Below are 498,006 nucleotides of genomic sequence, written 5' to 3' on the forward strand. Positions count from 1 at the left end.
TCTTCTATAATTCTAGCAACTCCAACTGCTTCATTCTCCAGGGTACGCTAATGACCATTCGGGACCTTCTGCCATTTCCTTACTACTGCCAGTATAGCTCATCACTGAGCAGCCAAGTTGTAGGAAACAAGATTTGTGTATTGCCTCATTTCTGCATTTTTATGTGGACTTCTCTACAAGAAGGGATCAACTTAAATTGATTAGGCCAGCCCTCATTTCTAAGCCCTTAAAATGGCACAGTGGGGTTGTCTTACAGCATGCAGGCATACTGAGGGGTGTAACAAAAATGTAGATTTGGCTTACTGAGGCTGACAAAAGTTGACAGTGCCTTATTTCACAAAAGGTTATTGTATCTTAAAGCAACTTTTTGCTTAAAACACAGTGGTACAATAAACTGCAAGGGTCTTTTCAAAGCATGCATAAAAAGAGTATGCTTACTTTTGCTTTCAGCACATTAACAAGAAACATATTTGTAGAGATCTTCACACAGCTGTGATGTTATATTTGCAGATGACAATGAAAAGCTGTGAGAAACAGGTTTTGATATTTATGTACACTAATGGGCATGATGATTGAGTTTGTTGACTCAGTTCAATAAGAACAAATGACTTACAGGTTAAACACTACAGAAGGGTATTTTAAGATACATTATATCAATAGATTTATACATATACACAGTATTTCTTGTATTGCATTTGGCCTCAGAGTATACACGTAAGACATTGTGTTTCAAGGTTAAACAAGTCAAAATATTAGAACTTGGAGAGGAAAGTTGTACTGGGTTGAGGAAGTGTTAAATAGGGTCCATTTTCTCAGACTTGGGACTTCTCTGATGACAAAGGCATCACTTGCAGAAGAGTGATGGAAAATAAATGTCACTGAATGCTAATCCTTCTAAACATTACAGGACCCACCGTTAAGAGCAACCAGCCGTTAAACAAGGAGATGAAGTCAATTATTGGATTTATTTCAAAAGGAGGTGCGAGTACATTTAAGGCTTGTGTGGTACAGAGTAAATATGACTTGAGCAGCTGACTAGGCTTTTCTCCCCCATCCACTGTGTTTTCTGCACTGTACCTTAGGGAATAGGAAGGTCATTTCGCCTGAGAGTAAGAAAACAGTGAAGCTCTGAGCTAAGCTGTATGATTTGTCATACTAACAAGCACAACAGTAGGCTCACATAAGGAAGATCAGGAAGATTTTTGAACACAACTACACCCCATGGAAATGACAGTCCCCTCACAAGAAGCAATAGGGGAAATGCATTTTTATAGTAATATGGACATGTACATTATTGCCCAACAAAGATATCAAAGGTCCTGATCAATGTACCATATGATAAGAAGAGCATGAAAGCTTAGGAAAAGAAAGATGTGCCACATTAGGCAAGAAGGAGAAGCTTATTTATCATAGAAGTAAATCACAAGGAGTTCCCCTAATCGGGAAATGTATGAAAATAGTTAATAAAACATCTTTAAAACCCCAGGAGAAGCTTTTCTTCTGCTCTCTTAGAAGAAGAGACCTGATCAGACTTCAGAAGAAAACAACCAACGATATCAGAGAAAATGTGACATCAAAACCTATCTACAGGTTCATAAGAAAAAACCTTGTGAAATACATGAACTATGGGGATTAAAGTCTTTCCAGTTGAAACATATTATCACAAAGAGACAAACAGACACAGTATGACACTGTGGGGTTTTTTGCTCAATTACATACTGAAATGATGGAAGAAAGTGCTAAGCTTTATTATCTTTACCACAAGCTTTGTTTTTAAGAACAGAGCAATGATGTTTTATTAAAAAAAAAAAAAAAAAAGGTTATTGATCTCCTTTCAATTTAGGGAAAATAAGCTATGGAAGTGGTATTTCTTATTTACGTAGCACTACACTGCAAATACACAGACCTAGAGTTTAGCTAACAAATAAGAGAGATGGGTCATACTTCATAGATCTCCGTTCTCTAAATTAAACAGTAATTTGACATGTGTTAAATGTCAAGAGAAGAAAGAAGAATCAAAAAGTTAACGCAGTTTCTCTGGCGGTCGGCACATCTATCACAAGCACTACAAGCTGAAGAAAGCAATTTTATAAACTAGCATTTAGAAAAGCTGTAATTTTTTTCTACAAAGAAATATTCAGGTATTGCCAACAAAGAAAATGCTGATGTTATCAATGACAAAACGTAGAAAAATGCAAAAATGTAGAATGTAATTATAATTCAATGCTCGCACTGAAAGTGAGTTCCTTCTAAAAGGTGCCTGCAACACACATGCCCCAAAAAGTCCGATCCCTGATGAAGTTTCAAAAGGTTAAAACATGTAGTTTCTTTTAGGCTGTTATCTTGTAGAAGTGGATCTAAGTATGTATTTGTGTCAAAAAATGCAGTGTTATTAAGGAATGTAATAGGACAGATATTTAAAATTCCAAGCACCGAGTGAAGGACCAGAGAACCGAAACACATTTTAGCAATCACATTACAGCTGCGAATACTGTTTAACAATATTCTCATAGAAGGAGGCCAACAAAATGCCAACATGAGCTAATATTTATTTATGGCAGTAAAAGTTTTTTGCATACATCAGGATTTGTGGAGACAAATCACCCTCACTAGCCTTTGGCTTATGAATTGATCTATTCTCAGTGACCAGGAAAATGCTATTCTGAAAGATGTCATAAAAAGCCACAAATATTACAAGGGAAGAAAAACACAACAAAAACAGGTGCAGCCACTATGCAAAAACTGTGCATATTCCAGACATTTTCCAACATATGAGCATGTATAAAAAATTCAGAGTAACTGTGACTGTACTTACTTGCTAGAGGTTAACAGATAATTTCCTAGACAAGCAAGCAACAATACCAGTGGTATGTAATGCTGTAATCAGCATCATGTTTTACAGTTGGAGATTTAGTTTGGAAAAAGGCTTGTTTAGTTCAGTTTGGAAAAAGGCTTGCTTTCAGACTGCAAGGTGGGTGGAACACTGAATCATTCCTTTTGGAGCCTTTGGAACTTCAATCTGCATTTAACAGAAGCTAAACTAAAGGTAAAGGCTAAACATATACTTGCAACTTGGAATATGTGACTGCTAGCAAAAGAAGTTCAATGTCCCCTAAAATACCCAGGAGCTAATTTCTCTATTAGCATGTCTTTCACACTCTCCCCCCAGAAAAATCAGCATACAGTTTATGAGTGGTATTAGCATGACTAGGGAAAAGACAGCACCTGTTTAGCATCTCTTCACCCACGTAGGGTTTCAGTGTCCTTCAGCACAGTGAGAATCGAAAACACATCCCCTTATCTGTTAAAGACATAACTCTCAGTCTCCCATGCAACTTCTGAACAAGGGGCAGACTTGACCCTCACCTCAATGCCCCTTAAATACTTCAGGTTGAATTTATGGTTCTGTCAAGATACCTTAACAAATTAGTGACTTGGAAACAGTAGACAGAGTATGTAATGTCTGCAATCCCATGCTTTATAACATTTTGCCAAAAAAGGAGTGATTAGTATATCACTCACAAACACACAGACTCACTTCTTGAAGTTTTACTTCATTTCCAAAAGAGCTTCCAAACTGAAAACTACATGAATGAGCTCAGAGAAGACCTACACTGCACTTTCTTATTATTCAAATTGTACAAGTGTAGTGCCCTAAACCTCTTTCTTTATGGGGAAGGCAGATTTACATATTGTCATCCCTTTCTCCAGAGCTGGACAATTGATAGGAAATTCAGAGCTGTTAATTTCTACAGTTAATCTTAACAGTTGATTTTATGCCTTGCAAATGTTATTCTAAAGTGTTAGAGTAAATAGAACACTAGACTGTTGTTGATTTAAGTGATTATACATACTTTTTCCCATCCAAAGGATTATTTACTAAGGCAACAAACTGAAAAGGAATCAAAGAGTACTCTTTCTTTATTCACAGCGGAGTTCACCCACGGAATTCATTGCTACAGGATATCATCGAAGCTAACACTGCAGCTCGGAATTAAAGATATAAAAGAAATTAAGATACAAAATAGCAACCTTAATGTGACATTCAGGTTTTACAACTGTCTACTCGAGACGGGAAATGGACAGGTATGACTCTCAGGAGAAGAGGAGAAGTGCATTAATTCAACCACATCCTGAATGTAATGCATCAAAGGATGCACTTCGAGCAAACACACCAGAATAAAGATATTATACAATTCAACTTGGGGACTTTTTTTTTTTAATATTAAAAACCTTAAGTTGGCTTATCTGACAAAGCGACTCCCAGTATACCAGTTTCTCTCAGGACAAGAATGAGAGGACTCTGTCACTCATATTCCTGCCAGCAACACCTGCACTTTTTCTGAAAACTTACCTGCATGCTGCCAGATTCTGACCTGCTTAGCTTCAGAGATCTGTCAAGATGACAGCATGAAGATCTGTGGTCACCACAAAAGTAATGTTACAGAAAACTTTTACCCTAGAAAACAAACCTGGATTGATTTAGTTACAAATATCAATCGATCTGCTGCAACACAGAAAAAACAAGTCCCCAAACCCCCGCTACACAGCCTTTTTACTAGCTTCACAAGTCATACTTACAGTATCTTTAGCACTGTAAATATCTAATACCTGTAATACCTAAAGATACTACAAAAGGTTGTGCAATCTACTTGACTACACAGACTTTTTCACTAAGTAGCACTTGCTAACATAATTCTTGAAGATAGAAGGCAAACAGCCTATTTCTTAGAGTGCTGCAGTCCAACAGGCAAAAGTAGTTACTGACATTCTGGAAGTGAAATGTTATCCTCAAAATAAGACACTTTGGCTTCACAAGGACTATCACTTCAATGTAAAAAGACACAGAGAAAAGATAGGTAGAGAAGAAAAGCTGGAGTGCAAACACTCAGCAGCTCTAGATGCATGTGAAAAAGATTTTAGTGTTAATGAAGGAGCGTATCATTTGAAGTTCCTCTCAGATATGATCCATTTAATGATATTCCCTTCCAAGAGACCTTTTAGCAGCGCCAGCCGTTCTGATGTTGGCCTCCTTTTGCCAGCGTTTGCAACTCCACTGCTCCAGCACACATACTGGCAAAGCTGTACCATGAAATTATTTTGGTGCTTTAGTGGTTAAAAATGTCACGGTCCATCTCCCCAGCCCGCTGTCTAGCAATTTTTGTTTCTCACATTTTTGACTTTTAGCAAACTACCTGAAATTAGAGAGCACTGTGCCTACACACATACAGGTGCAATAACAGTATCATTCTCTTCCTTGACCTTCCTCAGAAACATACTCAAAAAAAATGAGTTATCTGTTCCCCAAAAACATAGTCTGTTATTTCATGCTATGATTTGACTGCCCTGATTTAAAAAAAAAAAAAAAAAAAGCCAAAAAAACCACAAAAAAAACCCCCATACAAAAAAAACAAAAAAACACCCCCAAAAAACCCCCCCAAACCAGTGGCTCAGTGTTGTATCTGCAGTTTATGAGACAGAAAACGAATATCATGCATGACACGATTTGCAACTGATACCCATGAGCTCCAGCACTACAAATAAAGGATTCAAATGTTTTCCAGTTCCTATAGTCACCAGGCAAGTTGTCCACTTCCTCCAAGTAACTCTCTCCAGTGAGTTGCCTCCCACTGACTTCCATTCCTAAGGCCAACACTGTCTGCGGAACGAGTTACCTACCAGGCAAACCTTGCAAATATATCTAGGTTCTGGTTTTCTCTCATCTTAACTATTAAGTGGATTCAAACTACTTAACAGAACAGCTAGAACAAGTAAGTAGAGGTGGTAAGAACTTAAGGAGAGACATTTTGTTCCCATTTTTTGTGGGAGGCATCTTTAAAGAGAGTTCCCCAGGCTGCATGCTAGGGGGAAGCAGAGGCAGTCAACTTGAAATGGCTGTTACAGAAGAGAGCACTGTGCTGGTGGGTGACGGCTGCCTTCCCGCTCTCCCCGAAACACTTTTCTCTAGATCTTAACTGACCTAAGATAGAAGCCACAGAGATGGAAATGACATTTGCTTTTTGTGCTCAAGAAAATCTAATCCCCTACCTACAAGCCTGGAAAATGCTGCTCCTGCAAAGTTGTATACAATTCTCCCCCTTCACCCCTTTCACCTGCTCTCACTGAACTAGGCAAAACTTCCTTCAATAAAAGTCAGACAAATTTCTAAAACATTTGAGCAGGGTAAGCAAATTAACAGCCATTTTGGGATCTCTTGTGAACACAGGCATCCAAGTCAATTTTTGTCAGCATGCTACCCATTAAGGGATTCCTAGACTTCTTGTTGCTGTGACTAACATTTTTATGAGTGTTCTGGGACAACAACAGTTTTAAAATGTAACGGGAAATCTATGTGAATCTCCCTCATGCTGTTCCCTATCACTCTTCTCAGTACAATCATAACAAGTATTCCCCAATGCCACCATAATGATGGAGAAGCGGGGAAGAAAAAAAGAAAAATCAGTTTGATCTTTGCCTTCTTTTTCAGTAGCTGACCAATTTGAGAGTGTAACAATCACCGCTCTATGTGAAGTTTATTTCAACTTTAGAAACATGTCAGAGTTTTTTAATATGTATGTGTATACACATATGCACATGTATATACCCTCATTATGCAAATTATCCTCTAGCCTGAAGAGTCTTGCATCACAACTTGCTTTGTCATCACCCTGATCTCATCTGTGCAGGTTGGCACATAAAACTCATTCAGTCACCTGAAAACTGCACCACAATGTCATATTGTACCATGATTTTTAAACAGCCACCCCCAGAGAAATCAACGACAAGCACCAAAAAAATAATAATCTAAGCATGGTATGGTTCACTGCCTCCACGGATTTGCCTTAATATTTCAGAGTTGTTCAAATTATTTTGTCATAGAAAATGTCAATAATAATAATTCAAAGCATCAAAACATACAGGGAGGTACTGGATTCTGAAACACTCTTTAAAACATACAATTTAAACAGCATTTTAGTACCTGCTAATGTAGCTGTGCAGATACTTCCCCTCCAAAGTCTTCAGCAACACTTGTTAATTTGAGGACTAAAGTCACAGAGCACACCAAAGCATGCTGGATTCTACCTTTTCCTTCCAAGGCAGAACAAGGACCTCAGTCCCGCAAAGGCACTTCCAACAACTGAATATACGTGGGTTTGAAAATACTGTGTATGCTTTAAAAAACATTCTCTGTAACATATCACTTATATCCTGAGAAGATGATAATTCTGATTCATTTGATATCACTATGATGAATCACGATGACTGAAAGAAATAAAAGCAATTCCCACTATTTACCAGGAGTTCAAAGATTTGGTTTGAAGAAACAAGTGAAAGCTTCCAACTAATACCTGAACTCTGTCATCTACAAGAACTCCAGAATATTTGATTTTTACCTGCCATCACTTACCAAACTCTAATACCTGTGCTCACCCCCTCAAAAAAAACCCTAAAAGAAAAGCTTTCTAGAAGCTTCTAAAAATCTTACTTCATCTGGGTCAAAATTCAAGAGTTCAGAAAGCAAGCATAACTTCTCAGAACCGCTTGGGCAAGGCAGCTAGCTCATGGAAGCCCATTTGGTGGTAACACACAATCCAACAGCATCAGTAAAACACCAGAGAAAACTGTTCTCTCTAAGCACTGCTTTTCCCAGCACGCCATTTGAAAATAATATTATTTTGCTTAAAAGAAAACTAATGAATTGTGTGTGAAGTAAAACAACTGGAAGCAGAATAACTGAAAATTGTTATCAAGTGATGTAAACTGCAACTCTGTGGTTCAAGTCTTTAAAAACCAAAGGAAGCAATTAGCAAAAGATTGTTCTGATGCCTTACTTACAAATCACATTTAGCATGTTTCAAGTTCACAAGAGTAACAAGAAAAAGACAGGTTCATGCCAGGGCTCAAGCTTTAAAAAACAAAACAGAAAACTTCCCACCACCAGTGCCAAAAGCTCCCTCTCCTCTATTTTATTATTTGTTTTTTCAGCATTGTACTATTATGATACAGGAAAATATCACATTGCAGTAATCTCACTTAAAAAAACCAAACCAAACAGATCAAACTCACTCTGCCTTACTACAAAACACAGTACTTCATTTGCAAGGAATTTTATTTACCATTACTGTGATTTACTGTTTAGGCTCTAGTTTTGCATCAGACTGAACGTAAGATTTCATCATGAAAACAACATGGTGGTAGATGAACTCTGAAGTCGGAAGCCTACAATCAGCTTTTCAATCCCAGAGCTTTTTGTTTTGTACATGTTAAATTTCCTGTTTTCAGCAGACACTCAAGACACATCATTCTTGAGCTTTAAACGGATGCATCTAGGATTACCCACACAAGATTACACTCTTTGGTGCTACAGATCCGATCCTAAAAAACTCTTACAAGGAATAGTGTTTTCCCAGTTACACGGTGCTAATCAATGTTTGGAATGTATTTCATACCAGCAAAGATAACTAGCGTTAGTATTTCATTTTACCGAAACTGAAGTATTTATATTATTAAGGGTTTAAAGCATTAACCATTTCTAGAGTATTTAAAGAATCAACTTCCAGCTTAGCAGATGTGTTATTTTTAACAAGTTTGCCACAGCCGCCTTTGCTCATCAGGGCCTTCCAAGCCTGCTACTTTCTACCCTCAGAAACAGAAAAGCAAATCATACCATGATAAGAAACTACAATAACCTAGCATTTTAAAATCGGACTCTGAACCGAAAGAACAACTCTGTATTTCCCCCTTTTGGCACTGCCAGACCCACTTACTGGCCAGAGAGGGGTGGGAGACAGAGGCATCACTCTGAACAGTGAGTCCTCATGGCAGCTTTTCAGCGGCAGATGTAACCCCACTATAAGTCATATAGTAAAACATCACTTTCATACATGAACTCTGAAAGGCCTTTTTCCAGAAGCCCATGAAACACTTCCTTGATGCTGTGGAAAAGAGGAGAACATTAGCTCAGAGATAACTCAGGTGCAGGCACAAGAAATGTTAAGTGAAGGAGGCTGAACTAGGTTTCACCCTACTGAGGACTCTGCTAACCGCTTGTAAAGGGCAAAAGAATAGCAGACACAGTAAATTAAGGCAAGAGAAAAGCTGTTTGTCCATTTACTGATTTCTCTCTCAAAGCCAACTGAACAATATCACTAGGCCCAAAAACCAAAAGCTCCGCAGTGGGACTTCTCTTTCATACTTGAGACAGGAAGTCCCTCCTTCACATTTTGTATTTCTATTAATATTCAGATGAGTAAGATTTATGACCATAAGCAATTCATTACAACATCAGTTCTCATCTGTGGAAATACTACTGCAATGCGAAAGTACCTCTGCATTACTATCAGGAATTGGGACAACAAAACCATTTATCTGAACTTATTTTGGTACAGAAAGAGTTCGGCAAGAACCAGACTGAGCACCGACAGAACAATACCTCCACTATTTTAATACCACAGCTAGATACTATGTTATTAGAGTAATATAAACAAATTCCACCTGAACACAATTTATTTTCTAGAAACTTTCCTCCTCCCCATATGTCTTTCCAGCAAATTCATCCTCATCCATAATCCAACCATATTTCATCAGTTTAAGGAAAATACGGATGGGGACCAACAGGTTTCAAACAGGGGGCGCCCTGTGCCCAGCCCTAAAGACCTGCCTGGTACCACCACCTCTTGGTTTTGAAGGCAACCTGCCACCTTCAACATCTACCACTCCTCAGCCCCTCCGCACATAACGTTCCTGCACACTGGCCACCAAGGCACCGACATCCAGTCACGCAGGTTGCCAAAGCAGACGGGCCCCTCACCAGCTGCCGTGGACCTGGGGAACTGTGGCGCTCCCCAGCAATAGCCACCAAGCTCAGGCCTGGGCACCTGCTGGAAGGCTACAGGCTCTGGAAAGGGCAGCAAGCGGGTGCAGGTGCTGGTGGTGGGCTGGAAAGCTGCCTTCATCTCACCCCTTCATACACAATCCCGGTACCACAGAGCTCACCAACACCGCCTCAAGCAATACAATGAGGAAGAAAATGTGTTTTCACTCCCAGCCCGTGGAAGCAAGAGGCGCCGCACACTGGAGGCACCAGGGAGAGACCTGGGTTCCATGTGCCTCTGGAGGGGCTGAGGAGGGTCCGCGAGCTTCTCCCGGAGGAGAAGTCGAGGCAATGGGGAGCACGGGGAGCGTGGGGCACCTCCCGGAAGAGTGAAGGGCACATGGCTGACATGAAGAGGTGCTGGCCAGGCCACCACGGGGCTTCTTCAAGGGCAAAGGCTGAGCGGCTGGGGCGGGGAGCGGCTGGGCAGCTCTGTCCCGGGGATGCCGGCGAGGCCTCTCGGAGAGCTGCACCTCGGGGTGGGAGGCGGACCCCGCAGGCTTCCGCACGGCCGGGAAGGGGCTGGCGGCAGGCCGGGACCAGCCCGGGAGCCCCCGGCGGCCGCGCTCCGCCGCCCGCAGAGGATGCGCGGCGCTGGTCCCCGAGGTGTTTCGTTCCGCCGCCGTGCAGGCAGTGGGCACCATCCCCGGCCCCGCTTTCCCTCCTCCCGCCCGCAGCCCAGCAACCAGCCCCGGCACAGCCCTCCGCAACGGCGGCTTACGCGGCAAGCCCGTCAGATCCACGATCTAACGAGTAATTCGTTTGCTTATTCAGAGTTTAATTTTCAAATTGTGCGGAAGCATGGATTAATATTAACATATTCCACCCGTGGCTGGACATCGCGGTTCTCCATCCAAAAATAATGCGGTTTTTGGATGGCCGCCTGCTAAATAACGCGGTTTTAATAAACTGAAATTTCTCTCTCTCGACAATAAGACAAATCTCCCTCCTGAAAACTTCCGTGAATTAGAGAATTGCTCCTTCTGAAAGACGCTTACTCCCCGCTTTTACAAAGTACCCCCAGAACCCCAAACTAGGCAGATGAGCCAGCAGGGCGGAACACCAGTTCCTCCTCTCGCTCTCTCACACCTTTCCGCAGGATGCGGGGCGATTCGGGGTGACGCGGGGCGCGGGAGCCAGCGGCGGGGGTTCCGACCGGAAAGCCGCGGAGAGTCACTGAGCGCCGCGGAGCCCCGCACGCGGATGCTGAGGGGCCGGGAAGAACCCCGCCACGCGTGCGAGCTCCGCACCCCCAGGCGGAGGCGACAATAAAAAATAACCATTACCAACACCATCAAACAACAACAGATATATATGAAATAAGAGTGGAACCGCGAAAACTGGAAGTTTTCTAGGAAAGAGCGGAACGCCGGAGCGGCCGCCGCGGAAGGAGCGCGGCGCATCCCCTGAGCCGCGACACCGGGCGGGCAGCGAGGACGGTCCCGCGGTCCCGGGGACCGCACCCGCCCGGCGACCCGCGACGGACGGACAAACCAACGGAGGGACATACCGGCAGTCAGACACACGGGTAGGAGCAGCCGGAAGGTGAGCCCGCACACCACCTCGGTGGCCATCGCGCCGGGGCGGGGGTCGCGGCCAGCCGGCCGGAGAGCCGTCCCTCTCTGCGCGCCACCGCCGCTCCTATGTCCGCCCGTGCGCGGAGCCGCCGCGAAAGCGGAGCATCGCCCGTCCCCTCTTCGCCTCGCCTCAGCCGCGCCGCCTCACGCCTCCCGCCACATCCCGGCGGCAGCCCATGCAACCAGCGCCGCGCCGCACCCCAGGCCTGGGGCACGCACACGCCGCCCCTCGGGCTCCCCCACCGCCGCCTTCCCGCCCTCCTCCCCTCCGCCAAATAGCGCAGAGCGGCCCTCCCCGCCCGCCGCCCCGCCCCCTCCGCCTCCACCTCCTCCCGGGCCCCGGGACGGCGCGGGGACCAGCCGGCGACACCCGACAGCGCGCCCCGCGAGGAAACTGCCCCGCGCCCCGCCCCGACAGGGCCGGGCCGGGAGGGGGCCGGCCGTGCGCTGCCTGCCCCTGCCTATGCCCGGCCCCTGCCCATGTGTCTACCTTCTGCCTATGTCCCTATTCCTGCCCCCACCCTCGCTCTGTCGTTCCCTTACTCCTGCTCCTGCCCATTTCCCTGCTCCGGTCCCCAGTCCTGCTCCTGTGCCCTCGCCGCTGCCTGCGCGCCCCGTCCGCGCCGCGGGGACCGTTCTGTCACCGCGCTGCCACCCCCAGCTGGCTCCTGATCGCCACTTAAAACCTTATCGGTTTTCCTTAACGCTTCTTTTTGTGTTGGTTTGGTTTTGTGTGTGGTTTATTTGGTTTTGGTTTTGGGGGTTTTTTTTTAACTAGAATATTTTTTTATTATTATTGTTGTTATTATTCACTAAAAACTTCTGGTTTATACTTTTTTTCTTGAGTAGAGGAGCAGTTTTCTCCAGTTTGTTCGTCCCCCCTGCCCCTCCCCCGTGTTTCAGCAGCGCATTTAGGTCCACAAGAAAAAAATAGATCTGCGGTCGCTGGAACGTATTTGACTTTTCTGGAAAGCTTTTTACCCCTTAAAATACGGTGCGGGTTAGAACACGCGGTGGGTTGAAAAGGGCCATTTCGAGGCTCAGCTGGTGTGTCCCTGTGTGTGTGCTGAATAAACCTAATAGCCTGGGTTGAAATAGTGATGCTGTAAAATACAAAGTTATTAATGTTATTAATACAAATAAAAGTCCATTTAATCTTCAGCACTGTACTGCAAGCCCTCTCGCTTAACTGAGGTGAGTTTGGACAGAATGTACTCTTCGTGGGGCAGTGCTGGAGATAACTCTTCACTCTCCTGCAAGACTTGGAGTAGGAAAAAGCAGGGGCAGTGACCCTGTGGTCCTTAGCATAAATTCCCAGGGCTTCTTCCCAGTGAAGGACCTCATCCAGTCTTCCTTCAGTATAAGAAGTCTTAGATTTGCTCTTGAAGTCCTGGCTTTTTGACTCCTTATAATTACTTAAGCATCCTTTGCTTTTGCATGCTTTTTAGAATACATACTTTCATACCGTTGTTGCAGAGAAAACTATTGGCAAACATGGGTGTGACCCACAGGAAAATACAAAGGGTCTTTTAAAGAAAAAAATACTTTGTGGTTTGGGGGTTCAAATTATAGGTGTTGAGCCATGTGGACATCTGATTTTTGTTTTATGAATAATGGCAATTATTCAGATATAATACAACAGGCAAACTGATTTGTATATTTGGAGAGTAAAGAACTCCAGACTTACGTGTATGAAAATGCTCAAGGAAGCTAAGAAAAATCAACCACAGGCACTAATTCAATGCACCGAAAGGGTCCATTATGAGGACCCAGGTCATAAAGGACCTGTATCACAAAAGCCTGAGCCTTCACTGAAGAGGTATGGTCATTTCACACCCAGACACGAGCGTGTGCATGGAGTTTAAATATCACATCCGCCAGTGTTACCGGATAGTGTGAGAAAGCCCTGTCCCAGTAAGATGAATGCGACACTTTTAACTCGGCTGTGAGGCACAGCCTGGGGAGATTCACTCCCTCATTTCCCGCATTCGGGCCCAGCACAGCTCTCCCGGACATCTCGGCAATGAACCAAGCCTGGAGATTTGTTTCTCAGTGTTCTGCCGTGGTTTTCTGTACATATCGATCTCTGTGCATATGCCTAGTGATCATGTCTGTAGACAGTAAACTGTAGGATCGAGTAGGACTTCAGTCTGCTAGTGATCAGCCCATGGCAAAGTAACTGCAGCATTGTTTTATGACCACAGGGTCTGTCTCCAAAACTCAGAGTTCCTGAGGAAGCTCTCCTTGCCTTAGAGGCTCCAAAGCAAGCAGTTAATGGGGTAGTCTGTATGTGTAGGATACATGCACAGCTGAAATATTCTGTGCACTTTGGCAGCACATTTTCAGCTATTTGATCAGGATTTTTTTTTTCTATTCAGTCATCCAGATTCACTAAAGCAAGGATAAAGTATTTATTACTTTTATAGTACTCGTTACCAAATAACTTTGCTTCCTGAAACACTGCATTTTAGTCTAATATTTGGGAAATAAATTAGCCAGTTTTCAATACTTAGCATTCACGAGGTATGAAAAGCAGAGTTAAAATCCACGTATTGAGTGGCTCCCTTACCTTCTGCCAGACTGTTCATCTACTGCAAATCTGTGCAGCCGCAGTGCCCACCTTTTGGCTAAAACGTCTTGGTAAATGACAACATTTCTTCCTCACAGCTGCTGGAGTTAGCTGTTTGCAGACATTATAATTTTGGAGAGAAACCATCGTCCAAGCACACCTCTGTAGTGGTAAGAAGTATGAAAAAAAAGATGTGAGGCCTTACCAAGAATCGTGTACAGTGCCTGGAGTTCAGCTGTTGACAGGGAACAGTAAGCGGCATTAACCTGAAAAATTGGAGCAGGGCTATTAGCCAGCATGGAAACAATAAAGCATAGGGCTCTGGCTAAAATAGGTAATATAGAAAGAGAAACTGGATTAATTGGGAAAAGTGTCTGTGAATGAAGTGTACGTAATAGAGAACAATGTCTAGGGAGAGCCAAGAGTTGATTGAGCTGCACCAGTTTTGCAAGTGACATAAAAAGCAGTTTGAATATAAAGCAGGAAGGTCTGCTTCTTCCCTAAGGGCATGCAACTTAGTGAAATCACGCTGTGGCCCACACAGTTTTTCTCTTTCCCTCTGCAAACCAGAGAAATTGCCAGGCTGTTTGAGTCCTACAGCATACAGTAAATTACCACTACCAGTAGACACAACAATCTCACCATTAACCAGCATTCCTTTCCCTTATTTTGAGCTTACCAGGATCTCAGACCCCCATTACTAGGTGTGTAACACTACCTCAGGTGAAAACATTTTAGCAGTGGGGAGGCTGAAGGGGCCTTAATGAAGAGAGAGAAGAAGAGCTTTCTTAGATTCACAAAAGAACAAATTCAGCTGTGAAGAGATTTGCTCCACCTCACCTGCGTCACCTTTCCTCTAGCAATAACTGGGGCAATTTTGGAAGAACATTGCCCCTGCTTCATCCAACATGCCAAGATCAATTGCAGTTAATAGAGTTCAGAGGCTGAGAAAGTTACTGGGGAAAAAAAAGTCCAGAATATATTGTGTCACAGGTTCTATGAGGTTAGAACAAAATCAACTGGAACTGCTGATTGAAATTTAAGTGTGTTGAGCTGACTGTCTAAAACAGTGCTGGTTCAGAAATATCTTCTAATTGCCTCAGGTATCTGATTTGTTTGGGTGTTTGAGCCATGAACTCATGCCATTGTTCTAGCACCCACAGGCTCGAGTTAACATAAACAAGGGCTTGTGTATGGATAAAGATATATATATAATTCATATATAGAGACTAACAGTCCATGCAGTTGGTTAGCTCCATAAATGACTGCTAAACTAGCCAAAGAAATAAAACTCCCCTATACAAGAAGCGCGAAGGCATTAACTCCCATTGAGAGGCAGGAGAAGTTACTGAAGCCTTTTCAGCAGGAATCACTGCTGTACAGAGCTGGTTTATTTGTTATTCTTACAACACAAGAGTCCTGCTTTGGGGGCCTGGGGGGAAGGAAATGGCTTTAACATTTACAGTGATGATTAACTAGTGTGTTATGTCTCTTGATCCATTGCTCCATAAGACTACATGAAAACATCCTGCTCTTCTTTACTCATTCTGGAAGTCCTCCTCCTGCTCAGCCCTGTCAGCAGCTGGGGGAAGAGCCTGCAAGTGGCCCCACCAGGAGTCAAGCAATTCCATTTTTCAGTTTAGTTCACATTCACTCTGACTGAAAGCTTGTTATTGTTCACTTCCAGCATGAAGTCAGCTAAACTTCAAAATAACATTCAAGTTCAGTTCTGGTTCAAGAAAGTTAAAAAAAGCAGTTCAAACTGATTTTTGGTTCAGAGTCAGTTTAACTCCCCAGTACAGCAGTAGTTAGTAACTATTTTATCCTCTTAAATTATGAGCTTGTCTTGCCTTACAATAAGGAAATTCATTCCACTTAAATGTATGCTGAGTAGGCATCCTTAGAAATGTTTGGCTGCCCCAGCAGAGGAGAACGTTTCCTAGGAGCCTCCATATTTCCCCCGTGCTTGATTTATCTTCCATTCATTAATTCATAATTTCACCACTCATTTCAGCTGAGTTAGAATTGGGCACAGGGTTTGCAGAAAACTTTCTAAAATCAGATGCATTATTAAAGGTCTAGATTTTTTCCCCCTCCTAGCCTTTGTTAATTTTCGCCATTCGTGTCACAGGGCCTATCTAGAGTTTTTGTCTTGCACAGTAAACATGTATTTATAGAAACCCTTTGTTTTTTGCTGATCTTGTTCTGCTGGGTTTTACAATCTCATCAATTAGGAAGTGTGAAAACATTATCATCTTTACCTGACAATAATGTAAAACGCAGCAGGAGAGATCTGCCACATACTTCAGTAGTTCTAGTTTAGCCGCATTTTGTAGGACATCGAAGCTGGCAGAATCCAAATGGTATCTCAAGGCATCATTGACTTTTGCTGCAATTAGAAAGGATATTTGTCCTTGACTACTGAACACTTCCACCTACATCAGAAAGGAATTGTCAGGAGCAGCACCCATAATGAGTGTTTAGAAAAATGGAATTGTCTAGGGGTCAGCGCAGAGGGCTGGCAAAACAGAGCTGCTGACTGAACTGATGGAAACATGTCCCCAAGCTCCTCCTGCATGCATCCTGCGGCTGAATCAATAATACAGGAAAGCTCATTGAGATACATTAACAAGAGAGGCTAGACAAGGCAAAAGCAAAGTGGGATATTCCCATGGAGCTGTGGCATTACATACGTGTGAATTTACTCGTATCAGGAGCAAATTTTAGCAGTTACACATGGGTTATGTTTGCTCCTTTCAAATAAACTATGTTTCAGCAGCTGAGCCACTGTTTTGTTTGCTTGCAAGTTTCTTTTCTTGGTGGAATAAGAAATACAGGATAGCTTCCACAGGGAAGGATTAGTAGTATTAATAATGTATGTAATTTTATATTATATATAATATAACATATAAAATGTATTTTCATATTCTAAATAATATGACATATATAGTATGTAATGTAGAATGTAACACAAATACATTTATAATATATTAAACTTAATAATTAGTATAGATTATTTCTAATTAGATTATTAGTATTTTAAGATTTCTCAGGCAAATTATGCCAGGGAATTTCAAGCACCACTCTTCAGCAGTGAAAAAAAAAAAGTAGGAAAACCAATTCTAATTCAATGTGCATGATTACCTGCCTGCATGTAATCACATTTTACACTGAAAGAATTTTGAAAAAGATTCTCCCAAATCTGAAAGGGTTGTTCAATGAACAACAATGAATTTTCCCCTGCATGTTAAGAGTCCAAACATGAGCAGACTCTCAAATAACAAACAGGCCTGTCACGTAATTAAAACTGTCTAGCATAAGAGCATAGCTTGTCAAGATTAATTTTCAATCTGCAAAAACACAAGTAATAAATTTCCTATTCATCACTGAAGAAAAATTAACCGTTTAGGGTATTTGTAAACTACATTTACATTTCAAGTGTAGTTTTAAGAAAATTTTAAAACGTGTCTGGAACGATGAGATAACATACAATTATTCTTGGTTATGTTCCGTGAGATTATTGTCTTGACTCTGGGTAATTATAAAGTGATTGTAAAGCGCGCTGAAATGAAGCGGTGCCAAGACAGACCTACACAGATAGTTGTAAATACAGCTATGCAACAGATCTCAGCTAACTGGAATAAAAACATAAAACATTGCTCTGGAGTCCTTTGGTAATGGCTGTCAACCACTCTGCTGTGGTGATGATATGAGTTACATTCAGTTTAGTAGCCAGCGGAGATCTGGACCTTGGCATCACAGAAGCACCGTTGCAATTTACACTTCTGCTGGCAGCATCAGCTCAGAGCAACGAGAAATGAGGCTGAGCAGATCCCAAAGCACACTGGACCAAAACCAGAATTCTCTGTGGAGCAGTATAACAGTAAAATAATAGATTTATTAACCAAGTGAAAGAGCAGACATCGCTGCACACACCTGTGTTTCAGCCAGAACTCCTTACTCCAGCTGAGCCTACTCAATCAAAGAAGCCACTAACTCCTCCAGGTCCTTAGTTCAGATCCAGTTTAGGCTGACTGGCACTGAAATGCACCAGCCCCGAAAGCTGGACGGTGGGCAGACATGTCACAGAAACACTCTTCCTCGCTCACTTGGGACTTACAGGTAGGGATCACTCCCTTCTAGTGAGACAATGAAATGCCTCCAGCCTGACGGTCTATTTTCAATTTTCCCAAGTCTCTTCCACCTCATTCCTCCTTGCCTTTCTGCAGAGCCTGCTATTGCAACACCCACTCTCCAAATGGACTGGAGCGCATCCTCTCCCTTTTCTTCCCTTTAAATGAACACTGAAAAAATTCTTACAAACTCCCACACCTTAGGCAGCTTCAGGCTGCTCCGCAGTGTAAGGAAGCAGATGAGAGTTTCGGGTTGGAAAGGGAAATGGTTCCAGCAAGGCTCAACTAGGAAAGCTGCTGCCCTTCTGCAGTGCTCCTGGCATGCCTCATCCCTGTCACCTAATGGGTGAGCAGACACACAGCACTTCTCTTCTTCACCTTCCTTATTTTTCTGTCCCTGCAGGATAAAGCTCCTTGAGAGAATGTGACTAAAAGAGAAACTGGGCTGGGAGGAGACAGGCAAAATGAGGAAGAGAAGGGAAGGAAATGGTTTTGTGTGCACACACGTATGTGTTTCGTCCCTGTTTTGGGTAGGAAAGCAGGAGTCAGGAAGAAGTAGGAGAGGAAGTCAGCTGATGAATAGCTCCAGGCCAGAAAGAGAATACCTGGCAGGACTACTCTGCACTGCAGCGTACATTTAAAAATAGTTTTAAAATTAACACATCTGGATAGAGGTATCTGTCCCAGAGCAACCAACAATGAAAGAACAAGTAACAATAATCTTCCGTTCCAATGACCACTCCTATAATTAGATAGTAATGTTAGAAATGTAGTCCACTTCAGGTGAAATGGGAAAGTCATGAATGTTGCCTGACAGCTAGAGAAAAAAAAAAAGAATCACTGTTAATTTATTTATGGGGACTATTTCTGCGGTCAGGCAGACATTTCTTTGGTAGTGACAATTCAGCAACTCCAAAGAATTATCACTGAACTAAGGAAAGGGCTTCAAGCTGAACACTCAAAAATTGTGTTACATGGAGGGCCAGGCAGCTAGGCCCTGCTCACACCCTCAATGACCTGGACAGCAGGCATGGACTGCAAACTCCACTCCAAGCCACGGAATCAAAGCTGGCAAAGGGCAAGCACATCGTCCACTGTGAGAAAACCTGTAATGGCACTGCTTGTAACACATCTGTTTCATGGCACAAGAGGGTAAGTTTGTCTTAGAAAAACACTGCATTCATTCGTACGAGCACTGGAAAAGGAATACTAGACTATGCAGCACATGACTGGAATGCACAGGATGGGATCCTAATTATTTTTTAATTTAAAATAGCTCAATTCTAACTCTTCATTCAGACACCACTTTGATTCAGAATTGCATTATAGGCTAAAAAATAAAAATGCAAAGAATCTAAATATCGTCCTCTCTTTAAGATGAGAAGAAATGGCATCAGGTTGTGCCAGGGGAGGTTTAGATTGGATATTAGGAAAAATTTCTGCACCAAAAGGATTGTCAAGCATTGGAACAGGTGGCCCAGGGAAGTGGTGGAGTCTCTGGAGGTGACATCCCTAAAAGGTGTGTAGATGTGGCACTTAGGTTTAGTGGTGGTTTAGTGGTGGACTTGGCACTGCTGGGTTAATGGTTGGACTGTACCATCCTAACGGTCTTTTCCGACCTAAATGATTCTATGATTCTGTATGTTCCTATGGTCTGGGGTACAAACTGAGATTTAGATGTTAATGCAGGCTGTGACCAGGGAGAATATTTTGGATCCCACAAAGGCATTCCCAAACTGGTTTCGTTAAATAAATAAACAAGCCTCAACCAAACAATTGAATAAAAGACAAACCAAAACCTCCAGAATTTTAAATCCAGTCCTATTTTTAATGTTTCACAATGGTAGCTAGTGGAGGTTCCTTTCATTATTTCTGAGACTTTTGGATCATTACCCAGAGATGTAAGATTTTCCAGTTGCATTATCAAGAGAACATAAAGAAAAAGTTTTGGAATCCATTTTGGGACTAGATCCTTTAAGCTAAGTATTGAGGACTTGTACCTAACCTGGTAGTTCTTGTTAAGTTATCACATTAACTCTGTATTTTTCTTTTTCCAGTTATATTTCTGCACTCAAAATTACTAAAATATACCTGAAGACAATAGTAACTGAACACACTGTTGGATCTGCCCAGTGGAAATGGCAATGCATGTTTTAATATGGCAAGTGGATTCAGTTTGAGAGTATGGTTCATTGTCATTCACAGCAGGGTCAAGTCCATCTTCAGAGGAGCACAAGGGACTCCATCATATCAGATTCAAATGTTGTTCTGCGGCTCTCTGATATCGTGTGATTTATAAACCAACTATTTGGTTTCTTCTGCAAAGAGCTGTGCCAGGATACAGGCAACATATGTGACAGATCCATGAGGCATCGGCCAGCAAGTGGCATGAACAGCAGCAATTCAGGCACAAGTCATTACATCTGTCCTACTGTTACAGGGCTTGAGGAGGTGGTTCCCAGCCCCAGAACACAAAGCATCAGCAGCGAGGCCAAAGGGTCTGCACCACACCTTCTCAGGTGTTTGTGCTGCTGCAAAAGGCTCTGCTCACGTGCTGACTTATTTGGTTACTGAAGTGAGCATATGTAAAGATCGGATCTGTGATAAGTTTTACATAAATGGATATTTTCACCACTCAGTTTGGAAGCCCAATCTTCCAGTAAAGTCAATAGAGAACTGCAGGCACCTCCAGAGGGCAATCCAGAGCATATAATTAGATGGCAGCTGGCCTCCTGTTTTGATAGTGCTGGGTTTTTCTCTGAAGATGCTCGCCTCTCCCTCCACAGACTGCTTAGCAAGACTAGAGGGATGACAGTGAGTGCCTTTCCTGGGACACATGCTGATTACAAGCCCTCGTGGGCAGGAGGGGCAGTAGAGCAACAGGCTGCCAGCACTCCCCAGTTCTTAGGCACAGTAGCATCCTGTGCCGTAAGGTTTTCCATCATTAGCCTAGAGCCCAAGATACCTGACTTGGCTGTGCAAACACACCCTGTGCACCTTTGTCTCTCTTTGGTCAACTCTGCTCAGCTGGAAAGAGAAACCAGCACATCTGCCAACAAAAATGCAACAGTGGAGGGCAACAGGTTTTGATCAGCCCAGAGCTACATAGTTTCATTTAGATATTAAGGGAATTTCTGAATCTAGACTAAAATGTCTTATAACGGGAAATTAAGCTCAGTGACATAGCATTATACAAGTGTGCATTTCACATGGGCAACCAAGCCAATAACTATATTTAAAAACAACTCTGCATGGGCTTTCTGCAAATTGCAAATGGTCTCATCATATAATTTGCATTCTTCTGCATGTTCAGAAAAATCCTGAATGATTATGAAGAGCACAGTGACATTTTAGCTAAAGATCAGTTGTAATATTCTGTCCCTTTCCTACAAGTTTCATTCAGAAGAGAGACAAAATTAAAAAAAGTTCTTCTTGCTGCAATACAGGGACTAGAAAGAAAAGGCAGAAAAGACAGAGGGAGAAATGCCTATAAAAACCCAATATTTTGCTACTGTCATTGTGTGGTATATCTTTCTTTTTCTAGGATGGACATAGTCGAGCATAAGGCTAAACCTTATACTTGATCACTTTATCCACGGGGATAAAAACATGTTGGCTTTCTTGATGAAGAGACACAAAAGAGTAACCTGGTCCAAACACTGTCACTAGCCCCCTTAGACACCAAAGCACAAGTAACCAAGGATAGTAACCAAGACGAATAGGCTGGATGTAGGATTTGGCCTAGACCTGAGACTGTTGGTGCCTCCAGAACTACAGCAAAGTATCTGGCTCAGCCACTCTGAGCACAGAGTGAGAATTAATTGCTTCAAATATCATGCAAATTGGAGGCAGAGCTGAACTTTATTGCTCCAGGACAAGGCAAGAAGATCTATCTACTTCTTGCCCTTCCCTTAACTCCTCCTGTCCCTTGCATTTACAAGTATATGTGGAAAGGGAAAAGTCTTTCCCCTTTTCCCAATCTCTTCTATGTATTTGCAAAATACCCACAAATAGCTTTGCAGTGGTTATGTTCCAGGCTCTTCACCTCTTGCTGTTTTCCATACCCATTATCAAAGTGGCTTTTGTTTATTTGCAGAGTACAGAACTAAAAGCCGTGGAGGAGGATAGGAACTCTTTGGTTAGGATCAAATTTTTTTGTTAACCATATGGTACATATCTCTTTGCAGATGAAAACACACTAGATAAGAGAAATGAACTTCAGTTTCTATTCAGAGAAATATTTTCCCTTATTATTCTCTGCTTTGTTTTGAACCTTCCTTCTTGCAAAAAAGGCTTTTACGAGGACAGTAACCAAACAGCTCATTGCAAAATTTGTTATGGCACAGAAAGCTGTGAAATGACTCAAAAGCATCTTTTAATAATATACTAGCTATTATCAATATAAAACTCATGGCTGGTATAGTTATTAAACCACTATTGTGGGGAAAGCATCAGTTCTCTTAAAAATATAAAGCAGTCTAAAAATAGGAAGTGAATTCACTATGACCCATGTTTGGTTTGTACCTTCCCTGCATACAGGCTGGAGCATTTAGTGAAACACATGCTTTTACATTAGTGCAGAGATTCTAGATGCCAGTCTTGACTATTACCTGAGTGTAAGAAGGTCATGAATAGCATACACAAGGCTTAGGCCCAATTTTTAGAAGTGAACTGTTTCTAACAAACAAACTGCTCAAGCTTCTGAAACCAGGACAGGGAGAAATAGTGGCAGTCCTTTTGTGTGTCTGTGTGAATATGTTTCACCTTGGATGCATTGTATATCTAGGAGGGGTACATCACCTCTGCGGTAATGTGACTTGTTAGTACAGAGCGACAGGGTTCACATCAGGCAGATGTCCCTGAGTCTCCCCTGTTCTCCCCTTCCTACTCACCTCATGCAGAGATTTGCAGCTAACACCAACCCAAAATGCAGGTACCAACCATTACAGCATGCAGGTAGCATGTCTGAAGGAGCAGTGTCTTTAAAGCAGAGTTCAAACCCTAAGCAGACTGCTCAGTGCAGCTGTGCCTTTCTATGATGAGCTGCTGTAATAGGGCACAAAAGCTGCTAACATGATCAGCAGCCACGTTGTACAGGCAGTGTTCAGACCAGGGCTGCAGGATCTGGTGTTACAGGAAGAGTTATATTCTTGCAGCATTTGTACTCAGAGACCATCTAGTCAAGATCACCAGACAGGAATGTTTCAGCCTTGACATCACTGTCAATTCTAAAATTGAAAAGGGTTTGTTGTTTTTCCACCACCCTTAGAGAATTATTCCCAATATTTTCAAGGAACTGTCATTTCCTGTAAAATAATGTTTATGATGGCAGGCTCTCAGTCTTTCTGGTGCTAGTTGTTTGGGGTTTTTTTCACAGGGTTTTTACTTATTGTAGCTGGTCTTTGTTCTCTGTTTTTTTCTGACTTTCAGCAGGGCTGCCCCATACCTTTCAAAACTGCAGAGAACTTATGGTAGAGTGGCTCAGAGTTGTTTCAATCTATTTAAATGAATGATAAAATGCCATCAAACTTTGGTGTTCATTTTAAAGAGACTGTAAGATGAATCAAAGGAAGAGGATGTTCATATTATGCCCCCTTTCCACATCCTCACCTTGCCCTCCGAAAGCACAGAGAATTAAAGCAGCTCCATGCTATGGGCAATTATGTTTAAATCAACACAGTTTGTGAAAACATGCTTGCTGCCTTTCAGTTTGCTGCTTTTCTTTAGATCTTCCCATAGCCACCCCACATCCTGGTTAGGTCCATACAGATGGGTAGTGTTCAAGCCACACATATGCACAATGAAAAAAGGGAAGACGCTGAGGACATTGGCATGACAGATTTCTGTTTCCGGGTGGTTTAGTTCCACCTCTGCCTTGTATCTGCTGGATGAAGCTGCTGTCCAGTTGTAAATGTAAGGTAATTAGACAATATAGAAATTTGGATCTAGATCTAAATTTCATTGAATGAATTTACACCAGCGTTTCAGGTTAATTCTAACCAGGAACCAACAGACATGAGCAAGCTTCGGAGAATAAGGAAAGCTGAGAGTAAGGAGCTGCCTCAGCATTTTCAAATCTTCTAGGCTGCAAAAGCAGCAAGAGGAAATTATTTGACCAGTTCACACTCCTCGTTAGTAATGCACTTTCCAATGGCTGCAGAAAATCATATGAATTGCTTATGGTGGCAAAACATGTGCAATTTGGTAATGCAGTTTGTGGTCACCAAAAGGAAATCCCATGACAACAATGACTTCAGGGAACAGGTTATGGCTCAAAGAGATGAAAGAAAGGAAAGAAAGACTCAAGTTCTGTGTTTGCCCCAGGAGATAAAACATTCAGCAAAAGCTTATTGTGACCAGTGACCTACTGGGGCCGAGATACCAAGTGCATTGGGTCATGAAAGGTGCTGACAGCATCTCCCCAGAATGTGGAGGTACGGAGAATATAGGCATAATATTCTGCTAAGTTTTTACTAGGAAGCCCGGAGACAGCAGGCAGTGTTCTCCCACATCCCCTCTGCTCTCTCTCACAGACACTTCCTTTGTCTGTACCAGCTGGGTTATTAACAGAATATTGTTTTTCATTCCACTTCTCCTCCCTTTGGGCTTTCTATACTCCTGGTCACAGAGAAGGTAAATAAACCTTTTTAATTATATAGTCTGTCAGAATTTTTCCATGCTCACACAATTTATTACATTTTTTTGTATTTCAAATTTATTTTTAACCCCCTTCCCTTACACCTAGCATTTTCCAGTTTGTATCTGAAGGTAACGATAGAAAAGAGCACAACCTTTTCCCTGCAGAAATCCAGAAACAATTCTCACAAGATACATTTCATGAGAATGTAATTTTTTTTTTTTCCCTTTGTGTAGAAGAACTGATATTCCTATAGACCTGAGGAGTGGTCCAGAAAAGGAAGATATTTAATATTACCTTGCAGCTGTGCAAAATATTGTAGTTTTCACATCAGAGAACCAAATGCTTGGGTTCTTTGTCAGATGACTTTCACAGAAGTAGAAAATCTATTTCTTACTTTCCAAGTGGACTTAAAATGTCACTAAGTTTAAGCAGTTGGTAGTCCACAGACCAAACTCTGACTACAGAAAGAAAATAAAATTTGGTATATTAGCTTCATTACTTTAGCTTTTTGAGCTAAGTTGAATTGGTGCTATATGACATTAGGAAAACAGCTATTCTAGCCTTGCATTTTAAATGCAGGGTGTAGGGTCAACTGACATAAGTGAGTACAAAGACAATTTCTGTGCTAAATAAGAAACAAATTCCTTATTTGTAAGCATAATGGCTCTGACACAGGGAAGATCAAATAGTAGCTCTTTTCTAGATGTATGTACATAAATATTTTAATTTGTACCATCCAGTTTTAGATTAGTCCCTCTGTGCTTACCATTCCCTAAAACTCCTTCTTCTACTTAGACTTAGTATCCTGCCAGAGACTCACCCCTGGCTGTTTCACTCTTACCCATGGACACCTGGGATCCTGGCTTTCCTCTTCAGGCACACAGAAAACCTTGGGCTACTACACTTGTAAATTCACTTTTCAGAGCCCTCCCCCATGAAAACAAAGCAAATAGTGGAGAGAGTTGTCATGGTTTAAGCTACCAAATGGAGACAGCCAGAAGTTTAATGTCATCAACTCACACAGACAACCTGGCCATTGAGAGAAGAATAACATTTTGTGTGCTAGAAAGGTCTTTGAGAATGAGAAATGTAATATATTTTTCAACAGCATGAAAGAACAGCTTTTCTTATTTTGAGAAGAATATGTAACCTTGTAAAAGCCTGAGAATATATGTATTCTACTGAAATATATATTTCTTTTGTATGTATATATGTGTATAGTTACAGTCTGAGAAAGTGATGACCTCTCCAGAGATTTTTAAGTCTGCCTCATGAAAGGAGAGCTTACTACTGGCCAGCAGTGGGTAGGCCAACTATATTATGACTGTATTGAGGTTCAGACTATTACATGGTGACTCTCTCCTCCTTCCCTCTCCCCCTCCATTCTCCAGGACAAGTAATTCAGATACAGAGTCAAAGGCACTTGCCAGGACCAGAAGCTCACTTTTAAAGTCCAACTCAGATCCCTGCTCCTAGCTTCCTGACAGCACTCGTGCCTGTACCCAACAAATACTGCTTTTGGCTAAAAGCAGAAAGGCCACAGAGGCTGAAAGTACTAGCCTTCCATCTCCCACTTCCCCAGTGGTGCCTGTCCCTGCACACTGCTCCCAAAACTGCAGAGACGGCATATCAGAAGCAGATACAGAAGACTGCAATTGGCTTTTTGTAATGACATGTGAGTCTGCTCTGGTCTCCCCTGTCCAGAGCTGTCTGGAGGAGTTGCTTCACCACGATTCTGAATTCCATTTCAGTCTGTTGCTTATGAGCAAATAGTCTCCCTTGTGGCCCCCTCTTCCTGTCTCACTCCAGCCCTGGAGGAGGCAATCGCATCTGTAGTGGGTATGTGGAGCTCATCGATAGCCTCAGCAACTGCCTGCACCTTTAAAAGACTTTTCAGAAAGACTAGGAGGCAGATGACCAGTCATCTTGCTCTCGGTGTTCAAAAGCCTTCACTTGGAAAAGGATGATGAGGTCAGGGACACTGCGCTAGTAAAAATGAAACCCCATTAGAGTACAGTTCATATATTGCCAAATTTAACAAACGTACTTAAGAGATGTTGCACTTGGCTTCCCTGACCCACTGTAGATGGCCTTCATTACAGTGCTGCTCGGTGTTACCAGCCCTAGCCCAGTATCTTGTGCTCCCCCCAGGCAATTTCCCACCCACAACTCCTGTGGGGCTCAGTGGAGTGACCCAGAGGGGGCCGAGCAAGAACTTATGGAAGCCTCAGCAACTCGTACATCCTTTCCAGGAGCTGTGATAGAGCAGCCACAGACTTACCTGTAAGAGGGCTTTCTGGCATTGACAAACAGAAGGAGAACAGGGCCATAGCTACCAATAAAACACGATAAATCCCCAGGTATTGCCTCAAATGTCACATGGGTGACCCAATGATTCCTAGTTCAGGGACAAGCGTGAAACCACTGAGAAGTGGCACAGAAGAAATCTAAAGATTGAAAACCCCATCCTTCTTTAAGCCTCCCTGTCTTCTCCAAGGGCTTCAGGTATCCTGCCGTAAACCACCATGGGCAAGCAGCACTGCTGCCATCGAACACATTATTAGCTAGGTTATTGTTGTGCCCATGAAGCAGAGCATAGGGAATTCACTGAATTTTTGGGCTTGAGCCCCAGTCTTTTGGTGGAGGAGGAGAACGGTAGTGAATAAAAGTATCTTGGAAACCAAATGGCTCGATAAGAATAGCCTTGTAGGAGGCAGAGAGTAGCTCATGCTCAGTGCTTGGTTCTCCCCCTCCACTGAATGGTTTGACTGCACAGTTCTCACTGAGTGGTCAGGAATGAAATGCCTTTGCTGTCAGGCAGCTTGAGGGCTATCTGGCTCATAGTCTGGCATTCCCACATTAAGAAGGCTGCAAGAGACCTTCTGGCTACTTGAGTCCATTTTTAGAACAGAGGCACTGCTCCCCATCAGCATCACTGAGACGTCTTTGGATTGTCAATAGGCAAGGCGATAAAATAGACTAACACCTTCCAGCCATGACGCACATGAATTTCCGTGGTGTGTGAAATTTCTTAATTTGAGGAATATTGAAAATGAATGTATAAATTCTTCTGTGCTGAATACTCATCTGAAAGCAGATTTTAAAAATAAATCAGCTACACTGGGGATTCAGCTGTCAGAATTTCATATTATGTAGAAAACATGCATACAGAAACAACTTTGAGACTGTTACTCTCCTTTTTGCATTTTTTACATCCTCAAGAGAACAATAAAACCCAAATAACAGGTAAATTTTAGGAAAAAAAAAAAAAGAGAAGAGGAAGCTGGCCTCATGTCTTATTGTGTCTGGATCTTTTCAGAGGAAATGCTATAAATTGCACATGCAACTATGTAAGCATGCTATCAGTGCCCACTGAAAACAGTGCTGCAGAGAAGAATGGATTTATTTCATGTGCTACTTTGCTGTGAATGCATAATATGTTCTTCTGGTGGTGGTTTTCTTACTGTTGTTGTTGTTATTATTATTATTATTTTTATCAAATCCACTAGGGTTAAATCTTTAGGAAGCCAGAAATGAGAAAGGCAAAAGGAGGAAGAAATCCTAAAGGACTGAACTGAGTGGGTATTAGCTGAGCAATACCTCTGCCTGGAGTCTCCTAAAAAAAACCCCAAACAACCTAGCTTTTTTCAGTGGTGAAAGTTTAGCATAAAAGATGTTCTCACATCATAGAGATGCTGGATTAAGGAAGAAACTAGGGAGTCTGACTGGCCTTTCAAGACTGGTAGCTAGAAAGTGGATAAAACAAATAGAGAGGGGCAAGAAAAGGATATTCATCTCTCCTCCGGCTGTTCTGTGCAGGTTTTAGCCAATGTTGAATAAAATATTGTCAAAAAGAGGTCTTCTGGGCATTCCAGTGCCCAGTTCTCAGTAGTCCTTCTAGGCAAAGATTAGGCAGATGCCTTACCCTGGGGAATTTGTCATGTTAATGTGCATGGAGACACCCAGGGTACATCTGGGGCATCTATCACAGTCCTATTGCTATAGCATTACATGAGCCTGTGTAAAGAATAGCAAAGTAGGCAAATCTGTCTTCACTAAGCTGCACAGGGGTATAACAAAATAGTACTTAGGGCCTGCATGATGCAGTCACTGTAACAATTTGTGATCATATTTGGCTATTCTCACATCTTATCTTAAAAATTAAAAGCTTTCCTGTATCTGCTCTTAGGGCACAGACAGCCTGATGTAATTGCATCTAAGGAGCCACACGCTGGGAAAAATAAGTACACTTTCAACAAGTTGTAACAGCCTCCAGCTATCCCAGTTATTAGATGGAATCAATATGAATCAAGGACTGCCATCCCACTTCAGTCAATGCAGAAGCACACACTAACCATGTCCTTGCAGGATAGCTTTGGTGCTATGTTGTTGAAGCATGTCATAGCTAGAGCACTCTGCATCCTGAAATTCCCCCAACTCCAGCTTCTCTTTTGAACTCACAAGTTGTAACTGAAACCAACAAAAAGCTCTATTAAACATTATCCTTACCTAATTGAATATATTAGTTGTATATAGCAATTACATTCTCCTTTTTACAGAATAGTAAAGCACTTATGGTATAATAAAATCTACCACACAGTGCTCAACAGCCCAGTGTGTTGAGCAATTCAGTTTTTAGTGCCTCATGTAGGTTAGGAATTGGTTTTAATTGCCTGGCATAAATCACACAGTCCTACTGTAGAGACCCTTATTATTTCACAGACAGGGCTGGTTTTTTAATCCTATGAATTCATGAGGAATAAGAATAAAAAGAAAATTGCCTGAAAATTTACTTCTGAGGAGAAGAGATTTGTTCTGAATTCAATTAAAATTTAACAAATGCTGTGCATTAGTCAATGTAATTGTCATAAGCACAGTAGTAAAGAAAACTTTGTACATCACCACTAAACCTCAGGCACTGCAACTGCTTAAAGAAGTAAACCCTGACTAACTATGTGAGACTTACAGCAAAGAGAATTTGCAGTACAGATAGAAATTTCTTCTTACACAGCTGTCCTGCACACTCTGTGTATCACAGCCAGAAATAATATCTCCATGTATTTTACATGTGTGTTTGGATTTACAAAGCATGCAAGGGGAAAGCATTCTCTCATGAAATTTGTCTCCCTTTTGTAGAATTTCTGTGCCAACACCATTTAGTCATTTGTCTTAGTAGTAACTGAAATAACCAAAACCTAAACCTAAATCAAACCAAAACATTCCTGTATTTAAGATAAAAGAAAAGAAAAAAAAGAAGTAAAGAAAAGCATGCGACATTATCAAACGTTGATCTCTGGAAAAATATCCAGCATGTTAAAGAGTGAAATGGAAGTGGAAATGGTCTGAAGTGATTCTGAGCTGCCGTGCAGTTAGTGCACTGATGGTGATACCATTTTTTTTGTCTATACTACGCAATTGTTCTTCGGGGAAGATGAAGATACAGGAAAGAGATTTGTACCTCATGTCTTCCAACACCTAGGTCCCAAATTCAGGTCCCCTCAATACTGATTTGCCTCTTTGTACAAATATCAGCCCTGACACCTCACATCTGCAGGAGTAAACAAAGCCCCCTCAGCACTACAACATTCTGATGTATCCTTACCATTTGAATGAGGAAGAAACAGAAAATGAGTGATCAGATACCATAGGTATGAGTTCAATCTAAGAGTCAAAAGCAACATTTAGGATGATATAAATAGATATATTTGATACAGTTATCAGACTTTATAACTTCAAGTTATACTAAAGCTCAAAGCCTTTTTTTATGTAACCAGAAGAACATAATTCAGTTGAAAAACCTGAAATTATTTGCAGAGGAAACTGAAAAATCATTTACATGCAATTAATCCCATAAATTTAACACTTCTCAAAATATTTAATTATTGCTCTCAGCATTTTTTAAGACCTTTTATTTTCATTATTGGGCTATCAGCTGCACATTTATCAAGTCTGGAAAGGCTAGGTCATCATTTTTAAAACCACATTATAAAAGGAAAAGTTTACCACCACATGCAAACCGGCTTTTAAAGTTCACAGTGCTGTTATAAAGGTCATGGTGATACTTAGTGAAAATTGAATCATGAAGAAGTCAATACAAAAAGACATATTGTCTTCCTTCAATAAGGAGCTTTTAATGCTGTGCCAGTTTATTTACCATCAAACTCTGCAAAGTCAGCAAGCTAATAAAGAATTTAGGATTTATGGGCCCTTTAATTCAGCATAGGAAAAATAGTTAGCAAGTGACAGACTAATAGGCCAATTATCTGAGGAATATTTTATTTATTTGGCAGAAATTACAAGGAGATGCATAATAAAAATACCTTCAGTAACCAATTTATTCCTGCATTAAAATAAGCTCATTCACGACTACTGTGCTACAGAAAGTACCATTAAAATGTTCAAAGTTCTTCCCTGATGCCAAACAAAAACGCTTAACCAGGGCAATATACAATATTAATATTGTTTTATGGTCAATTTATGTCTAGACACAAGCAATAAGAAGTGGAAGGATACTACAGAAATTACAGCTTCTATACAGGAAACAGGAACAAAGCCCCAAAGGATCGTATTCGTGTTTGTCTTATTCCAGATTTAGAAATTATTATTTTTCCCTATTAGGTATGAGTCTAAAATATTAGCTGTTTTCTTTGCATGAATGAACTCCGGAGAGGGAATAGTCCGACAGATTTTTTATTTAAAAAATACTTGAATAAAATTTTGCCTTTTTTATGTAGCTAACTTAACCTAATTGTACTGCCCTTCATACTGGCTAACAAACGAACTTCATGAAACTAACCACAAGTGTTCATAGATCCTGACTTAATAACATGATGTAAAAGACCACAAACATCATATAATTTAGAAGTTCTGATGAAAAATAGAGAAATGGAGGTCACTAAGTCTCTGAAGTAGTCAAAAAAGTGCATATTTTCAGGCTTTGGCATGAGACATGAAAGAAAGTTTAAGCTCTGCTTTTTCATTTTGGGGACTTTTGTTAGAGCATTTATGCATTAATAGTCATAGGAAGGCATTATAGTTCCAGTATGAAAGAAAATAATAAATTCCCAATATATATTTCACATATAATTAATCCAATACATTATCTCCTCTGGGCATTGACTTTACTAAAAATAATATAGATAAGGAGGTAGTAACTGCACCATCGCCTTACTAGGTCATGGGAAAAATGTTATTAGAAAACAGTACTTTAGTTTCAGGATTTTCTGAAACGACTAGTGACTCTGAATGCTCCAATTTGGGTCATTTATCACGATTTAGGCATAAGGGTTTTCATTGTTAGAAAATGTGCTATTCATTTTCTAAAGCTAAGGTTCTTCAAGATAGAAGAAGCCGGACATTGGGAAAATAAGACACATGCATCACTTTTAAAGTTCTTGGCTGAAATTTTAGTTTTAGTTGGGAAAAGAAAATAAAAATCATGAACTAATTCCAGTGGCCACTGTGTAACCTTTGGACTTCCTTAGACCTAGCTTGTTCCCATATACGAGCTCCCAGGAAACCAAGATATTTTGTTCTTAGCAGATTACAGTGAGTTCTTATCTGAAAGTTACTTGTTTTCTCCCGAGAACTCAAATTTTGGATCAAATTCTGAGACAGTGGCCAGTGCTATCCTGTCCAACTCGTGCTCCTAGGACTGCTAGTCTGAAGAATAGTGTTTGCTTAAAGGAAATATAAATCGAAATAACATACAAGCTTAAAAAAAATATTAATACTAAATTTGTCTGATTTTTACAGTGGAATTTTCCACTTAACAAAGAAAATGCCAGCAGACAGGGAAATACGTAGTGTCACAGCTTTGCTTTTTCATTTGTGGTTTATGAAGAAAGTTAAAAGAATTATTCTTGGGGTTTAAGCAAATGAATCAAACTATCCTTTTATTGGAATATAACTGTAGGTATAATGTGCAGAAAATCAGACTGCTAAAGTGATCACACACTAAAACAGCGGTTTCATAGCTTTCTCTCCTTCTTTTATATGTCTGCAATAAAGTAATTTTTTTTTATGAGGCAACTGAGACACACTTTCACTAATTACAGGATGCTTCATAGCTGGGACAAATAGCTTATGGATCTTTATTTCTCACAGTGATAGATCTCTTACTGTCTACAGGTCACAGAATCATTCAGGTTGGAAGGAACTTGTGGAGATGATCTAGTCCAAATCCCAGACCAGGGCCAAATCTGATATAGATTAGCAGATCACACATTAATACTAGAACTACCACCCACTGCAACAGGGTGGAGAGGAAGATAGGAGCTTTTTAAAAAATATAAGGCAATGATCTTATGTTTTCGGACTGAATCTGATGTACAATTCTAACAGAACAATAGGTATTATTTATTTATTTGGAAATACAAAGCATAAACCAAAAGAGATTTCACTATGATGCTATATAATGTGTCTATGCAAAATAAAAGCCTAAGTCCTTTCTCTTTGCCCTTTATCTCCTTCCTTGTATCTGCAGGTAACCGTGCTGACATTGAGCACACTTCTGCTGTCCGTGACCTGGCTCTTCAGTATGCCAGCTCTTCCTCATGCAGCAATCCCATTTATCTCATATGAGTCACAGTAGCTCATTTCCACTTGCTGGAGTGGCACAGAGGGTACAGAAAGGAAATATATGGGCCAGGACATAGGCATAGAAATGAAAGCAATTTTCTGGAGAACCCATAGAAATGCAACAGAATGAGATGGAAAAATTCCTTAATTTATGCAAAACCCTCCTGCTGTTATACTAACAGTTGTGCATTGTGTCTTTCAGTACAGCTATTGTCTTCCTTTTCCCTTTGATTATGGTATTTCACAAACAACTTAGGAATGTGGTGATTCACGAATACAGGTGGAATCACCAAACTTTTAAAAAAAAATCTGAATAAGAATTGAGTCTTTTCCAGGGGTACTGAGTGATTTTCTAGTCATCAGTGAGGGGAGATGGGAAACAAGGCTGACATACTCAGCTTCAGTAAGCCAAAACTTTCAATAAACACACTTTTCAGTAACCTGCTCTGGAAAGGAACCTCTACATAGCACAGAAAGAGTGTAGGTATTTTCACACTGAATGACTGAAAAAATGCATTTGTGAAGTAAAGGATCTAGAAGGGAGAAACAAAGAGATGAAGAGATTCTTCTCAACAGTGCATTTTTATATACAAACATTTAATGAAGACCCCCATGGCAAGTGCTTTTAATACAAAAAAGGAGGCAGAAAGAAACTTTGAGTCCAGAACTGTTAACTGAAATTAGTTCATGTATAATACATGAGAGATTTTTCAGGGACTTTTTCAGTCTGTTCACAAAGTAAGTTTGCAGCAATAAAAAGGTGGCAGAAACAAGGACAGGGAAAGAGAAAATACCTAACAGTAACAACTTTAAAGGATCTAAAGATTTTCTCTCTTGGTTTCAGGCAGGCAATTCTGCTTTTGCCCAGAGAGAGGTGAAAGCAAGTTCCTATCCCTGATGAGGGAGTGCAGCCCTGACTTCTTGTCGCTCCTCCATGCATTGGAGGCAGGGAAACCACGGGACCACTGCCGAATGAGAACAGTCCTTAGCAATGCGACTACTGTCATGGCTAGAAACCAGGCAGTGCCTTGGCAAGTTTCCCCGTGCTACTCCATCTAAAGTGCCTCATATGAAAGGGGTATTTTTTTACCAGGAAAAGACCAGCTCTGTCCGTGTGCCTAATGAACTCCCAATTCCTTCAAAGAGTCTGTTGACACAGCTGCCAATTAACGCCATTTGTGATGTACACAAATGTCGACAAAGTCTTTACATAGGCCAAACAGCACGTGGTCTTTCATGCATTACTGTTGTAGGTTAAGTTTAAGCTGGTGAGAGGGAAACAGATGTGAAAGGTTTCTTTAATCTTGAGCTTTTCCATCCAGCGCTGGAAGCATTTCCAGGGTGGCTTTTTTTCCTTTGAGGGCTGTAGACCCAGTTTATACTGCTGAAAAAAAATCAAAGTCACCAAAGGTCTGTGTTTTGGGTGTCCAAGCAAAAGCCACTCTTTCCTGAACATCTTTGGCATAGCCTTTCTTCAAGTAACTTGAGGTATTATTCTGCTGTACAGAAGCCGAAGGAAGACTGTCATGGTCAGAAGGAACACATGGTCAGCATCCATGTGTCTGCATTGATCAGTCCTGAAGGATTAGAGAAGGAGAATGCCACAGAGACCACAGGTACCTTTGTTATTGTTGTGTGAGTCATGAAAGTCAAAGAAAAAGGAGATGTATCTTCCATCTTACTGAAACGCATGTGGAAGTGGCAGGCAGGTCTAGTTTCTTCCAGTGTTCCCATCTCAGAAGACTCAGAACCCTCTAGGATGCTCCTGTCACCTCCTCAGCTGATCCAGAAGCACAGAGCATCTACAGCCATGTTCTCAGGATGCATTTCCACTGCTGTGCCTGTGCTTCAGCCTCAAATTCCCTCTCAGGTTCAGTGTTAACCTTAATACATGCCTGAATAGACATGTGAATTTCCTCTTCTGTCTTCCTTTAATTTGTGAATCCTCATATATTCATAAAGATGAATATAAAATCCAGCATCTTTTACACTGAGAAAAACAATCCCATGCTGACTACTTGCCCAGTTTCTTAATGTGTGGTATTCAGTAATTGCATGTACAGGGAGGCGATGGTCTGTTGTTCTTTTAAAAAGGGAGGAAGGATTAATGCATACACATCATCTCCATTCCAAGCATTTGGACAACAGATATGAGTGTAAAAGAGGAGAGACCTTGACCCACTGACTTCAGGCAGAGCCAGGTGTCTACTACGCCCTTCCAAAGCTGTTTGCACTTCTGAACTCTGCAGCTGTTAGTATCTCCCCACAATCATCTCGCCAAACTGCTTCCATGCACATCTGTGTCTGACGGCCTTAATTCTCCAGAGTACTAGTGAAAACATACAAGACACAGAGACACCATTAATAGGTGCTCAGTTGGTGAGGCCGATGTTTTCTTTCTTGAACAATATCACATATTTTCCTGGGAAAACATGATTTTCCTGCTGTTAGATTCTATGTACGGAAGCAGAAAAGGGAAATAGGTGAAAACTAGTAAAAGAACATAGGAAGGTAGACTGTGTTGTTCTGTAGGTCTCATTTCAGGTTCATCTGTTATGTTCCATGTTCACAAGAAATCTTTTGGAGTAAGGCTAGGAAAAAAATACCACAGAAAAAAACATATCTAATAGAGAGAAATGGACCACAATTTATACCTCTTTTGCTCTATTAAAACACATTAAGGCTATTTCTGCTCTTTCCAGCCTGTTTTGAAGATGAGGCCACTCACATCAATGAATCTCTCCCTGATGCATTGATTTCATTTGACTTTGTTTCTTTTACTGGCAACCAGGTTAAAACACATATTTACACATTAATTTCTAAGATCTTTGGCTCAGGCAAACTGATCTACATCTACAGAAAACAAACAGCCAACAAATGGATTATAGAGCAATTGCCAAGGGTTCAGACTTGTTGCTGAATAATTTTTTCCTTTCAGTTTGGATACCAGCCCATGGTACTGAAAATTTACATGGAAAGTATAAATAGTGACCTCCACTTTGTGTGTTCTATTGTAAGCACAACAGTGAAAACAACTAAATAATTTTGCTCAAAATGAGATTTCTGTCTTGTTTAAAATCCATACATTGATTTTCATAGAATCACAGAATAATTTAAGCAGGGAGGGATGTCTGGTCCAACTCCCAGCTCAAAACAAGTCCAGCATCAGAGTTAGACCAGGTTTCCCAGGGCTGTCTCGGTCAAGTTTTTACTGTCTCCAAGGATGGAACTTGCACAGTCTCTGTGCTGCCTGTTCCAGTGTTTGATGACTCTCATTATAAAAAAAGAATAAATCCTAATAACTTGTTAGAATTTCTGTTTTGCAGCTTTTGTGCATTGCCTCTTGTCTTTCATGTTGCACCTCCAAAAAGAGTATGGCTTCATCATCCTTATAACCAGACATTAAGTAACTGAAGGCAGCAATAAAATCCTCCCTTGGCCTTCCCTTCCCCAGACTGAAAATCTCAGCAGCGTTTCCAACATCAAGTGCTCCAGCCCCCTGCCATCCTGGTGGCCCTCTGCTGAACTCATTCCAGTAAGTTAATAACTTTTTGCTACCGTTATGCCTATCTTGGTACATTTCGTAAATACTTACCTTAATCTAATGTGATGAAAATGGTTTTATGTTTGAATCTGTGGGTGAGTCTGGCACATGAATGCTCACCAACACAGCCAGATATTTTGCAAACAGAATCTTAGTTAATTTCTTTCCTATATATGACAGTACACCATAACACATCCAGTCCAGGATGTGTCTTGAGAAGACTAGATACATGTCAAGTTCTTTGGCAATTAGTTATGTAAAGTGAGCCAGTGTACAACAAGTCAACTCTGTAGTTTAAAGGCTTGGTGAAATTATCATCTTTTTAATAAATGATGGATTTTAACAAGCAGCTGGCCCTCATTGCATCATGTATGACAAAAATATGATGTCCCAATGAGAAATACAGCAAAACCAAAACCCAGACCTCTCAAAAACATTAAGTAAGAAAGAAGCTAGAGCTGGTATTGCAGGGAGGAATACAGATGCATTTTCATCCTGCAAATGCCTACCAGTTCTTGCAGGTATGACTATTCTGTAATATTTGTCAACAAATTAAAGACCACGTTAAAGACTCATTTAAAATTGTGTGTGAAACAGTTCTTCACTGGTTGTGTTATGGGCTATTAATACACACCATCTAAGTTCTATGATTCATATTTCTACAGATAACACGTCATGTAATTGTGCTAATAAAATATAGGCATAATTTTCTAACATGGTCTGGCAATAATAAAACATTATAATTTGAACAACGGATCAGTATTAAGGCAATTGCAGCTATCCATTGCATTCAGTTCTCTTTTGCCAGCTATGGTATAGCAGTGACTAAACAGAAAGCAATTCCCGTATGTTAGGCACTTTGAGACCAGCTATTGGAGCCAAATGGTGCAGTTGACCAAGGGATAGCATGCAAAAACAAAAGCATTTTTCATAATCTCATCGCTATGAATCAAATTTTGCCCTGAGGACTAAACTAAAGTGTGTTTATTTGCTTTTTGGGTGTGTTTAATAGGATTTTACATTAGTGAAAAACTGAAGCCATTTATGCTGGGCTCATTTTTGTCTAGCTAGGAAATGCATGTTGTCTGCCTTAGAAATCTCAGACTCCTAAAAAAAAAGATGTGTTTCATCAAAGCGCAGGAAAATGCTCAAGATCTGTTTTCTTCTCTCTTTTGGGGAGAAAAAAAAAAAAGTCTTAAATTCAGCACTAAACTACAGCTGATAGCTAAGTTCACATTTTAGTCTTTTTTCAAATGTGTTGTTACCTGGTACAGTCTACATAGATTTAGTCTCTTTACTATTGCTTCTGTATAAGCTGTGAGCTTGTGGTTAGAATGTCAGCCATGGATTTTATGCACTTATTATTTTAATGGATGCAGTGAACACAGATCTTTTGTTTCATCTCTGACTTGACATCACTCCCTTACTTTTACAATTTAATCAAGTAAAAAGGTGGTGGTTGGTGGGGAAACACCAGCCTAACTCCTTTGAGCTTTTTATCAATGTCAGACTGGAAATTACTTTTAGAGAATGCTGTATTTACTTCATAAATTGTAAATATATTTCATTATAAATTGCTTAGGAGAGCAAAAATTAGAGTACCATTTAAATTACATTTTCACCAGTATTCATTAAGAAATAGCCAGAGCTGATGTATATGTTCCTGCATACTTCATAAAAAATAATTATCTGATATTTTTCATTTTCATTGGTTGATGGGTACTGCAACAAACAGAACTATCTCCTGCAAAAAGAGAACTCCCTTTCTCATTGATTTGCATTATCTTGAACAAGAATCAATACTTTAAAATATGAGAAGAGTAGAATTTAATCCCAGGGAATACGAAAAGATGGTATGATCATGAGCACACTTTTCAAATATCTACCTTCTCTTAGTGGTGAAACTCCTGTAGGAGTGACTATAGGTTCTTCCAGAGTATTTTGTGAATATTTACTCAGGATGACACTTCTGAAGAATGTGATTCACAGGTCTCTAACTCAGAAAGAAAATAAATTTCATGTCTTCATTGCATGTTGGCATCTGGAATAGAACAGCAAGGCAGAAAGGTAAGCTGCACTCATTTGAAACTGCTATTCATATCTGAAAAAAAATAAAACGTAAAAAGCAAGAAGAAAAATTATGGAGACAACTCTCTTACTTTTTGCAGACTTTGTACAACTTTTTTTCCCCGTTTCCCCTCAAAAGAACACATATTACACCTCCAAACTTCTGAGAGGGAATTGTTCACATTATAGAATTTTTTTTTTTTTTTTTTTTTTTTTGCTATTATAAGCTAGGAAACAAAGCAAATGTTGTGCTCATAAACAATTATATGTTTGCTACATTTCATGAGAATCCATATCTATCCCTGCTTCAAATCTAAACCTTGAAAGAGATCTCCAGTTCAACCTTCCTTAGCTGATCTCTGGTCTAGCACCAATACATTGCTTATAGTCTATTTGCTCAATTTTACACTAAAAATTATTTTGGAAATATGATATTATCTGCCAAACTAAAACCTTCTGAAGAAAAAAAAAAAATTACGCAACCTGGAGTATTGTGGTAAATGTCTAGAATGTCAAAACTTCAAATAATAAAGTTAGACAGTTAAATAAGCTTTAATTACTAAGGCAAGAGAGCTTATGTATACAGTGCATAAAATTTTTGCTAAAACTAGCAGAATTGTTTGCAATCACATCACAAATCCTTCATATCGGATGAAAATATATACACTAAACTGTTAGTGCTATGCCAAGCAAATATTCATGAAACCATGTGAAGTTACATGGGTCTGACTAACTGCTTCTGTTTGGTAACAACCATAAATTCTTATGGTAGTGTCAAAATAACATCAACACAGAAAGGGCTCAAAAGACCTCAATTTTCAAAGTGAAAATTCAGTGCTACTTGTGTTTTACAGTTTTAGTTACACATTTCTATTAAATATCTATGATACTGGTAAGTATCATTGCATGCTAAGATAATAAGTTTCAAATGGAAAATTGAAAATGTACCTTACGTTTTACAGTGGTGTTAACTCAAGTTTAAAAAGATGGTTATATGTGGATGTGCATTGACATTAGATCCCTGTTAGAATTTAAATACAGACTAGATAGAAATTCCATTTCAAGTAAATCACAGACATCTCTATCTTACTCATCAAAGCTCAGGGTTTCTTCACAGCTGCTTCATTTCAGTATGTGAGAGAGAGAAGGACCTACTTCTAAATATGCAGTAGTTCTGGATCCAAAATTTCCACATGTTTGGATCCAACATTTGGGTCCTGGCCCACTTTTGCAACAGAGCAAAGTCATGAGATATTGAGTAAAAAGGGATTCTGGGAATCAAAAAAAAAAAAAAAAAGCTTTTTAAAACATAATTGGAAATATTGTGGATTATCCCCACTGCATTATGTACATTATTTCAACATGTGCCCCATGAATGACCCACTTCCCAGTCAAAACCTTTTGGAAAGGGACCGGGCTACTGAACCATCTGCGGGCATTTTGGTGATTCTGTTCTCTGTCGCAGTAATGTTGAGCAAATACTTTATTTATAACCTGTTTCTAATATCTCATCTAGCACAAAAATAATGTTTTGGCAAAATTCTTGAGAACGAATATTGTTTTTTACATTACAGTTTTTCTGCTAACAGATTGTATTTCAATAAGTGCTTCTGACTAACTTTTAACTTAGACAAGTTGATAAAGTTACAATATATTTACTTAGGATTTACAACACACTATTTCCCTACTGTTATGTACTAATGGGATATTTTATTTGGTTTAAACTCAGTTTTATGCTAGAGGAATGATCTCATACTAAACTAAAGTGAACATGAGAATATACTATTGCAACATGTTTTGCAGCTGAAAATACCACTGCAGAATTCACATGGAAAGCAATTTCTATTTCACTTTGCCATTTTCTGCATGGCCATCACTAGCTGAGAATAAGCAAAAAATATCTCTAATTTGTCTCAAAATGACTTATGGAGTTTTAGGAGTCCTGCTAATTTCTTTAAACTTTACCCTTGGCTAACACTAATTTAAAAATTAAATTTTCCCAGAAAACTTACACTTCCTTTAAAAACTATTCTTCATCAGGAAAACTTCCAAGTATCAGTGAAAAAGAATATGCCTTTATTTACAATAATCAAAACCTTGCACTGTTTACCTTGGAGCAATTTCTGCAGAAACAACAAAAATTTTTCAAGCTTTTTTTTCCATTAAGGAATATTCTTTGTTTCATTTTACCATCTCAAAGGTTGTGACAATGTAAATGTTCAGCCCAGAGTGAAAATGAATAGAAGGGAAAAGCAAGTCATTCTCTCTCTGAGAAACTAATTATATTCAATTATATTCAGGTGACAATTTTTTATCACCTAAACTACATAAACACAAATGCACAGAACTCTATATAAGTTACTTAGTTGTAAGTGCTGTATTTTATTAATATCAACCCATCTTAGGAACAAGATGTATCAATGGCTGATTGAAGGAAATTATGAAAACATTACTTACAGATTTATAACATTGAGTATAGGATCCTGACAATTTTTAAGCTCTTTGCATAAAACAGTGACAAAACAAACAAACAAACAAGCAAAGTTGACCAGCACTCCAAAATGAGCAGATTGTTGGAAGCATTATTTGATTTTCAAATAGTATGGTTTATTTACTTATATTTTTAATCAATTCCACATATATGGATTAAAATCCAGACTATTCAGTTCAAGTGTTGTCTAATAGCCCCAAAGGACCTGCTCCCTAAGAGAAAGAAGATGATTTCCTGCCGTTTTCTGTCAGTACAGTATCATTCTTAGGGAATGGCATTGTCTGCATCAAACTGTACAGTAATTTCCAATTTAACATATAAATCTCTTCTAATGGAGCAATCACACATCTGGTGCTCTTTCAGAACAATCATGCTAAATTCAAACAGTCAGTAACAGTATTGTTAATTATATGTTATTCCAATCTTTTCTGTAGGTAGGGGTTACAGATGCTGTTCATATCTGAGGAGTTCAACAGTGTAAGGCTACAGTGATTTTTTTCTATTTTTTCCAAGCTAGAAACAGTGAACTTCAGAAGGTTGAAATTTAAATTTCCCTGAGCCCAAGGGTGATTGACCTGGTCAGCCACAGGGGCAGGACATGTGAAATCTCTTTTTCCAGGCTTCCCCACTGTATAACTAGACCTTCCTTTAGTTAGGACAGCCTTGACATCGTGGCGCGTGCATGAGTATGTCCAGGCAAGCGTTCAAATTTGAAGGCCCTAATCCCAAACTGAATTGTACCCAGCATAGTTTATTGTGGCCTCTGATAAAACTGTCTCTGTAAAGAGACAATTGCAGACACCAACTAGACTTACTAAAGTCAATAAATACATAAAAAAGCACAGTTGACTTCATAAAAGTGGATGATAGATTTTAGCTCTGGATTTTAATCAGACCTCAGGAAGGCAATTTTTAGCTGTGGCTTTGAATGCTGGCTGTCTGAAGAGAGTAGCTGAATTCCTCAGTCAAGAGGCCTCTTTGCAAGGAGTTGATACAGCTCCTCAAGGTTTGGCATCCCAAGGAATTGGCAGTAGCTGATGAGCAGCCCTGAGTCTCATGTCTGACCTCCAGAGACACATTTAAGTGACTAGCATCCCTTATGCTCAGCATGAGGCTGCTCTGTATCATCTGTACGAGGCACATAAAGATCTCTCTTTACTTCTTATGCCAGGTAGAGGGAAGTAATTCTGCCCATCTACTCTGCTCTGGTGAGTCCTCACCTGGAGTACTGTGTTCAGCTTTGGAGTTCTCAGCACAAGACATGGACCTGTTGGAGTGAGTCTAGTGGAGTGCCATGAGGATGATCAGAGGGCTGGAGCACCTCTGCTGTGAAGACAGGCTGAGAGATTTGCAGGGGGCTTGGACTAGATGACCTTTGAAGGTCCCTTCCAACCCAAACTATTCTATAATTCCCTGCCTACCTTGGGCAGCCTAAGTTACCTTGTGTGAGCTAGATACTCACCTATAGCTAGTCTGAAGCCTGCTGAGCAAGGGTCATATTTGCTTCATGTTGTCTATCTCCCACCTAAAAGAAACTTGCCTGGAATTCAGTTTGGAAGATGATGAAAGAAAGGGAAAATCCCTTCCGCTTCAGTACCAAGATTACAGGCATTTTTTCCAGCAAAGAGATTTTTAATTTATTTTGTCTCTGGGTAGATAACAGTGAAATAACTCAAAACAAACAAACAAAAAAATTAAGTCCTATCAAGAAACTCAAATGTTTCAGCTTAGGCCAATTCCATGTGAAATGACGCTGAGGAGAGGAAGTATCCAAAATACCATACAAAACATTTAGATCTTGTGAAAACTGCATTTTTCAGTGAAATGTTTGTTGGTTATGGTTTTCGTCTGTACATTTCCAGCAATCCCTATTGCAAATGTATAGGATCTTAGGAGAGTAGATCTAGAAAAAAATATCTAGAAAAAAATCCTCAAATCATCTTGTCTACTTCTATGTACTGGGAAAGGATCTATGTACTGGGAAAGGATATAAAATCATAGAATCATAGAATCATAGAATGGTTAAGGTTGGAAAGGACCATAAGATCATCTAGTTCCAACCCCCCTGCCATAGGCAGGGACACCTCACACTAGACCGTGTCACCCCAGGCTCTGTGCAACCTGGCCTTGAACACTGCCAGGGGTGGAGCATTTACCACTTCTTTGGGCAACCTGTTCCAGTGCCTCACCACTGGAAGAACTTCTTGTAAAGTAAAGAACTTCTTCCTTATACCTAACCTAAACTTCCCCTGTTTTAGTTTAAACCCATTACCCCTTGTCCTATTGCTACAGTCCCCAGTGAAGAGTCCCTCTCCGGCATCCAAATATGATCAGAATAAAAATTGTTTGCAATCATAATCATGGGTTGGAACTAGATGATCTATAAGGTCCTTTCCAATAAAAAGCATTCTATGAATCTATGCTTCTATAATGAAATAGTCTTTCCATCAACTTGTTCTCATCAGTTTTTGCATTATCTACCTCTAAGACAGGTCATAGCTTATGAAAGGTTTCTTGCACAATACTGACCTACAATGCCTGGTATCCCTGCAGACATACTTTCCATTTTTCTAAAGGTGGGAAAGGCAATGAGGAGGAAAGAAGGAGCAGACAGGGATGAGTTCAGGTGCTCCCTGTACAGAAAGATTTAAGGCAATGCTCTCCGAGACATTCAGATCAATTAGATGTCAAAAATAGAGAAGTAAGTATCTTCATCCTCCTCTACATAATACTGAAGATATTGTTGCAAAAGATATAACAAACTGCCTCTCCTATGACATCTGAGGGCACACACACAAAAAAAAGGTAGTAGACTGTCACAGAGGAGAAGGAGAACTTCATACTTCTTAAAACTCTTTTTCCGTATGCTACTTTCCTATAGTCTTCCCTGGAGACCTGAATTTTTGTCTGTAAAATAATTCATACTGGTTTTCTGTAATACAGGAGAAGAAAAGAAAACATGTTCTTATTGCAGCAGTTAGTTTTATCCATCTGGAAAGCATAGGTTTTCCTCTGTGGCATCCCAGTGATGGTAAGAATGGAAACATAGCGACAAATTTAGGCAGTTTAATAAGCTCCTAAACCCATTTTAATTAAGGAAAGCCTACTGACCTCAGCTTTTAAGCATACGTTAGCATATGAGATAACATACAAAGAAAAGATCCCTGTACTTGCATCCTGGTTCAATAGCTTGAGAACTTGGCAGTATGTACCGTATACACAGGTTCCAGTGACCAGAGGACAAACATTCTCTTTCTCTTTTGACATAAAAGAGATAAGATAATATCTCATAACTTTAAAAACTTCTGAATAAGTGAGCTAGCTAAAAGCACCAGGTGCTTTTAGAGTTTAACTGTAAAAGGAGACTAAAAAACCATACCATGTTAGGAAAACATGAGTAATCTAAACCACCGGAAAATTATTTTAAAACAAAAGATTTCAAAACAGAGAAGCACTGACAATTCACACAGGGCTGGAAAAATGGATCATAGAAAGTAAATATAAGAAAACAAAACTGCCCTGAGAAATAAGAACATAAAATGTACAGAGCTGCCGAAGAGCCTTTAGCCATTCATTTATATCAGAACTGCTGGGCAGGTGATGCAGTACGAAATTGATTTCTTAGATTAGCCATCAATGGATACTCCATACCTAGACTAGCTACATATGCAACCTGCAAAATCAATATTTATGCACTATTAAGATATCAAAGTTGCTCATCTGAAGGGCAAATCTAGCACTAAGTGCTAGATATTTTGATGCTCCATTAGCTTTGAAGGTACATTATGTTTCTAAAATTAACATCTACTACTCATTAATCAATGAAGAGTGTGAAATATATTTCTAAGAATCATCATCTTATAATAACAATGTTGGTCCAAAACTGAATAGCAAAACAGAATGGCACAGGAGGAGGATGAAGATGCTACACACCAGTGCACAAGGCAGTGCCGGAAGGAAAGAGCAATGTGGGATTCTGTGATCTTCAGTCAAAGTGATGGAGACAGTTTGATACAGGGAAAAGCCGTTTTTTACCAGCATGTAGAAACGCTAGATTCACACAGCACAACACTACCAAACTCCTTCCTGAACCTGCAGAAAGAGAGACATCCAACTGACATTATGGGCACTTGTCCCTTGGTCCTGTAATAACTGGTATGGTTAATGGAGGCCTTATCAAAAGATCAAAGAAACAAAGAGAGGGTTTTCTGTTGCCTCTCTGTGGGTCTTGGACCAGGCCCAGCAAGCGCAGCTTATCATACGGGTGGACATACATATGGACTGGTGATGTCATACTCATTGTGAGCATTCATACACCTATTTAAAAATAAGCTGAAAAAACCCCACCTAGTTCAAACATTCCTTGGACCTTTTCCATAAAATAGGTCAGTCCCAAAATTTGTGTCAGAGCCTTGCATGCACCAGTGGGGCTTAGTGGCCCAGACCAGCGTAACCTGGGAGCCCTACCCACATGCCTGCTGCCTCTGGTATGTCCAGAAGCCCAATTTCAGCTCAGCCCTGGGCAGCTGGTCCCTGCCTGAGCTGCATCGCAGGAGTACCACCCCCAAGCCCTGTCTCCTACTGTTATTTAATGCACTCCCTCATGAAACCCATGCCAGGTTCATCACTTCATCTTGTCTGATGATTGCTGACTGTCCACTGTCACCTATCACTGTCACCAACATGGTCTTGCTCCACTGCCGTGGGATTGCACGTTCTTGGTGAGATCCTTTGCATCTGGGTTGCCCTTTGCTCCCAGATCATCCTCCTTTGTGGAACAGCCTGCCCTTGCCACTCCCCAGCAATTATAATTATGCCAAAAGCACTCTTAAATGAAATATCTCTATGAAGGGTCAAACCCTAGAGAAGAAAAAATATGCTTGTGTTGCCAGTTCAAGAGGAAATGAAGTTGCACATTTAATATGCAGGCAAAAGAACTGCTGTGGCACCTCCAGATACTCCAGACTGCATAAAAAATCAATTCAGACTGAAACTGGGCAAATTAATACCACAGAATAAAGTGGCTATACTGTATAATCTGTATAAACATTGAATGTCTTTCCCCACCTTTCAACAAAGATTTAATATAGGAGCCTGTGGTGAGCTGACATAATACTAAGATTTCATTTTATTTATAAAATACACCACAGATCATTTATTAATACATGAAGGATCATAAATAATTAAAAAAGGTCTGGAACTGTCAAAATCAATGCACAAAGTATACTAGCTGGTTTTGGACTTGCACTGTGTTCATTCGCTTAACTCAGTAATTCGGAAAAGCCTAACTCACGAGGGATTGCATCAGTAATGTTGTTCTTCCATAAACGTATTTTATAAACTAAATTATCAGTTAGTAACATAAATCTAGAAAGTCAACCATACCCTGACAAATTCTCTCTTGTCTTCAAAAACAAAACCAAATCTCTCTAGTGTCTAAACCTGGAAGTTCTTGGCTGACGGAAAATTTCTTATAAAAGTCAATGGCGACAGCAGATTAAATCCAACAGACATTTTACATGAATGAGGACTTTGTGAAACTTACAATTGAAATTTTTCTTGTCATCGCACAGAGGGAAGGATAAGAAACTCCCTTCCCTCCTTCCTCCTTCCCTCCTGACTCTTTTTTGTAAAGCTGATGCCAGAGCAAGCTACGAACAATAATCCACACAATTTGGAAAAAGCTGCACACTGAAAGACTTTTTTTTCACAGAGCATGATTTGTTTTACAAAACTTAGGAATGGTGGTAAGTTTCCTAGTGTGTTACTTACTAGGACATTACTTATTAACTATGTTCAGAGGTATGTGCATGTCTCTTTTATACAGCATCCTTCTAATGTTCAGTAACTGTGGTCTTCGGGAGATGTACACCCAAGAGATGGTGCAAAGGAGAAGGGAAGAAGGAAGAAGGAAACCTGTCCAAGTCTTCCCAAACAGCAGCCATCCAATTAATAAATTATGACCTGTGAAAGGGCATCAACCACAGCTGTGACTTTGTATACCAGTTAGCTCCCAGGAGGTGTTCTCTCAGGGCTCTAGTATAACTAGGTGTAGCTGGCCACTTACCAGCACAAGAGGATGGATGTCTGTAAGCCCTACTGAGCCTACGAGAAGATTTTGGCCCTGCGTTAAATTTTCGCATCTTGGAGGACAGATCCTCCACAAGAATAACTCCATGTAAATACACTGACTGACATGGAATGGCAATGATTTAGAGAAGCTGAGATCTGAACTACTCATTTAACAGTGTATTTTGATTTCAAAATCCATTTCACTTGTGTGCCTCTGGTTGAACTGTGTTATGACTTACTTAGTCATTCTTTGGAAGTAGCAACCACAGCCATGTCATTTCATATAAGTTATGGCCCTGTATAATTGACTTCAAAAACTTCAGTGTAAAATATCACTGTAAGAGCTTGAAAGTGAAAAAAACCCAAAACTAAACAACCCAAACCCACTGTTAGGAACTTTCCCTTTACTATTGATATTGAGGTTATAAGGTCATTTCCAGGCAAAATCCTAAAACCACTCTTTTTTTCACAGTATTCATGCAAACCTTTTGCTGATAGAGTGCAGGCAGCAAATTCAGAAAACACCTGTTTTTTCTCCTAGATGATATCTGGACTTCATTTTCTCTAAAGTCTCTGACATTTGGGCTGTTTTCAAGTCTTGCTAGTTTTTCTTTGAAATATCTCCAGATACAGTCTGTTCTCCCTGTTGAGATTTACCCAGTCACTACACCTCTCACATCCCAACTGTTCTGTCTTCCAGGCGTTAGCCTTGTGTCCCAGTGCTAAGGTGGCTTCCCCAAATCCATCCAAAATTCTGCTGTTAAAATTACCTTTCTGCTTTATGCCTTTTTATCATGATGACTCCTTTGCTTCCTCATTTAACCTCTCTAGCTAGTAAAAGTTTTCTACCTACCTATTTAGGGATCTTCATGTTTGGGTTAATTGAGATACTGTTTGTGCTGGAAATAGCAATAACCATGAAGATCTTTTCTAGCAAATCAAATACAGTATAAGCATTTTTTGGGAAATTAAAAAAAAAAAACAACCAAACAATTTGGCCTAGGTTAAAACAGGCTGGTTTAAAGAGCCTTCAATAATTTTACTTAATTTTTCCATGTTATCATTCTTTAAAATGAAAATTATCAATATTTCCTTGCACCTTCAAACACAAAAGAAAACATGTTATTCCAATAGGAAAAGTGATAGCATTCTTCATAGTACTTAAGCACCTCTTTGCAGGCACTGCAGAACTTCTTAGAATCTTACCCACACCTGGACAAGCCTTGCAGGCTCTCCAGCTGGGGCTCTTTGCAGAAGAGAGCCTGGCTGCCTGCTCCCAGGGAATAAGGTTCTGTCACAACAGGCAGAAGCTAGGAGTGTATAGTACAAACAACATGAAATAGCCAGATGTGCACCAGTCTTCTTATATTACTGCCAAAGTTTATTAACCAAAGCTGCATCAAAGGAGTTAATCCAGGAGAATTAAAATACAACAGAGAGCTGCTGAGGGCAAGGAGCTAAAATCATTGCAGTGCTTCATCTGTTTCTGCATGTGAAGGTGCTTTGCACAGTTCCCAAGTCATAACTTCGAAGAGACACTGACACGTGTTTTGCTGGAGAGGTATAGTACAGCACTGCAAAAGGCTTTTCTCAGAGCAGGCTTCCAGTTGAAATGCTGGAATAGAGAGGCTGAACTGCTGCAGCAAAGCAGACACACAACAGTAAGCAAGCATAGCACTAGCTACTGCTTCTTTCTTTTTCATGTCTCTCAACACCTAGCACTCCATGATCATCCCCTTTCATCCTTATGTTCATAAATATTTCACTGAGTTGGCTGAGGTTTTTAAACAGAATAGGGTCTTTTAAAGTTGGACATAGTAGAGATAGCTTGTCTACATGAGATGAAAAAAGGCAGCCTTTCAGGTGGTCTCCTTTGTTGCTGTGCAGGATGTAGTGGAAATCCTGTGTCAACTGTGGAAGGATGCACACCCTGTCTGAATCCCGCCTAGGGAGGCACAAGATGTTTTACTTGACAATTTTCATTTTTTGAAATTTGAAGTTTCATATCTAAACCTGACAGTTCAAACTCATGCTTTGTCTGTATCACCTCCTTTTTCCTGGAATACCTTGGAGACAAGCATAAATAGCATACTTTAAAATATGACAATTATTTCAAATAAAATATAAATACATCAGCTGAAATGACTTTATGAAGGATTAGAGGAAAAATTGCTAGAAAAAGCATTGTCGACTAGAACAATAATCAGAAGATCCATTTTCCGTGTTAAGGTGAATCATCTCTATTTCAGGGTGCTCCAGCTCTTGTCAGAAATTGAAATTAAGAGGTGAAATAAAGAAGCAAGAATATCAAGAATCTTAAGAAGAAATCAAGCAGTGGTTGTAGCTACAATTCAAGTATTTCCTGGAAAAGAAATAAAACCTTAAAGAAGGGACTGTATTCCAGGCAAACCCCTGAGGCACCTAAGTTTGCTTTTCTCTTAATGTAGTCACCATCCTTAAGAAATATTCTGCCTGCTTCTAACAGCAAACCCCAGGATGATTGTGTCAGTACAGTAGAATGGGCAAGGAATTATACCAAATTAATCAATTTCAAACAAAATGAAAAAGTAAATTCTCTGCAGGTGTTTACAGTCTAAGATTTTATAAAAAAAATTGCTACTTTAGATTTTAATTTAGAGGCCTACAGAATTCAGAAAGGTTGAAAATAAATCATTTAGAGAAGCCTCAAAGGGGAAAAGCATTCAACATGTAAAGAAGAAGATCATGGCTCTGAACACAGAGGTTAAACGTGGGTTTTCCCTTCTCTCTATGATTCAGTCCAGCAGTCACACACTGAGCCTTCTCATACGATGCAGCTTCAAGGACACCTCAGTGTGCACAACCACCCTACAATATCTTTTCTGTTCTAATCCACCTCCTAAAATCCATTTCTTATGCCTTAAGTCATCAATACCATGTTATTTTATATACAAACATTCAGAATGTGTAGAAAGCAATCTATATCACTGCTCCAAAATATTCACACCTTGCTGGGGCAACATACAAACAGAGAAGTGGGGGAGAAGCCAGGTAAAAAACAGCACTCATATAGGAAGAGGATGACAGCTTCCAAACACAACTCTATGATTAGTAGTTTTTAATTTTATTTTAGTAGATGTTAGGAGCAGTCTGAGTTCATCTAGAGACAGAGAAGGGTTTGTGCTGCTCTAAGAGTACATCAAACATAGGAAATGGCAGCACAGCTACAGAAGCACTGCCCTGCCCTCATCCTGTCTCACCATCACTATTTTCCTCTATCCTGCCTACCCCAAAATCTGGGGCAGTAACAGCTCCAGAAGCCACCTCCAATGCTGAGGTATGGTGAGTTCATGCTTTCCTCTCCAGAGGAATCAGCTAATGATTTTTAAAGAGTACCTAGCAGTATACATAACCAGCACAACACAAGCAGGGGTCATTAAGGTCAGCCCAGGCCTCTTACAAAAACAACTGCATGACGAAATGAATGTGGCCACATGTACCTGTGGTTAGTTCCTATGTGACCCCATTTTGCTTTCACCTTATAAATCAATGCACTACATCCGTACAGTAAAGGTTTTACTCTACCAACTTGTCAGGCGGTACTAGGCCATTAGCCCCATCCTGAACTTCAGATGCAGACTTCACATACTTGATAATGGTTTCTGTGGCTTCCACCTGTACAACACAAGGAGCAACTTCTAGGGAATAAGGAATTAATCTGACCTGCTTTTGGCACATAAAAGCCTCATGGTACTTTAGCTCATGAAACTGAGGTCAAAGAGCATAGTAGCAACAACTGAGATATAGCTGTGCTGAGGAAAGTGTCCTTAATGAATTTAAAACATTATATTAATGCAATCTTGTATTACCCTGCCATGCATGCTTACATGCGTACATATCTAATCACACCTATGGTATGTCTCCTTCCTTTGGAAATGCTGATACATGACATTCTTGATTTTGATCTATGATTTTAATGTATGCACCTCTGTCTTAGACACTAAGTAAACAGCAAACAACAGTCGTATTTGAATATTTTGAATCCAGGTTGGAGATGGATGGATCTATGTGCAAGCTACTGCAGGATCTGTATTACTCATCTAACAAAATGTGCACTCACGGCAAAGGGCCCCACACAAAGTAGTTTAAATGTGGGAGCTTTAAACTGTGACCATAAACACAATAAATTCCAAGAATCACGATACTAGCTGGCAGGATTGCACACCAGACAGGGATTACCAGTGTGGCCCAATGGCAAGAGCTGGTGCTGAGGAGATGATTTTGATCCTCTTCTCACCTTGGGAGTTCTACTGCAGACTAGGTTAAATCCAGTCCCATGCACTGAGCCTTTATGAGCAGGTGAAGCACACAATTTGCACTCCCAGAGTACATTTGCTGATCTGCTTTCATCTAAACAGAGTTTGGCCCAAGTACTCTGGGATTGTTTTGCTCCCTCAGCGGGGAAAATTGGGAAATTTTGCTTCAGAAGCACATCCCTGATGTGGACTCGCATATTGCCAGAGATGCACCCGGTACTTTCTGCTCTACTGATCTTTGGGTCCAATTTTGTGTTGATTATTTCTAATCTTTGTGCACAGGATGCAAAATGAATGACCTCAGACTTTCCCATTGGCAGTAGAGGTGGCAGTTTGTGATTTAGTATCTTTAAAAATGAACATGTTTCTCCCATCCCTGCATGCAAAATGGAAATAAAAAAACTGCAGAAAAAAATATGGAAAGAGCTACTTGTAGGAAATTCTTGAAAGGTACTGAAACCTAGGGACTTTAAAAACTAGTCTCTATGCAAGTCATACGGAAAGCTAACACCTGGGACTGGTTAAATCTCTTTAGAACTCAGGCATGAAATGTCTAGTATTACAGTGCTTGCTTCGTACAAGTAATGACTGCTTGGAGAGACATTACAATAATTTTGTTTCCTGAAATTTTCCCCAGTCCATTTTTTAAAACATGTTTTAAATAGGTAATACATTGTTTGTATATGTATACCTTTGAAATTTAGAAACTGAGGCATATAAAAGTTAAATCAATTGTTCAGGGTCCCATGGAAATCTGTGACAGAATGTCATTTTCAGGGGTGAATGATGCTGTGTTCATTAGTAACATAGAATCATAGAATCATAGAATCAGCTAGGTTGGAATAGACCCTTAAGATCATCGAGTCCAACCTTTACCCCAGGACTGCCAAGTCCACCAATAAACCATGTCACTAAGAACCTCATCTACATGTTTTCTGAACACTTCCAGGGATGGTGATTCTGCCACTTCCCTGGGAAGCCTGTTCCCGACTACCTGTTTGGTGAAAGTATTTTTCCTAATATCCAGTCTTAATTAAGAATTAAGAATTGTGCGTGTTTCATGCTGCACATACATTTCATGTACACAGCTAGTGTGGGCTCTCCCTGTTGTTTTGAAACATCTCACAAGTTGGAAATTGCCACAAATAGAACTTCTTATGAACTCAGCTTAAAAACATAAATTGTAGTGGTCCAAGTTGCCATTTGGCTTTTTCCCTTTTACAAAAGCAGGAACTTTTCCCAGTGTAAGTAGGGGGAGCTATACAAAATTAACTGTATTCTGAAGAATTATTCAAAATAAATCACATTCCTGCTGACTTTATGGTGTTTCTATTAAGCCAAATCATGGAGGGTGCCATTGGCTGAGAGAACCCACTGACAGCATTTCTAATAGTACAAGCATCCTGATACTAAATCCTCAGTAAAAGACAGAATTCTTCATTATTAGCATCTTGGAAGGAAAAGATATCTAGGAGAATCTTAAGTGAAAGAAAACTACCAGCCACACATTGGCTCAAGCAGATTTTAAAATGCAGGATTATTATTATTTGAGCACAGATAAAGGTACTGTGTATCTAACAAGCAGTTGACCAAAACCAGGTGGATGGAAGATAAAAGTTATGAGTAAGTTTTCTTGGGTATCTATGTGGAATTTCATAAACTTAGCTAATGCATTTGAAAATACTTGAAGAAATAATTGGTACTCCCAAGTTCCAGGCCTATATCTTATCTTTCTCTCACCACTATTAATCACAATGGAAGTGATGATGCATAGCCCTCATCAGTATTTATACTAAAAATATGTGGGGTGATTGTGGAATATATATATTCCTTAGACACAGCTCCTCTTTTGAATAAATACACCTTTGTTTGTTAAAGATATGGATGCATCCTTTATTCATGTTCAGCTCTGAATAAATTCCCACTTATTCATCCCCAGAGCTAGCATTCCCTCCTATTTCAGCCAGCTGTGAGGCAGAACACTCTGCAGAGAAAGTGCAGGATAAAAGTACAATAGAGCTCTGCACAGAGAGCTCTAAATCCGAAAGAGACACTTGTAAAATAAAGAAATAAGTTTATTAGGAATAAATGCAAAATGCTGAGGATGGTATAACCATTCTTTGTAAAGTGTTACTTTACAAGATGGGGCATGTGGGGGTAGATGTTGGGGTTTTTTGGCAGGGGGGGTTTGCAATAGGTGTTGGGTGAAATTTCTTCATGGATTTGTTCGATGCAGTGCCACATGCTCTTAGTTTGGACTGATGAGGAAACCACACAGAAAGACAGCAACAGGGAATAAAATGTCTCCAGCTGCTGTGGCAAGACATGCTTCTGTGCATTGTAGTTCACATAATCCTAAAGAATATAATTTACCAGGCTCCAGAAGAAAAAAGGGGGATATCTGGCCATAATATATTTTAAAACCAAACAAAGCCAAAACTAAAAGCTTCTATGCCACTACCCCTATATGAGATCAGATTAGAACAGAGCCTGCCATTAGGCAGATATGCAGTTGCAAGGGACTGAGCCATGAAGGACAGACGCAATCCCAAATTCTTTAGTGCTTAAAATTAATTTTAAAAGCCCATACTGCTGCCTTTGCCTGTGCATCTAAGGATTTTACCAATGTGACAGTGTAAAGCACCATGCAAAATCTTTTTTGTCTAACAGAAGTATTTAATGTTGACCTCAATTAATTCAAAGTGAATTAGAGATGAACACCACCAAGCTGATACATACTTAAAACAGCCACAAAACCACCATAGTGAGAAGAAAAAGAAAAATCAATTAATGATACAAACTCTCAAGGCTTCAGGGCATCATCAACTATTAGTGGATGAGCTTAGGAAAAAATTTTGCCTACAAGCAAGTACTGCAGATATCTGCAGCACTCGAGCTACTGGCAGCAATAGCACACCACACAAAATGAGCTGCTATTCTGATCCAGGGAGGCAATGTCCCTGTTACACCATTATATTGAATTTAAAGGAATTAGTTAGGGTGAGATGCTTTTGAATCCTTGGCATTTCACAGAGCAATCAGGCAGAGTCTGTATCTCGATGCTAATGGTGGTAGTGTCATGGCTATAGGAATTTAAAGCAGGTTCCCTTCATTTAGGGAACCCCAAAAGCCTGCAAGAAACATTTGACATGCTCGAAAGTTTTTTATGAATAGAACAGTGTCATCTAACATGAAATTTTGCCACTTCTAGAGTAGAACTCAGCTAATGTAAATTAGTGCATGCTTTCATGCAGGAAGTGAAAAAATAAACATACTCTGGTATAACTACAGGGGGAATTTCAGGTAGGCAAAATCTAATTACTTGAGATGGAATACAGCCAGTGATGGCAAGTAACATGCTTACTCTTGTGAAATGTGTTGTAGGATTTTCTTGTAATAGTTAGACTTGCTCTGGACCTTCCTTTTTTATTTCATCTAAAAGACAGAGAATGTGCTCATTTGTGTGAAATCAGTTCTGATGGATATAATGAAAATTTACACAGGTCTTGTATAACTGGATTGAACGGCTAGAACCTGAAGTTTAGGTATGGACAGCATTAGGCCACAAAGGCACCTTTGTATAGTGTCAACATTTTTTTGCAGAGACTGGAGACAAGTGGCAATAAAAATTGTGTTGAGACTGTCTTTTAAAATACTTCGCACACTTCATAAATAAAACTCTGTATTTTTAGAATATTAATAAAACTGTCCTGCTCCTGCCCCTCCGGTTTTAAGTATCCATCATGTCCCTTTAAAGCTGTGACCTTGAAAAGGGGAAGGAGGCAGAAAGCAAAGCCAGTAACAGGGCTCATATCCCGAAGAAACAAACCCAGAAAATGGTTGAAATACCCCCCACCTGAACAGTTCAAAGCCTACCTGTCTAATTTCTACACAGCACTAATTTATGTGTGTATGTGTGTGTCTGTGGGTGTCTAATGCCAACAAAATGACATTGGAAATTACATATGATTTCCGCATTGCACAAAGGTATAGGTGGCTCATTGAACCGCGTGCCAGATTCAGTGAATTCCTCATGTGTGATGGCAAGCACTTGGCAGCTTAGCACTGTTGATCATTGCGACGGTTAGTAGTGGTGCTCTGCACCAGGAGCTCACATTCTAGCTCACTAGCTTGTAATTCCCACCTCATGCCTTTGTGGTAATTCTGCTGTGAAACTACTTCATTAGCCTGCCACTCAAAGGCAGAAAGAAAATCACAGTGTACAATTAGCAGAGAAGAAACCCAAAGCAGCAGGCATAGGTGCACCCACCTCTTGTAGAGGCAGCTTACTGATTAAGGCTCAGTGAAAGCAGAAGCAAAGGAGATCCTTTGCAGGTGTATTTATATCCCCCACACTAGCATCATGAAAATTATAAGAAAGATCAATCAACAATGGTATTTTTTTTCCTCCAGTTTCTAGGATCTTTTTAATACAATGAGCAATGCAAAGTCCTGCCCCAGCCATCTCACATTGCATCTACATATGGCTTGCTCATGACCCCTCTTTGTCTGTTCAGGTTACAAAACAAACAAAATCCTCTTCCATTTGTTCATGAAAGAAAATATGTTCATATGCATATTATATGATGAAGAGATTCCAACCAGGGTGATTTCTGGTTATCTATGCAAAGCTATAAAAAAACCCCATATAGTGATTTTAATATCCACCCATGACAAATTCTCTAGTTGCGGGTTTCGGCAATGAAGTTTTACTGTTGCAGAAACACCTATAGGCCCTGGGACATAGTATGTGCTAGGATGCCACAAGTCATGATTTTCTGTGAAATCTTGAGGATGATAGCACATGATGAGTTCTTGGTTTTAGCGGTTCCCGTTTATACCCCTTCCACAGCAGATGACACAGACCACGTACACACAGCAGGCAGTGATGTCCCCACAGTATCTTACACCACCCAAAGGCAGCCAATTCAGGGATTTAATGAGGGGCTTCCATGGGTCTTCAGTCCTATGAAAGTTAAGACACCGGAGGGAGAGGGTGCAGTTGAGAGTATTATTTTGCTGTGGACTGGTGCTGACATGGCGTCTGGGCTTAGCCAGCTGGAGTTTCACCTCCCCTAAAGCTCCAGTAACCGGAGTGAGCTCCTTTTGGTTCAAATTGAGCATGCACAGCTTACTTTCCAACCTCCTTTATGCATCAAAGTAACCATTTTTGCTCAGTTTTTTTTCTTTACTCTCTGGACTTACAAGGTATAAACTTTTTTCTCACATATGGACCTTGGAATTTTGAAGTAGAAGATGAATCACAGATGGCATATGCACAGTCCTGGATTTATAGACATTTCGGAAGCTCATCTTTGGCAGCTTGGAACTGAGGAGGAATTGTATGATGAAAGGCCTAACTCTTGTCCTATGATTATCTCTTTTTAATTGGATTCAGTAAATACAACTCCATCAAATACTAACTGTACCAAATAATCTATCTCAGCAAAACAAGCCAGTAAACTGAAACAATGTTATAAAACCAAATATATATTCAAGTATTTACAAAAAAAAAGAAATTTAAGAATTTAATATATGAGTATTTTGATATTTTCATCAGCAGAGTATCTTCCCACTATAGCAGTCTAACTCACATCTATATTGCCATTATTTAAATTCAGTTAGTAAAGAGAAATTACTTTTTTTTTTTACAAGCAAAAGTAATATTTTGGAACATGTACTGTTGGGATAAGGGGCACAGTTAAGGTAATACTTCCAGAGAGCTCTAGGCAAAACCAGAAAGAGCAGATTTGGACCAGAACATTCCCTGTGTTCAGAGTTGCTCAGAGGCTGAGTATTTTTATTCAGGTCTCTCTGGCAATTGTTCCTGTAAGCACAAAATCTACTCTTTGACTAGCTTCTAGCACTTCAAAGTCTGGGCTCATGCCACAGGATGAAATAGCTATTGAGTGAGAGAGGGAGAAAAAGCTTTCTGAAGCCACCTTGCCAACATGACTCAAAACAACTATGAAGGGACCATCTATAAAGCTTGGAAGTTAGTTTAAGCTCTCTTCACACAGAATGTTTTTACCTTTCTACCAGAAAACATCAATTAGTGCTTTAGAGCTGCTGGCATCCCCTGCTGGCCTGAAACCACCAATTCACCTACTGAAGGCCAATGGTTTTTGCATATCTTTGCTTACTGTAAAGATTTAATACCATGTGATCTATGAATTCTTTATATTTGCCTTGAATATTAATTGCCATAACAAGAAAATTATTGTGCTACACAGCCAGTGTATGGCTAGACAGTAGAGAAAATGTTTCCACAGTGAATAAATGATATACAGGACATGGGTATGCATGAGTTTATTTCAGGTAATCAAGCAACTAGCTGTTGTTTGAATTCCTGAGAGGAAAGTTCAAAGCTGCCATCATCCACAGTGGGGGTTTTTCATCTTTCTGCCAAGTAAACAAATATGTATACAGGAGATTTCCTCTAATATCATAGCATCTGCATTCAGAGCATAAGCAAAGCATCTGACAAACGAAACAAAACCCCACACTTCAGCCAAAAAGAGGTTGTGTTAGCTGTCAGATATCCTTTAAACAAATCAGATAACAAATGAAAAGCAAAGCAATGGAGAAAGGAGGAAAACAAACTATGTATGTGATACTGTTTAAAGATTTGCCAAACAGACCTTAACGACGTCTTGAACACATACATGACAGAAAGAGGAGGAAAAATCCATAAGCTATACTCTGTGTTTATCAACATGCTTTTATCAAATCTTTTGTATTTATGCTTATCTACAGAATTTAAAGCTACTGCCCCCACATATTTCAATAATCTTTTACTCGATCAAGAAATAGGCATTTCATAATCCCACAGCATGAAACCTGGAATTTTGCCTGCATTTTCTTGATGCCTTGTGTCAGCTTCTCATCTTTCGTACAGTTGGCAATTTTCAGTAGTAAAATATGTGTAAATTATTACTTTCACAAGAAATATTAGTAAGTCATTACAGTCAGTTAATAAGAAAGAATAAATACGGAAATAGGAATATTAATAATGCTGTCCTCCCACAGCCCCTGAATGTAAGAAGTATTCAGTTTTACAGAAAAAATCCAAAGTATTCCAGACAGCATATATGAATCCAACCACTATTGCTCTCAAATTCAACAAGTTTTGAGGAAGGCATTAGTCTTAGTAGATGTTATGATCCATAATTTAGAAAATTTTCTAACACTGTTCAAAGACCAAGTTGACAAAAATATTAAAATTCCTCATAAAGGGGTATCTATGTTCTAAAACTCTAGGTATGTATCCGTATTGTCATTATTCTTCAGAGTTTTAGGGTGCCAGAGCAATATGAGGATGTGAAAAAGCAAATAAACTTGGAAATAAAATCGTCAGGGATTTTTAGATAGTTTAAAATGATGTTGGCTTTGGGTATTATTGCTGCTGTTTCTTTCCTATAGATCATGACTTTCTCAAATATTATTTAGTTTTGAAATTTTTGTCTCAAAGTCATCTAGAACTGCAGTATCAACTAAGCTGAACCGGTGCTGCCCTCTGTACTTTTGACAGTAAAAACTTCAGGTGGCAGAAATTCAGTGTGGTGTTCAACCTGCTAAAATTTCTTGTTTACCCAATTGTTGAAAAAAAAGACAATCACCAAACGACATCTGCCCCTTAAATATTATTTTAATTTTGAAAGTTTTTGATTGCAGGAGATGAATCTTTTAGCAACAATAATAAGGGGGGGGGGGGGGAATAAAATAAAACCCACCATTCTAATTGTGCTTCCCTTTACTAAAAAGTATGAGAAACATGAGAAAAACAGTACTTGTGTATAGTCACTTGATTATTGCTAAAGCTTTTACAGATATTCAATTGATAAAGTGGGTTTTTCTTTGGCCAGCTGATCAGGATGAATAACAGCATAGTTAAAATGAGAAAATTGTGCAGAGGCCAAAGTGGTGGTAAATGGAAGCTTCTCTCAGCTGTACAGAGATTATATTGTAGTAGACAAAGGAAATAAAGCTGATGGTATGCGTTTGTATCTGGTAGTGATAGCTTTATAATTCAATATGTGTAACCACCAAAGAGGAACAAAAGCATGCCGGTCTTAGTAATAGGTATAGAAGTTATAATTAAAGAAATAATGTAGAAAGCAATAACATCAGTCTAAGGTAGCTTATCAGATCATGGCAAAGTAAAGGTTGTTAGGAAAAAGGGGCACCTCTTGAGCTCCGAAAGAACAAAGATCTGAGGAGAGCAGTTGTGGATTTCAGTGCATGACATGGTGGTCATGTCCTCTTCATGAAACAGAAACCTGTTTGTTAATCAATGGATTAGGAAGATCTCAATACTCTTCCCACCTTAAACAAAAGAAGGAAGATCTCAATACTCTTCCCACCTTAAACAAAAGAAGTTGGACAAGTCGTGAATATCAGGTACCTACTTTGTCACTAACATGGGATAATTATTTCTACTCCCACTGCTAAACTGCTGAGTGTAGAGATTTGAGAGGAGGTGGATGACCAGAAGAAACAAGTAAAAGAGCAAAGCACAATGGACAGAAGGAAGATTTCAAGCAACTGTGAAAATTCCTTAACCCTGCTGCTCTGATTCTCTGAGCAGCACTTTGATGAGTCCTCATAGTTAAAAGAAGAGTTTAAAACCAGAAATCTGAACTCAGCTCTGGCCTACTTCTGTTCTGGCCATAATTACAAGAATTCTGCATAAAATCTACCCCCACAAATTACTTGAATCCAGTCAGTTCTATGTGAGCTGGCCACACATCATCAACCAGTGAGCAGCAGAATTCAAATTTTATAACATAATTTCCCTCCTTTTTTCTAAGTTTCTGTGACTAGAACAGGTCTTCCTCTTGAGAGAGAAGGCGACTAGCCAAGACTATTTCCACATTTATTTTATAAATGACATAAAATTATTTCTATGCCAAAATCAGAGGTTTGTCCAAGACGATGTAAAATACATTTGTGCTAGCTACATTATAGAAAAGGCTTGGACTTACCAAGAAATGTGTGTCTTATATGCTCTTTCATAACAGCTGGTGAGTCCATAGGAATATCAGAGAAGCTGAATTATTATAGCTTGTGTCCTGAGAGAATGAACAAGGGAAGTGTACCATGAAAAGCATGGATAATAAAAACATTTTTGGGGTCAAAACTGACCTCTTTCGAAGAATATATAAACATACTAAGTCATAACTGTTATTTAAATAGGGAGATCTCTGTCATTTGTGGAGAAAAAAACATCAGGTTCTGTGAAGTTTCAGACCATTAAACATAGGGGGGTTATATCTTAATATAAATACTTCAGAACAATTAATTGTTGGTATCCTATTGTGCTAAGAAAGTATAATCTTAGCTCTCACACCAAGCCCAGTCATAATGAGAAAACATTTAAAACACAGATATAACTTACAATGTAACTGAAACAAAAAGAATGGCAAGAACACCATAAATAACATGAGTGAATAGGGTGTGATTCTTTTGCATAAGACAAGAACCAAGTAACATTCAGTGAAACTGCTGGGTGCCAGATTTTAAGCAAACGGAAGGAAGTACTTCTCAATGTAATGTATAATTATGCTGTGGAATCCACGGCCACAGGACACTGTAAATGCCAAAACTATAAATACATGGTAGATGGGTCCATCAGGGGCTATTAAAACACTAGATGAAACCTCCAGTTCAGGAAGTCCCTAAACTTCCGACAGCCAGAAGCTGGGAGAGTATACCAGGGGAAGGGTCATTTTATTCTCCTTGTGCTTTAAACATTCACCTAGTGGCCCTTGTCAGAGGCAGGACATGGGCTAGAAGAGCTGTAGATTTGCTTAGGTATGACAGGCCATACGTTCTCTTGATGCAGAAACACACATAGGAAGACAGCCTGGCTCATGTCAGGTCAATGAAAAAATAAATAGTAAGAAGCTTGGCTCAGTGTGGCCTGGCATGCCTCATTTAGAAAAAGCAAAGCTTGTAAGGACAGAACTGTAAGTGAAAGTATACACACAGGGTACTCGGTCATTTGAAGTCATGGCAGATTAAACTGAAGGAGGAGATCATCGTATCAGTGACTCAGAGAAACCCATTTAAGTTAATGGCATGAGCTGCTGATGAAAGTCCTGCAGAAGCACCCAGTTAAAATCAATCCAAATGAAAGGAGAAAGCATTCTGGGGAAGTAGAATATCAAATGATATACTGGATGGGTACACAATTTTTGGATTCAAATCAGGAGATAAGATTGATTAATGTATTTTATCATAAGCATACACTACGGAAAAAACATCAGGTCAACTCAGTAGATAGCCCTCAAACACTCTTAGTTATAACTATCATGAAAGAATTTTGAATTTTGTAGTGTTCAAAATTCACACTTTTTAGAGATATTCCTTGAAGTGTACCCAGTGTCTAGCACCACTCTTGTCACCGTGTTTTCTGTACAATAGTGCAGTGCTCTACAGTTACATCTTCATATGATATAATGCATCATTTTTAATGTGTTAATAATGATCATTTACAACTAAGCTAACATCAACAGCACAGTGTGAATAAATGAATCCTGTATCTAACATCACATGCCATGACAACAGCAACTTGTATTCTAGCTGCTACATAATGGTAAGGCAGACAAGTATGGGCATTAGTCTAGAATATAAACCAGTTGGTCATTGAAATAAGAAATGCTTATTTGGAAAACAACATATGAAAAGGCAGTTTTTAAGATTGTATTGCAGATTACAGGTTATATTATTTTTCAAATGACCACAAATAGTTCATTCAAGCTTAGTAATTACAGATTTTGTTATTTCAGGAATGACCCAAAATAACAGGTGTATAATAAATGTAGAACTTAACTTTCTCTGTGGTATATCAGAAATCCTTTTCCTGCGGTATATCAGAAATCCTTTTCCTGCATGAAATTGGTACATACAATTCTTTCACTTGTAAACTCTTTGATACTACCCCTAGGTAAATTATGTCTAGTGGTTTCTACACTAATTAAAAAGCCATTCAAATCCACGTGCTTTGTTACAACTCAACCCACTTATTAAGGTGAGGAAAGTCCTGTTTGAATAACGAACGGTCACACTAGTGAGTCTGTGTTTGAGTTGCATGGAAAAGGACGTACAGTTTAATGGGAACTGTTCACATTTTCATGCCCAAATCACGGGTGGCTCAAGTGGTTTAAGGAAGCAGAATAACAGTCCTTTGTGCAAGTCCCCTCAAACATCATCTGTTTTAACATGTTAAAACAGAAATAGGTCTGAATAGAGAAAATATACAATTTGTGTACGTGTAGAATAAGAAGTGAACTTCTAGGTGATCGCTATCTTCCTGCCATCAATAGGGGCTGTTTCCTGGGGAGAACTAAATTCCTAATTGACTACAAGTAAATAAGCTTTGTATGGGACAATTGCCTCTGTAAGAGGAGCTGTCTGACAATTAAATCCTGCCTTTGAGGTGTTTTGGGGGATGGTCTCACAAACGAAATTATTGCGGTGTATGAATATCACTTGGTATGTCAAAATTTATTAATGGCAAATTTATTAATAGACAAATGACAACAGGAAGATTAAGTGTCTGTGCCCAGGCGGGAAATGTGTTTTAGATGCAGAATCATAATGTAGGACTACAAATGCTCAAAAGCCTTCCACCTACCCAGGGCAGATGAGAAATCTCATTTTTCTGGTAGTTCTAGCTACAGTTAGGCACTTGGAGGTGAGTAAGAGGAAGAGATGACACTGGCTTAGCTTTTAGGAACTGGCTTAGTTTGTAAGAACTAAAAGCCACAAGTCTATTTACAGTTGTACAGGTTATGGGATGAAAGATTAATATCTACAAAACCAGTAGTTAACTCACAACCATCAACTGTGCCATATTTTCAGGAAGAGAATGAAATGTATTTGTCCTTTTTGAAAGCTGAGACTTCAACTCAGCATTTTCAAAGTTTGCAGGTTTCTACCTCACAGAAATCTCTTATTCATGGGATTGGTGAGCCCTGTAGTGCAGTCATACTGGAGCAGCATTACTCAGAACTGAAAAATAAAAGTTTAACATTAATTTCACTTAAAAAGTGGATGTAGAACTTTGTTATAAAAGTTCTCTTGAGACTTTTCCAAAAGAAGGTTTATTTGATAGGAAGAAGTCTTTTAGATGATTCGGAAACATGCAATGCTTTCAATAATTTGCAGGACTCTATCCCAAACTGTTTCAGAATCCAGGACTTCAGCAGACAATCTAACATTAGTGACTAGAAATTAGTTCCACGTCTCCACACTGGGTAGACATAGTTCTTTTTTATTTTATATTTTTGATCATACTGAGGGTCTATGTTTCCAATAAGTGCAAGTCCAGTCCTTCTGCAGACACACAGACTGCCATTCCAGTTTCAGAACAGGGACTTCTGACACAAATAATTCATGGTTTCCAAGGAAGCTTACTGCTTATTCTCCAAATATCTGGGAAGTATGAAGCTGCAAAACTATGCAAGAAAAAATTAATTTCACCCCAAACACGTATAACTACATCTCCGATTTCACTGGCAATAGATTAAATAAATGTCAGAGCAAAATACTGATCCCAGGCTCTAGACAAAATGCAAACCACAGCCAAAGGCCTAGATCTGTGCTAGAAACAGCAATATTCAAAAAGAATGGTCTCACAAAAAACTTAGTCTTTATTCTAATCTGGTTTTCTCACAGTTGTTCTTTTTGTGCTTTTTCTGTCTTTGTCTCTAGTATTTCTTTGACTGCCTTCCAATTTTTATGCCTCCTATGCTGTCTTTTGCACCTCCACTCACTCTCAAGTGGTTTTACCATCCTCTTGTACACAATTACATCCCGAGCACACAGTTTCTATTTATTCCCACATCATCACAAATTCTTTTCTCCATCCATCCTCTGAAAGACCTACCTTTGTAAGGACATTTCTGCTTTGAAACCGGAGTGTGGAACAAGTCAGAGAAATTCTGCCTTTTCTCCGTTTTTGCTTTATCTGCTCTTTTCTTTGTGTGGCTTCTTTGTTAATACTTATAAACAGCCACACAATAGATACATAAAGAAAGTATAGAAAGTGAGGTTTTGTAAATTTACAAAGAATCAGATTCTTAGTTGACAACTCCTTTGCATTTGGGCCTGCAGCTAAGAATGATTTAGTGAAAGCTAACTGCCTGTAACTACCAATTTCTACATCTACATCAGCTATAGCAGCAGTGGTTCGTATTTAATAAAAAAGTCTTAGATCCAAGTTGGCAAGGTTAACTCTTTGTGCGCTCACGATGATGTTATTGGTGAGAAACCTGTATGCTTAACAGACAAGACTAATGATACTGTGAATTAACACAAGAGCAGATATTGCTCCCTGTAAAGTCCAATAAATGTTTGTTTCCTCCATTTACTCCCCCTGTTGTAACATAAGGTAAAGGACTGTTTTTAAAAATGGTAACTGTAAATGGGTTTGCATGTCACATCAAATTAGGTTTTCAGTTCAGCTGTAGTATCATTATATCATTAAAATTTCTAAGCTGATTACATGAGAATATGTCTTTCTGCCTATGAGGTCCAAGAAGCAAGATTCTTACAGACTTTGCTTCAGTTTGAACTACAAATGTGCACTACAAAACCACATAGCAAAGAGGTAAAAGAAAAAAAAAAATCTATTGCGCTTCACAATTCCATGTTCTTTGCACAGATTTTTTTGATTAGAAAGCATCAGGGGTTATTTTTCAGTTTGTTTGCATATCTCAGTACCATTTTCCTAGACCTGCAGAAACTGAATAATGTGCCATGGCCAGAGTTAGTTCAAGCAACTCATCTTCTAATTTCAGTTAAATTTTAGTCTCAGATGTTGCACTGCTTGTGAGGTTTTGCCTGGGGTATAGGGAAATGTTGGAACACTGCTAGTCGAGTCACTGCTGATTTCTAATGCCAGTTCTCATATCCAATACTCCCACGATTTGCTTTCTCTGCTTAATAAGAGCCTTATCTCATTGGACTCTGCTGAGCGGACTGAAATGTTAGAAATTCATATCTATTTGTGTTACAGATCTCCCATCCTCCTGCCTGGATTAATCATCAATAATTGATTCATCAGTTTCTCTAATGTAAGCATTTCAGTTTCAACTTTCCAAGCACCTTCCAGCAAGTTTTTAGGTAGTGTACAACAGGGGTTCCCGGAGACTCTTTTTATTTGCTCTTTTATAGAATGAGAAGATGTTCCATTCCAGTTACAGTTCTGTTGAAATGGTTTCACAGGCACAGGAACTCTTTCCTCAGCAGCAGTCCCAGCCCCACAGCAGAGCAGCTGGAAAAGCACGTACTCAAACGCTGATGGCTGACATGCCAGCTTACTCTGCCCCAGGTGGAATGTCAGTGGTCTCCCACCTCCCTGGCAAATACAGCAGCCAGAATTCAGCGCCTTCCCCATTAGGTCCCCTTTGGACCTTTTCTGGTTTTTATATATACTTAGGTATTAATTTGGAGTGGGTAGAGGCAGCAAGGGAGAGTTAACTGAATTTTATGGCCCACAGTCAGAGGACTCAAGTGGGATATGGGAGACCAGTGTTCAAGCTGTATGGATTAAAGTAGCTTTTCCCACACTGTGGATGGAAGAGCTCAGTGTCTGTGCCAATAACTATAACATACTTTCTGATTTATTTTGTAATGTCAAGAGTATACGGTACATGTTATTTTTTCTTTTGCCAGTTTGGCTAGTAATTTCTTTTTCTTTCAGTTTATGGGTTTCAAAGACAACTTTTTGCTTTTCATTTTAAAGTGTTGCCCATGTCTGAGTTGACATCAGATACCTTTGGACAGGCTACAAATGTTTAGAGATGCCAGCCAGTCCAACTACTAAGCAATGTCTGAGCAATACCAGGCCCTTTGACAGGCCCTGTTGTTATGCCACTGTGACTGCTGTTGGCTCTACTTAAGACGGATGGGGCAAGGGGTTAACTTTGCACATTTCTTCTACAGTTTAAACTGAATGAAAAGTATTGGGATTATCCATTAATTGAAAGCACAATGAAGAGTGGGTAAACTGGGAAAATCTTCAACATTCCTGGCCATTTATTATTATTCTTTTAAACATAACACTTTTCAGTGTTTACTTATGAGAAACTATTTGTTTCAGTAGCTTCACTGCTATCTAACAAAAAATGGTTTTACATTGCTGCCAACTTTTCTCTCCATTATTTCTCCAGACGTTCTCTCTTATCCATAAGTACCAGGTTTTCTCCTCCACCTTTGCTGCCCCTTCCTCTTTGCCCAGAAAATGGTCTCATTTTCCTGGTCAAAGTGCTTTCATACAGCAATTTTTGCTCATGGGAAGAAGATTCAGAGAAAACTATTCCCCAGCAAGATTCTTTTACAAAGAAACTCAGCACATGCTGCTCTTATTTAGTACCTTTCACACAACATACTCTGAATACTTTTTAAGAGGAGACATAATGTATGAACTTGCTACATTTTTACTCCAGAAGTCCCAGCAGAGCAGGCTGGGACTAGAATTTAGAGCAGGATGATCAGATTGTAGCAATTAGTCACAGAACAAATTCTAGCAATTCATCAAACAGCTCTAGGCAGTACCAGATGTTGGGTTCTCTCTTTCCTACAGGAAAGAATAACAAATCCTAACTGCAGCAGCCAAAGGTCATCAAAATCAGATTAATTTACTTTTCACCCACTCCTACGACATCTTACATGTAGATTAATAGAGAAGTTAGTAGCTTAATCTTGTGAAATTTCTTGGAAATGTAGTTAACCAAAAGGAGCTGCTTCCATCAGAAGCTTATGGATACTTCCAGCTTTTCTCAGCTCACATCATGATTTTCTCTGAGAAACACAGGAACTGCCATGCCGAATTATTCTAATGGTCCATGGAGTGCAGTATTCCCTTTAGTAAGATGGGTTTCTGTGTCAGAAGGTTCAGAGAACAGTGTGATAGTAAAGAAGAAGTGTGGAATAACATGCCGTCATGGAGGGTTTCTTCCACCCAGCAACAAAATAGGCAGCTGATTTATTTTATATGAGAGCTATTATATGAAAGCTGTTTCCCATGTGTTTAAATTAAACAGTGGTCATCACTGTAAGTTGGAACATTTGTTCCAAGCTCCTAGCTAGGGCAAGAAACTTTTAGATGTTGCAGATGCACTGCCCAAATCCACACTGAGTTCTAGGCTTTGCTCTCCAAAATATTTCACAATTGTTTTCTAGAATATAGCTTGAACATCTCAGGTACAACCCCAGATCTATTTAACTAAGGCCTTGTAACATCATAAATTCAAATAAAGCAAATGAGATTTGAAGCCTCTGAGCTGAATTGACTTATTGCCAGCTATATAACAAACTTCCAAAGAATACAGGAAAGCTTCAGATTTTAGCTGTCTTTATGAAAATATTGGAAAATTTTCTTTTCATGTATGTGACTTTATTGCAAGTCACACAATTTATTTTTATTTTTTTTAAATCCAGCTCCTACAGTAATAGTTATGTGGGCATATCAATCTTCATCTATTTATTTTCTTAAGAAGACTCTAGCATGCAGGTGTGCAGAGAAAGGCTTAAAAATGTGTACCATAAGGCCTCAATCTATAAGAAGATTTCTTAAAGAAATTAAAAAGTGAATTATTTCTTAAAATCTCATTAACTTACATAGCCTTCAACATGGTTTCATGTATTAGATGATGTAAGGGTAACATTGTGTTTTTCTGGCATGTTTTTTTTAACTATAGCTACAGTTTCTAAATGTTTGGATTGGTAGTACTTGGTAGATGATAATTTTTTTTCACCTAGGAAGAATAGCTTTCATTGCATCATTTACCTCCTTGGCCTGTCTAAGCATATAAAACCACAAAAGCATAGGTCTTATCCTTTGTACAAACAAGATAGTTACACCAGTTCTCATCCCTGACTGAAGGAAAATTCTTGCTTTTCACATCAAAAAGAAAATGTTACCTATTTATTTTATCATTCATGGTTTTTTATATTTTTCCTGTCTGTCATACCATATTGCCCACTTCCTTTTCCAGTTACACAGTTCTAATCTCTTGTGATATTTAAATAAGGAAAGCATTCAATTCTTCTAATCTATGAATATCTGCTACTAAAAGAAATTTCACTTTTCCCTGTTGTATGAAAGGAACATGCTGTACCAATTAAAGGGTTTTCTATGAAGAAATCTAATTATAAAAACATAAGGCCTGATTCAAAGCCTATTTTAGTCCATGGAAAGACTTCTGTTGGCTTCTTTGGGCTCAAGTCCATGTTCAGCAATGGTTAAACTGAATAAGTAAAGAGCTTATTTTCACTTAACAAAAATTCATGGGCGTGTTGAATGTAAAAATGTATTTACATTATCTCTGCATCTTCCATTAAAGCATACAACTTGACCACTGCTGGAAATATAGTATTGTGCTAGAGCAAAAAGTTCATATTAAGTAAGTATGAATGACAAAAAGTTCATATTCCTCATATGTGGGACTTCTTTAACATATCTGTCCTGTATATTTGTACAGCATGAAATTTTACAGAAAACATGTGAAATGAGGAAAGTATTTTCTACTGTGAGCATCACATGATGGAGATATGACACTTGCTTTCTGAAACGTGAGCATTCTTCACATTAACTACTTTGAAATTCCTCATTAAATGACTTTCTGTGTCTGCATTTCTACAGTAGTTCCCAGTCAAATTGCCATAGGCTAATCTTTGTTACTAGTGGCCATTTCTGCAGCCTTGAAAGCTGTATCCATCAGACGCCCAAACACAGTAATTAGAGTAGACTTCCACCGCCCCCCTTTCTGCACTAACAGCAGGATAGCGGAAGCAGTGGGATTTGCTCCTTTTTTGCATTGCCTGTTGTCTGAAAGATGCAGCAAGGAAGCCATTAGTAAGTGGAGCTGGCAGAGGAAGCACTTTCTTTGGTCAGTAACGCAGACTACACCTTCCTAGATCCAGCCTCTGCGCCTGAGACAGCTTCCTGTGCAAAACAAAAGCCTCTGTGTGTAAATTCCCCCTTCACACACTTTCTTTCTCCACTGTATGAATTTAACCTGGCTGGGAAAGCGCCAGAGCTACCAGCTGAGTAACTCAATAGAGGAGTTTGCTTTGAGGCAAGGCATGGGCCCTGTGGCTCCAGCTTATCTTAGCTGCAGAAGCTAGAAATAAACCACAAATACTGCTGAGCTTACACTGTTTTCTCCTGTAGTAGAAAGAATTATATTTGCAGAATTTAGCCATTGACATGAATGGGATAAGAACCTTTCCACCCTTTTTTTTTAATATCAAAAAGTAGTTGAGTAATCACTATGGCAACTAAAGATTGTTGAGGTGAAGCCAGCTATGAAACATGCATGTATATTTTGAATGCCGGCCAGCACAATTTTTAAGGAACTTTCTTAGCCCATGCAGCCTAGTAGATAAAACAGTGACTTTGCTTTGGTTATGTCCCCAAATGCAAGCAGAGCATATGCCATTTCAAAGTGGAGATGAGCTTGAAGGAGAAAACTGGGTCTAAATTTCTGAGGAGAGCTTTGCGCCTTGGGTTTGCTTTTCCTTAACACACATATTAATGTTAATTTATCAATCCATACACTTAATATAGCTGGCTAAAATTGCCTTCCCACAACTTTAGTTAAGGAAAGTTAAGGAAAGTTATCCAGCTGTTTTCTGGACATTGTTAACTTCCTATTCACATCAAAGATAGGTCTCCAGAAAGCAAAATCCATTCCAAAGGCAGTTTGCATCATAGCACGTTCTCAGCAGTAAAATATTATCAAGCTGAATGGTTTATGTTATGAATTGTGCATCCAAAACACCTTGTGAAGTATGAGTGACAAAAAACACATTTCCTATGAAAATATTGAAACCTCATAAGGATAGGCACTAGCATAACAGGTCTTGACTGAAGTTTCTGGAAATTACATCCATGTACATAATAATATAAATATCTTAAACTTTGATTAGATGTGTGAATGAAATTCACTGTAACTCATTAGACTTCTCATAAAAAAAGAAAGCCAGCAAAGTCAAATGGAAATAATCACTAAATATGTAATATTGGGAGATATTTTCAGTATTTGATCAATGCAGAACAGTTCTATTGACTGATTCTACAGGACCAGGGAGGTGGTCATCCCCCTGTACTCAGCACTGGTGAGGCCACACCTCGAATACTGTGTTCAGTTCTGGGGCTTTCACTACTAGAAAGACATTGAGGTGCTGGAGTGGGTCCAGAGAAGGGCACCAAAGCTGGTGAAGGGTCTGGAGCACAAGTCCTATGAGGACTGGCTGAGGGAACTGGGGTTGTTTAGTCTGGAGAAGAGAAGGCTCAGGGGAGACCTTATTGCTCTCTACAACTACCTGTAAGGAGATTGTGGCAAAGTGGGTGTTGGTGTCTTTTCCCAAGTAACAAGTGATAGGACAAGACAAAATGGCCTCAAGTTGTGCCAGGGGAGGTTTGGATTAGATATTAGGAAAATTTCTTTACCAAAAGGGTTGTTAAGCCTGGGAACAGCTGCCCAACGAAGTGGTGAAGTCATCATCCCTGGAGGTATTTAGAAGAGATGTAGATGCGAGGCTTAGAGAGACAGTATAGTAGTGGCCTTGGCAGTTTTGGAATTATGGTTGGACCCGATGATCTTAAATGTCTTTTCCAACCTAAATGATTCTATAATTCTGTGATTCTATAATTTATTGATACATGGAAAACTAGTTCCTCTATTACCTAGCTTTCCTGTATCTTCTATTTGTCAGGACTCTCCCTAACAACTTCAGCTTTCCTCATTCAGAAGGATATGCTAAGGCAGAAGAGGTATTATAGATACAGCAATTCCTTTTCAAGGTTCCAAGGCAAGGCCCAAAACAATTCAGAGTCTTTTGTGCTTTTCCATGCTTTTCTATCGTATCAGAGACTACGCATCCTGAAACACCCCCGTACAATCAAACCAAGCAGTCAGCTTCATGAAAGTAATGGAAGTCTTTAAAAAAACATAATCCATGGAGATAACATTCCCTGCTTCCAAAAGAGAAAAGAAAATAACATGAATGAAAGTATACATGTAGAGAGGAGCACTGTGGGTATTATTGACTCATACAGAAATTCACAGGGGGTTAGCTTTCTCTTTTAATCCAAGATTCGGTTACAGCACATTCCCAAATTCAATGTTCTTTTCAAGCCTTTAGACATGAAAGCTTTTCTGATTCTTCTTCCTTAAACACAAGTCAGCATTTTAGTCCTCATTTTTTGTGGCTTGCTTTCTATGAGTTCAACATTTCAGTCCCCATCGTTGTTGAGGCATAAATATTGTATTATACTGTAAAACAATGAACAGTAGTAATTCATGCACAGCTGCATTATTAAACCAACACAACTTCTGTATGTTATAGATTGCTCAAAAAAGCCGAAATGTCTGAGTTACAAAAATCCACTGTATCTAAGCAATTTAAGAATTGACTATTTAGGGGTATCTTTTAGAAGTAAATGAGAACATATTAATGTGATAGAAAACCTTGCCTGCTAGAAAAGACCCTCTTACAGTAATGGAGATAAAGAGATTAATTGGCTATAGCGGTTACTAAAAGCCAGTCAACAGAAGATCAGATCTCTCAAAAGTGGAAGGATGAAAACAGATTGTAAGCAATCAGTGTTATATTAATCAGTCAGGCTGTAATGACTGACAGATACGCCTAGCCTAAATGTCCTTGGATAAAAATCCAGCATGAGTTTTTCTCAACCTATGTGCAGCAGACAGGAAAATCTGTTGTTTTCCTTTCTGTTGCTATCTATTAATGGGTGACTGGCTCAAATGCCTGATGAAAATTTTTAAGAAGTCAGGTGGAGTATTTCTTCTGGACTTCAGTTCAGAACTTTAGTGGGCAGAGAGACTGAACTCTTTTATTACTTTTGCCACTCTCTCAAATTTAACTAATCTTTGATAAAAATCCACATTACTTCTGTAGGATTCGACTAAATGACCTTGAAATGTATCACATTCATTTGTTGCTGACAGTGATATTTTTAAGGAAGAAAAGATGAAGACCAATTCAAAAACTTGCATACAATGAGAGCATATCAAGCAGAAAAATACCACTGGAAACACTGAACTACAAGCTGAGACATAGGAGTGAGACTGGGCTATGTTGTACACTAACTAGTTCAGTATAAATAGAGGCAGGCAGAAAATTGGAATGATAAATGTTCCGCACTGAAAGAAAGTAGTGCCTTCCAATTTTAAGAAACACCTCTGTAGCACAAATAATCTGATTCAAACACATTTTAACTAGCCACTGAATTTATCTCTAAAATCTGTACTATGTATTTCTTCTCTCAAAACTGTTTTTAATGCCTATATTCTTCATGATATTGCATACATTTTCTTTTAATGACTCTCTGTCTCTCCATTCCTTATTTGAACTAAGACATGGATTTATGCTTTAGGTCTCCTAGAGCTACGTCTCAAGGTATCCTAGAGAAGCCAGTCACTAGGAAAATGCATTCTACTTGAGACTTGAAGATCCTTGTGGACATCTGACAAGCCTAAGTGCCATTGTTTCCAAAAGGTAGAGGAAGCCAATAACAAAGGGTAACTCTTACAAAAAGGAACCCAGCCATCATGTGCAGGCATGAATACTGTATTATGTGTTTGCCTCTCATTTTACATGGATGAAGCACTATTCTTGACCTTGACCCCACTTAATGCACTGGAGGTTGAACCAGTCCTGTGTGTGTTCAGAGGAACGACCCACCATTGTGCTGCGGAAACAGAGTGGGAGGGAAAGAAGCTAATCCAAGCATCCTCTCTGATTTTTCTTTATGTCCCATCTCTGAGGAGTTGCTGTCTGAATTCCTCAGCCTTGGAGATGTTCCAGAGCAATTAGGCAGTGCATCCCCTGAGACATAACTGCAGATTTTGCGGAGCTTTTTTAGCTCTTTTTGTTCTTTTCTATTCATTTGAATGGGAAAAAAAGGCTTAGTGCTGTATTACATACTCACATCCTTTTTAAGCAGAAAAAACATGTGGATCTCTCTTTGTGCCCACTTGCCAGCATAGCTAACTCTCTCTCTTCTTTAGTTCTTCAGTTTTTAATATGTTTTGATAGTCTGTATGAAAAGAACTTAACAGTCAAGTTCAGCACTATTGAACAATGGAAAGCTCATTTTTATCTGACTTTCTTTTTACTGACCTTTGTATTTGATTGGAACATGTGATAGGATCAACAAAACCTAGACCAGAATCTGTACACCAAATGTATTCAAGAGTCACCTGCTATCTGAAAAGTACATTCAAACAGCAGCTCATTCAAATTATTTCCTATTATTTCCTATTTGTCGATATGTGTGTAAAAAAAACTTCTCAGATACAACCAAAACCAATGTCAAATCTAAAAATCTTTAATTTGAAGAGATTTAAAAGCAGGGAAGCTCTAACTAGCGCAGAAGGAAGTTAAAACGTTAGCAGTATTGAAGCGTGTAAACTCCAGAGGTCAATTCCTCTCCTCATGTTTTACGAGACAGCTCTTTAAATGTTGAGGAGACTCCAAGTTTATGGAGTTACTGGCTGTCTACAAAGGCTTCTTTTCATCTTCAGTATGATTTGATACACCTACCAAAGCTTTTTAAAGGTCTAGAAGCAAGCTATGCAAAAAAACAAGCTCGGCAGATACTAGACTCACAACACTGCACTTTTCCAAATATTGGTACACTGTTTATGACAGACCTCTAGAAATCCCCTATTCTTTCTGATTCAGCAAACTAAACTGGCTTGCTGTGGAAGGAGAGAAGCTGGTTAATGGAATATCACACAAAAGTACTGAGGTAGGAATCACAGAATCACAGAATCATTAGAGTTGGAAGGGCCCTCTGGAGATCATCTAGTCTGATGTTCATGCTTTGTGATTCTGCTAAGAAAAGTGCTTTATAACTAGCTGAACCTGTGAAATAAGCTTTAAGTAAAATATTTTCAGCTGTGTCAGAACTTGACTAAACAGCATTTGTAACAGAAGTATAACGTTGCTATAGCTACTGCTCTTTCTTTCCATGCTTCAGCTTAAACTTTTAGCTATGTGTTGCTTTTCTGATTCATGTATTAGCTGTGTGTGAGTACTGAGGGAAAGACTACACTTTCCAAATCATCTCCATATATTGCAGCAAATTCTTGGAGATGCTGTTACTTAAAATTCTGGTAGCACTTAATAGTCCCGAGCTTATAAAACCTGATGATGCAAGACAGCCTGGTTGTAAACCAGTTAATCTGCCTGTATATCTCATACAATATACAATATACAATTACAATAGCTACAAAAACATTTGCAAATAATAATAAAAAGCTGGAAATCCAGCTGTGGATTCACTGCAAAGCAAAACATTTTGCAGTCTTCCTTCAAATTTTGGTAAAGAAACAATGATGTGATTTTGTACTCTTTGGTCACAAAAGTGGGAACTTTTTTCAGCAACCAAAAAATTGCACTTTTAGTGTTACAGTGTCCCATCTTCCACAACATTATGATATACCAGAAGTAGTTTTAGATTGATAATATTGAAGGACATTCATTTTGTGTCTTCACACCTCTCTATTGTCTGATCACCTGTGTTAAGTTTTGTGTAAGCAGGTGCCTGCGGCAAGATAAAAAATATTATATCTGGTAGTAAAGTGACTTTTCCAGCATCCTGGAGCTGGCACCAAAGCCAACAGTATCTCCTCAGTCACAGTCTGATGCTTTGATTATTCAGCCTTTTGGCCTCCCCAGAAGGGTTCCCCAGTTTCTCTAGAGGATTTCCCAGACAGAACTAATTGCACAGTACAAATGATCTGCAAACCAGTGCACACACATACAGTCTGACCACATCATGCTTGTGACAAAAATGCCTGCAATATTTACTAGCTTGGGCACAGCGGATGTGGCAGATTTCCAGTTATTTCAGATATTGCTTCTGCAAGTAGCTTCAAGACATCCACTAGCTGTAAGTAGGTACTCTAAGTTCTCTTTCTCCACTCAGACAAAATTTCTGAGAAGTTAAAACCAAAACAACTTAAAAAAACCACAAAACCAAAATAAAGGATGACAAAATACAGATATTCTGATATGTGGTAGCCTTAAATTCATTATGTATGTTTCACTTCAGTTTTACTTCTTACTTTTGTCAGGAGAACGTGGCTTTAAACAAACTCTGTAATTATGCTTCCCTAGTATACTCTGTCTTCAGAAATACGTGAACTAGAGTTATATAAAGTTGTGTTAAAAATATATGTACTCTCCTTCATGTCTCCAAAATATGTATGGTTGAGAGCACTGTGGAAAAATATAGCTTCCTTGAATAACCAAGTATTAGATGACAGCATATTCAAGAAACTCAGACCTAGAAATAATTCTAAATTCTTTTCAAAATGAGTAAATGCTGGGCCATTGTATGCTGATATACAAAACTTCTCAGAGCAGGTTTGGCCCAGATAGGTCACAAGAAATGGGCTAGATAACATAGTCAGATCCTACCTTAATTAGTCTATTACTATGAGTATTTTGAATCTTCTATTATTTGGAGGTAGATAAGAGGTTTTTAGGAGTGCCAAAGAGGAAAGATTATCCATCTTATTTATGACATTTAGGTTCCTACACCCATTGTGATGTAAAACAATTCCACCTTTGGGTAAAAGGTTACATATGACGGCAGTTTGTTTAAACATATCAATTTTTGAAGGTGTTCAGATGAAGATTTACTGTTGCTTACTTGGTGGTGTGAATAATTCATTCTTTTCAAGACAGGCATATATTCATTTCAGAGAGGAAATGCCTTCAAAACCACATTTATTGATTTGGGAACCAGCATTCACCAAGAAAGATCAGACATGTTTTGCCCTTTACTGGTCACAACAAACCAAATCTTGTTTCTGCAAGAATAAAAACCTATCTCACATTCATTAGTGCCAAAACTCAAAAAGACATTGTGGCTGCAGGAACAAGCAAATGATGTACCACAAACAACTGGAAATAAACTGCATCCTGCCCTACTCAGGGACTGGAGCTGTCCTGTGCAGGGGCTGGATGAGACGCTCAGTAGCTACCCTGTCCTTGGAGAAATGAAGCCAATTAGTTTGGAGGCACAGCCAGATCCACATAACTGCCTGTGGTATTTGGCTGCAAGGTCCGAAGGGCTGCACAATGCTCCATTCTTAATCTTGCAAGTGGAGCACAATGCAGCCCTCTTTCTCATCAATCCCTGAAGCACCCACCTGAGACTGCTCATGCTAGTTAAACATGAGTATAGATGCTGTAAGGTATTCTTTCTACCAGCTTTCATAAAAAATCTTCAGACTTTGCTGTAGAATGGGTTAGTCTCTGATTTACATGAGATGAATAGAAAAATTTGTGGGCTAAAAGAAATGAAGCAAGGAACTTTGGGGTACCCATGATAGATGATGGCAAACCGCAGATTCATGTTTCACTGAAGTCAAAGGATCCAGAAAATACATTCCTTAAGAAAAGAAAGAAACTACCCTTTAATGTAAAAGGCACCCCATTGGCAATAATAAGTGCGTTAGATTCACATTCATATTATAAGGATTGAGATAACACATTAGACACCAGGGATCTATTTTGCTCTGTGCCAGAGTCCTGTTCACTCTGCAGAGCTGGGGCTGGCACCTGCTGTGCACATTCACATGCAGCAGCAAGGACACCAAAGAACTTCTGACTTTTTTTCAGTGCCACTTTTTGCCATCCAGAATGTAGAGCATTCTCTAACAATACAGATTTAGATTAAAAATGGATGTAGATGCATATTTTCTTACATTTTGGAGAAGACAGGGAGGGCAGAAAATTTTCAGATGTAAATCTCCAACTGATGTCATCATCAGCCTCATTTTTACATCTTTTCTCGTTTCTCTTCCAAACACATAAAATAATTGGAAACCCACCCATCAGCAACAAGTTCATGGCAAGCTACAAAAACAATATACTTCTCTAAAGCAAAGCAATTTTTCAGCTTGCAAATTCAGTTACCATTTTTCAGTGAAAGAGCCAGAAGGATCAGAAATGCCAATGAATTGTAACAGACATGTCATAAAAATCCTTTATGCATTTAACAGCCAATACACTGCACATATTAAAAGTAGGTGATTTTATCAGTACTAAATCCAAGCATCCAAATACATACTTCATACTAGCTATAACAAAGGAAGGTATTTCTGTGCAGGCAGTCAGGACTTCACAATGACTATACAACAATTTTGAATAGTAATCAGCTAAAGAGTAATATTTTTCCAGTCACGCAAAGTAACTGAGCACCTCCGCAAGTGCTGTAGTAGACTTTGTACCTGTAGCATGACTGGAACTCAGAAGAGGAGGAACTCTAGTCTTGTAAAATTTTAATCATTGGAATAGTTTTTATGACAATATTCACACAAGTAATATTATACCTTATTAGTATTTGCAAGGTAAAAACTAAAAATGTGCAAGGTAATGATTAAAAGCACTTCTGCTCTGGCAGCAGTTAACTAGTATAAAACGGGATGACTGTATGAAATGAACCAGAAACAAGTATCTATACTGTATGTAATGAACCAGAAACAAGTATCTATACTTGTTTATACACAATACTTAAGAATCTTGATACTTAAGAATAACAAAACCAAGTATCTTGATTGGCAGGGATGACAATAGGCCCTCTCCAGACATGTGAACGCAAATTAGAAGTACTCATTTTAGTCAGCATTAGAAGAGCATTCAAAATTTTTAAATGTTTTTAACAGGACATAAAGTATTTTTGATGTTAGGGAAATCTAGGGCATTTGCTAATGAACAGGAATAATACAGACATTCGGTTCAATCCAAACAACCTATCTTCACTTGCTGACCATTTCTTTTGAACAAAAATCTCCCATCTTCCTCTAAGAATACATCTTCAGTCATGTTTACATCTTCACTCTCATAGTATTTTCGCTAGTCGTTTTTATTGCAGTATCTCTGTGACCAAACCAAGAATGGAGACTCATTGTGGTGCATATGGCACAGACACAGGCCAACATAAAGCACTGCCCTGATGAGCTGGTATACAAAGAAATTAGCCCTGCACGTCAATTGCACAAATGCCCTTATGCACCAATGTAGAGACAGTCATAAGAAGAGAGGACATATTTTAAAGAGCAATCAGGGGGGAACATACTGAGTTAATTTCTCAGAACATACGCAAGCTGATGTAGTTTCAAAATAGCTGTAATATTTTCCACTGCATTTGACAAAAAATGTTCTTATTATTGTACCTAGGGCTTGAATACAAATAAGTAGATCAGCTTTCAAACACTGCCGGAAAACTTCAAGATCAGTTCAGCTTTTAGCCTGAAAGCAGCAAAGGCTGTTCCAATATCAATAATATTTTCCTGTTTTAATAATCATTATATTTGCTCATACATGCTTTGATTTTACCTTTCATGAATCTGGTACAATAAGCTCTGCATTTACAAGAAAGTGAATAGCTGAGGGAAAAGGCTATTTCCTTTGGCTCAGGCCTCACTCTTGCTGGGCTGGGCAGAACTATTCTTGACCCAGTTTTATAGGTTTCACAGTTGGCTGACCCATTCACTGTCAACTGATATGGATGTTAGCTCAAAATTGTCCTAGCAACCAAGAAAGCACACAAAGATCTAAGGATCTCCAGCATTTAAACATTTAACTTGAACTCTCCCATTCAGTGTGAGTTAGGCAAGCTCAGTGGAGAACATTAGCTAGCATGGAGCAGGCAACAAGCTGCTTTGTAAAAAGGCCACTAGTTCAGCTGGCTACAGCAGGGGTTGCAGCACGTTGTGACTGCCTCATTAACAAATAGTCTAAAGAGCATGTGTCATGTATTGTCTCCTCAAAACTGAAGTAAACAGAACAAATGGGACTATAATGAAGTTCATGCATTTGGAGATAAAGCTCCTCTCCTTCCAGCAAAAAATGGTAGGGTCTGTGCAGATTCAGAAAGGTTGGCAGTGTCCAAGACAGCCATGGCAACACCGATACCTCCTGAAAATCCACAATTTCAACGTGCTGGTAATTACTTGTCCTTCCCCTCCCTGTGTTTTAACTCTAAGTAACCAGAAGAACCAATGATGTTACGCTTTGTAAAGTGCGTCAAGTCCAGGTTCAAGGGAAAGCACCACTGTAAAACATTCAAGGTTTAAAAGGAAACGTGTAGTAATGTGGTAAAGAAAGTTCACCAGAACAGTATAATCTCCACTCCTACCCCCAAAATGGCTTGGAATTACCATGTTACTTTTAACCTGAAAAACAGAGTAACAGTAAGAAAATGGAAAATTCAAGTTATTTAGGTACATACATACAGATTGGTATGGCAAGCAGTGTCTGATGTAGACATGTCATCTGTCCACTGATACCAGTAAGATTATATATTTAAATCCGTAACAAGAAAATTCTGCTTTCATATAGAGCTGCTGATTCAGCATTTGCCATGAAATCAACAGTTTTCAGTAAATAGTTTTTATTTTGTGACTGATAAGTTGGATTAATTCACTCCACATCTGTTGAGCTAAATGCTCTGGAAAGGATACATTTTTTTACCCAAGGGGGTCATTTGTTTATTGGCAATGCTGTTCTTGGCTAGTACACAATAGACAAAAATAAGTATTGGCCTTATATTGATAAGACTGGAATCAAAACAGACAAATCTAGAATGGTGGTATCCATTGAGAAGTCCAGAGTATGCTTGTTCAAGTTATTTCATTCCTGCAGAAATTAAAGTTGCATTCCATCATGGATAATGGATACTACATTGTCATGGATCATACAATTTTAGCTGAATGTACTATAAACTCTGAATGGTGTTAGAGAATCATTTGATACCCTAACTTGAAATTCTGTCCTGACAATATTTAAGCTATGTTTAAATTTAAACAGTTTTCTAGATTATAAAGCTTTGCATAGCACATGGTACTCCAAACAATTGTTTCAGCGGACACCTACTCTTCGAGCCCCTCTTTTGAATCATGCGTTTTGCCATCTTATATTCCTAATACGTTTACTTTTAATAAGGACCTTAGAAGACCTATAAAATCAGTGTTTAAATAATAATTTTCTCAAATAAAGTTGGGGTTTTAGATTTCCTCTGGCAGTACAATTTGCCGTTTCAGACTTTTCATGATTCCAGAGCAAGAGATTTTTCTGAAGTATTAAATAGCTCAAGAGGGAATTGAGATTTATTATGGAACATTTTCAAATGAGCATTCATAAAACAATGTTAAAGAAAGTGAGACAATCTTATTGCTCTAATGTCTTCAACATTCACCATAGTTGGTCATGAAGTGACTCCTCCTCCTCCTAACTGATCAACATTTTCTAACAATTTTGTGAAGTCATTTAAACTAGGATTAGAAAATATTGACCTGAGCTAAGACAACAAACATTGCAATAACCTTTCAAATATTGCAATAACCTTTGAGTTAAAACTTTTGAAATCTCATCTCAGGATCCCAACACAAATCCTGGTACAAAATAAAGGAGTAAATACTATTTATAACGCCACAGTTTTTAGTTTTGTAGACGTGCCTTTAGGTGTCATCTCAGAAGCAGACATTGGTGTTTTGTGGCAAAGTCCAGGTCTTAAATTTCCACAAATAAATACAAATCCCTCCATGTTAAAGAGTGCAGCAAAGTAGGATGAGTTCAGAACCAAGAACAGAAGAGCAGCATGTATGTAGGGAGTAATTCTTTCCTTTATCTTAGCACATCCAAATGGAGTCCTGTGCAGCCCACAACTATGACAGTACCACATACCCTCACTTCTTAAGAAAGAACACAGTCCTTATTTTAACAGACTAGTAAAAGTGAAACAGTTTTTTCTGCTCTGTTACTCAGCCTTGAGCAGAACACTCCTTACTAAACTGTAAGCTGTTTCAGGACTTAGCTAGTGCAGTCTGTAATCAGTGCAGGAGACCAGTCTCATCTGGTATCAAATAGACCAATTCTTAGTCTGTACCTTGCACCAGCAAATGAAAAGTAAACTATTAGGGATAGAGGTTTTGCAAAGGTGGGCATCTTTTCAGAACAAAAAGAAGGTAAGAAGTGTGACTATGAAACAATTCATCTTTATTTAAGGTTCTTCTCCCTCCCTCATACTTTCAACCATCTGGGGGGAGAATAAGAACTCCGTATTCCTTTTTCTAGGATAATGGGGTTTGGTACTTTTGCTAGAAAACCATTTAAACTTGCAAGTGCTATGCTTGTTCTGCATTCATGCTACTCCTCATATTCTGTTGCTCTTTCACATTTGGGTAGATCAGCAGCATGCAGGTCTGTATGTATTCTTCTCCCAACAGTGTAAGTACATAGAACAAGTAGGAAAAGACCACCAATAGCACAGAGTTAATATAAATATCCAGTGCCTCCACTGGCACTGTGCAAGATGATTCTACCTTTTTGAAAAGTGCCTGTTTTAGGGAAAGATTGTGTTCTATTGTCAAATAAATTCTTCCAGGTTTCCACTCCTGCTAAAAATAATAAATAGAGGAGAAACATTGAGAGTAGGTGAGACATTAATGAATAGCCAGAAATATCCCAGTAAGAAACAATGCTGAACTAATTAGACATTTGATGTTAATGGTAATCTTATTCCATGCTGAATGCAGTTGGAGGGACAGCTTGGAATTCAAGTCAGCAAATTCATACTGTCTCATTGTGAGATTTAGAAGTAACACAACTTTTTAGAACAATTTTAATCCGAGAATTCAATTATTCCTAATTAAAACCAATTGCAGTTCTACCCAGGATTTGGAGGAAGATTGCGTGTAGATTGCCAAACACACATGAGTGCACAAGTTTGAAAAAAAAGTCAGCAGCTTGGCAACAAATATATCAAACAACAAAGTTAAAACTAGCACAAAAAGAGGAGAGAATCATATAAGAGTTCCTCAGCTTTTCTTTTTAGCAGCCAAACAGCACCAGCACCAGCACATCTTAGAGGTCAAATAGGAACAGCTTTATGTTAGAGCTATGAGTAAAAACTATGATAGTGTTTCTTTAGTTCGCAGGGATATAGCAGGATGCTGGATCTTTCTTGGATTTCTTTGTCTACTCTTCTCTAAAGCAATAGGTGACTCATGGATCTCCCCACAAGCCTCCAGGGAATATATTTTCTTTATTTGGCCTTTTTGCCTCTGTTTGACCTACTAGACTTTCAGTAAGAGCATTCTAAGATGTTCATATATTCATTGCTTTTGATGACACAAGGATCAGATGACATAACAATGAAAGAACAAGAAATACACACGTGGTACAAGTCTAAGACAGTCATGTTTCCAAAGTTCAGCACTGTTCAAAAATTACTAGGAAATGGTTCCTCTGATGATGCTTTGAAAACCCAGTGAGTGCATTGTATTTTAAAAGTGTATTCTGCCATCTTCAACTGTATAAATTTTTATGCAGAAGTCACAGATTAAGATAGAAGTAAAATATGGTATTGGCTGTATAGATGCATCAATCACTGTTTCATCAATGACAGTTAAAAGCATTACATTCTGTAGCTTGTAAGTATTTTGTTAAATAAAAATTTCTTCTTATATCAACAGTCTGGACTTTTCTTATTACTCCATCTTTTATAAGCTGAGACTCTTGCTTATTGTGTCCACGCCACATGAAATTCAACTTGAAAAAGGGTTGTGGCAGAAGAATAGGAAATGCTGAAAATACCACAGAGATTTTATGTGATATTGCTTAGCAAATGCATATTTTTTTAAAATAGCTAAAAAACCCCTGTTCAGAAATACGTAAGAATGGAATTTCAGTTGGAATGGCCAAGGGAATGTGAACTGGCATGATAAAATAAAGGTTTTGCTAGAAATGCTCGCATTTTAGACTGATAGTTATATTTCAATTTGTTTCATCAGTGACAGCATTCAAATCATAGTACACAAAATAAAGGGTCAATGAGAAATAAAAACTGATTTTCCATATGCTGTAGAATTCATTTTCAAGTAAAGGATTTGACAAAAAAAAAAATCCAATCCAGTTAAATAATAAGGTTTTAATAAGGCAAATGGCATTATTATATTTTTTTTAATTATATCCCTCTGTTCCATAGCAAGAGTTCAGAGGAGGTTATGCTTTTCCATTACTAAATCAAATCCATCACATACTCATGCAAAGGAATATTTTTCCCCAGTAAGTGACAAGTGTTTTCAGTCTCCAAAAATGCTGCAAGGATTCTATGAAGTTCTGAGATTTTTCACTAATAATTATTTTCGTGTGGATCAAAAGAACAATAAATAGTATCTCTGTCGAAAGCCAGAATCCCATAATTAAAATGTTTGCCCTTTCATGCCTACAGGAAGACATTTTATATAATACTTTCGGACTGAGGTGTAGGAATTTTTGTTAGTTGTAGCTAACCAGGGCTATAGGAACCACAAGAACTGTTGCTGGCATTTCCATGCTAAATGATACATTAAAGTTTTTTGATTAAAGTAAGCTTTGCATGTGAAAGATTAAATTGTCATCTATCTAAATTCTCATGTATATCAGCAAAACATGGATATAATACTATTTGGACTCAACTTCAATTTCCTTAATATCCAAGAAATAAGGACATATAATTATTAAGCATGATCTTAGTTATAAAAATCGTGAATTACGACATCTGATTGCTCATAATAAGGACAAAGAGACACAGTTCATCAATAATGGACAGACATAAAAGTTTCAGACAAGATATATATGAGTGGAAAAGCGTTCAACTGCAATTTCTTAAAAGTACTAGTAGCCTACGTAACAAGCAAACCTTACTAGATAATGACACTAAGTTACATATTAGATTCTTGTGCATACTACCGCTCATTATCGTCTCACTACGAACATAACCATGTGTCATGGTTTAATGCCAGATGGCGACTAAGTACCACACAGTCACTCACTCACTCCCTCCAGCACTCTATTCCATACTCTATGGCATGGAATATCCCTTTGGCTAGTTCAAGTCAGCTGTCCTGAGTGTGCTCCCCGTCAGCTTCTTGCGCCCCTCCTCAATGGCAGTGCATGAGAGACTGAAAAGTCCTTGATCAAGACTTCAGCATTACTTAGCGACAACCAAAACACAGATGTGTTATCAACGTTATTCTCAGACTAAATCAAAAACATAGCACTGTACCAGCTACTGGGAAGAAAATCAACTCTATACAACTGAAACCAGGACATCATGTTTTGTAATAAGTCGATTATATATCTGGCTTCATATCAGCATTCTGGTAGTAAAAACATGAATATAATTTTTACTGATGTAAATACATGAGTATCCCCAGCAACTTACTCCCATATTGCTACAGTTTGGATAACTGATTTCTTATAATACCCTGTACTAATACAGTATATCACATGTAAGCAATACACAGTATGCATTATTAGGAGCAGCAAATGAAATCAGGAGATAGCAGGTTCGAGAGCAAAAAAAGTTTTCTCTCTCGTCTAAAAAAAAAGTTTTTTTTCTTTTCTTTTTTATTCATTTTTGTTCAACATTGCATATAAAAGCTGTGGAATTCCACAGGATTTTGTGGAAGATACAGTTCATCTGGATTCAACATTACCTGTTGAACTTGAGAGGCAATGACAGACATCTCCTCAGACTGTAGAAGTCCGTGAATCTATAACTGCTGGAGTTTAGAGTTATCTTCTAGGGAGCCACCACTGCATACTACAAGGGGAGGTGAGATTTTTTTCTATCAAACAAAACTCTTAAAAGACAGTCTCCTGGCAAGCTATTTATTTGCTTTTCCTGCTCTTTTGTCATCCTAAGATGGTTCTTGCTTTCCAGAATATAGTCATCTGCTCAGACACATTTGTCAGGGTCTGGAGACAATACTACAAGCAACTTTCTCTGTTAGAACTGATTCTGCGTGCTTTGGAGTTCTTTTGCTCTTATTTCTTCTGGATCTTCTTTGCATGTCTCTCACTCAGGGTTTCCACCTCCTCGAACATCAGGTTAGCACTCCGACTGCATTCAGGAGAGTGAGTGTTGGTGTACCAGTCCCCCATACAAGTCTGCTGGCAGTGAGGAATTTGGAGTGCTGCACCAGGGGCTCTGTCTGTAATAAGTCATTATTGAAAATACTGTAGACCACATTAGTGACTGTGTTGTTGCAGGTGAGATATTCACATCGCCAAGAAAAAGTTACCAGTATTCCATTAGCCAGCACAGTATTTCTTGTTATGGTCATAAGCTCCCCCTGTGTGACTCAGAGATGCTGGCCACCCTTGGTGTTGGCAGGTGTGACTCCAACACCTCCTTCTCCTTATAAAGAGGCTTCCTCTTGCCTTCAGTTTGAAGTGTGTGAGTTTATTGTCTCTAGAGCTACTCATAGTTACAGCTGGTTTTCCCCATTAAGAACAGGCATCAGCCTATCCCTTACCAAACTAAATTCCACCCCTAACCCTAAAATAGAAAAGTATGAGATACAGAAAGAAAGCCAGGATAAGCCATATGCTTCCAAGAGACAACAAATGAAAACAAGCGGCAGAAATGAGAGTCAAAGGGTCACAAACAGAAAAGTAAGGAACTGGAGGGGTACAAAGGGCAGCTGCTTAGTACCTGCTGCTAAGCTGTATAGCAAGCCAACGCAGAGCAACAGCACTGGGCATGAATAGCCACCAAATAGCCAAGAAAGATCATGATTGGAAGCAAGTTGCTGCTGCTGTCCCCATTAGAACAAGTCATTTGGCTTGCAAGATGCTTCTAGGAATAAGGTGAATAAACTGGTTGAATGGGCCACATGTGGCACATTAGCCCCAATTTGAATCCTTCTGACACAAAGCATTTCCTCTTACACATACTTGCCCTCCGGAAAAAGCACCAAGAAGAATCCATGCTATAAAAATTAAAGGCGAGACCAAACATTAAACATGTATTATTAATTTCTATGGATTAAAGTATTCATTAGAGAAAGTAAGTGATTTTTTTCAAGGAGAAAGGACAGTCATTATACTTCTCTAGAATTAAGTTCCTGATTATAGGTCAAAAATATAGCATAACGTACAGCTGGTTTGATCAACAATTCTATTACAGGCATAAGAATTCCAGATCCTCCCAGCACCATTGCATGTGACAGTCAATAACAGAGAAGTTAGGAACAGGCCAGTCAAATATCAGATTTTTTTCACATTCAATTATTGGGGCATTTTAACATTTGAGATGCAAGAACCAGGCCTAAATAAGCCATAAACTGATTTCAAAAAAAAAAAAAAAAAGAAAAAAAAAAAACCCAAAACCAAAAACCACACCAAATATCTGGAGTCCAAAAATCAATTCCTATTTCTGCTTTGAGCCAATGGGAAAATTCCCATCAATCTAAAGGGGAGAAGAATTCAGGCATTGGGCAAAAGAGCATTCATTTAAAAATCCCTGGTTCCTGTTGTTTTACACAGCAATTTTAATTTCAGAACTACCTCGGGTAAACATAGCTAAGTAAGTCTTCTGTTACATGCTACATGCTTTCCAGCTAAGAACTCTTTATGTTTTTACAGTGATTAAAATTCTTGTGGCTCAGAGTAGTTGATATCACACACCCAAACTCTTTCACCTTATTTTCCTAATTTCCTCATTCAGATTTTCATTTTTTCACTAGCTGGCTTAAAGTTTCATTTTATTGGAGCACATACTTCTGTGAATATTTAACACAAAACACATGCTCACTTTTTAGGCCCCTGAGAACATTGAAATCAACTACAAATTATAACTGTAGTCCATTCACTTTATTACGAAGTCTTTATGTCAAAGGATTCATATCAAAATGAAAGATTTTTATGAATGGATATTTTCTTCAACCTATGGTATTAGGACAGCTTAAAACATGACATCTCACACCCCAGCACAGGTTTTGTTTTCCCTTTCATGTACTCGGAATGTAAATTGCGTAGAAATTCACACATCAACAGGCCCGACATCAGAAACTGAAAGAATATCTTGAATTTCATTCATAACTGGTTAATGGCAAAACACAATACCCGTGTTCTTCTCTTGAACTGAAATACCATGTTATTCCCAGCTGTACAAGGGAAACTGCCATCTGAAAAAAGAAAAAAAATGATCAAAACCTTTAAAGGAATAAATTTGCAGTGATTTCAGGAAGATTTGGTCCATATAAATGCTTTAGAAGTAAATGCTTTCAATGTTCAAGCAGTAGGCAAAAGGGTTTCCATTTATAAAATGGTTCCTATTTATGGGAAGGAAGGGAGTGCCCACTCGGCTAACATGCCGGGGGCTGTCATTATGCTGCCATTAAAACTTACTTGCAACTCATAAACAGACCCATTTCAGTTTAAATGAAAAGGGAATAAGTCATAAAAAAAAAAAAAGAACATGCAAAAGGATGAGACATTTTGCAAAATGCACTAGCATTTGGAATCACAAACAATAGGGTTGTTTAATAGAAGCAAACCTGCCAGTTATAGTGACTACAGCTCGGGCAACTTATGAATCAGTCAAATGTATCCTTTTGCTACCCAAGAAGCCTTTTTTATTTTTTATTGTTTAAAAAAATCACATTGCTGGCAGAGGGGTTGGACTAGATGATCTCCAGAGGCCCCTTCTAGCCCTAATGATTCTGTGATTCTGTGAAATCCTACGCATCCATCCTCTTTCTAAGCTAAACACAAATACTACCAGAACACATAAAACGTTACATACATTTAAAAAAAAAAAAAGTTCCTGCATATTTTTGGTAAGATTTTAGGCTTTGTCTAGCAAATTCTTCCATCTAGAATTCCTTCTGTAGTTAATGGCAACCAAGGACTTCCAGGAGTGAGTACATGTGTATTTGGCAATTGGCATTTCCTGCTTCTGCAAGAGGACACGCATCTTCTGATCAGCAAGCATAAACAAGGAAAGCTATATGGCAATGAGAGAGGCATTAGTCATTGATAGAGCCAGGTACTCCTCTGCCTATATAACCCCTGTAAGAGGTAGTATTAAGGAGGGCATAGCAATATATGCTATAGCTCTTTCAAACATCATGTGATGTACCAATGAATGATTAATTTTCCTTCTAGCTTTGCTTCTAGATTGCTACAGCAGTCTCTCAATTGAATACATCCACTTTGCAAAGCTTCCAGTTTCTTTCTCCCATTCTTTATGTGACTCTACTAGAACTGTAGCTTCTCCCTGAAAAATTTCATCACTTTTGGTACTTTTATGGAGCACATTGGGACAAAACGTTAGCAGCTCTGGGGGATTGATACTGGGAAAGGACGGAGCAATTACAACAGAGTAGAATTTATTGAACGCAATTCTTAAGAAGCAACTTTTCCAAGAACATTTTAAACATTTTCTGATATCTGAACAGCAGTCAGCATCATCTGACTGTGTCAGTTCTCCTGACACAGAAGTCAAATTCAGATCTGCTCTAAGCACTAGTAAATCCTGTAAGTAGTAAAACCCGTAAGAGTATATTCAGTTAAAGTTGCATTTGTCATTGGTCTGAATATAGCATTATAAGCCCACATTAACAGCAGAAACACTGCTTATTCCAACTCTACAGTATGACAGGGAAGAGTGCAGGAAGATAACCTTAGCCTCTGTTAAAGGGAACCTTGTTGACTGCTAACAGCTGAGGTCAGAGCCAAAATGTAAACCAGTTTAATTTATATATATCAATGCAAGATGAATGCCATTCATTGGCACAAATGTCTGCTTTGGAGTATAATAAAGCCCCTGCTCTTAACCAAGAAATGTGTAATTTTTAAATTACATGACAAAACATGGGAGCACTCATAATAAAATAGCCAGCCAATCATGATGCACCTGGGAGGTAGGTCCCCATCATTGTGAAGTACATCATTATCCTGGCCCACACTGTACAGATTCCAACTTTGCCATGGGAACAATAGTGAGCTTTAGACCTACATTACTCCCATGATACACGATCAAGTCAGAAAGTTTATGATTTTGCACCACATTGTAGCCTCCTGCAGCATTCCGGTGTAGATAAACGTGTATTGGGAGCCTAGATTTACCCATTCATATGCAAGACTGAAAATTGCCATCTCCCCAGGCTCTACAGGCACTGGACAACCACTTTAGTACAGGAATCTTCTGGGCTATCAGTTTATCTTCAGCCATTTTTGACACAGAAGTTACCCCCACAAATAATGTTTTCATTATAAGACCAAAAAGCTGCTTTTACAGGTCAAATCACTGGTCTGTTTTTAGAAACGTTCTTTAAGCAAAATTTCTTAATTATACTGGCACAACCATATCAACTTTAGCAAAGTTGCAAAAAAAATATAAACAAAAAAATGTAAACAAAAGCAAAAGATGGACACAATTTTGAATCAACAACTAGCTGGTCCTAGATGAAAGGCACTGGATAGACTCTAATGAACTTCGTTCCCTTGTTAATTCATTGAAGTATTCAGAATTAAAACATAACACAATCTCTGGAAAATATATCAAAGAGGTATTCAACAAGCATAATTACATGAAAGAGTCAAATAACATGAGTTGATAAAAGTCTATCCAGAGGCAAAAAATAAAGAAAGAATTGATGTGACTAAATCAAACAAATGGACTGATTGCACCTTGGAAAATATAAACCCGCCCATTGAAAGCTTGAAACTAACACTTCAAAACCACCTATAATGCATGGTAGTGTAATGTAAATCATGGAAGATAATAACATTCTCAAATTCCAGTTTTAAGAAGTTAATTACACATATTCATACAGGATAAAAATATGCTATTAAGATCCACTCTCGCATTTAAGAAGCAGAACAAGAGGTTCTAATTGCTATATAAAGAAGCCTACCACGAAGTGAAAAAACATTTGTTTCATTTGATCAAAACATTCAGTCCTGCTTTCTATGATTCTAGGCTTTCATGTTTTGCTTTTAATAATATTTATCCCTTCTGAAAGCTCCTTGCCTACGAAAAAGCTGCTTCTGTTTATCTGCATTGGATTTTATGGTCACTCATTCCTGTAGACTTGACCAGAATAAATTTCGGTTTCAGCATCACAATGTCCTAAATATTTGCCCACTTGGGGTGGATTTCCTAGGGATTCTGTACAATTGAAAAACAAAATACAGATTCACTCTACGCCCCTGCAAAAAATACCTAGTTCTGCAGAGGGAGAGGGTGTCTGCATACTTTCCTGTCGGGTTTAACTTTCTCAAATAGGTCACATCTAATGGCCTAAGCCCAGTTTCTACACTTCACTTTCTCCCCTCACAGGTTCATTCTTCTGTATTATTCTTGCCTCTTTCCCAGGCTAACTTCATGAGAAATCTCTAACTATGCAGCCTACTAACAAACCACTTCAGAGAGTCATCTGTCTTTTCCTTTGGATTTAGAATGGTTAGCTCATCCCCATGTATAAATAAACTCATCAATGATAAGGTTTTGGCCTTTCAATGGGTATCAGTTTCCAGGTTTGCCCATGCCACCATGGAAGGTTGTAGTATCAGTTGGAAACTTTTTTCTTTTTCTTTTTTTTTTTTTTTTTGTTTTTTTTTTTTTTTTTTTTTTTTTTTTTTTTTTTGAAGGGCAAGTTCAAAATAAAATAAAATCAGCAAAATAAAAGTATAGTATCTGGTAGAAGACATCTATTTCTCCTTTACTAAAATCAGGTATGCCAAAACCAGATCTGGCTCTTGAATCCAAGATTTTAAAATTATTCACCTAAAGAGTTCTCTGATCAGAGATCATTGACTTTTAATAAGCATTTTAAAACTGAGGGAGTTTCGAAGAACTGGAAGGAACCTGGAGTGTCTTAAAAGGATAAGCCAGATATAATTCAAGTGACAATAAGTTTGTAAGCAAGGCACTGATTATGGAAAAAGCAGCAAAAAAGGCTGATATGGAACTCAACAGAAAACCACAAAAGAGTAATCTATTTCATGGATATTAACATTAATTTATGCAAAGTAAATCTTGAAAAAACAAACTAACATCATTTTGAGGTGAAATTGCAAGTTCAGGTGCTGAAGGTAACACCTTTGGACCTGCTGTCCTGTGAACTGGGGAGGGGAGTTACCAAGCAGATGTGTTTCACGTGCAGTCTGCCATGTAGTCTCCTAATATGTGCCACTGCTGCTAGTAACATGCTATAAGCTTTGTCTAAGTTTGCAAGGTCTCTGGACTGAGGCTTTTCAGGCTTGTGCTGTCTGACATTTTCTTGTCCTACCTGTTGCTTTGTTTTACTTGTTTTAGCTGTGACAGCCTTTTTCCTAATCAACCAGGTTTATCTGAATAATTTGTTTTACTTATATTTAACTTTGTGTGGTACGACCACAGTTTTATAGAGATAGCAGTAGCAAACAATTATTCCATGTAGCATGAGATATTTATGACTAAATCAAAGATGCAGTGTACAGAAATACAGGTCTGGTAAAATAACTGGCCTTGAGTGGGGGAGACAAGAGCGCAATGCAGAGGAGTACAGGCAAGATGAAAGCTGGGGCACAGGCTTGACATTGGAAAGCCCATGGCTGTAAATCACTCACTAATGGTCAGTTAAAAAAATGCACACCTGGAACTGGACAATATTGGTTTTACACGTAACAACGACAACAAAGAAATAATACCTACCATGTAAAGGGCACCATAAATCATAAAGTCAGGTGTACCATGCAGCTGCAGACCAATGAAGAAAGTACCAATACTGTAGTATCGGCCAAAAACAGAGTGGAATTCAATGATCAGAGAGAAATTGAATTGGAATGTTCATCTTCCAAATCTGGAAGAATCTGTAGAAACAATGATAAATTCCCAAATAATGGTCATTAGCTTATTATACGCTGTTATACTTACAAGCAAAAAGATTCATCCAGGAAATATTCTGCCTTATGAAGACTGGGTATGTTTGGTTTACAAATTAGCTTTCCAGAGAAGTTGAAAAGGTCCCTAAAAGGTGGGAGCTGATGAAATCGGAGGGGCTGAGGAGAGTGGCTCTGTCTCAGGAAGCAGACAAATGCTGGGAACAGCAGCCACAGCAACACAGAGAGAAGCCTTTGCCACATATAGTGTTGGGACTCCACCAGAATCCAGACAAGTCCCGAAAACATGGCAGCTTGAAGAGATCAGGAAGGAAGCTTTGATTAGAACTGCAAAGCACTCTATTTCACTTCATCTTATACTGTTCTAGCAGCCATCTTGGAAAATTACAAGACATTATTCTGATCTCTTTCCTAGTGTCATCCTCTTCCCCCGTACCTGGAAAAGTCACACCCATGGAATTACGGATTAGCATATGAAGGAGAGAGGGCATGCTGCCCAGTTTTTATCTGAATGGAGCAACAGTCAAAATGGAGTCTAAGAGGCAAACCATATCATGTTCTTGGTCAGTAGTGCTTATTCTGCTACGGAGGAGAAAGTGCAGCTGTGAAATCAAATGGAAATTGATGTGTCACTGCAGCAAGTGCTCCCCTTGTTCCCTGACAGGGAGGAATGCTTCCCACTGTACTCTCTGCCAGTGCGCTGCTGGAGCTGGATGTGGCGCCTACAGGCACAGCTAGTACTACATTCAGTTTACAATATTGGTACTTAATAATCTATCAGAAAACAAGAAAGTACGTTCTGTCTCAGGGTCTCTGCTATGCTTTCAAAGATTCTCCTTGTCTTACAATACCAAGTTTTACCTTAAAGTCCCAATTCAACCTCACTTAAAAAATACTAGTGTAGGAGTTCAAACACTAGGGAGAAGGTGGGAAAAAACAGTCCTAGGGAGAAGAGGAAGGCCCCTTTGGGTGGTAACCTGCATTTAGATTGGCTCACATTGCTTGTGGATCCCCACCCTCACTCTAACTAACCTTTTTTCTTTCCCAGAAGGAGTTCTTTTTACTGTATGCTGTGACAAGAAATTTCAATGACTTTTCAACCTCTACTGTATAAACAGATGTGTTTGATAGTAACACATAAACCAAAATGTTTTCTAGGCATAGCAACAAAATATTGTACAAAAATCCCCTTCAATTCCTCATTTCATAAGTTACATTTGATTCCATAATATTAGTTGTTGGTATCAAAGAGTTCATGAAAAGTATTTGGTTACCAAGAGCGAGCGATTTCTGTCTATTAATGCATCAGCAAGAAGTTTTCTGGACTAAACAACACAAACAGCATCAGAGAAAGACTCTCTTTCCTCTCTTTAAAAATAGAGGTTACCAAATACATTAGAAATAGATATCGATGGAAATAATTCTGCTTGTCTGCAGAAGCAGGCAACCACACTGTACAATCCCATTCAGAATTATCAAACTATAATCTGAAAAAAACCCCTAATGCAGAAAGCAAGCCCCGGTAAATCTAACTGTTTGCATAGGAAGGCTGTTTCAGAACCTCAGAGTTTCTGTGGCTGGAAGCCCTTTCCAAATTTCTTACATTCTTTGGTTCCTGATCAGTCCAGATGCTTTTCTTGTGCCAAATTATTCTCTAGGTTAAAGAGTTGAAACAACATATTTTTATTTACTTCCAAAGTAGCTTGCTGACCTCCCTAGCTGTAAAGGGGCATAGAATCAAAATCATAGAATGGTTTGGGTTGGAAAGTCACCTAGTTCCAACCCCCCTGCCACGGGCAGGGATGCCTCACACTAGACCATGTCACCCAAGGCTCTGTGCAGCCTGGCCCTGAACACTGCCAGGGATGGAGCATTTACCACTTCTTTGGGCAACCTGTTCCAGTGCCTCACCACCCTCACAGTAAAGAGCTTCTTCCTTATATCTAAAGTAAACTTCCCCTGTTTAAGTTTAAACCCATTCCCCCTTGTCCTATTGCTACAGTCCCTAAAGAAGAGTCCCTCCCCAGCATCCTTATAGGCCCCCTTCAGATACTGGAAGGCTGCTATGAGGTCTCCACACAGCCTTCTCTTCTCCAGGCTGAAAAGTCCAAATTTGCTCAGTCTGCTTCCCTTGAAATTAAGGCAACTGCTTCTTCTCTGTCACCACAACATGCAAAACAGCATACCAGTCATTCCAGATCTACCTGAACTCTCCTCTGCAAGAGAAAAGCAGAATAAGAGTAAGCAAACAACAAATTTTGTCATTAGCAAAAAACACCAGTGTTTTCACTCCAGAAAGATAGAACAAAAGTCCAATGTTACATCTACGCAAGATTCATCTGGCTGAAAAGCAGGTTTCCAAGATGATTGATTTGGAAACCATGAAGTTTGGGGTCTTGCTTGTGGGCTCAAGTTTAGAGTTCTTGAGCAACCTCCAAAACACCAGCTCATCACCATTGTTTTAATAGACATTAGTCTCAAAAACAACATGTCTGGAAGAACAGTGGCATTTCTAGGAACAATTTTATAAAATTTTCAGATGAGGTTAAAGACATTTTCAGGAGAGGGGAAGAAAAGAGCCTTCAAAAACTGGTGGAAAAAAAAAAGAAGTAGGTCCAAAAAAATTTTTTTTTTTGATTGCACAGGCTTGATTTATGGGACAATGATGGATCACCAGAGCACAGAGAAAAACATGCTGATATTTTCAAGGCTAAGCTCAGTGCTTGGGGAATGTAACTGACTGCAGGGTTTTTTGACAGGGTTTTTTTTTTCCCTTTTTAACTCTTAATTCAGTCTTGATTTCCTCCTAGGCAGTGAAGTTCCGTGACTTTCAGCATGGTTAGATGCTCTCAGTTCAACTTTGAATCTGTTGTCTTCGCTATGAAAGATTCCTTCTTATTTTTATCATCCTACTTGGAATGAAAGAAGCATTTTCAGCTATCTTATCAGCTAGCATTGCAAGACTGTCCTTACTCTCATCTTAGGATGTATTATTAATGATCAAAGAGCACAGCAGGCAACAGAATTTTACACAATTGATGGTGCTCAGTACCATGCCAAGATATTATTAATGTAGCTTTTTGTGAAAACAAAAACAGATTTAAAATATAGCCTGTAGCTCATGGGGCCATGGTTTAATATTTCAGGATGGGAAACTTCTGCTACAAATATTTTGATTCAAGACGAAAAAGCAAGGTGGCTCTAGGTAAGCATTGTCTCTGTCTGTGTCTCTACGCTCTTCTTTATCTCTCCAAATCACTGGGTATTGTCAGTACATCCTTGGAGTGTTTTTTTGTCCTCAACTTAAAAATCCTGCAGGAAACTTGGAAACAGAATCACTTGGTTTTGTTGTGAAGTTCAGTAGGAGTCCCATATCTCAGTCCCTCAAAAATTGTTATTAAATCAGAATAGGAACGGAATCTAACTTGGTTCCTGTTCAAGGCTTGGTTTAACTACTAATTGTTGTCCAAAGAAACCCAATAACAAACTTCATTGTTTCAGCTGAATTTCATTATTACAGTTATTCTGCTTGCTGTTCACATCACTGCTGAGACAGGAAAATAAGCAGCAAGAGAATAAGAAGAAAGGAACTGATCCACCCACCCTGCAATGCTATTACTCCCTCATTGAGACTGTAGACACCAGACTACTGAAGTTCTCACTAGGCAAAGGTGTTTTGAAGAACGCATGATACTTCAGGTGGAGGTAAGATTATGCGAGGTATCAGTTTGTGTCTGACAGCAATCAGATATCAGTGTTGCCTTTCTGCTTCCAAAATGCCCAGCACTGGAGCTGTGGCTTCCCTGAAGGAATTTTCTCTCAGCAGTTTCCTGAAAGCCAGAGAAAGATGAACTTCATTTCCACCAGTGAACTGTAACAGGAGAGCTCTGATGATACATTGCACATAAGAAATGAGTCATGCTGTGGTTTCCTGCTTCAGTTTATTGAGTGCAGAGTTGCTTGGCCTATTTCTCCAGCTATGACCCTTCTCCTGCTCAGAACCCTTGAAGATAGGTCTTTCCTTTCCCAGTCTCCATAGTTACAGTCAGGATCAAGGATATAAGTTTATTATGCAGGCTCCTACTCTTGGCTCAGAAGCAAAAACATACACCCACATCTTGTAAAATCATGGTGGCCAACAACAGCCTGTACTGCAGACAAGAGCAACACAATCACAGACTTAGCCTACAACTGCACCAGTGTTTTAAATTTGTCCTCTTTCCTTCCCTTTCCTCTTCTCCTTTCTTTTCTTTTCTTTTCTTTTCTTTTCTTTTCTTTTCTTTTCTTTTCTTTTCTTTTCTTTTCTTTTCTTTTCTTTTCTTTCTTTTCTCTTTTCTTTTCTCTTTTCTTTTTTCTTTTCTTTTCTTTCCCTTTCCTCTCCTTTCCTTTCCTTTCCTTTCCTTTCCTTTCCTTTCCTTTCCTTTCCTTTCCTTTCCTTTCCTTTCCTTTCCTTTCCTTTCCTTTCCTTTCCTTTCCTTTCCTTTCCTTTCCTTTCCTTTCCTTTCCTTTCCTTTCCTTTTTTTAATCTAGAAGTATCCCTAAGCATCACATATTATTAAGGACCTTTGCTGTAAATTCTGAATAGTTCTACAGACTGTCTTGCTGATGTCAAACTGCTCGGGACATAGCAGCATCATGACTATGAACAAACTAAGAGCTGCCTGCTGATTGAACATGACAGGACAAGAAGTCCAAGGTGCTCTAGATGTAACCTACTACTTGAAGGAAAATTTGTGCAGTGCCTGATAAGTCTTAAATCTAATATGATAATGTATTCTCATGTATACATCTTCCTCATTGGAATTTAATGGCTTATAAACAAGGTGAAACAACACCCAGTGTCAACCTGCAGATTACCTACAGTTATGGTGAATTTTTCAGATAAATTACTTACTTAAAATGTAATTTTTCTAACTAAATTTATCTCACCTTTCCCTCATTGATTTCAATGTCCTCATACCATCTTTATATATTTTTTCTCATTTTCTGACATTTTAAAAAGACCTTCCATACACTTTCTCATAAAGCTTCTTTCAGAATAATTCTGATTTCTCTTGGAGCAACAGTGGCCAGAAATGGCTGCTTCCTAGTATTTGTGTAGTTATCTCCTTTCCAGTGACAAGTTTTCTTCAACCTGTTTAACATTTCTGGAGAGCTCCCTGAAACATGTTCTCCATGAAAGGGAGGTGTATTTAGGCAACTCTTATGCTGTTTTCTTTTTGTTTCAGGCAGAGCATATTCATCTAATGGGCATTTTTTGTCCACACAAGTATTCTCATGGTGCCATGGAGTACGCATTCTGAATGCTTCTGCAATGCATCTGCTGGTCACAGACATAGCTCTTTAAAAGCCAAATCCTTTATGTCTACGGCAGGGAGGCGAAGTATGCCAGCACAGTTCTGCAGATATGCACAAGCGTTTATACACCATCACATGTGGGACCCAGGTTCAATAGATCTTGTGGTGGTCTCTTAGATTTCATTCCCTGGAATTCCTAATAATAAGGGCATAAATTATAACCAATTAGGATGATGGTTATTGCTTGGGAAAAAAAAAAAAAAACAACTGGAAGGAATCAGACTCTTCTTTCATGTATGTTGGGAGACATTTGGGGAGGACATTCACTGATGGGAATAGTTAATTTTTCTGGGGTCTTTGTAGTCTGGTTTCTAAGTGCAATCTTAAATGGAAGCACAATCTTAAGTGATGCTGAAAGCACTGCATAAAGAGATGAAGTATATGATGCATTAGAGTTTAATGGCACCCAGTACATGATGCCCAGTCTTCACATAGGAGCAACATTAGGCTAGATCGACCCTGGATAGTATCTGGATGAATACCTTTCCCACCAGTGGTGCATCAGTGCATACCCCGGTCTTCCCCTCAGCCTTCCTAACATTGAAAATCACATTTTAAATCCCAAAACCATATCTCTGGTGCTGGTAAGTGACTGCCCCTGGCCTTAGTCACTCAAACGGAAACCCTTGAAATGCTTTCTCTAGTCATTTGTAACCTAAACATAACTCGAACTATTAATCTAAAAATCTGTTATGCACCCTCTAAATTACAGCTGTATTCTTCTGTTACCTTGAATAGTGATTACTGGTTTAATTTTTTGTGGTGGTGTTTTAGTTTTAACACAGCTTGTCGTGTCTCACATGAAGTAAGTTCTGAGAAAAACACAAAGGTGAGCAAGTTACAAAACTGTGTTTCTTTGAAATAGCTTGAAGGGCAGGAGCTCAAGTCTCCTTTATTAACCATTTCTGCTGGATATAGGTTACAATAATTTGCAAGGAGACAAGGGGAAAAAAAATATTCCAGCTTTTTCAGCTGTAACTCCTGCTGTGACACCACTGCTCTTTTCAATAGTATAGGGATTAAGTCCATGCCTATTGCAATATCCCTAACCATCCTCTGGATATGCCTGTGTACAAACTGTTAACCAGGGCAAACGATCCTGGGATCTTTACAAGCAGATTAGCACAGTCTGGCAGAGCACTTCCAAAGGCACTATTTTTCTGGGTTTTTTCTACACTTGTTTGTGGGTGTCTGGATGCATAGCCAGAATTATTTGTTTCCATACTCTGTAAGATTATTTCCTAGGCAATTACTTCATCTGCAAAAGATTGTATCTGCTGCTTAGGTGTGGGACCTGCATAAAGCTCTCAGTATTCATATGGTAGTTTCTTCTACATATGCATTATAAAATGGGTGAGTTCTAGAGAGAGCTAAAATCCTGGTTTCCAATTCACTGAGCCAAGCGGGTAAAGTGCAGCGAACACCCATTCCTTCAAACCCTGCTCAGAAATGGGCTTGCTTTGTGTAAATGTTTGACCAAATATGCACACCTATTGGCATGTTCCTCCCCACTTTACTTACACACACAGTACAGCACAGGCATAGTTCTGCACCATGTCAGACGGCAGGGCTTCTGCGCTGGGCTGCAAGTTCCCACCTGAGTCTCACACACAAAAGAGGAATTGGAGAGAACCTGCAACAAGCTGGCAACAAGCTCCAGCCCTGCACTGGTACAGGAAGTCCGAATTCCCAAGCCTTATTAACCCCCCTTATCATGACTGTGCAAGAGCTAAAATCCAGATAACAACTCTTGCTACTTGTGCCTTACAAACATACCCAGACAATTACCACAACCAGGGACAAGGACAAGGAAAACACTGGACAAGTTTTAAAATAATACCAATGTTGAAATGCTAATACATTACAAAGTAAGTCTTTTATTCGCTGTAAAGTATAACTTAAAATTCTTACTTCATGTCTGAATGGTATAGAAATCAATGAAGCTTATACTAAGAACAGAAGTGAAACATCTTTTTTTAAATGAAGTGAGATGTTTTTATCTTCCTGAAGTTTCATTAAAGTAGCAAGGGTAAAAGCTGCCAGTTCTCTGAAACAAGCAGTGGACAATTTTCTTCACCACTGTTTCTTTCTTATCTCTAGAATCCAAACTCCTAATACTGAAAAACTGAACAGGAAATTTCAAATTAATAGAGTCTCACCAATACACCCTGCTTTCCATTTGTGTCTGTCAACAATTAAAACAACCTTTCCCAGAAGTCAATTGATTCTAAATTCAGGAAGTACAAGGATGCAAAATCTTAAGACAATACTTAGCAAACTCTTTTTGAATCTCAAGAGATTTACATTCATTATTAATTCTAATTTTGAGTCAAAGTTGAACATATTTCTCTTTTATCCATTTTATAAATCACCTCTGAATCAGTCAAAGTCTGCTTAATTAAAAATATTCCTTTAAACATATTGTAGGAGCTATTTTGGTAAATACTGGTGTAACTGTATTCAGATTTCATCCAAATGTATTAATACTGCAATAGTACATCATAACTGAATTGGCAAAAGTGAATCAAATTTCTTTTTATTCAGTGAGCTTGATGTTGTATATTAAACTGATAAGGAATATGACTTATTAGATAATCTTTTTTCCCTCCATTTCTCTTGGGCTGAATTTTTCAAAAGATATTGCAACAGAATGCATCCAAGTCCCACAACCTAATCTCTTAAAATCAAACAGTAGTTAAGGTGGTTGTTTGGAAAATCCAACCAGTGAAAGCTATTATATGCAGCAAAAATAATACACTATTTAAAACAGAATAAGGCAGCAGCTGGGTAAGATGAACATAAACATTTAGATGTTGCTGCTTTCCCTGTCACTGCTTCTGCCTACTCTCTGCTTACAAAACTAGGACCCAATTATCCTATTTTACTCCCAGTCAAAATTAATTTTTATGTAGTTATGTATTCCATCTAAGACACTAATCCAGACTTCTTTACACTTTTCAGTTTCAAAAATCCTAGGCAGGTATTTTTGTTAAATTACATACAGATCATATCTTTTCTTCTCCCCACCTAAACTTTGAAACTATGGTAAACATCCCACTTTCCTATCCAAGTGGGTTTTTTTTACAAGAAGCAGATGAATCAGGAGGAATAGATGGCTGCAGATGTGGCAATCAGTCTGCTAAAATCAGTGACACTTCTTGGATTTTCCTAAATGCTAGTCATATTTCTAGCCACAACTACACTAGTATCTGGCCAAGAATCAACTAACCGTGACTACTAATCTAGAGTTCCTTCAACACACATCTATCCTGCACTGCAAAATTTCTCTACTTTAAGAATCATGCAAGCATCTTTCCATGGACAATGGGCAATCTGCCCCCTTTTTCCAGTATCTAAGTTTCTACCATAAGATATGGAAGAAAAGTATTAGACAATGTAGAAAGCATGACTGGTGGTTAGAAGTACACCAGAAATCGTTTCTTTCCAAAACAAGTGCCACATTGCAAGTGGCAGTAGCTATAGGACATAAAATGATATGAAATTATACTGACAAAGAGAACCATTTATCATTGCATAAGTTTGAAACACTATGAGATGCCAGTGAATACATGTGAAACTAGTACGGAATATATTGCACCAATGCTATCTGCTAGATGTCAATGAAACCATCAGAAAAAAAAAGGTAATACTTTTGAGTGCTCATTTGCCAGTTGTCGTAAAGCAAATGAGCCCATCATTCTCTTCCAGGGAGCACTGAAACAGGCACACATAAATGGATTCCTCTCCAGAGCACTTAACTGCAATCCCCACCCAAACACCACAGGACTGACAGAGGCTGCCAGACATCTGGCCAGCTCCGTGGCTCTTTTCTTTCTAACATCACTAGGTCTGAGTAGGCACAGTGAGAGCTTGTTCTATAGACTCTATTTCTCTGCTCTGCAATGTCAAGAGCTGCTGGTTATCCACCCGATAGAGGAAAATACAGGGATGGTCTTCCCAAAAGTGGTCTCAGCCCAATTGCACTCTTCCTGCTCAGAAAATTACTGGCATAAACATGCCTGTGTCAGAGAGATGGAAATAAGAATATAAAGATACGTAAAAATAATCTTTGTATTGCTTGGTCTCTGGTAATCACTTAAGAGTGAATGTGGTTTTGTATACTAAGTGTTCAGGATATGCCGAAGACAATTGCTTTTGGAATGTTGGTCCCAAATAGACATCATGATATACTTCTGTAGTTTTCTGCAAATGAACAAACCATTACAAGAATCATGTGTGTGCATTTGAGAAATAATATGCAAGATAAAAGTTGGCACGGGAATAAAAAAATGTGAAAAGCTGTAAACAAATTATTCATGGAATGGCTTAAAAAAGATTATTTTATGTTAATAACTTCTTCCAAGAAATTTTATGTAGCATTGGCAAATTTGGTGTGTTGGATTTCAGCTTTAGAATGTTTTCTGCTTTTTGAAAAGAAATTATGTTTCATTTAGTGATGGAATGAGATAGGCTGGAAGGGATGGTGCAAAAAAAGAAGCACTGGTTCTAAAATAATGTTGCATTTTTCAGTAAATAGATGAGAAGCATAAAAAAACTTTACAAATGAAATATAGATGTGAAAATGTTGCTTTGACATGAAACAGCTATCTATGCATCTTTAAAAAGATTTATTCTAAAAGGCCAGTGAAAATGTTTGTGTTGGTATTCAAGATAAAAATCTGTGCTTAACAATTTGTATTTCTAAATTCAGCATCTGAAGAATGTAAATCATAGAGAAGCAATGAAATTACGAAGGGGAGAAAGAGTTCTTCCATGATTGCTCATTTATATTTTTTCTCATCCTTTGAACTGTTGCAACTCAAACAAATGACAAAACTTCTTAGTTTAACTTCATTGTTTCAATTAAATCCTTATTCCTTCTCATCTCTATTGTGGATTCTACTGAGAGGATAAAATACAAGGAATTCATTTATAATTAAACTTGATTCTATATCAGCAGCAAGACAAAGCATGATAGAAGGCAGACAATGTATATGGTAAGTATTTTTAATTAAGGTAGTTGGGAAGAAAATAAAATCACTGCATCTTAATTTTCTTATGTCCTATCTAGAGACTGAAGCAGATTAGAGACTTTTAAATTAAATTTGTTGGGTAGATGATACAATCTATGTTACAATTAGTTATCATTATAAGTAGGAACTAAAGGAAAATGTGTAATTTTAAAATTGGCTTTGAACCTTAAATGAGTTTTGCTACCAAGTTAATGAAGGAAAATGAGGAAAAAAATCCTTCTTAACTGTAGGGTTTTTTTTCTCTTTACTATAGGCATGGATTTAACACATTTAATATCACCTCTGATACCTTCTTTACCGTGTTCTTTCATACTCTTTCTTGTAATAATACACAGTATTATGTATAATTATATAGTATTTTCACAAAGCATTAACTCAAAGTTGCTTGCTTGCATGATGCCAGTAGGACATCTTGCTATACCAGCATTTAATTGAAGAGATGGACGTAAGATGGGCCTGGATACTACACGTACTTCAGATACAGGGTACACCTAAATATCATTACAAACTTATTTACTTGTTTTGGAAAAAGACTTTTTTTTTTTCTCCTTTGAGAAAATGCTCAGAAGACATTCTTGTGAGAAAGTTGGTCCAGACAAAATGCTATTGTCCATACTACACTTAAAATTATGCACAGAATTCCTTCTAGCTCATGTTCGCTTTTACTTTAAATGGTTACTACAGTAGTAATCAGACAGCAAACATACTGTTTGCAAGACTTTTTCTGAACTGTGAACTTGTTTTCATATTTCAGAAATCTAAAAAGACAAAGAGACACTGTGCTGCGTCCTTCCAAAACATCCTGCTTTGGAGAGAACTTGCTTCTTGTAGAAGCCTCTTCCAGCTGTTTGCATTGTGGAGGATATGCCTTGAAAAGGAAATATACCACTCCTGACAACCTCAAACATGGGAAAAATCTTGACGAAGCTTCCAAAAATCAGTAGCAGCATAAAACACAATGAGGTTATGAAAACACTGAATTTGAAATTCATTTTTATTTAGCTCTGAGTATCTCAGGCACATTTGTAGTCTCACTTTCTCATGTTTTCCCTCCTAACCTGAGGTTTAGAAATTCTATCTATCTCAATAAATCATGGCCAAAATTCTTGTGCAGTCGTATGACTACAATTGTTGGGTCAGAGAAAGGAAAACAGCAGCAAGCCTTGCAATAAAATCAGGAAAGCTGGCAGACCTGATGCAGCCACTATTTCCACTTATTTTCTACTCAATATCCACACAGCTGGCAATGATACAGAATTAACCACTGCCATTGCCTATGCTGAACAACTTAGATCCCTACCCTCCAGATGCAGGTTGCTGCAGCAAATAACTTGCCAGCACTTTTAAAATTCAGTTCAATGGCCTGAAGTTCTGAAAATCCTGTCTCCAGGCTTAGTGAATGACAGATAGTGCAGTCTGCCACAGCCATTGTCTCCATTCACTCCTTTCAATGCTTCAAGAAATTATAATCTTGTTAGCAGCCTTACTTATACAAGTAAACAGAAATGATGCAGAATGAATTCAAAACGCACATAAAACTTAAAATTCAAGACAAATTTTTATGGTGAATATGAAAGGAGTGAGAGGAAGCTCATATCTGATTCCTGCTTAGCCATCTGTAAGTTCATGTAAGTAACAAAACCAAAACACAAACATACACAAATGCATGCACACACACAAAGGTGAAGTCTGAGAAGACTCATCCCTTGGTGAAATTTCAGCTCCCGGCATTTATTCCCCTTTCATCCTTCCCACAGCTCTTCCAGAATCATATATTTAACTGGAAAGGGTCTGGCAGGGACCCTGGCAGGTGCTGCAGTGTCTCTACTCCAGTTTACAGATGTACTTGCACAGATGCTGATCTTTACTAACGAAAGCTGCCACCACAAACGCATAGAAAAAAAATGAAACAAAGCCAGAAAAACACACAGACTCAAACCCAAAAGATAGAAAGGGTCATAATTTTTTTAAAAACCCTAAGGAGATGGAAGGCTATGACTCCTGATTTGTAACCATATGCTCTGAGGATATGGTGTTTTGTACAGTGAAAACCAAGTATGACCACAGAAAAAGGCAACCACTTTTTACAGCAGAATGTCCAAAAACTTGGCAAGGGTAGGGAGATGTTCTTACGGGCAATACCGGGCATGAAGGTGAACATCCAGAAGCTGTGTTCCTTCAGCTAGTGGAGATGCGCAGCCAGTCATCTCCCCACCTTCTCCACTCTTTTAGCTGCATGAAAAAGAAATGCGCATTCCCCTGACTTTGAAAGATACTGAAATTAAATAAGTTACCAAAATTAAACAAGTAATTCCCAAGTGAAATGAATAAAGTCATGCCACAGCGGGAGAGAAGTCTCCTTTTGTGCTTGTCTCCAGTAGAATAAGCCACACAGGGACAGTATGACATGTTTTTCTTTTTTGACAATTTGCTTTCAACTGAAGGGTCAATTTGAAAGAGAGCAGGAAAGAAGCCCACATAGCTACACAAGTCAGCAATTCGCAGCCATTTAAAGCAGTATAATAATACCATGGGACAGGGCAGGTTTGAAATCATTAAGGAGACCAAATCTTGAGAAAGGAAATTGTAACAAGATTGCATTATTTATAGAGTTAAACTATTCACTGGACTGAATCCAAAGTAGTCGTTATTAAGCAGTGAAATTTTGCCTGCTATGAACAAGCCATTCTGTTCTGCTTCATATCAATATTACAACAGCTGGTTTTACTAAAAGTTTGGTAATGAGTTTTGGACCTGTGTAATTCTGCTTCTGATCAACTTTGTAATTTTATCATTACAACCCTTTTTGAAAGAAATTTGCAAATGCACACATACAAAAAATTCCCCCAGCTATAATTACAGCAATTTCAAAGGAAAGAAAGAATTTGAAGTTTGATCTGCAAACTGTCTACTTTGCATTTCAGTGCCTCTTATCATCATGCTTTATAGCTGCAAAATGCTCCTGAAATCCTCTCTAAAAATTTCATTTCCTGATTTGGTGGCCAGGACTGTAAAAGTGATATAACATGTAGATTCACATCAAAATCTTATAGATTGTCCTGTGGGAGCATGACCTTACCAATCATTCCCATAAAGATTTTCCTTTCCAATAATCCATGAAGAAATCTGCAAATGCTTTTACTCTGATCACTGAGAGACTTAAAAACCAGTGCTGTAACCTTTCATTTAGGTTGGATAAAATAAATTGCTGGAGACAATGTCATTATGCACTGCACCAGAGCCTTCAGAGTACAATGCAGAAAAAAAAGTAGTTGGGAAGAAAGAAGGGGTGGAGAATGACAGTGAAGTAAGCTGCAAAATACAGGGAGGGGGTTGCTTGTGTTCTCATCAAATGTGTTTTGTCTGTAAGAGAAAGTGCAATCTTTTTGCCCCCAGTTTGGATTTTTTTTCTTACTCTGAACACATTACGATATAGAATGAAGATTGAGGAGATGAAGGTTCAATATTTTGTTTCAACAGTGCTGAAAAATAGGAAAATTTTACAGATCCTCAACAGGATCCTTCAGAAATCAGAGGGGAGATTTCCCAGTAGGAAGCATCTAGCCGTAATCATACTACCATTTTAATGATGCTATAGCTAGCAACAGCACACATTGTTTCCTCTGAATCCAAGAAATCATTATCCTACAAAGGAGTGATTTCCCAGCCACACAACGTGGAAAGAAAATGGAAGAAAATGGAAGAAAATTATTTAATGATTTGATATTAACTAAACTGCAGTAGGGGAGTTGAATTTTATGAAGGAAAGAAAAGGGGCCATTTTCATTCAGCACCAACACTCCAGTCCTCCTCTTTGAGAGGAGTTCTGAAAATAAAGCAACTCATTCCATACAAATAAATAAATAACTGGGAAAGATGACAAATCAAATATCTATTGAGCTGCAGACATCTCAAAAACCAGAACGCTGAAGTTGTCTTCTTGTCAATGTGTATGTGTTTAGCAACTTGGACATGATATATTTGCTATAGGTATGGGTCAGCAAAGAAAGGAATAAAGTGACATTATCAAATGACCAGTCCACCTGACAACTCATTTTCCTTAAAAATAACCTGATGGATTAGATCAGCTATGAATTAAAATGACAGATTTATGAGTGCTCTGAACCTTGCAGCAGTAAGAATATTGTCCACATATGGCATAGCAACAGATAAGAACTTTGATTATAAGATGTCTGAGTGGAGAGGAAAGAAAACACATTCTTCCGAGTTGCTATTCTCTCTTCTTGATGTTTAAATGCATTTTGAGGAAAAATAATAATCTAATGGTATTTTTCTACAGGACATTAGATTTTGAGGAAGCCCTTTAAATAGATATTTCTTAAGGACCAATCACAGACACAAAGGGAAATTGAGTGACCTGTATCTCAGGTGATTATTCATCTCCACTGGATAGAATTAACACAATGACTCAATAATCATCCAGGGAGCACAAACGAGAGAAAAGTGAGGAGCATACCAAGTGGACTTCCTCAGAGCATGGTGCTAAGATTGCTGTCAGTTTAAGCAGCCTTCTGCAAAGCACCACAAATTACGCTTTTCTCAGATAGATCCTTGGGGACTGATTTTCACTAGGAGAAGGAAAAGGAGAAAGTGATAGCCTAGAGCAAATTATTTGGATTTGAATCACTTGCCAGTTCAGATTCACCTACTAGAAATATTTTCTGAGTGTTATTTATTTTCCAGGAGAAATGGGACACCACGGAATAACTTTTCTTAATGTTTGACATATACAAGTGTAATGTTCAGTCCATATCAGGAAATGTCTTGTTCATATAACACATATTTCCCAGAAGGCATTATAAAAAACTTTCTAGTGTAATTAGCATAATTGAATAAAAAGAATAGGGATCTGGTTTCACATACATAGTCTTCTGGTTAAAAGCGGAAGCTGGAATATGTTTTTCAGGGAGCATGGAATTATTTCCCTAGAAGGATATTCCACAGCAGAAAGTACCAGAAAAACCACATGAAAAAAAACCCACACTGGGAAACTCAAGTGTTTTCAGATGAGTGTATCAGTTCTTTCACATACTTTTTGTTTAACTGAGGTGACTACTAAAATTCTGTTTAATCACTGTTCAGATGAGGTAATTATTGGAAAAGAGACTAAAGTACAAGACTGAGAAAAATGGAACATATCTGTTGGACTGATATATTTTAATTTTTTTTGTTTATTTACTTAAAATCAAATCCGAATCACAACATGATTGTCTATGTAGAGAAGTTCTCATCTACACTTCAAGGGCACAGCTGCATCAAAAGCTCAGCCACCTCTATCAGCATGCTATGCGAAACGCCAGCTGAACCCTGGTCTTCATTAGAAGTCATCATATTAGAGATTAGGTATCATCACAGAGCAGGGTCAAGAATATCAGCGCTACCAAGAGCTGTTACACATGCCAAGAGTAAACAACTCAAATCAGCACAAGAAGAAAAAGGTTATAAAATAAAAAACACCCTACGTAAGCAAAACTGAAGTTGATTCCTGGCATGAAAAACAGTATCCTGAGAAGGTATAATGCCTTCTATTCCTGCCAGACATCTGTGATAAGATTACAAGTCAGCCAGAGCACAGAGGTAGGTTTGCCTTGATATTCTTTCTCAGTGACTTCCCCAATTAAAGCTAATAATAGTCTTCTAAATGTAAAAAGCAACTAAAGATTTTGGGGGAAGGCATGGACAACACACACAAAACCCCAAGAAATATTAAAACACAATTTGTCACCTGCCATTTTATCTTTTTAGCCCTGTCTTATCTCCCAGGCTTAGAATCAATGATTATTTTAGTTGCAGCAACCTCCACTCAGCTTATTTTTCTCGCTAAAAATAGTATTTTTTTACAATCCAATATGTGGCTCCCACTACTTTCAGGAATCCTCTCTGGACCTCTCTGCTTGACATCGCTGTTGAGGAGTCTTGAGAATTTTATCTTCCCCGAAAAACAATTCTTCCCACCCTCCATCTGATACAACTGGTTTAAAAGGAATACAATAGGATTGTCAATAAAAGTGAAAAATCCAATAGTGTTCACCCAACAGCTTCAGTATTTCTTCTCTCGGTATATGTGCAAAGCTTTGCAATACTTCTTCCACAGCCAAATTCTCTGCTTCTGTGTTACAAAGCATGGGAAACAAGAAGAGAGCAAAATTTGCTGTGTCACGACTCTACTGCCACATCTGCTCTGACTGCAGAGGCATGGCCTGCAAACAACTGCCCAGCCCAGAATCCAGAGGGACAAACATACCGAGTTCTCTGTATGGGGTTTAAGACCCCTTTTACAACAGCTACAGCACTGGCTGTTTTTTGACTCTATTGTGCTTACCATGAACTGTTGCTATATATGTGCAGGACTGCATCAAACTTCAAGCTTGGGGTTATAAGTTCTTCATGCTTCTTTTTTTTTAGAGAAGCATTTCAAAGTTAATGAACTAATTCACAATTAACTTTGACCAAAGTCCTCAACAGTTCTTTTGGTGTTGAAATATCTCACTACTGAAAGCAAAGCAAAAGGTAACTTAGCTCTGTTAAGTATCTTAATTTTAAGCACATCATTCTCTACTACAGCTGTGTCCACATATGTTTGGCTGTGTTTTGGCATAAGCTAATCTCCATGTTCCCCCACAGCTCAGTGCTCTCTTAAAGCAGCTGCATGGCAGTTGGGGGAAAATTGCACGATGCAAAGTACTCCAGTGAACAGTGTGCACTCTGTAATTATTTTGCAGCCCACTGTACAATGTCTAATTGGATTCTAGGACTTAAAAAGGGATAAAGGAAACAATTCTCTCACTTAATTCTTCCCATATCCCATAAACCATCTGTTTCAACAATGCAGTCCTGGGTTTAGATAGCAGTAAAGCAACATGTGGAAAATGCTATTAAATGTTATAATCTTGTTATTCATTACCATCAATAGTTTAAAAGGTCTTAGGAGACATGAGTCCAGCTGACTGCAGATGAGTTGGGAGACTTCAAAAGTGACGTAGCAGAGACAGACAAGACCAAGCTATATCCACATAACTTTTTCTCAGAGCAGCATTTTTCACTGGACCACCACATCTGGTTTCAGCTTGGTCACAATAGTAATGCAGACCTGGCATGACTTGCAGGAAATGGCGTGATTACAAAATAATTTTTCTAGAAACCAGTGCAAACTTACTCTGAGCAACAGAAGCTGAAGACAAACATCAACAGTTTCCTTAGCAGGGTAAGAAAGTGGCCATTACAATTTGGAAGTTCGCTATTGCAACCTCCAGTAATTGACAGCTAACCAGTTTAGTGTACTAGAAAAACCTTCAGTCTATTCTGCTAGAGGCAGGCAACACTTGGTGATACTAAGCTGTATTAGAAGTATTATTCAGACTGTATGCTTCAGGTATACAGCAAAGGAGTTCAAAATTACTTCCATTCTTTTTCAGAGACTTACTTCTGTGAACTGTATGGTGAACTCAGTCTCTGAACGTTGATTATCTGAATTACATTTAAACAGATATCTGACATATCCAGTACCTAATCTTCCTCTTGCATCAAGTCACAGATCCTACAGGGTGTTTCTAGTTGTTTTAAGGCCCATTTGACAGCTGTGGAAAGTTCCTGAATAGTAAGCATAATGAACATCATTCCTGAATAGTAGCGTAATGAATAATAACAGGACTGCTTGATGGCAATGGAAGAGCATTTTGCTCCCACATGCACAGTGTTCAGTAGGGATAATGGAGGTACATTTGTCATAAGAGGCTTAGCATACACTGTGTTTTCCTAGATGACAGGTAAGAAAGAGAAGTTTATCCAAAACCTAACTAGCTGAAAATTGACCTGTGGGTTCGAAAGGAAACGTGGGGGTCGCACTAGAAAAAGCCAGCATCTGCTTCTTGAAGCATAGATTCCACTTTGCGCAAACTCTTTGTGATCAAATGAAAAAGCTTCTCCAACAATTAGGAAAGAAAAATAATGTGACATACCAGTCACATTAAAATGATGCATCTAGAAATCTCCCAAACTGGTGAGAAAGTGTTCTCATGATTTAAATGCTGGCTGTAAAAAGACAGAAAGCATTGTGCAAAGAAGGAAAATATATAGCAGGAAATATTTGTGTAAACACTAATTAGTCATCACTGGTTTGGGCTGAGATTCAACACAACATAACGGACTTACAACACATGAAACCAAAGAAGTTCAACAAGCTGAGTACACATAAGTACTTAGTACGTTACATTGACGTACCCAAGTCACTTTGTTGACAAACAATGCATTAAGAAAGCCTTAGGAGACTCTTCCTGTTCCAGAGGAGGCATTTTACAGCAACATCAACTAATCATCCAGGAGAGGGGGAAAAAAGGACAGCTGGCATCATATCTCCTCATATGCTGTGGAGAACACCTAAATAGTGCCTCAAGGTTCACAAGCAGAGCTGCTGAGTGTCTGGTTTCATCTGAGAGAGAGTTAATTTCCTTCTAGTAGCTGGTAGAGTGCTGTGTTTTGAATTTAGTATACGAAAAATGTTAACACTCTGATGTTTTAGTTGTGGCTAAGTAGTGCTTACCCTAAGCAAGGACTTTTCGGTTTCCCATGCTCTGCCAGTGAGGAGGGGCACAAGAAGGCGAGAGGGAGCACAGCCAAGACAGATGACATGAACCACCCAAAGGGATATTCCATACCACAGCACATCATGCCCAGTACATAAACTGGGTCGGGAGGGGCCAATTGGTGCTCAGGGACTGGGCGGGTATTGTTCAGTGCATGGTAAGCAATTGTCCTGTGCATCACTTCTCTTTCTTGAGTTTTATTCCTCTCTCTTCCTCACTATTATTGTTATTATTATATTTTACTTTATTTCAATTATTAAACTGTTCTTATCTCAACCCACAGGTTACCTTTTTCTGATTCTCCTCCCCATCCCACCACGGGGTGGGGGGAGTGAGCAAGCGGCTGGGTGGTATTTGGTTGCCAATGGGTTAAACCACAACACTGCATTCCATGATAGCTCAAATTACCAATCCTAAACATGAATACTCTCTTGAAAGCTTTCTGCCATCTCCAGGAGCCCTTCTTCTATCCCTTCTGCTTTCTCAGCACAATGACAAAACACTTTAACAGAAGTTTGTTCTTTTGGTTGATTGAAAAATTAAGCTGCCATCTAGAGCTGACGAATTAGAGAGAAAATAAGTTTAATCATCTCACAAGACCACAATTGTGGTTTTGCCTTTTCCTTTTCCCCCTACTCTTTATCAGGAGAAATCTGAGATGTTTTGAAGCATCATAAAAACTATAGACAGTCCCCTCATCATAGAACAGTCCATCCACATAAATGACATACCTGGTATAAAATATAACACTCTGCTTTCACAGCTATGTCACAAGTTGCTTTGCCCCCACCTCTGACCACACCTAAGAGGAACATGAGAATACTAGACAAAAAGGGGAGCAGACAAAAGGTAGTGGACATCTTGCCTTATCTTTTTTTCTTAACTATAACTGGACAGAAGAGCTTCGGTTTTGCTCTAACTCACATTCTGCTACTATTTGCTCTGATAGTTGTTAATAGGTCTTGACTGCTGGGCAGGAAGGATTCCCTTCCCATAGGGCAAAACAAATCCAAGACATGCCACATGACTAGACTCACAAACAGCAATGAATGGAGCTAATAACTAGCACACCCAGCAGGCACTGCAAAGAGAGACACGAAATGGATTACGAGTAGTTGGGAGCTTTTGAATAAGTATACAGACAACGTGATCCTAGGATAGTAGGTGTTGAAGGAAGACCGCATCTTGATACAAATGAGAAGCTGTGCTGTATGGAAAGGCGGTGAGAATATAAAAAGCTCTCTAGCCTAGTGAGCTCCAGAATTTTGTGTATCCACAGGATATCATTCTAAAAGCCTGTTCTGGAACACTTTCAAGTAAAACAAAACCTAGGAACTGGATATATTTCTGTAGTAAGAGAGATAAGGATTTTGAGTTAACCTGGGAAGAAAATATGACAAGAAACTAAGAGATCACTATGACTAATCAAAGTATGTAATGTATACGGTCTACATAAAATACATAGAAAAGAGTAGCACTTTACTAAGGAATGATTCTTGCAAATTAGTCACTTAATCTAGCTCCTAAATGATAAGCATATTTAAAATACTTCCCATGACTCATTCTTAAAGTGCATTCCAAAGTTTTGAGATATTTTAGAAAACTCATTCAGAAGTTTAGACATTAAGTAGCAAAATGTGGAAGTTTCCAGAGCTCCAGTGTCTAAATCAGTTTTTTCCCTAACAAATAAAAGTATCTGCAGGAATGGCCTCTGGGGTAAGCAAAGTGATGATACTTTGTCTTTGTAGTCAAGTTTTGAGTTCAAAGTTTGAATGAAATAGTTTTTGGGTTTGGTTCTTTTTTTTCCAAAAAAAGTCAACAATGATAAAAATAATAAAACCAACAATCAGAATGGTAAAGACATGGGCAACTTTCAAGTGGTTTCCTCACAAATCAAGATAATCCTAACACTTGAGAAGAAAAAAATCTGTGCCTAGGACACCAAAGACACTAGAAGGAGAAAGTCTGAATGTGTTCCAAGAAATCCTTTGGCTTCGGTACACAGAAACACCAGCACCAGGATTTAGGGATAAAGGAATAGCTCTACTATAAAGGTAATTCCTTTTTATTTCTAGAAAAAAATTCTTACAAAACTAGTAAAAGTAGTTTTTCTTTAAATCTTCCAACATGGAAATAGAAAATCAAAGCAGATGAACTTCTATCATCAAATACTTTTCAGAGAAAGCATTTGGACTACTGTCAAGTTCCTACCTAGACCGCAGTAGCAGGACAGAAAATGCATGTGTCTGTGTTTTATCCTCCTTTTTTGTGCTTAAAAGGGTTTTGATTAGTTATCATGAGGAATAAGTGCTAGCTCTCATTTCCTGAGGAAAAGTACAGCCTTTGTCTCATGTGGGCAGAGACTAACTGCAATCTACCTATTCATTTCTGCAAGTGACATCATTCTAAAAGGGTTGGTTCTCCCAATACAGAAAGCTATAAGTGACTGACAGTTTGGGGCAATAGTCCAATTATCTCATAGCCAAATATAATACCTCCTATCAAAGCTTTATTTTGTGTGAAAAAGAAAATAAAGGGGTCTGAAAATGAATAATTTTCCTTCTAATTTCACTGTGTATGCATTGGCATTTTTAAAGCTTCTTTGCTGTGGTTTCATGATTACTATTTGCCTGCATCATCATCTTGTATTTACTACCAAGTGAAAACAGTTTACTTCATAAACCACAAAAGCCCCTTGATATCCCTTTCAGTGTAGCATTAATAATGTAATTTGATGCCCTGAGCATTATCCTAGATAGTTTATCAATAGCATATTAACCACTTAGTACTTCCTGCACAGTTGCTATCTTATATACCACCAGTTCCTGTCCATATCACATCTATTTTGACTGAAAAAGAGAAGCATCATGATCTTGCCACTAACTGGTGCTCATTAACTGCAGTCTTATCTTGGAGACACGTAGATACAATTTTTGTGATATCATAGACAGTTCTTCCCATGTAACATCTGAAAATGCAGTTTTGTACACAGGTAAGGCTGTAGTTCTTCAATAGACTCATATTTGGAGTTCTTACCGCATTACCTTTTTTCCAACCTTGCAAAATCCATTTTTCACAAAATCACAGAATGGTTTAAGTTGGAAGGGTCCTCTGGAGGTTGTCTCATCCACCCCTCCCCGCTCAAGTAGGGCCAGTTGTCTCACTTGTATTCATCAAGAAGTGTACAAATAATAAACAAGAAAACCCCTCCCTTTGCAACAACTCACCAGTTTTTGAACCAGTCTGACAAAAAAGGGAGGTAGTCAGCTGGCAAAACACATTCTGGCTTTCCTCGCTTCATACTACCAGCTTATTATCTCCCTACCTAGCCCAAATACTTCCTAAATCAACAAACCTCCAACTGCTTAGACCATGAGTCAAACATCCTTCATAATTTTAATCAAACACGTCTTTATACTTTCTTCCAGCTTGCCCCCATAGTTTTCATTCTTGTAACATAGTTACTTTTCTGTTATCCTCAAATTCATCCATACCATTTTCCTTTGCTATAGCTAGCCCAGAAGAAGCCCAGACTACAGCTTTGGCTTAAACTTCACCTTTGTATACACAGTGGCTCATTGCTTTGTTTCACCAGTTTAGTGGAAAATGACACAGGCTGAAAACTGGCTGAACTGCCAGACTTACAGGGTTGTGACTGGCAACAAGAAGTCCAGCAGGAGGCCTGTCACCCCAGGGATCAGTACTGGAGCCAGAACAGGTACTTACTGCTTCTGGTCATAGTAGAGAAGCACTAAAATTGTGTGCATAGCTGTCAACTCTGCATCTTTTACGTATGGTAAGATCTACTTTGGACATTTCTTTAGTAACAGAGAACTGCACAGATAATTACTTGGCTCATAAACTCATGAGTAGAAAACAGGAGAACTCATGAAACACGATAAATATGAAGGCCAATGACAAAATCTCTCTCTCAAATACTATCTGTGCATGGCTTTGGCTCCCACTCAGCTCAGATAAAAAGTCAGAGGGAAAGATGTCTCTAGATTTTACCAGAAAGAATATGCCTCAACCAGAATATCTGATTCCTAAAAAAAAGGGGGTGTGTCCATTTTTCTGGAAAACAACCTAATCCAGGTCTGCAAAGGCACAAAAGCGAAGCTCTGGAGTAGTGCTTCATATCCTGGGGGTGTCTCTAATCATCTTATTCTTCTTCACATCATTGCTTTCCAGAAACCAATAAAACCTCCTATGTCATTTCACCTTCTTTCCAATACATACCACCCAAAGGAAATAAAATCCATGTTATTTCTCCCCCAACATTACAGAAGCATGGAAGAAAAATAAAATAGATTCCCAGTACACATGTGCAATGGCAGTCTAGTTGTTTCCTTCACGAATATCTCCATACCCCATCTGTGGCAGGAGGAAGAAGGGTTATGACATCCCTCCTCCTCAGAAGTCATGCCATAATGTAAAACAAATGGAATGAAATAAAAAGACAAAACAATCTACATCCTCAATATTATCTGTGTCTGCTTCTGGTACCATTCATTGACTGCAGCCAAACGAGTTCACCATGCATCATGCTATGTAGCCACTTGAATCTAAGGGAAAGAATTTACTGCCAGGACAGTTTCTCTGAAAGTCTCTGACACTGTTCTCAACTCCAGTTATCACAGCCTGGATCTATTAACTTGCAACAGATTCTTTAAAAGTGAACTCTTCTCCTGATGCTTAAGAAGAGGGAGGCTGTGTAGGATAAGAACAATAGGACTCTCATTCATGTGATTTAATTAAACTCAGTGGATGCTCCTTATTAGAAGATGTGTGGGCAGTGGTTTTTTCCCTATTTAAAATCTTGTTAGAGGGAATCCAGTAAGTGTTTCATTATTAAGTGCGATCAGAAAAACTGTTTTCTACCAATTAAATGCCGCTAAATAAATAGTTAAAAGCAGTGGCAGCTATAATGCTTTGCAGCTGGTAGATATCTCCTCAAAAACTTCACAATAGATGTGTGTTCCTATCTGTACACATACAAAGCAACGGAAATTTGAGGAAAACACCTCAAAAGCCAGAATGGTATAGGTTTTTCATTATCAAGAGAATACTACTAAGGCAAGAATACTAGGTCTTTATGTAGTGGAAAACAGGATAAATGACCATTATCTTGCACCTTTCTCCTGTGTGTCCCCTTTCACACTTAGCCTGAGCTGCTGCATGACAGCTTGCTTTTAGCCCATGAAAGCCCCACTGAAGTCTTCTGTGCCAATATCCAAGTTCAACGTCATTTTAAAAAGGAAGGCTGAAACATGGGACTATACAAAAAATTATCACCACTTGTCTCATGAACAAAATCCAGGATAGCTGGGGCTATGTAACCTTCTCCTACACGTCACTTCTCACACTTAGCTTTGTGCAGCTCCGCAGCTTTGGGAGCAACTGGGAAAATACCCACTGAGGGCCACTCCACAGGTACAGCATACTGCCTGTTCCCGTGTGTCATGGGCTTTGAGTAGCAAAGAGGGAGATGACATTTTATCACGGGTTATAAACTCCTGGTGTGAATGGATCCCACTGTTTCCAGGACAATGGCTGCCCCTGGTTAGAAGGACCTTAATTGCAGAGGTGAACACTTAGGATGACAAAATTCAGTGTATCACTACATTTCCTATACAAAGGGAAAGTTACAACTTCCAAGTACACAGCAGAGGGAAGAGACAGAAAGAGATCTGCCTAAAATACTCAATAGCTGGGTAAATATTTGTGATGGGTTGCATATGCTGTAGAGAAACCAGCACATTTAGTGTGCTTCCATTCCTAATTAAGCATCACTGTGCTCATACAGACATTTTAGATGTCAACTTGGAGTTGAGTCTTGTTGCTGCCTTAAAGCCCATAGAAAGCTTTTAAGGCAGGCAGCAGCCAGAGCATAAACAGGATGTGGACTTTGCTCTTGACACATGCCCATCCCAGTCCACCAGCAGAACATCTGTGAGGCATTTCAGACATGAATGTCGCATTGTTCTACACCTACAATGCGAGGTGAGGGAACAAGAGAATAGAGTCCCAGTTTCAGCTCTGCCTTTTTTCCCTTTCCAGAATCCTTTTTGTTTTATTACCCCTGTATGCTTTGGCTGGCAACCCCAAAGCACATTTATTTCCCACTAATACTTGTGGTTTTTTATTCCTTGTTTCCCTCAGTTTGGTGTGGTTTCTGCGTAAGTATGGCATTCCAAGAACAGAGTTATATTTAACACTCCTCTCATTGCATTGTTTGTGTGTCAAGTCTAACAATGCAAAACCACATTAGACACAGACATATTTGCTATTTAAAGACATTCTCAGTCAAGACTCACAAGAGGGAGTCACATGACTGTCTCCTCAATAATATAAGAATGTGTAAACCATGCCAGGCAGAATGATACCTTGATAGTCTTCAATCCGAGCTACTGAAAAAGGCGACCTCACCTTATCCAAAATGCTCTTAAATCCCCCTTTCTTCACCTACAAACAAAGGAGGGCCTTTTCTGCAACCCTTTGCTTTCACGAACTGAGCTTGTCTGCAAATGAGTTTTAAAGATTGCTCTCAGCTCATACAACCTCATGTTCTGCATTCACTTACAAATTACTTCTCCACTATACCCTTCCAGGTACACAGTAAGAAATGCCATTTTGACCCATATTTCTCCCTGCTTGTTTTTAGCAAAAATGTGGTAACCATTTGGCAGAGTTACTTCCATCAGAACTGAGGCATAGCGCAGTAGGAGAGACAGATACATCCGAAGAGTCTGTGCACTCTCTCGACCTATTACATACTATTGGCAGATAGAGGCAATATCAGATTCCCAGTGTGACAAGCCTGTTGTCATGATGTTCCAAGAAATATATTTAGCCACGATTTTCTTGGTCTGTTGAGAAAAGTCTTGGTTCCTTGAAACATGGAGCAAGGTGTTGAAACAAAGAGCTTCCTCTGCAGTAGTTTTCTACAGAAAATTTAAGACTGAGATAAGAATCTGCTGAGAACCTCCTGAAACACCAGGAAAGGAAATACGGGGAAAACCAAAAGGGAGCAACAAACCCCCCTGCACAGTTATCAGAAGTATGGGATGCCCAGAAATTGTGGAGATGGGGATGTCACTGCAGGTCTAAGCCTGTGAAAGACGGCATCAGTGCTTTCATCTGAGAGCTTCAGCACACAAGCTGGCACTGATAATTTACTGCTATGGCAGCTGTCACAGAAAAGTGATGTGCTCAGCATAGACCAAATGAGTAACCAAAAGAAAACAAAATATGTGATGTAACATCTCTTATGCTAGGTCTCTCTATTGATCCTGACTGAGAAACTGTTGTACTCTTAGGAGTTAGCAATCCACAGAACAGTTAACCTGAGTGGCTGCATAACCTGTGCTGTGCTGCACAATTCCTTGGCTGCAGGATAACCTCACCCAGCTCATTGTAACGGAGGACCAGTACCACCAATTACACTACCTGGGTGTACACTACCTGCCTTGCCTTATCTGAAAGTGCAGCAAGAAGTTCTCATGATAACATATTTCAGGAATAGTGTTCCTTGTAAGGAAATTGCATATTAGCTCAAAAGACCAAAAGGGAGAGGTTCTCTCCACAGACAGGGTTGGATCTGCACAGGGGAAAATCCATCTGGGCTCCATTTGAGCCCCACACAAAGAGCTCAGTATCTGAAAGGATGTGAGATTTACTTGTTACCTAAATTAATTTTCTTATTCTGTCTCATTAAAGCAGTTATTAAGACATTTGTTGTTGGGCCTTTCTTATTCAGATCCAGAAAGAAACCTGCACTGTCTCTCCCCTCTCACCTTAACTCCCTAAACTTCCTAAACTCATGGAAAACGGACTTGGAATCCTTCAGGCCCAACCAACAAGTGAATACTGGAACTTCCAGTTACAAAAGGGTGATATTCACTACTTTAAATACCTTTTAAGGTATATTCAGCATCGAATATGCTACTTAATTCCCAGATTGCAATTCCCACAAGACCTCCATGCCAATTCCTGGGTTTTGACACAACAGCTAAGACTGGAAAAAACCTGGAGCCAGAATAAGGCACAAATGCACAGCGTTAGATGAGAACCAGTGTGAAGGCAGCACCAGGGACATGAAAATGGGCCATCAGTGGAAAAGAGATGGGTGCATAGCCATCAAGAAAAGGTTGTACTGCTTGAAGAGAAAAATCTGTTTTGGGAAGTGAGAAAAGTATTACAGTAGAAAGGTTACTAATTATGCTGCAGTATTGAAGAATTCCTGTCACTACACAGAACTTCTTTTCTGGACAGTTAGTTTTTGGGAGTACAGAGAATGAACACATGCCATAAAGTCAATCAATACAGTTTAAGAATTTAAGAATCTGACTGAACTCCCTAATGTATGACAAGCTCTTTTCATAATGCTGTTGGACCTCTGTGTATTTTTGGTTGAGCTTCATTTGAACAGTAGTACTAGAAAGATCAGTGTTTTAAGTGCAAGGGATTATGTTATGAAGTTAGGAATAATATAAAATCTACGTTATATAAGTTGCTCATAGTGCATCAGTTTATCCTCAGCAGGACTACAGAACCACTAAACTGGATCAGATCAATAGCCTACTCCAGTACTGCCCTCCAGCTATGAGCAGTACCAGACATTTGAGAGGAAGGAGTAACAAACTCTACGGGACACAATACCAGAAAATCATCCCCCCCAGTAACAACTTTCTTCCTAGCTCTATACCATTATTTACAGCCTGTCTGATACACTGTCTTATACACTTGACCCATTGCTATTTTTTATATACTATTAGTCTACAGTGGCTAGAGGTATAACACAAAGTATGTCCATAACAACTGCCTCAGTGGTACAGTTCCTTGGGTTAAGAACAGGACAACAGAGGGTTGACATCAACAAGTGCTGCTCTCAGCTTCAGCCCAGCTCTTCTGCAAGCCAGTGCCCCGAGCACATCTCATTTAGCACTTGCATTTTACAGTGAGAATTGTTTATCAGAGTCCAAACCACACAATCTAAAACACTACCATGGTAAGTATTGCTTCTCAGTGTGACATCTACACCTCTCTTCCAAGATATTTATTCTTTCAGTGTCCCATGACCAAGGATTTCTCCACAGGAGCCTTCTCCATGCAGTCAAAAAAACATGAATATTCAACTTGAACTTTTTGTGGATATGACTTGCTTCTCCTTTCATATTTCTGGGTTTTGTTTTCTTTTTCTTGTAAGATACTTCTTTAGTCCTGGCTTTAATCCTACCAGACCTAGGTTGCTAACCTACACATGCTTTATCTAGTCACATTTTTAGCTCAGCTGAGCACTACCAGCAGGCGGGTTTGCTAAATTAGTTGCCTGCCTCCAAATACGACTGCGTTGGCTAACTGAATTCACCAGCTGTCACTAATAATTCCTTTTTTGGGGTGGATTCACAGATTCCTATTAAGCTGTTGCTCTCAACAGCCTTGTAAGAGCATTAGCCAATGTATAGTAGCTACCAGTTTCCAGTTATATGTACAAAATGTCTGCATATTGCAAATAATAAGTGGAACAGGTTCAGTAGGATAGAAAAAGGGAAAGGAAATGGGATACAAAATTACTGATTTTTTTCTTTCATAATTTTAAACAGAGGCATAGGCAAGGTAGAGTAATTACTGTCTGTTTATTTCACAATATATGCTACAAAAATGTGTGCATTGATGAAATATAATTTATTCTAACCCTATTCAGAATCACAGCATGCTATGGTCAATTAAGATTCGGACAAAACATGATCTAAATAGCCTGCATTCAAAATGTCATATAGAACAGGAATAACATAGCAAAAGCAAAATGACTCCATTTTATGAACACAACCATTTACATATTTTCAAGTGAGAGATCTATTGTGACTGGAGTAAGGACAGTATTCCAACTGGAAAGCAATGTAACTGTATTCTGTTTCCAGATCTACTGCTGATTTCAAGCATGTTTCTGGTAAAGTAGTATAAGGAAGAGAGCTTTTTAGCTGAAATAACAACCCTTCTCTCTTCCTACCCTGCCTCCCGCTTATCTGGAACTATGTTCATGTTTGGAGCACTCTGAATCTTCCACTGCCTGGCATCCCTAAAAATCAAGAGATCTGAAAAAAAAAACCCCATTCTTATGAAAAACTAAGAATCACAATTACACCTCACTTCCTTAATACAGATTTAAAACAACTGTCAAGCTTTTTGCTTTCGAGAAGCTGTGATATGCCATTATGTGATCAACAGGGCAGAATGAACAGTGAGAGTAAGAGGTTTTGATAAGCTGTGTTGCAAGGAGAAATGCACACTAGTTATCACTGCAAACACAGTCTTAAGAAGTAGTCTTTAAAAATCATCTTTAGGTATTAAAATACTTTAAAGCTCTGGAGCTGTAAAGCTGTACAAGCTGTATAAAAGCTCTACTGTAATGCACACTGTCTGATCTTATTTTCTTTGTATAAAAACACAGAGAAAGCTTCTTTATTTACAAAATTTTCTTCCAGTCAGCCCCTGGTGCTCCCCAGTGATAGAAAGAGGACAGAAAGGACACCCACAAGCTAGAATACATTTATCAATAAGCAAATTTCTGTATCTACAGACCCTTCACTGACATTGCCATCAGCTTCCCTTGAGCTCTGTCTCTAGTATAGTTTTGTGTCCCATAAGCAATTCTCGCATCTTTAGCTCAGACATACGTTCACTGGTCTATGTCAGACTATCAAGGTGACAGTGAAAGTTCCCCCTCTCATTTCACACACCATATAAACACACATACACAACACTGACCATAAGGTAACTTCCCATGCCTAACATACTCATGGTTGAATTTGTTCGGCTATTCTTCTGTTCACATCTTCTCCCATTCTCCTCATTACTCAAGTTCATCAGAGTCTTCCAGTCACTTAATTTCAGACACTTAAAAAGCCATGAACAGCACTGTGGTAAAAAGCTCATTTACTTTCCTCTGAGACAGCCACACAAGGTTTTGAGGCAAAACAACAGTATGTTTTGGATAAAAGAGGCCATACTCTTCCATCTTTTTGTAGAGGATTTGTATATTATTTATTAATGATCAAGTTGTTTTTAGAAAACATAGTTTGTTGATAAAAGGAGTCTTTTGTATCCACCTATGGTATGAATTTGTTGCTTCAGATGAATAAAATAGTTTATAAGAACTTTCTTTTTTTTAACTCCATTTTCTTTATGCATCTGAGAAAGGCACTTGAGGAATATTGATTATTTAATAAAAATATGCTTTTAGTATTAAAAAAGAAAAAGAATGAAAAAATTTACCATAGAGTAAGTAATTTGTTCAAATAAAAGTTAGATTATAAAGGCCTGACTAACCAACAGAGCAATCATTTGCAAACTCTGCATTCTTTTCAAAGCTGCAGTGCTTTGTATGACAGCTGTACTTGAATACTTGTGGCTCTTGCTGTTTAAAACCACTACTAACACAAAAAATGCATCGCCAGGTCAGTTTAGTCATTAAAAAATCCACTCTAACCAATTGTATTTTTCATTACAAGCAAAAAAATAATTTTAAAAATCCTTCAAATCAAAACACCATAAACTTCAGCTAATTCATCAAAGGAAATCCTATCATTTGTCCGGCTTGCCAATGTAGGTTCAATAGTAAAAGCCAAATTCAGATTTTTAAATTCTTATTTTTAAGACTTTTTAGAGAGCATGTTATCATTAATATTGTGAAGAACTAAGAAGCCACTCAGACTGCATGAAGAGCAGCTACTCACTGTTTATATGAAAAGGGCATTGTCTTGCTAGTCACAAACAGTTCTCCACCCAAAAACCAGATGTCCAAACAAATATGAAAATTCAGGAGGTGAGTTTTTCCAATATTTTTTCTCTTTCAGCATGTTTTATTATTTAATGTGAAGTGCCAGAGTTAACTCTATGATACATGATAACCTTGTATTAAGCTACTTCTGGTAGCTAGGAAATAACATACTAGAAATACATTGGTGGATAGTGCTATCTACAGAGAAAGCAGTTGAAATTTATCAGCACACCATGTAGCATAGTACAAAAAGAGGACCCAGTTAAAATGGTTTGATAGCTTTCAGGTACTCTAAAATCTGTAGTGTTCTTTTGCCATATAATGTTTTTAGATCTAAACTGCTGCATGCAGCACAGAGTCATACCATTGTGAAAAGAGCTTCGGGGAGGTTGCATGCGCTAGCGTCAAGCTGTCTGATGGACTGGGATGCTTTCCACCATACCCTGAGAAGTTGCTAAGTGCTTGCTTCCATACACAGAGCCAACCTATACAGCCTTCATCCAGTGCCAGTGCATTTTGCGCCCCTTGGGACTCACAGCATTATATATTCCTCTGTTTCCTCAGGTGGAAAGACTGAGAAAGCACAGGAAAAAGAGTGATTAGACCTTTCAACCTTCCCAGCCTGCACAAGAACCAAGTACATAAGACCTACTCTTGCTCATACTGAGAACCATAAAGGAGAATAACATCTCAACAATTATACTACATTTCTCTGTTCATCATGCTGAAACTCATTTTCTCTATCACTTTGAGGATTGGGGAGCGATAAACACACACAGGTTTTGTGTGTTCTGTGAATTCAAACTGTAAAAGATGAGAATGACTTCATTTGGAGTGGCTTTATAACTATTATTGGTCTCAATCGAAGGGTTGCAGTCAATGGCGCAGTGTCTGGGTGGAGACCAGTGATGAGTGGTGTCCTTCAAGGGGCCCGTATTGGCACCAGTATTATTTAACATCATTGCCATGGACATGGACAGTGAGACATTCTCAGCAAGTTTGAGAATGATAGTGCACACTGGCCAGGTTGGATGGGGCTTTGAGCAACCCGGCCTAGTGGAAGGTGTCTCTTCCCATGGCAGGGGGTTGGAACTAGATGATCTTTAAGGTCTCTTCCAACCCAAACCTTTCTGTGATTCTATGATAGTGAAGGAGCTGACAAGACTGATATTTCTGCAACATTCCTACCTTTCCAGCTAAGAAACCTTGCCCTAATGCCTCCAAGAAGATTTATTTCTTTTACTGAACATCACACAATGGGCCAGATATTCAGGAATGAAAATGTACATGTCACTGATTTAAATCAGCCATAGGTCTTGCCCACTGAGCACAAAAAAAGCTGTGGCTAATCTGTTCTTTCCCAGACCATGGCCGCAGAAGAATATAACCAAAAGAGCAAAAAAATACAGTCTGTAAAGGCAGGAAATGCCAGTTGCTAATGGGAAGGAGAGAGACTCTTTGTTCATTCTGGTGTATTTACGAGGCAAAATGCTGCTCTAAACCCAAGTATTTTAGCTCAGTTGCCATCATTTACAACTGGAACATAAACATGACCAGTACAAAGATAGTTAATAGATTTCTTTCATGCTATTGAAACCACCAGATGACATTTTGAGTATACAGCTAACATTAACAGACACAGGACAAAATAAAGCAATCTGATGTGGCAGCTTTCCTGACAACTACCTGTTTGCCAGAACTTCCTGAGGTAGCAAGCCCAAGAGAGATACAAGTACACAAGAAAGCAAACTTTGTTTCTAAATCAGCATATACAGAACAATGTGTACTGCTATAGGTATTCCTGATAGAGAAAAACTATTAAAAAAAAAAAAAAAAAAGTAGTATAATAATTAATTCCAGACCTAGTGAACAATGGTTTCCAGAGATTTTAATATAATCATACTTTCACTTGGTTTATATTAGACATTCTGCTCAAAATCTATTCTTAGACATCCTCAAATACCCTGATAATATGGCATCATAACTACAGGAAAAATAGATTGACAGATGTGATTTTAATTACTGAATAGCTTCAGAACTCCACTAGCACAGACTATTGTTCACAGGCAGCAGAACAACAAAGGGACTTCTCAAGAAAGTCTCTACGTCAGCATGACAGCAATGAGTAAATTAATATTAGAAAAGTCTTCTACATCTTTGCTACAGTCATTTATAAGCCGGTCCATGAGAGACTGGCCAGCCTAAAAATCTAGGGATCATCATCTCCTCAGCTCACAAACTGTTTCTCTAAAAGAGAACTCTGAGAAGCTAAAGGGCTTTGCTATGACAAGCACAGCAAGGAAGTGTTCTTATTGCAGTCACATAAAGAAGTTTGGAGCAGAAGAAAATGAGGCTGGATAAGTCACAGACACTCCCTAATGGATGGAGGAATTTCCTTCTCTATGGACTGTGGAACACCAGTTTAGTCATCCAGTAATTGTAATAAATATGGATTTGGAATGTCTGACTTTTTTCTTTGTTGTTGTTGTTATTAATTACCCTTGATCCACTAAACACATTTCTCACTGGTTCTGTATGCTCTGCTGCAGAATCTCCTCCCTATTAACTCAGACCTTATGGCACATAAGGTACCTGAGTGCTCTCAATAAGTCCCAGAGAGCTAATACTAGCTTTATGGGAAGACAGCCTGTCCAAGAGAAAACATTATGTTCTTTAAAGCCAAAAACTCCACCTTACTTCTTACTGTGAATGGTCTCTCTTCTTACTTCAGAAAGTTTCAGTTCTTTAGAACATTTTATATCCCTTCCTTTTTCTGTTACATAGATGTACACATATGTACCATTTCTTTTAATGTGGGAAAGGAGCAGCTGCTGAGCAAAAAGAGGCAAGCTCATACACCTATCTTTTTAAATAAAATTAATGCAAGCTTGATATCAATGGGGTTTTTTCCCAGTTTTTTCCCTTCCCTCAGATTATACAGCCTACTTCTGGGCAAACTACTTATGTCACCACCTGGAAATATCAGTCCTGCGCTGGAGATTTTTAGATCCTTGCAGTTCAGTTACAAAAAAATTCTGAATCTTTATACCAAAGCAAATGTTTATCTGTCCACTGTGGGCTACAGTTACTGTAACTGTATTACTTTGGCCTTTCATCTGCTAGGCCTGAGAAGAGTACTCTTACTAGTGTTGGGCTGCACCCTACATCTCCATTTTCCCATAACATTTTCTCCAGAGCAGCTTTAACATGGATTCCTTCTGCTAACATCACACCTACATCTGTAATTTTCTAGTGAAGCTGAAGTCATGTGGACATGTGCAAGACTTACATGCTCTTCAGGTTACTGCCTGACCTTGATACCTGACTGGCTCGTCAGTCTAGGTATGGCTAGGCTTCAGCACTTCATAGCTATATGGCATCGGTAGTAGATGTATCCTCTAACTACCTGGGCCTGTGAGAGCTGAATGCCTGCAGACTTGCATCAAGTGGCAGTGCTAACAAACCTCCTAGATCCAAAATGAGGTGTCTGAGGCTGCCTTAGATGGATGATACTAAAGGCAACTTGCGTGACTTTGGGGAGCCTTTTCGACAGTCTGAAGCAAGAGTAACTTGAAAATGATGTGTGGAATAGCAGACTCTCTGAGAAATGTAGTTCTCCTATCTTTCAGGAGAAAGGTTTGCTCTAGCATAGCAGAAGTTGTAGAGCAACATCTGAAGTGCTGCCTAGGAGTAAGCGAAACGAGAGGGCTGGCACATATAATGTGCTTTCCCAGTGTTGTGATGAAACAGCATCAGTGGAATGGAAAGCTGTGAAACACGACTGGGTTGTCTCAGAAAGATCAATTATTTTCTGCCCTCTCATGGAAGGCAGGTCTACCTGGGCACAGACAGGCTTTTTTTTTTCTTTTCCCATCTACCTGCATATGGGCTGTTACATTGTAAGTGAATTATCCAAGAAAGGAAAGGAAGTGGTCTTGGAAAAAAAATATACTTCCGCTATATCCACTATACCAGACATTGACAGTCTCTTCTAATGCACGTGCATCTGTTTTCAGGCAAGACACAGCACTGAGTTTCATATAGGAAATGTTAATCTAATTAAAGGATGATGTTGATTTATTTGTCTTTTATTGTGGATTCACAGCCACATTTAGGAGATGTCGTGATTCAGGCTGTTTGTCTCCTGGAAAATAAATGTGTAGGTTAGTTTCTCTGGTATCTTTGCTTTGCATTCCCTCTTCATCTGCCTGATTGATTAAATCAAACGTTTTCAAAGAGTTTTAACAAGAACTACTTCTTGCTCTGTAGTTCTTGACAGAACTACTGTCCCCAGCTGCTTCCTCTACAGTGACATCAGACCCACATCTGCAGTCTGTCCCTGTGAGGATACTCATCCTGTCTCCATGTTTCTGTCTGGGAGGAAAGAGGGGCATTCTTCCTTTGCCTTCCTGGCTGACCTCAGAACAAAGAGTTCTGAGCTGAAGGAAGTGCAGATAAAACTCATCCACATGTAATACTCACTCCCAATGTCGAACTAATCCTGCCACTGCATTTTTCTTTCAAAGTAACAGTAAACAGATAAATGCTTATACTTGGAAATAGAGTGGTAAGATGAGTAAGGGGAGTACAAGAGGCAGGTGTAATATCTGCAACTGAGTTCTAATCATATCAGACTAAAATTCATATCACACTGAATTGATAACATTTTGTTTATTTAAATTTAGATCCCAAGTTGACCTTTACCATTGCAACATTTTTGCTCACACACAGAACAGTGGCTAAACCTATGATTTAGTGCCATTAGTCTCTGGGATCTTATAAAGACAGTGCCATTCACTGTGGCCTAGAACAATTGTTTGGAGAGCTATAAGGGTGAATTACCTGGATTTTGATCATTTAAATTCTTAACTTGAAATCAGAGAGCAAACTTTGAGGTAGAAGACAGAGAAAGATAAAGTTCACAACAGTAATACATAGCCAACTAAAGTTTTGTACTCTGGTGTATTGGAGTGCGTAATACAAGATTTATTCTCCTGTGTATATAAATCTGTTTCACACATTCAAATAAATGCAGCTGTGTTTATTCCAGAGAGCAGAGTTCCAGATGTATACATGCAGAACTCCAGATAGACATATGACCACCTTATTACATTATGGTTTTCCATTACATTTTTCTAACACTTAGAATTTTATGCCACAGAGCCCTCTGGAATATGCACCAGTACGTTCAGTGTTTGCCTAAACAATACAATCTGAAATCCTAAAGGCCACCCAAGTTTGAATGGCTGTGATACCGCCTCCATGTTTTGCCTGCAACAAGAGGAGACTTTCAGGCTGTAAGAATTTAAACTACAGGTTCAGAACTTGCATAGTACCATTCTTTCTGCAGTATGATATAACTTTGAACTCTTAGACCTTATAGTAACTTCAAACTATGCCAAAAAATAGCAACTCATGAAAAAAATCATATTTTTGCTAATAGGCAATGACTGCTTGTAAGCATAATAATGAAGCCAAAAACACTGCCAGTGATACCTACAGAGAGGCACTGGACTAAAAACATCTGATTTTTAAACAAATAAATAAAAAATTAATTTCTTCTTTAAGTTTAATGACAGTAGGATAGATTTCACAGCCCCCCAGCATTAAGCAGCAGCTCTCATTAATAAAAATGCAAAAGACATTAAAAGCATAAAGTAATAAACTTGAAAACATAAACCACACCATTCCTTACATAACCTGCTTTTCAGACACCAGCAGCATTACTGTACTCTTTGAGACATGGGCTATAGCATTAATAAGCACAATACAAACTGCAAATACAAAACTGCTTAATAAAACTGTAAAAAAACCCCCAGCTATGCTGTTTTCTATAACGTGCGGACAAGAACCCTACACCATTTAAGATGACAGTTCTAGAGATTATTCACTTATTTATTTGCTTAGCAGATTTCCCAATATGAAATATGCAAAGTCCATATACTTCATAAATAGTGTCATGGAGCACACCCTGAAAATCAAAGCCAAAAAAGGAGTGTAAAATAAATAGAATATGGGGAAGATTTCCTACCATTGTGCAAAATAGCTTATTTATATCAGGAAAAGATTACTTTCTACTGAACAGTACAGGATTGCAGCAGAAAAATACAGTGGAAATAATGTTACCGAAGACAAAAATCCAAGAGCCATTTAGACATTTCTTCTTTTAGTCCATCACTTTCTAGTGAAGATGTCAAATGACAAGTGCAAATCATGCTGACATCCTGCAAATAAGTATTTTTCCAAGAATAAAAACACATGTTCGCTTCACAATTCTTTTCTGATTCAGTTATAATTTAGAAAGCCTGTCCTCTGTAAAGGATCAAATGCTGTATTGTAATTGATTTTTAAACTGTATCAATTTGTCAAGTCAAAAGACACATCTTTATTGACAAATAGGTCAGAGACAAGTTGGAAATCTTTAGAACATCATTGTTAAGTGATCTGATCACAAAAAGAAGGATTTTGCTTTCTATAAAATGTCTCCATAATATTTTAAGGGTTTCATAGTGCAGGCAATCTAGAAAAACAGTATCAAGAACCTTCCACAACATTTCCCTTCTGGCCTGAGAACTTCTGTATAAGAAACGTACACAAAGGGTACTTTTTAGGAGGTTACTGGCACCTGAAAGTAGCCCCTGAGGTACAGATGTAGCCTTGCTACCATGAGAGCTTATAGTTAACAGTTTAAAAATGAGGTGTGGAGGGAGAGAGTCCAGCATTGAAACTTTTCCGGTGCATACACTGAGGCACTGTACTGCGTATGTATCCAGCAGAACCCTCACTCAGCTTGTAAAGTCTGATCCCATACCAGGCATACTTCATGGAAACAGTTTAAAAATAAGTTTTCCCAGTGAATAGCAGGTGGGACTACCCTACAAAATCTTTTTTGGCTTGGGGCACAAAGCTGCTGAAATACTTCACCCAAAAGAACAGTAAAAGAAGTATTGCTTGAAACATTGGTCATAGTCTGGCTGGTGTCTGGGCAGAGCCTGATAACTCTTAGGTTTTATGAAGGAATCTGCCTCACTGTGTGTGTTTACATTGCCTATGTGACAACCAGCTGACACAGCCAGTTTCTATTCTAGGTGGTCTGGTCTCACAAGTTCAAATACTTTTTTATCCAGAGACAGACTGAAGGGAATCCACTGTATACATTGAGTTGTAATGTGATTTGCAAGTACTTAATAAATGAAAATACTTTATGTTTGTGGCAACTGAAACTCTATATCCTTAATTAGCAGATTACTGGTTGCTGACAGAGATCAAAGAATCAGTGATAATGAAGTCAGGAATAAGCAACTTGCACACCCTGGTGGAGTCAATAAAGGAAAGTGAGAGGGAATTTGGCAATTAGATTGCTTTAGAAAGCACTATAGCACAGTACAAATAAAAAGATTACTGCCAGGTCAGCAATGAGGGTATTCAAAATAGTCTAGATTTACACTAACACATTTAAGCCCATTTCTCCTGCATATCAACTCAAAATAATACTGACCTCACCATATTTACCCTGGCAGGACTCTTAGGTCTCCAACCAAGGTATACTCAAACACTGGTGTAGCATTTCTACAGAATGAATGAAAAGTAGGTAAATGCTCAAATCGGAAATTCTGTTAGTAAACATTGTCTCTATTAGCACACAGAATAAGACAAGGGAATTAACAAGTGTGATAAATACCAAAATACTTTTCCTAGTGCCTGTCTGTGACATGACACAATATTATATTTTGATCCCAAGTCCAGGGTCTTTGTTGCCTAAGAGGGAGGAAAATGGCAGCATTATTCTCTGAGTTTGAATTACTCCTTCAGGAAAAAGTAAAGTAAAACAGTGACATGTCCTACAGGAAATATCTTACAAACACTAAATGCAAAGTACATCAGTGTCAGGTGCTATACTGCAACATATACAATGTAATGTCACAGCGTGCTACTTTCTCTGGATTTCTCCTATAATCCACTGGCAAAGAGAAGCTCTTCCAAAAGCTAAATTAGAGCATTCAGATTAGGCTTCTCCTCCTAATCAACCTCTGAAGGTGACTCTAGAGTGAGACCACTCTTATGAGAACAAGAAGCTCATGTGAACTTTCTCTACTTCCAGTTTATAAACAGAATTTCTCATTCTCCCTTGAATCTTATTTTTTGTTTTCTGACCAAAATGTGCCCAAAAATCCATACTGAGTATATCTCTAAAACCTATTTCAAGAGAAAAGTTATCACTTTCATGAATACAACAGTGAATGTTAATACTCCAACAATTAGAAAGGAAGTTTGCTGCTTGCCATCCATTCTGTCCCCTTCTACATAGGATAACTGATCCTTTGAACTCAGCCCTCTGAGTGCAAAGCAATTAGTGGCAGAACAGAAGCCAGGTAACCTCAACGACTCTGTATCGGCATGCTAACTCTGTAAGTATTTTTAAACAACTAGCACTCCCACAGCGTCCTGCCCAGTGTCTGCAATGTCTGTTTCAGTGTAGACAAAACCTATTCCAGCATAAAATGCAAATATATGAAAAGCTGAAAAGGCTTCCAAACAGGAAAATGTGTTCAGAAATAGATACATAAAACCAGTGTGGATACCCTCTCTAGAAGATAAGTAAACTAGCATTTTCTGTATGTGATTAAATAATTCTTTGTTGCTTAGAAGTTATATTTGCAATAAGAACACATCAATATACCTCACCAGGACTATACGTACCATATACATAAACTGTGCTGCTGCCATTAGCTATGTATTCCTTGTCAGAGGACCACAGAATGGTTGAGGTTGGAAGGGAGCTCTGGAGGTCATCTCATACAAACACCTTGCTCAAGCATGGACACCCACAGCCATGTCCAGATGGGTATCTCCAAGGATGGAGTCTCCGCAACGTCTCTGGGCAACCTGTGCCAATGCTCGGTCACTTCCAAGTGAAAAAAAGTGTTTCCTAATGTTCAGAGGGAACCTCCTGTGTTTCAGCATGTGCCCATTGCCTCTGGTCCCATCAAATGAAGGCTTTGCTATTGTATGGATGATTTGCGTTTCTTGCCAAAACTTAGCACTCATTTTATCTCCTATTTAATTTATATGACAAAACCAGATATTCTAATACATTCGTATGTACCATAAATCTTGGCAGTATTATCATCAGACCCTTTTCACTTATAAAGCAAACTATCACTTCACCATATGACATCTAAAATTCAACTGAGTTGATCATCAAGGCTTTGTATTGTTCTGCAAGCCTGCACAACCCTACCTTACAGTGGCATTTAATTACTATTAATTAATTAATTGCACTTTTAAGGAAAATATCTTTATTGGCTTAAGCCATGACAGTCAAGCAGTTATTAAGATCATGCCTCCTTCTCTAATTTTAAAGCAAAATGCTTTATATAAAGCTCATATTACAAGCTATGTCTTCTTCCACATAAACTTGCATACAAATTGGTATTTACTGTGAATTAGGTAATGTAGTAGGGCCTTGGGTTTATTTTTCTTTCTTGTTTTCAGCAAACGTCTATAGCATTTATGGCAGGCAGCACTTTTAAGTCAACTTTTTATTTGAAGTAGAAATTGGCTGGCATCCAGGCTGCAGACTACCATGAAAACAGCACAGAAAAAGAAAACACAACCAGGAAAGGACAAAGTCAGAGGGTTCTATTCTCTTCTAGCTGAACAGATTCACTCTGATTAATCTCTCCAGGCACCTGGTACCAACAAGACCACACTGAAGGGCGATGAGGTCCCTGAGAATAGATGGGGGGACTACATGCTGCCTGAAAAGGCAGGGGCCTGAGTGCGCAAGTGCCCTGGCACTGGAGTGCTGAGACAAACACTGCTGATTTGCCAAGTGCTAAGTTTTTCCAGTTGCTAAACCGATTTAAACAAGTTTGTTTTGTGTTAATGCTTATTCATAACATAACATAAGGGGAGCTTGGACTTTTATAATGTCATGCTTGGCTAGAGGCATCTTCTCATAGCCTGATTGCCATTAACCTCAGCATTTCTACAGCACTTTCAGTCATGCAATCCCTATTGCAATTAATGGCAGATGGGCTAAGTCCCATACAAATGTGAGGAAAAAGAGAGGAAGACATATCTCAGTTTAAACGTCCAAGAGCATGTACCTCAAGGAAGAGTAAGAGTAGAAGAAAAACAGCTTAGTGATATGAAAACATAAAAAATGAAGACCTGGTGATGAATAGCAGACAACTACATCATGAACTGTGCACAGTTACTTTGATGGGCCACAGGTAAGGGAAGAAAAAGAAAGAAGAAAATACTGAAGATACCTCTCTTTTCATGATCTGTTTAAGAAAAGAAGCAATGTAATAGATAACCAAGGAAACAGAGTAGTGCAATTATTAAGCAGAAAAAAAGGAATGATGAGAAGGTATAATTGAGAAGAAAGTATAGTTACATGGGGAGGAATTAAATGGAGAGTCAGTCTCCTCCCTTAGGATGGGAAAAGTAAGTTAGATAAAACTCCATCAAATGTACTGTAGGAGGCTTATGAGCTGCCGGAATTATTGACATGAAAATGTTTAGAATGTTCCCAGTACATTAGCTTAATGATTAAATGGAAAATGCATTCTTGAAAGTCTTACTTAAAAAAAAACTCAAAGAAACCTAAAGGTCTCAGGACTGAGTTTCTTTATACACTGTGAGTACAATCATGTAAGATGGGGGCTCACTACATACACATAATCATCAAGACAGTTCATGTCATATCTATTTAGCTAATGAAAGAGAACACGTAAGGGCACTTCAAAGCCCAGGCTTAAACTTACCTTATACCTACCATTTCTTGTATTGTTTGCTTACTCTTGACTTTTCCCAAAACCTGGATAATGAAAACGCTCCCCTTAGTATGCACTTGGACTTACTTTCTTGTTGTCCACGTTGCCTGGCAGACCTCTCAGCACTGCCATGCTTACTTAGCAAAACTCTTTTTCTTGAACACCTTATATCAAGGAATGTAAATATTTCTGTCAATCTTATGATTTTCTGATAGATTTTTTTGTTAACTTTTGCAGGGTTTTTTTAAAAACAAAATTTAAATTCAAACCCAACACTGAATCAACAAAAATCTTTCAAATCTATCTCTATCTCTGTGAAATGTGTCTGTGCAGAGCAACAAAATTTTTTTAAATCAGGTTCCTTATTCAATTTATCTTACAGTGCAATAAGGAAACATATGGATAACTGAAAAACTTCTAAATACACATTGGCATTGGAAAATAAGATAGTGAAAGTGCTCACAAAAATTATCAGAAGGTAAAACATACATATGATAAGACTAGTACTAGAAACGAAATGTTAAAGACAACAAAATAAAAATTAAACAGTAACAATGCGACATATTTTCACACATCGTAACCAAATATACAGGACTACAGCTTGCAATTCCTTAAATAAAAAAGAGATTAAGTTTAAAGCACAAAAATATTTTGCAGGGGTTTGGAGGGGTACTTATTTGGGGGGGGGGGCAGGGTGTCCTTTGGAGTGCATTCTCCTGACAGTGTTTAAGACAGACATATCATATATAAATGAATACTGGACTATAAAGAACACGAAAGAACTGCAAAGCAGTTTTATGATATATTTCAATATCCTGTTTCAGGATATCCCTTACTGTTTTGTAACAAGAGTTGTATATTGATCTGTTTTTTGAACAAGAAGTCAGAGGGTGGGGAATTTTGGAAAGAAAGAATTACAGTTTCCAGCAAGATATATTTTTCAAAATTCCTTTGTATCACGTATACAGATTTAATTTATGCTGAGTCAATTGGGTAAAAGTCTCCTCCCTTTCTGTCAAAGTTAAGAGAAAACACTGGGAAAACTGTAAAGAAAATTAACACCATTTCGTTGGGTTTTTTTTAAATCCATCATCCACCTTCCCTGTGGCACATAAACCACTAGTACATGGACATCCCGCCTTGAATAATGATATATTCACTATGAGAACCCATTATTAAACATAGGTTGCACACCACTGCCCGAGACAGATCTCCTAACCCTTATTAACAATGCAAAGTATGTAGACAATATAATATGGTGAATCTCATTCTATTTCAGTAGTAGCATACCATTTTTTCTGAAAAAACACGTCAGGAAGTAAGCAAGAAATTTATAATCCTCATACAATTTTTAGCCGGGGGCAGAAAAATGACAATATCAGCTTTAGAATCAGTAAAGATTAGAAATGCTACTAAGAGGGCAGTGGCCTGAAATGGCCCCATACTCCATGTTTTTCAGGTAAATAGCAAAGGAAACATTTGTAGGTCTGATGATAGAGATGTACAGAACAACTGCCCTGAGGCTTGCTGCAGTGGAGCTCATTTTCTTCATAGTAGCTAATACAGTGCCATGTTTGGATTTGTGATCAAAACAGTGTTGATAACACACCAGCGTTTTGGTGTGTATTCAGTATTTCTGAACAGCGTTAAGCCCTTCCCTGCTCCTCACACCACCCCGCCAGCAAGGAGGCTGGGGATGCGAAGCTGGGAAGGGACACAGCTGGGACAGCTGACCCAAATTGATGACATAATGCTCAGCAACAAAACAGAGAGGACTGGGATTTAGGTAGGTTTGCCATCTTTTGGTCGGGAACTGGATGGGCAACAGTCTATACACTGGAGATGGTGGGTCATTGTGTTTGTATCACTTGAGGTTTTTTCTTTCTCTCTTCTTCTACTTCTCCTTTCCTTGTTAAATATTTTTTTTTCTTGTCCAATGAGGTTTATTGCTTTTACTCTTCTTGTCCTCTTCCCTCATCCCACTGGGGTTGGAGAGTGAGCGAGTGGCTCTGTGGTGCTTAGCTGCCTATCAGGATTAACCCAGAACAATGGTATTGTTCTGTAATGGAGAAGAGTCCTTTTGAAAAGTTATTTTGCAACATGAGTCCATCTACCTGGTTTGCTGCTGGGACTATTTTACTTTTGAAAGAGTTTATAGCAAAAAGTGCCCATGTGCCATGTCTCAGATGACAAGACCCGGCTGATTGCCCATTCACATCTGTTCCCAATATGCACCCCCAGAAAGTAATGAAAATCCTATAACCACTGCCTCAATATTTTATTTTTTTATTTTTTTCACAGCAAACAACAGGCTTTTTCATGAACTGAGTGATGACTTTAGACCAGATGTGAGGCCTGTAGAAAGGGAACAAGGATAACAATTGACAGATGACCTCAAATAAGGATTTGTAAACTTCAGTACAGTAGATCAAGGCAAAGGGAACAGATAAAAGGAAAAGAAAACATAAACAAGTATTAAGACAGTTCGCATTTTGGCTTTCACCTCCTTTTGGATATTTAGTTTCAGAGGGACTAGAAAGCATAAACAGAAGTGTCCAGACAGAATGAGTTCTTAGTTATGAAAGAAGATTCAGGAAAAAAAACGTAGAAAGTAATCATAACCATACCCACCTCTAGGATACCAGGCTGTCTTGTGAGGACAAAGTGAAAAAACAAGGATGGAATCTGGACCCAACTTAGACCTAATTAATTCAGAATTAATTCAGAATTAATTTTCATCTACAGACTATCTACATCTCCCATATCTTCAATTTATACTCTTTCCAAAAGGACTGACTTTTGCAAGTGATGAGTACTTTGAACTTCAATTTAAGTCTGTTGCTTATTCATGCATTTAGTTGCTTAATTTTAGACATGTGTGGTTAGAAAGTATCAGCCTTGGACTTTCTAGGTTTCAACTCTGGATATTTCTATAATAATCAATATCACACATTGCTTTAAAGTACATATTTTTCTATTTGGGATTTCTGGAATATTTTCTAAGTAAAGCCCCATCTCTAAATCCCAACAGTTGCACATTGTAGAAAAAACAGGCAGAGTCATAAAACAAGGTGTGCATTGTGGATTGTACTGATGCATTACCTATGACCATGGCTCATCTGGCTGCTAGGTTAACAGGTCACTGGCATGAAGCCACCAACCTTCAGAGAACAGCCTCTCCCATGGTATTTTGATATTTCTCCTTCTGGATTTGTCCCAACAGGGAAGTGCTGGAGCGTATGAAAACTGGGAGTGGAACTGGGAAGCTAACCAAACGATTTCCAACCTCAAATGTTTAGGTTAGACGCTTTTGTGGTCTTAACCAGCCCACTCATGCCTAAATATTACAGCATCAGGAGTGATGATTTAAAATTACAGGAATGATACAACAGTGCCAGCCACTGTTGAGTGCATTCCACATTTTTTGCAATCACTTCTGCACCAATGAGCACCGTATGTGAGTATTTTGCACATAATTATAGTAATAACATTTCACTTTTTCCTAGTTCTTTTTAAGCTTATCATTGTAGACTACCTGGACATGCTATCCATTTGCTGTCCTTGTTCCTGAGCTGCTGGAGGAACAAACTAAACAGGATCTGCTAAATAGTCAGATACCAATGTTGGCAAAAAACCCAACCCTATATTCCAGCAAAAAACATGGCACTATCCCACGTACGAGTACAGCCCAGGTCTCACTCCAGACAAAAGTAAACTAATAGTTTTGTGCCAGATCCTGGATTTGGATGTACAAGATCCATCAGTATAAAAAGACAGCATTCATTCCTGTACAGGAAGGGGAAATCTTGAAGTGTTTGTAAAGCACATTTACTGTAGAGCTTTTACTGCTAAAATATATACTTTACTTGAGGGCGTTTTTCAATCATGGTGTTGAACAAAACAATAGTACCAAAAAAACCCCAAAGTCTGTTAGCCCAAACAGCAAGATGATTTTTAATATCACATTGAAGCTGATGAGACTGCTGCTTCATTAATATCAGTGACACCCAACTGTCACCCCTGTCAGAGTGAACCTACAGTCACTGTGACCACAAAAGATCACTGGCCTCCATCCTTCCCGCCTGCTCAGGTTGTTGGGACAGCTCAGCAATGCAATTTTTCTGTCATATTACTTACAGGTCACAGTGGTAGCATCGTCAGTCAACAGTTTATTGTCCTTTTTTGTACTGGGCACAGCTGCCCAGCACTGGCAGCAGGAGGCTGCACAGGCAGCTGCTGCGAGGCGAGGCCAGGGCTGTCCTGTGCCACTTCCAGCCTGTTCCAAGCCAGCTCCAGTGGACCCACCACAGGGCACAGCTGAGGCCCTCAGACAAGATGGTGGCCTCTGGAAAACGTATTCAAAGAGCGAGCAAAACACTGCCTGGGAGTGATGAATAAGGGGTGAAAACGTGAGAAACAGCCCTGCACACACCGAAAGAGCAGGGAGAGGAGGTGCTCCTGGCACCCGAGCAGAGACTCTCCTTCAGCCAGGGAGAGACAGTCAGAGCTCACCCTTCCATTTACTGCGGCCTCCCTGCAGTTCTTTGAAATGGTTAGTGGCTATTTTACACATCACAGCATGTATGTGTGCTTCTAATTGCACAGTTGTTAGAAAACAAGAAAGCAGTGTTAGCTGTGGGTGAAAGCTCTGGGCTGAGGAAAGTGACCCCATGGAAGGACACCAGCAGCAAAGCACAGCTACATGACTGCCACTGCCAGCATGCCTGCACAGCCCAGCCATATGCCCTGGGGCTCAAACAAGTTTAAAAATATAGTTCTTTTCACTGTATTTTACCATGAATGTTTTAAACTGCATTAAGAGGTATACACAAATGTTTGGAATCTTTATGCTATGAGACTTTCGATTCGCTGGGCCGCTGAGGGGAAACCTGAAAGCATTCAATAATGTCTCGATATTTAAGTGCATAATGGTAATGTAGAAGAAACAAATGTTTGTTTTGTCAATACAATATGAAGTGTGACTGTGAATCATGCAAATCAAATCGTAAATCACAAAGCTCAAGCTAGTCTCATCAGCCCAGCAGCACTACAAGCTTTCAGCCTAGGAGCATGTATCATTTAATTTTTTATCTAACACTGGGAAAAACAGAAAAAGAGACTGTGTTCAGTCAATATGACACTTTCTGTCAGAGGTAATGACAGAAATATCAAATAAATCTAATAAATCAAATAAATCTAATCAAATAAATGCTTGGTGGGAATGAGACTGACATCCACCAAAGACACACATAGCGCCCATGCAGTGGAAGGGCTAATGACTTATAAACATTAAACAGTGTTAAAAAATCTTCCTCCTACAAACTGCTCTGTTTCCACTAAAATGAAAGAGCACTTTGGTAAGACAACCTCTCACAGCACTGCAACTACTCCTAGAAGTTACAGGACAGCTGCTGAAGTGGCTTTGTTTACAAGTGTAGGTTGAATGCAGCAACTATTTAACCAAAGAAATTGAGGTGATAAGGTACTTGCAGAAAGATTTAAATGCTTCCAAGATCTTTTTTGAAACCTTTTTTTGAAACTTCTATATTTACACTCTTCACTCTAGCAACTGCCAGGATTTCTTTTTAACATACACAGCAAAATTTTCATGTCAGATGAAATCTTAAAACTGAAGAAAATATTTTATGTATTTATTTTCCCCAAGAATATTTGAAATAAAATCTTATTCAAATATCCAAATCAGAAAGTATTAACAAAAATTCATTTCACTTTGTAACCAAAACCTCTCCCCTCCACCCCCCTCCCCAAATAAGCCTATTATCTATACAGTTGTAGACACAAGGCTTAAGAGTTGCAAATTGGGTAATTAATGGGGACTACAGAGGAGCAAGAATATGTAACCTGCCAGCCATGGTTTAAAAGCATTGTGGCTTCAAGACAACAGTTTTGATACAGCTATATGGGTGATTTGCCTTTGTGGAAGTTTTTGAGAGTCTAGTAATATAAATGCCAGGTTGCAGAATATTAAACCTTAGTAAATAATAACAAAAACCTTCAAATATTTATCACAGCTATTTGATCTGTGAACCACACAGTCCTGCTATTATTTTCTATTAAATTTATATTCTACTTCCTGAATACTACTTCTTGAACCCTTTACAGAAAAATTAATAATACTAGATATTCTTATGTCAATTGTAGTTCAAGTATCTTGGAAAGGAAACAAATAGACAGGATAATCAGCTATGAAAACATACTTTTAATACTATCTCTCTATAGTATCCCTTTATGACTCAAAATAATCAAATAATCTCTTCTCTGTTTATTTTAATGGAATTTGGTCTGCCTTCCACAATTGGAAGTGAGTAAACATGTTCCATTCTTCCTGCATTGTTTATTCTGCATTAAATATCTTATTCATGCTGTGTATATTGTTTGAAAGGGTATCCTGCTCTACAGCATTAACTTCCTCATTGTAGAAAATCAGCTGCCTCTAGAATGGAATTTTGTGTTGTGTTTCATTGAGCACATATACAAAATTTCTTAATTCCCATTTTTACATGTTTTCTGCCAAAAATACATACAGGTGAAACTGAGGTACTGCTGAGGAAAGAGGTCTTCCCAACTTTGATTCTAAAATAAGATTTTGCTTACAGCAAATATCTATAATGCAACTATCCACTTCTATGTGTGTTATTTGATCCAACAGGAAATAATGCGTGAGTATACAAAACAGAATTGTATACCAGCAATACTACATAATTTTTAGATGGCAACCAAGAATAGAGCCTATACATACTGTGCAGGGAGGTAATCCCTCTTCGCTAGAGGGATTATACTCATTTTACCATGTTACAAAAAACAGTGTTTTAGTACAGAATCTTTGTGCATCTGAAGTGTCCATTATTAAGGCTAAAATGTATTCATGACAGATGTCATCTTTCTCTTAGGAAACAATGGGATAAAGGAGACAACAGTAAACTCTACTATGTTTCAGAGGGATGCCTCCTTCATAAAGCAGAAATGTGAGCAGTGGAATAGAGCTAATACTCTATACTTTTAAAAGCTTGGCTAAGAAACCCAAAAAACTTCACAGATGCCTGACTATGCCTCTGCTAAACCACAAGAACTTCCCAGTAGAAAGTATACGCCTGAGAAAAAAAACATTTAAAGCTTTATGGAAGGTAAGCTACTGTGAGAGTTTCACAATTCTTTTGGGACTCTGCTTTGAAAACAAAACTCATAATGTCAATACTGAAAAGCCCTATTGCTTTTAAAACTTATTTGAAAACACTGTAAGTGAAAGAGCTCTTTGTTTTGTTTTCATATGTAACAGAGGGATTTTTCAAGTATCTGTTTATGACTTTTACAGTCAACACTGTCTGAGCATGGCTGAAAAGAGAAGTAAACACAAAATAATCAATGCACAATATTGTTGCTTTATTTCCTACTTTTATTTCTACTTTTCTATCTCTTTGGGAAAACTGGTCATATTTCACAATCTAGAGGATAAGATCTATAGAGATTTGTGCTATATAGAAAGCTAAGCATCCTCTGAGAATACAATTCCTTGCTGGCTAGTCCAGCAACATTTTTATGCTTCCATAGCATTAAAAAATCTATTTGAAATTTCTGATTTAATACTAGAAAAGCACAATCCGCTTTAAAATATATGAAGCAAATTGTTACAGCCAAGTTCTTTTACTATGGCCATATTCTCAGTAGTCACTAGTATTACATGAGAGTTATAACAAACTGCAAATTTACTAGACATAGGATTTTCTATTTCAGAGATCGTGACTACTACAGTCATCTGGATGTAAAGCTTACCCTTGTTGCAGCATGGTTAACTGAAGTAAAAAAATGAAAAGAAACGAAACAAAACAGAAAAAAAGTTTTTGAACAGCACTTTGTAATTAGATTTTTGATGTTTGTGTGTCAGACTACAGAATTTACTTAAATAAATTTTTAACCTAACCCTTTTCAGTATGAAATGCCATAGGTGTTCTTTCCCACTTAATTTATGCAAGCAAAGCTTCATATTCTGTCTAGCTGGACATCACAAATGGAATATTATCATCTCATAGTTTCAATTCCATCCCATATAGAGATTTTTACTTCAGGCTGCCATTTTTCCACAGTCCCAGCAGCCCCCAAGTGCTATTCTGAACCTGCTAAAACATGGAAGAAGGAGGTATACAACTGCGTGTGTGTCCTCACACAAATGAAAAAGATGTGTGCTATAAGATTTTGATACAGTGTTGATTTATCTTCCATAAGACTTTGTTTCCCTTTAGAAGATGAAGGATAACCTCCCCCTGCTTGCAGATGCTCATCTTTTGTGACATTTATCAGAACATAGATTTTGCCTTCCCAGCAGCAAGAGAGGCAGTCCTTTTTCTGAAAACCTCTGCCAAAGGCTTAACGTATGTTGAGTGTTGCCAGCTCCTGAGATGTCTTCTGGAATGTGATCCAAGTTCGGTTAGATCTAGAGCCAGCTTTGCAACAGTCTCTCACAAAATGCACCTCCACAATTGCATGCCATGCTCACTCACACCTGAGACCAAACAGATGCTACCAAAGAAGTCATCACAGCTCCCACACTTTCACATCTGAGCATCCCATGCTTCTTCAGTAAATGAGGCACAGAAAGACAGGAACAATTCTGGACAGATCGTCTCCCTCCTTTGACTCTTCTTTTCTTGTAGGAATTAGATAGGTCTTGAGTTCTTCATTTAACATCCAGCCTGACTCCAAAATAGGAGCTTCTGGACAGGTTTATCCCAGCCTAGAATAAGACGCAGGATCCCAAAGGGCTGTTTCATTCCTCTAAAGCGTTGTAAAGCATATTCCAAAAATACAAGAAATCGGACTGAGGTGTGATCTGAGAGCTCACATAAAATGTCAGGGCTGGCTAACTGGAAGATTGGCAGGGAAAATGTAAATTTAGGAGAACTACATTGATTGGGGCAACTAGGAAACAATCCTAAAACACACATACGGCACAGTTTACCAGAGACATAAAAAACAAACAATGAGGAGGGGAACATTCACTGCAAGAATGATGTATGATATTGGCTTTATCAGCCCAAAATGTGGTCCCCCCCTTGGAGAACTGAGTCCCTTCCAGCAGCTGCCAATGTCCTGCAAGATGTCCCAGGCTGACAGAGGGCACACCTGGAAAATTGAGGTTTTTTATTTTTAGGATGTCTGAACAAATACAGCAACCCCAGTAGGCAAGAGGGCAACCCTGGCAGTAAAATACAGCTCTGTGCTCGGACACAAAATGTTTGAGAGACAGAAGTCACTGAAAAGACAATGGAGTGCAGTATAATCTTTCTTTTAAAAAATTGGGCCCACCTCAGAGCTTCTAGGATCTGCTTTGCAGTTGTGAGTCTTTGGATTGCTGAAGCATACACTGTTGAGTGATTCACTGTTGCACTATTCACTGCACGTCAAGGGAAGCTGTTGCATAAATGCTTGCAGAACTTATTCTAGAGGACAGCTGAAGTCCCAAAATATCTATTGTAGGAGGCAGATAACACAACCATAAAATGTCCCAAAGAAATTATGGAAGAAATGTAGAGTTAGAACTCTGTAAATATATATAGTTCTAAATATATGGAATATTTTCAACTAAATAAGTATCTTTTACTTTTCCATTTAAGTTGGGGGGGGGGGTTCTTTAAAAATCTTCTTAGTTTCTTGGACTAAAAAAATCTCATTTGCTTCATGGTAGTATTTTACTTAATATGAAAAAGCGAGACTGAACAAACACAATGATCAATTTGGAATCCTGTTAGCAAGCAACTTACTTATTTGCAACATACCTTGTTAATGCCAAGGGACTAAGTGGGACTTAATAGGTGCTAAAAATAGGTGTGAAAAATAAAATTAAATTACCAAATAAACATTGAGAGAGACCTTAAACATTAAATATAGGAAGTATTGTTTTTGTTTCTGCATCTCATTTGAGAGCGAAGGAGTTGGTTTTATTCTGTTCTCAATCTCCACAGACATTTCTTTTGGTACAGTGTCCTGGTACACCAGGGTGTGTACTCCAATAAGGGCGCTAAATTATCTATTTGAAATTGTTTTACACTCCACCTTCCCCTTTTCCTGTCACTTTTCTATTGCTTACACAGAATCTTCCTACCAAAACTGCTTATGGTGCTTTCTTGCTTCTGTTTTGCGCAAAGACAATCTGCAGTTTCTTTTGGACTGATGAAGGGAGGCAAGCTAGCATACATACTGGTGTCAGCCCTAAAATAGTCTGAATGCAGATTTCAAACTGCCAGTCTGACAGGAGACACAATAGCACTTTATGATTTCTCTGGTGGCAAAACGAACTTAAGGTCTATGCAGTTTGCTGCACTTCCAGTTTTGCCGATTCAGCTGTCTGCAAAGTAGACTCTAACCAGATCAATGAGCCCAGTGAAAAGCAAGACTAGGAAAAGTCTGTTCCTGTGTAGTTCAGAGTACACAAAGCATTCAGAAAAAAACTTGGACGCAAAGTGAGGCCCTCAGCTGGAAAATCCAGTTCTTAACGTATTATACAACAATCTCTAGTCCTCAGATTCATTGATCAATCAAGGACAACATGTCAATTGTGTCAGATATGTCATTTCATAAAAGAAATTCAGGCAAACAGCAAAGACAATAGAAACTTCATAAAGCAATATCCACACAGAATGAAATGGCACAAGATATACAAGGCCATCTGGCAAATGAATAAACAAGATAAATAAAATTTTACATTATTTGAATTAGGGTAAGCTATACTGTCAGACACAGAAAAGGTAGCTGTTTAATATTAGTAGAGGAAAATCAATAGAAAAAGCAGATGAAAGCTAGTGAAGAGGTAGAAGATGAATGGAACAGCCCAGCCAGGGGATCTACGTCTGAGAGCTTCACAATAAATTAACTAAATTTATCTTCGTGACACCTTTATAAAGTAACATTCTTATTTCACAGATGAATGACCAAATCAGAGGAAACACGTGGCTGAGCCAACTACCAAAATCATATTTCACAGTCCTTCAAAGCTAAATTTGAAAATACATTTTGAATGTATTTCAAAAAGTAGATAATAAGAAGTGTAGGGCTGGGGGGAGGGGGAAAGAGATGCAATACAAAGTGTTGCTGACCAGAGACATGACTTTGACTGACCTTCCATCTTATTTCAAACTTAACTCATTGACATTTTGAACAGTAGCTATAGTGTCTTTACCGACTCTAAAGAGGAATTTTAGTGCATATCTATAGCAAGTGTCCAGAAGTAGTCCCTTTCATTGAGAAAGCAGTCTATGCAGATTGAATCATTTCTGTTAAAATCAGTCCTAACTTCTCTCTGTTCTCTTCAAACTACTCCAAAACCCAGAAAGATACTTGTACAATAGACCAGTTCCATAACAGCTCCTTTTAACTTTTCAGCAGAAGGAGTGTGTTTATATGAGTTAGTGCAGTGTAACAGAAGCAGATCTCTAAGGTGAAATAACTGGTGCTGAGTACTCAACACTACTCTATATGTATTTCAGGGATTTTACGTCAGATAAAACAACTGAGCAATTATTAATAGCTGGAAAACATTATAGTCATTCCTGAAACATACCTTCTAGTTTAGCTGCATTCAAAAGCAATCCAGCTGGTTGCTTTGAGATCACTCCACAGTGCAAAAACCATAACATAGTAAAGGGCCAGTCTTCTTGTTTGCCTTAAAAGCACACTTATGCTACAAAAGCCCTAATGTAGACCTCCTTTCTGTCTCACAAATTCATCACTGTGTAGTACACAAAACCATGAGTTCCTGATCTCCTTATACAATTTGACAACTGGCTGAAAAACACAAGCATACAGCTGAGAGCTGGGAACTTGGGAGTTCTGATCTCTGAGGCGTCATTGATCCTCACCGCCCATGGGACAGATTCAGATCAGGAGGACATGTTCACCTACAGCATACATGATTATGCAGATTGGCTTGAATACACCATCAGACTTGGGCTTGCTTGGTGTGCAAATTATGCCTTAGGGACAGAAGAGACTTGACTTTAAAAAAAGAACAAAACAAAACAACCACAAACAAACAAACCACCCAAACAACAAAACTTGCCTGGAATGAGGATGTTGCAGGAACAAAAATCACGGTGTCAGGACAGACACCCCTGTGGCCTTCCTCAGCTATGAAAACATATTCACTGTATTTCAATCACAGCCATGAATCATTATTATCTAAGTGGAGGGCTGCTGCAGAGACTGCTTTGGTCCATAGTTTGAAGGTAAAATTAGCTAAGTATTCATTAAAGCTTCCAGGAATGCACTGAGTATCCTTAGCAATTTCCTTCTCATTGTGATGCAGACAACCTCCCCTGCAATGCCTCTAAGAAGAAATCACAGCTATCATCTCAAACTTAACATCTTGGATTATTAAATCTCTAATGTGGTTTATTATTATAAAGACTTACCTTCTAGTCATTTACACAGGCCTTGCAGAGCACTGGGAGCCATTCCAAATTAGAAATGAAATTAGAATCTAAGCCTGTAAGAGAAATCTCAGTGCATTTCCCGATCAGGAGACATACTCTGTTCCAGTTCTGCTCCCATAGTCCAAAAGATCCAGGAAGGGAAAGGATCTGAGTATACTCTGTGATACATACTGTATCTCTGTATTCCAAAAACAGCTGACTTCCAATAAGTTGTAGATTCAACAATAAATGTTCTTGACCAAAAATAGTTCAGTGTTCAATTACGAAGCGCGTTTTCCTATATTGAGGGTTCAGTTTTGCTGAATGCCCTGAACAAGATGAATAGAAAAGTGACACAGTTTCCCAGTGATTGATACGAACTTACTCAGGATAGTCAAAAACTGACTGCGATGAGTTGCAGACGCTCTCATTGTACTGAGAGGTTGGGAGATAAAAGGGAAGATGGAATTCAGTGTTGATAAGTGCAAGGTATTGCACATGAGAAAAAGTATTTCTAAACAGATAAAGATGAAGGGTTCTAAATTACTACTATGACTCAGGAATAGAAATTTTGGAGTAAACTGAAAACTGCATCTCCCTGCTCTGCACTGTTCAGGAACATTTAAGAAACTATTAGAAATGGAAACAGAAATCCTCCTTATGCCACTAAGAAAACAAGCGTACCCACTTCTTGAATACCAGTCACAATTACTCTAAGGAAGCACATAATGGATGGTAAAAATAGAGAGAAAGTTTGGTGAACAGTGATGTGAATAGGATAGCTTTCATACAAAATGAAATAAGGGCTCTTCAGCTTTGGAAAAAGATTACTGAGGATTATAGGAAACAGCTCTGTAAAATTTCTCCTGTCCCATAAAACGTTTCTAGCCCCTGATAGCTGGACAATGCTGAATCCTTAACATCCTTCAAAGCTTATTAAGCAAGACTGGATAGCATGATTATGAGGCGCTATTATTATAGGAAAAAAATTTCACTAAACTGAGATCTAGGGATGTTCCAAAATAACAGGAGCTGAGATAAAATATGACAAGGTCAACAGACTTGCAAGTGCTTCTCACTACTGCATATTAACACAAGCTTACAAAATGTCTTTGTCAGATGAAGAGGTCATTCCAAACTCTGTTTCCCATAATACAGTTGTCTTGTTTGGTGTGTTCTGTTATACCATCAGCTTTAAGGGGAGTGGGTTTCTGCCTTCTAACACCCACCATTGGCCTGATCATTGCCAAGTTCTTGAAATTCTGCCTGTTCAGGTTCTGTATTTTAGCAAAGTAACGAGCACATTCACAAAGGTTAGTTTGGATTTAAATGTTAAATAATGGACTGTTTTAAAGGATGCTAAAAAAAGTTCTTTCAGAAGACAAATGGACATTAAATTTGCTAAAAATTAGAGGACTGAAGTCCTAATGTTAAAATAAAAGTAACTATTTTTTGTATGAAGTCAGGAGATGCTTATATTATTGGTGATATTTTATAGTTGCAGACATTTGCCATAATTATCTTCACTATTACTTACACTATTTTGACTATCATGACCTTTATTTCTTCCTAACAAAAAGTATTTATAAGTTTTCAGAATACAGAATCAGGCCTTTGTACAAGCCAGGTACAGAGTTACAGGCATAAGAGGAAACTGGATGTTACTGAATGTTATCAGAGTAACACACCTTGTTTGTGGGGCTTTACATGAGTAGAAAAAATCCATTTCAGGCAAGCTGCTGAAAGGACTGAGGCAACATCTTGAGCAATTCAGCTTTTCCCACAGACCATAGCCACTTCAGAGGCAGACCTCATAAAGAATATGTTAATAAAATACTACTTTTTATTTTGTGTTAAATTGAAGAACATTAAATTTGAAGACCAAAAGCACAAGCTTCAGATTTTATGGTGGAACATGAACTAGTTGGAATAGTTCTTGGCCAAACGCTAACTGACCATTCCTAGATATAACACAGAAAGCAGCAAGGCAATTCATTGTCTGGTAACCTTCAGATGTAAATGGAAAAGGAAGTCTCACTGAAAAACCTTTAAAAGCATAGGATTTGCTTTAGCACAGGACTGACAGTTTGACCTGGAAAGTCTGCAAAGCGAAAGCACTACAGCGAAAGTTTGGTTCTAGCCAGTTGCATCAGGGAGCATTAGACGCATCAATCAAGGTGAGCCATGACAGCTCCTCTGGGAGGAGGAGCAACCTATTTCTCAGAGGATGAGGTTCTGCCACTCAGCATGTAGCTTTCTATCCAAAATGACACTGTAAACTGGAAAATTTGAATTTGAAGATCAAACCAATTCACTTCTGGTTTTGAGGTTGTAACTGTCTTACTGTTACATACTGTATCAAGGATAAACGAAGAACTTGGACATGCTGGGCATTCTGCTGGCATGCTGAATTGTATTTGTACTTTGCAAATTTGAAATAGTATTTATGTTCCCAGAATACCTCAAACATTGGACAAGAAATTAATACTTTATGTTTATTAATATCATGTTTGTTTTACCTTCCATGCAAAGTCCATTTATCCAGTTCCATACGCAAGCAATTCTTTCCATAGATTATGTGCTTAATGCCAGAAACAAGGCTGTTACATAGCATCTGAAAAACTCCTGTATTGATAACATAATCTACAAAAGGCTTGTGACTAGAACTGAGTTAACAGATAAAAAATAAGTACTCTGATGACAGGCATGGCACAGAATGTAAGTTAATGTGCTTTCCAGAATTGGGACTTGGTGGCAAAATGCAATTTAAATAAAGGGTTTGTTTAATTTTCTGATTTTAAAACATAGCAAAAGTATTAAAAGTCACCATGGCTGAGTCAAAATGTGGTAGTGAAAATGTTATTAGAAAACTTATTATTTCTAGTATTCACAGGGCATAGTAATTTAAACATAAAAATCTTCAGTGCATGTGTGGTTTTTTTCTGAAGAGCCAGATTATTACACATAGAACATGCAGGCACCATGTAACATTTCTGTTTCTTTAAAACATATAAACTGTTTGATGGCTTTTTCCATAAAAGTAGTTCACTTTTTTAATGGCTCTGTTAAAAATGCATTTAAAAAAAAAAACAACAAAACAGCAGTGTAATGAGTACTGCCTCATTTTTGCTATAGAACAGAATTAGAAGTCCCAGGTTCAGGGATGCAAAATGACAGAACTGTGATTCAGTGTGATGTTAAAGTCATAAAGAAATCCAATCTAATGCTGAGAATTTAACTGTAAAATATTAACTAATTAGGGTTAGAGTTGTCATGACAGGTTCAGTAACTCCGCATTAGAAAAAAAATGGATTTAACTGGCTTTAGTTTGAACTTAATCCAGAACAGAGTCTTAACAGGTTGCATATGATTTTTTAATAACTCATTTAACTCTGCTTTCCCTGGTTTATTTGAGATAGGCTTTTCGGACAGCTAATTGTCTTCAGCAATTGGGCAAGCTGAATCATATGCTGAATAATTCTGAATAATATACATGAAGCAAGAACAGAGCTGGGCATGGCCTATATCTTGAAGTATGCTGACATTTTACATGTGACAAAACAAAGCACCATGCTGCACCCACTTCTCAGCTATGGGAAAGTGAGACCACTAAAAACATGTGACAGGCATGTAGTAATCCACCCTGGGAATCTGAGCTGATAGTCCAGTTACAAAGATGGCTCCAGAGCCTGTGTAGATGGAATGTGTTATGAATACAATTGGACAAGTTGAAATCTGCAAGTGAGAGCTAGCAAGGCAGTAGGGAAACTGTCTGATAAAACTCATTTCTGGAAGGAACACATACAGCCTATCCATACCAGTTCGGTAACTGACAGTTCAGGATATATGATGCTCCCGACATATTTCATCTTTTGCATAAAGACAAAAGTGCTGTCTCTTGGAAGGCTCCTTTTTGCATTCAGGACATTTAAGATCATAGAGGTAGCGCAGCTGCTTTTAATAATAGTTCAGACACTCAGCAGGTCAAGGGAGAGAACAGCAACAGCAAAAGCAAGGAAACTTATGGGACAAGATAAGGACAGTTTAATAAGTAAAAGAAAGATAAAGGCAAAAAAATTGCCTTTGCCTATTAGGCAAAGGCAATCACTCAACACCTCCCACAACTAGACCAATGCTCAGCCAGTCTCAAAGCAACAGCTACCTCCCCTAAAGCCTCCTACCCTGAGCTTTTATCACCGAGCATGACGTTATATGGCATGGAACAGCCCTTTAGTCAGTTGGGGTCAGCTGTCCCAGCTGTGTCCCCTCTCAACTTCTTTCCCATCCCCAGCCTATTCCCTAGAGGAGCAAAGTGGGAAAAAGAAAAAGCCTTGATGCTGTGTAATGCTCAGCAATAGCCAAAACACTGGTGTGTTATCACAAATTCAAAACACACCACCACATGTGCTGCTATGAAGAAAATGAACTCTATTCCTGTCAGACCCAGAACAAGCACCTTTCTTTCACCCACTCCAGGAAGCTCGTTCTCTTCTACCTGAGAAAGTTAACCATTACTTTTATAGATCAATGAGCAGGTCTTACTTTTCTTGCCATGAGCACTGAAATATATCACAAATGTGGACACTTCAGGTTTTGAAACTGACGAGAGCACTTGCCCTCTGCATTTTTGGGGGGGGCAAATTTAAAGTAGAAATGTTTCTATTTTTATTATAAGAAAGTGAAGAAATTTTACAAGTGCTTTGTTTCAAAGCATACTTACAGGTATAATAGAAAATCACCAATATCTCGTTCTTCACTTGTCCTGACCCTTTCCCTCTGTGGGCATAATGGTTTTTAAAACTGAAGATGTAGTATACTGTACATACCATTACTAGATCAGGATATATTAATGCTGTGCCAGCAACATGCTATGGGAAGATACTATTGCTCCCTCACAGAAGTGATAAGTCAGCATTTCTGGGAAAAGTTAGCTGTGACTATCACTGACGGGCTTTTTGGAAAATTCTTCATTTGTTTCTCTTTCCTTAATTTGGATTGACTGTCTCCCTTTTGGGTTCATATACAGCTTGCATAATGCTATGTTTATACAGTGCAAGAGCAATTGAGCCACAGCTCGGCTGTTCCAATAATGTTACCACACATTTTTGCAACATGAATAGTGTAATATTTTATAGGTCTCATCTAAAAAGGGTATTGCTCAGGAATACCTATTCCTTTTGAAGTTTATAGTCTGTCTCCAGTTTACCTTGCAATGGTAAGATGAGCCCTTGGTTCTGATGGAGGAAGGTGTATGCTCAATAATAATACTGCTGTCTTCCTGCATACAATTTTAAGCAGATGATAGTTTGGTAGTCACTTACAGGTAAACTGTCAGTGTTGAAGTCTTACAGAGCGTTCTGACTGTAAATGTCATAATCAATACAGTTTCTCTTTACTAAATCCCCAGAAGGTGGATGAGTATATCTTACAGGTAAAGTCACTGCTCTAGTCGAAGTCCCTTCCTTGCTCTCAAAGAAGAAAGGCAGTTTAATTTTAGTCCACTAAACCACCCTACAAAATCCAGGCTAAGAGATCATAATGGTGAAGGAGAAGACAGGTTTCCCCTGCAATCAATTGCATAGTCTCACAACATGTCCTTTATTTTATGCCTGGCTTTCCCTCACTTTTGTCTCTATCTTTTCTTCTGTTCTCTATATGATTATGCATATCTCTTATCAGTATGCCTGACATCTAACTCTAATTGTAGAATAGCTATCTATCTCATCTTCAAATAAATGAGAGGGAGCACTAAGCAGGTTAGAAAAGGTGCGAGAATGATAACAATATGGAGATAATGTTGTCATGTAAGGATTGAATTCAGAATTACACTGTCAACACTGTAAAAGTTAATCCTTCTACATAATGAATTATGCTTTGTTATATGAACACAATCCAAATAATTTGAAAAAAAATAACTTCTTTACCATGAAACAATGAACAAGATTATTTAGTAAACCTGAATAATAACCCATCCACCTCTGCAAAAAGTAGAGTTGATCTTTTTGCTTCTCAATAACACAACATTTTGGATGAATATGAAATGTTGATAGAATGTAACTTTAGAAACATCAAGATTTGAATAAAACAAAATATATACCCCTACATCTAACAACATAAGCTGAATTGAATAATTTTAATTTACTAATGGAACTTCAGTGATCATCTGTTTAATTTGACCAAGATTAATATTCTGTTTCATATAGAAACCATTGAGGTCCTGATCTTGAAAAGATTTATAGGCACAAATTCTCCCAAACTCCTTCTTCGGCTCTGTCTTTCCTGACTAAATGAAAAACCTCATGTGATGGCTATTCAGACAACAGCTGCAATGGTTGCTTTCTTAGCTTCAACTATTTATGCTCTCCCTTTGCTTCTCTCCACTCCTCTTCTGCTGTTTCAGCTGCTGGTGATTTTACCCTAGGTAGATTTACAGCCTGTTCCTTCTTCATCTTTCATTCAGTACTGAAAGTCAATATCTGTCCATGGAGCTGATTTTCAGAGCTTTAATCTTCATGTTAGGGGAACACCCTATAAAGATCCACTAGTTGCCTTTCGTTTCAGTTGCCTAAAGATGTTCCTTCCAAAAGCTGTCTCCCCTCACAACACTGTCAAAACTTTGTTAAGAGGCAGACAACATGTGTGTTGCTACCACTGATGTTTGGGGTGATCTGTAGTATCTCATGGCTGGCTTACTCTGTGCTTCCTCTTCTCATCTTTCCATTTCTCTAAACATCAGGTGAATCTTATCTTAGTCTAAGCTCATAAATGTTTCAGGCCAGGCTTCTGGTTTTATTCTATATTGCAGAGCACAGACGCAAAGAACAGCTTCCTGCCCTATACGTGGCCTGGCCTCCTGTGTTCACAGGTAGTGTGAGTATGTCTAAGCTTGCCCTGTATATTCTGCAGCTACAGCAAACTTTGCTGATTTCCTTGTATAACAAGAGTAGAAGGCACATAGGGATTTTGAGTGTCAGGTGAAGTCAGCATCAAGAGGAAGAAGGCTGGAAATGGAGCTGACAGAACAGCACGGACTTATGTTCCTTCTTGAAGGAATTGGTGCCAAGAGAGAAACCAAGATGGTATTCATGGCTGGATGTAGGGGATACTTGATACTGCTAGATTGCTCCCAGAAGATGCCAAAAACAAGAGGTGAGAAACAAGTTCCTGGGAAGCGAAAACAGATCCAAAGGGTGATATGCACTGGCAGAATATGAGCACCGAAATTTTTAACATGCAAAGAGCCTGGTGCTTTAAAAAATATCCAGCAGTGTTTGCGTCATTCAGAAATTAAGACCATGGCCTGCCTGAGAAAACATTGGTTATTACTGGAGAAGAAACTGAGTCTAAGTATCTGTCGAGCAAAAGCCGATAACCCAACTTACCTGCAGTCACAGGCCTGTGAGCCTGACATTCCATATGGTTGAACAGCTCATACTTCAATGGAGTGCCTGATGTTTGTCCTAGCTTGAGGAAACTTCATATCAATTTCCCTTGCTTGGAAGTGCACTGCACTACCATTCAACTTCATGGGACGATTACACCAACTAACTAGACGTACTGCCTCAACTGTCTTATCACCAACACCCTACTAACCTCCAGCAAACTCAGCACAGAACCTTTTCAGTGTTAACTTTGGAGTGCAAAGAAACTCGTAGGTAATTAATCACATACATATCCTAGTGCTTATCTGTCCTTGAAAGTTCTTGACATTTAAAGAAAGGCTTTAGAGTACTTTTATTCCAGTCAATGTTGTCAAGCCCTAAAAAGCTACAGGATCAAAAAATTAGTCCATAGCATACAGAATAGGAGGAACGGAAAATAAAAAAGAACACATAATCTGGCCTCACTTGTAAAACCGTCTCAGCTTTTTTGCATATGTGGACATAACAATCACTGTTCAAGTCACAGCATTTGAACAAGGTACAAGATACACATCCAGTGGACAACAAAACCACCTACAATGTTTTCCACTACAGAGCAAAAAATGTGATACTCAGGTACTGTTTTATTTTTCATGTGTTACTGCTAATGAGAGAGCAAAATATTTTTATTAAGTTCAAGAAAACTGCTTGAGTAAGGGCTATTCCTTTTGTAACATGAATCACATGTAGGATAACCGACTACTCATATAGTGCCTACTACAGAAACAACTTTCTGGAGAAAAGTGTGCCCTTTTGAAGTTTACTGGCATTAGAAGGTTTCTGTGTGTGTTGCATTGTTTTTTCTCTTGGTTTTGTTTTGGTTTTCTTTTTTTAAATTTCTGGTAATTGCTTTAAAAGAACAAAGCTCTTTGTTTAAGGGTAGCTCAGGGAGATCATAATTGCTATAAGGTACAAGGCCGTTTCCAAGTATTTCTGAATTGCTTCTCTTCTGCATTAAATATTTAATGTCTAATGTTTGGCCAAACTGTAGAAATTCCCTCTGGAACATGGGTGATGACTTCAGGAACAGAATGAAGACCTGTCAATTCAATTTTCAGTATGACTTTCTTTAGAAAACCACAGCTATTAAAGAGTGGAGGGTTTTAAAGAAAAATCATAATAATAATTCCAGGAGTGTATGAATGTGTACTCACTGAAAAATATCAAGCAGTTAATTCCACGCCTTTGAATATTCCAGATTGACAGAAAGTGATAATCATCCCTCCCTCCTTTATGGAGCTTTTGGTTTTTAAAGGATTGTTGTTAGTCACCTGGGTGGTCATATGTTCCCCTCCCCCTCATGCACCCAGTTCCTCCTGGATTTTATGAGACAGATTCCTTTCTCTTATCTCCAGCTAGAGCCAAGAGTGATGTTATCTGGTGTTATCCGGCAGCAAGGCCGTAACCCAGCAGCCCAGGAGGGAAGTGTGTCAAGGCTTCTATTGACTAGTAAAATCCTGCTGCATCAGCTAAATAGCACCTGCCCTTTGCTCAAATAGTCTCCCTCCAGATGTCCTGTTTTCACCTAAGAGATCAGTGTGTTCCAGGAGAGCTAACTAATACATTTTGATTGTATTAAAACCTGACAGCATGCTGGGAACAAACCATTTCAAAGCCTAATGAAAACAAGCATGTGCTTCCTCCTAGCCACTGATGTGGATGCAGACGATCACAGAACATGTGCTAAACATTACAAAAGCATTGTACAAAATTGTACAATGTACATTGTACAAAATACAAAAAACATGACATCATTTTGAAACTCTGAAAATGTCTACTATTTGTTGGGCTATTTTGGCTTCTGCCATGATGTATGGACACCATTGTGCTGCTCACCCATGAACACTAACTTCTCCTCACTAGACAGCTAAATACACTAGGGACTGATTACAGCATTCAAAGAGCTGTAAACCACCTTATTGCATCTGCTCAAGAAAGCCTCTGACAGAACATATAACCTGGTGTATTTAACTGACTTCTAGAGAGCTAGGAGAAAAAGAATAGAAGGAAAGTCAGTAGAAGAAGAACAGCTTATGCCAGTTAGCACTGCACTAAAATTTCAATATTTATAATAGTAATATTAATCCAGATATGTTGCATGTTACCTGGCTTTAAAGTTAAATATATTTATAACATCATACATATTACTGTTATAGCATTATGTGTATATGAAGAAATAGGCAGGAAGTTTAGTACTCTTTAGTGTTATTCAAAAGCATTTAACTATTAAATATCTTGCCTTTTTGTGATCATTCATTATTGTGTTTTCTCTAATAGGTCATTAATATAGCCTTTGCATTTAGTATTAGAGTGTCCCTTTTCCACATCACTTTTCCTAATACAGCAGCTGCTCACAAGAAGGTTGGTTGGTTGATGTATGACGGTTCAGTTGTTTCTGAACCAGAGAAGGTAGTTTTCCACCTTTTTCGTCCCTCCCCTTTCTTTTGGATATTCAGTCCAAGTTACCCAAGAGCAAGCTACATATTCAATGTTCTATTAAGAAAAACGACCACAGGTGAGGATTAGCATACTCTGGAAATTCATTGTTTACTTCAGGGGAGAAAGGTTCTCCCTAGAGAACCCACTCTCTGGGGCTGCCGCCAGACCCCAGGCTTGCATGGGCTCGGTGCAATACAGGAAAAGAGCAAGCTGAGGATCCTAAATTAGAACCCAAATCCAGTTCTCAAACGGAATTCTGGGGATCCAGTAAATTTTAGTCTTTCTGAAATTTGATTTCCTCACACTGAAGCATGCCACATACAACTGCCAAGCCACAGGCTAGACCCAATACAAATATTTTAAAAATGGTGAATGAAATAAGTAGCTTCTAAGTTTAGATTTAAAAGTCCCCAATGTTGGCAGATTCCTTACTTCCACTGGCAATGAATTTTAAAAGCAAGTGACTGTTCCATAATCTAAGTAACAGTTAATAGTCCAATGTCTGCTGACCTCTAATAGATATTCATGCAGGTGTGAGTATGTTCACACATGAAAATAAAAATAAAAGGATGCGGAACAAACAAATGAGTCTTCCATATTTGCTGGGAGGATCTATTGACGTATGACCAAGCCCTCGGGAGCTGCTTAAGTAGTCAAATATTATCAGGACTTTGGAATTAATGTCACACAGTCAGGAGCAGGACTTGGGGCAGGTTACTGCTTAGCCACACATTAAAGGAACCCCTCTGAGCTGATACACTTGTGTCTAACACACTTCTTTAACACTTGGTTTCAATAGGAGCTAAGGGTCCTCAATGTTTCTGAGAACAAAGTATCTCAGACAGGTCACCCAAAAATTGTGTCACATGAAACTATTGAACACTTCTGGAAACTTGGACTGGCTGCTGGAAACCAGCATTCTTAATAGTACGCAAGCTAAAATAAATACCGAGAAACTAAAATGTAAAATTATTATAAAACAAGCCCACCTAAAAGTTCAGGCACAAAGTAAAAACATCTTTAAACAACCTAATTAAAATATAGTAAAACCTATTTTTAAATGAAATTTTAAAATCAGAAGACTGAGCCAGCAACAGGGCGAAAGTAGAAGCCAAACCACAATCTTGCTAGAAGACACCCTAGTATATAATGCCACACACTTTTTCCCTCCTTGAACATAAGAAATTTGGACTACACTTCTCCAATTTTGGTACCTAGGTATTGAACATGATTGTTTTACCACATTGCTTAAACTCTCTGCCAACAAGCCACATAGCATGAGAATGGTTGAATGAAATTCAAAACAATTTGGTACAAAGCATATTATATGAGACACAAATGTCATGTTAACTTCTTAAAGGAAAAAATAATCTTCATTATTTACATATGCCTTTCATCAGCAGCCAAGAAACTTACTCGAAAGCTAAATCCAATTTCTTCATGTACTGTTATCACCTACATAAAGGTTTTCCAGCAGGAATGGAACAATAGAATCCCTTTTGAACTGACAAATTATAGCACTAGAAGATCTACATAAATCATTTTTTTGTCTAATCTTGAATGGTAGAGCACTTAAGTGTGCTGTTATAATCACAACACCAAGACTGCTACAAATGAGGATTACTCATCTGTCGGATCCAAATCTTATCCAGACAGGAGCCTAAGGGAGGTGAAGTCTTTGTTTCTAATAAAATAATAGAACCTGTTACTGGGGAAAAAAAAAAAAAAAAAAAAAAATGTGCAATAACTTTGAAGTTCCTCTTGGCATTTTTTTTAAAATATGAATAGAGATGATCACTGTTAGCACATAAAACATTATTGGAAAGCAAATCCTTTGTCCAATTTATGAAGTTTTTCAACCGTGAACTGAAACTATTAATAAACTTATCCTTCCTGCTCTTTAGACTTCTACCACAACTGCTATTCAGATTTATTCATGACTTCCTTTTATTAGAGACATGCCAGATCTGCTATATTGTCCACCTGGAAAAATGCCTACTGTTCAGAGCCACTGAAGAATTAGTCAGATATTAATCTTAACTACTTGCATTGCAGCCATCCAAACTGTTTGCACTCTTATGAAAGTTTTAGAACAATGTATTATTTTTAACAATTGATTTTAAACCACTTTCTTATGAAACTGATTTCTCAGACTTGAAGGTTTTCTCTTATTTGTATAAATGGATTCTTTTCAAATCTCATTTTGCACAAAAACTTGTGGTTCCAAAACTATCTGGTGTCTCAGAACACAGAATTCCTTTTAGGGGAATCAGAGATACTTTTCCTACGTAAGCATTGGTTTTAATTAGATACTGCTGGGTAGTGGCACAAGTAAAACAAAACACACCAAAAAAATCAAGCAAAAATGAGCAATAATAACTCACAGCACTTTGATTCACATGAATCAAAAATATGAGTAGTACACCTTGAAAAGACAGGTCAAATTGTTTTCAATTTGGGTTCCAAATGTCCGTAAGTAGACATCTAAAGTAGTTTAGTATAATATATGTCAAAAGGGAGCAAAAACAAAAGAAGAAAACCCAAGCACCCCTACTGAAAATTAGACAAGCTTTGTGTAAATATGTTTAGTAGTAGTGTCTTTCTTGTCAATTCTGACCTTTTTCAGACGCTTAACCAAATCAATGTGCAGGGTAAAGTTTTCAGAGCTGATGGCATGGACTGAATGAGTCAGAACCAACCTCTTAGGATCCTGTTTTCATAGTGGCAAAGACATACCCTTAGGGTTTACTAAAACAAAAGGAGAAAATGTACAGTACATATAGTGCTTTGAATAATACTATACGCATACTACCACCACTGTGATTTCCCCTGTATGGATTTAACATTCATTCCCGAGCCATAGTTAAGAATAACTAGCAAAATGATGTTTATATGGAGTAATGCTCTGTTGAGGGGTTAAACCATTACAGAGCAGAATCTGGGGGAAAAAACACACATACAGATGTACCACCATGATGTTGTACACAGTCCTAAATGATTAGCTGGCAGGCCAAAATACTCTCTGAAGAATCAGGGTTCTTGGGGTGGACCTGCAGACAGGAGGAGACCCAGAGTCCTAGGCAGCCCACCCCACCAAGTAGCTCTAGACAGTCTAAGTAGAATCATTTCCCTCCACCTTCCACCCTCTTCTGATGTCTTGTCCCTCCATAAGGTATTTGAGCTTCTATGCACTTTCATCCCCTCATCTATGTGGCGTCTGTTGCTTAAGGCTGTTGCTTTCCCAGGCTGTATCAGATATGTGTCCTATTGCTCAGCTGTTTTCTTACTTCAATGCTGCTTTTCTTTGTTATCTCCTAGCTCTTAAGAATACTCTTCAGTGTCCAGTACTTAACTACAAGGTGCTTATACTCTTGAGACCTGTTTCCAACCTGAGCTCATATTTTGAAGACCTTTACTATTACCCCACATTTAAACACCACATTATTATGAGAGACGCTTAGTACGAAGCTCTGGCTCAACATCATGCAAGACAACCTTGCCCCTGAAATGGAGAGGCATGGATTTGATGGGTGGACCACTCTGTGGGTAATTAATTGGTCTCACTCAAAGAGTTGTGGTTAAGGACTCAATGTCCAAGTGGAGGTCAGTGACAAGTGGTGTTCCTCAGCGGGTGGTACTGGGATCGGTGCTGTTTAACATCTTTGTTGGCAACATGGACAGTGGGATTGAGTGCGCCCTCAGCAAGTTCGCCAACAACTGCACCAACTGTGTGGTGCAGTCAACGCACAGGAGGGAAGGGATGCCAACCAGAGGGACCTTGATAGGCTTGAGAGGTGGGCCAGTGCCAACCTCATGAAGTTCAACAAGACCAAGCGCAAGGTCCTGCACCTGGGTTGGAGCAATCTCAAACACAGGCTGGATGGAGACTGGATTGAGAGCAGCCCTGAAGAGGAGGGCTTGTGAGTGGTTGACAAGAAGATCAACATGAACGGGAAGAGTATGCTTGCAGCCCAGAGAACCAACTGTATGCTGGGCTGCAACAAAAGAAGCGTTACAGCAGGTCGAGGGAGGTGATTCTCTCTCTCTACTCTGCTATCATGAGACCACCACCTGTAGGACTGCATTCAGCTTCTGAGGCTCCCAACACAACAAAGATATGGACCTATTAGAGCAGGTCCAGAAGGGCACAAAAATGGGCAGAGGGCTGGAGCACCTTTCCTATGAAGACAGACTGAGAGATTTGAGCTGGTTCAGCCTGGAGATGACAAGGGTCCGGGGAGACCTTGTATCAGCCTTCCAGTTCCTAAAGGGGGCCTACAAGAAACTGGGGAGGGACTTTTACAAGGGCATGTAGGGATAGGACAAGGGGGAATGGCTTTAAACTGAAAGAGGGTAGATTTAGGTTAGATACTAGGAAGAAATTCTTCACAGTATGAGGGTGGTGAGACACTGGCACAGGTTGCCCAGAGAAGTTGTGGATACCCCATCCCTGGCAGTGTTCAAGGCCAGGTTGGATGAGGCTTTGAGCAACCTGGTGTAGTAGAAGGTGTCCCTGCCTGTGGCAGGGCAGTTGGAGCTAGATGATCTTAAAGGTTCCTTCCAACCCAAATGATTCTTACAATTCTATGCTTCTATGATTCTCTGATTTTGAAATTCATTTGCATTGGAGATATCTCCCACTCAGGATTTGATTCCTGTATCATAGACCATTACATAAAAGGGTATAAAATATTTCAAACCTATGGGAAACAGTCTCTACGTACTGTCGTAGAAAGGAAATAGTTTGCTTTGAGTTCCAGGGTGGATATGTGTGGTGGAGGAGGAGGTATTAGATTATTGCTGGAATCATTTCTAGGTCATAGTGAAATAAAATGAGCTTCAGTAGCAGCCAGCAACAGTAACCAGGAATCTACAGTATGTTGTATGGGGATTTGCTTATATTTTGACATTTACCCAGAATATGGAAATTTTCCCTGCCAGGTTCTCATGCCTGGGCCAATAATTCCTTATACACTCACAAGAAAAACAAAAGCTTCTCCCTATGTGTAGCCAAAAGACATTGGTGCCTTGCTGCATCAGATGAGCTTTTTGATAGCAGCACCAGGATACCTCAACCTGACAAGGTCATCTTTAAGTCCTCTCACCTGTAGAAGGGAATCAAGGGACACTTTCAACAACTGTTTTGAAAAAAATATTTTTCCAGATGCAAAGCTAGACGGAGACAGGAAAGAAATAAGAGATCAAGCCACTTTTATGTCTGTGGTGCATTACTATCAAAGGTTTGAACTAAGCAGCAGAGACTGATTTCTGCCTCTGAGAGGATAAGATATAGAACACAGATATTGTTGTTTTACATTTATATGCATTACTTTTGAACAGACCCTAGCAAACTAAAGCTAATCCAAAAAGAAGCTATTCACCAAAATGTCATTAAAAAAACCCACAGCATATTCCCATTACCTCCATTGCCCCCCGAAATGGCATCAAAGTGCAAGAAATAATCACAGTACAACATCAGCTCTTAGAACAAAATGCTCATAAATGAAAAATTTTAGATTGTGCCCTACACCAGATAAAAATGTCATCCATATAGTCCGAGCAGAAGTACTCCATAGTTTGGGAGAGAAGAGATGGAGCCTAGTATGTTGCTGATGCTGAGGTGTTACAGAGGGCAGCATATTGACAGACAGCAGCTAATTGACTGAAAAAACCAATGTTAAAGCCAGTTTTATTTCACCCTCCCTCCACAAGCATATTTGCACAAGTCAAACACATGTTGACAGGACCAGAACTTTCAACTGCATCATCCTGTCACCACTGCCTACCCATTCATTACTGAATTACATCACAATTTGCAAAGCGCCCCAGCCCAGACAGCATAGTCAATAAAGGAAAAAAAGAAAAGGAAAAAAAAGAAAATCAAACAGCAGCAATGTGTTTCGCCACAGAGTATCATACAAATAAAACCATGGGTGGTGTTCAGCGTGAGAGCTGAGGAAAATGAAGTTCTGAAGGAACGCATGTGGTCCTGGGGCTTCTACTCACACCTAGGGAGAAGATTTTGGAGCTCATATTTGGACTGTCGTAATTCTAGCTAGTGAAAATAAGGCAAGTGTTGCAGCAGTTTGGGGTACCTCCTTGCATGAGCATACTGTAGAGCATTTACTTTTCTGTTCCGTAATACCACTTTGACTTCTTTCAATCTCTGTGTTTCACAAACATGGCCCCTAATGGCCCATCAAAAAGTTCAAAGTGGGTCACAGACTGCTGTGGGGTGAGAACAGACTGTATTAATTGTCTGCAATGGGGAAACTCAGTTGCTACCAGCAATTAAAGGAGGCTAATAGTTCTTTGGCTGATGTAAACACTTGTAGCCAGTAATTACAGCTATTGCATATTCCCCAGACCTGAAGAAATTGAACTGCTGCCATTTTGTCTGGAAGTGGTAACTGACAGCTTAATTGACTTTTTTAGATGGAGAATGGGAATTCAAGCTGCATGCTAACAGTAAAGTTACTAATTGTAAATCAACATTTTTTTTAATTGCAGAGAAGTTTTTAAAAAGCAATGTGTGCAATGTGGATTGAAGTCCAGAGGTCTCATACTCCAGAGACTGGCAGCAGGACTCAAGCGAAAGAACTTCTTTGCAAACATTTGAGAGGCATTGCTCTGCCATATAACCTACCACACAAAACAAGGACAGTGATCAAGAGGGAAAAAGTGAGTGAAGGATAAAAATTTGGAAAATATCACACAGATTTAGGTGACATACATTAAAGGAATGGAAGAAGAAGGGAAAAATTATTACCTTTAGTTTCTATTTCTTTCCCTCCTCAATTCTCTTTGCTGGCTATGCCTAAATATTTGTGAATATATCTAAAAAAAAACAACAAAAAAATACCAAATAATTACTGTGCCCTTCCGCATTACTTAGGCAATTCAGTAATTCTTCCTACACAAACCTGTGTCAGTCCAACTTCACAAGCAGCTTTCCTCTGTGTGGCACTGGTTCCTGTTCTTGTGCCATGAGTTTCAGCTTAAACCTTACTTTCTCTGCTCCTTGCTTCTTTGCTATTGTTGGCTGAGCTGATGGGATGAAAGAAGGCATTAGCAGAGGAGCATGAGGATGGTGGGGACAGACAGCCTTGGGGTTTTGTCAGTCCCCAAGAAGAAGATAAAGTAAGCTGAAAGAACAAGTGAAGAAGCTTGAGCTCTTCAAAACCCTTAAGAGCTCTGCTCTGTTCTTGTGCAGAAAGAACAACATTTCAACACTCCACAAAGGAGTTTGGGTTGGAAGAAACCTTAAAGATCATCTAGTCCAACCTCACTGTTATGGGCAGGGACATCTTTCTTAGATCAGGTTGCTCAGAGCCTTGTCCAAGCTGACTTTGAACACTTCCATGCATGGGGCTTCACGACCCTCATTGTAAAAAAATGTTGACCATTTTTAAAATCATTTAAAATTGTTGCCACTTGTCCTGTCAATACAAGCTCTGGTAAAGGCTCTTTCTCTGTCTCTTTTTATAAGCCCCCTCTTTATATTGAAAGGCAACAACAAGGTCTCCCCAGGGCCTTCTCTTCTCCAAGCTGAACAAGCTCAACTCTCCCAGCCTGTCTTCATAGGAGAGGTGCTCCAGCCCTCTGACCACTTGTGCCCCTCTTCTGGACCTGCTTTAACAGGTCCATGTCTTTCTTGTGCTGGGGACCCCAAAGCTGGATGCAGTATTCCAGGTGGGGTCTCACCAGAGCAGAGTAAAGGGGCAGAATCACGTCCCTCAACCTTCTGGCCATGTTCCTTTTGATGCAGCCCAGGACACAGTGGACTGCAAGTGCACATTTCCTGCTCACATTCAGGTTTTCATCCACAAATACCCCCAAGTCCTTCTCCTCAGGGCTGCTCTCAATCCATTCATTGCCCAGCCTGTATCCATGTTTGGAATTGGCCTGACCAACATGCAGGACCTTGTACTTGGCCTTGTTGAACTTAATGAGGTTCGCATGAGCCCACTCCTTAAGCCTGTCAAGGTCCCTCTGGACCCCATCCCTTCCTTCCAGCATATCAACTGCACCTCAGAGCTTAGTGTCATCAGCAAACTTGCTGAGGGGGCACTCAATACCACTGTCTCTGATGTTAATGAAAATATTAAATAGTATTCGTTCATGTAACATTGAAGGGATCTTGCTCAAAGGGAAAAGTCTCCAGCTCCTTCAGGACAATAAAATATGAAATTCTAATGAATGTGTCCCTTCTGTGACAAGCTTTTTCCTGCCAGAGCCCAGGGACCCTGCAGCAGGATATTAAGGAACAGAAAATTCCACTTCAGGTGACCCCTAGAGGATTTTTATAATACATATAACATCTAATAAAACTAAGAAGAAAAGATACCCTATATTAATTCCTATTTCAGTGAACATATTTCTTTCTTTCCTATTCCTGCCTACAAAAGCCATGTAATAGTGAATTTCTCGAAATAGCAGATCAGGTCTGGTCAGACAGCACAGCCCGAATACAGCTGCAATATTAGCCATGGAGCTATTTTTAGTACACAATTTCCTTCACTTTAGCTTTGAATATCTTGCACGTGATATGTTCTGCTGACTGTGCCCTTGGAACAGCTAAACTCATTCTGAGAGTTTTGTCCAAGACCCCTGGTTTCATAGAAGCTGTACTAATTAATGCTGTTAATCACTATGAAGCCTTGAGTTGGGTACTATTAGGCATCTGATGAAGCTGGAAGTTGAGAACTACATATGCAAATGTACACTCCATGAGTTAAGTTGCACAATAGGAACATAAAAGATGGATAAAAATGTGTTACAGAGATGTAGCTGGGTATTTTTTGATTCTTTAATACACAATATACAGTCAGGGTAGAAGCAGTGGTTCTGACATCCTGAAAGGTAACAAAATTGTACAGGAAGAAACCTGATTTTCTGTCATGATCTAACCAGAGATCTTTGACTACCATGGGAAGTTTTCTTAGTCTAAGAAATATACTTAGCTGGGAAGACACAGCATAGCCAAAGACTCAGAGCTGCCTTCCATATATCATGCAGAAGTCTGCAACCACCCTGGAAATGGAGGAAATCCCACAAGTTAAAAGCCTAATCAGAAAAGTACCTTGAAATTAACAGCTAATTGAGAAGTAAATTATTAGTGGATATGTGGGATTGGTAACCATCCTTATGTCTTAAGCTTTCCTTCCTCTGCTACATTTGAAGTTTACTATATAAACTGTTTCATTACTTGTTTTGATAGCAATAAAGTGCCTTCTAAAATGGGAGATCAAAAAGACCATCATTTCCATACCTCTAATGGTAAGACTATGTAGGCTAAAAATGCCAACATGATCTAATCAAGGTATGCAATATAATAGATCAGAGAAGGTGATAACAGTAACAAAATGCTGAACATATTTCCCATCTTATTGAACACTGTAATGGTAGCTCCATCTTGCTCAGCATTATTAAAGATCAAGTGCTCTGATCTACTCCATTTTGTTGTGGCAAGAAGAGAATATGACTTGTGTACAGAGTGACTTTCAGGACAAGTTATTTATTATCACTAGCATTTATGTTCATTTAAACAAATTTTGGCATGATGAGTCTTTGTTCTTTAATGGCATCTGTGCCTAATAGAATCACTGAGACTAAGTATTATGGCTTCAAAACTAGACCATGTAGTTCTGGGGCTGGTACTGGAATGTGCATTATTTCTTAGGTAATCTGATAATATACATAAAAACAACAAGAGAAAATTAAATGGTATAAAAATATAGGATGACAGGAAGTCCAGCCTTAATTCTTGTACAAGAAACTGCAACTCACAGTAACTCCCAAGCAATACTTGGAACAAGAGCTGCAAAACAAGTTTCATGTAGTACCTGAAATATGGGAGTCTGAAAATTGATTAAATACCTGAAAGTTTCCTGTCACCAAAAAGAGTAACCTCACACAGTGACATTTAAATTTTCCTTTAAATATTTATGAAATTCCAGTGTGAGAACAGAACATTACCCGCAGAACAATGGTTGAAAAGGGACCTGATGCGAGAAACACAGTGGAGGCCCCTGCCCAGGCAATCGCCAATGTTCATCAGTATTCTCCTCAGGCCTGAAAGGCCCTTCACAAAGCTGAGCCACTCATGCACTCAGTGGTTCACGAAGATTTTGTACTCCATATATCAAACCATGTACTTGTTTCTGATGTATTGTACTACCATTTTTGAGTAATCAGTCTGAGCTTTATGGCATGAAAGCCAATGACAGTCACTAGAAAATGGTGATGTTCCTTGCAAAGCTATGCAAGATTGTTAAAATATCTACATTAAAATAACTTGCAAAAGGATGTTTTGTTGCTGAAGACTTTTCCTTTGTACATACAGAAGAATAGAAGATTTATAAACACTCTTTCTTCTTAATTTCTAATATCAGTCTATTTTTTCCCATTACTGTTGCATTTATTCTTCCTTTCAATCTCCCAGTTTCAATTCCTGGCAATGGAATGAAAACAAGTCTTGCTATATAAAGGACTGTGAAGAAGTTCTGACCTATCTGTTTTCCACTCCAGTTGTCATGCCATCCCGTAGTCTCTTGAATTTGCAGAGGATTTGGCACAATTAGAAACTACCATTAAAATCACAAAAGAGATCAGACAAATAGCTGTATTCTTCTGTGGCAGCACAGTCTCTCCCAGCTATCTCTACTAAGAAATTTCAGTTCTCACCCATTCAGCTCTTTCTGCAGGTGAGAATTTAGTGACAATGGGTCAGATTTCCAAATGCGTCTAGGCACCTAAAATCTGCCTAAGCAGGATAGTACCAGGACCCATTGGAACAAAGCAGCTGAGCTGGAGCCTAATTATGTATCAGAAACCTGAATATCCCTCAATTCTTTTCCAAATGTCCATTCTGTCTTTTAGGGACACTTTAAAATGTTTTTTTCACAGTCTATCCCTTGAATGACATTGTACCACTTCTAAAAGCTACTGGCTAGGTAGCCAGTACCTACCAGGCCAAAATGTCTCACCCACTGAAATACTTCGGTTCAAGCCAGTTACATTTCGTTCCACTTATCATTACATAGAAAAGATCACTATCATTCCTTCCCAAGTCAATCTCTCTAATGTTTGTTAGCCACCTGGCAAAATATTAAAGGCTCTATATTCTTAAAAGTAACATGTGAGATTTCTCATTAGTTGGCATCGAAGAATCCCACATGAGCGAGGAGCCAGTGGAAAAACAAAAATGGGTATAGAAACCAAGAACCAACAATGTGAAAAGTGAAATGCAGCTAAGGCTACTGCTGCAGCTAGAACTCAAGACCTTATGCCTGACCTTGTTGAACTCCATAAGGTTCTTTTTAGCCCATTCTTCCAGCCTATCCAGGTTTTCCAGCAGTGTGGCTCTCCCTTCCAAAGTGTCAACTTCCCCAATCAGTGTTGGTATCATCAGCAAACTTCATTATGGTACACTTCATCCCATCTTTCAGATCATCTATGAAGATATTAAACAGCATTGCCCCCACGATCAATCCCTGGGAGCTCAGATCTAGATTTTTCACTAGTCACTACCTGAGAACTCTCTGTTTATATCAGAGGCTCAGGAAATAAAAAGCATCTCTCATGATTGTCTTTTGAACCCCCTTTAAGAGCAGAACACAGTTACAATCAAGACATTTTCAACCTGCAACACTTTTCGAAACTCTCCAAGAATTATATACATTTTCATACAAAGCAAATTGAACAGGTTTGCAGCAGATTGTGTTTTATGGTCCCGGGGAAGGCATTAGCTAAGGACAAAGTGTAGCAACAAGTTAAATGTTCCCTTCCACTAAGGCTCCAGTGTTAAAACAGCTCCCTGCATCTCCCCATGAGCTGTAAATTGGCCCAGATTGATAACGTCCAAGGTAACAAAGCTGAAGATCTACCTAGGGCTGCGGCACCACAAATGAGTGGGAGTGCTGCACAATTCCGTAGCCAGGACCCAATGGGGTGAAACTGCGATCGTAACCAAGATGACGAGGGCCCTGCAAGTGTATGAGATATGTTTAGGGTAGGACCAAGAGCCCTCTTTTAGTCATGCTGATCTCAGACTGACAGCCAAGCTACCAACGGAAATGGTGGAGAAATACATCAAGATTGATGATGACAAGGCTGCAACACAGAGGTATGCCCAAAGATTTTCCACAAAGAGATGGTAGTTGAACTTGTGGTCAAAGATGGGACTAGATTTTCTGTCAGGAAGAGAACCAAGGACAGAATTTTTCATCAGCCCTTGCAAAGCAGATAATGGGGCTCCACAAAACCAGCATGAGAATCATTTTGTTCATACATATATTAGTACAAAATTGAAGGTTGTTTCTCCTTTACTTGTTTTAATTTATTTTTCATTCATATCTTGCAATAGTAATTTTCTGTTCAGCAAGCAGAAACTTTTCTGAGACATGCTGCTTTTTGACCTCACTCTGTGTGTACTGTGCTTCATCTACCTAAATTTACTCACTGAGAACAAAGGCATCATTGTGTTAGACCAGTGGTCCCTCTGTTCTAGAAAGCTGTTTCCAGTTGCAGTTAGCACCAGATGTTTCCTAAGGAAGCATCCTCATGGTCAAAATATTGAATATCCTCAATGAATGTTCCAATGCACTAAATGCAAGGAACACCACCAAGTATGTATAACATAGATCTTTTTTGCATGCCTTGTTACTATCCTTCCTAAAGATAGAACAATATTATTTCACAGTGAATTGTAACACAGTCTGTCACTTGTCTGTTAAAATTTTGACAGATTTAACAAGATGGTGTTTTATTTAACTACTCATAAAAAAACCCGACTTAGTATTTCTTGCAGTGTAAAGCACTGCAGTGATTTGTCTAACGCTGAGAACCTAAAATAAATTGATGAGTGCTCTAAATTCTTACAAGCCTCAATGGAGGCTGGAGTCTTTTGAGAACAATTCCTAAATCCATAGTCCTGAAGTTTTTCAGAACCCAAATTGTTTGCCTTGCTCCTCTGAAACTGCCACTGTTTTCATTAACAGTTTTGTCATAACTTAGTGGATCTTGACACTTCACTGTCCCAAATTACATAAAATGGGGCCTATCATCTATAGCCATTTAAATACTGGGTGAAGTCATGCCCATACAGATCAGACTGCAGGGTACACAGTTTAGGGTGAGGGTTTTTTTACATAGGAAATCAGAAAGTAAAAGTTTTTCATGGTGCATTTTTTAATTTTCTATTTGCTTGTTTCTGAATTCTGTTTCCACTTGTTTAATCAGCCTGTTTCTGCCTTTTGAGACTCCCAAAAGCTTATTCCCTCAATCATAACACATATATGAGCTGTCTCCTGAGCCATATCTCTGTGCCAAATAACTGTTGAGGAGCTAGTATAAAGTCCTTGTTTCATTCAAAGCAGGTTTTAAATTTTAGCAAATGTTCTGAATTACATGAAAAATGTCTCTGAGTTTACTTCCTTTTCCATATTAATCATTTCTTTGCATAAAGTATTTTTACTTTTCAGAAAGCCTGAGAAATTACAAAGCTAGTAATGAAGTCCAAAGAAGCAGAGATAGAACACATGCTAATTTTGAAACAGGAGGCAGGTCTTTCTTAATAATTTTATCAAGCTGTCATCTCAGAGTGGCCACCTCTGAGAAGCTGTCAACTTCACTGATATAAATGAAGTTGGAGTAAGGGAAGATTGCCAAGCAGTGGCTGCTCCAAAGGACCGTAAGCAACTGCAGCCACCACCAGTTCCAGGGGCAGTGTAGCGAGCGTGAGCTTCTAGTATTCTGGGCATGCCCCAGTGCTCTTCAAAACTCTGGGGCCCTGTAGAAAATTGTAGTTGAATACGTTGGTGGTACACTGACTACAAAATTTTGCCTTGTGCAAGCAACCAAGCTGTGGACCACTTCAAGTGGTTTTAACTATGTACAACATTTATTTCTACTTTGAATTAGTCTACTTCCATCTTCCAGCTGCTGGTTGCTGGAGTATTTTCTCCCAATATACAGATCCCATCAGGATGAAGATGTCACAGAATTAAAAAAATATTCCACCAGGATTCCTGTAAATAGGAATGTGTCAATTCATGTGCATTTTGAAGCGTTAACAGAAAAGTAACTGATCTGTAAACATATTTATAAAATAACTTCCTTCCCACAAAGTGACAGCCGTTTTTAGGTTTCCACTCTTTCAACAGCTTTAAAAAAGCATTACTGGAATTTGAAGCTATAACTGATAGGGGTGGAGAATGATAGAGCACTACCTGAGATAAGACTAAAGCACTGACTGGCCTGAAGGAAGGAAGTAAAAAAGCTGGAAAATGTTAGAAAGAACAGAAGCATATCTTAAAGCAATCAGAAAAATTACCCCAAAGTAACAGAGAAGCTGAGTTAAAGGAGGAAGAACATGTTACAAGGAGGAAGAATGTGTGTTAGGAAGTTACATCTTCAGACAAATGAAAATGAAGGATATAACTACACAGATGCATGAAGTTACCACATTTCTATAGACATTAAAAACCCTACATACAGATGAGGGGGTCAGTGCTACTGTACACAGGTAGCCAGGATGCACAAAAGGATTGAATATTCATCCAACTACACATTACTTGTCTATGCACAGGTTTACTATGTGTCTGCACAGGCGCGTAACTTTTCCAAATGCATCCCAAAATAGCCTTACTCTTCTTTCGACGTTGTAATGAAAAGATGAAGCAGTACAATACATGCATGTTCAAAACTTTTGTGTGTATATACACAGTCACACGCTTATCCAAGACTGGCCTATATAAGAGGTCTGGCTGACTTCAACTAAGTAAAGCCTCTGTGATGAAGATAATTCTTTCTTCAGAGAATTCTGAATAAGCAGTCATTATGTCATCTAATTATTTTTGTCTTTTAATGGGCAGTAAAATTATACCATATATCTAAAAAATGTTTTGAAAAAGAACTGTATCACCGTTGTCTTTATTTCCACATGCAAGATGGTGCATTTTTTGTGGTTATGCACGTAGTCTTACCCCACACTTCTTCAACCAGTAAATATTTTCCAGATGTTTAATATTATGAGTAATTTAATGGAAAGCGTATAGTGAGGTCTGCATTTGTCAACACGGAGAACCTCATCACTTTGCAAGCCCTGAGAGTATTCTAGAGTATCACAAAGGGTCTATTAATAAAAAAAAGTCTCAATCAAAGTAACCTAAGCAAAGTATCATATCAAAAATTAACGGCTAGTGCTGGTAGATATGCACTAAAAGTGATGCAAACGCAATGTTTGGGACAGAAGATGTCTGAAATTTTTAAAACTATATTTACAGTTATTTATAAAACCTCCAAATTCTGAAAAACTGATTACTCATCCATTTACACACAGGACTTGGTTTTCGGTACTTTTGTTCTGTGGGCTCTTCTTAGCCAAAAAAAAAAAAAAAAAAGAAAACTGATGATACTACATACATGTGAAAATGCTCGCAGGAGGTACATAACAGCACTACAATGATCAGGATGCAATTTAGTCACAATATAGCTGTAATGCTATTTTTGTGGCTATTCAAGCAACCATGATCAAGTCTTTAATGGATTCAATATTTGTTTAATGCAAAAACTTCAACACTGAAATGAACTGCTCAGTTTGTTCAAACGGAAATACTACCAGTCTCTGAATCTGCATTATACAGTTTCTTCCTTTTTCTTACTTTTCCTTGCAGCAACAAGGAAAATCCTTCCTTCCATGTATTTACTGAGCAAACTAAGCAGCAGAATTTCTCATCAGATAAGATGTCAGCTGCAGGTAGAATGGACACTTCCTAAAGCTCTAGAAATAATTAACTTCTCTTTTTGTTTTAAGAAACATTTTAATCACTCCCCTATAACTAAAATCAGAGCACTTAAATAGTTTTCTACCTGGATTAACATTTGTCCCTCCCAAGCATGCCATATTAAGCACTTGCAGTAACTAGTGGGTGTAGATTCACAGACTAACAATATTTCATTAGAGCTACATTTCCTACTTACTGATTTACCAGTACTTCAGAGGACTTTTATATCTATTTTGGTTTTACTTTTCACTCATCATTATATTTTATGAATTATGCTTCAAATGAAATTCTTAGAGAAAATAATTTATATAATCAGATTCCTACAATAGATAAGTAAATTCCAGACTTTCACCAAAAAAATTGTCCTGGGGTGTTTAAGAATGGATAGAGAAAAACCTTTTCCACAGATCAGATATGAAGCAACTTCTCTGTGATATCTGTATAAATGCATAAATAAATATGATGAGGCTAGGAAGGAATATTGGCTCTGCTTTTGGGGAGAATAGGGTTTAAGAATGTGGCACAATGAGAGCTATTGTTCCAAATTAGATATTGTTCCCTAGCTTATGGTTTGTCCCTGCCTATCCATGAGACTACCAGCTTGATATACTCCTGACTTTATCAACCCTAAAACCAGCAGGAATGAACTTTGAAATGTATCTCATAAAAAAATTAGAACTGAAAGGTGGCATCAGAAAGCAAAGTGCTTATAAAGTAGAAAAACTATTCCTAATTTAATTTTTAAAAGTACTTTAAATGAGGAGCGTGGAAAATTTTTTTTTGTGTCTGTTTCCTGTAAGATCAGAAAAGCAGATCTGAATCACTCACTGGGTGGCCGTGTACTGCAGTAGCCCCTAAAGGCAGCTGCCCTGAAGAGCAAGCAGCTGAAGAAGCACACACAGAATGTTTAAATCACGCCTCTCAGCTTGGGTGCTGCTTCCAGCTACTGCTGTGAAATAATCAAGAAACTGAGAAACAACTGAGGAATAACTAAGAAACTGTTGAACTCTTGAGTAGGAAACGTTTTTCCCATCAGTGATACCTTTAGCTCTCCTTTACTACTGCAGGTCAAAATTTACTTCCTAAACATGTTTACACACCCACTAGGCACTTCCTCCAGTATGTGAAAGTCCTAGAAAGGGATTCAGTTCAAGCCATTTTTCCTATTACCAGTGACTCACAAAGCTTTAGGGGTTTTCCCACTGCCTCCTTATAATGGGCTGCGTTGCAAAACCCAGAAATAGACCTTCTGCCTCGAGGACCCATTCACCCATGCAGGAACAGCCGGTGGCTGGTGCTGACTGACCTCGCCTCATCAAAAACAGGGGGAACAAGCTGAGGCTTTGACCCTCTAATTTGATTGATTTCCTTGGGCTTGAGTCAGTCTGCTCTCCTCGATATGATAGAGAAGCCGTTCTCTGCTAATGTCATTCACAAACCCAACTGTTCCTTCCAGTGGGGTGGCTGCGCAGGGCACTCGCACCCTCTTGTGGTCCACAGCAGGGGCCCTGCAGGAGGCAATCCCACTCCCCCAGGCATCCCGCTCTTCCAGACAGTGCCCTGCACAGCTGGACAGATGTTTGGAGCCCAGCCCAGCTAGCAGGAGTCTGGGGAAAGCAATAAAGGTGTCTGTTGATGAGTTCAAGGAACTTTGAAATAGCTTCTGGTTGCTCTTTCAAAGGTCTTCTGAGAGACAAAGTGTTTCCCTAAAATGATGGAGACATCTTTTTGAAAGATTCAATCCTACACAATAATCCTTCTTACTCCTTAAAATTTTAGAGTGAAAAATCCATTTCCATGATCACAAACACAGGCAAACGTTCCAGCGAAAAGCTCAATAGTTATTAAATAGATTTATCAGATCCTCATCCATATCTTTAGCTGTCATATACTGACTGGCTAGGCAGACAAACAGCAAGTTTTAAGGAAATGGATCAATAAATGAAATTTAATATATGCCTTTCTAATACAGCTCCATTTAAAACGACTTTTATTTGAAGTGTACTTTTATTCTAAAGTCAAAAGGAAACAAACTATTGAATGTCTAATGTAGAAATAATAACATCCAATTTCAAAGATACGGAAAAAATTTATTTCAATGAGTTTCTAACATTGTTATTTGTGTTTTAATAAATAGTAATTTAAAAAACATATTTCCATTAATCTATTTTACCATGGCGATTTTATGTTAACTTTATTACTTCCAGTTAACTTAGCTACTTAGCTAACTCTCAACTATTTCAATTCATAGTTAAAATGCCAATCAATTTATAGTGAAAAGCTAAGCAGTACAATTATGTGGTGTCAGGATTTATATTGTCTCAGTTAGGGTTTATATTTTATCAGTTTAGGTAACGTTAATCATTCAGTTGTCATAACTAGAGGTTCGACTTCTAAAAAATGCCACAGAAAAAGTAGGACAAACCACAGAGATAATGCCCCAGAAAATTCTCCCTACTCCAAGCGAAACATTTCTGTTATGAATCATAATCTATAGGAGTAAGACCTATATAAAAAGATGCCCTGCATTATTTCCTGCACAATTTCTGGGGAATCCTAGACCAGCTGAAAAAAAATTAAAAAATTAAAAAAAATCAGTAAGGTCAAAAGCACCCACCTCATTTTTATGTTTAATAGAAACATCTGAGTCCTTCTTGGGTTATTATTGCCTTGTTGTCACCCAGAGAAAATTCAACAGAAGTAGTCCTTCTGTAAATGACAGCTCATATGGATTGCCAATCACTTTTAATTGTATTCATGAGTAAGTATTTTACATAAAAGTATATCCCAAGTATAGCACCATAAAAATCTCTGTGTGTGATTTAGAAGTAGTTTCCTTTTAAAAGAAAAGATTTAGAAGCAAAGTTCAATTGCTTTTATATATACTCATTGCTATATATATACATATATGCACACACCCACATACATATATATATATAGTGCATTTATATGTAAAGACAATGTAGTTTTGGAAATCTGAAGTAAGAGTAAAACAGAAAATGAAAAAAGAAAAAAAGAAGAAAAATGTTCTAAGCCCACAAATTTAATCTTTTCATTAAAGGTGTGTGAATTATTAATTTATTCAGTTGAATGGAAAAGTTTCAGATTAACCACAAAGTTGTGTGAAATGGAGACTCTTGTCCTTCAAGACTTGTTCCCATTCAGAGGGAAAGAAATGAAGATTAATTTTTTTTTCTCAGTTTACCTGCATTTGGGGTTAGAGAAATGTTTGTTGAACTTCAATTTCAAAACTCACCATCCCAACGAGAAGACAAAAATCCCAAAAGTCAGTCAGAGAGCAATGCCATCTCACACCTCTGGCTGGTAGGTAGCCTCTTAGGGCCCATTCTTCTTGCTTAACACAGAGCAGCTTTTGAGTTGCACTAAATCCATGGGCAGAGGGCAATTCAGCTGACATCCATTCTCCAGATCAGCTAGTGGGATGGCTGCAAAACATCACTTTAGTCTCTGCTCAGGTGAGTACTGTGTAATCACTTCAGATGGAAAATCACAGAGTTTCCCCAACACAGAAAGAAGATTTCCAGTGCAGAGAATTCTATGGTCAACAAACACAAGAATAGGAACACATTTTGGTTAATGCTTCCACTGCAGAATGCACATTGATTCACACTCAGCATGATCTCTTGCTACAATAACTGTATGCAGGTAAAAGTTTAATATTTTTATTATCTGAAAAGTATATTTATTTTGATATGTTCTATTACTAGTTGAACATTTCATGTGTAACTCCTCAAAGAGCCACAACTTTTCACTTGACTATCATACCCCAAACTGATTTCTACATTCTCTGAAAGAAAATGACATCTGAAAGTATTTAATGCAAACAGAACTCATTGCATTTTGTGATACGATAGTGACAGGCTCTGCACTAACATGACGCTGTCATCCTCTAATGGCCACAGACTAGAAAGAGCTAAGAGGATGGCAATGAAATGGTCTTTACTGTCCTCTTAATTCACCCCAACCTGGTTTTAAGGAGCAAGATGTTGCTATTAAGTTAGGCAGTTGCAGTGGTGGATGCTTGTCACCATGGACTTTCCTGTGGGGCCCAGAGCCAATTTTAAGCACAAAATTTCTAGGCAAGCCTCCATAAAGTGGCTGGTTCCACAAGAAGACTTCAAAAATTATGTCAAGGTTATTACATGTCCTTATATTTCCTTTCTTGTGAGCAGGTGCCACTTTCAGCTTGCCTTTGATGCAGAAGAGCCAGGAAAAGGTTTGGGTTTTTGCAATGTATTGCATTAGCACCGGTCTTGCCAACAAGATGTCAATAGTCCAGAGACTGCTACAGAGTTATAAAGAGGTATTACTAATGCACGTCTCTCTGTGGCATCAAAGCATTTGTCTTTATGATCTAAATCACTTAAATCATTACAGCTGAATCAGAATATCTACTACACTGTAAAGCAGAAAAGTATTAATCTTTTAGGAAGTTCTGTTTTCCACTGCACTGAATTTGGGAACTTGTTGTGTTTTTCAAAGTTCTGTATAAAATTCGAGATTTGTATTCTTTCACTTTCCATTCTACTTAGCAGTATCCCAAGCTGAATGTAGAAAGAAAAAAAAAAAAAGGTTGTTTATCCAATATTTGTATATTTTAATAAATAAAAACCTTCTCTACCGCTGCTTGAAAAAAATATTTTTCAGACCCAGGTTTCAAAACTAAAAGAAATCAGACACAGACATCAGATTAAAAAATTTGTGTATGTAAATCTGTAATAATTAAAAAAATAATACATAAAAAGTATCAAAAAGGGTAACCATTAAATTGCATTATGCCAGGAGGCAACTCTGCCAATACCCAAACTTTCATTTTTTCCATCTAAGAATGCAAATATTTTTGAAGTCCCTATCCATAGTCACCTGTGTTTTCTGGTGGTGTGGTTTTATGATATTTGTGCACTATCATTAATAAATGAAAAATAAGCAATAGACATCAAAAGCAGCTAATAATGATTGTTTCATTTGAAATTGTAGACATTTGAGAAGTACTTGGTCATGGCTGATATTAAACCACATCAAGCATTAAAGAACAGGCTTGGGGAACACATCTCTCTAAGGCTGAATATTGGTCTTAACTTTTGTCACACTTATGGAGGTCAGCAATTTCCCAATTTCAGAGGGCAGGGGAACTAACGCTCATAATTTCTAGCACCACTTAGCTATAGCCATACTTACTTGACCATCTTAGTAACTGCACTTCTCAATGTGATTCTCTGGATCATAAAACTGCCCAAAAGCACTATCAAGGCAAATGAAGCATCTTCATATGCCCTTTAGTTCCAGTAGATGCCTGTTTCCTCTGTGACCTGCCAACTCTTGGTTTAAGAACATCCCAAAACTGGCAGCACTGGCTGTTGTACAAAGCTATTCTGCCTGTGACAGTTCACATGGATAAGGGCTACAAAGTAGGGCTGAGACTATTGAAGCAAATGACTTCTAGCTCTCTTAAGCACTCACAAAATACAATCAGAAGATGCAAAACACCTGCAGTCAGAAATCAGAGTCTGGTTAGTGCATTTCACTGTGGCTGCTACAAGAGATGGTTGTTTGAAATAGGTGTTTGCCTCAGTTTGGTCTTGAACACAGAGAAATTAAATCCATGGCAAGGACAGAAGAAACGGTTCAACCTGGACAAGAGCATCAATAGGATGGTAATATGCCCATATGCTACTAGAACGAGGTTATGAATATTTAAGTGATAATACAGAATGTCAAAGGTAGTAGAAGACAGAAGGAAAGTGTTCAGATATCTATGCTATTTAATATGCAGTGTAAGGTATTGCAGCTTTTTTTTATGGATTTGTAAACATTTCTGCAACTCTCATTTTGTTTATTTTTCTGAATAACACTATTTATCTGTAGTGTTGAGTAAACAGCAGCCCTATTACAAAATATAATGCTGGGTCAGCAGTTTCTTGGCTCTATCAAAGTAAAATATCAGTAACAACAAGGCATGATGGGGAAATAAGTTTTCAAAAGATGTAAACCCTTGGATCGTGTTACAGAGCCATCCCGGAGCACAGAATATTATTTCTTTTAGGCTAAAAGTAAGCAGGAAAATCCATTCAGGAGCACAGAAAACACACTCCTGCTGTTAAGTGAAGGGCAGACACAGAACATAGTTTTAGTTTAGTTAAGCTGTATCTTTTCCCTGCTTTCTTTGCTGCCATGGAACCAGTCATCAGCTCTAAGCCAGAGCATCAGCTGCATCACAGGAGACTTTTTCTGACCTTCAGCATGCTCTCCCTTGAGCAGGGCACATCTCTGAACTCAGAGACCTTCTATCTGTTTCAAAGCCCTTTGAACCTGGATATCTGAACACATTCCTGACCTATGTTGGTTAAAACGCATCAGCGTTTGTCTTGTGAATATTGATGGGTGAGCAACAACCACAAAGGACAAATACTCAGGGATGCACAACGTTTACTGAAGTAATTCAGGTTTCTTCCACATGCATTCAAAGTTCAAAAAGTTGTTGGTAGTTGCAGCACGACTGGAAATTAGGGGGTGGACCTGAGAAAGGCAAGATTTGGATGCAATTTCTCAGAAAGAAGCCACATGCTGCATTTATTTGGCCACTTGCAAATAAAGTGGGTTGTCATGTTCTTACCCATTCAAATACAATCGTTACAGTGGATTTTAAATAACATAATGGCTTATTTGGACATAGAAGCATATGAAGTATAAAGTTGCTATTCTTGAAATTGCCCTTTACCCTCCCATCTCAGTCCTGTACATGAAACAGTAGTGCTCTGTTTCTAAGTTGGCTTCGAATCACTGGTGTGTTTCCCATTTATAAAATACTTTTTACAGCCTAATTGGGAGCAGTTTAATTCTCAGATTCTCAACTCCTTACTACACCAGTTAAGAGTCCAATTGACTGTAACGATTCAGAAAGAGGCTTTTTTGGAGCCCTTACAATATGTCATGTAAATTCATGTTCAGGGACTTAAAAAAAAAGTATTTAAATTATAGTTAACTAAAATATTATTCACATGACAAAAGTCCCATGCACATTATGACATAATGGACTGTAGCTGCTTAGAAGAAGCAGTTATGGTTTATGGCCTCAAGGCCGATGAACATTTTACCCTGGAAAAAGGTCCATAGCCTAGTGCATAAGCCAAATATCATATCACCAAAGGAACTTAGAGATCTGAGATGCTCATTACTTGTTCAGTCATCTAATTCTGGCCCTTACACATTTATCAGTGTTTGTGAGTGTCCTACCTAATCTTGTTAATTATTAATTATTATTAAATCACATCTGTTCACCATTTCCCTTTGAAGACTGGACAAACTACCTGACTTCTATATAGGACATATCTCCAAGGGGTCTATTCGAACACCTCCTCTTAAAGCCAGGCAATCTGCTTTTCTATTAGTTCTAACTAAAAACAGTCAAAAATTGTGGAGCTTTTCCTATAAATGTAATTACTACACATCAGCTGTGGCTCTCCAGTGATACAGCATGAGTTATAACTGGAATAAAATCATAAAAGGGTTTGTTTGAGTTTTTTAAAACTATATTTCTAAAACAAATTTTTCATTATCCCCTGCACTTCAGCACTTGGATGATTCTTACAAGATATGCTACAGATAGAACTTTTGCCACATGGTTGAACTCCCCAGCAGGGAGAGACAGAACTTGTTCTGTAGAAATAATCAATACAGATAGCCTTTCTCTTCAAGGGCTTTTAGTACAGAAATGAAAAATGACGCCTGTAGAGTTCAGGCATTTGAGCTGAATGAATCAAGATTCCAAGAGGAACCAGTGGCAGAATTTGGTGGGTTCTGCTGCTCCAAGGTGGCAGGACTGGGATTTTGGGCTCCGTGCCCACCGTTATTAATCAACTGGAAGGTTAAAGTGAAAAAACACCTTCATCTCTTGCTCCTCCGATTCTCCGCATCCACGATCTGTATTGTCTCATTAGATTTTTAATTCTGCGGAGCAGGGACTGTTAATATGCATTTGTGAGTCCAGATCTTTATAGAGGCTTCCAGCAGAACTTCTAATACAAACCAGAAATAATACAATCAGATCATTTTGCTGGGAAATTGTCTTGGCATTGCTAGTCCTATAAACAAAAGCGTTCCTTATCTAACACACCAAAAATGTATGTCTTGACTACCTGTCAGAAAGATAAAGGAGATCCTACATTTTTTCTGTTGTGAGAATTTCAACTCAATCCTCCTCCTCACGTGTTGATAGCAAGTCAATCACCTACTAACTTCTCTTAGAGCAGAACTAGATCCTATATATCTTTTATAGACAATGCTAACAACACAACATGCTACATATGACCATCACAGCCTCACAAGGGATACCTAGTTCCAAGAAGGGAGGAATTGCCTGGCAGAATTTTCATATAATTGATGATGGTGATTTTTCTTGTATCAGCTTAAAAAAAAATAGATAGCTTTAGAAAAATATCTGAAAAGCCAAGGAACATAACTTTGTGGTCCTTAGTCATAGTTCAAGCATTGTGACATATAAATAAGGTTAGATTTCCTTTCTGTTTCAGCTGCAGGTTAATGTATGTTTACATGCTCTAAGACACTCAGTGTGCCATCATTTTCTAAAGAAGACAAGGACATGAATGTGTGGGGCATAGAACACAGAACACAGGACATAGAAGCCAAGGAACTTTATGACCCGTTTTATGTCAGACTTTCTACCCTGGCAGGTTTCCTTTATGGCAGGTCAATGACACAGCAAAACCTGAACCACCTGACGCATTCTTGGAAAACTTTGCTCATGTAGTGCTTTCTGATTCTGCTGTCCTACATCCCAACATAAGAAAGGAGAAGTCAAGTAGGTGATGTGACATCTGCCTTGCATTTAGTGTAATGGCTCTAGGAGACACAGCGTCAGTGCAGCAAGAACAGTTATTCTGGTCTTAGTGTTGTAGTAGTTGTAGTTGAGTCAGACAAACATGTGAGGCTCTGGCAATGTCCTTGATCATCACCTACTGCACCCAAGCAACCTTCAGTGCAGTCAGACCCAAAGATGGGATCCACATGCTTGTGTGGTTGCATTACCTTAGAAATGTAGCAGCCATGTTTATTTGTTGTTCTTATATAAGGCACCATGCTAAACTCGCTGCTAAATGTTGTATTAAAGACTAGAACCAGAAATGCAAAGCACACCCTGACCTCCTGCTCCAGCAGCTGAGGTTGATGGTGCATGCAACAGATATGCAAATTGATGCAATAACAAACCAACAAGTTGTACCAAAGAAGCACAACCTGATTTCTGTAGGCAAAACATTTTCAGAAAGCCCACCAGGGCCACCATGCACAACAAAGAAAGCATGTTTGAGAAATAAAGAAACATTGTTTAATGCGTTCTTTCAGAATAGACAGCCTTGAAATGAGAGTAGCTTATTTTCAAACAGAAAGGGCAGAATTCAGAGTATGCATGTAGGTAAAATGCTAAAACTAACCTCCCACTTCGTGAAAGGTAGCTTTTTCTTACTAGTTTGTGACTATCTTCTGTATGGACAATTACCTTAAAGTGTATTGCATTGATCTGCAAAATACTTTACAAATGTCAATATATATCTAGTCTTGCTGCCTACTGCACATGAGGAAGTAAAATGAAAATGAGTCTGGGCTTAATGACATATAACAATCTTGGATGAATAATGTATGTATGGTCAATCCTCAACACTCAGGAGACCATCAGCCTAACTTTAATGTTTGAGATAAGCAACTGTATGTTTTAGATTTATCACTTTAGTCCTAATGCACTTGCCAAAGGACATTAATATTTAAATATTGAAAAATATACTGTCAGCAGAAAAATAGGTAGATTTACAGTTAGGGAGGTTGTCTTTGGTTACCTTTAACACATACCTGTTATTCTGGAGAGTTCGGGAAAACTACTAGTCCTTTCTCCTGGGTCATTGGTATAGAAGATATTTAACTTCCTATCCTTAACCATGAAATATACACTGAAGCCAGTTGTTAGGCATCTGTGATACAATCCAAGGTCCTCTATAATCTGGTACTGAAGCCTGGTATATGTATATAAGAAAACACATGAATGTGACTTCTTTTGATGCCATGAGATCTCAAAACACAGAAAAAGGGAATAATCCATATCAAGCAATAACTAGATGAGAACCTGTTATAACACATATGTTATCAAATTGAGCAATGATTTTTAGTTTTCTCAAATCATCCTGGAAACCGTTAAAAACATAATATAGCTCTTACAGATTGGATTTGTCTCAATCTTTGTCTCTATTTGCTGACATGGTATTAGCTGACATATTTAGCAAGTGAATTTCCATTGCTAGAACGGGTACAGAATGAGCAACACTGCAGTATTTATCTCCAGGTTGCCTGGCAGACATTGATTTAGCTTTGTTTAGGAGACAGTGCCACTGCTGGTGAAAATATTCAAAATGCAAATCTGTTTTACATTTGGCCATACATTAAGATTCTTGGTAGAGACATTGGTTTCTTCTGCTCCATTGCTCTCCAAAGACAGAAGAGAGATTGATTTCACATTCATAATATGAATGCAAATACTTATGAGGTATTTATTCAGATTTGAACTGCATGGTGGAATAACATGTTCCACAATGTCATAAAGTACAAGAAGACTTTTTATTTTGTTCTCCCAATGTGCTAAGTCTAGTCAATAAATAATATACTTTCTGATAGGGGACTGTTCATTCATTAGGAGCTAAATGTAAAGAAATACTGAGCAAGAACAAAAAATTTTGATCATCTTTGGCTGCTGGCTCTAACAAATCAAGGTCTCAGAAAGTTTATAGCCAGATTCTAGTCTCATGAGCTCAATAAAAACAAACAAGTTCAACACTAAAAGATGTCAAACTCACTTGTCCCACCGTTTTTCCAAAGGCACTCTTGAAAGGACCCATGAGAAACAAACCTCACAGATGTTGTTCTTTAAATGGCAGCAAGGACAGTGTGCGTCCAGGCAACTGGTTAATTCCCCTTGAAATTTCTCAGACATCGTTAAGGTGCATGTTCATCTGAATAATGTCTGTAAAACTATACAGTAGTAAAATACTATCCAAATTATATTATATATATACACACACATTATATATATATTAATAATGTATAGTTTTATGGAGCACAACATACTTTTTACAGTCTCCTTTGTCCAGAAGAGAAAGATTGAGGTCATCCTGCAGAGTTCTTCCCAAACCACTGAACCAGGCCTCTAGCATAAAATGGAAGTATTTTATTGCTCCGTGGACATGAGTAGGCTATCACTCAAAGAACCTGGCCTATTATGGCATTTGCATCCAGTCAGAAACCATTTTGAACCACAGTTTTTAAGAGAAAATTGAGCTCCCTGTTTGAAGAAGCCTTATATTTGGTTGATGCTGCCTTAGATGCAGGTTCTATAGAAGAGTAAGTATGGGCCCAGGAAGCTGATCAGTCTTCATATGTAAAAATGCCATCTAGTTTATATTTTAAAGACTCAAATTTGTGTTCATCATTTGGATGGAAAAAGAGAAAAATAATACTATTGTTCACCTATTTATGTATTTTACATCAAATTACAGGAAAAATTAATCCTAGCTGAAAAAAACTAGCAGAAAATCTCTGGTTTATTTAGAATCATAGAATCATAGAGTCATAGCATAGTTAGGTTGGAAAGGACCTTAAGATCATCTAGTTCCAACCCCCCCACCATGGGCAACGGTCACCACAACCTATTTATCTCTGATTTATCATCAAGCCATCCTTTTTAAAAATTATCTACTTTATAAAGACTATAAATAGATTTAGCAAGATTTAACACGAACAGTTTCACTACTGAATATTTCCAAAAAACTTCTATGCTACAAATTACTAAAGTGGTTGAAGCCTCCTTTAAAGATTTTGAAATATTGAAGTGCAGGATTATATAAATTATTCCATAATAATGTTGCACTGCAAGAGTATTTAAATCCATCTAAAATTTACTGGGGGAAGAGCTTATCCATGAATGTTTAACTTATACTACATCTTCTGGGAAGAGATTAATATCTACAGCAAGAAAGATGAGGCAATAATTTATGTTATAGCCCTTCAAGTTTAAAGACTTTTAAAGATACATTCTGAGACCATCTATTGAGATCAAAGATTTAGTTATAGGAAAGAGGACTGTCTGGAGTAATCTGGAAGCAAATTTTTGCTAGAACTACAGAGATACCTTATAAATTAAGCTGAATAAAGGACAACTAATAAACTGTATAAAATATTGCTTTACAAAAGAATAGAAACAGCCAGTTGGTAATAAAATCTAAGAATCATGATCTTGAAAGGGAACTTGAAGGTTATCCATTGAGTTCATGGAATCATAGAATGGTTTGGGTTGGAAGGGACCTTAAAGATCATCTAGTTCCAACCCCTCTGCCACAGGCAGGGACACCTTCTACTAGACCAGGTTGCTCAAAGCCCCGTCCAACCTGGCCTTGAACACTGCCAGGGATGGGGCAGTCACATCTCTGGGCAACATGTTCCAGTGCCTCACCACCCTCACAGTGAAGAACTTTAACCCAATATCTGATCTGAATCTCCCTCTTCCAGTTTGAACCCGTTACCCTTGTCCTATCCCTACATTTCTTTGTAAAAAGTCCCTCTTCACATTTCTTGTAGGCCCCCTTTAGGTATTGGAAGGCTGCTAGAAGGTCTCCCCGGAGCCTTCTCCTCCCCAGGCTGAACAAGCTTAACTCTCTCAGCTTGTCTTCACAGGAGAGGTACGTCAGCCCTCTGATCCTCTTTGTGACCCTCCTCTGGACTTGCTCCAACAGGTCCACATACTTCTTATGCCAAGGGCCCCAGAGCTGAACACAGTACTACTCCAGGTGGGGTCTCACAAGTGTGAATGAAAGAGAAGAGGCAGGATCACCTCCCTTGATCTGCTAGTCATGCTTCTTTTGATGCAGCCCAGAATGTGATTGACTTTCTGGGCTGTGAGCACACACTGACGGCTCACACTCAGTTTTTCATACACCAATACTCACAAGTCCTTCTCCTCAGGGCTGCTCCCAATGCAGTCTCCACTGGCGCTGCTGACTCTGATTTAGAGAATAAATCACTGAAAATTTCAGATCCTCTACTGAAAATATGTTCCTTAAACAGTCTCTTTTTATCATGAACTGCAGATTCATATTTAGCTGATCGTGCATTTATAGTAGACCTATCAACACTGAATCAATGAAAATTGAGATCATTTCATATCATAATCCTCCTGGATTAAGTGAATGAAAGAAAATTGTGTGCATTTCTCTGTACACTCCTACATCTCTAGCACTTTTGTATCCCTTTCGCTCTCAGTGTTTAGCTCAACCTTTCCATGTTACCACTAAAACTAGAAAATAGTAACAATACAGGAAAAAAGCACGGTTATGAAAATTGCACCAAGAAGCTGCCATCTTCAATCTAGGAATCTTAAAAGCATTGTTAAATGGAGATAACTTCTAATCAATTAAATAGTTTGATGTGGGGGGGTTAAAATTTTTTTTATGGAATATTGACATTTTTCTATCAATCAAATACATGCTTGTTTAGAATACATGTGCTTACATAAGAGACGCCAAACAGTACAATCAAATCTGAGTTTAGCATTCCTCAAATTCAATAAATTCCCTATTGAAAGGCTCTTCCTTAAATAGGTTTTAGTAATTAATAGAAATTTCAGATCTTTTAAGTCTTTCCCTTGCAACTTTTCGTAAACTGTTTGGGCAATCTCCATAAAACAAAGTTCCCTTACCCTGTATTCCTGAGCCCTTAAGTTATACAGACATAGGGTCAACCAGCATTAACTTTTGGAAAAATATTTTTAATTACATTGACCACACAATATTTGGGTTTATTTCATGTATAAATTCTGCAAGATCTCCACAGGGAGTTGTAGGATAAAAAACTGTTACTGATGTAGCCATTGTTTAGAATCATAGAATCACAGAATTCTTGAGGTTGGAAAAGACCTTTAGGATGGTCGAGTCCAACCATTAACTTTACACTGTAAAGTCCACCATTAAACCATGTCCCAAAGTGTCACATCTACATGTGTTTTAAACACCAAGTACAGGGGAACAATAACTTCCCTGCTCCTGCTGGCCACACTATTTCTGATACAAACTATTTATTGCTCACACTCTATGTTTATCTTTCCTTTATTCTCAGTTGCTATAAATAACAAAACAAACATGGTTAACCATTGTTATTTGGTTTGCTTATCTTCAGCATAGAGCCCATGCCCACATACTAAGAGCCTTACTTAGATAAAATAATACAACTTATGCCCCTAAATAGGTCTTAAACCAAACATATCAAGCATTTAGGAATTTTGGAGGTGAAATTAATATCACCACTATAAAACACATCCTTTACCCCACATAAATCTCACTAGCCCAAGAGATAATAGCTTTCTTCATTGCTCAAAACCTGGAAGAGGGAGGAAAGGGAATTAGCCAGGTTTATTGATGACTAAAGAAAGAAGTTTTAAGAAAGCTAACTTTTCGCTCATACTTAATGTTATTTTCAGACTTACAAGGATAAAAAACTCTTTTCATACAGTCCAGATCTCAATAATATAGTTAAACAAGCATAGTTATACAGTCAAGGAACTTTTAAATAAGTTAGCTATGTTCCTAACTTGTTAAGTCTCCTGGGTGTTCTTTTTCAAGTCTCAGGAACATAATGGATGTGTTAATGATGCTCTCATGTAGCTTGGCTGTATTTCCCTTTATTAAAGCTATATCATCCAATTGAGGCACAGTTCACTCTAAATCTCAAATCCAAAGCTCTAAAATCAGTTTAAAAATATATTCAGAATTAATGGAATCCAAGTTACATAGTTTCTCAAAGCCAATATGCATGTAAAATGAACCCTCTCATTGCTGCAGGGATAAGTCAAGCTTAAAATGACATTATAAAGAAAATGCATTTTTGCCGTGTATGGATCAACTACTTTGTGAAATATTCCTTCTCTTCTGAAGAGGGAACAAAAACTGCTGTTTCTGGCAAAATATGAGTGATTTCACCTAGGACAGTACAAGATGGGGCCAATGAAGGAAAGACTATATGAACCTTCATGTCCAGTACAACACCATATGAGTAGTTTCCAACTCACAAAAGAGCAAACTGCAAACGAAGGACCTGAAATAAGACACAATAACTTGAGAACTTAATCCTGTTAAAATTCAAACCAACAGAAAAATGTCTTAAGTTTCATTTTGTATTTCCTACTAGAAGTTGTTTGTGCTACTTACGTCTTATGAAACCTTCTTTTGTGTTTGAGTTGGCCAGAAACCAGGCTTACATTTTGATGACCCTCCGATTGGAGACTGTTGCTGTTTGAGATCCAGATCATCTCTGCCTCATTTAAAACAGAACCAGAGGTCTTTCTGTCTGGTGTTTTAAGTAGTGTTTTAAGTGTTTTAAGTAGTTTCCATTGACTTATAGTTAGAACTTTCTGGTCTTTGTTTCCTTAAAGTGCATAAGAGATGTGGAGTCTATATAGATTTTGCAGGGGTGGGGGTAGAACAAGCAAAGATAAATTTTAACATGAAAACAGGTATATGTATATAGTATCTGAAGGGGGCCTATAAGGATGCTGGGGAGGCACTCTTCCTTAGGGACTGCAGTGGTAGGACAAGGGATAATGGCTTCAAACTTAAACAGGGGAAGTTTAGATTGGATATAAGGAAGTTCTTTAGAGTGAGGGTGGTGAGGCAGTGGAATGGGTTCCCCAAGGAAGTTGTGAATGCTCCATCCCTGGCAGTGTTCAACGTCAGGTTGGACAGAGCCTTGGGCGACATGGTTTAGTGCAAGGTGTCCCTGCCCATGGCAGGGGGGTTGGAACTAGATAATCTTAAGGTGCTTTCCAACCCTAACTATTCTATGATTCTATGTATGTAACATTATTGGGGAAAAATAACCTTACCTGAGACAAAGCTATTCAAGGAAAATAAGAAAAATTTAAAAACCTACATAACAATTCTAGAGGAATCAACAAATCAGTAAATTAGACAGGAATTTGTAATGAAATAAGGTAACAGAAAATCAATTCAGTCTGCTTTGTATAGAGCCTTCTTGTGATCTACACATTTACTCTGTCTGTCCCTCGCCCTCTCTTACTCTGGTAAATAATCCTCAGATTTGAATGGCTCTTAACTAGAAGAGCACCAGAAATTTGGGCAGAATTAGAGAAATTTTGAAAAGGTGATGGAAGGATAGAATTGTTTAACACATGAAAAAAAAAATCAAGTAAAAAAAATCAGGTAGTATGACTAAATAAAGAACAAGGGAAAGAAAAAGATGCAATTAGGTTAACTAAGTGTAAATTACCGAGATGTAAAAAGAATTACTGTCTTCAAGGAGACTCATTTATTCTGTAAGGTGTAAGTAAGGATAATTAGATATCAGGATGGAGAAAAACTGAGGGCACTGCTCTTGACAAGAAGCTGTCCGAAGCTGTAAAACAGTGTCCCAAAGTCAGTACTGGCATCCTATCCCCTAAACTTCTAAATTTGCCCTGACTAAGCAATTGAAATGAACAACCTTGCATTATCAGGGGCAAAGTAACTACTGAGGGGAGGGTTGAGACATCAGCTTCTTATCCTGTCTCAGCAGTCCCAATATAGGAAGACTGTCTGCAAGCTAGGAAAGCCACATCCAGAGAAGCAGATGAAGGTGCACATGGAAAAGAAGGGCTTCAGGAGGTAGATCTAACACCTTCCCTACCCAATGCTCTAGGACCGCAACATTGAAGCACCCATTAGTAGACCAAGCACTGTGGGTAGACTGTCTTTTCCATTCTGGGCCATGCACATTCTTCTTACTGGTCTAGACAGAAATTTAAATTAGTATGAAATATCTTTTCCAGAAAGATTTTAAAAATATTGTGCTAAGGAGTGTATCAATTGTTAAGCAATACCCTGCAGCTAACACTTTCAGCAGCATAACATCATTTGTTTAATCTTTTTTTTTTTAACTAGATTGGGGAAAAAAAAAGGGTTCTGTATTTGTATTTTTATCAGGTACATACTGATTGGAAGTTTTAAAGTAAGCCCTTATGGCTATGGCTAATGGGCTTTTAAATAACTTCCAATGCTAGCTTGAAGCCAAGTGTCCTTCCTAAAACATACACATATTATTTTTTAAATCACTAACAGTGAATTGCCTATTCAAATAACAATCTAATACTCAGTATGAAATAATAGCAGTGGAAACGGTGTTAGCTAAAATTCATGACAGAACTTCAGCAAGGCTCCAATATTGACTACAGAACAGGTCAGTATACAATGAATAACGTCCTGACTGGAATGTCAAGTTACAGTGAACTTGTTTTTACATTAGTTTGCATAGTTAGTTGCCTTCTATTAAAAAAAACCAAAACCAACCAAACAAAAAACCAACATACTGATCAGATCATAGGTGACACACTATTCCAGACCAGAATTAAGAAGTTATGGCAATAGAATCAAATTTCACCTAAATTACATAAAGTATCAAAATGATTTAGGTACACCTACTTCATTCATCTGTTTGTATCTCCATATGCTCACGCGTTAATGGAGGAGTTCTATGCGCCATATCCTGTGGTTTAATATATCTTCCAAATAGCTTTAATTGTGAGGGTGCCAGTCCTTGAAAGCAATTTGAAAATTTATTCCATTCCAACCTACTTTATTCTGTTATATTTTAAATACATATGTGATTTACATATACATAAGAGCATTCATGAATGCTCTTATTGCATGGGTTAGGTTAATCAAAGGCTTCCACATTAATGATCAGGTCAAGCATTATTACTGGAAGGTATTTTTGTCTTTTTCTAGTTTGTTTTAACTGATGAATGACAAGTCTACTCAAAGAGCTTTTTTATTTTATTGTTATGATTTTTATCCAACTCTGTTGTCTTTCCAAGTATCATTGACTATTAACAATGGTCTCTACACAGAAAACTCTAAATGACAGCTAGTGATTCACTTTAAAATATTTTCTTTTCCTTTACGAAGAAGAGATGTAATCATCCAAATAATTGTATTTATATTGCCTCTAAACTGCTATTTCAGAAATAATTTTATGCTAAGGGACTTCTACTGGGATTTCATCCATCTTAAAAGAGTCAAAAGCCGAATTAATTCATAGATCTGGCTTCAGGTCAGTAGTAAAAGAAGCCAGAAGAGTCCAGTTACACAGTACTCATCCAACTCACTGGAGAAAGCGACTGAAGGCAGAAACTAAAAAAGTCTAGCTCTTTCCGACATTTGATGTAATTTCATTTTTGCAAATTGGAAGCAAAAGCCAGGCTGCAGTGATAGATACTTTTATACTGTAGAAATATAATTGTTCTGCAGTAAAATTCTGTGGAGAAAAATCTGGCTTGTTCATAAAAATAACGCCATGTTGTAAAGCTGCATTTAACAATGCCACTTTACACCACGCCAGGTATTTTCATTTTTACATATTAGATGATGGCACAGCTTCCAAGATGGAGGATGAACAGCTTTAACTAGATAGTAAAACCAAACGATCACAACCCTCCACACATTCCTGATATGAACCTGTCACTTTCTGACAAATAATTGAAAGAGCTTTCTGACAAATAATTGAAAGAAAATGGAATACAAACGCACTAACAAAAGAGCTTAATTTTGTACAGATGGGGTTTTTAAGGAGTCAATTCACTGACCTTGTATAGCAGGCAGCTTCACAAAATCTTTTGCTTCTCTCCCTTAATTTTCCCTTTTTGCAGGTTAGTTGTCTTACGATGCTACAAGCTATCATCCTTTTAAGAACCATGAAGGTCTCAGAAGGAATTAAAATTTACAAGTAAATGTACTGTATCTACTGAGAAAAAAAGGAAAGGTGGTATCATTTCAACTGCAGGCCTGCTAGCAGGACATAATATGTATGCAGAAGAGAAATTCATTAAAAATATGGAAAAAAGGTAAATAAAATTAACTGTTAACTGTAAAACTAGTGTGATAATTGTACTTGATAAGGCAGAGAAAATTTGGTTCTATGTGGACAACTATCAAACATTAGAAAAGGTAAGTTTATAGCACTTGGCATGCATTTGAAACTAATTAAAGGGAAAAGAGTAATGAACTGTGCTGAAAGCAAAACCTATTAAAATGGGAGGACATTACAAATGGCCTTCTTGAGCTGGCTATTTCATATTTGCAGTAATCATTCTGCCCCTCAAATATAAAATAGCTAGTTAAATGCACTCATAAGAAAGTTGTAATTCAGTGCAAACATAGGGCAGGACTACAAAATGTTAGAAAAACACAGGTCTTGAGAAATTAAGTTACAGAAACCAATGACATTTAATAAATAACAAAAACCATTTGTGTTACGAAATAATATCTCATTACCTGGAAAAAAAAACCCACAGTAAAGGATCCACTGGATCCACTCAGTATTCAACCTCAGGATAGCTGTTTCACTACAGAAAGGCTCTTTAGGGAAATTATGGACTGCAGTATTTCAGAACAACAACTACAAAAAGTCTAGTTTATTTAGTCCATAAAACTGAAGGCTGACAGTAAACGCAAAAAGACAAGGTCATGGGAAGGATGTTAAATACAGGAGAGAAAGTATTATGATAAAGCATAATTATGTCCAGAAGAAAGTCGCTAATAAACCATCCATGAAAATACTTGTAGGTTCTTTTCATCCAAATAATTACTTTTTTAGAAATCTTCTGGTAGAAGAAATGAGGAAAACAAAAAAACAAATTTTGTTATCGTCACCACCAAAACTTACATCTAAATTATAGCTTTTCAGTCCCTGCCCTGATAATGCTTATATGTTTACTAGGAAATGTCAGTGTTAGCATATTAATTCCTATAATCCTATTGCAACTCCTAGAATGAGGTTTCATTGCACCTAATTTTAAACCTCTGTAGTATAAATGTTTCCTTCTCAGCTAGTTGTCAAGTTTCATTATCAATGAGAAGAAGTAAGAAACTATAGAACAAGATTTATCTGGTCAGTTTGAGTGTTTGTGTAAGATTATTTCCCCCCCTTCAAAACTATTAATCCCTTCTCTTGCCTGCAGAGTCCAGCCAAGTAGATCAGATGTTGTCTGGAATATAGAAGTGTGTATTTGATACATAGCTGGCACTGCAAGGGTCTAAGGACTGAAACTGGAGGACGTTCTGCCTGTCTGTCTTCCTGCCTTTCTGTCTGTCTCACCATTCTCAGGACACCACACCAAAATTCAGGAAAGCTAAACAGAGACAAAAGTACTTCCTTGTACAGAGTCCATTTCCTTCTTTATCAGTGGATCTGCTTTTATGGCTAGAAAAGAGCACATATTATTGTCATTTTACCAATGATGACAATACTGAACTTGGAAGTACATTGTGCCACTCCTATGATGGGCTATAAGAGAAAGCTGTGAACAAGTGACTGAAGGCTGCTTTCCACAAATCTCACGAACTGTTTTTTTCTTGCTGCATTTCCAGACATACTGTCTTTGTCACTAGAGCTAAGAATCCCTCATGACTTTTATAGCAAACTTTATAACTAACTTTAAGGAAGCTTGAAAACAAACCTTTCTGTACCAGAAACTGCTCAAACTGATTTATTTTAACAGAAGTCAGGACAAACACAGCATAACATGTTCAACATGCAAGACACTGTCAGGAAGTAGCACTTGTTCACTACTTAAGTGAGAAAGTTACTATTTCAAATCTTCACGCTCTCTTCAGCTTGATGGTTCTTATTTCTTGGGACAGTTCTAGGGGATAGAATCCCCATATGGAAAATTCATTTGACCCTAAAGATTTTCCTAGGAAATGTGATCTCCCAAGTGTATGTGTGAAGATTCCAAAGCACATTTGCAAATGTTAGCCTTAAAAAAGTCAAAGAAATTAAAGCAATGTGGTTAAAACTTCCTCTTCATCTCGTTTGAGACAACCTCAGTAGACTGCAAAAGATTCCATGGGCAGTGTTAAAGCAATCAGGGTTAAAACAAACCCAGAAACTATTTAGTTTGACAATATTTCCTAACCAGCTTAATGGTTTTTTGTCTAGTGCATATTGGCTTTTGACATGGAAGCAGAGCACTCACGTTTGCTGAGCCAGTTTGTCATCCTCCTATATCGCACTGGCAAATTTCAATTGGCACTGCACGCTTTAGCACTGCCAAGCCCACTTCCATGGTCGTAGCATTGCATTTAAGGATAATAAGCTCAAAAAGGCTGGAAAGAAGACCAGTGACCATGATGTGTTTGAAACTATTTCAGCACAGTGCTACAAAACGCTGTCCCACTGGGTATAAAGAGAGGAGAAGAAATGCTTACACAACAGAGCTGCAGTCGGTTATTCATTAAGCATATATAACACACATGCAGGCTCCAAGATTCCAGCTAAGTCAGTTTGCTAAAATATAGGGTTACCATGCTTCCTCAGAAACAACTTTTATTTTAGTGCACATACATGCTTTTGGAGAATATAATTATCTTTTATTGCATCTTTGTACTACACTAGAGAGCCTTGATCTGGTCAAGGACACTTCGTACAACTGCAATATAAATGCCAAATAAATCATCACCATCTATACATTTCATATAGGACATATCAGTTAGTGGCAAAGAAGGAGGGAGCCAAGTTCTAAATCTGCCTTGGAACATTCTTCTAAGTCTCTGCTTAAAAGACCACCAGCATACAGATTCACACATGCCCTGGGAGAAAACAAAGGGACTCCTTCGGTACTTTTCAAATCATGAGTTAATTCAAAGCTTATTTCAAGACAGCTGCAGCTGAGGAAGGAAGTGCAGAAACAGATAAAGAGTGCTGATGGAAGAAATACATCCTAAAATGGAATTTGAAGGAAAGAACCTTCTTCCTTCTCTCAGCTGCTGGGAAGGAGCTTTGTCTAGAATTAAGTACATGCAAACCGTGACAGCTTTGCAGAGATTCAGAGCTCCACAAAAGACAAGCAGCATTGAAGATACAAATCCATCAGAAATAAAGATAAGATCTTCAGCATATTCCCTCCTCCTGTTCCGTGTTACCATCTTCAAGGTTATTTTAGATACTCATTAATGTATACACACACAAGTACAATGTTTCAACCATTTGCTATGTAGACTTATGTTCTACTCTATCTCACATCCTACACCTATGACAGGTGTAGCAAAGCTCCTTTCAAAAGCACAATATCTGACATGACAAGAAGCTCATGTTCTTTTTCTTTTCTTATTCCAAAATGAATAACTAGGGTGAGTTTCTTTTAACCAGTGTATGATATCTTCAGTTTTGCTAATTGCAAAATATATTAAGCATGAAACAGAAAATACTAAGATATCCATGACAACTCTCAGTGTAGTTTCTGCAAGGGATTTTCTTAGATTATTTTCTTGCGTGGAACCTCACAAATTTTACCTAGGAGATTCTTAATGTTTTCTGCGTTTGTCAAGGACTTCCATACATGTCATAGCCTAATTGGATCAGTAGGTAAGCTTAGTAACTCCTACCTGTTACCATACATTCTCACATGCTTGGGGTCATATTGCACAGACTTGGTAAACACAGTTTGTTCAGGAAACCTCAGAGTTACAACATAACTGCACACCGCACGCTCTCTCGGAAGAACTGGACTTACTGTACTCACGCCGCCTGGGTACGAACACCACAGCTAACATGTCTATGGAGGATCAGATTTACTACACATCTGCAGGCCACCTGTGCTGTGCATGTACAATGAGCTAAAAAGAAATAATATAAACCTTGTTTCTTAGCCCTTTAACCCAAGGTTGTGATGCTGTTGCCCACAAACTCTTGCTTAGCAAATGTTGCTTTCAATGGGCTGGGAAAAGAGGGGAAGCTTTGGGTGATAATACACCCTCTCCTAATAGCGTAGCATAAGAGAAAAGTGCATAGCACAATATATTGACAGAGGGCAAAAAGGAGATAAGGACCAATTAATGCTCCTCAAATGAAAGGCCTTTGTTTTTCACAAAAACTCACAATCTCAGAGGGTTATACAGATGAAGTTACAGAGTGAGAAAAATACAAGGCTTACAGGGTTTTGAAGACAAGTTCATAAGCATAGGATACCTATGCTTAGGAATTAAGGTGCAAAAACCAGTTACATGCCTATCACTTATCCAGTTTCAAATGAGAGCAGAGACGCCAGGTGTTACCCATCCTGTCCTGTGTGGCTCCTGTCTGCAGTTTACAGTGACTGGTATGCGTTGGGCTCCTGCTCAGAGACTGCAGTGAGGAAGGAGGACTGCTGCATCCAAAACTGGGGCTGCTGTGGTCCAAAACATGCCGTGGCTAACCCAATTCAATACACACTCAACCACCTACAAATGCCACATACCTGCTAATGTACTTTCCTTTCTATTACAGCACCTATCAGCTCTACCCCTATTCTTTTTTGCCACAGCATGACAGCTACCAGGAGTTATATGACTAGATTTATGCCCTAGTGATTGGGGAGACTCTACTGACCATCAACTGAAGCCTCAAATCTGTTGCCATTTGTACACTGGCACAGAATAAAAGAACAGTCCCTGACAGGTAGGCATAAGAGACCTAAAATCCAACTTTAAATCCTCCTGCTAAAGAGAATTCCTGTAAATATGAATATTTAAATACGAAAATTAATGGCCTAAATTTAGAAAATATTTTTATTACTGTCCCATGTTTTTGAAAAATCATGCCAAGTACTTAGACTTCTCATTTAAACTAATTTCTTAAAATTCTTAATTAAATATCTTCCTTCTTTTTGTTCTTTGTTAAGCACTAACACCATGATGCAATTTTGTTCCATGCATGTTTTAAGCAAAAATAATATTTTGTTGAAAGTAAAATTTCAGCTTTACTATTTTACTAATTACTTTCAGTTGAGGAAGCCAATCCTTCTAGAAGAGAGCATGTAAATATTGCCAAGATGTAGTTCAGGAGTTCATTAACAGATACGTGCAGGTGTAGACCATACAATGGCTAAAATTACATTTTTAAAAGGCAGCATTAAGTGATTTTTTATTAGACTTTCTGAGGCTCGCCCAGCTTCTAAAAGTTCAAGCATAAGGGACTAAGGAAGTGGTCTAGTCATTTTTTTGGGAAGATTACAAAAACAACTATGACTAAATTCCCAGAAGCTGTAGCATGTAAAAACCTGGACTAGACAATGCCTTCTGAGCTCACTGTAACTGTTTATTTATTTGCAAGTCAAACCACCACTGCATCAACAAGCAAATGTTGTACATTTTTCACCGTTTAAGAGAGTGACAAGTGGAAACAGAAAGCAGGATTAAATGCATTACTTCTCTAGAGGCTCCTATGGCGCAGTGGGAAAAATCTTCAAACAGTGGGCAAAAATCCTACTTCTTGTGAAAGCTGCATTATAACTTCCCTGTCTCCACCTATACTGTACTTGCTGTGGTAGCTGCCAGGACGGACCTAAAAAACAGCATTCCCCAAACCCTGCTTCGAAATTCTTATTTGCCCTGTAGCCAGCCTGGTTCAATCTGCTCACAGGGCATCTATTTTGCCTTCCTGAAGACAATGCTATGGCCCTTCAAGAAATGGTGCTGGATCAGATCACTTGTCTGCCTGAGGTCAGTCTCCTAGTGCTGTCAGACACCAGCAAAAAGTCACACAAGAAAACAGCTCACCAGGTGTGGAAGGCAAAGCCCATCCAAACTGCAGCTAATCTAGCCTGACCAAAGCGCAGATGTGCTGGAGGCCTGTCCCCTGAGCAAACTAGCCAGCTTGCTAAGAGATACCCCAATAGGTAAGCAGTACAGACAGTCTGCAGATTAATGTTATAAGCCTGTCCTCAACCTTAAATACACTATCAAAAGACACTGCAGACTTAAGCTTTCTCTATTACACGCATCTTTTAAAAATGTTATCTCACAACATGTGGAGGCTATTTGCAAATTATTTTAAAACTAGAAAACCCTGAGAGGGTTATGGTGTCGGTGGTATTTTGTTTCCAGAAATTACTATAACTTATTTCAGGCATATCCTGAGACACAATAGTGGTCAAAAACCAAAATTGGTTTAGCTCCAAGATGTATTTTTTGTATGACAAGTGCAAGACACCTTGAGAATGCTGTTGAAAATAATAAAGAGTCCTGAAGCTTCTGCTTTAACAAAATTTCCACTGGATTCCCTTACGGGTTGTGGTACAGTAATTTTGTAACGCATATATTGACATATTCCCAGTTTTCTTTACTATTATATATTTGAACACATTTTTAATTGCTTTTTCTAGTTTTGGTTTTGAACAATTCCATATTGCCCATAAACTATAATTTAGGAATTTCTGGTGTGACACATTTGAGGAGCATAAGGAAAACTAGAATTAAACACAATTTCCTCAAAAGCACTTCAATAATGGTATAGAAGAGAGCTGAGACTGGTCACTCACCCATCACCGAAATGTGAATGGAACTAAGCTAGACACATTTTTTACAATCATTTTTATAAGGCTGTTTTAGAAACCACAATTTAATAAAACCAAACAAAAAAATATTTTTCAATTCAAACTACCTGGAACGTGTTCTGCAGAAGACAGAGTATAGTCATTCAAATACATATTTGGCCAGCTGGCAGAATTAACACCCAGTGCCATGCAAAGAGCCATGGAATTGTCCATCAGAAGTTGTGAGCCCTTGGTTTCAATACATCTGTCACACAGCACCTCTCATGGCAGCATGCTGCTCAGTGCAGAGCTGTGTCAGGCTCAACGGGAAAAGAGCCACTGGCTGCATGAATCACTCTCCCAGCACTTCCAAAGAGCTGAGGTGGCAGCCCTTTCTCCAAGGGAAAGGAGCAGGCAGCAACCTCAAGGACTGGGAAAAGATAAAAAGGACACCCTAGTTTTCTAGGGAAGAGGACCACCATGTCTTCACCTTGGTATGCTCCGGGTTCTTTTTATAGTAATATCATAAAACAGAAGCTTCAAAATATATCAGGCTAACATTCAGGTTTTCTGCTCACAGTAAATGACAAAAATCATAGATGGTTCATTCCCCATCCTCATGATATTATACTACATGAGGATCTCAATAGGATACCCCGTTGAGAGAACGTCCAGATCCCACTGTCAACATTGCAGCTTAACAATTAAAAAAAAAAAAAAAATCAGTCACATAAGCTCAGTCTTACATTTCCCCTGATTCTGCTTATTCCTTTCTTTTTTTCTGGCTGCCCTACCAGTCCCTCCCAGCACCAACCCCTCTGCCCTTCCTCTTCCCAGGCTTTCTTTCCTCTGCAGGTGAAGTAGCAACTTCCTTCACCCCCTCTACATGCCACTCAGGGTTCCTCTTGGAATTAGTTCCCTTTGGATTCCTCACACTCATGCGCTGTCTCACTGAATTTTTGTGTCATCTCCTCTCTCAAGAGAATCGTTTTCTAGCAGCTTTTATGTTGGGCTAGTGCCAAGAGCAAGAGGAAGGCAAGACTACTCCCTCCTCTTCCTTTTCTTTGCTCTGTGTGAGTCACTGGCACAGAGCAGGCAGCTGCAAAACTGGCCAAGGGACTATTAAGGTTCATTTAATAAATGAGACTTACTCAATGAAACCTTAAGAAAAATGAAGAATTTGATTTTAAAACAGTATTGAATGGTCCCAATGATACAACAATGTCTATCCATCTTTCTCTGTTTTCAGAAAGTATATATGAATATGTCAAATTAATCCAGAAATCAGATAATTGAAGAAATCTTTTTCATTACATGTGATGGATATCATACTTTCATTGCAGAAAATTACTCCATTAACTACTCATCTACAGTAGTCATTATTTTCACAGCAGTGACTGTTTTACACATTATTCAGCATACTGTCAGACTAAAAATTCTGATAGCTGAAGTACAAGGCTGTACTTCCATTTTAATAATTACACCATAAAACTTATTCATACTCATCATTAAAGCTTTGTTTTAATGATGTGCACCTCTTCAGCATAGCATCCTTAGTTTAGCACACATTAAGTAACAAGCAAGAGGAAAAATAGTTTTGCCTACTACTTTCAGCAGGTTTTGGCTAGCCCTGCCTCTTGTTCATAATTTTTGTAGTGCAAAACAAGTGTAACAAACACTATTCTTTCCCCTGCTACTTAATTTTGTTCTTTTTATTTATTTATTTACATGAGATTAGTCTTTATTTATTTTTACATTTTTATTTTCTTGGATATTTTCTACCAGCTTGGTAGCATTATGTTGATTTGAGTCCATCCAAATCATGAAAACCACGTTTCTTGAGAACTGGCATGGCAGTTTTTGAATATAGTCAAATACAGGGGGGTTATGTTAAATGGTTATAGTGAGTTGGGCCAAATATCTGCTATACATGCATAACAGTGTGGGAAAAAAAGGGGAAAATTAAGATTCTTTTTTTGTTTCTTAGCAGGAACATTAGTAATTTAGGGAGGAAAGTTTTCTATTGCATTGAATCCTGGATTGAAATGGAAATATAAATTATAACGCATTAAAAGTGTGACCCAATAGCTGCTCTAAAGCTCAAAAACCTCTTCCCAGACCACTTCGTATTTCTAATATTATTGTGAAGTTTATAAAAGCTATGACATTTGTACAGAAAATAAGAACTTTCTTTGGTTTGGAATCGGGATCAAAAATCCATTATACACCATCTGACAGAAGAAGCTTTATGAAACAGCAATTCTTTGCTCTCTATGAATTCAGTGTTGCTTCTAGCATTAGGTATGTCATTTAGTTAGACCGGCAGGCCAGGGAAAAATTCTTTTCTAAGGCAAACATTGCCCCCTTCTGCTATAAAGCAGCGAAGACATGTAACTTTCCAGTTCAGAAGTTTCTGGGGGTTTTGGATTATCAACACGGTAAGAACAAAACCACCTTTTTGCCTTACTCCGTTGCTAACAAATACTTGGAGTAGTTATTTTTAGTACTTGTCACCCATTCAGAATATTATCAGACTAAAAATTCTGATATCTGAATTACAAGGCTGCATTTCCATTTTTAAAATTATAATTACATCATAAAACTTATTTCCATACACTGATAAAGCTGGTTTAATGATGCTAGTTTCCTGCTTGGTAACTTTAAAACAAAATTTCCTTCTCATAAACATTTATTCCCTTTCTAGATAAAAGATATTCTCTGTCTTCAGTGAACAATTGCACAGAAAATGGTTTCTCTCCCTACATTTTTTCTCTAAGGTACACTCGTAAATGACCTATGTAAAGATGTTGGAGAAACAACAATGGGAATCCATGAAGGTGTTATTTGAACATGAACAGAAAAACACTCCTGCAGCTTTTTTAGATTTTACAGTAGTAACAGAAAGGGCTGGCTATTTTGGAAGTAATATTTTAATACTGGGTAATGATAGCTAAAGTTTTACTACCAATTACAAGGGAAATCTTGATTTCTTGCTTATTTTGGTGTACCACATAAAAAAGTTGTGTTATTCCATTAAAAAAAAAAAGTCTATAAATATTGCTAAATTAAAAAAAAACCAAACGGTGAAGTCTGAGGAATAATAAAATTAATAATTATATTATTAATAATAATAAAATAGCTATTAAATGTCAAGCTTCCTGACCATTTTTTTTTCCACTTTCTCCCTATAGATGCTAGAAAACCTGCCTGCAAACTTCCTGAGGAAGGGACCCTATCACTTTTAACGCTAGGAATAAAAAAGAAAAATCCTAAGGTTTCTGCAGATTAACTAGACTGTTGAGGCAAGTTACAAGAGAGAAAAGTCAATGAACCAAAGAAAATCATTGGCTTTCTTCTAACACGTTGTTGATGTAGTCATTAACTGAATACTGTTGGGTTATTCTTCTTAAAACTTGATCATCCTACCTGTGTGGATTTAATTGCTGTTTAGCTAGCAACAGCAGGTTTCTCCAGTTCTGATCTCAATTGGTTTAAGCCTTTTGTATCTCAAATAAGTTCAGTTGGCGTAGTTACTGATACATTTTCAACTGTGTAAGTAGGAAAACTAGGATCAAAATGTTTTACACCTGGAGTATCAGCCCAAATCCAGATACAGAATTAGATACCATTTTATATTGATAATGCATGGGAGAAATCTGAATATTGAGAGATCTCTAAAAAATGGTGTATTTACATATGCATTCAAAATATAATGTAAAGTTAATAAAAGTTGTGGTGACTTTCAAGATTAAAAAATCTAGTAACTCACCTAAAGAACAATAGCAAATATTTTTTCCTAAATCCGCACATGGCAAGGGTTGAATGTGCTTTTACTATAAACATACTGATACCTTCTTTCCTCTTCCTTGTCTACATTTGGGCACCCTCAAAGACATGTAACATTCACTGCATATTAATATTGGCAATTTGAATGGATGAAGTTGATCCAGCAAGTAAGTACACAATGACTTTTATTTGAGCGTTAATTAAATAATCCTAGGCCAGCCAAAACCAGGAAAAATGTACAGTTTAATCCTGTTGTCTGAGTCATAATATTAGGCACAATATATTTAAATAAATACTTCTCCCCACTTGCTCTTTAATAATAGCAACTCCCAGTCCACTTTTTCAATATTCTTCCTGCTTAGTTTCCCACTTGTTTGCTGCTTACATCCTCCATCATGTTGTTGAAGTCTCTAAAGGCAGATGGTGGAACTGGAAGTCAAAGCCTACTTTTAAATTGCATGGGAATTACTGAGAAACTCTCACAGCCCTGGTAACTAGCACAGGCAGAAGACTATCATCATGAAACTGATGCTGGAATTACGTGAGCATGAAAGGAAACTCAAGCTAAATCGGCTAATCCATAACCAAAAAAAATCCCACCTAATCGCCTAATTTTGAACGTGGATTCTAAATTTTGCACATGTATCTAGTAGATTTTGTAGTCAACCAGGCCAACTACTTTCTTTGCTGGGTCTCATTCACATAGCTTGTTTCAGCATAATTGCTGTTTTTTAGCATACCGTATCAAAGAGTGACAGAATGGCAATGTACTGAAGAGGAATATCCACTACGGCAGCACTGTACAGCACTGAGTTAACAAAGCACAAGGCTTTGTAAATCGTATTCTTAGACCTGGGCGTAGGTCAGAGTATATCAGTTATGTTACTTGCAAATAACCATATTGCTGAAGCTACAAAGCACGAAGTAAAATACGTCATTTTAAAACAGAAACAGATCAAAATGCTGCACATGACATAATCAACGTGTTGCAAAGAATAAATGGATGTGACAAATGGAAATTGATTCTTTCCACCAATTAAGGAGCAACTGGGGCAATAAGGTGTGCACTTAACCCTGTTCTTTCACTGCAGTAACAAAGTGACTATTAAGATAAGATGCTTTTACATGGCATATTATGTCATGATATAATCCCTAGGTTTTGTCCTGACAACACTAAGTGGTGCACCGTACAATCTCAAGAGCTGAGGTGGAAACACCTGCGCCAGTAGTTGACAATTCAAGAGGAGATAATCGATGCTGGAAGGAAGCTAGGATAGAGAAATGGCCTGATGAACAGCACTGCATCACCTATATGACTGCTGGAGCAGAGCGCAGAGCACAGAGCTCAGGCCTCACAGCCAGCCAAACAGCACCTCCCAAAATCTGGGTTTTTTTTCTCACACAAAACTCACATTCTGTGTTGGATAGGCAGAGGAGGGAGCAAGACCAAAACAAGCCCCAGCAGAATTCCAGCAGCTCTTTTCCATGTAGGATCGTGCCCCCTACTTCGGAGCCCTGCTGCTGCTCCAGGAAGACTGCAGGGTGCCTGCCGCTCCATCAACACTGAGACAGGCAAAGTTCCAAAGTGTAACAGAGAGTAATTTTTTTTAACTTCCTTTCTAAAATAAAAACCCCCACTTTTTCTGGTACCATCTTTTAGCATGTACAAGGTTTGAAAACCTGCAGCTATCCTACTCTGCTCTCTTTTGCAGTGCATGTTAGCATGCCTTATTCTTGCATATCTGTTTGAGACTGAGGAAATCAAATCCTGGATTAATGGTTGTGTCTTGCACATCATGACAACCACAAGAAATAAAATGTGGCATCAAGATGGATAAAAGATTCGACTTTTTTATAGTACTTAAATCATTGTTATATCAATTAATAAGTATTAATATATTAAATGTCAGAAGTAATGATAGCTGTAATTAATAATAATATTGTGTCATACTATATATCATCATGAGTAATTATATTACTAATAAATTTAAGGAAATAAATATTAATATTACTTCTTTACTAAAGTAATATGGATTTTATGTTTCAAGTTGTTTTAAGTTACGTATTTCAAAACTGTTCATTTTTCAACATCATTGCAAATGTTATGATACTGTATGCTGACAATGTCTAAATAGCCAAACTAAGTTTGCCAGATACCACCAAAAAAGGCAAAAGAGAGTGCTATTCATCTTTTCATTTTGCTGTATGCTAAATGTACAATAGGAATAACTGAGAATTGGGCCCAAAATCCTCACAGTGTCCGTAGGTGCCATACACAGACATTTTTACTACAAACGCACTGTATACAACAACATTTGTTCTTAATAGGTTTCCCAATGTTAGCTGAAATTGTCCCCAGGTGACTTGTATAAGTTATGAGCTATAAATATTTTCCCTGAAGCTGATTGAAGACAGTCCAGAGAACTTTTAGAGCATGTTCTGTGTCTCTTACCCAAGTACAGGGATGGACAAAAGCAATCCCACTCCAAAAGCAGAGGTTTCTAATCACTCCAGCAGCAGTTGGCACCCTGGAGACTTTTGCCTCTGACCTGGTTCACACACTCACATGGCACAATTGCACAATGACAAGATTTGGTCCTGAGCAGTGATGAGAGGCCAGGAAGTCACCTCACTGACACAGGAACAAGATATGTTACAGCTCCCTGTGGCAGCCTTGTTCTCTGTAACAAAAAAACCCTGAGCTATAAGGAGAACAGAAGAAACAGCCTTATGACCTTTACCTTAGTAGCTGTTGATGGTGGAGTTTCATTTATCACAGGCTCCATCCATAAAATTACATATTGTGTCTAAGGGGATGGGGGTGGGGAGGGAGTGTTAACACAGTTCTCCCACCTCTCACAAGCTTTCTCTGTACTTGGTGTGCTCCCCATTCTGCTGCCTACCTGAGGTTCCCCCAGAAGTTTCATCCAGTGTTCCTTTTTGTCACCAATGCCAACTGACCCACAGAGCTTAAGCAGACACCACTTTCCTTGCAGAAGCCTTTGAATACAAAGTAAATGGTACAGTTCACAAAGGTTTACAAAAAAATGCACTTGACAGAAATGACCAGTAACAATTGCATATCCACTTATCGCTGTCAGCTTTCTCTTCTCCTGCAAGTTCAGCTAATACTGGCTGGCTCTGCCTGACACTAGGCCCTGCTTTTCATGTAACTTCAACATCATTAGGTAGCCTCCATGAAAGGAAAGCCAGCACCAAATGCCCCTTCTATATTTTATGGTCCAGACCAACCCTTCATCAGTTTTTCAGGGTCAGCTCCCTCCTTATTACTATATTTAATCCAACCCATCAATTCCGCTCCTACTCTGCGACTGCTAAAGTTCACTTGGCCTTGCATAAGAATGACACTTACCAAACAGGCAGTTAATATTATTTCCATGCTTGGCTAAACCCAGTACAAACCATTAAGTTCTCAAGTGACATGGTGGTTTTAGTCATGAACTTGAGAAATATTCACACTTTGTTGTGAACTTCCTTCATAGGCTATTTGCTGCATTTCATATAAACATGCATGGAAGGATACAGTACCACAATGCTACTTTGCACAGACATAACAACAGGATTAACATATATTGGACTTCTGACAATAACCAGTCACTTTAGAGTGACAGTGGATTGCGGATGAACTGACCTCTTCCCCCTTATGTTAGGGATATCATGATAGATCCAAAGAAACTGCTTTGCCTTTATTTAAATCACAACAGTGTTTCAGATACATCCTGCACAGAATGTCCCATTACCACAAGAGTTACCATGTAAATGTGCTTGCCAAGAGGTGGTGCTTGCTGAGAAATTAAGCAACCCATTAATTCATCTAAATAGACTAAATTCTAACCAGCACAACTAAAAAGTGCAACATGGCATTATATTTATATGGTTTACATGGGCATATTTCTGGAAAAGGCTGTGTATTTATGTTGTGCAGCACAACATAAGTGATCAAAATGAGAGAAAAGTGTGAACATGAAGGGACATTCTGTAGAGGTTTTTGAAAATATCTTGCAGATGGCACTTTCACTCCGTAATGTATTTTTTTATGCATCAAAAGAAATAAGAGAGAAAGACAAGGATAGCATGGTGGTTTTGAAGAAAAGGGATTTATTGCCTCAGACACAGAGTAATCTCCAACTAAGAATAAGGTCTGTCTAGGGATTTCAACTAGGAACATAGAACCTTACTAAAGAAATTACTTTCCTTGCTATTCACAGCTTGCACTGGCTGGCATTGTGCTGGACTTAGTCATAACCCACTGTAGAAAAATGCACATGTATAGTCCTACCTCCTTCAATTTACAAAAGCTTTTCTCTAAGCTGGCATTATTTAGTAGAAGAAACCACTACTAACAGCATAGAAAGTGGTTACTGCCAGTCAGGATGATGCAATTTTAGAGGGGTTTTTTTTTCCCCAAAATATAAATCACACATTCAGCAGTGTGATGTAAGATTTTGGCTTTGACAATCAGGATTTAAATTACATCCAACCAGCTTTAAAATAGCCCAGCAAACAGGGCTTAAAAAAAAAAAAAAACAAAAAAAAAAAAAAACCAAAAACCAAAACAAAACACTCCCAAAAAACCCCCAAAAAACCAAAACAAAAAACAAATAAACAAACAAACAAACAAACACAAAAAAAAAAAAGAAACCCACAGGATTTTTTTAAGTACTGATCTTGAGCTCTTTCCTCATTCTCGCTATGGAACCATATCCAACATATGTATGCTAGCACTGCAAGTTTACGGCAAGTGATGTAACTTTAGTCTTAAAACCTACATGGCCAACACTAGTTTTATGGCTTTCAAAGCCTCCATATCTATTCCAGCCTCCCAAACCACTGTACCCACACAACCTTCCAGGACACTTGCTTTCCATATACTGTTTTCTTTCTTCTTCTTTGGCCTTATGTTTTGGAATAGTCACCTGGAGCCAAAGACTCTGAAAGTCTATTCCTTCATTCAGTATCCAAAACCCACCTAAGCAGTACTTTTTGACAATAAGTTTTCTCTGTACTAATAACTTGCATGTTATCCCTGCTTCTTCAAAGGTATAGGTTTTTGCAGGACCAAGTAAAGGGAGAATTCAGTGAAGCCTGGAGGAACTATATTGGATAAGAACTACAAAAAAAGTAGGTCTGAAGAACAGGAAAAAGCATTTTCCCATGGTACTGAGTCTCACAGATACAGAACTTCTTATCTCTTGTAAGAGATAAGAATAGTATATTCTTATATATATATATAAGAATATATATAGGAATAGTATCAGCTGCTCTCTTCCCATAAGCATCACCAGATTCCCAAAATGGTGGTTTCCCCAAAAGACCTCTGACTATATCCTCTGGAGGCTATGGCCAGCTATTTTCCCCAGAAGGCAGGAAAGAGAGCAAATTAGAGCACTTTTCCCACATCAGCACTCCTAAAACTCTTGACACCTGCAGTTTTCAGTTCCAAAAGAGACCAACATAATTTTAATGAAAATTATTGGCTATAGGGATCAAAGATCACACAATGTCTCCAGCTACAAAAAGAAGTCTATCACAAATATAAGTCCCTGTTCCACGGTTTCCTCTGGCCCCTGCATGATGGCACTATAAGCACCATGAATAGTTATAAACTTGTTTTTGAATTTCAGATCTCATAGATCTCATAAGGAAATGCCAAACAACCCTGGCCAAAGAATGCTATATATTCAAGCAGCTGGGCATCTTCATAGAGTTCCTAGAGGAAGCAGTGGTAGAAAAGCCCTAGGACCCACCTCTGCCTACAAAACCCAGGCAGCAGATGGTGGGTCCTTTGCTCCCTAATTGTGTTTTTAACAGCCTGATTTTACCTTGCTACCACTTTTCCCAAATAAAAAAAAAATCACCAAAGTTAGTAGTAATCAAAACTTTTCCAACCAATATTAATAATAAAGAAAATAAAGAAGTCATACAGACAGAGTAAATACATTCCACTTGAAGTGCTATATGCAGTTCCTTCACAAACATGATAGGAAGTTAAGGATTTTCAGGGGAAACTAATCATAGCCCAATGAACCTCCCAGAGTTTCTAGCACATCTTTTTTTTTAGCTTTTTTTGCCTTCCTGGCTATAGTGTTTACAATTAAAAATGTCCAAGACGCCTTCCAGTGTTGGCTTTGCCACTCATCACTATTAAAGATAAGAAAAGGTCTGTGATAGCACAGTATGACTGCGAGAGCCCCAGTGCAAGAAATAAAACCATAATTCCAGCCCATGCAAGGCAAGTACTTTCACCTCCCTTTTCCTCTCTGTCCGCCCTGGTTTCAGGGTGTTGCTAGTCTGATCATCTGCATAATCTAGGACAAGAGAACAACACTGAAACTTATGCACTCTACATTAAGAACCAACACATGCACCTTTAGGAGAATGACTGAATTCTACATTTGCATTTAAATAACATTAAAGCTTTCATTAAGGCCTGAATAAAGGTATAATTTTTTGCAATGTACTGCTGTATGACCCAACCTAAGTAATGCTCAATTAAATCTGTCTCAAGTTGGACCTGAAGTTGCTCATAACAGCCACTGGAGGAAAACTAATATACAGAAAGTAGAAGTCTGTTGTTATACAATCAGAAAGCTCTGTTTGTCACTACACTACTTTTTAAGATACCTTAAGTGAAATCAGATGGAAATTAGTAACACTGTAAGTTAAGGCAGAATGAAACTGAGGTGTAAAAGCCATCTTTAAGGGTAGAAATGTGTATGGGTTTAATTATATATTGATTATATTTATTATCCATAGAGATTTAAATGCTTCTCTGAAGCTGCTTATGTGTAATTGGGGCTTTTTGTCTTTTCTAAATATAAAGATCCTTTGAATATTCTTAAAAATAATGTTCTGTGCATATTTTCACATCTTCACAGCGTCTCTGCTACTAGCACATAAAAAGTAAAAATTATCAAATAGCTACATAAGTTTGTGCTAATGGACTTCAGCCATAAGCAGGCATCTATTCAAGAGAAACTGTGGTATTCACGGACTCTACAGCACCTTAGTGTTGCAGAAGTATTTAATAATAAGCATGAAGATCTAATAAAAATCTTTAATAAAATACTGCCAAATCTTTCCATATCTCCACTGTGTCACCTGGGTATAACCTCTTTAAAATAAGAACTTGAAAGATGAAAGGCTTCGTTCTAGCTTGCTGGAAAGCAGCTACTAACAACTGTCACTTACAGGATTTAATTTGTGGGAGATCTTTTGTAAGGCTGAAAACTTCTACCTCATGAGAAACTGTAGAAATCTAATGCTAATATCATTGTCAACATACATTTCCCTGCAACTAAGCAATGCAGGGGAATGTATGTTGTCCTGAAGAACAACTAGGCATGCGCAGAGGATTAACAAGCCAGTATGACTAGTTAGAGCCTATTTTTAGTAGTACTTTGACTTTAAACATATTTGTACTCTTGAAAGCTGCCTGGTATTTCTATTCAAAGCAACGAATGAAAGCTGGAAAGGAGTAAAGAGCAGAAGATGAGAAAAGCAGATGATCCTCTCTGTTTACATTCTATGAGGAGAGGAAAGCTCGTATCGGTCTAGATTTTGGGTTTGGCATAAAGCTGCTCGAAAGGGGCAGTCTCTCCTCAGCAATGAGAAATGCAGAAGAGGCCATGCTTCTTGAGGTATTCAAACTTCTCTGCTGTGCCAATACTGAGAAGTGTGGAAAGGCTGCTGAGAATTCAGGTTCCTAATTTATTTCGTTGATAATGAATCAAGAAATGAAAAAGGGTAAGACAAGGGAAAAAAGGAATGGGAAAGCTTCTTCCATGTTAATGCACAGGCCAATTAAATTAAATGAGTACTGGGAATCTAGAAAACTCAGGACTAAGAAATTATTGTAACAGTTACAAATATTGCTCTGGGGTTTCCACCATTGAGTGGATTTCTCAGTAAAAAGAAATCATAATTAACTTTGCTAGCCAGAAAAATCCATGAACATTTATCTCATCTTCTGTTAAAACTACTTCAATATTTTTATCCTAAGACAAACATCATTTCAACATATTTTTATAAATGGTGCTCTTTGTCTAATATTCCTTCCTGATCTTTCTTCTTGATTTCTAAAATAAGGATTGATTAAATATTTCCTATTTTCACTGGTTTCCCCAGTGCAAGCTATTTCAGTCCTGTTAAGTGGTTAGACTTGGAAGGGACTGACAATCCTGATTTACTCTAATTTACTTTTTGGATTGAATATTCTGATTTTAACAATTCTGTCAGTTTTCACTGGAAAAAAATGCGTTGCCGAAAAGGATTATTTTATGGACCAAATTTTAATGTCTTTTCATGCTTATGTTGTTTCCCCTCTTAGCCTCCAAAACGCATATTCAAACTATGATACCCAGAGTTCGCTTCCAAACAAGATTTTTCTATGATTCTATTATTCAATATACTGTTTAGGTTGATTCTCAGTTGAAATGGAAAGACTAATTTGTTTAATATTGAAATTAAAGTTGCTTGTATGATGATCTCCATTTATGCATCAGCTCATCTCAGTTTCCTGTTGTCTTGCTTTACTTTGGTTTTTGCATTAAAGCAATAACAAAAAAATACCTTCTAAAATAGAAGAATTTTTTTTTTCTCAATTATTCACAAGGCTCCAGAAGTCCCTATAGCTAGCTGAGACTTCTTTTACAGCTCTCCTGGCTGTTCACATGAAGAGCAGAGAGTCCCCAAAACAAACAGCTTAGTCTGAAGAAGTTGGTTGTTTGAAGTTGAAGACTGCATCACAATGAATATTTATATGGGAATGAATTGAGGTTGCACAGATAAAGCACGCTTCCCTGACTTAAAAGAAATGTGGTATGCAATAGATACATACATTATTCACATGCAAAATAGGATCAGTCTTCTAATAGCAGTGTTCCTGAAGCCACGTCCTTTCCCTCTGCCTGGATCAGGTCTGCAACAAGGAGGACCCTGCCCCACCATAGAAGAAAGCTGGGATGGCTTTCTGCTCTGTGCTTCAGATTGTGCAAGTTACAGTTTTTAAAGTGTTACTATTTGGTCAGATTTAACCAGATTTTCTCAGAGCAAAAACCATATTCATAACACAAAAAATATTACAAATACCTGATTCAAACATAGCTCAACAGACTTTTTAAAGAAATCTTTACAAAGGTATTTAAGAGAGATAACTGGGAGCCTCATAAGTTTATTATTCAAATTCCTTTAGAGGTAGCAACAAACTAAATGCTACAGAGAAATCAACAGTTATGCCTCCAACAATAGCACATTGTGCTATCTGAAACACTGCTAAGCATTAAAAAACTCCAATTTGCTTTGCTTTGCTTCTACCCTTCCATTTTATACAGTACCATAGAAAATTGCCTTCTCCCACAATTTGCATTTTAAATCTCTTTCTAACTGTTTTCTTACTTCATTTGTTCAGAACCTAGTTTTCAAGCAAGCTGACCTACTTTATCTTATTTTGGTACTTGCAGTAAATTCCCTTAAGCTTGTCTACTCTGACATTGCTTAAGATGTCTTCTATATAATGGTAATCACCTCTCTTAAAGCAAAAAGATCTATCATGACTGATGCAATAGTGATAAACTATTAGTCCTTCTGAAAGACAAGAAGATCTTTTTAACTTGTAACACTATGTTTCTCATTAAACTCTTTGTGAAAATGGCTGAGGTACTTTTTGGAAGTTACAACAAACAAAACCATTCAGGTCAAAATAGGCTTCAGCAGGTGAAATTTAGCCCAAATCCCATTTTGTACAATTTTAAGCACAGCAAAAGAGAATCTAATAATCAGACGTATAAGGCAACATTAATACAAGTGGCACTAATGGTACTTTTAATAAACCTAAATCCTTTATTCTTTTATTATCAGTGACAAACTAAAATCCTGCTTTAAGAGCTGCAAATTGTTTACGGTATTTATGAGAAAGAGGTTCTCCATAAAGAAGTGGTAAATTGTTTTACTGCTATCATGCTCAGATATGACAAGGTGCAAAAAAATACCATGGTGATGACTGAGAGATGATTAGATAAAATTAGATTTGGATAACTGTTCCTCTACAACTATCACATTTGTAGCTGAATTCCCACTATAAGCCTTATTTTGGTCCCACTTCGAGAATCTTCAAGCAAACAGTAAGTAAAAATGGCATATAAAATTTGTGGTGAAGGTTGGAGTTGTTCTGCGAAAACAGAGGCATTATATTTATTGTGTCTGTGCATGTTATAGAAACTAGAAGGACTTATTGCAGTCCAAAATAATTTACCTAATTGTTTTTTTATTTACTGATCTATCAGTGAAACAGAAGCTTTAAAGAATGAGCTTAAAATAATTCATGGGATTCACATAGCTGAGATTTCCATAGGTCTAGCAAGCACTGGGTGACTGCATTGACTTACCAGTTAAAATTGGCTCCCCAGATTACTAGTATTTAAAATGCTAATATCAAGGTAAATTGTGAAGCTATTTTTACTCCCGGAGATCATAGCTCTGGAGATGATGCTGGGAAGGAGAGACTATAGGATGGAGAAGTTATATATCCTGGGCTGTCCTGTAAAGAGCTTGGAGAGGAAAGGCAGCCAGTGCATTCACACACAATATGAAAATTACCATATTTATACCTTTACATAGCTTTTCAGACCACAAGGAAGGAAACTACACTGCAGGTTTAGGGTATGTCCCAAAGAGAAAACCAGTGGAAATCTTTGGACTTCCAGAGATTTGCAGGATGTCAGGGGACTCATCTAATCTCCATACATTTCACATAGCGAAGATTTGTTGGTGTACCTATGCTTACTGGTAGGCTTTCTATCAGTAACGTAGATTCCAGCCTTTAGGGAGGAAAACATATATCATAAAACAGAATTTTCCTTTACCCATAACCCAGAAATGTTACAGTAAGGCAATACAGGCACAATATGTATACAGTTTAGTGTTTATCACAAACCTTAAGAACAAACATAATAGTATTCATCCCGCAGGAAGCAAGTGGGTTTTTGACAAGTGCCTATCAAAGAAGATAAGAGATGTTCATCATCTGATGGAAGCTGGGTACCTCCTAGACCCTTTATCCATGAGGAAAATTAACCTCAGCAGGAGTTTTGCAAATATATAGTGTTTGTCACAGCACACATTTCTCTGATTTTCTTTTTCACCTACTGTGTAGCTTTCCTCTTTCACAAACCCCAAAACGCTGCAACATTTTTCCCTAATAATCACTGAGGTCCTGACAAATCTTGAGGAGAAAATATCAAAATAATTTAGGAAAAAAAATCCCAGTGCAGGCTCTGAATTTATAGTTTCTCAATTCACATTCTGACAAGATATACAAAAACAATACAGCAAAACTCTAGTCAGAGTATGGATAATCCCATTCACTGAGGAACTAATCAGAGCAACAAGAAGAGGATGAACAAACATCCAGCCCCAGGAAAGCTTCTTCTTGCTTATAAGATTCTTGCCTTATCAAACTTCTTACAGGTCCGTTTAGCTGGGGTCTGTTTAATTCCAACACAGTTATATCCTCAAGGCAACTGCACTTACTGCATTTAAGTTTGATAACAAACACTTACCTCTTGGTTAAAACTTGCAACACTATATATGTCAAAAAGCTACATAGTATAGGAAATTATTCATAAATAAAAATTATTATAAAATCAGAAAAAATCATACCAATTACTTTCATATGAGTGTTCAAGAAATGCATAAATTTCACTCCTTTTTAAGAAATAGTGAAGACCCTTCTTCACAGAAATAATATTTATATATTTACTTACTATAATTGTATTACTCCTTGAAGTAAGTAAAGCCATCTTGTGGACATACCCAGCTGCTGCATATGACTGAAAACTGCCTCTAATTACTTATTTCTTAGGTGAAACTATAAATTGAAAGCAAGAAACAAAAAACAGTGGAAAGTGTCTACTTTAGTTCAGATCTAATTCTCTCTCTCTATATATATATATTCATTAACTCTCCCCACAAATCAAAAAAGATGTGGACAGACTGGAGAGGGTCCAATGGAGGGCCACAAAGATTATCAAAGGGTTGGAGAACATGCCCCATAAGGAGGTCGAAGGAGTTAGATCTCTCTGGAGAAGGCTCAGGAGGGACCTTCTCTTCTCCCTGGAGAAGTGAAGGCTCAAGAGTGATTTCATCACAGTGTTCCTGTGAATATGGTGAAGACATGGGGCCACAAGTGCCATTTGCACCAGCAGAGGTTACATCTTGATATAAAAATTTTTTTACAGTGAGAGCAATCATTCACTAGAACAACCTCCTCAGGAACATGATAGAGTACCCATCACTGGAGGTTTTCAACATGCGATTAGACAAGGTGCTAGATAACCTCATCTAGGCTACCTTTCCCAAAAAAGGTCGGACCAGATCATCTTTTGAAAGATGCCTTCTGGGGTCCTTTCCCCATAGAAGAGTTCTGGGCTGTTCTACAAGTCTACGATTCTAATTTCAGTCCATATAATGAAAATCATAGGTAATTAGTACTACTGAAAAACTAAGCCAGTCATTAACCTCTGATTTGGATGACTAACCTTAGAAAATGTTGCACATTCCATGAAAGATCCTTCAAAGAGTATTTAGATCAGAAAGCTGGATTGTATCAATTTTCTCGCTTTAAATTCTTGAAAATCCCAGTCTATGCTAATCCAGAAGTAGTGATGACCACTATTCCTCTGGGGAAAGAAAGAAGACAGGCTGCTTATTTTTCTTTACTAGAAGTCATAAGAAAAAAACCTTAAGAATACTTTTTCCTCAAGGCCAGATTTGCTCTTGTAGGTCACAAAAGGATCTTTCAGTGGACCAAACTTACTTTGTCTGACGTTTTTATAGGGTATTTATATCAGTGTTTGGCTTAGTGGCCAGTTTTTCAAGGATGCTATCTATCCATAGTTGTTATTACATTGTCTGATATTTCAAAATTCTTTATAAAGAATGTCATTTTACAGTGCATATTCTACCAGGTCTCCTCTGTAACCCTGAATATATCACTTACCTTCCCTCCTCCTCACTGAATATACACGTACATGCCCAGACGCACATTATTACCTAATCTGAACTAATTTCTCCAGGTTACAGCATTTCTTTTACTATTTGGAAAATGGCTCGTGATTCTGTAAATGCTGTTGAATGTACCATGCTCTAAGAATCACCTTCACAAAATTAAATAAGCGCCAACATTTGGGCCCCAAATATTAACTCCCTTTCACCATTACTTTGGTATTTTTCTTCATCTTTTGATTGTATTGTTGGATGAGTAGCAAATTCTCCTCTGTGATCCAATTACACTGAAAAGGGTACAGCCACTATTCCCAGGATCCTGGCTATTCAGTCCAGATTGAACATTTAGATTCTACTTATCCAAATTCCTGCTCTGTTTTCAGCTGAAATCTTTCACTCACAACCTAAGAGATGGTATATCCTTATGGTCCATAAAAACAGTCAAGACACAGCACCGCTGCAACAGTCGTGAAACATCCTTTGCTGTGATGTAACCGCTTATGTGTTTTGCAAGAAAATTGCAACCAGGACACTATATAATCATGTATTAAAACATACAATAGAAGCAACAGCTATTGCATGCTGTTATTGGAGCTAAGGCATCTATCAAAATAGTTATTAAGCATTTTGAAGGGTATAAGAGAACCAAGTCTGCAGCGTGCCGGATCCTGCTAATCTTTTCACTGGCAAAATTTCCTTTGTATGGTGCGATCAAAGACAGTTGATGCTTTCAGTTAAAAGGCATCTATTTATTTTATGCTAATGTAGGGTGGTGTGTTGTTTTGGGTTGGGTTTTTTTTTCCCACTGAATGTTAATGCACAACTCACTGCTTGGTAAATGCATATTTTAGAGGACGTTTGCTAAATTGTTTGACACAAATAGATCTGTCATAAAAACAATTCTGCTTCTTATATCCAGGAACTAAAAACCATGCAAATTTGCTATAATTCATTTGTCAGAAAGAAGTACAGGAATTGACCTTCCTCCATTTTTTCATACAGCAGTATATACATAGTGGCATCTTTTAATATAATATTGGTCACCGGAGAAAATTAGGACACAAAACCAATGACCTAATACTACAGGGTCATTACAGAATCTAAAGAGACACTGCATAAATAAAGATGTTCATGAACCACAGAATCTTTGAATGGTTTGTGTTGGAAGGGACCTTAAGGATCATCTAATTCCAACCCGCTGCCATGGGCAGGGGCACCTTCCACTAGACCAGGTTGCTCAAAGCCCCATCCAACCTGGCCTTGAACACTGCTGGGGATGAGGCAGCCACAGTTTCTCTGGGCAACCTGTTCTAGCATCTCATCGCCCTCATAATAAAGAATTTCTTCGCAATATCTAATCCAAATCTAACCTCTTTCAGCTTAAAGCCCCTTGTCCTGTCACTGCATGCCCTTGTAAAAAGCCCCTCTCCACCTTTACTGTCAGTCCCCTTTAGGTACTGGAAGGCTGCTCTAAGGTCTCTGGAGCCTTCTCTTCTCCAGCCTGAAAAATGAACATAGTCAATGTTACTGAACTGAGAGGCTCTAAATTATGCCAAGGTATAAATCAAACATAATAGTGAACATACGACATGACCTTTCGTTGAAGATTTAGAGACACACTGTTTCATCCAGTAGCCACATGCACCTGAAAAAAAAGACTGCTGAGATGATGAATAATATGGAGACGGACGAAGCAGAAGGAGAGCCCATTTGAGACGCATTCTGACTAGCCTGCATTTGTCCAAGCCTTCTCATGAGGAGGGCTGCCACCGCCTTTGAACCGGCTGACTCCAAGCACCAGCCTTCCCTCCACAAGCCCACACTACTACTATTGCCAACATTGACAGAGAGAGCGAGCGAACCCAAACACCGCCTATTATTTTCTCCTACCCGTCGCACCCAAAGCCTTCCTCCCACGGCACCGTTAGTCAGCCTGTGGGCGAGAAGCCACATGTGTGCACAGGGGCTGAACACCGTGTTGTAGCTGTGAGGATGGCGGCGGGGGCTGCAGGGCCGCTATCACCCTCAGGGGGACCCTCAATTGTCAGAGGCCTCGGCCTTGGCAATACCGTCAGCGGCTTGGGCCTGGGCCGCCCCTCAGGAGGCGGCCACCGCCGTACCCCCCCCCTCCCCGGGGGAAGGGTTGCAGCTCCCGGGGCTCACGCAGGCGGCCCGGCAGCCCTTCCAGGAGGGAGGAAACGAGCGGGGCTGGTGGTGTAGACAGCGACGGGGCGAGGGTCTATCCGCCTGTGCGCGGAGCGGGCAGACCCTCGCCCCCTCGGCGCAGGCGGGCGGCCATCGGGCGGGGTGGTGTGAGGGGATGGCGGAGCCGGCTGAAGGGGAGGGGGGGGCTGCGAACGTGTGTGCGCCTGTGTGGCGGCGCGGGCGGCGTGCTCCCGCCCTTCCCCCGCCGGCGCCCGGTGCTGCGCGGTGGGCTGGCGCTGGGGTATTTACGGTAAAGTGGACCCAGCGGTGGCAGCTCGGTGTCAGGTGATCGGCGTTGAGGAGCCGTTGCCGCCGCCCGGGGAGGAAAATGCAAGATGGCCCAGCGGGGCCGTGAGGGGCTCCGAGGCGCCCCTTCCCCGCCCGCCGCCGCCGCCTCCCCGGCGCGTAGGGCCGGCGGGAAGCGCTGAGGCCAACCCCGCCGCGCCACAGCCCGTCCCCGGCGGGGGCACCGAGCCATGGGGCTCTGCTACAGCCTGCGCCCGCGGCTCTTCGGCGACGCCGGCGGTGGCTCCATCTCCAGCACCGGCGCCGCCTCGGAGCCCGAAGCGCCGGCGGAGCCTCACGCCGCCCCGCAGCCGCAGCCCCTCGGCGCCCCGCTCCGGCCCGGCGGTAAGCCCGGCGGGGAGGCGGACGGGCCGCCGCTGCTGCTGCAGAACGGCGGCGGTAACGGGGCGGCCCCCGAGCGGCCGCCGCTGCCCAAGGCCGGCGGCCCCGGCGGCGGGGGGAAGGCGGCGCGGCAGCAGGCGCTGCACCAGCCGCCGGCGCTGCAGAGAACCTGGGAGAAGCTGCGCCTGGAGGAGCGGGAGGCGGAGAAGGAGGCGAGGAAAGTCAGCAAGAGCATCGACCGGGCGCTCAAGGAGCAGAAGCGGGAGTACAAGCAGACGCACCGCCTGCTGCTGCTGGGTACGTGTGTGTGTATGTGCAGGGATCTGCGTGTGCGGGGCGTCTGCCTGGGCGGGCAGGTGCCCGCGGGGCTCCCCGGCAGCGCCCCCTCCCCGGCTTCCCTCGTTTTCCTTGGGCGCCCTCCATCCCTCCTTTGTCTGCCCGCTGCACCCCCTCCAGCCCTGCCCTCCCGCCCCCCGGCCGTCTCTGTGCCCGGGCTCTCCCCCAGGCAGGTTTACACCTTCTTTTTCCTTCCTCCTCCCCCTCACTTCTGGCCTTGGCAGCGGTTTTGCAATGGAGGGAACACGATCGGCGCTTGTCCTGCGAGGGCGAGCGGCTCCACCCAGGCCGCCGGGTGGGAGCGATGCGGATGGGGGAGCAGCGGGGTCTGCCAGGGGAGAGGAGCCCTGCCCCGGCCCGGGGGCTGCCTCGGCGAGGTCTGGTCTTAGCGCCCGATCAACTCGGAAGCATAAGGGAAAAAACATAGCAGAAAGGAGGAAAAATGGCCATGCGTGAGATGTGCAAAGCCCGTGGATGACCCTCCTCTACCGTGTGTAGCTAAGGGTGGTTTAATGAGAGCGGTAGTATGGGCTTGGGGCTCCTAAATGAGAGGAGTGCTGATGAGCAATAGGCTCCTTATTTAAAGAAGCAGTGAGCGGTGTAAGGGGAAATAAGCGGGTGTTGGTATGCATATTCCTCACAGACATCGCTTCTCCTACAGGATGTTGGTCCTTCAGCTGTTGGTCCTCAATTTTTTTTGTAGGCATGACTTGTCAGCTTTTGTCCCTTCTCTGAGGTGCTACGTGCGGTCTGCTATTGCCACTGCTCTTTCTAAGCATTAGTTAATAGTCCTCTCCAGAGGATTTATACCAGCTGATACATTTACAGTATGAAAACCACAGGGGTATCTAATACAAGCATCTCATTTCCTGCAGGAAACAGAACAGTCATACTGCAGGGTTGTTTTTTTTTTTTTTTTATGGTCTGAGCAGAGGGCTTATTCGGCCTCTTAGCTGTTATCATAAATCTCAGTTTTCTGTTAGCATGGAAAAGCTGATTTGCTTTGTGTGTTTTCATAAAGTTGTATGGTATGGAGTTTTGATGGTTATCTAGGTGCATCCCAGATTTTCGGTAGTCTTACATCTGTCTTCATAAAACTGTGTTTCTGTGCAATTGGCTGGCTTCATTCCTGTTGGTGGATGAGGGGAGGAGAAAATATGAAATACAGCAGTGCACAAAAGGTGTAAGCAATGTTTGCCAGAATTGTAGTGCTCTAATTCTAAAACAACAAACTATGGGCTTTATTATATCCCATAAGATTCCAGCCTGTAGGATACCAGTACAACCAGTGAAAGGAAAGAAGATTCAATTCCTACTCCATGGAATTAATCATGTTCTTTGTAAAATATTTCTTCTGATACTTGAACTGTTACGGTATTTAGCTCTAAAATTTTAAATATTCCATTTAAAAAGTGTATTTTAAAAACATTTTTCTTCCTGTAACACCTGAAAGTGGGTTGTGACCAGTATGGCTACAAGAAGGCAAAGATACTGGTTGGTGGCCTTCCTCTAGAGAGCAATGTAGTTGCTTGAACAAAAGGATCCTGACAGATACTGCCTGTAGTCTATAACATGGGTGGTTGTCATAGTAAACTAGAGCATTAAACACCTGTTCAGAAACAATGCAATTTGAAAAATAAACCATCTCCAACCCTTGGCACCCTGTAAAAAACTCAACACTCATGACTCTCTGTGTTGAATTTTATATTAAATCTGTGTCACAATCAGAAAATGCTCTCTTGATCTCTGTATCGCAGGGAGGAAATGCTGGATTATTGTTTCAGCCCTGGCAGATCAGGGCCTGAAATAAATGTTTGATTTGGATCTTGGGAGAGCTGCAGGTGCTTCGTGCTTCTGTTTGCAAAGAAGTGGAAATGCTGCTCTAGATAAGAGGAAAATATTTAGAATGGGGAAGGGCTTATTTGTCAGAGGAGTAAGGCAAAATTGCCTTGCACAAGGTAATCGTTTTCAGTCTTGCATAAAGGAAGAGACTCAGGATGTATACAAAGGTCTTCTAGAACAAAGAATATTGTCAGCTTGATATTTTACAGCATTTCTGGTGGTAAATAACTCAATCCCTGTCCCTAAGGTTTTCCTGGTAGAGTGAACCTAAAAAGCATACCTTTGCTAGAGAAAGGAGGAATATTCTTGTAGTTCAACATGGAGGAAATACATAGCAGAGGGGAAATGGTGAATGCAGTGACAGCAGAAAACCATCACAGAATAAACAAAGTTGAGCAACAGTGTTGGTGTGGGCTTTGTTTGTTTCTTTTTGAATACAAGCTTGTAAATAATAGCTTCATTTCGGTTTGTCCTTGTATGTCTTGTACATGAACTGGGGCAAGTTAAGAGGATGTTATCAAAATCTTGGAGGAAAATGAAGTGTATATTTTAAGGAGCTACTACTAGATATCGAAAGAGTATGCGAATAAATGCACCAGTATCAGAACACTAATAATCTCTAGAGTCTCTAAATAAGTAGTATATTAGAAGAGAAGCTTTTATATATGTTTGAAAACAACCTTTCTCTAAAAGCACACCAGTTCTCCTTTCGTTATGTTAGATGAAAACAATCAGCTTGATGAGCTGTGCATTTAAGTTCCCAAAATATTATGAAATCTCAAAGGCTTTTTTTAGTGTATGTTGTAAAATAGCTCTCGAAGAACACGTTCTTGCCTGTCACAGCTTTCCCCGAACTAATGTCTTGTGCTGCACATGATGTTTTGAAACTCCCCTCTAATCTACATTTGGAAACACTTAATGTGTTTTGTCATAACTAGTAATTGTGAAAAGGGGCGCGTGTGGTAAGTGTCCTCCCATGTAAATAGGTGGATCTGTATCAGGTGGCTATAACTGAGATGAGGGGGCTTTGCTGGTGCACTGGTTTGGTTTTTTTGGTTTTTCTTCTTCTGCAAGATGAACCTGCATAAAATGGAAGCTTTCCACTACAGTTGGCTGTTCCTTGTTTAATGTCCACTTCAGAAAGAAGAGAAGAGGCTGGAAACCTTGAATTGATTATTATTGTGCCCTGTATTATTTGAGTTTTCTTTTTTTAATTTCCTTTTATTTTTACAAGTGAAAATGTTAATCTGCACAGAATTCTTAGGATGCTTTTGCTAACCCCAAGATGAAGGATTTTTTTAGGCATACATATCTATTGCACTGATTTACAGGTCTTGTACCTTTGGTTTCTGTCTTGTTTTCTGTTTGGTCTTTCCTTCCCCCCCCCCTTCCCGAGAACTGCAAACACTGTTGTACAAGACTGTTTAGCTGCTGATTTCCTAGAAACTGTACAAACATTATAAATCACTTTATAGAAGCAATTCAAATTCTCATTTCCAGGCTCATATTTTAAACTATTTTGGAAGTAAGTGGGGTAAAGGCAGACTGGCTTTAAACAAATTGCTAACTACTGTGGTATAATCAAGGCTCATGTAAAGTTGAAGTCAGCCATAGATAGATTTTATTCTTTTTTTCGTAGATAGCTATTGTCTTGTAGTATCATCTGGCTCTTTTTTTCCATTTCCCCTGGCTTCTGCTTGCTGTCCTAATTTTGGATGACTTTCTCAAGCAGAATTCATTCTTTTGCACTTCCCTGCTAAAATGAAACTGAAAGTGCTGGAAAAGCTTTTCTGTTCAACAGAAACTGAAAGTAATGATACAGGGATTGAGGGAGGGAAAATGGAGACAGTAACTTCCTTTTTTTTTTTTTTTTTAATTTTAAAGATACTATAGCTGCTTACACGATATTTAAGTATTGACTTGATAGTGAAATTTAGATGTGTTTGATGATGTTTATGTACGAAAGTGTATAAAACATACAAAGAAACACTGCTTCCCTGAATTAATGGAAATCACAAAGATGCCTTGTCAAGCGAGGGGAGTTCTAAGCAGTAGGTGTATAACAAAAGTAATGCTTTACTACAGTTTCATTTTCTTATCTGCACACCTATTGGCTGTTGTCAGAATTAAACCGTGTTGCAAGAAAGGTTTCTGCTCTGACAGTGGATTTAAGACTACCATTGCAGTCTGTTATTTATGTATGCTGCCTCAGCAAACCCGTAAGTTTATCATCCCAAAACCAATTTTAAGCCTTACAATTAAACTTCATAAAGTTATTTTTAAGTAAGATTTAATTTTAACTTTTATATAGTTTGAACTCACGCTTATTGATAAATACCTGAATTTAGTTTAGCTGCATGTGCTGATGCTTTTCCTGTACCCGTGTAAGACTGCGTGCTTGGGGTGTTTTTCTGTTACCATGAGGATGATCTTCTCCCTAATGTCCATAACGGAGCTGGATATCACTGTTTGTGTTCCGTAGTTGCACCCTCTTGTTGCATCCTATATATGCCTATCTTGTCTTTGTGAAAAAATCTGTTGGCTTGTGCTGATAGGTTTTAGGATCCTTACAGCCGGGTAGTTCTAGCATGTAGATAATGGATATATAATTGGTAGGAACAGATATTTTCAGGACTTTGAAATAATGGGCTCCCAAGTACTGACCAATGTCATAAAATAAATGGGGTTTATAATCCATGGTCCTTTGCAACAGACATTCACATGTCTTTTGAAATGCTCTTCTGCTTTTGTTGTAAATTATGGCAGCATATGAAGTGCTATACGCGCTCCTTGCAGATGAGCAAACCAGTAGGCAGAAGTTATCAGGACATGTTGGAATTAGTTCTTAATGTTGGTGGTTTTTTAAAATGTACAGAAAGCAATCCCTGATTTACAACACTTTTATTTCTTCTGTAGATTACTGACTAATTGCATTTAGCCCATAATTAGCTGTTTAGCTGATTTCCATTCTTTGGTTAATTTTGCTTATTTGTTAATCACTTAACATGGAATAGAACAAAAAAGTGGTTTTTTTTTTTTCTGAAATATTAAGTGTAGCACTGCTGGGAGGCTCTAACTGCTGTACAAGGCTGGGTTCTGCAGCTGTTACTTAGGCAATATGAACTTTCAGTTATTAGGCAAGTTTTGTATATCAGTGTGTATTCCACAAATGCTTATTGTAACATAGTGTCTTAATTAAGCAAGCTATGATAGTAACTTCTTTGTAATTTTAAGCTCCCATTACCACTGTAACTTCTTGACTGCAGAAATTTAAAGAGCGTGTTAAACTTCTGGATTTGCACATTTTCCCTTTCCCCATGTCATCACCTCTCCCTGCCCAAGTTTATAAGAAATTTGAAACTTTGTTCCCATGTTCATCTCTTTCCACTGCCCAGCCTCACAACTCAGATTTCTTACCTTGCCAGACCTTTGGCATTCCTTAACTGAATCGTAATATATTTTTTTCAGTCTCAAAGATAACTGTATAAGTAATAGTTATATTGTGGGATTATTTCTTCTCCCATTTTAGCATCTTTGACACAGTGGAACTATACAAATGTGGGGTAATACTTACTGGGGTTTTGTGTGTGTTGGGGGGGTGTTTTGGTTTGTGTTGCCTTTTTTTTTTTTTTTTTTTTTTTTTTTTTTTTTTTAGTTTGTTTGTTTGGTTTGTTTTGTTGGGTTTTTTCCCCTAAAGTCATGGCTTGCTTCAACTTGCTTTTCAAATCAGGTACCATTTGAGCTTAGAAAGTTGAGTTAATTTTCAAAAAGTGCTTTCTTCTTTTTAATAGCAACATCCTGGCTGAGCTGTGAGGGAAACTTGGCTCTCCCTGTGCTTACCAAGTTTAACTTATTCGCTAGCCTGTTCTGGCAACGTTTTGCTTTTACTAAATGAGATGGAAATGGTTCTCCTCCACAGACTTCTGAATAATAGTAGAGAAAAAAAATGGTGTAAGTAAGATAACAGAGCTGTTGCATACCCACCGCTAGAAGAGAGAGAAACTTCTGACTTACCATTTTGCATTGGGGAAGTCTTGACCATACTTTGCAGTGATTTCTTAAGTTCTGTGTGGTTTGGATCTTTTGTAGTGCCCAGTAAGAGGCTCTTCTTAGAGTAGACGATTGATGGGTTGAGCAGATGATTAGTAAAAGCATGGAGCAGATGCTACTCAGCCCATTGACTTGTGCCACAGTCCAAAAGAAATCTAAGGCTGTGTTTCACTGAAAATGCAGATCTATTTTTAGAGGTGGAAAGTGTATGTCAGTAGTTATTACTTAGTGTGTTCTTAATAAAAACAGCCTTTTGCAGATGGTTAAAATCATCCAGTTATGGTTTAGACTTAAGCCTTGCATGGTTGTTCAACCCTGGGGAGGTATTTGTTGTGCTGCAGACATCAACACATTTTTCACTTTATGGGCAGAAGCTTCATCTTACTGTGCCATTACTTACAACTGTCCGACACAACTGCTTTAGTTTTTTTTAGGATTTTAGATGTGGGGGGTTTTTGACAGATAATAAATCGATAAGGCTGGGTGGTTTGTTTGTTTGCTTTTTTAAATCCCCAGAGTGCAGGGTCTGGAAGAGATGCGGCCTCATACCTGGCCTGTGCACATCGTACTTATGCCTTTTCCAAGAGTGGATAAACATGTTAAGTATAATGACTAGTGATATTTCATATTATCCCTGTAGCACTGTATATGTGAAACTCCTTCTTGTGATTTGTCTGCACATGAATATTGAATACAAGTTTAAGGACATAAAGCCTCTACAGGTGAGCTGTATGAAGAAGGAAGGATGTGCAGTTTGGGCCTGGACAAGATAAAGGGTATTTGAGGAAATACATAGTATTTCTTTTTCTGTGTTCACATGCAAAGGATCAAAAAACCCCAAGAAAAACCTACAATTAATGTTTGTAACATAAGGCATAGCATCAATCACTTGCAGTGAAGATCTTAACTGATAAGGTCTCTTTGAAGTCAAACTTGAATTGGTTCCTCATAATCTGGTATTTTACATTTGTTTGTTTTTAAACTTAAGATTGTAGAGTTATAAATTCCACTTATATTTCATGTCATGTTAGGTTTCAAGAATAATAAATTATTCTTTCCCAAAATACCATTACTGTAGTAAGTCAAATTCAGGTCATATTTTAAGTTCTGTGCTTAAGTTATTTTTATTTCAGCCAAGAATTTACGTCATGTGGGAACAACATGCATTTTTGAGTTTATAAAGCTGTGTAAAAGTAGAAAGCTCTCCCCTCCCCAAGTATTTAAAATACACAAAAATAATTGAGAAGTCTTTCACCTTTTAAGAAGACTTTCATTCCTATGAAATGAAAATTGTATGAAAATGAAAATCCTATGAAAGGCGAAAATGAAGCTCTTCTCAGCAATCAATTCGAGCAAATTGTCTGGTTGGTCTTCAGAAGCTGCAGAAAAGGAGAATGTTTCTTCTGTGGCTTGGGTTAGTGCATGCCGTGGAGATAGCAGGCTGAAAAACATTTGTAATAAAACCCTGACAATAAATTGTGTCCTTGCTCTCTATGGGTATCCTTTCCCTACTCCCAGTCACTCTTTTTTAATGATTGGAAAATATATACTTTTTCATACATGTAGTATACTCTGCATTTAATTTATCATATGTGCATTAGACTGGATGTAAAGAGTTTTATTTTTCCATCATGAAGAATGAAGGCTATGTTAAACTGCCAAAAGTGTGGGTGATCATGGATCCTTACTCTTCTGTGCAAGTGTATTTTATCTTAAGCAACTCAGTCTTTTATTGAAACCTGTCGTTAATGTGGCTGGAGACATTACCAACGCTGTTGTGCTGCAGTTCTCTTAATTATGGAAAATTAGTCACTCTGGATCTTGAAGCAAACGCAGAATGCACTGCATGGTGTTAGGCAGTGCCTTCTTAGTAATCATCTTTATTTTCTTGAACACCTCTCATGTGGAGGACTAAGCTACAACAGAAGCAAGTTGCTGCTTCCCCCCCCTCCCACCCCCCGGAGTGACAGCACTCCTTCTTACTTCACATGCTTGAATTCATGTTGATTGAAGAACATTTTGCTATTCTAGATGATACTTTTTCAGATAAGTACACACGTATGTCTGTATGTGCACACGAATGACCACAGAAATTCTTGTAGAACACAGTCGGTCACACTGAGGAGTCTAGGTGAGTTAAACCAGCCTTCAAGAGTATGTGGTTGGATTCTATCCTGTCGTGTATATAATAGGCTTAAAGCTATGTAAGAACAGGGCAAGTCTAATGGATTCTGCAACAAGATATATATATTTTTTTTTTTTACTCCTTTGGCTCACTGAACACATGAATTAAAAATAGACTTCTGGAGTTACCTTCTGCCTGCTCTGAGCTTGCTGTAGTTGTCTAATTCACTCTTTAGAAGAGATACGAACAAGATAATCATAGAATCGTTAGAGTTGGAAGGAACCTTAAAGATCTAGTTCCAATCCCCCATGCCATCAGCAGGGACACTTCCACTAGATCGGGTTACTCAAAGCCCTATTCAGCCTGGCCTTGAACATTTACAGGGATGGAGCAGTCACAACTTCTCTGGGCAACCTCCCAGTGTCTCACCACCCTCATAGTAAAGAATTTTTTTTGCTAATGTCTTACCTAAAACACTTCAAACACTTACCAGCTTTTGCAAAGACAAACTTGTTTTTTATGTTCTTATATAAACTATAAACCTAAGATGCAGAAGAATATAATAATTTTATAAAGGACATATGCAGAAATAACCAGTTCATAACCTGCAAAGGTGTGTTTAAAGAGCTTGGTTCTTTCTAGTTAAAAGAAAACGAAGTCTTTTTTTCCTTTCTAAATGGGAAGATGATGTGGAAGGTATTTGTCTCATAACGTGTCTGGTTTCCCCCAAGCATTTAATCACCTAATATTAAAAACTGAACAACAAAAAAAATCCTTGATGTGTACAAGATGGGGTTTTTTGCCTCAGCTGTGCTTAAGAACCTTGTATTACATAACAAGAATACTGCTGTTATGTGTGATGCATGCAACCTAGTCATGTATAAGCAAGCAGCCAAACTGCATTAAGGATTGGATATAACTTAAGATGAGTTTCAGGTTCTTTTATCCATTGGGTCTACTGACTCATGAGTATGGCATAATGCAGAACTGTAGCTGTTCAAACTGTTCTGCTTTTATCCCTGGAAAATACTTCCATGGCAGAAAGCAGACGGGAACTACAGGACAGTAATTCTGTTCTGATTGAGTAGATGATCTTCCTTTGATTTAATATTTTGAAACAAAAACACAAATCTCAAATTCTTTAGAGTATTTTTTCACCATTTGGGAAGGAGAGGAGGAAGCACAAAAACCAAATAACAAACTATCCTTCACTCATGTAAATTCTCATTACTTTGGTTTGTTTAAGAGAACTGAACTTCAAGTTCATATTGATCTAGATTTTCCCTATGAGGAAATAGCCCTCTCTGGGAAGGGAACACAAGCTTTTGGAACTTGGATAAACAATTTGCACTTGGATTACAATTTGCATTTAAATAACTGCCATGCATTGTTCATTTTAGTAAATACATTTTTATTCTTACTTATAAGAGTATTTTGAACAGTCTTACACTTTTTGTGATAAAGAACTGGCTGATGGCCACACACAAAGAGTTGTGGTCAACGGCTCAATGTCCAGTTGGAAACCAGTAACGAGTGGTGTCCCTCAGGGATCGGTGTTGGGATCGGTCCTGTTCAACATCTTTGTCAGCGACATGGACAGTGGGATTGAGTGCGCCCTCAGCAAGTTTGCCGACGACACCGAGCTGCGTGGTTCGGTTGATACACTGGAGGGAAGGGATGCCATCCAGAGGGACCTTGACATGCTTGTGAGGCGGGCCGATGCCAACCTTATGAAGTTTAACCAAGCCAAGTGTAAGGTCCTACACCTGGGTCGGGGTAATCCCAGGCACTCCTACAGGTTGGGCAGAGAAGAGATTCAGAGCAGCCCTGCAGAAAAGGACTTGGGGGTGTTGGTTGATGAGAAGCTGCACATGAGCCGGCTTCAGTGTGCGCTCACAGCCCAGAAAGCCAACCGTATCCTGGGCTGCATCAAAAGAAGCGTGACCAGCAGGTCGATGGAGGTGATCCTACCCCTCTACTCTGCTCTCATGAGATCTCACTTGGAGTACTGTGTACAGTTCTCGTGTCCTTAACATAAAAAGGACATGGAGCCATTGGAGCAAGTCCAGAGGAGGGCCATGAGGATGATAAGGGGGCTGGAACACCTCCCATATGAAGACAGGCTGAGAGAGTTGGGGCTGTTCAGCCTGGAGAAGAGAAGGCTGCGTGGTGACCTCCTAGCAGCCTTCCAGTATCTGAAGGGGGTCTATAAGGATGCTGGGGAGGGACTCTTCCTTAGGGACTGTAGTGGTAGGACAAAGGGTAATGGCTTCAAACTTAAACAGGGGAAGTTTAGGTTATATATAAGGAGGAAATTCTTTACAGTGAGGGTGGTGAGGCACTGGAATGGGTTGCCCAAGGAAGTTGTGAATGCTCCATCCCTGGCAGTGTTCAAGGCCAGGTTGGATGGAGTCTTGGGTAGCATGGTTTAGTGCGAGGAGTCCCTGCCTGTGGCGGGAGGGTTGGAACTAGATGATCTTAAGGTCCTTTCCAACTCTAGCTATGCTATGATTGTATGATTCTTCAGTGGTCTAAAGCATTTAATTTTTCTTAATGGAAGACTTACAGAAGCAGTAGAGTTGTGCTTTATTTAGTGCTTGCTGATGTCTTGCTGTCATCAGAACCCATAGCAATCCCTCGGATGTGTTCATGAGTTTCCAGTGTACGCTCAGAGTGTGTAAAGCGGCTGTTCCAAGTTCTGTTGCTGGTCCTTCATCTTATTTTACTTGATGTAGTGTCCGGATTCATGAGCTTGTTTGTTCAATAGCGTCTTTCCAACTTGATTATTACCGAAACAGTACAGTTGGTGTGTAGGTTTTTGGGGGTTGTTTGCTTGTTTTTAAGTGGGGAAACTACAGTAATGGTAAGGAGGCAACATTCACTCCTTTTAACTCATATAGAGAGGTGAGGATATTGAATCAGCAGAGGAGGGGAGAACAAAAATGCCTACAGTGGTGTTTGGCTTGCAATATGCAGAACTGTCTTCTTTCAGTGGATTCTGGCTCCAGGTGTATGTCAGCTGTGTCTTTGAACTACCAGAGGTGGAAGGAAAACTGTTTCATGGGAAAGCTGAAAAAGAGAGAATAGTTTCTTGATACTTGAAGTTGCTCATAATTTGATGTAGAAAGTATAACCTGAAGAGTAATCCACTCCAAAGACCATTTTGCAATAGTCCTTGTCTAGTTAAAAGAGATTCACAGACTTGTGGTCTGTCTGCCAGAGACTGAACAATACTTTCTAACATGTCAGGAAAAGTTAAAGCAATGCAGTAAAAGGTCAAACAGCCTTTCAGATGGCTGCGTTACAGAACGATTAGGGTGTTGGGCAGAGGTGAGGCGTGACTGTCTTTGATGCTGTTTAATGCTATGCCCAGTGCCATTGCTAGGGCTCCTGATCCAGCAGTTTCAGAAAAAGAAAATAGGAGCCCTGGTGCTCTGGACAAGAACGAGCAGATGTTTCACACTTGGTCTGCATCGCCATACAGTGTTTAGGAACAGGTATGTATTAATACCTGATTCCACTTTTGGGGGAGACCATTCACCTTAATACCACAGTTTCTCAGGGGTTTTGTTCATTGATTGTGTGAGGGGAGGGTGGCACAGCCTGTCAAGGTTCTCCATAACCTGAAGGGTTCTAGTACATGTACATTGGGTGCAGGGCAAAACAAATTCAGAACCTTTTCAAGCCTAAACAGTGTAACATCAGTACATCCTACTATGTTGACTGCCACTGAAATGTAACCTTTTCTTAATGGCAGTATGTCTCTAAGATAAAAACGGCTGAAAGAGTATAGGAGCAAAAATTTTCTTCTTCTGTTTTTTGTTTGGGATTTTTCTCCTTCCTTTGACTTCCTATTTAAAGTGAATCCAAAGCCTCCCTGTAAAACCTCACTTTGTGTTTCTTTGCAGGTCAAATAAACTTGTTTAAAGGTAAGAATATGTGTCATTATTTTTCCCCCTATGTATTCTGTATCCTGATAGCCCTGGTAAAAGAATAGAGACTTACTTGAACTAGCTGTTTACATGATGTATAAAGAAATTATGAATTAATCTGTCTTAATCCTTGCTAGAAAAAACAATTTGAAGATACTACTAAGTACCAAATAAATACAGCATCTTTTGAGTTCAGTCTTTTATCCCCTAATGTAGTTCTCTCTAAAGTTGGGCTGGTAAAGACCTTACTGTTTGTAGCTGCTTCATCAGCATGAAGTAAGCAACCAGACAATGGAGCAGATTTAAGGAATTTATGAATAAGTGAACTGGAAGTCCAGAAGTGACCAATAAGATTTTTCCTTTTGACTGTCTATGTAACCAAGAAATTATTTTATTTCCCAGTAGTCTCTGTGCTCTAAATTAATAAGTTCATTGAATTTTAACGTGAATATTACTACGGTAATCTTCATCTAAAGGGTTCAAGCAGTGGTATTGTTTGTGACTCAGTTTCAGTTCTGAATAGGACATATGCTCTGTCCCAGCCACCAACTACAGCTTCTACTTGGTTGGAATTCATTCTACACTTGCTCTCTAGCTTGTTTGTGGCTGAAACTTATATAGTTATTCCATTCCTGGAAAGAAAACAGGCTGGAAAATATTACTTAAAAGCTAACTGTGCTCTTCACCTATTGCTCCTCTGAACCGTTTTTCCAACATCTCAGAAGTGGGCAATGCCAGCTTCTAATGGTGGTTTTGTTTGTGTTTATCTTCTGAAGGAAGTATTGTTCTTATTTTTTTATTTGGTTCATCAGACAGTTCAGAATTACTATATATCCAAGTCTTTCTGAAACAGGCCTATAAAAACCTTTGTGCTCTGCTTCTGCTGCTTCTAGAGTTACAACTTTGCAGTGGCTCATTGAAGAGTATTATTTGAGTGTACCATGTTTATCAGAGAGTTTTTCTCCAAAATTATTGCTCATCCACACTTCAGTCTTTTGATAAGCTAGCATTATTCACAGTGGTATCTTTAATCAGTGACTAAAGTTTACTGATTCTGTGAGGACCTTACTAGCAATACTGCATCTAGTTGATGATTAACAATTAGTTATTAAAATCTATCTATTAGCTGATTCCTGATCCACTTAAAATGTGTTGTATTGATCACTTGCAGACTAATAACAGGCATACATGTGATGCTTATTTAGAATATCATATGTCTTATATTGACATAAGCATTTAACTTAATGAACTGTTTTCTATCAATATCCTTCAAATAATTTATTTTTAGTCAATCAAATAACTTACTACAATGGATCTCAGGATTCATTGACCTGAGATGGTAGATAGCAGTTCTGTGCTCAGTGGAATGTGATTTTTCTCAGACTGTGTGGAATCTAAATAACAGGATCTCATACGTGAAAAGCTTTATTTTCTGATGCCTTGAAGTTATTTCTCAGAGTAACAGTAAACGTAATTGACATTATTTATGCCATTATCTGTGGTTTTTTGCAAGACATGCTTGGATCCTTCCTATTAGGAATTCTCCTGTAAATATTAAAGAAAGAACTGGTTAGGTCAACTTGTGAAGAAAGAAGGCAAGAATCTCTGTTTAAAGAATTACTTGTTTGACACACAGAGCATTATTTGCTGTTACTGTTTTGAGGTAAAGAACGTAGCCTGGCATTTCTGGGTGAATGTTTTCATTAAACAATGAGGCTGATTATCCATGTTTTAGTCTAGCATGGTATAGAAAAGTTTGGTCTGTTCCATCTCCGTAGCTGACTTGTAAGGTGGTTCAGACTGTCTGCTTCCCTCTCATTTTATTTAAAATGAGGCAAGCTACTTACTTAAATTGATACTTTCAACAAGCTGAAAAGGTGAAAGATTAAGCCAATTGAATATTTACTAATAGTACAGACTAGAGCAGGAGGGGAAAAAAAATCCCAGTATGTGGGTTTTGTTTCCTGTTTTCACTTACTACTATCTGGAGTCACAAGTGTCTTCTGTGCTGTGTTAGATCTTATAGGCAGTTGCCTGGGCCTCTTATGACCACTGTCTTTTAAATCAGCTGATTCCTGTTACTTTTTGCCCTCTTTGTTTATGGCAAAACAAATTTTTTTGTTTTTGAGAAATTACTGATCATTCAGGTTTTGAAATCATCTTTACCGTAAAAGAGTCCAACTCAAAATGTGAAGCTCTTAAATCCAAGCGCTTAGTAAATTAAGTTTTATTTTAGGTCAGCTTTTTGATGTCTTTTTTATTTGGTAGCAGTTAGGAAACTTAATATGTGTTAGAAAAACTGCTTACTGTCAGAATTACCGTGCATGTTACATGTTGAAAGTGAACTCTTATTCTAGTCTTTACTAACATAAAGGTAGAGTTCTTACCTTCATAATCCTTTTCTTTATTAATACATATTTGAGTGAAGAATTAAGTCTCTGTGAACACATTGGAGTATTCTCATTCTTTAACTCTGAAATGCACACTAACAATTAATTTAATTTCTAAAATACTTGAATGAGTGCACCATCCTATCATCACAGAGAGGGTTGTGTTTTGGTTCTTTTTTTCCTTTCCTTCTTCTCAGGTGTATACATTTTTTTCAGAGTACCAGATGGCTTGAAAAGCTTTCTTGACTCCATTCCATGGTTGACAATGTATTTAACATTTCAAAGGGTAGCCCTTCCTCTGTGGGTGTTCTGATAAATGCTCTAGCTGGAGCCAGGTCTTCTAGCAGTTTAATTAACTCTCTACACAGGGACCCTTCCTGTGGAGGAAACGTGCATTTTCTTTTTAAAAGATCTTCCAAAATAGATTACAAGCAAAAACTGTGGAGGAAGAGAAGTAACTTTAAATATAGGAGCAATTGCATTACTGATTTTGCTGTAGTATGTAAAAATGTAAGTCAGTGTAATGAGCAAGTATGCAAAACACATACTTACATTGAAAACATAGTGAGTCTTTCTGTGGCTGCAAGAATCCCAGACGTGAACTTAACTCTGCAGTGTCATCAGTCTGGAATTTACTGCTCAAGCTGGAAGAGGGAGCAGAGACCCAGAGGCATGGCAGAAAATTATTTTCATTCACGTCATCTTCGAATGTCTCATTTTTCAACTTGAATATGGTACATGTGATGAGAAGTGCTTCCAAAGTAGTGAGCAGTTTTGTCTTACAAAAACTTCAACTGGAGTCAAATGGTCAGCATTGTGGAAGACTTACACACGAAAATGCTATGTTACATACTCTGAATATATCAATTTCTTCAAGAATATTCTTGAATATTGGTTTAGTGTTGTTTTTGTCACTTTGTACCTAGTTCAGTCACTTGATATGTATTTAAGTGATGGTGATAATTCATTCATCTAAAACACTATTTTTTTTAAGGGAGCTTTTATTCTGACATAAAACTAAAAATGCAGTTTCTTTCATGGAGCCCATGAAATGCAACCCCTGGCTCAACAGCAGGATGCTAATAAAATTAATATAGATTTCAGAACAGCATACTACTTTAAAATGTTGATAGAAACATTTATTTGTTTGTTTAGTTTTCCCTTCTGATTGTAAATGTCCATTAGTATTCATCATGGAAAACTTCAGGCTATGAGGTTAAAACCTAATAAAATCAGCTGAATGGTGTCATATAATGAAAATCATGAGGAAGACTCAACTACAACAATCAGTAGGGTTTGATTCTAACTATAGTTAAATTGTCAAAAACACATGCAAAGGTTTGGCATTTCCAGCACAAAGGGTATCTGTTCAAACTTTGCTATATATGCTTTATATCAACATGCATTATGTTATCTTTGATTACATGACTTCGCTTCCTTTCTGCAATCCTCATAGGCCCATGCCTACCTTACTGTATATACAGTATAGAATAAATAACAGCAACTGAATAAAAAATGTTGACTGCCATCTTCCTTTCTTTAATGTAGAGTAATTCTTGCACTGTATGCAGAAGTCTTTAGTATCTTCTGTGAGTTTTTCTAAGGAGCAAACCATAGATAGGTTTCCTGTTGTACAGATAGAAAATCTATGGTCAAACTTGCGCATCATCTGAATTTTAGTTACTTTAGATGTCTAGAGCCTGGTATACTTTTAAAATTATTTTAGAGCTGGTACAAAAAGCTACTGCCTTTGGTGTCCAAATTACTATGTTAATGTTTAGTAGAATTTCTGAAAAGTGCTTCTCAAATACTCTGAGAGTGAGAAAACTTAACAATAGTGCTGCAGCTGTATGGCCTCCTCTGATGGCCATGCATCCAAGATGTGAAACTCAGCTGAACTGAAGAAGAAACTGCACCTTCTGGTACTGTTTTTATGTCCCAGTGCCAGGTTAATGATCTGGGCCTCTCAGATGCTTGTCGGACAAGTCCCCTGTCATGACAGTGTACGTAAGTTTTCCAAATCTTAAAAGTATACTGTTCCTGGTTTTCCTGTCTGTGATCTCCTATTTCTAGTCCAGTGAAGAATGATGACTTGTAGCAACTGTTCATAACCTTTTGCCTCACTTCAGATAAGCATGAGGTGCAATACTGTCGGGGGTGTTTTGGCAGCAACATGCCATGTTGGGAAAACTGCCGTATGTTGTAAAGGTTATCAGGCTGCACTGCTACTGCAGATCTTGCAAACTGAAATGTCTCCGTCTTACTTTGGGAGTAAGAGGGTAAGATACAAGAATAGCAGGAGTCTTTTCCTGCAACAAGCAAAGGTCTCTGAGCCTAGACAGATGGGCAGTTGTATTCCTGTGGGAGCAAACATTGTCCCTTGTCCCTTGCTGCTAATGCATGAGAAGAGTGCCTGGGGGAAAAAAAAAAATAAAAATGAAGAAACAGTTTGTTCTTGCTGTCGGTAATGTGATTTACCGAAAGTCTGAAGCAGGCTAATAGTTAATGAATTGAATGCTACCAGGATTTTTTGTGTGGTCAAACTCATCATAATATTTACTGCTTTGGTGTACCATCTCTGGTAATAAAATTGTTTATGTAGTGGTAGACTTTTTAATATAGAGCTTCTGTATAATTATTAGGCCTGCCATTTTTCCTTAGAAAATGTACATGGCTATAAAAATTACACTTCACAAATACTTCTGTGAGCTGAATAAGTTACTGAACATGTCATCAGTGGGCTTGATAACAATGGAGATTGGAAATCCTGCATTCCTTAATTGGAACAAACTGGGCTTCGAATCTCATTCAAAACGTGATGTAATCTTATCTTATTATTTTAGATACCACATCTATTCTGTTGCTCATGATTTGTCTTGTATCTGTGGCCTGATCTCTGTATCTGTGCCTGAACTAATAAATCCTATGGGATCTAATCTAAGCTGAGGTCAGTGTTGGATAAACCGTATCAGTAATTCAGAAATAACCAAGTTGCAGAGCTGGTTTCTGACTATTTTAACTTCAGGGTATGTTGGTTGCTCTAAGAAGACCAGAGGAGTTATGAAGGAAGTTCAGTGACTTGTCCATAAATACGGAATAATTTTAGGCAGAATTTGAATGACCATCTGACAGATGTGTAGCCAAAAGAAGCTGTGACCGGACTGCAACTAGAGTGGAAGACCTGCATCAGTATCCCTGAGGTGCCAGATGGCTACTGTGGTAGCACTCAAAGCTTTATTCTGTGTTCCCAGTTGCATGCTAGTTCAGGTGTAAAGAACAGTGCCACTGGATATGAAGGCGTTTGTCTGTAACTTGCTATGCGATCAAATGTTCAGTGAAGCAAACCTCTCTCTGGTAAAGAAAGGCTACAGTTCCTCTTCCTTAAAGAAAACTGTAACAGCCTGTTGACTGTATCAGATGTGTCTTTATGCCAGTTTCAACCAGCTTCACCAGTTTACCACGTACCATGCTTTATCACCTTGATTGGTTCTTTATTCACCATTTGCTTTGCACTGAATGAAGCAGGATTCTGTAGCTAAGAATGCCATGGCTTGTCCCACAGCATAATTAAAACTGTTAATGCTATCTTTGCAATTTTGTAAATTGGAAGTAAACTTGAAAAGAAAACTTTGTGTTAGTTTTATTTTAAAGGCAGCTTGGATGTTTGTTTGGTTTTGGTTTTTGTTTGTTTTTTTAACAACACAGGAAGGTGGTTAATTTCAGGAAGCTCAGCCTGTGAAAGATCTTCTGGTGAAACTGGTTTGTGCTGAAGTAAATTCTCAGCTTTTTGATGGTTCCTTAATTAAGAGTTGCAGCTTTCATGTGGCTTAGTGCATGTTCTTTATCAGTTTCCACATCTTGCCTATGAATGAGAATATCGCAAAGTTAGCATTTGTTTCTGGTTGTTTATTTTTCGGGCCCATGTATTTTCAGTCACCTTCTGCCAGATGCAAGTTAAAACTCTTCTGCAAGACACTGTCCCCACTAATGGCAGGGAGTAGTTCCTTTTGGAAAGCCAGATGATCTCAAAGAGCACGTTGATGGAGTGAGATGCACTGGATTTGCACTCATGCATTACACCATGTTACAGTAGATGCAGCAGATAAAACGTGGTTTTCCATCAAAGGCAGATGCAATATGTATAGATCCAGAGATACGAAGGCATAAGTCTAGGACCTTATGTTTGATGGTATCTTACAGTGCATTGATTATTAACTCCTTTAAATGTCTCTTGAGCTATTCTGGGACATTGTACGAGGGAGACTGGTCTCTTGCTTCAAGAACTCAATCACAGATAAACATGTTGACACCAAAACAGTAATTGCGAAAACCTCTGTGAATAGTCTCAGTCAAGATGTATTCTTGACTGAGACTATTCTAAATCCTACAGGTTGCATTCAGGCTTTGTGGTTCACCAATGATAACTGGTCAGCTGCAAACATGGAAATAGCATCACTGAAGATATTTGTCAAAAGGCCACACAAAACATTGTGACATGTCATGGGACACCTGTACATCAGAGTGACAATGGACATCTCAACCATACTGTGTTACAACCACAATGCAGTAGGTGCAAGCTCAAGTCTCCTTTGCGAGGAAGTGATTATCCTTTGTGACCAGTTCCCAAGCAACTCAGCAGTTTGTTTTGCTCCAGGGCCTTGATTTATTTTTTTTTAGTGGAAAAAGCTGAGCAGATCTTTGTGTCTCATTTTCTGATAGACTGATCTTCTGAGTCAAGTACCTTTTAAGAAGCAGTAGAATTGTTTGTTTTATGGTTATTTTACCCTGTCCAACTTCTTACATTCACTGAAATCTCTTTCCACTGGGAAGTAGAGAGCAGCTAATTAGCAGAAAGACAAGTTACTTAGTATGTGTAGGTCAGCTGGACATCTTCTGTCTCTAAACCTTCTTCTGTTCACCTTCGCCTCTGCTTGTGATCTCTCTTAGTCATTTTTTCTCACTGTCTGTACATTTGCTTTGCGATGTTACTGGATTTACTCTCCTGTATATACCCCTGTGCTGAGTTTGAGGAAGGCTCAAATACAAGTGTTCCTGTAGGCTCCTGCTCTTTGTTTTTGAGCAATATAATGTGCACATGTACTGTACTGGTATGCATATTATCTGCAGACAACAGTCATTTGAAACTCATTAGTAATGAGTAAATAATAAACTCCAAGGTCTTCAGTGAGATGCAGATGTTCCTAACTTCATGAAATCTCCCAAAAGTTTTCTTTATATATGATTTTTAGCTTGTATTTTGAGACAGAACTAACTCAAACTAAACAAGTGATATCAAGTTGTAAAAAAAAAAGTAAAGCTGAGAGACCTTTTCATTTCCTGATGCAGAAGGGATAGAGTATTATACGTGATACTTGGGTTAGGAAGGTTCAAATACACATATTTAAGGGGATGTGATGTTTCCCTAAAGATGATGGGAAAGGAGTGATCTGCCTTGTTATTTTTAAGATTGAATGAATACTGTCATTGCAAGTTTTTAGATTCTCAGGGAAAGATACATCCTTGACTACTACGGGTTTGTGTATATCAACTTGCCAATACTAAAAATAATGTTGTTATGCAAGACTTAGTCTTCTACCAGAAGCTCCTTAAGGCTTCTTTTCTAGAGTAGGAAGAACTATAGCTGAATAATTCAAGCAAAACTCTATCCATCCTGACAATCCATAAAATTACCAGTGCATTGTTCTTCTGATTTTAAAAAGTTAAATGTGATGGTCCTGTTATATTTTGAGAAAACTAATTGACTACTTGAGATTTTTTTTATTTTTTAAATTTGTAAATACATCTGTTTATCAAAACACCAAATATGGCATTTTAATGGTTAATAAAGTAGTGCTACTGTCAACAGTGATGCTGATCTCTTTAGCAAAATTTGCATGGTTGTGTGATTTATGTGGATCACTAAGGTCATTAGAAGGGGGCCTTTTTCAATAAAATTTGGATGCATAAATAGTGTGTAAATGTGGCAGGAGGAGTAAGAACTGTGTAGAATCTCAGCTTGTAGACTCTCAGCTTAGGACATCTTAGCCAGTACAGAGAATTTTCTTGCTTGACTTGTCAGTGATTTCTCCATATTTTTGCCCTTTCAAGGCTTCCAGAAGGGGCTAGGAGCCATAGTCTCGAATGGGGTAACAAGCCCAGAAGCAGAACTGAGCAGAGAAAGGTTTGCAATTGAGTGTTATTCTTCACTATGAGTTCTTGGTGAATTCATGTATTCATTGCATTATGTCTTTAAACCTCGTGGTGGCAGTAAATACTAAGAGAAAAGAAGCTAGTCTAGTACAGATGACCTTTATTTTAATTACAGTTAAAAAGAACATTCTCATATTTGTATTTTTAACTTTTCTTTCCAGTGGGTAAGCTCAAAAACAGAAGGTCAACTTAACCTGCAAAACTTGGTCATCTGTGACTTCAGTTTGTATGAACTACTAAGAGCCCTTTAGTTGGGAAAAATATTTCCTCTTTTCCTCTCTACTCCCACACCAGCAGGTAAAGGTAGCATTAGTGAAGGTACTCTACTGTTGTGAAAACTTACATGTCAGTGTTAGAGTTTCAGTTGTCCAAAATGTCCAGAGCTTTAGTTGTTGAATTGGGGGGGGGGTGTTTGTTAACCACAGCACAGGTACCAGGACTCTGTTGTTCTAGGCACTGCATTACCTCTTTCCCAAAGTTGTTCCTAAAGACAACACTTTGCATACAAAGTCAGGGTCTGTTTGATGCATGATGGTTGGAAGCAGAGAGATGGTATCAGCCTGAATGATCGATCAACAGTGGCATAATGGTTGTCAAGTTTATAGTGTCAGGCCTGGAATCCAGTGAAACCTATCAACACAAGGCAAAAAAAGAAATACCAAATGTTAGTAATAAGGTACTGATAATCCAATAACTGAGAATCACTAATACATTAAAAAGTTGGCTGCGGATTTAATACTGTGCTAATTAAAGAAGAGAGGTAGATGACTGAAACAGCTTTTTCCAAAGTAGTGTCACTTGGCTTGATCATAGACAGTCAAATTCTTACCTTAGTCTCAATTGTTCATTTGTTCATATATTCATATGCTATTTCCTGTATCCCAGAAGTGGATTGAAAGGCCGATTTAATGTCCTGAGCTGCTTAGGATAAAATGCATTTAAAAAGTAATAAAAATTGAAGGGATAAACTGTTGTACCTTTCTCAGTTTCCTTTGAGTATTTTAGTTGTTTAAAGTCTTCTTTCAAGTAAATTTGAGAACTCAAGATAAAATACTGTGCAGAAGTAGTTATAGGACCAGAATAAATTGTTACTATATGAGAATCAAGAAGAGGATTTTTCACTTCTCATGCCATAAGGAGCATTAAAATCTACTAGGAAAAAGAACTATATGTTCTTCATATTCTTACAAAGAGCATGCATCATGCCCAACTCAATTAGAACAAGGAACATTCTTTCTAATATAAGAACTTATATGTGAACTCAGGCTGATGCATCCTGAAGAGGACAGGCTGATGTGTGCAGCTTTTCATTGCAGTCATGCAAGTTTAAGATCTAAACCAGCAATTCTCCTGAAAATCATAGTGTTAAATCTTAAAACTACAGTATTATTCAACAACTGGCAGATCTCCTTTCCTTTTTCATAATATTTATTTTGCTTTCTTGCCACCATCTCATCCAAGGAAATTTTGAAGCTTGATAAGCTTTGTTTTATGTTGTTAAATGTGGTATATTTATGAACTTCCATTCCCCAAAATACTAGTTGTATTGTAAGTGTTAATGATGGGATTGCCCTTTAATATAAATATAAATATAGTACAGTCTACTGACCTTCACTGCTGAAAAAGCACTATTTGATGCGGTGTGGTTATGGAACAGAGTGCAAGTTAAGTCCCCTTTCCTTCTTGGTGACTGAGATGGATGTTCTTATCCTTTGTTCACCCTGTTAATTACACAGCATAAAGCAAGCCTGTGGGAAGAGAACTTACATTTGACCATTCAGTATAGTTGGAAGTGGGCAAACTGTTGTGTACATAAGGGTTTGTGTATTTTATGGTCAGAGCATCGCTTTCCTTCTATAACCCAATGTATTGCAAAAGCTGAACCAACTTTTAAAGAATGCAAGAGTGTGGCTGGTTTTTTTCTGTATAGTCAGGAAAAGGGGAATTATTTGGGATTTTATTTTTTTCTTTTGTTTATGTTGCTTGTTTTGCTGAGAGCTCTGAAAAGGTAAGGTTTTCTACCTGCATTTGCATAATACCTAAATTTGCATTCGAGAGCAGATCTGGTAATAGAAAATGCCCTGTCCAAGATCTGTCTGACTTGCAGTGCCCTAGTCTAAAAATTCAGAAGGAAAATGACAAGACATAGGAATTCTGAGAAGTAATTAGTTCTTTGATTCTGGGACAGTTTAATTCTCCATGAGGCATCTTGTGACATACCCTGTAATGTGTTACTTGCTGGGAAGAAGAGGCTACCGCTTTGTAGTTGGAGGGAAAGAGGATGGCGTACACTTGTGGGTATGGTGGCTTCACTAGAACTAGGCCAGCACCCTACGTATTTATCAAATAGTGGGGGTTTAAATGCATGATTGGTGTCGCATGCAAAATTGAAAGGTGCAGAAAATAAGATGTAATTGCAGCAGTTGCTTATGGGTGCTTGTGCCCATATAGTCTTTGGAAACTCTATGGTTTCTGCAGAGGGGCCATAACACATTTCTGCGAAATGACATACTTCTGTTGTCTAACTTACATCAAAATGTGACTTTATTGCCCTTTGATACTTCTATTTTAAGTCTGTGCAACATACGTTACTGCTGATTGTTGGATGACACGAATTCACAGTATTTGTAACGCGGATCATGTAAGAAATAATTCCCAAGTAGAGTAGGTGTATGCTACACAAAGAGTAATTTCTTGAGAAACAGGCTGGTTGCTTCATCTGTTACATATTTAGCATTGAAAACTTTGTGGTTTTCAAACCACAATGTTTCAGTGGTATTGGCAACATTCAAAGACTAATATTGCTTATGGGTGGAGTTGAAAAGATTTCTGTACAAAATGTTGGCAACTGAGACTGGCAAGATTTACTTTCCAGACTTGGTAAGCAAATCCATATTAATTGGCATATAATATTATGTCTTCCATCACTTAGTATGTTACCAAAGAGTTAAGGGCAAATCCAGTGATTTCCGCTTCGTTACTATACACAAAGCAAATACAGACACTTTTTACTTTATGGAGTCTAGCTGTGTCCAAAAATAAGCATTTGAGCATGTTAGCGTTTCCTATACCATGTTGCAAAGGGAGGGAATCTGTTGCATAGGGAGAGAATCTGTTGTTCAGCTAGTGAGAGTTTTGTGGAATAAAGATCTAAACTACATCCTCAGGCAAAGTGTCCTTCACTAAGTAGAAAATACTTATATATGGCTATTTGACAGCATTTATAGTCTACCTAAAGATTTGTATTATTTAAGCTATTCCTTTGGAGAAGGTGAGTATATGAGTAAGTAAACAAAGGCTTTGGGTCTATTTTGAAATCTTTTTATATACACATGGTCTTTTATGTCTGTAAGATTCTTTGAAGCATAAGTCAGGACCTTAAAACAAGAAATGAAAATATTTTTATTAGCTGGGAGTGGTCTCGATTCAGAATTGGAGGAGGTTTTCTTGGCTGTGATACTGATAAATTCTGCTTGTATATGCGTAAAAGATGTATATGTGTAAGTGTATTGGATATAGTAAATGAATTTCTGTTTGGAAATGCAGCCAAATCCTTTAAAACCCATCTATCTGCATCATTTATGAAGGGCAAAAAAATACAGAGTAATATTAAGAAGTCTGTTTTAGGTTATCTGTGTCACAGTCACTGAGCTCATGTCCTTTCCTCTTCCTTTTTGTTAATCATTCCCTCATGAGCTCCAGTCATCCATTTGGTTATAGGAGGGATCGGTCATTTTTCCCTGAGTTTATATATGCTGGGTCTATAAACTGTGACTTTTTTAACAAGTCTGTCTTGCATCCAGATTTTTGATACTATGTTTCTTGTAGAAGAAAGAGGATTACTAACCCGTGACTGCAGAGTCTTTCTAAGGTGCAGCATTGTCTGTTAAAAAGAAGGGAAAAAAAATCTTGGGGAATGTCTTTTTAAAACCGTGATCATACCTACAAGTCTGCCTGTCTCTTTTCTGGATTGGAGAGGTCATGACAGCTTCCCTTTACAGCCTTCTTCTTCCATATTAGTCTGTTGGGATTTTTTACAATTGACACCCATCATCCTGTTTTCTATTGTATTTCAGTTTTCCTGCAGAGGAGCTTCTCGGCTCCAGGCTGTGCTTTCTAATTTTCTCTTTTTTTTTTTTTTTTTTTTTTTTTTTTGGAACAGCACCTTTCACAAATCCACATTGTGCTTTGCTGGACGTAGAGCAGGGATTTACTGAACTCCACAGCTTCCTTGGCGCTCCTTCACCTGTGTTTGAATATTTGTGTTTAGTAAGCCATTTTGGTGATCTTGTGAGCAGACTACAGCATTAGACCGTAAGAGGCTGTAAGCTAGATCAGTAGAGTCAGCTACACAGGATGATTTCAGTAATCGATCTAAATTTACAGAAGCTTTACCTTTTAGGGGATTATGTGCACTGTTCCTAAAAATGATCTGGTTTGGTGGTTTTCAGTTATGCTGCTAGTACAGCAGTGAGTCTGGTTGCATTCTCATTAATGTTGAGTCACATATTTTAATAGTAGCTGTTTGTTTAGAATTTCCTAGGATTTTGCACTTTCCAAAGAAAGCTTGAGGTAGGTGAATTATTTTCTAATTTGATTATGTGGCTATAGACCTCAGATAAATTTGTCAGATAAACTGTACGTGTTACGAGAATGCTGTATTTTTATTATGTAATCATGAAGTTGCTATTAGTGCTCGTTAGGAAAAGGTATTTTTAAAGAGTTGATGTCTGTAGAATTTACATTCAAATAAATACATGAAAAACACCGGAGGTGGTGTTTGGCAAAACGTGAAACTCGCTGAAGAAGTGGTACCATTTTAATTTTGCTAGGTAAATTTTTCACCAAATGCCTCCCTTTTCTTCTTTTTTTTTGTCACCTCCACTCTCTTCCCCTCTCCCCAATATTATAACACATGCGTTTCAACTTTTTTTGGATCCTTATAATTTGTGAACGCTTGCACAATTCACACTTCCCACACTTGTCAATCTTCAGTAAAAACGCCTTCGTAAGGTAGATATTATACAATTTAAAACATAAAATCCCCTTTACAATTATTTGTTATAGCTGTCTTCAGCTTCATCGGGGTAGCAGCGGTGAAATATTTCTGATGTATACTGATTTCTCGTCATGGGGCTGTAGCAGTAACAAAATCCATGGATGGCTGGCACCGAGGGAAGTGGGGAAGAGGAATATGTCTGAGGAGCACCTGGGGTTGTAGGAGATGGCAGTGTTTTTTCGGTTGGTTGATGGGGTGCTGCTTTTTCTGGTCTTGGAAGGACCCAGAATTCACAGTAAATAAAACGATGGTAGAGGAGGCAGCGAACTGAGAGCAACATAGGTAATATTAAAACCAGAAAAAATCCAGTCTTGCCTTTTTCCCAGGATTTTGCTAAGTATGTGCTTTGTTCCCATTTCTTCACATAACGAGAAGGAGGTGAACCATATCTGGAAAAGTCTCTTCTGCCTAAAAAAATGAGTTTTTAAAAATTCAGGTTGGCAACCCTTGAATTTACTGTAGTTGATAGAAAACATCTTCACTGGTGTTGGTAAAGTGAGCTCTTTTTCTGCTACAGCCTGGGCCTTTTCTTGTGCTTGCTAGAAATGTGACACTCATTCTAATGACGTGACTAAGTGAACTAATCTCTTTAATCAACTAGTTGGATGAAATCCTGCCTACTGAGGACCATTGGGAGAGTAGTATGTGGTGCAGCCTGTTTGTGAACATGCAAAAAGATACGGTTTATAATGCTCTTCGTCATTAAAATCCATGCCAGTGAATGCAGGTGGTGTTACCCAACTTCTTCCTCCTGTCATAAGCAGCTGAGCAGGGTATGTTTTTAGTAACAAGGGTAGCATTTTAACCAGCATTGTGGGAATTCAGACTGTAGATCAGTTTTCCCTTCCAGACTTAATGACAGTTAAATGCACTTCCCTAAAATCTTAGCGGTGTCTTACCATAGCTGCAGGGTGTGTGCTTTTTTTTTTTCCTTTGTGTACACCCCCTTCTTTTAAATATACTCCCATACCATCTTACCTCCCTTTCTCCACTAATTCAGCCCACTTCAGGTATATAAAAAGGGATTTTCAGAACCAGGTTTCATTTGTATCTCTAGAATCTTCTAGCATTCACTGCTGCAAGAGAACTGGCGTGATCATTCTCAGGGAGTTTAAAGGCAGTCTCAAAGCTAAAAGGTCTATTATAAGAATAGCTCAAATATTGCAAGAAGGCTCTGAAATCATTTTATGTTCTGGAGTGCCCAGCACCCGTGATGCAAAACTGAAGGCTTAAGGATTGCAACAGCCTTAGCAGGAATAGTATGTATGGGTAGGTATTAGAAGGATTTATAAAAGGTCATGGGAGACCTGAGGCAGCCCATCAAGCAGCAGTGAATGAGGACTGCTGAGAACCTCCCCATGAAACTGGTGCCTTAGATGGCTTTCTTAATTGCTCTGCCTTCTACCCCAAGTTCCCTGAGAGAGTTCAAGATGGGCTGTTAGCAGCAGAGTTATTCCCATGCTTTGGTAATTAATAACTCTTGACTGTATGTAAGTGCCTGGGGCAGGGGAAACAGGGGACCCAACCAAAACCAGCAGTAAGTCATCTGTATCAGGATTTCATAACTGTTTTTTGTGGCGCCTCACTGCCAGGAGGGCTGGGCATCAAAACTGCCTCTAAGAAAGGCACTGTCTGGAAACCATCTATTGCCTGTGTTAAGCCATGTACCAGCTAGAAAGTTAGCTTATGTTGTGCTACACAACATACGCCATGGTTTGGGAATACTGGTCTGTAAATAAGCTTTAATGTTTTACTGAAACAAAGACTTTCTGGCCACTCAAGGATGTTTCAGTTCTGCCACAAATTAGTATTGTAACTTTAAATGAATGGCTGTGCATTTACTGAATATGTGAAATTGGGATGGTATCCTTCCATGAATTACATGAGAAAGATATTATTGGCACTGTTACTGCAATTCAAGTTTTGAAAATAAGCCTAGGAGCCATGTCCAGTTAGCAGCATGATGGTAAATTTTCTCTTTATGAGGGATCCTTCTCGAGTACTAATTTTTTACCATATTTTGAAAAGGTGACTGAAAATCTCTCATGGAAATGGAATGAAAATTATTATTATAAAAACAGGGGCTTGCTTTTTGGGGAAATATTGTGTGTTTGAAAGGCGCTCTGTAAGTATGCACTATTTCAAGTGCTATGGTTTCTGTCAATTTTTAAATGTATGGTATTGGTCATGGCTGGTATGCCTTCTCAATAGGAAAGAAAGTTATCTGTTGTCTATTGTAACAGGTCCATCTTCTTAGTCTTACAGAATGTCACTTTAAAAAGCAGTAATTTATATAAAGAATGGATAATTTGAAACTTTGTGGTCATATTTTGCAAGGGAGGAGTTGCTAGTAGTCTTCCAAGTTAATAGCTGGGATTAATGTGTATTTTTTAATGGGACAGATTTATTTTCATCAGAGCCAAAGTTCATTCTTGCTTAGACTGTGAATTCCATAAGGGAATAGTAAGGAGTGAAGAAGGAAACATGATGAAATGTTGGTCTTTGCATCCAAAAGAGGATTTAAGTCATGAACTCCTGAACTTGTGATCCTCAATTACTTACCCTGGGTGCGGGAAATCTCTTCTACTTTAATTTTTTTATTAATGTGACTTGGAATGAACTCAGGCATTCTTTTCTCTTAAAACCTGTTTAAAGAAAATAACTCCAGATTAAAAAATACTAGATCTTTTAATTTTTAATCCACTTTTTTTTTTTTTAACACATGGTTTCTAACAACAACAAAAAAGTTTTTAGAGAGGATTGGTTGTCGTTTTACAGGATACAATGGACCTTCACAGCAGTATGCTGAGAGCTGATGGCTAAATATATTAGAATGTTACCTAATAAATAAGATATTTAAGCCACCTGTTATACCTTGCTTCTCCTTAGAGCACCTTGAAGGCTCAGTGCAAGGGTTAACCAGTGGGTTGCATTAACCCATCTTCTGCAGATGTAGAAAACCATCCAAATACACCTCCAATTCTTAACAGATTTCCTACAAAAAGTAGGGTTTTCCTTTGCTTTCTTTATAATGTACCTTCTCTTTCACCAAAAACCTTGGAAAGATCAGGCTCATGTTTTATGTTCCTAGATGTCTTTCTGCTAACTGTTTTTGAACACCAGGGCTGTTTTCATGTACTGTGCCATGTTTGCCTGTATTGTTTGTAGCATGGAAAATTTCTGTGAAGAGGTGAACTGTAGGAAAAGCAGGGCAGGTATGTTCATGCAGCTACAAATTAGTACCCATGTTAGAGAACTCATTTTTAGGACTTGGGCTTTAGTGCTTCTTTAGTAAAATGTGAAGTCACATGAGGATGGAAGAAGGCAAACGGAAATGAGTGGTAGAGCAATATACTTCAGTATCATTGAAAGTTAACTCCTGACCTAGCAAAGCACCCATTTTTGCAAATCTTGTTTTTCAAAGGGTAAATCACGCTGTTGTAACAGCCAGATATATTTCTGGTGTTCTGTAGCTCCAGGTCTGCTTTAAGTCAAAGTTGCTTAACTTGTCATTCTGAATGCTTGTGTAGTGTTTCATTAAATGTTTTAGAATTCATGAAGCATCACATGCACTTCCTTTACAGAGCTGTGGAAGTCTCTGTAGGAAAATAAGTGAAGAGAGAAGGGGAAATGAAATGGTCAGATCCCGGGGTCTGACCTGATGTGACCAATTGGTAGTCCCATGCTATGGATTAGGTTGCAATTAGTGTTTGCAAGGCAAACTATTGGGTTTATTCTATGGACTGGGAATCTCAAGCTTTTGTGTCTAGGATATCAAAGAACTCTTGAGTTTGGATTCTTTGTTTCATAATATTAATGCAGTAGATTGCATGTATTTTAGCAAATACCACTGGTCTGAAAGCTATTTTTGTCAAGTGTTGGAAATGTGTTTTAACAATTCCCAAAGATTGCTTTAGAAGTTTATATAGGCTGTCATAACTCACATGTCAGTTAACGACATTCTTGAAGTCTTTCTTTAACAATTTTTGCATGAAGAACTTAACTTTCATGAACAGAAATAAGTAAAATTGTTCTCATCTGAAAAGTCAAATGAACATTAGCATGAGAAACACCTCCCGGAAAGGCAGCACATCCCTACCAGGAGAATGCCAGTTTGCTGTTGTGAATACTCAGGGCAGTGATAAGCTCTTCCGAACTCATTTCCCTCATTTTCACATTAGTAAATCTGTTAATAACACTATCTCACTTTCTGTAAAGCAGAAGTAAAGTGTTAGGTCATTCATAACTGTTTTGAGCACAGAAGGAGCATTCACTCAAAATACGTAAAGACTGTTTATGTTTTTCTGGTTGATCTCTGTAAGGGCACCTGTTTTGTTTATTGGGATAAGCAGGCGGTGCCCTGCAGGCCTGATGGTGAAGCCACTCTTGGCTGCCCTTTGAGTAGAAAGCTCCTTACAAGCTCTCTAAATCACTCTGTTTCTGCAGTCTGTTCCTCAGGCATTATCTTTTCTGGGGGAATCATTGTCATGAGCCAGGACTGACTTAGGTCTAGTTCTTCTCTTGACTTTACACACCACTGTTTGCACAGCGAAAGGTGATGAACATATGAGGAAATCCTAGTTACACGGTAAGGTGCGAGGAAAGGTGTTACATGACCTTCCTGACTGGAAGGGATACCATGATACAAACCATTTAAACAATGCTTTGAAGGCTGAATTGTAATTCTAAGGCTTCTTAAAGCACTCACCACCACTATGTATGTGTATTTCACAAGTACCAATAAACCAATGTGCATAACACCTAGTCGTGAGGAGATTTTGGTAGCATGGGCACTTGGAAACTGGAGGCGGGGGGAGGTGTATTTATCTAGGTGAGGGCACTTGTTTCCATGCTTCTGATAAGCTCATTTTGAATTTTATGTTACGCTTTATGCACTTTATGCACTTTAAGCACATGATACCCATATATTAATGGCATGAGTGCCAAGTCCAGCATCTGGAAAATAGCAACAACAACAACAAAAAGACAAGGTGAAAGCTTGATTTAAATTACTTGCTTAAAGTCACAGTGAAGTCAGATTGTCTTTGAGCACGGTGAAGTCCCATGAAATTAAAAGAGAATGGGTTTTTTATGTTCATTTTGGTTTTAAGAAATATTCAGTTGCTTTAACAACTTTTTCAGTTCATGAACTCATTCACTGCAGCTTTGCAGGAGAGGAGTCAAGAGTCCTAGAAACAAGTATTCTTTACGCTCTAACACTTGTTTATTTCCCAAAGGAAGACAGTTTTGTGCTTAGTATGAGGAAGGAATCCTGCAGGGGAAAACAGTTGCATTGTCATCTAATTGGAGGTTGCATCATGAAATAGGTTTCATGAGGGATAATGGTACAGAGGGAATTAAAGTTGCAAAGGTATCCTTAGTTTAGAAGATAAACCTAGCTTCTGCATCTTACTAGTTCTTGTGTGTGGCTTTCTGGATGTTTTCTTGTTGATGGTGTTGTGATGTTTGTTTTTAAAATAAGCTTATGAGACATGCTAAATTATCTTACATCAGCTTGACATGAAAGGTTCTGAATCTACTGTGCATCCTATGCACACCTGAACATCTAAATTGGTATTAGAAGTGGCATGCTATCCTCCATGTAGATCAACACTTGGAGGTGTGGAGAAGATAGTTGGTGTTAGCCTTAGAGGAGTGCCAAGTTGCAGCAATCTGGGCATCTGCTAAGGTAGATGGCAGTGAGCACAGGCACTTCCAGTGGTTCCTTCTATTGTCACATCTTCCTCTGCTCCTTTCCTGGTTTAACCTTGTTTCAGTCTTATTTCTCTCCCATCCTGATCTCAAGCGCAGTCATATCAGCATGACCAAAGTGCATTGTTTCCACTCCTGTAACCTCCTTCGTCATTACAATGTCTGTGGATGCCACAGATTAATTCATTTGCACAGGACCTCTCTGAGGTGATGTTCAGTGCTTATCAAGATACTCCTCAGTCTCAGGTCCATAGTTTGTCAGATTCATTTCCTCTTGCTTTTTCCTTAGTCTCAGTCTCCTTTCAGTTTGCCTTTTTTCTTTGAGCAAGTTCTCAGGTGGCAGACTTCACACCTAGCCCTTCACAGTTACCAGTTCCATGTTCCCTCTCCACTCTTCGACTAGTCTAAAGTCCCAGTAACTTCTCTTTTAGCAGACCCTTCTCCTCTTCTGCATTTTGATGATGCTACTTCTAACTCCATGATGCTTGACTTGTGTGGGAGTCACTGGGAGCATATCCCTGTTCTAGACTTTCCTGGTACCAAATGAAGGGCAAGTGCCATTTTGGAAATAAAGAATTTCTTGTGGGTTGAAGCATTCCAGATAGGGAAAGCAAGCATTTACCAAGCAGGTACAACATTATTCTCCTCCTTGACTACACTTCAAAAAGAAAAGGCCTGGAAAATTGATGTAATTTTGGCAGATTTTCACCTGCATAGCAGATGGGTCCTATTATCTTAAAGTTTGCATTGCCCTGCAGACTTCCAAATCTTGACTGAAGCATATGGATGCTCAGACTTTGTTACGTGATGTTTATGAACTATTTTTAGTTTAGTTTTGGTTTTTTTTTAAGAAGATGTCACCAGAAAGTGTATTTTCCTCTTTGTTCACAGAAATAACCTGTTTTGGCTAAATTTTCCAAAAAGTTCAGTCTGACATGACTCCCAGCATGGAAGATTTTTGTAGAGCAGCTAACATTCAGCAAACTCACAAAGCAGATGAAAGCAGGGTCTTATGATGGAAGTTGTCAGACAGTCTTATTAATAGGCAAGCTTGGAAGCGCTGTTGCTCATCCATTTAGAAATCTTTTTTTCTTTGAGGTGCCCAGGTGTTTTCTTTTCTGCCTGAGAGGCTGGATTTTACTTGAAACAAATCTGATTCCACAGCACAAAGGTATTCTGTATAAGAAGAAAGGTATAAGGTATAAAAATCTGTCACGATACAGCTACTGCACCTTCGACTCTAAATGTGAAACAGATGTCTTATCTGTTGCTCAGAATTCAAGGCTGCAAATGAATTAATACAAGTTCACACTATTAACAAGTTGAAAAAAGTAGTAAGTAGTTGGGATTTCCTATAGATTCAGTGTCAATTATTACACTGGTAGAGAAAGCTGGAGTGTGAGTAAGGAATATCCCCTCTCCTCTGGAGTGCACACTGCCATTTTACAGTTGACTATAAAAGGAAGAGTTTTGTGGAAATGTTGCCAGCCACTTTCTTGTTGTGGAAGGAAGTCTTCAGTTTTGTAAACATACACTTCCTCCTATGAACTAACATTTTCATAGTCAATCAACAGATAATTATTTAAACCACTATTTACTGTTGTCTTTTATTTTGGGCAAGTATATTGCTGCTCTTTAGTTTATTACACTGGTATACCTTGTTTTGAAAGTCATGAGATGTAGATAGGATTAATTTATTTGTTTATCTTCAATGAGGGCACAAGTACAATCTTTTAAGTTTTTTAATCATACACAAACACATGAATAGAACAATAAATACTTTTCTGTAAAACTTAGGTAGTCATTGACAATAGTCACTGAATTATACAGTTCTGTTGCTTATGCAGCAGTATGGGATGTTTAATGCATTTGTCCATATATTTATTTTTTTAAAAAGCCTCAGCATTGGTGCGGTTTTATTGGTAAGTTAGGAATGTAAAAAGTTTAGAGGCTACTTTTAAATGTCTGCTATTCAGACGTTTAAAAGATTATCAAATTGTTTTTTATAGTTTGGTGATGGATGTGTTTCATGCAGTACTGTTAGGAAGTCTGGATTAAAAAGGAGAGACTTTATTTGGGTTGAGATGTCAGCTGTAACTTCTCAATGATGCTGACATCCTGCATATCTTCCTTAGTCTAGGAACCACAGTCTGAGCTGTTTTAAGCCAGGAAAGTCAATGGATAACCAAGTACACAACTTCCCGTCTGCAGGGAAATTGGGTCTTGGAAAATTTCAGGTGTGTGTCATTATTTAAAGTAATCATCATAATGATAAACTTGAACCTGAGCTTACATCTCTCAAAGCAGAAGAAAGATCAGGTTTGTTGTGGAGCAACACAGAATAGGTTTATGATGATGGGCTCTCTTGATTAACAGTTGAAAAGCTCCATTCTGTTAACATATTCCATATACTATCATGAAATTCAGATTATGCTATGCAAAGATGCTTGATTTGCCATGGTTGGACTTAGGATAAAATAAGGCATACTTTAAAATGATAAAAATACCAGGTTAGAAACCTTTCAGATAGAGGTTTTCCTGATAAAGAGGTAGATTTAAGCTCTACCTGACAGGCATGTATTGAACTCGTTTCTGGAAATTCTCCAATGTTAAAGATTTTCTGATCTCCTGAATTAACCTGTTGCAGTGCTTATTTGATTCTCATAATTAAATCTTTTCCTGGTATCAAGCTGAACTCTCTCTTGCTACAAATTAAGTTGAATATTTCCTGTTCTCTCTGGCTGAACTGATGAGTATCTTCTTTGCAATGCTCTCCTGCATCTTAAAAAGCATTTCATATTTTTCAGGTTAATCTTTTCTCTGTTAAACACGATTCTTTCAGTCCTCTTCACAGGCAAGGGTTTTTTACACCGTAGATTTTTGGACACTGAACTCCAGTATTGATTTTGAGTGCTTGTTAGTATTTCCTGTAAAGTGTATTAAAAGAATCTACTCAATACTAGAATTTTCTCTGTTCTGTTGAAAATCTATATTCAACAAACATTGTAGTAACAGGTGAGGTAGTGACCAATGAATGACACAACTGCTTCAGTAGTACCTATATCATCCAAATGCTATGTAAACAGTGGTTTTACCTCTTGACATTGTGGCTTTTGATTTTTAGCTTAGATGTTAGAGAAATTATAAGTGTGCTGGTCACAACTAAATGCAAGATAGAAACTGAAAGCTTCTGTCCACCTTAACAGTGTTGATTGGAATGGCCTCTTAGTTCGCAGTGAGCTTGAATTGCTTTACATTATCAAGCTTACAGAAAACACTTTATGATTGATTAGGAAATTTCTAGGAGGGAAAAAAAAAAACCATCTATAATATCTGTGTTGACATATCCGGTGAGTTTCAAAAGGCAGCAAGACTGTTCATTTGTTTACTTTATATTCTTTATGTTTATTTGGTATTAATTCAGTCTCAGTATTCCTGACTGTGAAGAGGATCATGGGGAACTTCCTTCCTTTTTTTAATTACACTTAGGGCATAATTGGAGTTGAGGCATGTAATTTTGTCTTTTAAGGAAGTGTTCATGATTATGCAGAAGATCTGGTTAGAGACAAAATAGAAATGCCTAATATGCTGCTGTTTGTGACTTATTGGCTTACTCTAGGTACCCAGCTGGTGTGTGCTTCTTGCATGCTCATTAACACATTTCCTGCCGTTGCAGGAACCTCAGCCACTGGCGATGCCCTTGACCTTGCCGTTCTTCTGGGAACAATTTAGAGTTATGACTATTGCTCTTTTCTGACATGCTTACATAGATCAGCGTGTCATGTTTATGGCCTGTGGAGCAGAGCACACACTACTAGTGTACTCTGGACTCTACTGAACTAGTTGCCTATTGAACTTGTCTGTGATTGCATGAGCTGGTAACTTTGTTCTTGTCGTGCAGTCCTCCGCTTCTTGAGACAGCATCAGATTCTGTCTAACCTTCTATCTTGAATTGTCCCTGCAAGTGGTTTTATCTGGATTTTTGTTTTCTGTTGGAGCTGTCCCTTTCCTTTTTCTTCTCCCCACCCCCCCGGGGCACTTCTTTCTTCACCTACTATATCTTATAAATTTATTTATTCAGAACATTTTTGATATATTGCCAGTTCATGCCAGCACAAAGAAAAGAAGAAGAAAACCCCACCACTTAATGAGAATCTGAAACTTTCAGTGTTGTTTTAATGTTATAACTGAAACGGAAATGGTCCACAACATTTAGGCACAAGCAAGATGTAAGTTGTTTCCTTTAACTGAGCAGTGACTTCCTTTATTGGTGGAGTTGTTCCACAAAACAACACTCAGGAGCCTATCCATAGCTGCTGCCTGAAACTTCTTAGGAACACAGAATTGTTCCCTTCTTCATATTCCTTGAAAACTTTTTTTTCTATCCAACTGTGATGCAGAGCACTGAAATATCATTCAGAGGACTGAAGTCCAGAGTCTGCTTTAGATACCAACTTAGACCATAAAAATGTAGTATGGTCCTATAGTAGAACCAGATCTTGAAATTCTGAGTATCAGAAACGGACACATATGTGTTGTAGCTTTAGGCGTTTTATGCAGAAGACTGTGCATACTTGTCTTCTGACCTGTTGCCTTCAGCCATATATTAATAGATCATTAAACCTGTAGGTCCACATGTATGTAGTGCTCTAATCTTACACACTGTGAAACAATAAATGGGTGTTCTTACTGCAAATGGATTAGTGCTGCTGTTTCATAACACTACTACATTGCCCAGAAATTTAACCTTCTTTAAATTTTTGTGAGTTTTTTTTCTCTTCTTTCCTACAATGTCACCCACTTTCAAAATGAATACTGATTCTAAGTTAAAAAAATAACATTAGTGTTTGGATTCCCAAATGTAGTATGAAATGTGCTTTCTAGTAAGATGTAATATGTGATTGTGTACAAGATACTGTAGTACGCTGGGTTTAGACTGAAATCAATTAAAAAGTAAAGTCAAATCCAGAATAGGCTGTTCTTAGTTGTACCTTTTGAAATTTATTTCAGCTCAGTCTGTTTACAGTGTTAATGTCTGTCTTGAAGGAGCTAGCATAACTTTGAAAGGCTTCTGTCCTTGCTTGCTGTAATTCATTTGGAAGATCATGTGGCTTTAGAAGAGATTTTTTTTGTTGTTTTCTTTTAATTTGGGGAAAAACACTAAACATGTTTTTGACTATTTTTAAAAGAAGCTATAATTATGTCAAAAATACCGCAATGAGGAAAAATTGAAAGTATGTATAGTAGGTTTTTAATGTATTCAGCATATGGTAAAAAGGGAGCCTGAAAAGATTTATACAAGGACATACTAAATTAGTACAGAAACATGCAAAACTCCTTAAAATGGATAACACTAAAAGTCCTCTCTAGGTATTTTTCCAAACCACAATGGATAACTTGGTGAAAAATATATTTTGCTTGAACCAAACTCTGAAGTGAAAAAAGTATGCCAGAACTCTAGAGAGTGAGTTCCTTGGCAGGGCTAGTAATATAGACTTCTTATTCATCATGTAACTTACCTGTTCTTACAACCCCTTAAATTTAAAATCTATGGAGTTAAAGAAATCAGAAGTATCAAAGCATGTATGGCAAAATATACTGTAATGTTTGGATTATTAGAAAAGAGCTGTTTATGTGCCTTATTCCTTTATTCTAAGAGGGAATTAAAATTGGGAGTATTTCACAGTTTTCTTTTTGAAATACAGGATTATCGTGATACCAGCTATTTAAAATCTAAGAAATTACTAATCAAAAGTAGGAATAAAGAAATCAAACTATGTAAGAGTAAGAAATCCTAATTTTAGTTTCTAAGATATTTTGCATTTAAGGTTAAATGAGTTCAAACTCTTTAAGATGAATTATTAAAAGGCAGGGCAGTCTTGAGGAGTTCTTTTAGTATCCAAACAAGACTTAATCTTCAAAATGTACTGATGTCAAGTTGTATTTGATATTAAAGAAGTAATAGCAAACTGTCTAGGAAAGGAAGAACTTGAATATTAAATACAGTGAAATTTCTACTAAAGACCACGTGTGGCAGATGGTTGAACCAGTGCTTCAGCAAGACAGAAACAGAAATTGGTAAAACATTCCATAGATGTCTGTCTCAAGAAAAACTACAATAAATATATAAAATTAACAGAACTGGTTTTACATAATTAGCAGGAAAATAATAAAGGTATTCAAAATACCCAATTTTAGGATCTTTAAATATAACTATCTCCACCATAAAACAACAGACTTGAGGAAGAAGTCGAAGTAGATGCCTCAAAGCAGTAAATGTTTCAGCAAGACAAGTTTAATTTTCTTGTGTCCCTCTTTCCCTCCCTGCACTGCCGCAGAAGAAACTTCACTCTTTCTTGCCAAGCGAAGGAGTACAGGGAGAATTGCCACATACACTGGGTGCCAGAATGGTCCTGCCAACTGGTCTGAAGTTAGGACCTTTCCCAGCCAAACCATGTATATAATTTAATTTCCTGTTACTGTAATCAATAGATGTGTGGCCATTTTTCTGACAGTGTGTTCCCTAATGTGTTTTAAGCAGTGTGCTCTGAGTTACAGGCACAGCAAAAGCACCCTCGGTACCGTCCACGCCAAAAAGAAACTCTGCTCTCAGTTATGCCCTTGCGTAAAGCATTTTGATGTTGGATTTTTTTTATCATCGGTGTTTTCCCATTGTAGATCTTTTGAACAGATGGCTTCAGTTTTATGAAATGTGTGGCAGTAGCTTCCATTAAGTTCTGTGAACTAGTAATAGTGTGTTTGTACTTTGTAAAGTGCTTACTGTGCTACTTGTACCATCATGTTTCATTTTCGAGGAAGTTTTGCTGAGATCTGAGGCTTAAGATGACTTTTTGCATTGCTATCATTGGCATGCACAATTCCCCCCCCCCCCCCCCCCCAAAATTTCACTTGGTCTATCTTCAGGCATCTCAGTTGTGTTAGTGCCTACAAGTTTCAAATAAGGATTGGAAATGTGTCGTAACTTGCATTATAGGAGTGTGCTGTACCTGGTATTATACACATCCTCTTGAGGGGATCTAAATCACTTCAGGGATAATGTGAAGCCCTGTGCATTGTAGCAGACATTTCATCTGTCCTCTGCGTGTGTTCTTGGGGCTGGATGGTCAGGCAGCAATTACTTTCTCTGCGATTGAAGGCTTTGCTGTATAATTATGTTAACATGCCTGGTATTGTCGACTTTCTCTAACTCTTCCCCGTGTAGAAATTATGCCTTTGGGCTAAAGGATGGATGAAGAATTTCCAGACCAAGTTTGCGTAGCTGCTGCTGATTTTGACAATGTTTTCAGGCATAAAGTAGGCTCTAAGTTTCCCTTAAGGATTTCCAAACTTTTAGTAGCTTGTTTAAGGTTTTGTACAGTACCTCTAAATCAGGCTGCCATAAACTGAAAAATCTGAGGCATTTCTGTGCATGGGTGTAAATCAGCTGTGCAGTATAGCTGCAGTAAGACCAGCAGAGGAGGAAAAGGCCACGTGCATTTATTTCTGTACAGGAAATCTCAGACAAAGATGGTAGCCCAGCACGCTCAGGAAACTTCTCTTTTCCAAAATAGCAACTCATCCTCTTCAGGATCCCATTCATGTCCCTGATATGGGGTAACCATTTCAGCATCCTAAGCCCCATGCTTTCCCACCTCTGACATCTCCAAATTTGAACCCCAGCCCGTACTCTGTTGCATGTGCTTATCTAACCTTATACTCTCTCCTTTTCAACTGCAGGTCCTGCTCTTTCCAAAGCGAAACACAATCCTGTGCTCCTCTTTCCCTTTCCAGCTCCCATCTAATGCACCTCCACTCAGCACACACCTGCTCTGCTCTCCTTCTGCACTGCTCCTACCTACCAGTGTGCAAACAAGATCCGCGATGCACTATAGCACTGCCTATGCCCTCCCATCTGCCAGTCAGAAACATGCATCTCAGGCAGGCTGGTTTGGCCTGTCCAGGTGGCCATGGGCACCCGTGGACATTGGGCAGCTTCTCAGAGCAGGAAGTTTTGGTTGGCCAAGTAATGATCCTTATCTTGCTGCTCCTGTAAAAGACCAGGCCCAAGAGGCATAGCACTGGCTTGATGCCCATACTGCTGACATGGGGCAGGTAGTGCAGCGCAGGGCACCTCCAAAGAGCCCTCTTGGGCACTGGGTTGATGAGATTGTAAAATCACATTGCAGTACCTTTGAGTATTTGGCTCTAGGAAAAAAACTACGTTAAGCCAACATTATTTCATCTGCTAAATGGTTTAAATTGTAGAGAACTGTGTTTATTTCTCTTTTTCTTTGTAGAAAGTGGGGAGAGAACAGTGCTTTTGCTGTATGCGCTACATTACCTTTTTATTCTTGTGGGGGTTTTTTGTCGTCTCTTGCAGCAAATATTTGGCAAATATGTATCACAAAACACCACTGTGTTACCATGTCTTGCTCACCGTGTAGTTCAGCATTAAATAATCCATGTAGCTTCAAAGAAACAGACATTTTAACAAAAAAAAAAAGTCAAAAAAACCTTGAAAATGGACGTTTGAAATATACCATGAAAGCAGGTGCTAGGTGTTTACCTGGAATGAGATTAATTTTGGTGAGTGGGGAAACACTCAGCAAGTTGCTTGGTTGCGGCCTGAGTTCTAAGATTGCCTTCTCTGCTCTAACCATGACAAGAAACAAACTTTCTTTTTTCATTTTTAAGGAAAGCCAGAAAGTTAAGAGCTCTCAAATGCTTTCTGCCAATAGAATGAAATTAAATTAGGCAAATAGGAGAATAATATTTTTACATGGTAGAATTGTTCTTGGTGTGCTCTGCAGCCTGTCACTCTCTGAGGAGTGGTGAGTAGTATTTTTTAACTTTCCTTCCACCACTGACAGGTATTTTCTTTCCCTATCTCCCAAATAACATTCATGCCTTTTTGAATTTTACAGTCCATTAGCTTCAAATGAAGAGAAGACAGTGAATGAATTCTCTGAAGATAATCTTAGGATGGAGAAACACACCTTGATTGAAATCTTTCGAAAAATACTCTGTCCTCTGAGTGAAAATCCATGAGAAGTTCTGTGTGAAGGCTGCAATATCAGAGACATTTTTAATACCATTTCTTAAATGAGAAACATATTTTTTCACTAAAGAAAATTATTCTCAAAAGTGTTTTAAAGCTCCAAGGGCTTCACATCAAGTATTCGCTCCTTCAAGTCTGAAAACAGCCCTAAAATAGAGTTCAAAGTCTACCTTTGAATTTAAAAATGCTGAATTGGGTAACTTCTTTTTATAGAAGATAAAACCTTCCATACTACTTACAGCTTAAGTTAAACCTTGCCCTTTTTATTGCAGGGAGAGCTGCCCTTACCTAACCGTGGTCTAACCATGTTCATATATTAAGCCAAATCTAAAAATACTGAAAGGAGAAGGTAGTTTGGCATGCCTTATGCTTTACATGGCTTGTTACATTTATTAACTATATATATAGTTTCTAAATAAGTAGAAAAATGTGGAAAGCAAAGCTTAAGCAGACCTAAATTCCTTGGAGATGAGATTCCAAGGAGATACAGATACTCTGTCCATAAAAATAAATATTCATGCAACATGCAAAAGTGAGACGTAGTTTACTCATATGTCTACTCTCTCGAGTTTCATGAGACTCTTTGTGCCTGGATTTTCCATGTTGGCACATAAGCTAGCAAAACTGATGTTCTTGTATGTTTAGGCTTGGTTTCTCCTTGCCTGGGAAGTGAAAGAGTTATGATTAGCTATTACTACTAAAATGAATTGTAATTTCAGGCTGTATCAGATGTGTGACTGTCTTCCTGCTACATTGCATAAGGGACCAAAACATAGGCAGGACTCAGAACCTGCTGCTGCGGGGGTTGCCAGATGTTTGTCGTTTGCCAAACTTTAAACAATTACAAAATTTCTACCATATCTTTAGAGCACAGCTTCCTTCCCTGCCCCCTCAGCCAGCTTTCCCCCCCTCCCTCCTCCCCTTCCCTTGGCTTTGCTTGTAGCTGTGAGCGCTTGCTGTTTCTGCAGATCAGGCACAGGTTTCTGCTGACTACATGCATTTATTTATGTTAAGGCATTTTGCAATAGTAGGTCTCCAAATGGAAGCCAGTGAAGGGTGTATTTTTAAAGAATTTAACTAAAGCTTCTGAGAGAGGGAGAAATAATTTGGACATTGAATATGAGTGAAATAGATGTGTAACAATTTGGTACAAGGTTTATAGTTCTTGATAATGAATTGACACACATTTAAAATCCTGATAATTTAAGTGTTCTGATGAGACATGAGTCAAGTTCAGCTGTGGGTTTGGTTTTTTTTTCAGAAGTTGGTAAAACAACTTCGGATCACTGTGGTTCTGGTGACATACAATGCAAAGGAGTGGAAGTCAAAAGAAATAAGTCACCCTGTGTGTAAGGTGCATAACATTACCTGAGGTTTTAAATGCATTTACATTTTTCTCATGAATTAAATGCTTTAGGATTTAACTAGATGATCTTAAGGTCCTTTCCAACCCTAACTGTTCTATGATTCTATGAATATCCAGGGAAGAGGTTTCTAGTATGCAGTATTACAGAGTCAGGAGGTGGTTGTATAGTACAAGAATTAATGATTGCTAATTTTGTTAGCAAACTTACAGAATTTTAGTAATAGATCAAATGTTTAGATGCTTTTTCTAAATTCAGTAACAACCAAACAGGTATTCAACCAGCCTCTTTTTTACCTAACGTCACTGTTTCTCAAGTCAGACATCCATCAAATGGCAAACAATGGGATCTAGAGATGACAGTAGACTCCAGTTCTTAAAAACAATATTCAAATATTTGAAATAAGAGAAGCTGTTTTGTGTTGTGTATCCACAGTCATCCTCCTGTCCACTTGTTTGCTCATATTATTTACCCAGGAACTTGCTTTGTAGCTTTTCCTTTGCTGCTGTCCTTGTACTGTATGGATGCACTTCCACACAGCTTCTGTGAAGATGAAGTAGGACTGGGAGAAAACAGTCTTTAACTTTGCCCTGAATCACACTGAAAGGAACTGGCTTTCTCACTGAAAGGAGTTAGATGACCTACGGAAAAGTTGATACACCAATCTTCAGTTACAGCCTTAGATCTTCCTGTCTACACAAAGGACCAAAATAAGATAGTTCTGGCATCTTTTTTGTTTTTATAATCCTGATCTGTTACTGCTTTGTTTAGCAGAGTCCGTAGTTATTATTTGAGTATAATACTTACAATTTAATAATCGTCTGTGATGACCAAAAACTGATCTGTCTTGGGACAAAAAATGAAACATTTCCTGAGAAAAATGGAAGAGAATGCACAATTTGCGAGTGACTGTACTATATCAAACTTTGTAGGTGCACAGCTGTTTATCTGTTATGCTGTTCTGGTGTTGCAGTGGTGAATTGTAGAGATTTCCAGCAGCTTAGCTTTCATTAAGACCTGAAAGCATCTTGTAGGAAGTACTGGTATCTCATTCCATTTTGTATTGGCTGGTTTAGGCTATTTTCTTCCTATTCTAGCACCTTAGACTGTCAGATAAATTGGATTATTTGAGTACATTGCCCTCCTATTAAACCTTTTTCTTTTTCCTAAGGTATTGTACATTCTCTACTAAGGGTTGTTTTGGTTGGTTGGTTTTTTTTTGTTGTTGTTGGTTTGTGGGTTTTGGTCGTTTGGACTTTTTTTATTGTTTTTGTGAGCTCTTGATTTAGAGGTTGCATGTATCTTCTTTGGAAGATTCTTCTATGTTTTCTAGCACCTATTTTGAAACAAGCATTGAAGCAAATATGAGGAATACCCCTGTGAGTTTTAGCTATATGGTTTCATAACAAATATCTCCCAAAAGTTAGCTTTGAAACAGAAGTATACATTATCAACATTATCTGAAAAATAACTACCTGGCAACTTGCACTGTTATCAAAATCCTGAGATTTCAATGTAGGAAATCCTACATTGAAACTTTTTGTTTCAAACTCAACAAAAGAGTTGTTTACTTACAGCTGACGCTGTGCGTCTTCTCTGTGACCAAGTATTGTACCTTGAGCTCTCCTGAGAAACCCTTTCCTGAAGGCTGACTCTTCTTATCTGTGTGCTTGGGCAACAGAAAATCCTCTTCTCAAAGACACGTCTGAAATATTCTAAATATACTGAGATGGCGTTCGAAGCTAACCCACAGTATGGTGAACTTTCTTTGATCTTCTTAACAACAATTTTGCAGCAGCTATCAAGTGCCATGCAGTTGATCTTTTACTTCAGGAACATCACTGAGAGCAGTGCTTCCTTAGGCAGAGAAACTCTAAAAATAAATGAACAAACAAAAAGAAATACCATTTTCAGTTTGCCTCTCAAATGTTGACTATTGGCAGTTATGATGCAAAAGCAGAAAACCAGAACAGGTAAAGGCAAGGTATTTAGGGATCTTAAATAGGCATATTTTTCTGAAGCTATCTTAAAATGTTGTACTAATTACATACATTGTTTGGGGTTTTTTATGAGTGTTTATATGTTTTGTCTTTCTCATGGAAACTGTCCAAAGAGCTTGAGGATTTAATAATTTACAAAAAGTCCTTGCCAATTCATTTTTAGTAATTATATTTGCTAAAGTGTAACTTTAAAAAAAAAAAAAAAGAAAATGTACACCTTATTAAAATAATGAACTGTGATCACTTGAACAAACATTCAAAGAAATGTTAGACTGAATAAATTAGTAATATTTAAGTATTATTCTATTTCTATTAAGTGAGGGCTTTTCACATTTTGTGTTGTGAATTAGGAAGTGCGTGGTTCCTTAGTGACTTTCTAAACAATACCTTTTTCTGTATTGCTTTTAATGTAATTTTTTCATTCTTTAACATTTGTAATGCACATTTGGAGTTTTGCCACTGCAGATTCAGGCTTTTGCGTTAGATCCCTTCACTTTTTAAGTGAGTCTATGCTAGCCATGGCACAGTTTTAGCTCATGGGGCTCAGTTTTAGCTCACAGACCACTGAGTTATTTGGTGATTGTGGCTTTAGAAGTGCAGTGCTAGGTGTATATGGCAGAGTACGAATAGCTGTGCACTGATGAGAAATTATTAATTTAACAGTTCCTCTAATTTTGTATATATAAAGGTTAAAATAACATGCACATTAGTAGTATTATTAATCCAGAGGCTGTAAACGTGGTCTTTTGGTAAGCTGCTGGTAGTAGGGAATAAGCTTGCAGTAGAGCCACTTCAAAAATACACTGGTTGCCCAAGTTGAACTCATGTTGACATTTAAATAGGGTGATATGTTCCACAACAGATGAGAAACAGTGCTTGGCAAGAAGACCATTTCAAGAAGTGTACAGGAAAATGGGTCTACTTTCTCTTTTCCCAGTGGTGGAAGAGCTATTTTGGTGCTGGAAACTGTTCCTGTGTGAAGCGTATGGGAAAGAAATAACAAAAGTACGCTGAACCTGAAGAAGGAAAAAAAAATTATTTCACAGAGAGTAGTGCAGAACAACCTTAGGACCGGACCATACTTTTACCTGGGGAAACCAGAACCTGACTGTATGGCAAGCAGCAGCTTTGGAGAAGACTAGTAGCTAAAATCTTAAAAAGTCAGGACTTCGGAAAGAACTCACTTGGAGGAAGTAGGAACATTAAAAGCACTAGCTGGTCTAACTGTTGCTTCTGCAGAAGTGCTGCTGGTATTCCACAGCCAAGTCATTGGCAATAACAGAAATAGCAAGGGTTAATTGTTAACTGGTTTGCCATTAGCCTGATTTTAACAGACTGCTGCCAAAGCAGTGAAGTATATTATGGATAATATAACAAAGCAAATATTTGTAATATCTTTACTGCTAGCCCAGCTATATATATATATATATATATGTAGCTATTCTATTACCTGCATGTGGGACACAATGCTTAATGTGGGACACAACTATATAATTAGCCATCACTTTAAGTAATAGTTTGAGATGCAAGCTGCTTCTTTGCTTAGATTACCTTAGATACTCAGTCGAGAGACTGATAATTTAAAACTTAATTTTTAAAATGTACTATTTTCTACTTGTTTTCTAAATGGATGAGTAGTAAGAGTAAAATCTTGGGCACATTGTGGTCAGCAGGAGGAGTTTTTTTGGCTTGAAGTATAGATCATATTTATCTGAGCATAAGATAAACCTAAGCAAGCTAAGGGAAAGATTGACTGGAGAGGCCGTTTTCTAGCTTTGCTTGACAGGAATACTTACTCTCCTTGCTCTTCCAAACTCTTCCCGTGATGTAAGAGAGCAGGATCATTAGTCAGAAAAAGCTTCCTGAGAGTTATGAAGGAGAAGAATTCAGTCTTCACTGGTTTAAGATTTTTTTTTTTTCCCCACTAGAAAAAAGTAATCGTGTAATAGCTCAATCCTTTATGTTTTAATCCTTGCAACTTCATACCAAAGAGTGCAGGAAACTGATCTTCAGATGATTAGTCTGTACCATGGTAGGGCATCTGTTGTAACAACAACGTGTACTGGGTAAGGCTGATTTCTTTCAGGAGGAATCGGTTTGAAGTTGTCGAGGAAATAGGAGCATTCTGACTGCCTAATAATCATACTGGGCTATTTTTAACAAGATTTAATAAACTTTGCCAGGAGCAGGTAGAAGATAAATTGATGGGGCATCCAAGAGCAGAGCTGTAAAGAAAGGCAATGTATGCACTCTGCAAATAGCCGGGTTGTGAGAATATGCTTTCTAGTTGGCTTGTGTTAGGAGGGACCTTATACATACTGATGGTTTTAAAAGCTGCCTGATTTGAGGTTATTTCCACTGTCTATCAATGAGTATTATTTTTTTTACAACTCTGGCTTTGGGCCATGTTTTCTGCACATCCTCTATACATAGTGCATGTTACTTAAAGTGTTGATGAACATATTGATTTAATTTTCAATTCTCACCCTTCATTTTCTTAAGCAGTTTCTAACCTCTAAAGAAAAACTCCTTTTGAAAATGTAGTTTTCATGTTTTCTCAGCCCTGAATAAGGGGTAATGTTAGGATAAAAAGAGGGAGGTTATGGAAAACAAGTTCAGCAACTTGAAATCCCCATGTTGCGAGGATTTGCTTGGTTTGTTTTGAAAGCCAGTCCAATCAAATTAAAAGCAGACAAAACTAAATTTGGTTCAAAGTTGGCTCACCTCAGGTTTCAGCAGGAGCTGTGAAAGCCAAGTTTAAATTGGGACAGGAAGGGAGGGAATGTGGTCAATAGCCTTAAAGTTGAGCATTTTAAATAGGAAATCTGTTTATGCCTCCCATAGCACTTGCTGTTCTGATTTGTTTAGAAAAGCTAAAACAATTCAGAACAGTGGAGTTGCTTGAGGCTTTTCTGGCTTGGATTGAACTAAACTTTGTCCGAAATTTAAGCTCATCTCCAGGCTTCGATTCATCCAGTTAAGTGGTGTGATTCCAATCTTGACTTAAGGCACTGTCTTACCATTACTTTCTTAATTTTCCTTGTTTTGAAGTATTGAGCAAAGCACTGATATTTCCTAGTCTTACAAATACATTGTATAACTTATTCCATATGCTTTTCTAAAAAAAACCCTTCTGATTTTGTCATAAATATTATAATACTGTTTCAAGGCAATATTAGTAGTATGGGATCACCAAAAGAAAGACTCACAGGGAGTTTTTTTGAGGGAAATACACTGATATTGCTCATTGCTGAAATGTGGCAGGGTTAGTTTGGCTTATTTGTGATAGGAGAAATAGAAGAATAAGTGCTCACTTGAAAAGATGAAAATGAAGGGTAATATAATTGCCAGATGAAGATTTTTGTCTGGGATGAACACTTTCTCCCTCCCAAAAATCTGTGGAATTTTCTATACGCAGGCTCTTTGCATTATTTATTAAATTTCTTGTCTTTCTTTAGCTTAACCTGTTCCTCATTCCTTATTCTTATTTCTCTTCTCCTCTTGCCCCCGCTACAAAATACCAAGGTTTTCAACAGGGCAGTTCTCACAGCAGTCTGCTGAAGCATTGAATCACTAATGACTTAAAGCATCATCTTTGCTGATTCACTAATGCTCCTAGCTGGATAGTTCAATGATTTATATAATACATTGTATTTACATAGGTACAATTTATGTAATCTGTGCAATACATTATATTTATGTAATTCATGCAAATAGTGGGGACAGGAATTCTATTTAAATTACTGCATTAGAAATTCAGGCTGCTGATGTGGAAGAAAATAACCACATCTTTTTCTCATATAGCAAAATTCTAAATCTGTGACAAACAAATTTGGCAGAAAGAATACATGCATATTCAATTGGAATTGATACAGTCCTTAATTTAGTTCATACTAAGTTGTCATTCATACTCTTACTACATGGCAGGGGGGTTGGAACTAGATGATCTTAAGGTCCTTTCCAACCCTAACTACTCTATGATTCTATGTGATGCTTGCAATCCAAATCAGATCTTGCATCTTTGGGGTTAGTTTGCAAATTACTGGTTAGAATGTTTCAGATACCTTTAACATAATTGTAGACAAATCTCAAGACTTGGCACCCCTTTCAAATCTGGCAGCTGAAATGAGAAGATGTGCTACACGTTAAGAGGCATAGCCCAGAATTTGCAGTTCACTTGTGGCACATTCAGAGGATTTGTAGCGATAGTTCTTGGTCTTCCAGAGTGGTGAGTTTTGTAAAATAAAGTGAGCAACATGTGGGACATATACACATGCCACCTTTGCTGTGTCTCTAATAAGTGCTAGCAGCAGTCTGGACATCTTTGTGGGAATACTGCAGCTGCCCTCCATCTTTACTGAATGGTGCAGGGAACAATTGGAATAAGTTGGCAGAGCTGGAATTGTAATGCAATGCAGAAGATCATGCATATGTTATGAAAAAGATGTGATTTCATAAGTCTCTGTCAGCAGTGAAGGGGAGGTGATCGTGGTTTGTAGGCTTAATGAGACGTTAGTGAAAAGTGTATTGTTAGTGGCATAAGAGTGAAGAAACTGTGAAATTTGGCAGGTATTTCATTCTACGTGGAAGAACACAGTACATATTTGACAGGACCAGGACTCTAGCACCAGGACTTTCTTTAGATTTGCCCTAGATCGTGAAATACACATTCATCAGGGAAGAAACACACGTTCATTAGGGAAGAGGTTAAAACTATGTAAGGGTCAAGGCTTTTCTAAAGAATAAGCCAAATGCCTTATCCTCCCTCTCCCCACAACAGCCACCAGTCTTGCTCCCTTTCCTGATTTTACCAGTAACAGAGAGTATGACACTCACATTTGGGGAGCAGGAAGATTGTCTTAAAGACACTTAAAAGGAAGCTTAAAGGAAAGGGTTACTCGAATCTTGCATTCAAGGGAAAGGAATGTAGAGCTGACAAGCATTCCTCCCACTAATTTCCCTCTTCTGTCAAATACCTATATTATTTTCTTTGTCATCTGGATTCTCTGCATCTGGATCAGGATCTTCTGTCTTCTTCTTTCTTCCCTCCACCTGCGCTAAATTTTACTGCTGCTGAACATCACCCTTTTATTCCCATCATTTTTCACTGTAACTTCTCTCCCTTTTTCTTATTACTTCTTTGCTTCAATGTTTCATTTTCCTCAGCCCTGCAAGCGTGTGTTCGTGTATGCAGTTTGTTCTCTTTTCAAAAGTAGTTTCATTCTTCAGGATTTTGTTATACTTTGCTAACATTTTTTCAAAATAAAAGTTAAAAAAAGTCTACAAAGTCTCCAATTATAGCATTTTTCTTATTGGTTTTCAAATTTCTGCCAGTCATGCTATACAAACTGATTACTGATTTGAACTGGAGCACAGTTCAAATTCAGTGCTTAGCCTGACTCTTCCATCTGCTCTCCTTAAGCAAAAACTCATAAGCTAGAAATTCTGAATATATAGTTTTTGCAGATGCACTGTCTTGTGAGTATGAAGTGTTTGCCTGGGCTAACATTTGCATTCTAAATCTTGTTTTCTTTTCACTTTTTTGACTGTACAGTGAGTGCCGTAATCTAAATACGGAGGAAAGTGTTGAGACAGAGAACATTTTCACAGTCTGGGCCATGGTTTGATCTGCCACCTTCATGTTGCAGGAAAAGAATAGCAGTATTTGGAAGAGTTAGTTTGGGAGGGGAAAGAAAAAAATTGCTATACCTCAGAATTACATATGCATTTAATTGCAGATTCTCAAGTTTAGGAACATTGATGTTACCAGCTTCCTCTCCCTTACTTTTGCCCCGGTCCCTAATAAATGTGCCAAACTTCAGGGCAATCAAAAAAAGCCCATATATTTTATTCTTTTTTCTGGTCTGTTGGAAAAGTACCCTTTTACGTAGAAGGGCATAATCTGTTTACGTATCACAGTAGAAATTTGACTTTCTGGAGATACTGAGGAGGCAATTTTTCACTTTGGGGGTTGGCAGGTGCCAAGTGTGTAAAAATGTTCTTAGTTCTAACCAAGAACAACTTCCAAAGTTTCTCTAGAGTTGGTGATTATTTTGTTCTTTCTGGTCAAGCAATTCACCTATGAAACTCAGAGTTCATAAAAATCCGTCATAAACACAGAATATTGCTGGCTTGGGTGAGCTAGTCTGCTTCTCTGGAAGAGGTAAGGACTCAGCAGCAGCACAGTCTCTGCAAAGGAAGTAGTGTCTCACTCATCTTCTGGAATTATATGAATGTGTTTGGAGAGGAGTGGAGCAAAGACAGTCCACAGACAATTTCTTCTTGTTTAAAAGGCCTTTCGCAAGTTTTGTTGGGGGGGTCAACTAAAGAACTGAAATAATCATGGGGAGAATGGCAGAGCATTCTCATAATACTAATGTTTTGTCTGTTCTTAACAATGGATTTATGAGAAAGTTTTATGTCTCTATATATCTGTCAGTAGGCAAAGGAGATATTTTGGCTACTGAAATCAGGAAAAGACCAAGAAACTTGGAAAGGCACCAACCTAGGGAATGAGCTGGAAGATTTCTGCATTTATGTCATCAGAGAGCCTATAATTTTGGCAGTTACAGGAAAGAGGAATTTCTTTTTTTTGCTTTTGAGACATGTAGTGGTATACTTGCATATTTTTTTTTAAGTACCAAATTTTTTTTCTCTTTTTTTTTTCTTTGTTCTCTTCCCCCCAGAAGCAATTCAAATACCTGTGATCACATTTTAAGCTCTCCTCACAAGGACTCCATTTGGTTTTTACAGCTGTTTGTAGGTTTGCTTTGGGCAGATCTCAGACTTGTTTATCTATGCTGATCTTCATTTGAACAATTTTAGCTGATATGTGTGGCAAATAGCATTTCAGCTATTCTCTCACAGTAATCTTCACACTGCTGCTTGTCTCTGTTCAGCATTCACTTGCTGCACTTCTTCCCCGATTAATGCAGTTCTGAGGTCTGCCCAGGTGCGTGTTCTTTCAGTCTCTGTTCCTCTTGCTGCGTTGCATTAACATCTCCATCTCACTGTTATCTCTGCTGTCTACTTCTCTTATCTACCAAACCTTTTTTGGAATTAGAATTTTGCTTTAAATACTTAAATAGCTTTATTAATAGTTGCCTTCATACCTGTGATCTTGAATAACATGCAAGCTAGAGCTGAAACAAAGAATCAGGAAATGGATTAGAGATGCCTCTTAAAATGTCAGTAGTTTAAAATCCAGTATGTATGCATCGACAGATTTAGAGGGAAAATCTGGAGCCTTCCTTGATACCAGTAGTAGACATTCTAGAGGTGGTATTTGTGGAGACTGTTTTGAGGCAGGGGATCAAACGAATGTTGAAATTAAATATTAATGAAATCAGGAGGTATCTAGGAAAAATTCTGCCACCTCTAAGCTCAGTGGTTGTCAGGTATTCTTCAGAGATTAAGAAAAAAAAAATCTAGTTGCTGATGAATTATTTTGGTTTTTAAAAAATTATGAAACCTTGATTGATTGTGATGGTTGTCTCCTTATGACCTGTTTTACCTTTCCTCTTTTCTAATTCAGAACTTGGTGAGAATTGTGTAATTTACTAAGTATGCAAATACAGATTCAAAATAAATTTGTAGGTGGGCTAGTTATGTGTTAAAAAGAGAGAGGAAAGAGAAATGCACTTCATATCTGTGTATTAATGAGTCCATGTTTATATTAACTTGCCTTCCTCAGGTCTGCATGAGCTGCTTGAAGTGCTGCTGTAACTCAGCTCTAGCTGTTCAGTTCTTTCCCCTTCTCCTTCATTTGGAATGGTTGGACTTTTTTAATCACAGAAAAACTACTTTGCAGAACAAGAGAGGAGCTGACTAAATTCAAAACAAATAAATGAAACATATATCTTCTTAAAGTGAGGTCTGTACCCACCTCTCATTCTCCAATTTGCCAGATCACTGGCATCATTGGAGACCCAGGTGATACTGGAGACAAAGGATGAACGCTAAGATGTGCAGCATGCCGGAAGGAATGTTTTAGTGATGGATATACTGGGCAAGAAATGGATCTGTGGGAGGTGGATGGATTGATGTTGGGATCAGAGGACTTCCGTGGAAAGCAGAAGAAACTGGAAGTGGAGAAACAGCAGTGGAGGGGCAGCGGAGAAGTACCCTCCTTAAGATGTGTGTGGCTGCGTGTGTGTGGCTCCTTACGATGTGTGATGATGGAAGGAAGGATAATGGGGTCACCTGCCAGTTCTGTCATGCTATAATGAATGTACAGTTAGGTAGTGAACTACTATTTTCCACAAGTTCAAACATACTGGGAGTTAGTGAGTGAGGTCTGTATTCATGGAAGTCATTGTCAGAAGGTTAATTACCTCATTTTATTCGCACCCGAACTTCAGCTGCCATCACTGTTTCATCTACATGATCATAATAACCTACAACTAAACTATTTGTACTAAACTAAACACTTGATAACTATTCATCATCAAGTGCTCCAAAGTCTTGTAGTTTCTGAAGTAGACTGTCGAGTTCTTCTTCACAGTGTGATCTCCCGCCTGCACTATAAAAGCCTTCTTGGTTGCAAGTAGTTTGAATGTGTAAATATAGGTCCACGATGATCAGTTACAGTCTTCACACTGTACAGTGTTGCCTTCTTCAACCTTGTAGCACATTTGACATCCACCTTGCACTAAACATGGCAGCTAAATCCCCCAAACTAACCAATTGTTTATTATTTTTTCCCTTTCATTTGGGCAGAGAGCTTAGGGAGCAAATGTTGTGGAAACCAGTCTTTTTCAGTACTAATTGCTTATTGGCACCTTAGAGCAGTGATTTGCTGGTCTCCAGCTTTTTGCATGGTATTCAGCTTTACTATTATAACTGAAGAAGTTGCTTTTAAACAGGGGAAAATTAAACAAGAAAACAATAATGTTGCGTGTAACTTGAGATCCCATTTTTTTTAACATGATCTACAGCTTGAAGCCCCTTTCATGTGTTGTGCAGAAACCATACTGCTGTGAATGCTGATGCTCATCTTCCAGCTGGAGCACACCACATGTCCTCAAGTGCCTGTGGAAGAGTCTCATGTGTTATAATCCCTCCCCATCAAATAATAAGGCACGTGTCTTCTGTGGCTAAAATGCAGACTCCAGCATCTCATAGTGGATATGCTTTTGCTCCTGTGAAGGAGATGTATTTAAGCTGTCCTGTAACTGAAACGTGCCAAACATATGGCAAGGGAATGTTTTTGGACCCATAATGTGTGTGGCAGTGGAATCACTGGGCAAGAAGAAGGAGAGGACTGCGTAGAGGGTGTGACTGGAACAGGTTCTTCCTGGTCCTCTCCTTGTTCCCGCATAGGGGAAGAGAGGAGAGGAATTCTAGTCTGATGCGTTCTGATGTCTTGAACCTGGCTTTTAGAGGAGACACCCCTTTTCTGTGCTTTGCTTATGATTCAGCAACCATGCTTGTATTAATGAGTGTGGCTTCCCTGAAGACTTTATTTTTGAGACAGCTTTAGAGGTGCCCAATATTACCTTAGTCTGAAGACCCCTGTTATTTTTTATCAGATGAAAGATTTGAATGATTGATTGATACATTCTGTTTTACGGACCTGGAGCATAGTTGTTGATGCCATTTTGGCAGCAGCTTACTGTGTACTTATTTGGGGTTTTTTAATCATCTTCTTGCTGCTGTTCTAGGGCTTGAAACTTTAAAAAATAACACAGCTAGTGTGCTGCAATAAAATTCAGTTCTTTCCTTCTTTAGAGAAATGAATTATAAATGTCCTTGTTGCCAAGCACTTGATAACTATATAAGTGGGAGAACCTCTCAGTGATATACCTTAATAGCAGAAATAATGATGTTTGAACTTAGTCTGTTTGCTGAGACTTCATTAGCTTTGCAGCTGAGAAAGCAAGTGGGGGAAAATGCACTCCAAACACACACTGGGCACGCTGGGAGACAAGCAGACAGCTAAGTCCCCTCTAGCACTTCCTCACTATCCAACTGCTGTTGTTTCTTTCATGAGTTACAGATATTGTGGCTTCCATTCACTTTTTAGTTTACATCTGAGCTGGATATTTTTGTTGTTTTGAAGTCTATGTGTGTGTGTTTATGTGCCTGAAAAGTGTTTGTGTGCATGCATATATCTGTGTACACCTTTTTTTCAGGTTTCTGTAACGTGTTGTCATGACTGAAGATCAAACACATGAGCTATTTTTACACAGTGATGAATCCCCAGACAATCCTGGTTAGGGTTTGGTTTTGTTTTGATTTTGATTTCAAACTGTCTTCCTCATAAATACTGAAATGTGACTGACTTGGAAGCGTGCTAATTATTTCACTGTGTTGATGTTCTATGTCCCTATATTAAACTTCTTAATCTCCTACAGCAAACTTTTCAGGTTTTTTAGGACAGGAGGATCTCATTATAATCATAAGGGTGGGATCCAGTTCTGTGTATTGCAGTATTGTACTGCATGTTGTTTGCACAAGAGCCCCCTTTTAGCGAGAGTAAGTTCCTAGTGCTAAGAGCCAAAAATCATGTTTTACTGTTTATCTTTTACTATTTGGCATGTCCTCAGACAATTTGTTTGTTGTGCTGGATCATCACGGGGTCTGTTAGATCATCTAATTGAAAAAAAGGGAGTTTGTTGTCCTGGAACATCTCCAGAAGTTGTTTGTTCCACAGCCAAGTCCCTCCTATGCTCTAATTCTGAGGTCATCTCCATAAGTCACGTTTATTATGTTTAATTTATTTCCCTGTTACACACTTGGAATCTAAAAATTTTTAATTAAATACATGGCATTTTAAAAGCAACAATGTAAATATATCTCTAAGCTAGTCACCTGGCCTTCAGCCTCAGATTGAAGGTTACTTATTCTGTCCTCCAACAGAAATGCATTGATTATCATTGCTTATGAAAGTTACATCTACTTCTAAGATACAGATAAGGTACTGAGCAGTAGAGAAAGTTTTTTAATGGATATGTATTTCTGTTTGTGTGGAAAAAAAGCATGCTTTGCTTTTCATGTTTTCACATCTGATTTTTCAATAACAGCAGGTATCTGACAGCATGCTCTGTCTGATAATATCAGGCTTAAACGATATACCTTTGTTTCTGTTCAGAATGTACCAAGTTCTTTCTGTAGCAGCTTTAATCAAGTTTTTCTTGGAAAGTGTATTTGCGGGTAGGGTGTGTCTGTTTTTCTTTTATTTGGGATCATTTAAAACGTAATCTGCCTCTTAAAAGGTGCACTGAGAAATGGAGTTGCTCTTTAGGATTTTATATACTGATCTATAAACATAATTTTCCTTGGGAAACAGAAGTCTTGCTGCCTCTTTTGACTGAGAGAGATTTTTATGCCCCATAAATCAGGAAGGAGAGTTTCGAAGGGCTAGTTCCTATCTTCAAGTAATTACATATTCAGTGCAATCTTCTGAAACCTGTATCATCTGTGCCAAAAAGGAAACCAGACTGCTGTTAACAGCTCTTATCTCCTCAGCATGAAAATTGTGGGGGGGGGGGGGGTTAAAGTTTATATTGTTCTTTTATGATGGTTATGAGTTCTCATACAACTGTGCAAAATCATCTATATGATTTCCTGCAAAACTAATGCTGCTGGCATTGATTGTTGCAGTGGATGACAGGTATTGAAGAGGCCCCAAGTAAGAAAGTAGGAAGAGCAAAGGATTTATTTTTTTTTTTAAAGGAGAGAAATTTATCAAAGAAGGCATCTATAAGAATTAGAGAATGTCATCTTTCAGAAAATGATAGGTTAGTCCTGACAATTAGACTTTGAAAGCAAGTAAAGGAGATCAGGGCGCAGAAAGAAAAGGGAGGTGGTATTGCTTAATGAGCTTACTTCCTATTCCTAAGATAGCTATCTAGATAAAAATGTCACTGGTATTATGGAGTAATTGTAGACCAGGATGTATTCAGTTTGCTCCGGCTGCTTGACCTTGCCTAGCTGTTGATTGAAATGAAACAAGCCATGTTGTGATCAGCACTTTCTCTGGGCTGCTGTGGAAAGTTATATGAATAGCCGTCTGTGTCTCTTTAGGTTTTGTGGACTATTGTACTGAACCCTGTTTTCTGCAGAACTTCCAAGCTCAAAGCAGAACTGTTCTTTGTGCCTGTTTTTGCTATGCCTCTCAGAACATGTGCTCATGTTGGAATAGTTCATATTTGGACTGTCCAGCTTTTCAGGAGCTAAGGATTAAAACTGTAGTGCAAGTGCTGATCCAGCAAGCAGCCCAGTGAGGGAACAGCTTCCTCGTGCAGGTCATCTAATCACTGGGCTGTTCTTTTACAGTGTAACCAGTCTTGCTAAACTTCCATTGACTTAGAGTAGCTTGAACCTAGATTTTCTGGCATTTACGTAGAAAATACAGGTCCTTCTTTTTGTTCCACCTGCTTTATCCTAAAAAGGGAGTATCAAAAGGTGAGATCCATCTCACACACTGAAACTGCATGATAAAACCTGCAGTAATTGCAGGTGGACTCCAATGGCTTAAACATATTAACAGATTCTGTGAACTATGTATCTTAATTTTGCAAGTGGTTCCTTTCACATTATCGTAGGTCTGGTACTCTTTAAAGGTCTATCTATCTTCTTCCTTGCAGGATTTTTGGGGATGTGTATGCCTGCTCTATAAGTGGGTTGGTATGCAGACAACTCTTTAATACAAGTTAAGGAAGTTGGGATTGACAGCTACTCAAAAAGTAGCTGGTAAAATAAAAGTAACAAAAATGCAAACCAAAATGCTTGTAGAGCTGCAGGATGGTAGCTTGGCTGTTGGCATAAGAAAATCGATATTTGGTCATAGAGAAAGCAGGATACACATGCCCAAAAACTGAAAGTGGAAAGTGGACCATGCACAAACAATCAGTTAAGAAAACTGTGCTACTAAAAGAAATTACTATATTGAGGGATTACTCATTGAGAATTAAAATGTTGTTTCTATCAAGATGAATGGGAAATCATGTGGAAGTGTAAGAGAGAAACAAGTAGAACAAGTCTCTGGCTTGAGTTGGTGCCAGAGATCACAAGAGACAATGTGGACTATGAATTAGTCAACAAATACTGCCAGTAGAGTCTCCAAACAGGATTGTGGTGTTCCACAGGATTCTTGTTGAGGTAACAAATTTGGCTTCATTTGTACTGGATCACTGTGAAAACTAAAGGCCTTGTGGTGTTTGCAGGTATGTTTTGTTGAACAATTCTAGCATATGATTTCTGGATTTCTGCTCAAAACTGACTAGAATTTAGATTTTGGTTCTTCTAAAGTTCTGTGAAACTCTTGAATATCTTTTTAGAAAAAATACTACAAAAAGTTTTATCTCAAAATGTCCTGGATAGATGCGAAGTATCCACAGATATATGGATGTCCCATCAATTGACTGCTCTTTCCTGATTTGTTCAGAACAGCTACTTACCGTATTTTTAATGGTGCCATCCTTATTTTAAAGTGAATCCTGACTGAAAATACTGACCGGGGCCACTGAGCAAGTACAATGATAATCTACAAATATACTAATTGTTTTCCAGCATTTCAAGATATTCGGTGCCTTTTAGGTACTTTGATAATGTCCATTGTAATTTGATTGCAGTACTCATATTGTTAAAGTTTCAATCTGATGTTTATCTAAAATAGTTTAGCTTGGGCATATGCATTTTCTTGTTCACTTTATAGACATACGTACAGATTTTGAATATTGCCTCGCATTTTGATTTAGAGAAAAAAAGTCATAACTATGAACGAGCAAACTTCATAGGCCTTGGATGCTAAGGCAATTTCTGGTATATTCATCAGACTTCACAAAAACTCAACCAGTCAAGGTATATACTCTGTTAGCATTTGAGTAGTGGTGAGTCCATGATAAAGTTGATGGATTGGTTATCACTCTTACTTTATCTGAATTCTCTCGAACATTGTGAGGCTCCAAGAAGAGTTGGTAACCAATAGCAGGCTGCTGCCATCATCAAAACACTTTTTTGGTCTGCGCCCCATCTGAGTTGCCCTCCTGAAAAGCAGTGCTGCAACTTTGGGCTGGATGAGTTGCCCTGCTGTGCCACCAGTGCCCAAGGCAGTAACACCAGGGCCAATCTCCGAGTTAACCTTCCAGCTCAGTCCAAAGAATGGTGCTTAGTTTAGCTTAGTTTTCTAATGAAATGAAACTTTTACAGGCTCAATGTTCATCTGATCTTTTAATTTCTTAATTTAAAACTCACAAGGTGATTACTTCTGAACTTGCATGCAATATGTGCCAGTGATGTGGTGAAGAAGCATTCACTCACATATGGGACAGGCACATGGACAGAACAAACTTCTATTATTGGTGGGGATTTCTTTAGAGAGAGAGAGGAAGGGGTTGGCAGAAAGAAAGAATAATCCTGTAAGTATAGGGAACAGAGCCATAAGAGGTAAATTCATACCAAAAGACAGAAAATTCTTATGTGTGTGTATGTTGTCAGTAACAAACCAAAAACATACCTATTACCTTAGATTTTTCCTTGCATAATTCTGTGTGGAGAAGGAGGAAGTTGTTATCTCCTGCTTGCTTTTCATTTTTATTTTAAGGGAAATGCAGGCTTACTGGAGTGTGTTGATAGGTAAATGCTAATTTTCATATGTATTGGCATCAGTGCACACAAGGCATTTTGTTCAAATTGTACTAACTCGTAGTTGTGGTAGAATCTGGAGGGGGAGGGAATTATGTCACTCTAAAAGGTCAAGATGCTGGCTTTTGAAAAAAATAATGTATTGTCACAGTCCCTGTGAATAGATACAGGGTAGTTTACAGTTGAAACATTTTTCTTGCAGTGGCTCCCTACACGTTTGTGAAGTATCACTAGAGTTGGGGTTGTTTCATGAGATTTGAGCATTTTAGTTGCTTATTCCATATGGAATTTCTCATTGCCTGAGGTCATTGGTTGGCTTATTGCCCAAGTTGAATTGCACCATATTGAAAGAACTATTCCTTTTTAAGTGAAGAAAATAATTAAAATGTATTAACATTAACTTCTTAAGAAAGAAGTGGGTTCATTAATGCCACTAATAATGATTGATCATGAGTAGAGGTGCTAAACCACGTGCAAAAGCTCTTTCACTTGATGGTGACCAGCAAGTTTGACTTCACTGTGCCTTTGGTTTCCAAATTACTAACACATCAGTGAGAATATACTAATTTTGGCTTGCTGCCATGCAATACTGTTGCTCAGCTGTATTTCCTGCTAGTAACCTTTATTTCCATTTCACAGTGATTTCTGAGCACTGATTATTAGGTCTCTACATGAACTCACCTTGAATCCATTTATAGTCTGTGAAGAGGAATAGGCATTTCAAGGGAGGAATTGATTAGATAATAATGTAATTTTGTAATTCTTAGATTTTAAATATCTGCATTAGAATGCCTTTGCATTAGCAAATGCTCTGACCACACAACCCAAGTCTTGGAAAGCAAATGCAGGGACTGTGAGAACGAAGACCTTAGGCCCACTGTAGGAGAGGATCAGGTTCGAGACCATCTTAAGAACCTGAACGTGCACAAGTCCATGGGACCTGATGAAATCCATCCACGGGTCCTGAAGGAGCTGGTGAATGAAGTTGCTAAGCCACTGTCCATCATATTCGAAAAATCCTGGCAGTCAGGTGAAGTTCCCAATGACTGGAAGAAGGGTAATATAACCCCCATTTTCAAGAAGGGGAAGGTGGAAGACCCGGGGAACTACAGACCAGTCAGTCTCACCTCTGTGCCTGGCAAAATCTTGGAACAGTTTCTCCTGGAAAACATGCTAAGGCACATGAAAAACAACGAGGTGGTTGGTGACAGCCAACATGGCTTCACTAAGGGGAAATCCTGCCTGACCAATTTGGTGGCCTTCTATGATGGAGCCACGGAACTGATGGACAGCGGCAGAGCAGTTGACGTCATCTACCTGGACTTGTGCAAAGCATTCGACACTGTCCCACATGACATCCTTGTCTCTAAATTGGAGAGACATCAATTTGATAGATGGACCACTCGGTGGATAAAAAACTGGCTCGATGGCCGCACACAAAGAGTTGTGGTAAATGGCTCGATGTCCAGTTGGAAACCTGTAACGAGTGGTGTCCCTCAGGGATCGGTGTTGGGACCGGTCCTGTTCAACATCTTTGTCGGTGACATGGACAGTGGGATTGAGTGCGCCCTCAGCAAGTTTGCCGATGACACCAAGCTGTGTGGTTCGGTTGATACGCTGGAGGGAAGGGATGCCATCCAGAGGGACCTTGACACGCTTGTGAGGTGGGCCGATGCCAACCTTATGAAGTTTAACCAAGCCAAGTGCAAGGTCCTACACCTGGGTCGGGGCAACCCCAGGCACTGCTACAGGCTGGGCAGAGAAGAGATTCAGAGCAGCCCTGCAGAAAAGGACTTGGGGGTGTTGGTTGACGAAAAGCTTAACATGAGCCGGCAGTGTGCACTTGCAGCCCAGAAAGCCAACCGTATCCTGGGCTGCATCAAAAGAAGCGTGACCAGCAGGTCGAAGGAGGTGATCCTGCCCCTCTACTCTGCTCTTGTGAGACCCCACTTGGAGTACTGCGTACAGTTCTGGTGTCCTCAACATAAAAAGGACATGGAGCTGTTGGAGCAAGTCCAGAGGAGGGCCACGAGGATGATAAGAGGGCTGGAGCACCTCCCATATGAAGACAGGCTGAGAAAGTTGGGGCTGTTCAGCCTGGAGAAGAGAAGGCTGCGTGGTGACCTCATAGCAGCCTTCCAGTATCTGAAGGGGGTCTACAAGGATGCTGGGGAGGGACTCTTCCTTAGGGACTGTAGTGGTAGGACAAGGGGTAATGGGTTCAAACTTAAACAGAGGAAGTTTAGATTAGATATAAGGAAGAAGTTCTTTACAGTGAGGGTGGTGAAGCACTGGAATGGGTTGCCCAGGGAGGTTGTGGATGCTCCATCCCTGGCGGTGTTCAAGGCCAGGTTGGACAGAGCCTTGAGCCACATGGTTTAGGGCAAGGTGTCCCTGCCCATGGCAGGGGGGTTGGAACTAGATGATCTTAAGGTCCTTTCCAACCCTTACGATTCTATGATTCTATGATTCTATGAATGAGATACATTGCACCCCACATTTAATTTATTGTGTTACAAGATTCAGTCCTTTTCACTGCAGTTGGTTAAAATTGTTATTCATAATAGAGTTTTGCATAATGCGTACAGTTTTAACCCTTAGTGGACGTAACATCGTATTTTTACTATGCGAGATTATAGCAGATTTTCTATGTGGCCCATATCAGACGTTTCTCTTCTTATCATTGATACAGTATTAACCCCAAAAATGTTCAAGTGAGCAGATTCCAAGCATAAGCTTGGAATTTGTAATAATATCTAAATCTGTTGTCAGGGTTTTCATGTGCCAAGTAAAAACAATAAAATTAAATTAAAATACACCGTAGTGTACATTTGGAAGAGAGCAAGCCGTAAAAAAAACCAATCATCATTTTGATGTTACATATAGATAATATAGTTTGGATTTGCTTAGTTTACAAGTAATCCAAATACCTCCTAAGTATTGGTCATGTAAAGAATGATCTTTTAAGTTGTCATTGTGATTTCAATAACAAATGATTAGAACAGTCATCCACTAAGATTTAGTTCTTAAAATCCGATAGTGTAATTCAAAAGCAAACAGAAAATGTCCCTTATATAATAGGTATATAGCATCTGGATTTTTATGCTTGTCAATATTTTGGATTTTTGAAGTGGAGCCTGTCTATTTAGTACATTCCAAAAAGGCATAGGGAAGAAGGATTTCTGCACATTCAAGAAGTTCATGGGAACAACATGCCATAAATGTGAACTCCAACATTATGTAATGTAAGTTATATACTAATACTCATTCAAATTTCCATAGACAATTGAAATTGCTAGCAGTCCACAAGAAGGGAAACACAGAATTTGGCAGTATTGGAAGTATTTTGCCACAGCATCAGTTTTTTGTGTTAATCGTTGGCAGTGTGCTCTGCATGGTTTACAGAAGACAGCCATTGGCGCATACTATAAATCACATACAGTTTTAGAGACAACATATGGAAAGTAACCAAGTTAAACTTGAAAATTTAGGCACTTAACAGAGTGACATCGTTTTTTCCTTTCTACTTACTGTCTTGCAGGGCAAAGAAGTAATCTGACTGTTCAGAGAGCTGTAAATAGCAGAGAAGGTAACTTGGGCTAGGGAAGCCGTATGGTAAAGGCATAAAGAGAGCCTGAGGAGATTCACAGATTAGCGGGGAGGCTATTGTTTGCTGACACAATAGAAGGAACAGGCTCTGAAAGGTGTGTGGACGCCTGCCATCTTCTGTCTCCTTTCCCGCTGGTGGATGGGACTTCCACAGCAGAAACAGCAGCTTGCCATGATGAGGTGGAAGCACAAGGACCTCTCCATGCCCAGGTTCTCTCTTTCTCCTAGGGTGGTTGTTTTCTCTCTGTGCTGGACCAATCTGAGTATTGCTTTTGTGTTCTGCAGTCATGCTCCTACAGAGCTGGCCTCTTCTGGTGGCTCAGAACTCTGATTTTCCTGTCTCATTTACATGTGGCTCACTACATCTTAAGACAGAACTATTAAATTAGGTGAAACAGTTCAAATTATATTAAATACTTTTCTCTACTCATGGGAAAGTTCTGTTGTACTTCTCTGGAAAGCAATGGTATGCCTTTGATTTGTGTCAGGCAAAACTACTACCACAGTCCTGACCCGTGGTTCTGGGTAAAACATTGCCCCCAACAGCCCTGTGCTTGCTGTGGTAGAAAGCTGCAGCCCTTGTGGCGCAGGATGACAAGGCAAGCCACAGCATTCTACGTGCTTCACCTGGCCATTACAGGCAATCACAGGGATCCCTGGTCTGATAAATCCCGGCACTCCTAGTCTCCTTCTCTGATAAATCCTGCCACTCCTAGTCTCCTTCTCTGGTATCAACCGTCATTTCTTGCAATCTTCATCCCGCTTCTCTGAACCTCTGCCAGCTTGTGATCATTTCTCTTGAATGGAGGTGACCAGTGTTGCTCATGTCTTCCGTGAATTCCTATGAGTATAATGGTAATACTTTTCTCTATATGAGGAATACCTTATTTGATATGTTCTGGGCTTCCATTTGTTGGGGGTTTTGGGTTGGTTTGTGGTTTTGGTTTTTTTTTCCTTTCTTTTTGCTTTGTTTTGTTTTCATGGTCACTCTGACAGCTCATGGTCATATTGAGGTGAAATACATCCAGAAATTAAGCTTTCAAAGGAGAGGACTCTATGATGCACTTGCAGAGGAGTTGCATCTGAGATGCACAAGCAACTCAAATTTGGGCATTTGGGTTTTTTTTCATCTTCTGCTTTTGCAACCACAATAAAATTATGTAAAAATGGATGGCATAGAATTAACTTCTGTCATGTATTATGTGCCTTCTACTGATGTAATTCTTGAATATTTCTGAATGGACAGCTGTACATTTCCAAACACAGATAAACACAATATAAATAAATTGTTGTATGGACCACAAGCATTTGAATGGCACAGAGAAGTTTTAACCTAGCTTAATTTAAGTCATTTAAATGTTCAGACAACATCCGTGTGTGTATTCTTCCAAGTTCTCTGTATACAGTGTTACACTGGTTTGTATTTCTGGTAAGTGTTTTGGAGGGCTAACCTATTAATAGCTGGTTTTCCCTACATGAGCAAGCATCGTCATAAGCTGTCTAAAGGTTAAGAACAGATTTGTCAATGAAAATTTATAGTGGTTATTTTTATTTAAATCGAGTGTTCCCAATTAGTGTCCATGTAGAAGAACTATGTAAAAGAATATAATAGCCATAATGTATCTAATGATCCTTTAGTGGCAGATTATGATCATCTCTTTATTAGTGGTAGTAATTGTGGTGACAGTGTTGCTGACACGTTAAGCCATTTCTTACAACAATAGCTTTTGTGCTGCTGCATGGGGATCAGAAATGCAGTTCCCAAAGATTTGCATATTATGAAGAATAGGCTGCAAAGACATGGAAGCACAATCTTGTCATTGTGTTTAGCAGTGTGGGTGGTAGATTGTTATAGCTGATCCTGAGCAGGAAGAGCTCACATATGGGTAGGTTTAAAGGCCCTTAAATATTTTAGGATTGGTAGGCAAATTGGTCAGCTAGGTGAGTGGTGGTGTAAGTTGTTACATACTCTGAGTTTCTGTAAGCTGTTTTAAAACTCTCTCAGTGTTTTAAAATGTACAGTGCAGTGTCTGAACAGCTGCGTTAGCTGAGATTGCTGGGTTAGACCACTTTTGTGTTTGTACTATTGCTAACCTTGGACGCTGCGGTGGTAGTTCTGCTTAGCATTGCACTACATCAGTTGGATATTAGCTAAGATTGAAAATCTCAAGCATGTTACAAGGCATTAAGCTAGAATGGTTCTCCTTTAAAAAAAACCCAAACCAAACCCAAAACAAATGTACCTGTAATTATGCAGATTGGATAGAAACATGGCACAATTGTTGATCTAGCTGAAACTTCAAACCCCAGGAAAACGTTGCCATATTTTAGGAAGCTTTCTCACATTATGAATTTTTATTTTAAAACCAAAGTTCTTCTTTACCAAAGTATGTGATAAAATACAGATTCCTCAGTAACTTATTATTTTTAAGTGACTTGTTCCAAAATGTCTGCAAGTACTCTGGACTTTTTAATCTTCCCCTCTTCTCCTTCATGCACATGCTAATGTTTTCATCACCTTTCATCCCAAGTGAAATGATCCTGTGAGATTTCAGCCATACTCTCGGTCCTTAGGATAAATTACATGTTTGGTCCAAAGAATCTAACTCATGTTATACAAACAGCCCAGTGGGTGCTGGAAAAAAATACTGCTTTTTGGTGAAAATAGGATCAGTAAAATCCCATGGATTTGAATTTCATTAGCTTGCGCTGTAAAGGTTTCATGAGAATAGCATTGTAATTTTGAGACTAGCAGGGAATAAAGTGAATAAGAGAATTAAAAGAAAAATATAGTAAGTATACTTATTTCCCAGGAAATGGTCACACTGTCTTTACAATTGTTTTTCCTCTCTCCCACATAGGTATGCAAATGGAACAGTCATCTGTATGAGTAATTTATCTGCTTAGTTTTATCTGGTTTATATGTCCAGAGAAATACGTAAATGCATGTTATGAAAGTGTAAAAGTTTATTTGCAACATAAACCTGGTTTTGGGAAGGACCATTCGGGTCAACAAGTCATGTCTCTTTAATTAGGAGCAAAAATGTGATAGCTGTTTAATCCAAAAGATCATCTGCTTTTTGCACATATACCATAAAAATACCTATAGGAAACTTCATACCACAAATGGCAAAGCAGAAAGTGACTCTATAAGTATTTGTTACAAGCCAATGTATAGGTTAAGAGAAGATAGATGAATGAGGAGAAAAACCCACCACGTGGTTGGTTATTGTGTGGGTTTTGATGTTTTATCTGTATTTTCTAGTTCAGACTCATGCAGTCAAGCAAAAGCTGTGTTTCTGCAATAAATATTATTGATATAAGTCAGAGTGTGAGAGTGTGTGAGGCTACACACATCTCGGCAACATTATTTCCTGAAGCAAATTTTTACTGATTACTCTTTTGTGTAGTTACGTGTTGGGATCTTTAAACAGGATTAGGAAACAGACTGACTTGCTATGAACTTACCGGTGCTTCTGGACATGGGAATCAAATTAATACACACCAACTGCAGTTCCTTGATTCATGTTAAGGTAGTTGTATGCAAGGATTGTGTTTGTTTGTGAAAATTTTCTGTTGAGAGGCACCGTTGACCATTAACTGCAGGTACTCAGAAAAAATAGAGCATAATTTTGAGTTTGAATGTCAGTAATTTAACTATGTAGAGACCTCCTTTTTAAAAAAAATCAGCCATTTGCTGGGTTAGCTAAGACTTAATTTCTCAAGCAGAGGAGTTAAACAACAGTAATAAAACTAGAGTATCTACATTTATAACAGAGGGGTGATACAAGCACAAGTAAGTCACTATCAGATGTGTTTGTGGCTCAGCAGAATGTTGTCTAATGAATAGGGGTGGAGGCAGGCATGCTGTGACTGCGAGTGTTTTGCTGAGGCGTGTGCCTCGGAGTTAAAGGTGAAGTTAAGGCACATCTCACATATGTTCAGTGTCTCACAAGTTGTTTTTTTCCACAGTTTTTCATTCCTGTCCAAATAGGGAGATTGTGATAGTTGACCTGAGCATTTACGATTAAATGCAAAATTCTGTATGACATACAAAACCCTTTATAAGCTGAAGATAAATGATTTGGCTTTGCTGTTACAGCTGTGCAAGACCTTAGTCAGCATGTTGCAGAGAATCCAGGACAGGTCTCTTATATAGATTCCTCCCCTCTATTTTTTAAAGTAGTAACTCCATCTATAATTCTAGCTGACTTACTTATTTATTGATGAATTCACTTCTAAATTAGGCTGATATCAGCATATTTTGCCTAGCTTTATTTAAATGTATTTAATCTCGAGGACTCTCCTAAACAACTGAATAGAACTAATTTTCTATTGCATTAAAATGTGAATGTATTACTTTCTTTGTTCAGTTTAAGAGAGCAGTGGGGGGAGGGTGTTCTTGGAGTGCCCAGCCAAGTGAACCTCCCTATAAATTGAGATATTGTCAGAAAAGTGCCTTCTGCTTTGCTAACAATGTAACTTACCACAGAACAGAGTTTCACAAATTCATCAAACGGAAGTTGTCCTTTTGCTTATTGGAAAATCATCAATGTCACTTTGTTTAACAGTGTTAGATTGTAATATGTAAGCTTGTAATATGTAACAGTATTGAAACCACAGGAGGTTACTTAGTTTTTTAAACATTATTAGAACCTTGGTTAGTTTCAATCAGGCCTCTGCACCTGGTACTGACAGACGGACATGTGTGCAGTGCTGCCATGATAGTCTCCCTTCATGGAAAGGGATTTCTAGTAAGAAAAGACAAGTAATAAACACAGGAATTATTTTACAATAAGGATCTAAATAGAAACTCTGAGCTGATGGGGCTGGCCAGAGCAGAGACTCCTCTTTCCCCCTGCTTCCTTGCGGAACATGGATGAGGAATAACTAGCTTGGATAAGGAATAACTAGCTTGACTCAAAGAGGATTGTCCTCTTTCTTTAACACAGTCGTATGCAAATCTGCTTTTCACCTGATGCTTTTCCACGTAGGCTTCCCAGGAGCATCTGGCTCCTTGGAGCTAATCCTCGCATCACAAATGCTCTCTCGGGGCAAAAGGCTATCGTCATCATTTCTGTGGACTGCTGCTTGCAGCATTTCTCTGGAAAACTTTTTTTTTCAGACCCTGTTACTTTTAGTCTGTAGTCTTTTACCACATCAACTTCACCTGCTTTCTCTGTTTCTTTTGCTGTTTGCCTGTACCTCACAGAAATGGGGTGGGTTGTGGGAGAGCAAGGGGTAAGTTGGTTCGTCAGGTGAGTTACATGGTGACAGCTGCCAAGTAAAGGAGTATGGCATGGGAATGAGGACAGCAAACTGGGTCAGGGAGCTGGGGAACTACTCAGAGCATTGCCATGCCCCTCAGCACTGCCTGACCCTCTCCTACATCAGTGAGTTTGTCCTTAATCCACAGATGTGAAGTCAGTTTGGGCTCAGGTCCACAGTCACTGTGGAAATGCGTACCTCACCTTCTCTGGCATCTCTCCCATCCTGCTTCTTAAAACAGAAGAGCTTCTCTTGAAATTCTTTTAGTGACTTTTTTGAGGTCATGGGTTTAAACAAAAGGATAAAGGTGAGATTTTTCTTTAGCATGATACTCACTTTTCTGCAAAGCATGTGCTGTGTATTTTCTAGACCTTGAGTCAGTATTTTTAATATAATACAGTCAGAGGGGTTTTGGTTTGGGGTTTGGTTTTTGGTTGTGGGGATTTTTTTGTTTTTTGTTTGGGTTTTTTTTGTTCCTGGTTCATGTATCTTATAAAAATCTGAATGTGGTCTTCCAGGAGGGGTGTATACTTTTGTGTTTAATATTTGATATCTGCAGAGAAGTCAAAACAGATGTCTGCACATGACATCTGCAGAAGAACCTTACTAAGAATTTATTACCAGAAAGAAATAATTCTTTTCTTGAATACCTATACAAATACCAATTCATTCTTCTATTTTCAGACCATGTTTTGATGATGAGGTGGAGTTAAAAACACAGGAACTAGTGAGATGTATATCCTGATGTGCAGCAATGGGCTACATGAAAAAGAGACATCAGTGAAGAGGAGCAGGTCAGGTTGCCATAGTGTTAGACACCTAGTGTCATGCCTGTACTTGAGGATGATGACAACAGAGTAAGGAGGCCTCAGTGAAAGCTGAGGCAGGAAGAGTGGGAAGCAGGAAGAATCTCTTGCAGTTGCTTAGCTCCCCCCTAAGCTTTTGTTTACATCAGTCTTTCCATTTGCTCTTTTTTTGAGAAACAGAACCAAAACCACAATAGATGCTGTGTAAAGGGAAGATAGCCTGCAAAGGGTCTGCAGGGTTTCTGTAGAGAAACTTACTCCACCTCTACCTAATGTTTGCAAGAAAAAGCTCTGCATCAGTCCTGGATTAGAGGGACAAGGAGCAACCAGGTTTCTTGAGCTGTATCTGTAGGTACTCCTCATTAATGCTCAGTGGCTCTTTAGCCCAAACAGAATGAGCATGCTAAACAAGACTGTGACTTTGTGGCAGGGTTGGCTACCCAAGTATGGCTGTTCCCTTGAACTTTGCTTCAGCTGGTGGTCAGTTCTCTTCCATTCAGAAATGCAGACGTGGCCTTACAGAAGTATCTTGGGGTCCCCAACATTCAATCTGAGGCTCATAAACAGTGCAACGTGAGGCGGGAACCTGGAAAGGAAAGCAGGAAATAAAGGTGTCTCCGGTTTCCCTCCAGGGGGGCTTATGCTTTATCACCTCGTTTCACAATGGGACAACACCAAGTTTGAGCATGAAGCTGAAGATAAATCTTATTTTTGCACACACATACCCACTCAGTATTTATATTTATATATATGTGCATATGTAAATATATGTATGTATATATATGTTGTCTGATCTGATGGGGCAGGAGCAATGTGAAATACCTCATTTTCAGGAAGACCAGTTACTTGAGGAGGATGCCATGTTGGTTGCCTTGGAAGAGAGGGGGAAAGCAAGAAGAATCTCCTTTCCCTTGCCTGGGGTTTTGTTTTCATTCGCATGTATGATTTGTACTAAAAGTTGGTTTGGTAAAGCAGCATTGCTGAAACCTTTTATAGAGGCAGGTGTTTGGATTATGCTCACAGTTTACATTTATCTGCGTGCAGAGGAGACATATGTGATAGCCATGATTTCTCCCTGGAAAAGAAAAACAAAACAACAATTGCTGTGTCCAAAGGGGGTGAAAGCTTCTCTTGTGTTTATTGCTTCCAGGATTTCACAGTTTCAAATGTGTCAGGATAAGTGCTCTATTTGGGAAAAGTGAAGGGGACGGTTGGGAATACGATTACAGACTAAAGTTCTTTCTGGGCACAGGTTGCTTGCGCGTGTCATTCTTGAACTGTGTGATCTTTTCTCAGGAGGAAGAGACCCAAAAGGGTCATGGGGTTTTTCACGGGAGAGAGAGGAAATGAGAAACACTTTCCCTCTTTTGGAGAAAGGTAAAAGCAGGATATACCAGGATCCTGTCAAATTCTATTTATTGGCACTGAGCCTTTTCAGAGCTGGGAACAAATCTGCCCCAAAAATCCCAATGTTAGTACGTGCAGGAAGAAACTGCTGAGGAGAGGAGGGGAAGAAACAAGGCAGAGTTAGCTGCTGGGACCAACTGACACTAGCCAGATTTGGGATCTAGGTCCCAAACGGAGGTATTTACACAGGAAATAAATATGGCTATGCACATCTTCTGCATCGTAAGTTACAGCTTCTGGCAGGGAAAAACTAAGAAAAGCCAGAGCCAGTTAGTGATTCCTAGCCAAGCCTGTTGAGTTTTGAGCCCTCATAGGGCTGCGGCAGAGAGCAGACATGACTGCTCTTCACGAAAGCCATTCATTGTGTATCCTATGTTTGACAGCCTCCCAAAAAACCTTGAATTGTGCTTCTAAACTTACCTGTATCTGTCACAGGTTTTACCCCTCCAGGCAAGAGAATGTCAATAGGAAAAAGCCAGTCTGTCCTAAAAATGCATTTCAATAATGCTTAAAAATGTATATTTTGGCCTGACAAGGCCAGGTTGGACAGGACTTTGAGCAACCTGGTCTAGTGGAAGTGTCCCTGCCCATGGCAGAGGGTTGGAACTAGACGATCTTTAAGGTTCCTTCCAACCCAAACCATTCTATGACTCTATGACAGATCCTGTCAAATTTTGTCTGTAGTGGGTCTGCCTTCCCTCCCCTCACCTAGGTTAGAAGAAAGCTAAAACAACTTCCAGAGCCTGTATCATAAAAATATGTACCATAAAAATATGTATCTGACACGTGAATTCAGTAGTCTCCAGAAAACTCCACGTATCCAGCCGCAGGTGGAGCACTACCTGTTTCTTTTCGCCATTCCATTGTGTGCACTCAAAGTTAACAGTACCAGTTCCTCTTCCCCAGTCCAGCACTTCCCACCTGAGTGAGAGAGCAATTGAAAAACAACCAAATCCTTCTGCTTGTAAAATGTAGTTTCTCTTTGCCGCATGCAGATTAAGACTTTTTAGATAAAAATATTTTATTTAAGTTGATGGCAGTCTCTCTTTGATTTTTAGTCAGGACCAGGATTTTGCACACATAGCTATCAAAATACGCATTTTTCAATAACCCATTTTGAAAGTGTGGGGTAATAGTAATACTTAGAGATAAAGGCTGAAAATATTATGGCACTTCAGAGGTATCCTGTTCACCTTTTTTCTAGCACTTTTGTGCCTCAGTAAATCAGGGATCACGTTTTGAGTAGCACAGGTGGTTTCTGTGCAGTGGAAGTTCAGGAAGAGCCAGATGCTGTACTGATGCTTTTGCGCTGGGATGCCAGTTTGCAAGGCAAGAGATTGGAAGCAAGAAAGAATACCTGTAATGTTGCCTAGTTGTGATGTTTCATTTTGGGACCTAAAATGGAGGTAAATGAAGGAACAAACATAGGGTTTGTTGTTGAGGTTTGTTGTGGTAGTGGTACTAACATCTATGTTATTGTGAGTTATCAGGACAGCGTCATTTTCTCATTCGGCTGATAGAGTTTGGAATATTGAAAGGAAAAAACGACCTATGTGCTGCTGTGACAACTTGTGGCAGGGGACACTTTATTAGCAATTCCACCCATGGTGTATGTGCTTGTGCGCGCATTTTACATAGGCGTACATCCGTATGCCCCCCTGGCTGCGGGCATCATACCCTCCCGGCAGGCCCTCGGTGCTTTCCCACCCCGGTGGCACTGGCACTCTCCCCGAGGTCACTCCATATGGCAGCCATCACCTGTGGCAGCCTGGGATTTCGGACCCGGGAGTGCCAAGCCTTGCTCTGCCCGCAGCCAAACTCTTCCAGTGCCGCCGAGGAACGTGGGGAAAGATCGGGACCCCCCCGCCCGCCTCGGTCCCAGAGTGCCGCGTCCCGCAGTCCCCTTTCCCCGCCGCCAGGCCGCAGGCCGGGGTGCCGGCGGGGATGCGGCTGGGCCCGGAGGCCGCGCAGGTCCCGCGAAGGCGATGCCAGATCCAGGTTTTCGCGGCAGCAGCGCAGCCGGGGCGCAAGGGCCGAGGCTGGCGGGCGCGGCGGCGCTGGGGCGCGGTGCGGGGCGGCCCAGGGGGCAGCGGGGGGGCGGCCCGGCCCGGGCAGGGCGGTGGGTGTCGGGAGCGGGGGCGGGGGGGGCACGGCGGGGCTCCGCGGCCCCGCAGGATCCAGGTAGATCGGTCCGGCTTTTACCTTTCTCCTTCGGCTTCCCTGCGCGTAGGGCTGGTAGCTGGGCTGTTTCCTGGTCTCGCAGAAAGAGGCAGTGCTGAGTTAGGAAGACAAAAATAGACCTTTACAGAGAAATATAGGGATTGTGTGCGCGGTGGGGAGGGAGAGAGGAGAGCGGCACCCGGCTGGTTTCCAGGAGGAGCCCTTTTTCTCCCTCTCGTTGCATGTTAGGCATTTTTGCAAAGATTTCTCCCCCCCCCACCCCCTCCCTGCCGGGGTACGGTCACCTCCGCCGCCCGCCCTCCGCATCTCTTGTGGGGAGCGAGCAAACTCCGCGGTGCTCGGAGAGCGGCTAGAGACCATTTTCTGTGAGCGAGCCCGGGGGGGGAAGAAGAGAAGAGAAACCGTCGCAGGGACACACGGATATAAAGACTTGTCTTCTGCCTCCCCCCCTTCCCCCTTCCCTTTTCCTCCCCCTTGTAAATACTAAATCTGTGAAGGCAAGGATTTGACATCCATCCTAAGCGGCGGCTATGGGGTGTTTGGGCAACAGCAAAACGGAGGATCAGCGTATCGATGAGAAAGCGCAGCGAGAAGCCAACAAAAAAATAGAGAAGCAGTTGCAGAAAGAGAGGCTGGCTTATAAAGCGACCCACCGCTTACTCCTGCTGGGTAAGGAGGAAGGGGGCTGAGGTGGGGGACGGGGAGAGGAGAAGAGGGGGTATCTGCGGAGAGGGGAGATCTGGTGCGCGCCTTAGGTATGAAAAATGTAGGCTGTTGTATCGAGCGCTATGCGAGACGTCCACAGATTGAAGCTCAGCGCCTGAGCCACATGGATGCAGGCATACAGAAACGCTGCCGGAGGTGGGAGATGCTGTCGCGTCCAAAAAACAACCAAAACCCACCCTGAGCCACCAGCCTGAACCGTGTATCACAATGTTCTCCCTCTCCTTCCTTCTCTTTTAGGGGCTGGTGAGTCAGGAAAAAGCACTATTGTGAAACAAATGCGAATCCTACATGTCAATGGATTTAATTCAGAGTAAGAATTATTGATGCTTTGTGACTTATTTTTCATTAAATGTTGGAAACAGGTTAACACATGACGGGCTAGGAAATTTCTCCTCTCATCCCCTGTGTTTTGGTGGCTTGACACTGCGTTCTGGGGAAGGGAGGGGGGTGAGAATAAGGAAATTACTGCTATTGTATATTTGCATTTTCTCCTTCTGGCCCCTTTACTGTATTTTACACTGTTGCTACTGCAGCGCTTGACAGGCCCCTGTGTAGCAACAACATGGCGACTACTTTTTACATAGAAGCAAATAACCAAATATTGCATCTGTCCATAATACAAACATACATGTCAAGTCATATTCAGGGTGACTAAAACAGTGGTTGCTGTTTTCCGGTATTGAGGTTAGCATAAAACTGAAACTAATTTTGCACATTTGCTAGAAATCCTTCTGTTTTCTGAGGCTACATCATTTTCTCTCTGAAGAACTCTTTGCCAGAAATTATTATTAATCCATAGCATTAATCTTAAATATCTGTTGGCCTTAACTATGTGTTGTTAATTTAGAGCATGTTTACAGCATGCTGTAGTAATGAAAGAACGACTTTCAGTTCCATCAGGGGAGGCTTTGCAGATGTGGCTATGATTGTCTGATTTAAAAAAAAAAATAGCAGGGATGAATGTGCATTGCTCTTCATACTATGCAAGAAAAGGGATAAGGGAAAAAATATCTTTGTCTTGCTGTTCTTTTAATGTGTTGTAATGATTGAAGAGCAGATAAACAAGCGATCAGTGAAAAAGAAAATTGAATGCAACTGACTGAACTGCTTTAGAAAAAAATCAAAGTGTTAATATTTCTGTTTTAATGCAGAGAAAAGAAACAGAAAATACTGGATATTCGGAAAAATGTTAAAGATGCGATTGTGGTAAGAACACACTTTATACTGTTATAAATGCTTGGCTCTACTGGAAATGATAAGGATTGTGCTCTCCAAGATTGTGCTGAGAGAAATCCCGTTTTGCTGATCAGATTGGATTATCTTCTATTGATCCTTTATCCTAGATTTATCCAGATTAATGTGTTTGTTTTTGTTTTATCCAATTCTAGACTATAGTTTCAGCTATGAGCACTTTAATACCCCCGGTTCCATTGGCCAACCCAGAAAACCAATTTCGAATGGACTACATCAAGAGTATAGCTCCTCTTTCTGACTTTGACTATACAAAGGTAAGAACAGAAACCAATGAATTTATTCTGCTTTGAGGGGGAATGTGTTGTTTCACTTTGATTTACTGAAACGTTGGCTTGTTTCTGCTTTTTGGAAGATGGTCATGGGAAAAGCTTATGCCAGTATTACCACCGGGTTCACTTTCTTACAAGACTGTGGTGGTTGCACCTGTTTTAATGTGCAAGGTTTTGTTGGTACTGATTTATTTGCTGCTGTTTGTAAATGCTGTTTCTGCATTCAGTTATTATCTTCAACATTTCTGATATAATTATGCATATTGACACATCAGATAAGACTTTGTCGAAAGCTGTTTTCCTGTGTGGAATTACATGCAGGATATCAGTCTGAGGAGTTACAGTCTACATACAGCAAATGATATAAAAGGAAATAGAAGGGCAGAGTAGCACCAATGTTGTTTTCCACACTTACTGCACTTCAGAGTGGAAACTCACGGAAACGGTGGTCAAGTAAGGTGATTTGCTTCCTTATGTATTTATTGTAGCTGGCATGAGCAGTGGTGTACTTGTATGTAAATATTGCCATCTTTTGATAGCGAATCATGAGGAAATTAAGAATTTTTGTAGAGAGGCTACTCTTTTGTAGACAAATGAGAGATCCCTTTTGGATTAACTTGCATAGGCATCTTATGTTTGATTATTTTTATCTTTTACTGTTATTATTTATAGGAACATGCATAGAATGTTTTATGTATATTATGCATGACATGAAAACAAGTACATAGGCATTCTGAATATTATAAGGAATTTCATTTTTGCAGTAGCACAGTTTTTAATTTGCCTGAAAATGGTACTGAGAGCAATTTGTTACGGATACAGTAAGGACTAAAAAAATCTTCATTCATTGGCTAACTGATTGCAAGTTGTTCGTGCTATCAATATTACCAAAGAAGCCATTTACAATAGAGTGTCTTTAGGTTATTATAGCTTCAGGGTGGAAGGGGGAGAAGGGGAAGAGTTGTTTCTTTGTTATATGACTCATATTCTCTGGTGTGTGGTTTTGCCTCTGGTAAACCTACCACTTTGAAGGTTCAAGATAAAGAAAAAATATCAGACATCTTGTACAGTTAGAATTTAACACAGAATGCAGATGTTAAGAAAACCACTGCAAGGTACACCCACATATTGCATAATTGCTCAATTGGTGAATCGAATTTTGTGAAAATTAGAAATTCTTTTTAGAAATGGAATGTGAGTTTGACATGAAGTATTTGTCTTATGCAGGTATTGCAGTTCTCAGGCATTTGTTGCTCATTTTATGTGGGGGGTTTTTTGCTTGAATTTTGATCCTTATGTCTTAGGGTAAAATAAATGGTGGCATGCATCCTTTGTAATTCTCTATAGTACATCTGGCTTTTTATGTTTCTGGGACAAAAGAAAACTAAAGTGGACTTTTCATAGGGCTAGTAGGTAATTTTTATTTGTATTTTATTGTTTACAGAATTTCTCCTTTTTCACAGAAGCTGACTATATGTAGTCAAATTTGACTTGCTGGTATTTTATAGAGGGGAAACCTTTTTTTCTTGGAGAAGAAAGGAATAGGACCCAGTGGACCATGAAAAAAATAATAATTAATTTGAAATCTTGATTCAAAGTCCATTTTGGTTTAAAATTAAAAAAAAAATCACTTTTTTAACTAAGTAGAATTTCTTAAAATACCATCACATTATTTGAAATAGCGTCAAATAATAGTCCTAATTTAAAAAAAAAAAAAGTTGTTACAAGCTTAAAATAAAGAAGAAAAATCTAGTGCTGGTTTAGAGGTAAATGTATTTTATGTATCACTTTCTTTTCCCTCCTGTTTTCTTCTTTGCTCAATTCATAGGTTTAGTATTTGTAAAATGTATCATCTGGGTAGATTTTCCTTTCTTTGTTTTTTTTTTTTTTTTCCCCAAAAGAAGTTTTTGTTGGTTTAGAGTGTTATTTCTCTCCAAGAAGATGTGTGAGCAACAGAGATTGGAAAAAAAAAAAGTGCTAGTGTGCTTCAGGGCTTGATTCTACTCCAGTTTAAGTCAGTGATAACTTACTTAAAGTAAAATTACATTTCCAGCTGAAATAACTTTTGACCCATTTAGTATTTTTGGATAAGGACAAATAGAAAAATAAAGATTTGGCTAGTAATCAGTTATGAATCCTTTGCTAAGCATTACTGATTCTTTAATTAATAGCTCATGTATGGAATAAGGCCTTCTGAGCCAGAGAAACCAGTACAGTATTTAGCAGTAGACATTCAGGAACTTGCAGTTCTATCATCTGTACAGTTGTAAAGGAAAAAATACTGACCTAGACAGCGCTCAGGTGTTGCCTCTGGGGTAAGTTTTGGCACATTCTAAAGCGTGATAAAGGTTGCTCTTCCTTTCAATGAGGGAAGAGGCAATTTTAGGGGGTTTAACAATATGGTAATGACTTGTTAAAGACATAGTCCTTAGAATTGCAATACGAATTACAGATGTGGGGTTTTCTGGATGGTGTTAGCCATGCAATCTGTATCATAGAAATCCACGCATTTCAAATACACTGCATGCAAAATGTGGGAAAATGTGTGTACTGTATCATCAGTCTTTAAAGAGAGATCCCTGTTGAAATGCAAAAACTTCACTGATGGCACAATATGGCCAACACTCAGGAGGCACTCATTTAAATATCTTTGTGACATATTGGGTGTGCTTGGATAGATATTCTTAAATTGCATACAAATTAACTAATATGCATTTAATTGTGAAAATTGCCCTTTAAAATAAGTGGATTTGAAAATACTGGTTTTCTGTGGGTGAAGTCATACTCTTAATTCCATTTTATGACTGAAGTTCCAAGAACTTGAATAAGGATAGGATTCACATTTAGACTTAATATGTATTTTGGGGTTTTGTTTGGCTGGTTATTTTAAATTGTATAGGGCTCTACAAAATGTAGGCAGAAGATCTTAGTAGTGATACAAATTTTAAAACAAATGGTTTCTCTTTACATTACGGCTTTCAACATTCCTTTAAGAGTCTGTGGAGTGTCCCCTCTAATAGTTTTACTTACTTTTAATTTATTTTTCTTTTAATTTGATTTAGTTATGCTACCTTGATGATTTATCTAGTTGATCTAAAACAAAATCAAATGTTTCTTGATTTTTCTTTTTTATATAATTTTTATGTTGCCTTTCATTACCATTACTTTTGTTAAAAGACTGTACAATTTTACAAAAAAAAAATCCTGGGTGACTGATGTGGTCTGATTCTATAAATCCAAAGAATTAAGGCAAGAGTTTTTACAAAATTGATAATTGTGAACAAGGCAAGTGTCCACTGTAGTTTCTTCCTTGAAGTCATAAAACGAATCAAGATAAATTTTTTATCTGATGACTAGTTTAGGCATTATCTTAGGTCCGTATTCCAGGGTGGAATCAGTAGAAGGGCTTTAAAACTGAAATGCACGCTATATCAGAAAGGATTTTTTTATTATTTTTGGCAAAGTGTTGATTGATGCTTGCTAGAGTTAACAGGAATTGCCCTGCGCCGTTTTTAATCCCTTATTGATGGGGATTTATTTTGTCCTTTGTGAATCAGAGTGAACATATTAAGGGCATATTATGCTGGTAGCTGTGGAAAAACATGGTGTATTATGTAAGTGTGTTTACTCAAGTTCAGTTGTCTTTAGTAAAGTATTTGAATTTTGTGGGCGCTACAGAGCTGCTTGGTGCATAATTCCTTTGCCCTTTCTCTTCCCCAAAAATGTAGTCAAGTTAAATTGCTTTTCATGATATATATCTTGGATCAAACTCATCTGATCAGCTATGTGTAGATATGTAATAGGTAGTCAGTTAGCTACCACCAGGCTGTATGTGTTTGCTTCTACAAACCAGTTACCAGTGAATGTGAATCATTTGCTGAACAGAGAACATGTAAACACTTCACCCAGATTTTAGGGAGCAGGGAGAGTTTTCAAAAGTTTCATTTTCCTTTGCTAAGAGTATTTTAGAGAGGCAAAGTATTTTGTTGGATCTTCATAAAACAGTGACTTGTGCAAATGTAGTCCCCTGTGCTGATTTTAGAATGTGAGGTTTAAAAATAATTTTAAAACTATTTTATCAGTCAGGCATGCTCTTCAAAGTGAAATGTTAATGTGGGCATTGACAGGGAAATTACTTTAATCTGGTCTGTGGTTTGCTCTACATTTTCAGGTGTTGCAGTTTGAGTTCTATTTGATTACTTCAATTTTCCTTCACGTTTTCTTTTTTGAAATTAGGACTTTGTATTCATAATGTAAAGACATAAGAAAGAAAAAAAAATGCTCAGAATTTGAGGTTACATAGATTTTCATTAGATATTTCAAATTTTTATTAGACCTGGTATTCAAAATAAAACTCATGTTGATGCCTGGTGATGGCTGGTTTTCAGTGTGTGTCTCAATGTTTAAAGTGGCCGGAAGTCTTGTTCTAGATATGGTTCATATATGGTTAAACTTGCCTGGGTTGTGCAGTTAATGCTCTGACTTTAATACCCTATTTGACCACAAATTGTTTAAGTTTCCCTGTAATATGTACTTGATGTAGCCCAAAAGGATTTACAAAATAGCATCATCTTACATTTTTCAATCTTCAAATAACTTGCAGTATTTCCATGTTTCTCAGGAGTGTGAAAATATGCAAGGTTGTACATGAAAATATCCTAAAATAGAGATAATACCGTGAATATTGCCACTCAAATGGCTTCACTTGGTTTTTTCTTTCTATCTAGATTTTACTATTTAGGTCCTATTTAAGGCCTTAAACAAAGCCTGTTTAGGGCTTTGTTTACCATTTTGGGTAGCATGAACAGCCACAAGTTTTTATAATTGCTTGTGATAGCAATAGTTAATGTTACTACAGTGTCAAGTCAACATTAATTTTTTTTAAGTCTAATTGATTTTTAAAAGTTAAGTCATTTGTATTTTTTGTGGTCTAAGATGCACACTGGTATTTCTTTATTTGTTCTTATTTTCACAAATATGGGAAGGATCTAGAAGACCAGATAATGATTAAATTGTATAGGTCCAACAACATTATTATTACCCTGAATTAATAACGCTTGAAATACTAATGAAGAAGGCTGTCAGAGAAGGACAGCTGAAAATGCTGCATATGCTAATATAGTTGTAGGCAACTCTTCAGTCTTCACACGAAGGTTAAAATTGTCAAGAAGACTGATATTGAGAAGTAGCAGATATTAGGGAGAAGTAGGGAGTAGGTAACAGATGGAATTTCATTGTTGTGATAGCACTTGTTTTCATGTTGTACACTAACTATTAATTATCAGCAGATACTCAAGTTGAGCTCTTTTCATGTTAAGAGCACATTCTGCTGATGCCCAGCGACACCTTTCCTTCTGTATGAAATACCTGTTTGCATACAGATGTAGTGTAAGCGTGTCTGGTTTTCATTAAATCGGCAAGCCGAGTTCCTAATGTTCTGATTAGTCAATGTTAAAATAGAAAATTATAAACATTTCATACGTGAGATGAAGAATAGACTTCAATGTTACATATTGTTTTGTTCTTACTCTCTCTAAGCATTAAGTTTGCTGTTGATGGATCAGTCAATCCAGTAGTGCTTTCAGAAATAACCAGTCATTATGTTAACTATGTAGTTTCAAAAATATAAAATTAGAACCGGGATCATGCTGCAAACGAGTGTAGGGCAATTTTGGGGTGGAAAAAAAAGAAAAGGAAAAAGAAAAAAAAAAAGGGGGCCAAACCAACAAACCCTAAGCTGAGGAATGGAGAACAAAAGGAAAAAAAAGCCAAACCAACAAACCCCAAAACCTCAAAACTTCTCAAATTGATAATATATACTGGAACTGTAAAAGTATAAAATTCTACCATAATTTTCTTTAATTCGTTTATTTTAATTCTTTAATAAATACTCTGATTTTACTGAAAACACAAGTGGGCTTAAAATTGGAGTGGTTTGTGTAAAGTACAGCTCTTCCATGATGCTCAGGATTTTTTGCTTAAAATACACATTCAGTGTTTGGGGGTGCTTGTTTTAGGATGAAGGAGTTCCTTAAAGTAGTAAAACACTACTCTTTTTAATAAAAGTGTAACAGCATATTTCTTCTTCCCCTTGTTCCAAACCCACCGAACCACAACTGTTAACAGTTTATGCTGATGATAAGTAAATAATTAAATTTGTGTCCCAGGAAAGGAGCTCAGGGATCTACTTAGGCCCCCAGCTGTTAACAGTAGAAATACTGAGATTAGGAGCCACAGGAAGTCCTGTGCATAATCACAAATGATCCACAAATACATAATTTAAAAAAAAAGCAGCAGGTATTAAGTTCCTTGTTTGTTTCTAGGTCTTCCTATCTCAGTGTTTTCAACTCTGAAATATACAGGAAAAGTTCATATTTCCCACATGTATTTGCTTTTTTTAGAATGTATTTTTCATAGCTTACAATGTAAAGTAACAAATTTCAGCTATAAAGACAATGATCTGAGAAAGTCTTACAATGCTGGTTATGACTCAAGTGCGGTTTTACATTCAATACTACATCATCATAGTAACACCAAATTAAATGTTTGCTGTCTTATATTGTGAATCTGATTTCCCAGATAGTGGGGTGGTATTCACACTTCAACCAGTCTGCCTTACTTACTATCATCACACAACACAGAGACTTCCACTGTGAAACTGGAAAGATATTATCATTTATTATTACTGCTAACTAAAACTTAAATTACTTCCATAGTGTCCAAAATTGTTGACATTTACTCATATTACTTGAAGTTTTGTGCCTATGAATACAAATTAGTTGGAGGTTTTTTGAAAGTCAAGCCAGTATCCAGTCAACTACTGTAAATAATATTAGATGTCACATTCTGTCTTTTTTTGGTACAATTTTAGCTGAAAACTTCATATACTTCTATTGTACTTTACAAGGATAAAAATATTTTTACATCTAAATTTGGATATTTGATTTGATGGCAATGGGAAGACTAATAACTTGAATTATCATTTTAAGTAGGAGTGACTGATTTTCCTTACAGAACCAAAAATGTATTAGAGAATCATTTATGAGCTTTAGAATATTTTTGTTCATTAGGTATTTTTCAGTGTATACCCTAATTTTAAATTAAAGGGAGGCGGAAGCATTAGGTTAAAGCCTGTGCTATGAATATGGTTGTACTGGCCACAGGTCTGTGAAGCACACTGATCGATTTTAAGCTGTGGTTGCTCTGGGGGGCTGCTGTTTTGTATTCCTTCACAACTCATGGCTGCTGCTAGGGTATCTTCCGAAAGCGATTCTGCAATGTGCAGGTGGCAGCAGTCCTTCTCCATCCCAGGCACTAAGATTCAGAAAAACAGCTGGAGGAATAACGTTGGTTACTAGGTTGGTGCCTGATTAGTAGTGGCCTGGCCACAATAACAAACTGATCCTGATTCCCAGTCTTCCTCCAAGGAAGAAATGGGAGAGAAATTCTTGTGATTTTTAGCACTTAGGCTGCATTGAAATCTCCAGAAGATATAACTGCAAATTAGTATGCCGTTTATTAAGACTTCGCATGCACTTAAAAACGTCTGCAGGAACTTCACTTGTTTGTTCCCTCATGTGTAAATCAAACTTAATTATAATGAAAGCAAATGTAAATACATGCAAAGGGTAGCCACGCTTTTAATGAAGACACACTGTCCAATTAGTCCAATGATGATGACATTTCAGACTTTTACAAGTGGCAGTTTTCAGAGGAAGGGTAGTGAAATATTTAATGAATTGTCATTATTTATAAACTACATTAAAACAGATTTTCCATCACAGCCAGAGAAAAGATAAACATAGCAGAGTATGTTTCACAATTGCCCTCATTATCAATTAATTCTTTTAATCTCTTAAGCCAAAGATAGCAGGTTGACGTACTTCTTTTGCCATTTCTGAGTGCTTTGTAAAAGTAATGTGTTTACTAGTCAGGGAGAATCTTTTTTTTACTTCAGTGCTATGATAAAAATGTACAGATTAGGGATAAGTCATCATATGCATGCATATTGTCAGTGAAGCCAGTGGAGAACTATGGAACAGAGGGTATCACCTACTCAAATAATAATCGTGTCATTATTTAGAGTTTCAAAGTGAGTATTCATCTGCACAATAGCAAAGAGCTTTGTCCCCTTTCTTCAGCACATGATGAGATTCTAGCTTCAGTTTCTGAAACAATATTGTGCATTGACAGCTTAAACATTTATTTTTTTCTATCAGTCACCTCCATAGCTTCATCCATTGCTTGTGCTGATCATCAACAGTGGATTATCTTTTTTAATGTCAGTATAGTCTGCATCAACAGATGGGATATTTTGTTTGCAAAAGGTAGCAACCTGAGCTGAGGAACAGAGAACAAGTTAAATAGTGTAAAGGGAAGACTGTATGTATACTTTGCATACAATGAAGTGAATAAGTTGAAAACCAAAAAGTATTACGAACAATTTTTTTCCCCTGAGTATCTAAAAAGCTTTTTATGATAAATATAAATAGGACTCTCAAGCAGATGAATGGCAAGAACAATGCACATTTGCAGTTAACTGCTAAATGTTTCTGTAAAATGTTTATGGTTTTGTTCTGCCACCTATTTAATATAATTTGCTTTTCTGTAGTTTAAGAGATTCAATTCAAGTTCTAGGACCTTCTCTTTAAAAGGAGTTAGGAGGAGAATGTAATTTGTACAACACAGTTTTAAGTTTATATTGCCTTTTACTTTGGAAACTCTTGCAATAATTTCTTGGAAGAGAGCTACCTCGGGTTGTAAGCATGCCAGCTATTGCTTGAAGCATGCAGATTATGGTTTCTTGCTTTAAATCCGTAGATTAATTTTGGTTGGTTTAAAGTGCACTCTTGTAATTAATCTACTAGTATTTGTTTTAAAAACCTATGCTGGATGTTTTGAAAGGATATTTATCCTTAGGCAAGAAGAATATTGGAATTTTTGTCTGTTATGTCGACGTTAGAGATGAACTTTGCCTTTTAAATTTTTTAAAAGTAAACGTTTTCTGACACTTCTGCCAATTCATTCCATTTGAGTTTTCTTATTGCTGTCAGTAGGACTTAAACATATTTTAATGCAAATAATTATCCCACTGTTTTGAACTGCAAAATGTTTTGCAAGATAAAATAGGCTAAAGATATGCAAGCCCTCTTATCTCTGTTAATTTGGTGAACACTTTTTGATCACGTCCACCCTCACTTCCATAGGATGTTAAGTGACAGAGCTGTGCACATCATTCTTTTCTTAACGTACACCCACATACTTTCTTTCATAGGAGCTAAATAATATCAAATTTAAGAACTGTCAGGTAGGAAAACAAGAAAAGGCAAAGGGTGGTTAAGTAAAATAGGGGAAAGTGTATCCTCACTTCCCTCCATACAATTACCTACCCCTCGCCTGCAGACCTACTGCTGGCCACAAAGAGCAGCAGGACCTGGTTGTCAGTCAGCTCCAGACTGCCTTTGGTGCAGGCTGTGTGTCTGGAGGAATTCGCAAGCCCAGGCAAAAAGAAAAGATGGAGGAGAAACGTAAAGGGGAAAAAACTATACAATGAGTATGCGTTCCCTTCTGTTTTGTCATTGGATAGAGGAAGAGGTCAGGTATCTCCACTTGCTGCTGAAACCGTGGTGTTAATTGTCAAGATTCCCAGCAGGTACCACAGAAGAGTGAGGCTTCATGGCAGGATCTGTAGCCTTACATGTTTGAGTGAGAATATTCTTTCTGGCAGCAGGTGTCCTCTAACTTGAACTTGAGCTTCGCCTTCCTTCTCAGGATGTCGGTGTTGCCTGTTCATTTTGGAAAGAGCAGACTTGCTTATTTAGGATAATTTTGATTGAACAGTAGAGCTTTTATTTTTCCACCCCTAGAATTGCCATTTCTGATCATTGTTGTTATCTGTTGAATTTCTCTCTAGATTTTAACAACAGCAAACTAAACATGCTAACTAACTAACAGCAGCGTGGGTATATAATGGACCTAAAGAGTAATTAGTCAGGGAATACGTAAGTCAGAAATCACAATTAAAAAATAATTGTGTGGATTAAAAATCATGTCAGTAGAGGAAGGCAGCTCTTGGTGTTTCTGAGAGCCAGTCATTCTAACCGCAGAGGATTTTCACTGTGTTTTGAAGAAATAAGGGATTAAATTTCATCCTTGACCTCCAGTTCTACAGAGCAGGTTTTGATTCTTCTCACTGATGAATGAAAGCCTGACAAGACGTATAATGTTCCATAAATACAGAAGGCATCCTAAACAACTATATTCTCTAGGGTCTAATCTTGCAAAGGCTTAAACATATGGATATATGTAGACCTAAATGAACTGCTAATGTACTGCTAGCACAACATTCATGCAGCTGAGCTTCCGGTTATGCAGTGATATTAATATCAAAATCAAAAATACTTTAAATTGGAAAACAAAACAAGTGAATCGTTTCTCCCTGTTATATTTGGGAGGTCTTTGAGCACTTTTATGGATTTTCTTGGGGGTGGGAAAAGTTGTGTAGGTTAGAGATTGGCACAAAACTTGAAATAAGCAAAATCTTTTTCAGATAAGTGACAGTTCTCTGGATGCTATTAAACTGTGAACAGTAGGTCTTTTCAATAATCACCGTGATTCATTTTCATATTGTGGTTTTTTTTATTAATAATATCTTTAAAAGGCTTGCTGAATAGTAGGCTGCACCAGCATAAGTTTCTGTGCAGAAGGAAAGGTTTCATGCACAGTCTTAGATAACGTACCTTAAATTGATTTGCACAGCTCAATAAAACTGTAAGAAAACTGTACCAGCTCGGCTCACAGGTTCATTTAGCACCAAATCTCATCTCTGACCATGGGTGAGAGTGAAACTGGAAAAAGAGTTTAAGAATGGGGCAAGCACATGGTGATGTTTCCCGTATTGATTGTCCTAGACTCCACAGATTTATGGCTGAGGTATTTTTTGACCGAGAGTGGTACTTCTGTATTTAATAACTTTGCTGGATTTTTCTTCCTGGAATTCTTCTTTTGGTTTTTTTGGGTTTTGGTTGGGTTTGGGGTTTTTTTCTGTTTTTCTTTTTTTCCCCTCCAGCCTGTGTGAACTTTCAGTTATGGCAGTGAGTTCTGCAGTTGAAATATGCATTGTATGAGGAAGTGCCACTTGATTGATTTATTTCTTTCCTCCCCCAAGCCTGCTACCCACTGGTCTTCCGTGGTTTGTCCATTAGAAATATTTCTTCTTTTCTACATTGCTCTTCTCATTGCATATCATATCCCTCCAAATATTTATCTCGCCACTTAAAGTGTCTGTTTAACTGGTTCTCTCGCAGGGCTTATTCCATATCTTCGCTCATTCTTGTTGCCCTTCCATGTATCTTCTAGTTTTACTAGACCTTCTTTGCAATGAGAGACCAGAATTGCACACAGTGTTCAAGGTGTAGTAACGTTGCAGATAGATACAGTAGCTTTCTGGTTTCATTCTCTAATCTTTTTCTAATAATTCCTAACATTTTTCGCTTGTTTTCGGACACTGGGTTGGTATCTTTCTAGAATTGTACTAGATTATTTTATCATTCTCAGGGAACTTGAACACGGTTTCAGGTAAGAGGAATATGCATGAAGGTCTCTGTACTGATGTTAGCAGAGCCCAGAGCGTGCTATTAATGACAATTATCTTGATTTTCAGGTCTCTGGTATTTTCACATCTGTCATACATTTTGACTAGCTTGTTCCAAAAATCCATTGCATTCAATTTTTTACTCTTTCACGTGTAATGACATGTCTTCTCATTTGCTATGCTGCCATGTATCCCTTAAGAAAAGGCATTTTTTAAATAATCTACCATGACTAATATTTTCTTCCGTGCGGAAGGAGAACACGCTTTATTTTTGTTCTTAAAATGGAAAAGAAATTGGTCTTCAGCCTGATTTTGGAGAGGCAATGTTTACAGTACCACGAAGGACATTTGTGCTTTCAAATCTGCTTGTTGTTCCTTAATTGTTCATTACAGATTGCCTGATTTAGCAGAAAAGACGACCATTGTTTGGAACCCTTCTCATTAGAGAAATAAAATGTTTAAAAATACCAAAATACCGTATTTTTTCCCTCGCAGTTCCTAATGCTGTGTGTCAGTAAGAGAAAATGTTTTGAACTTTTTTATCTCCCTGGGGAAATGCTGCAAGTAGCAGAATTTTGTTATTTTTATGTCAGTTTAGGCCTTACATGATTCAGCACTTGTGGTTTGTGGGAAAAAGAGTTGTAGATTATGATTAAAGGAGCAAAAATAGTAAGAAGTGGCTACTAGAGAAGGCATCGTTTTACTGTTAAAATATTTTTTTGATTGGCTTTTTTTCATTTTTAAACCTCTACCTCTGTTCCTTGTATTTTTTCTGTCAGTTGTGACTCGTACACTTCTAGGAGAATCCTTCACTCTGTTTGACTTTTCAGCTTTTTTAACAGTACAAAGACTTAAGAACAAGTTGCTATAGGATCTCAGTAATACTAAATCTGTACATTTAAGTCTGTCAAACATGGTTGTCTCCAACAGGCCAACCAGTCATCCCCCTTCTAGCAGTCTCTCAGGAATAAATAGAAAGTCTCTAGGGAAGGGAATAGAGGAGGATACAGGATGCAAAAAAACTGCTTGTGCAGGAAAAATTCTTTGTTATAGTAATGGACCACAAACAATGAGTTAACTCATTCTGGGATACATTAACAAGGCTGTTGTACAAAATGACATGAAGTAGTTATGCCATTCTGTTTGGCACTGTTGAGTCTTCAGCTAGGGTATTGTGTCTAGTTTGGGGAACTGAACTTAAAAAAATACACAAATGGAGTCCAGAGGAGAGCATCAAGAGTAAGAAGAGACGAAGAAAACTGGGTATGTTTACTTGAAAAGAGAGTGCTGGAAGTTGAAGGGGAAAGGGAGCTGAATACAATTTTTAGTATTTCGAAAGATATAATTACATATTCTTCTGCCTCTCTTTTCAGAGGGAGGAAATGAACTTGAGGAGAGAATTTCTCTCTTCTCTGTTGTATGGCAGTCCACATGTTTGGGATATTCTACAACAATGAGTTTTAGGGATCACAGTCTTGCAAATACACTGAGATACAAATGCCCAGTTACAGGCATTTAAGGCTGTATTTTCAGTGACATGAATCAACTCATACTGAAATTAAAACCATCTGAAAATCTGGAAAACTTTGAAAGATACAAGGTCCTATCAGTTGGTCTTTCACATTTGCCACTCTGTTTGCAGAAGTCCTGTGGGCATGTTGCTTGAAAACCCCTGGAGATTTATTTTCCAAAGCTAAGGCTTCTGTAATCATGCCTTGAATTAATCTAGAGACTTCATTAGTTATCTACCTGAATTGTCATGGTCTTATTGTCTAAATGGATGTGATTATTTCTTTTAAATATTGCACGTTCTTCCAGAGTGCCATTTGTACAGTGTAGCAGACTGTCATACAGAGTATGTAAAACTATCTTGTGCTTCCATGTATTGATTGTTTTAGATCTAAATCCTGGCAAGATGCAGATGATTCCGTTCTTCTGGTAAAGAATTATCCACATCTCATAATCAGGCCTAATGTTTTCTCTCTTAAAAGCGGAAAAAAATGGCTGGGGGCAGTAATGCTGTCAGCAGTATTATCTTTAAAGGCTCAAAGGAGCAAAGAGCATGCCTTCAGGTATTTTTAATTAAAAGCAGCAAGCAGGAGTTTTTGTTTTCACATGTGTGCACTGACAAAAATTTATGCATTTAAATAGAAGACTTTTCCTATTTCTGTACAAGGTTCTAATCTGTTTAAGAACTAGAGCATCTGCTGGCTAACAGTGGGGTGAAAAAAATGTAGTTCATAGGTTGTTAGCTGTAGGTCCTCAAGCATGTGCAAATGAAAAGAGGATTTGGGGAATAAAAGTTTCTCAAGTTTGTGGCATTAGAGGGAAAGTTCTCCAAGTGAAGGATGGCAGGTGAGCTTCAAGGTGTTGGTGGCAGCTCCCAGCCATTGCAGCAAGGAAGTACATGTGTGAATCTTGTGGCAATTACCATCACTAGGCAGTCTACAGGCTTTTTGGAGATGTGTGTTGTGCATTCGCCTTTGTCAGAGGGGCTTGAGAAGAGAGTGATGGCAAAGCTGGTGATTTTGCTAGTGAGAGATTAAAAGAACTATGGACACAGAGTGTAGGGAATCAGGTTTTATTAGTTTTCTTGCTCATGATACATTCTTTAGAGAGCAGAAACGATTCCCATTTCATTTTCCCATTAAAGGTAGTCCTTACTTAGCTGATGGAGTGGATTTGAAGGGAAATAATGCTGAAATGCACCTTGGAATGTTGTTGACTTAAAGGATGATCACATTGAAAGACATACCATTTTTCTTTTTTGGCTCTGTAATCATCAGGAGTGATGCACTTATAAGTACAGCCAAATGTCATGCTAATACCATTCCTGATCCTTGCTCACATAGTAGATGTGGACATACCCGAATTTTAGGGTTTTGAATCCTGGGGGAAACAGAGAGATAAAAAGTATGCAGTAAATCAAAGTTTTCTTTTCGTTTCCTCTTTCCCTTTCCAAAATGCAAACAAGAACAAAAAAATCCTTGCAAATAGTATAATTAGGTGGTTATTTTTTTTGCAAGGACATACAGCTTTGCATGCTTCCAGACACCAAGAGGGAAATTTTAAAACAAAATGTTTGTTAATCAGTTTGTGAAGGGCTGCTCTGTGGAATTTGAGGATGTAGTCAAGAGAAAATCTTGACTCTGACAGCTTGACTGCTGAGGGAATTCCAAGCATTTGCTTCTAGCAAGAGAGCTCCTTTTCTCCAAGCACTCTTTGTTTGCTGTACTTACAGACTGGATGAGTTGGGTAAATGCGTACTATTTCTGGGCAAGTTTTTCCAGTGTTATTAAGAGTGGGTTCTTGTTGGGACCTGATGGACTTGAGGGCATTTTACTCGCTGACTGACGTTCTAATTCATTTACTTTTTTGAGATGCTTATGTGCATATGATACCTTTTTCTTCTCCCTACATCCATTCTTTTTCTCCCCAGTTTTTATATTTTAAGCAAGTTATCAGTCTTTGAATCACATTGCTGCTCTGAGAATGCATTCTAATGAGTGCTTACCATGTAGTTTCATGTGCATTTGTTCCAGCAGTGCTGCCAGGCTAAGCCATCATCTTCCTCTTCCTCTAGCCCTTCCCCATCATTATCCACTCTACTTTCCCATTCTTATGCCTGCACTGTACCATCAGCTGTGTCCTGGCAAAGCTGTTTGGCCTGACCAAATGAGGTGGAGGGAGAGGTTGTTTTTAGTGTGGATTGTTTCCGTGGTTTTAACAGAGGGCGGGTGACACAAAATGAGGAAGAAGAAAGTGGAGATGGGAACAAGGAGTAGGACATAATGGGAAGGTGATGGCTATCTAAACAAGCAGGCTTACTTCCTCTGCCTCTATATCTACAGCCACAGATTATGGTCAGAACAAAAGCCACTGGAAATCTGTGTGTTAGAAGAAACGCAATACAGTGTGTTGGTTTCACTTCTGATGTGAAGTCTTGACATTTCTTGCAGAGGTTAGGTGGTAGAAGAACTGATCTGTCTTGCTCACCATTGCCCTTTTGGATAAGTAAACACAGCTACATTCACTGCAGTTATTTCTAAACTTAGTTGGAGTTTTAAGGTTTAGTCTGTTGTTTCAAAAGCAATCAACTCACATGAACTCCAGCATACAAAAGACTTCATAGCTGTTTGAGTTTCACATAACAAAACTCTTCTGTCTTGGCTTTTTTTGTAACTGCAAGCTGCTTCCTCTCTGTTACTGTGTATGTGTGTATATATATGTGTATATATACACATATATACATGACATACCTATATGTATATACATATATATGTATATATGTGTGTACATATACTGTATCTTTACTGAGAACATGTTAAGTATGTATGCAGAAATCCCATGAGTGGTCACTGGACCACAAAAGACATGGCAGGAGAGGATACCTATAGGTATATATGTTTAAATTCTGTTTTCATGTTCCCATGGTATTGGATGAGCCAGCATAATAGTGTTTCTGTGGATGTAAAGTAAGCATGGGGCATTGTTCCAGTGCGTGCCGTGTCAGAGACAGTATGTAGAATTGAAGCTATTTTATAAAGTTTGCATGGCCTTTGGAGGGGATGAGACGAGTTCACAAAACAGAAGTCAGCTGAGGGCTTCTGAGTATGTAGAACCCTTGTTTGGTTCAAGATTTTGAGAAGTTGTCTTGGAAGACTGCTGGGGGACAAGTGTTGTTATATATTCTTGTCCTGTCCTTGCCCATCTCTTGTTGGGCATCTCCTGTTGGAAAAAGGATAGTGGGCTAGAAAAACCTCTGGTGTAACCCTGTAGAAGCCTTCTTAAATGAGGTTTAAGAAGCCATTTCCGAGAGGGATTGCTTTCTAACTTATCCCAATCAGCGCTACACTGATTTGGTTTTAAATAGATTAACTAAAATTAAAAATGGATCATGGCTGTTGTTCAGGTGAAAGTTTTGCCTTATGTGATAAATCCTCTATCAGCCCTTATTTTATTTGTCCAGTTGCACCGTAACAATTGTGAGAGAGCACCCAGAGCACGTGATGGCTTTCTTTCTGTAAGCTAGGAGAGGCTTCTGCAAAAAGAGAATCATCAATGCATTTCTCATGTTATCTGATAACATGAGGGAGCCTGTGGCTGGCTAAAGGGGAAGTTGCTCTCAATAGGAGGTTCAAAAAGCATGAGGCCATTTTACACATACTCAGCAGCGAAACTCCTGAAGTTTCACTATGAGGTACTATATATGAGGTATACTACTACTATGAGGTATAAGCTATGAGGTACTATAGGAGAGGCACACTTGTGTCTAATGTATACATTTTAAAAGCCTGAGGGTCAATTCAGAGTTTAGCTAAGCTAAATTGTGTTGTTTAGGAGAGGAATTGAGAGCAAATAGGATATGCTCTAATGATTTGTCTGCATAAAGTCCAGTGAAGCTTTTCGGTTGAACTTTTTAACTCCTGCTAAAAATGTTAAAATATGACCTGTAGTATCTGTGCCTGTATTAGCTCAAGCATTAAATGATTTCATATATTTTTCTCATGGAGGAGAAAGGAGAAGAAGAAATAAAACCTCTTTCATGTTTCAACTTGGATTTATGTAACCTGAAAAAGTGGAAAGAGAATATATCCATCTTTATAAAAATACAGACTACATCTTGGCTGAGTACTTGAATAGCAAGTACTGTGGAGGCAAGCTGAATGCTTTTCTGCATCTAACAGTATTCGTAATTTGTTTTAAATTGTATTACTGCCATTCTTCACCTTAGTTTCCATGTTCTCTTCTTTGCAATCTCAGTGCTCTGTTATCACAAGGAAAAAGTCCCAGTGATGTTTCCTGAGCATGTAAAGAGACATGGGGAAAGGAAGCTCACCTTTTTTTTTTTATTATGTGAAGCAAAATATTGACATGAGCATATTTGTAACCAGGTTTGCTCAAAAAAAAAAAAAAACAAACCCAGAAAAATAATAATTCAAGCATCTTTAGTCCAGAATAAAATTACCCCTATCTGTGTCTATAAGCACAAATGGTCTAAAATATAAATATACAAAACTATGTTCAAAATTGGTACAATGATATATCGATAGGAGCCAATATTGTTACTTTATTCTTCAAAATAAGTACCAAAATAAGAATTCACATTCAACTGAAAATTAAACATTGAATTTAAGCAGGTTTTGTTACGATTTTTATTTTTTTAAGATTAGAATAAGTTTCCAAGAAGGTTTGCGAAGTGGTAGATAGAAAAGGTGATATAAAGCCAGCAAACTTAGAATTAATCTCTGCAGCCAACTAGAACTTATAACTGAATCATTAGGAACAATTTTTAAAAGATTTTTTAAACGTGGATATTTTTAAAGATACAGCTTTGGTGCATTGGAAAGTTTATCTACGTTGAACTTGTGACTCTTCATGTTACAACCAGGGAATATTCAAGGGATGCAACAACCATTTTGTTTGGGGTATAATAGATGTATTCTGATTTAGCAAGACCTTTATACTTTATGTGCATGTGTAAAGTGTTGATTAGAAAAACAGTATTTACCAATACAGCAAAAGTATAGTAACACCCGAATATTGGACCAGGTTTTGAGATGTTTACTATAGTGCTTATTGTATTTATAGAATCATTTATTGCCTGAAAGAAGTGGCAAAAATCTCTGTATCGATACCTGTTTAACCACAGGAATTATATAGGAATTTTTTTCTTTCATGGATACATATAATAAGCACTGCGTAGTTGAATATTTTATCAGAGTGTTCCCTTCTTTATTAGTACTTTTCACAGTATCAGCAAGATTTTCCTGCTCTGTTTTCCCAACTCTCCATGGGTGTGCTAGATCCTCTCTTCTCCTGTCTAGGGACATCTGATGTGGGATGGTAGAGGCAAAGGGGACCTGATACCTTCCTTGGTTTCCTCTTTCCTTCCTGTCCTTGACTTGTCCTTTCCTTCCCTGGTGGGACCTGGGCAGGAGATTCCCCTGGAGGTGTTTCTCAGCAGAAGGCCTTTGGGTATGGCTTGGCTGTTTCTGCTTTATGCCACCTGGGGAGACATTGTGAGAGGCCAGGTTATATTTTTACCTGACACAAGCTCTCTGACGTGAAAAATGAACTTTTGCCCTGCATGTGTGTGTTACAGTCCTGTTGACTTGTTTTCTGTCTAAAGTACATATTTCTCAGTGTGGAACATTTTTAGCTAATAGAAAACACTGAATAAATACACTTGGATAAAAGGAAGCATGTTGATAATATAAAGTATATGCTTAATATCTGTATTTTAAAACTGACTGTACAAAGTAAGAACAAATTACTACTGGTGCTTGCAAAAACTCTTTTATATAGATTAGGTGAAAGCAAATACCTCCGAGAACACTAAAAACCAGAAGATTTTGATTAATTCTTTAAACCATTTAAATGTAGCTTTAAAATTATCTGTGGAGTCTGGGCTGCTAAGCTTTTACCATCTTCCTTTTAGGTTGAGATTTAATTAAAGGTCAGTGTCACACACATTTCCACAACACATAGTAAAACCCTGGAATGAAATGAGCCTCACTTGAACATTTGATTAGACAAGATAATGTATTTCCCCCTGGAGTAGTTTGTTATTCAAAACAAGCTCTTTAGGGAAGGAAGTTCACATCAGTTGCTAACTGTTCCTGTGGATACCAAAGAACTTTGTACAGTACACACTACAGTAAATTGCACTGCAGGTCATTTAGGAGCTGGAAGCATGGCCCGTGTCTATGTAGAAGTATCAAAATGTATAAAAAAATAATAAAGGGCTAAATAGCAGACGAACAGCAGGCAGAAATACTAGGGGAAAAAAAATAACACCCAGATTTACAGAACCGGTCATGCTTGTAGTTAGTCTAGAAATTACGCTTTTCTAGTAGGTAAGTTTTAGAAATGCTGTTTGACATATTGTGTGTCAGAAAGAAAACACTAAAAAAGAAAAAGTTTGCTATTAACTGATACCCTTAAATACAACATGAAACTAAATAACTTCTGGCTGTAACTTTCCTCTAAATGCAATTGTAGACTTCAAAATGAATAGCTATTCTGCTCTATAGATTAGGCAGCTTTTTTTTTTTTTCTGTCATTGCCCTATTTTGACCCTTTTGGTCTTCACTCACCATTTATCTTGAAAATGTTAGAGGCTGGTAGCAGGTAGTAGTAGCAAGCCATGTTCATTAGGATTCAACTAAGTTTTAACTTCTGACTATTTCTGATTATCTGTATGAATTGACTTTTTAGGGTAAGATGGAAATGAATGTCTTGAACACCCTCTAAAACAAAGACTTGTTATTATGGGATGGGAACATTTCCTCAAGTTAATAAATGCTAGCTGCCCTGAAATGTTAGCAGTTTTAAAACATTTTACAGTATAGCAGTAAGTCTGGTATATCTCTGGTGGGTACTTCAGTTTAGAAATCCAATTTAAATCCAATTTTGACTTTATCTTGAACTGCCATGTTGTTTATGTCTTTGATTACAGAAATTTCTGTTAAATAGCCAGCCCAAAGAGTTACGTTCTGAGGTTGCAGAAGCTGCTAACAAAGCTGTGGTTTGTATCTTAAATTTGTTATATGGAATTGTTGTGATGGTGGTCATCATAAAAGTTTTTTACATTTGGGAGAAGGGTTCTGCAAGTTTTACATAGTATATTATGTAGTATCATTATAATATATAATATTAAAGTCATTCAATATAGCTGTATGTGAATATTATACAAATGAGCTAACATAATTCTATATTGCCACACTTGGTGCATAGTACTAGCATTTGAGTTACAGTTTGAGTCAGTAGTTGATCCCCAGTTGGAAAAAGAAGCATATTTTGGCAGTCAGCACTGATCTCTTGTGCGATTCCAGGAACTAACTTTATCTTGTTTCCTCCATTCCTTCTCCTGCCTTTCTTCTTAGCTAAAGCAGTATGGGGTATATGCCTGTCATAATGTGCTTTTGGATCTTCACCAGGAGCTTGAAGTGATGTTCTCAGTCCTGTAAATTGTTATTTATTCCATAAGTAAGGGAGCTACTAAATTCTGGTTGCCTGTGGATGGATTGTAGATGCGCAACCTACTTCTCCAGTGACGATACATAACCTGTTTCTCCTTCAGGCCTCCTATTGCTTGGTTTTCCTCAGAGTAGTCCCAGTCTCCTTCCAGCTGGGCAAGAGGCAGTGCATGTCAGGGCATCTTTTGGTGAGTAGGTCAGCAGCTAATCTAGCAAAAACAGATGAAATCATGCTAAAACTTCCCTTCAGTAAAGAGATGTTAAACCCCCTCCTTCCTCCCACCAACAATGATCTTGTTAGACTTTGAGTCCTCCTTTGAGTCCTCTTCCTTTTTGTGGCATTTGGTTAGAACTGGCCAATATCTTGCATAGTTAGATAGAAGGCGTGGTTGATTGTCAGACAGATGATGCAACAAGCATACGTCACTTTTCCTTAGGAAACCAAGCTAAGGAGACATCATATGTTGCAGTAGGGCTTAAACAGTTTAGTAAGTTAGTCTACAACTGAAATTTAAATGTAACATTTACGTTTTATGCTTACGGTCACATTTATGCTTAAGACTGCAGATAAAGCTTTCTTCTTCTCAAGGAGAATGGAAGATATACTGTTTATAAAAAGTTTAAGTAAATGAATTCTTGTAAACCAATCAGTGGGGCGATGGATGGTGCAGGATGTAGAGTGCAACGTTGCCTCAGTGTTTTGCTACCTGAGCCTGTCTTGGCTAGATGTACAGCGTCTTCCGAATAGTGTTCCATATAAAAGTGGATGTTGTGTCATCTTTGTTAATATATCTTTCTGCTCTTTTCAACAACTTGTAAGACATTTGTTGTATCGACTACTTACAATTTCGTTTCAGTCCTTTCACTTTTTTCGATGGATTTTTCTACCAGCCTGCTTCAGTCAAGCATAACACACCTTGATTTCTGTCCTCCTAAGTGTACACAGTGTGCAATACTGATTTTTCACAAGTATATGCAAATTCAAATTTTACATGGCTAATTAGAGGGGGAACAGTTTATATAAAAATAATTTATAACTATTTTTTAGTGGAAGAAAATTTCCCGGAGCAAACTGTGGAAGAAGGTATTTTATATCCCGTGCCTTATCCAAAGATCCTGTCTTATAACTTCAGTGTCTTCAACATGAAGAGTAAGATCTGTTGGAGAACAGCGTATGGTTTGGGGCTGGTGTGTAGCATCACCAGTGCCAGTGAGATTTTGAGTGACTGCCTGTATTCTAAGGTCTCATCAGAAGTAAACAACCTTTAGAATATAGTCACAAAAGAAAAGAACAACTTTTAAAATAGAAAAATTGCAGCATTCTTAACTAGTTTTACAAATTTACTAATTAACTACATTTTAATTGGGTATCCTTTTAAACATATATTAAAAACTGACAGAATGTAAAACTCGTAGCAACTTACATTACATTTCCAAGTTTATGAGTTTAACTGCATATCATTAAGTAGTTCTTGACATGTACATCCACATAAAACGTTCACTTGAAGCGTGTGCTGCTGGTTAGAAATGTTCAGTGTCCGTTTTTCTTGTGATTCATAAAATGAATGTAACGGCGAAAGCGGATAGCTGTTGTGGAAAGTTGTTACTACAAAATATGGAAAACATGAGATCTAACGGTATGTTAAAACAAAAATAACCTTCAGTGGCTGTTCTAAATTAGGCAGGGCTTAACGGCTAAACGGACATGCTTTAAGTTATCATTTGAAAAATTATTCAGCTGAGGTGCAGTTCATCCATTCATGCCTTTTACTTGGAAGGATGGCTCTTCTGAAGCCACTGACAAACTGCCAGTGACTTTAATGGCATCAAAAACCAATCAGTGTACTCCAACATTGCTGAGCTCCATTTTCGTCCTAGAAAAGATACACTGTCATAGTTTATTTCATACAGTATGAATTCCTCGTTGTCCTGGGCTGGCCAAAATGATTGTGCGTGGCACAGAATACAGGGTTGCATAGCCATCATTTTCATGCTATGCTATTAAAAGTAGGGGAAGGTTGGTGTCGCTGGAGGGGAATTTACAGAAAGAGAGTTCCTGACAGTAGGAACTGTTTAAAAGTTCCATCCTGCATGGAAATGACGGTTTTATATTTTTAGTATATTGAACAGTCTTTAAACACTTGGTCTGGTGCCTGAATTACTACATTAGTAACTTTGGGTGGTTTTTTTTTTTCATTTTGTAGTATTAGATCGCTCTTTTGTCTGGGAAAGTAAATAGCCATTTTACAAATATAAATGTAATATGATACCACTGAGGTTCAGTGAATTACAACAGAGCTCTGCTTTTCCTTATTGCAGATAAGACACGAGCAGTATAGTGCTTTTCAGATTACTTAACACTTAATGAATTTCGAGATGAGATTATTCAGTTCACAGCTAGATAGTTTGAAGGTATGCTTTCCTCAAACATGACAGCTCTTCGTTAAAAGCTGCAGGTATAATTTCAATTTTCATAGCACAGTCCTAGGGCAAACCTTATTCTAAAGATGTTCAGTATAGCTACGTAAGTGAAAAGCTTGATTTAAAATATGAGAATCTGAAGATAACAGCTAAGAGTGTTTATTCAGTACTGTTACTAATACTAACTTATATTTGGAGTGATTTAGTTTTTCAAGACACACACTGAAATTTCAACTGAACCTGAGACATGGGAAAAGGAAAAGTATGCTTCTTGTATGTCTGGGCCTTTATACTGTATCAAGAGTAAGTGACAATGATTTGTAGCATTTGGGGGAGGTTATACAGGGTGATTTCACAAAATGTGGAGATGTATTTACACATCCAGCCAGTCAAGAAAAAAACATTTCACTAGTCTTAGTTTAGCAGAATGGAAAATAGATGGGTTGAAAGACTGTCATCTTCCTTAATTTGATCTTACCGTAATGTATAAAAAATAGATTAGGATAAACAGACTTTAAAATGTGAGTTTTGAAAGTCCTTGAGAAAAAAAATACAGGCAAGCAGGTGGCTTAAGAAAAATTTGCCTGTCTCTACTAACCTCTTAATGATGTTCTTCTGGTTCATACAGTCTTTTTTTCAGTCCACTGAGTGAACAATAAAGGACTTTCCCCCTTCCTGTTAACCTGTCGGCAGTGTTGGTTGAACTGTAAAGCTGCCTGAATAGTTTGTAAGTATATCCTGCCATACTTTGTTAATCTACGTGAAGACTGCAGGGATTCAAAACATTGTAAAATATGTAGTATCATACAGGCTCAGAATCATAGTCTGATTGTGGTACAAGAAAATAAATTCAATTTTATAAGTTCATGTAATTTTCCCATTGAAATGCTTTCCAAACAGTATTCCTTATTTTTACTTTGGAAGTTTAGTCCTGACTTTCCAGGATGCAGTTTAGTTGCTACAGCCTTTGACTATTTTTATTCCACTTCCTAAGAAACATGGATGTCGACAGAAGCCTTTTTCCAATCCACACATTGTCTGGAAAATCTTACATACTACATAAAAGTTAATCTACTTACCTGAAGACCCAGCTTCTTCCTGAAATATCTTGGGTCTCTTCCAGCATCAGCAAAGAAAGGTTGTAGTTTGGAACCATCATATACAGGGAGCATTGTTGAAAAAATAACTCAGTGTTTAAATTTAAACTTCATTGTTATGTATTTAGTTATTGACCCGTGTATCTGTGAAGAGAAGTGCATTTCTTCCTTCCTCTCTCTTTTCCTTTCCCGCCCCACCAAGGGGGATCTGGTCCTCCTGCTACCTTTTTTCCTCTTTCCTGCTCCCCCATTAAAAATAGAGCTCTTCCACTTCATTATCATTTTCCTGACCAGCCCAGCCCTGGTGCACTCAGTCACAAGAGTCACTTTCCACTCTTGCCAGGATCCCTGCAGATTTCTTTGTCCTAGATAGCAGTTCCCCAGTGAGACACCAGATGACTTAAGGAGATTAGACAAGGATGACCAGTTCTGTGAGAAGAAGGTGGGAGGCATCTGGGCTCTGTTTGCATGGGAATCCTCCTTGTAGGCAGAAACTCTCTCCTTCCACTATGTTATCACCTATGGGAGAATCCAACAGAACTCTTTCAATAGTGATAGCAGGTTTTGCTTGCAGCAGCAGTTTTATTTTTACTTGAATTAGGATCCAGTTTAGTGGTAGTTTTTAGTCATCCAGAGATTTTCGTGAAGAGCTACTGTTTGTTGGTGGGATTTTTATCCTTATTCCCCCTCAGGGGTGATTTTACATTATCTCCATGGTAAATTTTCAATGGAGTTTGGGGAAAAGAAAGCAATCTAGCAATTATCTAAGAATACAAGGACTGCTATTAGTCAGAAAGTCATGGGCTTCTGAACAGTGGGTTGGTGGTGAAGGGAATCAACACGTCTTGTGGGTATTGATCTGGTTACTCAGTTGCCCCTATCCCCTACAGATGATTTGTTTAAAGGTTCAGCAAGATGGGAACAAGTTCAGAATTTGGGAGTATTTTAGATTACCCTTTTGTCAGCTCAGTTATGGTAGTGAGCATTAGGCTGGGTGTCTGGAAGGTCGTATAGAGATGTATAGATCTTCCCTACTCCCGAGTGATGTGTTTTTTCTTCCAAAGAAAAAAGAAAAGGGGGGGGGAGAGGGGGACCTCTTATTTTAGAAATGTCACAGTTAAGAAAACTATGCAGCTTGTTTCAAAATTCTCCAGAAATTTTCATCTTAACTCCAAATTATATACTACTTGGGTTGAGACTGGTATAGTGGGAAAACTCAGATTCAAAGTAATATTCCAACAATTAACTCTGAAGTAATTACTGATATCCTAAAAGAGTAATAAATGATGATCCTTACTGAAGTATCTCAACATTTCCTAGAGGCAGCAATAGAGTTTATTTCTAATGTGTGTATGGGGAAACTGAGCCACCAGAGGTCACAGAGAATAGTTGGCAGAGCCAGAAATAGAGCTCAGGCTTTTCCACTTTCAGCTCAATGTTCTTGTCACTGGATACCACCAGATGGTCTCCAGATTATTCAGTAAATAAGCCTCTGCATCCTCCATAAATATTCCGCCAAAGCCAACTGGCTGTGTCTCACGCTTGCTAGTTCCCAGTCTGTGAGAGTGGCTGACTTGGCAGGTAATGCTGTAGCTGGCCCCGTTGAGCAATCCTCTCTTCTGCAGGTTCACCAAGTTTTACAAGCAGAACAATCTCTTCTTTACCACTTTAGCAATTGTTTTTAGCAATTTTTCTCCGCATCATAGGAACTCTTTTTTTGTTAGTGTAAACCGTGTATGCTTGAGGCAAACAATCTGATTTAAAAAAAAAGGAAAAAAGAAAAAAAGCTTTTCTGATAGCTGCTTGCAGATGTCTAAAAAGTGTCTAAAGAAATATTTTATCTGCCTTTAAAATCTGGATGACATAATTGTTACTGCCTGTGTGCCTTGAAATTCGGAGAGTAGAAATATATATATACATGCACTTGTGGCTCTGTGTATGTGTATGTAGCATAAATACCAGATGGGAGAGAAGGTTCATGACTACAAAACAAACTGTTTTCTAGTCTCTTGATTCACTTCTTCATTTCCTAGTTCATAGGCCTTTTGCTTCATTCTCATGAGGGTTTTCATGGCTCTTCAGCATTTCGCCTATAGCATAAGAAGTGCCTCATATAGAGGTGTCTAACCCTTACGTGCCTGGTATTCTTCTGTTAGGGAGTTTAGTAGCATAGATCTAAATACTGGCCAACAGCAGCTTTCCTCAATTCACAGTGCTGCTGTAGTTGCGCTGCCAGTATTTTGCAAAACCTCAGCTTCTTCCAAACCAGATAGATAGTTAACTGCAGGGGCCAGATTCACTGCAGGAGCTGCAGGGTGGATGCACCAGCTGACTGGAAGGGATATTTGACTGGTGTACTCTGAAACTGGGTTGGCTGGAGGCAGGACTGCCATTCACAAGGACCTTGGCATGGTCTGCAGAGCTGGGCTGCCAGAAACCCCAAGGAGTTCAACAGAGAGAAGTGCTTGGGACAGAACAACCTTGAGCATCAGTATGGACAGGGGACCAGCTGGCCAAGTAGCAACTCCACTGAAAATTATCTTGGCAGTCTGATGAAGACATTAAATATGAGTCTTGTGCATAGCGAGTTGCATTAGGAAGAGTGTCAGTTGGTCAGGAGAAGGGATTATTCCCCTCTACACAGCAGTCATGAGGACACAGCTAGGGTGTGTGTCCAGTTTTGCATGCATCCAGAAATGTTAGAAAACTGCAGCAAGGCCAGTGGAGGAACCACTGACAAGGTCAGGGGGGTAAAGCACATGGCATGTGAGGAGAGGCTGTGGAAAAAGATGTTGTTTAGCCTGGGAAAAAAGAAAGCTAAGGCAGGATTTAATGTCAGCCCCCCCCACCTAAAGGAAGCAGGGAGTTACAGAAACAGAGCCAGACCGTATCAGATGTGCACAGTGGTGAGATGAGAGATAACTGACACAACCTGCAACAAGGGAAGGTTGTATTAGACATTAAGGGGAAAAAAAGAATCACAGTGGCCGGGCACAAGCAGGTTGCTTGGAAAGGTTGTGGCATCCCCATGCTTGGAGACTTTTGGATCTTAGCTGGACTAGGCCCTAAGAATCCCACTATAAATGCAATGCGAGCCCTGCTTTGAGCAGGAGGTTGGACTGGATGATCCAGAGACCCCCTTCCAACATAAATTTCTCTGTGATTCTATGTCTGTACCTTGTTCGTGCTGAGACATGTCTCCTTGCAGGGTGACAGGCTTTGGTACACCTATAACTGATGAGATTGATCAGCATCTTTCTTGCAAAGAAACTACAGCTGTATGTAATGCATATAACAGAACCAAGAATTCTAAAGCAATAAGCAGCTGGCATATATTTTTTGTTCTCACCTAAACTTACAGTTTTCCACAGCTTGAACCACTCATAAATGGGGTTTGTACTGTTGGTTTATAAATTTTCTTGAACTTGGTGGCAGAGAAAGAACACCTCATGAAACAACATTCAAGCTATATGTATTGAATCATCAACAAAAAGCGTCTAGATTAGCAGCTGAATGACTGTTGTTACTCAGCTGTGTGGATCCCAGTTGTCTGAGAGCCAAGTGAACCTGAGAAGAAGTGGCCAGGGTGATGATAGAATAAGATGACACAGAAAGCCAAGGTATTAATTTGTGTCAGAGTTGTTCTTCTGTTCCACGTAGCCTGGTTGAAACTGTTTTTCACTGCAAGCACATTTCTTGTATCATCACCACCATTGGTGTTGGCCACTATCCTTCACAACCTGAAGACAACTCACAAAGAAGGTGCACAGTTTTACAGGACCAGAACAGTAGAGAAATCACATGCCACAGAAATTACAAGTCCCTCTTCAAGGGACAGTGTGTTTAAAGAGATGGCATGTAAACGTAAGAGTGAGAATCGACCATTAAACTGTCTGCTTGAACAGTTTCTTCATTGGCAGAGTCTTCCCTGTGACCTGGGAAGCTGCAGCTTTTCTGGGAACTCTCAGTCTTGTCTGTTGGCCGGTGTTGTCCATGGCCATTGGTTTTTTCTCTCTATAGCAGAGAAAAGGAGCTGGGCAATTCTGCTGTGAGTTCTCCTATTTCCACAAACTTTAAGTGAAAATTGGAAGATAGGGGAATTTATCTGCCTTTGTCTGTCAGCTTCAGAGTTCATTTGGTTTAAAAATAAGTCATGGTCAGCTGCCTTTTCATGCAAATCAGTGTCATGGTTTCAACTTAATAATTTTGGAAATTGTTGCTGTTTTGTTGCAGTAGGTTCTCAAGTTTCTCTGACCTCTAGATGCCCCAAAAAGTATATGAAAACTGAAGGGTGGAGAGATGTTTAATGTAAACTCTACTAGCATTTTCAGATTTTACCAGTGTTGGTTTTGCAGTTTTAAAGGTTCAATTTTAAAAATCCTCAGTAATGTAGTCCACTTAAAATGCAAGGACAGCAAAGAATTTTATGAAACCAGATCAGTTAATTCTTGCAGTATATTTCTTTGCAGGTTCGCACAGGTATCACCATGCTTCATGATTATTTTATGCACTAAGCCTGTAGGAACCAGAAGTAGGGATTTCCTATCGCTACTATCAAAACTGGCTTTGGAATCTGCCAAGCATGCTGACATTGGAAAACATAGGCTCAAGGGAATAGGGATAATGTGTGGAATGCTGTTAGGCTTGCTAGCCTTAAAAGTAGACATTTTAATGCATGATACACACACCTACCCAACAAATCATGTTGTCCCCCTGCTCTTTTGGTTGCTTTCTAGTGGCAGAATTGAAGTGTGATTTAAGAGTTATTTTGAACTTTTGGAGAAGAGGATTATTCTACATGAAGGGAGGAAAAATACAACCCTCATCCAGTTCGAAGAATGTGACAGAGGAAAGTGTTTACACAGGCTTATGTCACACTCAGCTGTACACTGAAACAGCTGCTTGCTCTAATTTAAGACTAAGAACATTGACAGTGTCCACTGAAAACATTGGACCTATTGTGTTAGCAGTGAAGATAACCAGTAGTTGGCATCTAGGCTAGTGTTTGCTTTCTTCTTTTTCTCCCCCTCTTTTTGTTAGCTTGGGTTTTGGTTTTTTGGGTGTTTTTTTTTGTTTTTTTGGTTTTTTTTTGCAGGTCCTCCGCATGATCCCAGTTGCAGAGCCTTTTGAAAACAGTTCCCATTTTCATGCTTTTACACACATATGCACATGCATGCCCTATTTGTCTTGCTTTTCACTATTCCCAAATAGTTTGAACCTGAGGCCGTAAAAGATGAGACCCTACTCTCATTTCTTGCTTCCTACAACATCTAACAGATTAAAAAAAAAAAAAACTTATTCTAAATGATAATCTTCAGCTTCAAGTATACTTTTCTTTAAGCACAGATTTTTGGTTTTAGTGATCCACCAGTTAAAGTTAGTGTGAGGTTTTATTTCTAGAGGAAAGTTAGGAACATAGGTATTTTCTTCAGCTAATGAAATCCTCTGCCTGATTTAAAGGGGTTGAGAGCTATCCCCCTTTTTGTGTCTAGTTCTGTCTGACAGCTGAGGTCTCTGCAAAATACACAGAGTGGCTTGAAGGGGAACCCTTCTTGAAAATGCTGAGTTCACAGAACTTTTGAGCAGAGGGCACAAAGCTCAAAATGTTGTTTGTGAAAGAGGTTTTTTTGTCAGCAAGGTCTCCTGAATCATCCTCTTCACATAGATCTGTCACATTCATAAATGGGCATTTGCTTTTTTTCCCCGAAGGTAATACAGATAATACAAAGTTCTGCACAAGGCATCCCCTCTGTTATCAATCTCCAGAAGGCTATCTATCTGAAAGGATCCTTGCACACTTCATGTGAAAACAAAAATCTGAGGGATTTCGTTGACCAGGCTTCAATAAATGAGTATACTCCATCCAAAACTATTAACTCATCATGAGAAACTGGATTCTTATCAGACTGAAAAACAAACTTCCACATCTGTCAAACTTGTTTTTTACATATATATATATGTATATATATAAAAAAAGGAAAACCTTCTTAGAAGTACTTTCATTTCTCTGTGGGAAGGCAGCAGTGGCATGCTACCAAAATTCATCCAAACTTAAAAAGACCTGACAGCCTAAAAAAGGAGAAGTCCTGCTTCCCTCATCCCTTTGAAGCACCTCCACTGCTTTATTTTATGGGTTATTGGAAAGAAAATCAGCTGGAGTCAGGGTGGATCTCCAGGGTTCACCAGCCAAGACAATCCCAGATTCTTATTCCAACACCAAAATAAGGTCTTTATTTCTGAAGAAACGCAAGTAATGAGGGAAGCCAGTCTTTTTCATTTCTGCACACGTAGAGATAAATGACACCAAATTTACTGATATACTAGTTTCAGTACTCTCAAACAGTGCAGCTCTAAGTTAATACGTGTGAGTATTCAGAGACAGAGGTGAGCAACGGTCATTTAAACCGTTATGTAGAGATGTGTATGTATAGGATATGGACAGAATTTTTATTAACAGCATTGGTTATAAGCATATCAAATCTTTATGTCATTGTAGCATATTATATGTCATCTTCAAGGGGAAAAAAAAAAAAAAGATGCAAAATCTCTGTATAGCAGAACAAAAGAAACTTAGCTGGTGCACTCATTTTTTTTATAGTGGGCTTGTTGCACAAGGTACCCTCAAAGTGTTTTGGGGTTTTCCGATTCCTGTAAGGTTTTTCTAATATGAGTGGTGGTTTGGGGATTTTTTTTCTATTGAGCATCATTTTTTGCATGAGTTACTTTATTTTCCAGAAGCTAAGATAGGTAGAAGAGGTTCCAGTTGATGGAGATAATTTGTACAGCAAATGCAGACAAAATCTTTAGGGAAAAAAAAATGGAGACCATAAGGTTAATAGATACTTAAGAATATATTAACAGTTTAGAAGAATGTCTGAAGTTACAGGTGTTTCTACATCTTGTTCTCAAAGGTATTGTAGATAACAAAAGCATTAACACCAAAACCACTTTCTAGTGTCACTCCAAGGGGCAGTCTTCAGTTTGATGCGTAACTGAACAGTCTAATAACTACAGACTGTCCCATTTGGAAACCTCAAATCATTTCTCAGAGAGAAGGAAAACTCAGAGCTTATATGGAGTGGGTAATGCTGACCCACGTAATTCCTCTCTTTCTCCCAATCTTACCTCCTCCAGCCCTGTCATACATAGCCTGTTACAATCAAATGTTAATTTTCTTATGGAAACATTTTCTCCTGGAGACATAAAAGAAGAGCTCAGGGAATTTGAGGAAAGGTGTGAGGTTTTTTTTCTTTTTCAAGGGGTTTTTTTTTTTAATCTAGAAGAAAAAAACAGAAACAAAGGACTTAGAATAGAAATAAAGGAACTAAAGGAGCTCTCACCTGGAAGGACACGTATTTCTCCTGAGTTAACATGCAAGAAATGTTTTTCAGAGGCAGTTATTTCTAATTCAAGATCTGTGCAACAGTTTATTTAAAGAGATTCAAATGGGGATCAAAGACCCTAAGCTGAGAAAAGGATAATGATTAAGACGATCGTGATTTAGATTTAAAGAAGTAATTTTTTTAAATTGCCAAGTTGTTGATCAGTCAAGCAAAGCCGTACCATTTAGAGGGAGGAAAAAACAACCTAAGTAATACTTAGTCTAGTTGGTACTGTTTTTACGAGAAATTAAGCTACTTGCAAAAACCTATACGTAGTTACTAAAAATATCTAAAAAAAATCAATCATGCATAATGAAGAGTAGTTCAGGAATACTTCATCAGACAGGGCTGCAGCAATGACCAGGAGGAGCTCTCTGAAGAAGTGCTCGAGTTGGGGTGCACGCTGGTGCATAAGTTGAACGTGGTATCTGCCTGAAGTTAAATGGTTGGAAAGCAACTCTGTGAGTCTGGAGGCTCTATCCAGTGGAAGGATAGGTGCCCTCAAAGGCAGAAAATCAGTTCCCAGGTGTTTTTTGAAGGTACAGGAAAACAGAATCTAAAATGAAGTTCTCAAAAAAAATTTCCCACTGCCGTCAGGTCATATGTGTGCCGCTTTTGCTTAGACAAAACTTCAAAGAACTGGTGATCACCTACAGCTGAACATAATGGAGAAAATTTTAAAAATCTAAGACCATTATTATTTTAGCAGTCATGAAAAAGAAAAGGAATTTCTTGCCTGTGCCCACATTGTAAGAAAATATATAAGGGTCAGAGACAAGCTTATAGAAAACTTAGAATGTTTCTGTTTGTTTACTTTTGCATGGTTGTACTTCATGTTATGTTTACAGGACCTTAGTGTTTAAAGTCAAGAAACAGTAATCAGGCTATCAGTATGAACTGCTGGGAAAAGAAACTCCACTTCTAATACATGCATTTTTTAAAAATCATATCCTTCCATATAGGAAAGAAGTGCATGTTACAATGTGTTGATGATCATTTGAAGAAAGATATTGACTGTAGTGGTTTATCATATTTATCCTTGTGATGAACTTCCATTTTTTATAAGGGATGAAAATAGATGAATTTTTTAACTCTTACAGACTCTATGAAAAATGAATATGTAAAATGATGTAAAGATGCATGAGGTAAAAAAATTTGCAGCCACGTGACAGTACATTTGTACATAATAGCACAATAAAAACAGGATTATCTTGTAAAGTTTTCCCTTACTTCTGTAAGATGATTACTAAGTATAAAAAAAAAAAACCAGGAGACATTTCCAGCTTTGAATCTCAGAGCTCCAGGATGGAGCAGGTCAGGCAAGCAGGAGCCAGTGGAGCAGAATGGATCAGACGGCATCCACGGAAAGTGCAGAGCAGGTTCTTGCAGAGGCTGAAACCTGTAAAATGCTCAGGGATTCTCTAAACAAAGCAGACCAACTGGTTCGTTAAGGGAAAGGCCCTTCCAGTTTGAACCATTTGCTGTTACTCACTGGTGCTGGCATCTGGACAGAGTATCCCTCCCTCATACATTCCTTTCTCACTAGATATATAATTATTTCTTTACATGTTGTCATAGTTTTAAGCTCCTGACTCAGATTTCTTAAATGCCATCTAAGACAACTGTGTGTTCCCTTTCTCAGAAATAAGGGTCAGGGATAGCCTGGAAGGAGACACAGTTGCTCTCCACTCTGACTTCTTTTTCTGCATGGCTTGCTGCTCTGTACTCAAGAAGACAGATATTCTCTTCAAGAGGAGGTTGTATAAAGGTTTCTTTTGATACAAATTTTTGTTATTAAAAAATTATGTCATTTGGACTTCAGTGGCACTTTGCATCTGTCCCACTACCGCTATGGAGTCAGATGGTCACTTCTTTTGATCCAGAATGACACAGTTGGTCCCTAGCTGCGTCAGTAAGAGTCACTTCATTCATGCCTACTGCTGCAATGCTTTCAGGCTTTGTGACACCTGAGAGCAACCTATTGCCAACTCAAACCTTTTTTACCTTATCCCTGCCATGGCATAATCTGGACTGTTGTGGGCAACCCCAGTCTAGTGATACATGATGAAAGCGGTCAGGGAGGAGTGTACCCCATCAGCTGTGCAAGCAGATGGTGTGTGGTGGAAAACACACACTCAGCAAGAGATCTGATCAGTCGGCTGCATCTTGCGGACGAACCACGCAGGGACGCAACAGTATTGTTATATGTAGTCATAAGATAAGCGTATCAATAATGGACATCATGTTTACATTGCTGTGTTGTGATACACACCTCTCTGCAAATGTGGAAGGTGCGAGTTTTTACTCAGGCTGGGGAGACAGTTGATCCAGTTCTTTGACAGTTGGTCTAGGAATTCCTGACAGAATAGGGACAAATTCTCTTATATGCCTTTTATTGCTTTCCTTTTTAGTCATCAGAGAGCAAAGAAAATAAAATAGTTCAAAGAAATAGCAATTATACATACATAATCAAAACAAAATTTCCTGACATACTTCAGTTATGCTAGGGAATTAACCAAATTTAGTTGCTGCACAATCTGAATAATTTCTTTTTTTTTTTTTTTTTTAAGTTGTTCCATCCTAGCACCCTTTTCTTTCCTGATTTTTCTGGCAGGTATATTTGTATTTTGGGCTCAAGCTTGACCTGTAGACTTTGAAATTGTGCCACTGTGGCATGGCACAGACTCAGAGTGGTTGAGGTTGGAGGGGACCTCTGGAGGTCACCTTGTCCAGCCCCCCCTGCTCAAGCGGAGCCACCCAGGGCCAGTTTTCCAGGACTGTTTTCAGGCAGCTTCTGAATATCTCCAAGGATGGAGACTCCACATCCTCCCTGGGCAACCTGTGTCAGTGCTTGGTCACGCTCACAGTAAAAAAGTGTTTCCTCATGTTGAGGGAACCTCCTGTGTTTCAGCGTGTGCCCATTGCCTCTGGTCCTGGCACTGGGCACAACTGAAAGGAGCCTGGCTCTGTCCTTTTTGCACCCTCTCTTCAGGTATTTGTACATATTGACAAGTTCCCCCTGAGCCTTCTCTTCTCCAGGCTGAGCGGTCCAAGCTCTCTCAGCCTCTCCTCGTAGGAGAGATGCTCCAGTTCCTTTATCATCTTTGTGGCCCTTCACTAAGCTCTCTCCAGCTGTGGCCTCATCAGTGCTGAGCAGAGGGGAAGGATCACCTGCCTAGACCTCCTGGCAACACTCCTCCTCATGCAGCACCAGAATACCATCGTCCTTCTTTGTGACAAAGGCACTTTGCTGGCTTGTGTCATTGCTCATTAGAAACCTGTTGGTTTTTTCTCTAAGCTTGCTACAGAGTAAAATTATCTATCTTAAGGTTTGGTTTTTGCGCTACTGGAAAATGTTGTTTTGTGTGCCTTTCATGACTACTAGACTGGCTTTGGGGCACTGTTCCAAATTTCTTTGCGATTTATTTGCGTACGGTTCTTTTGATCGCTAAAATGGCACGTAAAGTCCTTTTCAAGATCTGAAACTTAACATTACATACCATTGCTTAAAAGCCAGTTAATAGCTCTTCCCTACATAGGAAAAAGGAACTACCTGCTTCCGTCTTTCAAGTGGTATTTTTTATACTGACAGTCTTCCTGTATGGGAAGGAGAAACTGGGCTTGCTGGGTTTTCTTACAAAGGTTTTCTTGAATTAGTGTATTTTAATTAAGACTTCATTAGAAAACTGTAAGAAGAGTTTTGATAACTTGCAAGACCATTTCTAGTTGCTCTATATTAATGCTAGCATTTTGAAAATGGGCATCTCCTTCCTTATGGTTATTTTTTAATTTCACTGATGTATGCTCTTTTTTTAAAGCTAGGATTATGAGTGAGATGCAACAAATAATATCTACATAGATTAATTATGACAGAAGATTATGACAGTTACGTCAGTAGAAATTCTAGGGTTTTTTGAACAGCACAGTCACATGGAAAAGCACAGCAAGTAAAACTGCATCAGGTTTTTTAATTTATATTCTTTTCATAGAATCCTAGAATGGTTTGGTTGTAAGGGACCTTCAAGATCATCTAGTTCCAAGCCCCCTGCCATGGACAGGGACACCTTCCACTAGACCAGGTTGCTCAAAGTCCCATCCAACCTGACCTGGAACACTTCCTTGTTTACTTCCTTGAACACTTTTCCCCTACCCTTTATAGGTCCTTCTTATTAAAAAATCAGAGACTGTGTTCCCACATGTTTGTGACATGTACATGATAAAGTGAGTACAGTTGTAGCAAAAGTTATTTTAGTAAAGGTCTTCAAACAGGAATTAGGCAAGACTGAGTTGGAGTCATGAATATTAGGAGTGTACAATCACCTCACTGTGTTGAGTAGAGGTTTTGTTACCATTTCTCATTAGGAGGTCTGCAAGCATTTGCTGGGCTCCATCTCATGGATATGGGTCTGATTCTGCTCCTTCCAGTTTTCAGATTCAAGAGTTCACCACCAGCATTTGTAGCATGAGGCAACCAGTGTCTCTGTACTCCAAGTTTGTCTAGAAGTTGGCTAGCCAATTTTGTCATCTGTAACTTCAGAAGTGCCACATTGCGCTTGGTTTGGGAGGGTTGCTTCATTGATTTCTCCTTCAAGTAAAGGTAGACTTCTTTAAAAGTTTGCAAAAGAAAAGATTAAGATTTGAGAATAAATATTTGCAAGTTTAACTTCCCTGGGAGGTGAAAACTTAAGAAAATCATATTGCTTGTTTAGGATCTTCTCCCTAGAAATCCATGGTATACTAAATTATTCTGTATGATTATTTGAAAATCAGGTGATATATTCATGTTGATTAAGGGAATCTGTGTTAGGGATCTAAAGCATTGTAAGACTTGCAATTACAGTAATTCCTGTCTTCAGTCTATCAACTGTAGTAAGATCAGTGAAAGCAATCCAAAATGTATACGTTTTTTTCCTACTGCATCTATCAGAACAGATGAGGAATTGGATGGGAAGCAGGTTTTAGAAATACTCGAATATTTCTGTATGTGATAAATCAAGTCCTTTGTGTGTGTATGTGTGTGTGTGAAAAACTACTAGGCTTTTCTGTGCTACTTGTCCAAATGACTTTTCATTGTTTTCTTAATACAACATGTAAGCTGGTATCTTCTGTGTGGATACTGAGTGTTTCTTGTAGACTTAGATGTCACTTAGTCTTAGGTGTCACACTTGCGCTTTGAAGACAACACGCTCCAAGAATACTTCATAAGAAGCAGCATATACTGCTGCAGTTGAAACCTGAACATGATTCTACTGCAACGGGCTATTTTAGTACTAAGGAAACCTTTGTAAGAAAATGTGGTTCTGTTGTACCTACATTTGCTTTCAAATATTTGACCATTGAAGAAACATTGTGCTGTCTTGAGAGTGCAGTCACATGGGAAAGCGCAAGACAATGTTTTCCATGTGCAACAATACAGTACTAGATTTTTTTTCCTATTAACTGAACTATAATAAGAAGCACTTGTATTTAGAGGTGGTTTAGGGTTTTTTCTTCATAAAAGTGTGGTGAACAGATTTTATTTTTGTAGTAGTGTAGTCCATATTTCTGAATAGTCTGATATAATATATAATTAAAAACTGGGGAGTTTTTTTAAATTACGTAATGACAAATGTTTTGGAGATACAGGCTGCATTTGTGTTAGCTACTATAACCTGATCTAACTTAGTTTGAAAGGATATCGCTGCTGAAGGAATTGGTTTCCTATGATAACATCAGAATGCATGTATAATATTTAATTACGTGTTACCAGGGATTCTGCTTATCCATGTCCATCTTAGCAATAGCATACTAATAAAAAAGCAATACAGTAGTGACTTACTGCATTGCTCGCTTAAAGCACCAACCAAGTTTCAGGTAATTACTGTATATTCAGTGTAGGTGGGACTGTAGTGTGATGTTTTATCTGTGCGCCAGCCATCACTAATTTTTAAATGGCGTTTTGAAATGACCATGTTTTTTTCTGCTTGAATCAGTTGTGACACAAGTGGTAAGTTTCCATGAGCTGTGAGTGTAGAGAGGTGGGGAGGGGGGTTCATGTTTAGAGGTCTCTATTCTTGCCTGCTAACTATAGTGGCAGCGCATTGCCCCTCTTCCCTAGGCAAATGAGAGCTTTCACCTGGATCTTCAAAGTAGCAGAAGGATGAATGCCTTAATACACCTCAGGGAGTCTTCTGCCGGGTTATGAATGGCATTCCGAAGTCCACAAAAATTTACATTTATATTTTAATCTCAAATATTTACACAGGCCTTTGAAAATGATCAGAAAAGACTGTTGACCATATCCAGAATAAACATTTAATTCTGTAAAGTGAGAAAACTACGAGTAAGTGGTTGTTTTGTGGATCTTGTTTTACAACAGCAACAAGTATAGATTTTTTTAATGAAGCATTCTAATAATTTAAGTCCTTTACAGTTTATCCTTATTTAAATGTTACAGCATGAAAGAGAGCAGCTTGGTCATTCTAAATATACCTTGATTGTTTACTGCAGGGGGGTATGTTCTGTGAGGTTATGATTTACAGCCATTTCCGTAAGAGGAAATGACTGATTTCATATTTAAGTTGTAATATTCCCCATTTATATAATGGCACAAATACATCAATGTCATAAGAATATGCATTCTTGAAATGATTGTTTATTTGAGTCAATAAAATTTTAAAGTTCCTAATAACGTGCTGATTTAAATCCTAAATGCATTTGGAGGGGAGGAGAGCATGTTCTAGCAGTCAAGAAATACACAGCTAAACTGTTCAGTCAGAACTACAAAACTGATAAATATAATCTCAGTGTTATTACAAATACATCTGCTCATTAATTTTTCAGTGCAGCAGCCTTTCATCTGGAGATGCTGACTCATTGAAACGAGAAGTTTTTAAGAATCCAAGAAAACTTAGAAAAGTGTTTCCTAACAAAATTGGCTAAATGTGCAGCCAAGGAGAGCTTCCAAGGCAGACGGTCAGAGCACTCATCTGGGAAATTCAGATTTCTCTCTGCCTTTTTCTCAGTCAAAGGGCAAAGCGAGATCTCTCTTTTCCCAGAGGACCAGCAGGACCACCAAACTTGCTGGATTTGCAGGAATTCTCTTTCTCTGTTTTGGGTAGTAAGTATAGGCTTAACTCTGATGTATCTTGAGATAAAATATACATACTGTTTTTTTAAGCATATGTATCTTAAAAAAACTTTCCTGCTGGAAAACCGAACAAACACAGCAGCGGTTCATAGTATTGTATCATCTTACTGTCCAAACAGAAAATGAAGGTTGCTCTGTAAGGAAAAATCATCTAAATCCATTAAAAACAGACAGTCTTGGCTCACTTGGGCTGATATTGCTGAAATGCTTATTCCCTCAGCACAAAGAGCAATAACCAGGAAATAACAAGGTCAAATATGCTTTTCGTCCCTTTCAGTTGCTAGAAAACACTTACAGCCTCAGCTAGTTTCCTCCCAGACTCACAGCTGACACACCAGGGCCTTCGATTTGGAAAGGGTGGGGTCTTGTCCCCTGTGCTGCATGGCTGGATGTTGATGTGTTGTACTGATTTGTAATCATTTACGTGCTGTATACTTCCATATGTGATTCCATAGTCACAAGTACTACAGCTACTGTATTAAGTATCATAACAAAGGGCAGGGGGGAAAAAGACTGTTCTGGACTTGGTTCTTACAGAGAAGTTAGAGAATTAAAATAGCAAAAAAACCCCACGTCTATACAGTGATGTAGAATAATTAGAATACGTTTCTCAGGATGACGGTATGGGTGTTAGATCTAAGGTATGCTAAGAGAGGATACTTTTAAAAGATATAAGAACATTCCTGTTTCTGAATCTTAGGAAAAACATAGCCCTAAGTAAAACTACCATATAAGTACGGTCTAAAGTAAGTCTTGTATGAGAAACTGAATAAAAATAAAGAAGTTATGTTCCATATGGAATCATAGAACCATAGAATAGTTAGGGTTGGAAAGGACCTTAAGATCATCTAGTTCCAACCCCCTGCCATGGACAGGGGCACCTTGCACTAAACCATGTCGCCCAAGGCTCTGTCCAACCTGGCCTTGAAGGATAGTTACAAAATTCCTTGACCATAGAAAATATTAATTCTTATAAACAGAATATCTCCTAGGAATTTTGTTGAAATAAGTAGATTCCTAAAATGGGGATTTGTGTCTTTATTTGACATTTGTCCCAACTCCTCATCAATCCTTTCAGGCAAAGCCAGAGAGTCAAGTTACAAAAATCAACGTTCTATTTATCGCTGCAGTTTAATCATTTGTAAATTATCATTCTTACTGGTAGTGTTCATAACAATATACTTGTGTAAGTATGTGTACATTCCACTGAATGCATTTTTCCAGTTATGTGTGTGGTTCATTTAGGAATTGCAGAAATAATTCCTGGGTTGAGTATTCTGTGAAAGTTTTACAAAATGTTTGCCTTGTCTTCATGCAAGCATATATAGAAATCAAGATACTGCTTACATTCTTCTCATCTAGTGATACTGCTAAATTGAGAAAAATGCAGGTTTTAGCTGCAGCTGAATTTTGATTTATTTTGTAGTAAGTAGTGCTGACTTTTGAAGTGGCAGGTCAAAAGGGAAAAAATAATTTGATGGTTGTCCTGGGTTCAGCTGGGTTCGGCTGGGCTCAAACCATGACAATGGTAAATAATTATGGAATACTTTTTAATTAGTATTTTAAACGTGAAATTAAATTTGGCAGTAGGAACAAAACATAATGGGTATTTTTTGGCTTTTAGGATTAGCAACACAGACTGTTGTATAAAGTCATTATCTTTATTTCTAATGTTACAAAATCAAGGATCATTCTTTAATTTGACTTTAATTAATGATGATACAAGTTAGAAAGTGAGTACAAGACTATTCCAGAACCAATAAGGAAAACTTCAAGTGACTCTCACCAAAAGTTACATATTGCTTACCAACTAGTTTTTGTTGGGGTTTGTTGGGTTGGGGTTTTTTTTGTCTTTTGCAGTGCATTCTTCCTTTATTTTTCAAGACATACAGCATGCACTGGTTAAGAAGAGAAATGTTAACTTTCAGCTGAAAAAGAAACCCACCTGAATCCTGTTAATAGCCATTCAAGTGTTTTGCTAGACTTTAATAAGAAATCTCTGAAACAGGCTGTCAATAGATTTTTACTTGTTTTCTTGCTTTATTGATTATTTGGAAATAAGGAAAGAAGGATTACCCTAAATTGTTTCAGTGAAATTGGAAATTACACTAGGGAGTGTCCATTTAGTCAGTCTAAACGTACCTTAAAGCCCAATGATAAAATGGAGATAAATTCTAATATGTGAGCTAAGGTGAAGTAAAGCTTACCCCATAAACCCGTAGCACAGGGAGAGCAGAACACTACAAGTACCAAAAGTTTGGGTTTGTTGGGTTTTTTACAGAGAGCACTGATAGGCAGAAATGCATGTAGACCTTTCACACCCTCTCAGCTAGAGCTCTTTGATCAATATACCTTTTTCTGTACCCTTTGCCATGTTATCGGCCATACTAATTCCACAGAGGCAATCACAGAATCAATTAGGTTGGGAAGGACCTTTAAGATCATCAAGTCCAACCATTACCCCAAGACTGACAATAGCACCTATGAACTCTTTTCCCTTAGTTACTGTAAGGGTGATGCTTAGGGTGGGTGCTGAGGCTGATACACAGGGCAGATTCAGATCCATGATGAATGTTGGAAGTCACAGAATGCTTTCTTCCCCCCTCTCCCCCCCCCATTTTATTCTGTCTGCTTTAGCTATTAGAAATTTGCTCCTTTCCTTATCAGCAAGAAAACAGAGTTGTGACATTCTCTATCAGGTTAATTGAATGTTCATAAAACTGCGAAGGAAGAAGAAAACAAGTTTTCAGTGACTGCATTGACTCCCGCATATTCTGAGAAGTTTTCATTTGTCTCTTGCTGTTCTTTTGTTTTCTCCTTGACAGTTTGCATTGTTAAAATCTGAAGATAAACCATCATAACCAAGCTTGCACATTTGTTCCCATCCCCATTTAAATAGGTAATCAGAATACGTTCCTTAAATTACTTATTCTCTATCACTTTGTAAAATGTACTTCAAAATGCATTGCCTTGGGCTTTGATATTGGGTACTCATTGTCTTACAGCCATTTCAACCTATTTATAAGCCTAGTATTATACCAGGTTTTGTTATTTGTTTATTTGTCACAGTGCACTTTAAACTATCTACTGCAGATTTTAAGAGAGTTGCCCACACTGATATGGCTCAAGTGAAATACTTTGCACATTAAAGTTCTTTGTTGATTGAGAGGTCTTAAGGAATTCAGAAATTGAATGAAGAAAGATTTTTGAATCCCAGAGAAAAGAATTAAAAATCACTCTTTTATGTAATACTTTGTTGCAAAATACTGTGGAAGTCACAAGACACCATCCATCAGGGCATTTTTATAATTGCTAGAGAGTCAGCTGTGATGGTTGTAAATTCTTATCAAATGAATAAATTAGTTATTAAAGCTAACCTTTTTTCCTTCAAGTTTCAAAAGTGCCTCTTAAGAATGCTTGATTTCCTGTTAGGAATATTTATTTTTTTCTCATGTTCAGATTATTTGGAATGCTTTGTTTCTCTCCAAACTCTCTCTCTCTCTTCTCCCTCTCCTCCCAGCTCTATAGTGGAATACATAACTAATTTTAAATATAAATAAACAAACAAAAACCTCCCAACTATTCCTCATGCTAGAGGAAGCTGTTTTTTAACAGTACATCAAGTAAAATCATGTAAGACTGTGTCTTGCTTGAGAGGTAGCATGTTTAGGAGAGGGAGTTGCCCACCTGAGAAGACCTGTGATTTTCTACAGCTTAATTGGAAGGTCAGAGTCTTTTGCTCAGGATTATACTTACATCTGCACCTGGATCTTCACTGTCATTGTATATTACAGCCTTCCCATGCAGAGCTGCAGGACTTTTTGCCCTAAAATGCAGCACTGTGGCAGACCCGTCCTGGTTCTCCACACCCTATGGTAGCATCATTGATCAATCCGTTACAGATTTACTTGTGACCTCTGCATGGAGAGCACGTTGGTCAGCACCTTGTCTCTCCTTGGTCCATTTGCCTTTAGGCATCCCTATTCCTGAGATGAGGCTGTGGAGCTACGGGAGTTAGTACGAGTTGGTAGTATAAACCTACTTGCTAGCTGGTACAAAAGATCTGTAAAATAACTGCTCGTAGGCTGGATCTCATCCGTATCAGGGGAGCTTTAGCAATATAAGAGAAATAAAATGTTCTGGAGGTTGAAATATGCCACCAATTAAAAACTTCAGTGCTGCTTAATTCTTGAACCTAAACCTAAATGTATTCCTGAGAGAGCTTCAAAAGTTTCTCCTTCATTAAAGGGGGAAATGTTGCATCTGATATTAATTGGAGTATAGTCACGTTCTCCAGGCAATTTCTCAAAAAGGATGCATATGTAGATTGAGGAAGATTTTTTTTTCTCCCCCAAACCTGTACCTTAGCTTAAAAAACAACAAAAAGAGAAGGGGGCGGGAAGTGTGACACAACAGACCTTGGCAAAACCAGTCATTTTAGTGAGCATGTTCGCATCTCAGGTTCTGCTGCTGAAGTCAGATGCTTGTCAGGTTCTTGCTTTTCCTTCTGCTCTTCTTGTTGGTGGCTTCTCCTTCAGAAAGAAAAGAATCTTTCCTCCGCAGTGCCTGCCTTGTTTGCTGTTTTTCTCTTCTCTTTGTGACACATGCAACCTTTTTCCTCAAGTAGCCAAGGACAAGCTTCTCTTCACAGCTTCTACCCCTTGTGTCAGGCAAAATCCCCGGTTAAGCAATCTTCCACTCCCCGGGATGCTTCAGTCAGGAAACCTGATGTGTCCTTGGCAATAGCTATTTATTTTTGTCCTAGTACTCTGCAGTTGAAGTGTTACAATTCTCTTTCATTAGCCTGTTGCCCATAGTTTCAGTGTTTGGGGAATCTGGCACAAATACATAAAGTTTAATATAAAAAAAATATTTCATAAGCAGAACTTGTTTTTCAAAATCATCTCCAAACCCCATTATTGCTACATTTGAAACTTGCTTAGGTAGTTTGCTAGGGTTATTGCATGGAAATTTTGCAGGCAAACTCACATTCACCATGTATTTTATATTTTTTCATAATTTATATGGCTATAATTGCCTTTTCAAATTTGAATGTTAAGTCATCTTGGGATAAATTCAAATGTTGAGGCCTAATAATCCAATTTAATGAAGTAACTATGGTTTGGTGATATTCTAGGGATGTTTTTAGTATTTTTTTTATCTAGAGTTAACTTTTCTTATTTATTTTGGCCTCTTAAATACATTACTGATTTTTCTATTCCTTGACATATATCTCTATCTTCCAAACATCATTGCATTTGCTGGAGGATCCTCTTGTACTCATCTGGAGACAGTGCAGCTGTGGTGAGACACCATGTCTGTGTGAAAATCTCTCCCTGTTGAAAAGCCAAAACTTTTGTGGTTTTGTTGGAGGGATTTTGGATTTGGAGAGGCATTTTGTATTGGTTTTGGTTGGTTGGTTTTAGACACATACGTATTTTGCAAGAAGAGTTCAGGGGTTAGTTTGTCAGTGAGAAGGGACATGGCAGAAATATCCTCAGGTCATATTGGTACTGTTCTTGAATTGCAATAAAATAGCATAAAATCCAGCAGTATACTTAACTTACTCATGTTGAACACACTAACAGGGACTTGTATCATTTCTGTCCAAAGAGTTATCCAGCTTTTCAATCAAATCACCTCTCTGAGCAGGTCTTTTCAGTAGTGTGTTTTACTTCTGGCAACATCAGTTGCTTATTACAGTTTGGTATCTACATTAAATACTGAAATAGATGTGATGTTACCAAAAAAAACCCCAACATTTTTTAAAAATCCTAATGGTGTGACAAATTCATAGAGTGCATGGTCCAAACTGTTCAGAAAAAGTTAAGATCGAACTGATTACCCTGGTAGAACATTTAAGAGTTTTACGCTAACTGATAGAATAGTTAATAAAATGGATAGCAATACACTGGTTTTCCCTATTTATCATTTTTGCAGTGATCCAGGTAACAGTAAGGCTGCTTATTAAAAAACAAAAACAAAAAAACAAAACATAAGTGCCTCAAAGACAGAGAAAATAAAACTCATGGAAAAAGGCAGAAGGATGCTATATCTCTTTCAGCAAAGAATTAAGTTATATGCTGGCAAAGACACATTGGGTCTCCATAATGTACTTTCCATGGCTCTCTGAGTGATTTAGGCAAGATGCAAAATCCCAGATAAATTTAACCATCTGAAAAGTCAATGTAATGATTTAGCATAAAGCTGTGACATGCTTCAGTTGCAACTGAAATACTTTGTGACCTGTGCCTAAGTCATTTTGGAAGTGCACATGAGTTTTTCTTACTGTTTATACTTAGTAAAAGCTATGGAAAGCAGTTTTCCATGGGATATCAGTGTAGAACTTATTACTTAAATAACCTACTAAAAATAGATTTATTTTTTTTTTCATACATCCTAAGTCCAAGTTGTTCTGTAAAGCCAAAGGGAATGGGATCAGTTGACCCATTATTTAGGGCTGTATTTGATTTATCTCTGTTAAAGGTTTCGACTCTAAGTCAAGTAAAACGTAGTCTGTTCATATGCATCAAGTTGTGTTTTCCTTGGACCCTGTCAGTGCCCAGACCAAGCTTGGACACCCCATCCCTGGGGTGTCCCCATCTCTCTTCTATTTCTCACGCTAAGCCCAGCTTGAGGCTCCCACCCCAACACTAAGGCAGGTGGTGAGGGTGCCTGTGCAGATGCTGCCTCTTCTGGGCCAGTGGCCCTTGGAACGGGGTGGCAAGCATTTTCAGGGGGCTGCTCCATGTGGGTATTCACCCCATGGGGTGGGCACATGCCACTGGGGAGTGACCATTCTGTCATCTTCTTGGGCACCCCAATGGTTTGGCCTGACAGTGTGGGAGCCCCAGGTTAAGGCAAGAGGTGCCTGGTTTGTTTTACGAGCCATTAGGGAGAAGTCAGTGCATGCACAAATAAAAGGGCATACTTTTAAGATGTTAGTGCTGGCACTAAATACTCTGGCTGTGGAAGAACAGATGGGATGTTCATACAAAATAGGTGTGTTAACGATACATTGGCTAATTTTAAAAATGTTTTATTTCAATTAGATTTTTATTTAGGTCTGATGAGTAGCAAAATAAGAAAGATGAGGGAAATGTTTTCAGATTTTAATGCTTTGATTTATCTGTTTTCTTAATGTTTTAACAAAAGGACTTGAAGGTGAATGTGAGTACTTCTGTGTTTTATGACATGTAATCTAATGATATGGTCATACAGCAGCTGTTTTCTGTGAGGTATGTTAGATAATCTGTAGGTTTTCCAACTTCGTTCCTGGAAATCTTATCTTTCATTTTGCTAAGAACATTATAAGTAGATATTGTCACAGTTGCTACATGGGAATACAGTGAGATATGGCAGTAAATTACATTTGGGAGTCACTAATCTGGCTATAAATCTGCAAACAGAAAATTTCAAAGCCAAAGGTTTGACATTGCATTTTAGAATGTACCAGATTTATACTGCACTAAAGGACAGTAATTTCATATATACAGAAGGATGTTATAATTGTTCTTAAAGTTGCCATTGGAATGTTTTTATTTAAGTTAGCTATCAAATACACAAAGTTCAATAACATTTAAAAATTGGTAACTGTGGATTATGTTTGCATAGAGATACATTTTGAGGACTGAAATTTAACAAGGACTAATTGTTTTTATATATACATGTATAAAACCAATATAGAAATATAAAATAAAGAATTCAATATGTAGAACTGATGAGGGAGTTTGATTGATGTCACCATTTCACTGAGAAGTTTAATTACCATTTTGTTCTAGTCACAGAGAGCATGATATATGAAAGTGTGATACCAGCCAAATTACATCTCTCAGGATAAATTCGTATATACTTTCCTTTGTATCTGTGTTGATGGATCAAGGTGGTATAGCTATATATTCTGAACAAAGGAGTTTTTCCACCGTCATAATCATGCTTTCTTTTTGAATGATGTAATTAAGCTGTCGGAAGCTCACTCCTATCAGATATTTGCATTCATGCTAGGTTTCTGCTCTTACATTGCTGCTATTTTGCAGGTATGAATTTCTCACACACCAATCAGGTGTAATTATTCTAGCAAGATTTTGTGATATACCACTCACCTCTGCTTCCAAGGAAAAAAAAAAAACCCACCAGAAAAATTACAGTTTTGCTGTAAAAATTCTTGGTTTGGCTTTTGTTTTGTTCTTTTAAAATACATAAAACTCTATCCTTGTGGCTGTTACGTAACAAAGATATTTATTTCATTTCAAAGATTGCATTTATTTAATTATACTCCATCATACTTTTGAAGTCCTTTTCTCTAAAAAGGATGAAATTTTTCTGTTGCAATTCTGTTGTCTACCATCTTTTTATGAACCTGATGCAATTTTCCTTTTGGAAATGTTTAGTTCTTTCAACTTACCTGAAGCCAGTTGACAGGAGCCATTTAACATTTTTGATGAACTATGTTAAGTCAGTTCAGTTAGCCGTCAAATCTTTGGTATCTATTTTAGAAAGGGCCTTTATAATTTATATAATTTAAATGTGGCAAATACAGAAATATATAGCCTGGCTGCCTGTTGCGTTACCAAAAAATTAAGTGTCTTTTGAATCCTGCTAGCCAGTTTATTTCAGCAGAAGCAGTTTATCTTGTTTATCTTGTTACTTGTTTCTAAAGGGAAAACCACTTTCACTATTCTCTTGATAATAGGTATCCCTTAGTTTACCATTAGCGGTATATCTAGTAATGAACCAGACAGTAATTGTCTGTTAAGGGACTATCAGCATTGACTTGTAATTTACAGATGTATAATAAACAGATATGATCATAGATCAATTATTGACAATGGATGGTTATGTTTGTTTATGCTATTTTAAGGTTTCCTTGCACACCTACATTTTAATTTTGTGTGCTGTATTCTGTAGCTATTATTGATCAGCTGGGGCAGTATAATTGCTGCCTTCTTTCTACTAGGAATGTAGAAATAAGGTATTGATAAATATCCACACAGTCACCATCAACAGAAGTTTAAGACTGCTGTTGTACTAAAATGCTGATTTTGCTAGGATTTTACTAATTGTTGAGGGGTTCAGTCTGCTCAGGTTGTGTTGAGAGTTCAGTTCTGCCAACGCACTCACCAAGAGTGAATGACAATACTTTTCCAGTGCCTATTTCTGAGATGTTGCTCTGCAGGATGCAACAGAGTACAAAACTGTCCTGAAAATAAGTGGCAATAACTGTCTTTCCTAGAGAAGAAACTGGGGAGGAATCAGGCAGTTCCCTCTGCTTCCTTCTAGTAGCTGTATTAGCCTTGACACAGCACTACCATTTAGACTTCAGCGTATTCCAAAACTGAGTCAGTACTTGAAAAGCCTGGCCTCATCTGTGACGTCTAAAGGTGCTGAGGGCTATTGGAGCCTTGCATAAGAGTTACAGTTTATGTACTTCAACAATAAAATCATCAGAAGGTTCAAATTAACATCAGGGTCCTATTGCACTGAGTGCCTGAGGATGCAAAAGCAAAATACTCTCTTAGCCTTGCTGAGATTTGCTGCAGGTCTGCAGTCTACATGTGCTCAGTGCCACCACTGAAGTCCATCATCGAAGGACAGAGCTAAATACTAGGCTGCATAGGTAAACATTAACAAACTAGAAATTGCACAAATACACTGCATTGAAGATCCAGTTAATTAAAATACTTGCTTATTCTCTATGAGTTTTCAAGATGGTTTCTAAAAAGTTGATGAATGTGTTAGAGAATTAACTTGTATTTTTACAATGATTTCTGAGTGACAAAAATTATAGTTTATATAGGGGGCGTGGGTGTCCTTCAGTTTCGAACAGAAAAGTCACAAAACTCTGTTATGTAGGTCATTATTTTCATGTGAAGATCACTCTGATCTGTATCCACATTTTATTATAGTTTCTTGTCAAAAAAACCTGTGTGAAAAATTAGCACTCTAACAAAAGAATAATAGGCAAAAGGGTTTATTATTTAGTTCCTGTTTTAAGTGCAGCATAAATAATTTCAAAGTGTCATTTTGTAGAAAGCAAATAATGAAAACAAAGTTTTAAAGTGAATTTCCTCATCTTATAAACTGAATCCATCATGAGGTTATCTGTATAAACAGCTTAAAAATATATATCCATTGTTTGTTTAATTAAATTATATTGCATTAAAATTAAAACTTGATGTATGAAAGGTAGATAAGAAAGCCACAACTTGAAAACAGTAGCAACTGTATACGAGGAAAGCATTTGTGATTAACCAAATGTGTCATACACCAGTGTGACTGATCGAAGAACTGGTTCTCCAAGTCAATACTTTTTTTTTTTCCTGGAAACAAAACATCTTTTCCTTTTTATACTTAGAAATTTGTTGTTCACTTTAAATGTAGATATTTTCCAGATATATTGAACTATTTCACAGTGGTACAGTTTGGGCTTGCTACAACTGATAAAGAATTTCACTTCTGGTATTTACATATATTTTCTGGTTTAACTGCAGAAAAAGTCTTTGATGGAAATAATGAAGAAGGCTCTTTCCCTCACTAGTGAAATGCATTTCAACTTGGAAAATGAAATCTCTTTCAGTCATTCACAGAAAGCAAGAGATCTGGAAAACCTGTCTGTGGAGTTTCTACTAGAAATTTAGAGTGGTTGCTGCTGGAACAAGTTGCTCTCTATTTCGTTTTGGAGTCAGTTGGTTATTGTAACAGAAGGGCAACAAAAATCCTTTTCTGAATTGTCTTTGCATTGTTTCAAGGCCTTAATCACAATTTGCACATATCTATCTGAGGTTTTCTCTCCAAATCTGATTGAATTAAGTTAGTTCACATTTCTGCCAGGTATAACATCCAGTAGCTTAGTTTTGTTCATGTACAATCAGCCATCTCGTGTGGAGATTGCTGCTGGCCCTGTGATGGCTCTGGCAGGCTCTACGCACGAGTAGTATCTGAAGGAAGCTGGAAAAGAAGGTACAGGGAGGCTCTTTGGGGATTTGCATGGTGGTCTTGCCTCAGTTGCTGCAGGTTGAGGGGAATCCGCTATCAATGACTTCAAACTCAGGAGTTCTGTGTTTGATTTCAGTAGGCAGCACTTCAGTTGGTGGCAGTTTGATTTTAATTAATCCAAAGAAGTGTATTTCCCACTATTTCTGAGACAAATGAGAATAATTTCATTCTTTTTAAGAAGCTTTGGCAATATTTGCCTTTTAAACTGAGAGAATTACCTGGTTTTATTATTTCACTCATTTCAATTATTTTATCTCATGCCTCTGCCTTAGCATCATGTATTAAGATTCATTAACAGTTACTTAGCAGTCACAAGACACTAATCTTCTATTTACAATATTGATCAACAGCTCTCATGTTAGATTACATTTAAAGTAAGAAGTAATCCTACAGTGATTAGTAAATAAAAGACTGGGAAGAAAGGGAAGAAGCTAGTTTAGGCTATGTAAAGTAGTTTTTTCAGGTACCCTGGAAATGTTTAACAACTTCCAGCTCTGAAATTCCAACAGAATTTCCCATCCACAAGTCATTCATTATCTCAGATCATCTTTATTCATAGAGCTTTCTATTCCTACAAATACAGATTTCTGTTGGCTTCCAGGCAGTTTCTGAGTTGCAAGAATATTTATGGGCTAATAAAAAACACTTAAGTTCTGATGCCTCAGCAATTTCATTTGTTGTTGTATATGCGTTCTTTCTATATTACACTTAATAGGATGTTATTGCCTCAGTTCTTCAAAATTATGTACTTTGTGGAATGGAAATTAGGAACTAAACACTAGGAATTAAAATCTTTTCTGAGATCACTAGCTAAATTTCTTCGGAATTAGTCTGAAAAGGTTGATTTCTGGGGCTCATCAGCACTAAATTCACGGGAGCTGGCACTAGAAGATAGTTGAAAATTATATAAAATGTGGCTAAGATTTACTTAATTTCTGTTACTTTTCAGAGCTTTATTAAGACACCTGAGTCTTACTGAATAATAAGGTACAGTAGTTCTGCATCTATAAAAGCTGTGAGCACATGCCTTCAAGCGATGGGGTTCCTTTAAAGTGTATTACTTTCAGATAGTCAAAATCACTAGCTCCTGCAGTCATATCCACAGTCTTTTCCTAGAATAGCTCTTAAAGGCAACAGCCGTCAGATAGAAAAGACACAAAGTTTTTCCTTTGAAATCCTTATTCATATACCTATATCTACATTCATGGTTGTTAATGTTCAAAGATTTGTTTGCTGAAACTCCATTTAGTTTATTCACAGAGATATAATAAAGACTTTTATTCCCTTTTCCTGATATTATAAATATTTCAGAATGAATATGTTACTGTGTTGGAGCTAGTCCGGTTTTTGCACATGGATGAGGACAGGAAAAAGTGTCAAAGAAGGCGGATAAAGTTGAGGAATTTAGATAAAACTTGTGCAGAGGAGTAGGAGGCTAAATAGATCTGGCAGCAGCAGGCTGACTTTTCCATTACTTTCCAATTTCATTATGAGAGTTGCTTAAGTTGTGGATTCTGCCTGTTAGTCACGTGGTGTTGCCAGCATTTATTTCCGAATCAAATCTATAAAAGGAAATGAGAGTTCTATGTCCTTGCAAACCACTTGTCTGGTAGGAAGTCACTTACAAATAATAAAGTGTGTACTACAGCATGAAATAGTTCCTTGATGTATGACCTTCAAAACTGATTTAAGGAAAACAGTTGAAGCTATGAGTGGTAAAAGCTTTTCATACTGGAAGAATATTAAGCTGTAGGCTTGTGTTTTTTCAGCTCGCTTAATGGTTGTCTTCACTGTAAATCTGTATTTACAGAAGCAGCAGGGGTTGGTTCCCTATGGGCAGTGGCAGGAGAGCTGCCTGGGGATGGCGAGAGCCGCCTGCCTCAGCTTTGTGCTCCACCAGGCTGGCTTCACCGGGGGTATCCCCACCATCTGAGTAATGAAAGCCAAGGCAGCCTTGTAAAAAGGGCTGAGAGCACCACAGGAGTAACTTAAATAGAGGGTCAGGTTCTCATCGTGAAAAGGTGACAAAGTGGACTTTAGCTTTTTATGTTCAAAGCAGTGAGCAAGGAATTAACTGCATGATTTTCACTGCTCAGGGAAATAACAATCCACCAGAGGATCCCAATTTTTTTTTTTTTTTTTTTTTTTTTTTTTTTTTTTTTTGTACTGAATTGTGCCAAAGTGCACTGTAGCATGGAAAAGATGACTGCCTTGCTATACAGCTAATAAAAAATATGATCCAGTACAATACTATTCAGGATTTAAATCAGTAGGGGATTCAGATCCAACTCTGCCATGTTACAGCATGTAAGTTATTATTATTGGCTTGTGTTTTGAAGAAAAAAAACCCTCTTGGTAATATTCCTGCTGTGAAATGCCTGAAGTTTCCCAGTTTATAATACCTGTCTTATAGCAGTACTTCTGATTTCCATAACAGCCCCTTCATCAAGGATTGTGGAGGGGTTTGTACATATTCACTGACTGGATGTTATATTGACTTCTAAGAAAATGAAGTATGATGTTTGTTGCAGTTTGTTACACAGAGGCCCGGGATTTAAATAATAGCAGAATAAGAAGCAGTAGCAAAACTGCTGTGAGTTGATTTGCCGTCCTCTACTCTGATACCTAATTAGATAAAGATTCAAATTTTCACATACACTTTCGCAGTGCCATTATTGCTCTTAATAAACAGCAAGCAAACATCTCCCAGTACAGGTGGCACGCGGATTATGAGTTTTTCAGTAATTTTTCCACTTTGAAAGCTCAGTGCTCTATAAAGACAAGCGTGGAATCAGCATCTTGATTACAGGGTTAAAGCTCCCGCTACCAACTTTTGCAGTGTCATGACATGTTTCTGATTCTTCTATGTGGTCAGTACCATTAAGTTTTGTATGTTCAGCACCTGCAGGTTTATCTCATGCTTTGTCATCATCTGTTGTCCACAAAAAAGTTCTCCTTGAGGGAATTATAACAATATTTACCTTTTTCTCATTGTAAGTGCTGCAGAAATACAAAGGGCAGCAATGTCGCAGGATTGTATAACACACCTGTAATATCACAAATACTTTAAGAGGGTTTTTCTTTATTTAAAAAAGGAGAGCTTTATGTGCATTCAGGAAGAGTTCCTAACATAGACAAAACCAAAGTATCTTCAAGGAAAAGAATGTGTGTGAGCTTTACATCCTCGGCACAACATGGTTTTTAGGCACTCCATATACTAAGCAATTTGCTTAAATTATTTCTCCTGCTTTCGTTAGTAGAGAGCTTGATGGCCCCCTCAAAATAGCAGGTAGGCAGCAGCATTCAAGGATTTGTCATGGCAGACTGAAGGTTGAAATACACAATTAACATGGAAACTAGAACATTGAATCAAAGTGTTTTGTTTTAAGTATGATAAAAGCTTCATTGTCTAGCTTTGGGGGGAAAAAAAGCGCCACTATTTAGTAAGTATTGAAGAAAAAACGTGGAACTGCTCTTTATCTTCAAGTCCTATCCTATCCACAGTGCCAGCCGCAAAACACTGTGGAAGCACAAAATCATGGTTTTATTTTTGATTTTGCTAGTATGATCTAAAGAACTTTCAGACCTTTTTTAGTGTTTGTCACATATGAGTTTGAAAAATGTATTAATATATTTCTCAGACTTTTTTGATGAGTTCTGTGGTCTACAAAAGTGAACTTGTTGATTTCTATAAAGTAAGATGGCAGATGGAACATGTTTCTAGCAGGCAGAAATAGAACTGCTAAGGCAATCAGGCTGATAACTGTACACGCTTCTTGGAAATGTAGTGTAGAGTAAGAGCTTAAAAGTCAAGTCACAAAAATAGTTCAAGTAAGGGAAGTAGAATGTACTGTGCTGGTTGCACTCCTGGTTTTTGAACATTGTCAACAAGCTCCACAATTCATATGCTTTGTGTATCTGCGGTGGCTGGTGGTAGCTACATGAAAATGGTGCTTTTATATGTTTATAAATGCTGTTTGTTTCCCCAGCTTCTTCCCTTACACCTCCAAGTGGATAAGATTCTCCTAGGAGTTAGTAAACTGATTTTGCTTTCTTGGAACATTACATGCCCCAGCACAAGTGTGTTCTGTGAAGGTGGTATTTACCATCCACCCATGTTTGGTTCTAATGAACTGAGGTTATGCTTAGTGCAGACTGATCGTGCTTCAAGGCTTTTGCCTCCAGCCTAAAAAGAAAAGGCAAAACAAGTCCAATGAACAGGAAGAGATGGTAGATTGGATGTATTATTCTGTAACTCTCTTTGATGGATCCAAAGTTAGGTTTCGGAGGAGGGTTAGAGGCCAAACTGCTGCTTTGCCTATCAGAATGAGTCACTGACTAGCAAAGTAATAGCATTGATTATTGCACACCCACAAATTTCAACAGAAAATACCTTGCAGGGGGTGGAGGTTGTACTTTTCCTAAAGGTTTCTCTGTAATTAATCTACCATAAGTGTTCGTGCTTTAGTAACATCTGAAGCCTACTCTTAAGTGTGGTCCTTGAGTGCCAGTTGACCACTCCTGCAAGGTTTCCTGGTTTCTCGTGATCTCACTTCAGTGATAATGAAGGTTTTGACACTACTACTGTTGAAGAAACTCAAGTCATGTATTCTGCTTTTGTTTTTCAATTGTAACTCTGTTTGCCTGTCTTTGTTGCGGGCATTAGGAGTTTAAGCAGCTGCATTTTGTATACCTACAGCAAAACAGTTCCCTTGTTAGGCAGAACATTTCATAAAGGATTAAGAAGCGAAGCTGGCTGAGCCATAGGGGACACTTTTGTCTTATAAACAAAAGGCTGATTATCAAGAGACTATACTTGTTTGTGGAAAGAGGTAACTGAGCAGACTTCCTTCTCTCTTGGGTGTCTTACCTGGTACCTCACCCCATAATTTCTGCATCAAGTCCATTTAAAAATTTTTGTTTCTGCAGCTTACAGTTGCACTTGATAGATGTTTGGGGGTGAAGAGTACTTCTAATAGAAAATGAGTTGCTACACTTGGTACAAGCAAAGCGGTAGTAATGGAGGCACTGGGGCAAATTGTTGCTCATGGTCCATTCTGGGTTTCTTGTAACATCAGTTCACAGCTGCCTCAATTAAACACTGGGTTAAGATTTAAGTTTAAAGTCAGGCCCTCAAAATTAAGATTGCCTGTGCAGCGCCTTTATATACAAAATTATACAGCTTTGTAGATTTTTTTTTTTCCTGTAAGGCCCTGAGTTTTGCATTGCAGAGAAAAGCTCGAGCAATGGAAAACAAATACTGTACAAAAAAATTGCAGTAAAGGGTTGTTTATTTGACTTAAATTCATCTCCCTACTGCCTACTTGATTTGTTACATAGTGTAGAAGTACCTTATTTTAATTCTCGTCATTCACCCTGAAGCCCCAGGAATTACTCCCTTGAGTTTATTCACCCAGCCAGTTTGCATTATCACTTTTATTACACATTATTTATAGTATTGCCATACATTCTTAAAACAAAAAGCAGATGATTTGTTCTTGGCTGCATACTAAAAAATCTTAGCTTAGTTGGATTACATTATGTTGAGCTACCATATATATCTTACAGAAAGATAATTGTATGTGATTTAGAGGCTTAGAGAGATTAAGAAACTATTACATTTAGCAGTACCATCCTATTTGGAGATTCTTATAAAGGGTAAGCATGATGGCGGACTATAGAAATAGCCAGTGTCAGTAGCCTCTATGGGGAAAAGCGGTTTCTTTCCTTTTGACAGATTTGTAGCTCTCTAATGATTATATTCATAGAATCACAGAACGGTTTGGATTGGAAAGGACCTTAAGATCATCTAATTCCAACCCCCCTGCCATGGGCAGGGACACCTCACACTTAACCATGTCACCCAAAACTTCTCTGTTGGTTTCCCCTTCATTCTTAGCAATTATGTTGTAGAGAAAGTTAAATTTCAAGGAGAACCGAGTCACAACAGCCATGTTGGGAAAGTTTGTTTCTGATTCCAAATGCACTAGTCTTGAATTAATAAAAAAATTAATATCAAGAAAATGAAAACAAAACAAACAAAAAAACCCCAAGATGACGGGTACAGGAATCCGAATATCCAAGAACTGCTTGCAGTGAGTAGACTGTAGAGGCTTGAAAGAGAGTCCTGGAGCTGCCAAAGTAGCTTTTGCTTTATCCTGTTAAATTCCAGGTTTTACTTGGCTGAAATATAAACTTTTTTAAATTGCCATTTTTCTGTTACCTTACATGACTTATGCTACAAAACCCAGCAGAATACCGATACGCTAATCAGATTTGTGGCATCTGTTTCAGCCAGCACGGCAGCAGCCCCCCTGGCACCCCCAGCAGCTGCAAAGCTTCTGGAGCATGCAAGGACAGCTCGCCTGAGCAACCTTTGCCTTCCCCAGGCACCATATGGAAAAGAGGTTCCTCACAGCTCTCCAGGAAGTGGAGAAAGTGCTAAGTTAGAGTCCTTCCTCCTAGTCATCTCTTCCAGACCGTGTTGCTGCCCATCCTCTCCCGTAACAGCACAGCATCCTGCTGCTTGCTGTTGCTGCCACACTCAACAGCTTGGGCTGCAGGCTGATAGATCTGCTTCCATTTCAACCTCAGATGTGGTACACAGAAAAGGATGCTTGAAAGGATATTGTTTGGATTGTGGAGTCAAACATGTCACATTTTAGAAAACCCTAAGGATAGTTTGCCTGTGAACCCTTAGTTTGACTCCATTGGGTGTCATCCTTACGGTATTACCATAAGGTAGTGACCCATCAGTTGTCACTCTTCTATGCCACAAAACTTGTCCATAGTTGTGGATAGAGTGGATGGGATCCTATAGAATGGACGGGAGACAGGGACTGCCTATATGCCCCTGCCTGTGCATTGGGAAGTACAAGGGGGCATGTACCCCCCTTCCTGTATGAATTTCTGTGGATCATCTTGTGCTGCAGTTGTTGTGTTGTTTGTGAGATATTGGGGGGGGGAATTGTTGAGTGTTTGTGAGATTTTGGGTGGGGGAATTGTTAATGCATTGCATGATTTTACTTTCTATTTGGTTAAGTACGTGAGAGAAGAAGTAGTAACTAAAATTTAGAATAGAAGTGACAACTTCATTTCACACCTACAGTGGCGGAACTATGAAAATGTGTAACGTTTGCCCCTTCCTTAAATGATTGTAAGAAATTGCGTTACAGTCCTGAAGCTTAAGACAGTAAGAGTGTGAATTTTGGCTTGAGAGAGGTCAGTCTAATTTCACATTGATTTAAGCAGCTGTTTCCAGGTTTACATATATTGAGAAAAGAAATATGTGGAATAGAAAACACAGTGCAATCTTCCACATCCCAGTTTCTGGAAGACTAACAGGTGACATCAGGATAGCTATTAAATATATGCTCCATCTGGAAGGAAGGCAGAAAGGAATCTTAATAGAATAAAAATTGTGTTCCTGACCTGACATGAACTTCTGTGGTTTGTACAGCAATTAGATGAAAAGTTCTGTTTCCAAAGTATATCAAGATTTGCTCATAAAGATATGTCATTGTTTAATCATCATTAATATTTATGCCCAATTTAGGCAGCTGAAAAGTGAAAAAGTCCATTTTTTAGCTACTTGAAAAATTTTTGTAGGAGGTTTCTAAGGTAACCTATCAATAAATAAGTTTATTTCTAAACTAAGGAAAATAAAATTTCAAGAACATGCTGTAACTTCTAGTAGGACAAAGTTTAAAAACTGTGCTTTGCTGTTTTGAGACTCAACTGTAGTGCATTTGTTATCTGTATTAGTTTCTTGGAATGTTTTGTAGAGGAATATATTCCTTCCTTTTTTTTCAACCTAAAAATTACCTTGGAATAGCTGAGTTACAAGACCTTTTAAAAATATAGTAAAAATAAATACTGTTTACATCAGCGATATCAGATCAGTGTTTCTACATTTATGTACATCTTAACTTATTTTGTTCTGGGGGGTGGAACGGAATCATTACGTGCTTGTATCACAATATTTGAGAGGTTGTGTGTTACATCATTTTGATCACATCAAAATTTTGGTATTTTATGGTCTAATGATTGCTATAAATTCTTAGGTGACTGGTGTAAATTAATGTATGTAAAGTAGAAAGTACCTGTAGTTAATGAGACCTGTAAATCACGAGATCTGAGATATCATAATTTACTTCTCTATTGCTCTAATTAAATACTACATTAAAAATATATTAATGGTTTTATTTTGTATGTATATTAAGAGGTGCAACTATTTGTTTGCCTTTGTCCCTAAGGAAGAGTTTGGATGCTGTTGGATGAAACCACTCTGTTTTGTTTGGTGTTCATAGATGTGTCATGGTGTAGGTGTTTTTTTGCTTTCAGGCACAGTACATGATTCCTGGTTCTCTTCGGTATACTAAATATTTTCAGTAGATTTCAGTGACTTTGATGTGGTAGAGGTCAGCTGCATGTGCTTGCAAACCAAGTGCATCAGATGCCCCTAGTGATGATTTTCCATGTCCCTGTTTTCTCCCATCCCAGTTGAGGTTTAAAGGACCTGGCTTATGACTTTTAAGAACTTTTGAATAGCCACTTTCAGGGAATCAGACCCTTAAGAAAATCTGAGTTTGGCCATCTCAAAATGTAAGCTGCTAAGGTCACAACTTATTCTTAAAACCTTACTTGTGTTGTACTGACCAAAAGTAATGTTTTGTATGTAGTTCCCCAGCCCACAGAAACATTAACTAAAAAAAGTTTTAGTCCATCTTTAGAAGCTGAAGCAAATCTGAATTCTTTGTTCTTTGAATTATCCTGGCTCTTCCCTACAACAAGCATTGCTATATGTGGCTGCCACCCCCAGGATACTGCAGCTCCAAAAGCAGGTAATTTAGGGGGGCTTAGCCCAAAGTCCGCATCTTCATTAGCTCACCGGTGCCTGCTTGCCAATGAGATGATCATGACGTGGCCATGTCGAGAGGAAGAGATGACAAGCATTGGAGTCTGTAGGAACAAGTCATGGGAGTTGTTCATTAGGAAGCGGTTGGTGGAAGGCCTGTTAGGCAAAAGGGGCTTAGTTGCAAAGGTTAAAGCTAACATGGTGACTGCTATCTGGATGTTGTCCCACAGCGAAGGGTAGGTTGGGATCCAGACATTTGCCATGTATGAGCAGGATCCTCCTATGTGCTTGACTGTGTGCAGTGGGAGTCTTCAGCAGCTGAAGCAAAAAAACAATGAAGAACTTAGAACAGATGAGAAAGGGGTTAAAAACAAGTGTGAAAAGTTGGATCATGGTACTTGGTATCTTGAAATGAAGCAGGATTTTTCTGGAAGGCTTTAGTCACCTGGGAAAGAAGGATCGGGTAGCTGTGTGGGAGGCAATTTGCAGGCAAGTGTACTCCTCTGCAGTAGTTCGGTACATTTTAATGAGGTAAGTATATTTGCTCCGTTTTATAGGATTTGGTTTGGACTAGAAGTCTGGAAGTCATTTTAAATAGACTGCTTTGAGATATAATGGTCAGGTGGAAATACCTGAAGCATATAGTATGGAAACCCTGTATTTACAATATATTTGTAGGGTCTCAGAAGCTGAGCTGAAAAGATCGCCTCTTTTCCAGAGGAGATTTTTAGGAGTAAATAAAGCTCATACAGAGGATGTAAAAACAGAAGTGACGTTAGAAACTACTGTATCTCTGCAGTTTTATATATTTATTATTTACCTACATCTGCAGCCACCTCTCAATCCATCCCACACCGCAGAAAAGGATGCTTTCATGCCGACATCATTCTTGTCTTCCCATCCCCTTCCCATAGGCTGCATGGGGCGGAATGGGGCCATTTTTTAGATGTAGGTTCCCCTCAGAGATGACTTTCCAGTGGGTGGGAATTCCCACCCACCAATGGCAAGGAGGGGAAGGCAGCCGCACTGTGCTCAGCACCTGAACCTGCAGCAGTGAGTGCCTTCAAGGAGGGAGGCCTGAGGATGTACCCTACTGTACACACACCCATTGAAGGGGGTGGGAGAGCTGGGTCCTTTTGCCCCAGGACCCTGACACTTATTCAGAGCTTGCTCTTTCCATTGAAAAGTCAATGCCTGTCTTTGAGCAAAGATGCCAGCAAGTGAGATGCATTCAGCTGATGCCCTAAGTATCAATCAAGCATAAACTTCAAGTCTGGGCAATGTTCCATGTTTTCTAGTATTTATCATTTTGACTTTTCCAGATCTTTTCCTTGTAGTCATGCTCTTTGTTATATGTGTCCACTTTCTCCTTCTGCTTATTTAGTTTGATATCTTGTCCTTTCTTGAGCCTGTTTTTGCTTTCCTTCTGCTATAGAAACAGAAAGTTTATAATAGCCATAGCATAACTTCAAAAGGTGGGTCTGCAGTGTTTTAAACAATCATTACATAAGTCGTTAAAATAACAACGGCAAAATAAACATGTCCTCATGACTGTGAAGAAATACATTCCAAGGGCAGTATAAGCATCTGCCAGTCTAGTGTTGCTTCCTCTCTTCTTCCAAGACTTTCTGTGAAGGTTTTTCACTCCTGCTTTAACATCAACTTTTCTCTGAAGTTTTGAAAACTTCTTAAAGAGTGGAGTTTTCTCTATCCATTGTGCACAATATAATTGAAAACAAAAAAGCATTTCTGAGGTTATTCAGAACCTCTGTAGCCATGTTCAAAGCTTAACTAAATAATTTTCACTACGAGTTTGTTCTGAAAATCTTGTCTTGCGTTTTGGTTCTCCCTAAAAATGTTGCCAGCAGGTCACAGGCACTTGCTGAGGAGCAGAATGTCACCTTTGGGGCTACCTCACAGGGGTAGCGTGCAAGATTGGGAAACCTGTACAGCAAAAGTGAACTCGCTGTGCTGCCAAGATCTTTCACTACAAAATTCGTGTTTTGAGAGGTTTTAATCCCGGAAAGGTGTTGGGAGGGACTGGCAAACAATTTCAGAAAAATTCAGAATTCAGATATTTACACAACATCTTGACAGACTCGTGAAGTGAATAGTGGTAGAACTGAAGGACTGATGATTAACTAGCAGTACTGAGGTGTTAAGAGATTACAAAGAACTTTTGTGCTTAAGTTGATGTACTACTTTAACAATTTGGTTTGCAAGAGGCAAGAGCCGTATAATAAAGGAAATAGTAATTTGTCTAACCATTCTTCATTTGATTTTAGAAAGTAGTAGCTGGAAAAACTCAGTTACAGTTTGACTTACGAGCAATGATAAAACATAAAATGGACTCCCAGCTTTAAAACAAGCTGGAGAGTGTGAGGCTCTACAGCAGGGGCTGGAGGAGCAGAGGAGTCGGCGGGCAAGACGTGTGTGTGTTTTATACAACAGAGCTATGGCTTCACCATCACCAAGGACAGCTTTGGTTCCTCTTTCAAATAATTCTGAAATAAGCTTGCTGGCAGATATTTTTGGATTGAGTTGCCTGGGATAGCTGCTAGGAAAAGCACATTGTGCCAGGTGGGTGCCTGGAGGAAGCGGTATTCAGCAGAGACCCTGAAAGTCTTGCAATCACGTTATTATATTGCAGGAGAAAATACCAAGCAGCAGAAAGTTGTGTTTTTCAGGAAAAACTACACAATCTTTTTAAAGTTACAGACTGCCTCTTTCTCAGGGAAGCTAATGTTTATAAGCTGAGCAGCTTTTTGCATCTCTTTTATGCCTTTTCCGTGACAGCAGCATAAATCCAGTTAAAAATTAAGTGAACATGCTTCTAGGTAACATTTGTTCTTAGAGTAAATTTTATATATGGACTGGCATGAATTTTGAAGACAGTCTTCGTTACATATCATTTAAGGGAAACTGTCAGCAGTCATATGTTCAGTGTATATATTTTACTGCAATTTTGCTAAGAAATGTTTATTGCTTTTCTTTTTTAAAGGTGTAATCTACCATTATGCAAAAGTGTAAAGCATGAAGGTTGGGGGGAAGGAGCAGTACATATAGATTGGGATTGAAGATTGAAAAATTATCTCTTATTTGTTGCATTTCCAATTTTCAGGAATTCTTTGAGCATGCGAAAAAGCTCTGGGATGATGAAGGCGTAAAGGCATGCTTTGAGAGGTCAAACGAATATCAACTGATTGACTGTGCACAGTAGTAAGTATTTCTTCTTACGGAATTTATAGCCAAGAATGTCATAATTTATAACAAGTTAGAAAATGATAAGCAGTATTTCATTAAAGGTAGTAGTACATTTGGTATTCCCTTTTTCATATATATCAAGTGAAATGGTACATTGGTGCATAACGCGGTCAGAATCTTTAAACAAGTTCATCTGATTGGAAATGTTCTGAAAAGAGATGTGTAGTAGATTGTGAAGGTGCGAATCATAAATACGTAGTACATTGATGAAAATAGATTAATCAGGAAATAGTCCATTAACATACCAGGGCTACAAAACTCAACTGTCCTCAGTAATAGCTCAGCTTTTAATTAGACTTTGACCAAAAATATACATTTCATGTGAACTGCTGTTGTGAAAACGTATGCTTTTACAGTTGCTATGTGATTTAGGGTTTTCAGAGAACACACTCTAGTGTGTTATGATTTGTCTAATTGGCAGTATGGTCAGCAGCGATGCCACAGGTCTGTTGTAGTGCTTGGTGTTTTGTTTTTCCGTCCTCTCTGCTCTTGGTGCCAAGGCTGAAGGCAGAGGAAACAGGACATGTTGCTAAAGGACTTGTCGCGCTTCTGCCACTAGGGGGGAATTTTGGTCCTGCGGTTATAATTTCTTTTCCCTCTTTCCAGACTATTTTTGGGAAAAAGAAGGATCCAGTAATGATTCATCAGCGTATGGAAGCAAGGGAAAATTACATACATGTAGGAAGGAACTCGTTTGACCTCAGTGGAATGAATTTACCAAAACTTGGGCATTTGCTCACAGTCCAGAGTGACTAGAAATTAAAGCACTGGTTGTATACAAGAGGTAGAAAATTGTTCTAAATTGTGATCAGTGGGTTTCCCCTCTGCCCTCGCCCACCACCATAGTACAGATCTGAGCTATGCTTCCTCAAAAGTCCAGACTGACTGCTTATGGTATCTGTTAATACAGTCAAATAAGATGTCAGACCAAGAAAATAGAATAATTACGTGTATTTAAAATAAATGAATGTAAAACTTACTTTACTGATCGAAAAAGGTTGATGTGTCTCATTGTCCTTCTTTGTAAAATGGTGCTGAAAGGACTAGACAAAAAAGAAAGACATTGAATTATATCGTTTGTGGTCCTGTGCTTTCCCTTAAAAAAGTGATGCCTATCTACAGGCTTTGACAAGGAGAAGAATGTGAAGTCTTATGTTATGTCCAAAACACAAATGGGGAAAAAAATGGATCTAGAATGAAGTCCACTGTCCTTAAACTAAATCCTACTACCTTTTTTCCTGAAAGATTAAAGGAAGATTATTGGGGTATTTTTTGCATATCTTTCCTTCGTGTCTTCTAACTGGCTTGCTTTATCTTTATTCTGAGATTATTTATTATAATAGTAAGTACAACGCTTGCAGAATTCTTCACCTTCAAGACATTTTATGAAATAGCATTTGGTAGTTTAATAACCCCTGAGTATAACTGTGGTTTCCGTTTCATGGTTTACCTGAAAATGTAACAGCTTACCCACATCTACAAGCCTTCAGTCTTAGAGCAGAGACTTGCAACTTTGGAACAGCTGTGTCATTGATCTGGTCAAACAGGCTTTTTCTCACAGGTATTGATGTTTTAAAATGGTGAAGTGTAATCTTAACAGAAAAAGGATGATAAAAATGCACCCAACTTTTATCTGCCCCTCCGTCATTCTTTGAAAATTAAAATGGTACTAATAGAGTGAATGAAAAGGAGATTTAAAAGTTTCTGTGTCTTTGCTGCACATGTGTATTTTATATATTGCACAACAGTAGTAGTTGCTCTACCCAGAAGAATATCGCTGTGCTAGAATTGGGTTATTCAGAGTGGTGGGGTCATGTCTGCCTTGTAACTGAAGCATGTAAGCATAGGTTAGAAATACAATTCTGATACAATTCTGATTTTCTTATGTGCCCTTAAAAATACTGTGTAGGTGCTGTCTTTCTGGCTTAGCAGGAACAGATGGCATTTCTCTCAGAACCTGTCCATGGCCATCTTTAATTGTAAAAGAAAGAAGGGAAGGAGTGTGAGGTGATGCATACGCTTACTGTGGGATTTTGAAACATCTGCAGTGTTTTCATTGCACTGGCTTTGGGAGAAAGCATGCCACGCCATCAGCTAAATCATAATCTTTTACTTGACAGTGAAGGAAGAACACTATCAGTAGGTCACCACTAAATTCTCTGCTTAAAAAAAAAAAAAATAGAAAGGAAAACTAACAAAAAAATCTCAACGTGTTAAAAATATCATTGTACTACAAGCTGGGTGCTGACTTAATATACTGAAAAGCATTATTAGCAAATTATAATGTCAGCAGCCAAACATACTGACTGTTAAGTGAGTTACAAATACAGTGTATTTTGGAATAGTTTAATTTGGCTACAGTACAGAGCTTCTGTATTTTTAAAACTTAACCTAATTTTCTTTATTACTGTGGGAGAAATATTTGGCTGGAAACAGAGGTAGTAGAAAAACACAAAGGCAAATTTTCTGTTTACATTAGGCCTGAAAATTGCTTTTCCTTGATCTTTAATGCCCTTTTAAATTATCAGGGTACTGTTCCTTCACAGGAATGAGCATGAGAGTCTGCTTGTAGACCATTTTAATATTTTTACATGACTCCTCATGTATCTGCACTTCTAAGTGTCATTTTGGTACATCGTGATATTTGTAACAAATATGAATCTGTGACCAAGCTGGAGGTCAGACCTTGTGGTCTGACAGTGGTGAATGTATCATAAGCAAAGATCTGAATTGTTCTTTATCACTAGCTATAAAGATACTTACGTAAGTCTTTCGGGGCAAAGTATTGCATAGCTATCAACCATATTTTTTCCTTAATGACCTTCATATATTTCTTTGAGATTAATATCATAAAACCGGCAGATTCCTGTTTTCCCTATCTTCTAATTTTGTATTTCTTTCAAGTTAAATTTCAGGTTTAATTAAAAAAAAAAAAAATCATTAATTTGAAAAGGTGATTTGATTCAGTTGTGTCCCATTTGGCTTGCCTAGATTTGTTTGTGATGATAAATCTTACACCTTACTTTGATTAACATTAACTTACTTTGAACTACTGTGATTATGTCTGTATTTATATACTTTATATTCAGCAAATTCTAGGTCTATAAGGGACTTCAGATTGTGATTTAGTGCTGTCTTAACATTGAACTGTCTAGTGTATAAATAATAGATCAAAATACGTTCAATAAAAATTTCTTGTAATTCTAGGACAGTTTTCTAAAAGCTAATAGTTTCCTATAATGTGAATGCAACTCTTTTTTCATATTCCAGTTTCTTTATACTGGTTATTGAATACACAGTTTTTATTGTATCAATGGAAGGGAAGTGCAGAGCAAACTTCTATGAATGCAGAACAGATCAAAACAAATAGAGGTCCAGGTATGATGGCATTCATTTTAAAAAAAAAAAGAGACCCAGAAAAAGAGTTGATGAGTTCGTTATGTGTCTTTATAAAATTCATAAATTTAAGTAAATGAACTTATTTGGCAGTGAAAAGGTATAAAATTTCCTTTTAACTAATAGCATACCACAAAGTAGAGTTATAGGTTATAACTACCTGCTGGTGTTATATATGTAAGTGGGTTGACCTCACCCCCTTTCTTCACTACAGACCATACCATGTACTAATTGGTGGCTGCTCTAGAATCCTAGAAAAGCCACTGAAGATGTTTTTTGCTTGGAAGTTGAAGGCCTTTGCAGAACATCAGTTGTCGTTGGGGATATCAGGCACGCCTAGTCTGATGATGTCCATCCATTGTTTTGATAAAGTAAGAGTTGAGTTATCTTAGTTTTGGTAACTCAAATGTCAGTTATTCGGTTAACTGGGTAAAATTAGTTGCAGTGATCAGAAGTAAGGTGTGGGGATACTTACAGAACCAGAACATCCAATTCTCTGTTTAGGTAACACGGTTTGCTCAAGCCATTGTTGTTAGAAGAAAAAATAACTACTTTGAGGATTACTGGAAGGCTCCAGGGTTGAATTTTGTCCCATTGCATTCACGTGAAATAGCAGTGTGTGCGTTCATGGGTAGTCCTAGTGGAAAGAGTTGTACTTCAGTTCACTGGGTTCCTCAGTATAGGAAGTAACCCAAGGATGTAAGGGAACCCTGCTCTCAGCCAATACTTTATCTCAGTTTGTCTATCAATCTTCTTTCCCTGATAAAATATGCCACTGATGTACTTAAGTGTGAAGGCCTAAATTGGTCTCTACACAAATATTTGGGCTAATAAAACTCAATTATGCAAGTTTTCAGGAAAGCAAATACAATGGATGTGAGCTTCGCCAAAGAAAATTGATTTTATATTTGAGCTAATATACATAGAAAAGACACACCTTAAGTTCTTTTTCTTTGCAGTTATTCCATCTTGGAGAGAAGGGTTTCAGCCAAATTTTGTTAGGTTAATTCATGAACAGATTTTCTCCACTTACCTGATTTAGACTATAAACCTTAACTAACCAGTAAATTTTTATTTAGTGATAGAAAAAAAAGAGAGGGGTTATAATTATAGAGTAATTATTTTAGCCTTACCGATGAGTCTTTTAAGCAGAGGTGGTTGCCAGGTAGGACAAAAGTCATTCTGCAGTCTGTAACGCTTAAAGTTTTCACTGTTTACTAATTAGTAGACCACACTCTTAAGAGGCAGTTTCTTAAAATGTGCACTGGGAATTCTCTTTTGTTTGTTGCTGTGATTTATTTTCAGGAGTAAACCTTTTTGTTTGTTGCTGTGATTTTTTTTTTTTAACTGTTGTTGTTTTGCCCTCGCTTATGAAAAAAAATCATTAGACCAATTCTATCTTAATTTTGGTAATCAAAATGTGACCATGATGTTACAGTAACATTAGTTGGGAGTATAAAACTATGGAAGAAGAAATAGCTGTAGAAACCCCCAAAATGCCTTTGTATTTTGAGTTTTGAGAAGGAAGTAGCAGTATGAAGATACCATTCACAAATAGCTAGTATGGCATACAGGCATGTACCTGCCCATTTTATCCATTTTAGTTCACAAATGCTTTCCATACCTGGAGAAGACAATACTATTTCTCAATTATAAAATAAGAGAGAAACTAGTTTGTAAACACAGCACCCTCTCTGTCTTTTAAAAATAAATATGAAAAATATTTTTTCCTATTAACTAGTTACCATTGGTGACACATTTAAATAGCCCTTGTTGGGCTGCTCAAACATAAAATTAAACCATACATTTTTCCATATGCTTCCATGTGCATGACAGTCTGTTTTCTGCAGTTTTAGAACAAGCAAAAAGGTTGAAAATATAAGGCAGAAAAGCATAAAATATTCCTTAACTTCAATATAAGGTAGTAATAAATTCTTAAGATCAACCAAAGTTATGGCAAATGCATGAAAGTACATTTTGACTCTTCAAGATACTTTATTAGACATTTCTAGTTTCCTTTGAAAAATATAGCAAAGCTGACTTTATTCTTTTGAGGAAATAATTTTTTCCTCCCTAGGCAACAATATTTTTCATGTTTTCCTGTATGCCTGACAAATGGTTTTGTTAATTTTTTTTCCTGACTGTTTGCACAAAGGATGCAGTAGTAGGTGCAGCACATGTTGGTATAACACAGCAACTCAGCCGTATTTGGAAATACAATCCATAATGTGAATTAGAGATTACAAATAGCTCTGTCAACTGAACTTGTCTGCATTTAGTTTTCTGTGTTAGTATCCTATATTTAATTTGGAGATACATTTTTCCCTATTCCTTCTGCAGAGGTAAACTGTAGACTTTCAGAGGCTTTTGGAATTGTATTTGTAATACACATTTCAAGTACTTTTAGAGCCTGAGCAAAAGGCAGCTAAAGAATCAAGACACTCGGCATCACTCTCAGTGTATACTCTTAAAGCATTAATATCGTTTAGAACAAAGAAAGAGCAGAAAAGGACTTGGGGGTGTTGGTTGACGAGAAGCTTAACATGAGCCGGCAGTGTGCGCTTGCAGCCCAGAAAGCCAACCGCATCCTGGGCTGCATCAAAAGAAGCGTGACCAGCAGGTCGAAGGAGGTGATCCTGCCCCTCTACTCTGCTCTTGTGAGACCCCACTTGGAGTACTGTGTACAGTTCTGGTGTCCTCAACATAAAAAGGACATGGAGCTGTTGGAGCGAGTCCAGAGGAGGGCCACGAGGATGATAAGAGGGCTGGAGCACCTCCCATATGAAGACAGGCTGAGAGAGTTGGGGCTGTTCAGCCTGGAGAAGAGAAGGCTGCGTGGTGACCTCCTAGCAGCCTTCCAGTATCTGAAGGGGGTCTACAAGGATGCTGGGGAGGGACTCTTCCTTAGGGACTGTAGTGGTAGGACAAGGGGTAATGGGTTCAAACTTAAACAGAGGAAGTTTAGATTAGATATAAGGAAGAAGTTCTTTACAGTGAGGGTGGTGAAGCACTGGAATGGGTTGCCCAGGGAGGTTGTGGATGCTCCATCCCTGGCGGTGTTCAAGGCCAGGTTGGACAGAGCCTTGAGCCACATGGTTTAGGGCAAGGTGTCCCTGCCCATGGCACGGGGGTTGGAACTAGATGATCTTAAGGTCCTTTCCAACCCTTACGATTCTATGATTCTATGATTCTGTTGCATTTATTATTAAAGAGTAAAGACTTTATTTTACATCACAGCAGTGAGGACAGAAGTGAATCAGTACTGGTACAGGGCTGAGTCAGTGAACTGGCACAGTGGGCCAGTGTGACTGGTGAAAATGGCCAGAATTTGGGATATTGAGTAGGGGGAAGGGAAGGTTTCCCTGTAATACTGGACTTCATTGAGGGACATGTTGTTTGAATTTTGTGTATTATAAATAATATGATGTCTTTTTAAAGCAAAAAGAGAACTTTAAAGCCTGTGTATGCCCTGCTATCAAGTCAAAGAAAGTACAACTAAGCATTGCTTACAGTAATCATGCTGATACAGCTTAATTCCAGAAGTCCTGATTGTGAATCATTGCTCAGTGTCAGCATCTCAAAATGTCTTCAAATGAAATAAAACTGCAGATGTTGGTTATCTAGAATCTGCATGCAGGATTTATGAGTAGATTTCAGAAGGAAGCTGTAGGTCATTCTGTCAGTTCTGGTGTTATTTATATGCTGTTCTTGGTTCAGGACTCTTCTGGTGTATGTGTGGGAGAAAGAGTAAACTATGACCAAAGCCAGCTTCATTATAGTGCAGGGAACATTAAGAGTCACTTATATTTACTCCATTTCTCCAGCTTATGTCTAATGATACAGAATATAATTCAGTCTGCTCATTTGCAATGCGTTGTTGAGTGTGTGCATGTTCTCATGCACACACTTAACAGTGGAAGAGATTAGTTGGTTAAAGAATTAAGTTTGCCTGTTAATAAGCTTATCATTATATAACACAAATGTATTTTAATTTTTTTTCTGGGTGATTTTTTTTTTAATATGCTCTAGAGAAAAGGGTGTTCCACATTCTGTTGCCTTAAATCTAACCTACTGTGAAACATAATAAATTTAATATAATACAACAACTGTATAATAACTCTGAGTTGGATTGTTAAAAAATAAGAGCAGTGAAGTTTAATGGAAGATTAGATAGGATACTGTCAAATTATTTTCACTTGGGGTTCAACTTTACTTGAATGCCTCATGGATTTCTTCATTTAGAGATGGCCAGCTTTTCTGTTTTCAAGTAGACAGTTTCACGCCACAGGATAAAGGCCAAGAGTCATTTCTTCCTTAAGGAACTATTCACTGGCCAGATCTTGCATACACAGTCTCCTCTGCACTGATACAGCCTTGTTTATGTTAGGCTCTACAAGAAGCCAGGGTTTGGGTGGTGGTGTTTTTTTAAATTAATGCCACATCAACAGATTGGAAAAAATGAAAGATGGTGGAATGCAGAAGTTAAGAAATAGGAAAATAAAATACAGTTTATACTGTGTTGGAAGAATGTAAAGGTTAAGCACCTATGCTTGAAAAAGAAATTTTACACCTTAGACTAAACAAAGTAGAGTCGTGGTATTTGTCAGTTTGGTTGTAATCCCAATTTTAAGTCAAATAAGGCTGGGAGACTAAGCAGTTTGAGCATGTCTCTTTACTTGTAATTAAGTTAAAGCTAATTTTGTTCATTTTAATACAAGACAACAATGGTGCTGCCAGAATTTTTTTGAAGTTTGTTTGACTTCAGAGACACTGTTTCAGTTGTGTCTGTTGTAAAAGTATGCTTTCTGATTTAATTAGAAATGTTTGTTATAGTGCTGGGGTTTTACACAAAGTTTAATTGAAGCCTAAATTAAGCAGTGGGAAAGAAAGTATGTATAAAATGTATCAGTAGACTTCCTGTTGAATGGACGCTCCGAATAATTGTCTTCCAGAATAAAATTCGTAAAAGTTCATTTGTTCTAGACTTGGTTCAAAACTTAGTTTTTCCTCACTTTACTACTCCCCTGACAACTCCTCTATTTGTAATCAAAAAAAAAAAAAAAAAGATAACCTGAAAAAGTTACGATACTTAACTGCTAATGCAGGAAAATTTCAAGATTCAAATGAATCTTGAAAACAGTTGTATGGGTTTTCTGAGAATAGTTCTCAGTTTCCTTTCATGAACATTGCAGGGAAGGTTGGGGTTGTTTTTTGTTTTTCCAATACTTTATCAAAGTAATTGAATTGAATATCAAAATAATGTTTAAGTACATTTTTCTGACCAAAGCCTACTGATACTTTTCTCGACTCCCTGCTTGTGCCTCCTTGAGATTTTTTGTCTTCGTAAAAGAAGGCTTCCCTACCTTTCTTCTGGTTTAGAAGAATGTTTGGAGATGGGAAGATCTGCGTTCTGGACTTTAGCATCCTGAAAGTCCAGTGGTACAGATTTTGGATAATTATTGTTTAATGAGTTTCTCTCCAACCACATTGTGAAGAAGTTTAATGATCAGCATGGGTGTAATTTCTTGGCCTCTACTTTTTTACTGGCACAACTATGTCAGACCTGTAGTTGCCAACACTACTATAGCAATTATTAAAAAACAGTTTGTTAAAGAGCAGTAGAGTGTTGAAGAGCACTGTTACGCAGAATCATTAATCGCAGAACTGTTGGGCTTGGAAGGGACCTTTGGAGATCATCTGTCCCAACCCCTTATTGAAGCAGGTTTACCTAGAACAGGTTGTACAGGGTTGCCTCCAGGTGGGTTTTGAATAACTCCAGAGGTGGAGAGTCCACAACCTTTCTGGGCAGCCTGTTCCAGTGTTCTGTTGCCCTCCAAGTTTTCCCCCATATTCAGATGGAACTTACAGTGTTTCAGGTTGTGCCCATTGCCCCTTATCGTGTTGCTAGGCACAACTGAAAAGAGTCTGGCCCCATCCTCTTGACACCTGCCCTTAACATACTTGTATGCATTGGTAAGACCCCCTCTCAGTTGTCTCCTCTCCAGGCTAAACAAGCCCAGCCTCTCAGCCTTTCCTTATAGGAGAGATGCTCCATTCCCCTAATTGTCTTTGTAGCCCTCCACTGGACCCTCTCCAGTAGTTCCTTGTCTCTCTTGAACTGGGAAGCCCAGAACTGGACATGGTGCTCCAGTTGAGGCCTCACCAGGGCAGAGTAGAGTTGGGAGGATCACCTCCCTTGACCTGCTGGCCACACTCTTCCTAATGTACTTCATGATACCACTGGCCTTCTTGGCCACAAGGGCACATTGCTGGCTCATGGTTAACTTGTCCACCAGGACTCCAAGGTCCTCTGCAGAGTTGCTTTCCAGTAGGTCAACCCATAACCTGTACTGCAGCATGGGGTTATTCCTCACAAGGTGCAGGGAGGGCTTAGCTTTGGGGTTTTAACCTGATAGAACTTCAAAAGTAATAATCAACAAATTACATTATCTAAAAATGGCAAGGGTGAGACCTCTGTTAAAGTTTTTCATAGAAACTGGTTAACTTATTTATAAATGCATGATTCTGCACCTCTGGCAAGGAGCTTATCATAATATACTATGTTGAAAGAATTATTATGTGATGATTAAAACTGATTTTAGGAATGCTCTCACATAAGTTGTAAACAAGTTATACCTATTTAGAGGATGAAAAGAAGAAGAAAGAAAGATTGTAGGTGGGTGAAGATGATAAATATGGATTTACGAATAGAGCAAAAATAATGAAGTACTGAGTATTTTTAGTCAGGAATGCAGTCTTAAAGCATTGGGCCGAGACATAACCTTGCTAGTAGACTCTTATGTCTGTTTAATGAAGGCGAACGTTAAATGTATGAGATTGCACAATGTCAGGAGGAGTTTAACCTATGTCCTGGTGGAAATGAGCAGAATGGATATGGAGGAGAATTAAAAAAAACACCACCACAAAAGATCCTGAAAACAACCAAAGAGAAACTTTGCTAGGGAAAAGAACAGAACGCATGAGAATGCTCAAAAACATGACTAGATACATGGCTACATGCTAAGCAGTTACCTAGCCTGGCTAAAACACAGTTGCAGCAAACATTAGATAAGTATTGATACTGTGAAATCATCACATATGTATAGAAAACCACAAAAATTGAAATATAGAAAGAACTGCTTTTAACAACAAAGGGGAAAAAAAAAGCCCAGCAAAAAATATTCATCTATAGGCATTCTGTGAATTTCTTTAGGAAGGGAGTAATTGAAGAATAGTTCCAGAATATTTAATCTTCTGAGACCTTCAGCCTGTGTGATGAGCTTAAAACAAGTGTCTTTCTTCACAAGCCACAGGTTTCTTCATCTCATGTAGCCTCATTGTTCTGGAAGATGGGTATCTTCTGCAGTAGTACACTAGGAGCACAACTGCACTTTTTTCTGGAGGGAAAACAGAAAAGGCTATCCAAGTGAAATGTCCCAGTTTCATTCTGCCTCTACTAGGATTGATTGTAGTTGTCTTTGTGTACCTCACAGCACTGGGGGGTGGTCTCTTTTTAACAGGCGTGTTACTGTCCTCTTTGCCTGAAAACAGTGAATAAGCCCACTGTAAAAAAGATGAACAGTGCTCTGTAGGCATAACACTCCGTATTTCCCTGTACCTCCATAAAAGTCCCCAGAAACCTGTGAAAGATCGTGACTTCTTCAGAGGACTCACTGGCTTTCCCCAACCCTTCACAAATTAAGAATAGCTGATGTTTTATCAATTTTCTCTCCTAAAATGGAGACAGAAGCATATCTTGCAATCACACAGTTTTGGAGAGATCTCAACATAAAAGCTGCTTATTTTCTGGAGCTTTTTCACCTTATACATGTGCAACAGTTATTGCAACATTTTCTGGAAGTCTGAGCAGAATCAGCATGTTTGGATTTTATTTGCATTGTCCTTTTTCCTCTGTTCAAGTGCACAGACCTATGACTGACTTGTGGTCTTGATCTAAATTTATAAGCTGACATGTTTCCCTCACTTCTCTCCATTTACCAATAATAACTGCAGGTCTATTTATTTGTTTTACTGTGTTTTGTTTGTTTACTGTTTTATTCTTGACAGGTTGGCCATTTGCTATAATATGGGCCTCTGAGCTCTTGGGATAGGTAACGTGTCAGCTTGGTCACTCATAGTAAGGTGACTTCGATTATGTAAAGTTGGTTTATTCTGTCTACTATTCACAAGCCTCTTTTGACTGTTTTTTACTAATTTCATACTTTTTTATGTGGTCTGCATAAGCAGAATGCAGGGCTGTTCATTCAGAAAATATCAGGTATCTGCGAAGACTAGAGAGCAATGTAGCATATTTTATAAACTAAAGGCTTTGCATTTATACATTGAAGAAGTTCTTAAGTGATTTTTTTTTCACTGAATCCTGTTGCAGAACAGACCATTATCAGTTCCATCTGACCTAAATTTGAAATGACCTTAATATTGGTACTGTGTAATGCAACTGTATTTTTCTGTTGTTCATAGCACAATTGGGGGCTCTTTTCGTTTTCTATAAAAAATATCTTGATAGGAGCCTGCTTTCTGCATAATTCTTATTGTGGCAATTCCATTCTATTTGGGCATGTGACTCCTTCTTCATACCTTGTATTGAAGTAAGAGAATGTCATATGTAGCAATTTGCTCAGTAAGTGCTAGATCTGGGCATGCACGACAGATAAGACAGTTTCCAGAGGAACTACAAAATTGAGTTTAGGAAAAGAAAAGACAGGAGAGAAGGGCAAATACTTTCATTTTAGATCAACTTCAGCAGTACAATCAGTTCTCTATGCATTTTGAGATGGTTCTGCTCTCTGCTAGGAGTCAGCCATAAATCCAATACGGAAATAATGGAAAATCATATGAGTTTTGTGGGCATTTGCAAACCCTTACCATGTCCCCGCAAGGATTCAGTACAATGCATTTGGCACTATCGACCTACAATGAAAATTGTTTCCACAAGTCAGTTCATAACATAGTGGCTGAGAAGACCCCAAGGTGTTTACATACCATACCACCTCACTTATAAAGGTATGCACTCACTTGATGTAATCAGACAAAGCATACTAACAAGAGAAAAAGAGGAGAAATAAGCATTTCTTTCAAAACAGATGTTTTCGGTTTTTACTAAATCCATTCTTGTTTCATGATTCTCAAGTGAAAAGAATCCATCAGAAACTCCCACTGAAGTATGCTGGAAATTCCCAAATGGTGCACAGTGTGCATAGTCAGACTGTTGACAAATCATATACTAAGTTTTATATGCATTTCTGCTTTTATATAGTTTTAAAGTAGGTAGGGAACATAGCTCCTTCTCAGATGATGACAACCTTACAGAAATAAAGTAACAAGTAGAACCTGGTTTCAGGAAACAAACTTCCTAGAATCATAATCCTTTTAAATAATTATTTGTGCGAAGTACTCTTTGTCTGTACGAAACTACCTTTTCAAATGAAAGGAGCATTTCTTCTCCAATTACGTGGCCTCAGCTGAAATTCTTAAACCCTAAAGTGCCCAGTCGGGTGAAGCACTTGAACTCATTTCTGAGCAATGTGAGGACTCCTGATTTGTTTCTCTTTTGTTAAGAGGTAAAATAATCAAATCCTAATTGTTCTCAAGGTGAAAGTAGAAGGCGGCATTGCGATCTTCTGTTTGTTATGTGCTAGAGGCCAATAAGGAGTGAGAAGAAAGGAAAATGAATGGAATTTCATTAACTTGCAACACACTAACAGAAAAAGCAACAAAAATGCTTTCCATCAACAGTGGAAGATTTTGAGTGACAGGGACTGTGACAGCAGACTGTGCATGGCACAGCAGGTGCAACTGGCAGTGCCAAAGAGGTGCTTCCCTTCACTGGCAGCTCTTTCATTATCTTTTTTGTTCCATGATGGGGCCCTGGGTTGGGTTTTGCTTGCCTTCCCTGGAGCTGCTCAAGTGTTTAAACTCAAGACCTTTTTCAAAGCATCTCTCCTCTGGGTTACATGTAATACATCTATTCAGATCTGTGACTCACTCATCTACATACCTTGTTCAGTGCTCTGAGCTGGAAGTGACTTACCAGTTGCAATTTTCTGCATTGAAAAATCCATTGTTTTCCGTATATACAGTTGTGTGAGCAACACGTGTTACACATGTGCAGGTAATACAGAATATTTCTCCCCAGAGATTTGACTTCCAGATCTGCTACCAACTTGAGAAGCTCTGAAAATAAGCTGCTTTCCTTCATCCCCCCTTGCCTAGCTGCTGCACTTAAACAGGGCTCTGCCTCTTAGTCCCTCATCTTGCCTTCCAGTCCCCTATATCACTTCCCCTATACCATTCCCTCCCAAAGGCACTGCTTAGTCTCCAACTCATAAATATTTCACAGATTATTTGGGCTGAAGGCTTTCAGAGGAGTATGCTGAGATGTAGTATAGAGCCAAATCTGCAGCTTCATCCTGTAGTCAGATAATGACAGAGATGTTCTGCAGGCTTTGAAACAAAGTATGATGGTCCAGTATTGTATGTATTCTAGAATATCACAAGCAGCAGTGTTTTTCTCCATTTTAAAAACAAAAATGGTTCCAGGTTACTGCATGACTCTGTTCTTGTGCAAGATTGAATTAGAGGTAAATTGGCTTTAGTTTCTTAGAATGACTGTTCGTGTTGCATTGTATTCTGTTCTCAAAGCTCAAGGCTGATTTTTGTTCTGGTGGTAAAAGTTATCTGGTTATGGTAAGATAGAACAGTATGGAAGCTGTTTTTTCACTGATCATCTTTGATTGTCATTTTTACAGCAGGCTTGTTGGTAAGTGCATTTAGTGAAATTATACAGGTTTGGGGATATTTTGGCTATTCTATTTGTAATATTCTGTTCTATTTGAAGAACAGGACTAAATTGAAAGCATTCCTTCTCTTCCTTGTCCCTCCCTTCAGAAATCATGGCATGTTGCTTTGTATTTTCTTTGTTGTAGTTTGAGATACTGTTTTGGATCAGTCTGAAACTGCAATACAATGCACAGTGATGTGAATGGCCTGTTGTCAGCACTGGTTAAAGAAGCTGTGACAAATCAGCAGTGGAGATGGAGGGAGGGAATCAGTTTACAGCTAGGAAGACTACAATGCAGTCATATTGGGAAATCAGTGTTCTCTTGGTGTGGTTTTTTATTGCCCAAATGTCAGTGTTTCTCAATAGCTTGCTTATAGGAATAGGAGTCAAGGGAATTCTTGGTGTCCAAATCACAGAACATGTGCTATTGTTTAACTTCTCAATTCATGAGCTGCTTGCAGCAGGCTGTGATCATGTTTCATGCTGATTTTTGGTATCTGTTAAGCATTATTTTGGGTTCTTATGATTTTTGTCTTCCTTATTTGCACAGGGGAAACAAAAGGGCAAACTAGATCAGGAAAAAGAGGTTTGAGCTGTAGCTTTACTCAAGAATGCATTACCTGGATTGGCCTTGGGTACTTTATCCATGTCTTTCAGTTTACCTATCTGTGGGGACAAAAGGAAAAAAAAAAGGTAGTGCCTTCCTTAAGACCTTGTAAAAACTGTTACTGTGTTTTATATTAAAGGTCATTGTGGAGGAGTCCCAGGCTTTTTCAGTACAGTGCAGTCATAGGTATTGGTTTGTCTTTCGATTGCTGTGAAATAATGGTTAGCGCCACTCTTTGCTGAAGACATCATTGTTCTGTCTCGAAAGTATCAGTACAGCTTCATTACTTCCTGGAAAGTGTTTGCTGCGGTACAGATACAGGCTTGCTCCTTCTCAGTTCTCTTTGTACAGCACATCAAATGAACTCTGCTCCATTTTACTACAGCTTTAGATGAGACCAAATTATAAGTTTGTAAGAACTGGGATATGAATCCTAATAATCAGATTCAGTGAAAGTGAAATGAATGCAGCCAAAATCTTTTAGTTCCACTTTATAATTTAAAAGTTGGGTTTTTTTTGTTTAATATTGCAGATGTTTTCAAGTTTTTACAAAAATATTTACATTAGAATGAAGGATAGAGCATAAATTAAGCAGCATAACTACCTTACCTGATCTGTGAGGCACAGGTTGTTGCAAGATCCCTTAAGCAGGAGAGGAAAAATTAGAAAATGGTTGAGGAACATTTTCCCTAACCAGTTCAACTCTTTGACCACACTGGGAAAATATACCATGTTGGAAAACAGTTACCAACAGTTTTGTCTTTAATGTGCTTATAAACCACTGTGTAAACTGTGAGCAATTCAAATGTCATTAAGTACCATTTTCCCTATCTATGCTAGCAGTAAAACTGCGTTCAGTAGTCAATGTGTTTTTACTGTGTGCCAAGTGTAGACAAAATCTGAGTTGCTCACTGTGAAATATGTACACCAAAGAGCTTTTAAATGTGGTAAGTCTATGACTAATGTTAATGCTTATAGGACTGTCAGGGACAATGTAGGTATTTATGTAGATATTTCCCAGTAATGACTTTGAGGGTTGTTTGCTTTAGACTATGTAAAACAAATATAATACAGCCAGCCAAAGTTAGGAGTCTTTGCTCCTCTTAATAGAAAGAGTATCTTCCATGGAGGGTGCTTGAGAGGAGCCAAGGTAGATGGCGAGAAAGCACCCAGCTGTGTTTAACGTGCTGAAGAATATTGTCTTCAAAAGGTTACCCAGTAGCTGGTTCAGGCTGCATTTTAGAAGCATCAGTGAAGGCAGCAGACCGGTATAATCTTCGTTTCTCTTACAAGAGCTCATACAAGGGCCGTTTGCCACGGTTTTCCAGTGATCCAGCAGCCTAGGGAGAAAGTGACCATCCAGGGCTCTGAATTGTTAGATGCAATAATCTGTCCCTCAAATGGATAATACTATATAATCCATGATTATTGCATTTAGAATAGATACAGGAAGGCATCTCTTTTTTTATTAAATACAGCGCGAGTAGGCAGTGTTTGAATGGAGTGTCCTTCTGTAGGCCTGGCTGCTAAGACTGTATATGCTATTTGGTTTCCTTCTGATTAGATTATATGACAATTTCATCTGCCATCTGTCCATTTTAGGAATGCTAAGCAGTAGACCTGGATGGACTGTGCCTTATAGACAGGCTTGGCTATTTTTTCTAGGAGGCTATTTTTTTCTATATTGGGAAGAGGAGCGTGAGAAGAGCCATACCCTTGATCAATATGGCTGCATCAATACAAGGGTTCTTCCGAAGAGAGTTTTCCAGAAAGGCTCATTTTTCAGGCAAGGCCTTGGAGAAACATGGTCTGTAATCTTGCCCATTCACAGGCTGTGGTGGGGACTTCTTGTATCTTTAGCAGTGGAGCAGCTCCCTTGCAATCTCTATTCATGCAGCCAGCGCAGCTCCTCTCTCAGTGTCTGGCTGTTTGCCCCTTATACTGCAGATGGCGCAGCAAAATCTTGCAGTTAGAGGAGAGGACTTTCAGAAAGAAAAGGGACTTTTTATAGGAATTGACAAGCCTATCATTAAAGCACAAATTCTTTTCGTTTTTTTTTTTTTTTTTTTTTTTTTGTAGTTCAGAAATACCCTTTCTTTAAGCTGGCTCAATCTTCTTTACTTTTTTTTTTTTAGGCCCATTGCTTGAGCTTACTGCTTAAAAATCTCTTTTGAGTGGCTTTGATTTTTATAGAGAAACCCATTATAGTTTAAGGATGCAAACAGTGTAGGGGTTCACTGTCTTATAATACTATATAATATATAATATAATAATATAATATTAATACAATAATATAATATTAATATAATAAATATTTTCTTCCAGTGGCTTTGGTTGGTAGTTGAAGACTGATAGAAGAAGATCTACATATTTTATTCATGATATGATAGAGCTGGCAAGGAAAGCAATAAATAATGATAACTCTTAATGTAAGCTTGTTTTCCAGTGGTGAGGCTTGTGCTCTTTTCTTTGTCATGCAGCAAGTAGTCCCAGCATAAATCATGTGTGTATTTAAGGTTCGTGTTGAACAATTCCCAGAGTTGACACCAGATTTTCAATCATCCTTGCTATTTTTACTGTGGATTTTCCAGTTGATACTGGGAGGCATTGCCCATGCACTGGCTGTTCTGTGCATCTGTGACAGCTAGTCCTCCTAAATAAGCATATTTCTGGAAATTCAAAGGTAACTCTACTAGAAAAGTTCTGAGGCCTGAAAGGTATAGCACAAATGGTAGTATATTTGAGTTACACAGTAGCTCTCTACAGGAAATACTGATTGCACATTGCACAGACTTGCATCAGCCAACATCAATGTAATTCACAAGTATGCCTTGTCTTATTTTTAACCTCAGAGTGTGCTACACTACACCATGCATGCTGCATTGACTTGCTTTTGTTTTATTGCTTACCATATGTTGAACTTGGGAGCGGACTTCAGATGGCCTTGCACCTTGCATAGAAATGAAGGTCCTCAGGCCTGCCTGGTGCATCTGGTGTTGCATCCAGTTTCTTGGCCACATGTGGAGGTGACAGCATAGCTGCTGCCAGACCTTTAGTTGCGAGGTGTGGCAGAACTGGACCCTGCCACCCAAAACCAACATTACAGTAAAAAATAACATTCAGATGAGGAAACTTCACTTCAAAAACTTCTACCTCACCCATCCTGGTGCAGGTGATTAGATTGCCCATGTCAGTCCTTTAGAACTGCATGCATAGGTAGATTTTGTCTGTTTCTCCCCACACTTGAGCCTGAGATAAACCAATTGCAGTCAGTAAAGCCTGTCTGTGGACCCAAAGGAGGGAGGTGGTTGAATATGTCTCTGTATCCATCCCTTTTCTTCATCAGCCCCAACTCTGCAGCAGGTGACCAGATGGTCACAGGACATGTTTCATAGCTACAAGAGAAATCTCATGGCAGGCTGTTTCCTTCCATCAGCTGGGGACACGTGCATAAAAAATCAGATTTTTTTACATAATAATAATAAAAAAAAATCCCTGGAAACTTGTCTTCATGAGAAACATTGCTTCACGTGGCAGCTGGGAGAATGCACTTCCCTTGTTTTAGTGTAGGGCAGCCAAAAATTTTTTGTGGTTCTAAAAAAGTTGTAATATTTGAGAAAGTACAAACCCAGTCAGATTGTATATGAAAGATCAGAATTGTCTTTTTTTCCTTGACTTTGCAAGAAATACATAACTTTTGGATGATGCCTCCTGTCTAACCTGAGATGATGGTGAGTGAGAAGTAACAGCCACCCCTCTAAGAAGTTACGAAAGTACTGGGGTGTGCTGTTAAACCACTTAGAAATATAATAAGGCAAGAGAATGAGTAGGATTAGAGAAATGTGGAAGTTTGTAGAACTGGTAGCAGTGGTTGACCGCTTATATCCATGAGCGGATCTTGTTCACAGGGGAAGTTGGAAGAAAGCTAGCTATTACTATAACTTTGCTCTAAAGGAAGAGGGCCCAGCAGAAGGGAGCTTCAGATAGCAGTAGTGGGCATTTTGATGTATATTTTTAGTACAGCTAAGATAACTTCTAGAAGTGTAGCTTATGTTTAAATTCTCATTTGGGGTTCTTGGTTTGTTTCATTTTGTTTGGGTCTTTTTTTATCAGCACTTCCCATGCATTCTTTCTTTCCTTTCCCTGGCTTTTCTAGCTGCTGTTCTGGAGCAAGGTGCTTTTGTTTTAAACTATTTGTAAACTCTTTTAAAAGTATGGTTTTAATTGACTAGGAACATACTAGATTCAATAATTGCTGATCAGTGTGAAGTTGGGTCAGTTTGCTTTCATGCTTTTATTTTCATGGCCTTTATTTTCATTCAGCAATAAGACAACAGATGCAATTAACATTGCTTTAAATGTTTCTCACCTGACCAGGAAGGGTATACTTTAGAGATTGTGTCTGAGTTTTTTCCTGGGACCTTTCATGACATTGCACATGTATTTTGTGCAGTGGGATATTTAGATAATGTGTCTGACAACTTCCATCCTAATTATTGTGTGGTATTAACTTTGCAAAGCTGAGAAGTATCATTTAGTTTGTAATACGTTTCTAAAGGTGCATTTAAAAGATGTGACCAATCCTGTGTAGCTGTGCGTAGGTAGGAGATGCTTTTGAGGTGCTTCCTGTATTGCCAACCATTTTACTTTTCAGAAGCACAGGAGAAAAAGGAAATAGAAAATGTAATCTGTCCATATTTAAAATGTTAACAGTGTTTATCCTGCACATGATGTTAAAAACTAAGGTATCCTAAAAAAAACAAGAATGCCTTTAGAGGTTGGTATTTACATCCATTTTCTTTCCCTTCATCACAGTCACAGCATAGTAGCTGGGAATCTAAGTAAGTAGTCAGCTGAATATACACATGGCTAGGTTATCTCATTTCTAGCTGCCTGCTTTGTTTATCAAGCACTTATGTAACGTTCCAAATTATATTAAGGCAGGCCAGGCTTTGTATTTGCATGCTGTTATTCTAGCACTGATAGGAGAGATGAACAGAGCAATGTGAGATGTTTAAAGGGATGGCTGCCTCTGCTCTCTCTCCTCTCCTAAACTTAAGACCTTAGATCTACACCCTGTCTCTCTTTGGCTTTCTAGCAATTAAATTACAATGCAAGGCTGTGGAACTTAATGCTTCACGCTTCTATCAGCAGCATAGAGGCACAGAGCTGAGGCTGTGAAGGCAACAAGTGCCAGAGTGTAAACATCGATTTGAATGCTATCAAACTGATTTGGGGTTGCAGATAGACCAGGGATTTTCCATACATGTTTATAATTAAGAATGTAAACAGAATTTCATGTTTATATACCCTAGATAGAAAAAGAGGCTTTTAAAGCTTTTGTTTTCGACTCCTTGGAAATAAAAGAATTGAACAGTTAGGGTAGAAAGGAAAATGACACTCCTGCAAGGATTAAATCATACCGTTTCCTCGCTTTCTTCCTCTCCCTCTCCATCACACACAGTTGCATACAAAAACTCTGCTGCGGAGCTGCTATTTTTCATTATTCTCTTAGACTATGCCCTTTTTCTGAAAGTTTATGCATGTGACAGGGTTTTATTTGTCCTTTTTTTTAACCCCCATGGCAGGATGTAAAGAAGGGTTTACTTAAAAGGTATATTGAAGTTAATAATTGTCTGTTCAATTAAAGACCTTTTAACAATAACACAGCACAGTATATTTTGCGTAAATAGGTTGATATAGACTCACTGTGACCATTACTCAGACATGTAACCCATAAGCAGCTAATTGTAGCCAGCCTGAACTGGTTTCAGGATTTTGTTGGAGTTTTTTGGTCAATAAATCATAACCTCTCTTGAGACTTATGAAAATTCCTTTTTAGCCGTGGTAGTTGCTAAGTAATGTCCCTACTTGGATAACAGATTAGATACCAATCCTTAAATTGATAGCTTGCAAACAGACTGCTAAATTTATGCAGGGAGCCTTTCTGGACAAAGCCAGTCAGTTTATTTGCTGGTTTTTTTACAAGATTAAAGCTTCAAAATCTCTCTCTTCTTAAACTGCTGATTGCCTTCTGAAGTTTCCTTAACTTAAAAGTTCATATCTGAAATAAAATCTGAATCCAAATTTCCTTACAGTCTTCATAACTTGCCCTAAAAACTTTAAAGAAAAACAGGCCTTCCTTTTCAGTTTTGGAATTGGTATTCATTACTTCAGTGTTCCTGTCTTCACAGATTTAAGCTATTAAACAACTAATGCATTAATACAGATACCAGACTTATGCCATCCCTGTTTCTGATCCAGTTTTCACTTGAAAGTAGCTCTGGCTCAGCCGGTGACATTCCTAAATGTGGTGCTATGACTGAATATCTGAAAAATTCTATTTTAGAAAATTAAGCCCCATTCTTTTATTGAAAGAAAAATAACCACTTTCTTAAATTAACTTTGGCTTTTTAATTTTAACATAAACTGATTTTTTCAGAGATACATGTTGGATGTGTGTTGAGGTACGCATGCAAAATATAGTTTCATGCAGAGGCAGGTTTTCATAGAATCATGGAATTCATAGAATGGTTTGGGTTGGAAGGGACTTTAAAGACCACCTAGTTCCAACCCCTCTAGTGGGACACCCCCCACTAGACCAGGTTTTGTGGCAAAGTTTGTAAAATCAGCATTTCTTGACGGATGTACTTGTATGATGACTTTCATGGCACAATGAAGAAGTTTATATAAAACATCTTAAAGCTGTTCTAGCAAACAGGAGGTTTATAATTTTGCTGTAATTTGTAAACCAATAAAGAAAATCCTTATGGCACTTTCCCTAAACAAGTGTGGGCACTAGTAGCCCTTTATAAATTTATATTCTAAATTCTCAGCATTTTTAAATAGCGTAGTCCAACTGTTCTACATTTTCAGCTAAGTTAGTACTAAACCGCCTTAAAAATAAACGGAAGGTATGAAGCATTATCTTCTTCCCCCTAACCACCATTAACTGCAGGCTTAAATTCTAGATTTTCAGTGATGCATTTGAAGAGGCCAAGTGAGATTAACAGCACAAGCTGCAAAATCGTACGTCGCTCACCCACTAACAGGGGCCTTCTTTTCTGTGAGTTTCCATAAATTAGATGTGGAGCCAAAGCAAGCGGAAGCTATTTTTAGTGCAGCAGCAGCACTGCAGAACAGAAGCTGGCGGAATGTCACGTGTGTCAGGCTGAATCAAAGGGAGTATCCCAGCAATGTGCTGTAAACAAAACAAGGGCGCTGTCAAAAAACAACCTTCAGGTACCTAAAAAACTCATATCAAAGCCTCACGCAAGAAGCAAATCCACCAGCTTACCAACCGTGTTTCTTAGGAGATTTTCCTATTTTGCAAACGTGGGAGTGTAATAAGAATTCCATGTTTCCTGGTGTCCCATTGTCTCACTTGATGCAGTCCTTACTGTTAGGCATTTTATTTTAAATCCTTTTTTTTTTTGTCTATGTCTTTTATCAAGTGTGATTGTTGTCTGAAAATACATCAGCACTGCAAAAGCAGATGCAGCTGTCTGCAGAGCCACTGCATAGGGGATATCCTTGCTCTGAAAGCAGAGCTTTACAGCATGTGAGATGTTGCTTTCCAGCAAGCAGAAGGGCAATATGAGCTAATACTTTACTCATTAATTGGATTGACATATTCGACTGTGAGGTTTTCCATTCATAATTAGTATTTTTATTATTTTGTGGATTTTTTGCATGAAATGCACCAGTCCTCGGAAATTATGCTTTAACCTGAGTAAATACTCACTGAACCTTTAAAAGATTAACTTCTACTTCATGTGGATTTGGTTTCCATGTGCCTGCATGCTTTTGAAGGCACAAATATATTTTAACTCAGTAATTTCAAGACTGTCTATTACTTAAAATCATTTGCCAAGACCATAGCATGAAATCTTACAGTCGGTCAATAGTATCAGTTTACTGTTACTGAAGCAGTTGAGACACAACCTTAATGAAGGGTAAAGAAGTGTCAACAAATTTAATTTCAATTGATAGGTTGGGGTTTTTTTTAAAAAGAGAAGGTCTGCTTCCCTTCCTCCGGAAAACCATTTGTTCAGGTGATGCATCTTCTATTGGTCCTGCAGGTGCATGTATTTTAATGAATTATAGGGTTCGAATTTATTGGCCTGAGGAATGGGAGAGCTGTTTCTATGGTAAATGCAAATAGCTGTGAAAATGTGACTTAGGAAAAAGGATGTCAGCCTGACAAAGCTGAATAATATGATTTCCCTACAATAGCAGCCTGTGCAAAAAAGAGTTAGATGAGATTAATACACAATAGGCACATGAAGACAAATGCAAACATCAATACCAGTTGTGTCAGCACTGGCACAAAGAGACTCCTGAGTCCGTCTTGTTACCTCCCTGCCACTCCTGCCGGGGTTTTTCCCCTGGACTGGGGGAAGAGTTGCTCAAGCTATCACCTGGGTTTGGAAAGAACAACAGTATGGATGAACTCTGAGGCACGTCAGACATGGCATGAGTCGTGTACAGGTGCGGGGAAGGACTCTGTGATTCTTGTTGTAATTGTGGGTTTAATAGGCTTTGATGTCAAAGAGGAGCTGTAGCCTCATCTGACCCACTGGCTATATATTTTTGTTTAGCTAATGTATTTTAGGCAAATTGCAGTTGGGAAAAGAAGCATAGAATGTAATGTTGGGAGTAGGAAAAGCTAAGAAAGAAGAGTAGAAACAGTAAATTGTTAAAGTTTGTTGCATGCACATCTTAGACAATAATGCTGAAGATGGGGACTCTAAGCCAAGTGTTTGTAAATTATTCAGATGTCAGCCTTTCTTTTTTTAAGGAAAATATATTGGTTTTGTTTGTGCCAGAATCCCTTTCTAAGTGTGTTCAACATTCTCTTATAAAAATATAGCAAATATATTTTATATGATTTATAGAAATGATCACTTTAGAATCATAGAATTACAGAACGGTTTGGGTTGAAAAGGACCTTAAGATCATGTAGTTCCAACCCCCTGCCATGGGCAGGGACACTTCACACTTCATATAGAAAGAAAAAAAAAAACCTAACAAAAAACCAGCAGCTCTTCTGTTGGTAATAAATAAATAAATGTTTTCAAATGCCTGTAGCCAAATCAAGGGAGTGTCCAGCTGAACTCAGAACCCACAGTTGCTGCTTAATTTGAAGTGTCCTGTGCTACCTTACTGTGAAATACAAGAAAAGGGCATGGCTGTGAAAATCTCTGAAGAAACACCTGAATGTCAGCTACTTGCTTCTAGTCACACCATTCCCTTGCACAGATACATTGCCTCCTTATTCCAGTACCCACCTCTTTCCCTTTAAAATGCAAACTGCAACACGTTCTTGTATCTGGGTTTGCTAGAATGGCTCATACCACTGTAAATTAAAAAGAAGGAAAAAAGAAAAAATATCACAGGAAAAGAGTTTGCCGTCAGCTAGATTTTTTATGGTAGTTTTAGGCCTCAGAAAAACAGAATTTGGAGAGCAAATGCTAATTGTGATTTCGCTGATGGTAGGAAATGATGGTCTGTTTTCTATAACAAATAACTAACTGTTTGTTCTCAGCAAATCTGCCGCACTTAAACAGAAGTTAGTAATCACCTACATGTTTGTGGCCAAACTAAGTAGCCTTTGCAGCACTGATGCTGCTTACAGAGGGCTGAGGAGTTGCGTGTATTGCAACCACTACATTTCCTGTCCCAGCCCTGGGAGGAAACCAAAGCAGGCAGCAAGGGTGGAGAATCTCCTACTCACTGGGTGCCATGTCGGCCTTTCAAACACACACCTCAGTGTTATCAGTAATATGCAACATAAATAAAACGGTGTGCCTGCAAGGCATCATGTAGCCAAGCTGTCCATCACATCCTGCTCACGCATTATAGCTTCTACAGCTCAACTCACCACTAAGGCATCTGTAAACAGTTTTTACTGAATGAAGCAGGGAGCAGAGATGGCACACTTAGGAAATAATTACATTGAGCTCTTAGTGATGCAAAAAACAAATTGCAAGTTAAAAAAGAGTAATAGCTGCTGTGAATCTGCTATTTACAGGGAAAGTTAGAACAGGTGCTTCTTTACTGGATGCTATGAAATTGATCTTTCAGGTCAGTTATGACATGTATGTAAATAAAGAAATCTATTAAAAGCTATTAACATATGGCAATATAATTGAAGAGGAAGAGGATTTCTTGAAAATTATTCTAGGTTAAGATATGACTGCTTAAATTAACTTTGGCTTATAGGACTGTTTTAATTATGTAATAAATTAAATGCAAGTAGATCAAAGCTTGCTTTATTATATATAGATGAAAACCTTCTTAAGGACGTAATATTTGTAATCAGCTTGTAATAGCTCTCATTTTCGTGTTCCACAATCTTTTGTAAAGAAGCTGCTATACAAGAGTCTTAACTATCCTCTGATACATGTATTTCAGAATTTTGTTCTGGATTTCATCCTCTTGCTAGCTCATTTGCAGCCTCTTTGAATCTTTTGACACAGAATACAGGTGGGATTGCAGCCTATCTGGACACAGCCAGCCTGCCATTACCCTAATCAGTCTGGGTGCCTGTGCAGAAAGAAGCAGCTTAAATACAGGCAGGTTTCTAAAGCACTGACTGGGCTCAGACACTGAAACCTTGATATAGCAGATATACTGCTATCAATAATTGAGCTGGCTAATGTAAATTTCAGTAAATGTCTGCAGTAATTTTATGCATGCCTGTGGATCACCATGAAGATAATGTCTCACTTATAATTTTCTCTTTTCCATAGTTACGTACCTATCCTGTGGGTGTCTGGTTTTTAATCTGAGTTTCAGAAGTTCTCTCTCAGCATTTCCTCTTCCTTATCCAAACTATCCTTTCTTTGATATTTATCTCCCTCTCTTCTCTACATTTCTAGCTGCCTAATACATCTTGCAACATTATTCTCAACTCTTATAATTTGAAATAATGATACTGGATTTTAGTAGTATCTTATGTTTCTTAATGCATTAGGAAAATCCCGCTTACTTATTCTGCAAATGTGATGGATTTAGCAGCCTCCACACACCTTGCTGAACTTGAGAAGTGTACTTGACTTCTCAAGGGAGAGGGAGAAGGTGAAGTTGCTGCATTGCGTTCACTGGGAATAGAATCAGCTCATAGCCACCTATTTACTTAATTCCTTCAGTGGCTGAACCATAGATAGACACTTGTTTCAGAAGCTAGATGCAGAGCAGAAAGAAGTCTTCCCCTGTGGGATTAAGTATCAAATAAACTTTGTCAGAAATACTCAACAGAAAGCAGAAAGATCCTTACTTTGTGTACTGTGTATTAAGAAAAGCATACAGGTGTTATTCAGATTGTCTTTTGTGTGTTTCTCCTTTACATTTTCTTAGAAATATGTAGTTATTTCAGTAGCTTTAAGTAATATCTGCTGGTTTGCTTTTAATTGTTATGTTGATCATTATGTATCATGTATAGGAAGAATTGCGTACTCTGTATACAACATGCAGAAGTGGAGCTGAGGACGTGATATTATCTGGATTGTCATTAGCACTGGTACAAACTGCAGCTCATCTGTACCTTCAATTTCTAAGCAAAGCCCTTGCTGTCAGCAGAATGTCATGCAAAGGGTCCCCTCCCACAGTGTTGTCATGCTTCTGTCATATAGCAAAACTGCTCTTCCTGATGAAAGGGCCTTCTCCTTCGGGTTAGGTTTGCCCCCTGGTTTTAACCCTTAAATGACAGATGAATTAAAATCAGAATTTGTGTCAGGCAGCTGCTTACCTCTGATAGATATAACAGCTTAATGAAAAATACACATATTTTGTATTATCTACAGTGGTGTTTAGATTGGCTGAGTGGTGTGTTAGCACTGATAGGCAGTGCTACATGTTAACACTTGGCATTATCAATTCATCTCCTTCCTCTCAGAAGTGCTTTTTATGCTCACTTTCTACTTGTTGAAATTCAGTCCTTTTTGAGCAAATTCAGTAAATGGGATTTTATGTCAAAAAGCAAGACAGGAGGGGGAAAAAAAATCGGCATTCTTGTCTCAGTGTACATCTTGCAGTGCTTCCATTGGCTACTACTTGGCAGGAGGTTTTTTCAGATCCTTGGATCCAGCTCAATATCCTGCTCAGAGGTCTCAGCTTAAAGTTCCTGAAGAGGAGCTTGCCCTGGCACTTCTACTACAATTGTATCCTGAAATATGTGCCTCTTGGTTTTTCCAAGATGACAAAAAGTTGTTAAGTTACAAAATTAAAACTCCATAAGCAAGCAGAGGGATCCTGGCAATTAATAGAGAAAGAATGATATGATCAAGCAACTTTCTTAACTGGTGGAATAATCTTTTTTTGGATAATCAGTGTGGGTTGCAAGGGGGAAATAGTGTATTTGGATTCTAAAGTTATACAGCAACGTCAGGAAAATAGTACTTAGGCTGGCAGTGAGGGCTGGGGCCCTTTTTTGAAAGGATTGTGAGAGAAGGCATGAACTTAGAACAATAGCATTTTAGAATAAGACTGTGTAATGTAATGTTGAACTATTTATAACATGCAGAGAGATAGTACAGGTACTTGTGTTTAGTGTAATTATGCTTATGCAATCAGCTTTTTTAGGAAGATATCCATTTGACTAGTTTATTTTTGGAAATGTACTCCAGGGTGTTAAAATGTGTATCTATCTGTCTTTATATAATTTTCAGCTTTAGTTCTAAATCTGTTTTCTGTATCTGTCAAGAGATATCCCACTACCTATAAACGATATGAGGCTGATTAATGACTGATGGCAGACAAATCTACAAATATCAAGTTTTTGGCATCATCAATGAAAATGCCTTGCTTTATAAGGAGGAGAGGGGGAGAAATTTATTTCCTGTTTAATTTCTACAAGAAAAATCCCACAGCCTAACCAGATAGAATTTCTTTGTACTATAAATAAGCAAACCTTTCCTTCATTCATGGCTTTGATTTTGATATATTTCTATCTAAATTGCTCCTTCCACAATTTTCCTTGTACTGCTGGGTTCAGAGATGTTCCTTCAGATGCTCAGTAAATGATTGTAAATAACAGAACAAAGCTCTTCAACGTTGATGCAGGTGTGTGTGTATATATATAACTAAACATGCTGTGTAGCTAGCTGGGGCAGGCCTGATCATGGGAACGTGTATTCTGGGGAAAGTTAAGAATGAAATTCATCTTGCCTTTGCAAAGATGGATGGGTGCTAATCTAAGTAAATGGTTTTATTAACAGTTACAGAGAAGGAGTAGAGTAATTAACTTATGCACTGTCTAAGAATGGTGGGTTGTGGGTTTATGTGAAATGTATTTTTTTTCTTTCAGAATGTTCCATCTGTATTTCAAGTCATGTCCTAAGTAATTTTCTCAGTTTGGTGTAGTTTTACAGTGTTGTTTTTGTTTATTAGTATTAATCTATTGTTTTCTCATTACATCTTTTATTCTGTTCCTTACCTTAACAATTGTAGGTCATGTTTTCTTTTATAATTGGTCGTTTTAGTAGAAATTATGATGCCACAATGCACTGGCTCCTTTGAAAAACTTTACTTCCAATCCTTTGTCATGTTGAATTATATTTTCAGCGTTATGCATGGGCATGTCCTTGTCTTTCGGTGTTTATATGGTATCTGTACTAAATTTTAATTGTAGCCAGCTTATTACCAGAGTTCTGGTGATAATCAGTATAGTAGTATTTGAAGCAGTAAATACAGAAGAGTCTAGTTAGGTCACCAATGTTGTTCTCCTGTGTTCTATACTTCCAGGCACCTCTCTCTTCTGTCACGTTTAAAGATAAAGACCATAATCATTCAAATTCTCAATGCAAACAGATTTTACCTTAAAAACACTTTTTAAAAGAATACAGGTGGGGTAAGGGTGTGAAGAAGTGAGCTGCTATATCTTAATTCACTTTTCTGGTCCTCTTTTTATTCTGCTGCTGTAGTTAAGCAGGACATCGGTGTTGTGTTCCTTGCCAGAGCAGAAGACGTCTTAAGGTGAACTGCTGAAGAAAATCAGTTACATTGGAAAACAAATTCTGCATGCATAATTGAAGATACCTCATAGCACTTGTGTGGCTGTTCTTCTCAAAGGACAAGTTGGCATTAATGATGGCGAATTATGACCTGGACATAGTACTAGTTTTCCTAGTCGTTTCAACAAATCAATGTGCAGGTCTTGCTTTTTAATGCAGTGTGCTGCCAGGGGCCCCCTTAGCTTACAGACCAGCCCCTGCATTGGTGTGGCAGATATCATCTGTGGCAGTTACCGAACAGGCAGCAGGCAATTCCCAAAAGTGAGCTAGATTGTGGCCTTGTTCCTGTGTCCTCGTAGGATCATCCACATTGTACTGAGTAGATGTATTTAAAACAATGTGCCACACTAGGAAGTAAATCTGGAGCCTGACTTCTGGTGGCTTTATGGAGGTTGACAGGAGCCTGTCAGTGCTGGTGTCACACTGTACACTGGCAGTTCTCATAGATCAGGTGCTGGCAAAATCACTGTTATGTAAAGTGCTATTTATTACATTTAATATATCCTCTGTTAGTATGCTACTGGGAAGATAGAAGAAAGGGCTAATGATCTGTATCTAGAGCTGCTGGATATTAGAAAAATCTCTTTACAGGTTACTCTTAATAGCAAGATAATTACACTTGTGGAGAATGACACAGATGTGATCATTCCCGAGAATAAAAAGCCACCTCTGTACCTGCAACATGCCATGCAGTGTCACATGTTGTTGGTCTGCAGTTCTGACTGATGTTTGGAGTTTGGCTGCAATGAGCAAAGAGCAGGATCTCCATTTACTTTAGGGGAAAGACCTTTCTTCAGGCTCCAGACGTCAAAAATTTTGCACGCATTACTGATCTTTTAGGCGTGTGAGCAGTCTCATTGAACTCCAAAGTCTTGTTGCATTCAAGAGGATTACTTATATCCTTAAAACTATGTGTGAGGGTGAGTATCGGTAGAATCAAAGCTTTTCTTGCACTGAATTTCTTAGTCCTTCTGTATAATCTGAAATATTCTGAATCATTCTAACAAAAGAAAAAAACAGTGCAGGAAAGAACAAAGCTGCCCCATAGGTGGAATATCTTGCCATGTCTTTGTGTTTGTTTTATCCACATGTGTTCTGCAGTTACTAAAATTCCCTCTTACCTGTAGCTTCTATGAGAAAATAAGTCACCTTGAAAATTATATCAGTTTTGAAGAATAGGTCAGCAGTTTTTCAATGCATTGTTAGTATGCTTCAGGTTAATTCTGGTCATCATTTCTATCCTATTGGTGTGGACTGTCAGTCTACATAATGTCCACTTCTTGTCTGGAGGGGCAGAGGTGGCCTGGGACACCCGCAGAGTGTTGTGGTGGAGCCCATCATGCAGTTTCTCAGTGCTGAGATGGGAAGAAACACAAGCAAAAGACATAAAAAGCAGTTGGAAACATCCCCATTTCCTCACTTCTGTGATTTGGCTTCTGTCCACGTACTGTTTTGATACCAAATCTGCTCAGAAGTGTGTTGCAGTGCTTGAGCTGAATTTAGGTCAGAGCAGCCCCAGATCTGACACATAACCAGTAGATGAAGATGTATGTCTTAAAGACATGCGGTTGTTTAATAGTTGCACTTCTTGATTTGTTTTCCATTTGTTCTAGGGTTTTCAAGGGTTTGTGCTGAAAGTATTAGAAATACTTAATAAAATACTGAAATTTAAAAAACAGTCAGAAATAGTTCCTTTCAGTGTAAGCCTTTTTTGCCTTTTGGTATGAGTAGCACTGAGATCTTCTCAAAAGAGCATCATGTAAACGGGTAAAGTATCAGCACCTGCTGAATTAAAGAATGGCTTCTGCTTTCAAAATATTATCACAGTTATGTTGTAAATGTGTACTTTTTGGATTTACTTAAAATTTTAGTCAGTGTGCCCCTCCATAAAGAAAAGTAGTTATTTTTCTGAGGGAATTGTGAACTTTGGGTGCTTTGGAGTCTAATGTGTGATACGCTATTGCAAGACAGACATTTGTTAAGAGCAAGAGATCAGTATTTACAGTGCCAGTGTTAGGACTGGATTATTTGTAATCTAATTACGAAGGTTACTAACAATTTGAAGGGATTATAAGATTAGCAATTATCTGTGTGTTTATTTGATTAAAATAAATGCCCACAGATTTGGCTGCCGTACCTGTGCTCTGGTATTTGGGATCAGAAATCCCGTTTGATTGGAAGTAGAAAATGAAACAACAACAAAACTTCGTGGTTTGATTATGTTTCTATGATGACTTTATTAAAATGTCTAGTCCCTAATTAATCTTCAGTGCTCTATTTGCGCTGATCTACAGAGCACTTCAGTATTGAAAACTGTTTTGGAGAAAGGTTTTTTAGGTTGGGGTTTTGCTTTTTGGTTTTTTTGTTGTCGTCGTCGTCGTAGGGTAGGGAAGAGCATTTTTTAGAATACTATACCATTAATTTAAAAATTCCAAATTCTGTAGGGTACTCTTGCACAGAGCTCAGGTTTTGTCTATTACTTAGCAGTTTATGTCTGGTATCATTTAGTGAAGCTTTCCAGATTTATTGTTTGAAAAATGTCCAACTCTGTGTGATTGAGAATTTAATCTCATTGTGGAACCAAGATCCCAAGGGCTAAAGTGAAAGGTCCTTATTCTTCTTCATACCCTACCTTAGATCCTTCTGGCTCTACATCCTGAGGGCACTCACTCTCCAAGCAATAGTATGTGCTAGAATTTGGTTTAATGTGGACTTTCTGGTAAAAAAGGTCAAATCCTTAGAGGCCATCACAAAAGTAGTTCTCTCAGGGCAGGTGCCAGGCACACTCATGCTCAGAGCATTTCCCAGCATCTGAGCCACAATGTCACACACACAGTCTGATGGGAAAAAAAATAATTTCGTAAGGAATTTGTTGTTCTAAGAGCTCTCAGGTTCTGAAGTGGGAAAGAAAAAGCAGGATAAATATGCATCTACATTTCTTCTTGAAAATACAAAACTTGTACCTGCCCTCACAGCCCGACCACAGGATGACCTGCCAACATATCGCCAGCTATACGTCATTATGTAAACGAGTGAGTGATGATTCCATAGTTAGAGAGCAAATGATTCCTGGTTTTCATTTCCACAGGCTATATGCAAGTTGGGAATGGTATTTTTAATCTTCTCTTTAAAAGAAGAAAGAGAGAAATGACAACATTTTGAGATCTGAACTGACAAGTGGCTTTGAGTTTTTGACATTTATGCCTTATTTGTATATTCCTTGTCAGCCTTCTCCAGCTGCTATTGCATAAATCTTCCATGTTTTTTCCTCTAACTGTATGGGTGGAGAAGACAAATTGGGAAGTTCAACTTCCTTCTCGGTGCCTGTTTTAAGAGCTTTAGAAGTTTTCCAGTATTTAAAATTGGATTCAGTGGATTTTTTTGGTAAAGTAAGCTTTTATCAATCTTCTGACCTTCCTCGCAGATGTGTACGTCGTACAAAGCAACAACTCCTATAAAGTGGCAGGGTGACTTTTCAGCTGTAAAGGCCGAAGTTGTTCTCACAGTAGCACAGTGATACCTTAAGGGAGGGTGATGTTGGCTGCGATCCCGCAAGGAGCTGCAACTGCCAGTCTTCCAGGTGGCTCCACACAGGTCCTTTAAGCTAGCTTAGGTGCTACTGGTGTATTGCAGGACCAGCACAGCGTGCCCAGTGCTGCTCAGCCTCCTCCTTCCCGAGCTTTCCTGCCTCAGGCCATGTGCTGGCACTGACAGTGAGCTTCTCAGCACCAAGCCTACACAGGGAGCAGTGAGGATTGCTTGTGGTGCTTAATCCTCTGTTATCGACAAACCAAGACCCCTTTGCTCCAGCCTTTCATAAACCAGACCCCAAAATGACAAACCACCTGTTGGGAACTGGGTGAAGAGATTAAAACCACGAGTGTAATATAATCTTTAAAGCAACTCGAAGTAGGACATAATCAGGTTGTTGCATAATTGTTTTCCTCATTCCTCAAACCCAAATTGTTGTATTGTTGTTTTAGTAGTACAAATGCACTGTACACTTAAAAAAATCGAGGAAAGTTGATGGGAAGGAAAAGGAAGGTGCAGAAACTGCAGAGATAGGAATGCTTTTCACAAAATGCTGTATTAATAGTAAACGTTAGTGTTGACTTACTGTCAAACGTACAAGTAGCAGGGTTGTAGGGCTAGTTTTGAGCACTAAGTTATATTACTCTTGTTCTGTTTAAATAGCTTGTAACTTTTAAATGGAATTAGGCCAATTATTAGCAAGTTGGATGTGGTCACTGTATCCTTCTTCAATCCATTTTTGTAGTAACAATTCATCTTCTTACTTCAGCTCCATGCCTACCTCCAGCTACCCGAGGTAATCACTCAGCCAAGCCGTAGGTGTTATGACCAATTGCTTGAATACATTCAGTGGTTAAATATATCCTGTTCTAAAATGGGCAGGATAATGGGGATTTAATAAAAACATTTCAGCAGCATCATTTGTAGATACAGGAGTTTTCTTGTGAGTCTCATGGTTATGTCCAGCATTTTTTTCCACACTGCTAGACCTCCGCTTGATCTTGTTCTTATTTTCACCTGGTAATGTCTAAGGCAACTGATAATGGTATGTATGTGATACTCTTTTTCATGTACAGCTCCCAAAGTGTGTTGTGTGTTAGAATAAGAAGGATAACACATCTGCTCTAGATTACAAGTAGGGAAGCCCTAAAAATTCTGGTGCATGGCAGAAATACGTTTGGGAAGAGCAGGCTTTGAGTCCTTCCCATCAAAGGTGAAAGGTTACTGTGTCTCTTCATTCTGCTAAAGGGCATGCAACAGGTCTACCTCTGAACAGTTGGTGAAGTGGTTCTATTGGGTATTTTGGGGTAAAATGCTCTGGAACCACTAGATGTCAGTCCTCATTATCCTTCTGTCTTTTATCTCCTGACCCATGAATTTTTGCCCTGTTGTGTAAGTTTTCTTGCCTTGAACCTTGTCGAGGTACTATCCTATTCCAGTAACTCTGAGAATATGCTGGTGAACCCCACAGCAGCCCTGCACATTGAAGGGATGCTCGTAGAGTCTGTGTCCAGCATAACCTTCACCTATTGTGAAGCATGCCCTTCACACAAGGAAAAGAGGTATGTGAGTGCAACATTAGAACTGGGACAAGGCTTAAGGAGCGCAGAAGAGAAATGATCTGCCACTGCACCTCATAAACTGCAGTAAGGAAAAAGAAATGTTACCAGGTGTTCTGCAAGGACTGCATTAATACTTTCTCTGTTCCCCCTGTGTAGGAAGCTGGTCGCCTTCTTGACTTCTCTGTAGAGCAAATTTTTCAGTTTTCTTAATTTTCACTGATGACATACTTCACATCTCACATGCAACCCCAGAAAACTTCTTCTCTGGTAGGACGTGTGTTAGAAGCCCTCGTATTCCTCAAATGGTAGGTTTGTATCGGAACTACAGATCCTATGTCTTGGAGCCTCTAAGACATCCTCATGAGAGCTGGTCCTGTGATCCAAATGTTAAGCCTTGGAACTAGTGCCAGTCCTCCTGTTTAACCCCAGGACTCTAGCCGTGTCAGTTCTCTGGGTCATGCCAATACCTGGCAAACACGTGGTAGGTGAAAGCAAACAGATATGCTCTCATTTTGCTCAGGATTTTCACACACTGTTCCTTTCATTTAGGTGTCACAAAAAATGTATAGATCTGAAAACAGTAATACACATGCATTTGCGCTTTTCCTGGTCAGAAGTGTTTGCCACTCTGAAGAGTTCACTTTTCTTCATCTGGTTTTCTGGGGGCTACTAGCATCTTCTTTTTTGAATCATCTGCTTTGACTTTCTAATGTGAAATCTTTTGGCAGCAAGTTCTCTTGCGCTGAGCTTGGACTGGTGCCCCGGGTAAACACAAACTTCTCGTGACTTCCTTTTAAACCTGTGTTTTGTTACCTTTGCTTCTCCTGTTTGGAGATTTTCTGCTTTCTCTTTTATCAACCTCCTATATAAAACCCCAGTCAAACTGGTTTTTCCTTTCTGGCAATCGCTGTAGCAGACTTATTATTCCAAACCACTTCCACTGGAGTAAGTGATCTTTAATTCCCAACAACCAGCGTTCTTTCTAACCTGGTTTTGGCATTCTTCAAGGCTCACAGCACTTGGTGGGTTTTGTGTACACTAAGAGGATATCCACAGTGCAACCATTTTTGGAAACAAAGCCATCAACCAGATGTATAAGTTACACTGAAATTTTTTTTTCCGTATCACAGCAAGATAAACTTGCAGGTAACAGGGAAAACTGTATTTGCAACATCTAGTGAAATACATCTTGTTAACTTGAGACATTTCCTGACAACATTGTGGCATATAGCTGATGCTTGTAAACCTGATCCATTTTACAACTCCAAGTATTATCAAGGCCTTTTCCAACAGTTTGGCTTTCCGGAACATAAAAGTACAAGTTCTTTTTGAAGAATTCACCTGAAGAGGTGGAGGTGAGATCTCCTATGCACTTTAGTTAGTGGCACATAAACCCAAGGTTTTGATCTATCAGTCTGTCTAAAGGCACATTCTCCAGGCCCTGAGGGACAGTTGTTCTGCTCATGTGTTTCACCTGATGTTTCAGGTATTCTCTGCTTCCCTTCCAGCGCCAGTCTGTGTGTTTGCTACTGTTAAAGAGTTGTTTCATGCAGACAGTGGATAAAGAAATCCTAGTCTGCCATACATCAGCTCATAAAGCACTCAAGATCCAGATCTCTCTGGATAATGCAATATGAGCTGTCTATTTTCAGGTTATTATCTTTTGGTCCTCTGTTCAAAATTGCACTTGTAATTGCAGAATGTGCTCCGTGTAGCCTTTCCATTGCAGAACTCATATCTATGTTGATAGAAACACTCCATGTGCATATCAGTATGCATTTAATTGTTATCTGCCTAGGACTATCTGCATGAGGAAGAAGTAAGTTCACTGAAGTCAGTGGACTCAAGCTGGTGTGAATGTAGTCAGAAGGAAGGTCTGCATGTGCCCATTTAAGCCTCAGATTTTATCAGTGCTTCATTCTTAGTCTTTGTTTTGCTGCAGCTTGACCTCTTGCACCCCTGGGAATAATTCTTATGAGCACACACAGTAGATAAATATTGTACTCTTTAAAATAAATAAATAAATAACCTTTCATTTTCTTTCTCCCTCTGCCCATCTTCCCTCTTCTCTGAGATCCCATATAGCAGAAGTTGCAGATGATGAGTCTCGTTTCTGCTGGAGCCTGTTAACCTTTCTGTGTGAATGACAGTTTTCCAGACTGAAGTCTTAGTCATTGTTTATGTTAAGAAGAGGGTTAATGATGATCCCCATAGGCCTCTTGCTCGGAAAGCGAAAACATCTGTTAAGCCAAAAAGTGGTTAGTTTACTAAATTTAGAAGGAAGAAATGCATTTCCCAAAATTCACACTGCTTCTTAACAAATCTAGGGAAGTAGTGGGGGCAAGCAGTTATGGAAGTCATACAGTTTGTTCATTTTTTAGTTTAGTTCATGTATGTTCAATGTAAAAAAATAAAATGAGATTGCTGTTATCAAGCAGAAAGGGGGGACAACTCATGTATATGAAATGTTTAATGCAGTTGAACTTTTTGTGCATTTGTTTAGGTTAATAGCTGGACACATGCCAAAGCCCATGAAGCTTAGCTGCAGTACATAGTGAGAAAAGACAACTTAGCTGTAGAGGAAGTGAGGTTAAAATGGATGTCTGCTAGGAAACTCTCTTAACCGAGCCCATAGACTGGGAAAACTTGGATTTTTGCTGTCTTTCTTTATCCTCGCCAAACACACTCCTGGTTGCTGCCAGCTGTCTAGCTCCTTGCGGGAAAGGATAACCTGGTGACTGGTATATGAGCCCTTGGTTGCAACCGTCATCATCCATCTTTGCTTTTAATGTCTCAGCCAAAGTCGTCATCTGTGAATAGGGTTCAAACTAGAGTTTTCCTACTTCATGGGATTACCAGGGAGCATAGTTTGCTGCTACAAATAGAGCATGTCATGCTGGCTTTGCTCCTGATGACTTCATGGTAGCTGGGACCAGAACAGTCAGCAGGCATGGCCAGGGCAACAAAATGAGACGGGTTATATGCTTCCCTGTCAAGCTGCTCAATTCCACCAGCAGGCGTACGGTACAGACATTGGGACAGCAAAGTGCCATCGTTTGTGTGTCTGGGAGAGATCACCATCGGTGGCCTGAGACCCTTCCCAGTCTTACTGCCCCTCTCCCTCTGAAGCAAGCTCAGAGTGGCCAGTGCTGCCTTGGGGAGACACATGGCTTCACCACAAGCTGTACAGCCCAAGATGCCACATCCTGGCTGCATATCTGCTGTTTGTGTTCCCCGGTGGGCTGGTGGGTCACCCACCTCCAAGCTGCCTCCCAGCCGCATCCCTCCTCACCCCAAGCAGAGAGCTGGCCAAATGCTTTAAACCACAAATCCTCAAACTTTACCGGCCTGTTAGCAAGCCAGCAGGTTTCAGGCATGACTGTACTTTGCTCTCCCTCTTAGCCTCCCATTTAACCTCTTCATCTCCTGGCACAACAGTTCCCTTGCTGGCAACCCGAGAGTTGCAGGTGGTGGGTGGAGGTGCAGATAAATCCCAAGGTTTTTTGTAATCCCCAAGCAGCCTGTTTTGCCAGCCCTGGGTGAGACGACGTGAGGTCTGCTGGGAGGTTGGCAGGCCTTGGGGAAATGCAGCTTTGACAACTGAGAAAAGGCGAAGCAAGGTAAATTCTGGTGATCTTTATTAAATTCAGGTTTCACTTGTATTTTAGCAAAATCTCAGGGTGAGATCCAGCTTAGCTGCCGTCTCCGAACAGGTTCCAGTGAAGATGCCTGGAGTGGGATGCGGACGCTGGGTTGGGCAGAGGCTGCCCCCTGCAGTCACTGTATAGCGGAGTGCAGGGAGGGGGACAGCAGCTCTCTGCTGCCTGCTGTCGTCTCCCCAGTTCCACGTGTGTCACACCACACTTGATAGCGGGTTCACCTTGGTATTGGTGTACATGCTTTTTAACCCGAGCAAAAGGCAGGTCCTGGGGATCTTAACAGATGCCAAAAACGTGTGACAAGCGATATCAAGACGTAGGTTTCTAACCCTTTTGAAAGAAATGCTCTGTTTCTGTAGGCTCTATGTCAACATTTGCACTGGATATTTTCTTCCGTAATGTCTTATGCAGCAGCTGTCATTCAAAACTGGAGAACAGCATAGGTCAGCTAGACTGGATCCAAAACAGGTTTCGTTTCCTCTTTTCCTCGTTGTGCCTTTGCTGCTGTGCTTACTCCTCATGGGAAGCAACTGCAGGGTGGTATGGAGGGAGAGGGGGGATCAACTCCACTAGCACATGGCAGCTGTATTTAAAATATAGTGACTTCTTAAATTTGACAGAAAAAATCCTTAGTTGTTAAACTTTACCAACATCTTCTGAGGGATTTCTGCTGATATTTTTGGCAAATGACTTGGGAAAATTAATCCTTTAGGGGTTAGAATAATACTGGGAGCTGTTTTCATTTCATCTTTCTCAGTTACTGGGAAGTATATTAGAATAATGTGAGGTTGCTTGAAACCCAACCATAGAACCTAAGGTATTCGCAAAACCAGAAATCCAGAGTTTCCTATTTCAAATATTGTAGAAAGAATTGTTATTACAGGGTTGTAATCGTATAGTTGATTTAACATATGTATTTTATTTATTTTAAATATAGAAAGAAAGGAGAAAAAAATTATTTCAAATTCTGATGTTGTCCCTGATAACTGTAATGGGGAGGAGGGGGAGGTATTTTTTCCATTTCAGCTCCCTAGAGACCTGGGGTAGGTGTTCTCATTCTGAAATGTCTGCCTCACCTATGACTTACTGCAATCCAAATAGGATGGAATTCAAAAGTAGATGATGGTGCTTCTGTTGGGTTTTGAGCCTGGCTGAGTAGTTCAAAGCTCTTAATTGTCCATCAGAAATGTGAAGGTTTGCTGACCCTGACAACTTACATGAGGTTAAATTTGAGATTCTTCACTCTTATAGAGAGCTTATAGCTGCAGCCTTAAAAGACTTGCCACGTTACCTTTTTCTTGTAGGAGACAAGCATTTTGAAGTGGGTTTGATTTCTTGTTTTCCACAGCAGCAAAGCTATTGAAATGTTGGGGTGAGAGCATGCAAAATGGTTGAAGTAGATGAAGATTTGTTAAAATGTGTAGTTCGTTTTATTGATCTGCGGTTTAGCACTTCATCTTTCCAATTCTTTGGATGTCAAAATACACTTACAAATATAGCATGGGGGTTTTTGTGTCTATCGTACTATTCTCAAGACATGATTTTTCTTTCAACTGTGATTTGTTTGTGGGGTCAGAATATCTATACAGACTCGTGTAGTGATTTACCCAGGGAGAAAATGATTTTCATGTACGATTACCTCCCCTTTATTTGTGCATTTATGAATCCTTTTTTCAGAAATTCTTATATAGCTGGTACTGCTGCTCAAATTGCCATGGTTTTTACAGAGAATAATGCTTATTGATAGTTCCCACATGCACTGGCAGGCACATCTAAAACCTGTACTTTTGTGTTCACAGCTTGCATAATATAGAATTTAGAGATTGCTTGTCAAACTAAGTGTCAGCTGAGTTTCCTAGGAAACTCACTAAAGATATTTATAAAACTACAGATCAGCTTAATAATAGATATAATAATGTCAGTAGCTCATGATTTTTTTTTAACTTTATCAGTCCATTTTTCCTTAATTTGTTGGCAAACCAAACCACTGCCTTTCCAAACTGATGACTGAAGACCTTCCTTCCAGTATCTTGCCTCATTTGTTTAAGAAAAAAAAAAATAGTAGTTCATGCTGTTCCATGTAAGGCAATGTAAAACACCCTACTGTAAAATTAAAAAGAACCTAAATGTCTTACTAGTTATCAGACTGAATCCTTTATAAATAAAAGCACAATTGTGAAATAGAAATATAAATATTTTATCATATGTTACAGTTTTATTCACAGTTGAATTGAATGCATGAGTTTAAAGTTCATTGCACATGCACACAAAGCAGTCACTGCAGAATTAACATAAATTCCGAGTATGGGTTTCTAGAGAAGCAGCATAAGAGGAAGACCTGTCAGTATTGTAAAAAGGCATAATTCTGTGAGAAATAATTTTATCCCAGGACTGAAAAAAACAGGATCTAAAAAGAGAGAGTAAGTGATACCAGTGTCCATTTTTACTCATTTTTCTGCTATTGTGTTTTCCTCACGCTGATTCTTTGAGTGGAGACACGAGCGTTGCCACAGTTGGGAGGTATCTATCTTCCCACTTCAAGCACTTTACATTGAAATTTTAGTCATGTAAATTTAAAATTTGCTGGTGTGTATATATCTGTATATGTATAAAAGAATGTATATTATGCCAGAACATAATTATTAGAGGCATTTAGGATTAGTAGAAATTAACGTTCTTTAGAAAGCAATTTAGAAAAGTGATTCTAGTTTTCCCATTTTAATACAGTAATGGGAGTGAAGTGAATGTATTTAGTAATGAGGCAGTACTGACTCCTTATCTCATCTGGAATGCATTACTTGTACCTACTATGTACATTTGCCTGTCAGAGCTATTTTTTTCATACTGTGCTAATTAGCCAAGTAAGGAACTCATATGAAGAATATTCAAGAACTGATTTTCTTTCCAAAAAATAAGAGTATAGCTTTCTGTGTCTCAGAGGCTAGAAATCTCAGTGCACTTTTAATGTAGTTGCAAAAGAAATACTAGGAAGCCTGTCCTTCACACACTGAAAAGGTTGATTTTCTGTAAAGCTACTAAATTTAGCCAAATCTTAATAGTGGTTGCGTTTTGATTTATTGGATATTAGTGATATCATTGCTGCTTGGCACAGTGGGGTGGCAGGTAAAACCTTGTAAATCATTGCATTTATTTAATATAGATCACATGTGGCCAGCAACCTTGCAAGCATAAAACATTATGGCTGCTATGTCAAGTGATGTTTTTTTAAGTGCATGATATTTCTCAGAGCTCACTCTCTCTGAACTGCAATGTTGCAGTTCAGGGTATTTTAAATGTATCCTTTTACCAGGAGGAGGCTGGACAATTTCTAAATGAAAGACAACTTCGGCTGATACATAGGACATCTAATTAGGACACTTACCTCAATCGCAGCCTTGCCATGGATTATTTGCAGTGTAACTACTCGTTACTCACTCCTCTGTTCCTTACCATCATTTGCCTGTTTGGAACATGCAAACACTAACAACCAATAACCTTCCTGAAGTGCTTGTTTTATAGGTGTGCGAAATGTGAATTGGTACTAAATACCATGTTTAATCATTTTGCATAAATTCTGCCAACATGACCTTGGTATTGGGGAAACAAGATGTATCATCTCTGATTTATACGTCAATTCCAGAAGGAATTGTTCTGCAAGAAAAACAGATTCGCGCTGTCTTGTGAGGTTTGTGATGGGCTCATATTTATGCACAAAGACTCGCTTCTGCCCACTCTTAACCAGAGCCTTTTCTGTGTCAGCTGTGGTTGAGGAGCACTTTTTCCCCTGACTTCTGTGTGTTTATTGATCCTGAGCTGTGCAAGTGCTTACACGGCCCACACCAGTTTGCTAGCTCCCCCGCAGGCTTGTTCAACCTGCGGGTGTTGCCACTTTTCACTGCACTCAGAGACCTCTACTGACCTTTTACCCTGTTGAAAAGTGCCTCCTTCCAGGCCCACTGGATCAAACTGATAAGAAACTGGAAAGAAAACTTTGAAGTGGACTTGGAAATACAGGAGTGCTGCCTGAACAGCTGTGTTAAGGAAAATGACTCTGTGTTTAGGAAGAGATTCAGCTCAAAGGCATTTTTGATTTGGGCTCTTTTGCTTTCTTTTTTTATCTTCTGTGCTACAAGCATAAGATGAGTGTTGTATTAATGATAGGTGCACCAGTTAAAAATACATTGCTCTGCTCCAGTGTCTGCATTACCTGTGGGAGTAACTGCAGTTAAGCTTTGCTTAATCAATATTCTGAAGGTGATGAAAATCACCTGAGCAAAGGGTTCAGTCTGAATATAACTGTGGCTATATTCGTGATTACTGTAGCTGACTATAAAGATGTACTTTTATATCTTTACATGTTTATGATGGCTTCTGGTGGGGCAGAAGGTTTTGTAAAAAGGTGCTTTTTCTTCAGAGCTTGTTCAGTATAGTTTTGTTATCAGGCAGCCATCGTGTTGTGCTAAACAGTGAGTTTTTAAACATTATGCTTAGCTGTCATACCTTGATCATCCAGAAAGAAAAGCTGGATATTCTAGCTGTAGATAGTGCGGTTTGTTTCCCTGTTATAACAATGGAGGTTCAAAAAGGAAAAATAGCATAAGTAAATATATATGCAGGGTATATTCTTTTCTTTTCAGTTCGTATCCGTGGGAAAGTGCTGTAAGAGTTACAAACAGGCCTTTAGAGGGGTATTTTTTTAACTGGTCAATGTGTATGACCCCTGTGTTAACAGTGAGTTACTTTGTAAGTCAGGAGTTCATGGGTTTTTTTGTCTTTCCCACTGCAAATAAGTAAATTCCACATGCACACCCAAGTAAAATTGGGAAAAAACTTGCCAGCTGATAAAGAAATCTTGATAATATTGTAGCAGGTGGGATATTCGCTGCCAAATAGGAAATAACAGTGCAGAAATTCAAGAAAGCTTCTGTCATACGGGCAGTCTGGGGAAAATGAGTCTGCCAGGCTCACACAAAATGTAAGAAATTAGTGGAAGCCAGAACAGAGATCCTGCCTATTTTAGCTGAAATATCACATTTTTATGTCCTTAATACTGCCATTCTAACATATTCTGGGAAAGAATAAAGCTTGGACATCTTTTTTAATGCTTCAGGAATGTGGTTTCCCCCCTTTTTTCTGGTTCCCTTTTCTTTTGTTCTTCCCTGCAGCTGTAAGGTTTTGTTTCACTATGTATCTCAGTGAGTTTTGGCGACATAAAGTTAGACTAGTTAACCCCCAGTTCATGTCAGTTTTGCTTTCCACTTCTTATGCTTTGGTTGCAGTGTTCAAGGGCAGCATGTAAGTCCAAAGCTATTTGTATGTATTAACAAGCATCTCTGCTGACATTACTGAGACCATAATTAATATTATGCTAAAGAAAGGCAATCGTTCACCCCACTTTCTTTTTGGAACCCCAAAATCTTTTTTATGTGTAAACAATCATATGATGTTATGGCACAGGTTAGTCTTGATATTTTTAATAGACCTCCGAAACTATAACATTTAATTGTATTTGGACCACTTGTGGCTACTGCATAACAGTAAGTGTAGAAGTGCTGTATTGAAACAAAGTCTGGGTAAAAAGCTGTTTGGCTCAGAAAATGTAACCTCACTTAGTGTGAGTAAATCATCAGACTCATACCTTTACCATTGGATTTACATTTTACTTTGCAGCAGGAATCTAAACCAGAAAAACTAGTGAAAAGTGTTACACTAGACAGTGTTTTCCATCTCTAAGTGTATGTTTATTTTTCTTTCAGCTTTTTAGAAAGAATTGACAGTGTCAGCATGGATGACTACACACCTACAGATCAGGTTAGTATAACTTGATGGAGGAAGGCCTGAGCCAAGACTGCCATTCAGATGAATTCTTTATGTAATTGATTTTAGTCCCAACAGCAGCTGAAACGCATAAGGTACAATATCAAAATACAGTCTAGCAGTTTAAATAATGGATATTAAAGAGGAAGATGCTTTTTGATGGTGCAGGCTTGTCTTTTACTGTTGCTATATGTAGGTCAGTGATTCCTGTAATATTTCTTCTTGTTTTCCATTCTGTGTCCTGCAAACAAAGTGATGGGAACAGAAAACATAAACGTGAAAACCTACGGTTTCCCTCACCAGCCTTCGCTATGCAGAAGCAGTGTTTTATTTCAATGGTGGAGGTGATGGTAACCCAGAAGGAGGCTTCCCCTGTGCATCAGATGGGTCCTTCAGAGGCAGAAGCCTGCAGTGGATCTAGTATCCAAATCTCAGAAGAGCACCAGCAGCAGCCGCAGACCTCGTGGACTTCTCTGCGGGTGTGCAGACACCTTCTTTCCAGCCTATGCCCCTCTCCTATGGGCAGGATAGTTTCTATTAAAGCCTTATTTGCAGGACAGTATGCTTTTTCCCCAAATGTCATGATACAACTTGATAGAGTGCTCTAGTGACAAAGACATTCAGGAAAGTTAATGCTGAAGTGGTGCAGCCTTAAAGTAATAAAGGGCTTCACCGTGGTGCACAGCTTCGGCTGCCTTCCCTGTGCTCAGGCTGTGTTGTTTCCTTACGCAGTTTTCCTTCAGCAGACTGACTCTGAGGTTGTTATTTTTCAGTGCCGGTATCCCACCGTCATCTAGTAGTCTCAGCCAAGATTGTGTCATAAACTGCAGCTACAGGTGGCAGAAGAGAATCCCTGCACGGGATAATTCAGTCTAGCCATGCGAGGTGTATAGAACAGGTGGATCCGCTTAAAAAAATAGTTTCCAAATCTCATTGTACAATCAGGAAGTGAAATTCAAAGAAATGAAGTGACTTGCCGGAGATCATACAAGGAAGTATGTGGAGCAGATCCTGTTCCTTCAGACCTAGTTCAGGTCTATAACCACAAATCTGTCCAGTTACTCCGACCATATCCTGAAATAGAAGGCAGTAAAAAGTAGTATGTGTTGTATTATAAGGTGAAATTTGTATAGTTGACCCAATATAGGATCAATTATTAAAGCCCTCAAGACATTTGCAGACCAAAGCAGTAGCTCTGGGATTTGCTCCATCTAGATGTCATGGTCTGATTTTAGCATTGATATCACTCAGCTGGAGAGAGAAGTCAGTGAAGCAAAGCTTCATTTTTGCTTTCATTATTTATGTTAGTGTTGGCCTGTTTGTTCCTGGAAGGCCTTTCTTTACCTGGAGCAGTCATTCATCATCTACAAATTTTTCCTGATACTTTCTTTGGGAAGAAATTCCCTATGTCTCCAAAGATCCGAAGAGGCTTTTGGTATTTGGCAGGCGGAAAACTTCTGCTCTAAACCTCTATTTTGCTTTTGGATTTTCATCCTGTTACACTCTATCAGTTGTCCTGCTAAATTAACTGGTAAAAATCACTACTTCCTTTTTTCCCTTTGCTTTCTTTAATTCTTTTCCACCATCCCAAAATAATGACTGAATCCAATAACAGATAAATGTCAGCAAGTGAGAGAAAATGACAGTAACATATACAATAACTAAAATAATTAAACAAGTGGCCTTCAGCTGAGTTCATGCGGCTCCCAAAGCAGCCAAGGTTTGCCAGCTACCATGGTACTTGAAGCGGTGGATGGTAGGGTAAGGGGAAAAAGGCAAGCTGTGCTTGGACTCCACCACTGACTGCCTCCTTCCCTCCCTGCTTTTGCAGCTGCTGCATGGCAAGGAGAGCTAAGCTAGACCAAGCAGCCCTTCCCTTGACCCAGGAAGAGAATGCTTTCCAGGCAGGCAGCCTTGCCGAGAGGTGGCTGCTCAGGGGCGTTCATCCCCACCAGGCAGCCAGCAGTTTTCTCCGGCCTCTGGTATAGTTCTGCACCCACTGCCCAAACAGCAGTGCTGGATAGTCAAGGTTAAAAATGCTGCTGGCCATGGTGATGGCACATGGTTGCCTGAGGTATGCATCATAAATTGCTTCTGCCCACTTCCTTTGAGAATCAGGGAAATGGTTATTTTTTAATTATTAAAAGAATGTTATTTAAGTTAGAAAGTATTGCTAGTTTGAAAAATCAGAAAGAAGTGCCAAATTTATGTACAACTTAAATTCTGTTCCCCTGTGCTCTGTAATAGAGCTTTAATTACTCAGTCACAAGCTATTATTTCGATAGGATTCCTGTCTCATTCAATACAAAAGAGGGCAGAATTAAGGTTGCCTGGGCAACTGTAAATCTGGAGTTTTCTAACATGTGAATACTTGACTTTACGACATGAATAACATTTTTCTTAGTTTTATGTAACTTCAGAATTCATTATCCCCATCACATACGTAATTGTGTGACCATCAATAACAGGTTTCAGTGGGCAATAAGGAGAATGTATGTGCTTTCTGAGAGTGCACAAACCAAATGCAGAGATGATGTTTGTGTATATCCACTGTGTCCGTATGGACAAATGCAGGTTTACCAACAAGTCTGAACTTTAATATAATGGAACATTTAAGACTTTTCATGGAAAATAATATACCATGCTTTTAAAAACAAAATGAGGTTACAAAAAATCCTTGCTAATCAGCTTCTGTGTTCTCATTTCCAGGACCTGTTAAGATGCAGAGTGTTGACATCAGGGATTTTTGAAACAAGATTTCAAGTAGATAAAGTAAATTTCCAGTAAGTCTATTAGTAACAATTTATGAATACTGTACTAATTTTTAACAACTTACTTCAAATGTTTGTGCTCATGTATGCTTGGTATAGTAGCTTTAGGGTTGGAGTTGGCTTGTTTGGGTTTTGATTTGGTTTTGTAACTCTCTTCTCAGAGGTCCTAGTAAAGTTGCCTCATGCTTTGCAGAAAGAGCTTAGTTATGTTTGTTAGTGATGCTCTGTTGTGGGGTTATCTGTGGCTGGTTTTACTAACTGGTTCCTTGGTATAGCACTGTAAATTCATAAAATACTTTTGGGGATAAGATCTTGTAGAAGTCAGTGGAAATGCTGCCATGAGTCAGACTTTGTACAGTGGGATGAGGAGAGTTAAATGTCTCCCTTCTTCCAGAGGGCTGCAAGCTCTGTGTTTGTCAGTTTTATGCTGTGTCTCTGTAAACACCCACTATCAGGCTGCTTCCACTTTCTTGCCCAGAAAGGTGGCAGCACTGATGGGGCTGCCCCACATCCTCCTCCTTACAGAGATACACTCTCCCCACCACCCTTCAGAATATGCCAAACCCTGTCCTTATTTGTAGTACAGTAGTTCCAACCTTACGTTGCAGCACTTCTGTGGGCTGGAAAGGCCAACATTTGCCTTGGAGAAGAGTGTATTTCTCATTTTATGGGTTCAGTAGCCTTCTCCTGGCAGAGCAGAGCAGGTGGGGCTGTGCAGCTCTGTGACATGCAGCGCGGCATCAGCAGAGCTCTTGACATGCAGCACGGCATCAGCAGATGTCTCTCACCATCTCACCTTCAGGTGGTGTTTTACTGCCACTGTCCTTGAGGCTGTCAGATTTTTAAACTGAACCCTCGTGCTGCATGCTTTGTGTGACTTTCCTAGTGCACATAAATGATATAACATCCTATGGCTTTTTAACAGCATGTTTGATGTAGGTGGCCAGAGAGATGAGAGAAGAAAATGGATCCAATGCTTTAATGGTAAGTAAAAATGTTCCACGTGTTTTATTTTGACCTTACTCTCTGAGGTGTGAGCAGCTTAGTATTCATATTCATGCATAGTGTGTCACTAATATAGGAGTCCAGTGTTATAGATACTTTCTTCAGGTATTTTTGGCAGTTTGGGGTGTAATGGCAGTGTTACCCTGAGGAGTATATGCTGGGGTAACTGAGATGTTCTTTTCTCTCTCCTTTCTTTCTTTCTTCTTCTGTATGCTCTGCCCAGATGTCACAGCTATCATCTTCGTTGTGGCCTGCAGCAGCTACAACATGGTAATAAGGGAAGACAATAACACAAACAGACTACGAGAATCCCTGGACCTTTTCAAAAGTATCTGGAATAATAGGTAAAACACACCTCACTTCCCAGTCACTTTCCCCAATTTAGCTACAGTTCAATTCCATACAAAATAGGACTCTCCTTATTGTATGATCAGATTGTTTATTCACAAAATGCCCAGGTAGGGCAAGGTAGCAGGGTGTCCCCGCGGTGCCTACCCCTCCCCAGTGGGAGCCATGGCACAGGGATGGTGCACAGTGTTTTACTGCCACCGCCAAAATGATGCGGAGCATGGGGACAGCTTGGGAAGGGCAAGCTCCCCATGCCAGCTGCCACAAGGGAAGCAGGGGAGACCCCTTCCTGGCGTCACTGTGCTGCTTGGCCGAGACTGAGAGCATCCTCCAAATCACATTTCGTCTCCTCCTCAAGTGCAGCAGCAGGAGCAGCTTGCTGTTGGCGTTGTGCTCGATTCGCTCAATACCCGCGTGGGCAGCCGCTCTCGTAAGACTCGTCTCTGAGAGCGCACGGCTTCTCTGCCTTGTGGGATGATATTTCAGATCTAATCTAATTGTAACTGCCATTAAATTGCCATTCTGCCACAGTGCATGTAAATTATAGACATGTAACCAAATAGCAATCTGAACAGGTTCCTGATAGAAGGAAAAAACAATATACAAAATAAGGTAATGGAGTTTTCAGCACATACCTGTGAGGATGCTCTGCACTTGGAAGGGATTGAAGGTAGAGAGAAGAAAGATGTTAAGCACAAGTTCACAGTGATGGCAAGGTATTAATTGGGGGGCAAAAGAGAGATTGTTTTCTTTTGATCCAACAGGTGTCATACAGTCCACCCTAAGCGGCAGGATATCTCTGTGGATGAACAGTAGTTAAGACAGAGCAGTCTGGGGGGAGGCAGCTTTCCAACCTTTTGCTTCTGCTTCAGCAAAACCAAACAAAGTAGAAAGTAATGTCTGGTTTTGGGCTGTGGTGCTTTTAGGAAATGTCATTCTTTTCCCAATTCAATATCAAAAGGATAATTTAGAAAACAATTTTTGAAGACTGTTCCCTTCAGCAATGTCTACTGCAGCTTTTATAAATGTATTTATAGGCCCTATAAATATACCCGCTAGCACAGGTGCAACCTAATTAAAACAAGAATTTAGGTCATCTTTTTTTTTTTTCTGTTGATAGAGGCTTCACTCTCTATCACTACTTCACTCTCTATCCATGCAGGAATAGCCAGTAAATTTTCTGTTGAAGTGATACGTTTTCCTTGTGTCAGAGCTAACACAAACATTTGGTTTGGTTTTGACAGGTGGTTACGGACCATTTCTATCATTTTGTTCTTGAATAAACAGGACATGCTGGCTGAAAAAGTCTTGGCAGGGAAATCAAAAATCGAAGATTACTTTCCTGAATACGCGCATTATACTGTACCTGAGGATGGTAAGGTTTAAACCACGACGGCCACGCAGGGACTGGACCTGCTGGCATAGCCCAGCCCATAGTTTCTCTCTCCGTCTCTCACACACACAAATTCACAAGCATACGCCATTCCTTAACATAAACTGTCGGTCAGGTAAGGAGCATGCCAGCAGCATACAGCTGGGAGGTGCCCCAGCTCAGGTGGGGTCTGAAGAGGCTCTGGCTGCTGGAGGGATGTGGGAGGACTGCAGGGGGCTGGCTGCAGAGCACCTGCCTTCCCTTGTTTTGGAGCAACCCGCAGTCTGGAGAAAGAAGGCTGCCAGGCATGTCTCCCTCTGCCAGATGCTTCTGCCTGGGCCTCCTGCAGTGCTGAACTTTGTTAGGGATTCATCACACTTATTTTGAGGCCATTCTGCATCCTCCAACACTGTAAACTTCAGCCTTTCAAATACTGACGGGAAGCCCAGCAGAGAAGAGGGAACTTTAATGGAGGAAAACCACATCAATAAGTGCAAAGGGAGCTGTGGTGATGGAGCAATTAGCATGGGTTTGGTTTCTTATCATTTCAAGAAGTACAATGATTCCTGCACGGCAATAAAATATTGCGTAAGTAAACTCTGATATTATGCCAGGCAGAGGGCTTCCCAAACACCTCAGGTCTGCGTCTAGCAAAAGGGGTAAAACTTGCCCTTCTGCTGCACTAACATGGTGCCCCTACTACAGTGCTTGCAGCCAGCTGCTGGAAAAGGCTTTCATTCTCCATTAATCATCAACAACAGCCTAGGTAATAGAAGTGAAGATGGTAACAAGCTATTTTCAGCTTTCACTGGGATCTGAAATTTCAGGAGTATGATGCTGAGTTTCAGGTGGAGAGGGTAAATAAACTGTCCTGAAATCTGAGTTTACCTGGCACCAGTTTTATAATGCTAAGGGCTTTCAGAAGAAACCTTCTGTCACCGTCACCCAAATTTCCCTTTCCCAAATATACACAACATATGTACAGAGTTTGGGTAAATTTTCAACATTTTTTATAGTAAGCCAGTTGTCAGAATAAAGTAGCTTTTGGTGTTTCTCAGCAGGATTTCACAGCGGATATCCAGAGTGATCCAAAATACTCACACATGAAGCAGCTCTCTATTTTTAACCTGTTCATTTATTCTTTAGTTTCAGCTGACATTATTTAAGGGCAGCAGCACTGAACTCTATGATGCTGCCGATGGTGCTGCTGTTCTATCTACCCCTAACCGTATAGATAAAAAATACATTTCCACATTCTAATAAATTCTGCCTTTTACCATATTAGAAGCATCTGATCTGGTACCTTAGATGAAGAGAAATCACATTGAAGGGAAATGAAGAGGTTATCTCTTCACTGTATTGTTTTTTTACACTTATGGTTGTTACATGGCCTAGATAGAGATGACTTCATCCACTGACAGTATTGACTACTCGATAAAAATTTAATCTAAAGACCCTGGATGGGCAGTATATCTAAGTATTTTGCTGACTTAGGGCCTGGAAATTATACATATATATTATGTTTTATATATATTATATTTAATATACATTTTCTATAATATATAAAATACATATATATATTTTATGTGCTGTATAAAATATATTAAGATATCTTTTGAAGTTATCGGTTTTTTCAGGTGTGATCTTGGACTAACCATTTTTAAACCCAAATTCCTGCCTGCAGAAACTTTATTCTGGAGATGCTGCTCTGCAGAAACGGAACGGCTGCTTTTTTTAGTCGTATTTTCTGATAAAAGTTAAACCGTAGCTCCCACTTGTTTGGTATCTATATGAACAAACTTGTGGATGTGAGTAAGCCCCCTTATGGTATGACCAATGACATTGTTGCAACGATTTCAGCAACTTTCAGGTTCCTAAAATATGTTAAATGCAGGGTCAGGTTTTACAGTACCCTTCCATTTTAGAATTACCTATTAGGAATCACCTGTGGATATTTAACATTTTAGTTTCATGTTGAAGCACTACTTCCTCCTTATTAAATCTTGTATTATGAAAAGTAGATGACTCTTTGCTTTTCATGTTTCTGATGTCACTTATTTTTAATTGAACAGCAACACCAGATGCAGGAGAAGACCCCAAAGTCACAAGAGCCAAGTTCTTCATCCGGGATGAGTTTTTAGTGAGTAATTTTGGTCTTATGTGTGATTCCATCATAGGAAATACTGGCAGATGGTGTAGTTTATTTAGGGAAAACTGATGGGGTTTTGCAGAAAGCTAGAGGAGAGGAGAATGTCTAGCAATTCTCTGACTCTTTTCAGCTGTCCATCTTGCAGTGCTTGCACATTTTGATGCCCACTTTTATGTAAAGTCACCTGCCCTGCAGAGTGTCACAGCAAGTGCTAGTGCTGAAAACGGTCGTGTGACCTCCTGCCTGACTCCAGGTTCGGTGTAGGTGCCAGCAGCCCTCACTTTCTATGCAGGGGGACAATGCCAAGCACTATTCCCATTGCCAGTTAGTGAGGTTTTCTGTGGTTGACTGTAAGATGCTGCTGGCTGTTGCCTTGAATGTTCATTTTGTGTATCAATCCACTCCACGTTTAAGCATATAGGCTGGGTTTCTTCATCCTGTATTCCTCAAAGGGCTTTGGCAGTGGTCAGCTGGCAAGAGGGAGTGAACAAAAAAGCAGATCTTCTCCATGAATAAGATTTCTGCCAGTTAGGAGGTTTGCCTCACCCTAGGACTGGTGTCGTGGCCCTACCGAGGAAACATAAGAAAGTTTCCCTGTCTGGTCACAGTTGTTCTTGCAATTAAGGTTTCCTCCAAAGCTGGAGCTGAAGTGGTTGTTGTCTACGTTTTGCAGATATAAGCAGTTATCAGGCACATGCTCACAGCCCAGTGCTCCTGTCGGAAACAGAGGGCTCAATTTAGTATCACTTGACCGAAATCATAGAATCATTTAGGCCGGAAAAGACCTTTAGGATCATCAAGTCTGACCACTAACCTAGCACTGCCAAGTCCATCACCTACGGCTTCACTCATATAGAGTTGTTCCCACAGTGTGAAGCAGTATCAGAGACCAGAACCAAAGTTCATCCATCTTGCTCTTCTGGTACAAACTGTATGGGAGTATTCGGGAGAGCACATTTAATCATTAGAATTAAGAATTTTAAAGTCATTATGTGTTTACAGCTGTTGCTGTAACAAGTAAGAAGGAAGCAATTATCTGTGTTCATACTTTGGGGATTTCCATTCACCACCTTAATCTTCTGGATTGCAGGTTAAAATGTCAGATTGTGCTGCATTAACATAAGAGTTACCAAAAAAACCCCCCACTTCAAGCCAAATCTCTCTTGTGGTCATGCCGAAATACTGCGAAGCAGGTGACTGTATCCAGTTTGGAAGGAGGGTCCAATAGAACCAAATTATGGGAAAAACTAGGGTGAAACTCCTTTATCTATTTACATTATTCAAAAAAAACACATCAAGGGTGAGGTCCTTCCCTGCCGTGACTCACTGGCATTACAGAAGGAGGCCACCTACAAAGCAGCCAGGGAGAGGAGGGGGGTAGACATTGCAACCAGATAAAACACCGTGGGCTACAGCATCCCTTTGCACCACGGGTGCTGGGGCAGAAGTGTTTGGGCTGGGGCCAGCACCCACCAGCCATCAGACAGCCCCTGGGGCTTGGGTGTGGGGCCAAAACACAGCCAAAAAGCTTTTCCCCCTTTCCCCACAGGCACTGCAGGTCTGGCAGAGAGCATCTCCTTTATAAGCAGTGCTCGTGTGTCTCTCTCCTGGGTTTGTGTTTGGTTTCTCAGCATAAAGAAACAAGGGGATATAGTCATTTGAACAGTTGCTTTAAACTCTTGGGTTGTTTGAAATTGAAGTCTTGCAGGTGAGGTGTTTCCGCTCCGAGGAGTGGCCTTAACAACCTGTGTGTGCCCTGAGTAATGGAGGCCATGCACGGGCCCAGCGGGGAGGGTGAGGTGGGTGAAGACTGAGTAGAAACAGTGACTTCCAGTTTCATAGGGTCATAGAATCACAGAATGGTTTGGGTTGGAAGGGACGGACCTTAAAGATCATCTAGTTCCAACCCCCCTGCCATGGGCAGGGACACCTCACACTAGACCAGGTTGCTCAAAGCCCCATCCAGCCCGGCCTTGAACACTTAGAGGAGCGGGGCAGCCACAGCTTCTCTGGGCAACCTGTTCCTGTATCTCACCACCTTCACATTAAAGAACTTCTTCCTAATATCCAATCTAAATCTGCTATCGTTCAGTTTAAAGCCATTCCCCCTTGTCCCGTCACTAGATGCCCTTGTAAGAAGTCCCTCTCCAGTTTCTTACAGGCCCCCTTTAGGCACTGGAAGCTGCTCTAAGGTCTCTCTGGAGCCTTCTCTTCTCCAGGCTGAACAAGCCCAACTCTCAGCCTTTCTTCAGAGGAGAGGTCAGGCCCAAAAGGCTGAGGTTTCAGAGATGGGTGAAAAGAGGGCACAGGGGAGGGCTCTGATGTCCTTAGCCAGGTGCAAGGAAGATGAGATGTATATTTTCTACCTATGGCTTTCTTTGCTCTGCCTTATACATTTCTTTTAAGTCTCTTAATTTGTGACCTTTTCCTCATCCCACTGTTACATTTTCAGACATGATTCAGAGAAATCTGGTTTTATTCATTTATAAGCTTTATTGCAGTTTTTGTCATGGTAGCGGGATTGCATAAGGTGTAGATATGTGTGAAAATCACCACTATGGTGCTGCACTCCATATAAAACTCTACCTGGCTGTAGGCACTGGTACTAGCAAATTTAAAGCATGTAATTAGAATAATTTTGGAAGGAGGCTAAATATAAACATATTTCCAACAACTGTTGCTACACGGTAGCATATGAGTATTAGGAGTGCAAAATATATCAGCTCCTGATTTCGGGATTGGTGTGGGGCATTGGGTTTTAGCAATATCCCAGGGGATATTATTTTTTCCCTCTGAATGGGTGCTAAGTAACACACTACTGTTCAAAATGAGTTTTGAGTAGGGGCGAAAATACTGCATTTATGTTAAGATGGGAGAACCACAGAGCTGCCAGGGACCAAAAAAACTTCATGATTTGAAAATACAACCTTTGGCATGCCTTATATGTAACCAGGTGTCACCAGGACATTGTGAGCAGCTTACTACATTAGTGGAATCAGTGCATGACAAGCACAAGCAAATACTTAGTGAAAGAACACTTATTTTACTGAAACACAAGAAAAAGATGGAACATGGGGTCGGTAGGGTGATGTGCTCCCTCCTGCCCGCGTCTGGGTGGCACCAAGTGTTCATACATTGTCCCTCACTGTCAGCATGTAACGTTTAGTCCTAGAAAGAGCTCATCAGAGTGAGAGTCTGATGCCCCTCTCACATCCTTAGTGTGTGACTGCATATTAATTGAGTTTCAGCATTTTGCCACCAGTGCAGTAATTTGTAAACTTGTCTTTTTTCTTGTTTCATTATTGTTCATGCTTCCAATATGGTCTGAACAACTTACCCATCAATTGATTACACTATTGAATTAATATTTTTCATGAGGGTAAGCCTTGAACTAGGTGTTGAATGTAGCTTAGTAAGGAGAAAATCATTTTTAGTTTACATATGGAACACCCCCTGTTGAATTAGTGTGGAAGATCTAATGCTACTGGGATTACCTGGAAAAACCTGCAATTTCTTGTGGATCTAGTAATGTAAATCATGGCTTCTAAATGTCTGTAGTTTTGCATATCTGTAGCTGCAGGTATCTAAAATGTCAATCCTATATGTAAAATAAACCACTGCATTAAAAATACATACTGTAGCCAGAGAGAGAGAAAACACTGCCTTTTGTTGTTTAGCCAGTATAATTTGTAATAAAATCAGGAAAAACATTTATAAAGATTATTAACCCAAGAACTGACCTTCTACTTTCATATAACGTTCCTTATATGTTCGTCAAGATAATGATCTAGAATGGATTTATATTTGTCAGTCCCATAGTAACACAAGGTAACCACCGGTGAAGTGATGCTGGAGATTAAGTCAGGAACCTACAAAGGTGTGCAGCAGCCTTGCAAAAATTTAATTTTCAAGGTCTGATTTTTACTGGATTTGTGTGTGGTTTATTATTTTGTGGGAACCCGACCACTCAGGTGGTAATTCCAGCATGTTCTGGTCTCAGTAATGATACCAAGTCTTAATGGGTGCTCTAAGTAAAGGTAATGTCGGGGACCTTCAGCTTCCAGAAGCAGAAGCAGAAGGATGCTCTTCTCTGCCACTGCTGGCTTTCAGTTTTGTGTTGCTGCTTTAAAAACAGGAGTACAGAAATTTGCCACATGATGGCACCAAAAAAAGGAAGAGACAATAATGCCTGGGACAGCTGGGTGGCAGACTGCAGTGCTGCTGGCAGCAGCACACATCAGCTGCACAGTGATGTGCAAATGATAACAGCTTGTGCAGATGATGACAGCATCAGTGGCTCTTACAAAGTACTAATATACTGACCCTGCAATAGCATCCTAAACCTTTTTTAATCTTCAAATTTGTGAGTCACATTGGATCAGACTCCAACCTTTCCTCCTCCTTTTTTATTTAATAATCTGCGTATAGAGTTTCCCAGGTTTCTTGGTACTCCATAAATGTATAGAAACTTCTCATGGTACAGCACCTGACCCTTGCTTTTCCCTCTCTTTTTCCACAGAGGATAAGTACGGCGAGCGGAGACGGCCGGCATTACTGCTACCCCCACTTTACATGTGCAGTGGACACAGAAAATATCCGCAGGGTGTTCAACGACTGTCGAGACATCATTCAAAGGATGCATCTCCGCCAGTACGAACTCTTGTGAGGGGGCTCACCGTGGAACCTGTGGTTTTAAATTCTTTGCTCCTTACTCTTTCTCTTGATACTACCCCACACAGGGTGGAGGAATATACTATAGAATTGTCAGTCTCTTCACTTTGTTTACTTTAATTATTTAACCTTAAAGCTGATTTGAAGCAAGTTTGGGTTGGTTTTCCTTCATGCTTTTTAGGACTATTTTTGTGCTTTATTTTGACATGCCACTTCTTCGTCATTCCACTAAGCCCTTCGGCTACCTCTGTTCCCGTAGGTTTTGTGTTTTCAACTGAATGTGACCTGCTAAATTTTTTCCAGCAGGTTAACGTCAGTGCAAACTGGTATGTCAGCTGGATGACACTAAAGTCATAGCTTATCCCTCTGTGTGGGTTTCCTTTTTAACATGACATTGAAGAGTACTTGATGGGTGAAAAAAAAAGATTAATGCACTTTGTATCAGGTTATTAAATACTGTTGAGGAAGTAGACACACAATGTAGCAGCACCACAATATTTATTACTCTGTCACAGTTTTTAGCATTTCTGAGTTGCAGGTCAACTGATAAAGTGACCTCCTCTTTTAAGCCGTTACTGGCGCAGGAAGTAGAGTAGATAATGAGAGGAAAAGTGAAGACAAAGCAATTTTTCTGGGGTTTTGGAGCTAAGTGTCTCTGCACACCTCAGGCATTTGAATTACAGCTACTTTTCAGCCTGTTGCATCTAGGCAGAAAATTTACCACCCTCACTTACGTTATTTGTGCTGTCCACAAATGATCCTTTTAGTTCAGATCATTCTTGGACAACAGTCCTCTCCCTATATATATTTTTTTGTTTTACTGCTGGTTTATTATATTGTACAGACTGTAAAATGTAATATTATTTTGTACAACTTTATTGAAGAAAAATACTTGTAGAAGATCTTTGTGCCTTGATTATGGCTGTACCTGTAAAATGAGCTAAGATGTAAGTATGTTTTTGATTGCGCTGTACAGCTTGATGTCAACCTTACCTGCAGCAGTGACTGGAGGTAAGAACTTTATCTGTAGAGTTTAGGGGTTTTTTTCTGGTTTATATAAAAATGCTCTTTAGTATAAAAATTATAAATTATGCAAATTAACCACTTACCTTTCCAAGTAAGGTGTTACAGTCACCGGATGTTGCAGCAAACATGCCTTTCTCTTTTGAAGTCTCAGCTTTAAAACATTGGAATTCATTCAAGTGTCCAAATTGCAACCTGGTGTTGTTTTAATGGGAACCAAGGATTTCAGTTTCTTCTTTTTTCCTTTCGATTTAGAAAATATGTTTGGTAATTCTTCGGTCATTCATAGAACTTCACAATTGCACAGACCAATTGTGAATGTGTAAAGCACCATTATATAGAGCTCTTCAATCTTTGTACCAACAGCGGCTTTCATTGTGCAAGTAAATAGCGAGAAAGAAGAAAAAAAACACTAAAAAAAAGGTGTATAAACCCTTGTGTCTGGCCTAAGAGAATTACAAGATGACATTTTTATTTCTCTTTTAATAAAGAGACACATTAGAAAATGGTTTTATTTTAAATATTGTAGAATCAAAACGTGTGACTATTTCTCAAACTTGAATAATTTATGCAAATGACATTCTCAAAACAAGTTGTGGTACAGTACAATATATAAAAAGCAAGAATTGCTGTAGCAATAAGGCATGTCCTTTTTAGTAACTATAACACTGCTTTATATTTTATACATAGGTGTTTTATGTCTGTGACTATATACTTTTCCTGTGTCCAAGATAACCTGTACAAATGTCTAAAATTACAGTTGCAATAACAGAAACCTAGAGAAGTGTTAGACTACATTACTTTATAGAACGTTTTACCACACTTTGGACCATTCCCCCCACTTTGTTTTAAATTTAGGGAGAGATTAAGAGCTAACAACACATGCCCCACATTGGCATATAGATCAGCAGGTTTGATTAACTTTTTACTATAAGCATTGTTATTAGTTATAAACCCCAATCAGTCACCTTTTTAAATTCAGACTACAAGTGAATTGAGAATTTGTTTCTATTGGATGCTAAACAATCCCATTTTAGATACTGTGACCGTTTCCTCTTCCCAGAAATGTGTATACTTTGATATCTGTACACTCAATTTAGTCATCAGATAATTCCTAGAAAGTGACAGGCTGGGTGGACTAAGCTAATAACAAACAAAATTCCCAAAAGCAAAGATTTTCTCGCTTCCCGTGCCAAAGAAAGTAATAGCGTGACTAACAAAAGCTAGTCTTTTCTTTAAAACAGGCCCCGACCCAGGAGTTCAGGTCAGAGCTCCCAGCCTCTGCAGGAAAGCCAGCAGGAACACTGGTCCTGGTGTGAAACAGTCCCTCTGGTTCTTCTTAGGGCGGGTGGGGAGAAGCAGTAGGTTTGTCACATCCTCCCTCACACCCAGCATGTGAAGATGCTGAGCTCCATGCTGCCATCCCGGCAGGGGCCTCCGCCTCCCCTCAGAGGGGCTAGTGCAGTTCAAATTGTGACTCTATAATAAAGTGAAGAGAACTTGGCAGCCCAGCAGGAACCCAAAATACGGTGCATTCCTGTCCCTATCTGTCCATAGACTGAGGGCCAAGGCATAGGATAATGTTACTGCAGCTGTATTTGACCTTCCTTCTTGCAGAAGATCGGCAACTGGAGGGCCCCTCACCACACAGATCTCTGGGATGCAATAGGGCCCTCTTTTTTTAAGCTCATCATAGCACATCTTTTTAAAAAGAGCAGCTTGAGGTGTCACCCTATTTTTTTTTAAGCAGGTTTCAAGTGTGTATCAGCAAACTGGATCCACGAGCTTCTTCCTGTTGTTGTCTGGTAGACGATAACTGCAAACTGTAGTCAGCTAACAATTTAATGTGTCAGGAACTGGAAGATTTCTTGTCCCAAACCCCAGTCCCTTACATACAACATCCTAAAAAGGTTACGGAGATCCACATCTCTCCATGCTGATGTATCTAGTTTCTGCCTGACCCTAACAAACAGGAGTATGACATTAGAAGGGCCATGCAGCAATAAAACAGAGGAACATTTCCAGTTTGCAGGACTGAGCCTCCACCAGGGTAAGACACTAGCGCAGAGACGTGATGAGGCTATAGGATTTACATAATGTACAGTTACACTTTTAATATACATATTTGATACAAAAATTATAGCAGGAAAAGGACTCATTTGATTGTCGAATACAGTATTTTTGTACAGCATGAAACGCTCATTTCAGTTAATTATTTATCCTGTAGTAGTCATATCAGCTGTATAGGACTTCTATGGTATGTGTAAATGCAACCTGCCTTCAGACTAGCAATCAAATTAGGTCATTTGCTGGCATGAATATAGTCTGATGTTTGACTGTTCTCAGCTTTGGTATTTCAGTGACTGAATGCAGATGTCTGGCTCTTCATACTGCTTTATGCTTACTGATTAAATGCTGAGCAAAATAAAATGGTGGAGTGAGAAGCTGAAAATGAGCTAGTATCAGGATTACAAGCAGAGCACCTGCTGCACAGTATATAGTAAAGACTCTGCTCTCATATGGAAGGAAGCATTTTTGGAGGGAGAAGTCTGTCGGTGTTATGCTGCCCTGGAAAAGAAATGAAGACTGTCACTTTGCTGTTACAGTGGTTCTGAATCAGGAGTAAACACCACGACTGTCAGATCTCCAATTTCTAAATTCTGTGTTGGGTGGTAAGGGTTGGGGCCAGTTTCTTAGTACCAGTGCCTTCTCCAGGGGGCTGAAGAGTCCATACCTTGCGGTGCTGGGCACTACCTGGAATAGTCACCAGGCCAACATTAGCCCAGGGGCCAATCTTCCCTCTATTCCATCTAGCTTAAACAGAGAGCTGGGCTCCTCATCTGATCTGCCTTCAAGAGAAGCCTAACTTTAGCTGCTATAAATCCACCTGGAAGGAGCCTTCCCAGGCTAAAGTTAGGTTTTGTGAATGTGCCCCTTCCTCCCTCCAAACCCTCCTCCTACCCAGTACATGCTGCAGAAAACATGTTGGCTAATCCAAATTATGAACGCGAACGTCAACGTCAACACCAAAGAACTCCATTGGGTTTTGGCTTGACTCTGCAGTTCAAATTAAAGTTTACAACAGAGCGAGACCGAGTGAAAAGAGTAGTGAAGATGATGCAACTTTAATTAGCCAACCTCTTGTTTTGCAGTGAAGATGCACTGTCTGGCATGTGCAGAGAGCATGTGTAGTTTGAAGGCAGCTACTCTCAGGAATATGGAATAAACAGAACTACTTTCACAACAAGAACTATTAACAGTTGCATAAAAAGAATTTAAAAGTTTGGGGTTATCTGTGTATTAAGCAGCCTAAACTCAACAGCAGTAAAAAAAAAAATACATGAAAGATTTCGTCCCGAGTCACAGACTACTCTGTAAGCAGATGGTAGGTTTTGCTTCTTACTCCAAGTTTCTAGGAGTTCTGTTTTGTTTTTGAACTGGGGAACTAATTGTTTTACCTCTTAAGGATATACTGAGCACTGGAACTGCCTGTGAGAGCATAACCAACACACTGCATAAAATGTGAATTGGAAAGGAGGAGGCAGACTATTGGCCTGTGACAAACGTTTTCACCCTGTGAAGCGGTTTAATGCACAAGTTTGGAAACCGCCATCACCGCGAGAGAGAGTTTGAGGTGCAGACGGTCTTGTTTTCACAGTTGGTAAACCAACCAAGCCAAACTAGTCTTTCTACTGTTCCGTGCACAATACTGATTATTTTTACAAGTCAATAGTTTACAATGCACCCTCTTTATAAGAAAATGTTAGATGCTTGTACCCAGATACTAATTAGATCTTTAAGGGCACTGCTTTGTACCACACAGAAGATGTGGCTCCCACAGATGGACTTTCTGAGGTGGATGCAGTGTACTGAGTGGGTTGGGTGGGTAGGCAATTTTTTATTTTTTGTTTTTCCAGGTAGGATCAGTTCAATTCCAGCTGACTGCCATGTTCATTTATTTATGAAAGTTATCTGACAAAAATAAAAAGAAAAAAATTAAAACTTACCATGATGAAACTAGGGTTGTTTCTATTCCTCCAACTGAATGACGGGACACTGACTTCTGGGATTTTCCCCGCGTGCAGCACTTCACAAGCACTGTGTGTATGGCCACTGAGAATCAAACGGGGATGAAACCACCATAGCAGCTAGAGCACAAAAGGGTAAAGCACAAGAATTAAGTCATAAGGAAAGAGAAAAATGAGCTTAAGCCCCTTTTTTTTCCTTTTAACAAAGAGAATGTGATTATGGCAATTCCAATATTCTTACAAAGTGTTTTGTGACTTCTTGGTAAACTTCTGATTTCCAATAAGGCATGTGTTGATACCGTAATATTAATCATACCCATTGCCCCCCATTCCAAATACTGGACATTCTGGGCCCCTCATTACAAGAGAGATACTGAGGTGCTGGAGCAGGCCCAGAGAAAGGCAACAAAGCTGGTGAAGGGTCTGGAGCACAAATCTTACGAGGAACGGCTGAGGGAAACTGGGGTTTTTTAGTCTGGAGAAGACTCAGGGGGGACCTTATCGCTCTTTACAACTACCTGAAGGGAGTGAGGAGGTGGTTGGTCTCTCCTCCCAAGTAACATGACAGGACAAGAAGTAACGGCCTCAAGCTGCACCAGGGGAGGTTTAGATTGGATATTAGGAAAAATTTCTTCACCGAGAGGGTGACCAGGCATTGGAACAGGCTTCCCAGGGCAGTGGTGGCATTGCCATCCCTGGAAGTGTTCAAAAACCGTGTCGATGAGGCCGTCAACAATCTACACAGTACATAAAGTACAAAATGGAGAGAACAGCACTGCAGCAAACTTACTTAAGAGCGCTGGGACTTACGGCCTGTACCTGGGAAACCCAGCAGAATCAAGGCCGTGATCCTCAGGGGAGCAGTTCTAACAAGCAGCCTCCCAAAGGCCTCATTAGAGCAGGAGCAGCTGTGGTCTGTTTGTCTCAGCCAGCACCCTTTCCAAAATGTTTTAATCTATAGATATCTACAGTTGTGTCCCCCACCCACCAATAACTCAAGTTTCCAATAAATCAAACCTTTTGTGATGCTTCCTGAGACAGGACATCATACTTCTCTTTAAACGGGATGTTCTTCTCCTCTGGAGAAGCAGAATCTTCTCCAGTACACTCAGCATCACTTTTCCGATAGAGAGGGTAATGCTGGGAGAAATTCAAAGCAAGGATCAGTTGTTAATGAGCCAGCCTTTCTGGAACAGTAATAAATACACTAAAAACATGTCAAAGTGTTGCCTCACCCCACCCCTAACACACCTGTAGAAGGATGGGTTCTGAAGCTGGAAGCTTTTCCACATCACTGCATCTTTTGTTAGAATGATTCGGTTTCTGCAAATAAAATCAATCCATATATATTGTCATCACCTATGTGTACCATAGGAGTGAGGAGGGGAATTAAACAACAGCTACATTTGGGGAGGTGGGGGGTGTTACAAAAAGCAGTATCAGCTCACAGTACAGTGTTTGAACACTATCCACTGTACAAACTTTTAAGAACCTCTGCTGTGGATAGAAAGGGAAATGCTTTAATTCCCCTTTCTGTATATGCTGTAAATACGGCTGCACTCTTCCAGAATGCAGGAAGCAACAGCAGAATCTCACTGCACAAACAAAGCAGAAAAGATTTAGGGCAGCCCAAGAGACAGCAGTTAAGAACCTGGCAATTTTTCCACTGGGAACTGGTTTCCTGATTGACTGCCAATGCAGTCAGTCATGCTGCTTACTGCACATCCAGTCAGCCTGTGAAAAAGGGAAGAGGAGTAAAATACAAGAAGCAATTGGATTTGATGAAAAAATACGACAATTAAAATATTACCAGGCTATCAAGACAAGACTCCACTTGAATCAGAAAAGCAAAAGAATAGGCTAGCTTGAAAGATATAAAACAGAACATTCATAAATACAAATGCAGGGATTGTTACATATTGTAAGTCAAAGGGAGGGTTACGGAACTTCTGCCATTCCTTGGAACAAAGGCAATGACACCCTCTGTTGGCAGCACTGACAAGGAAGATAGCACCATTAAAGCAAAGCAACAGTTAATAGTTTGGTAAAAATGTCAAGAGGCAAATGAGGAGAAGAAAGATTTGGTAACAAGCTGCAATACGAATTGGAAGTAGATTTATTTTTCTTTTCAGGAGAGTCTTAGTTACATCCTGACTGTTGCTGCAGTATCAGTATTCCCACTGCAGCAGCCGAGCTGCTGGCTATAATCAGATCTTTAATAAACCCTTACCTGCTGGGAGCAATTCAGTTTGTGAGAAAGCGCCACAAGCTTTGCCTCTGCGGCACGGCAGAGAGTACAGCCATCACCCTCCATGGCTACGCTGTTCACCAGGACAAAGCTGGAAAATAGCAAGGAGTGGGCGAAGGGAAGCAGGGAAGACAGGAAAGCATTTGCTATTCATGCACATGTGTGGGATAAACTTCAGTTCACAAAATGCAAGTGTTCTGAAGTCAGACACAGCTCAAGAGAACAGCTTCCGGAACCACGTGCTATAAATCCTCTTTTGAGTATCCATATTGTAGGTGTTTCTCTACCTGTTTGGCTGCTTTATGATGAGTTGTTTATTAGGTTGCACAACATACTATATGCTAGGCTTCATGTTTACACCTCAAAATCTTTTTTATAACAAATACTTAAGTGGCATTCTAGTGGAACATCATTAGAAGCCACTAAGCTGAATTCTGAGGGAATGGAGAACTTGCTTCTCTCCCCACACACATTTTAGACTTCAGAGACACAATTTTCAACATTTAGTTTCTTCAGAACAACTGAAAAGCAAAACAACACTGCATGTGGCTGGCTACCCTGAACAAACTTAGTTTCATACTTTGTGGTCTCTCGCCCAGATTTTATTTGTAATGGAAGAAGACTTCCCTGTAGATTTCTAATCAATTTAGAACTTGTGCCACAAGATTCACATCTGTTCAATCATTCAGGACCTGAGACAAATTCCCATTTCAATTCAGTATGTTTTATTGACATAAATGAGTTGAATGCTTCCACTTAAGACATACTGGTCAAAACTAAAAAAAATTCTTTTTTAGCAAATTTTGTACCACAGGTTTGTTGTAAAACAGTTTATCTAGGAGCTTTTCATTAATAATGCAGCTCATTTGTTAATGAATACGATAGCAGACATACAGTCTGCAATTGCACGCAAGAATTCTGCTGTGCTGTTTTATCAAAGGGGACATGGAAATATTCCTTAATAAATATTTTTGGAAACAGCTGAAATACATATCTAGGGGACCCTGCACCATCTGCATGATAAACAACAGCGTTATACTGAGCAGTCACAAAGCTCGTAGACTTCCTAAAATGACACACCGTTTCTAGACTTGTTCAGAATATGTTTAATGTTTGCTTAATTAGGGGAACCTGTGTGAACCTGTAGGTTTTGAATCCTACCTTTACATGAGTCATTATAACCTGATGGCACGCATGCCAAACACAGAGTGGCAACGGGTCTTCCCTTCAGGTATCTGAGGTTTAAAGACAAATGCCTTTCCACAAACCCACTATTGCTTTCCCTCAGCGAGTTCCTGCCTTGTATCTACAGTAACTAAAGGGGCAGGACAGGCACTGCAGCCACAGAGACATAACGAAGCTCTGTAACATGGTCTACTCTGCGTTAAAACCAGCTTGTGCGCTATTACCCCACCCCGTGGAGAAACTGCGGACAAGCAACTGTGTTCCCAAATTACTCAGAGTTAAATTCTGCAGACTAAAGAAGTTATTAAAATTAATGAAACTCTTAATTTGTAAGTGCAGAGGGGATTTGTTTATGTTCCTTTACTGAATCCTATTCTTCTGTTATGTTTACAACCATGGGTCATTACCAGCTGCAAGGAAGTAGAAAGATTAACCAGAGAATTTGAACCTGACTCCACAGTAGTTTTCCATTTAAAAGGAAATTGTTACAATTTACCCTGCTCAAAGCACAGCTTCCACTCCACATCAAACTTCGGGTTTGTACAAAGTGTTTCAGGTTTAACATATCATGAGCTAGATGATACAAAGTTTAAAAAAAAAAGGCTCTAAGTTAAGCATTCCCATGCTATTTCTTTAGAAATTCCATTTCCAGTTGTCAGTTTTCATCACCCTGGTCTGCTAGCTCAGAAATCATTACTCTAAATATGAAATAAATAAATAAATATACTCACTTTATTCCTTTTCGAGTTATTAGCTTTCCTGAAGTAAAGTTGAAAACCTTTTCAAACCGGTTTACCTTGTAAGTTGTCATTCTGTACCACAGAGCAAAAACACAACTGAGGTGAGAAACTGGCGTTGTAAATCATCTGACGCAGCTGCTTTACAGTTTGCAGACCACTCGTGCAGCTTGCTGCTCCATTACCTAGGTCACATATTCATTTGCTAACTCACAGGGATGCTCCAACACCCATCATGTGTCTGCCCCAGTCCCACCAGTGTAAGCACAGCCATCGTACAGAAATACAGCAGAGCCAGGGCACTCACATTCTTCTGTGTCAAGGTATCAGGAAAGGGAATATGCTCAGACCAAACACTTTTCTGACAAGGAGGCCCAACACAAGGAAAAACAGCTTCCAAGCTTCTCTGCCAATGCAGAAAGACCACCCCTGAAAACTTCGTATATGCTCAGAGAAGCTTAAAAGTAGCCTGAAACCTCTTCTAAAATTTATTCCTAAGGTGTATGTGCACAGATGGATACCTTTTAAGGTCTTGCTCTAAATTACAACCCCTTCTAATTTGGTTATGATCAAAATCTTTCCATCTAACCACACAAGAGGTTACTCAGACACAAAACCTGTTACTGTAGGCATGCTGACATTTCATTCTTGGCACTTGCATACTCCTTTCACTGACAAGACTTACTCGTAATGAAATCCAATGTCATGATTCCCAACAACAACCACCAGCTCAGTAGAAACTGGGAACTTAAACATTTTCCGAAATCTCCTGACATCGTCTGCCCACGCCTGCATGAAAAAACAAACGGAGAAATTAATGCTGTTCAACAGTACCACAGGGGACCACTAGTATTGCATTGGGTTTGCGTGGCAAGGTTTTGGTAGCAGGGGGCTGCAGGAGTGGCTTCTGTGAGAAGCTGCTATAAGCTTCCCATGTCCAACAAAGCCAATGCCAGCCAGCTCCAAGACAGACGTGCCACTGGCCAAGGCTGAGCTCATCAGCAATGGGTAGCACCTCTGGGATAACAGATTTAAGAAGGGAGGAAAATAACCCTGGCAACAGCAATTGCAGCTGAAGAGAGGAGTGTGAATATGTGAGAGGAAGAGCCCTGCAGACCCCAAGGTCAGTGTAGCAGGAGAGGAGGAGGTGCTCCAGGTACCAGAGCAGAGATTCCCCCGCAGCCCGTGGTGCAGCCCATGATGGTCCGTAGTGGAGCAGATATCCACTGCAGCCCATGGAGGTCCACGGTGGAGCAAATATCCACTGTGGCTCATGGAGGACCCCACACCAGAGCAGGCAGATGCCCAAAGGAGGCTGTGACCCCATGGGAAGCCCACACTCGAGCAGGCTTCTGCCAGGAGCTGTGGCTCAATGCAGAGAGGAGCCTGCACTGGAGCAGGTTTGCTGTAGGACTTGTGACCCCATGGGGGACCCACGCTGGAGCAGTCTGTTCCTGAAAGCTGCACCCATGGAAGGGACCCACACTGGAGCAGTTCGTGAAGAACTGCAGCCCATAGGAAGGACTGACGTTGGAGAAGTTCATGGAGGACTGTCTGCCGTGGAGAAACCCCATACTGGAGCAAGGGAATAGTGTGAGGAGTCCTCCCCTGAGAAGGAAGGAGTGGCAGAGACAACGTGTGACTGCAACCTCCATTCTCTGTCCCCCTGCGCCTCTGGGAGGAGGAGGCAGAGAAAATTAGGAGTCAAGATAAGCCCAAGAAGAGGGGGATGGGAGGAAGGTGTTTTAAGATTTGGGTTTATTTTTCTCACTACCCTACTCTGATTTGATTGGTAATAAATTAATTTCCTCAAGTCCATGACAGCAATTGGTGAATAGTCTCCTCCTGCCCTTATTTCAAGCCACAAGCTTTTTGTTGTATTTTCTTTCCCCCATCCAGCCGAGTATGGGGAGTGATAGCGTGGTGGGCACTTGGCACCCAGCCAGGGTCAGCCCACGACAGGTATATAGCAGAGATGCGCACACAGAAATGTTTACACTTCGTAAGTTTTACATGAGGGGAAAATGTGTCAAGACACTACCAAGAACAAAGGAGAATCACAACATTTCAACTTGTGTCTAAAACACTAGAAACTTCTTCTACCAGTAGGACAATTATAGTAATATTAGACAAAGCCTTGCGTACCTAGTCTGCTTTCTTGTGTCATCCATTTCCTTCAAGAAATCCTCATTTTTTTTAAATGAGAGCTGTTGATGTCATACCTCAGGTAAGCTCCATTTTCCTTCATCGAAGACATCTCCCAGAATAAAAACGATATCTGGCTGCAGCAACCATAAGGCAGTTTGGAAAGACCTCTCCATTTGCCATTCCCTGAAAGGAAAATGCAGACCCAGACATCACAGCTGGATCCTCAGCTCCGAACACACAAAAACAGCCTGGCGGGAATGGGAAGATGGCTCCTCCACACTGACAGTGCTAATATGAAATTCAAGTTAAATACTTCGAAATCAGGTTTAAGTACAGTCAGTGATTTTTACATGGTGGGTATTTCTACCACAATACAATGGGCCCAATTCATGCAAGAAGACAGACCAGCTTGTTTATTTTTCATTGCAATTCCATAAAATGGCAATTAATCAGAAGAGTGAATTATTGCTCATGGTTAACTATACTATTGTTTCTGCAGCAAACATTTATAATGTTCATCCCACTAATATTATAAACTTAGTACTTTCTGTCAGCATTCTGCTTTTTCTTTTTTTGGACTAATAGAAACATGGGTTTGGGAGCATAGGATTGGATTATCTTTGGTTTTAAATGTGATTTGTGCCTCCAATTCTTCTGCTACAAACTTCTACCAGCTTCCTTATCTCTGCAATTAAAGGTGTTAAAAATTGGGATATCCAAGTTATCTTGCTCATTTTTAAGGCATTTTATCAAATAGTTACATCCTGGACTTTCTGACCCATCAAAAATCCTCAGGCACCTACACTCATGTACCACCTGAACATTTAAGACTGCTCTGCCTCAGTAAGTCCTATTTATTAACCTTTCAACACTGGTTTATTACCCAGCACAGATCCAGATGGGCAAGTCAGAGGCAGCTTGCACACTTCTTACAAATGCCACAACATCGGTTTTAAACATCTGTCCCGTTAGCTACTCATAAAAACTCTAAAACCAGGAGATTATTAAAAATATAATAATTATTATTACCTTCTTAGTTTATCCAGCCAATGCCCTTTGATTTCACCAAGTAGGTGAGTATCAGCTAAAATTATGGCCTTTAGGACTGAAGTTGAGGTCTCTTTTTTACTCATGTGAGCTCCACCTTTCACTTCTGGCCATCGGCATTGAAAAATTACCACATAATAAATTAAAAATTCACAAAATATTAACACCGAGCTGACACAGCACGCAAGTTTCAGCAGGAAACAGAGCCTCTTCTTTAAAAGAAGATCCTTCACAGCGGTTGAGCTGGAACTCAGCATTGCAGTACCGGCATAAGACTCCTTCCCAATGGCTCGGTTCTCCTCTCAGGTGAAAACGTTATGGGTTAGTCAAAGGATCATGTTGGGCCCCATATCAGTACAGAATCCCTGTGGAGAAAATCAAATTAAAGCATTCATTAAGCCAGCATTCCCTGTGAAAAGCTGCCATGTAAGGCCTACAGTGTTAGATTTGGAAATAATTAATTAATCTAAAAACCAAAGTTGGTCTTCTCCTTCAAGTACACAAATGGCCACGCCACTGAGCGTAGAACTGCACTCTCTCCTACCAGTTTCAAGCCAGCCTGGATCTTGGTGCATGATGGTGTTTTTAAAACTAGACAGTGAAAACACTGTGACCAGGGGTCACAGGCAGGTAAAGACGGAGCTTAGCTTGAACAGCAGAACATGAGGACACGTATCAGCCTGGCCATTGCAATGCCACGTGCAGCCTCTTTCTGGCACAAGTCACATAACATGACTACACCAAATTGATGCAATTACCACCTCTAATGCAGTTCGTTGTAATAATCTCCAAGAACCAAAAGCAATTTACTATCACAGAACATGTTTACCAGAGCTTTCCAGGAACACAGGCGCAGATACGTGACTAGTTAACTAATGCTGCCTCATTTCTAACAAGGGGAAAACAAGAAACAGGTAAGCCTCAGAAACAGAAACTGTACAGCTGAAGAGAAATATGGGAAAATAAGCTGAAGTTGGTAAGCTTACTGATTTATTGATTTCTTCCACCTTGGATAGTTCATAACCCAAACAAGGAACTTGGTTTTTGAAACTACAATATTATTTTCTGCCATTTTAAAGGCTAATCCAAACCAAATGTCTTCACTCTGATAAGCCACAATTATAACAGGGCTCATTGCTTGCTTCTCTTGTTTACAGGCATTTAACAGAAACTCATTATTCCTCATGAAAGGAGGAAATACCCACATTTGCACAGTTCTGTTTCTTCTACAGTCCTGGGCAGAAACACTTTCACAGTGTAAGTGCCAACAAGAAAAACAAGTATCACACCTGAATGGACCAAGATACCAGCCTTTTGCTTTCAAGTAAATTACTCAGGTTCAACACACAGCCTCTCAGGGTTCCAAAGAACCACTTTTTATAGGTAAACTGTAGCATGGTCACAGTAAAAGAGGCTCCAGGAGAGCTATAAAGATGTTACTTCACATGCTCGTGAACCAACTTCTACAGAAATCCGCAAAGAAAAGTTTCGTCCCCCGCCCAAGAATGGGACTGCAATTCTGCTTTCTACAACAGAGAAATGCTGGCACAGGACTAATATCCAAGATGTTAGCAGTTACTGAACATAGCACTAAACCAGTGATTAGCAGCCAATTTTCATTTGACTTGACTAACTCTGATTAGAGCTGTGAATACTCAGTACCTTTGATCATTTAGACCCTAAATATTAGGAACACTAGGACAAAAGTACTGAACAACACAAAATTGTAGATCTTTTCTAAAATCCTGGTCTCAGTTACATGCAGAACACAGAAAAAAATCTTAAATTGCTTTACTGTCCTATACCCTAGCCCATTTGATTGATGTCTCATGGAAATCAAAAGCTGACATGTGATTATTATCTTATTTTTCCAACCAAAACCTCTATTTGGTAATAGCCACTTATCTTCAAACATGAGCTTCCCATATCACTACTACAAAGTACTTATTCAAGACAAAGAACCATTAGTCTGCATCATGTAACATTTCTACTATGCATTATTTCACATTAGCATGACTAATACTTAATTGCATGCAATTCAGTTCTAGCTAAACTTTGTCTAGCAGGAGAAAGCCGCTGGACAAGACGTCACAATTTCACAACACAGACGAACTACACATAAAGGTAAATGATTAAATTGTTTAATGTTAATCTCATCTGCACTTTAACTGGCAGTAAAAAGCAGCAAGATCTCATTTGTACATCTCACAAGGCAAGATTAAAGCAAAAATGTCTGTTCAACAGAGACTGCAACAATGACAAAGAGACGCATAAATTCTTAACTAAGCACACAAATTCCTATGGTCTTATCCTGCACAAAAGCACCTACCCCAGACTTAGAAGTAGACTTTGGTAGCAGGTCTACTCTTTCAACAAAAATAGGACTAATTTGAACAGCAAATGCCAGTAAGTTGGCATTAGGCATGTCATAAAAACCTAAAACTATAAAACAAAAAATCCCTGTGATTCTTCTTATTCACAACCTACACAAAACTTAAAACAAATAAAACCTGCCATTTTGATATCAGTATCTATGCATTCTCTAAAAGCTTTTCATTACATTTTTCACACATCAAATTTCTTCAGATGCTGCCCAAACAGCTAGAGAGGCAGCAAAAAGCCAATGCTAGAGATCAGTGGGGAGAAGAGAAAAAACCGAAATGGATCTTCAGAAGCAAAATGATTCCACCAAATGCAAAAGAAATAAACCAAATCCAAAACCTGCAATTAGTAGAAAATAAAAATATCTTCAAAGCAAAACTGCCATTTTCAGAAGTCACAAACAGCAACTGACACAATCAAAAGCACAGAGCCAGTCATTTCTACATACATTCCCTGCCCCTGCGTTTCTGCTGCTAGCTGTTACTATTCTGGGAGTTGTGCCACAGATGTGGAAGATGCCAGAGGTCTCCCATCTGCACCCCATGTTTACAGCCTTCCTGATGGTGAGAGGAAAAAAGAGGAAAGGGATAAAAAAGGAAAAAGAAACCACAGAAAGTCAGTGATGCAGAATGAGCTGAAAGATATCTCCTACTACCGGCTGACAGAAAGCCCTGCCTCCCTCGCTCTGCCACCCGCCAGCCCCGGCTGCTCGCACCCTAGCTGAACCCTTTGCTCAGGACTGTGGCTGAACATCAGCATAAAAGCAGTTTAACCAGAAACCAAGCACATGCGGTAGTAATATGAACCTCTCATACGGGTACCCAAGGACCTGGAGACCCACATCCTCTCACACGTCATGGCAAGGTCAAAACCAATGCTGTCAGACTGCATGCACGCTGCAAGATGGAGCTGTGGTTCAGCGTGTCACTGCACAATACATTGCTACTCCTCCTGCTTGCACAGGAGGTTTTGATTATTAAGGTTGGACTAGAACCTGGTTTCTTACTAAAGCTTGAGGATCTCAGTTATGAGACAAGACTGAAAGATTTCTCACTGTTTCTTGTTCTAAATACATGTGAATAGCCTGATGCTACTGATTTTTAGAAGTTTTAAAAGCCCATCACAAAGGCGAGATCAATATTTTCAATGTATTAATTATTCTAAATTGTTTGGGCAGAGAAAATACTCTCTAATGACAAACAGCAAAAGTCTGCTAGCCAAAACAATTTGTATTCAGCGAGCACATACATTCTTGAGGCAGAGAAGAAATAACCTTCAGCTCTTCCTCACCTACATGTTTTAAAAAACATTCTGCATAACATTTAAAAATCAGCCCGTGGACAAGGACAATTACTGATTCATTTAACAATGCCACCAAAGTTTAAACATACTAGAAGTATAAATTCACATACCACAAAACTGTGGAAAAAGAATAGTCAAGTGACTAGTGCTCAAAAAAAAGGTTTGCTACTTTCCTCCTCCATCATTCATGTTTATTTTGCTTACTAACAAATATTAGATACATTTTTGCACTTAAAATACTTCCATCATACATGCTGTTCTGCTGATCCTCATCTGACAAGTCTACTGGCAACACAGACTTGCATCACTCCTCTTTCCCTTTTCCATTTCTGTTCAGAACATTATCCAGCTTTAATTTACAAGTGAGCCAAGAATAAACCAAGGGAAGACTGACAAAACGGTCTATAGCCAGACCAGCAAGCAAGTACTTCTGGAGCTTTACCCTTTTTCTTGCTTAGTGAATATACAACTCTGAACACCTCGTATGCTTTGAGGCCAATTTACTTATTAACAAAGGTACAGGTTCACAACTTCTAGACAAATACAGTTCTATAACTACATTAAACTTTTGCAAAATGCAGTTACAAACAAGCTCAGGTTCAAATCTCAGGTTTTCCTTCTGCAGGGTACACTTGCAACTAGAAACTGTCTGTTATCATTCCAACTTCATTCTCTGAAGTAATGTGACGTTTCTACTGTGTAAACTGTGACTCTCCGCATTCCGGTTTCGGCACTTCAAATACCTCATTCTTCAATCAAAAAAGGGCTTCTGATAAATTCTTGTTTTGATACTGCAAGACAACTCTCTCTCCCATCTTTCTGAACACACTTTCCAATTCTAAACCCTAAATCTTTCCTTCATCCAAAAAGTTTAACTTATTATTGTGATTAAAGAAAATCTCCAAGCAGGGATTTAGCATTTTTCTTTTAAGAAACCCCTTTGTAATATTTTAAAGATAGAATTAATTTGTGTCTGCATTGGCACATCCTTAGAGCTGAAATTCATAAAGACTGCCAAATCTACGCATCTACTTTAATTGTATATAGTTTACAAAAAAGGATAAATGGGGAAATTCTTCAAAAAAATACTAAGATTTTATCATATTCCCATAAACACCCACAACCACTCCTGCAATGAACACATTTTACAAGTGTGAAAGAGACAGGTTTTGAAACTTGGTTGAAGTTATACAGACCACAGTTTATTTTAAAACCACATAACAAAAAAAATCAAAGGCATAAAATACAAAAACATTCCAGAGCAGCTTGTCATATTGAGATCATATTACTGAATCCATAATATTATCAAAATGTAATATTACATTAGCCATGGTAGGTTTAAATGTTGGGGTAAGTATAAAAAACTGTGGAAAATCTACTTGCCATTAATCAATAGTTACAAATGTGTTGTAAAAGGAAGTCCATACATCACACTTATTTGTTTCAAGCACTTTTCATACTGATTATTCAGTTTCACAGATTCCTGTACAGCATGCTTTAGATCTTCTACCTCTTCAAAAAAATCCTAGGAAGACCCAAAAATAGTCACCTTAATGTTTTGTTGGAAGACATTCTCAATAATAGCTAGTCAGCATTTCAGTTGTTCCCAAGTTCAAAGACACTTTCCATATCTTTATTACTATATGGTTGAGTTATGCAAACACAGCTATGGCAAGATACAGCAATCAACTCTGACCTTACGTAATAATTTAAAACGTTGCCCTGAACACACAATACAAGCAGAATTCAAGTTACGTTAGAGCCTGAAATACAGCCAAATAATAGGAAAGATTAAGTAAGAGAACAAAAAACATGCTACTTTTTAAGAAAGCTACAAAATGACAGTCCAAATGACAGTCCAAAATGAGAAAGGAATTGTGTCAAACTCATCTGTGCAGAACTATAGCTATACATGCTGAAGTCAGCCAGTAGAAGACAACACACCAGTAACTCAGAAGATCTGAAAGTTGCAAGATTATACAAAAGGGACAAGCAAGGAGAGAGATGAGGCAATTAAACTAAAGAGGAGGATGCTAGCATTTGAAGAAGACAGTACTAAATAGTTTTAAGATGGAAAAATGGATACCATATTTAGATCTAGAAAGATATAAAGTATTTTTAGACCTTAACTGATTTGTTACTTGCTAGTATTCATTTAGAACTTGAAGGACAACTACATTTTGTTAATGAATATCCTAATTCAGAATAGGATCTGTTATTTATGGTTACACTATGTTAAAAAGTCTGATTTTCATATTCAAAAGGGTAAGATTGATGATGCATTAAACAGACTAAAATTGATAACACTATCCAACAGGTCCAACTGGCTCAGATAAAAGCAATTTACAACAAAGGAGGGAATGAAAAAGAGCAGTATGTAAGGCTACACAGGATATAAAGAGACAGTCCAATAAGCCATAAAAATCCAAGTCCTGTTGAACTTCATGTCAGCCTGTGTGGTTTCCCTTTCTCATATTGATCCTTTTCAAAGCCCTCCTCTCTGTCCTCCTTAAGCTGAGAGTTCTATCAGAGACATAACTTTGATATATTTAAGTAAGAAAATAGCTTTCCTCTCACTGACATCATGAAGCAGTAGATCATTCAAAAGTGATCATTCAAAAAATATTTTTATTATCTCTATAAATGTCTGCTGCAAGGAATTAAGACTGTTACCAACAGTTACAATTTGAATGTTGTAATGACCTGAGGCAACTAATCTCTCATGAAGGAAACCAAATTGTCCAAACACTAAAAAAAAAAACCCCAAATAAATAAAAAATACATATGAAAATGCACAGCTGTTTAAAACACAACAACAACAAGAAAAATTACATTATTCCTTTTCCTTAGCCAAGCAGTAGTGTAGGACATTAATGCTTCCAGGAGTCACTAATTTCCATTTCTTTCTCAGAATGTTATAAATCCATTTGTTTTGTTATGCATTTTGCTTGACAACAACATATGTTCAGCCTAAAGATAAGTTTCAGTTCAGGCAGAAAAGTTGGGGTTTTTTTAAAAATCACCCATTCTTAAATTTGTCCCAAAATAAATTACCTTGTCTAATCCAGCTAATTGATTTTTTAGTGCTCTCCTTTCTGTAGACAACTTTTCATTTTCTTTCTTCAGCTTTTTAATCTCCTTCAACAATAGCTCTATATTGAAATAAAAAAATATAGACTTCAACCATTACAGTCAACCTCCCCCTCATATGAATCATATTACAGCTAAAGAGCTGCCTACATTTTGTATTAGAAAATTATGGTTCAGCTTTTTAAAGTACCTTCTTCATAAAGTGATTTATCCTTAAGAATCGGCCCAACACACTCCCAGGTACTACGAAAGATAACAGGATCTGTCAATTGGAAAATCTGAATCTGCCAGATTCTTAGAATGTGGCATAATTTTACTTTAAAAATCCACAAAACATACATCATGTGCCTCAATTACCTTTTTCTGACTTATGAGAGGGTCACATTAGCTCTTGCTGACAGCACATTTCCTGAAAATTATGCCTACATTATACCATCTCTTCGATCTCTTTTTTATGCTTTGAAGTAGAACAGGATTGCACCTTAACTTGTGGATTTACTTATGGGAGGAAGAACATGTTCAAACCAGTATCGTCTGGGTTTGTCCCAGATTTTAAGGCTAAAAACAGGTTCTTTTGTGTATCAGTGTCTGAAAACCAAAGAATGGAACAGCAAACATCATCACTAAGAGATCTGCATAGATACAGCTTACTAGAATAAATAACAAATAGTACTGAATAGAGCCATGCACTCCCACCCATAATTACACCAACACACCAATTTCAGGAAAAGAGAAAAGCAGCAAACACTTATTTTTATCACAAACAAATGCAGGGCTGGATCCGTAAGGAGGATATTAGTTATGAGATGCTATTTTTACATAGCAGGTTTTCAAAAATGAAAAACATTTTAGATATAGCTGGTTAAAGCAGAAGAAATCCCCTGCTTTTTGTGCCTCTGGATCAGGAGCAAAATGCACCTCTCTGACAGGCATACCAGAAGGAACATCACCAGAATCAACTGTACCATTACCTAAATATTGACTGCAATAGGGTTCCTGCTTTTTAGAAATGTCCCTGCGAGATGTTACTTCTTCTGGAGTTCGACTTCTTTTTCCAGAAACAGCACTAGCTTTCCAAGAAACCTTTTTACTTTCTAGTTGCTCAATTCTTTGCTTCTGCTCTCGAAGATTCTGCTCTAGCTCATGAATTTTAATCTGTCAAGAAACTAAAAATTTTTTAAAATGCATAGAACAAACACAGTTCAGCTGAATACAACTGGAAACATAGCTCAAATGCAAACCTAGAGCTTTCAATTGCTGACTTACAACTACATTCATCCAAAGGGTCTGAGAGGAGGAAGAAAATACAGCAAGTGAAGTTTTGCATACATAAAAGCATTTTAAAAGAATCTGATACTAAGCACGTGCTTGCAAGGCAATATAAATGTACATGCACAAAGATACTGAAACTTTCCGCATGATAAAGCGTACTTTTATGGCAGCAACTGCCAACTTCTAAGAAAAAGTACATATAATCCAAATTACAATGAATATTAATTTACAAACAAACAAAGCACATGTACCAGATTCCCTGCAGGAAATTAATTAGAATGCTTCATCAATGCTTAAAGAGGCAATACCCACTTGAAGCTTCTTGAACCACTCTTAGCCACACAACCCTACCTCTGCTCCAGTTATGATGCTAGTCTCCATGAAGCCAACAGATCTTGCTACCTGACAGAAGACTATCTGCCTTTATTTGGTTAGCTTACTGCTGGATTTCTAAGATAAATCAGCTTATGAAACACAGAAAAACATCAGGGCTGGTACAAAAGAGGTCGGAAGATGCATATACAGTTAGAAAGAGGGGTAGGTAGATAAGTAAAGAAGAAAGCAAGGGGGAGACAGCTGTCAGTTACAGACCAATGACAGAGTTCACTTTCAAAGGAAACCACAGACTACTTTCCGTTACTTCAACAGCACAGGAAATACAGAAAGAGTATAAAAAGAAAAACATGGTCTCATTTTACAAATGTAAGAATTACTTTTCAGTCTCCCTAGAAGCTTATGTTTGGCTTATTCGATACCATTTCCTACAAATTCTACTTACAGTGAGATTGTTAATTGCTTCCCTTTGCTCCTGGTTTGTTTTGATTTCTTTAACGTAACGTTTCTGTAGCTCATTATACATCTGAAGTAGACTAAAACGAAGAAATGCATAAATTGCAATAAAATATGAAAGCCAAAAAAACATGCACCCTTTATGGTAAAAGCATTACAGATGCCCTATAGAGATCACTTGGACTGCAGCTGTACTGTAGCAGCTTGTAACAGAAATACTTAAGATGGGTGTGAATGAAGTGTGACCAGCAACACAGAAAGAGAAAACACCAGAAAAAAAGCCAGCAAAGCAAGAGTTAAAATTATGATCTGTATGATGGCAAAGAATCCCTTTCACTCAGCCAAGCTGAGGACCCTTTTGTTTTTGTCCAGCCCACACCACCACACCCTGATTAAACCTCAGTACAAACAACTGGTCGATGGAAGATCTAGACACTAATGACAGGAGGGTGGCAACAACTTTGCATCATATCACATTTATCATTCCTCTCCCGGTTAGCACAGCAGGAATAGCAAAAGACCATTCCTAAAGGATGTAAAGAAGTTTGTCCAGAGCCTAGCTTCTTGCCACCGATCAAGAACTCATGACGAGGATTCGTGAGGCAGCATCCCCAGCTCTCTGTGTGGCACAAAACGTCTCATTGCTTCTGTGTGGGTGTGAGGATATGAGTGAAAGAAATGTACGAGCAAATGAGTGAAAGGGGGTAAAAGCAATGTAAAATAAACAGCTTTGGGATATTATCTTTCCCTTTGATATTATATTGCACCAAGTTCTGCTACACTAATTTCCTACCACATTTCATAGCATTCAGTCTAGATATATCAGGCCCGTAATGTAACTGATGAGCATGAACAGACATTTTTCCTACTTTATTAGGTATATGAATAAGAGCTGGCATTCATACTAGGTCATGACTGCACACCACAAGCAGGATGGGTAATACTATAGTACAGGACAGCTTTGTAAAATAATATACAAATAGATGCTAGAAGAAAAAGCTAAGTCAGATTATCCAAGTGCAACCTAATACAAAGCAGGTCCAGCACTAGATTCAGAAAGAAACTCAGACTTCTTCCACATAAGCATCTAGTTAGGCACTCAGTTCAAGCCCAGAGCTAAACAGCCAGCCTCCCTATGTGGTTTTGCAAAGAGAGCCTGGCATACTGTAAAGATATTTAAATAAAAAAAAAAAAAAAAGGCAAAAAGGGCCTTCTACAGCCACCTAAAGGAGACACTAAAAACGGGGTGCTTGAATCAAAAGCAGCAGGTACTGCCTATCTTCTTAAGATTCACAGCCCATTTCTTAAGTGGACATAAAGAAACTTTTGAACGAATGGAGCAGCCTCTTCATTTCAAAATCAAGTCATAGAGAGATGGACCAACACTATGTAGCATGCCTAGTTGTTAAAATGTGTCACTATGTATTTTCTCAAAGCAAAAATGTATCTTTTGCATCAAAAAAAGCTGTTAAGAAAGTTTATTTCTAGCATTAATTGGCAAACTATGGGGAGTAGTGGCTCACTTCTAAAATCAACTAGACTGAAAATCAGAATCACTTATCTGGCTTATTTTGAAAACAGCACCAGCCTATAAATTTTATATACACATAAATTTGAGCTATTAAAAAATGAGCTAAGAAAACTCCCACAAAATAGAGAATGAAATTACATAATTCTAGGTTAAAAAATCTACAAAAAAGATCGTGTGTGTGCACACACGACAGAGCTCATTCAAGTTTTTTGAATGAAGGATTTGAGAAAGAAATACATTTTGTTCTTTGCTTACTCCTAGTTTCAAGCTTCATCTAAGATTTAGTATTTCCTTTTAAAATGTAAATAAAACAATTTTCTGTTGTTTCAAAGGCTGAAAGCCGCTTCCATAACAGTTAACAAAAATCCAGTTGACTTAACCATGAAAACATATTCTACCCTATGGAGAATATTTAACTCTGTGAAGACGCAGTTTTCCAAGAACTCACCTGACACTGTCACCCTGTAGAATAAGATCCTTGCTGTATCCACCCTTGTGCCATACATGGGTTTCTGTTTGAACTTGAACACTTAATTGAAACAAACAAAACAGCTTAATAAAATCAGATTTTACAATTTTAACTGGATCAAACGAAGCTACTGAAAAAGCCTAAGTTACTTTTCAGCTTGATTTTAGAATACAAGTTTCAATGCAGGACCACAAACACATCAAAATCTCAACTTGAAAGATTGTGCAAACAGGTACTTAAGTCAAGTCCTGCGAGGACACTCGCCAAAGCACTAGTACTACAGTTTTTCAGGTCCTAAGGTCCCAGTTTCCGAATCTTTTAAACAGTATTGATGCATTTTAACTATCTTATTACTGCTTGGTAGGAAAACAGTCTAAAACTCCGCAGTCAGGCAGAGATAACATGTTGGCTAAGCAGGGGTATCACCTACTGACATTAAAACTGTCTCTTTCACTACAACAGTGAATTTTGTACAAGTTGCCCCAGCCACCCTTTGTTCCTTTACACGCCTCCAGCATCCTCCATCCCCACCAGTGTGTTCACAGACAGCCCCTCAGAATACACAGACCAGGTGTATTCATTCATCTGGAGAGTATCAAGGTAAAAATCCTGAAATACTGCATTTCTTTTGACACAGAAAGAAGTGTTCAACAATTCTTACTCCCTGCTTGTGCCATAGTCACGCATTAACCGCTGCAGATGCAGCTTTTCTTGGATCTGACCCAGATTCTTTTCTAAGTCCTTATTTTTTATATGCAGTTTTTTCAACTTCTTGACTAACTGTTCGTTTTCATCACTGAGCTGAAAAGGAAGAGAATTAAAAAAAAAAAATAAGACATTTTCAGATCAGGTATTAATTAAGCTGATAACATTTCAGGTTAAAATTATCTCCCAGAAGCTTCATTATGATTATCTTAAACTAGAAATATATAAAGGAAAATGGCAGGAAAAGTACTTGGCTTCAAACTTTGGGAAGAATTGACTAAGACACAGCTTCTTTAACATATGTATTAAAGGCTTCTAACGTAACTCAGCAATTTATTAGTGAATGATAAGGCAAACTGGTTTTGTACTAAAAAAAATCCTTAAGGGACAAAACTTACAAGTTTCCAATTACATTTCGAAACATGGGCTCTTTTTGTTTTAACGTCACAGAAGCCGAAAGACTGTAAGCTTCAGCTGCACTAGCAAAGCTTCCTGCCCGCACAGCGGCTGAGCCTCGCCCAGCAGCACGCAGTCACACCTACCGCTTCACCTACGACTCGAACACAACCGACTTCATTGCCCCAACCTACAGCGCAACGAGTACAACCGGTGCTACCGAGAGGTACTCGGCCAGCAGCAGGAAGGCTACCAACGAACAACCGTTTAAGCTACTGTAAGCGTGAGCTCTGCCCGCGAAGGCAACGACAAAACGGGCCGGGCCAGGCACTGTGCGGCGAACGGGAGGCTGCCCCGGCGCCGTGCGGGCCGCACTCACTTGCAGGCACCTGTGGACGGGGGGCAGAGCCATGGGCGCCCGCAGGGGCTCAGGCCCGCCCGCGCCCTTCCGAACGCAGCCGCCGCCCCGCGGGCACCGCGCCGCCAAAGTCCCCCGGCGAGCGGTCCGCCGCCACCGCCCGCCCCACGGCTCGCCACGGACACCACAGCCCATGCGGATAGGCTCCGAACAGTGTACGTCACGGGCGAGCGACCGCGCTCGGTGAAGGGCCCTGACTCCACCACCCGCCGGTTGCCAAGGAAACGGCAGGAAGCGGCCCGCGGGAGCGGGGAGGCGGCGGCAGCGCCCGCCGGGCGGTCTCCGCCCTCCGCTCCCGAGGGGCACGGCCGCGGGGCAGGGCAGCGTGGCAGCTGCCCGGGCAGCGAGCGCCGCCGGGCGGGCACTGCGGCGGCGGGCAGGGCCCGCAGCGCGGCTCGCCCCGCGCGTTCTCCCTCCCTTGAGGCAGAGCCGTCGCCCCCGGCCGGCACCGAGCGGGGTCCTGACGGCGCTGTGCGTGCTCCCGAATCAGCTTCACTGCGGCTGTGCGCCTCAGCGCCAGCGGCCAGCGCAGAAGCACCCCGCCTCTGACTGCCTCTTCAATTGCCATTGGTTTTATTGGCGATTTTATTTTCTGTGACTAACAGAAGCCGAGTGTGCGGGACAGAGAATACAGCCCCTCACACATCTGCATGGGTACAGTACATCAGCACACACCACGTTACACAGCTCTACAAAAGCATATTCTGCACCTGGGCCTGTTGCGATACAACGAGGCGTGATGGTTTTAAACTAAAAGAGGGGAGATTCAGGCTGGATGTGAGAAAAATTCTTTACAATGAGGGTGGTAAAATAACTGGCAGAGGTTGCCCAGAGAGGTGGGGGATGCCCCATCCCTGGAGACATTCAAGGCCAGGCTGGATGTGCTTCTGGACAACTCGATGCAGTTGAAGATGTCCCTGCTCATTGCAGGGAGGTTGGAACTAGATGACCTTTGAAGGTCCCTTCCAACCCAAACTATTCTGTGATTCTATGATCTATCTCCCACCTCCATCACAACAGAAGCCACAGTATAGGCTCTTCAAGTAATAGCCACCAGATCAGGAGGTAACAGCATGCCTGGTAACGGTGCTACCCAATGTATCCTTGGTGTTTGTGATACTTGGTATTACTACTACTTGTTGTGTTTTGCTTTTGGGTTTTGTATTTTGCAGGTATTTTTGACAGACCAGGCTAGAGGGCATACATGCAGGAGGAAAGCACCCGGCTCCCATGAGGGACTGGATGGACCTTGCAGGTAACGTACCAACAAAGGCCACAAGAAGATCAACTGACAACAATGCAACAGCTGTGCAGTTTTTGAGACCTAAATATTTTCAGAACTCAAAAATTGTTACCAGTAGAACATCTTCTCTATACTACAGGCTGGAAAACTACACACAGAGAAGTTGGGAAATGAGCCAACAGAGCTAAAAAGGAAACAAGAACTCCCAATTTCTGACCTAGAAACAGCCATACAGCCTTCCTCTGTCCTTCCATGGCTGGCACAGGAATTGAAGATAGATGGAGGAAGCAGACAACAACCAGGTTTCTCAACTACGCAGCTAAACCTGCTGGAATTGGCGTTCTCAACTATGCAGCTAGACTCCTGGCAAGGAGTTTATGTAAGATTCAGATTTTATCAAACAAGTGCTGATCCAAATGACACTAAAAAAACCCTACTTGTATCTTCAAAGCCTTGGGAAGAGTTTCAGCTGAAGCTCTCATAGGTTTTATCACACACATTATAATCAAACATTTTCAAAAGTGGTCACTGATTTTGAGTGGCTCCACTTAAAAACTGAGCATCCGTTCTTCCAAATTAAAAACACTTGATAGAGCTGAACAAATGGCCCAAGGCTGGGTAGCACTGGGCATTAGATTTTGAAGCATCCAAAAATCAAAAGATAATGTTAGCCTGCATACATACACAACCCACAGTTTATACAAATGCTAAAAGACTTCTTGCATACTTGATTAGGAAACATGTTCATCCTGCAGAGATACCAACAATACATGATTTTTAGAAAACTCCTCTGTGGCAGTAGATGTATGAAATGCCACTAAGATATTTACTTTGCTGTACACAACTACAGCAGAAACATTTCCCTACGCTATTATTCAGCTGGTTTGTTGAACACATTCTGTTTTCCTTCCCTTCTTGCTTCTAACTTAGCTTGGTCTGAACGGAGACACATTTCATGGTGGCACACACATCGATTCCAGGTGCTGAGCCTGCTACCTACTGCCAAACAGCAGGAATGTGACCCATAGCGCTTTTCAACTATGCGTTCACCAAAATCACTGCTTTACTTTGCCAGAAAAATATATGAGCACGGGATTACTTGCAATCCTACAATAACTCCAAGCATAGCCTTTCTTCCACACAGATTAAAGGACAGGATGTGTCCCTTCAACCCCCAGAAAGACCTACCATCCTCATGAGATTTTCCAGGAAATAAAACTCCCCTGTGAAAATCTACATGCCTTTGTAAAAACACATCAAAATTTCACTTGCCCCAAATCAATCTCTTTTATTCCATCCAGCAGCTGTGTCAGCAATGACTTCAGAGTCCCTTTCAGGGTGGAAGTTGTCAAGGCTCATGTAGTCTTTATGCCTGTTATATTCTTTGGCACAACCAGTGCTGCCAATCTCACAAACACCAGTTGAAAAATCATGGAACAATCTGGAACACAATGGCCCAAACAGGAAAAAAAGCCCTTTCTCCATCTTGTTTTGAGCTTTGGTCAGGGAGTAATAATCCCACTTGTGCCTAGGAGCCTTCCCGGAAACACGGAGAAGCCGTCTGGCTTTCCTAAGTCTTGGCACAAACACAGAGGACAGCTAAACGCAAAAGTTCAGAATTCAGTCCAAAACATTAACATTTCCTGCATATCAAGAGGCAAAGCAACAAGACCTGATTAAAGATGTCAGTTTGCATAATTAGAAACAAGAAATATTTCCTCATAATATGTAAGAAGAAATCAACTTAATCTTAAAGCTGACAAAGCCAAGCAGAGGTAATATTTATTAAACCAAATTAGGCTACAGGGATCCCTGCCACAGCACACTGGCAGAAGTTCTGTATCACCTTCAGGGATACAAACATCAGGTTATAATACTAGTTTATTTCCAGGGGGGAGGGTATTATTTTTAGTATTTTCAGTGGATAATGTTCAAAAAACAATAGTGGCATGCACATGGCAGAGACAGTCTGCTGCTTCTCCCTTCAAGGCCAGGGAAAAAGACTTTTACCACACACAGACATGAGCCTAGGAAAAAGAGTAACAGCTTGGGACTGTATTACCTTGTCCATAGAACTTCCTCCAGAGAAGAAAAATATGTCTTGGGGGAGACTCCAAGGCACTTGCACCCCAGGAAAGCTCTCGTAGCCATACCTCCTGGAAGGTATGGATACGAGGATGGTATAGGTGTCAGGATGACAGAACCAGTGTGAAAACTCCAGAAAACACTGAAGGACCTAATTTTACCAGTACAACTGCCTGTCAGACCTTGCAGCCAAAAATCTCAATTTCCACATGAACCAACCCCCAGGGTAGATCTGAAGGGAGACTTCTGCGCTTGAGTTAGCTTGTGGCAGGAAGGGAAATGCAGAGGGTGTTCAGGCAGCAATCCCTGGGCCTTCTGGGTGTAGAGAAGAATCGTGGTCAGAATATGACTCTGCATGACAGAAAAGGAACACAAAAAATATCTAACACGCCACTTAGTGCATTAATCAAGTGTTGTGTCATTAATGAGTCATTAGCAAGCAGTATGAAAAACAGTGCCAGTGTTAGAGAATTCCTGTTTGCCTCTGATGAAGCAGTTCTTCTAAACAGTCCAGCAAGAAAAGAGAGCATCTCCTTACAATTTACTTTCCCTTCTTGAACACCCAAAAGGCAAAACAAATATCTGGGCCAAACATCCTCTTCTATCAGCTATAAAATCTCTCACTGCAACATTAAGATCACACTAAACTACAACATTGTAGTAGTCTGCACAAAAAAAAAGCTTGTCATCTGGGTTACCTCAAACTTCATCCTGCATGAGATCCTGATAAAAGCTCCAGAGAAAAGGGCTAGAGACAGTAAACAACAACTTTATATGACTAATCCAATATAATCCTATGCTGGGTAAAAAGACCATCTGCATGGATTCCCACTGAAATGTATTTTAATAAGAGCACAGCAAGCCTCTGGCTGTCATGCTGAGGAAATGCTCTTTTCCACTCAGGCTAATAATTCCAAAAGATTACTTCCTTTTTCTTCCTCCAGCCCCCTCTGTTTTTATTAAAGCTGTTAGCCACTTGCTCTCCCATTTAATTCCCTATTAAGAGATCATCCATCAAACCCATGAAGTGACAAGGATCCACACTGGAAGACATCTGGGGATTCCACGTGATGGCCAGTGACCTGGAGAGGTCACCCTCCCACTGCAAATACTACAACCGATTTTATCATTATCACTGCAGCGTGCAACTGCTGTTGGAGAAGAGAATGCAATGCCGTCGGCTGAGGCAATAATTAAAACCCTTGCAGCAGCAGCAGCTTTGCCCCTGAGTGACCCTGTTTTTTGCAGCATGGACCAAGCAGACCGCTATGGGGATCGCTGGGTGGCACGCAGAGCAGCCGCACCGATGAACGCTGCACAGTGGTTTAGGACAGGAAGCGAAGGAGACTACCACCTCCAGCTCAGCCACACCTAAGTCAATAAGAGCTTCACACCCTGGGAGAGAAGGAAATCCATGACTATGTTCTGTTTTCTGCTCTGAGGTCAGAGGGAACAGGGTTTCCACTCCACTGAGCATTTGCTGTCTCAGGGAAGGAAGTCTGACCTCAACACAAATCTGGTCAGGGCTCAGGAGGAATCAGACAAAGCACCCGAGAAACACTAGTATTTCAGGTTCATCCAGGACAGGCCTACTCCAAGTGGATGAGATTAAACACTTGGCATGTGTGTAGGTTACGAAAGGTGCGTGCGAGGAACTGGCTAGCGTTTAGGGTTATGAAAGATCAGAGGTTATGAAAGACCTTGCCAGTTATGAAAGACGAGCGAGAGTCTGATCTGGCAAGGCAGAGAGCAGCCTCAGCCTGCTCGGAGGTGAACAAAATCACCCAGCAGCTCACAGGAGGAAGCTCTTGGAAGGTCTAGGCTAAGGAAGGCTTGAAAAAACTTCAGAACAGTAGTAAGAAAGCTGTTAGAGACTAGGAGAATGATGAAGAGAAACACTGCCATCTGTTTATAGGTCGTACAGGCAGCTGTATTTTTTGCAAAGTATTTCGAAGGGTCTTTAAGCACTAGCTGCAGCCACTGATTTTCTAAGAAGTATTCTTTCCCAGCCTTTTATTTCTGTTTTAAATCTTCTGCCTGCATGAGCCACACAGCTGGAAGGAATCTGTAAAAACCAAGAGTTCATTGAGTTAATATTTTAGTCTCTCAAGTTCAGCCTTTAGTGATCCTTTTACTAATATTCTACCACCAGAACAAAGACAAAGCTGGGGAAATTCTACTGAGGCAGACGGAGTTGCTTATTTTCCAAACGCCACTCAGACATCACTTATAAAGAGGACATACTCCTGCTTAGAAAAATATTGAGGAGAGCACCTCCCCCCCTTTGCAACAGTACTCCTCTGTGATAATTATTTTGTACAGTTACCTTCAGTGAGGATATTTCTGCTTCCTGCCCACTACACTATCATTTACACTGCCCTGTTTTTAACATATGAGTTAAACAGACCTTTCTAATGCCCCTGTGGCAGTTTAATCACAACAAATCTCTGGGCACTGCAGCAGCCCCAAGACACATGGGAGGAAACCATCTGCTCTACATCACAACAGTACCTAGGTGGTTTCAGCAAAAGGTATAACCCGTTTTAGTGTTGGTCAATTCAGTAACTAGAACTTCATCTTTCAAGGAAAAACACAGAAAACACTTTCATCGTGGTCTTGAGATGCTTCCTAGAATGCAAAGCCACGGTTAGCTGTAGATTTTCTTATTTATCAAAGTTAAAGCTGTTATTACGACATCTCACCAATACACACATTTACTCATCTGCGCAGCACAGAAACTCTCTAGGGAAGGTCCTGAAGCCACCTCAAGCTATGCTGAGCATGGTGTCAATAAAAACCACAAATTTCCAAAACTGGGAAGAAACTGAGATTAAGGAAGAACACAGAGCAATTCCCGTACTATTCCAAATTATAGTACATGTTTCTAGGGTTGTTGCACTTAATGAAACTAATCTTACGTGAGGACAGAGCAGATATGTGGGTGGAGGAAACAAGCTGCTTAGAAACAAAACAGCAGAAGGACTGACAAACATTTGGTGAGGATTCCTTCAAACAAAAATTCACCATTTAATACCTTAAATGAACTTTTAAACTTTGGGTATTAGTTAATGCACCTTTCAGGGTTTGTTACTGGTTTTTTTCTGGTTCGAAATGGGGACTAGAAAATGTTTTGCTAAGTAGACTGCTAGCCTTGCTGTCTTTGTGGTACCCACTGCCACAGTGCAGCTTAGGAATTTAAAGAATTAGTTGAATTCTTGCACTACAAACAATGAAGTTTTGTCACTTATTTTAGAAGGAAAAGATTCAAGCCTTTTATTTTAAAAAGTGTCTACTATTTTTGTGAACTACATATGGCAGCGGTGTTATGTGCCTCTCATCCCAGTGTCAGCTGTGTCCTAGAGATAGACAATAAAAGAAAACAGATCTAGACTTAGGGTCTGTTAGGTTAGATGAGATACCCAAGCCAATCAAACTTTGCCAAGTCCCTAGAAAATTAACAGTTAATTTTGTGTTCACATCAGAGATAGCAAGTGGTGGTGTTATGTGATTTTCTTAATGCAAATATGGTAACCACTAAAGCATCTCTATCCTCGCCCAGAAAGGTCACTGCAAATGAAACCCTCAACCACAAAGCAGGTGCTGAAAGACAATAACAAATTTCAGTACCCAGTGTATTTACCATCTTTTCCAAAAAAGCTGCACTGACTGACTCCACCTCTGGACTCTCTTTTGCTCCATTCAATGCCAAGGGTGCATCAGAACAAGTCGTTTGGAAAAGCCTCACTTCGGCAGATACAGTGTGTGTTCCCAACAGTCGGTGTTCCAAGTACTACAGACTGGTTGCTCTATGGCATAAGCACATACTCATCGCAGGCCACCCTCTTCCTACAAGTAGGATCTAGAATCGCTCAGCTGTCCCCCACCAGTCCCCTACTCTGCTGGCTCAAACACGTGGTAATATGGCTTATACAGTTTCTGGAACAATCGGTTCTTAATTCTCTCCCTCTCATCCTTGACAAATCCAAAATGACATACAAAGACAAGTGAAAAGCCTAAGGGACAATGTATTTGTTACATACCAATTTCCAAGCACTGAGAAGATGCTGAAATTAAAGATCTGAACTCCCTTTCCACTCCCGAAGCCACTTTTCCCACACTTTTCCCTTCACTCCTGAAATGGCCGATGCTAGCCGCCAGCTTTCCCCCGAAGCCCCGGTAACGCTGACGGCCGGCCTCCCGTTCCCGGGATCGCCCTTCGCTCCCGGCCCCGGCTCCCGGCAGACCGCTCCCGCACGGGAAACAAGGGCAGCAGGGCCCCTGCGGGAATGGCGGCTCGATATATCGGAACAAACAGCAACACCACCTCAGCCCCGGGCTGGCGGCCCGGCCCGGCCCGGCCCGGCCCGGCCCGGCCGGTGGTCACCGCCGCGGCGCCACGTCAGGCGGGGCAGCCGGGCCACGGCCACGGCGATGGCGGCGGCGATGGCGGCAGCGCGGGGTGGGCCGGGCCGGTCTGGGCCGGCGGCCTCCCCACCACATCCTGCCCTCCGCGGCGCGGCACGGCCTCGGCGCTCCTCTCCGTGGCACCCCCCGCCTCTCCCGGCCCTTCTCCGCCCCCGGGGCTCACCTACAGTCAGCGCCCAGCCGCAGCCAGGCGCCGCAGCCCGCCTTCCCCATTGACCGCGGCGCCCGCTGGGCCGCCTCCCTCCGCCCCGCTCCCCTCGACGGGGCGGCGCCGGGCCGCGGAGTGACAGCCGCGGCGCATCGGGCGGGCGGCGGCGGTGTGCGCGCCGGGAGCGCTCCTCCGCGGTGCTCCTCGGCGGGGAGCCGGGTCCCCCGCGCCCCTGGCCCTGCGCAGGGCAGCGGAGCCGCCGCCGCTGCTATGAAGCCGTGCGAGGAGGAGGAGGATGAAGGGGGGGCGGCCGGCGGCGGGGACCCCTGGAAGGAGTGCGTGGAGGTGGCGGTGCAATTGGCGCTCCGCGCCGGGCAGGTGAGAGCCGCCCGCCCTGCTCCGCTCCGGGACGCTGCCCGGCGGCAAGACAGGTTTCCCGGGGAGCCGGGTCGGACTGCCCCGCGGCTGGAGCATCCTCCTCCCGGGCGGTTGTACGACCTGCGCGTCTAAACCTCGGGGGGAGGGGGAAGAGCTGGGCGGTTTGAGAAGGGCCGTGTGGGCACTTGGCTGCTGTGGCAGAACTGAGGAGGAGGAGGAGGGCGGCTGGGCTAGGCACCCGCTCAGCCGAGCCGCCGCCGGAGCCCTCGGCCGCTTCCCTCTGCAGCGGGAGGGATGATGGCAGCGGGGCCGCTTCCCGGGGGGCTGCATCCCTGGGGACCCCTTTCCTCGGAGGCTTCATCCCTCGGGGCTGCATTGGTCGGGGTCACTTCCCTCGGGACCTGCATCGCTCCGGTCACTTCCTGGGGGCCGCATCCCTCACGGTCCCTTTCCTCGGGGGCTGCTTCCCTGGGGGCTGCATTCTTCGGGGTCGCTTCCCTTGGCAGCTGCATCCCTCGGAGCCACTTCCCTTGAGGGGCTGCATGCAGCATAAGGAAGAGACGCTTAGAGTGAAAGTAGATTTATTTTGTGGTTGGGAGTATTTTCAAGGAGTATTTATATTTAATTAAAAAAAAAAAAAAAGGTGGAAAGATTTGTCAGTATAAAGGTGCTTTAATAATTTCTTCAAATATACACCAAGCATTTATTTTGCTACCATAATGTTTTGGAGCATGCTGTGATGCTAAGGTTGAATTTATGTACAACTAAAGGTTTATGCCGTGGTGCTTTTATCCAGAATATTGTCTATATACACATTACAGTACCAGCGTTTGTTTCTAAGCAGCTTGTGCAGGGGAAAACAGTCGTGTCAGGGAGGTTTTCTCTTGTTGTTATATATACCAGTGTCTTCAGAGTGCCTGAAATTCACTTACTGGGGATAAATTAACAAGTGAAGATCTGTGGTAGCTTATTTAAGATCCGCCTTTTGACACAGCAGGTGGTTAGTCATCTCAGGAGACATCCTAGCCCCACTGTGTGCAGCAGCAAAACTTCTACCAACTCTAACAGAGCCAAGAAGTGGGATCAGCAGATTGTTCAGATGAGAAATCGGGTAAAACACAAGCCTCAGCAACATGTATTTATCTTCTGTTTCCATTCTGCTCTATTTTGAAACACACTTTGTACCTGTATACTATGATTTAAGGAGCCTCCGTTTCTGTCTTGAGTCCAGGACCTGTAACTTCTCCTCAATATATGTTATTAAAACATATGTTTTCTCTAGCAGAAGATACACAAAAAGATGAACGGAATGCCAGAGGAGAGGAGACTTGTTTTAGTAATACAAGGAAGAAATGGGTAATTCAAATTGGGATGACGGGTCATGCTCTCACAGACTCTCCGAACAGGAGTTTCTCCAGCACAGTCATTCTGCCAGCCATTTCACAAGAGAGACTCATGACTTGCTCAAGCCTCCACACCTTATTTCTCAAAATATCAATTTGTGGAGACAGCTGTAGCTGCCTCCAGCCTTTTTAATCACCCAGAAGATCACAGCTGGGCACTTTTCCTGGAAGAAGTAAACATTCCTGAAGATTAATCCGTGTATCTTTTAGTTTACAGTTTGCCATCACTACCTTGCAACTGGCAGGAAATTGCCAATTCCTTGGCAGGCCAAATTTAAACCAATCAAGGATGCTGTTTAAGTAGGACTTTGGAACTGTGTAGGAGTTTTATTAACTTTGTTGTGTCAAGAAATCTTTGATTACAAAAACCAGCAGAGATCCTTGTGGAAGAAAGGGTGCAGATAGGGCTCTATCTTTTATTTGTCAATCCACTTCCAGCTATTCCCCAAAGAAGCTAAAGATAAGGACACAAAATACAGTGTAACATAGGTTTGATAGGATGGGGTTTTTGTTGAAAATTGACTGATAAAATGGAGTTTTATTTTGGTCCGCAAAAACAGTCAATTACACTGATCAAGTTCATCTTTTTCTTTTACCTTTCTTCCCATGCATCAGACCTCTTCACCTTCATGTCCATCCCCTGCAATCTGCTTGCACTCTCTGTCTCCCCAGATCATAGAATCATAGAGTGTTTTGGGTTGGAAAGATCATCTAGTTCCAACCCCCCTGCCATGGGCAGGGACATCTTCCACTAGACCAGGTTGCTCAAAGCCCCGTCCAACCTGGCCTTGAACACTGCCAAGGATGGGGCAGCCACAGCTTCTCTGAGCAACCTGTGCCAGTGCCTCACCACTCTCACAGTAATGAACTTCTTCCTAATATCTAGTCTAAATCTCCCCTCTGTCAGTTTAAAGCCATTCCCCCTTGTCCTATCCCTACAGGCCCTTGTAAAAAAGTCCCTCTCCAGATTTCTTGTACGCCCCCTTTAGTACTGGAAGGCTGCTCTAAGGTCTCCTCAGAGCCTTTTGTTTTGCCCAACTCTCTCAGCCTCTTTCACAGCAGAGGTGCTCCAGCCCTCTGACCATCTTCATGGTCCTCTCTGGAGCTCCTGTCTGCATCCCTGCATGAAATTTTGCCGCTTCAACCTTTCTGCTAAGACCCTCCATTTCTTAGGACCAGGGCAGGCTAGGAAGCCTTGGAATCGTTAGTGTCTACAAGAGCCATGGCGCAGAGGCCAACCTGAAGAAAGGTATGCAAGTCAAGATTTGGATTTCTAGGAAAAGTTAACCAATAATACAGTTTTCTGGTCTCTCCTTACATGACTGTTTGGCTTACATTGCATCACATTTCATGAGTAGAAGTAAAATATATCTTCTTTCCAACAGATAGGCATCTATGCTCTGGAATAGTTTCTTCTAAATTTAAAAGGCCAACACAGAAATAATTGCTTGAATATGTGTCCAAAGTGATGTTGCTGAAGTAACTTCTATTCCCAGGTTAAAGTCACTGCCTCTCTTGCTCACCCTGTTACTTAGTTCCATTATTTTTACAAAATTTCACAGGCTCTATTTTAATATATATGGCTGTTTCATAATGAGAATGGCCATGGTTTTGTAATCTCTGTAATTGACCTGCATTAAAGTTATATCTAATTCGCTCTGTAAGGCCACATATAACTGCACTTTTTTGAACCTTTCGTCTGCTTTTCCTGTGAGTGAACTGCTTGCCATGTTGATGAGAGTATGCCCGCTGGCTTAATACAGCTTTTTGCTAAAGAAAAGCAGGCATGACTAGTCTCTGCACCTTTGATGCTATCGAGAGCACTAAGTAATATTTGCACAGTTCTCTGCAATTACAGTTGGAGAAACTTCACCAAAATGAGCAGATATGCATCCAAGTGAAAAGAAGGGTAAGAAACTGAGGCTAGAAGCTAACATGTTGAAGTCCACACAAACTACTTTTTGACTCTTTTTTCTTCCCTCTTTTTTACCCTCCCCCAGAAGATAATATTATGAGGCACAAAAGACCTAGTAGAATCCCACTAAAAAAAAGGCAAACTTTCCACTGAGATTCTAGAAAGCCAAGATCTTTCCCACCATGTTTTCTTCCAGATGATATTGTTAGGCTATTTCCTGTGGAATATGGACAGATTTTTTAGCAAACCAGATTGGTATTTTCGAAATTATTTGCAGGTAGTTATACTTTTAATCTAGATGTTTGATTTTATCAGTGAGCAAATATTTCAAGACAATATTGCAAGCAAATAAACCCATCTTGGACCTCCTACAAGTGCGTGGTGAGTGCAAGCAGTACGGTGAGATGAAATCTAACGTGAGCACCACACTGTAGCTTGCTCTCCTGGCAGATATTGGAGGAGAAGACCCTCTGTTCTCTGCATTCTCCTTTGTATGACTTGATTTCACAAAGGCATTAGGAAAGGAAGAGTCCAGGACCATGACTGCACTGAGCCCCTGTGGCTCCATTTTCCCTGCTCCATGGCAAATGAAGAAGGGAGCAGGGACAACCTGGGTCTTGCTCTGTGATATGGTCTTCATGCATGTACTGGCATAAATGCCTCTCACTTTGTATAACTCCCCAAATGCTCCCAAGCAGGGTATTAGGATAAGATCTAGCCAATTCCTTATTAGAGGAGGGGCAGCAAGCACTAAAAGTGGTAAGTGACTCTGCTCTAAATAACCACCTCCCAAAAATCAGCTGCTTAGAAATTGCTGTAAAATGGCCATAATCTAGGGGCAACCTATAATGAAGTGATAAAGCCTAATAAAATGCATTTACAGCCAAAATACAGCATCTTGGTTTCCAATTTCATTGCACAGTAGTGATAAGGAGCAATAGACTGTCTTCATTTCAACAACCTGTAGTTCCTTTGGTCTTCCACTTACCTGCTTCCTGTTACTTAGAGAGAGACTTTTATGAAGCTCCATGCCCAGCTGGGAAGACCAGGCAATCGTAAGGCTTCTGCAAGGATGAGGGTGGTGAGACACTGGCACAGGTTGCCCAGAGAAGCTGTGGCTGCCCCATCCCTGTCAGTGTTTAAGGCCGGGCTGGACGGGGCTTGGAGCAACCTGGTCTAGTGGAAGGTTTTTCCTGCCCGTGGCAGGGGGTTTTAACTGGATGAGCTTTAAGGTGCCTTCCAACCCAAACTGTTCTATGATTCTAGAGTTCTGTGAGAGGAGCTAAGTGATGCTCTCGAAGTACTCTGAGGCACCAGTCTCTAACACCCTTGTAGGAGAGGAGTTTTAGGAATTATTCAACGTAAGCTGAATTCTGGACTGTTCTGAGCTATTTGATAAATCTGTAAAGAATAAAAGTTGATTCATCAGTGATGGAAGAAGCTTGATCTTTGTGCAGGACCCTGGCTTGGATTGCATGCCCATATAAGCTGCTGCAAATGCTTATCAGTCGCCTTTTGTCAGATCACTTCCTATCAAAATCACACCCTTGGCTACTCCCATTATCAAAGTGACTGGAGTCTCAGGCTGGCACATGCAGGTCACCAGAGAAACAGATGGGGTTAAACTTAAAAATGGTCATGAACAACTGGAGAAAGGATCAAAAATAAAAAGTATGAAATTGGGTGCTGAGAGGTGCAAAGGATTGATTCGGAAAGGACAGATCAAGTGCCAGAGCACATGATGAAAAGCAACTGATTGCAGAGCACGTCCACAGGAGAGAGCTTTTACTTCTGCTCTTCTTTTTGCAGCGAAGCTCAGGTGTGATCTCACTCGCCTGCTGAGCGGTGGCTGCAAAAATCTCCTCAATCTGCTATATGTCAAAACCGAGTAGAAGTCAAGAAAATGGTACTGCTAAGAAGAAATTCAGATCGTCTATCAAAAGGATATAGATTCCTCATCTATTTCACAATGCAAAGTTCTGAGCCCAGTTCTAGGCAGGGCATCTGCTTATATACGGCAATGTAAAAGTAAAGAAGAACAATCAGATAAAAGGTATCAGCGTGGTGGGGTTTTTTTAGAAAACACAACTGAGATGTTTGGAGTGTTTGGGATTTTACTTTGGGCCAAAGAGGAGCCCAAAGGTGTTCCTGGAGCTGTGCTTTTATGCTTCTATGGTAAAACTGTCAAGAAAACCATGTAGAGCTTTCAGGGGAGTAAACAGAGTAAGTGTGTTTAATATTTTTGTACACAATAATGAACTTTAGCAAGACCTCAAACTGAAAAGTATTAAGCTGCCCTCACGAGCTCAGTAAATAGTCGTAACTAATGTTTTACAGCTCACAAAGCAGAAACATAAGTCGAGCGACCTTCCTTACTAAGGCAGTGGTCTGAAATATCCATTACTGGTCTGAACAATCAGCACACCCTTCAAATGTAGAATTTTATAGTATGAAACCAAGAGCTGAGACTGAAATTTGGGAGTAGCTGGTTCCCTTTCCCATGCATAATACAGCAGAACTCTTCTTTGGACATTAAATATTTCTCGGTGCTTTTAAACTACTTTTATCAATGGAAATTTAGGTAAGTAATTGAAATGTATTAGCTTGAGAAAGGACTTGGGATGTTGGTCTTGTTGGTGCTGGTTTTAGTTAATGTAATTCTATACAAATAAGTGGTGCTTAATTTTTCCTTTGTTTTGTTTTCCCTTATTTCAAATAGTGTATAGTTTTCACTGGTTAAAAAAAAGTAAGGGAGCTTCTTTCGTATCTTGCCCCTTATGTTTCTTTTTTAATGAAGGAGTGGTGAAAAAACAGAAAGAAAATGGGAAATTTGGGAAAAAGCTTTTATTAACTGTTTTCCCATATGTGCATTTGCACTTGATGTGGTTTAGTTCTGAGTTTATAACAGTAAACCCCTTGAAAACAAGATAAAGACTTTTCCAGAAGAGAACCCAGGGTAAGGTCACTGGTTCCATGTCAAGGGAAAGGTCTAGATTTTCATTTTCGTTAAATATATAGCAATTCTTTGGGTGGGAACTAGTGGGTCAGCACTTGAAGTTCAAAAAAAACCCATATAGACAAGAAAAAATAAACTTTGTGTGTCTTTGTTGGCAATAAAAGAAACCATTGGGGTTTGCATTATCGCATGTTTTTTACTTAAGTAAGAGAGCAGTGGGGTATTGGCCCTGTAAGTTAAAAAGGAAGAAAAAAGAAAAAGGAGTTTCAAAAATTCCTGAGCCTCAAGTCTTTTTCTTATCTTATGTGTATTTTTTGTAATTTCCTAAATCACGATGGCTGCCATCATCCTTTATTCTATTAGTTGCATCCCATTCACCAATCCTTTTCTGAACTGTCACGAGAGGTTCTTGAAGAGTGATTCAAAATGCTGTGTTCCCAAAGGCTACCCATTAGCTCAGAAGATTTTTAGTCAGAAGAGTTGGAACAGGCTCTGGTAGAATTAGGCCTACAGTTGTTACTCAGGGTTAGATGTATTTTTTCAGTAAATACATACTTCTAGTGTGTACAGGATGAATGGCCAACAAATCTGATTTGTGAACTTTTGTTTCAGATTATTAGGAAAGCTCTAAAAGAGGAAAAACAAGTGTCCACAAAGACATCTGCAGCAGATCTCGTGACAGAAACTGACCATTTTGTGGAAAATCTAATTATTTCTGTTCTGAAAGAGAAGTTTCCCTCCCACAGGTAAGTGTCTATAGAAAGAATCAATCTTTTTCCTTTAAGAGCTCTATATCTGACTGTAATTTAAAGGGAATTTCAAAAGTCTATATATCTCTCTTGCATATTAACCTGTTGCTGTTGGACACTTTCATAGGACTCCTTTTTTAAAAACATACCACTTCCCTAAAATTGGTACTTCGTATTTTCTAACAGTTACATTTCTTAATATATGTATTTAATAGTAATATTTCCACTGTAGGGACATCATGTATGAAGATTTCATATGGACCTCCCTCATTTTCAGGATACTGATCTGTTCTCTATTGAGTAAGAATTATACTAGGGATATCTATTAAAATATAGCTGAAATTAATGTTAGCAAAGGTCCCATTCTGCAGACTTTTCCTTCACTTTCTTTTGCCATCATACATAAGCATTTGCCAGATCAGGAAAAGTATCGTATTTAATCACCTTTATCTTATGTTGTATAGAATCCTAAAATCAGTGAGAAGCGGGGATGTTTATCATGATCATTTGATGCATATATATAAACAGGTTATAAATTAATATATGGGGTGTCAACCCCAGGTTTTAAAAATAGATCAGATTGTTGATTCCTCTGGAATTATTATGGTCAATTTGAAAATAACAACTCCTAGCACATGCACAGATTAGAGAGAGGTTTTATATTAGTTGGCCAGGTTTGGTTTGATGCAAAGACTTTGCAATCAATTTCCACATTTGCCTTCAGTCCACAAGGATAAAATTCATCTTCCTGCAGAGCCAGTGCAGAGCCTTTGTATCCCTTAAATAGTGTATGTCTTCCTTCTAACTGTGTGTATCTCTGATGGAGAAGAGCCTTGCACTCTAATGCTGCGCAGAAATCAACAAAGATGAAAATCTGGAGGCTCAGCTACTAATCTGATTGTCGGTGATGCTGCTCGAAAACAAACAAACAAACAAACAAAACCCAAAACAACACTGTAAGAAGGAACAAAAAGGACATTATATACTAAAAATGGCTTTCTAAATACGTCTTGTATGTGACCACATGCTGAAACAGTACTGTACAGCATAACGTGTGGTTCTTGGCCACGATTCTCAGGAGAGTGCCAGGCTTTACAAGCCTATTATTTGTGTAATATTTCTTCTACTATTGCTGGCTGTGCTCTTTTCTCATCTCCACTCTTATCTTGTTGGGTTGGGGTTTTTTTTACTTCAGCAGTCTGGCAGAGAACATAAAACGTACACATTTCACATGGAATGAGAATCATCAGGAGGTCTCGAGTTACTCAGAATGGGAACAAAAGTTGTAAGATCAACATAGACCTACGAACTGAAAAATCCCTGACTTTATTAACTCTGTACAGTTAACTTCTGACTCTATAAGCAAATTAAGGAATTGCCGATTCCTCAAGACAATTATTTTCTGCTGATATTGGTTGTTGGTTTTGGTTGGAGTTTGTTCAGACAGTAAATGCATTTAGATTAAATGATAGATTAAATCTATCTAACTAGACTAGATTAAAATACTTGCAATGAAGAGTCCAGAATAGCAATCAAGGTTTAAATTAAAGTGCCATGAAAATATTAAAAGATCATTTAAACTGTGTTGAGTCTTTCCCCTAATCTGGCTGTTGACTGCATCACTGAAGATTTCTGTTATTTCATTTTCTCTTAAAACATTTTGATTCTTATGTTCTCTGAATCAAAAAATGTAGTTAGGAGTTCGAAAAATTAAAAGGGATCTCACCAGGGTCTGTGCCGTTTGCACTGTGGCGGTGATGAGTCTTGAGATATTGGAAATGTACTCAGAAGTAGAAATAAATGCTAGGAAAACCAGTTAAAAAGATAATAAAAAGATAATTCTGTCCTGTGTCTCTTTCTTCTCTCTGCTTGGCTAAGTGATAAGTATTATCCTCGTTCATGCTTCATCCAAGTTTTCATCTTTGCCCATTCTTTGGTACTCTGACATGCTCCAAGTGAGTCTTTTTAAAAGGATAATTTTTCTGATAGATCTTTTGAGCTGCAGATAGGCACAGCCAGAATATCAGGGGCTACTGATTGAAAAAGGCTATCATAGCATTTGCCTGTGCTATTGTTACACAAGTTGTCATCTTCAGTGTTAACTGCAGTCTTAATCATGTAGAAATTAAAACCAGAATACAGTTGTTATGGAGGGTAACATCCAACTCTAGCTTCCTGGCTTTTTGCCCTCAGACCCCCATAAGAGCATACGTGAGGGATAGCCCTGGTTTGAACCTCCTGCACTAGGCTGGATATCACTCCTGCTGCAGTTTATGCTATGCTACAGTTTCCCTTTCTGTTTCAGCAATAAATTTTAGAGTGGCACCATGCTATGAACAGATATATGCTAAGGCTTGGCTAAAATTACTGGACTCCTTTTCAGTGGGAGTTGAAGAGAGGTCAAGAGAGCTGGCAGGCTGGCATATTAAATTAACTACTGTAATGACATAGCTACCCCTCTCGCTTCTCCAGCTGTTTCTAAAATTTGACCTCCAGTACTTAGAATGTTTTGCTTAGTTTGCATGTTTTTACAGGACAGAGAGCTATAGAGCAACACATGTAAGACTGACCATCTAATGTGAGGGACTCTCACAGTTCCCAGTATTGTATAATAGCAAGACGCTTATTTTAACCTACTAGCCCAAATTTCATAAAATGCGCACCTAATTTGTCCTAAATCCATTTTGGAAAAATTGTTCTTGGACATTGAGACTTTATCAATGCATAGTACTGCTGCGCCTTGGCTTCACATTAGAATTTCTGTACGCGAGGACTGCAGCGTCGCACCCTGAGGTAAGGAAAAAGTGAAGGACAGACTTCAGATACTTAAGGGCAAAACACCTTACACAGAAATACTCTTGTCTTTAAAGAGGTTCCCATTTCACCTTTCTTTGACTGGCAAGACAATGGCTACAGTTCAGGCTCTGGCTGAGGGAGCTGGCAGGGGGCTGAAGCAAAGGCAAAATTTATGGGGAACTTGGACAATCTGAAATGGTGTGTAAGGTGCTCCCTCTGCAAGAAGATGAGTTTCTTCTGCAGCCAGCAGCGCAGACAAAGTGTATGGTTGTGTTTAGGTGGTAATTACAAGACTTGTAAAAGCAGAAGTCAAATGAGACAGCACCAACAAGACAAAATAACAGAATATTTAGAGCAAGGAGTCTGCAAAGTGTTATGTTTAACTGAGAATTCCAAACACTTGTTCAAGTCTTTCTTGTTTCTCAGTTGCACAGTAACACTTTGTCCTTTAGCTGTTATCTTTAATGGCGATTAAAATAGTAACAAACACTTCCTACTTTCCTCATGGTACCAACTGGGGCCCATAATGCTATCAAAATAGTCCATTTCTACTGAGGGAAAGTCAAAGTAGCATTTGGAAAAATCAAGAACTCTCCTCCTGTGCTGTCTGCAAAACATTCTAAGCTTGTGATTGCAAGAGTTATGTGGCTTCCTGTAACGCATGTTGAGGACACAACAGAAAATAGCTGCTACTCTAGTCCTAGGGAAGTAACTGTTCCTGCAAAAGACATTTTCTCTTTATTTTATCCAACTTTTTGTCCTATTTGTGTCTTCAAGAGAAGCTTTTTTGTCTTCAAGCATTTGCAGGAGCTCTGAATACTGCTACCAGTTATTTGAATGGGAAATCAAAAGCAAGTTTCAGTACTATCAGTCTGATCCTACACCTTCTGTACATACAGGACTTCCGTGAGACTAGCACCTGCACACCACTGCTAGAAAGAGACCCTGAGCAGTTTATGGGAGAGCTGGGATAATTAAGGTCAGCAGGAAATGTACCAGAACTGGATGTTCATTTCCCAGGGAAAAAGGAGGGGGAAAAAAAAGCATATTCATACTAAAAGAAATTAGGACATAACAACAGAACAGAAGATTAACTCAGATTTCAATGTGTGCTTGTGCATCCAAACAACAAACAAAAAAATTGATTTGTTGATTTTCTCTGGGTCATGGGAAAAAGAAAGATCAGCTTTGTGAACCTTTTAATTTCCTGAGTCAGACTACTGTAAAAAATGCAAGTAGGAGTGAGATTGTGGATTTTCTAAGAGTGCATTATTTCCCGCTGACTGAATTTGACTGCAAAAGAGAAGCAACTACAGTTTGCAGTTTATATTACTTACTGCAAGAGACAGGCTTAACCCATAAAATTACATTCTGTGTAAAAAAAAAAAACTTTTAGACTTCAGGGATGTCAGTTCAGATACATTTCTGCATTCATTTTCATGACTTTCTTAGTGGTATATTGGGAAAGTGAACATAGATTGAGCTCTTTTTTACCATGTAAAATAGTATGCTATACATCTCTTTCAAAATATCTATGAAAGTTCATCATTCACAGATAAAAAAAGCAGTATGTGTGTTTACACATCTATATACCTTTGTACAAAAATTTTATAGCTATATATATACACATAAATTAAGTATCTCTTCAAAACTGGGAAGATGGAGTTTGACTTTCTAAGTCACATATCTAAGCCAATTTTCTGGGATACTTGTTTTACTTCACACCAAACGCAGGTTTATTGCAGAAGAATCCACTGCTGCTGGTTCAAAATGTGTCCTCACTGACAGTCCGACCTGGATTATTGACCCTGTTGATGGAACATGCAACTTTGTGCACAGGTAAGTGGACAGCAAACTGGGAAATACATAAAAAAGCAAAATGTAGCTTCTCAGAAATCCTCCCTTCCATTTAAAGGTGTTTCACTGTGGTAGGTTTGTTCCTTTGACTCATAAGTAGGAGTCATCTCTTTATCTTTTTGTGCCTCGCATAGTAAGTGTATCTGAGGGAGTGTGTGTTTGTGCTGGAGAGAGCTTTATACTGTTATCTAAAGTTAAGCTAAAGTTTCTGCTGATTGCTTAATGACCCAAAGCTCTTGACTCACAGCTCATTTATATATAACCACACATTAACGTGCAGAGACTTGAGCTGAACTGGAGGAACAAGGCTGTGCTATGATGACACTTGGCCTAACGCCTCGTGAGGTTGTTACCCATTCCTTTTAGTAGTGGTGTTTTCTACTTTTCAAATTCAAATGCTTAATTTTTCCTAGGAAGTACAACTATTGCATATATGTAGAGTAGAACTGAAAACTAACGTGTACATAGATACTGGTTTTACATTTCTGTAATACCTCTCTGCAAAAAGAAGTCTAGGGATCGTTACTGCAAAAATGCAGACTTTAATTCATCATTTGAGTGCAAGGAGTTGTAAACTAATGACTACTCATAACACTTCTACTTAAAAACCTTAAATATGTTCTGCCTTATAGTGACTGACTTAGCATAACTGCAGTTATCACTAAAAGAAGAAAAAAAAAGGCATTTCCTTGACTTTTGGTCAGTTACAGAGAATTCAAGGGGAGGTGGGAGGGTCTCATGTACTGGTGTTTCATGCAATTAAGTGAACTTTTCTCCTTCCAGCAAATATTTTCTGGACCTTTACAGCCCTTTGTAAAACATGTTTGTAAGAAATTAATTTATGTCATTATTTAAAATGCAATAATTATACTTTAGTCAAAAGGACCGAATTAAGTACATGATCATCACTTTGACAAAGGAGAGGGTAGAGGAACTGGTTTCTCCTTATGTTGATGTCAGCAGCAAGGTATCTCCATGCTACTTAATTGCAATCTCAGATACTTGAATGTGAACACAATGTGCTCTTAAAAGTGATGCCTTATTATAACAACATTAATGATTTTATACTGGATAATTCAACTACATTAAAGCAAAAAGTTCGCTAAAACATACAACACGTTTAGTGTAAAAATCCTGATATCTTCATGTGTTTATTTCTTGCTTTCTCCAGTATTAAATTATATTTTTAAAGGAACTGACAAATTTAAAGAGGATGACAAAAGAGAAATTAGTACAGTGTCAAGAGCATTTTGAGACAAGTAAAATCAGTTCTATGTGGGGGTTTATTGCCTAGGGAAGTTGCATAAGGTGTACGTAGAAAGATTTTTCATCAATAATACTTCGTTTCTTATTTTTCATAGATTTCCAACAGTGGCAGTGAGCATTGGATTTGCTGTTAACAAAGAGGTATGAAGTATGTTCTTTAAGATGGGTACCTGAGAGCTGACTAGAATTCTCAAAACCATGTGGGAACTTTAAATAGAATATTTAAAAAAAAAAATATAAATCAGCCACTTCTCAAGTTCTTCCACACTTTTTAAATGCATTCAGTCATACTCTCCTAGTCTAAAATAATAGTCCTGCAAAACTTGCTTATGCAAACTGGCAGTTACAAGACAATTCTTACAAATTACTATAAATATTTTGTAGGATTGAGGGAAGGGAGGGAGGAAGGAAGTACCAGTGTGAGCAAGATTTTGTCTTGCTCCATAATGAGTTAAATATAGTGCTGCCTATTCATAATTTAAACATATCTTCCAGTGTTCTTATTATTATTGCTTCATTCCTGTTAGCAGTATCTGTGAAAGCTAACACTGCTATGAGGGAATTCAGAACTGATTTCAATGAAGAGTGCAAAAGTATGGGCCTAGTTCATTTAACCTGCCTTTGTGGTTTTTTTAACATAGTAAAATAACTATATTTCTTGCATGAGAGCTTGATTACGAGGGTGGGGGTGAGGGTGGGGGAAGTAGCTAGCCTTCATGTGTGCCATTTTGTGTTTCCTAGCTATACTCATTCATGCTACTGCCTATTCTCCAGATGTTGCTGGTTTACAGTTTGATATATGTGGAAGAAATAGCTATTCAAATTGCCAAGGAATGTACTCTTTCAGCCTAATTTCATGCTCTTAAATATATGTATAGCTGGAAGTGAAGCCAGCAGGAATTCTGCGCAATTACAGCATAGTTTTGAGATGTGCTAGCTCTTATTGATTTAAACAGAATAATGTTGTGTACTTCTCTAGTTAGACTTTTCAAACACAGAAAATGCTTTTCAAACACTTCCATGCTTTTCTGAAGTTTATTCATTTCCAAAGGTCCTTTTGAATACTACATATTATTACCAGACAGCTTTCTCTAGTATTTATGTTTTCTAGAACACCATTGTGATTTTGATGCTGCATATTTTGGGTTATGTAAACTAAACAAAGCTGAAACAAAAATAAAGAATGATGTTAAATCTCCCTCAGTAAATAAATGGGAAAAGCAGAGAAAAAGTAGTAAGCTTAAAAGGAGCCAAAGTATAAACAGGGGAACTGGCCCAAATGTAAGCCTTGAATTATACTAAAGAAATTCTGTAGATGTCTTCATGGAAAGAGTCTATTAATAGTGTGTTCCTCAAAAAAAACCCAACTTGGTTTAGGTGGAACCTCAGAGTAGGGAGTGAGGACAGTCTATTCCCTTCAAATTGTCTCTGAACACAAATGATCATTCATATTGAATGAAGGAGAGCAACAGGAAAAGATTGGGAGTCTAGAACATCTGAGATGTTTTCTTGACCTTGTTGTCAACTTCTGTGACCTTGGGCAAATCATTTAGTTTTTGTATATCTGTTCACTCCTAAATAAAATATCGTTAATAGTACTTACCTAGGTGTGATATTAGGAGCTGATCACTGAAGTTCGTGAAGTGCTTTAAAAACTTTCGGTGAAACCTATTAAAGTAATGGAAATATTAAATACCTTGGGTTTAAGTCAAGGGTCCAGTTCTGACCCACTTCTCATTGGTAAACAGATACTCCCACAAAAATTGCAGTGTTTCTCATTCTAAAGCTTTCAGTGGGTTTCACAATATTTGCTATTTCTTTTCAAACTCCTTCTCTTGGAGTCATGTGACTTCATGAGATTCTCACTTTCATGTGCAAAAAAAGGATTTTGAAGAGAAATGTTTGAACAAGTGACTGGAGTGTACTACTTTGGTTGAAGAGGTGGGCAAATTAAATGCATCATGAGAAGTGAAGTGCATATAAAAGCATCCACTGTTAATAGACGGTGTGCCATGGCTTCTGAGTTTGAATGCTTGACTGATCATATCTACGTATGTGGGGCTGCAAACCTTCCAGCTGAAGGGTCAGTGGGGTTACTTCTAGGTGTAACTGCTCACCAGCGAAAGTAAAGCGTTCAGAATCTGCCCTTAGAGGACTTGCATACTTTCAATAAAAACATACAGTTGAATTTGAAATCAACTTAGCATTTAGTCCATTCTAATGTGAACACAAAGAAGCTGCAAGTAAGAGTTTAGAAGATCATGAATGGATTGCATTAACTTCTCTTTATAAACTGAATTTTACATTACCTATATCTCAATATCACAGTAATAGTAAAATTATTCCAGTTTATTAACATCAGTATAATCTCTGATTACATGTACCAATTAAAATATTGCTGAACTTTCTGCCATTAGTAGTTGTTTATATTTATGATGAGTAATTTGAGTTGCATTCATTTCTTTCCTTTTCAAAATCTTAAAGCTTGAATTTGGTGTAATTTACCACTGCACTGAAGAACGATTATACACTGGTAGAAGAGGTCAAGGGGCATTTTGTAATGACAAAAGGCTTCATGTATCAAAAGAGACAGGTTGGTCTAGATTTTGTTAGAACTCTAAAAGGAATATGTTAATTTTGTTTCAGAGTTGTTGCAAATCTTCATTAGGATAATGAACATCATTATCCTGATGAGAAGCATTTCACCTGCATGATAATTTTGTTGTTCTGTGTTTGTTTCTTTCAGCAAAATTATGACTTTCTTAATTTTCTTTTTAAAATGTGCACCTGAATATGAACTATTTAAATAATCCTTTAATTATTTTGCTTCATAATCATTGTTTAAAACAAGGAAGAATGAGTAGATTCACCAGTTTCATTCCAGCTGCACACTGGCATAACTTTTTATGAGCAAGATGCAATGGGACTGGTGAATCGGTGTACTATGGTGGCCATTATTCACTTATTTTCCAGTAAACTTCTATGTCATAAAGCGTATTATGTCTGTAGGCGTACATGCTAACAGTAAATTCAAGGATGCATGCTTCATTAGGGATTCTTTAACAGCTTGCTTTTGTGTGTGTGATGTTTCAACATACAAATAGCTAGCAACACTTAGTCAATATCCTAATGTAATTCTTTTCTTGGTAAATCAAGGCATAGATCTGTCTTTTTACCTAATGATAATAGATAACAATAATCAGAGAAGTTTTCTTTTAAATAAATTAAAATGCAGAGGAGAACATAACACTCAGTTGTAGACAGAAGCAGACATGTGCCAAAAATGTACATCATCATGCACAGGAGATGGTAAAAATTTCACCCTAAAAAGAGATCTAGTGAACTTGAAACATGGTAAATTCAAGCAATTTAACATACAGATTTGTTGTAGTCCCCCACTCAGACCCTGCATCAAAACTTCCTATAAATTTGGGAAGTTTGGCTATTTGCCTAAATTAATAGTGAGCTTGGGTCTCTCTATTTGGAGGGATGGAGCAAATTGTAGAGTCAGAGACCCCTAAGATTTTAACCCTTGATTATACGTCACATTTTTTGTCACTGCTCGAATATCTCATATTCCACAAAAGCCCATGTGGGCAGAGACTATTAGGAAAAATGAGGGGTGTTCCGAGTTGGGCTGTCAGAGCCACTCTTGAAATGGCCTGACTTGCTTTTGTAGTCAGAGAGTGCTGCTTTCCGCTTAAGCCAGGAACAATTTTGGCACATGCCACTTTTGTCCTCCTTTCTCTGGACATCCAGTATACATGGGCGTCTAGAGCATAGCAAGGGACGTGGTTCCAAAGGCTTTGAAATTTTCCTTTGTTTTGAGAGACATCATTTGGTGGTGGGCAATTTCACCAGTGAAGATGGATCTTTTTTAGTCTCACTTCTATTGATGTTTTAAGTGTGTAAAATTACAGTTGCTCTTTTCCTGTAAGGACTGTGGCTTCAGGAAAATAAAACAACCCTTTAACAGAGAGTGTGTTTCCCTGTACCAACCACTGGAACTCATGTAGCCTTCAGCAATGTGTTGGAGATCTAGGCTGTCATGTAACTTCATGCCTTTTGATTTCAGGAAATGTGACTGTTGTGTACCATTGATCTATGCTATACATTCATTGTTCAGGTTTAATAATTTGAAATCCCAGTCCAGGCAAACACTCTTAATTGCCAGTGCCAGATTTTATAGAGGTCTGGTATGGGAGTCCAAGCAGTCAGGACACACTTAAATGAAGGATCCATCTTCCTTTTGATCTTGAGTGATACTTTCTTTATCTCAGGTTCATGTCAGGCCTTATGTGTGCTAATATTGTAAATGGGTCTTTTTTGGTTTTGTTTTTTTTTTTGAAATCTTCTGTGGTCAACAGAATTGGTCTTTTCCTCATAATTCTATCCATATCACTGTTAAATATCTACTACCAAGCCTCCTTATTTTCATGGTCTCTATCAGAGTGAGGAGGAGTCATTAAATTTTCTCTTCTACCTTGAATTCCTGAAACCCCATCGAGTCTTGTGATCAGACAGCTCCTTCAACTAAGCAGAGATCTCCCTTTTCCTTGCCTTAGTCTTTTCATCCAATTTCTACCCATAGCCTTGAGGAAAATTGAAGAGATCCATTTATGCATTAGAAATATATTTAATGACTCGAAAGAACTGTCTTAGTCATAACCTAGCTGTGACTGGTGTGGTGTGAATGCTTGATGCGTTTCAGCAATGAGGCGTGCATTAAATGTTCTGTAATTATAAATTGGGTTTGTTATGCAAAAAGATCTAAGGCAGATTGCTTTCACCATCCAGCTTTTTCAGTGGTGGCTAAACAATAAATACCCTGCAGTGTGCCTGGATGAGTGTTTCTATATTTTAATGCAGTAATTTAAAAAGTGGTTGTTAAACCTATGTTCCTACAGTTAAGCTTTGCAATACCTGTAACTTTTAATCTAATTACATACCTCTCACTCACCAACCATTTACTGCATTGCTTGAATCCATAATGTTCCTCTGCAATACTAAATTCATTAGTAGCCTGTTTAATTAAATGATGTCTCACTCCAGTCTAATTTGCTTTTGAAAACCTCCTTGCTACTTCCATGAAGAATTTTCAACTTAAAGCAATTAGCTGTAGTAACCAGGTAGACATTCCTTATCTGAATGAATTCCTAGCCTTTAACCTAGAGTTGAAGGTGACACCTGACATTTGGGCACTTCCTAGTTAGTAAGTAATCAACCACTAAATCTTTGAGTTTTGTATATCTTTAACTACTCTGAGTTCAGCTGCACAGCAGAAGCAGTAACACTTGGCATTTGATCAACCATCTCCACGTACTTTGGCATATGCTTGTTATAGACTAACAATATTCAGATCTCACGTGAGGACTACTTCAACATCTTGCAAGTCACTGTGAGTCTCTCCTTTGACTCTACACAAGGCTGATATCCTCATCTGCTGTAGGTCATAATCGCCCTTGCTGAACATAATACAGATAAACATTCATATATTATTAATTAAGATACTGCTTTAATTTGTGATAAGAAAGGGTTTTTTTCAGTCATAAGGTGATTTCAGGCTTTGAAATGTCAGAATGAAAGAGAGCTGTTACTGGGTGACTGGTGATTTAGGTAGAAACTTCTCTTTCCTCTTACTGTATTCCCAAATGTTTATAATTTGTTAACAAATTACATTAAAGTTCCCTATTCAAGAACCATCCTGTTTTCAAATATGATTAGATTAGCATCACTAATAGCTACTCGGTCACTGGATCATTTTTAGTTGAATGTTAATGTTAGCAAATTTGCCAAAAGCTGACCAGTCAATGTATGGAAAGAGAAGGAATGTAAGAATGTATTCTGGGTCTTAATCTTCTTATTCTTTTTTGGGTTCTTTAAGTGTGTTTAGATCAGACCATTAGATATGAGAAATCAAGTCTTGCTTTAATTCTTATGCAAAGTTGTGACTTATCCTATTAAAGAGTTTGGTGTAAAAAAACAGAGGTGAAAATTGGTTTTCTGTGAAAAGTCCAGTAGCGTTTAATTTAAAAAGAAATTTCCAGAATCTACCTAGAAGCTGTCGAATTAATGGAAACAACTACCTACCATTGCAGATATCTCGAAGGCCTTAATTTTAACAGAAATTGGTCCAAAACGTGACCCTGCAACTTTGAAATTGTTCCTTGGTAACATTGAGAGATTGCTCATGGCCCAAGCACACGGGTAAGATACTTTATAATGCATGTCTTACATTTGTGACCCAAAGTCATTTAAAAAAAACCAAAAAACCCCAAGTATGTTGCACATTTTGCAACCTCGACACATAGGTTGAAATCAAAGGCATTTTCTCCTTCATGTTACCATGTCCCCTCTTGCGGGGTTTAGGGTCCGTGTCATTGGGAGCTCAACCCTGGCTCTGTGCCATTTGGCATCCGGCGCTGCAGATGCCTATTACCAGTTTGGGTTACACTGCTGGGACTTGGCAGCGGCTACTGTCATTATTAGAGAGGCGGGTGGCACTGTGATAGACACTTCAGGTGAGTAAAATATCCTTGTTTTCATTGAGTTTGGGGGGGCTGAGTGGCTATTTCAGGGCAACTTGTGTTACCTCAGTACAGTCTGTCTCCTGTGGCTCTATCTCATCTCTAGCAGTATTCTGTAGAAATGTCTGTACTCTCCACTAGACTCTGGCTGGTTATTCACAACACACTGATGTAATTCCAGCCCGGGGTTTCATCACATCAAAGGACTTCTGACTCAAACTGTATTTCCAGTACTTTGAGTAATACCTTTAAAGCATCAGATTTACAGTAAAGAACTAGCCCAGGAGATTGATAGATATGCTTAGATTCCAAACAGATTTTGGCTGAGACAGCCTCCCAACAAAGCATGACTCCCAGGTACATGTCTGAATATATATGACTAGGAACTCTGTAGAAGGAGTAAAGGGCAGCACAGCCTCTGGATTATTATTTTATTCATTGAGATGGTACGCATCTCAGAGTAACTGCTAACCAATATGTGGATGCTGTGGAAAGATATGTGAATTAAGAAGAAGGGTATGCTGACTGAACTCATTTTGTTCTATCCCTTCCTGTTGCTAGAAGAAGGGAATATTGCATTTATCGTTGCATACTGAAGGAACCTAGACATTCACTGCTTCTGTTGCATACTTTGGCACTGTACCTAGAATTTTCTTAAATACCTTTTTGCCAGAGATTTCCAGATAGGAGTTGCTGAATTAACTTGTTCTTCCCACCCTGAAAGGAGCTATGTATTTTTCATTTTTCAGTGATTATTTTCATTATGTTTCACCATGTTTCAGTGTTTCTGAACCTATCTAATTACAGTAGGTTGGTATTTAAGAATATGTTGCTTCATACATTACATAAGAGAGTTCTCATTAATCCTCTTGTCCTCAGGGGGACCTCTGGATCTTATGTCCTGCCGAGTGGTTGCTGCGGGCACCAGAGAGATGGCTATGTTCATAGCTCAGGAAATACAAACTATTCACTACAGACGGGATGATGAAAATTAGACACAGTACGGAATCTGCCCTCCTGAACTATGTAACTTTTGCAAGATGGGTGGTTTCAGCAGAATGCTTTCTGTGGAGATTTTCCGTGTCAAATATTTTTTATAAATTTATTACAATGTGGGAAGGCATAGGGAGATTTTTAAACCTCTAAGAACCGTGTTTCCTTTTTAATATGTATCTCTTTCAGCAGTATCTTTTTTATAAGATAGCATATTTTACTTGTAGTAAACTAGTGTCAGAATTAAGTCGTAACTTCATATCTGTGGGGCTGATACTTAGTCTTTTGTAACATGCAGCTAAAAATTGAACTTTATTTTTACAGATGCAGATCTCAGGTAAATGAGCTTTAGGACTGTAGTAAGGACAAGTAGTTAAGATGTGTGCCTATAATACCCTTGTTCTATGATACTTAAGAATGCAAAAAAAATGACATTATTGTTTCCTCACTATGTCATAGCTGTATATCCGTATATATGTACATGTACATGCATGTATGTCTATGTGTATGTGTGTATATATGTACACACATACACATATATATGCATGTAAACACACACGTGTGTGTGTGTATATATATGGGTATCCTGGATGTTTACAGCAATTTAGAGAATGCATAGAAGAAAGCTAATATTGGAAGTTATTTTCAGGTAAAGAGTATAGGTTACTTACGTGATTTTGGTGGGGGCTATCCAAATGGCAAATAACAGAGTTGATCATGGAAAATTATAATGACTTTACAAACTGCCCAGCTAGTTCTTGTTTCCCTTCATCACTCTGCATGAGGATAAATCATACAGTCCTACAGGCCTTTGTAAGATATTCAAACCTACAAACACTTACTACCATAGAGTAATTATAGTTAAAACCAGGAATATTGAACTCTACTGAGGTATTCACAGTATTAACTATGACACACAGTAGGAGGCCAGCAGAGTAGAGCACAGTGCCAAGGAGCTGTTGATTTTAGAGAAACTTTGAGCAGAGCAGCAGGATTCGGCCCCCCACAGGCAAGTTATTAAAACTATGCACATAAGATGCACTCACACGAAGTTGTAATCACACTTTTTGATCAGAGAAACCTGTAAACTCAGTTACATACATTTCCTAAATACACAGTTGTCCTCTATCCTTGTATCTAGCATTGGTTTTCATTCCACCAAGGTGATCATTCTATTTAGATTATTTTTTAAATACACAGCACAGGGAAAATAGAAGTGTGTCCAGAAAAGTAGTTGAGATTAAATCCCTTCTATTTTTTCTTTAAAAATTGAATTAAAATCTCTTTTTTTATAAGACTGCATATTAACCAATGAGCCAAAAAGTAAGTTGGTTCAAAATTTTTAACTTTCTTTATACACTGCATGTGTAGACTTTGTAAACATGTTTAGATATCTGCTTAGAACATACAAACTAAGCAATATTTTTTAAAAATAATCTTACATGTGTTTCTTGCAATGAAAAATGTTTTTCACTGAATATAACATAAAACTCTGCGATTTCTTAATGCTTTGTTTTACAAGAAATACAAAGTGTTGACTGTGTGAAGAATGTCTAAATCCAGCTAAACATTTAAGAACTGATGGTTCTTACCAGAAAACCAATGCTGTCCATCATGGCAATCAACTTTTGTCACTGCTCCCTTTTACCACACCACTTCCCACATCTGTTTGTACCCCCCTGTTTGGAAACAGAGATTGTAAGCCCTCTGGGGCAGGGACTATAGTACTTTGGCTCTGGGTTTGCACAGTGCTAATAGGATGCAATTCTGGTCCACAGCTAGGCACTGAGGTGCTATAATAATACAAATAATAAATACTAATAGGCTCACTTGTCTCTTATTCACCCTTCCCCCCCAACTTTCTAAGCACAGCAGAGATCCCCGTGACAGATGCAGAGCTTGGTGGTACTGCTCTGATCCCAGGGTGCTTAGCCTTGGCAGCCGTGGGAGCAGCCGGGGCTTTACTCGGACTTCTGCCATGACTGTAAGCCCCATAAGGAAGCTTATGCTGGCCGGGGATCAAGTGTAGTAGAAGCTCAGCCCCACTTCATCTGCTCTCTCTCCTAACCCTGTTCCCCTCATCGCCCTGGGACTGGGGCTTTTGCAAGAAGCTGCTGTGCATGGCTCCCGTGAGGTTTCCCAGCAGCTCAGCCTGCTCATACAAAGAAAGTCTCTGACCCAGTTAGAGCTGGTGTGCGCTGGCGTGCGCTGGCATCCCAGCTTGTCAAAGCAGGGAAATCTATGCATCGACCTCAGTGGCACACACCAGCGATTTGGGAAGCTGGGAGCCAAGCATGGTGGGAAGGGATAGGTGCAGAAATCCATTCACAAGTTCTCATTTGTGCCCAGGATGCAGCCTGGGTTTTTATTTGGGCTGTAGTTCAAGTATGTTAAAGTGGCAGTGTGTGTGAAGCAGCAATCCTGTCTCCCCCACCTCCTCTGCCTCCTGTGTGCCAGTACAAACATTTCTGAACTCTTCCAGGGGACCAGATGAGTGAAGTGATCTGCCTGTAAAGTACCCCAGTAAACAAAAAAGGGATTATTTTACAGACAGATCGTTTTCCCAACCCAATTCAGCCCCTGGCCACCATGAGCAGCTGACTTCAGGCACTAAAGGGCAGGCAGGATGGCTCTGTTCACAGATGATGCCACATTACGCCAGTTCCAAGTTTTCATCAAAGTGCAGCCTTGAAACTATTTGAGTACATACATTGACTGAAATAAACTGTACCAGAGTTTATCCTCCCTGTGTTTTTCCTTGCTAGGCAGATGAAATTCCACTCAGCATGTGTGTCCGGCAGCTCTCTGTGTGAGTGCAAGCATTCATAACACAGTTAGTGCAGCACATCAGCCAGAAATGTGAATCCCCCCAAATGCTTAAACATATGGCCTGTTTCCCCTACCAGCTGTTGTCAAATGCTGCGAATGTTTTCCACTACATACATGATGGAGTACATAAGTGCATCTGTAATTAGGCATCCAAGACAGATGAAGATTTTCTGCCTGAACACTGACACAAAGGCTCCTGTGCTCTGAAAAGTGAGTACTTCCTCTGTAAGCAAATGGTGCTCAGCTTCCCAGAGCTATCCCAGTTCGTTTCTACATCCTTCACTGGCTCACTGGTGGAGAACATTTTATACCTCCAGGCTTGCTGGCCTGGTCTCAAATAGTGCTTTCTGGTAGAATAAAGAGCGGAAATAGCTTTAAACTCCGGGAAGACAATCGGTGGCTGTTTCCTTTGCAGTATGTCTTGTTGAGCTTGTCAGATTTAACAGGATAAGTATCGGCATGATTCATACATGCTAAAGGACTGATATTTTTTCCCTTTGATTACACTAGCTAATCTCACCGTATTAAAGAGACTTTCATGCATTGGAGCATTTACCTAGGGGCCCACAGGCAGTATTTTCCACATTTCATCTAGAATTTGGTTCCTGTTGGCAATGGCTTCAATAAAAATACCACTTACCGCCAGCCATTCTGCTATCAGTATTAGAGCTGTGCTGTTCCCTCAGCAAGGTTGGATCTGTTCAGTGCATGCACAGATGTGCGATTTTTGAATTATGAGGTAAGACTTAAGCCACTCTATCAAACGAACACAGACTGCACCTTTTTTCCTGGTAACTTCCTAGAGCTACCAAGGCTGTTTATTTTTTCCCTTTATGCCAGTAGGGAAACTGTATACAAAAATGTGCTCTCTTTCAGTACTATATGTCCAAGACTGAAAATGTAGAGAAGTCAGAATTATGGTTCCTACAGCAGTTTCCATTTTACAGTGCGTTACAGTTAAGTCTTTCATAAAACTTCTCCCCAACACTAAGGAATGCAACAAATCATTTACCAACAGCGGAAAGAGGAATTTCCATTTTCTTCTAATCCATGCACCATTCATGACAATAGCACTATAGGATACTGCATTTCATATGCATGCTGTGTTCAAGCAGCAAAAGAACTACTTTTAATCAAAAGAGAAGTAACTCTGGATTTCCGTGGGTTTTGCTCCTGAAGTTTTAATTTTAAAATGCATTACAATAGTGGGTTTGTACTTCTGTACTTTACATTATATTTATACAGTGAATTTCACGGTAAAATGGATTGGGGGTCAAAGTGTGCCCTTTCTCATCTCAGAATAAGGTATGTATTTCACAACACGGAGGAGCAGAATTCTGTATCTTGGCATACTAAATGTTACTATTTTAGTTACAAAATACCACATAATATTTCCCTTATATACTGCTATGAAATCCATGCATACAAAAAAGGTACTCCAGTACAGCCTGGTAACGAGAGACAGACCCACCTCATACAGGTGGTACAAGAATTAATTAATGTTCAGGAGGTTCTTAAATTGCAGCCACTTTTCTACCATTACTGAAACCCATTCAATCGTGCTGAGTACTTCAGTGCATACCCTAATATACACCATTTATACATTCATTCTCTGCAACCTTTTATGCACACTACCACTGCATTCTCCATCAATATCACAAGCTAATACGCTGTGCTTTCTTCAGTAGGATACCGACTTTCAGTTTTACTAAGAGCTGTTTCACAGACACATTTTTCACACAGAAAGATTATGTTGGGTATTAAAGACATCAGCAGGGAAAGGATAAACTTTACCACATTAAGCTGGAATCCTCTTTAGGTGTGAAAGATCTGTGTCTTTTAACAGTGCTTTGCTTTTAGCCATAAATATGCAATGGTGGTATACGAATGTAAGGCTATTGGAGAAAGCAGAACTATATAGAGAATGCGCTGTTGCTGTATCAGTGATGCAGCAGTCCTTCGGAACACTATGATGTTAACTGTCACTTTAAGACCGTGAATTGGATATTCATGGTGGAAATACTGGTTTATTCTATTTTGAAATGAATTCAAGCATTATTAGCCAGGCTGTCAGACAACACGGAACTAAAATCAATTCCATCACTTTTGTTTGTCCGTTGCAATAAGCAACACATTGTTCTGAGAAATACAGATATTCTCTTTTGCCGAGCATTGTTTAATGTTGGTCTTGTTGAGCAATACCACCGAATGATGCTGGTGAGCCCAGCTTAAGAAAATGGGTGGCAAAGCACCTACTGGCACAAGGGGACACAACTCTGGTGATGTTTTGAAGCTCAGGGCACGGTGTGACTATCAGTGTAACTCAGCAAAACTATCAATTGTGTTTGTACTGAAATAATAGCAGTCTTCTGTGACACAAACACATCCATCAGGTGACACATAGTCAGGTTTTCTGGAGACACTGGGTGATTCTAAAGTGTTATTTCAGGTGCTCAGCATGCCTCAGGGTCATGCTTAACATTTCAGACAACAAATATTTTAATGATTCATTTAGTGTAAAAGATAGTCATTATTATACATATAGGTAGAAACTTAGAAATTTAATGCTGGTTTCCTTCTGCCTTGCACCTGTTATAATCATTTACTATTTGTAAAAGGGATGAGACATGCTACAATAATATAATATTAGTATTTTGCTTTCACTTTTCAAATGTAGAAATAAGCATGCAAAGTACAAGGGCTCAGCAGGTTTTAATACTGCATTTCCAAAGTTCAGGAGAAAATCACTTCTATTGTAGTGGAGATTTTTTCAAATGCACTGTATCCCTGCACTATTTCATCTAGACATAAAACAGCAGTGAGAGGAGGAATTAGTTTTACAGATGTAACCTGACTTCAAAGGAGATTAAGGCCAGTTATTTACACCAGCATATCCCCCACTGACTTGCTAGTCTGTAGTAAATCTGAACCTAAATGTACATCTGGAAACAAACAACAAGATATGAAAGCCATTATAATTCATAAAAACCTTCTAATAATTCATATAGACTTTTCTTATCTATAGTTTTGTCTAAGACATCCTTCATCTGTAATTATTACATTGGAAGCTAAGAATAATTACCTTTAAATGTTTTATAAAGTCAAGGCAAAGATGGATTATATATCTGATAATCTACTTTGGCTCAAGAAACCAAAGACCTTACTAATTTCTCATGTAAGCATGTGCAATTTCAGTGAATGCTGTCCACCGACTGAATTTAAGCACATCTCCATCATACAGAGATTTCATCATGAAAACGTATTTAAAAATGCAGACATGTCCGTGTTGCATTCTTGTGTTTCTCTTTTGCAATGTTATCCTTTGTCTTTTAGAAACTAGCACTGGTTTTGTACTGTACCATATACAAGTTTAGTTTTAAAGAGTTTCTCATTATTTTGTAATGAATACTAGAAATCAATGACCACAGAAATCAATAGACCAGTGTGCAAATTAGAAAAATTCTCAAGTGTGGTGAACTTGTCATTTTTAGGTACAAATATTTATTATTAATATAACAATAAAAGAAAGAAAGTCTGTGTTGTTCTATCTGTAAATAACTTGTTGTACACACCTCCCAGTTTCAGTAAGTTCTTGTAAGTGCATGAGCTTTATTTAATAGAACCATTTCTGTTCTCAGTTCTCCAATTCCTGAAGAAGAGACCAAGAAGTAGTAAACCCATTCAGGAGGCAGTATAGTCAAACTTAACATGCAAAAAGGATGCTCAGATTAGATAAATACAAAGTGACTCATGGTAGCCACAGAAGAGTAGAATTTCATTAAAACCTGTAAATTCTGCATAATTCCTTCCTTCTCCCCACTGACAGAAGTGCAAAACCCAGAGTTTCATTGTTTCATTGTTACGGCTCCTTTGAATTCCACTTTCCATTTACTCCTCCTGCAAATCAGACAGTTTATCCTAATAGCCAGCGCAACAAATTCGCTGTCAAGGCCCTGACAAGGCGTACTCCCCTGCCCCGGGAGTTTAACTGGCCACATCCAAGACAAACTGGTAAGATCTGTTTTGAAGAAAGACCTGGAAAAAGCCACAGTGAGGCTTCTTCCCTTGGGAGCTGCTTTAAAGCTGAAGCTCTCCCTTTTGAACCAGACAAAGACAAGTCCATGGAACCTGATGGAGTGCATGGGAACTGGCTCATGTCATTATGATGCCACTTTTGATTGTCTTCGCAATGTTGTGGTGACCTGGGGAGGTTTCTGAGCATTGGAAGAAGGCAAATGTGACTCCTGCCGTCAAGGAGGGCAGGGAGGGTCCTGGGAACAAACAGCCAGTCAGCCTTATCTCAAGCCCTGGGAAGGTGATGGAGCAAATAATCTTGGAAACCATTTGATGATACGTTAAAGAAAAGGAGGTGCCTGAGAATAGTCAGCATGGATTTATGAAGGGCAAATCATGTCTGACTTGATAGCCTTCTCTGGTGTGATGGCTGGCTTGGTGATAAGGAGACAACAGTTGACATTTATCTTGACTTCCATTAGTCTTTCAACACTGTCTCCCATAATGTCTCCCATAACATTCTCATAGTCAAATCAAGGTACAGTCAAGGTAAGTGGACAATGAAGTGAGTTGGAAATTGGCTGAATGGCTGGGTCCAGAAAGTTGTGATCAGTGGCTCAAAGTCCAGCAGAAACCAGTAACTAGTGAAGTATCCAAAAGGTAGATACCACATCCAATACTGATTAACCTCTTTATTAATGACCTAGATGATAGGACAGAATGCACCCTCAGCAAGTTTATAGATAGCACAAAACTGGCAGGAATGGTTGGTATGACACATAGTTGTGCTGCCATTCAGAGGAACCTTGGCAGGTTGGAGAAGTAGACAAGCAGGAACTTAATGAAGTTCAATGAAGGGATATGCCAAGTCCTACAGCTGGGAAGGAACAACCACATGCATCAGTACTGTACACTTCAGGAGCTGACTGGCTGGAAAGCAGCTTTGCAAAAAAGAGCTGAGAATCTTGGTGAACAACAAGTTAACCATGAGCCAGCCACATGTCCTTGTCATAAGGAAGCCTTACAATGTCCTGAGCTGCACTGGGAGATGTGTTCCAGAGGCTGAAGAAGGTTGTCCTTCCCCTCTGCTCAGCTCTAGTGAGGCCACATCTGGAGTGATGGGTCCAGTTCTGGGCTCCCCCGTACAAGAGAGAGGTGGCTATACTAGAGCAAATCCAGCAAAGGGCCACTAAGATGATTAAGGGCTTGGAGCATATGACATAGAAGGAGAGGCTGAGAGAGCTGGGATTGCTTAGCCTTGAGCAGAGAAGGCTCAGGAGGATCTTATCAAAGTACATAAATACTATGCAGGAGGGAGTAAAGAAGACAGAGCCAGGCTCTTCTCAGTTCTGTCCAGTGACAGAATAAGGGGCAGTGGGCACAAACTGAATTAGAAGAATTTTGTTTCAACACAAGAAAAAGTTTGTTTGCTTTTTCTTTGAAGGGTGACTGAGCACTGGCACAGGTTTCCCTGAGAGGCTATGGAATCTTCATCATTGGAAATATGCAAAACCCTACTGGACATGGCCCTGAGCAATCTGCTCTGGTTGATTCTGCTTTGAGCAGGTGCTTGGACTTGGAATCCCCAGGACTGCCTTCCAACCTCAGCAATTCTGTGATTCTGCAGCCCTTCCTCAGTGGCTTTTGCAGGACCCTTCGACAACATGTTTTCCAAGACACAAAGGAAAAAGAAAATAAGTACCATCAGCATACAGATGTTAGCAGTAAACAACAGTCCCCTGGGATGCCTGGAGATCTAATCTTCATTGTTCTAAAACTTAAAAAGAGCAAATTGAACAACATGTGCTAGGTAGCACCAGTCTGTAACCAAAGGACTGGTCTCCTTTCCACTGCAGCGTGTCAGTAATGTGATGAGCAGTAGCTCCCTGCATTGCAAGGCTGCCTTGAAAAGCAAGGTACACAGGGAACCTCAGGGACCTGATTTACTTTTTTGTTCCCTTAAAGTCTTGCATTAGGTTTACCTTAGGTAAACCAATATCTTGAGTGAAGCAGACTACTAAAACCAAACAAAAATCTCCCCTCCCCAAATAAACTGAAAATAAAGCTCTAATTTCACAGCAATAATTCACTGCCAAGCAGAATGTCACAGAACAGGACTGGTATGACTGGAAGACAAGTCAAAACTGAATTTCAGGAAAGGATGTAATTTCTTTCTAAGTCTCATGAAAAATAGCAAAACAGCTTCAGCATAAGTGCTGTAAGAACATTTAATTCAACCTATATGCTGAAGTATGGAATTGGCCAGGAATATTTAGCTGTCACTAACATATTGTTCCTTTTTTGCCACCTTCTTACACACTGTACTCTCGCTACAGCCCAGTCACCCAGTATAAGTCAGCTTTCTTTCTCAAAAGCTAACTCAAATTCACTATTCTCATATCTTCATAAGGGCTCTTAAATATACTTTTGTGCAGGATCCTCTCACCTGTTTATGAAAGACAGATGCTGCCCACCATTAAAATAAGAAAGGACATAACTGAAATACTGCGAAAACACATTCCTCTTGTTATCCAGTACATGTTATACTGTTTATCTAATTAAATTGTAATTTCCTTTGGATAAGACACAATGTGCAGCACACAGTTTCAGTTTCCGAAGACAGACTGAAAACTGCCAAACTGAAAAGCAACAGTAAGGTGCACAGCTCGGGGTGCAGGGGATCCCTGAGTCGTCCTTTACCTTCAATAGCAAAAACTTCCTGTGCTAGGTTATAAATGTCATTTTGATAGCTACACAAACAACTTCAAACAAGGATATACTGATATATATTCATGAAGCCATTGCTGCAGCTGGATTAGCTTCAGACACCACCTGATCTGCAGCCCTGCCAGAGAGCCACTGCAGCAACCCTTAGCCAGATACTATGAGGCACTGAAGAGCCACTCCGACTGCCATTGAAAGAAATTGAAAAATTCCCATTTACTGCAGTAAAATAGGTAAGACCCTAATTTCAGTGCTTCCGCTGACACTGTTGTTACTCAGTGATACCATACCTCGAAAATGTTCTTTATATAAGAAGTAGGGATTTTAAAAAGAAAATAAAAACCCAAACCCTCCAACAGAAATAAAATGCTTGATGCAATACCTGAAAATCTGGTTGAAGATCTACTAGAACTAACACGGCTACTCTTCAAATGACTAGACATTTCCTCTCGCACCATCATATCAGCATTGCCACTGTTCCCTTCAAGCAAGAGATTTTCATTTCCTACTGACATATCATAGGCCTGTATTATCTTCCTATTGGCTTATAAAATAAAATAGATTGTTTGAAACAGTTCCAGTTCTGTGCATACAAGAAGAACAGAGCTTGGTCTTGACACAGAGCCACCTGCTGACAGCCAAGTGTATTCATTTTAAATTCTTAAAACCAGAACTGGTTGATGTTTGTATTACATAGAATCATAGAATCGTTTGGGTTGGAAGGTCATCTAACCCAACCCCCCTACATGCTGATAATTAGAAAATAAAGGATAGAAAATATGTAAGCCAATCTCAACTAGCAGAAACCTTTTACTCCTACTCAGTTGAATTTGGACTGCTGTGTCTGTTTCCCAGAAAACAAGAGTTCTTTGCTGCTTTTTTTTTCTGGCTTTTTATCTTTATCAAAGGGCTTTGGGGGAGAGAAGGTAAAAAGCAAGTCATTAAACCCAAAGATAAATATGCATCAACCCTGTTGAATCTTTAACCATTTGTAAATCTGCACAGATACAACATGTGGTATTTGAGAGAGATGCCTTTTGGCAGTTACCAGCACTTCTGGATTTATTTTCGAAGGTGGCCAAATTTCTGTTCACCCCGATTCTGTCCTGTAATGCCAGAGCCAGAGGGAAACAGCATGCTGTGACACAGCATATCTCTGACCAGCATCTGGATCAAGAATGCCTGGTGGAGCAGCTGGCTCTGAAAGACACGTTCAGTTTGGAAGTGTTAGCATCCTGTTTTCAGACTAATAATCCACCGTGCTCTGCCTCATGCACCTGGGGACACTGGAGATTCCATCACCTGTGCAGGCCTGGGAGGCTATGATAAAACAGCCGCATTCCATGCGTTTTTAAATCGAACAGCCAATGCACGTGCTGGTGTATTAGGTGGCAAGTACATATGATGGCTTAAGGCCATGCAAAAGCAGAATATTTTCTGCAAATCCTGATGACTATTTATTTCTGCCTAGAGCTGTCTGAAGAAATTAGGGGGGTGCATACATGAGACCCTTAGGTATCTGTTTCCTTCTCAGGGTTGTACAGAAGCAGTCTAGCAAGATACATTGCAGTCATTGATCCAGCAATATTGAGATCCCTTTCTGCTCCTGCTGTCCTGAAATGTTTCCAGTGTGACTGGTAGACGGCTGCTGCCTGGGGCTGCACCTGGCTATCCTGCCATCCTGCACAACCTTCCAGCTCAAGGACTGTGGAGCTCTAACTTCTCCTAACTTGAGTCCTGTTCATGCACCAAAATAAACCAAAAACCACTTTCCTAGAGACTAACTCAGCTGGCCTGGCTCGTCAATAGAGGGCAGTCCTACATTGGGCTGGATTTCTGTGACTAAACACATTATCTAAGACAGAAATGATTCATTTTAAGGGATCATGGGTCTATATGTATCCACCTTAAGAAGTAAAATGAATATTTTACACTGATAAGGAAGAAACAGCATCACAGAAAGAAATGTGCTATACAGAAAGAAATTAAATATGAATATAGTTGATGTATGGAAACAGGGTAAGGTGCCGCAGTTACATCTGTGGAAATAATATGAAATGTGATCAATCTCTACGAGGTTGTCCCAGGGACAGCACCAAGTTTTACGCTAAAATGACAGATTGTCCCAAAAAAATGTGTCTCAAAACAAGCAGGCAGTGCTGGCAGACCTCAGCAGAGACAGTAAAGCCTTTGCAAGACACCTGCATTCAAAAGTCTTTGAGAGTCCTCTCTGAGCAGATTCAAGTTCCCAGGCCTGCACTCAGCCCAAACACAGCTCGCTCATTGACCTCTTCTAGGGGATGCAGCTCAGGAGGCAGCCAGCGCATACATTCCCACCAGGTCCCTCATCCCTACCCTTTCCCTAAAAATTGAACTTAATTGACATAAAACTTAGGGTTAAAACAAGCTGACATTTTACCTTGGATATGCTTATGGTAGTATATTGTGCATATAAAAATACAGCCTATTCTCTCCTCCAGGAGTGACTACATCAGCATTGTTTTCTTCTTTCTCTAAAAACAAACAAAATAACCCAAAACCAAAACATTAAAAAATTATGAGTAGGCTAAAGTTTGGCTGAGAAAGTTGTTGAGACAGAGGCCCTGGCTCAATGCCTAGTAAAAATCAATAGAAGTCTTCCCATTTACTTAATGGGCTTTGGCTGAGCCCTAAGTGAATGGGGCAGGGGAGTGAAGTCCGTGCTAATTACCCACTAACAAAGAAGTGTTTGAAATAATCTGCTGCCATCTGTCTTTGTTTTGCTAACCCACTCAGCTGGGCCTGAACTGAAAATCCATCAGATGAATAGAGAACTAATTATCAAAAGAATGATCCCTTTACATTTCTCACCTTCAGCAAGAACTACCCCTATTGACCATGTGGGAGATTTCCTTGCATAATTACAACAAGCCACCATAAAACTGAGAGGCTATAGCTGTTACATACGCATATATATATGCCATGCAAGTTATAAAAATAAGTAGATTTCTTCAGCCTCAACAAGCTGCTATGAGATTTCTATTGTAGTAAGAGGGGCCAATAACATTATCTGGGTTTGGGGGTAGAAAGGCATTTAAGTCTCTTTTAATAACAGATTGGTAACATTTCATGTGATTGCTCAACTCTCTCCAACTATATGGACACAGAGCTGATTATAGGAATCTAACACCATTGCATGCAGTGTTATACATGTACATGTCTACTTGGCAAAGAAAAAGGAGAGAAGAAAAGTTGTGGAGGACCAGATTACTGGATCCGTTCTCACAGGATCCTCTTTTAAGAGTAACCACCTATAAGGAAGAGTACAGCAGCTTAGCAACAATCTGATAAATGAGTATTCGGTCAGAGGTGCAGAGGGAAGGAGGGGACACAGCTGACTGTTTGTTTAGGGGATGTGAAGTCTATTTCTATGGGAAGAAGTGGCAAGCACAACACAGTGTGAATGTCTTCCTGAGACCATCACAATTCATGATCAACATAAGATGATCTATAATAAGTAGATTGTGGGGAATTTCTTTGGGTCTAGTCACACAAAAAACGGGCACACATACAACTGAGGCCCGCAGAATGTTTTGGGCTACCTTCCCAAAGCTTCTGGAAGGTTTTATGGACTCCAGCTCCAAAGAAGTTACTTTCTAATTTCAAATTTGCAAAAGACCCAAGCAGTAGTTACAATTTTCTCAGCACAAAATGTTTTACAGACAAAATGAAGTATTGATATAACTTTACAGGAGTTCAGTGGCATTTCAGAAGAGATTAATTTGTATGACATGCATGTCTAAAGGTCACAGAACAAGGATAAAATATTTAATCTTGGTGACTTATGTCACGCTCTTAGGTTTCAAAGTTACTCTGCAATAAGGCATCACAGAAACAGTCATTCTTAGTCACTCATCACAGGAACATGGGTGAATATGACAGTGGATATTCCAGCTCTCAGTGTGTTTAAGAGCTCTCCTATCAGGTCTGCAGTGGTAGTAATATGCTCCTAGTATCCATCAGAAGGAGAACAGATCAAATGTGACCATGAGATAAGGCAGACAGCCCCGTATCTTCTTTAACATGTTCCACTCCATTTCAGAAATTAAGCAAGACTGGGCCAGGTGCTGCTTGAATGTTAGATCACCAGGAAAACACGCCTGTTTGGAGCAAAATGATAAACAGCATGATTTCTTAAGAATCATCCAGACTTATCAATGCTCAGCTGCTCTAGCTGCACCGTCAGTGAAAAGGTGTGGTAACTTCCTGCTCTGAAGTGGTGTGACCCACACTAATTTTGTTTGTCAGGCATATTACTCAATGGTCAGAGCCAAAACCAGCAAAGCCAAAGCTGAGGGGGCAGGAGACAGCTACATGGGCTGGAGCCAGTGGGGGAGGCACAAAGAGAAATCTGAGGTCGTGAGGAGGACAAGGACAAGGACTTTGGAGCCAAGGGATGGGGGGCAGGAAGCTTCAATTGAGCAGTGGTAGAAAGTGAAGGGTAAACAGTGAGGCACAGTCCTTCACATCTGAGAAATATTGACCTTATGGCACAAACCCATTCCCCTCCTTCTGCAGCCTGACCCACCTAAATGCAGTCCTGAGAGAAACCAGCAGGTGTTGGGGTGCACCACAGACCAACCCAATGGCTAACAATGACTTCTGTTCCTAAGGGATTATAAAAGGCAGCTACACACACATGAAAATGGTCACAGTGTAAAAAAAAAGACCTGTTAGAGTCTGAAAACTGATGTGGATGTTTTACAGGGATGGGTACAGAGGCGGGCCAGCTCTGGTTAGAAGGTATTTAGCTCCCAAGTCAGGCATGGACTCCAAACTAGGTCTGACAGTCATTTGACTTTGAGAGCTCCTGCAGCTTACCGAGAGTCTTTTTATTCAAAGAGTGAAAGTACTAGCTGAGCAGAATCTAAAAGTAGTAAGTCATAGCAATGTTTTTCTCTGCCTGTTTCAATCTGTGGTCCCTAAAAATTCCATAGTGGAAACTTCACATGCATATAGATTACCGTGTAGCATCTATGCATCTAGTTTCTGTTTGTGCATCCCTTAAAAATTACTGATCAAGCTCAGAGGTCAACACATCACAGGCTGAAACACATTGGCTGAAATGACCTCAGGAAAGTTACCCACTAAGCTGTCTGACTATTACTGCCTTAGTCTTTTTGTTTTGGACAAACCCACAATACAATAATGGTTAATTTTAGTCAAACTTTGAAAGCATGCCATATAAGACATAAACTAGAGATGTGCCTTTGTTAGAAATCATAATGTTTGATCAGCTTGATTAGATTTCAATCATCAACATATATATAGAGAGAGTATTTAGACTTATTGATTTGGTTGATTTGTGTTTTGTTAAGTTTGTTACTAAGTCAGAGAAGTCTGGTAACTAGGATGTGGACATTGATGTACGAGGCTATCCAAGCGATATCCCTATAAGGTGATGGTCTGGTAGAGACAGTACTCTACAGAGTACTTCAAAGTAGAACTTATAAGATAAGAAGCAGAGTTGCATACCAGTACCAGTCAAGGAGAGATAAAAGAGTGTTGGTGCAAGCACGATCGTTGGGACTTATCCAGAACTCTGAAAGGTGAAAAGGACATAGCGAGGAAGACGTCTTACTTCATCTGAGGAAGACTACTTACTTCATCCTGACGACCACCAGAAGGGGGCTGCGCAAGCGTAGAAACGACTGATGATGTAATCAGGAGATGAAGCAATTTTAAAATACATATGCATGAGAAAATGTTGTAACCTGTTGAATATACATTAGATTGTGAAATCTCAGTAGGATAAATTGTGAGCACGTTGTAACGGTCTTTGGAACCAGATTTGGGTGCGTACCCCTGGTTCCCGGGGCCTCGAAATAAAGCACCACATATAACCTCCTTAGAGTGGTTATGTGTTCTTCTCTTGGCTAACACCTTGTCCAAGAAGATTTTTTAAATCTACTTTTTAATTAATTAGTACAGCTACCGAAGAAGTGCGAGCTCACGGATCAGTCTGGGAGCCAGGAGTTCTGGAGTGCTGCTTTGAGTCTGAAGCTCTTTAAGATCTGCTATAAAAATCGTAACATCACTTTGCAACTATGAGACAATTCCACACTTGATAGAATCATAGAATCGTGGAATGGTTTTGGTTGGAAGGAACCTTAAAGATCATCTAGTTCCAATCCCCCTGCCATGGGCAGGGACACCTTCCACTAGACGAGGTTGCTCAAAGCCCCATCCAGCCTGGCCTTGAGCACTGCCAGGGATGGGCCAGCCACCAGATAGGGGATGATAGCCTCAAGGGGATGATAGCCTCTCATTTTGTGGTGAGGTGCTTAATGAAATTAAATTCAAATGCTTATAAAATAAAAAGTCATATTTCTTTCTGAATAATATTTTCTTTTCTTCCTATAGGGAATGTCGCTAAACAATAATAAACTGTAAAGATTCTAGAAACAAACAAACAAACCCCAGTAATTTTGTTTTATTTGGAGCTTATACATTTTTTGAAGTTGCAACTTTTGTAATGTAAAGATTTCAGATTATCCTTGGCACGGTCAGAATAAATAAATATTAATTTTCCAGTACATTAGCTTCAATAATGAATCTCATTTCTGTTTTTTATTACTGCTGTCACAATGTAGCTCTCAGTAAGTCAGCTTTCAGCTAAATACTGCCCACAAATATGAAAGTTGTTCATATTTGAATTATGAAAAATTCATTCACATGTACAGTATGGCAACGGGGGTAAATGAGGGCAATGCCTGCCTTCTGATTTTAATATCCAACTATAAAACATCTAAATTTGAATTTATGTTTGAAGAATTTCACACCACCAAAATACTTTTGGCAGGGTATTTTTTCCCATGTATACAGCATGTGCCCATGCATCAACACTGTCTTATTAAAATTATTGAAAACCAAAAAAGAATAAAACAAAACAAAATACCCACCCATGAAAACTCAAAATAAAGAACACTTTTCTGGGCCAGATGGTTCACTGCAGCAACGGATTAGTCTTTTGTTCAAACAGGGTTCCCACATCGAAATCTTTGCTGGCCACAGAACCATTTCCAGCCAATTACAGAGGATTTTAATTGGTATACCAAAAAAGGCTCCCAGCTTTTGCATATCCTTGCACAGCAGCGAGATCGCCTTTAGGAGGAGCCTTATCCCCTCCTGTACAGCTAATGAAAACACTCGGTGGCTCCTGCAAAGCTGTTAGGCATTATAAAATACGGTTTCATTAACAAATATTCTGGAAAAAAAGTGAAAACTGATAAAAAGCACACTCGCCTTTCACTCCACAGTCTTATCTCAAAATAATCAGCTTTATCTAAGCCTTCTGTGACAGATGCTTGTCTAATTTGCTCTTCAAAACTTTCAGTGATGGTGCAGTAATCATTAATGCAAATTTTGAGAATAAACAACCAAATCTTTAACATGGACAGCCTGACAGAAATCAAGCAAAACCAGATGCAGTGGAGACAGAAATCTGCTGAATAGTAAAAGCAGTTTAGAAACAATTGTCATTTTGAGGACACAGTGAAGAGTAGAAAATTGGGTCTTCATGGAAGGGATAAGAAATAATTCGTTTTACTTAGGGGTGGTCACAAGTCTGGTTCTAAGAGAAATCAGGATCAGACTTAGCCAAAACCAGGAAAGGGCCGAAAGGCTGAACAGAAGGTTAACTTTTGCAAATCTAAGTCAGCTCTTGTAATTTGTTACTTTTGTTGCTAATGCTGCTGTAGGTACATCTGTTCACTTCTTGCACCCCCCTCTTAGATCAAGGGAGGCAAGGTACAGAAACACTTTATTCTGCATTAATCTTGCTCATATAATTTGTCAGAGCTTTAAGAAATAGAAGGAATGTCCAAACTGATCTTTGGTGTCCTGGTTTGTCTTTCGTGACATTCGAACACTGGCCCAAACAATGTCTCTGTCCAACTGACTTACCATCTTCAGTTGGCAACTGATTCCAGCACCTAACAGTCACCTGAGAGTTGAAATGTTTCTTAATGGACAACTTAATTCTCCTTTCCTACAGGTTAAGCCCCTGTAGGCATAAAGAAAATTTTACCCCAGTCCTCTTCACAGAGTTCTCTAAAATCACTGAAGCCCGTGACTCACATCTCCACCCAATCTTCCTATTTCCCAAACTACACAGCCCATATACCATGTTTTCCAGATCTCTCATCATTCCCACTTTTGTCTGGGTTTGTTCTGGTTGGTCAATTTTTTTCTTGAAGAGTGGTAAGGAAAACCTAGCCTGATACTGCACGTTCACCAGTGTGAAGCTGCATGCAAAACTACTTCAAGTGCCTTCTCCTCCCTGTTAAACATGCCATGTGCAGCCCTCTTTTCATAGTGCTATGACCCCTGTGAGGAGTGAGTTAAGCAAACTTGTTTAACTCGAACTGCAGTGGGCAAGTAATGTGTGGAGTTAGTCACTGCACCTCAGCAAAGAGACAGTAAGATAGCAATTTGGTAAGGGGGATTAGCACAGTTGGTTATTTAACTCCACCTCTAGTGCTCGCTCCTTTCAACATCAGCCGTGTACTTTGTCCCCTGCATGACTACTGTTTTAATGACTTAAGCAAAGTGTTGCTAAGTACTCTGTCCTCCTCACCTCAACCTACAGTTCATCTTCCCTTCCTGTAAGAGAGTGGGATGATCCTACCCCTTACAGTTATTGTCTTTATACTGAATGTTGTCTTGTCCTATTTATCTTTTTATAAGATTGCACTCTTTGCCTTGGCCTGCTAGATATGTCTCATGCTATTGTTTTATACTCTTCCGCAGTAGGTTCTACACACATCTCATCCATACGCTGTCTTGCTGGTGTTCAAAGATACTTCTTAGCCGAAGTGCACAGCTCCTGTGTCACTGATATTACTCATCTGATGGTTTTACTGCTGCTTGCTCAGGATTTTTCCTGAATTAGTGAATTAGGGAGAAATAGTGGTGCTTGTGAAACTACAGGTAACATCCTCCCCTTCTTAAAGATCAGGACAGACTTCAAAAGGACACATTTTTCCTGTTACTCTTCAGTCAACAGCTGCGTTTGTATTGGTTATGACAACTGCCATGCAAGTTGACGCACAATGTCACTGAAGGAGCATGTCCTTGCAAAACATGCTGTCCCTATCCTAGAGCTGTGGCAGGCCTTACGCTGGTGTGTCACTTCGGGGGTTGCCTGGCAGTGACCGCACTGGTTACATGTCTCCATAGAGAACTCGGGAAGAGGCATGGGACCAAGGAAAGCTAAGCTCCTGCAATACCAAAATTTCCACTTCTCCACTTTCCTGTTTGGAAAAATCCTTAAAGTTACTGCAATTTCTACATGGTTTCTAAGTGGCACCCTCCCTTCTCTTCCACAGGTGGAGGTAGGAAGAGACAAACTGTCTGACAAAATATCCTCTCCTTCTTCCCTATTTCCTCCCTCCACACCAGGACAAGCTAGTATGTACACAACTTTTTTGACAGTAGATAAACACTTAGTAAGGATTCCTTACAAATGAGCCACTTTGCATAAATAACTTCAGCTGTGGCCCACAATCAACCACAAGATACAAATTTAGGTGAAAACAGGCTGTTTGGAGTCCAGTGCTCAGAGAACTATTTACTGTTCCCTATTTCCTGCTCTCCGTGATAGATTGTCAGTGACAAATTGCAGAACTGTAACAAAACTAAATGTCATAGAAAACAGGAAAAGAATGGGTTAACACAGGAGAACAGTCCCCACACACCTGCAAGCCCTAAGCCTGAGTAGAAAGAGATAAAAGCCTGGGCTCAGTTTCCCAGGGGGAAGTTTGTTGGTCTAAGCGTGCTCTGAAAAAGGAGTTATTTATTTCATCAGGCTGGGAAGGAGGTTCCTTCCCAGAAAACAATTTGCCCTGGATTGAAAAGTTGTTTGTTTGTTTCTTAATAGCTGATAAGTATCCCAAGCTGAGGACTGAAGACGACAGCCGGTGTCAGCCTGCCTGTTAGAGAAGCCTGGTGAGCAACGAAATGCTGTGGGTGGCTCTTCATGCCCTAAACAGGCTAGTGCAGGAAAAACTACCTTTGTACCTGCTCAGTGAACAGAAATTGCTGCTTCTGCGTCTGTAGGAATAACACTAAATACCTCAGCTGAAGCTACTGTATGCATTAATCCAGGCCGTAAGCTTATTCACAGGCTCTAAAATCAGCAGCTGAGACACCCTAATTGGAGCATTAGAGCAAATCAACAGATTAGGGCTGATTTGCTCTAATGCCGAGAGGCTTCAGACGAGATCGGCTTCCCCTGGTGCTGTATTAGCTGTAACTAGGTAACACGTAGCGTGTATCTCACATACACACGCAGCAGAGCCCTCCCTGTTACTTTCCCGGGTAAACCGCAAGGCCCTGAGGAGACAAGCTTTCGGCCCAGCCGAGGCTCCGTGCCGCCGTGACAAGTTGCATGGGGCGGGCTGCCGGCAGCGCACCCCCCGTCCCGGGCGCGGCCGGGGGGGCCGGGCTGTCTCGGGTCCGCCCCGCCCCGCCGCGGGAGGAGCGCCGCCCACAGCACTTAACCGGCGCGGCCGGCGCTGCTCCGCGGCTGGGACCGGGCCCGGCCATGGAGGTGGCGAGGGACTACGTGGGTTCGGTGGTGCGGTGAGTGAGGGGAATCCCGTATACTCCACACACCCCGGCCCTGGCGGCCGGTCGCCGCCTGCCTCCCCGCTGGTCCTGGCCGCGGGAAGCGCCGGGAGACCCTAGGCTGGGTGACTGTCGGCGTCCAGGGGCGAAGGGTGGTTGCCAGGCGCAGTGTGAGGGCTGATCACAGCCGGCCTGTGCGTATTCAGTGTGCTGGGTGCTAGGTGGGAGAAGCAAGATCTCGCAGCCTGTTCAGCCTCAGATAAAGTTCTGAGGGCAGTGCGAGCAGGAGCTTTGCAGCCTTAACCCCTGTCTGAGGGCTAATGGCTGGGACGCGTTCGCCTCTCGGCGGTGGGGAAGCTGGTGTCTGGTGTGCAAGGAGCTGGTGCGGCTGGCGCGGGTGATAGCGTGACCACGGCTCCTGGCCCCTGCTTAACATTTCGGGTGTGCTGACCACGTTCAGAAAGGTTTGCCTGTATGCCGCTCACAAACGGATCTATTCCTAGCTGCGGTTCTGGTATCTCTACATACACTTAGTGTCTCAGCAGGGAAACCAAGTCTGCAACCTGGTTGAATCCTAAGTCTCCTGACTGATTTCTGGCTTTTATTTTTGCTTCACTGTTACTGCATTTGTCATTTGCCTGTGAACTCTAACCTAAAAGTCAAACCGTGCCATAGTCCGAAGTTTCATGGGTTGTGCAACGCTGATTTTTTTCAGTGAGGCTGAAGACCATTGCACCACATTCTTAGACAAACATACGAAGCATATCGCAAACAAAGATAAAGGGGGAAATGTGTGTACAAGGCTCAGAGCAAGCTTTTAATCCCCTGGTTCTCCTAAAGCTATTAATTCATCTGTCCCACCAGCCTGGACACTACACTGAATGCTTGGGACAGTATCTGTGAGCCCCTCTCTCGCAGGTGGTAGTTATACAAAACAAACTGGACAAGACGCCAGAGTTTGAAGGTGTTTGGTCTTTCAATTACAAATATATGTTTGTGGTTTGCACTGATATAGGATCCCTCCTTTAGGAAAGAGTGAGGACTTGATCCTTTTGACTTTGAAGAATAATAGAACAGCAGTGGAGTTTTTGCTACCCAACATGTCACTCGACTTTCTCATAAAGCTGACTGTACCTTAGTATGTTCCTTTCCACCTCTTGTTTCCAGACTTAGCTTGATCAGCTTTCAATAGGAAGTTATTTTGGTAACTCCAAATCTAGCAGAGGAATTCCCTGCATCAGGAGTCAGTTTGTCTGGTTTCTGAGGACAGCTGCAGCAGAAAGGATCTTTCCAGGAGCCCTGAACCTAGGCTGGTCTGTTGGAGTCTGTGGCCTTTGTGTGTGTGTGTAAACAAAGAAAAAACAAGCTTTCAGGAGCAGGCTCAGCAATGAAAGGGTTCACACTCTGTTTATCTGGCCTTTTTTTTTTTTTTTAATCACATTGGCTTTTGTTTCCTAGTACTTCTCATTAACTGAAACCTCAGCCTGCACTGAAGCCTGGACTCACTGCTTTGTAAGCAGATGTAGTTTAAAGATGATATTGACTGGCTTTAGTGAAATGCAGGTGAAGTGGCATCAATGTTAAAACTTGGACTCCTGTCAAGTGACCATCTGGTGGAGCTAATGGAAGTCCTGGTTTATTAATCTGTTTTGTTATATTTTTCTCTGGCTTTTTATGTCTGATAGAACTAGGCAGCAGTGTGAGGTGATTGATCTTGAATCCTGAAGAAACTTCTCAGAGTTGCAAAATATGGTTTGTATAGTTGGTTGTTCTAAAGCCTGAGGGTGAACACTGTTAGCTCAAGTCCTGCCCCTGAGCTGTGCCCCTAAAGCTCTTCATTCTGTATTGGGTTGTATGTTTTGGCTTTTTTCCTTATGCGTTGTCTTTTGTGAATCGCAACTTGGCTCAAGTAGTGGGAAATAAAACTGTTCAATTGAACTGGTATTTTCTGTCTTTAAAAAAAGAAAAATCTTGGCAGTGCTGTCATATATACCACTCAAGTAACCATTCTATGTGCTGGTTTTCAAATGTGTGAGAGGGAACAGGATGTAACTAGCTCTGAAAGCATTGTCTCTTGAATCTTGAATGTTGCGCTTTCTAACACCAGGGAGCCCTGTGAAGTGGAGTCACCAGCCGCAAGGTAGATGAGCAGGCTTCGTATCTGAGGAAAAGACCCAAGTGATTCAGAATGGAAGCTGCCCATGGACCAGAGGGGTGATTGGGGACTACTAACTTAGTCAGTGAAGAGATTAACAAACACTCCCTGTCCTAGCATGCTTCCTTGTCTATGGAGCTTCAATGAATATACTGAAGCACAGAGTCAGTGCTACTCTGTCACCTTATCTTCCTCCCAGGTCTTGACTCTTCTCCAGGAGGAAAGTGCTTATTAGCTCTTTAATTTGAAACAGTGCCTGTGTCTTGAAAACTGTATTGACTGCTCATCCTCACCAGCTTTGTTACAGGAAGGAGAGAGATGTCTGCCAGCCACGGGTGTATATGCAAACTGTTGAAAGCCAGGGACCTCTAGTAAAAAAAAAAACCAAAAAAACCCCACAACACGAAAGCTCCAGTAATGCTGAGGAGCTTTTGGGAAGGTAAATTTTGATGTACAAAGGAAAGGCAATAGCCCAAACTTCTGTAGAAAAGTAGTTCAGAATGATCGCAGAAAGTAAATTAATTGCTGAAACTCTCTCTGGCCAGTCACAAAAATTACTTTCTGTGCGTCACATAAAATATGCTTAAAGACCAAATAAGAGATTTGGGAAAGAGAGTTATTCTCCCTGGTCAATGTGGACTTGCACAAAATACATGACTGAGACATTATTAGTTGAGTAACTTTATACCATTTCATCATTGTTTCAAGAATTCCTGTATTCACACCCTGGCTGCAAAAATAGACTGTCAGTTCACTCCCTCCCCATCTGTAAAAGTATCTGAGAATAGATTTTCCTACATGAAGATCTTTCACATATATGTGGACGAATAAAATGGGGATGCATCCTTTTCCCAACCCTGTGCAATTCAGTACTAAGGAGCAAAAAGTATATAGGGGGTAAAGTCCAGAAGTGTGGAAGACAAAATATTGTCTACCTTTAAAAGACTTGTTAGAGATCAGTCCTTTCCAGGTGTCATTCAGAGGGTGATTTTTGGCAATCTGGCTATTGAATTAACCAATATAATTTGGCAGCCAAAAGCTGTCATTAGATGTAGATGGGAGCAGGTCTGTACCTTGGTGTGGGAGTAGGCAGTTACAGTGTTACGCACTCAGTTTACCTAGGGGAACCTAAACAGTCACTATTAAAACATGGGATTGCCCAGGAAAATTTAAAATCTTTTTCTAAAAGTGTTTGAATCTTCCAGCCCTTCTGGCAGCCTGCTCCAACACTATACATTTATATACTTTAATGTTAATTTTCATTTCATTTGACGACTTTTGATATGTGAGAAGTTTTATTTTGTGATTTTCAAAACTAAATGAAGTTTTATATGCTGTAGATATTATTTACAAGATAAACACCTCAGCTGTTTGGAAGACAAGCATAACTATATGAAAATGCTAGTTGTTTTAAATGTGGATAATATGTTCAGTCTTCCTAAAGCAAACTCATCTTAAATAATTAGTTGGAAGTACTCTTGTGTGTTATCTCATTGCGTGTTTATGTTGCAGGTAAAGAGAATGATCTAAGTAGCTGAATGCAGTAGGAGCTGCTGCCTTTCTAATTCAGAGTTAAAACCTGTCAGCCTCACTGTAACCATGACCTTGACATCAGCTGGCCCATATCTGCTTGAAATGTTTTTAATTTTAGAAGTGTTTTCAAATGTCACTGGCAAGAGAAAGCTCGGAGACGATACGTCTGTGGGCCTATGTAGTGTTTAGCTCTGAAAGCAAGCTCCATGGGTCTAACATGACCTGTGAATTACTTGTATAATGTGCTTACCTCATTGAACTCAACAGTCCTCCTTGCAGTACTTGACACGACTATTTTTGTAACTATGGTGAATTTTTATTTGTCTTAGATCTTTGGTATCCATGGGAGCATCTGTGGGAGCAGTAACAAAACAGACCCTGTTCCCTCCTCTCATGCCTGCAGGGCGACCTTTCCGTGTGTCGAATGCCTCTCGAAGCAGCCGGAAAGGAATTGTAGCAAGCAGTCTGCAAGAGCTCATCAGCAAGGTATGGCAAATAGCCCCACTATGGATGAAACTTAGTGAAGTACAGTATCACAGAAAGGCAACCCACAGGCTCTTGTTGTTCTAAAAATCATTATTGCGGAAGTTGGGAGAATATGTCAGATAAGTAAGTCTTAATATGAAAGGATGGGTCCTCTTTTGAATGCTAAAAATCTACTGGGGTTTTTGCAGACTTTAGATGCCTTCCTTATATCTGCTGGAATAGTTACTCTGGTTTTGGAGGAAGATGGCACGGTTGTGGACACAGAAGAGTTCTTCAAGTCTCTGGATGATAATACACACTTCATGGTTCTAGAAAAAGGACAGAAATGGACACAAGTAAGTGTTGATTGCCTTTCTCACTTGAATAGAAGTGGATGGAAGGATTTCTGTGGGGAGAACAGGAAGAAAACTTCCCCTAAAGAAGGCAAGGTATCAATGTAAAACAGGTTTTGCCTTGTGAATGAAGTAATGGCTTAGTGAAGGTTAGAAAAATGCCTGTGTTTAACCTTGCAAACAGCTAAAAGTTGTCATCAAAACCTGATGTTAGTCTACATGCTTCAAGATCTTTTAAGAAGTACTAAGACTGGCTAGCTTTAGCCTTCTAATCATATCAACTCGGTGTCCAATTTGTGTTTTTGTGGGGGAATAGTCATCTGTACATTAGTAGAATAGAGTCAAACTCCTAATGGTCTTCCCATGAAATAATTGTTGCTAGAAAACTAGCATCAAAATTTCTCCTACCAGGTGCAGAGCTGGCTGAGGACCTGTAAGCAGGCCTGCCATTTTTGTCTGTATATAGATGGCTTATTTGTGTGTCTCCCTTTTCTCAGTCTCCTGTTGCAGCATGGGCAGTTTGTACGTTTTTTGCCAAGATACCTTACTGGCTTTTCAATGTGCTGCATCTGGGCTGTGAGTTCCAAGAGCAGAAAAGAAGTTGCAGCCAGGGTATGACTCCACCTCGGCTGCCCTATGTGCTCTCTGGCATGTCAGCAGAACAAGTCTGAATGCTGCCCCCCTTTAGCATGTGCTGAATGACAGCAGGAGGGCTGCTGCAGCTTCACAAATCATCTGGAGTGCAGCACAAGCTCCGTCATGCTTTATCCAAATATTCTGGGTGCTAATGGAGGGCATACACTACCAAGCATACCAACTACTTCTACATGTCCAAAACTGTTGTTGATATGGGGCCCTGTTGCTGAAGCTCAGAGACTACCAAAGTAAACCAGGCATAAAATTGCTGGCTAATAATATACTACAGTGTTTAATGTGGTCTGACTTATCATGGCACTTTCTGAGTGCTGGGGTGACAAGTACAAAAAGGCCTAGTCTTACACAACTTTATTGCTTCATTTAGCATGCAAAAAACACCTTGGCAGCTGCCAAGTCATTAACCTTGAGTGGAATGTGCTGAGCAGAGTATCCCATGTATCCACTAGATGTCTCTGTAAATATGGGTCTTCTTTACTATTTTCTTTCTTTATTTGTTTTTTCTCCCTTGAAACAAGATCCTGAAAGCATCACTGTCAGCCCTGGAGCAGACAAGGGCTGCTTTCAATACAGGAGGCTGGATTTAAGGTGGAAGATGACTTTCTGTGCTCCTCCTCCTTTGCTTTTTCTCTTAAAAACTCAGTATTAAACCCTAGGCCTAATCAGTAGTGGTTCCTTGCCCATGTTACTTTTTTAGTTGGAAGAAAGAGAGGTATTAGGAGCCAGGATTTGAAATGAGGGCCTAACTTTTCACGGATGTCATCTTCGCAGGTATCTAAGAGGGCTCATCAATATTGTGTTCCTTCCTAAGTGGAAGGACCTGATGTCATCCTGGTTATTTGGTGGCCTGTTTCAGCGTGGACTAACTGTGCTGCCTCAGCTAGCAGCTGGGACATACCAGGATAATTAAATGGGAGGAACACTGTCCAGTGGCATTACTTGTGGCTTCAGTATGCTCTGAAGAAGCAGCTGTATTACAGGAAATAAATATTCAGGAGGTGCTATGTCACTCTAGGACGTCTGTGTCTGTTTGGAATAGCCCCAGAAGCCTGGTTAGGACGTGAACAAAATTATGTAAGCTACAGACTTACTTTTCACTGTGCTAATGCTTTTAATTCTAGTTTAGAACTGATCAAGAACTAGCCCCAAGACTGGCATAAGCAAGCTGCTTCTAGAGATGCACAGTTAATGATTGTCTTGCTGTAGTTTCCTGGCTCATGGTACAAACTGTCTCTCCCTCTCTTTAAATTAGACAAGAAATGGACTTGCCACTGTGAGACAAAAGAAGAAAATGGGAGTAGCTAACATCACGTTTGATCTGTACAAGCTGCACCCGAAGGATTTTATTGGCTGCTTGAACATTAAGGCGACCTTCTATGAGATCTACTCTGTCTCATATGACATCAAATGTATGGGAGCAAAAAGTGTATTGCGGTAAGTATGTTTCCACTATTGATCAGGCATGTGCGTTAATGTAAAATCTGTGATTGCTTATTGGTTCTGTGAAGCAGATGTGTTTATAAATTTAGTATTTTTATTAATTCTTACATTAATTCTTACATACATATGCTAACTCTTCTTTTGTAAGGTGGATAGCTGATGTGTAAAAACTTAGTATGGCTTTTTATGGTGGAATCTTAAATTTCTCCCAAGGCAAAAGCCTTATCAGCTCGTATTAACTGCAAGGGTGTATGTACAGCCTCTTTGTTTTCCTGAGAGAACTCCTCCAGACTTCTTTGACTTGTTTGAATAATGCAGGAGGCTGAGGAAGAAGCATTAGACTTTTTGAAGGGGGAACTACACATGGTTGAAATGAGAGGGATTTGAGATCTAATGACAAAGGTCTTAAAGCTTGCTCAGGCTTCACAATACCTGGCTGCTAAATTCACTACCTGAGCTACGTGGAGGTAAAGGAAAATGGGAGAGATATGACACTCTGCTGTCTTAATGTGAATTTGTCACCTGATGTCACTGTTTTTAAGCAAACTGGTCTCCAAGCAAACTAGGAGCCTAACAAGGACCAATGTTTCCTACAGGACTAATCTGTGGTGGATGGGTTGTGAGTTTAGCAGAACTGGCTGTCGGGAAATGCTGTCTTAGGCAGGGGCAACATAATATCTGTCCTGTCCACTGCTTTCAACAGTGTGTTGAAAGTCTATGCCTTGTCAAAACCAGCTGCGTCTTGCCGTGGTTGAAGAAAACTTATTCTGAGCCCAGACGCTTTCACAAAGGTGCCATACTTTGACAGCTGTTGAAGCTGCAGCCCTGAATTTCTCTACCTGACCTTTCAAATTCTGTTTGACACAATGGTGTAGTGTTGCTGAATTTTAATACTTGAGGACCAGATCTGCTCTGTACAGAACAGTTGAATATTCCGTAAGTGAGGTTTTCTCTTCCTCTGAGCAACATGTAGTCTTTAGTTTGAAGTCTTCAAATAGTCCCTTGTCTCATGATGCAGGTATTAAGCATTGTAATGCTAATCTTGGTCCCTTGCTTAATCTTTCAGGCTATAACTGGTGTGACTGTATAAGAAACTCATCTCTCTAGTCATGCTGCAGTGATTATCCAGTTATATGCTATGCCCACCTGCAAAACTGGCTTCATTAGGGTTTATTCAAAGCAAAGGTTTACCCTTGAACAGCTGCACTCCTCTATTTCCTATGTTTGTCAAGTCTCTTGAGCCAGAACAAACTCTGATCTCTGGCTATCTGCTGTGGAGATAAGTATCAGCACTGGAACTTACACTGCTAAGGAAAGTTTGAAGTGACAGTTCTGCCTCCTTGCCAACGCAGGGCAGCTGGTGAGAAAGAAGTGGTGCTGGCAAACAGCTGAAGTAGCTGTGGAGTTCTTCTGGAAGCAATGTTATGTTACAGAGTTGAGCTCTAAGGGAAGTGCCAGTGTCAGGGTGGGAAAATAGTCTTCTAACAAAGAACAGGGGTGACAGAGATAACCTTGGGTACTCATGAACACAACAGTGAGATGGCCTGTCTCAGTTTGCTGTTGATATTGGACACAGATGATGTTATGTTCTTGGTGTAGTGCCTTTGCTAATGAGTTCCAAATTGTGACCTGATGCCCTCTTCCTGGGCCCGCCTGTGGAGTGCAAAGGACTTTAAAATGCTGCAGTTGTTCATCAGTGAGAGGGGCTCAAAGGCTGCTAGATCCCATTAGTGCGTTTCCCCTAATGGTTTCTCCCCATAGTGTCCAACTGAAGGATCAAATGTCCAATTCAACAAATAACTCTGTGGCTTAAGTGACAACTGCTCTTGTGTGCAAGCAGCACACTGCAGCTGTTCAAAAGCTTGGTACCAGGTGCAGCTTTCTTGCCAACTGTAAAACTCCTTGGCCTGTACTATCTGGTGGAGGGAAGGACATACTGAAACTGCATATGTGTGGGAAGCATAAATAAGGGTACAGTGTTTTTTAAAAGCTTCCCAGGCTCTAAGTACAGGGTATTCTACCCTTTTGAAGCATTGGATTTTGACTGCAAACCTTCTTTCATCATAGTGGAAAAAATGAATTTTTAGGAAGAAGACTTTGTCTTCTCTAATAGAGTTCAAAGGAGAAGTGAATTAGCAGCAAAGAGTTCACAGCTGCATGTTTCCTCAGACAGGAATTCAGAAAATCTTCTTCCTTTTTTGCAGGAGAGGAAGGCTGATCTGGTTTCTGCATCTTCAGAAACTGACCCCTTTCCAGTTTTGGAATGGTTCTGGTTCTTGCATACCACTTCCTCAATGCTTCAGTCAGCTTCATACTCACAAGGGCCTGCTTAACTTTCAGGGGCTGAGGCTTGAATATAGTGCTTAGTACTGATATCCCCATTGTTTCTTGGAGAATGGAAGGAAGATGTAGCTAAATTGAATAAATGACCATTCAGATATTATCATCTCTATTCCCCTGTGGTGTTCCACAGTTTATATTGTAGACTTCTGATGCTTACCTGATCTTAGTTTATGGATCTGTACTGATTCTCACACAGTACTATATATTTGAATGTTGATACTTATTAAATATTTAAAAAAGCCGTTGTGAACTGAGAATTGTTAAGGCTTGAAGCTTGGACAGCATTTATTTGCCTGGCTTTGCCTGTTTTGCTGTCAGGTATCCACTGTAATGTGATTGTTCAGCTTCAGATCTAATCTAGATTCATCTGTAGCTTAGAGATACATGCAGTGTTGTATTAGTGAATAGCCTAAAGGTCAGATATGAGGTGGCTTCATGATGCAGGAATGCTGCCAAGCTCCCAGGCAAAGTCATCTTTGGGAGTGCTCTGGTAGTTTGAGTGATGGCTTTGCAGAAGGATGGTAAATGCCTAACAGGATGACAGCCTGCTTTGTTAAATGTGTTTTCTGGTTGTGCAAACATGTCAATAGTTTTCTATTGATCAAGAGCCACAGAAGTACTTTTTTTAATAAAGAAGATACAAAAATGACCAGCTTAGAAGTGAAAGGGAATGAGAGAGTTCTTACGTGTATCTACCTAATGCACCCTGATGGTGGTGTGGGTGGGGAGAAAGGTGTAATGTCATCCTGCTGGTGACTTTTCTTTTTTTGTTAACAAATGGCTTTTCTTCTAGGAAGGTGCTTCAGCTGATGTCCCACGCAGCACAAATTACTGGACAGTTTCTTCTCTATACTGGAACTTACATGTTGCAGTTGATGGGTGAATATGATGAAGATGGCACATGTGCAAGATCAAGGAGGGAGCAGTGAGCCCAGCTGCGCTTCTGATATTGGATCCTTTTGTTTAAAGACATTCTCTTGTCCATATTTGATTATAATGATGTAGGAGGGATATCCACTGATGTGAACTAACATTTTTCCCGTTTGGGAATGGTTGTAGGCCTTGATCATAAAATAAGTGTTTGGTGTCCACAGGCTCTTAATGCCACAAAAGAATGGGTGCTTAAACCTGAGAATTTGCCCCAGCAACTTGAAATGGAAAATACTTGGAAACTTGTGTGCTTTGTAACCAGTGGAATGTTTCTTGCACTGATCAAAGCATAATGTGGTTGGATTTTTTCATGGCTGTCTACTTGCCTTCTGAACAGACCGGGCTGGGGTGAGGGGGACTCTGGGTTTTTTGTTTTTAATCCTTAACAGTGCTGGTATTAGTGCCCAGCTGGCATTGAGGTACAAAAGAGTGAAGTGTATTTATTTACTGCTGCTAATAATGGAACTACACAATATAACTTAATCCTGGTTTAGTGACTGACTAATGAAGTCCAATTGGAGAAGTGCAACTACTAAGCAGAACCTTAAAATTTAGCCTTACTTCCCTTAAAACAAGTAAAAACTTTTCATCATAACTCTTCATACTTCAAATCTACAAAGAAATTCAGGTTAGTATAGCTCACACAAGTTGAAGAACCTGATATATTTATTTAATGGGTCTGATGTCCAGTTCTGCCTGAAGTATTGAATAATTCACCATAGTTTCATGAATATGGCTTACAAGCAGCCTGCTGAGCTTTCTTCGGGAGTTAAATCATCACTTCTGTAGTTTTTACTGTTTAGGTACAAGGTGACACAACATCCCAAGTTGTACTTGAGGTGCAAGTAAGAGGTGCTGGATTTTGATGCCCCTGTGTTTGAGGAGAGCACTCTTGTGTAACATACATATGCTCCAAACTGGATATTTGCAGTTTTATAGTCTCCCAAGACAAGCTGTATTAAGGGCAAACTTTCTAATCCTTAAATAGAATTCTCCATACTGTTTTGTACACTTCAGTGAATGGCTAGTGTGACCAGCTTTCAGCAAGCTTTTCCTCAACAATGTAGAAAACTGGAAAATGAGCAGTTAGACATGTTGTTAAAATACAAACTCCCATTGCTGGAGGGGAAAAGCCCAGCTTTGTTCATAGGTGTGGCTTTTGAACTTTTCATTTGCTTGCTCGTGAAAAATTTTAGTAAGTTGTCATAGTCTTGCTTAAGATTGAAAGCTGTTAAGGAGGCAGCAGATACAGGTAAATGTGTCTGACCTCATGGTAGGTGCCACTAGGAAGAGAAGCTATGGTGACAGCATGAACACGCGGGGCAAGGGAAGAAGGCAATGGGAGCAAAAGGGAAAAGACCAGTGTGGACCCCGCAGTGCTTGCCATGCAGCTGCTGAGAAAGGAGTCCATTAACTGTGGACATCAACTGCACTGGCCAGTTGGAGGAAAACCTAATCTCCTACAAAAAGAGCAGATGGGCTGAAAAGACCAAGCATCATGATTGGTGGGATCTATTCTGACCTGTCAGCTGAGTCTGTTCACTATATGTGGGAATATTGCTCTCACTTTTATCTGCAAATTCCACCTTTATATGCTTATTTTTACCTTCCTTTTATGGATGGGACCTAGCCAGCTGGAGCTGCATCTTTCAAATCACTGTTGTGACGAAAGGCAAGTGTTAAAGGTACTGATGGACACAAGTTTGGTAGGTCTCTGCCAGTCTCTCCAGCAATGGTATTACAACTAAGTAGACAGCTAAGAAAAACCTTGAGTTTTCCTGATTTCTGTTGTTTCCCATCTACATCTGATTGTTTGCTGGAGGAGGGGGGAGGGCACACTGCTCTAGGCAAGGTGAGGACGGGTTCTTTCCTGATTTCTTGCAGGGAAGAATGTCTGTAGCTTGCAGGACTGTTAGGTTTCCTTCAGAAGAAGACAATCTATTCTGGGAGTAATAAGAAAGAGGTTATATTAAAATGAAGCTTAATACTTCATCTGTATTGTTCTTGGCGTCTCACCCACCCAAATGATTGTTGCAGTGATAATAGTTGGCTAAAGTCTTTCTACCCCTATCAAGGAATTGCATTTAACTGATGCAGTGCAAGGACTTTGTCATTAATTCTTTCAGCTTTAAAGAACCATTTATTCTATTAGAACAAGCAGATCTCTTGAAAGCAAACTCTATATAATGCTCCTAGGAATATTTATGCTGCTAATGGTGGGAGCATCAACGTTAAAAAAAACCCAACCAACCAACCAAACTTGCATAGTTCAGTACTGCTTTGTATGAATTGCCTCTTCAACATCTGTAATACAAAAGCTTTTGCAAGTCTGAACTGTGCAGATCTCAAATTCCAGCCTTCTATAGCCAGAGGCAATTGTTACAGAACTAACACTTCATACTTTCCAATGGCACTGAGAACCTGACATGATCTAAAATGCTAACTCACTATGAATTTGCGATGTTTTTAAGCAGCTGCTTCTTTGACAGCTTAAGAGTTAAAACTTAAGCTGCTGAATGTCATGTGAGCTGTAAAATCTCCATCTTAGAGCATCTCCCTCTGATTCAAAATGCAAACAGCTGAACAAAGTAACTCAGCTTTGATGTTTTCTCAAAATGGGAGAAGTGACTTGGAAGTTGCAGGAGCCTGAGTTGCTTCACTGCTGCTGAATTTGGGTTTTGCCACAGGCTTAGTATTTGGGGGATGATATTTCCTACTGTACCAACTTCTTTCCAGAGATAAAGTTTTGGCTTTGGATCAGACTGGAGGAGTTTATCATTCTCTGAGTTGGAACCAGTTTGATTTTGTTTTTCACAGGCTGCTTAGGAGGCACAGCTTTTACTTAAGCTGTGTATGCGGTACACAGTAAAGAGCAACTTCAGCATTATCTTTCAGCAAATTATATACAAGTGGTGTACAATATCTAGCAAGAAACAGAAAAACTAAAAGCACAGGCTTTTAACTGCAGATATGTAGAGAAGCAGCTAGCTTTTCTACTTGCCAGTTTTAACTTTAATTTTTCTTTCCATAAGCTCAGTTAATCTGCACTTGTTAGTGTTGCAGTCAGGGCTGGGAGCAGTGACATGCTGAAGGTGTGAAACATGTTTACTGCCTCCTTGCTTGCACTGACCCTTTTTGCCTGTTGCTTTGCATCACTTGCTAACAATGCACCAAGTCATACTCTCCAGTTACCAAAAAAGGAATTTTCACTGAAGTACTCGATCTTGTTGACTCAGGCACTGTTCATGTTCTGCAGGCAAAACAAAGTTGCTCTCTTTGTGACTAGAATGAAGAATCTTGTAGGTTTTTTGTATGCATAATTTATCATTACTTAATTTCCTTCCTTTCATAAACCCATGAAGTTGTTGCTTTCTTGCACCTTCCTATTATTTCAGGAAAAATAAGATTACAAGCTCTTCTGTCCAGAGGGAGAGGAAAAGGCAGGATTTAAATTCCTTAGACCTTTTTGGATATGCTCTAGGAAACATCCTGAATCCCTTCCCAAAAAAGAAGGGAAGGATAAAGAAAGGAAAGTAAGACTTTGAGCTGGAAGTTTTTTCAGTACAGTAAGTAGAGAGGTATTCACAATTTAGGAAACATTGTAGGAAATGTAATTCTGAATATTAACTGTGATGATAACTACATATGATCATTTGTAACTGACTAGAATTGTAACTCTAAATCATTTCAGCATGCTTCTTCCTGAGATGGCACTTGAACTGAAGGCACAAGCTTATTTAAGTAAAAACAAAAAAAAAAAGCTTAAACCCAAAGTACAAAGTGTATTTTTGATTTGATGCCTCAAGTTTTACTGGAGGTATTAATGTGATTAACATACCACTTCAGCTATATATTATTATCCTTATGGGGTTTAGAGTTTATCACTGCTTTCTCTACCTTACCCTGTCATATATGCAGTTAAGGTATTTATAATCATGAGGATTGCTAGTTTGCTAAGGAAAAATATAGTATTTTACTATGTCAAAATTTTCAAGCTCAGTAGTTTAACTTGCTATGAAAATCGAGATGGGTGAGAATTGTGTCAGTGATGGCAATATTTTCTGATGCGTTGTGCCAATTTTAAAGAACACTGTCCATGAATAAATAAAACCAAATGGTGGCTTTGGATGTCGTCTCTATTAATTTCCAGAATAACCTATTCCTGAAATAATCTTGAATGTTAATGGATCTGTGGTTTGGCACAGACAGTATCCAAATGCTGGACTGTGGCAGTGAAGTAACCGGATACTTTATTATGTGGCTCTGAATTCTTAACTCTTTACTGCTGACTCACTTTCTGGCCTCAGAGAAACTGTACAAACTGTGTTTCCTTTCACACAAAAGGAAGGCCTTCCTCCATCTTTTACCAAAGCTGCAAAAGATTACAAACTACTGACTACGGGAGATAGAAGGCTTTAGCAATCTGGTTTTCACTAAATACTGTAAGGATCAAGGACCTCTTATAATGCCTCACAGAAACTCCCTGCAGTTGTTTATCTAAAGCTACAGTAGCACATATTTGATTGCAGGGAAATATGAATTTTGTGAAATATTAGATTTGTCTAGCTCAGGATTAACTTAGTCTTCAAAAGGAGTAGCATGTAGGTGTGATCAGTCCAGCATACTTGTATACTTGCACTTGCAGAGTTTGACTATTGAGCAGTTCACCTCTTGTGGGAGAACCAAGGTCTGACTTCTGCAAAAGCACAAAATAGTGCTGCACTGGGTTTAGTGGGAAGGTTTTGGCAGTGGGAGGTGAAGGGGTGGTGTGGGGGTGACCTCTGTGAGTGGAGACCCGGGGCTGCCTCTGTGTTGTACAGGGCTGCTTCCAGCTGGCTGCAAAATGACCCCACCATTGCCCAAAGCTGAGCTCTTCAGCCACTTTGGTGCTGCCTCTGTGGAAACACATTTAGGGAACGGTAAAAATGCTGTGCAGCAGCTGGGAGACAGGACTAGAAAAATGTGAGAGAAATAACTCTGCAGAGAGCAAGGTCAGAAAAGGAGGAGAAGAGGTGCTCCAGGTGCTGGAGCAGAGGTTCCCCTGCAGCCTGTGGTGCAGACCATGGTGGGACAGGCTGTGCCCCTGCAGCCCATGGAGGTCCATGCTGGGCAGATACCCACCTGCAGCCTATGGAGGACATGATGCCACAACAGGTGGGCATGCCTTGAAGGAAGCTGCAGCCCATGGAGAGCCCATGCAGGAGCAGGCTCCTGGCAAGAGAGGAGCCCACACTGGACCAGGTTTTCTTGCAGGGCCTGTGGGGACCCACTGGAGCAGTCTGTTCCTGAAGGGCTGCATCCTGTGGAGAGGATGCTTATGCCCCTGTGACACTTGGGGCCAGACAGAGGAGGTAGAAGAGTTGGGAATGGAGGAGTGAAGTTGAGCTTAGGAAGGATGGGGGAAGGCAGGAAGGGAAGGTAGTTTTAGTTTTGTCTTTGTTTCTCGCCATCCTAGTCTACTTTCGATTGACAATAAATTATATTAAATCTTCCCTGAGTCGAGTCTCTCTTGCTGGTGTCAGTAACAGGTGAGTGAGCTCCCTTTCTTTATCTTGACCCATAAGCTTTTTAATATTATTTTCTCCCTGTGTCCT

The 498,006-nt window shown here is 39.2% G+C and overlaps 5 protein-coding genes across 30 annotated transcripts in view; 3 read left to right on the top strand and 2 right to left on the bottom strand.

Annotated features, from left to right (window-relative positions):
• Positions 1–11,847, bottom strand: part of PIEZO2 (piezo type mechanosensitive ion channel component 2) — a 321,453-nt gene extending 309,606 nt beyond the window's left edge. For all 14 annotated transcript variants that reach the window (XR_003993421.1, XM_030498994.1, XM_030499011.1 and 11 more), the window contains exon 1: positions 11,385–11,847. Coding sequence is in view for 13 of the 14 variants with exons in the window: in XM_030498994.1 (XP_030354854.1) it covers positions 11,385–11,448 (64 nt within the window). In the remaining variant the exon portion in view is untranslated. The remainder of the gene's footprint in view (positions 1–11,384) is intronic.
• A 204,956-nt stretch (positions 11,848–216,803) lies between these two features.
• On the top strand, positions 216,804–410,384 carry GNAL (G protein subunit alpha L). 5 transcript variants are annotated; one of them, XM_030491955.1, is made up of 13 exons: positions 285,502–285,581; positions 286,890–286,970; positions 290,145–290,217; positions 291,059–291,113; positions 291,296–291,415; positions 353,007–353,104; positions 396,477–396,531; positions 399,247–399,320; positions 400,234–400,292; positions 400,537–400,657; positions 401,906–402,036; positions 404,106–404,173; positions 408,702–408,958. In XM_030491955.1, the coding sequence occupies exons 2-13, from the start codon at positions 286,940–286,942 to the stop codon at positions 408,846–408,848; spliced, it is 1,032 nt and encodes a 343-aa protein (XP_030347815.1). In that variant the 5' UTR covers positions 285,502–285,581; positions 286,890–286,939; the 3' UTR covers positions 408,849–408,958. The 5 variants fall into 5 exon arrangements, with proteins under 5 accessions (XP_030347643.1, XP_030347815.1, XP_030347906.1 ...); XM_030491876.1 differs by lacking the exon at positions 285,502–285,581 and adding an exon at positions 289,679–289,850 and having other exon boundaries at positions 286,954–286,970; XM_030491783.2 differs by lacking the exons at positions 285,502–285,581; positions 286,890–286,970 and adding an exon at positions 216,804–217,540 and having other exon boundaries at positions 408,702–410,384.
• On the bottom strand, positions 409,324–441,646 carry MPPE1 (metallophosphoesterase 1). 8 transcript variants are annotated; one of them, XM_030492697.1, is made up of 14 exons: positions 432,084–433,614; positions 430,094–430,184; positions 429,015–429,209; positions 428,008–428,105; positions 426,337–426,478; positions 421,252–421,634; positions 420,297–420,405; positions 418,760–418,863; positions 418,069–418,149; positions 416,135–416,243; positions 415,156–415,227; positions 414,922–415,044; positions 413,884–414,024; positions 409,324–412,444 (listed from the first exon to the last, which is right to left on the bottom strand). In XM_030492697.1, the coding sequence occupies exons 6-14, from the start codon at positions 421,524–421,526 to the stop codon at positions 412,262–412,264; spliced, it is 1,197 nt and encodes a 398-aa protein (XP_030348557.1). In that variant the 5' UTR covers positions 421,527–421,634; positions 426,337–426,478; positions 428,008–428,105; positions 429,015–429,209; positions 430,094–430,184; positions 432,084–433,614; the 3' UTR covers positions 409,324–412,261. The 8 variants fall into 8 exon arrangements, with proteins under 8 accessions (XP_030348557.1, XP_030348637.1, XP_030348707.1 ...); XM_030492777.1 differs by lacking the exon at positions 430,094–430,184 and having other exon boundaries at positions 432,084–433,195; XM_030492847.1 differs by lacking the exons at positions 426,337–426,478; positions 428,008–428,105; positions 429,015–429,209; positions 430,094–430,184 and having other exon boundaries at positions 432,084–432,164; positions 433,585–433,775.
• A 10-nt stretch (positions 441,647–441,656) lies between these two features.
• Positions 441,657–464,193, top strand: IMPA2 (inositol monophosphatase 2). Its single transcript, XM_030492971.1, has 8 exons — positions 441,657–441,902; positions 448,789–448,922; positions 453,456–453,560; positions 454,940–454,985; positions 457,329–457,437; positions 460,943–461,051; positions 461,214–461,365; positions 462,251–464,193. Exons 1-8 carry the CDS (start codon positions 441,795–441,797, stop codon positions 462,364–462,366), a joined length of 879 nt encoding a protein of 292 aa, XP_030348831.1. The 5' UTR covers positions 441,657–441,794; the 3' UTR covers positions 462,367–464,193.
• Positions 464,194–482,469: 18,276 nt separating this feature from the next.
• Positions 482,470–496,540, top strand: CIDEA (cell death inducing DFFA like effector a). Of its 2 annotated transcripts, none has more exons than XM_030498634.1 (5): positions 482,470–482,554; positions 486,557–486,713; positions 486,902–487,048; positions 488,952–489,133; positions 492,276–496,540. In XM_030498634.1, the coding sequence occupies exons 1-5, from the start codon at positions 482,517–482,519 to the stop codon at positions 492,409–492,411; spliced, it is 660 nt and encodes a 219-aa protein (XP_030354494.1). In that variant the 5' UTR covers positions 482,470–482,516; the 3' UTR covers positions 492,412–496,540. The 2 variants fall into 2 exon arrangements, with proteins under 2 accessions (XP_030354494.1, XP_030354485.1); XM_030498625.1 differs by lacking the exon at positions 482,470–482,554 and adding an exon at positions 484,258–485,133.
• Positions 496,541–498,006: the final 1,466 nt, after the last annotated feature.

This window comes from Strigops habroptila, chromosome 1 (genome assembly GCF_004027225.2).
Source record: "Strigops habroptila isolate Jane chromosome 1, bStrHab1.2.pri, whole genome shotgun sequence".
Taxonomy (NCBI): domain Eukaryota; kingdom Metazoa; phylum Chordata; class Aves; order Psittaciformes; family Psittacidae; genus Strigops; species Strigops habroptila.

Excerpts from the sequence above, each read along its gene's own strand:
- GNAL (XM_030491783.2), top strand. The coding sequence starts at position 217,093 with ATGGGGCTCTGCTACAGCCTGCGCCCGCGGCTCTTCGGCGACGCCGGC. Across the intron at positions 291,114-291,295 it reads ATGTTAAAGATGCGATTGTG|ACTATAGTTTCAGCTATGAG; the intron begins GTAAGAACACAC and ends ATCCAATTCTAG. Across the intron at positions 399,321-400,233 it reads GTAGATAAAGTAAATTTCCA|CATGTTTGATGTAGGTGGCC; the intron begins GTAAGTCTATTA and ends GCTTTTTAACAG.
- CIDEA (XM_030498625.1), top strand. The coding sequence starts at position 485,036 with ATGCAAACTGTTGAAAGCCAGGGACCTCTAGTAAAAAAAAAAACCAAA. Across the intron at positions 485,134-486,556 it reads GCTGAGGAGCTTTTGGGAAG|ATCTTTGGTATCCATGGGAG; the intron begins GTAAATTTTGAT and ends TATTTGTCTTAG. Across the intron at positions 489,134-492,275 it reads GGAGCAAAAAGTGTATTGCG|GAAGGTGCTTCAGCTGATGT; the intron begins GTAAGTATGTTT and ends CTTTTCTTCTAG.
- IMPA2 (XM_030492971.1), top strand. The coding sequence starts at position 441,795 with ATGAAGCCGTGCGAGGAGGAGGAGGATGAAGGGGGGGCGGCCGGCGGC. Across the intron at positions 441,903-448,788 it reads TGGCGCTCCGCGCCGGGCAG|ATTATTAGGAAAGCTCTAAA; the intron begins GTGAGAGCCGCC and ends CTTTTGTTTCAG. Across the intron at positions 461,052-461,213 it reads CTCATGGCCCAAGCACACGG|GGTCCGTGTCATTGGGAGCT; the intron begins GTAAGATACTTT and ends TGCGGGGTTTAG.
- MPPE1 (XM_030492261.1), bottom strand. The coding sequence starts at position 421,526 with ATGCTGAGTTCCAGCTCAACCGCTGTGAAGGATCTTCTTTTAAAGAAG. Across the intron at positions 418,864-420,296 it reads GAAAATGGAGCTTACCTGAG|GCGTGGGCAGACGATGTCAG; the intron begins GTATGACATCAA and ends TTTTTCATGCAG. Across the intron at positions 414,025-414,921 it reads CTCAGGAAGCATCACAAAAG|CTGCTATGGTGGTTTCATCC; the intron begins GTTTGATTTATT and ends TTTGTGCTCTAG.